General features: G+C 42.0%; 6 protein-coding genes across 18 annotated transcripts; 3 read left to right on the forward strand and 3 right to left on the reverse strand.

Moving 5' to 3' along the window:
- Window positions 1-2886: 2886 nt before the first annotated feature.
- LOC147133402 (tubulin-specific chaperone cofactor E-like protein) lies at window positions 2887-13228 on the reverse strand. The gene is made up of 9 exons (XM_086057436.1): window positions 13140-13228; window positions 11576-11638; window positions 10124-10272; window positions 9915-10054; window positions 9331-9512; window positions 8992-9248; window positions 8374-8500; window positions 7668-7784; window positions 2887-5225 (listed from the first exon to the last, which is right to left on the reverse strand). The coding sequence occupies exons 3-9, from the start codon at window positions 10260-10262 to the stop codon at window positions 4880-4882; spliced, it is 1308 nt and encodes a 435-aa protein (XP_085913562.1). The 5' UTR covers window positions 10263-10272; window positions 11576-11638; window positions 13140-13228; the 3' UTR covers window positions 2887-4879.
- Window positions 13229-14166: 938 nt separating this feature from the next.
- On the forward strand, window positions 14167-16227 carry plekhb1 (pleckstrin homology domain containing B1). The gene is made up of 6 exons (XM_086012774.1): window positions 14167-14374; window positions 14455-14607; window positions 14681-14783; window positions 15425-15464; window positions 15545-15635; window positions 15920-16227. The coding sequence occupies exons 1-6, from the start codon at window positions 14338-14340 to the stop codon at window positions 16051-16053; spliced, it is 558 nt and encodes a 185-aa protein (XP_085868900.1). The 5' UTR covers window positions 14167-14337; the 3' UTR covers window positions 16054-16227.
- On the reverse strand, window positions 14964-20542 carry LOC147133404 (lathosterol oxidase-like). Its single transcript, XM_086012773.1, has 5 exons — window positions 20483-20542; window positions 19467-19678; window positions 18333-18465; window positions 18159-18259; window positions 14964-17674 (listed from the first exon to the last, which is right to left on the reverse strand). The coding sequence occupies exons 2-5, from the start codon at window positions 19674-19676 to the stop codon at window positions 17234-17236; spliced, it is 885 nt and encodes a 294-aa protein (XP_085868899.1). The 5' UTR covers window positions 19677-19678; window positions 20483-20542; the 3' UTR covers window positions 14964-17233.
- A 637-nt stretch (window positions 20543-21179) lies between these two features.
- LOC147133405 (uncharacterized) lies at window positions 21180-26905 on the forward strand. 2 transcript variants are annotated; one of them, XM_086012771.1, is made up of 3 exons: window positions 21180-22128; window positions 23055-24392; window positions 24603-26905. In XM_086012771.1, the coding sequence occupies exons 1-3, from the start codon at window positions 21451-21453 to the stop codon at window positions 25302-25304; spliced, it is 2718 nt and encodes a 905-aa protein (XP_085868897.1). In that variant the 5' UTR covers window positions 21180-21450; the 3' UTR covers window positions 25305-26905. The 2 variants fall into 2 exon arrangements, with proteins under 2 accessions (XP_085868897.1, XP_085868898.1); XM_086012772.1 differs by having other exon boundaries at window positions 21180-22035.
- Window positions 26906-42622: 15717 nt separating this feature from the next.
- Window positions 42623-286641, reverse strand: cadm1a (cell adhesion molecule 1a). Of its 7 annotated transcripts, none has more exons than XM_086013348.1 (14): window positions 286448-286641; window positions 281595-281647; window positions 278343-278420; window positions 101799-101816; window positions 89301-89447; window positions 80573-80725; window positions 79485-79622; window positions 75700-75858; window positions 73050-73146; window positions 66356-66528; window positions 62034-62126; window positions 55383-55415; window positions 44673-44801; window positions 42623-42982 (listed from the first exon to the last, which is right to left on the reverse strand). In XM_086013348.1, exons 5-14 carry the CDS (start codon window positions 89395-89397, stop codon window positions 42864-42866), a joined length of 1191 nt encoding a protein of 396 aa, XP_085869474.1. In that variant the 5' UTR covers window positions 89398-89447; window positions 101799-101816; window positions 278343-278420; window positions 281595-281647; window positions 286448-286641; the 3' UTR covers window positions 42623-42863. The 7 variants fall into 7 exon arrangements, with proteins under 7 accessions (XP_085869474.1, XP_085869473.1, XP_085869467.1 ...); XM_086013347.1 differs by lacking the exons at window positions 278343-278420; window positions 281595-281647; window positions 286448-286641 and adding exons at window positions 193314-193427; window positions 222898-222996; window positions 276858-276931; XM_086013341.1 differs by lacking the exons at window positions 278343-278420; window positions 281595-281647; window positions 286448-286641 and adding exons at window positions 193314-193427; window positions 276858-277134.
- A 15996-nt stretch (window positions 286642-302637) lies between these two features.
- ncam1a (neural cell adhesion molecule 1a) lies at window positions 302638-472227 on the forward strand. 6 transcript variants are annotated; one of them, XM_086012063.1, is made up of 21 exons: window positions 302638-302953; window positions 427309-427383; window positions 428671-428880; window positions 428961-429104; window positions 432289-432426; window positions 432524-432641; window positions 434446-434606; window positions 435287-435429; window positions 438263-438292; window positions 441835-441985; window positions 443537-443721; window positions 443791-443887; window positions 445562-445729; window positions 449104-449229; window positions 450562-450576; window positions 455598-455722; window positions 456127-456307; window positions 465505-465706; window positions 465854-465970; window positions 466729-467058; window positions 468588-472227. In XM_086012063.1, the coding sequence occupies exons 1-21, from the start codon at window positions 302902-302904 to the stop codon at window positions 468694-468696; spliced, it is 2877 nt and encodes a 958-aa protein (XP_085868189.1). In that variant the 5' UTR covers window positions 302638-302901; the 3' UTR covers window positions 468697-472227. The 6 variants fall into 6 exon arrangements, with proteins under 6 accessions (XP_085868189.1, XP_085868190.1, XP_085868192.1 ...); XM_086012064.1 differs by lacking the exon at window positions 450562-450576 and having other exon boundaries at window positions 302640-302953; XM_086012066.1 differs by lacking the exon at window positions 438263-438292 and having other exon boundaries at window positions 302640-302953.
- The last annotated feature ends 236 nt before the right edge of the window (window positions 472228-472463 follow it).

Genomic DNA, 472463 nt, shown 5'->3' on the forward strand with positions numbered 1-472463 from the left:
CTGATGGGGTCTGGGAAACGGGTTTGGAGGGCGCTGAGTCGGGGCTTTGTTGCGGGAGGACAGTGGGGAGTAACTGGAGAGCTGGAATGGGGGGGAGCAAGACATGTGAAAGGCTCCAGGAGTGAGGCCAGGACCCTTGCTACCATTAAGACACTCCGATGCTCCCTCAGCTGAGGCTTCTTTTATGAACCCCCTCAAGACTGAGCATAAATGGACGCGTACTGATCGGTGAAGGGCAAAATCACACAAAGGCTGAGGATATCAAGAGTTACAGATGACCGGGTGGCCGAGGAAAGGTCCTTGACTTAGGTTTGTGTTTTAGGAAATGCGGTGTATGAATAAAGTGGAAAAGATGGACGTGTCCTGTACCTCACGGAAATGTTGCTATTCATTAAATGCAACAACTGGTTTGCTTAAGCCACTTGTACACTTCATGTCATCATCATCTTCCAAACCGCTTATCCTATATAGGGTCGCGGGGAGTTGCTGGAGCCTATCCCAGCCGTCAATGGGCGAAGGCAGACTACACCCCGAACTGGTCGCCAGCCAGTCGCAGGGCACACATAGACACTGTCACTGAGCGGGAATCGATCCCACGCTGCCCGCACACAACTCAGGCGTGTGTACCACTACACTATCAGCGGACTCACTTGTACACTTCATCCGGCTTTATTCCATTCTGGTTGCAAAGTTTTGACTCAAATTTTGTCTTCGTGGTACCTTAAGTTCCATCCCAAGCCTTTGGCTGACAACATGCCAGTCTTCTTGTGGCTCCGAGAGCTAAAAAGAAGTCAGCAGGTTCTACAGCATTCTCTATTTTGGCTCGAATACTCGAATGCATTGCCAGCAGCAATTTGACCTGCCACCTCTAGAAATATTTCAAGTAATCTTTACTTAATAGTTATTTCAACACACTTGCCGTGCCTCACCTCCTGACCTCTGGATTTTGGCCTGTTTTATTGCCACTTATTCTTGGAAGTAAACCTAAAATAGAGCCCCGCCACTACCATTAAACAATGTCCTTCTTCTGCCTTTTTTCTAGTTATGGAATAGGGGGACGATGTCAACCAGAGTATTTTCCATCTTTGGAGGTGGTATCAGACCCGTAAGAGAGGCAGAACGTTATCTTTTATCTGGAAACCATGTCATTTTCTGCCGTCTTTCAGTTAATCAAGCTGTACTCCATCTATGGAGGTAGTGCAAGAGTTCTAAAGGGAGCGGCGTTGTCCTTTACTTATAAAATATGTAATGTTCCTGCTTTTTTTACGTGTTGCTGTTCTGTAGTAATTGACTTGGTAAGGGTAGAGGGAAGTTGCCCTGGCTTTTTCTGTCTTTGGATGGAGTACCAGAGCCATAGTCTGAATCTCTGTAAGAGTCATCGGGCGAATGTTCCAAACTAGATTATTGATTTCTCAACCACCTAACAAGATAAATGTTTGACAGATGTTAAGATCCCTTCAGGTCTCCAGCTGGAGAAGAAACAAAAAGTTTCTACATATAGTTCGACAACCAACAGAGGGTTGCGGTCTTTCTTTCAACTTGTTAGCCGAGGCAGTCCTCGTCAAGGTATACGCAGGCATCACGTCTTCTGGGGAACCCATCAAGCTTGACCCTCACAAAGCAGGTTCACGACTGGATACCCCGCTGGAGTCACCCAATCCATGGAGTGGGGGAATGGGCCACCCCTGATCCCGGCAGTTATCCTTGCCCTTGCCCTTTTAGTGCTCTCATTCAAGACGAACTGAACCTTCTTCAGAAACTCAAACCTTCTTACCCCCCATGACGCCTTTAAAGAGCACAATACACTCAGGTAAATCCCTCCGCACGCCACTGCACTCTCAGCCACGTCATAATGCAACAGGACGGATCGGAGTAGCAACTACACCTAAGCAGCCAATATCTGATTTTTTCAGGCACAGTACCGACAACCTGCAACTCTTGATTCGGAAACCGGCTAAACTTATCAAAGATGATTTGTTCATAATTCTGAGGCAAGACAACAGTTTTAAAATACAGCTATCATCCACCACAGACACTATTGAGAACGTATATCCAACAGGAAAATCTGGGAGGCAATTATTCCATCTTCAAATGAGATACAAGAAGGAACTACCGGTATCTAGGGACTTTCAATGGAAAGTCAAAAGTTCAATGGAGGAGAGCTCTTAAGGTGATAGCGGTCTGTGAGGAAAAAGCTAAGGCAGCTTATTGCATGGGCCTATTATGTGAGCTCTGTGTAAAAGATGGCTACAAATCAACAAAGGTATACAGCAGGGGTGGGAAATTCCGGCCCTCGAGGGCCAGTATCCTGCCTGTTTTCCATCTCTCCCTACTGGACCACACCTGATTCAAATGATCATATATCAGCAAGGTCGGCAGAAGCTGGATAACGATTCTGAAGCTGGATAACGATTCTGATCATTTGAATCAGGTGGGTTGCACAAGGGTCACATGGAAAACATGCAGGATACAGGCCCTCGAGTGGCGGAATTGTCCACCCCTGGTATACAGGGTGCTCACTGCAGAACAACAACACACAAAACAAACATTGTTATTTGGGTGAACTTTTACAGAGAAAGTCTGGTGACTGGTCTTTTGAAGGGTGCATCTGCGGTTCTGGCACCAACATCTCAAACAGGATTAAAGATGGAAGGGAACGGGGAGGAGGGGGTAATTGGAAAGGACTATCCCGGAAACATGACCCGGTCTGACACATATGGAATGAGCTACACTGCAGCTTTGCCAAAAGTCTTAGACCAGACCAGCCAGAAATAAAAATGTCCAGGATCCTAAGACCTGAAAAACTTCTTAAGAGGATGACCAGCGGAAACATCTCCAAGACTATGGATCAGTTTGTCCCAAAGACGAAAAAAAACCCTACAGATATAGGATAGGTTCATAATTTATTTCTTCAAAGAGAAGTCAAAACAAAATTGTACATAGAGCTGTGAAAATGGCATCATGATATTGAGAAGTAGAATACACAAAAAAGTAACCACTGACAACAACGCTCCAAAAGGTATAAATTAATACACTGGGACAGCACAAGGCAAACCATTAGGCATTGGCGGTTTACGATATTTTAAATCTTCCTGAAAGTGATGGTGCAACATGTTCCTGTGAAAATGTAGTAGAAATCTGTACTAAAAATGTAAGCAAAGTGACATTTTGTTAACATTTCAGATCTGTTTTTGCATTTTATTTTCACAATAGCAATGAAAACCCCAAAATACTACAAATATCTGTCAAGTGTGTTTTTTTTGGTGGGGGGGGGGTCAAGCACAAGTAAGATTTGTACAAAATCATGCTCAATTCTCATGTGCACAGTGTTGAGAGTGTCACATTTTATAAATGATTAAAAGCAAATCTCAGAATATATGAAAACCAACACCATATGGCAAACAAATCACATTAGATCCCACAACAGTGTTCACCAAATACCAGCTAAAAACGTCCACTGAAAATTTGGCTCGGGTTTACCCAAATTTCCTGCCATTTCAGGACGTCTTCAAACTCAAAGGTAAACTCAACTTTTTGTGCAAGATGAGTAGGTTGTCTGTACAAACACACCAACATACCGAGAAGCTCCAAGCTGAAACATGAGGCAAGATTGCTAGAAAGGTTCTGGTCTTTAATCCAGAAATGGCAAATATTTGTTCTGTGTGGGCTTTCCCAAGTTCTCGCTGGGTTTGTGTAAACTTAGTGTTTCAAAAAAATAACAATTTCAGGCTAACGTGAGCCAGTGGGAGAGGTCAAGACCCCGCATCCTGTGAAAGAGTGGACACTCAAGGTGTCAGGTTTGTGCGCGCGATGGAAGAAGGGTGGCATTCAGTCGGACGGGTGGTCGACGCCCCTCCCGCCACCCCACTGGTGAGCCAGCCCAGTAGATACGGAGGAAGTGACCTGACACTACATCAGGTGTTTGGTTACCATCTAGTCTGGGGCTCTACGGGAAGGCAGGGCCGCTCAAAATCTGGACTGGACGGATAGGTGGGAAGAAATTTGGTAGTAATTGTTTGATCACGTGGCTGCGATCACTTCAGCATAAATGAGGTTGACTGTTTTGCAATCAGTAGCTTTTAAGAATGACATATCTACGTCGTACACATCCGAGCAAAAACACCTTTGCAGTAAACAAATAGAACAGCCATCTGGGCCAAAATGACTAACAACTCACTGGTAGCCATCCATCCGTCTTCAATCCAAACATCGTCCATCATGGTTAGAGCCAAGGTCTTGGCGATCTAAACGGCTTCAATTAGCCAAAGCAACCAAAACGTGCAAGGCTGGAATCTCTGCAGTTTTTGGTTAACACGCTGCAATTTAGGTGGTTTAGACCAGTGTTTTTCAAACTCTGTGCCGCGGCACATTGGGATACTGTAAATTATACTGGTAAATTATCTAATTTGTGCGCCTGTGCGGTCTAGCGCCTGGCAGCGTAATCATGTCTTTACTACATAGTAGTACTCTTCCATACCAGCAGGAGGCAGCAGCAGCAGGTAGCTAATTGTCTTTGTTTAGAGACAAGCGAATTAGTGAGGCATGTTTATCCAAACCGGCCCATGTTTCACACTGAGTCAGTATTAATACGAAACATTATAAAATACTTTTTTCTTTGTGTTTATTTAATTCCTGTTTGAAAGTTTGAAAAACACTGGTTTAGACAACTGTTCAAGGACTCTCTCTCATGAAAACAGCGACTTATGTCCCGAGATCAGCCTGCCTGCTAACCCATCTAGCCTTTGAACTAGCGCCAACATTTTGTTGCACCAAAAGTCAAATTCAAGTCAAAGCCAATCTAGTAAGTGTCCAGCGAGTCCTGTGAATCACAGCCCCACCCACCCCCGGAAAACAAAACAAAATACCCAAGAGTCCTACCTCAAAGGTGTGAGGAGTTACAGCGGCTTTTCACCTTGGGCACTACGAGGATCTCGTCTCCATCTCGAATGCTGTACGAGTGGAGGGCCCGGAAGCCGCACTTTAATTCCTCCGGTCCCAAGACCGAAGACATTTCCCGGTTGATGTAGAATAGCCTGGTCCCGTTGCTGGGAAGCTGAAGAAGCGCCCTCAGTTGCTTCTTCAGGTCACCCACCGTCTGCTCCAGGCGGAGGCTGACCGCCTCCACCCTGTCGCCCCAGCGGACGTCCACCGTTGTGCAGCGGGGGCTCAGGTCCACGTCGGCCAATGGGGCCAGTTGACCGTACTTGGATACCAGCTCATCGTACCTGTGGGAGGATTGCTGGAGTCAGATCACTGAGGCTCTCCATTTTTGAAACAGAAACAGCTACTTCTTGGCTCCTGTTTGATCCGAAAGGCAACCGGCGTTAGAAATTAATGATATTCATCTATGTGAAGACACTAATAATCATCTTAATGAATTCTCAAAACAGACGGCTTCCTGATCCCTCGGCTAATCCACTCGTTTTTAGCCATCTCTGGGGGCGGCCATTTTGTCGTCTGTCAACAGAAAATGACATCACAACTGCTCGCAACGACCAATCACGGCTCAGATTCAGAAAACGGGTCAGCCGTCATTGCTCATTGCTGGGAACATATTCTTGAAAAAAACAACAACAAATGTTTGGGTTGACTTTCGCTTTAAGTGTCGCAAACATTAAGACAAGTGAGAAACGTTTTGAATTGTGAAAACTGCATATTTTGTCTGCTCTCGGGATGAAGACTGAGTTCATTGGTTTTCCTGCGGCGAGCTTGTTTGCTAGCTCTAAATTTGCGTTAAAGGTTAAAAATGTCAAACTTGTCGCCTCTTCTTATCTCCCTGGAACACTCATTATTCCCTCTTTGCCGTAAGGTGCTGTCCCCCTTTGAATCCCCCTTCAGGCCCTCTGCTTACTCCGGTGGAGACTCGCATTTCATTTTCAGTCTGGTCACTCTTCTTGCAACTAATCCTTCCTGTACAGCTCGCTGGGCTCTTTTCAGGCTACGCCTGTTTCTCAGTGACTTGCAATGTCACACAAGACATTCAAGCACCGCCAAACCCCTGATGGACAGATTAACTCAACTCTGTGCGCCCCCCTCACCTACACCCCAGTGGTCCGATTCAGTGTCAGTAGGATTTGTATTTATTTTGAATGTGTATTGTATGTTTATGCCTTCATCGGTCTCTCGTTTTTTTATTTAAACAGCCCCGTGAGCCACGACTGGCTCACGCCTTTTTTTTTTTTCATTCTTTGATGGGGCTGTTCTAGTTGATCCCCGGAAGATTTTTAGAGATGCTTGATTTTCATTAGATGCCGTTCATTAAATTTTTGACTTGATGCAAAGTAAGGATTTGATTTGGACAGAACATTTACTGCAGGACACAAGTTTGTCATTCAAAGAGCCGATCAGGGCATAACTGACATTTGCCAATTTTTTTATTCGTCAGCAGAGCAGTTGCCTTGCTACATAGGGAAAAAAAAAATCTGAGCGATTCTGTTGATCTACGTTGTGATGACCCATGAACAGCAGGACTCTCCAAATTTGGGAATTTTTGGATTAATCCGTAACCTAATGAAAATATTTTTGACTAGTTTTTCAGTTAATAACTAAATAGCTAATGACTAGTTTTTCAGTTAATAACTAAATAGCTAACACTTGGGAGATTCTTCATTTGCATTTGATGGTGACACCAGGCTGGTTATATCTTTTTTTCAGTTTTATGGTAACTCACAAATGTTTTGTGTTATCTGGGCAACATTGTTGCTTAGTGGCTTAATTCGTTGGCTGTGTCCCACTAGATGGTACTGTGATTCAAATTTAATACAGAGTAGTAATTCAATTGCAAAATGAATCCAGGGGCACTAGATTGTCTGCCCCAAATCCTTCTTTCTAAAACCACCGTCATCTCCTGTAACATAAAAAAAAGCAAATAATCTCCACACTTTAAACAATTCTTACATGTTCATAATAAATTCAATTCAATTAAAAAAAACCATAAGGTTTTCGAACTGACAAAGCGCAGCATGTATTTAAAATACATATATAAAAAAAAACTACCTGCTACCCTGTGTATCCCTTTTCCCAATCAGAGAGCTCCCAGTACAAAGAAGTCATTGAGAGTTGAGAGAGAGGTGGCATTGTCCCCCCCACCCACCCACCAAAGGTTAGTCCTGCCCCCCTACACCTAGTTAGGGACTACACATTTGTTCACTAAGTTAAGTGGAATGCCTGTGGTAAAAAGCGTGGGCAATGACGTAGTCACCAGTTTAAAAAAAAAAATTGGGCAAAAGTAATGGGACACTGGCCCATCCCACCTCCTGGAAAAGAGAATATGAAGTTCTCCCCCTACTCAGTTACTCATTCTTCATTCATCAGCTGTGGCAAAGCTCATTTCTTCGTTCATGTCTTTCTTCGCACAAGCTAAGCTAGTTTTAGCAGTTAATGTCATAACAGAGCCTCTCTGCACAGCAAAATACTAAACAGGTGCACGGGGAGAATATTAAATAAAATAATGCTGCTGCTGATTGCCTTGATTCTTTGGATGAGAATATTTCACTTTGTTTTTACAGTTTTTTTTTTTTTTTACTTTTCATATTTAATTGTACACTAAGTCGGGTATGAGTTGCCCATTATGCCAACTTTGCGTGGTTGTTAACGTTGCCTTTTCGGAAACTTCTCGAGTTTGGGTCCAAAGGCCTAATAGTTGAGATATCGTTTTGTTTTCACACCTGTGCGGGCGTTCCTGTTCCGGACAATCCTGGTAGTACCGGATGAAGAACCTCTCAGCATCTTCCCTGTCGTTGTCGGACACCGCGCCCCCGTTCAGCACCAAGACATTTGGCAACCTGTGGGTCGGAGGTATTAATTTAGCAACTTGGGAACAGGAAGATGCGGCAGCTTAAAACACTGAGAGTAATGTGCCCTTTTGTGTACTGTGGGGCCTTAGGAATTCAAAAACAACTTAGAAATCAAACAAAACTTTCAATGTAAACAAATGTGTCCCAGAAGATATTTTGAGTCAACAGAAATCTTATCTATGGCCAGCAGATGGCAGCCTTGTGTTTCTTTTGGATGAGATCACTGTGTATCATTGGAATGCGGAAATGGCGGAGCTTTGGAAATTTGACCACAAGTGTTTGAAATCAAGTGAAATCTAGAGTGTTACAAAGAGAGAAAAGATGACAGAGATGATTTAAATGTAGAAGTAGAAGCTATGGCTTATGTACACGCATACACACACTACTAAATACAACTACTACTAAATATTGTGCAAATCTTTGGGGTATTTTGACTAACGTATGCAACAGACTTGTCATGAAGACACATGAAAAAAACAGGCATGTCTTCTTCGACTCCGAAATTCCGAATAAATCGATGTACCTGGAACACACTGTGGACGAGTTCCCAGAGCACACTGGGTGTGTTCGGCCTTACTGTGCTAAAAGGAGGCTGCGGCGCTCTTGTGTGTTGTATGGCTGCAACAGCGGAATCCCCATCACTTTCAGTTCTTGCAGCTTGGGGAAGAAATTCATTCTCCCGATGTCCTCCCACTTGCTCAGCCCTGCGCGACAGAACATTGTCGCGATTTAGGGTTCAGCGATAAAGCCACCGATTTGTTTGCATTACTGTCGTAATCTGACCTCTCACTTACTGACTTGTTTACACCACACTTGTCTGGTAGAATTTTGTGAAGTTGTTGCAGTTGTGTTTATTTTTTCGTTAATGAAAATGTTTTTTTTCTACTTTAGTTTGTTATTCTGTTAGTTTTTGTTAACTGTAATGACTTTGACTGTTAAATATAGATTCATCTATTGCTTTTGTTTAATATATAAGAACAGGACGTTGACAAAAAAAAAAGAATTGCAGATTTAATTGCCTGCGACTGGCTGGCAAAAAATTCAGGGTTTACCCCGCCTACTGCCCAAAGACAGCTGGGATAGGCTCTAGCACCCCCCGCGACCCTCGTGAGGATAAGCGGTTTGGATAATGGATGGATGGATATTAAATCGCCATCACAATAGTGAGGAATTCAAATTGCACATCTCTGCTGACCTGAGTTGTTGAGGTTGATGTAGCGCAAGTTGGGGAAGAGGCGCTGCAGCGTTTCCCGGGTGTCGCCCACGCACTCTACGCAGTTGTTGGCCAGCACCAGTTCGCTGAGGCCGGGGTACATCTGTCCGAACTTGCGCACCTCCGCCCAGTCACGCAGGTGGTTGTCGGTGATCTGCAGCAGGCGGAGGGACGGGCAGGAAGTGCAGGACTGGGACACGACATGGTAGTCGTTCAGGCACAGAAAGAGCTCCACCAGCCTGAGGACAAATCAGGAGCGCAAATGGTAAACAGTTGTTGCTTTAGGTCAACCTATTATATGGTCATGGTCGTCCTACTTACTCAGGCGTGTTTTGCGTGAGCGCATGCACGGTGTCCCAGCTGACGTGCGTGTTGATGAGGACGAGCCGCCGCACCCGGGCGAACACCTCGGCCATGCACGGCTCCAGCATGGCGCCGCTCAGCGGGTTCATGCTCAGGTTGAGGAAGTCCAGGCGAGGGACGTTGGAAACGATGGCACAGATCTGGCAGACACATGAAAATGAAATTTCTAGGGCAGTCGTGAAACAGCCAAATATTTAAATTGGTGTTGAATAAAAAATACGTTGGAAGAAGTCGAGGACAGTGATTCTGTGTGGTACGTGTGCCACTACAGTAGTAGTATGCGGACTCCTCAAAACAAAATAGATGCAAGTAAAAAAAAATCTAATAAAATAACACATTTAAAATTAACTGACTTAGGGAGATGAAACACAAATGGAATGATTTATGAATTGGTGTTCTATCATGTCATATGTTGGGATTTTAAACCGGGCCGATCTTAAATGTGTGAGTTTGTTTTCTTTTTAGGAAGAGTCACACAAAACAAACTCAAATAAAGAGGCATTTTCCTTGGCGGAGGTAATAATGACAGTAGTTTGGCTCACCTCGGCCCAGTCGTGGATCTCATTGTAGGACAAGTCCAGCTCCACAACATGGGCACAGAAAGCGGCGATGTCGGACCTGTCGCCCGCCTTTTTGATGCCACAGTCGTTTAGAACCAGCACGCTCGGCAAGAACAGGCGACCTGCAGACAAGGAATGCCGGAATTAGGATAAAAATAACCACAGCAATCGTACCGGCAACCGCCGCTAACCTTTGACGGGCGAGCCAGGAGGGGAGGGCAGCATCACGACGCCCAGGCCTTGGCCGTACGGGAAGTTCTCCGTGTTGTACTTGTCGCTGATGACCTGCACGAAGGTGCGAGCCTCCTCTTCATCATAGGACTGATCCATTGTCTCAGCCCTAAAAAAATGGTCACTCTCATTACCCCTTTATCATGTATAATTTAAAAGTGTTGTCATGGTTTGCAATTCTTTTTTTTTTACACTTGTATGACAGTTGAGGAACAAATTATTTATTTCCTCTGGGAAAACTTCATTCGGACTTCCACTGTATCAGTTTTGTATCTCATATTACTCAGGAGAAGGCGGCGGTGGGAGTGGGGTGGGGGGGGATCGCAAAGGCCGCCTTGTACAATACAATACAATACAATTGTATTTATATAGCGCATTTCAGCTAGTGCTGTAACAAAGCACTTTGCAAGCACGTAGAACCGAGCTCACGTGGGCGCCAAGGCCGGCCGGGAGAAGAGTTCTAAAAATACCCCATCGGCATGATTGCATGTGTGACAAGGAAGCCGAAACGTGAGGCGGCACGAGTGGGCCACGCTGACGCCGTCAAATGACCCTCCACCTGTCCTTTTACAGAACCCGCTGTGTCCACCCCAAATAAGCAAAGTCATTTTTCCAACATATCCAGGACTGTCAGGACTCTTGTATTATAACAATTCTGCAATCCTTCTTTGTGATGTAGTTTCTTTAAATTTTCACAGCAATCGTCAGAGAATTGTGTATTTAACCAAAACCGCAGAACTTAAGTTCGCTATCATAATGCTAACAAGCACACATTTGAACACAACGGATGGAGCAATACATGGAGACAGACAATATACAAATACTTATGGGCAAATAGTCTGTATCTAAAGCAAAAAATATATATGTATCAAATTGGGGTACTATAGCTTTACACTGCTGCAAATGGTCACCACATCTGCTTCACCAAAATGTTTAACAAGTCACTGTACAATTAAAAAAACACGTACCTCAAACATTTTTTGATTCATTTTTAGAAGCCATTGTTTTTAAAATGAACACAATAGCATTGTTGCTAAGCCTAATGCATCTCTAATTTTTTATTTTTTTTAATTGTTTTTTATTTTTTTTCTTTAACTCACACTTTTCATAGAATAAAACACAACAAGACCTTTCCAGAGTCAGTTTTGGAAACTAACAGCTGATGAATGGTGGCCTTTCAAAGCTAATCTAAAACTTGTCACAGACCTTTTGTGAAGATAAGCAGAAAAGACAGTAAAAATAAATTACTGTTCACATCTTATCCTGGTGTTTGTCCAGGTGAGGACAGTCCCCTCCTTCTTATCCACCCTGATCAGGACTATCGGTTTCAGAGAAATCATCTCCTATCACCCGAATAGCTCTAGTTTGATGTTCCTGTCGCAAGGGTTTCTCACAGAACTGCTGACTCTTACCTTTGATGTGGGCAGAGCAAAGCAGAGCCGCTTTTCAACAGCACATCAGATCACATTCCCCTCCTGAGAAAAGACACACGCAAAAATGAAGAAAAACAGCAGAGAACAGGAGTTGGGCAAACTGTAGCTTTACTCGGTGGGGTTGTAATTCCACACAGATGCCACAAGATGGTGTCATTACACTTAAACCTGAGAGGATCATGAGGCACCAATGCATTGTAGCATGTACACAACCATGAACCCATGCTACATAAGCGGCAGTATTCAGTAGTTAAATTATTGAACACTAACAAACTCCTTTAGATTTGGTTTATCAATAGTATTAGCTAGCATACTAGCCTAAATAACCAACCCTGGCCACACTTTACTAAAATACACATAACACACTTCCATCTAACAGATGCCTGGTAATCTGCAGTTGAGTAAACAAAGCACCCAGTCATCCCTGGCCACTATGAAGAAATGTGATATTATGAGTGAATGGAAGACAGAAACACATGCAGAGGAAAACATCCTTTCTTCATCAATGACGGTTATTATGTTAACAGCGTGTATTATGTTGCAGACAATAGAGCAAGGTAGGAACATGATGAACATATGTCAAGAGTCTCTTGTAAAGACACAGACATCCACTTTGCACTTGTCATCATCTCATCAAATAGCATACTGTGCAATAATTTCAATAAACAGCACACTCAGCTACGGCTGTATTGACTGTTTTTCATTTTATTTTTATGGCTTTAAAGTGTTTTTGATACAAATATTTACCGTAATGATGACAATTTGGGGGAAACAATGAATGCAAACTACTTTGCACAGTGACTTAAGAATATGTTGAAGAGGCACAAGAATGCACGCTCAGTTACTGCCTTTACTGTTTTCATTTGCTTGTTGTATTATTACGACGTAGAAATATGTTTCAAACAAGTAATGAGTGGAACTACTGTATACCATGTCAAGGTTACGGACGGGGGTACAGTACGTCATGGCACAGAAGGCACACTTAGTTACCATTGTAAAGTTGATTGTTTCATATTTATTGGCTAGAAGTGTGCTATGAAAAAAAACAACGACAGTTTTTTTCAAAGTCGCTGTTTATGCCGAACGATAGCACGAGCCATGGCGTTTGAGAAAAAAGCCGAATTTATTTCTCCTGTCATCGAATATACTAGAGAAAGATCAAGGTCATGTTCAAAAATACTAAAATTTGACCGGGGTTCGGCAGAATTAAGACCACCTGAAGGGGCGATAACACAACACCGAAGCCTGTACGGTGTTGATAAATATAGCCAAAAGATAAGACTGTTTACTAGTGGTTAATGTTATTGCTCTATCACAAAAAAAAAACAAAAAAAAAACCCGACAGAAAGTCGAAAGAACAAAAGAAAGAAAAAAAATGTATAGAGGTGTGTTACAATTGTGGCGCTGCAACTTGTCCCATCGTGACAGGCAATGAAATAACTTCATCTTCGGCGTCTGCTATCGAGTCAACGATGTCAACTTCTTAGCTTAGTAGTTTGAATGCAACATGATTATTTTTAGTGGACATTATGACTGCACTCACCGTGAAGCCCCCCCGGAAGCCACTCGCTAGGTTGTTTGTGTTTTTTTTTTCGATGTTGGACTCACTAGACTGACAGCGGATGCCGGAAGTGACGTTGTTCAAATGGCTTTAAACTTGAACGGGACTCCTCCTCTCGCAACAATGGAAACAAATTTAAATTAGGTATTTTTCTTTGCACGGGTAGCATGTTATCGTAATTTGAAAACAAAAACAAAAAGGGTAATATGTATATACGCAAGGTGTTTTATTTTTGCTGGCGGAGACTGTAAACCTCGCCCACTGTGACGGAAATGACGTCATTCATATGGCGCATCTCCTTGTCTCCTTCTCGCGTAAAATCGGAACAAACCTTTAAAAATAAGTGGTTAATTTTTAAACAATGCAGTTGATATCGAATTTTAAAAAATGTGTTTAAAGAAAATTCCAATACATTGGTTTTATTTTTGTTAGCGCAGTGTCAGTGTAAACTGCGCTCTCTGCCGGAAATAACGAAATTTAAACGGTTTTAAACTCGCATGGCTCTTCTCCTTGCGCAATATCAGAACAAAACAAGAGGTTGTTCTTGCGCAAGATAAAACAATTATACATTATATAAAACAGTAACATTAATATTACTTAAGATATATTTAATAAATTGCACTCACTCTTGAGCACAAGTTTGCCCATGCAGTCCTGAACAGGAGAGAGAAGATTTTTATTTATTTATTTATTTTACCTAATGTTGTGGCCAGGGAAGCCTTTTGTTACAGGGAAGCCTTGTATGCATACTTAGAAGACTCATGTAACTGACCTGCATCTTGCACAGGGACGGTTAGAAATGGGCTAATCTAATCCTTTGTTATGTCACAGTTTATTCACTATATTTTGTGACAACAATACACAATCAACAAAACGTAAGAAATGCCATGACCAGTTGTCTAGCAATAATATTCGATTCAAGATTGTGTGCCGGTCCAGAGAGAGAACTAATCCAGGTGAAATCTGAAGAAAAGGGGGGGGGCGGGGGGGTGTCCTAGCAAGCAAGTGCTGGCCTAATCCAGAATTATCCTGTGACTCAGACGTGACAGGAGAAAGAATAATCTGGCAGACACAAAATAAACAAGCACAGGAACACTGTCTGTTGCATCGTAGAAGACCAACAACCAAAAACATTTTTGTTCCTGTTCCTCTACCTGTATTTGGACCACAGGTGACAAACATGGCGCTCATGAAGTCAGGCTGGCTTTGGAGACAGAGTGAGTACATTGGGTGTTGATGATAACAGACCAAGCGTGACTCATTATTGTGATGATCGAGCGTGTTTCCTGTTGTCTAGCATCTGTGCTGAAGCGCTGGAAGTTGAACTGGTGTGACCTCTGGGTGGACGGCAGTCTTTGCTTCTACAAGAGCGACAGCCGGCGACAGCTGGAGCACCGCGTCAACCTCAAGCTCACGTGCATGGATGTGCGCTGCGGTCTAGAATGTCGAGGTAGAGCATTATCATTTAGTCATCCTTAATGGCAGCATTTTGGTAAAAATGTTCTGGGGGGGTCTGCTCTTAGGGGTGTCGCCTCCCGAGACTAACCCCCAGGAGAACGTCATCGTCGTGCAATTCAAGGACAGCTCAGCGATGAACCTGTGTGCCAACAGCGAGGACGAGTCCATGTAGGTGTTGTAGAGTTCACCGCAGAGCCCGTTTGACCTCTGTTGCTAACCAAAACAGCAGTAAACTGTCTCTAAGATGGAGAAAACACGTACTGTATCAACTTCAATTCTCTTAAATAGTGGATGTCCGGACTTTTTCCTTTGAGGGCCGCATACATTAAAACCAAAGGATGCAAGGGCCATTTTGTCATTGTCTGACTTTATTAAACAAAAACAAATCCATCAATCAATTAAGTATTATAGTTATTTAAAGCGGAAGTCAAGCCAAACGTATTTTTTTCAAGACTATGTTCCCAGCAGAACCACTAGTTAAAACACGGCATTCTGATTAATTTTGCGTTTATGGAATACTGTATAAGTAAAGCAGCAAAATGCACTCGTTTTAGCCACCTCCGGGGGCGGCCATTTTGTCTTCTGTCGACTGAAAATGACATCACAACTGCTCACAACAACCAAAACAGGTCATCCTAAAGACGAGTGGATAAACACTTATTCCACAAACGCAATATTTATCAGAATGCCCTGTTTCAACTAGTGGGCTTGCATAGAACATATTCTTGAAAAAAAAAAAAAGAAATGTTTGCATTGACTTCCGCCGCCACTGTCCATTAAGTGTTCTTATTTCCGTTCCCTTCGTTTAGCGCGTGGAAACTGACCATGCTGGAGACCAGGAGGAACCCGGTAAGATCCACGTTCTTGGGTTCGACTTTTTGGGGGGCGTATAAAAAGTCTGATTTGAAACCGCGTTTTCTCACTCGCAGGTGTTCACGTACGATCCCTATGATGATTCCTATCAGGCCATTCCCCTCAGCCACTATCACACCATCTATGTGGCGTCTGGAGCAGGACCAGGTACTGCCTGCTCAGTTGAAAGAGTCAGAACTTGAAGACTGAGAGAGTTTGGTTGGTGCATGTTGCTGAAGTGTCAAGGAAGTATGCTGAACTGACGTATCTCGACTCAGGACGGGCTTTTTTAACGCTCGTCAATGTTTGTAGCCATGTTGCTTTGAACTCGAGCGCTTTGAGGTTAGACCTCAGAAGTTCCGCTTTCCCCACTTCCAAGCGGTCTGAAATGCAGCATCAAAGTCCAGAGTTTTGCTTATTAACGTGATTATGATCGCCGTTTTCCTCCTCAGGCACCCACCAGGTGATTGTTCAGAGGGACCCGTTCGACGGGGTGTTTGACCACCTCGCCATGGGATTACTGGCAGGCATAGCGGCGGGAGCGGCCATGCGGTCCTTCCTCTGGGCACCCATGTTTTTCTGCTGAGATTTAATGTTGCACCTTTCGCTTAACACTTCATGTGAGATAAGACGCCTCTTTTCAGTTTGCACTTTCAGATGCTCTTTTGGTTGTTGTTCTTCACGTGGAATTAGGCTTGATCGCAGGTAGTAGCTGCTGTTGTGACTTTGTCAGGTTTGTGTTTAAAGTACAAAACATGAACCACGTGGTCTAAAGTGCCTGATTTTTTTTTAATTATTATTAGTAATTATGTCAAAAACATCTGATACAAGGCTGTTAAGAAGTCAATCCTGCAAGTCTCAGCCCATCAGAGTTGCATTAGCAATGCTATAAAGACCGTATACGGTAGAAGTCACTCAGGAGACCACTGACCTTTGCCAAGGCTGATCTGATGAAAAAAATTGTGAGTAATTGATTTTTTTTAAAAACAACTCCGTAGAGCCCTGTGAAAAGTTAGAAATTCCATGAAATGACATGAAATTGAGTTGACATGTCTATCATGCATGAAGTGCTTTAAAATGTGTTTTTAGTGTTCTGGCATAACTGTAGCTGTCCAAAAAAAACATAATTTGAACAGCTACACTTGTGGTCGATTAGCACCTTTGCACAGTCCATCTTCATAACCGAGAATAAGAACTACATTTTCAGTCTGTTCAGTTCTGTATCCTACAGGAGTATTTTCAAACACTGAAAACAAGGCAAAATCCACTTCAAAATGGTAACAACTAGGGCGAGTACCGATACCAGGTTTTGGTATTGGCACAATGCTGGCCTGATTTTAAGGTATCGGGTAATCATGGAGCCTGCCAATACCAACCACCGATACTCAAGTAAAAAAAAGAAATCTGACATCGAGTAAGTCCTCTTTAGCAATAGTTGGCGCTATACTGCGGTAGTTTGACACATTCATGACTCATCATCTGCATCATCGGTCTTTTTCCACTTTTTGGGGGAGGTCAGTGTTAAATTAAAATGTAAATATAAGAAAAACTAGAGCTATTGGCACTTAGTATCAGTGAATTCTCATACTGGTATTGGGCTGACAAAAAAAGTGGTATCGAACATCCCTAGTCACAACTGGTCATATCGTGCTCAGCAACTCCCTATTCAGCAAGTACAAGAAGCCTAATAATCATTGTATGGTTTCCAGAAGATTACTGAAGATTACTGATTGTCTCTTGTGATTGTCATTCAAAAAAAACGATTGTTACTCCTCTTTGCGCATGATGCCGCTCTGTCCATTGGCGTTGCCGCTGTCTAACTTTCCTTCTGCCCGAAGCCTGCGAATCAGGTCGTGGGGACCCTTGCCCATGAGGGCTGACGGGTGTCGGTAGGAACCCCCCAGGCGGTCCCACAACGTAAAGTACTGGCCGTAATTGTAGTCGAAGAACAGGTGGTGGTCGGTGTGATGCGCCGAGCCATTGATGACGCCCGTCATGGCACTTGGGACGCGGTAGTCACCATCATGTATGGAGATGGTCCAGATGTTGACAAAGACATACAGGGCCAAGTAGAGCACCTTGTGGAGCGGGAAGAGGAACGGGTAGATGTGGTACGGAAGCCCCTGCATGAAGCCATCAACCGGGTGGAAGGCGTGGCTGGCGAATGGCGTCGGGATCTTCCACACGTGATGCGGCTTGTGAAAGAGCTGTGCTCAAGGCAAGACAGCAACACGGTGTCATGTCAGGATCTCGAAAGTCCCATGAAAAATGACGGGCTCTAACCAAAATGTATTGAAAAACTCACAAATTTAAACTCGGCCTGGTTTAAAACAGACACAACTCACAAGGTAGGTAACTGATTCATACAACATTCCAAACATTAGCATTATCCCCTCAATTCGGCATCTATTTGAATACTAAATATTAATCACTTAAGATGGACATGGGAAGAAATATCCTCGATAGGTCAACTTTAGATTATGGAAGTCTTGGGCAAAGTTAACTGCGCCCCCAAGTGGTTAAGCACAGACATTATGCTTCTGTTACTTCACAACGGGGCATATTCACACAATGGACATAATTCACAACATTGTCATGCCTATCTCTTTAAATTGCAACATTTCCAAACATCAAACTCGGAATGATTATTATTCAAAACTGGTAAGTAGGAGCGGCTGCAATTGTACTTGCCTTATAAATAAGCTTATGATGTAAAAAGCGATGAATCCAATAAATGCACATGTCGGTGAAAAGCAGGAAAGAGATCATACTCAGGAAGAGCCCAGTCCACCCTGCAAGTGCACAAGATCCGTCAGGGCCGATGAACTTCAAGAGGTTGAGCCCAGGAACAACATATGAACGTACCTAACGGAGAGTCGTGGACATTGTCGTACACTTTGCTGTATCCTCGAACTTCAGCAAAGAACAAAGCGACGGTGGGAATGCTGATCCACGGCAGAGAGGTCAGTGCGTATTTAATCTCCCTCCGAACTTGATTCTGGGGGAGGAAATTGTTCGTTTATCGTTAAATGTCTATGGAGTGAACAGCACCTACTCATCGCCGTAGACACCGAATTAGAAATGGAGGTCTTTGGTGTCAATGTCCGTGTATGTTTCCAAGATGTATAAGTCAGGAGTGAAGAGACTGGTGCCCCAAAGGCTAATTATTGGACTGTGTGTGCCTTTGCCAGAGTAAGGAAGGTTTAGGTATGTTCCCAAACGGTATCTTCTCCCAGTGACAAACCATTATACTGCTAAAGGTACAGTCTACTATTACCTAGGGCTAATATTTTACTCCAAGGTAACTGGCTGTACAAAAACATCAAAGGTATACAAACAGGACATTTGGTCCTAACATCTCAGTGACAAACTGTTCCCAGAGGGATAATTATTGGACTCCAACATAACTGGCTGTACGTTTCCCTGGCCCAAAGCAGTCCAGGTATCTTCCTAAGCTTTAAAAATGAACTGCCAAAGCTCCAAAAAAAAAAAAAAAAAAAATCTTTTAAACGATTCCTTACAGTGACAAGCTTTTGGATCTCTTAAGGTACAATGCTGTGCAGTAATGATGTACGTCATCCAGGTCCAAAATGGGATCGGTATATTCCTAGTTTTTAAGGTTAACGTTCCTGTGACAAACTGTAAAACAGAAAGGTAATGTTAGACGTTGTCCTAATCCAACAAGGTGGAGGTTTTGGTGTGTTCTCAAGTATCGGTTGTAGAATTACAGAACTTTTAAGGTCAATATTTTAGTCACAAGTCATTATACCACTAATGGTATGTTACGGACTTCTGGGTGACTTTGGACTTTGTCCAGAGTCAAAAAGTACAGCTACATTCCCATCTATCAATGGTATAAATGGCTCAAACAACTGGACTTGCCTAATACAGTAGATGTATAATAGTAATCCTAATCATAATACACAATTTTATCTATAGGCTCCTTACTAAGCACCCAGCATCATCTTACAAAGCAGATAAAAACAATGAACCATGTACCTCTAAGAAGTGCGGATGTTTCATGAGGTCATGGTCGAAGATGAAGTAGTAGCTGAGGGCCCCCAGGCTCAGGTAGAGGACCGCCGCCCCAAGGTTGGTCACCACCAGCAAGCTTAGGATCTGCCGCAGGGCGCCGTCCTCAGCCCACGACGCTGGGTACACGTACGGCGTAAAGACGTAGTGGTCGGCCACGTTCAACACGAGATCCATGGCTGAACGTGTATGTACAAATACTGCATGTTTATGAACTGGAAAAGTACATACAGTGTATGCATAGATGCAGTGGTGGGTATACTGTATGTATTTTAGTATTTATTTTACTGATTATTTTTGTTTTAGTTTTGCTCCACTCACAGATCTCTACTCAATACTTTAAAACATGCAGGTGAGGGTGTATTTTTTTCAGTTATTGTTAACATTTCTTCTTGTGTGTAGGTTTTTTTCATTGTGCCAAACTATCAAAACTGGTGTTTTATAATTTACAGTAAATAAAATGAAACCTTTGTACTGAAGTACATTTCAGATTTCAGTCTCTAAATTTTGCAATTGAACCACCTTTTCTAATTGTATCTTTTTTCCATTTATTTTTATTATTATTATTTTTTACACAAGTGTCTACTTTAGAGTACTTTTCCACCTCTGTGTAGGTGGGTGGATTTAATTTTGTCACTATGAAGCACCTCATTTACCACTGACAATTGTTTTTAATAACATGACAGAAAAACCGTACTTCTATTTTTATTATTCAAAAGGAATTACTTACATTTTCTTATATTACGTTATCAAAACGATGTACTAAACATCAAATACCGGTACATGTTTATTGGAATAACACACATAATATAATTATTTTATTATTTGTCAAACATTATGACCCAATTCTTCAGAAAACAGTAACAATGTTCTACTCGGTCCCTATGCGCAGAAGTACACCTTACACAAGCACAAATACGATAAAAGCATGAATTAATAATTTAGTAACATGAAATATTAGTTATTTAATGAATATACTGTACCTGGTGTGGGTTACTCAGAACAAGAACAACATTGAAGGTACAGTGCTATGCTATAACCAGACAGTAACCAATCAATGAGAAGGGCTGCACGACGTCACCCATATGTTATCCAATGAGCAAGCAGTATTTGGTCACATCAGCTCTGTTGTCTTTTGTCATTGGCCAATTGGGCGATCTGCTCATTGCACAAGGCTTCCGCGGTGCCTTCGGTGGAGTATGAGCTCAAACGCCCCCCTAAATGTTGCCTAAAAGACACCTTAAATATCCCGCTTCGACTTTGCTTGTACAGGTACAAGATCCCGGTGTTCATTTTGTTATACCCGTCAAAGGGTCGGTAAAAAGAGGTTATCGTCCACGAGCAAGGCTCTAAAAAACGCAGCATCGTCCAGAAACATAGCAGTTTAAGCTTTACTTCGTTTAAAATCCACGCATAGCACACGGTGGAACATACATTCGTAGATGGTTACAAGGGTTTACGTCTTCCACTCAATTCGGCGCCATTTAATGTCTGTCAGTAGTTGATTCATTGTGGATTTATGGCATTTGCACCAACAGCTCTCAATTTTTAGAAAAAAAACAAAACAAAACAAAACTGAAATAAAGATCCACTAGGTGTCGCCATTGCTCCAGGTAGAAAAATATCGCCCTAGTCTAGAATGTCAAAACGAATATAATAGTCAAGTGGCCATGGGGTCAAGCCATTAACCCAGGATGTCATCACGATGACGTCATCACAAAGCCTATTAGCCATATGACTGTGATGTAGAGCAATATCCCCTCTTCTGGGTGTCATCATGGCTAAACATGACTGTGGGCTAGAGTCATTTTTCCCTGCCGATATCATTCCCACAAATCATCGTAGTCATATGACTATGTACTAGAGCCGCAACTGCCAGGATCTTAACCAAGGCGTAAATTAAGTGGGGACTATTAGCTGGTCAGCGCCAGTGTGGCACTGAACCAACCAAATGGAGAGGAAAATGGATTCCACGGACAATTACTCCCTAAAGCAAAATGTGCAACTCCTACAGTATCAAACTGAGAAGTTTAGACAGCTGTGGACTAAGGGGAGCGAGTGTTTCGAAGAGCTCAAGCATTACTACAACCAGCTCAATGAAGAGTGGCAAACCCAGTGGTTGAATAGGGAGGAGACCATAGCATCTTACCTGAGGCACCTAGAGCTGGACTACATCAAATTGTTAGAAGAATACGCCAAACTGTACAACATGCGGGAGGCCAACGAGAGGATTTTACTGAAAACCAACGCGGACTTACACAAGTGTAATTTAGATCTTAAGCAATACCATGTGCAACTTAACGAAGTGTGGCAAACCCGCTGGATTAAACGGGAGAAAAGCATATCCTCCCAAGTGAGATATCTGGAGGCAGACAATAGAATATTAGTGATGGAAAAAGCAGAGCTGTCTCACCGGATGCAGACCAACGAAAAGATGTTTTTGAAAACCAAGGCCGAACTGTACAGAACCAGCTTAGAGCTCGAGAAATTAAAAGCTTCCAAAGACTCTCTCTCATTGGAAATGTCCCAAAAGGAGGTGAGCTGGAAACGAGAGAAAGATAAACTGCTTAAAGAACGGCAAGAGTTTCTTGACCACATCAAGCAGTTTGAGCACCTGATCCTGCGTGTGGTATGTGTACTTTAGCACGGCATTTTTGTTTACTGTACGGTACTCAACAGTACTGGATAATAAAGATCCCATAGCGTCAAAATATTTTTTAATGTATAGGTCAAAATTAGTCTGTATGCGGTTTGTCGTTGGTATGCAATATCTGTTGGAATTGCAAAAGGGAGAAAACGAGCCAATCAGATTTCGGTGTTGTTGTGACGTAGATACGCTACTCATTCAAGCACCTGCCCACTTCATAGACATCCTGTCAACTAAAAAAAAAATGGCTGCGCAACAACGCGGCTGCGTCTAGTGCAAAGCTAATAAAACTTAACGCCTGCCAACCTCAGAGGAGTAGAAGAGTACATAGCTTCAATTTATTTTTGAAATTTTGACATTCTGAAGCGTGTTGGAAAGCCATCCATCTCATCTGCCAGGTGTTTTAGAAAACCTAGAACAGCTTGAAAAAGGGCATCAAATAAGGCATTCTGACGACTATTGCGTTTGTGGAATAAGTGTTAATCCACTTGTTTTTAGCCATTATTAATCAGAATGCTGTGTTTCAACTAGTGGGCCTGCTGCGAACATTCTTGAAAAAAATATGTTTGGTTTGGCATTAAAATGGTGGCAGGTGTGCTGACTTTAAATTAACATGAGTTTAAGTGTGATTGGTTAAGTGTTAATCACCAGTTATGAGGGTGTTGTGTTGTATCTGTTATTTTCCCTTTCCTTTTGGAAAGTTTTTCTTCTTTTCAACTGACTCCTACAGGTTATGCGCCAGATTAATGGTGGGAAAAATTTTGAAATGAAATATCTTGGTCTCATTTTAAATGACAAAAACCTGGCATTTGAAAAGGGGGGTGTCGTCTCTTTATATGCACCGCATGTTTGAGATTCTCTGTCAACCACAATTGGTAAAGTGCCTGACTCACGCTGTCTCTTTTCAGGAAATCGCCGTCAGAGCGATGGAGGAATGGACAAGGCTGAAACAGTGGGGCAACAAAACCACATTCGAGGAAAACGAGTGTATCAGGCGGCAGGAGGAAGAAAAGGAAGGCGGCGATGACGAGCTGGACGAGAGCGACAACAGCAAGTGCGAGGCCGGTTATGAAGAGGACAAGCAAGACGAAAATGATGAGGAGGAAGAGGAGAAAGAGGAAGGAGGAGATGTGGAGGCACTCGTGGGCACAGAGGGAGTGGAAGAGAGTGGCGAGGAATTAGAAGAGAGTTGCGACGATGAAGAGACTGACGTGGAGGAAGAGAGTGATGAGGACGAAGAGAGTGATGAGGCAGAGGAGAGTGGTGATGAAGAAGAGGGTGATGAGGAGGAAGAGAATGAGGGAGAGCAGGGCTACGAAGGCGAGGATGGAGAGTGGCAAGACTGCGACGACGACGAGTGGGAAGACTGCGACGAGGAGGAGGCGGAGGGTGACCGGGAGGAGGAGGAAGAGGATGAGCAAGAGGACGAAGGAGAGGAAGGGGAAGATGGTGACCAGGAGGAAGAGGACGAAGGTGACCAAGAAGAAGATGGGGAAGAAGAGGAGGACCAAGAGGAAGGGGAAGAGGAAGAGCAAAAGGACAAAGGAGAGGAAGGGGAAGATGGCGACCAGGCGGAAGGAGATGAGGGTGACCCAGATGAAAACGGGGTCGAGGAGGTGGATGACTCAAAGGGTGAAGAGGAAAACGGTGACCAAGAGCAAAAGCAAGAAGATGATCAAAACAATAATGACGGCAAACCGGCAGACGGGGAGGGGGAGGAGGAGAGTGCCAAGGAGGAGGTGAAAGAAAATGAAAGCCAGGGTGAGGAGAGTAACAAGGAGGGTGAAGACAGTGCCAAAGCGGAAGAGGGGAAAGCGGAAGAGCAAAGTGTCAGTGAGGGGCAGGAGAAGGAAGAGAGTTCCAAGGAAGACGGGGAAGAGGGTGGCCCTAAGGAGGAAGGGGCTGAAGAAGGGGAGAAGGCGGAAGGAAGCGTTACCGACAGTGGACAAGAGGGCGTCGCCAAGGAGGGGGGTAGCGAAGAGAGTGCCGAGGCAGGGGAAGGGAGTGTCGCTGAGGAGAAGGAGAGTGGCGGGAAGGCAGAGGGGGAGGAAGACAGGAAAGAGACTGAGGAGGGTGAGAAAGAGAGTGCAAAGGAAGAAGGGGAGAGTGTCACCGAGGAGACAAGAGAGGGTGAGGAAGGGAGCGTCAAGGCAGACGAAGGGAGTGTCTCCGAGAAGACAGAAGGGGAGGAAAGCGCCACTAGTGATGCTAAAGAGAGTGAGGCAGGTGGGGAAGAGAGTGTCAAGGTGGATGAGGAGGGTGTTGCGAAGGAGGGGGGTGAGGAAGAAAGTGTTGCTGGTGATGCCAAAGAGAGTGAGGAAGGTGTGGAGGCAGAGAGTGTTGCAGGGGAGAGTGAAAAGGAGGTGGCTGAGGATGGTAGTGCCAAGGAGGAAGAGGGGAAGGAAAGTGCCAAAGAGGAGGCCGAGAGTGTTGTTGAGGGAGAAGAGAGTGTTAAGGTGGAAGAGAGAGACCAAAAGGAGGAGAGGAAGGAAGAGAGTGCCAAAGAGGATGGCGAGAGTATCGTCGAGGTGCGAGATGACACGGCCAAAGAGGGGGGAGAGAGTGACCAAAAGGAGGAGGGGAAGGGAGAGAGTGCCAAAGAAGATGGGGGGCAAGAGAGTGACAAGGTGCATGAAGAGAGCGACAATAAGGCAAAGGAAGAAAGTACTAAGATAGGAGAGGGCGTTGATATTGCGGGGAGTGGCGTGAAGGAGGACGAGGAGAACCGGAGCGCCAAAGGAGTTGAGGAAGAGAGTGTAACTGAGCGCTTAAGGAGTGATATGGTGGAGGAAGCTAAGCAGGGGATCCCCGCGATGGAGGAGCCGAGAGAAAGTGAGAGAAGCGACAGCAGGGGGAAAATAAGTACCAGGGTGTCAGAGGACAGAAAGGAACAAGAGGGGCTCGCCACAGAGGAGATGGGCAAAGAGGGTGAGAGAAGAGAGAGCTACTTTGAAAGAATGATTAGCCGCCTCACCAAGAAAGACAAGGAGGAGAGGCGAGAGCGGGTGAGGCGAGAGGTGGAGCGGATAGAGCAGGAGAAGAGAGAACGGGCAAGGAGGGAAGAGGAGAGGAAAGAGGAGAAGAAGAGGAGAAAAGAAAGCAGGAGGGAAGAGGAAGCCAGAGAGAGGGAGGAGAGGAAATCAAGGGAAAGCAAATAGACGAGGTATGACAAGGAAAAGAGGTCAGGTAGCGCAAACTAGAAGAAAAGGAAACATGGTAAAGAAGGGGAATCTCAGGGGACGACTGTTACGATATATGTCTCGCAACATATATGAAGAATCCTTCTCTACTTTACACCCCGATGAGATGGATGTTGCTGTCCCGCGCCCGGATTTGACAAAAGTTGGGAGTATTTTGGTGGTCTGTAATCATTTTCCAATCTGCCCGGAGGGGAGAAAAAGAAATCTAATTTGACAATGAGGTAATGAACCCGTGAAGCCATTATCTTAGATAACCAATTTCAAAGACAGGTTGGGCACTGATGGAAATTCTATTAAACATACTTGGCTGATTTCTCTATTTGGTGCGATGGCAGAAGGAACCCTTCCAACTATTGATGATTTACTTTCAACTCTCAGGTTTGCCAATGATCATTATTCCGAGAAGCGCCAAGCATTGGAGCAATAACAAATAGAAGAATGCACCTATCCACATACTTTACGCTAATTCCTTCGGTGTCTGAGTCCAGGTGCCTTCGATTAAAACGTTTGGATTTTGATTACCGCCGCTTCCACCACCGCGGAGCTAGAGTTGTCTGAACTTGGTCCTCTCGGTATTTGGGCCAAATCACAAATTCCACATTAGCAGGGCCCCAAAACCAGATCTAGGTATCCTAATTGCCCTTGACCTTTCTGGTCTTCCATTCAATCATCGCCAACCGCTTGGCAACGGGTACTGCTCCTTCCTGGTTTCACTCACACCGGTCCAACAGAGAACCATTCGTCATCACCCAGAGCTCCAGATCTACTGCAGCTCCAAGGCATACCACCAGGCTCTGAACTTGGGCGCCTCCTCTTCACAATCCACATGGTATCGCTTCGCTTGAGTATCCGCCAAAATGGACTGACTTGACTCGTGGCGAGCACTCCATCAACACGTCCTTAAAACCCCCAAAACATTTCCAGACCTTGCCCATCACTCGCTGACTTTGTCGCATGGACACTGGAGGCTCAAGTAGGTCCAGAACTCTTCGACCAGAATTCTCACTCGCTCGAGCATCCTCTTTTTCGGACAAATCTCCACACCTTGGCCTCACCTTACACAACAAACCGCCATTACTTTGCCGCTGCGATCTAATAATTCCCATCAGCCTCCCAAATCTGGAACTCCTTCCTGAAAATCCGTAATGGCGCTTCCCTCAACATGTTCGGCATCACAGAGCTGTCAATTGTTACGGAGTATCCACACAAATCACTGAACACTACCTCATGCTCATAAGATTGATTAGTCCAGATATTTAAGAAAAAAAGCTACATTGCTAAAAAAAAATGTTGAAAACAAGCAAAAATACTAATTGAAGTATGTTTGACAACATGCCATAGTTGTGAAGTACTGCGTCACTGCTAGCAGGTGAGTCCAATGTTAGCTGCTAACTGCTTGCGGCTAACCCCGATCCCCGCTAGCCTTAAAAGATTCATATCAGAGGTGAGGAACAACGGCAGTGACACAAAATGAAGCTTTATCACCAGATTAACAACTTTATTCATAGAATAACAAACCACTGCACTGTCATAATACTTGTTGCAATATGCCAAACGGCCATGGCTTGTTGAAGCTTAGCTACTCGTAAGGTATTTTGAATCATTTGTTCCTGTTTTTGTTTATCGTTGAAAATGTGTATGTGAAAATGGCCAGTGGCACTAAAAAGTTTGGGGACTGCTTTTATTTACATGTGTGTGCAATTGATGGAATGTCACTGCTAAGTAAATATTTTAATACGTTTGATTTATTTATTTGAAGAATTCATGTTCAGTTTTACAATTGCAAGTTAGCACACAATCATAGCCATGAATGGAATTGTGTGTATATATGCAATATTTCATTTTTGACAACGGTTTCAACACTAGGCAGAACTGCACAGTCTTGTCTCAACCTATTCATGAACTCAGTTCAGAGCCAAACCACTAATTAGACATAACCAAAATTGGTTAGTGAGGTAGAAGCTGTTCTTATCTACCTTGATTATTATTTTTTTTACACTAGACATTCAAATGCTATCCACTTGTTCCTGCTGATCACCAAATTCCCCCCACTAGAAATTCCAAACTACTGTAATGGAACCCGTTATCTAAATATCTGCAAGGAACCCCCCCAAACCACTATTCTACCCTCAATTTATTCTACCAGCATTTGTAAACTGTTGTATAAATTGACCGAATTCAAAGTTGACTTTTACGGCATTGATTAAACAATGTGAGTGAAGATGAAACATGCCATTATACGGGAAAAGGTAGAACTCGCGAGCAAATCTAATGTTTTCCAAAGAACCTTGGCTCTCATCATGCGGCCACTCGAGTTGTTTGAACCTGAAATTACCCATCATCGCCTGGGGCTCCGAACACATCAATCTTGAAATTTTTGAAATGTTCAAATCTGAAGCCCCGTGTGCTCCCATGTGATATTTATCAGCTTCCTGGATGCATGTCGGCCTTTTATTTGTTCCGTGCCTCCTTGTGTATTCATGACATGAATAATGCTGCAGATGCTAATCAGATGGCAGACCCAAGAGCAGTCCCAAAGCATCCCCCTGGAAAACCAATCATCCGCATGGCCTTAGTAGCAAGCAACCCCCGAGACAAGATTGCACTTGAGGAGCGCGCCCTCTCCATTTTGCATAGTGCCGGACTAACCACAGGCACTGATTAGAAGCGTCCTCCCCGCTGATAGAAGCTTTGAGTCTTGATTTTAATGAACTGCTTCATATTAGCGAGGAACCTCTTTGGCAAAAAAACAGGCCAAACTCCTGTGGGAGTAAAAAAATAAATGAATCAGTCAACACTTACATCTGTAAACAGCCGGCCAGGCACAGTCTTGAGCCAAGACAAAAATATTGACAACATGTCTGCTAGCCGTCTTATTATCTTGCCCAGGGTTGCTGTTGGCAAAATAGCCAATGCTGGAGGCAATGGCGGCGGCGGACGAGTTCTGTGGTGGTGGTGGTGGTAGGCGGTGGGGGTGGGGGGGTGCTATGGTCGGGGAAAGATGCCAATGTTTGCAGAGCTTGCAACCCCGACACGATTGTGTACCGCTGAGCCAATAACTTCAGGGATACAAAGTGCCACGGTGCCTACGATTGATTCACCTCGTTTCATCAGCGTGGCAACAACGGCCACAAACCGGGCTAGTCTGAAGACGAAATGCGTTCGATAGGAACAACAACAACAAACATTTGGCCGAAATGGACAAGAATAGAGGCGCGAAGAAACGTCCTTTCTTGCCATTTCTGGATCCGAATTGGATTCACTCCGCTAAATCACTGTGGCAACAAGTGCTACACACCGGTTGCCCTGCGGAGGAAATGCCCCAAAACATGGTCGGAACGGGCTCAAATGTCATCATTAGAGCGACTGCATCCACCCAGAATTAGAAATGATGCCGAGGATATCGCCGGCGCTTGCAAGGCGGCGGATCTTGATAAATGCTAGCGTCAGAAATGTCACACTGTGACTAAATACACTAGATGACAACTGCAGATAAGTCAACCGTTGAGAATGCCGCGAGGTAGATGGCATAAATCAACCTACATTAATGTGTAAGTGACAGTCATATCGCCCAACCCCCAAGTGACATACAGTAATATACTAATGCATAATAATGATATACAACGCCAGAGAGTACATGAATCACCTGTGCAGCTGTCATCTAGGGTGAAGAAATGAGACTTTTCTCCCAAATACTGACACTGCAAGGTGCATTAGACCTTCTTTTATAATATTTAACACAGAGCGTTTAACACAGAATTTTGGGGGACTGGAATCGAAACGAGGAATCCAACCAAAATCGATGAAATTCAAACCTTGGCGCTATTTTGTTCTAGGTCATTTGTATCCCTGGCAGTGACTCCTACATTGGCAATAAATTAGGGCTGTCAAAGTGAAAGCGTTAACTATGGAGATTAATTCAAATTTCATAACGCATTAAAACATTTTAATCAGTTGACTCGGTTTTATTTACTTCCTGTGGCACCTTCCCTCTGCTCACTTTGCAGCCAAACTTAAGAGACGCAAAGACGGACTTTTACGTAGATTTACTTTAAAAAGTTGCTCGACGGCTCATTGGAGGAATCCAAAATAATTTGCGCATTTCACAAAGCCAAATTCAAATACCATACTAGTTGTACGTATTTGGTGTATCGTTCACATTTGGTGTATCGTTCACAGAATTTGAACAGTCTTTGGATCCAAATATACTTTTCATTTTTCCCATTTTAATTCCCAAATTTTACTCAAGTAAATATCGGTTCCAAGCTTTGTAAAAAAATTCTAGTTGACAAACACGATTAAGCGCGATTAATTATAGAAAAATTTGCAATTAATTAGTTAATCGTTTGACAGCGCTACAATAAATACTATGCCGTAATGCTACATAATGACGTTTAATACACCCATTGGCGGCAAGAATACTTGTATTTCACACTACAATCTAGAATGCTACCAGCGCAAAAAAGGTAGCAGTACATAAAAACGGTGGAGCTTAAGTAAAAAAAATATATATATAAAAATTGGTTGGTGGAAATTCTGATTGGCTAGTAACTTTAGAGAGTCATCAGCCACATAGCTGGTATTCAAAAAAGTCAATTTAGGACCTTGGATGTAAAGGCCGAAAATTAAACCCTCGGATTATTTATTTATTTTTGTTATTATTGTGATGAATAAATCATCACAAATCATTCATCTTAATCTAGCCATTGGAACAGGAACAAAAAATTTAAGAACTAGGGAGTCATTTTCCCGTGTGTTGCCTACAAAAGCAGTTGTAGTGGTTGTATTTTGTCCTCATATAACAACACCATTAAAAGAGAAAGTAAAACTGGCGAGAGGTCAGCGGGCTAAGAGTAGCGCGATAAACGCTAGATGGCTAACATAGCAGACAGGCCAAAGGGACAGTTTCAGTTCAGAGCTTCTCTCTGCCTTATTGCTCTTTATGTCTTTCAGCGGCTGCTTCCAACTGCTTGTTGCAGTCCCGGCGCTGCACCGTGGTTCTTATCACTGCGGCACAGTTGCGGCAGCTTGCTGTAAAAAAAAAAAAAAAATGTAGAAAAAAAACTCAAGACCACAATAAACAAAGCAGTCCAGCAAATAGAATATTCTCAAATCACGTTACAATTTGTCCATTTTTCAGGGAGGAAAACATACCGACGCATCACTGGCAAAGGAGATATACAGGCCTTGTTGTATAATACACGTGGGCAAAAGTATTGGGACACAGGGCCACGGGAAACTCTGGAAGAAAATTGGCAGCTAAAACAGCTTCCAGCATTCTTGGAAGACATTCCCAAATGAAGTCCTGTTGGCTTATCATCGTTTTGGTTCCAGCTCATCCCAAAGGTGTCTGACGGGCTTCTTCTTAGCTAGACTCATCCAAGCGTGTCTTTATGGACATTGCTTTGTGCACTTGGAATAGACAAGGAGCTTCCAAAATGTCGGTACAGTACAGTATAGTAAGATGACGAATTCCAGGGTGACAAAGGCTCTTTAGTCCAATTTGAGCTGATTTTTTTTTTAATTTTTTTACTCAAGGATGTTTACTTTTGCTTGACTGTTCAGGGACCCGACTACATGAGAATCCGTATTTCTGTGCGATAACCTTGAAGTGAAAACATCCAAATAAGCAGCCCAACTGATATTTCTGAGGAAAATAAGCCCTCTCAGAAGAACCAGATTTATTTATTTATTTTTTTATTTTTTTAAAGGAAGTGAAGCAGAAATGCCCTCCGGGGCAAAAAGTCAGAGGCCAGCCTTTTTATCTGAAGCCGTTGGAATATTTTTTTCCACGTTGGCATCAGACACATTAGATTCACCGCAGTGAAATTGGAGGCCAGCCCAGGTGGCATCGGCATCACAAAAATGTGAGCGCGAGATGCGCCTAACCCGCATGCAGGATGAGAAAAACACTGGCCTGATCGAAAGGTGTATCTTATTCAGCAGTGACCATGAACACTTTGCTTACAAACAAGCTATCTGAGGCGCTTTGAAAAAAAAAACAAAAAACAAAGGTCGAAGTGCGGTTCAAGGGCTGTTTATCCATGTGTGGCATCAAAAACAAGACTGAAATTCAAATCAAAGTTTGACAAGATGACCTCGAGACAGCCGTCCATTTAATGTCCTCTGATGCCATTCCTCCATTACTCTTCACCTTGTTTTTTTTTTTTTTTTTCTGAGATTTGACTTGCACTTTAAAGCAAGACCTTCCTTTTCGCATCGGTGCACCCGTCAGTCTCCATCTGTCCAAATCGCAACGTCTGGTCATGCGGTCGTAGATAAAGGACGGAACTTTTCAGGGTTGTTTTGCTTGCAGAAAATCTCCTTTGAGGATCTTCAAATCTGGCCATTTAAAGGTGACATTTTATATTAAATTGACTTTTTAATTGATTGTACAGTGGCCCGCTGCCCATTTGTGGTTAGCTATTCATCGATTTACATTTTTGGGTCAAACTATCAGCTATTTGCTAAAAAAAACAAACATATCCGTGCTGTATTTTCATACCCTAAGATGCCGCTAAAGCCGCGGCTACTAGTCATTTCCATTAACTCTTTCAATGCCAGTTATTGAAAAAAACCAATCGAGGGTCAGCAAACATTAGAGCATTTAGCATTAATGCATTTTGACTGAGGCTCACAGAAAAAATGTTTTATGACTATGTAAACACAGAAACTATCAAATAAAAGATTAGACTCTTCTTTCATCACACAAAAACCTTTTCTATATTATTCAGTTTGTTAGTAATCATCAGTGCGACGTGGGTTGGTTTCACCCGAGTCACCGACTTTGGACCCCAAAAAAAAAAAAACCACAACATTTTAATGACAATCGTGACTTTGTGCTAATAGCTTTTGCTTTAGTGATGGTTCAAACATCTGAACACTTCTTTTCTTCTATAACATACCAACAGTAACAATGATAACGTGCTTTTGATGGATAAGCAATGTATTTACAAATATCACCAGTGGAACGATTTTACATTTAAAAATACTATTTGCATGTTATTTAGTAGTAGAAGTATTTAGTAGTGTGTGTGCGTGCATCGTGCCATGCATGTGTGCGTATGTATTACGTCAGCGCGTTCTTAACCATCCAGTGTTTTGATCCAAATTGATCTCATCGATAGACTCAATACTGCCATCTGCTGGCCATAATTTTGAAAAAAAACAAAAAACTTACCAAGCTTAATTTTCTAACTCCGCACCAACTCTGCCTTTTACTGGACAGCAGATTTTTATTTTTTTTTATTTGTTTTACTGGACTAGATTTAAAAGGTGGTATGGTATGAAATTGACTCACACTTTTTTTTTACAGTTCCAAGGTGTCTTGAGACAATGTTTTATGACACACTTTTGTCAAAATAGCAAATGAACCCGTTTTGAGCGTTCACCCACCTGCCTACTACCCTTCTACCAATGTCGAGTGCGGCTTTCATTATCATGTCGACGAGTGACGGACCGACGGTTGGCCACTTTTCAAACCCCCGTCAGGGACGGAAAAAAAAAAAAAAAAGCGAACTGCAAAGACCGTAAAATGTAAATAAAGCGTTGGATGAATCGGACACGCCGCGGAATGTGATCGGGATGAATGGACCTCGATGTTCTTTCTCTGTCCCCAATCCCTTTTCATTTACCGCCGGCGGTTGGAGGATATGCTGCTCATCATTAATCAGCAAGACAAATGAATTCCCACCAGTGTGAAGCAAGAGGAAGCCAGAGTAGAAGGAGAAAGCGAGGGGGCGGGGCCTATAAATCAAGTGCGCTTTGATTAATTCACCTTGCTATATAGAGGACGTGGCAAATGGGATCAATCAGTTTGAGATTTGGAATTCTTGCAGCATTGTCGCTCAGCTGCCAATAACGTGGCTCTTTCATCCCCAAAAATGGTCATGAAAGGCCAGTGAAATTCTTTCACACAATAACAAGCAGCATATTTAATGTGATGTTCCGTGAGATAAAAACTAGAAATAATGGATTAAGAACATTATGTTGAAAAATGGCTTGATTATTAAACGATACAGAATAACCCTCACTTAATATGTCAGTCATTATATCACGATCTGCTAAATATTATCATTGGAGTTCACTTCCGTGCCACGCGAGGGCACTCTAATTCAAACGCACTTCAAGTGAACCAGAGTGAGTTTGATTTGTGCCAGTTTACTTCCAAAGCAAAAGTATTTTTTCTTGTTTTTTTTTTTTCTTCATCCTAAAGAAAGAATCGAAGGTTATTCAGTACAACGGAACGCAAGCAAGGACTTCGGATTAGGCGTACAGTATGTATGCCAACGATCACAGTGGAATGCATAATTTAAATTTCCCCCGGAAGATGACAACTGTTTAATAAAAGATATCGCCAATGTATACAATGTTCACAATTCAAAGCTATGCAAGCATTCATGTATTTGACAAGAAGCAAATGTTTCAATAGCGGGTGCGAGAAAATGTAAATAATACGACGCCATTTTTTTATGAGAACCCTAACAACAAAGCATAATGCTAACGCTGAACCCAAACATCTAAATAATATCCCTAAACTGAACCCCAAATCCTAAAGTGAACCCCTAACCCTTGAATCATAATATCAACCCATAAATCCTAACCCTAACTCCTAATGAACTTCAACCGTAAAAGCTAATTCTACGGCTACATCCTGACCGTGACGCGAATCCTAAACCCAACCCAATAGTTCCCAATTCTCCTTAATTCCATCCTGAAACTCTAACACTGAACCTAACACAGGGTGAACGCAGCTAAATTGAACAGCACATAAGAAAACGCGGAGAGAGTATACGTATAAAATCCCCAAAGTGACAAAACCTCCAAACAAAGAACGTTAGGACTTAACGTCAGCGCCATCCTCATTCTTAACCGCGCGACCCGTGAACCAACCAAACAAACAAACGAATGCGAGCTTTGCATAAATGTAAATCGCGGCTCGAGGAGTTAATAGAAACTATGAGAACGAATATCAAAAGGCTGAATCTACATAATGGAACGGCATCAAATATGGATTTGCGCATTAAGCATCCTTGTGTGGTTCAACTAAAGGCCACTCATTAATCTTGGCCAGGCCTGACAGGTTAGATTTGGCCTTTGAAATATAAATGAGCTGTTAAAGAAGTATTTTGCGGCCACGGAGAGAAGTATTTTATTTATTTTTTTTTTACATTAAACCAGTTCGTCTACGCCGAGAGAAATGGCAACGTTTTCATTCCGTCAAATGACTGCGGAGGGGCCAAGGAAGAATAAGCATGACATTTTTGGTCCTGGTGCAGATAAATGCAAGGACCGAGGATTGTTTCTCTAAAAGGTGTGTACAAAATATTTTCACTGAGAGCACTGCTCCGCCCCAGTCTCGACCTCTCTGACCACATCTCCATACTGTCGGCCCAAGTCAAAAAAAACAATAGGAGAAACGGGGGTCCAAGACCATATTTAGCCAGACATTTTCAGACCCTCTTTTACCCTCTCATTTGAAAAAAAAAAATGAAAAAAAAAATATAAAGACTGTTCAGAACACAAACTGTCAAATGTTCAAGGAAGTAGAGAGATATGGGCCATTTAAGAATCTTTTTAGTTTTGCTGTTGTAGTAGTTGAACATGTGCTTCCGTGCTCAATTTTCAACTTTTTTGGTGGGGATTTTTTTTTTTTTTTTTTTTGCCACTCGGACCTGAATAGAGGCAAGTGGTAGCACTTGAGTAGAGACGGCCGGAGAGCAGTCCTTTCTTGAAACTCAGCAGCCCTTCAGCAGACTGACCCGCTTTCAGAATGAAGATTACGTTTGACCCGAGACGGAGCGAGGCCAACGTGAGAAGTTTGGCCTTGAGGCTTCTCCTCGTCCGTCCGTGCCCAACAGCGGCAAAATGTGCCCTGATAACGTTTGTGCTCACGACCCGCATCAGAAGGTCTTCCTGGGGCTAAAACCCGGAGAAAGTCCCATGCGCCGGATTCCGGGGGTCAATTTATAGCCGGGCGCAACGATACTCAACTTGTAAAGCTTGCGGTGGATAAAACATGGCGAGGCGTTGAATGTCAGCGAGGCAAGACGCTTGAAGGTGAATGACCCCCCCTCCTCCCCCTCACTGACCATGATCACAACCTTTCAATTTTATCGAGTGACAGTCGACACTTTCAAACAAGTGTAAGATATACGTTTTTCCTGTTTTGATCAGATAAACAAAAGACAATGTTATTTTTTTGCTTTCTATCAAAAAAAACAAAACAACAAAAAAAACGTCCCTGAAAACTACGCATCTCCACAATTTCCAGAGAGAAAATATCGCAAAAGCATTTGAGTTCCGAGACGATCGCCCCAATCACAGACTCTTCAAATGTTTGATTGCAGAGCAAAGACGAGTAGCATAATTGCGGCAATCCTCATTTCCGTAATGAGACTTTATATAGCAGGTCTGCCCTTTCCCAATCAATAAATCATGCCCCGGCGCTGGCGGGGCGCGTTTCAGAAACTCTTCGTTGCCCCCCTCATCCCGACGACCTCTGGCGCCGGTGCTAAAATTGCTCGTACTTAAACAGAGTGGCGGCGCAAACAAGGACAATTTCTCCATTAGCTGTTGTAAATATAATAAGAAAATAAGTAATAGAAACGTCATTTCACACGTCACGGTTTTTACCTTTTGCACTCGCGAGGTGAACACACCGAGATGACCACGAGAAACTGTCAGGGACATATTGTCCTTTAAAATGACCTCATATACGCACTACTCAGATGCTTTCACTCACACGACTGAAACGCTCTCACAGGTAAACTACAACAATCTCATGCGCAACTAAAATCAAAAGACTGTCATACACACTACTAAAACTGAAACGCTCTCATTCACAGGACGGAAACGTTCTTACACACACACTGACTCTTATACACACTGCTAAAATGCTCTCACACATACTATTAAAACACCCTCATACACAACTAATGAAAGACTCGCATACACAGAAGCCAAACGTTCTCATACTCACTACTAAAATCAAAGGACTCATACACACTACTAAAATCGATGGACTCTCATACATACTATTAAAACCGAAAGCTTTGACACACTACTGGAAAGCTGTTTCTTACACTACTAAAACGCTCTTGTACTACGAAAATTCTCACACACTACTAAAACGCTCTCGTACACACGAATATAAAGCTCTTCCACTACTGAATTATTTTTGTTGCATACACACGCACACACACCACTGAAACGCTCGCCACAACTACGAAAATTCTCATGCGCACTACTGAATGCTCTCACACTCTACTGACGTTTTTATTTTGCTCACATATAGAATTGAAACACAGTAGGCGTACTGACGTTTTATATATACTACTAACACATTCAAATGGACACTATTAAAACACTCGCACACTACTGAAACACACAAGTGTGTTTCACTATTTGTGTAGTCGTGTGTGAATCTTTAAGTAGTGTGTATGAGAGGACTCCATTAGCGTGTATGAGAAGCAATCCTAAATGATGACCACCTCATTGAAGACGACTTTTCTTGAAACTGGCGCCAGCAAAACCCCGTCACCAAGGACGCGTGGGCTATTCCGACGACGATTACATCGTGGACCAACAGGTGCAACGGCCAAACCCCCCCCCCTCCACCTTTACAGAAGCAATTAAAGTGTACTGAATGGGATTTCTATCAGCGTTGTTGGATGATATTGAGTAATGGGTCTTTAAGAGACCAACTGGCATGCGCTTTAAACATGCACTCACAAGTTCATTTTCAATGACTGATAGCTGGCCACCGGCTCTCACTTTCTAATCAATAGCAGTATCACCTTTACTTATTTAAGATGTTGGCTCATTACGCCGCGGCACGGACGCTATGAGGAGAGCCCGAGGTGAAAATGTAATTAAAAAGATAATATCTTCCTGCACGCCACACGTCAGCGGAATACTTAATGTAACCACGACGGACGTTAAATAAGAACGGAGGAATACATTTTTATGAGGGCAAAAACGCACTTCTCGTCACCATTGACTGAGCTGCAATCGATACCCTGTCTGGTTGCATTTTTGTCTTTAGGTGAGCAGTTCACCATTTTCGCCAAGAAATTGAATTTTCAGAGCCTGAAAGTTTTATGAAAATTTTAAAATTATACATGATGTGTCCAGTGAAAATTTTCTCCATTTTTTCACCCAAAATGAAAGAGTGTATTGCCAAATGTTGCATGGTTTTTCATCCAAAAAAATGAAAAATGTTCTCCCCAAATTAAAACATTTTCATCCCAAAAGTGTATGAATTGTTTTCCCAATGTTCACATCAATCAATCAATCAATCAAATCAATCAAAAGTGTAAGAATTGTTTTCCCAATGTTGTATTTTCCACATTAAAAAAAAAATATATATATATATACCGTAAGTACAAAAAAAAGTCCACCTTTCTGACAAAAAATATGTCCATATCTTGGCATTTAAAAAAAATATCTGAAATCCCCTCCGCCCCCTAAATGCAACTACAAATTTTGGGAGTTTCAAAAGAGCGATAAAAAACATGTAGGACTACCTCCAAATTTTTGTTTTTTTCATTTTAACAGATTATCTTTCCATCTGAGGAAAAAAACATCTCAAAAGTGTTAAATGTTTTATATTAAAAACATGCGTCTTCTATGTGTAGCACCCCCCATCACCCCCTTTTGATCTGATATATCATCACCTCATTACCATTCAAAGATGGAAGAACAATAACAACGCTGATTATTTCGGACATTGATATTTCTTTTTTTATTAAGACAAGAACTCTTTATTGTTTTTTTTTTGTAAAAATGTCTATTTATGAACCAATACAAAATGTGTATGGGAATGTGGATCTCCTCTCCTCCGTTAATACACATGAACATTTCCCAGGAACAGCAGAGAGACCAAAATAATCCAAAGAACAAAACAAAAACTAACAATGACCGGTGACACGAATCCAAACAATTTTCTTTTTTTTCTTTTTTTCTTTTTTTTTTTTTTGGAGCTTCCAAAGGCGGCGGTGTGTTCGAGGTGGACAGTTAATACGGCAACTTCTCGGATCCCTGTACACTTTATGTCAACACAAAGCAGTACTTGCACAACTTTTACAGTGCACCAAATATTAATTAATAAAAATACAGAAAGCATGTACAACACAGATGCTAAAGAGCTCACCAATTTGCCATCAATTTACATGTTGGACGTTTTTGTTTTGATGTCACTGAAAGTGAAGTCACATGAACCTGAGGGCATTATTTTAAAAAAATGCATTAAAAAATTACGTTTTCAACACAATTTTTTTTTTTATAACTTGAATGGACATTTAGTAGAAAATACACTTCACGTATTTATTCTTCCTTTTACCTACAACTGAATCCTTGAATTTAAGACCCATTTAATTTAACAGAAATGTATGGAATAACTTGCCATTATAAAAACAAAAAAGCAATATGAAAAATCATGTATGTCCAAAATTTTTGTTCATTTTGTATTGATTTGAAAAATGAAAAGCATGTACGGTATCTCCAAATTTTGATGGAAAATAAACACTCCAATTTGTTTCCATTTTGTAATTTTTTTTGTTTGTATCCGAAAAATTAAAAACATTTCCTTTTTTATTTTTTTTTTAAACATTTTTGAAGCCCAACAATTAAAATCATGCCTCAACAAATGTCATCACAGTGGACCCCCACTTTTATAGATTCACCTATTCTTTGATTATTTTTATTAATTTTTTGTTTTTGCGGAACTTCCCCAATTGTGGTGTTTTGTTTTGTTTTTTACCCAATGCTCCAGTTATTTGCATTTTTTCCCCCCAAATTCAAAGCAAAAATGGCAATTATGAGCATCCCTGAATATCTCCAAACAGCGGGGGTCCAGTGTAATTGTCATTTGATATTAGACAACACAATTTCAAATGTTTCTATAACATAAAGCTTTCATAAATTTAGGATTGAATACATTTTTTGTCAGTCAATGTCCAAATTCATACTTACTGACCATTTTGCCAATATCTGTACAACCAAGTAACTCAATATACCAGTACTTCGGATTCATTGTGAATAATAATTTTCAATATATTTCGTGGTAAATTCTGAAAACAATTTTAATGTGTGCAAATAATATAATAAACCATCAACCGCGGTTCGCTGAAAAGTGTCTTGTATGACCATTTTTCGTCATTTATCGGGAAATATATGTTGAAGTCTTGTTCAAAAAGTCAAATCTGCTGCTCTGTGATTCTCAAAAAGCAACATTAAAAACGCTAATAATAATAATTGACCATTAAACATCAAAGCTCAAATTTGAACCCTTTCCCGACCACGTAACAAACAACAGTGTCATCGACATATACAGTGTTAAACTTAGTGCGAAAACTCCTTCGTGAGTGCAGAACCGAATCAACGAGAAAAATCGGAAGGGAGTTGGATCTTATCTGCAACGTTCGCTCAGTTGACCCATTTATAGTTAATACATCCAGTGGGGAAAAAAAAAAAAAAAAATGCCCAAAACTCCCGCTCAGGTCTGATGATATTAAAGCTATCGTATGTAATGAGGAGCGTTCGCAAATTTTGCATTGCCAAACATGCCAGTGAAGTGTTGAATGTGTCCACACAGCGAGCAAGTACACTTTCTGAAGAGAAATTAGCGAGAACAGAACTTTTCAACGATGTTTTTTTAGTGTCTTTTTTCACTTTGTTTAAATTATAAGATCAACCATTGTTTGTTTCCGAAAGACATTGTATACTACGGTATTTACTAGTATTACAGTCATGGCCAAAATTCTGAAAATGTTTTTAGGTAAGAGAAAATCGCAGGAGTCTCAGAGAAATTAGATTTTGTCAAATGGTTTAGTTTCAAACATTCGTGTTTTTGGGGGAAGAATACGCAATGTGTTGTTGCTGTCCAAATTATTTGTTGATGCTTATTTGCCGCAGGTGGTGGCGGTGACTCAGATTTTTTTTTGATTCAGCTTTCACATGAATATTGCTTTGATAATGTTGTAATGAACTGTCAAATGTATGTCAAAACTGTGAAAAAAAAATGGCGATATCAATTGCGCACGTCCCAAAGAACAACAAATTTTTCTTTTAGACGCTCGTGTTGCGACAATGTAATTTTCTTTCTGACTTCTTAAAACTTCCAAGATATCTATTTACCATTTTACTGTCGTTATCAGATATTTTAGTGCGAACGTATTAACATCGTGACATTACAATTTGTCTCAAAATAAGCGAACGCCGACAAGTTGTGATTGTGAAATGTAATGACATTATGTACGTTTCATCAGCGATTATGACAAATTTATTGAATAGTAACGGAATGTTCGGAACTCGATCTTGGAATGGGAGCGATTTAGTCAAGACTAGTTAGGCATGCTGCTTTCTGTGTGAACACATAAACATTGACAAAGAAACGACGGCGTCCAAATGGACCTTCACCGTGACCCCAAGACGCTAGCGCCTTCATGCAAAAGCTCAACGCGCAAATCGACCTCACTCCGCAAACGGCAGATGACTTTTGGCGTTCCTCCGCGCTCCCCCCGGCCGCCGCCACTGAAATAAACAAACGTTCTTTTTTTGCTTTGGCTGGTGTTACAAAAAAAGCAAGACGAAATTCAGCGCACACATTCATGCAAGTTGAAACAAAATTTAAAAAGAAAGCACACTAGCAATGGGTAATGGAATTACATGGCAATGAAAAAAAAAAAAAAAAAAGGAAAAAAAAATAGAAAGTAGTTAGTCTCCAGGATTTTACCTTCCACCAGCATTAGAACAATTCCTTTCACTCCAATTGCTTTCTGGTAAAAATCTTTCCAAATAAGTATGTATGTGTAATGCAGCTGTTTACTTTTGTACGAACTGACCTTTCCCTAAGCCACACCCCCTTGAAAGCAGACTGGCCAATCGCAGCGCAGCACTTGTCGATTTCAATAATGATATGTTTTCGAGATATTTTAGCAGTCTTTTAAAGGTTGGAGGGCGTTTTGGGGGAGTTTCTGTCGCCCCAAAAATATTGAAGGGCAAATATTATGAATAATTGGCTTTTAAATGTCTAGTCCCAAATCAGGTTTGATTCAGAAGACCATGTCCATTTGTCCAATGGTTGTTTTTCTGTACCTTTAGCCGGCAACCAATCCCGGCTGTTTCTTAGGGTCCTTCAACGATCAACTTGTACTAGAGATTTTTGCGACCACATTTTTTTCATGCGTACTCGACAAATTGACGACACTTGAGTTTTTGTCATCACGTGTGTTGGATTTAGCAAATTTGGCGACCTAACCAGGCTGGAGCCTGCTGATGGCGGTTTCTTGAGGTCCTCTAAGGACACAATTGCACTAAATTTGGGATTGAATCGAAACCACGTACGCTGGACATATTGATGCCGCTAAACTGCGAGATGTTTTCGTCAGTGCGTGCGGGACGGGCTCCAGCTCACCCTCCACCCGAATGAAAACAACAGCTACAAACAATGGATGCGGGGCGTTTGCCAAATATTTCACACTTACTTGCAGTGCCAGTGGGTAAATTGGAATTCAATTGCGTGTCGCCGTCATGACTCATTTAGAGCTTGCGAGGAAACGGCGGGAAAGCAAGGGAAATAACACAGCGCAGAATCTGCAATCAAAATAATGACATGTTGGTGGCCATTGTACGACGCTCAAAAACTGAGTTTACCAAACATGAATTTCTTAAAAAAAACGAAACAAGTTAATTTTCTATTGTTTTTTTTGTTGTTTTTTTTGTTGTTTTTTTTTTTGCTGCCTTCCTTTTGATTATACTCTGAAGGTGGTCAGTCGTATTTGAAAAGGAGTGAGGAGGTGGGGGCATGGGGAGGGGCATCTAGAGTCCACAACTGTTTCTCATTATTATGTACAATGATATGGTAAAGCATTCCATGCAATTTTTTTTTATTTTTTCCAAGGGGTTGGACATAATGGTCAGAGATATATCACAGTATACTGGACTGTTGTTATGAAGTGTCTCGACTCGACGTTAAAGAGGGAAGTGGCGGTGGTGGTTGTTTTTGGGGACTAGCGGGAGGGGGCGGCTTTGTCATTTTTTCGTACCCTCTACGGCTACAAAAGCCGACGCGGCGAAGAGGGGAGGTTGTGAACGCGACGAAAAAAATCCGAACAAGGCACAGAATTTTCTGCAAACGGTCGGGACTCGACAATAACGACAAGAAAATAAACGTCATTAGGTAGGTGCTGAATGGTGAAGCTCTCTACGGTGATTTTCTGACATCCCCAAAACCCCCCCGCCCCCCCACCCGTTCCCCCCCCCCCCTTGTCCGCATCCTAAAAACCATCCTTCTTTTTGATTATATATTTTTTTTGAAACACATAAAACATTCCAACCTACATCTGCGGACTAGACTAGACAAACGGTTTTTCTTCGCACCCGCCCCACCCCTCCCCCACCCACTAAAGGTGACCATTCCAGACGCTCTCCAAAACCCGCTCCCCCATCCCCGAGTCCCCCCAGAAACAGCTGCGTCCCAAAGAGGACACTAAAGGTGTCGGGGCCCTGCTTTGATTAGATGTAATACTCCTTCTTTTCGTCGGAGTTGGTGTGACCGCCCTCGGCGTTGATGATGGCCGTGTCGGCGTCCGCCGCGTCGTCCGCCCCTTTGGCTTCGTGCGTGAAGTAGGTACCTGAGGAGGACCAAGGAAGATGTCACCAGTAGAAAATGGCAAAATTCCAGAGGAAAACAAACCAGCAATTTCCAGTTGAAAGTTTTCAAAGCAGAGTTCCTCATATTAAAAAAATGACCATTCAAGGATGCACAAAACTGCTGAACAAGAGACAAACATTAAGTGCAAGAACTAATTTTTTGCCTGACAAAAATCAACTCACTGTAGATTTTAATATTATTGAGGTACAATGTTTGTCCTGTATATCATTCCAAATCTGCAATAAAATATGTAAGACCTGGTTGAAGTGCAACTAAGCCAATGGTGATATTACAACTTCAAACTCCGGTCAACACCTGAATATTTTGCGGTTGAAGCAAGCATGGATTTGAATATTTGCAGAATAATTTTTCTTTAAAAAAAAAAATGTTTTCCACATTTGCCCCGCAATTCTTTTTCGTAAATAACGTGTATTGAAAATTCCGTGTTTTTTTACCGAAAGGGCCACTCAGAGGGGGAGCTGCGGCAGTTTCCCCATCCCTGGAGCCACCAATCTTCTTTCACCCCCAAAAAAATCAAAAAGGTAAATTCATGAATTCCAAAACACGTATCGACAGGGGTTTACTTTATTTCCAAAATCCTCTTAAATTTACTTGGTTCCTCCTGGAAATTTGCCAGAATTTTCCACCCCTTTGCACTCTTAGTCACCAACTGGATAACAGCCTGCTGCTCAGATGACACCAAAGATTAAAACGAGCCCGCGACATCCTGCGGCACTTAATCATGCTAATCTCCCGCCATGTGGCACACCGGCGAGCCTGCGCCTTAACCAACATCTCCTCTTCGAGATCGCCGCGCGACAGCCCGTCCGGGGCCTCCAAATTGACCTTGTGGAGGTCAGCGGGAAATGAACTGGCGGGCCACTTAGAAGCTCATTGATGAGATTTACTCTCATCCCGTCATAGCCGAGCTTTCCAACAAAGGTAAAAATGAGGAACGGTGCCATTTTAAGTTGCTGATTCTACCCTTTGACCATTAGTGTTAATGGGGAGTGGTAATAGGGCATGCTTTATAACTTCAACGACTCGTTTTTTTCATTGTCACGTTCACCTGACCCTCCACCCTTCGAACCCATTAGGGACTGCTAGCTAGCTAGCTACAGTCGTCACACCAACCATACATCTTTGTGACCTAGATTTAACCAGGTGCGAAAAAGCGCACGGGCAAAGGGTTCTCAAAGTTTTTCAGTTCAGAGACCCATTATAAAGATATATATATTTTTTTTTTCACCAAGGACTCCTTTCTAATCCTAACAACAACTAAACACGGATTGTGCCTTGAAAGCAACGCGGGCAATATGGCGTACGCGTCTTGAGTCACCTTCACGTTTTTTTTTTTTGTATTCCGCTAAGATTTGCTGACTGCAGACGGGAGTAACTTGAAGAATCATTTTGAGAACCATCATGAGGTAGCCACTAAAATAATGGGAGACTGTGGTCAGTCAGTGTTAGTACTTGGGTACACGGAGACCTTTCAAAAACCACCCAAAAATACAAAACACCATTGGATCTACTCAACTTATTTTACATTCAATCTCTAAATTAAACTGTTTGTTGACAGGAACCGTGTCCAAAAAGAGGAGAGCAAGGCAAAAAACATGCAATGAGCGGTGTGACATTGGGAATGACTTGACATGCGTCCTGCGTCTTACCTTTGTGCCTGGCGAAGTAGCGGCCTAAGACGATGAGTAGACAGAGCATGGCGAAGACCACCACGGCCACGACTCCCCCGATCACGGCATGGTCCACCGTTCTCGGGGCTCCTTCGCCGGCTCGAGAATCTACGACAAGAAAAGGAGATTATTACATTTACGGTTGTACCAGATCTCTCATGTGATGTAGATTAGGGTTGATGGAAAATATGAACGTTTATGGATGGCTGCAGAACCACACTAGTGCACAGGGACAAGCATGGTAGCAATGGTTTTAAAAATCGAATCGAATGGAACGTCGGGAAGTGGAAATCGAAAATCGAATCGGGCTTGAGTGAATCGTTACATCCCTAATCAGTACGCTAATGTGCTTTTTAACAATTCAAATCAGAAGAGTATCATCATGGCTCCCTGAATGGAAACAACATTTTCCAGGTTTTGACAAAGAAAGCCAATCACTTAATCACTGCATGCAGGAGCTTTGGCGGGGAGACAAATGGGTTCATCTGATAATTACTCGGAATCTAATCCACATCCCATCTTATCATCCATCTCTGTAACCGTCTACCATAACCAAACATCCCAAGTACTTAGCCCCCGGCTACTTTAGATCTGTGGTTCTCAATCGGATTCAGATCGGGAAGAGTTGAAGGTCACAATTAGCCAAATGAGTGCGAATCATGACTAATCGAGAGAACGCAACCGCTGATGAAGCACAGCATAGTCAGACCCCATGGAGACTTTAACAGAAGCGTGAGTGGAAAACCACGGCGCCGACCGAAACGCTAACTCGAGCCTATCCCGGTCGACTTTGGCCGAGAATCAGTTCATCACAAGACACAAACAATCATTCAATCCGATGTTGTCATGTCAAAATGCACCACTGCGGTTTTGTGGATTATTAGGAAACTGTTAGGTATAAGCACCAATTTCTAGCTATCGTTTTTTTTTCCAAAGACTTACTTTGCGGGCAAACAAAACAAAAAAAAAACGCATCAAGTTCTTAGCAATCTGTCCACGTGGAGTGGCCCATCATCCATTAGCTGTAGTAGCTCGCTAAAACCTCCCGCCAACTCTTCCCCAGCCTCACACGAAGGGATTTGCCGAGCGGGTTCCAGGAAGCACGAGGATCAGGCCACATTTGACTAATGAACGCCAGAAACGGAAGAGAAAAATTATGGACAACATCAGCCAATATGGAGGAACAACGGAGGAGCTGGAGCGCCGGCCAGCCACACTCGACAAAATTGTTCCCCAAATTAATCCAAAGGGGTTATTTCGACTTTAGATTTTTGCTTTCAGTGCGGGGCAGCAGCCTCAATTAAACCGAGCAGAAATCCGCCTGAGGTCCAATTGCTTTTAGGCCACCTGCGACATCTGCGACGTTAAACATCGCTTCCCATTATGATGTTCATGTGGACTCCGGTCCCAAGGGAAGGAACATGCGGTACGTTTAAGGAAAGGCCAAACAAAGAGCACCATTGCGCTCCCTGAGGTTCTCGGTTCTTATCCTCGTCATTACAACTTGACTCCCGTAGCATCCTGCCTCGTGTCCTAAATTTTAGAACAGTGGAACACCATTGCGACACACATCGGGTGGTCGGCAAAGTATGTAAAACATAGCAACAGAAGTCAGGTTAATCTCTCTTGTCGTAACTGTCTTTCTCCGAACCAAAACATTTTAAAGTCGTTTCAAACTCAGATTACCCTGAAAAATAAATAGCTAATAGATGAATTGAAGCTAACCCTTGACCAAATTATTACTATTTCCATGACTTCGTACGAGAAAACTGTATTCCTAATCCAAATAAATCAAAATTTGACCAGCGTGGCGGCCGTTTCCAACACATGCAGGCAACATTTACATTGAGTTCTTTGGTGGTAGACGAGCGTGTCATTTGATCGTTTTAAGAATAAAATCTGTCTGAATGTCATATTTAAAGAGCTGTTTAATTAATAACTATGCTGGACAACATCTGCTGTCATTTCGTGAAAGCACTCGGACCCGCCGCCCCGAAAGCATATAACGCAATTTGCATGTCATATCGGTGAGCGTCTCTATGAGCAATTACTGTCAACGGGTGGAATGGGGGAGTCAAATTTGAAATTGCACGGGTCATTGTTTCCACACTGCCCGACCCGAGAAATGTAGTTATTGCTGTTCCTTAAAGCGGAAGTCAACGCAAACATTTTTTTTTTAATACGTAATTACGGAGCTAATAATGTCAGATTCAGACACCAGGTCAGCCATGATTGGTCGTTGTGAGCAGTTGTGATGTCATTTTCAGTCGACGGAAAACAAAATGGCCGACCCCAGAGATGGCTAAAGACGAGTGCATTTTGCTGCTTGACTTATATTCCACAAACGCAAAATGAATCAGAATGCCGCGTTTCAACTAGTGGGCCTGCTGGGAACATAGTGTTGAAAAAAAATGTGTTTGCGTTGACTTCCGCTTTAAATGTCGTTTTTGGGAGCAGAATGACAGAAGATCCCAAACAAACCGTTTCCTTTAACTGCAGTTGAAAGAGGAAGAAAAGATGACAATTCCCCTATAGTGCCATCTAGACACATCCAAAGTCCGGCCCGGGGGCCAAATGCGTCCCGCGGTCAAATTTTATCCGGCCCGCAGCCTCTGTCATAAAACTATGTGACCCTTTCCAAAATGGCGACAATGTACTTGGCACCTACCAAGTAGCAGTTAGCCGGGGCTTCCAAGAGGATAGGTAAGCAAAAATTCGACCTGGACAAAGTCAGGTTAGTTCCCCGTGAAGGCCCAGGTACCAAATGCGCAATCGGTCACTGAGTTGAAGGCCCACTTTATTGTTTCCGGATCAAAAATAAATAGTCGTCATCTCGAATGTGAGTTCGCTCTCAATTTAATACGTGCCTGCAAGACAAACGATTAACCGGGGATGTTCCTCCAAGCAAGGCGTCCACGGGGATAAACAAAGAGAGCGTCAGGAACGCAGATCACGAGTGCCAAGGTGGAGTATCTCATTTTTCATAGGACGCGTTGACAGGAGCCTTGATTTGAGACGGAGGAGATCTTCTAATTGGATCTGCTAATCTGCTAATTAAGCATCGGTGATTTGGCTGGCGTGCCCGCGCTGCCGTCGCCGGATGGAGGGGCAATCAGCGGCGAGTGGGCGGGGTGTCATAAGAGCACGTTGGCTTGTCAAGATCCGCTCGCGCTCGCCCGCGACGCTCTCGCCTAAAGAGTAAATGTAATTAAAGTCGCCACCAACCTATTCATTGAACCTATTTGAAAATGTCACCTAGAGCCTCTCCTTGTCAGGTGGCGCGCGACGCCGACGCTCCACTTTTTGCACGGCATCAGAAAGTGCTTTAATGATGAAAGAAAGACGATAGTGCTATTAAAACACAGTCAAGAGTGGAGGGAGGCAAATAAAGTCGAAAGTGAGATGATTAAAATCAATTGTTTAACGCCGGCTCCAGCTATGATCAGTCAGACATTTACAGCCCCAATCTGTCCTGTTTTTATTTCTTTTTTTTTTTTGGACAATAAGCAATTAAAATAGGCTATATCCATTTAAAGCGGAAGTCAACCCAAACATATTATTTTCAAGACTATGTTCCCAGCAGGCCCACTAGTTGAAACACAGCATTCTGATTTATTTTGCGTTTGTGGAATATAAGTTAAGCAGCAAAATGCACTCGTTTTTAGCCATCTCTGGGGGCGGCCATTTTGTCTTCTGTCAACTGAAAATGACATCACAACTGCTCACAGCGACCAATCACGGCTGACCTGTTTTCTGAATTTGAGTTGTGATTGGTCGCTGTGAGCAGTTGTGATGTCATTTTCAGTCGACAGAAGTGACAAAATGGCCGCCCTCAGACATGGCTAAAAACGAGTGGATTAACACTTATTCCACAAACACAATATTTATAAGAATGCCCTGTTTCAACTAGTGGGCTTACATAGAACATATTCTTGAAAAAAATATGTTTGCGTTGACGTCCGCTTTAAGTAAGCCTGTTTTGCTAGTTGGCTTGTTTTATTTATTGCATCACTCATGGCTCTAAGACCTTTGAAGAAGCGTTTGGGAAGATGATGTAAGCACAATAGTCTGCTTTTGTAAAATAAGAAATGCTTTTTGTCTGGTTGGGGGTCAGCATGAGCCGCAGAGTTAAATGTGGACAGCTGGCGATGTGCCTTAATTTGTGATTTAACTTTTTTTTTTTTTTTTTTTTTTAATTTAAGCATATCGCTGGAGTCAGGCCGAAACCTCCCGTTGTCACAATTTGTTAAATTTCACTTTTTTTTCACAAGTCTATACAGGTCAATTCTTTTTTTACAATTTTTGAGCGGTCTGATGTGTTGACAATGTTCATGGATGAAAAAACATGCCGTTTTGGAAGTGCCGATTTTGGAGGTTCAAGGATTCCGCCAGCGATATTAAATTAGCATTTGAACATGATTTTTGGGATGTGTTAATGCCGATGGCGTGCTATACGATAGCAATATAAGGCGCCATGAGTGATTTGGCACCAAAAATGCACTGAATAACGATAAAGACCATTCCACTCTTAAATTGTTTTTTTCCTTGTTTTGGATATTTCCCCAAAAATATTAACCAAACATGCATTTGGTTTGACGGCCACACTAAGCACACGAGACCACACATTGTCAGGTTCCTTCCACCTTTTGTGATGACAAGCAAAGCAAACATTCAAAGTCATTCCAGGAATAAACCAACAGTCCATTAGCTCTCGAGGAACCGCGTATCTTTCCCCTAATGGACTCATTTATCATTTATCTAATCAGGGCCAGTCTTCATCCAAAATGTAATATAATTACGGGCTATAAGCGTTCTCGAGATATTGCGCTGTATCTAGGCCACGGCGAGCTCGATAAACACCTTCTAATAATGGCTTTTAGTGGTCTCGGGAGTGACTTATTCCAACGCATTGAGGACTCGCCGTGGCTCCCGAGGCCAAATGAGTTTGTGGCTCATTGCGGCGATGTGCATCAGTCCTGTTAATGGTGGACGGGTATGATTAGCAGCCCCCGCAAAAATGGAACCATCCCTATCATCCCGCTGTTACTGAGCCGCCTATGAGTCGGCTGCAAAGAAAATATCCATTACGAGAGGCCCCTTGGAAGCAGAAAGTTACAAAAGCTAAATGTCACGTCCGATTTTTGGCCACCGGAAGGGCTTCTGGTGTAACAACTGCGGCAAAAAATATCCCAGCGGAAAACTTCATCGCTTGACCGCAGTATCAACTTTCTTCCAACAGAGGGTGCTGATATACCGTGAAATGGTCACGAGTGGCATGCATGCAGTACAATGGAGTTTTTTGTGGACAGGAAACCGGAACACCGGAACACAAAACCTCGGAGCAATAATTTGGCGTCTCCGTTTTTTGTGGTCGACTTATCCGACTTTTTTCCCGGAGCCCTGATCTCAAGGAAAATCTGTACTTTTGCGGCCAAGGCACTATGTAGACGTTGATTGAGCGCTTTGCCACTAGCCTGTGGCATCTTGGTGCCATGGAACTTTGCTGAAATTTTTACATCGGAGTAAACCGAGTTGAACAAATTGAACTTGTGGGTCAAGGTAGCGCTGTGTATCGCAGCGACTCAAAGGTGGCAATGGCATGGAGAACGCCCTCAATGGATTCCTTCGCTTGCACTCTCTGTCTGGTAACAACACCGAGAGGCTGCGTTTATTCTGGCGCCTGGCGAAATGACATTAGGGGCTTTGCGTTAACGTGCGTGCCCGGCGGACACTTGCCGTGCCCGGCAGGAAGTGCGCCAAGCCCGCCTCGATGAAAGGGCCAACCAAAAAAATAAAAAAAAGGGCTGCATTTGAATGAGTGCGACAAAAACAGCCCGTGGCGAGTCTGCGCTCGACCTCTCGGATGAGCTTTTTCATTAACTTTTCATGCTTTTTTTTTTTTTCTTCCCCATGCCCATTTCAATGAATAAACAACTGAAAAAACAATTTGTCAGCTTCAACTTCACATTTGTTAGAACTGCGCCAGCCATATAAGCAAATAGCTATCCCATACATGAAACGGCTACTACAATCATTCCTTTTACCCGAGTAGGTGCATGTGGAAATGCAGGAGTAGTATTTACTTATTTTGGGGGAAGAACAACTTTATTCAGTCGTAGTAGTTACAAAAGGTTTTACTTGGTTGTCTGATTACGCCATAGACCGAAATGGCCCATAAAACACGGATCCTCCATAATATCCCTCTGAATACTAACTAACTTTGGCTCCGTCAACCCCGACGACGAATGAAAACATCCGGCCGCCAGCGTGAGGCGTTCAAAGCATTTCACGTCGCCGACTGGCAACCCGGACGCAGATCCGATGATAAATGAGCTCCTTTATTCGGGCGCGGGACAGCGGCTCCAAGTAATTTCCGAGGTAATGCGGCTTACTGGAGCATTACGCGCCACCTGAGAGGACGGAGGCGCGTAATGCCTCAGAAATTAGGCTTTTCGGGAAGTCGGTGTAAACAAGCGAGAATCAAGATAGGAGCTCTGTCATTAGCATGCCCGCGCGTCGTTATGCGCCGAGGTAAAAGGCACGGCTTGATTAGTGACACATCAACACAAATAAATTCATGTAATACATTGGCACATACTGTATTTACTCAGAGGGTGGCTGGGCGGGATTTCTTTACTCAACTGAAAAGTGGACCAGGCATCTTTTATTTCGGGTTTATTAGGGAGAGCTTCAAGCTAATAATAGAGGCAATTTAAAAAGATTTGGGGGTGAGCGGCAATAACAGCTGTTCTTTTTATAGCAACGTGGACTCTATGATACAAACTGGGAGCACGGGAATAAGTAGTAATAATAATAATAATAGGGATAAGTATTGAACGTCTTCCACCGGATGACACATAGATGATAGTTTTGCAACTTGTCAGGAACATTTTCTTTTATTCAAGCCCCCCCCCCCCCACAAAGCACCTTCGATGTCGCGCAAACAGTTGGCGAGAGCGCCCGCAGGTGTCTCATTTGCAGCAGGTAGCAAAAGCTGGGCGACAGATGGGCATGATCGACAGCGGACGGCAAATTCGGAAGCGTCTGCCCGCTGAAATGATAAAAAGCGACGATTGGCACAGAAATGATTCGTATGCAGTTCTTAAAAAAAAAAAAAAAATCACTGTCAGCCTCTGATGTGATTTTTTTTTTTTTCTCTCACAGTGGTGCTTTTCGGTATTTGTTCCGCGACCGTCCGCAAAACCCACCAAAAAGATTTTCACAACTAGCGTAAGTGGCAGCAACATTTAGTTGCTCCTTCCTTCAAAGAAATCAGCACGTGACGCTTTGCTCATGCCGTTTTTTTTGGTTGCGATTCTTCTTACTGCTATTTTTACATTTTTATTAACTGGCGCTAACATAATTGAAAAGAAAAAGAAACTAACAAAAAAAAAAAAAGAAAATCAACTTCTCGTTACTCTTTCCTCACTCATCGTTAACGTTCCGATATTTGCAATTTTTTTCTGAAGTGAACCTCTTAATCGGTTAACTTTCCATTTCCACTTGCATGCCAGTGAAGACGAGACCCGTTAAGTCAAGGGAGGCAAACGCAGCCGCTTTGTCACCTGTCATCCTCATGCGGGTGCAAAACTCATTCATGCCGCTTCCATCTCATCTGAAGGGAGGGCCCCCCAAGGCGAGAGTGGCTTTCGCGCGGGGGAAAAAAAGCATCTTAAAGACTCATCTTAAAGGGGGAACGAGGGAGGATGGTGGCTGATCGGTGGTGGGGGGCTCCCGCGTGTGCAAAAAAAAAAAAAAACTTCCACAAGTGACAAAGTAGCATCACATTGCCTTCACATACTTCTTGATCTTTTCTTTAAAAGGCTGCAAACTTATTTCGTGTCGCCGGAGTTACGCAAGAAAAACATCTTTACATTGTGCAGGAATTCCACTGTGAAGATTATTTATGTGAGCGAAGCTCATGTCGTTGGTGATATATTTTTTTTTTTCAGAAAAAAAGGAAATGAAAAAAAAAAAATGTTAAATAGAATGTAAAGAAATAAAAAATGTGTGTATTACGATTTAATGCTACAATTCAATTCATTCCATTTGGTGTGCCTGCCTTGACCACTGGGAGGCAGTGGCGCTACTACTCTATTGTCAGTCTACATGTATTGCTTCACCGTCTGTGTTTAAATGTCCGCTTCTAAACCCATGACTATCGATGCTAACCGTTAGCATGTCAAAGGTGTTTTCCACTGTTTGGTAGCATGAAGCTTAGCAGACTTTCCTCAAACTAATGTGGTTGTTTGAAATATACAAGGTGTAATTCTCTTTGTTTTATGATTAATTTATGATTATTTGTTATTCAATGAATGTGAGTTTAAAATGTAAGGATAGTGTGTGATTTCAGAGGCTGTTGGTTCCATTTATTAACTGCACACGTGCATTTGTTTGACAGAGACTAACCACACTTCACTTTTTCGTGCACAAGTACATAAGAAATTATAAACATAGTTTATTATTGTAAAACAATACTCCATATAGTGTCCTTTTTTACGGCTTGACACTCCTGGGTGTTGCGTCTACCAAGAAACATCATTTTTGTTGGAAAAGCACACATCCATTTTGGTGACAGAGACTCTCCACGCTTCACATTTTCACCCACGGGTGAAAGAAGTACATGTGAATGCACCGCGCAGCAATTAAGAGGCAGTGTCGAGGCGAGAGGGGCCACTATTAGGAAAGCATGTTTGCTCATCATCCATGTTGTCTTGCTGCTGTTGGTAACGGCGTCCGAATGTTCCAAACGTCTTCCCGAGAGTCCCGCTGAGCCGAGCGGCCATTACGGCGCGCTCTCTCCGGAGTCTGCCGTTTTCCGATCTCGCGGCGTCGCTCAATTATCCCGACTACTTTCTCCCGCGCGCTGACAGCCGTGTTGACAGGTGTGCACTACCCTTCAAGATCACCACCCTCCACCCAAGCCTTGCAGATGTGCTCACCTCTCCAGACAGGAAATTAATCGGCTTGGAGCTCGCCGTCAGCTACGCTACGAGCTGACACCTTCCGCTTACGTGCCCTTTTGTTTAAGAGTGAGCTGATCAAAGCCGGAGAAGTTGAGCGCCTCGAATGTCATTGGAACAATTGAGGGTACTACACGGCTAGAAATGACCACAGTAAACACGGACGCTAACATTAGCATGTCTAGTTCTGCAGTAGCAGCATGACACTCCGCAGTCTCCTCTTTCTTGTAGCACTTTTCGGCGCACAATGTCCTTTTGATAAAAGTATTATACTTCACAGTCTCCACTTTTCTTTGTTGTTTTACAATTTGAGGATATGGCGATAGCAACAAACAGAGCTGGGCATTCTGCCTATGGGACGGACCGGCTGGTCCTTCAATCCGCCTATAACAGACGTCCATTTTGGGGAAACTTAAAAAAAATTACTTGGACTAAGGACCGGGAATTTTTAGTAAAACGCCCAGCTCTGGCAACGACCAATACAAACGCACCAGCTAACGTTAGCATAGCTGGTTCCGCAGCAGCATCATACTCCACAAAGTCAACTTTGCTGCACCATTTGAACCTTTGAGAAAAGACAGAAATGACAAAAACAAACACCAATGCCAATGCTCGACAAAATGTGTTGCATTCAACGCGGCTTGGGTCTGGCAATGCTATTTCTAAGTGGAAAGGTGGCCGTTTGCGTGTCGGCCCCCCTCGTTCCTCAAATCACAAGCATCGCCATGGCAACAGGTTTCCCTGAGTCTCAGCGGTCAGCGCCGCTCCGACGCGGTGTCAGTCACGGGTGCAAACGAGTGACACGCGCAGCCGCCGCTGAACACGCCGAGGTGATTCATTGGCTTAATGGAAGCCTTGAGCTCAAAGTAACAGAGAGAGTGAACAGGAAACATGACCTGTATTCAGTCTAGTGTTAAAACTACTTCAGCATTAAATATGAATTACAGTTATTTGCATATTTGCGGGTCGGCATACAAAAAACGTTTTTGGAATCTATGCTCCGTGATTTGCTGTTTTGGTGTTGAGGCCAGTAAAATAATTATTGAAATGTACGTGGGGAAAAAGTGAGTTTAATGACTCTCACAGTGCTAGCATGCATATTTGTTTGTCCGGGGATGTCATGTCAGTTTGAGTTAGTGTTTTATTTAGGCTACTACGCCAACTAATACGATTGACGAACCTCACGTGGCGGCGGTTTGATGGATTATTCTTTCGCCACCATAAACAAATCAGTGCCAACAATTGAACAATCCCTTTTTCACAATCCTCTCCGTTTTAAGCGCTTTGCCGCCATCTTGTGGTAGGCAAATATAGGCAATTACAAAACCCTTTTAACAGGGGGGAATGACTTGCGTATTTCCGCTATCCATGCCCTGCCGGTTCACAGTGCAGTTGTTGTTCATAACGAGTGTGAACTTGGTGATGAAGTGCTGACTTCCCAACAGCTGAGCAGTGGCTCATTTACATGGGGCAGCACCGCCCCCTCAAAACCGAGCGGTTTGTAGAGTTGGGTTGCCTTTGAGCAAAACATGTCACAGACTTGTTATGGAGACAAAACATTTGTGTCACAGAAATAAGCTTGGGGAGGACGAGGAGGTGGGGTACGCGTCCAATCATTTGCACGGTGACATACTTTAATAAACATGCTGCAGATGCAGGAGGAATTCCCCCCCCCCCCAAAAAAAAATAAATAAATAAGAAAAAATAAGAAAGTAGAGATACCAACCATGAGCTGCAGGTTCAGTGCTGGGCGCAGTGTCTGAGCGAGCACACAAGGAGACGACATTGGTGGAGGAAGAGGAGGAGAAGGAGGAGGGAGGTGCGGAACAGGAGAAACGGCATGCAAATAAAGGAGAAACGGGGAAGGGAGGGGAAGAAAACAAATAAACATAAGCAAGCAATCGGAACACTAGAACATACGACAAAAAGACAACAGGCTAAAGGGAAAGCAATGACAACCAAAAGGCTGTGCAGCAATAAACACACAAACACGCACGCGCGCACACACACACAGTCTCTGACCACCTTTAGTATGAATTTGCAGTTATTGTGTTACTGATTTTAGTGAACGGCTTAGGCGGCATGAAGGGATGATGGGGAAAAAAGTGTTCAAAGGGGTAACTAATATAAAAAAAAAAATATATATATATATATATATATATATATATATATATATATGTATATGTATGTGAGGCTCGAATTACCAATGTGGAAAATTATTGTTTTATCAAATCAATTAACCTGCCTAATCAATACATTGACAAAATGATTCTAAAGCCCATATCTGAATTAGAAAAAAAAAAAAAAAAAAAAAAAAATCCCCAATCCAACGTAACCTAATGTAAACTAAAGCATCTGCTACCAGGAAGCAGAATGGCAGTGGGAGTGGACCACGTGGCACTCAACAATATGCTACCACTTTCTCAAGTGTGTCAAGCGCTTTCCACGCGTCGCACGAGCCCTTTGCCGACATGACACATGCCGATAAGTGCGTGCCAATCTTAATTATATATGCATGAACGCATTAGGTGGCACTCGGTGGTGGCCAGAATGCCAACGGGCCGCCGGGCGTCCCCGCTGGCAGGCGAGATGACTTCTTTACATCTGATGGCTTTTCTAAAGACCTGCTTCCTCCACTTGGCTTTCGCTTTGTGATTTCCTTCCATCTTCTTGAGTGTTTTCCACCTCCCGCAGAGCTCTACTGATGGAGAACAGAGTGTCTGGCTTTACCTCGAGGAGGTCCAGAGTTTTGTTTTTATAGCGTTTACAAGTTTGGGGGGCTCGACGGGTATTAAGTTGTTGACTAGTGGCAGTTTGGCGACCAAATCCGAGAATGAATACATTTTGACCATCGCTACTGCGAAGCATATGTCATACGTATGTCCAAAAATCAAGTTCCAATAAACAGACGACCACCGCAAATGAACATGCAGCATTCCTGTCACGATATGTCACATCCACACAAATTCGTATCGATCAGTAAAAATGGTGTGCGCGGCTAATTTCTGTCATGAAATCATTTTTAAAAATCGATTCATTATTGTTGTTTTGAAATTCCAAGTGGTCGAGTGAGTTCTGGGGAGTTGCTTTCGGGGCCGCTCAAATACAAACGTTTTTCACCTGGGTAATGGTGTCGCCAAAACGGGTGACTTTTCAAATATGCTAAGGCCTCCGAAAGGCAATTTATTTGTGGGCAAGCAAAAAAGAATGATTCCAAAAACTGTAGATATTTCTTTTAAAGAGACCGTTTCAGATACAATAACAACCGACTTAGTCTTGAAGTATGACTATAACATATGAATGTAAAGTGGTCTCCGCTGTTGGTATTTTTTTTTTTTCAATATCGATCAGCTAGAAGCTCCTGACTTGGCTTTTCTCCCTTTATGCTCGCGGCGTAAAACATCAATACCTGAAGATGTTAGAATTCCACACAAACATTTCATGTATTCCATTACGCCCCTATATGACAAAGCCATGTTTGCTGCTTGCAATTTACCTTAATCAAATCAGTTAGAGTCTAGTGACTCCAATTTGAAAATGGATTTTGGATGGGGGGCGGGGGCGGGGGTGCTTAGGGGGGCTGGACTGAGAGAAGAGGGGGTAATCCTTCACATTATGTTCGCCTTTGATACAGGGAAGCGTGAGAAGCCCCCCCCCCCCCCCCCCCTCCACAACCCCCCGCGTCGCCAGATGGTGTTTATGCAATTGAAGACCCTGACAAAGGCAATAGATATTTATTTGCAACTTCCTGACTGCAGCGAATTGGTTCATCAGCGTCGTTTAGGCTCTTCCATCAATTAAGACGCCGGCTCACCTCCAGATTGTCTGATTTGCATCGGACGCACATTCATAATCTATTTCCTTCAGCCGGCAATTAAAGGCCATTGTTCGCCCCGGCAGGCTGCTAAATAAGGCGATGATTTGTCATATTGTGTCGACGGCGCGGGCTGGGGCGGGGGTGGGGGTGGGGGGGACGGGGGGGAGTGAGGTGAGGTCACGAGAGATCGGACGAGGGATGAATCCTGATGAAGACGAGTCCATATCGGGGTGGTTGTGTGGTGCCAGAAATATGCTGTGTTTGCAGAGAAACAGCCGTTTGAATGGGATTTTTAAAAAAAAGACTTCACACGGGCGTTTTACATGCCTCAGTAGGTGCTGCTATTTTAGTTAGCAGAGTTCAAACAGGCCAGCAATGCGACGTAATTCAATACTGTAGAAATTTTTGGTCATATTTTTAGCTTCAAATCAATGGACATTGTGCTGCTCATTCTAGTGTGCACGCTTGGCCACCGGGGGGGCGGTATAATAGTCATATCAATATACTGCGTATGGAGACGTCTCAGCTCCTAATAATAGTAATATTAGCCGTTCTTTGCGGAGGATAAATAATATACACCTGTACCTATTGTGATATTGTCCCTCTTCATGTGTTGCTCCAGTGTTTGTGTTCAAGTGTCGATTGCACACTGTAACATTGCCATTGGTTAGCTGGTCCATTATGTGTTAGCACTGAGCTTGCAAAGGCAAAGTTATGTGGTAGTTTTAAATACACAACCTATCATTTTCTGTGTTTTATGTTTAGTTTGACAGCAAACTTGAAGCCTCAAAAAAAAAAAAATCTGCCAAGAAATCGACCAAAGTGCTGCTTGTTATGGAGTTGAGTTCGCTGCCACCATACATCGCTCGTAGCAAGAAAACAGGCTGACTGGGCGAAGAAAAAAATTGGCGTAGCTCCTCGGAACATAAACGCGGGCGCGCACAACATTCTCAGAGTCGACAAGAAGGCTAATTACAGACTCTTTCTCCCTCAGGAGAAAATTCTTGGACGCAGATGAACGTAAAAGGCGAAAATGGACAGCCAGTGGACATCGGAGTGCAAGCCCGCATGTCAGGTCCTGGGAGGTGCGTAAATGGAAATCCCTGTCAAGACCTAATTGCTGGAGCTATGGCCACAGCTATAAACGATGTGTGAAAACAATAAGTTTGACATTTCCCAATGTTTTTACCTCCACCCCCGGCAACCTGCGCGCACCGAGATGCACTTAGGGGCCAAGTGTTGGGGTTGTATAGATTTTTAAAGTGCTCAATTTTGTCCGTCTAATGGGAAAGTGATGAGAAAAAAAAACCTCAATAGCACTCTGATAGATTCATTTGGCAGTCTCTGATCTGTGAAGCCCCGCTGTGGCTAAATGAAATCAACTGGCAGAGTGTATTATGGCCATATGAGCCCGCTGCTGCCTTCAATCCATACACACAGTAATAATAATAGAATGCCCCTGGTAGCGGCACGTAAGGACAGGACATCTGGCAGAAAGTGTAAATGGGTTTGGCTTCCCACTGAAAACATTGCCGCTTCCCAGACGGGAGCTTGCTTTCGATTGGGCCCGTGCAGATTGTTAATTTGCTTTCTTTTTTTGCAGTTTGGGAAACAAAAATCATATGGCTGCTGCGTCTTGTGGATTTACAGAGGTGCCTTGAGAAACCAGCTGGAATAGGGACTATTTTTTTTTTTTTTTTTGCTTTGACTTGCAAGCCCAAACCTGAGCCACGATACGGTGGCAGTGAACTCAACTCACTTCACAACAAGCAGCAGTTTGGCAAACAATCCTTCAAAAAGGCGTCAAAGTTTTAATGTCATTCCCTGTTCCAGTTTTATGTCAAACTATAAACATCAAACATCCACGTGCACACACACACACACACAAACACTCAAGTGTGAAAACAACTTTTTAAAAAAAAAAATCTCTTTAGGACTGGGAAAAAAGTCAACAGTTGGTTAGGTTGACACAAATCCATACGGTTACTGGATTATTCTCAAACAATTGTTGAATAATGTGGTGCCAACAAATTCCAAAGCGTTTCTTTAAAAAAAAAAAAAAATTATACACTGGCGGATGGTGATCATTTTTAATGAAAAAGAGGGTGCTTTCGTCTGATATCTTTCATCCTATTTTCAAGCTTTATTACATCTCATTGCTAAACTGAGACTGGCACTCGGCAATCCTATCAAACAAACCAAATTGCAGGCCTTTTTGAAGCACTGCTTGACCACTGTGGCTATAATGGCATACATGATACACTCAATTAAGATGCAGTGATTCATTCCGCAAAAAACAAACAAAAAAAAAAACAGAAATCTCCTGGAGAAACAGCCGCTCCATGCTGAGATATTGTTGATCCTGATGAAACTGGAAAGTCAGTCATGCTCAGCGTCTCCGGGAGGAATTTGACGGGACTCCCCAATCACTTAGTCGAAATGCGTGCACTCTACTTTTCTTGCTTTGTTTTGAGGGGGCGGGATCCCATCTCGAGCAGATGAAACCCTGCTGTCTCTGGCAAGTGGCTCTGGATTTTCGCCAAGCGGCTAGGGTAGGTGGTGGAATGACTTTTGGTTTTTTTCCTTCATTTTATTTCATGTTGACGTTTTGTTTTGTTTTTGTTTTAAATTCAGTTGGTTTGAATTTGTTTTTAGAGCAAGTTTGTTGGTTTTTATAAGATTTGACTTTTTTTTAACATGATTCATTTTAGTTTTAGTGTATTTTTTTTTTGAATATATGGGGCATTAGTCGAGAGCAAGATTAAAAAAAGAGATCACAATTTGTGCTCAAATACAAAAAATACATATTTAAAATGAAACCTCATGTACTTTGTATGATATCGACAAAGACGGAAACGAAGGACATTTTCACTAAGATATAGTTTCAGTTTTCCTCTTTTTAAAAAGTACGTTCATTTTGATTTTATTTTAACTTTAAAATAATAATGATTTCCCCCGCAATTTTAGTTTATTTTGTTAGTTTTCGTTAACTATAATAACCTTGGTGTGGGGGAGGGATGATGCAAATTGATCCCTACTGTGACATCACAATCTGGGAAAGTTCGACTTGATGAGTGGCCAGGCACTCCAGAGACCAAACCACTAAAAAGCCAACAGCACTTTCTATTTGGTTCATAAACTCCACATCAACTTGAAGTCAACTGTAATCATACCATTAACATTTATTGAAATGAGAACAATAAAGTCTCCCCCTTGAATAGACGCCCCCTTTTACAGCTGAGCAAATAAACGCCCCTGGCACTGGTGTTTTTCTAAATATTTCTTTCTGTTCTGTAGCTCTATTATTCCCAACGGACTTATTAGGCACACGAGTGCAATCATTTGCGAATCTCGCAGTCAATCAGCCCGTCGGTACCAACGAGAGAGTCTGAGCGACTGCCTCGACGCCTCGCGCCCAGGTGCAATCAATGCCCCTGGCGCAGATAGGCATTCCTTTTTATCCAATCGAACGGCATAATCAAGCACAATGGCCGTGATTCGCGCCGGCCCCGTGAGATTTGTTCCAATCGAGCGAGCTGTCAGCGAGGCTTTTGATTGCGCGCACAGCTCGGGCTGATGAAGAAAGTGGCCATATTTTTTCCATCTCGGGATTTGCACTCCTAACAGACCGGGGTTTGATTTCCAATTGAATTGTTCGGATTTGGAATCATGTTTTTCCCCTGTAGGAAATAACAGAAATTTAAAAAAAAAAAAGTGTGGTGCATTCTCAATTTTAGTTCTTTATTTACTGTACAGGCTTTTTTGTGATGTGGATTGTAGTCATACGAGTGTAATAAGGAACAAACATTCTGCATCTATTTTTTCAAAACCTCCATTGACATAGTAGCGTAAAATATCTCAAATCATCATTACCAATGAAAAGGAATGAAAATGCCATTAATCCGTTCCCAAAAACGACCGATGCTTTTTTGAAACAAAAAAATAGCACAATAAAATTGTACTCTCCAAAAAAAATAGATAGTAATGACAATTAAATAGAATGTAAAGAAATTAAGTGTTTTTTGCAACATTTTTTTGTTTTCAAATTCAATGAGTATCGTGCTGTACATTCTGTTGCACACTCCTTGGCCAACAGGAGGCAGTAGAATACAGACGGATATACTGTAAATGGAGACGGTCTTCAATTCCACAGTAATATTGGTTGTTCTTCGCGGAGGATAAAGAATGTATGCCTGGAATGTTGTAGTGATTAAATGTATTTTCTGGTTGTCCTTTCAAGTTATATTTAAAGTCGAGTTTCGATCGTTGACTGAATAGTACGTTTTGAAATCAGTGAGTAACCGTGATTAATTGTGACTTCAATATGAAGCCAGAACGATCGAGAAGCGTGTCATCTTACATAACATCATAAACAACATAATCAACAATTTACATAACATGAGTGATTGAAACATTTGTTTACCCGCGTGCTATTCAACTGCTCGTACTTGACGACAATCAAGCCTAAGTGTGACGTTGCCGTTCGAGCAAGAATAACAACAACATCCTCCCCCCCCCACCACCCAATGGCAAGCAAGCTGCGTGAGGGCGATACCGTACCTTGACTGGCTTCGGGGTGAAGGGAGGAGGAGGAGGAGGTGGTGATGAAGGTGGTGGTGGCAGTGGTGGGTGTGGGGGTGGTGGTGGGAGCATCTGAATGAGAAGACAAATACATGACAAACTCACAGGGGGCGGATACAAATGAGGGCACCAAAACAACAAAAAAATATGAAATGTGATGTTTTGGCCACGCGTGCGCGTACCAGGCCGCCTTACAGCTTTTTTTTTTTTTTTTTTTTTTTTTTTTTTTTGTGGGCTTGCACAGCACGACAATGCTGGTTAGGAGTGATCAAACGTGGTAATGAGCAACGTGCGCTGCTGTGTTGACAGGCAAATGCGTCCGCGCGTTCGAGGTGATCAGCAGGAGGAAAAGAAGAAGAAGAAGAAGAAGAAGAAGAAGAAGAAGAAGAAGAAGAAGAAGAAGAGTGAACGTTGGTGGTGAAGGGGAGAGGGCGCCGAAAACGTTTGATGGCATGAGGACAAAACGAGTGGCTCTGCATTCAAAGGCGAGCAAAGGCACGGGAATAGCCAGTGACAAACATAACAAAGCAGTCGGAGGAACAAAAAAAAAAACCAGGCAGCTTTTTGGTGAACAAATGACTTTGGATTATAGAGTGGATAATGGGACTGTTTTTTTTTCTCTCTGTTAAATACGAAGTTAAGTACTAAAGTAACTAAATACTAAAATACGAAATGCTAAAGTATAAAACAGTCAAATGTTATGCCTTGAATCCAGGGACCAAAGAACAAGTCGTTACGTGAACAAATAACTTGGACGTGACTGGCGGCGGCCTTTTCTAGACGCTTTTGTGAACTCATGACTTTGGTTTGTACGTTTTGTGACTGGTGTCAGGCTTGGGGGTCAGCTTTTTTGTGAACAAATGAGGAAATGACACTATGCTGCGTTATCATTTCAAACCGATGCTTGTAATTTATCGGAAAAATTGTTTTCCAGATTAGCTGCGATATAACGTTTACTTATTTATTTTTTTCGCAGCAATCCTCAACGGTTCCCAACACGGTTATTTTGACTGCCAGTTTGAGGCAAATTGAAAATAATTACCTCCCGAAGTTGCAAGAAGGAGGTAATAAAGCTAATAAAGGTTACAGCGCCGTGGGTAAATGTCTCCGACGAGTGTAGCGAGCTTGTTTTTTCATATGAAAGTGGCTTGTTTGCCTCGGGGCGGATATGGTTGACGCCGACTGCACAAATCTGCACAGTTGTTAGTCTTTAACAACGAGCACTCCAGCCACAAGCGAACCGAGTCATTCAAACAGAAGGCGCCGCAGTGCGCCCGGAGCCAACGTACGAGTGCAGATGAAGGACCTTGAGCCCGGACCGCGCCGGTGTACGACATCATTTTAATTCATCGTCAGCTTTTAAAGACAACCTTGACGAAACAACAAGGTGTCGAGAGGGGAGAATTGGTCCGCTGGGTGGAGTGCTGGCAGACAACGCGTCAAACAGACTCCAGCTCGGGGGCGGTGCTGTCTAATTTGTTTCATCCCGTTGTCAAGTGTGCCGGGCCCAGCAGATGTTTGGGATCATCAGTACACTACCGCCTTCATGGAAAGCTGGCAGAGTAAAGCCGGTCACTTTTGGACAGAACTGGCACAAATCGGGAGGAAAATTGCCATTTTATTTGGTTCACGGAAAATGTTTTTTTGTTTTGTTTTGATTTTCATTATTTTGTTAGTTCTTGTTAGCAAAAATAACTTTGGTGTGAACTCGGCTGTTAACGACCAATCGCGGCTCAGATTCAGAGGTCAGCCGTGACGTGTTGTGTGTGTGTGTGTTGTGAGCAGCTGTGATGTCATTTTCAGTCGGCAGAAAACAAAATGGCCGCCCCCAGAGGTGGCTGAAAATGAGTGCATTTTACCGCTTAACTTATATTCCACAAACGCAAAATTAATCAGAAATAGTGGGCCTGCTGGGAACATATTCTTGAAAAAAAAAATGTTTGGCTTGACTTCAGCTTTAGGGGGCCGGTGAGACGTTGGGCACGAATCCCAAGCGTTTTTTTTTTTAAACGGAGGAGAAATGTAAAGCAGTCGAATAAGAACGACTCGGGAGACAGAGGAGCAGGGAGGCAACGGCGGTGGAGGAAAACTCAGTTATTGGCCTCCACTAAACAAGCCGAGACCCTTTGGCTCCCGCTCGCACTTGGCGGCGAGAGGGAAAAGCCTAATGGTTGTGTTTTCTCACCCCTGCGAAGTTCGGGCCATTCGGCGAGACCCCCCCCCCCCCCCCCCCCCCGAGCAATACCCGACGCATTCTTTTTGCCCGTTAACGTTGTTAGTGTCAGCCGGTCTTACGGTGCTCTCCATCACGCGGGGGTCACAATAGGCTGGAAGCCGACGTATTAGTGGGGCGAAGCTGGGGGCGGCCGTATTTGTTCTGTCTGGGATGGAGGCGGCGGGCGCACTTTATCATTGAGTTACACGGCCACAGTACACGGCGTTGGCTTGATATTGCGGCTCCTATGCAACAAATGGTGAGCGATTGGGGCGCGGTAGAGAGGATGGAAAACAAACATCAGGTCATGCGAGTGCGTGTTCTGGTGAAAATGCCCATTGTGCTGAAATCGGGGTTAGAGTAGTTTGGGGTTTTTCATCCTTAATTAACATTTTGTTTTTCAAATTCAGTTGCTTTAAATTTGTTTTTAGAGCGGGTTTGTTAGGTTTTTGTTACAGCCCAACCAATTGATCGGCTGGCTAATAGAAGCTCTTTGCATTTGAAATGATGCCTCTTTGAGCTACCATGTCCCATTTGAAGGCTTCAGGCATCTTTGTGTGTTTTGTTTGTTTGGAAACAATGTGAGACGTTGTGTTTGGGGGGGGGACTGGGGGAACTACAGGTGGTCTAATCGAATGCATGTATGCATGCATCCCGAGATTGAGGCCAATGTTGTTAGACTGTTTTTGCTGCGAAATCCAGCCAGCCTTTATGTAAGCTTCATGGCAGTTTTGCTCGCTATGGGGGGGGGGGGGGGGGGGGGGGGGTGATGCGTGGGTGGATTGGGGGTAAGACTTGCAGCCTGTTTAAGTGCTATGACAGTAAAACCGTGGTACAAAATAAAATAATTGCTATGGACCACATTACCGGCGGCAACATACAGTTTGTCACAAGCATTATGTTGTATTATGTTGGTCACCCTAAACGTATTTTTGAGGCTGATTTTAAAAATGTCGACTTTTTTTTTCCCTAGCGCATCCGGTTTCGGAGATATTTTCATTTTCAAGTTTGACCTAAAAAAATCTTGCGCAATTCGCATTTTACCGTGTGTTGTAATTGATAGCTCCAATGTTTCAGAAAAAAAATGTCCACCTGCTGCTGAGCCTAAACCATCCTTCATAAATATTACTAAATATATGAATATATCACATATTATTGTTATATTACTATTATGAAAGACCTGAAAAACAAACAACAGATAGTGGATCAGCTGTAGACAATATAGCTAACTGTAGACAATGCTTCTTCAATTTCACAGGGAATATTTCCTGTCTGCACCAATCTGGAAGTACAGAAAGCACATATAACGGCGCAGTGCTATAGAGGCACCGGCGTTCTCCGCCGTTTCACGGCGCTTCTCATTAGCACGACTCGTCGCGTTGTAAACAAAAGCCATTCACTCGGTGTCCATCGGGCGTTGAGTGTCTTTTTTAACTCCCGCTCGCAACCAGAAAAAACAAAAAGCAAAAACCTTTCCACTCTTCCAATTCTCTAGGACAATAGACGGCAAATTATTTATCTATGGAAGCCAAGGTGAGATTGAAGTCATTTAGCACGGAAGAGTGAGCACATTAGAGCTTAATGCCATGCTTGAGGAGAAGGGGGGGGGGGGGCGGCTGCTGAGGGTGTCTTGATGTTATTGGTTCTAACAGTGCGAAAATGTGCTGTGATAATGTGGCAATGAGGATGAGTGAACTGCACGGGCATGAACAACAGGAAGAAATCAAGAAATGGAGGCTTATTAAGGGCTTGACCTAGTTTGGACTTCAGATTGATGCAGAGGTGGATCCGACTCGGACGTGGGAATACTGAGAGATGCCGTTTCACTCAAGTGGAGGAAATGAACTGGGAGCGGAATATGTGCTTGGTGATTAGGGTTGCAAAATTCTGGGAATTTTCAAAATGGGGACATCTCCATGGGAATTGAAGGGAATTGGTCGGAATTTTGCTTGGTTATTAGAAATTTCCCAGCCTTTTGCAACCCTGTGTGCGATACACGATAGCAATCCACAGAAACAGCGCTCGTCTCTCGGCATTCACACAAAAAGAATGAAAGTTTTTTGGGGTTTTTTTTTTGTGGTCATACCGTAGACGTAGAGGATGTAGTCGTCGTAGGACTCCCCCAAAGAGTTGGCCGCCACGCAGCGGTACGTTCCGTTGTAGGACTTGTTTAGGTTTTCGATGTAAAGGTCTGCGCCGGTGATGACGGCGTGGGACGGCACGTCGTCGTCCACCTTCACCCAGTTGACCCGCTGTGGCCTGAGAAAAAAAAAAAAAAAAATGGAGAAACAGTTAAATCCAACCATCATGAAATATCAAATCAAAGCAACGTGTACAATGCATTTCTTCTTACTAGACAGATTTTTGTGTATGTAAAACTGACAACAGAAATAAACTTTTCCTTGCCGGGCGGCATCCTTCGTGTTGACATACGGATAGCAAAATCTTTCCTCCTTGGCGGAGCGCTTCGGTCTGCTGAGTATCTCTAGTTAAACTTGCAAATGTTACTTAAAAACGACACTTCAGTCGAGATTTAATAGAATGGCTTGCGACTCTGGAATGGATTCATTCAATTTATATAATTTCCTATGGGGGGGAGAATATTCTAAATGCAAATGCGGTGGTTAAATTTTTCTATATGGCCGTAATTAAGCCTAGGAAACACCAAGAGTATTCCTGTTGTCATTGAATTTCCTACATGGAAGAGAGGAAATTGTACTGCTGATGGGCAGAGTGGAAGTGCGGGGGACACTCGTGATGGTGAAATACAATTTGTTGTTTGCAGTTACCCGGAGTACCGTGTACACGAATCACCTTGGATAATGGATCATATGCTTGTGGATGAAGACAAAGGCAATATTCTCTTGGACTTTGTTGTTGTATGTCCATCTGGTCACAGGAAGGTAACGCAGTAGCTTCTTGTTTACAGTAACAAGTCTACAAGCGGCTCTCATACCAATCAACACAAAAGACCCTGTTAAGTCATTCTACATGCTTAAGGATAATTGCTGAAAACATTCAAAAACTCTTTGAGATTTTTTGGGGCACAGTAAAATTGGGTTGCCCCTCCCACACTATACACAGTATACTCTAAGAACTACACTCACGTCAGCTCTTTGTTGACGTGCAGTTGGCTAGCTAGCTAGCTAGCCTATAATCAGGAAATGTATTTTCCCCTTGTACAACATTAGAGTGCTTTGTTGTCAGCCATAAGTGCACGCAGAGCAAGGCAGAAAAATAACCAAACAGTCCCCTTTGACAGTCTGCGGTTGGACCAGACCTCTACGCTGCTTTACCGTGCCTCGTTGTTGGCTGTGAGTGCATGCGTGGCGCGGGGAGAAGGCTGAACAGTGCAGTAAAACATTTTTTTTAAAAGTCAGACATGACAGCCAGAGTGTGGACAGGGATGAGGTACATGAAGTAGCATCCATTAGTAGAGCATTCAGCTGGCACGCCCATAGCGTTTGAGAGCGGTGAGAACGCCTTGTTTTTTTTCACACTTTTGAAGCCTCATTTTACAGTATATAATTTTTTCATCATTCAAATTTGGCCACCTTGTTAACAACACCCTTCTTCATGATGTGCCAAATTTATATTTTCGCTTTACAGGAACTCAAACTAGATTTTTGTCTCTCAGAACTTATCGATTTAACACGCTTGTTTTATCTCTTATTGGACTGGTACCTGTGTACCTAATCAAGTGTCTTTTCAATCATTTAAAATATTATTACCTGGCTAATAGCGCTAACTAAACAAACGCCCCGCGTCTCACGCGTGTCATCGCTCGAAGACACGACATGCGCTCAAAGACACGACATGCGCTCAAAGACGATTGTCTGGCCCATAAGCACATTTTGCCTCCATTTTACTTCATCAAAAACCTCTTGCAGGCATTCGGTAAAACAAAGGAGGCTAATCAAAGGCTGCTTGCGCATAAACACGATATATTATGATGACATTGCTCCCTTTGTGCACTGTCAAAAAATGGAAAAAAATAAAGATCCACAGTAACGCCGTGGCGGGCTTTTGTTTGCAAATTGCCATGCTTGCCACGTGTGTGTACTTGCGTGTAGGTGGGTCTGTCTTTATTTCTCTGCCTTGACTGAGGTTTATGGCGGCATGACAGATTCCATTTTTATGACAATGAGCACAGAGCCACCTAGGGCGCAGGGGAAAGGAAGGCAAAATGTCGTTCTCCCACCCCCCGTCACACCGCCATCGCTACTGTTATTTCCCCCGAGCGAGCGCTGATGGGCTCTCTCCTCTAATGTTGCATTTTTTAAAAAAGTAAACGTTTGAAAACATATGGCGTGGATGGGAGAAGCGGATGAGGTGAAGACTCCGGGAAGAGAAGCTACGTGGGCGGGAAAGAACAAATAAACAAACCACAAGTGTGCTTAACGGTGGCGGGAGACGGCCGCGTCGCTTACAAATATTTTCCGGATGAAATGGAAATGGAAAACAAATAGTGTGCAAATAGTGTGAGATACCTGCACATTCACCATGACAAGGGAATAGCATAAGTTGGGTTTCTAATTGCCTATGGAAGCCACAAGGTGGCGCCAAAGCAGAACCTTTCTAGTTAAGAGGGCTTTGGCCTGTCTAATAGAAGCTGTACTTCTCATTTTAACATAGTTCATTGGCATCAAGAAGGGGCGCCATAGCACTCATTTTATTACACATGCTTTTGACTCTATTCACTATTTGGAGGTATCCTCCATTATGCCTCCCAAAACCTGCCTATTTGTTTTTGTTTTTTGAAAAGTGGTGCTTTGGTGCCATCTTATTGCATCAATAGGCAATGATAAAACTTTTGGAGGGTGCAGCACTAATTATTTTCACTAATTGTGGCAGGGCTCTGTCCTTTTCCCCAGTGAATAGCACCAACGCCCTCTGTAATAGAAAAGTAGTGCTTTGGCACCATCTTTTGGTCGGTTAAAGCAAAATCCACTCATTTTTAGCCATCTCTAGGGGGCGGCCATTTTGTCATTTCTGTCAACTGAAAATGACATCACAATTGCTCACAACGACCAACGGCTCAGCTTCAGAAAACAGGTCAGCTGTGATTGGTCGTTACCTGAGCCCTGAGTAGTTGTGATGTCATTTTCAGTCGACACAAGTGACAAAATGGATGCCCCCAGAGATGGCTAAAAATGAGTGGATTAACTCTTATTCCACAAACACAAAATTAATCAGAATGCCTTGTTTCAACTAGTGGGCTTGCATAGAACATATTCTTCAAAAAAAATATGTTTGGGTTGACTTCACTTTAAACTTAGCTCCTCCCGGACAGGCGAAGTTGTAAGTCGAAATGCATCACTTACGACTTTCCTATTAAGCAGGGCTTTGGCGCCATCTTGTGGCCAGCATTATAGAAAGCGCAAGCACTGCATAAGTGAGGATCGGGGTTCCGGAGAGAAATAATCCAAAGAGGTGAATTCACGAATCGGGGAGGGTTGACTATAGTTTCTAACGGGATGGCTGTGGAGGAAGCAGACGGACGATGTGGGTTGCAAGGAGAGAGGAAGGGTAGGGTTGAATACAAATGGCCACCCTGCAGCCTGCCCGGGCCTCCCTCCTTTGCGCTACGGGCTGGTAATGACTACACAACTCTCAGCTGCCTCTAATGAAAATGACTTCCAATTCCCTGCTCACTCTATCGATTGTGGTTTCATCTTTTTAAAATGAATACGGGAGGGGGCGGGTTATTGGACTCGTCTCCAAGTGTGAGGTGCGGGATCGTTGTGTTGCGGTTTGAAGCGTGGCGAACACCAGGAGCGTCTTCGGTTGTCGGACGAGGTCAGACATCGGGTTCTTCACTCTCAAATGGTTGCCGTTGTACTGAGCTACTAAGGGCACTGTTACAAACGCAGTGGATTCAAATACAATGAGATTTGGGCTTGTCAATATGCATTCTGACAAATTCGAGCCTCCTTGGAAGAACTTTCTTGTTTAGAAACATCCAGATACAGAAAACCCTTTTGGTCCAGAGCATTGGTTCACAGGAGGTGATGTGATGGTGATTTAAGTCTATAACTGTATAGTCAGCAGTTTGTCATCTTGGGTAAACAGCGACCATTATTTGTTATTTTGGATCAGTTTTTGATTGACCAAGGTTCTTAAATCCTCAAGTAAGTTGCAAATATCCTTTCATGTGTCTGAAACCGCATATCCTTCGCTGGATGGGTTGAATCTGGACTTAACTGGACCTTTTCTGTAAACCACACTGCGACTTACAACCTGCTCTGACCAGATCTGCCCAATATGCGGAAACTAAAATTGTACTGACATATAAACACAACCCCAATGGAAGAGGGAAATTATCTTGTTTGGAATGGTCCGGATGTGAGTAACTTTTTGGATCCAGAGATCAGGAGGTCTAGCCAAGATGAAAAATCTCTTGCTTGGAGCTCACTTTGGTTATCGGACAAGGGTAGAGTTTTGATTAAGGTTCCTTATCCGCCTGTATAAGCTCATATGTTTTTCCATTGCACATATTATGCACTTCCAAAAATCATGCCGGTAGATGACTCAGACACTTAGCGTTTTTGAGTTCTGAGTGGTTAACATCAGCTGAAATGTTTTCAGTTTGTTCCCTCTGACCCGGAAGAAAATTGCAGATCTGGGGAAAACGTTACTTCTGCTCCAGCCCAGCTACATAATGAACTCGACAACAAGTTGCAAGCATTTTAGTTTTGATTGACGTTAGACTGTATTGTGCTCTGGGACGGTCTAGGTGCTTCCAAGGGAATACTCTTGTCACTCTTGCCACATTACTGCCACATTCACATCTCCTGATGATGACTTTGTTCCAGTTCAAATTTGAACCGTCTTGTCAACAAACTGCTGTGACAGACACCAGACGCAGCAGCTGTCTTGATGTTTGAAGAGTTTGTCAGGTCCCCCCCCCCCCCCCCCCCCGCCCCCACCACTACTCCGCCTTCTGGCCCTAATAGCTTTATTTGTACTCTATTATGTTTCACAATGCCAACACCCACACCAGGTAAACAATTGACAACTTGTTAAAAGGCTTGCACACGCACGTTAAACACTAACTGTTGCATGTCCACCCAGGTTGTAATGGGAAACAAAATACACTATTGGTTCGGGATTTTCCGATTTTTGGGTGAAAATATCCCGATGTTTTTGCGAGCCGAGTGATCCGCATTCGGTCCCCAAAACGCAGTGCTAACCAGTAAAGCAAAAATGGTAGTGATAAGCCCAAGGTGGACACTCTGCTCTTCAGTGTTTAACCACCGAGAATGTCTAAAAGACATCCCCTGGTTGCCTCCCTGGTGAGGTGCTCCGGGCCTGTCCAACCTGGAGGAGGCCTCGGGGAAGACCTACAACACACTGGAGGCACTACATCTCATAGGTGCTCTGGGAACATTTTTGTGTTCTGGCCCGTCTTGTGAGCCCGGGCCGAATAAGTAGGGGATAATGAATGGATACATGTCCAAGCTTATGCCTCAGTCTCCCTCAACTCTCTCTCCCCTCTTGAGTGTTTTCAAAGTCATGTCCCCTGAGTGAGTGTTGCTGGAATGTCCAACCAGGACGTGGCCTTGAGGTTAAATTTGGGGTTTTCCGGAGACAGCGACGCCTGGGCTTTCATGTTTAGACTGCTGCGCCATGAGAACTGGACCACGATATTGACAGATGGATGTATGGCAAGATGTCTAAAGATTCTCGTATTATGAAAGAGGTGGGTTGATGACAGAGCGAGCCAGTAAAAAAAGCGCAATAAACCTCAGTCTCCCAATGAAAAATGCCTGATTTTGCCCATAACACTTCCAAGGCTCAAACTAGAGTGCATTTGTAAACTGACAGCAGTCAGTCATCAGTGCTTCATAACTACAGAGCAGACTCCCCCCTTTCCCTAGCTGCAAGAGGGAAGCGCTGTTCTGTTTGCTCATTATGCACCCGGGAATGTTCAGTGAGAAAGTGTTTGACCTCAGGACGGGATCAGTCGGACTTTTGCCTAACGACATGACGGCCATCATCCGAGTTCATACTCTTAATGAGGAAAGATCACTGCGAGGGCTCGCCTCATACGGAGCCAGTACACAGTTGAGTGTCTCATTCTCGATGTTGCTGGTATCAAAGTCATATCCTAGCCCGCTGCTCTTACAGATGCTTTGCTTGTATATTCGAGCCTTTTTTACCTGCATGTTTATTTAGGGTTTATGTCCGGTTCTGACGATTTGTATCTTACAGCGGACAAAAACAAATGAAAGAATATGACGTAAGAACCAATCAAAATTATTTTGAATGTAGAAATTGGGTAAGAATTGGCCTTCTGAAAAGTATTCTCCTAATGAATCTGTAGAATATGAGTTTTTGTTTTTTAACCGATTGTTATTTGTTAGCCTAACAGCATAATTGCCTCAGTCGTTTTACCTTGGTGTCATAATATCAATAAAAATACCAATGTGCTTTGAAAAAATATATATATTTTTTTCCTTTATGTCTTTTTAGATTGTCAGTCACTCGGCTCATGGTAATCCCTAAAGACTGAATAGAGGCAACTAGATTCCTCTTGTTAGTTGACAAGAATTTGAAAGTTTGTTGTTTTCTGAAAACATTCAAAAACGACTTGGGCAGTTATGCTATTTGGCGGACAAAAGAATTGTACGATATGCACATTTATTGAGTTGCGCCTGAATTGTGTATTTTGACTGTGGTCAAGCTAAAGTTCCACTGCATGCATCTATGTTTATAGTCCACGTCTTAAGGGTACATATATGCATGCATTCATGTGCGCGTTCACGTGTTTGTCCTACTGAGGTTTGCCTTTGGCCTGACACGTCAGCTCCAGGTTCTCTCCTTCCCTCGTCAGACCCTGAGGAAACTCCACCATGATCTTAACCTCAGGCTTGTCTGAAAGGAAAAAAAAAAAGATAGCGGAAGCGAGAGAGAGAGAGAGAGAGAGACACACACACAGATAAGAAAAAGTGGGCCAACATCACAAGTGAGAAATTATCTTCCTTCTACATCTTCCTGTAGTCCCTCAGAATCATTTCACAAGGAGGGGGATCACAGAGCTTTATCAAACACTCTGCAGTATGTTTGCTGTTGCACTTGTTTTGTATCAAGCAGTACAGTTCAATACCATTTGAAGTGCATTGTTAAATGCATACCTTTCTGACAGTGTCAATCAAAAAAAAAAAAAAAAAAAGGCCAGTTGTTCTGTGCCATCCACATGTGACGAGTCTTTCTTCTCCTGTTCTATTCTATTGACTCTTTCATCAGGGCAAGGCATTGTGTTGTTGCCAACTGAGTGAGTGCCGAGTACAACACAAACAAATCATCAGCTCCGAATCACCTTGAAATAAGAATTGGTGGGGAAACAGAAAAAAAAAAAAAAAAAAAAAAACCTTTGAGTGGGATGACAATTACACAAAATGGAGAATGACTTAGAAAAGGTCTCCTCAAGACTGAACAAAACCATTGAAATCAACCTAGTAATTGAACTGAGAACTGAGAATCTCGTTTTAAAGGTTGCCGTTAAATCCGTCAATGCAGATCCAACTTAAAAAAAGAGAGCAAAACGAGAGCGTATTTAATCTGGCATGCCGCTAGTTGCTAGGATAGCCTGTTCTCCAGTTTCAATGTATACAGTAATTAGTTACTTGGTTAGGTTGGTTATCGTCACGGAGCAAATTCAAATCATATCTCAAGGCACAACTTTGTGTCTCCAGTACAAATCTCGACTAAACGGCCGCTTGAATTCACGTGTAGACTCCAGGCCTGAATCGGCTTGGCAAAGGCGAGCAGTGAAGTTCAACGCCACTGTTCCGACCTTGTTGGCAACAAACAACAATGTCTGCCCATCCATCTGTCTGAATCACATCCTGTCAGTCGCAGTGATGGACAGTCGACGGGGCGGAAAGTCAAAGCCTCGTGCTCGGCGGGCACGCGCGAGCAAAGGCAACACACTGCCGGGTTCGGTTTCCACTACGGGGAAGGCCACGTGACCTTGTTTTTTTTTTGTTGTTTTTTTTTTCCCCTCCATCCTTGGGGTTACTTTGATAGCCCCGAGTAGTTATGGCAGCGCTCTGTGTCTGCGCTTGATGGAGAAATATGCACTGCACTGCACCGAGAGACCGGCATACTGCCACTTTGGGGAGAAATGAAATGGCGCGTATTGTATGCAAGGGGGCCGTTATCATTATGCTAACTGAATTATTTGCTTTATTGCGTGCAGGCACTCGAGACGGGCGCTATCCATCTCGGCACGGCCGGCTGACCTTAAGGGAGAAAGCAAGCAGGCAGCCGAGCCAAACGGCTTTGATTTGCTTACACGTAAGAAGAACCATTACGGGCTTGATGCCGTCCCCAGACAACGAGCTTTCTGAGCTCTGCTCGTACTACACAACACACAAACACACACTGTTTGCTCACGCGGTTGGCAATTCAAATGCAAATCACCTTGTCTGGCAATCAGTAATCAGTGCGTAAAACTTGCGCTGTGCGGTAACGGGGTTGGAAGTTTATACAGCTTACACAATCAACAATGCCCCCCACCCCGCGCCTACTTTTTTTTTTTTTTTTTTTTTTTTTCCAGCCTGTCACTGTGTGTTCCTGCACGTTGAAAACACAACAAGTCATGATTGCCATCATCCAGTGAAAATCTCCATCTTAGTATGGAAACAGTAACTTCTTCAATTTGTCATTGATAGCAAACGTGCGGTCGTGTAGACGTCTGACTCACGCATCTGAGGTTTCAGGTTGGAATTTCAGTTCCAGCATTCTCGTGTGTTTATCTATGACCCTAATCAGGACAAGTGCTACATAAAATGGATGGACGGATGGGCGAGGTAAAGTGTCAAATGTTGCGGACCGAGTGTGGTATTGAGAACCATCACGCCTCAGAGAGAGCCCATGTAGGATTGTAGTCCAGGATATATATATATATATATATATATATATATATATATATATATATATATATATATATATATATATATATATATATATCCTGAAAGAAACTGATGGAGACAACACAGAGTACAACAGGGGCTCTAGAAGCATTCCCTGTGGGACACCTTAAGACATGCCATTGTCATTTAAGACCCCAAATTTCCCAAAGCTGTGAATGCGAGCGTGAATGGTTGCTTGCTTTATTTGTGCCAAGCAATTGACTGGCAACCATTCCAGCTGGGATAGGCTCCAGTTTACCTGTGATCCCAACGACAACAAGCACTTTAGAAAATTGGATTGAAAAATTGGTTGTTTTCCTTTTAACACTGGAACATATTCATTCCGGTCCATTATTCTTTTGGGGAAAAATGTAATTAAGGCAAACTGAAGGTCAAACAGATCCTTGAAACAAATTGCATTGGATCTCATGGAATTGCTCTGAAAAAGCACAAGCTCAGTCAACATATCCAACATGCGGCCAAAAAAGGCAGCAGCAGGGAGAGTACTTACACTGAACTTCCAGGTATTTCTGTACTTGGAAGTCTTTGACTGCGGGGTGATCCACGATGCAAATCACAGGTACGCCGTCATCCTCTTTGTTGACGGTGAACATAAGGCGGCTGGTTACCGTGTACATCCTGTCGTAGGTCAGCTCCACTTTGGGCTTGCCTATACGGAAGACAGAAAGGACAGAAAAAAAATAAAATAAAATACAATACAACAGCGACTGAATACTGTCATGAGAATATGGCTGCGAGTACTTGTTTAAAACGGCGGAAATTTGCTGAAATAAGTCCTGCCAGATTTTAATATGAACAGCTGCAGCCATCAGTTGATTTCGTGTGAAGAGTGCACTGACACTCTACCCACTTGCACCTTCCCTCCCGCAGCTCGACTCCTGTCAACGAGGTGACAGCTGCCTCTTTGGATGCCGGGAAAGCAAACCTGTGTGATGTGCTGGGTGTTAAGGGAGAGGTTATAATGAATACGCCGCCTCTGGAGGCTTCACAGTCGTGCAGCCACCTGACACAGAGACCTGAAGGTGACTGCTGGAAAATCAGAACGTCTTTGAGACGCGTCAAAGTGGTTTGGTGAGGAGCCAGAGGCCTTGTTTATACCTTCCAAGTTCCATGTTCATTGCAAATAGTTGATTAAAGGAAAAAACCAAACCAAACCCTGTGTTTATCACTGTCAGATTTGGTTGCATCGTGTTGTCCAACTGTTGGAAGGTGTTCCACAGGAAAGAGTTTATAGAGCTCTTAAAGCACTCTCTTTATACTAAGTGAACCATTTTCGCATTAAGTACAGATCGTACGTGTGTCAGAAAAATTCCAGGATGGGTCTCACGTACAGACCTCGTATGCAGTTTATGGTCATGGTTGCAGGGGCTGGTTGGCTTTGGAGGGGCGTGTCACATTGCGCGCTCTTCTATCTGAAGTTTTGATTTGGACAAAAAGGGGATTATATAATAACATCACATTCGACGTTTCATTGATTTAGCTACAGTAACGAATGGGTTGGGATCTTAAGAAAAGTATCCGTAAAGTTCTGATTTAAAAAGTGGGAGTAGCTCACTGTGACTCTTTTGTAGAACAAACGATGGCAGATTGGCATTGGCGGAACTTGCTTTCCGGTCTTTTCGACTCACTATTCCCTTTAAAGGTCAGCTCATGTCAAGGCCGCCAGCGGCACAAATGTGACACGAGCAGTTCATGCGACCTTATAGAGCAGGGCGGCTGCTCCTTAATAACACGTAGGATCTGCACCGGTAGACGCGACTATCAGCGAGAAGAAGCAGTGGGTCAAATTAAACCTTTAAAGTCCTTTTTAGATTGGAACTTCTGAAGTAAGTCATCTTCTTTTGTGCCTCCTCCAAAGTTCACTTTGATCCATTAAGGCGCCGTCTTGTGAATGGGGGAAAAAAAAAAAAAAAAAAAGGCTTCGATAAAATATATATCTTTTTTTTTTACCTAAATGTACTTTCATCCCTGTGCCGCTTCTTTAGAGGCAACTAATGAAAACCAGCTTGGGGTTGTCTCCCAAGACTAAAAACTAATGGCTGCCCTGGTCCCTGTCACTCATTGAGACGTCCCTCCAGGTGACTTGGTCCCTCTTTTGCTATCCGTCTGCCTTTTGTGCGAGAACAGAAAAAAATAATGACCCGTATTGTTTGATCCGGTGCTGCTGCACTGTCAGCTTAAGAGAGACAGCGATATCAGTAGCAAGCACATGTTAATAAATCACTAAACAAGCCGGATAAGAGGAATAGGAAAGATGAGGTGGAGGAGATAATGAGGAATATTCAGAGAGATGGTTGCATTTGCATTGCCGAGCTTTGCAACGGCAACCTTTAAATCAGCAGAGCCAATTTCTTTCCCTGCCCCGCAATCCCCCCTTAAAAAAAAAAAAAAAAAAATTACATTCCCACAGGATCTGCAAAAAGGATGAATTTCATACTAAATTTGAGAAAAAAAAATATGACATTCCCGAATGGGACATCGTAGGGAAAATTGACTTTTTGAATTGTTTCTATATAATAGTTGGGTCATTGAAGCATCTGCCCATTCATCAAGTGTGAAATTACACAACCAAGAAAATCTTTTGGTCTTCTCTGTGCTCCTTGTGAATGTTTTCAATGTAGGGAGCTAGCATCAGATGCTAACAGCTATCACATGAGTCGGTTCAGCAGGTTTGTATTTGAAAAAAACAACAGCCACAATTTCTTTCATTTGGTTTTGTGATGTTCCAGCTCGTAATATGTCCTTTAGACCCGCGACACCGATAGATACAACGGAACAGAACACATGAGAAGCAGAGGTTGTGCGTTGAAGTACTGTTAGCATTGTGCTACGGTGAGGAATTCATCACCTGCGTCACCCGATGAGTGCCGAATGCTGCCTCTATTCGTGCCGGTGACAATTCATTCCTAACAATAGCGAGCATACCGAAAGTACAGATGGGGTCGATGAGCATTTAGCGTTATTTGCTTTGTAATTGGGCATTGTTTGCAGTGAATGTTTTGTGTAGTTGCTTTATCTGCTTGTAAAGCTTGACGAGAAAAATCCTACATTCATCAAAACAGAAGGTTCCGATCTCAAGTACTGTTCTGAACACATAATGTTCCACCATGTTGACCTTTATGACTTTAATAAATCCAACGAGTCCAAACGGGATCCTAAAACTACAATAAACAAATCACAGGATTGGGATAAATAAAAAAAATGTTTTTTTGTTTTTTTTTAAAAAGTGGAATGCTTTAAGTTGGAAGCTATAAGTGACCTTTGCAACTTTGCAATACTCACAAATAAGACAACATCCGCGCTGACCAACGAGGTTTAACGTGGTGAGGGGAAGCCGCTCAGGGCTTTTTTTCAAGCAGCTTTTGATTAGGATCTTTTCGTTTCAAAGTCCTGACAAAGCTGCCCGGCGGCTCCGAGGTGGGAAGTGGTTGGCGCCGAGCCCGCTCGCACGGCCCCCCCCCCCCCCCCCCCGAGGTCTCGCCGGTCCGACTACTCGGGCTCCCGCTCGGCTTTGAAGAGGCCCCGGCTCGCTGTCGCCGAGCCAACGGGCAGCGCCGGGGCATCCAACACAAGGAACCGGCACACAGAGGAAAGATCTGAGGCTGTACTTTCACAATCTGACTACATGGGTATTTGCTTATCCAACTATAGAGAGATACAATTAGGGGGTAGGGCTAAACAATTAGTCAAATTCATTACACAACACTGAGTAGCGATGCAGTAGCCAACCCAAAACATTTATGGATAATAAATCTGATAGTTTATTGTAATACAGATTCATATATTGCCTTCATGTTCAAATTTAAATGGAAGAAGACCTTGAAAAAAAATCACATAGTAAATTGCAATCGCAATATTGGGGGGGGGGGGGGGGGGAACTGCAATTTCAGCCCTATTAGGGGATTCTGTCTTTATTAGGGGCGAGGCATTTATTTGGACAAAAAGGTTTTTTTAAATTACAATGGTGCCTTGAGATATGGGCATTGCTAATCGCTAAACATTAATTAGTCTACATACACAAAAGGCCTATATCGCTATGTGATACATCAAGTTTGTTGCACATTTTGACAAACTTAAAGCGACATCTAAAAGGAGCTCAAAAGTGACCACCCACTGTTCGAACCACTTGGATCATTTACTCCCAAAAAAAAATCTTTGAAATGTCAGCCAAACACAGATAAATTGTGATCTAAAATAAAATTTGAAAAAACATTCATCTTCCTGCAAGCAAACAATATGCGAGGCCATCACTCACACACACACACACACACTAACCTGGGAGCTCCTTATCGCCCTTCATCCATCTGATGGTGGCGGCGGGCTTACTGCTCATGGCAGTGCAGGTCATCTCCGTTTCGTTGCCCTCGCTCAGGACCTCGTCGCGGGCATCGATGATGGGGCTACCTGGAGGTACTACAAGAGAGCAAAAAAAAAAAAAACACATTAAAAAAGGATTAGGTAACCACGTGCACTGAAAAACATGCCATCTTCACATAACATTATATTTAATATGCGCAGGGATCTAATTTACAACATGTAGTCGGTCTTGGTTGCTGTTTTGGTAAGCAACCGCATATGAATGATAGCGTCTTTAAGGCCACAAAGGGTAGCCCATTTGAATTTTGTTGCTAACCAAAACAGCAGCACCTCGTATCCTGATCTGTGTATCCGCCTGTTTCCATACAACGGAATCAGTAATCCTTCCTTTGAGAGTTTTTTTTTGTGTGTTCAATAAACAGCCCCAAATTTAACACAGAGCAAGTGATTTCGTGAGTAAAATAAGATAAAATCATTATTGCAGCATGCAGTGGGATAGGAACACAGCCATGCTGTGATTAGCAAAACTCTGTGAGTAAATGACGACCCCCCCCCGCCCCACAAAATGTTTTTTAAATAATTGTGTCACAAAATGGTGGCAAGGCGTGAGTTTTCTATTAGACAGAGCTATGCCCTGTAGTTTAATCACTTTAAAATTGCCACAAGATGGCGCCCAAGCGAAGTTTTATCAATAGGTGAGTTTTCCAGCCACTAACGAAGGATACGAAAAACAAACGGAATAGGTGAATTTGTGAGTAGCCGATAGCTATACTTCAGCTAACCAAACCATTCAAAACAACGCTTATTATGATGCAGTCTATCAACTACAATAATCAACATATTGCTAAGTCCATACCTCTCTGACACTGTCAATCAAAAGTGACCATCTTGGCAAAGGGAGATTTTTTTCATTCCAAGCTCTTGTACTAGATATTTTCGCACCTAGCACTACCAGCACAAACAACTCTCCAGATGCTCCAAACGCTGCCAAGTGCGGCTGCCAATCAAGGAGTAAGCAAAGGAGAGTGCGGCGTGGGCAGTCTCACCCAGCACGGTGATGTCGGCGTAGGCCTCCTGCGGCGGGTCCGTGTACAGCTGGCAGACGTAGCGGCCCTCGTCCGACAGCGACACGTTGGACAGCGACACCCGCAGCTCGTTGTCGGAGAAGTTGACCAGCTGGAAGCGAGCGTCTTTTAGCGCTGAGGAGAAAGACGGTGCAGAGTGAGAGTTTAACGCGGTCAAATACACCAATACAAACGGAAAACACTCACAAGGAGCACGGTTCAGATGCTAACGCTGAATCCATGCCTTTATCATATCTGGGCTGGATTACAGTAATGCATCTTATTTTGGAGTCAGCCAGCCCTCCGAAATATCCAAATGCTCTCGACTGGAACATGTAACATGCGTAACTCCGATTCTGGCCGCCTTCCACCGGCTGTCTGAGCAACATCTTGGGTGTAACACTGTTTCAGTTGTGGTCGCTTTAACAGCTGTATAAATAAAGTTGAGCTGAGTTGAGTACTACAGTGCATATATTGGTTTATTAAGACTTTATAATTTCACCTCAAATCATTTTTTTCTTATTGAACAGCAAGGGAATGCCACTAATCCCTTCCAGACTTCCTCGCGAAAACAACCCCAAAAAATTGTAATTTTTAACTAGCACTACATAATATTCCACAATCACTAACACATGCAGTAATGACATAATCAAATGGAATAAAATAAATATCAACAACTAAATGCCGCGACTTCCGGCGGCCCGCCTTGGCCACCTGGGGGCGCTATAAGACAGACAGACGGATATAATGTTCATTGATACATCTCAACTCTACTCCTCTAGCTCATCAGTACGGCACCAATGTTAGTCACGCTTTACAGAGGATAAAGAAGATAAGCCTGTCAATACTGTCACTCGTATGTCAAGGCACCTCTGTACAAATAAACTCAAACACGAGCTTGGTCACGGAACAAGTTAAATTCATAGGTCTTGATCCCACTGTAAAAGAGTATTAAATTAATAGGACCTTATTAAAAAAAAATTATTACAAATATTCATTAATCCCCTCACATTGGAACAATAGTCGTTATTTTATATATATATATATATATATATATATATATATATATATATATATATATATATATATATATATATATATCCTTTTTTTTGTGTAATAGGATCTCTCCCTTTGACTTAATTGCACAGATAAGCCCGACTACAGTCATCGGTTTAATACATTGGTGTTGCATGCTTTTCACTTAATGACTTCAGCAGACGTGCTGTGCCTCTGGCTCTGTGAAATAACTTGCATTTCTATTTTTTTTAAATTGAATATAAATTCAAATATTTTGATATCCTTAACTGACCCAGAGATAACTTCCTTTTAGAGTGGCTGCTAATGACGAGTGAGTTTGAGATGTTCTACATTTGTGCATAGACTGTACTGTACTGTTTATTCAACTGTACATAGTGGCAGTCTTTTATTTGCACTAAAAAGGCTTCTTTGTAAACTACACTTATTTTTAATTTAAATTAATTAAAAACTAATTAATATAGACAAACGCAAATATGCTGTAAGAACCGAGTAGGCAGAAAAAAAATGGCTCTTCTAGTAGTAGTTTACTGACCACCCAAAGAAACAGAATTACGCATTGTGCATTTCAAACAAGACAAGAATAAAACCTTGTCTTCAAGTTGCTAGCTTAATGCTAACACATAATGGGAAACTCCATAGAATGGCTAACGCAGAGCATCTATGTGAAATATCACTGCAGATTACTGATCACTTACTGCCTTCGTGGCAAAGTGACACACACCAGAAGGAGCCCCAAAGATGATACTTTTAATTTATTATTATTTTCAAATAAAGTACAATATTATAAGTGCTATCTTCTTAAAAAAAAAAAAAATCGAGGCTAGAACAAAAAAATAAATAAAAATACTGGATCATCTCCAAAACGCCCTTCGATTATTCCTGGAGTGATTAAATGGAAGTCAATATCATTTCTAAAACAATTCATTTGTAGTCCAGCGGGCCAAAGATTCAGATGAAAGAAATGATAAAAGTTCTCTCATTGAAATAAATGTATAAAAACAAAACAAAACCCCCCAAAAAACCCACTAATGATATCAAAAAACTGTTGCGGTTCATGTGCCTCAAAGAAAAAGGCTGGAAGCAAACAAGGGGATGTTAGAATATTAATCACCACAATTGATTTGGTGCATCATTAAAGGAGAACACCGCACGCATTTTGAGTGGAGGCTGGAGAGAGATGAGGCGTTTGGTCAAAACATTTGAGAGATATATGCGGGTTTAAAAACCATACGAATTAAAGTGGCAATCTTGAGTGGAGCCGAGTCAGTCGGGTTTTGTATTTTACAGCTGGGCATTAAACTTTTCAAAATTGTGGCTTGACTCATGACAGAAATTGTATTCTGCTGAGTGGCTCTAATTTTGGGAACGGAATTTTCCAGAAACTCTAGTTATGATGCTGCTAGCCAATCTTTTGGGGGTCAGAAAACGTACATCAAAAAAAAAAAAAGAAAAGAAAAGAAAAAATCAAATTTTTGGGGTTCCCAAAATGTGTCCCCTCCCCCGAAAAACAAAACAAAACAATACTTCAACTGCAATTTCTACAATTTTGGCGTTGACAAAATGACTTCTCAAGTCCTGACTGCTTCGGAGGCTTGACAAGCGCTTCTCATTCAAAGGCCTTGTTAGCATTCATTAGCCTCTAACGCGCATGCTTTAATTCAATTAAACATGTTGCCAGATTCACACATCGCGCCGATTGCAGTTTACACATGTAACTGATTGAATGTTTATAACACGAGCGGAGCTTCTCTGGAGATACATACATGCGGGGGGGGGGGGGGGGATTGGGGGGAACTTGCATGAATAAAAGTTTTATGGTTATAGAACATGATGTTTAGAAGTTTAAAAAAAAAAATGCAGTAGACTACAACAGAAACCCAATGTTAAGAATGTGTAAAAACAATTTTGTTGACTTACTGTTAAACTGTCACATCCCTTTTAAAGGGCAAAATAAGCAGCAAAATAGATTTGTGATTGTCAGATTTACTAATCCAAGTCCCGCAATTAGAACCAAAATAGACAATTTGCTGTTGGGCCCTTGAGACTTTTTGGTTCGCCTTGTCATGATAAACAAGTCCACCCAATTCCCTTTCGATGAGTGAAACTAGTGACGAGGAATAATTGTTTTTTTTTCATAGCTTTTCTTGTGGTTTGACACAACACATTCCAGACCCCGAAAACTAATATATTAATTTTCACCAGGAATCGCGTGTTTGATAAATTGGTGACTTTGCTGATTAAACACAGAAGACCGCTGCAGAGGACCTGCAATAATATTAGTCTTTTTTTGCAGACGATGATCTAAAAGGTTCTGCATTGTGTGTTAGCATCAAGTGGACTATCGTAAGACATAGTTATGTGGTTTGGATAAATACAAAATGCGTATTTTGTTTTACATTTACTATTACGGTAAACTAAACTTAAGACGAAAGCTTGGCGAAGCCGAGGCTCGTATCGTGTAAGACTCCGAAGTCGAGCTACCACAGAATTTGCAATGAAATTGTGAGCAATGGAGTTATATACGGTATGAGATCCAAGCATGGGTTATATTTCATAAACAACAAACGTAATAGCAGGTTTAATCATGAGAAAAAAAAAAAAAATGCCAGCCAATCACAATGAATCCATTTCACAAAGCCCACCTAATCCTCTTATGTGTCACTTCCAAATGAGGCATTGTGCTATGATATATAAAAGCCGTCTTATTTGGACAACATTGACACTTTAAGCCAGAAAGTGGGAGGATTGCGAGGACAAGTCAAAGCGATCCAAGGACACGTCGACGTCGGCCGCAACGGGGTTGGCGGGGACACCGCCGTGTGACACGGAAGGTGAGCGGCGGGCAGCGCGGCCGACATTTCTATTACGGATGTGTCAGTGCACGCCGCGTCACACATCACTCCTCTTTTGCGGATTTGGGACGAAAAAAAAAAAAAAACTAGGGCGACCTTTCGTCCCGTGCTATTTTTTGCCCTCCTGTTTTGATAAGAGATGTCTGTCCAAACTCTGGACGGCTCTGATTTATTTGATCGGTTTTGTTTTCTTGACGATGAATTACAAAGTATTTAGTAATGAGACGCGGCTGAAAACAAATATGAATATTAATGACAAATGGGGAGTCATCTTACAATAAACTAATCAACCATCCATCGGCGCCATCAGATTCCTCCAAATGCAAAAGAACAGCAGCCGGTTCTTCCGTCTGTCAGTTCATCCATCCATGACCATCCGCCATTTTCATCCAGCCACCCATCAGCCGATCAACCAATTCACCCATCACGATTCTGGAAATTACATGCATCCATTATTCCCTCATCCGATCGTCCGTCCAGCCAGCAATCAACTACCTATTCATGCTCATTCATCCAACCTTCATTGTAAACACCGTTTATTACCATCCATTCATCCGGCCACCAACCATAATCAACCACCATAACGATGATTTGCGATCCACACAAAGCCACCTCCGATCCTCATCTCCGCGTATTCAATCATCGATGATTCATCTCCCACCTCACTCACCCGCCAGTCATTATCACCTTCCGCGTGGTGCACCCATCCATCCATGGCTCCACCCACGCATCCATCGGGCCATCACTGACTACCTTTCGTCATCTTTCCCTCTGCCCGTCACTCATCATTCCACACCTCCGTTGATGATCAACTAGCCAGCATTCATCCATCCATTTTTGGACCCGCCTCCCAAGTCTTCATCATCAAGCATCCGGCGCTCAATTTACTTCTCAAATCTTCGCAGCCTTTTTTAAAAAATTTTTTTTAATTTTTTTTTTCACATTGTTAACGTTTGACAGCACTAAGCCACCAAACCGCACCGCTAACGTGCGAACACTGCGCCAGGGATGAGCCCACTCCCCGGCATCCGGCTCCATCTCACTCTGCACGTCAGCGCGATTGTAAATAGGAAATTGATTGCCCGTATAGCGGCGGATGACGGAGTGCTCTCATTTCCCGCAAACACACTTAATCACGGAAAAAAGGTGGCGGAGCTGTCATGCCGCTTCCCAAAATAGGTCAGTTATCACCTCGCGCGCTGAAATGTGGCTGACAGTAACGGTCAAATCATAGACGACCGGAGGTGGGAATAGCTCGTATGAAAATATATGGGGTCATTCGGATCGATACGCCGCTTTTTTTTTTTTGCCGAGGGCCGACATCAAACTCGCATTCCCCTCCAGCGCCGCGTCACGCCGCGTTTCAGTCGGCGAGCTTTTGCTCGGTCCGGGGCCGGGAGGAGTCTAAGTGGCCGCAATCAATTGTGATTAGCGGCTGCCACTACTTTTTGAGAGGAGCGCATCAGAGTTTTATTACGGGCTGTCAAGAGAGGGCGAGCGAGGGCGGGGCGGGGCTAATTACCTTCTCACTGCCAAGCTCCCAGCAACTTCTGCCGCCGACCATTAAATGTTGTTTTCTGTCTTTTTAGGGTGGCGCTTGCCATCCCTCACGGTCAAGAAGAGACGGTTTGTGCTTTTATTTTTTTTTCCAAACGTGTTTTCGGTGCTAAGGGGGATAGATCGTTTGCTTAAATACATTGAAAAGTGATTCTGCTCTCATGTGGATGGTAGTGAAATTCAATCAGCGTTTCGAGAAAAAAATAAAGCTTCGGGCTATGGTCGGCAAATGAAATCAAGAAAACAAGTCATTTTATAGATTTGTATTAGAAAATGCAATCTATTTCCCACGTAGGAAAGTGCAACGTTACAAACTTAATCACTATTCTTGGGTTTGTCTTAAGATTGCAATGTATTGTTTATTGTGGCAAAATTTTAGCTGGCCCTTGATTTTATCTCGCTATGTACTGTCGGTTTGAACTGTGCTCGTTTTTACTGTGTGCCAAGTGGTCTGACATGCCATTGCTATGTTATTAATATGTTATAACTGGACTTTTTTTTTCACTTTTACAGCTTCAAATTCATTGGGGAAAAGAAACAATTAACAAACAAGTAACTAAACTAAGGCTACCAAAAATATAGGTGCAACATAATTCATTTAGGTCATTCAAGAATTATTACTATGTTATTACAATTCCCGGGTTTGGATTAGGTCTGGTTTAGTTGGCTGGTCGTGGGTTTAGTGGTATTATACTGTATGTCATTACAATGTTAGTAACAGACTGCGTTTACGACTACTACAGTTTTGAAATCATTAGGGTAAAACTAAAACAGGTGCAACAACTCGCCATCCATCACAGTGGAGAAATCACTGTCCTACTTTTTTGTGCTTTTATGCTAAGGACGACACAGTTCTCCTATTGAAGGACATTCAATCAGTGTATCAAAAAAAAGGGGAACTGTAAAGCTACAGGCTATAGCAGCCAAATTGAATGGAGAAAACAAGTGATTTTACAGATTTGTACTCGGAAATGCATCCACATTTCTACTTAGAAAAGTGCAACATCAATTGTTCGCCTGGAAATGAACGATGTGGCAATAACGGTCTGAATTATTACGCTATAAAAAACACAGCCAATGGCATTTGTTATTGCCTTGGCTCCATCTGAAGAGCCTGGAAGGTTGTTTAAATGCTGCTAGAAGTTGTGTTTTTATCCCACTCACATTTATGTGAATGGCGTTTCAAGTTTGACGTTCCGCCAAAAGCACATGGCCAGCCATGATGACAGAGGTTGAGCCACACTGTTTTTTGTTGTCTCTCTCTCTCTTTTTTTTTTTTCTTTAACAAAGTAGTGTGCGGCTTGAGCGCGATGCAGTTACATTTTCTCGTCATGTTCTGTGTGGTAAACTAATACTAAATGGCAAAGCACAAATGATCAGAATACATTAGTATTATATTATTATATATTAATATGTCATCGCTATTCCACAGTTGCCCACAAATTGCAAAGTTATGTTATTATGAGCCATTTTTTAAATTATTACTACTATTATGGTTTCTAAAGACATATTTTGCTGAATTTTGTTATTACACTGTTATTACTATGTAATTACTAAATGTTTCACAAGTTTGCCATCAATTAGCAGTCTTTTAAACGCACAAAGACAAATTCTATCGGCTGTTATTTTAGGGTGCAACACACACATCGCAATTACAGATTGGTAGCGCACATCCACAAAATGAGTTGAAATCCTATCATTTCGATTAAAAAGCAAGCTAGTCTGTCCGGGAATGACTTTATCTTCATAACACTGCTGCGTTAAACGCACAGTGGAAAAAAAAAATATGAATCAATTAAAGCAAAGCAAGTCAAAGGCTAGCAAGCCCTGCGTGTCGAGCTGATCAGCGCTAATAAGAGCGGTGACACTATAATTGGGCGGGATAAGAATAAACAGAGCAGGTCGTGAAATGTTTAGGGATATGAGCCGCCCCTATTACGACTGACATCGCCGCCCGCCACCGAAAACTTGTTTGGTGGATTGTATTAACCTCATTCCGCCGTTAATCCCGCTACAGACATGTGGGTCAAACTTAATGCAGCTCCCTGGAAGTGAAAGTAAGATGAGAGCATATTAATTAACGCGACTACGACGCAACTGCCGCCTCTGCATGGCTTCGGTCTCACATTACGCATTTGTGTTCATTTGTTGGCCTTTTCTGTCACCCCCGGCCGGCTCTTCTATTTTTAAGTTGCCGTTTTAAAGCGTGCATCGGATCAGCGCTTTCTCAAGAAACATCGCGGGAAATACATTTTGATTGGAAATGTATGGTTGTAAGATGAGAAATCAACATTTTGATTCGGTAATCAAGAACTCACCAAATTTGGCAGACATGTTCATCCTGGTGAAAACTTTTGGTAGATGGTGCTGGCATGTCCACTTGGAATTTGCCTTTGCGCCATGAATTTAGGTGGGCGTGTCTATTATGATAAGAGCCACAAAAAGCCTTAAAAACCCAGGCTTGAAAAGACAAGAAATCAGCCATTTTGGTTTGAAGTGGCCATTTAAAAATGCCGCAATATAGCGGCAACTGTTGCCAAGGAGGAGTTACTTGATGTCAGATTTGATTTTGTTTTATTTTTTTTGCCTTAAGTATCGGTGGCTAGTATTGGCAGCCTCCATGAGAAACCGATACTTTAAAATAAGGCGAGAATTGATTGTCCCGACACGATACCTGGCATCAGCATTCATCGATCCCTAATCTCAAGTACTTCTCCTCAAAAAAAAAAAAAAAATTGAAAAGGATACAAATAAAACGGTCACTCCCTAATTGGGCCATCATTATCAAGGCCTTTTGGACAAACCTTCACTTTCAGATTTGTGGGAAGAGTTTGGGCAAGGCCTTTTATTCTGTTCCAAACACACGTCAAAATCACTAGAAAACTTCCCAGAAGAGTGGAAAGTGTTTAACGCTCCTTCCCCGTCGGCGTAATGGTCGCATGTCCTAATCCTCTCCTGTCCATATCATTTATGTGAGCAAACAAGAGACTCCTAATCAGAATAGCTAATGCGGACGCAAACACAACAAGGGTCTAATCAGATGCCTGAAGTTTGTTTTGTTTCACACCGAACTCAGTCAGCAAATTGTGTTTTTGCGGTGTAATTAAAAATCCAAATTGGCCACTGTGGTGACAGCTCTAAATGAGAAAAGTTCAGAAACGTTTGTCAGCGGTCTGCCAGCCAACAAAGTAAAAAAAAAAAAAAAAAAAAAAGCCAAACAAAACAAAAACACTCGAGATGACGAAAGTCAAAGTGTCACTTACGCCTCATGTCTCTGAAGTAAATGGTCTGTCTGTTGGGGTTGAGCAGCTGGATGACCGAGTCGTCGTTGTCCTTCACCCGACAACTGATGATGGCCATCTCCCCCTCCACCACTGACACGTTGTCCGTCACCAGGTTTTGGCTCACCACTGGACATGAGACAGCAAGACAACCATGAGTGAGATTTTCTTGTTGTGGTACAATTTGGGCAAAAACCTTGACAGGAGCCCAAGACTTCTGTAGTATAGACACAGTCAGGCTGTTTCCCCACAAGACTGTTGAAATTTGTCTCATTCGTGATGATCGCCTTACACTCGGCCTGTTCGGGTCATTAAAAACGCCGGTTATGCGGCGTGAATTACCAACATTGTGCAAGAATGGCTGAACACAATTTGCGCAGTTCAATTTCAGGCATCAGAGGCCCAAAAGAAAATAGATTCATGAAGTGGGTATTCTTTTTTTTTTTTTTTTTTTGCAAAGTCATTTGAGTCTTGCGATTGAAACAGTGAGGCCGATTCTTTTATTTTCACTGTAAACATTTGGCTTTGACATCACAAGATGAATAAAAGACAAGACAGAGCTTTTACTTCCAGGTATTAATCCGGATCGAATAAGCTAATTAGAACATTTCTCACATGAATTTAAAGCGGAAGTCAACCCAAACATATTTTTTTTCAAGAATATGTTCCCAGCAGGCTCACTAGTTGAAACACGGCATTCTGATTAATTTTGCATTTGGGGAATATACATTAAGCAGCAAAATGCACTCGTTTTTAGCCATCTCTCGGGGCGGCCATTTTGTCTTCTGTCGACTGAAAATGACATCACAACTGCTCATAACGACCAATCGCGGCTGACCTGTTCTCTGAATCTGAGCCGTGATTGGTCGTTGTGAGCAGTTGTGATGTCCTTTTCAGTCGACAGAAGACAAAATGGCCGCCCCCGGAGATGGCTAAAAACGAGTGGACTTATTCCACAAACTCAATATTTATCAGAATGCCCTGTTTCAACTAGTGGGCTTGCATAGAACATATTCTTGAAACAAAAATGTTTGCGTTGACTTCCGCTTTAAGTTCTGAAACATGGCAGTTTTTGTTGCCCAGGTGTGTCCTAGAGCGCTGGACGTTTTTCATACGTTTCAGATTTGGAGACTACTTTCATACCAGTTAGACATGGAACAATAAGTTACTGACCGATGATGTAACCCCTCAAATTGGCCAATTAATTAAAACGATGAAACCAAACTGCTTGGGAGATCATGTCCTCATGCAGCAAGATAATGACCGGCTGGCCAAGACTTAAACCCGATCGAGTCTGCATTTTACCTGCTAAAGAGGAGACTGAAGGGAGTAACACCCCCCCAAAACCGCTGTTGCACACTCCACCAACACATTTTTTTTAATCACATACGCAAGTAAACTTTTCGAGACGATTTTTTTGCACTCATTACAAACCTGCCCTCGATTTTTCCCCATCACATCGGGTTTTCATCACAATACTATAATAACAATAATGTGCATGTAAGCACTGGTGGTGCTTGTTTGCAAATGCATCATGGAAGTATCCGCTAACAAACAGCTGGTCAGGGGAAATGCAAAGCAAACACAAAGCCGTGATTGGAAAGAAGACATCAGCCTATTGATACCTTATGAAATATGAATGAATCGCCAAGGTTGTACGCGCATTATCGTAAACAAAGCCGCAACAGAGCCGCTCTAAAATTCTCCCCCATTAAACATTACACTGTATGTCGTTACTCAGTATTGTTTGGTCGGCGCTCATTAAGCGCCGCAGTGACAAAAAGACCTTCTGTGCATCATCCTCGTGTTATTGCTTAATTTGTCAGCAGTACATGCGGAGCATTTGTGTCTCAGGGAATTATATCAAAAATGTGTGTAATTTATAGCAAACTAGCACTTTTATTCCAATGGGTATTTTTCGGAGGGAAATTTTGCTTTCGGTAAACAACGGGTGGAATAACGAGTGAGGGAACGATCAACAAGATAATAACAGCCATTTACTTAAAGGGGAAGTCAACGCAAACGTTTTTTTTTTCAAGAATATGTTTTATGCAAGATCACTAGTTGAAACAGGGCACTCTGATAAATATTGCGTTTGTGGAATATAAATGAATCCACTAATTTTTAGCCATCTCTGGGGGCGGCCACTTTGTCTTCTGTCAACTGAAAATGACATCACAACTGTCCACAACGACCAATCATGGCTCAGATTCAGAAAACAGGTCAGCCGTGATTGGTCGGTTTGAGCAGTTGTGATGTCTTTTTACAGTCGACAGAAGTGACAAAATGGCCGCCCCCTGAGATGGCGAAAAAGAGGTGGGTTTTGCTGCTTAAATTATATTCCACAAACGCAAAATGAATCAGAATGCCGTGTTTCAACTAGTGGGCCTGCTGGGAACATATTCTTGAAAAAAAATATGTTTGCGTTGACTTCCGCTTTAACATGGCAAAATCAAACACGGCAGCAAAAGTTGTCAAATTTGGAGTTCAATTAAGTTAATTTGAGTTCAAAGCATCATCATGCGTGGCCAAAGGCTTTGGCAAGTCAGTCCAATGCGGTATGACCGGCCTCATACGAATGATACAGTAGATTATCATTTTGTGGTCTAAATGTGTCGTCACAACTATTCCTTCGGTAAAAAAAAAAAAAAAAAAAAAAAAAAAACAGCCCACAACTTGATTCCTGTGATATTGGAAGACGAACATCCCCAACTGCATAGTTCAGCATCCCGGTAGTATACATTGTGGCTAATTACGTTCGGCTCTTGAATTTGCATGAAATATGTCCGCTCTCATTTATTGATCAAGCCACGGCAACACTGCTGGGACCGAGCTCTTCGAGGCACGGCTACTGTGTTGCGGCTTTCATCTCGGAGCTGAAAAACTGCTCGTGAGAATTAAGCCACAAGAGAAACGGGAGCCAGCGTTGAGGGATAAAAAACACCGATCTTAGAATGCGAGCGGGGGCAAACGACTCTGATTTCGAACATTTTTTAAAATCCACAAACTAAGGAATAAAGTTGCCTTTTTGTCCCCCCGATTGTGTGATGAGGAAGCTCGGATTGGTTGGGCTTCACCCCGCCCCACTTTTTGCGACAAGTGCTTTTGTTGCCAGGATGATTGGGTGAAGCGCTCAGAATTGAAAAAGGCAGGGGACTTCTACTTGCTCAAGAGGAGCTCAGAGTGTGTGTTTAGGGGTATAATGTCAAGAAAATAAAAGTGTTTTCACTCATAGAGGCAGCACTTCATGTTGCAGTGCATCCATTTACTTCCTCACTAAGGTCACGGGTAAGCTGGCGTCTGTCCCACACACAAAACGGCAAGTTCGCCTTGGTGATGAAGTGCTGCCTCCACAAATGAAAATACAATCCGTGCTTTTAATGTAGGTAACGTATGTACTTTTTGTAAGGCTTGGGGGTGGCCAACAAGTAACCACTTTCTAGCTCCAATCCGATTCCAAATGCTAACCACTGCCACTCTCACCTCGGCGCACCCCGCAGGAGAGGGGGGCTTGGTGTTTGCTGGAAAAATAATACTGGGGCTCCAAAAACCTTCCCTTTCGAAAAAGCATCCCGCTGTGTTTTACAATATATTACGTCGAGTGGGTACGTTTTTTTTCTTTTCCATTCCTTTGTTTGTCTGCTTTTGCAGGACGTTGGTTATTCGATTTGAATATATGAACAACGGGCACATCTCAGAAGGTGTGCATCGATAAAGGTGAGCGATTTGGTGCTGATCCCAATTAGGATTGCACAACCATGGGGGAGGTCTACGCTCTACTTATTTTTGCAAAGACAGAATTTTTGATGCGCTTCTCATTACTGTGTGCCCGGGTGAGTGTACGGGGATAATTGGCCAAGCTAATAAATGGATGGATGAACACGGGAATCCACCTGGAAACCTGGGAGCAGGTCATTCTAAATACATGTGAAGCATTGAAGGTCTGCAGTGTTCCAGTTGGGGAGGGGGGGCGGGGGGGGGGCTACCATTCCCACATAAAAAAAACAACAAAAAAAACAAAGCCAGCGGATAACATGCCCTCGGCCTGAGTGGCTGGCTGTGCTGACTGACAGCTCGAGGCGGCCGAGGAAAAGGTCACGATCCTTGTACAGGCCGAGCTCTTCAAAGGGCCTCTCGGTGAGGACCGGCGGAGGCTCACTTCGGTTAATCTGTATGTAACCTACGACTGTCGGCAGGCTCAAAGCGAAACACTAGTCGCCGGGGACTTCGCCCGGCTTCGCTAAGCCGACTTTTCGCCAGTTCTTCTGTTCAAATGGAGACGCGGCATTTGCGCTGTAAAGCGCAATGGTTGCTGGGCTACATTACCACCGCGGCGTAAATCAGCACAGAGTCAAGCCCCTAATCCACATCGACCTATTTTCTATTTTCAATGGGGGAACAAAAATCACAAAATCCAAAAGTGACTGCTTATTTGGCTGTTTGCTTTTCAAGCTCACAAATACTTCACATTTCAATTTTAGGCTCATCAAAAATAAAAAAATGGAAAAAACGTCTTCCATGGTAGATTACGATTACGTTTCAAACGTGTCCTTGATATCATATGGCGAATAGATCATATTATGCTGGATCGTGGTTGTGGGCTAGTTCAGTGATTTTGGGACCCAAAATTGGGTTGCAAGCAGCTAGCATGTATTCAGAGTTTTTTTCGGTATAGTACTGAGGCTTACCGAGTTCCCACATGGCGGTATGCCCAAAAACTCATTTGAAACGGCCTTTTACTCTTTATATTTTTCAGAGGCTAATGCAAAACAACAAACGCTTGATTTTTTTAAACTTCTGCAAAAGCAGGTCGCAATTTAGCAACAATAGAAAGCTGTGAGTCCCAGCAGTTAAGAAGTACTGGTCAAGACTGACTGAAAAACAAGCTAACGTGAATTGACTAATGCTTTTTAGCGCACTTCTCAGGCACATAAAAATTGACCAATGAAATACTAAAGTGAATTCAGTCCTGCGGTATATACAGCATATCTATATATCTATATACAGCTAATCACGCTAACGCTTATCATCATCGTATTTGCCTCGGTGTGAAATGGCTTTAAGAACGTCTCATCAGAGAGCTGGAGGAGCTGCCGACTAGCTACCGTGCGCTACAACAGCTAGCTATTTGCCACAAATGGATAGCTAGCGAGGCTTAACACCGTCTATGGTGCAGAGCATTTCCTCGTAGTCACTAATCATCGCCTCCATGGCGCCAAATATGCAAGACTTGTTGATACTAGACATTAAGGAATTTGGAAGGGAATAAACCGTAAATCACACAAGAAAGTGCCAAACAACTAGCCTGTTTCAGTCGTAACAGTGTCTTGAGTACCATTCCAAAGGATTTTGCTAACTTTCCAAATGAATCCAATCCAGACGAGGGAGTGAGGCAGACGTGCTCGCCGCTAGCCCGCTGCGCTGCCCTGGCCTGAGTTCCAATTCTCCAAACTAATATTGGCAGGTGTGACATCATCTACCCAAGGTAAATTGCATCACATTGTTTAGCACAAAAAGCACACAATGCGGCCACGGGCCTCAACGGCGAGAGGCACAATGGCGCGGCTTGGTCACGACAGTAGCAACAACGCAAACATATCGCAGGCTATTATTATTCCATGTGTTTCCTTTAAACTGTCACGCAGGATTTAATAGCTTGTAAACACGCGGCGCGGGGACGCGAACGCATCTAACAATGCGTCCAATTAGGGCGAGATGTGAACGGATGCTTGACGATAGAATAAATACAAATGTAAAGTGGAAATGAAAAGAAAATGACAGACTGACACGAGGATTAGCGTGTTTTTTTTTTTTTTTTCCAGCTATTTTCGGCGGCCCTTTCATGCTTCCATTCTTCACGTGCGCCGTTAATGTACAAAGCAAACGCGCTGCCCCCTTGTCAGAAAGCAAGCAGCCAAGATGATGACGTGCCAAAAACAGTTTGAGGCCACTAATACAGCGGCGTTAATTTCCTAACGAGTATCTTCCTCGCTGTCATGGCGACCATCTGTGTGGCCTAATTGAATATGCGCGGGAGAGACGCCTGGCGTACAGCTGTTATGGAACATGGCGTCGGAAAATCTTATTAAGTCGGAGCCACGGGCGAGACCCCCACCGCCTCGCCTGACAACTTTCATTTTGTTTTGGCACGCTGTGACTTTTTGACACGGGCGGCCAGCGGCTGACGTCTTTGACCCTCTTCAGCTCCGCGGGTCAAATATTTATTGGCCTTTTTTCCAGGAAAAACACTCAAATGTCAGTGGAGAAGCAACACGGGATGAACTCTTAAAAGGGCACGGGGTTTAAACTGTATTTTTACCGTGTAAGTCAGGGTATGGAATGTTTGAAAAAGAACAATGCTATTATGTAACACCATCTAGAATATATGAAAAATGGCCATCAGAAAACTTTTTTTTACTGTACATGACAATGTTTTTAAAGGGGAAGTCAAGTCAAAAATGTTCTTTATGATAATATGTTCTATGTGCCCCCCCCACTAGTCTAAACGCAGCATTCTGATTAATGGATGATTTTCCCGGGCTACCAATTAATCGGCCGATATCAGTTCCATTTTTTTTTTTTTTTTTACAATTTACAGATTTTTTGGGTTTCCAGAATTTCCCATCTCTGTCCATATGTAATATATAACATAAGCAGATACGTGGATCTCATATAGAGTACATACGTATACATGAGATACATACATTATATAATTTATGTGCATTCCCAATGTATCTATCTCCTTATGGTCAAACAAAAATCCATCTAATAAAAAGCAGGCCTCCCCTTGTGGTTCATAATGCATGTCGAGGAAAAAGTGGGGATTGAAAAGCATTTTGTGATTTTCTTCCATGAAGGCTGACAGTGAAAAAAAACAACAACGACCAAACAAACAAACAAAAAGGCGAAGAATGGACGTTTTAAACCAATCTGACTTAAATAAGCGTACTCCACTCAACGAGGAAGCCTTACCTCCGATGCTGCCAGGCGAGCGATTAAATAATCTCATAATACCCGCAGAGACGACAGAATCCACTTCAGCCTTATACTTTGTCATCGTGTTAAATTACGAGAGGAAGTCGGACACGAGTCAAAAAAAGAAGGATTTGCTGCGGGGTGCTATTATATGCTAGCATAATGATGGCCCATGTCGAGGGGGCTCCCCGGCAATAGCATACTTTGAATTAGCTATTGCTCGACTCGATATAGCAAAGAGCAGGGATGTTCTTGTGAGCAAACTCAGTATCCAGCTGGCTTTTTCTGCATGGTTAAGAATGTGTTCCCACTAATTAGAGCCACAAGTGTCTTCAATCGGCTGCCGATAAGAGACTCCTTACGTTCTCTTTACTTGCCAAAGTCCATTTAGCATGTAGTCTTCCTTTTGTTTAAAAACGATTGCGTGTGTGTATAACGGGCACTGTACCGTGCAAATAGTGCGTCAACCCACTCAACACAAAGTTTTATTCCTAAAACTAAAAAAAAACAACCCCCAAAAAAATAGAACATGTTTCAGAATGTATCACTAGCTTTTTTTTTTTTTTTTTTTGAAATATCCACTTCCAATTACCTTTACGAGCACATCTGCACTGATGTGTTGTTGTATAATACGGTATCTCAAAAAAGTGAGATCGCCCCTCATATGTTTGCAAATAATTCTCTTTTCATGGGACAAGAAATGAAGAAATGAAGAAATGAGACTTGCCATTCATTTCTAAACCACTCGCAACAAAAGTGAGTCCACCCCTTAGTGAAAATGTCCATGAACTGACGATCTTTGTTACGCTCCCCCCTTCTTGTTCTTCCTTTTTCCTGCAAGTTTATATATGAATCGTGCCAGATACAATTTCACATCATTCAGAAAGGGACGAATGAATTCTTAACAATCAATCATGGCTCTGCCTCATTTCAATTTCCTTGTAAAAAGTTTGAAATTTTCCAGTCTCCGAGGTATTTCCGCCAGGTTTCACGCCTGACGGAAACACCGGCTGACACTACAAACTCTTCATATTCATATTCCACTCAAACACGTATTGCTTTATTCATCAGGCCCGTGCCCCGCAAAGTGAAGACGTGCTTCAAGGAGAGACGCCCCGTGGCGCTGGGATATGATGAGAGGGACGGGGCCGAGATGCTGCAGTGTCCTCCAGCTGCCTCCCCCCCCGGTTCTTCCGCGGCACTTTTGTTTATCCGGGCCCCGCCCTACTCCTCACCTCCCATTTTCCTTCCGTGAATGCTGCCTTCTCCGCTGCATGAAAACACCCGGGCGGCTTAGTTTGTATGCGTTCGTACCTGACATGGAGGCGTGTGGTATCAACACGTGTCAACATGTGACGTGACTCAAGTGTGGCGATTGAAAATGAAAACGCACACACACAGATCTGCCCACCACTCAGGCGATGTCGATTCTTTGTGCCGCTCACACGTTTATTCCTCCCATTTTCCCCATTGAAATGGATGAAAAAACAAATTGGACCAACCAACTCGTAACTCGTAAAAAGTACGGCTGCCAAGATCAGTCGACTAGCCATGATTCCGTTGCAGATCAAAATAGTTCAAATTAATTTATGAATCAACAGTATTTTGAAGCTTTCCCTCCAGACCGTCTCTGTACCTTTTGCTGCCTTTGTTGCCGTTTCTCTGCTTGACGCAGAGAAGCTATCAGGACTAAGCGGCATTTGTTTTACAATTAATTTGGTTTACAGTTACCATTATCCACAATAAATAGCTTTTTATATAAATTCTTATTAATATAATATAACGATTCCTTTGAGAGACTTTGAATTTTTTTTTGGGGCGTCGACAGATCTCATTCACATTCAAACAACCCACATTCGCGACGACTTCAGGTGGTCCGAGAGGCCCCAAAAAATCGGAACGCTAGAAACACGACCGCTAATTTGCTTGCGCTCGTCGTCGAGCGCCTCGAAATATCCATTCTGTTTCAGTACGGGGAGGTTGACGAAGGAAGGGCTGAAATCACATCCTGTGATGCTGAAAGATAAGGATGGACGGCTTCGCAAACATGATTCAAATCAGCGTCCCCGTCGGCCCTCCATAAACGAGCCGGACCGTCTTTAATATTCCGGCCTCGGTGTCACTTTTCAGGGGAGGTGGGCGGCGGAGGCGGGCATCTGGTTATGATAATGCGCTAATAAACTACAAAATGCTTTTCAAGGCATCCAACTGAAGGTTACAGGCGGAGGGGGGCTGCTGCGGGGCGTCCGCTACCTTGTGCTTTTAAACACGTCGAGACAGTTGCAATGTGCCAAATAAACAACGGTGACAGGCCGGAGGTGGTATGTGAACAGCGGGGCTTTGCGCTAATTACCGGTCAACAACAATGTGCCGCCGGACGCTGTCAGCGGTCCTGCGGGAGATGACACCCGGGGAAAATGCAGCAAGTGTATTTTGGGCAAATTGGGAGGAGTGTCTATAAGGCCTTCTCGGGGATAACACACACACAAAAAAAAAAAACAGGTTTTGCTGTTAGTGTAACCGTATTGGACAAGCTGTCAATGAGAGCTAAAGTGATTTTGCAGAGCCGCGGCTTTCCAGTTTTTTTTTTTTGTTTTTTTTTTTTAGGGGGGTGAGCATCACTCCTGCTTTGGGAAGCTGCTTTAGTCATAGCGTGTTAGCGAATCTGCCATTTGACTTCCTCTTTCACACACCTCCATCGATTAGCACCGCAGAATCCTTTCACACACTCACACAGAGTGGAAAAATATAACACCGGAACACCCCTTGAGTGCTTCTTTTTTTTTTTTTTCCAGAAAATGATCCTCTGGCTTACGTGCAGCAACCTTGTAATGCTTTGTGATCAGAAAAAAACGGGCACCAACCATGTGCATCGACCGTTAGCTTCCAGGCTTCTGATAACTAGGAAATTTGGGGATTTTGCGGAAGGTGGATTCTTTAAAGACCCCGTGAAGTGAATGTAAGAATTTGTTTTTGAATACATAATAGATGTTTGAAGATAATTGCTGAAAATGCGCAAAGGCTGAGAACTATGTAGCACTCAATCGTGGAACCATAGCATTAACTCATTGTCGTTTTCTCAATTTTTGGTGTGTGATTAAAACAGCGGCCAGTGAGTCACTTGGAGGTCAGGTATATACCATGCAAGCCTCCAATTTTGACTAAAACATTGAGATTTAATGCAAGTACAGTTGAATATGAAGAGCTCATTGCCTGAAAGCGTTGAACAAAAAATGCAGAGGCTTGAGTGAAGATTCTTTCAGAATTGCATGTTGAATGGAACTTTGCTGGAGGGCGAAGGGCTCTTTTCATTGACCATTTTGAATAGGAATTTTCTAGTATTTATTTTTGGTACGTTTTCTAATGGCTTGGATCAGGTGGATGAGTAATATTCAAGTCAACCTTAATTTTCATGTTTCTTTCAATGAAAAAAAAAAACTGTTCAATAAAATATTGAAGACTTTCATGCTTTCAAACTGTACTCAGGTGTAGGGAACTAAAATGCTTGTGTGCTTTGAATAAGATACATTTGGATTAATCCTTGCAATTTGAAATAGTTCCAGAATATAATTTTTTTTTTTTTGAAAACCTCTGTGATAAAAAGGAGCACCGCTTGCGTACATGTGATTGATTCAGCCGTGCATGTGTTTGTGTGTTTAGAGAGGTACTCTGTGCACACATGGATAAGGCGCCCTGTCCCTCCCCCTGCACCCACAAGTCGTCATCCATCCTCAGGCGTTCTGACTTCTATTGATCAGCATACACAGCAAACATGGCTGCGCTTGTCTGTAGTGACAGGTAAACTCAGGGAGCGCTGAGTAAATGTCTGGCTGCATTGTTTTTGCAAAAAAAATTAAATAAAAAAAAAACAAAAAACAGCGGTATCAAATCCATTTAAACGGGGACAGCCGCCTCGCCTGTAAGCTTCGCTGCGCTTGTTTTTCATTTGTATGCCACATGGCTGCATGAAATTCATGAATATTTTTTTTTTAATACCGTTTTGTTGTTGTTGTCACATTTCTCCAAAAGTGCCAGTGAGAAAAGTCAACGATATTTCAGAGGAAAAGACGAGCCTGAACGAAATAAGTTTCGTTTGAAGGAGTTAGCGCAACAGGCATTAGGTAACCTCCGAGGAGTAGCCCATTGTGATTTTCTAGGAATGTTGTAAAAGCGACCATTTGAAAATGTCATGAACACTGCCGGAGATTGATAGAACTAAAGTGTTGCATATGATATTCACGTTTCCTGATTATTGTGAGGAATCATGAACATGATCGGGGTCTTCACATGTATCATCATCATCATCATCATAATTAATAACAACATATAGGGCTGCAACAAATAATTATTTAAAAAATAAAGCAGTGATTATTAAAATGTTAATTATTGTTCCCCAAAGTAAAAGCAGTCATTTTAATTTGAGTCAACACAATAGGTCCACTTTCATGGACGACGACAAGAAATCGGATATTTATTGCTGAGAAGCTAAAATTGATAGCGTTTGAATTTGTTAAAATTTAAAAAGGTATCTAAACCCTTAACCGACCAAAATAATGACTACTTTGATAATTGATGAACTGTTAATTAATCAATTCATCACTGCACCTCTTATAACATTAGATTATTCAAGGTAATTTGAACAAATTTGTCATTTCATAAGTGAGTATCCAACTGGGAACTCTCAGTTTCAAAAAGGTTGCTGACCGCTGAGTTAACGTGTTGGAAAAGGTTTCAAACGAATACTACGTTTAAAGTTTCATTTGTTCTGAGTAGGTGGCTTCATGAATGCCAAACGGCGAATTACTGCTCCGACGCCGCTTCCGTCCAGTGTCGACGCTCGCGTCGTTGTTGCAGTTGTTTCGGTAAATGTCAACACGGAATACTGGATAGGACTCACTTGAAAATACATGTTAATGGTGTATAAATAAACGTCAGTTGGAACGCAGCCTCAGTTGACAATTTAGTTGTCGCAGCCGACCACCCGGCATTTGGATGACCGAGAGCAGGCCCGTGAAGGACTGGTCTCGGTCCAATCAACCCAAAGGGCGGTGGGGAGTGTGCTTTGGGGGAGGGTCACGTGGGAGATGGCTGGCTGTTCAAGTCTAATTCATGCACATATAAATAACTGTCACCGGCGCCGCTAATTAGATTAAAAAGCTCGGCGGAGAGGGGGAGCCAAGCTAGAGAGGCCGCATGACTTGATTTGCTGCCTGAGGAAATACATATTTCTATTTATTTTCATCAGTCATTCGCCGTACGGGAGGTGGAGAGCGCACGTCCAACTTTACTTTACCAGCAGGAGTGAGTCACAATACTCCTGTTCCTATTTGTTAACCTGTTACCAGCATGTTACGCCAAGCATTACATCAAATTAATGCGGGTATGGCCGCCCAATAAAAAGTGGTGATGGGTGCAAACATGAAGCAGTAGAATGTATAAAAGACAAAGAAACACAAAGAAATCTTGAATGAGAGCATGTCAGGAAAAGTAACGGATTGGACATACCTGGAATCTGTGCAGCTCCTGCATTGGTGGGCGAAGAAGGGTGGGGGGGGGTGGGGGGGGCGGGGGGGACAAAAACAGAAAGGGGACGTTAGCATTCAGAGATTTATGATCACTTGCATAGAGGCTCATGCTGCTAACATATAAATAAAAGTAAATGCAGGAGGGAGGGACCGGCCTTCATGCTGTTTCGCGACCGAAAACACAAATGGTTCATCATTAAAAGCTTATTAGAGAGACGGGCGGTCGTTGACCTTTGAATATAAGCGGGGGGGGGGGGTGGAAGACGGCTAATGAAAGAGCCACATATAAATCCAAACCGAATATTCACAATACTGCAGTATTTTTGGACTAACAGCATGAATCGAGGCAGAATGGACCGAATAAAATACAAACGGCGGAACTCCCCACGGCATAATTACATAACATAAAAGTGTGACACACAACATGGAGTCAACATGAAAACCTAATTCGCCACCTAATACAGCTTCAATACTGCACAGGGAAGTCACTTGGGAGAAGATTCAAAACTTAAAATCACTGGAGAGACTGTTTAACATGCTGCTGTTTTGGTTAGCAACAAAGCTCAAACAGGCTCAATAGTTGACATTTGAACTCATTCACTGCAACCGACGAATTTATTCATCACTTTTCAATGGGTAGCCTTGAAAGAGGGTCTCGGCCAGCCAAACCGATCAGGTATGTAAACCAGTGTAATAACTAATAGACCCCTGTAGACGGCAGCCTTACATCACTTCGGATTTGAGATCAGCACAGTTTTTGAGTAGAGGATAAGATAAGGGAGTGAACCTTGGATTGTCACGCGGGATATGACTAAGAGAAATGCCAACACGTTGGAAGTTTAGGCACCTCGCAGGAAACATGCTCGAAAACTGTTGATGAAAACAGTTGGCAGTGAATGAGTCAAGTAGAAGTGCAGATACTCTCAAACGAAAACAACAACAAAAAAGAAAGATATCATTAGAAGTGGCCAGATAAATATATACTCCAGTAAATTACAGATAATAAAGAGTTGTTCTTCATTACTTCGCACTACTTCAAAACTCACTCGTATGGGTTTTCTGTATACAATCCAGGCTGGGAGCAAAACGACAGCACTGGCCCGCGTTGCCAACGAGCATCATGCTGCCAAGCGGGCATCAGCGCACAAACTATGCAGCGGCTCTTGATTAGAGAACCTATTTCCTCTTCAACTTCAGCCAATGTTCAATCACGGTAGCGCGGTGAGCGAGGCTGAGAGACTAGAATTCAGCGGAGGTGTTCGAAATCGGGGGGGTTGGGGGTGGGCCTTCGATATAAGCGGTGGCGGTATTAGGAGTGCTGTAAAATAATATGTAAGGAAATGGCACAATTTGATGCTTCCACCACCCGTAGGGAAGCAGATGGTACATGTGGATATATACAGTACGTAGCGTACACTCTCAAACTTTCCTGGCAGAGTTTATGAAACAAGTTTTGTCTTGACAGCGGTGACCTAATCTGAATAAGCAAGTCTGAATCACATCCTAGTCCGTCCCAATATAGTGTTAGTGTACCTTAATGGAGTGGTCGGTGGGAATACAAACTACTCTCAATCACCCACGATGGAAAGTTTCTTTTCCACAGCCGTAAACAAGACACAAGTCAATGCGGAAGGAAGGGGTGCAAAAATACCCGCCACTTTGCGAGACCGGTGGCCGCTTTTAAGTTACAACCTCAACCGGTGGTCCGCGGAATGGAGGTAAAGTGGCGAGGATGGCGGAGATGCATTAAGCATGAGTCATGCGGACGGACCTAGCCCTGCGGAGATGACTATTACATAAGCGGGGTCACCTTTGTTGGCCAAGCGTGTCTCAATGTTTGAGTAAGACAATAGAGATGTTGTGTTTAAAACGCTAGTTTTGTGCGTGACATGCATGACTGTTTACAAGGCTAGCTTTTAGGGAGTGGGGGGGGGGGCTTGGGTTCAAGACCCGCAAGGGAGCAAAACTCTGAAATTGGCACTGGCTCGGACTAGTCTGCGCCTGAAGAAACTCGAACGAATCTACGGCAAAACTGAGCACTTGTGTCTGGTAGGCAGTGGTAAATACAAACTAAAAAGAATGAAATGTTTTTCGTCACACTCTATCAACTCCTCAATATCAATTTGACTTTCATAATACCTGGTATCCCCGCCCGTGACACCACCATTTTGATACTTGATTGTTTGATGAAATTGACAACAGCTTGGCGGTCTATCGATCTGCAACACTAATTGACGGAAAGTAGAACTGGCCAATTTTGCATTCAGTCGACAAGAGACCTCAACCACGGCTGCGCAAAGTCCCAAACTCCAACATCGTCGCCTCCCCAACCTCACCCCCCCCCCCGCCCCCGACCCCAACCACCCTTCCCTAAGTTTAAGTATAGCAAGCAATAATGTGTTGATTAAATCTGCGATCAGCTGCCTAAGGGGCATGAAATTGGACATGATGAGTGTGGCACATTAAAAACTAATTATCAATAGCACCCGATCCAATTGTCTTTCCCTTAAACCAGTCACGGCGGTAAATCAAGTGTGGCGAATGGAACACTGCGTATCACAATCAGCTCTGGGTTAACAACCTTACCTGTATTCTGGTGGCTTCTACACATTATCATAATGCAGTTTCATTACTGAGCGACAGGGTCACACTTCCTGCTCGGAACAAAACAAGCAACGTGTACGTTTTTAGCATAGCCGTATACAGTATAACTACGTTGAGTCATTGTGTCTTACACGTCCTTTCTTAGGAGAGGAACATTTTTTCTCAGCGACTTACTGACTAAATGGCTCAACTTCAAGGATGGGGTGAAGGCAGCCGGTTGGTTTCAATGAAAAGACAACGCTCAACTGCAATGTAAATATTCGATTTTATTGTCCTCCAACCGGATGCACCATCGCACAGACATCGGACCCTGCATCATTCGGGATGTCCCCAAAACCTTTCAAAGCCTCAACACGACTGAGCAGCCCAAAAGGCCATCAGATTCAAATTTTGACGTTGGTCACTTTTGGGCTAATTTGTATGTAAGTTCTGAAATGTTTTCCGGTCCATCCACAAATCATGCCAGACAGCCCTAAAATCGGAATCGTGAGACCACGAGCACCCAAAAGAAAACATCAGATCCCGTTTTGGAGTGGGGGGTTCCACCGAATTTCAAGTTGGGCCACCAGTATTTGCCGTAAAATGGGGTATACGTTGATCATTCCAGATGGCCATAACCTGCATTGGGGGACAAAACTGGCATTTGATCCATTCGGTTCGATTAGCAGCCAGTTCCATCTCAAATACGTCCCCCAATTGGGTTCCCACCAGGTGATTGCACAGCTGCAAACCATTCCAGAGGGACACAAAACCTTTCGAACCTGCACTGGGGGACCATTGAGGACTCAAAACTGACATCAAATCTCACATCGTGATCGTGTTCCATTCAGGCTTGGCTGGTTTCCACCAAAGTCTCACAAAGTGTATAGACAAATATTTTCATTTTTTTTTAAGTGGCCTCATATGATTCACAGAAGTGAAGCAAATTAGGGATGTTTGGCCTTGGCAAAGACCTGGAATCTATTCAGTTCTCAACTCATTTATCGACTGTCAAATACGTTTCCACAACTGTGAAGCAAAAGGTCATTGACGACGTGATTAGTTAGCACATTAATTAAGTGACCTAAAATGAGGCAGAGTCTCCATTTTCACTTGCCGTTTCAGCCTCTTCCGATGGATGCTTCCAACCGTGCGGTTGCTAAGAGACTTGCTTGCAGGACTGTTTATGAACCAGCCTCTCTCAACACAAGGATTTTTTTCTCTGTTATCCACTGAGCTGTAATGCGACTGTCACGTGATGTAACCTAAGAGTTGTAAACATATCCCAACACACTCGCCCCCACTCCACTCTCTCCCCATTCCTATTGCATCCCCTACCTCCTTTCCAATGTGCCTCTCCCCCCCCCCCCCCCACCCCCTCTTTCTGGATGCTGCTCACCCATCCACGCTCCGTTTTACCTCTGGCTGTCTCTGGGACACAGCGATTAGCACGCCGGGGTCTGTCCTGCCGATAAGGCAGAGAAACCCGCTTTGTAGCCTCCCTTGACCAACAGCCACTTCAAACAACCGTGCTTGCCTTGACCGCAACGGAGTGAACCAGCCGGAGAAACAAGTCAACACAATAAAGCCCCGCTTCGTGACAGTTAAACTTTATGCGTCAAGCTGCTTCTTGCCGCTACCATTTTTGCATGCTAGAGCTTGTTTACAGTCCCATCTGGCGGATTGCGTACACTCAAAGTGTTACACAAATGATTGTGCTCATAAACTGCAGTTCATTAAAAACCATTAGTCCAAATGTCCTGAAACATTCTTCATAGAAGATATTGTCACTAAAGCAGCGAAATAACAGTTTCTTATTGTGTGCTTCAGTTGTATTTACACTTGATTCGCTGAGAATGTAAATATATATTTTTCAAACATCAACATGAGAAAGCGTGTACAAGAAATGGTTCATACAAAGGTTTTTACGTTACATACGCACGTCAATTTTCGATCCACCCCCATCAAAAATAGCATAAAAAAATGTCCAGGGCTTGATAAGGCTCCAAGAGCAGAAATTTTAAGAAGGATGGACCACACTAGTAATGGCCATTATAATGGATTCATTGATCGTCAAGAATTATTAAGATGTGTGGAATTGATTGTTTCTTCAAAGCAATGGGAGCAAAACCGGGTGCACTTTCGTCTCAGTCAGAACGTCGCAACCAAGATTCCCTTGTCGTCTTAATAAGTGGATACAATATTATTCAATTCATCGATTGGTACTTTTCCCTGGAGGTGAAATGTAGTCAAATCCGCATCCCTCGACAAACATAATTTGCAGTAGTCCTGACAAGACTTTCCAAATTGGTTTCATGAGTACTGACGTGACGTTTCTTGGTTCCCAACGGCGGGCAACACACTAGCTTGAGCATCAACATTAGAATATGTCGCCATGTGGCACAACAAGGCACACTCGGTTACTGCGGTGCTTATTTTGTTGTCCTTTGTTTTGTATTGATGCCCTCAAAGTGTTTTTCATACAAACGTGTGTTGTAGTTATGACTTCACTACTGCGCTAGCATGGGTTACAGATGGCCCATGGCTTGGTTTAAGAATGTGCTGACGTGGCGCAAGGAGGCATGCTCGGTTACCTCCGTACTTTTTCCGTGTAGTGCTTTTCATACAAATATTAACTGAAATTGTGACATTACTACTGAATAACTGCTCAACTATGGCAGGTTCCGACTTGCGCACAAATTCAGGTTGTTGCCATTGCCGCAACTGATGACCTTTCGTAACCTAACGTACAATGTCACCGCCGAACTAATAAAAGGTACGAATCAAGACTACATTTTCCATCTACTCAAATATGACCACACAAACACCGATAAGCGGGGCTGGGAGGGCTCCAAATCTAATCCTTGAGGTGTTTTAAAAGGGAAAAGACTTGGGGCTCCCTTATCTCAGGAGGTCAAGCGAAGGTCCACAACCATCAATTTTAAATGAGTAGAATGGATTTGCGGTAATGGAAACCCAATGGCTCCAGACAGCGTTGGGACCTGGTGGTGCGAAGAGACACCAAAGAGCGGCGCGATAGGCGGCCCACTCGACTGTGCCAGAGTGGAGAGGAAGTGGAGAAACTGATTTGGGGTTCACACTATGAAAGTCCTAATGCATAAGAAATCTAGCCAAGGGGCATTCAAGTGAAGCCGTCTCTCTTTCGGGTTCGAATACCTTGAATTGCCTCCAATTTAAGATGCATCCATCAACACCAGCGGCGGCCCGCCGTGCCTGTAAAGCAAGTGACCTTGGAGGTTGGTGAAGAGATACTTCACTTGGGAAGGTCATAAGGGAGAACATAAATATCAGATTGTCTTGTCTAGGTTGCGGAAGCCTATTTGAGGTGTTAAGCCGCTCTTGACAAAGGCACACCTAAACATAGATCCACTAGAAATACTACCGTCACTTTCTGTTACATTTCCGCTGGTTCACACCTTGCAAACTGTGAGCACTGACAAAAAAAAAAATCCACATGCTTAAAGCTTTTCTGGCACCCTAAGGCAGCTATTATTACCTCAGCTAAGGCAGTTCTATTAACACCCAGGGACTAAGTCAGTACTAGCAAACTGTGAGACAAAAACAAACAAACAGACATTGCAGTTTGTTTTAAACATCATAAGGCACATGCTTCGGTTCCAAGTGGTGTAAAGTTGCCCGATTAGCGAAACAGTTGTTCAATTCAATCAGTCGGCATGCATTTCTCCAAGTCTCTGCAACTTGAGTTTCTAAATAAGTCTCACCTGCCAGTGTGTTCTGTCTGGCAGACTTTTCAGTGACATTGGACAAAATCGATGTCAATCCTTATAGCAGTAAAACACACATTGGGCGTGGAGTCAATTGATGTGTGTACGCAGGTAACGCCAGTAAAAAGTCTTGAAATAGTTGCATGAACAGGAAGTCGTCATTTTGGTTTGCATCGGCCATTTTAGGGGTCATGACGACCATTTCCAGGGGTGACTAAGAGAGGAATCTTTTGTAAATTTCGACTGACTGCTACCAAACTTGACCCACTTATACAAGTCGGATGGATGCCGCTAAATTGTGTTAAATGTGAGCTTTACTCGTGGGTGGCGCTTTTTGATGACTTGCCATAGAACAACAAACTTTTAATACCACACCTGAAACAACCACGATAGGGTCCTGTTGGCATTTTTCAAGACTAGGAAAAGACTGATCGAAAACTGTTGAGATCAGCACCTCACGCGAATCGATCAAGACGACGAGAGCACGCTGTGATTCCGGTTGAGCTCGAAAACTTCCTTTTGACTTTGGGTTTTTAGTCTGAGGCTTTTAAAATCGTTAGGTGTAAACCCAGCATGAGTTGGATGACTCATCATACGACACAAAACTGGAGCTGATGCCACAAGGCCAGAGCGTAACCAAACCAAACTGAGGACTGTACATCGAAGTGATGTTTTGACAAATATCCGCCGAGGTATATCAATTCGTTGACCTTCGTTGACCCTTGAAAAGTCTTTTGCTCATGAGAGTATAACGTGTGTGTGTGTGTTTCTTTGTTTGTCTGTGTTTTACAGATAGAATGCTTCACTCTCGAGGCTATTACGCAATGTACTCATTCCCTTCCAGCCTTGCTCTTTACTTAATTGAATCAGCCGGTGCCCGTATCAGATGTTCCTTAACAGAACCCCTGAAACCTATCCACCCTTTTCCTAATACCATTAGCGGGGAGAAGCGGGCGAGCAAGATGGATGCTTTAATCCCGCCGCACAAAAGGAGAGCGTGCCCTACAGTCAAGACATAAGACGCAGCGTTTGCAATATTCCTCGCTCGGAGCGGTCGTCTTGACCTATCACCGTTTGATCAAGAGCTACAATAACAAGAGGCCATTTTCTCTGCACGTACTCCCAAGTAACAGGCTCGATATAAGCAGGAGGAAATAAATTACCGCAACACGTTACAGTCGGCGGCACTTCATTTTCCACGCTATCGCCGCCCCACCCCGCTCGTGTATTCCCGACGTCCGCATGGGTGCGGCGTGAACTGGCGCAGATACGCCGTGCTGCACGTCCAATTTGACACAATGGCGGCGCAGACGAATGAGGTTCCATTCTTATTCCGCAGCCTATTTTCTGCTGTGTCAAACCGCGGCCCAGCTAAGGTGGGGGTACATTATTTCCGGCCTGGCTCAGGCGCAAGCTAATCTTCTTATTTGTGAGACCGGCACCAATCATTATACAGAGAAGGGGGAATGAGGGGGGTGCTAACCCTCGGGCCGCATCCGATTTCACTAGCCTTTCAGTTCAACAAGACTATGTCTGTACTTTTTAAGATTCTTTTAACGTTTTTTGCTTCTTTTACTGCATAAAGTTTTTAACTAATATCAGTGAGTCATTGTTAAAAAAAAAATCGATTGACTTTCATTTTTTAACACTTCAAATTCCAATTCATACGCAGGTTGTAAAACAAAATGGCATTTTCATACATTTTTGGGAACACTTTTTTCTCGTGCTTCTAATTGTAGTCGTTCTAATTCGTTCCGTGACCATTCTTGCAGCCCCCCCAAAGAAGTATTTTTCTAATGTGTTTGCGAATAAGAAAAAAAATTACACTTGATACACTGCTCCTGTTTGCTCACAATTAAAAGCAAAAAAAAAAAGGCTTCCATGGCGAAAAACACAGAAGATTCATGACATTAACACAGCTAAATTGGTTTCAAAAAAGGAAGCCGAGTGGACACAAACGGCCATCATAGAGCCAAGACGTTTAACCCATTAAAGCCTAAAGCCCCTTGTGAGACATCTCTCTAAAACCTACGATCGTCTTTGGATTCACCCTTGAAAACCTGACATTTTCGCCACCTACAAAATAATTAATAACTCAGCCCCTGTCCCAGATTTTCAATTCAATTCAATTCCAAAATAATTGGAGAGCTTAGACATGTGGCTTTCACATAGGCATGAGTTTATTCATCTTTACTGTTTCAATCGAAGTTGCAAGTGAAACAGTATTTTGAATGTAAAAAAAATCAAGTGGTAATTACCATGCTGTATTCTCTTACAAAGACATTGAAATCGTCATTGTCTATGAACATATATCCTAACCATACGTCACGTTTGGATAGTTTCATGGCTTTAAAGTCCGCGAGCGTGTCGTCTATATCACTACCGTGACTTATAGCAGAGCTACCACGATCGACGGCGTCCGCCATTACTCCTCGAAAAAAAATTCGGGTATGCTCCGACAACTCACGACACCGCCACATGCATATTCTGATGCATTTCATTGGCTAAGAGACCGAGAATTGGATTAAAAAAAGAAAATGACGTATACGCTCTCCGGCTGTAGAGGGAGAAACACGCAACCGCGCTCCCGGCTTTAGTGGTGGAAACGTGGTTATGCGCTCCCGTCCTTAATGGGTTAAAGTGTAGTGGTCTTACGTCTCCTCCCCATACATAAATATGAGTCAAGGGACTGCTGTTATTCCCCTTTTAAAGTCCCCCTTTTAGCCGTCTACCTTTTCATTCTTCTTCCATTCTCCCACACATAGAGGGACCCTGGTTTCCCACCCTCATTTTTTTTCATGCTGTCCAGAGAGGCGTGTAATTGAATCTGCAGAGAAATGCATGAGCAGGAACAATTAGCTCAGTCGCTCACAATGTGGACAGAGAGCCGTACAGTAGGATAAGCACAGCGCGAGATAAAGCCCGGACGGCGTGGAACCGGAACGGCAAGAACAACACCGAGTGCATGTTAGTCTGTTCCTACAATAACCTTGACATTGGCGTTTGTCTTGTGATTTCCCTCAACAGACGCCTGTGTTGGGAAGTGAGGAAGTCCAAAAGCTTTGTTCCTGTACTTCCTTTGATATTTTCAAGGTAGCTGTAGTTTTTTACGTCCTACATTCCAAAACAGGTAATGGTATTTTCGACTCCTGATTTGTTTCAATCTCTGCAGATCACGACACAAAGAACAATATTGCAATTTTATGATTTTTGATTGATTGACTGATTTTGAAATTCACTGTATATACGTTGGGGGGGGGAAAAAAAACTGAGACAGCAGCGAGATGGGAGTAATGTGAACCTGGGAGAAAGGATGGGTGAATATCGATAACAGGTATCGTAATGGGCTGATAACGGCTTTATTTTATGGTATCGTGTACGCGTGGAGGCTGCTGTGGCAGTTTGACACATTGGCGAATCATCATCTGCATCAGGGAGAAAGGTCTTATTTGTCACTGTGTTGAATGAAATTTAGCATATCAAAAGTACTAGAGTTATCTGTACTCTGTTTCCAGTCAGTATGTTGGCCTTTCTTTTTTTTACTTTTACCCGTCTTATTTTTAGTAAGTGATCTTATGTGAGCTGTAATTAGCAATGCAGCAAAGTTGACGACTCACCATCCAACCCGAAACCCTCAATAAATCAACTCCAAAATGACAGGGCTTGACCAAAATATCCTTATTGATGAAACACCGGCTCACACAGAACAATATTACAAAATAACAAATGACTTTCAAATGGCTCGCAACTAATCATGCGTAATACATCTCAAGTCCCGAGAAGCCATGCCGAAAATGAATAGATCACCAATGTGGTTTCAAATGGCCATTTCAGGGTGATTTTGGTTCAAAGAACATTTTTTTTCTTCCATTGCTGGTGATAGGACCGACAGTCAAAATTGGTATTTACTTCTAGTGAACGTTAGGATTTCTGATTTCTATGACTGTTGTTGCGAGTCCGTCTAGATAAAGTGTGATGACTCACAAAAAAAAAAAAAAAAAAAAAAAAAAATCCCAGATCTTGACGATCGCAAATGCAACTGATGGCAAAGCACCGCCGTCCACGCCTTCCCCTTCACTTGTTCAAGTAATCAATAAACACCATCCAATTTACTTTTATTGACCATATGCTTTAACGGCATTCTACCACTTCTCAATTAGCAACAGCAGCATCAGCATCTCTTAAATTTACATCAAAGACATCAGGGACACCGACTCCAGCCGCTGAAACCGCACAATAATAAGAGGAGGCCTCCTCCTAAAAACCCCAGGCCCTGTTTACGCTGTTATATAAGTGCACCGATGCAGGACAGTGGAATTCATGAATATCTCAACCCGACACAACAAGAGGCGCGCTTCCCGCATGGCAAAAAGAAACAAAATAAAGGTTTTTGTTTTGTTTTTGATCCCGCGCATACTGTATACGCGGCAGTGCGTGGCGCTGACACCGGCAGATGACGGACCATTAATACTTCATAAATAGCAATTACCTCAAAAAGCAGGCACGAAGAAAAGAGCAGCTATTTCAGTCAATTACAGTATGAGGCTTCTCTCTCAAAGGGTGGAGAAAGATGACTCTTGCCTTTCAAGCAAAGAGAGAGACGGAGAAAAAAAAAAAGGAAACCTCTATCATGTTGTGGAGCCTCAATAATGTTGCCCGCCACCTTCATGTCAGGGATGAAAGACCCCAAATGTCCTTTGAGCGGAACCTTCCCCCCCCTGAGGAGTTGACGCGCATCAATAAGACTTCCATTCCTGAAGATGTTTGAGGGCTAACGACGCGTCATCTTTTCCGACTAGCTCAGGCCCATTTAAAAGGAGCTCTCGATGGTTCTTCTGAGAAGATTGAAAACAAAGCGATAATGAAGGTAGGAAACCATTTCTGGCTCAAGGTACGGAAATGACATAATTCTTTGAATTGGCCGTATTGTACTGAGAAGCCAGGACAGAGTTGCAGTTTCCACTTTGCGACAACCGACATTGCTGCTTCTGGTTTTATAGTAACCAGAATTTTGGGGCTTGATATAGTTCAAAATAATATTCGGAACAAGAATGACAAAAATTCCTCGGATGTTTGGCATTGCAGAATTCAAACAGTTTCCATCTGATGGAATTGAAAGTAAACGGGATTCCGTTCTTCTTGAAAAGCCAGTTCAGAGGCAGAATTCTGACCTGTTTTCACTTACAACTCGCTTTCAGTGTGATGCCAGACTGCTGCTGACATCACTGGGGGATGGGGTCTTTCAAAAGACCATTTAGCCAGTTGCTTGTAAATAAATCCTCAGAGACACTTAAAAAAAAAAAAAAAAAGATAAAAGCAGATGAAGATGACTTTGGACCGAGGCTTTAATTCATATTCCCTGCAATGCTGCAAAAACCCTTGGATCAGTCTTGAGTATTCCCTGTAGAAAACAGCAACGGTAGGCACAAAACCAGCACACATTTAGAAGAAAAGCTGTGGGCTGTTTTTTTCCCCCCTCTCTTTAGCTTTAATAAATAATGAGGCAATTTGAGCGTATTTTTGGATCTGCTTCTCCTCTGTTTTATAAAACGCCACCCTTGGCAGCAGAGTCACAGCCCAGGGGTCTACATGGGTAGGGTGTGTATGTGCGTCGGGTGGTCTCCCTTGTCACTGACCACGAGGATTGTTCAAACTTGCTCTGCGTCAAAAAATAAAGAAAAGAATAAGAAAACGAAGAGGAGTCCATGACTGACTAAAGCGCGACAGGTGCTGTTGGGTGGCCGTGCTGCACATCAGGGCCTTCAATAGTGTAATGATTAAATGACAGTACTCTACATCAGTTCACCAATGATTCATACATTATTCATCTCGAGTTCCAGGGCTTTATCCGACATCTGGTATCTCGAAATGAGGCGGTTGGAGGCTCCCCAGATTGAATCGTTACCAGTTAGTTTGCTATCAGCCGGGGGTGGCCAACACATGGCCCACGGGCCTTTGGCTACTTGGGGCTCGTGGCTTGACTGCCAGGCAGTCAACTTTGAAAGCTGGGGACACATCGCAAGATGTTTTTTGGTCCGGGTTTAGCCACTCTCCGCGGTTGGGGGATGGGTGGCGTGCCAGTTGGCACCCAAGACTTGAACCGGCAACTGTACCACACCAACCTGAGCTCAGTCGCAGTCAATCAAAATTGTTGCCCATCCAACCGACAAAACAATTAAGAAACACTAGCAGCTAAGCAACACATAGAAATGATCAGTCACCTTGAGTCTCTTTCTCCAAAACTTAATAATCAAGTTAGAAATCCGGAGGTAATATGGGACTCGGACCTGAGGTTTAACAGCAACATTAAATCAATAACATCAGTGGCTTCTCACCGTCTAAAAAACATTGTCAAAGGAATTGTGTCGAAATCCGCCACAGAAAAACAAATCCATGTCTTTGATTCCAGCAGCTGTAATGTCCGAGCGCTCTAAACGAGCAATACAACAGCTGCAGTACATCCAGAAAACTGCTGACCACAACCAGGAAACGCAACCATATTAGCCCAGTGCTCAGGCATCATCATCATGCATCATACATGTCAAACATGTTCGAGCTATGTGAACCCGGCAACTTCACAAATCGGTCTCTTGCCGGTGCCCGGAGTCAGGGCTAAAAACGGTGAAGCTGCCTTTCAGTTTTATGCTGCTAAAATCTGAGAAGCGTCTTCCAAAAATACGTGAGACAAGCCTCAACTCCGCCAATGTTTAAATGCGGGCTGAAAACAACTCTATTAAGCTACGCTAATGACAACTCAAAGTATTTTATCTACACTCCTCACTTTTAATTGAATTAATGATTATTTTCATGTTTTATGGGATGATTTTATTTGCTCTCTTGTAATTTTATGTAGCCGTAAAGCACTTTGAATTGCCTTGCGTATGAATTGTGCTCTACAAATAAACTTGCCTTGCCTTGCAAGTGATGTTCACCAACGCTTTTGAACCCGAGAGCTACTTCTTGGATACTGATGAATGCGACGGGCTACCCGCTTGATATTCACTTTTGAGGCCGCTTCATGTTCAACTACATGGCACCGCAGGTGATTCACACTATGGCTGCAAATAACGATTACGGTCCTAACAGATTAAACCGACAATTTTTTTTTCTTGACACAGATTATGATTCCATTACTGGCTTGGTTTGGTTAAAAGCAGATGTTTGCAAATGGCTTATTTTGAATCAGTCTGCTCTCATGAAGGACGACAGAAAGCAGGAAAATAATTACTGTTGAGGGGCTGAAATCAGAGGATGAATTTTAAATTCAACAACGGCTTTCAACAATCTATTGACAAAATAGTTGGAGATTAATGATCGATTAGTTGTTGATTAATCGATTGTGGCACCTCTACAATCAACCTACTTACGAAGCAACCGATCAACTAACTAACAGTGAGCCAGCCAACTGACAAGTCAAATAACTACCTATAGGAAAGACCGTCAAACAACCAATTCACAAACCAACCAATCAATAAATCTACTCGACCAAAGATTCAACCAACTAACCACTGGAGTGGTTGTTAGCAAATCAACCTGACAGTCGAGAGGTTCTGGGTTTGAATTTCAGATCAGGACTACTCAGACTCAGTTAAGGTATTAATTCTTCAATAAGTCATGATAAGCACAAACGGCAGTCACCGGAGAGATCAAGAACTGCAAAAATAATGACAAAAGGGCAGATGTGACAATCACGAGTCGTCTCACATCCTCCGCGGTGCCTGTAAACGAGCCGATCTCCCAAAGAACGTGTTTAGTTGACTCAGAGGATGCCGGCGCACTGACACCCGAGTCGTGGCGTTAGATCGGAGGCGCGCGAGGTGTTCTCACCACACGACGCCGCCATGTCGTGACTCATCCTTTTATGGAGGTTGGCGGCAGATCTGCGAACGCCTCCGCTGCTGGTTTAGTGGCAAACAACAAAGGCCCCCTCGTGGTCACAAAGAAGTCACAACGTTTCAGGTGGGCTTTTGCCTTTAAATGTAGTAAGTTGAGAAATTTAACTTAGACACTAGACCGGCATTGTTAAAAAATGTTAAGATGGCACTCACGTGGATATCTTTACACATCCGACTCATGGGGAGAAAAAAGCCCTGAATAAGTACAATTGTGTCTTTGGATACAAACAGCTTTTCTACGTGCGAGCTTGTTTGAATTTCGACTTGGAGTAAAGCTAGTTAGTAAGTTTTGCCTACATGGTACCGCCTGATATCACACGCAAAACTAAAACAGCACTTAACTCAATTACAAGTGGATTTGAATGACAAAAGGTGGAACAATTCCTCAATCTGCACCTTATCCAGGGCCGCGGAATACATTTCATGACTTCCTCTTTGGCCCATGCGTCAGGTCTCTACAGAAAGGTTTGTAAAAATAGATTCTGTCGTTTTTCAATAATCCTGTTAATTAACTAACCAACTATGTTAACCAACGGACCAACCCGCAACCCAACGAACAACGAACCAGAAAACTGACTAAATTGCTGTCACACGACCAACCACCCAAACCAATAAATCAACTGTCTACCCACTGGACCAAATGACTAACCAACTAGCTGACCAGCCTTTCGCCAAACCAAGCACAAATGACTGTCAAACAAACCAACCAATCAATCAACCCTGCAACCAACTAATCTACTACATAAACCAATCAAGCAACCATTTCGCCAATGAACCAACTAACTTGACCAACCATCCAAGCGACAAAAACCCACAAACAAAATAAAAACCTCACTAACCAATCAACTGATTAACTAAAGGAGCGACTGACCCACCGATTCAGTTTCATCTGACTGAGCCAGTCGAGTAGTTGCTCTAATCATGTCGGCAGCAAACGCACGCATACCCTATTGAACCAAAACTTCTCATGTTTACGCAAGACTTTGTGCTCCCTTTTTACGACACGCACATAAAGAAACATTTTTTAGATTTGACGATGAAACGCGAGAAATGGGCCCGGCTAACAAAGAGAATGTCAACGAGTATCCTAATAATGCACAGGTCCTTGATCTTGCGAACCCTTGAAGACCATATTGCGAGGCAAATTACTGTCAAGAAGACTCGGCTGCCAGATGTGGCTCTCACTCGGCATCACAGAAGAAGAAGAAAAAAAATCCAAGCATATGCTCTGTGCCGAGGATAAACGCTACAGGCTTCTGGTAAGTGGATCGAGAGAATTCCCCAGACATCTCCAGCCGGCTACGTACAATATGGCCGAGGAGTTGCTGGGACGGCATCGATGATGCTGTAATGAGTTAGAACGACATGGTATCGTGCAAGAAATTGCCACATTTTAGGAGTACACACACAGGCTAAATTCTCCTTAATAGGATATACTTTATCCTCCCACATGCTTCTAAACGTGCGATTCATCTTGGGCGGTCCAAAGTGGTGATGTTTAAAAAAACAACGAAAAAAAAAACTATGACTAAGTGCTTAGTTGCAACATTGCCCGTTTAGCTTTTTTTTGTTTTTTTTTGCGTGTTTTCTAAAGTGCTGAGAAAGCACACATTCTGCTGACTGTTCGGAGGCAAGTCCAGGCTTTCATACAGTAACCTAAAAAGCCTCATCACGACAGGCCTTCCGCAAAATGCGGCGCATTTCTTTTTAAGGGTCCTTACAGTTTACTCAGCCTTTCCCGACGGGCATCTGTCTTTCCTTCACAAAGACTCTCGCACATTGTTTCTCGCTTTCTTTTGCCGTCCAAGACACCATACAGTATTACGCAAATGCGCAAATGGCCTCAGCCCAAATAAAAAAAGGTGTAGTGACATCTTTACTTTGTGGACTCACTTCCAATATTGTTACTTCCAATATTGTTTCTTTTAATAGTTTGACAACTCCTGCAAGGGAATTCGCCCAAATAAAGAGTCTACTTGACAGATGGATGAGACTCGACTGTGAATCTTTTCACGCCTATGTCATCTAAATGCGGGCAAAGCATGTCGTGAAAAGTTAATCATTTCAAGGATTCGCCATAGGGGCGTACGAGATCCCGGGCATCGCCGCCCGCAGCTTTAATTGCGCTTGTTCTGGCTTGTACCTGCGAGCAGCTTCGTGCGAAAGCCAAGAGTGCTGACAGCGTGCCCCACTTTATCCGATCGTCCGTTCGTTTTCCCGTCACAAGGTGCAATTCCCAGCGAGCCCGAGCGAGAACGCCCGAGCGAGCTGAAGGCGTCTGTCAGAGACGCTGCCCGTCAAGTCGGCAGAGAGTGCTGCTGTGCACCTGCCACACTCAGCATCCCGCACTAATTCAATTTGCCACTCAAAAGCCCCCCCCCCCATCACAACCACGAGCCTGTCATACACTTCCTAAGCCGAGAGGCAACTGCACAGAGAATGTCTTATTGGTGGAAAATTAACAGTGGTACCTTGACTTAAGACTCCCAACAAATATATATATATATATATATATATATATATATATATATATATATATATATATATATATATATATATAAAATTCTATTTACAGGTATATCTGATACAAGTACATCTGATTGGTGTTGACGGATTAGTGGCATTTCCATTCATTTCAATGGGGCAACTTGATTTGAGATACACGTGATTTGAGTTACAAGCATGGTAATGGTATGATTCAAACTATTTCAGGTTCATCCATTGAAGGGGGTCCCTGCTTAATGGGGGATTCTGGCTTCAAAGAGGAAGCAAATATCAAACAGCTTTGGTTGTAAAGCCGCACTTAGAACAATTCCGAGCGATAAAAGTCAAAAGGATTCTTTTGTCTCTGGGAAGTCCAAAATTCCCCATTTGAATAAAAATGTTTATATTGCGCTTTACAGTGTCTTTATTGAGCTTTATTTGATGGTGTGCATTCGGCCATGCACAAACAGGAAATAAAAAGCACCAACGCACGGCTGTACATCACCGTGGTCCTGTGCGATAACGAGGATGCGCCTATTAAATGTAGAATAATTACACGGTGCAACATGGATCTCAGGGGACAGGGCCATTTGTTACAGTAGCAATTACTTAACATGGATGCTTTTTTAACACTGTAAGTCTTTTTCCCCGTTGTCCATTTATTCTATCAGATGATAAAAGTTGTTTATTGAGCCTAGTATCAATAAAAATGAATATTTAAAAGAAATATAGTAGCATCTGTTTCAGATGTACCAAAATGCCCTTGCATTTAATACCACCTGCTCAAAAATAATCAGTATAAGTGAGGGCTGCATACAATAACGTTATAAATGCTCCACGCAAGTACACTTCAATTAATTGGTAGGTGTGTAGTCCACTTACTTCCTTTATGAGGACGTCTAAACTGGTATGTCGTGGTATATTACAAAAAGTGAGGACCCCCCCCTCACATTTTGGTAAATATTTGATTAGATCCCTTTTTTTAGGAGACATTACTGAAAAAATTATACTCAGCTCTGATGAGAAGGCAACCAAAGTGAGTACACCCCTATGAGAAAAGTGTCCAAAAATGTCGAAAGTGTCAATATATGTGCTAATATACATCCATCTATGTTCTATACCATTCAGCTTCACGAGGGTGTGCTGGCGTGGCCACAGAACAAATTAAACCCGTCATTCAAGGTAATTACTGTATGTAAATACACTTTATAAATAAATAAAGGCCTCCCTCCTACTAAACCTGGAACTCTGTTGTTGAGGACGAAAAAAAAATGCTGAGGGAACATGGTATTAGAAACAGCTCTCCGCATGATGCAGTGCCAAATGCACCTGGAAAAAAAAAGCTGTCAAGATGTATAACTTCATCAATTAATATTACGAAATAATAAAACAATCTGCATCAAACACAGAACACGGTGTGAAAAACGCCGGCTCCCTTCACTCTGACAATCAGGACGAGCGAGCGCTGCCATGTTGAGTAAGTTATCTGTGACTGATTAATTACATTTATCATGCATGCCACACAGCAGCACCACGAGCACTAAATCGCGACTGCAAAGCCGGATGGAAAAAAAAAAAAACCCAACATCAAAGCCAACGATTTTGGGAGGCACAAAATGCTTATTAAAGCCCTCTTTTTAAGTCGGTGCGCACGCTGAGATGCCGTGCGCGCCGCCAACAGTACTCCCATGCACACAATCACAAATCCATATTAATCCAACTTGACAGTGGGAAACTCTGGCCAATCAATATGGCTGATTGATTGTTGTTCAACTTGCGATGCAAGTGGGACTGAACTCTCTTGGGGGAAAAAAGACCACCACGCTGCTAGCATGACTTTCTTACGTATACATAAATAAACAATATATATTTATATAGCATATGCATATCGTCTTGAAGAACCTATTCGCCATAATTTGCTCTTTTTATGCCCAAGCCAAGGCCCTGCCGACATGTACCACGAGTGGAAGATGGACTTCCTTTTATGGTAGGCCTATGTGAAAGAACCACTGAATAAAATGGCTTATACTTTTTGAACTCCATTAAAGTGAATTTGTGAAGAGAAACTCAGTTGTTTTTATTTATTTATTTTGCCTTCACTACAAGCCAATTTCACATTCAGATGGTTTGAAAGCCCTCATTGTATGTTTCATATCGTTGCTTTCCCGACTGGGAGCAACGCGAAAGAACATGTATGTCGCCAATTGTCGATTTAGCTGATGTGAGGTGAACCACGCTGCGGGGTGGAACACACAAATGACATCCTACAGTTTAGCGAGCCTGGCGGCGATTCCAGGCGGCCCCACTCGACCCGACACCTGTCAGCGTCTGTTTCTCGGCCCCCCTTCGGTGCGGTGATAAGCGGGAGGCATTACAATTGTCATTCTATAATTTTCACCGCGCCGTTCCGATTTGTATTTGCTCTATGTACTGTATGTTGCGCCAGGCTCGAATCATGCTCTTCAACGCGCAATCCCAGCTTGAGCACCTTGCTATCAAAGCTATCAATCAGACGCGGCTCCGGGGCTACAATGGAAGCCCCGTTCTGATGGCTACATTGGCGACATCGGACGCTTCAATGTGCTTGGCAGCTCCGCCGAGTCATCGCCGTCGCCCTTCAAGTGGCGAGGCGGGGCGGTGACAGGCGAGGCTGTTAGGGGAGCCTTCTGTCTGCAGACGCCACAAGGTACTGACAGGTGGTAATCGCAGACAAATGCGATTTTTTTAACCGGACAGTCTGAGCAAGTTTGCATCTTTACAGCTAATTGGTGTCTTGAAGAAACACCTAAAAAACAGATCCAAAACTGTAAAAAAAACAAAACAAAAAAAACCACTTAACTCATCAGCTGGAACAGGACATGCTAAGCAACAGCAACTGTGTGAATGATTCTCATATATCACTTTTTTTTAACTGCAATGGATGACTTTAAATCCATCCAATGTATTTCAAGCATGACACAAGATGTTGATCTGAAGCTGGGCCGCAGATCTTTTAGATGTATCGCCGGGATTGTTCGACCCCAAAGTTGTGCGCGTGGCAAAGTGCACCGAAACATGCTTACCAAGGCGAGGGCGCGCTCCCTTTTAAAAGTCGTCCGTTTTTGGCCGACAGCTATGTTTGATTGGCAGCCAAGAACATCAGAGTTTTATTTAACGGCGTATAAAAACAAACTTTGGGCCATACTGGAAGGCTTTGCACTCTCTGAAAGGAATAAGCTATAAAAAGGGTGTGAATAAGTCATAGGCCATTCTTCCCGCAGCCGAGCGCCGATTTTTAACAACTTTTGAGATAATGAGGCCTGCAGGTTAATTCACAAGTCGTTTTCCACAGAAGCCAATAAGTGAATGGCATTGAAGATCAAGTCTGCGTACCAAATATATTGAAGGGTTGAAACTCGATGAGACTGAAGCCAATTTAGCTAACAAACGAAGGCTCCTTGTCTTTGAACCAGCATAATCTAAGACTAGAGAAATGCCACTGCTCAGAAGGCTTTTTTACTTTTCCTGTAATTCAGTCTCTCGGGGGATACAGAGTTTGAGTTGAGCTGCCCTTTCTGACCTGGGAGGGTAACAGATACCGTAGAATTCAGAAATTCTAACAATGAGCAAAGTGTTGTAACATTCGGTATTTGTGCTGTTAAGCTAATATATTCATGGTAAATGGGCTCTCACTTGTATAGCGCTTTTCTACCTTTGGTACTGAAAGTGCTTCACACTGGAGCAACTGGGGGTTCAGTATCTTTCTCAAGAGTACCTTGACATGGTCACAACGGCCAGGGATCGAACCCACAACCTCTGGGTTGGGAGACGACCACTCTACCGCTGAGTCATGCCGCCCATTCTGTATGACGACGTTAAATTCTATAGCAGAAAAAGCACCTGGTAGTGGCATCTCACAACAAGTGTCAATGGCGAGAAGCGCTGTATCAACTGTAGAGCAAATTTTATCAGCGGGGAGACTGATCAAGTCACCAGTGCCATTTTGACGGGGCAAGTACAACAAATACTATAGCACCTGGTAGCACTAGCTTTTACCGTGTGTCAATAGCAAGTGGAGCAATCTCATTTTCAACCTTTAGTTCACACAAAAAATAAAGAATTGGACTCACCGTCCCAATTTCTGTTTATTTTTTTTTTGTAGCACTGCCGATAAAGTGACAATAAAGGCTTTCTCTTCGATTCTGTTCTTTTGGAAGGGAGTGTATGTGTCTTGCGACGCACCAGATCCTATCACGGTGAAAAACAAAGACAGGGGACAAACAGATATGGGGAGCCTAACCCCTGCAGGGCAGATGTCGGAGATCTGTCCTTTTGTCCAAATCAAAGATCAGTCGCCCCAGGGCTTGCCTCAATCTGAGTGGAATTTCAAGAGAACCGTCTCACACAGATAACAAGCCTTGACGGTTTGCTTTGTGCTCTATATAAATAAATATATAAATAAATATATATATATATATATATATATATATATATATATATTGTTTTCATGGGTTTCCAAGCAAGATCATCAATGCCGTTATATGGTTTAACAACTCATCATTTCAAATTAAGTTCCCTATAGCAAATAGTGAAGGTGGGGCCAAATTGACACCATCATACAACCTGAAATGGCTGCACAGGTTTGTTTTTTCAACAACATTTCTATAATGGTCTCACAAAAATAAGTGAATCGCTGCTCAGAGTAAAGCCTCAAAACAATAAAACGACTGGTCAAAGGCATATTGTGAAGGTTGTGTCGCAATGTGACACAAAAGTAGGAACTCCAAAGTTTTGGATGATTTTCATGGCAGTATTTTTCCTGAACTTCAACTTTGGGGTTCCTCTATATGATATATGAATCTCCTTGGCAGCTCACCTCCTCAGTTTTAAAGGTGGCTGAAAATGTGAGGAAACCTCTCGGGTAATCTCGGTGTTCCTCCGTAACAATAATGTGGAAAATCCGACTGTGGCAAAGCCCACCAGAGCCATCATTAAAAGGAGCCACTTTCTGAAATATGGCACTGCCAAAGTTTGACACAAATCAAATGAGGGTGAGAAAAAACAAAACTTGGGGGGGGGGGGGGGGGGGGGGTGTTCATCAAATGACTTTTCCAAAACTGCTGGAGAAATCTCAGCACGCAATCAAATGCACAGTACCGGCATTACCGTCACCCTCCACCCGCCTGCCTGCCGTGGTGGGGTCTAATTAAAGCGACGACCCCCAAGGTTTTCTTTCCTGCTTCTGCTGGGGAGGACTGCTGTGGGGAGCCAACCTTGCGAGTGCAAAGACAAACAGACTTATTAAGCCAAACAGGCCTATGGTGCTGCCTGATAAATGACAAGGGGAGGTGAGGATGCGAGGGACTTTTTTTCATGGGATGGAAACAAGGAAACTGGGGAATTTTTTAGAATTGAAAATTTAATGTTCAAATGAAAATCTTCATTTGAGTCGGCTCCCAAATGGAAGGTGAGAAAAATGGCCAAAACAATGTTGGAATGGACCTTTCCCATGCACACCCTGAAAAGTAGATTAAGCAGATTAAGATCGAAAACAAAATGACACTTAAACTGCGTTCTCTGGAGAAATACGACCCATTTTTTGAAAATACTTCAGATAAGTTCGCCTTTGTAGGTACAACCAACAGCAACACAAAGTGCACACAGTAATTGTCAACCAGTGTGTTGCAATCATAATAAGCAGCCACTTAGTTCTTGTAAATCGGGCAAACTCTCTGTGGACTACGACATTGTTTTCATTTAAAGGCATAAAACAAAAAACCTTTGGTGACTTTGATTAGAAGGGGTGAGAAATGCTCTTTTTAGACCAAATTATTGGTTTGGGTGTACCCACTGAACAGCAGCATGCCTTTATTTTATTTGACGTGAGATTGGTCATTGTGTTCTCAGGGTGTGGCTTCGTGAAAGGTGAATCAAAGACTAAAATCAGAGAAATGGAAGGAGAATAATGCTGTTCTTCAGTTTCTTCCCTTTCTAATATCAAATTCTCCTAAAACAGGAAGACGGGTAACACCTCATTTACACAAATCGCTTTGGTCCCCGTAAGCCTTAAAACTTCCTATCTTGCCGTAGCCTAGCTTTTCCCCCGGCCGGACGGGAACATTCGTTTCACAAAGTTCAATCCGTCATTCCAGCAGCTTCCTGGTGACGGGCCAGAGAGAACAACATGGCCACAAATCAAAGGTGAGCGCAGAGGACCGCCGACACCATTGGGACGGATGGCGGTTGTTTGAGGGGGGTGCATTGCCAGGGGCTTTGAAATGCAAAGCGAAGGAGAGAGGGATGTGTTTACATGCCGGCTTTTGTGTCCACCCATCAAAAAAGTGATTGCGGAGCGCCGTGAATGACAGCCGGTGCTGCCAGGCCGGTCCTAAACGCCGGGTTTTGCTCACCACGAGGCTAACAATCAAATTCGGTTGTCTTCCTGCAGCTCCTTGTCCTCAAAGTCATAAGGCGACAACATTACAGACACAAAGACAAGAGGCGGGCCTCGCTCGCTCCTTTCTTTGCGCTGCCCTTCCTGGCATACTAATGATAGGGCTCTAGAAAAGAAAACAGTGTTTCAATACACTTGAATACATTCCACGGATTGTGGTGCTAGCGTTCCTCGCGATCCCACCTAATCTCAGAAGATTACAAAAAGGCCAGTGATATATCAGAAGATTTCCTCGCCAATAACATATTTACATCGGCCTGCAGACCGCATGGCCAATAAGGTCTATCGGCTCTGGATCTCGAATTAGTCATGACACTTTGGCGGCAAAGCCCCAACAGAAGGACGGACATGCTGCACGGCCAAATCATGAATAATTTAAGGGAGTACTGTAATAGTGTTACTGTTATTTAGTGACTCATACAACACATATTCTCAGAACAGAAGCTACATGTTTCAGGTAGCCGGGAAGTTGGAAGCCATGTGCCTATAAGGAATTTCCTTGATTGGCTATGGGGAAAATCAACAAATTTCTACTTTTTAAAACTTGAAAATCTCTGAATGTTCTGAAGTTGTGTCATCGCGTAGATGTTGCTTAACTTTTGTCAAGACTGAAACAACAGCACCACTTCTACCGAATTTGAACCAAGACGATCGATTAATCGATGGCGATTCCTAATGTCTCAGCCATATGTCGGCGCTGCTATTTTTGTGTATCAGGTAAATACGGTTAAGTGTTGATGCCAAGAAAAGAGAAGGAAGTTAAATAGGCCATTCATCTTGATACCTTGAACCTCAAAGGTCAAATAATCAATTTCAGGATGTTGGTGGGCTAATTGTTCAGAGTTATAAATCATTTTTTTCCCACATAATAACCCTAATATTGACTATATAAAACCCACCATGGTCAATAAAATAACTTGAAACTGACAAATCAATTCAATGATGTTGTGGACCAACAGATTTAGCGTATTTCAAAGAGAAAAAAAAAAAAACAAGGTATTAACTGGCACTCACAAAATGGTTGCTAACTTTTACTAAATGGCATAGGCTTTTGAAAAAAGGATTTTTCTAACTTTCAATGAGAGATATTTGGGCTCTGCTCCAAAACTGCTCCAGCTGTCTCCGATTTGAAGGGTGCTTTCTTCGGGCTCCATGTTTCAGCTACCTCTGCAGACCTTCAAGAGCTACGTCTAATGTTTTGTTCTTAGCCATTTTTGGGTGCCTTTAGCTGAGTGTTTTGGGTCTTAATCCAGTTGGAGGACCAATTACCTGCAGTTTTCTGACACTGGGCAGGACATTTTTGCTCCAGAATGCCTTAATAATTATCACTGATTTCACTGTTCACCTCACAGATTTATGAAACCCAGCGCCGGATGTAGCAGGCGGCCCAAGAATAGAATAGAGTTCTTCCGTCAACACACAGCTGATATGAATTGCTACAAAACTCCGCTTTTCTCATAATTGTCTTTGGTAAGATTAAAAAAGACAAAGAAAAAACAAAACACAGGTAAACAGCTATTCCTTTGGCAGTTGCTGAGGTCTTGTGACCTGAGAAGCATTCAACTTGAGAGGTTGCACTTTTACGACATAAATGGTGAGATATATTTATTTGGCTGTTCCGATATTTGGGCTACGGATTTGATGATACAATTAAGACAAAAAGAAGTGTTGTTGTCCTGGCATCCTTTGGGATTAGAAAATCGGGAGTCTCTTTGTTACGGTTTGGGTGCTAAAGCATTCACAGATGGGCCAGCTTCGAATGCAGAGCTTGGAAGACACGATCTCACACGTGCAATTTAGTAACATTTCATCAGGAAATGAAATGCTATAATTCCAAACCCTCGCTGCCATCTGGGCTCGACGGCCCCCACGGCAGCTGCAGGTGGATCATCTACTGCTGGATTGTTGAGACGCTTGCTGAGTTTAAGCGCCATACGCATCCTTGTCACATGACCGGCTGGCTAAATATAGACGGCGTTTACGTCTTTGTAGCGGGAGAGCGCGGTTTGTCCTCAATAAGGCATTACATCGCTCCTGCAAACGCACGATGCCGCATGCTTTTACACAAGGATAGCGGGCTAATATGCAATGCCATGCTTGTTAAGCAGACTCTTAGATCAAAAGGGACCACCCCCCCTTCGCCCAGATGGATTATGTGCATGCATGTAAATAGGCTGAAATCCTTCCAACTGCACGCTGAGGAAAAAGTGGGATGAATCTCATTCTCCTCTATCATATGGACTCTTTTGTGGGCCAATACTATACATTCTCTCTGCTAAGTCAATTAGCATGGTCTATATTTACTGGTTTACGTAGTAGATTTTCTTCAACATAAACCAGAAAATATAGACCAGTCGCTTGGTTCAGAGGAGAATCAAACAATGGTTCGGAAGCTGTTTATTATTATTTTTTTATTTCTTTTTTTCAAGCCCATGCGGACAGCTGTGTTTTCCACTTAAAGCAGTAATTGTGCTGAGTCACTATTGAGAGAGTTGCCAGGGGGGACACAATACCTCGTTTAGCTGAGAAATGTTGTCTTCAAGGATGAAATCATTTAATTGACGATAGGACTGCAGCCAACGATTCTTTTAATCAATTAATCTGTGGATTATTTTTTCTTAATTGATATATGTATGTATGTATGTATACAAACACTATATATACACATATATGAAGGAAATGCCACATCTACAGTACTGACAAGCTCATTCAAAATGACAAGAAACTTTGAATCATACCCACTCCAACCCTATCAACTCGAATCGTAATCGCACTTGATAAAACAGAACTTTACAATACCGCCCTTGAATCATATCGCACCTCATTTATCAGATATATGTGGGATCATCTTTTATTGCAGAGATGCACATCCCTACTGATCAGCACCCACAACAAAGCAAACTTGATCGCAGTGCACTTAGATAGCTTTAGGCACATGCTATTAGGTGAATAACATCTGCATTCTAATTTCCTGCCTTGTGCAGACATGGACGGAGCACATTAAACCGAGCGCGAGATGAGATGTTATCAAAGATGAGCTAGCGTATATACCCTTTCATGCCGTCTATGCCATGACTAATTACATTAGTAGGCTGACTTAATGAGCTCTACATTCATATTTCAAGCCATCAGGAGATCTCATCGAAAACAGTATGGATCAAGCCGTGTTCCTTTTGTTCGGCGTCCATTGAACCTAGTCAAAACCGAGTCCTGCGCGTCGACCGGGGACGTTTTTGTCAGATGAGCCGTGATGGATTTGGCATTTGTGACCGGCGACCAACCCGCGGCGAGCGTGCCATCTGCGCAATCAGCAGTCAGCATGACCTCCTCGCACTCACGCATCTGACCATAATCATCACACTTGACGCATGTGCCAGCACACACGTGAATCAGGACCACCCAGTGATTGGGTACAACGTGAACGGCGACAAACGTAATAGGACGAAAGATTGATTGGGACACACCAGTCAAGAGAAACAAAGTGTCCCCATCAGTCTCAAGGTTGAGTGGGCTTTAATATGAATAGAGACGGGGCCCAATAATCAACGTGACATCAACTACGCGTGTTGGTGCACAACAGCTTGAATGACTTTGGCCTTATCTCGCTCCAACAGTCAGCCATCGCTAGATCCAATATTGGCGGCTTTTATAGAAGGGCCAGATAGCATTGATTGGCGCATGAAAAAGAGCGGCTCAGTATAAGCACCGCAAGGATTTGATGTTCCCCCGATGCTCCCTTCAGGATCCCCACGACAAAACTCATGTAGTATTTTACGAGAACCATTTTACAGTAGTAACAAAACCACACCTTCAACGTGCGATGGGCTTCAATCGTCATCTTGTGACGGTAGTGACTTTCAAGACAACATTTTCCAATGAGATCAACTATTTCAATTACTGGAGTGTCTTCAGGTACAAGCCAGTTTTTGAAGAGACGAGCCATCGTTCGGCCGATAGTCGCGCAAAAGAGAGGGAGACCACCGGAATAACAGAATCAGTCCTTTGTTGAAAAAAGGCGAATGACTCGTCCTATCAAGCCAAAGAGAACAGCAACAAATGCAGGAAGGAGGAACCTGGCAAAATAAAACTGATAACACCAACAGCACCAAAAATGACTACTGTGATCATTCCCAGAAATACTTGGACACTGACAGAAAATGTGTGACAATAAAACACTGTGGATATTATTCTTCTCTTCCAAAAACACCAACACCAACAATTAATCCTGTTAACGTTGGCTAAAATGAGGTCGGCAGAGGTGCGCTGGCAGCACAAGTGATATCATGACATCATGTCCAGTACGACGGCCGTTCCATCTCCAATTGTTCCAACTCCAAATTGTACAACTTCAGGGTGTCCAAACTCTAAGGTACCACTATACCTGGAAGTGTAATTGAGACTGAAGTCGTATTGATCGGGAACCTGAAGGCTTGTCAGGACAGTCCGGCGCGGGACTCAAACTGATGACCGCAGCGCTCGCCAGGCTGGCATTCCAGACTCTGCCGCGCGTCCCTCAAGGCGCTCGGAAAAAATGAGGTTTACTCGACTTGCTGGCCAGAGGCCCAATTGCCCGAGATGAATGATTGTGAGGCTTCTGTGACCTACATCTGGCCGATCAATTTATCAGAAACAACAAGATTGTACCAACCTTGGGACATCAGGATGGACTTTGGTTTAAAACAAACTAAAGCTCCTTTTAATGCGAGCGCTTCTAATCAAGCGGGTTCAATCAATGATGACTTTTTCGGAGACGACTGGGGTCGTTTTGGACGAGGTCGACACTAAAAATAAAACTGTCGGGCAGGAAGCGAATCACAGTAGGTGACAGGAGGAGGGATGGCCACCGAGGAAGGAGGCGATAAGGTCGCGCACATGACCCACTTCTGCATCTCTGTTACAATTTATGAACAGGACGGCCATTTTGTCCTTTACATGACATTATTTGGCTTCCAAGCAGACAAAGCGGAATCATTTCCAAGATCCATAACCAAACAAACTTGAGTGTTGATCCTTCAAAGTGGAACAAGGTAATTTAACGCAATCTAGGCTCAAACTCCTCATAAAAATGTTTTGAATGAACAGGCGATTTTTGTAACCTTAAGAGACATACAAGCAATATACACACTAATAAAATGGTGTTACTCCAACTTACTGAGATGTTTTGAAGAGCTCAATGTATACTTGTATGTTTCTATTACACTGCTCCAGATGGCCTAAGCGCACACACCCGAAGGAGCAGCACAATGTCCACTGAGCTGAAGAAAAAATACGGCAGAAACTGTTAATGTCATTATTGTATGTTTGTATAAAGTACAATACTACAGAGTGCATTTTTTCTTCTTGAAAAACCTTTTTTTGGGGGGGGGGGCTGGATCGGATGAATGGCATCCCCATTCATTTCAAAGGGGCACCACTGTAAATCAGGTATCCATTTTGCTAAGAGGCACTTGACTGTGTTTTATATTACCGGTAATACTATTGCGACACTACTTACCACCTGCAACCTTGTATGAAGTACCACACATCAATATTAAAGCAACAACTTTGTGAAGGAATGTTACACCAGTAGAGAACTCACGTTGAAGAAACATACTACTGAAGTTGTTATTGTATATTCAGTGACACCAATTAAATATTGCTTGTTCGGGTAAAATCTGTACTTTTAGTGCAACGGACCATCTGCGCTAACCCCTCATATTGACACCGACGGCTTTCACGGTTATGGAGTTCATTAACGTCCCACTACGGCGGACACGGGGGGGGGGGGGGGCACGAGTTTCTTTCCGCATTTGGGGTCAGGACAAAGTGTCAGCATTTGATGACCCGCATTCGGGGTCAGGACAAAGTGTCAGCATTTGATGACCCGGAATGAGAACGAGCTGCTCAGGCGTAATTAACTTTGCGGGACTGTTGAAATGCCTCCACGCGCACACGCGCATGCACACACGCACACACATGAGCCTTTAAGTCTTTACTCATCATGTCCTTGTGATTAGTTTCACTGGGCGCTGGATGGCATTGATTTTGTGCCAGTGGTGAGCCCATTCCAGTGCACCTTCTTCTTTTCTGCCCCCCCCCCCAACCCTCACCCCCTTCAGTCAGGTTTTTTTTCTGCATTGTCAGCAAAAAGAAACAACATGCTGACATGTCACACCGACCATGACCGCTCATTATCTTGTGGGTTTCAGCGCCCCCGAGTCACTAATGAGAGAAGTAACTGACACAGTGGACAATGTTCCAGAGCAATAAGGAAACAGTAACAGTAACACATGGCTGATATACCTACCAAAGGATGCCAAAAGGTGTCATGGTACCAATTATTTTGGTGCTATGGCAGTTTACTGACAAAGTGCGATAAAATATCAGACGGTCAGTATTGCGGCATTAATTCTGAATTAGCGTGCCTACCCTGACTAGCGTCGCTAATGTGCACCGTTGTCGTGAAATGTCATTAACGGGAACCCTAACGAGGTGCGGCAACTACGTTTTTTTATGGGAATGGGTGGAGAAATGTCATGGCCATCTTTGGTTTGAACATTAAGATTGGAAAGTAGGAAAAAAAAAAAACTAACTTTGACCAGCAGATGGCAGTAATGGATCTTTTCTGGATGAGATCACTGCGTATCAAAACGATGCAAAAGCTCATGAACATGGCGGATCTTTGAAAATTCGACCATTACAAGCAAGTTGTGGTTTATCAAAGTGTTTGTCATGTAAAATCTATGACAAAGAGTGTCACAATAGAGAGAAAAGATGACGGAGATTATTTAAATTCAGAAGTAGGAACGATCGTGTACATACACAGACACACATGCACGCAAACACACACACTACTAAATACTACTCCAACTATATAGCGTGCAAATAGTTTAAGTTTGTCAAATGTAAAACTGTGACACTGGTGATTCATTGTAAATACATTATTTTGCCATCAAAATCACATGTTCATTCTTGTTGGTATGAGACTTCAAAGAAAAATTAGTATAAAAGTCACTGTTGTGCATAAACACGAAAAGCTGGTTTCCTGTGGGTTTTTAATACAAAATATGTGATTTGGGTGAATCCAAGATTAATGAATTGTTAATAATTTAATTTATAGAAAAACAATGGTATTAATTGTTGTTACTGGTTTTACTGTCTTTTTTTTGTATGAGTGATTTTTACTCTTTGGATGCAGCAATGGTTGTTTTAAAATGCTATATAAATCAAGTTTACTCGAGTTGTGAATTACAGGCAGAACGTTTGACTGTTTTACAATACTTTGTCCTCGTCTATTTATTCAACTTTACGAATGCAACACTCAGCAAGAAAAAGAAGGGGATGTTTGAATGTCATTATCTTTGTTTTATGTTTTAAAGTGTAAACGACGAATTTTGGCAAAATCGAGGGGAAAAAAACGTCAGACTTTTGTCGATTTTAAAAGCGCTAATACTGGCCAATAAAATTGACTGGTTGAAAAAATGATAACGTACACCATTCTTACCAATTAGTGGAGCAGAGCCACGCACACGGGAACACCTGGCAAACCGTGCCAATGTGTGTAGAAGATGGAGTTCACAGTGGTGGCTTGGGGAGCGAATGGATATAAATGGACAAAGATGAAAGCAGAGAGGGGAGGAGGTGAGGTAGGGACAAAGCGAGGGAGAATGGATAGATGGCGACGTGAATGAACGGTTGCCGCGGGGCAGTAGGCTACATATTGGCATCGATCCACAGGAAGGGCCCATCAAAGTCTGAGTGACATTTATGGCGCCGCCGACTGCGCCGGGCGCCGTCCTCAGCGGCGGGCGCAGGAAGCCGTGACATTGTCGGCCATGCTGGGAAAGTGTCACTGCTCTTGACTACTGCTGAGCCGCAGATATTTTCTCCATAGGGCCGCGAGCGGAGGGGTAACGGGGGTAAGGGGGGACGGGAGTTATCAGCCAAGTGTGATATACTAGATGGCTATTAAATATGGATTCTGAGCAAAATGAAAACCCTGGGGGACTTTTATTGCTCCCGGGGGAGAATTTGCCTCAAGTGTAATGAGCGTGTGCCATATATCAAATAAAGGATAAATAACAAGGTGTCTTGTTGTTAATGCTAAAGCTAATGCATCCTTAAAATGACACGGCTCTTTTTGGGAAGCATGTGAAACAACGCCCGGTGGATTTTTTTTTTAATCGGCAGCTTTCCACATTCAGGCGTGCTGACTTTCATTTTTGTGCAATTCCCGTTATATTATACAGCAGGGGTGGGAGAATTTTTGTGCTCCAGGGCTACATTTGATTTTATAAACGAGCAGATAGGCAAGTTCATGCAAATAAACGCCTATGAGGCCACAAGGTGGCGCCAATGTCCTGCCTAAATAGGAAAGTAGTACCGCGGTTGATCCAAGGATTTTGAAGTAAGTGATACATTTCAACAGAGAAAAACTGTCTGTCAGGGAGGAGCTAAGTCTAGCCTGGCCTATCTAGCCTGTCTGTGCATGTACACGTACACTTCCAGTGCATTTTTTTCAAAATGAAATGATCTGTAATCCATTTCCATTAGTTTTGGTATAATAGTTTGATGTATATTTACATTTTAAGACAGGGGCGGAGCCATGGATGGGCCTGGGTATGCACACCCAGTGAGAAAAATATATATACTTTAACATTTTTAGTAAATTATTTTTAAATTAGTGTTTTGTTGTTTTATAGAATATTAAGAATGGCATAATAATTGTGGTTGTCTAAGGAAGATCTGAACTTTGTCATTTTATTTGAATATACGTCGGGGTAGGAGTATTGTGCTCAGTGAGAAAAATATTCTGGCCCACCCTGATTTTTTCCAGGCCCACCCATTAGCCATGTTCTGGCTACGCCCCTGTTTTAAGATATTAATATCGGAAACGATAGAAAGGTTTATGCTATATGTTGATGAAATGTCTGATGCACTAATGCAAAAGGAATGGTGACTGTTGTACTGTACTAACAAAACATCAATGACATCATCAATTTCATCACATCAACTACAAAAAAAATATTGCATCATTCAACCCCCAGTAGGCAGCATCGCCCACTTCTGTCACCAACTATCACCAAATACAGTCCCTTGCCCAAAGGTGGGATGTTTTTCAGGTAATGGTCTTTGTGCTTTTTACCTTCCCCGCGACTGAACAAAGGCAATCTAATCAGGGGAGCAGCTCAGCCCTAAAGTGAACCGTCGTTCTGTTTTAGGAGGCAGCAACAGCCTTTTCCTCGCAGATTATCACAGACAGGCCCGAGCAGCATCAATATTTAATTTGATGCCGCCGCAGCCGTAGACTCGAAACAAACACTATTTGAGGATTAATGTCAATAAAGGTATGACAGACGGCTCTGACCTTAATCACCGACAGCACAACAACCACGGAGGAATGTGATAAAAGTGGCGGGAGTCAAAATGGAATATTTGAGCGGGGGAGCGGCTTCGGGAAGTATTGAAAACAAATCGAAAAGGAGATGAAACGTGGCCCTGCAGCATGCCATTGATATGAATTTGCAAACATACCCAACCTCACACCTAAAAAGGATCCCCCAAATCATATCTAAGCCATTTGACACTGCCCACAGTAGCTTTAACACACTAACAACACCTTAGGATGGCTGTCATGGTTACAATAGTGTCGAACAACAAACATGAAAAACAGTAAGTTACTGTTATTACCTCTGTTAATAGACGCAATTGTTCACGCAAAGGTGTTAAACTCCATGTTAAAATTCATCCTGCTGTTTTTGTTAGCAGTCACATCACCAATAAATGAAATGGAAGCAGTCCTATTGGCGGCCATATGTGTAGATACGACGGTGGCAGTAAACCAGTTTCATTTCAGTTGACAAATATCTACGTCCATGCCAGTGAATGAGTTACGCCACGTTACGCGGAGACCTTAACGATGATTGTTGTTCCAGTAGACCGACTGTGCGTGCTTACATATACATTCGGGCTCTTTTCCACCGGGTGAAAACGACGGCCGTCTTCAAGTCCCTATACGCTGCTGCAAGATGACAACAGATTAAGTGTCAGACGGAAAGTTCAGCGGGCTCATCAGCATGCAGCTCAGTCTCCTAAATATCACGACCCGAGTACAACAAACCGGCGTTGTGAATCTTATTAGCTGTGAAAGGTGTTTTTGGTGCAAGTGCAAATGAGGGAATCAGATGGCGAACAGCGGAGAATGTCAACCTGCTGTAAAGAAGAACAACCCATTGATGCTATGTCTGGTAGCCAGGCTATAGGAAGTGCCAGCTGTTGCTTTGGACATTTTTAATTTTTTTTTTAAGGACAGTTTCCCCTTGAGTACACATTGCTGGTGTTTACCCCATGTATCTTACTACGACTCCCACATGTTTATGATAGTGTAGCATTTGCAAGATGAACAAAAAAGGGGTCCAAGAATTGACCCTTGAGGGACCCCATAGGTCATGGTCATTCGGGTCATTCGATCGGATTCAGAACTCCCAACAGTTACAAAATAACTCCTTTCCTCCATGTTGGATCTGAACCATTTTTGGACTGTTCCAATTAGTTCTAACCAAGTTTCCAAACTCTTCAACAGTATATTATGATGTACAGTATCAAACGTCGCACTGAGATCCAATAAGACTAGAACTGACACCTTACCTGAGTGTTCAAGTGTTCAAGCTTATATCATGTAAAACTTTATTCAAGTGAAATTGTTCAATCCTTTTTGAGCAGAAAAAATGTCACAACTTAGTGACAATGGAGGAAAATACAGTGGGGATAAGGACTGGGACCAACAACAAGTAGCAATTATATCTGCCATGGAAACAAAACAAAACAAAAAAAACACGGAAATAGTGAATAAGTGGATTAAAAATTAAATAAATAAAAAATAAGTGCGGTTTTCACAATCTGTTCAGCTCTAAAGTTCTGTACTGTTCAAACATTTTTCTTTTGATTTTTGCAAACATTGTACACCTACAATGTTTGCCTAGGTCGAAACAATGTTAACAGAATCTGAATAAAACTTCTGGGGCAGTGGTAAATGGACAACTATTATTTTCTTTTTATCCCTGGTTTCCTTTGTTGTGAAACAACATAACACTTTCACCACCCCTAACAGCAGTGCAGTTTTTCTTCTCAGCTTTTTTTTTTTTAGTTTTGGTCTTTTGTTATCTTAAACAGCTTGGCAACTGAGCGTACGACCATCTTTCTAGATTCCGATTTGGGCTCATTTAGGCAAACTCTTTAGTAAGAGTTGAACAAGGTATGATTCCTGGAATTTCCTTAGAATGACTGCTTCAAATCAAAATGGCCTACTGTATTTCCTGTTCAATTTCGTGATGGATAAACTTCTATTGTCTGAGGCTATTTTTTGTGTACCAGTAACATTTCACTACTGCGTTTTTGGGGGGGGCTGTAGTTGGGGGAACCCCAGAACACATTCATTTTCATCGGGATACTCACACTTGAGGCCGAAGTGTCCTTGGACAAAACCTCAACCTGTTCTGATGCAATAAATTGCATGAATATACATTCATGGGTAAATGTTCCCTGGGCCATTTAATGAAATGATGATCGACGCTCTTTATTGAGCGGTGTGAGATTTTGCCTAGCCAATGAGAGCTTGACTCTTTATCTTAGCCCTGGGGGTCTTGACAACAACATCCAGATTGCAAATCCCTCAACCCTGATGCCCAAATGGTCCTGCACACAAGACCGAATGATCCCCCACTTCCAACCTCGCGCCAGAAACGAGCGATCCGTCTGCAATTAAACATCGGCGGGAGGCTCGGGATTGAACAGGACCACATTTTGTCATGCCGACACCGGAGGGGACGGCTGAAACGGGATGATCTCTCATGAATATCAAATGGCAGCCCCCCTTTTTAAAAGTGTCACACATTTCACGCTCGGCGGAATTAATCATCGGCGGCGGTCGTGGCGACTTCTCAAGGATGTTCCGATAAACTCGGATGGACAAAGACACGGACATGTTTGGAATTCCGGAGTTGAGAGGAGCTAAAAATAGAAGACAACTAAAAATATTCAAGAGTAGTTATTTCGACCAGTGGTTCTCGAACTAGCACCGATAAAAAAAACAGTGAGCTCACCACTTACCACTGTCATGTACAACATTACAATATGGCAGCGTAGTGCAATGGCAATTCGTTCCACCAAATTAGAGCCATTGAACCAAATTTCTTCCTTGATCTACTATTGAGAAAATTAAAACTCAATTACTCGATGACAGTACTTCCCTGTTTACTCAAGTGCCATTACAGAAGCAAATTTATTAATGAAAACTAATAAATTAACTAAAACTAAAATTGGAAAAAAAAAAAGGTTCTGAAAGCGGAAGTCAACCCAAACATATTTCTTCTAGAATACGTTCCCAGCAGGCCCACTAGATAAAACACGGCATTCTGATCAATTTTTCATTTGTGGAATATAAATTAAGCAGCAAAATGCACTCGTTTTTGGCCATCTCTGGGGGCGGCCATTTTATCCTCTGTTGAGTGAAAATGACATATCAACTGCTCACAATGACCAATCATGGCTCAGATTCAGAAAACAGGTCAGCTGTGATTGGTCGTTGTGAGCAGTTGTGATGTCATTTTCAGTCGACAGAAGACAAAATGGCAGCCCCCAGAGATGGCTAAAAACGAGTGGATTAACTCTTATTCCACAAAAGCAATATTTATCAGCATGCCCTGTTTCAACTAGTGGGCTTACAAAATGTTTGCGTTGACTTCCCCTTTAAAAATGCCACCAATAAATGGCCCAAAACTAAATAAGGAGACAAAGTCGACTCAAAAACACAAAAGTAGCATTTCATTCAACCAAATTAAGGGAAAATGTCCGTGATTGACTACAGGGGAAATTAACAATCGATTACTTTATTTCCTCGTATAGTTACTGTGGGCATTTGTTTACTCAACTGCAGATTGTTGGAGGAGTCGATTAGGGGAGAGGCCTTGAGTAGGACGAAGTGCTTGGTGAAATTGGAGTTCAATACAACATTAAAAAAAAAAGTACTGCGAAGGAGAAACACCACAAAAAGAAGTGGTATAGAACATAAACATGAGTGCACACAATAAATGGAGTCTACTTGGACTCTCCACAAAATGTAAGACTCGATATTAAAGACTGTTTACATGCTTTGGTAAGTGCTGCTGTTTTGATTTGCAACAGAGTTCAAACAGGCTTTGACAATCCTTCAGGTAAGGCTAGTCTTTGCCGATGACTATTAAATGTCACATCTTCAACCCTGCTTTTTATGCCTACAGAAAGCGACGGATGTAGGTTCATTTTATAATGTACACGCTTGTGCATGATTATTGATGTATATTGTGAGATGATGGAATATTGTATTCACTTGTTGCACCTCTCTAGGTAGCTAGCATGTGGCCTCATTCGCCTCAAGGCACGATTACTCAACAATCAACTCGATTCCTAATCAATTATTATGGCCATGCCTAGACGGAATCACTAGTCAAATGTGAATTTTCAAGAGTTTTCTGGCGACGTCTACCAGAGACAAGAGATTTCCTCTGGCATGACAATGCCTTGATTAATTTTGAGAATGTATCCAGTTCCACAGTCAACATACTGGCAGTGGCGCACCCTGGACTCCGTTCCATGACCCATGATGCTGTCGCGTATTAGCCAACTTCATTAATATGAAAAGGCGTTAGAAGGGAGCAAGGGAAGAGGTGGAAAGGGAAGCTGGTATGAATATGTGTGTGCGTTTCTATGTGCATCCCAGCTTGCTTCAAAGGCAGCTTTCTTGGACACGAGCAAATGCTGTGACCCGCTTCCAAGCCTATCAACAGGCTGGAGGCTGGCAGATTTTTCCGCAGCAGAGACTTTAATCTGGGGCGTCAGAGGGGGAATAAACAGCGGTGAGAAAGGGAGGTGGGAAGCAGGACGGCTGGGACGGCAGTGGGAGGGCGAGGGTTTGAAGGGATCCTGATGTGGGCAAAACATCCATGGCGAGAATGGTCTTCAAATTAGGGCCTGATTATTCGTCTGGCCATTTAATCTTCTTATATTAGTTCTTCTTTTAAAATTGGACAAAAAAAATCTGATGATTTTTTTTTTTTTTAACGCCATTAACCCAGCCAGAGTGTTTTCCAAAAAAGAAAATGTCTCTCTATTAAGTTGTACTTTTTAAAAACAGTAACGTCATACAATTTGAAAAAATGTGTAACATCATTTAGTGCTTCGATTCAATTAATTCTGATGTTCCTTTTACTGTGCCTGGCCACTAGAGGGCAGTGAATTATAGTAAAACAGGCAAATGAAGAAGAGAGTAGCAATTCACATTGTCACCATTCACAGTGACTCAATAAATTGCAATTATACTAGTTTTTCGTAGAGGATAAAGAATTTATGCCTGAGAGTATTATGATATTGTCTGTGTACATGTGTTGCTTGACTCTTGCTTGACAGATGCAAATCATTAGCGGATCAATGCTTAGCATTACGCTTTTCTTTTGGCGGATTGGTTGTTTTATATATACAACGTGTAATTCTTTGTTTTATTAAAAATATATTTCATTATTATTTGAAAAAAAAAAACACGCAACCATTAAAAACATATGTGGGGATGTCAGATTTATGTTACGTCACAATGACATCAGAGCTTTTAATTGGCCAAAGCCCGCATAGGGAAGAGTCATTTTTTCATATCATATCATTTCAATATTATCATATTTCTTTCATAGATTTGTTTTATTGGTACGTTGGTTTCCATATGTATGTATAGATGTTTAAATGATATGAGATAATAACCGCGGACAGGTTTGGGAACCACTGCCTTAGAAATTGCAAAGGCAAAAGTAAAAGTCTCTTTTAGGTACTGTATGTAAAGTCACAGCGTAAAACATCTTGCCCTTTGGCATCAACAATTTACAGCGTTCGTGTTCAGAACTAAGAACATCCCTCAGTCGGAGCAAGTCGAAATGAAGAGAGGCAAGAATGAAAGGATGACAAGAGACCTTCGGAAGGAGTTGAAGTGAGGAGGAGGAGGAGGAAAGAAATCAAGGCAACGCCAAAAACAACGCTCTCGCCGTGTGTGTGGGTTCAAGTGTTTTATGACAAAACCAAAATAGAGAGAAAGCTACGAGCCTCCTCTGCCTCGGCAGTCGTGACTCAGTGTGTGCGTGAAATGTGTGCGTATGTGTCGATCCACGTGCGCTCGCAATTGGCACACAACGGCCTATGATGAAAGATCTCATATCAAACGCGCACCTCGTTTCCAGCCGCTAAATAAGGAAAATGCCGCATCCATTTTTCCAAGGTCGCACTTATGATGACTCAATCGTTGAGTTTACACTAACCGTTTAGCATCAAAGGAATTATCTCTTCAGATTTATTCTGAAACAAAGCGCACCCTAGACAAGGTGAAGAAAAGATGCCAATCAATCACTCATTCAAACCAGCAAGGCACCAAACCAAACTGCTGCTTTGTGCTTGCTGTTACTTCTTAACACTATAGTATTCCAACTTAAAATACCTGGACCCAATTTAGCCCATGACTCAAAATCGGCGTAAGAGTCAGCAAAAAGTGCCGTTGTTGAATCTTTTCCTAGCTTAGGAAAAAGTGAAAATTGACAAATCCTTGCAAGGTAGCAGTCACTGAAAGATAGAAGGAAGACAGACAGTGATAGGTGCTACCTCCCACTCATCATCCGAGGGTCAGCGAGCCTGATTCAAGTTATCTGATCCATCTTTAATGTATGTGTGTGTGTGTGTGTGTGTGTGTGTTTGTGTGTGTACGAAGCCCACCTCAGGTCATGGCTGCAGCGTACAAGGATGTGTCATGTCAACCACAGGCCACTGAGCAAGCCTCAGGAATTGGGCTTTCTGACACTGCGATGCCATTTGATACCTGGCATCTCTTTGGAAATAAGACATACAGTGTATATATACACACACTATATATTTATATCTATATATACACACACATATATATCTATATATACATACAAATATATACATACATACATAAATATACATACATACACATATATATATATATACATACATATATATGTATATATATACATACATACATAAATATACATACATACACATATATATATATATACATACAAATATATATACATACATATACATATATACATACATATACATATATATATATATATATATATATATATATATATATATATATATATATATATATATATATATGTATATATATATATACACATATTTACCAATATAGCTTTCGTTACCATGACAACCTCTTGTGGAGCAAGAGCAACTTGTGCTCGAACAGCTCAGAGTCTGAACAGAAAAGCGGACAACCGTAAAGGCTGTAAAAGCATTGATTGCATTTTCACTTGCATTAGGGTTATGTCAACGAGCTTGCAGCGGACACATCGACAATTCGAAAAAAGGGAAAAATTAAATGCTCCTATGGTAAGTACTTCTACCGACATTGGGGCATGTTGGTTATGAGCATTTTCACCCGGCCAAACTTTCAAGTTATGTGTGGAGAACTGTGACATCACAGGCTAAAATGGTCTTACTGTGAACTGCTGATATGAATGAAACCTTTACATTTTTTTTGCATCCTTACATACCTTTTGCGTCTTCGACAATCACAGGTGTTCAAAAGTCCAAATTCTGTGAAACACTTTGACTGAATCGGGGGGGGGGGGAAACATAATTGAATGCTTTTGATACATCATGACTAATCAGATTTTAGGATTGCAATTTATCAGACTTGAATATATTTTCTCATCTCCTATTCAGTCCTGCAACAGATCCAATCTAATCCCGGCTAATCTTTCCTAAAGCCATGTTAACGGAATGTTGAATGTGCATGCATCTGCGTGTGCGCACGCGCGTGTGCGTGTGTTCGTGTGTGTATGATAGAGATGATGTTGCAATGCAACACTAGAACTGTGGTTGCTGCAGTGCGCGCCCACACACAGTGGTGGATGCATGTGTGAAGAAATAATACATATCCATGCAGAAGGGACATGGCAGCTTGTGATGGATAAATTACAACTAAAAACGCAACAAAAAAACAAAGGAAAAAAAAACTATTAAAAATGTCAAACTTTCCCAGGCAAAGAGCAATCGCGTAACAAAAATAGTGGCTAGAGAAAAAAATGTGTGTAATTTGTGGAGAATACATTTAAAAGAAAAATCTAAAAAATAAAAATACGGGAAAAAAGAATTGTGAAAAATAAAAGTCTACTGGAATCTGAAGAAAAAACTAAATGAAGAAAGTAAAAATGAAAAATAAACTTTTCAAAATTAAATGATAAAAAAATTGAAGTACATAAAAATGCAACAAATCTCGGGTGAATAGTGAACGATTACAAATGTAAAATACAATAAATAGCCAAATTAATTTTAGCACTTTGCTTGAAGATCTCCACAACCCCCACCCCCACCCACGCACAAAACAGCCCCTACTGTCGTTTTAAGGCACTCGTGCGCGGTTAAACTCGCAAAGTAGCCCAAGTTTAAAAAAAAAAAATAGATACGGCATGCAGCGTTACAATTATACGTGGATAGAAGAAGATGAATGATAAAAAGGTTGCGATCTTTCATTTGGACTTTTCGACTGTCGCCTTTTTCATTTCAGAGCACGCGGTTGGCAGATTGGGTGAGCGAGAGCAATTTGTACCAAATGTTTATTGGATCTGTAAGTATTAGCATGTGCTCATTCGCCCATTCAGAAGAATGGCGACGTGGCAAATATGAATGCGAGCTGATCACACGGGCTCCGTTGAATGCATCACTCGAGTGCTGCAATCGACTGATGCTCAGAGACAGATTTTTTTTTTTTTTTTTTAAATAAAATATATGTATATTTTTTTTCCCCCCCGTGATTTTAAAAGACCTAAAATTGTATGATTAATTGCATGATATGCTGCATAGTCACAGTGGAATATCTGATTGCTCTTTTTCCAGAGTCTATCGTGTCCAATATGTCAATTTGCACTGAAAAAAAAAAATCTTGGAAAAGAGGAAGTACAGTAAGTGCGAGACCAACCCCTGCCTTATTTTAGCTCTTGCCAAATGCCGTCCCAATGACAGCCTTAACTCTAGCATTGATCCCCAGTCGTGCATTATATCGTCGCTGTCAGAGCGGGCAGGTAGAACGAGATTTGTGCACATTTCACATAAGAGTAATAAGGAGGCTTTCAAATCTGGAAACGACTCGATAAAAGCGATGGTGGGAAGCTTGGGGAATGAAACCCAGTGGTGCGCGTCATTTGGCAAAAGAACAGCTCCTTAGTAAAAGGGAACCGCTTTCGTCGGTTAGTCAGAATCCCGGCATACTGCCTCGCCGTTATCTGCGCTGTTTCCGCATACCTTCTCAGCCCCCCTGCGGAGAAAGCCCAGCTGGCTTTTTTTTTTTTTTTTTTAACACAAATGGCGTCGCATTTTGCATAGCTAATGTCCACCGGCGTTAAAAAAAACAAGTGAAGCCGCCGTGGAGAAAGTCACACTCGGCTCTCAAAAATCTGACAAGCTCTTTAGATTAGAATTAATCATGATTTGAAGTGCTGCTCGAGCACTTTGTGGGATGCAAAAAAAAGAAAAAAAAAAAGCCTGAAAAAGGTTGGATTGCTTTCCGACGAGTAGGAGGGAATCTCCACGGAGACTTGAATGGTGAGGAACTAAAAATGTCTTGGAGATTGATATGCTACATTTTCTTTACAGAAAGGTAAAGGTGGTCTTCATTTAACTTTACTTGCATGTTTGTGGTATGTGGACACCATTTCTAAAGATAGGAACGCCCTCGCACGGCAAAAAATGGCCTGAAACAAAAGACACAAAAAATAGTAACAAACTGAGGAATATATTACTTAATTTATGATCAATTATCTGGATACATTTTTGTTTTGTTTTTTGTGTAGCCCAGCCTATCCGTGAAACTCAGGTTTGCATTGCAAAACCCCCTCAATGACTCACGATGGAGTGAATGAGGAACGGCATTTAAATAGCCAGCGATGTTCAACTCCAGCCATGCGGTAACTCATTCACGGCACGTTTCGTACCTCTACTGCTGAAAAAACAGTTCTTATACATGAAAAGCCCTTTCCAAGTCTTGTTTTTGTTGTTTTATAGTTTAAGATGTCACAGAAGTAAAACAGGTTGGCGTCAAAGTCACTGTTCTGATTGTGTTTTTGATTTTAAGCGTGTTTTCACCACTTTTTAGTCAGTAACCAGCATTTTTTGATCAACTCGGCTAATGTGCTGTTTACTAAAGAACGGAAAAGGCTAGAAACAAACTTTTTTTCTGGTGAAAGAAGAGTCTACTCTTTCTTTTGGTGGGTTTGGTTCTTGAGCTTTGGTGCTTTGAAAACAGCTGGCAGTGAATGAGTCATTTTAGGCAAAATTATCTGCAAACAGGCAAATTTGACTTGGCAAGCTTTCCTAAAACAAGTTAACGCAGCTAGGCCAAACCACTCACCTCCCAGATCTTAAAACAAGTGTATTTATTTGGGTATTGGACTAAACCGACATATAATCAGGAAAAGCACCTCAATAACAAGTCAGGAAACCTGATAAAGAAGGAAAAAAACATACTTCAAGCAAGTGACACGCTCTTTCACAAAAAGTAACTTGCAAGAAGAAATATTTTGGAAGAAAAAAAAAAAATCATATTTTCGCTTTGATTTCTCATGGCAAGATTTGAGGGTTTTTTTCAGTGTCGTTTCGAAGACGAGTTCTAATTCTGAGAAAATTGATGCTTGTGAGATGGATCATTCATTCCCGAGTCCCAAGGCTCAGCTGCATTCAGCGGCATCTATTACATGATTTCAGGTGAGCACGCCGGCACAAAAAAGCTCCGTAATGCTTCCAAAGGTCGGACAATAATGTGTGGCGCTACATCTGCTTGGGCGGCCGGAACACGTGTCGCGGCCGGGAACAAAAGCGAGCTTAGTCGGCGCTCCTGTTGTCCCCGCTCCCATTTTGTGGCTCATTTGCTGGCACATTGCAGCGCTTCAGAATCTAGCTGGGGGTGAGCGGGACCCCTGGCCCGATCCCGCCGCTCTATAGGATGCAAGCGTTTTTTTGTTTTTGCAAAACCCATAAATCACAATGTCATCCATAATATATACAGGTGGTGGTGGTGAGGGCGGACCCCCATCCCCCTCCACAATCTCACTTCCCATTGCTGAAATATGAGCTCTAAACAAGGCGAGTGCATTCACAAACGCAAAACCGCTGACGTCGGCGGAAATGCGCCGGTCATATTTATTATCGCGCTTGGGCGGAAGGACGATGACGAATGCTCGCAATTAACGGCGGCGGGAATTAAAGGTGACGCTCGCTCGCCGAGGTTAAGATGAAGGGTTTGACCTCGGGGGCGCCATTTTTGAAAAGGCAAGCAGAATACGTGATGTGCAAATACGCATCTATTAACGATGCCTTTAAGCAGATGTGCCATATTGTGGATGCGGCTCCATAAGCCATCCATGACGGGCTTTTAGACCGAAAACGAGATGAATCAACAGCACCTCTGCTGGTTGCAGCCAAGCAACACACTTAATAGTGTCTCTACTCCATACGAGACGGCACCGAGGCACAACTTTTATAGGAGGCAGAAATTTTGCCTGAACCCAAAAACATCAGAGGCAAAGTTTTCTGGCGCTGAACTGGAAATTCCTGCTCAATATATAAAACAAATGTATATATATCACCTACGTAATAATAATAATTCTGATTTATATAGTGCCTTTCAAGGAAAACAAGGATGTTTGAATTAAAAGAAATAATGACATACACACTTTCAAAGCAGATGCGAACATAAATAAACATGTGGCTAGTAGCATCATGGCTAATAGCTAATTTGCCTGTGAATGTTCATTTCTCTCCATTAGGTATCTTTCTTTACTGAGTAATTTTACTTCCCACGGATTCGGTTTATGACAGCGTTCCTTTTCAGCGGTCACAACATATAAATTTGTGTGCTGTAGTCTAACGGTAACCTACGCAAATCCAGTTGTAAAATCATAATTCCATTAAATGTTTTGGAAAAAACAGTTTAGGGCTAGGCCGTGAATATAAAACAAATCCAATGAAAGACAGTAAATGAGTGTTCGTTCCAGTGCCTACGCATCACGTATTCCTACGCCGTCTTGCAAGCTTGTTCATGGCGCGCCGTTCGCCATTCGCAAAACGCCGTAAAGCGAGGACCATCTGAACTGGCAGACTGACAGCGGTCGTCGTTTTCTTTTGTGATTCAAACTGGACAAGCTCATTTCCTGCCTTATCAACAGCCGTGTCCACAGCAGCCTTGCGCTCAAGCCAATTATTTAAATCGGTGGATCTGCGACGGAAAATAATAAGTGAAAAGCGCAGCCTTTATGATTTATCCCGGTATTGGAGCCACGCACGGGTCATTTATCAGCAAAATGGCTTTTTGAATCCATACTCTAAAGTTCATTACAGCGATTAAAGATTTACGCCGTCACAGTTGGCGATGATTCATCGGAGGGCCGCCGTTTTTTTGGACGCAAAACAAAAAGCGAACGGGTGTCTCCCTCCAAATTACAGCGAAGGTTCCCAATTTGCAAACTTCAAGATGAAAGGCTCGTCATTTCTTGAACTCGAACTTGCTGGAGTGCTTTTGGATGAAGGGGCTCTTCATCAGGTTCTCGTCGGTTGAGAGGGTGAAAAAAAAAAGGTAATGAAGGAGTGCGAGGCGTGTGTGTCTGAATATGAAACGTTCCATATAATTTCAATCCAAGTGAAGCCAAATGAAGACGGCTGATCCTCCTTCACCCTTTCAACACAGTCATTTCAAAGCCTTAGAAAATGCTTTACGTGGCATTTGATCAATAACAACAAGAGTTGATTATCGGAAGCTTTGCAGTGGCTGTTAATTCACGCCCAGCTAGTTTGCGGCCTCACCGACGTTGTGGAAGAAATGGTCATGCTATAGAAGCTCGGTTTTCGTGATTAACCTTTTCCGGAAGCAACCGGTGCCATTGGAAATCATGTAAATCCAATTCATCCCAGACATCAACAAATATGAGCAAAAAAATGTATTTTGCCGAGAATAACAATAGCTTCAAATATGAAAACAGTGTGAATTCAAATTTTGATGCGTAAAATTTCATTTAAAACAATGACTAAACATTGTGAACAAAACTGTTCTTTCCGATGCAGATGTGTCAAACTGCTGCAGTATAGCGCTAACTACTGCAGAGGAGGACTTACTCGATGCCAGATTTTTCTTGCCTTAAGTATCGGTGCGTCATATCGGCAGCCTCCTTGAGAAACCGATACCTAAAAATAAGATTGTCATCAGTCCGATACCTGTTATCGGTTCTCGGCTATCCCTACTTTATACAAAAATTGTGAACTCGATTCTGGGAAATGAATGGCCAAGTCACCTTTTTTTCCATGAAAAGAGACCAAAGAGAAAATTTAGACTGAAAAAAACTGTGGAAAATGAATAATAATAGGCCAGACGAACACCGATGTTCCACCCTACTGTGGAAGACTTTTTTTTCAGTCGTTCAATTCACAGATTTACAATTTATAGATTAATTATTGTTTGTTTTAAAACAATTCTGATTTTTATGGTATAGCTTACAGCTAGTGAAAACCTAAAATTCAAAATCATTTTTTTTAAAGACGTTTCTAACATAAAATAGTTATCTTGGCTCAATAAAGATTGTACTGCATTGTAATGTCAGGACAATGGTTGAAGCAGAAGTTGGCAGTGATGGAGAAGGGGGAGGAGGCTTGACCATGTTGGTGCAAAGCCATTCGAGTGTCCATATGTGCCTCGTCGTGTGCCATTTTCCATTAAAGTTCCAGCAGGCGCGATTTTCCGCTCTGCAGAATCCGTCAGACGAGCTAGCACAACACAAGTCTTCAGCTAACAATCAAGCACAAGACGTCAATCTCCTTCTACAATATTACCTTCCCGCTCACGGGGAATTGCTCATACAGCACACTTAAAATGAAAGGTGTCATTGACGCCGAATGAAAGCCAACACATCTTGGTCATCATTTTTACTTTCCCCCAGCATTGAGAGACTAATTAGTAGTCTGGATAAAGGTTGCCAATAATATGTCTTAATTGCTCAGTTGAATGCCAAAGAGATGGTCGAGAACTGGCCGCGCATGATGCTTCTGGCAGGTGCTACCAGGATCATGTCCCCACTGATGAGAGCTTTTAATGGCCAATCAGGGGCGGGCATATACTCTACATAAGTCCTACCAGTACAAGCAAATGTGTGTATTGTCGATGTCCAGTAAAAAGCAGGTATCGTCAAAATGGTGTTTTTTGTTCTCTTTTGTGACATACTTTTGCTGGCAATTCATCCATCTATTTTACAAAACGTAATAGTAATTGGGGGAAAAACGCATACAACATTAACATACATGTATAAACAACTAGAATCCTGATTTGGGAGTAACTCTGGATCAGGGGTCATCGACCTTTTGGAAACTTGGACTTGCTGATTAACGTGATGAGATTTTTGACCAATGTCCATGACCTGGATCAAGACCCCCAAGTTGTGTGTGGATACTGAAGCCCACCACCAAAATCCACTTGAAGCAATTGAGCAGAGATTCGCTTCCATTTTCAGCGAACGGCAATCAGCTCACGCTCTGCTGTAAGTACCAAAAAAAAAATCACAGAGGTGATCGCTGAACTGAATAACAAGCTCCCACTGAAAAACAAAGACAAAGTAGTGGCAATTACAGCCGTCAGCCGGGTCCCTTGAACGTCGTCAGCGATCAAGTCGCAATGAACCCCGCGGCCGTGTGACAAAGACCAAAGCCCTCCGTCACCCGTGACATTTACTTTTATCTCCACGTGGCTTCAAGCAGACAGGAAACCACAACCTGTCAGGCGACGAGACCAACGCCGTCGGAAGCCGAAGCTTCGGCAGGCTTTACCTTTGATCGGAATCACAGCCTCAAACCGCCCCTCAAAAATGAGAATACATTTTTTGGGGGTTTTCGTTTTTTTTTTTTGTTCCCCCAACCTGATCGCAGAATCACAACCATGCGCACGCAGCTGACTGGAATAATCCACAAGTCGTTGACTGACACTCACCTAGAGGAGAGAAGAGAAGAGAAAATATTAAATAATAGATTCCAGCTGCAAAATTGACGAGAGGGGGAACCACAAAGCCCCAAAATAAATAAATTCACTGGAAGGTAATTACTGTGAACATTTGAGAGGACTGTGTTAGTAGCGGGGCGGCTGGTTGACAGCTGACGACTCAATTAAAAATGTGCATTTGTTTTAGTTTGGCAGCCAAATGGAGAAGTTTGACTAAAAAAAAAACAAAAAAACACCACATTAAATCAGCAGCAACAATTTGCTCGAGGCATCCGGCACTTCTAATGCAAGCAATGCATCACTTTGGAAGCTGTTGCTGACGAGGCCTCGTGTACCTCGATTTTAAAAAACAAAAGCCAGACTCCCTAACACTGATCGGGAAATGAAGATGACTAATCGAGCGGCCGGGCCTGAATATTATTTTTCCGTGGCACTCATTAGGCTGACGGGTTAAGTTGACGCGACGGGAAAGGATGGCGTCGGGGCGCAAAACCGTTTGTCAGCTAGACGGATGATTCGCCGCGATGTTTATCATTTAGCGGCCTCGCGGCAAATGTTGACGAAGTGCTTACAGGCGGCGTCATCCATCTCGCGCCGCTCTGCCTATCAGCTTCCTTTCGCCACGCTAGCATTCAATCCCCATTTTTACACCCCCGCAGTGTCTGTTTGCCAGCCGTATTTCTTTTCAAGTCAATATTTGCATTGTGGGTCTCGGTTTTGATTGGCACCGTCAGCGAGGTATTCACTTGACAACGTGCGCATTGTTGCTCTAAGAGTTGTTTGTAATTACTCGGTTAGCTTTGCTACACCCAAGCAGCTCACCTGAAGTGACAAACTGACAATAACGGAGCGGACAACAACAGAGAAGGCACAAAGACAGTTCCAAGAGAAAGATGAGCGGGGGAGGGATCTGGGAAGCCTTTTTTTTTTTCTGGTAAATATAGACAAACATGTCGATCAGGGTCAACAGGCACACTAAGTGGTCCGTGTCGAGTGGTATCCGTGCATTTAAAGTGGTTTAATGACTAACTAAGAGTCGGATGCTATCTGCGGGATTTTAGATGCTTCTGTTTTGAATACTTACTCAAGGAATTTATGGGAGGAATGCATTTTACTTTTACTTGTGCCATTATTCTCAAGTAACAATACTCTGACTTGAATACAACTTCAGGCCACTTTCCACACCTCCGCCTAACATCAACCACAATCCTGTAACCCTTAACACAAACATGACAACAGTGATGTTTTGTGGTTCTTTAACAGTTTTAACCAGACCAAAACACTTGACCCCACTACCTGCACACTTAGCCTCAGGCTAAAAGTACTGCATAACGCTAACCCTGACCCCGACCCTACCCCATTCCCATAATTACGGAAAGAGGGTCTGCATCCTATGTTGTTTGGACAACCCGATTTAATCAGCAGAATAAAAACAATAACCCTGAATCAAAGAATCCCCAACTGCAACCCTAATCCTTGGTCTGTTTCAACCAAACAAAGCATACCCTACGATAGCTTTGAATTCCTAACGCTAACCCTGCTGTGAGGCCCCGGACTTGAGGGGGATGGGCAAAAAAACTGGTTCCTCTTTCAAATGAACTCCCCATGTGAACACGGTCTCTTCTCTTTGGTTCCAATTTGACAACAAAACAGCCCTACCCAACTCTCCATCCTCTTCAAGTGGACCAAGAAGCAAAGAGAAAAGAGACGTCGCATATGGTGTTGAATCAAAACGCCATGTCATACGCCACTGGAAAGACATAAGGGAAAAAGAATCCACGAGAAGGAAGTGAACGTGAATCACTTTTGGAGGTGATATTGCTATGGTTGGTTTCTTTGGAGTGTTCAAATACGGCCCGAAAAGTGCTGACTCATGCCTTTGAGTTCTTTGCCTGGTTGAAAAGAACAAACGCCCTCCAACTTTTTTTCCTTTAATAAGCCTAGTGGACCAACTACATCAAGGCACATGTTACAGCAGTCGGGTCGAAAGGGGGGGGCGGGGGGGCGTGGGGGGTGTTCAACGTGACGACCAAACAGCGAGATCAAACGGCGCGACAGAGCTGGCCAACCGTGTTCCTACGCAGTTGAATATTTCAGAGCGGCTTTAATTGAATGGGAAGGCGCATCTCGGGCGGCCTGACTGCCTTTTTTTTTTTTTTTTTTCTTTGACAGCTCAAGGCTGTCTTGGAAACCTCTTGTGATTCACATCCTTTGCCAGGCTGCTGAATTGCCTTTGCCACTTGCCAGGTTGCTCTTGTGTCTTTATTTTCAGGGGGCGAGGGAGGGGCGGTGGGAGGGCGAGGGGGGTTGAGAGACAGTTAAGAGAGCGAGAGAGCTGCATCTTGTGGAAGGATGAGGGAAGGTTGCGCGCACACACACACATACAAAAGAAGAAAAAAAACAAAACAAAACAAGATGAACCGGCATGTGTTTCCATTCGTCGAGTTCCTGAATGCAAGTGTTCTCGCAGAAGACCAAGCCAGAAATAGGATTAGGACATGTCTTGGCAAGACTTGGAAGAAACACTATGCAGGGAAAGACGCGGGAGTTCAAGTTATTGCTGGGAAATAGTCACACTTTGTGTTAAATTTGCAGTAGTCGAGCTGCGTGTGAGGGGAAAACTTAACAAAAGGGGATTATATCGATGCATCTGTATGCTAATGATTCATCAGCGTATTAAAGAAGGTATATGATATAAAACCGTTTCAATCTGTGTTAGTAACATGTCTTTAGTCCAGAATTACATTGCGCTCTACAACCTAGTTTTTTTTTTTTTACTCTACGAGGTGTGTCCAATTATTCACCCAAAAACTCACCTAATGTGTTTTTGCGTGCGTTATTCTGAAACACCGTAAAATGGCATAAGATGGCGCCAAAGCCCAGTCGAATATGAAAGTAGTACATTGGTGTCACAGAACCACGCTGAAGTGATACGACTTGACAGAGACATGCCTTGTATTTCTCGGAGGAGCGAAGATTAGCCAGGGCTGTTTGTGGAAGTTAAGAGAGTCTTTGCTGCAAATACATGTACATGTCCACGATCCATTGAATTGGTATTTAAGTCTCTTGGGATGATAGTTTGTGCTATACTCACATCTTAAACTAAACCGACTCCCCCTTGAAAATGATGATGATAATAATAATAATAATAATAACAATAATAATAATATGGGCGAGTGTGAGTGTGGATGTTTGTTTGTCTCTGTGTGCTATGCGATTGGCTGGCAACCAATTCAGGGTGTCCCCCGCCTACTGCCCAAAGACAGCTGGGATAGGCTCCAGCACGCCCGCGACCCTTGTGAGGATAAGCGGTATGGATAATGGATGGATGGATAATAATATAAATATCAGCAGCACTGTCTCATGATAGTTCCCATGGCCCAACTATTTGTAAACAAGCCAATAAAAAGTCAATTTCCCATAATAGGGCCGCTTTAAGTTAAAAATGGAAACTTGTGAACGCTTCCTCGGAATCATTACTCCATTACACACCAAATTTGTCATCGTTCAATCTGAAACCTAACAGAAAGTTTGCAAAGTCATCTCGCAGCTTCAGAAAAAAAGGGACTAAAATGGCTCTCATCACCAGGGCAGCGATATGTGCCCTTTTTTTTTTTTTTTTAATATCATGCGGGTTTTTATTTCCAGGCACGGTAAGAAGCGCAGGACTTCATTCCCTTTAATACGGCGTGACCCCTGCCGCCTTAGCGTGTTCGCTGTCTTGTATGCATACTAATGTAGGTATTAATTAGCTGCCTTGAGATTAGCCTTGATATACTGGATGTATGCAGCGGCAGCCGTGGGCTTTCCGCGCAAATATGTCATGTCTGATCTCACAGAACACACAAGATGTTGGAGCAGAATAAAAAGCATTCAATGTAAATGATAGCCCCTGTTTTACAAAAGGCAAAATTTGAACCTTAACAATCAAGTCAGAGAACTACAAGAAGTGATGTGAAAAAAGTATTTTCTATGAAAATGTAATCAAAGGAATAGCGCTACGTCATTAGGAGACTGAATTCGTAGTTGCGGAAAGGAAGTTGAAATATGGCGATATAAAAGTTATCACTAAGACAAATGGAAACATAGGAGGAAAAAGAAACGAGTGAGGAATCAGGAAAATGTTGAATTTCACAAGATTTACTAGTTCATTCCTGTAATATTACGTCATTATATGGTTTAATTATAACTTTCTCACAAATTACTTTTCTCACAGATAATAACTTTTGTAAAATGATGGCTTCATTCCAGTAATATTACCATCGTATTCTCATAAACGTACTACTTTTGTAATATTGCAATTTGAATCTGACTTTTTATTGCGATATTCTAATGTTATTCCAGTCATTTTTCTTAGCGGTCATTTTGAATAATTGTTTCTTCCAAAATTACAAATATATATTTGGAAGATTACATATTACTTCTCATAATGTTATAAAAACAACAATGAAAGGTATGATTTGTATTTAGTCAGTGTGGCCATTATTAATGTTAATGGTATATATCCTTTTCTAAAGGTTAAACTAAGCTAGCCTAGGCTAGCGTAACGTTTGTGTGAAAAGCCTATGCGAATCTTGTGATTCCTCCCCCCTCCCACTTCAACCACAATTCAAAGAAAATTCACTTCGTTGTGAAAAAAATCATAAATGAATAAAATTGAAAAAAAAGTCATCCGAAAAACACTAAGCTTGATAGCGCATGTACAGTATATGATCTCAGTCTCAGTTTTTGCGACCAGGGACAAGAACTAAAACTTCCTCCCCGTGAGCACATTCGTCTTCCTGCCTCAGGCGTCTCCTTGATGTGACCTTAAACGTGGGCCCGCCGCGGTTAGTTTCTGTCACGTTACGTTTGCGATGGCCTCATTTACGACTCTGAAAGGGCGATGACGATGAGGATGATGACGTGGAGGTGTAAAGATCATTAAAAGGTTGCATTTACACACTGCGACAAAAAGGCTCCCTTGTGCAGCCCCTCCCCCCCCCAAAAAAATTCACATCTTCATGCAACCGCGTCGGAATAAACGTGGCGTTCAATATTTTACGTGAATGCGAGTGTAAATATTATGAGCCTAGAATGTGCTGTGCACAAGTGGGACCTTGAGCAGCGGTGAGGCGGGTGATTTTATGTCGCGCTGTGACATTTTTCAACGGGAATAGGGGGAAGCGACATTAAATCTTATCTGTGGATGCAGAGAAGATATCTGAACATGGCCTTATGATCATACGAGAAGCAGTGCAGGAGAGTAATTGTGCAGTGAAGAAATTGCAAAGTGAATGTGGCCCATGCGGATGACGGCTTTCAATGTAAGGCTGAGCGCCAAAGTGTGAACATTGCTTAATATAAATATCATAAAAAGCCTTTCAAAGTGCCCGCTTTCATTTTTAGTTTATCACATCCACCAAGTACAGTAGGTTGGACAAAATGTTTGCTTAGAATGAGCCTGCACAAAGGTATCACGTTTAAGCATGCAACATTTTCCACCTAAAATCTGACTTTTTATGTTTACAATATATTGTTTCTTTACCCACTCCCTTTTGGGAACACCCAAATTGCACATGTTCAAAAATGATCGGATCACGTCATATCGTTGCATTTTAATGTCACAAAAGCAAATGATCCATAAGGTAAAAGCAACAATCATTGCGCAATTCCGTTCCTTATGGCAAACCTCAGGGAACTCCTCTTGGCCCCTTGTTTTGTGGTTGAGTGAGTGGTTATTAGATCATGTGTCAAAAAAAGTGTAACCAAGTGACACATTTAAACAAGCAAATTGTGTAATTCAGCAACTGTTTTTATGGTAGCTGGCAGTCTCCGCAATATCAAACATGGCAATGGCCCCACAGTCGAGGGGCAGGCTCATTTCAGCGGGCCAATAAAAACAGTGTGTAACTCTACGTGACCCAATCTATCGGTAATTCAACTGGAAAATCCCTCATTGAGACATCGAAGGTCATTGTAACTTCACCATCAAATATCGTCTGCTTGCGTTGATTGAGTTTCCATTGAATACTCCAGTCCCACCTACTGCGTTAATCTTGATCTTTTGAAAACATTTGGCCCCACCTCCGCCTACTCTTATCAACCTGGAATCCTGAGCCAGATGGTGTCCGCTCATTTACATGAACACACAGATTATTCCGAGTGGGCCCTCCTTAGAGGCGTCCTTCTTGTTCTCTCGTGTGACAACGTGTCATGTCGCGTGACTACATCCCTCCCGCCTGGCCCATCGCTCGCCGTCAAATTCCCAAATCGCTGCCGGCCCTTCCCTCGCCCTTCCACGCTTGTGACCTGCCTGACAGCTTTTGAGTTCGGGATCAAGTGCGAGGCTGATGAGCACGTCTGCGAGGCTAACTATGATGTAGCGCCGCAGTGTCAAAACGTATCGTTGAACGCGCTTGTGCACGCCTGGCCCGTCGAGGGTAATTGTCTGTCGCTTTCGCAAGGTGTGGCGTTTTAAGTCCAACGGGACTCATTTATCAAACGCTTTGCAGTCATGTTTCCACGCTGTGGGCCAAGTCATGAACTCCGGACTGAAAATAGATGTCGATGCGTGGCGGATTTGCCGACGGTTGCCAATGTTAAGAAAGCAAGGTCAACGATAAAGTTGATAGAACTAGCGAGCAAACTGCTTTCCCATAAACGATCGATGGAAGAAACGCATTGGATTATGTTGTCCCTTCACATTTGGCCACGTCATTTTGTTGTGACTAATCGTAGTCATTATATTGCATTCATAAACCAAGTAACTGACGTGCAATCCTGAGTGAAACGGTTTGAGCCGATGATTATTATACTAATTCTATTGAACTGAATCAGAGCGATTGGCTGAATAAATTCACCAATAAACTATGAATTAACTTGATTTCAAGGCAAATCAATAAAAGAAATACTTTTATAAAACCCTGTTGACTTTGAGGGAAAATCAAAAATTCATTATCAATCCTTTAAAACTATATGTCCTCAAAAGCATTCATTTTGCAGATACATTGAAATCGTGACGCATGACGGATGGTATTTTTTGCCTGATATATCATTTATTGCACATTGACTGTATCGCCATGGTAGCGTTTTATCCATCCATCCATTTTCTCGAGCGCTTATCCTCATTAGGGCCGTGGGTGAGCTGGAGCCTAACCCGGCTGACTCGAGGCGACAACCATTCACAAGTATGAAAAATCCAATCGTTCAAATTCCCTTTATTTATCGCCAGAAGCGTGTTTTGGGGGAATGCGGGAGTAAAGTGGAGTACCCCGAGAACATGCAAACTCAGATGTTGCAACAGAGATCTGAACCCGGATCTCCTGATTGTGAGGCAGACCTGCAAACCACCGCTGCAAGAACTGACTGCCGGTGTATATAGAGTGAGTGTCTTCATGGCTATCACACGTGACAACCATAAAACTATCATGTTTATGCATTGGATGGATTTTCTGACATTTCCACATTGAGGACTGAGGGTTCTGGGCCAATGATGCATAATATGACACCCCAACAAATAACGGGCCCGGGTAATGTTTACAAGTCACAGCGTTCCATCATTCCGATGCATTCCAGGAGGAGAAATAAATGATTTCAGCCTTGTCTCACTTCACAGGCCCGTTTCCACGGCACACTGAGCCGTACGTCTGCATGCCAATGGCCGGCGGGGACTTTCCAGGCGTCACATGCCTGAGCCTACTGACCCATCCCGGCGTGGCCGGTCTTCCCATCCAATCTACCTGTCACTCCTGCCAATGACAAGACACGCAGAAATGGATCCCCAAAACACGGCGGCGTACTCACACTGGCGGCTGGAATTCACAAGTGAGGAGAGGCTTATCTCTGTCCAGCAGATTCCATTTCCTTTACGGGAGCACAGATAGAAACCTGTATTCTGTTTTCATGTGCTCAATCTCAATAAGCGTATATTTGCTGACTATTAACGGACCCTCGCGGCAAACGATGTGCACACATAGGCTGAAAACTCTATACTAACGTGTACAGCCCGACACTGAAGCAATCTGCAAGAATCTAAAAAGACTCTTTCCTGGCGCTCAAGCATGTGAGAAAATATGAAACAAATAAATCTCCGGCTTGACACGTTTATCAGAAGCGGCCGCCTCAGCTAATACGCTAAGCCATCCGAGTTAAATGTCAGCAGAAATTAAACGGCATATTTTCTTATCCGAGATTGCCGTTGGGAGACACTGACGATTCCTTTTCGAAAGACCGATGCAGTTTTCCTGTCACTAAACAAGAGCAAGAATCAATGAAATACGCATTCAATTACGGCATACCTCAGGGAGTTCCTTTCGGGTACCTTGTTTTCTTTTTTTCCATTGTTTACTGAGTTATGCAAGTACAAATGCGTAATTAGTGATCGGCATTTGACTGTCTATCGATCATGGGGAAAATGAACAATAATCAAACTCTGACTAGTCAGAACTCCTGTTTTGAGTTGCCAAAGTGGAGGGTGGTGTGGTTACAGCTCAACTTCGCTACACATATTTTTGAGGCAGTCTTATCAGTTACCTTGAAAAAGTAACGTAGTTACTTTCCTGTTAACTTGTCTTTAATTCACTGCCATTGACGAATTTGTCTTTTCAAAGTCCAGCCATTCAATCCCAGGAATTTATTTATATTGTTTTCAAAATTGTTTAAAGGTGAGGGTAAAGAGGGTCTGAAAATGTCTGGCGGTGAATGAGTTAAAAGTAACTTGGTTAAATTACGGATTATTTCATTTTAAAAGTAACCATGTTAGATTGCAATTTATATTATTAGTTACATTGAAAAGATGCCCGCTTAACATCAAATTTACAAGTTTTGCCGATACTTCATTCGAAGTACATTTTCAACAGTCACGTTAATGAATAAAGTTTCACTTTAACCTTTCTTTGTTTGTTTGTTTTTTTACCTGTGATAACTGTAAAGTCATGATTACAAAAAAAAACAAAAAAAAACAGTTCAAATGAAAAAGGCAGGTACGGCGGTAACACAGTATCCTGCTGCGGTATGCTTTCGCAGTTTTACACCGCTTACTGCGTGCCACTTGTAACCATGAAAATTCGTATGGCTGGACCATCATTAACCATAAACACAAGTATTGCATGACATTTACTTAGCACAAATCAGCATCAAAATGGGTCCATGAATGGATCGCAGAAGAGTAAAATTCTCGTTACCGGTACTGAAACCTGAACGAAAAGAAATTTCTATAATACGGTCGGTGGCTGAAAAACCAATCATGGATCATCAGTGGATTCTTTTGAGCTGCGGTGACAGCGCGGACAAAAGACAGATCAACTGCGAATGGGAAAAACACCCAAAACAAAACAAAACAAATAGCTCGCTTGCATTAATTTGTCCCCCGCTTGCTCCTCACAGGGGGAGGCTAATCCTCGCCGTTCAATATCTCCATGTTGAAATGGCAACCTTGATCGATATGCCGGCACTTCCATATTTTACACCCCTCCACACACCCACTTCCATCCCGCCTCTGACAAATAGCGCACAGTTCCAGTACATTAGCCAGCCTTGTGTCATCCTCACAATACACCCCACAGGCCATGTATTATCTTGGGACTTATTTATTATTTTTTCTTAAGCTGGTGACGGAGATAAAATTTAAAAAAAAAAAAAGTAAGCATGGCACGCGGTAAATATTGGAATTAAAGCTGAGAGTCGAAGAGCTCCTCAGATCTTCAGTTGCATAATACACAGAGGTTGGGTTATTTGTTTTCTCTCTCGCTTGCTCGCTCGCTCTCCCAAGATAATCATATTATCTGCTGCGGGTTGCATGCACTTGCCAAGGTTGTGCTCTCAACTAAATTCAACGAATTGATCTTTCCTCCTTTCTGCCCATGCCTTTCTTCGTTTGTCTCTGTGAGCGCCCCCTTCCCGAGCAATCACTCAGTCCTGCGGAGAGGCAAAGGGCGGTAGGGGGAGATGGGATGGGGGAGGAGGATGTGTAATCAACTAAGTTCCCTTCCATTGCTAACAAGTCTGATCCGGAGCGGGATTCAGCAGGCGATTGCGCGCGTTGGGGGGTGGGGGACGGCTATTGATCACACGTCACCCACCTCCGGGCTGGACTCCTCTAATGAGGCCAATCCGCAGATTTAGAAAGTTTAAGGTGAGGCTTGGATATGTGGGAATGAGCTAATTAAAAGAGGGGTGAAGAGAAAGTGTCCTCATTTTTTTTTTTTTATCCTACTTTTGCTGGTGTCACAGAGGCTAGCTTCGGGGTACCAAATAGCTTCAGATAAATAAATGAGCTCCACTTTGGACCAATTTAACTGCAACGTATCAACGAGTTGCAAGGTTAATTGTACTGCCGGGAGGGCGAGGAGTGCCGATTTTGGCAGGCCAGCCAAGTGACAGGCATTATGTAATTGACATTGGGGCTTTGAACGAGAGACGGTTTGTAGTCAACGCTACGGTGATGATCGCCAAATCGATGTTGACTAATCGACGAGGCTGTTTACATTTTCCAAGTTGTCAACTCTTCGTCCCTGGGTGCAGTTGTCCCACCCACCGACTTGTGCGTCCAATCATAGACACTTGTTCACACCTTCACTGAATTGTTTTCAACAACAACAACAACAAAAAAGGAGGAGAGAACGCATTGCAATAATCAATTACATTCTTTCTTGGGTTATATTAATTCCGACTCTTTGGGAGGTAGTGAAAGTGCCCGGATATGATTTTTTTTTGGTCTTCTGCTTTTCCATTCATCTTATCTATCCAGATAGCTAATGATACACTTTTTTTTTAGGGTTGGATTCAATTATTCGCGTTTGTCCTTGTTTGTGGCAGTCCTCTATCGCTATCCTCAGCCGGGTTTTACTTTACAGTCATCTACAGTGGAAAAGGAGCAGAAGCAGTGTGTGTCACATCTTGATCACCATGCTTCTCTTGCCAATGATAATGGTTCACTATACTAAAAAAAAAAATGTCAGGACGTTGCTGTGACAGGGCAAAGACACAAAGGCAACTGCAATTGGCTCCCATGTTAATTGTCTCTTCAAAGACAAACTGCAGACATTCTAACGCCGCGTCAAACTGCGATTTTTTTTTTAAGCCAATCGGGCCTCAGATGTCTTCCCCCGTCTGTCGAGATCAAATGGCACGGTATCACTTTGAGATGAGAACACAGGCACAACCCCAGCCTGTATATCAAACATGGAAGTGGGATTTAAAAAAAAAAAAAAAAAAATGCACCCGGGTTGGCTTTCATCTTTAAAGAAACTTGTTGAAGGGAAGCGCCACGGTTAGCAGAAATGTCTGCAGCTGTCAGACAGCAACTCTCGTCGTTGCCGCCTCCCGCGTTACCAAATGACAAAAGCCACAGACCCTAAGCAGAAGCAAATCGCTTTGCTGCAGCGCTGCGCAGAGTGTCACGGCAAAAATATAAAATGTCTTCATCTGTTGGAGGGTTGAAGAAGACAACGACAGGTTTTGGTGAGCTTGTCAGTCGCGGACCCGGCCGACGTGAAGACTCTATCGACCGCATTCCATTTCCGAGATCATCCAATGTTCAGGAAATTCTAGTAAGGAAACGGTGAACATCATATTATTCTCGGCACTGCAGCTTTCTAAATTCCATATTGGATTATAAAACGGCTTTTTCACAGTCTCCTACTGTAACTTTTCATATCAAACGTACTTTTTCATGAACGCATCAAAGCATCGCAGGAGGCGGCAGAAGCAGAGCTGCGGTGCGCAGAGCAGACATGATTATTTAACCATATGCAAAAAAAAAAAAAAAAAAAAAGGGGAAAAAAAAGAAAAGAAAAAGCATCAGGGATGACTCTGGTTTTCCAAGAGCTGTAAGACCTCGGGGGATTACCCCATCCACATCATTTCCGTAACCCTCAAACCTCACGCTCTCCTGATCACATAGAGGATTACATGGCTTTGCGAGAACACATTTAAGCATTAACTCCCCACAAAGCACAAAACTCTGTGGGCCAAATTAAACATCTGCCTCTTCACCTTTGAAGTAACAAAGTCACGAGCCACCGCCATATAAATTTGGAAGATGATAAATTCGCACTTACTGCCGCTGTGCGCCACTTTTTTTTTTTTTTTCGTTTTTGGATCACCTCGAGGTGCTGCTTAACTGCGGTGATGGGAACTCGTAGCGAGGCTCTTAAGGGTGAGATAAATGTCCTACACTTGTTTTTGCCAAGCGGCAATAGCGGTTAGTTTTTCATAATACTACTACTGACTACTGTTATGTCATTTTTTTTTCAGGAGCAAGAAAAAAAAAGCTGTTTTATGGCATCAAAAACACAAACAAACCACTGCTGGGTTTGCTTTGATGACCTTTTCACTTTTGGAGAGTGGCTAAGGGTCTGGCAAGCTAAAGCAATAACAGGATTTATTATGATTACATAACCACCTTGCTTGATTAAAAGCTTTGTCTACGGTACTTTTTTTTTTAGTTCTGGGCCCTAAATGTACTGTCACATAGTCTACAAGTTAAAGTAACTCTCACGGAACTGGGTCGTAAAGGAAGGATCCCTTATACCTTTTTCAGTCGTCTCAGAATGGTAAGTTCATTAGCCAAGGGCGTCACTGCTTTGTTGATCAAAACAAAGTAACGTCTTTGTACAAAGTAATTTGTGGTCCCGAGCGGAAGTACGTGCTTTAAGTCCAATCAGCCAATGGAGATGATGTAACATACTGTATTTTATAAATGCATGGGAAAAGATAATCTAATCATGTAAGTCAATGAAGTCGTCATGAGATGGAATTACAAAGTTATCTGATGATTACAGTGTATTAAAACATTTTCAGTTTGGGCTAAGTGGGTCGTTTTCTCCAATCTTGGGTCTCCTCTGTTGGCATTGTTTACCAATCGTAAAGTTCTATCGGTCGCGATTCCCTCCCGCGGTGCCTCGACGATTTCTCGCAGCCTTCCCCGCCGACTGCGCTGAGCATGAAAGCGAAGGCTCCCGCCGAGTGACGCGGTTGCAGCATGCATTGACGCCAAACAGCTAAGTCTGTACAAACACTCACGGGATGGCTTCCACTTCAATTGTATGCCACCGACCAAAATAACATGAAACGCGCTGTGATGGCTTGTTTGATAATTCAACGGCAATGTGTGCTCAATTCTGTGATGTGCTACATACCGAGCTGATGATGAGCTGTCCTGAGATGCCTTCGTCAGAGATGCAAAGCTTAACCTCCAAAGTCGTACAGTGTGATGCTCATCTTAAATCGAGGCATCCAAATGAATCAGGAAAGGAACAATTAAAAGACCTTTGCCATTCTACATTAGCCACTCTGTGCTTTTAGCCTGATAATCAATAATAAAGTAATGCTAATTACACCCCCAGGTGAGCAGAGGCGTGAAATGGCCCTGAGAGGTGTCTAAATGGGTGAGTGAAAAAGATGGATGATGTTTGGGAACACCGCGAGCCGACGAGCCGCAGAATGTTGGAACAGCTGGTGCCGCCTTTATGCCGAAGCCCGGGAGAGCTGTTCCGCCGGGTCCGACTCGGTCGCGGTGGCACAGTGTGTCACAGGAAGACAATGGGGCCTGACCTTGGGGGCTGCTACTTGGGCAGTGTAGCAAAGAAATGTGGAGTTGTGGAGATCATAGCTCAGAATACGTATGGAATGCCAAGCGGATGGACACAAAAATTGAATAAGTTCCGACACAAGAACTGCCTTTACTAGAAGGGTATGTGAGTCATCCTGCCTGAATGAGTTTTATTTTACAATGACGTTAAGCTTTGATTTGATTTGAAACGTTCAGTTTTGACTGACACTGATTGCTGAAATGAAGGAAAACAAACACAAAATACGAGCCGTGGTCCACCCGTTTTTTTGCTTTGTCTTGCGAGCACGCACCTCAGGTAAGAGCTGTTTTGTGGCGGTGAACTCACTTCACAACAAGTCATCAAAAAAGGCTTCAAGCTGTTTCAATGCCACTCCCAGTTCAAGTTTGGTGTCAAACAAAACAAGAATTTTGAACAGCCAAACAACTGCCTGAGGAAATGCCCAGCTAGCTTAATGCTGATGCTAATTAGCGTAATGTTGCGCTTTAAAATCAAGTCAAAAATGTTCTTCACAATATGTTCTATCCACTCCCAACTAGTCTAAACGCGATGTTCTGATTAATAGTACTAATAGTCAAAATTAAAAGTTTGTTGAATATGAATTCAACAGAAAAATCCAGCCGTTTTCATCCATCTCAGGTGGCAGCCATTTTGCCACTTGCTGTTGACTGAAAATCACAGTGCCTCAAAGCTCAGCTTGCAAACATCACATGAACACAGTCCGAAAACATGTGAACCGTGACGGTTGTTACCACCTTACCTTATATATACAAGGCAATAAGAAGTCATATTTTCAAAAATGTGTACCCCTTAAATGAACCAATAATATTTTAGCCTCAAACGCCTCAGTCGTTTAAGCAACCCTTAGACGACTTATGGCCTTCATGTAACAGAATGATCAAGTTGAACAGAAGATAAATCAGTTGCGAGAACAAGTAGCAGCTTCACACTTCCTACTCGGCTACGTGTTAGAATGAAACAGTGCGAAGTGACTCATGGCAACGCGGTGCCTGGTCAGTTCAGCGTGTCCGTTGAAAGGATTGAACATATTTTCTCTTGCCAGTTCTCATTTCCTCTTATGGAAGTCTTCATATTTTTTTGGCATCTGAAAACGACTCCCTCCCTCATAAGCAAGCACGAGGGAATTGTTCCGACTCCTCCAAAATGCAAAGTTTTCTTCCTTTTTCCAGGATGCATTTCTTCCTCAACACCCACTGAGCTAGCTCACACAAGCGCATCAATACACCTACAGGCAAAGACGCTGAATGAAGTGTTTTCCAGGATCTCCAAAATGTGTTCCGCACGGGGGGCGATTATTACACTCGGGGTGGGTCCCCGCTGCCAACTTCTTAAAAGAGTGCTAAATGAATCTCGTGTTTCCTTTTTATCGTACATAACCAGATTGGCAATCGTGCAGGCATCGCTGATCCTCGATACAGATGCTGCTCCAGCTAACTTCAGGGAACGGGGAGTTGTCGCATGAAATAAAGATGCATGTGAATAAAAATAGAATTCAGATGTGTGATGAAAACGAAATCCATTCCAGAGGAGCAGCTTTGAAAATCGCTAAACTCCTGGATTTCTGCCTGATAATTGCCAATTACCTTGTCAGATGAGAAAACCAACGCCAAAACGTGTTGAGCGTCATTCGATGGTTCAATAAACTTGTGTGCCTTTGAGATTCAATTAAATATAAATGAAAATCTGCAAAGTTTTTACATCCACAATGGAACACCGTTCTAAGATTGTGACTTTCGGACTCGGACCAACGTTTGGAAAAAAGAAGGTAATGAGGTTGCAAAGCTTTAATTTATTATTTTCTTTGCCCGACTATGAAGGTTGAACAGTTGAGTTGATGACTAGTGTCTGCTAACAGACTCTTCAGATGACTTGTCATTCGAAATCATGTGGAATTCTGATCAAAACATCAAGGAAAATATGATTAAGATGTCTAACAAAAATCTAGAACCCCCCCAAAAAACTGAGCCAACAAGTTAATCACAATTCAAAGTTTTAATATACAAATATAACAGTTACTAGCAATACTTATAATTTTGGCTCATTCACATTGTATCTATTAACTCATAATAAGACACTACAAATGAAAACAGAACGTTTTTAGGGAGTCTATGTTTGCTCAAATTGGCGGATAGCTAGCATGCAAACAAATTCTTCAGATGACAAGGACATTGAATGTGGACTTACGCTCGCTGTATTCGCTAACACAAGGAAAACAAAAATGACAATCAAAGGTGAAGTGAGATGATTTGCTTCTGTTTTTTTATACAAAACTTCAGTAAATTACGGTTTAGTTGGCATCCTTTAGGTTGAACGCTATGTGTGTGTGTGTTTTTCTTTTTGTTGAATTTATTTGCGGCAAATTGATCATAAAATCCAGACAGTGGAGTCAACAGCTAGAATCAGCTGCTAGCTAGTGCTGATCATTTTAATGTCAATGTAATGACAAAACGTAACGCTTTAACATTTGTAAGACAGCAAAGAATGTTAAAATGTTACTTAAAACATTTCTAATGATGGTAACAGTCTGACTCAGTCAATAATTTCTTCCATTATTTACAATAGGGAAAATTGGTTTGAAATCTGAACAAATCGGCAGGCAAGCACCATCTTGAATCAGATTGTGCTTGGCCTTCAATTGTATCTGGGACCCTTAATTAAACTACAATCCTTTAGAAAAGGCAGAATTAAATCTTTTGCAAACCTTGACTTTTTTTACTTCCCTGACAAGGGATTCACTGCTCAGCTATTCTTGTTTCCGTAGCTGCACCTGACACAGGCGAGCAGTCAAGCCAGAGTGGTAATAAAGGCGGCGTAGGCAGCGGCGGTGTTGGTGGAGCCGGTGAGGGAAGAGGAAGAGGAGGTGCGGGGCGGCCAGAGGGTTCGGTCGGGAGGAAAAACAGCTGGGAATTGAAAGTTCAGCGGAGTGCGAACGTGGTCTCGGCATCATCTGAGGATTTCCATTATACTCCGCTACTTTAAGCTGAGCCAACCAAGCATGGAGGAATGTCTGGCTGGGGAGGAGATGAGGGGCGTTTGCGGGTAGTTCAAGCTCAGCTGGGTTTTCCGATCATCTCTCACTTGGCCATCACGTCTGTGCATTTTTATGTTAGGGCACTGACTTCACTGGGATGCCTCTACTGTAGCTACAATCAGACCTACAGTATATACCGTATGGCCTGCATCTTTACATACATACATATACAGAAAGTCTTAACTTTCCCATTTGAGCATTTAGCAAGTCATCACGTGGTAACGACAAAATAATTGTAACCTAAGTGGACCGACCAGCCTTTCATTGGATTTCATTCAAGAAATCATACGTCTTTACAGGGACTCTGAAATGGGTAAGGGAGGGACACATGAAGTTAGTTTCATCATAACCAGCCATTAGCACTGATTGTTTGACTCTATTTCATACCCATTTCGGCCTTAAAAACGTAAAGCAATTATCTTTTCCCAGCCAGACTCTGTCTCTCTATAGAACCTTAAATGCCTGAAAAATCTATACTCATTGTTTCCTCGGAGGACACGGGAAATTAAGTCCCACAGCCAGGGAACAAATCCATGTGATATTTTATTTTTTGGAGTGTCATTATGATGCCAATGCAAAGACAATAGTCTAATATGCTAAGACTTGGCAGTCCTACTCAGCCTATTGCAGGCCTGTATGTCCAGAATATTATTCAAATATCCAATGCTGTTTTGTTTGTGGGTGGCAGATTGGAACAAGCTATTATTAAGTTATTGAAATAAACATTTAAATCTATGTGTGTTGGGTTGATTATACATAAAATAGCGTGGGGCAAAGACGTTCCAATACCCCGGAGTTCGAAGAGTTGGCATGACGTCAGTATTTCTCACAACACCTCAATACCGCCAGCATCATTTCATTTGATATCAAAAATGGAAAAAATAAGGCACACATCACCGACCCATTAAGTAAAGAGTGAAAAAAAGTTCTGGTTCAAAGATCATAAAGGCTTCATTATAAAGCCATTAGTATCCACAGTTACTCCGAGGAAGGTGGGGGGTTTGTTTTTCCTCATTAAAATAGATCTAGGTGGCCCTTTTGTTTGTCTGCATCATGATGGACACCATCCTCTTTCCTCCTTAACGATACCATGACGACAAACCTTGGAGGGGGTGGGATGCATGTGGGGATTAAACGAGTGCGATCTCCTTGGCAGGGAGGCCACGCTTCCCTAATTACCGTCTGTGTTCGGCCATCTCTCATTTCGCGACAGTGGGAAGAGGTGACAACAACTATTTGTCGAGCCGAGCCCGGGGCAAAGAGGCTAAAGACAAGGTATGGATGGTAGAAAGCGGGAGCAGATGGGGCAATGTCAGGCAGCGCCGAGTCGGAGCGTACCGTCATCCATCATGGACGCCATGACGAAAACACGCGGCGAGTCATGCCGGGCAAATTATAGAAACGGCTAGCCCCGCACTGAGCTCCGCCACTCGGGACAAACGTCTGCAAAAGACATACTAATAACGTGTGGAATGGATGAGTGATAGTATTGATCGCTTATATATATCATCCATCATCCACAAGAGTTATTGGTACATTCCAATTCTCAGGGAATGAGTTAATAGCTTGCGACGGAAAGTCAAAGCTTACACTGTAGGTTTGTCTTGAAGATGTCAGACGCTGTTGTCGAATGTCAAAACTAATTAAAAAAATGTTTCAGCCACCAAATGCCATCCATTTTCTTTAGCGCTTACCCTCATTTGGGTGACGGGTGAACTGGAGTGCACAGCAGCTCTTGCCTCATGCAGACAAATTCTCCGGTACATGTTTACCTAAAAAACATTCCTTTGTTCGCTCTCTGCTCACCATGCATACCACCACCCTCACAACTTACAGTCGTCAATTTATGTGAGATGAAGCCAAATTACCTAAAAAAACAACAACGTGCGAACTCTACAGAGAGATTCACACCTGAAAAAATCTGAATCTAAAGGCGAAAGACGTCTCTGTCTATCTTGCCCTGATTTCGTTTGGGTTCTACACACTTTTGGACCACATTTTGCCTCGAAATTGCTAGAATCTCAAACAATTCCAGACTCTTAGAATAATAGGCAAGCCTCGTGTTTTGAACACTTTAGCGTGAAACACTGCCCTAGGGCAACTTGACGTTGAGGACAAACATGCTCACAAAATTAATCTCATACAACTCTTCCCATTATGTATTTGATTACTCCTTCCAGAAATTTACACAAATAAGGTATTAAAAGATTTGGAAAACGGCTTAAACATAACCTCTGAGTTTGCTTTCTTCGAATGCCAGGCTGTGGGAAGTTGGGCTTTTGTTTTTTGCGACTGCGAGCGGAATCCAATCCAATCCTGCATAGGAAGCACAGACGCAAACATCAAGGGAGTCCCAACAGTTTGTGCTTTTGCCGCCTTTTTTTGAGTGGGCCCCTTGAATCCCTACCGGGGATGATGGGGATTAGGCATCAAAACTGTCTGAGAATAACAAAATAAAGAGTGAAGCAATGACAAGAGGCTAAACAAGAGCGCGAGACAACGCTACATTGTTCATCAAGGTGATAAGCAGAAACTCCAAAAGGACCTTGACAGACGATGGAAAGCTCTACGGCTAGGCAGCCATTCAAAAAGTTTACTACTCAAGAAACTAACTTGTGTTGTGTTTTCTTCTTGGTGACACAACAGTAATATCATTTCCATACAATCCGCTCGCCAAGTGTCGCGAAAAAGAGGGCCAGGAGCCTCAAAGAAAATTAGGTGCATAATGCGGCAATTCGCTTCTCATTTCTTCCTCCAAATATATCGGACAAGGCCAACGGAATGGTAATAGACTTGATGTCTCCATCCACCCATTCGCATTCATTTGTTATTTATTCATGAGAAAGTAAGCGGGCTCCGCCGCCTAATGTAGTTTAGATCGTTGGTTCTCGCATGCTATTCAGATTCCGGCGTAATTTCGGTTGGGAAAAATTCCCTGCCCTTGTTTTTTTTTTTTTTCCGAGTCCCCCTTCAGATATGTCTTCACTCAAATGTGCAAGTCAGGAAACAGAGAAAATAATGCAAGGAGGCAGAAAATACAGCTAGTGTCTCCAAAATGGTGACTACGGTTGTTGCATATTTTCTTTTTCCTTTCCGCTGCAAGAGACAAAAAGGTGGAACTAAGTTTAATTTACCTTTCAAACTTTAACATTAAAGTGAACATACTACAGATGTCACAGAAATCGAGACACCTGGGAACTGCATACCTGTCGTACCTGGGTGTACTGAAATCTGACAAAAGTTGTAATTTGCCCTTACATATCTGTATATAATCAGACACTGGCTGCTGTCACGTGAACGGGAATCCGCGATGTACGGCGTACGTGTTTGAAAATGCTTTTCCACATGTACAAATTTAGCCCATCGTGTACAACTTGACAGGTATGGAACTGTTTTAAGGTGAGTGTAAAAAGTGGGGAAAGTCAAATAAAGGTCAAAAGTTGGAATTAGTTATTTAGAATGATTAAAGGTGAAGCTAAGAAGTACACATGCTGAAATTCCAAAACCATTGACCAGTCTCACATGTACAGCAACATAGGTAGGTGAAAAATGCAGTTCACCTTGATTTAGGGTGTTTATCTTGGATGTGATGATGAAGCGCTAGAGTCAAAGATCAGACCCACAGCTAACCCTCAACAGAACTATATCATTCTGTCATCTTGCAATCCCCCCTCTACCAAATCCTCAGTGTTTACTTAACCTTTAGGAAGTCCTCATTAGCCAGCTCACTACGGAGAGCCTATTGGCTTGTCAGGAGGGAGATAAATTAACAGACGGTGCATTGATTTGACTTTGCCTTAAGCCGGGATCATGCTGGCCAGTCAATGTGCGCATGGAAATTTGTTTATCGGGTTGATGCGAGAGTTTTCCAACGCTAAAGGAACGAAGCGTCCGGTAGAAAACCAGCGACTGCCCTCGAGGAAAACAAGTACCGGTAATAATAGATGATGCTGGTTTACTACGAGCAAAGACACAGAGGGACGCAAAGGGAGAGTTGTTCAAGAGCAGTACCATCCATCCATCTTCTAGAGAGACCTCTCCTCATTAGGGTGGCGGGTTAGCAGCAGCCTATCCAAGCTGACTATGAAAAAAATAAAGCCTCCTGACCGGACGAAAATGAAGCAGAGCCCCCGTCTCAAATTGCAGCGTTTCCAATGTGAAAATTGCATTCTACTACATCGTGATGTCAATTTGATTTTGATTCATTGTTCAGCACGAACTCGGGGATTGACGTATATAGCCCCGTCATTGCTCCGTCCTTAGTAGGGATGGTCCGCATGTACAATACAACCCGTGAGGAAGTAACTCAACGTCTGAAAGTGGTCCCTTTTTTTTCTCCTCTACAACGGACCTCTGGACCAACCGGACTATGCATCCGTACTTAAGCTTGACAGTGCATTGTATTATTGAGTGACAGTTTTGCACTAATCATTGATTTATGTTTAAATAAGTAAGACCAGGGAGAATTTGTAAAAGGCTAGTCACTGGCCGGTTGGCAAAATGACTTGCTGACAGACTGCTTACAGATTTGACTGTCTACCATCTCGCATGTTGATGATTTTGTTTCAGATGGTATATGCACGTTCTTCTTTCATTATTGGTTCCTTTAAGAAAAGATCTGAAATATATTGTCTAAGTAAAATGCTGTTAGTACCAATGGATTGTTCTGTGTGTATTAAGCTAAATTGACTGGCATTTTGAGTTCAAAGAAAGAAAAATTATGTTTAAATAAAAGACATTCAGAATACTTCCATTTTCATTATTTTTTATTTTACAAAGAAATCATAATCATAAAATCGGGTTTGAGAGAAAATAATCAGAATGTTCCTGTTAGGCAAAATCAAACAGCCCTACTAAACATACTTGACTTTACTATTTGAGAGACTATTTCAGATATTTAGACGTTGGCTATTAGCCATCCAAACACTACTGCAGCACACCCATGCTGAGTGTCAACCTATGGACCCTCACTGCTGGGATTCCACCCTTTGGTCCAATAACGGAATCTCATTATCAGAGTTTGAAGTCTCCGGGCAGACCTGACAAAAGGCCTGCAACGGTGAAAGCTGGCCCTTCACGCCGAGACCGGGGAGCGAAGAAACGGGCAGAATAGGGCCTGACCAAGGGCTAGACATCAAATCTATAGTAAGAGGAGATGTGTCAGAGCGCAACAGAATGAGGAAAACAAGGCAAAGAGTTGATGGGAAATGGGAGCACCGAGGGGCTGAAAGGAAAAATAAGAAAATCAATGGAAAGATAAATGATTCAGCCACTCCCGGTGGGAATCGGAGAGGAGAAGCCGGATGTTAACGTCTGATGCTAATCAAGATTACAGTCGTTTTCTGCGCCACCATATCTCATGGTTAATTTTAATTGGCATCTTAATTGGCTCACAAAATCCCAATGTCAACGCTGACACAGGTGGCTATTTTTCCCGCACGGCAGAGGCTTGGATGGTAGCCGCCGAGGATGAACTGGAGCCGTGGCTTCCCTCGAGGGAGACACCTCTGAGAGTAAAGTGCAATGACCCTGGCTTTCAGTCAAGGCGGCTAAAAATACTCGACACCTCATAAAAAAGGGAACATAAAGCTCTCCTGCGAGGCAACGGTAGGAAAATGATTCCACTGCTTGCAGGTGACCATGTCTGTCTTAGAAGTACGCCGATGGTCTTGGAAGTCACGTACACGCGGGCCCACCCGGAAGGTCATGGTGGTGGGCCGAGTGTACACAGCCTGGATGCTGCGGTCAGTGTTCACGCTGAGGATATTTAGTCTCACTTGAATGAGCCGCACCTGCGGCCGCAACAAACAAACTCACAGTAGGTGAACTTTTGAAAAGCACCGGATGCCAGGAGGTCTGAGCACCACTTATCCACCCCAACAAGTGCCACACTCCTTTTAGTCTTTTCATTTTTTTCAACCTCTGGCCGTGATACTCAAAACGGCTATCTTCCAACTTCACGAGCAAACCAGGAAATATCAAGGGTCTAACGTTCACACTGGCTCCCTGGAAAATTGGCACTTCAGAAAGTAAGAGTATAGAATGAAAAAGAAGCGCGGTATAGATTTGTTTGCCTGCCATTTCCAGGCAGAACTCATCGAAGCCAGACATTTCTAGCACCAAAAGAGTCAGAGGTCTTGGAAGCTTCACCCTTAGCTGGAAATATTTGGGAGACGCCAGACACTCTGGTCGAGGAACTCCATTACTCTCCAGTCATCAAAAGACTTCTAAGTAAGGGAACCTGCTTATAATTTCACGGGATATACCACCAGAAAGAAAGGGCTGAAAGCAGTATCTTGAAATGTCACTGACTATCTGGATTTGTCACACTTTGATCAATTCTGGTGTGAGTGAGCAATCAGGACATCAGACACGTCCTTAATTTCAGGAATTGGCTAGGTTGCTGCTTAAAACGGCATCGATAAAACAGATGCAGAAAGTAAACCAGAACGTCTCTAAGAAATTCACAACTGAAACTAGTGCAAAGTGAGTGGAGTGAGCTTAGCGGCCCCCTACTGCAGTACTTTTTTTTTTTTTTTAATTCATTGATATATGAAGCCTCTTTCAGGTTAAATATCTTCTTTCACAAGGTAACTTTTGCAGCATTTCTAAGATGTTAGCCAGAATAAGACTGACGGTGTAAGTAGTAGAGAGGCATTTCCTCAATATAGAACATTTCTAATCAATACCCCGTCAATAGTTGTGTTAATAAATATTTGAAAAGATGGTAGTAAATCCATATTAATACACACAGAGATTGAAATCGACTGTAAACTGTGCGTCTTGCTAAAATATTTAAAATTCTTTTCTATCTCATCGCGGACCTTTTCATGTTGCTTTCAATATCGCATTCGTGCAGACATGCTTCGGTAGATCCATTCCATTAGTTTACGCCACAATGCGATAAATTATATATGAAAAAATGTGGTACGCAATTGCGTGATTCAACAACAGATTATGTCTCCGTCTTCTCAATTTTACTTTTCCAACGAACATGATTTTACTGCTCCAATCAAATAATTATAAGGAGGGAAAAAACAAATATTTCATATCCATGGGCTCGCCATGACAACACTTGTCTCCTTTGAGAAGCCCACCGCTCATCCTATTTCATCTGACACGTTGACAGTTTGATAATGTGCACACCCCAAATACAGCAGCAAAAAAAGAAAAGCGCAGCCCGGGGGCTAATGCTTCACCCTGTCAATCACCGTGAAGTATTTGCGCCATGAGGGACTGTTATGGAAATTATATTTTATTTTCCAGAGAGGGAAAACAGCTTTAATCATTTCTGCTTGTTTGATGAGGCCAGGAATCAACACCAGTGTTACACGTGACATGGAAAATTAACTCATTCCCAAACCACAACAGTCATCGTATCCTCGTTGCGAACATCTTACCTGGTTTCGACACTCAGATGGATAAAGGCGACCACTTAAGTCAAATTTCAATTTCAATTTCAATCTGCACCCATCTTGTTTATCTCATTACAAATAATCATCCCTAAACAGAAAAAGCGAATTTCTTTAATGAAGCCACATAGCATTTATTAAGGAGGACGCCTTTGATTCACACTCCAAATTGGACTGTCACATACACATTACATCACTTTTCTTTTCAACTCCTAAAACCATACAGGCAACTTCCTAAGGTACATAGTGCAATCCAATGACTTAAAGCTACATGGAAATTCCAACTTTTCAAAAAGTAATGCCACTCACTTTTGAGTGGCACTAACAGAAAAATCTAATTTCAAACACTTTACAACTTTTGCGGTGAAAGATTTCCACTCCGATTGACTTTCAATTTAATTGCACTCAAAACAAAGTTTTCCCATAGTCACACGCACTACTTGCCTTGAAGAATAAAGGCACTTTTTAAAACTAGCCTGACAAAGGCAAATCTAAAAATGTCTATAAATATAATATAATAATAATCAATAAAGTGAATATTTGAATGAATCACAGGTCCCAAAAAAATATTACAGCCTATGTTATATTTCACATTTAAAGACAAATTTGAAAAGTTACCATACTGCAATTTTAATTCAATATCAATGTCAATAATTTGGAACACAATTGACCATTTACCTTAATGTAAAATGTTTCCCTGTGCCATTCGGCACACCCATAATGTATTTTTTTCTCAAGCTGTTATACTGAAAAAAAATAATATTAAAATGTTTTGTTTTAAATACTTTTCTAGCATGGAAATCGCAATTGAGAAAGAAGCTATGAAATCTTAGCAGCACCAAAAGTAAACACCAAAAATACTGCACCTCGTACGGTGGATTTGTCCGAATAGAAGATTATATGTGAAGCGCCAGTAAAAAGGGAAGCTATCAATACATGTAGAAACCCGACTTTGTTGCACAACTGGAGCTCGCGTCGTGCATTTCCGCCACCAGATCGGTGACATTTATAAAGCCAATGAAAAGAGCAATGAATCCTGCAAGGATTTGTAGGTGCCTCTTGTTAATTGCGCCGTGGAGGGTACACTTTATAGATTCGTTCAAGGAGACAAGAATAAAGTCGCAGGTTCGTCCGTCAAAGACGAGATGAACAAAAGTAACTCATCGGGGAAAAAAAAGTGGCACTATGTAGCTTAAATAGGAGTTTATTATCATCTCCGTGCAGTCAATCTGGGCCTAATTGTTTGGGACACCTGTGAGCTAATTATGATCAGGATATGATTATGCGATGATTTCAAATCTGTTTTGGTTAGGATAATGACCGGAGTGGATTGCTTACCCTCGGATGAAAGATTATATTTAAGTACGACAAAAATGGGCATACGCTACACTCATAACATAAGCCTTGTCTTTCTTTCTACTTCCCAGATGGAAGGATTTTTTCTGTATCGTGATGGGCAAAGAACGACAAATATTCAAAGCTAGACATAAAAAGAAAAACAAACCCAAGTCGACGTGACTCCAGAATGGGAATAGCTAAACCTGACGGGAATTACAAGGCCTCATTATATCCGCCATAAAGCAGTAAGTAAACAGTGGAAGGGAAACTAATTGCCATTCTACGGGGCGTAGGGAGTCGCGCCAAATTCCTATTGAGCACAATTAATGAAACCACTTAGGACAAAGTCAGATTCCGAGGAAGTAATGCGGGCGACGAATCAATCAATATTCTGGATAACGCCGCAACGCTCTCCGCCCTGCGCCCATTGAGCTTGGAACAGCTGGAGAATGGAAATGTTGCTGCAGATAACAAGAAGATTTCTACTGACCGTGAAATGCAATGACATTGTTTGGGTTGGCGCATGCAGTGGAACCGTCAAATCTGAATGATGTAAGGTGGAAACATAGTCAAATTATCTGGGGGATAATATGTGCAGATAACTGGAGGTTGCAAATGTAGCAATTTCAGATCAGTCAGCATCTAAAACAGGGATTCTCAACCAGGTGTGTGCAAAATAACATTTCAAGAGGTGCTAAAGCACATTTTAGTCACTGCCAAAGCAATTAGCTATGTGGGACAATTGTTACTGGACCACAGAGAGACAGGGATTTTTTTTGTTTTTTTTAAAGCGGAGCATATACGTCAGTCACCCCAGCCGATCCCCGGTAGCATCTTGTGGCATCCCCGAATCCGTGAGTTTTTCCCCATCGAATAGCTAGCTAAAAAAAACACAGGAAAATTGTATATTTGTGAATGGTAAACTACAAGTGGTTGGTGCATTTTTTCTGAGTTTTTTTCTTTTACCTGGAAAAAAAAAAAATAATAATCTAAATGAACGTAATGACATTGATGGTAAGCACTAGCCCCAAAACAGCATGGCTAGCATCCATCCAACACAGAACCTCTCCGCTGCGTTGCAGGCATGCCAAGCATTATTCCAGCGGCCCGAGAGACAAACGTTAAGATGTTTCACGACACTGCTCTTGAACCAGAACGTGTTGAATGTAATAATCTGGTTCTTCGCTAGTACCTCTGCCCCTCTAGCGCCGCTATTTCCTATATCGCTCTGGTTGGATAACTCGGTCAAGTCCATTGATCACACACATTTGTAAAAGACAAAAAAAATTACTGGGACGCTTGTCACCAGCGCTTGTCACGCTTGTCAAACCCGCCTCCAAAACCAGCCTGGTGAAAAATCCAGTCTGGCTGGAGAAGGTGAGCGACTGTATCAGCGGGAATGTGAAGCGCTAAAACCACTAGAAGACTTTAGCTCGAGAGAGAGAGAGACATTAAAGGGAATCCGCAAATGAAGTCGAACATGACTGAACGCACCATTTCTCAAGACAGGCGACATTAATAGTACACAGCGCGGGTTCTTGCTAAGAAAAGCTGAGATCATTACGTTCCCAGCAGGTTGAACTTAAACGACGGGGAAACTCTCCAGAGAGAAAAAGGATTGCAAATATATGAATTACCATTTCTTTTTTTTTTTTTAATCATCCCGTTTTTCCTTTGGATTCACACGATGATACCGAAGCCAATTTGTAGTCCCAAAGAAGGGTTGCAACTGTGCAACAACCATTTCATGCATTTCAAGGGCTTTCAAACTAAGATAGATTCAGAAGTCTCAAGGGTAATGGAAGCTCAGATCCGGAAATATGGGAGAAAAAAAAAAAAGATTTGGTTAATCTTTCTTCTATCAATTATTTTGCCTGAGTTCATTTTTCCACTAATTACCAATACCATTACATGTTTCCTGCATCCCTGAACATTGTTTCAGGTCTTTGATTCAAGCGTGCAACTTTAAATTGCTGGTCCAAAATGCTTGTTCCAACTAGGGCAATATTTCCTGCAAGACATCACTGTCCGCTCTATAAATCCTGTCGCCAGATCACAAATGCACCTTAATGTTGACATATGACATGTTTGTCTCGCAATCGCGCAGAAAATCCAGTTCAGAGGTCCTCAACTCCGGCAGCACATTACAGTTTGTCTTCGCCTTCCACCAGCAGCCTGGAAGAGGCACTCCTTTTTGATGGTTTCTCGGCAGACGAGATGAGCCAAATTGGACGGAATCACAAGAGTCTCACTCCCGCTCAAGACGTGTTTCTTATCTGTTTCTGCCACAGGCGCTTAAAGAGGACACATTAACTTTCAGCCGCTAGACTGTTACGGTGGAAGGTAAAAACAGAGAATTCATGAATTTAGATGTTCACCTTTTTACCTCGTCGAGGAAATGTTTGCTGCTTCTGGAATTCTTGTGCTTCTCCCATCCCCCTATTACTGGGAATCAGCGCTTCCCATAATTAGACATAACAGAGTCAGTGAAGTAAGTGGTCCTGAGTCTTGACAGCTTCTTCCCTGAGTCATCTCTTTGCCTCGCTTCCTTGTGAATGACACACATGCAAGCATTCCCCGTTTATATTTAGCTTGCTTATATATAAGGGGGGAATAAGGGAATAAGGGAATAACAGAGTAAATTCTCACTTATTTACGTAACTGGAGAAGCCAAAACTTGTAGAAACACAATCACACAGCTGTGCAAAAGTACTCATTTCAGTCAAAATGTCCAACTGGTTGAATTGTCCGATGAAACTGACATTTTCAGAACTCAATTTATTACAAGTAAGCCAACCAGTTTACCCCTAAAAAAAGCCATTTTTGACGCTTGCTGGCATGAAAAAGTACTTCAACATACTAACTTTTAAAGACTGTCGGCACTTGGTTCATTACAGAAAAGTAACAATACTCTTCAATATCAATTTTCAAAGCGTGTGGACCCTTCGTTCTTTTCAACAAAGTAACGATACTCAGCTCCATTCAGAGTGTCAAAATATACTTTTGGCGTTGTTGTAATGAACAAAGTGCTGGCAGCCTTTAAAAATGACTAATGAAGAATTTCCACTGCAGTTGTGAGTCAAGACAGTTTGGTTCATTACAATAGAAAAAACGACAGCTCCAGTGTGCTTTGCACTTTGTGGAAACATATCATTCCCTTGCCCATGGCTCGCCAATTGACATTGGAGCAGTGTTGCAAAATTGCTACCTTGCAACAAGTTTTTCTATCCACCAGTTTAAAAAGCTTTATGGCTATCACACTGTTCAAATGTGTAGTGCAATGTAGCCTATCCATGGCAAGTTTCTCAAAACACTGTTTTCTTTCCAAACCACACAGGGGAAGGCCAGAATAATGGCATTTCAGTTTACTTCAATGGGAAAAGGTTATTTGGGTTTAAGTTACAGCCTCACGCGCATATTTTCTATTGGCATTGTTGACATCAATTTCTGAGGATTGTACGCACTTGAACAAACACGATGAGAGCGTTGCCGTTGCTCGGCTGCAACAAAAAAAAACAACAATGCAGAGGTCCAGGTAATGAGTTGGCTTCATTATAGGCTTCCCTCGGTCTCCTTTTAGTGCTCACACGCGTTCCTCCGGGCTCACACGAAGGGGCTGAATTAATCGCATTCCGAGGCAATTTCACGTGATTTGAAAGCTTGAGAAAGGAAGCCTTGACAGACAAGTACAAAGAGTACCTGGCGTACATCCATAATTAGATCTTTGTTTGTGCTGTTTCGGAGTAAGTCAGCCAGAAACCTCAGCATGGAGGCACAAAACAGCGTGGACCAGCGTGTGAACAGTTTCTGAAACGAAGACTCGTGCTGTACTTGCTTGGAAAAGAATCAGCGATATCCTCAATTTAGCAGGAGGCAGATGTTACAGAGGCACTAATCATATCTGGGAAGACTATCTCCGGGACAAAAGTAACTCAGCGATGGACAGACGGGAGCACAGATGCCTGCCGCGCCCCCCACTAATAGCATTCATTCCGAGTTCAGGAAAGAACAAATGTTTGATATTTCTGTGATAGGACGATAATTGAAGCCTTTGTCTCGGGATAACAGGCTTTAAAAGTGAGGACCTTGTTGAGATAATTAGGCGATGACAAGATAACTAAAGATAACCCCGCCCCCCCCGACAACAAATAAATGAATTTAGGATCTTAAGATAACACACACAGTCTTTATGTATATACAGTACAGTAAATGTCTACAATGATTGACTAGTACAATAAGCTTTAATTAACTGGCAAAGATCAATTAAGGAGAAAGTTGTGAAATTTGGAAAGCTTTGCGACAAAAATGTCTCGAACTTGAAGCAATTTCTGGTGTTCAAACTGTCACCATCAGACCTGTCGGACTAACTAGACCTCATTTTGGCTAGCATGAAAGGATTAACTTAATTGTAATTTTTTTATTTTTGTAGGCTGCTACTTCCTGTTGTCATCATCCTTGTTGATTTGATAGGACTCTGAAAGGACATTGATCTGGGTATTTTCTGACTGGCATGTCTGTATTTGAGTTGGGGATGAAGAAAGACGTATACTGCTAGCTAGCAAGCTAGCTAGTCCACATTTCTACAGTTAATGTTGAGGAAAAAACACATTAGATGTTCAATAATCCTCCTGCGTCATTGTGCAATTACTGCAACTCTAAGACAACGTTTACATGTTGCTAAAACCGCCTGTATAATTAAGACAACAATGTAGTCTTCAATGAAGCTAACATGCATTTTGGGGGGAAATGTGAGAGGAAGTTGGAGAAGAAGAAAACATTCAAACTTTCTATTCAAAGGTCATGAACGTTTAGTGGAAATGTCCAAAAAATAACAAATTCTTTTAGGGATACACATGACTAAGCTAAATTTAATCTGTGTTAGGATTATGAGTCCCAAAGTTCGAGAACCTCTAAACTCAGGCGTACACCCCAATCAATGACTCAATGAATCCGGAGCTCGACTCAAGGCAACAAATCCCAGTCCAAATATGAGCAGAGAGTCTTCCCAAATGAGCAACAAAATGGAGGCCCATGTCCAGCATGTCGCACCGCTTTTATTAATCTACCTGCGAGGCAGGTCTTTTATTGCCGCTGATGTGCACTCAACGCCGCAGCCACTTTCAGTGGGACACAGGCGATCAGGCGTTCGTCGCCCGTTTGTCCGCAACATGGTCAATAGCAGGCACTGCAAAAAACAGGCTCTCGTGTCCCCGTGGAGTCAGTGAGCGGATAGCTTTCCCAGCAAGTTTCCTTGGTAACAAAGCTATTGAGCCTTGAAGCTCCGGCAAGTGCATTCCCATTTGCACTTTGTAAAAAGGTGAGGCTACAGGATTTGGCGTGACAGTGCAGAGTCACTGGGGGCCGGTTGGCTTCATGAAGCAATTTTGACAGATCAGCGGTTGAGCCATAAAAGGGGGACTGCTTGTCGATCTCACTTTATAAGAAAACTGTTTGAAAACGACGTCTTCTTCCCCTCGGCGAAACACCAGCTCCTGTATGTGTTTTTATTGTGGCGCTCAAGCAGCAAATCTTTGAGCTGGAGTTTGAAGTATGAAACACACAAACTTGAGACAAATATCGAGTCGCTGAACAACATTTCAAGTGGTTGCATATCCATGCAGAATCATTTTACGTAATATGCTTCTTTTAGACTTTGCGAAGCAAGCTTGTTTCGAGCCGGATTCCAAGTCTTTCTGGTTGATTGTGACGTCTACAGAAATGCTCTCCAACGAGACATACGATAATCGGATGATTTTCAGATATGAAAAATGTGGTCATACCTGACAATGACCACACCCTGTTGTGAATACATTTCTCAAATTGGAGACTTTATTTTTCACTGCAGCTGTGAAAAATGAATGATCAAGATGTGGAATAAGAGACTAATCGCCTTACCAACAGTGATAAAACTTCAAACGGTCACTATTACCATTACAAACCCGTAATTATCATTGCGACCATATTTTGTGTTTTTCCCCGTCACATTAGAAATGGATACACAGAGAAGACGAGGAAACAACTTAGACAACAAAGAAGTCTACAAAACATGTCTCAAGGCCGCCACATAACTGTCATAACTGCTTTCACATCCAAAGACATAAATACGCCACCAAGATCCTGGACACGAATGTTGCAGCGATTTTTAGTACATTATTTTGGTTGCTGCTGTTTACAGTTTTTTGTTATGAAAAAAAGGGTTGATCATTTTATTAATTTTGGACTTCAGGTGCATCAATCCTTTTTTTATTGTGCTTTGTGTTTATTAGCAACATTGCAATACTACTATGACTTGTTACCGACTCATGATGTGAAATTGTGTAGTCATCTCTATGTGCCTATTGGCACAAATAACAGAAGTCTCAGTTCACAGTCAATTAACAACCACCCTCTAGCTCCACCCCTAGTCATCAGAAGCCACTCTGGGTGCCCGCCGCACATTCGCAAAGATGGGAGACAAGTCTGTAATAATAGATGTGCTGTAATCATTGATCGTCAGGGTACAGTTGCCAAAAGTTGTGCTGTTTGAAACTGTGAGGTGGGAATTGTTTCAAACTGTAAAACCAAATGCAAGGAAGCTATTGGGATTTGCTGCCACATAGCGCCTAAGACCACAATGCATCTGCAAGCATTCAATAAGCTGCTGATAAGGACCACTACTGGCAACTTAAACAAAAGAAGAGTTGCGCTGACGTGGCACTTTCAGCAGGCTGTAAAGGTTAGTAACTAAACACACTTAAGCAACTGTTGGCCTCCTTCCATTTCTGAGAGCGAGCCGCTCTGTGCTCTTAAGTGACTTTGCGGTGTTGTTTTTTTTGGTGCGCTACCGAGAACAAGAGGACCAACACTGCCTCACACTTCAGGAGGTTGGCCGTCCCGCAAGGCGACTAATGTTGTCTTTGCTAATCAAGACGTTGGAGAAGGAGTGGGGCAAAAGGGAAACAGTACAAAAAAAATGAAGCTGTCTTGTGTCGCTCCCCCGGGCTGCGCAACGCAAGCCAAGCGTGGAGGAAATCACAAGCCCGGGCGTTAATGAAAGAGGCAAGCCTAACGACATGACATTGAGGTGAGGGCTGTAAAAATACAGAGTGTTTGACAGGGTTCGAGGTAAAGCCTGACATAAGGCTTTGTTGGGCTTTCATGTACATTGACTGAGTCTTTTATCACAGTCTTATGACTGATTCAATGGTACCTTAACCACCAGAAAAATGTGCATAATTCTGGAGTACCATTTTTCTGAGAATTCAAATATCCAATTTTTGCAATACACGTCATGTCCTCTTATCTTTTACCATCACTTACTCCACAGTTTTTGCTTTTTCTGGTGGCTTTTTTTAAAGGATGACGGCAGGCAATTTTGAAGATTGTAGCACTGCAGGGCTAGCATTACGTTAGCCAGCAACTAGCTAGCTGCCATATGGTTGGCTCTTGTGATCAAAAGGTAGAGTGTGCGGTATGTTTTAATGTTTTATACTACATTAGTGGTCAATTTCATTTTATACAGCTTCCATCTTTAAAGTTGAGAGTGAGAGTTTGTTTCTACAGTATTCAAAATTAATTGGTTAACTGCTGTATGTACTTGTATGACAATTGATCATGTAAAAAAATTGAGCTAAATCCACTAGGTCTTTGGTTACGATGGAGTTCCAAATTCAAAATATGAATTTGTATTCAAGTCGAAACACGCCAGAGTCTTTCACTAACCTATGCTAGCATAGTAGAAAAGTCATAATTATCAATCCATCCATTATCCAAACTGTTTATCTTTTGAGGGAAAAACATTTCTAGGGCATGAGTATAAAACAATCCAATGAAGATTGTTTTTAGGGGTAATAGAGCAAAATGAGTTTGAAATGATATATAAGTCTTTTGTGTTCTATGGTTTTGGTATGGTATCCTATTTAATGTCTTGCAAAATAGAATCTTAAAGACCTAAATGTGCAACTTTTTTTTTTTTTCAAAGAAAAATAATTGTGATTTAATTCCACTATAATTGAGCTGGGAACTATTGACAACATAACAGGGCAACATTAAGGAAAATGAACGCAATTAGCTTATTACAGAGTACGTCTCACTACCACTGAGGCAGAATGTGTCTCATTAACTTGTTTGCCTTATGCGAGCAGGCGTTCCCCACGCCGAGGTGGCATTTTAATAGGACCGGCACGTGCAGAGCAATAATTTAAAGTACACACAGGCACAGACTGAGGTGCTATTTTGACACTGTGTACGCCACATCATGTGGACCGATGTGTAGGAGGACGCAATTCCCCTGATCTTGTCGTTGGCGAGGTAACCAAAACCAGCAGCGCTCGCAAGTCGGCCGCAAAAATACAGAGGAGGCTTGGAAGTGAAGACCTTTTCGAATCGGGTCGTTGTTACTTGAAACATAATCCGCCTTGCATTTCGGTTGGCAGCACTTCTGTCAATCCAAAGCAGATAGTGGGAAGCAACTCTACATTCTCTCTGAAGCTGGTGTAGGCTAATCTGTATCAGGGAAATGAATCATTAAGTCTCCAATGCTAAAGTCTTACATGTATGTAGAGCATCGAGTTCAAAGACCAAATGGAACCAAACCGCTAAAAGCTGAACGACCCAATTTGAGTTTGATCCTAATTTCCAAACATCAAAGACCATCAATTTCTCCCTTGCTCTTTTTGGGGCTTTCGTGTCTTTGTGTGTGAGCAGCCTCAAGAGAAGACGAATATAGATCGGGCACTCTGAGTGGAAGAACGCCACGTGTGACTACGGCTGGCCTGAATTGAAAACAATGACAACATTTGACAAATTCTCCGAGCAAAACATAATGCTAGCATGCTTGGAAACAACAGCTAGCTATTCATTTTACCATCAAAAGTGCACCTATGTGCCGTTAATCCGAGCACCGGTATCTCTAAATGATCATGTTAACTACTACTGTATGTCATACTTTCCACCACATTTGTTTTTTTTTAATCATCTTTGCGACTGACACATCACACGTTTCCCTTTCTTCCCTTTTTTTCCTTAATCACTCTAAATTGGCCAAATGATGTCGTTTGTTTACTCATGGTATGCCCAGGAAGATACGGTGTCCAAATACTTGTGTCCAATGTCACTATCATGCTGTCACCTGTAGTGTTGTCGGTTTTAATGTTTTTATTACGTTATGCCTTCATCAATGGCCAGAGTGAAACCAATGTTTGTTTTTTTTAATGGATTTGATTGTTAACAGTGGTTATCAGTGACATCTGCATAAAAATGTCAAATGATAATACAGACGTTTAGACACTCCTGATTCGTTTCCAAAAGGTTCTAAATTCACCCTGTGAAGCTTCCATTGTACATTTGATAATACAGTATTTCAACAGCTGAGAATTCCCTCCCATTCCACTGGACTGCACATTTACATTCTAATAAGAGTACGAACCAGCGAGTATTGCCGGGAATCTACAATCGATGAAGACCTTGTTCAGCTCCCGCGATGGCCTCATTATAATTTGCATGAACCGGTCTTGCCGTTTCCCTGAGGTATTCATCAGGACTATAAAGCATTATTCATGTACTGTACGTGTTGGACAAGTTGGAAGAGCCCGCCATGAGAACTCCATGATTGAAGTCTCCGATTCCAAGTTAAATTAGCACTAGGAACACAAGGGAGGTAGAATATGCTTTTCACATACCCCCCAGCATCCCCCCCCCCGATTATCCTGCAACAGATGAAACAGAAAATTACACTTTTAATAAGACACTATATTAATGAGTGTTATCCACGGACAATGTTTCTTCAGTCAGACGTCCAAATTAAAGATGTTTACTTGTTGAATGCTATGCTTTAATTTTCAAAAAGAGTTCCATGATATTGAAAGAGTCTGCGTTAAAGCACTTAAAGATGCTGAATGACCCCTTGATGACAGGTGCCTGCTACAGTGTGTATTTACACTGTCCTGTCTTTTTTTTTTTAATCTATGGGATTGAAAAATTGCCCAGACACAACTTCTCCTGTTCTTTCTTTTTGAGAAGCTACTGAAAGGTCAGCGGTTAATTGTCCGCAGAAAGCCTATTCGAGGGACAGGTGTTTTTAATTCGGAGAAACCTGGCTGGAATCTAAATGCTTGGGGGTTAAGTGTGCAACTTGAATCAACACCCATTGTTTTGGAAAATAACCACTTGTGGTGGCAAATTGACCTTTCAATGACGAACAATGCTTTTCACCTACACCATGGAGCGTGTAATGACTGAACCACAAGAGAAAACTAGTTAATGTATAACTAAATATATTATTATACTTTATTGTACTGTAATTCAAAACAAATACAATAAAATACATAACACAATACAGATATACTGTACATGGAGACCGATTTAGCTCCTCAGCAATAAAATGCAGTTGTGTTCTATACAGGGGATAAAGTATACATGCCTGTGAATGTTGTTATATTATCTTTTTAAATGTGCTGCTCTACTGTGTGAGTTATCAGATATCTATCTGTCAGGTCACAACATAATCAAACTTTAATCAATCAAACTTGAAACCTTAAAATCAATCGTGAAACACATGGAGAGCGGATACAGGGATTTTAATCATTTTAATTATGGAGTGACCTCATGTCAAAGTCTATTGTGACGCTCGTAGTCAGAGGCAAAATAAAAAATGTAATAATCTGTGGGAAATTAATTTACAACATGGGAAGACTCCACACTTTAATTGATTTGAGGCATTGTTTGTGATCTGCTGTTTTGGTTAGCAAATTAGTTGAAATGGGCTTAGCAGTTAATTATTTAATGCTAATACGGGAAGAATCGATTTTGTGAACAGAAATAATTGAAATTACCACTAGCTTGGTCCTTTTCGTTTTCATGATGGACTGAAGGATGGATAGACATTTTTCCTCGAATTTGTCACATATATCACATATGAATCTTAACCAGGCAGGGGCGGAAAAGGTTCTCCCTCCCCGTTTGCCCGAAGCATTTTCAGGCTGTCAAAGACCCGCAGAGGTTAATTATTTGGAGCGTGACCTGTTTATTTATCCGACTGGTTCCCACCGTCCGTATCTATTCCTTCACACTAAGCTGTAAAGCGAGATGAATCCGAATAAATGCCGCCCCTTGTAACCCTCTAAGCGGTGCGTCAGGATGGTCGGGGGAGGGGAACGCAGATATGAAATGTGAAAAGCCAAATTTGCACCTAACCTTCACTAATCATCAGCTAAATGAACAATATCATTTTTGTTGTACAATAGTGGACGACAAGGCAGTTTCGCTAGGCACTGCTTGATGATGAAGTGCTGCCCCGATGAGTGAAAATGGTCTGTATGGGCGCCTACTTTTTTATTCACACTTATTGGTGACCTTGTGGAAAAAAATACATAATAGTGTAATTTAAGTAGACTGTTATTGAGATTTTTATGTTCACTTTGGTTCAATTTAAAAAAAGTGAAAAATGATCTGGACAATAAATTAAGGCATTGAATTTTGACAAATTATTTGCACTTTCACTCATATCAATTCATATCGGAAATGTGTTGAATTAAAACTAATTTTAACCAATGTTGTGGAATGAATCGTCTTGGGGCAAAGAGGTAATAAATCACACGATTGTCAAAGTCCCAACTCCTGTTCATCTGCATGACGAGCAAACACTCACCGCTTTCCCCTCAGCTGCTGCCTTACAAATCAATTATTCAGAGCTGTAGAACCAGTCCCTCTAATATTTCCATCGCCCTCCGCAATATCAATTTAAATCATAAAGATGAGCGAGCGCATTTCATCTCCGCTCAAACCCGCCGGACTGGAACCAAACGCTCCCAAGTCAACGCGCCAGTGGGCTTACCAGAAGCTCAGGTTTCTTGCAATTTTTGTTAAGAAACTTCATCTGTCTAAACTTTCAATAAATGGCAGCGATTGAGACTTACTTTTTACTGCATTTTCAGTCAACAAGTGCCGTGAGTAAGGGTGTAAATGAAAAGCTGAGTAGCGACACAAGTATAATTAATGCCTTGTTAGCATTAGTCATTACCTGTGGCACCAGAATATGTTGTATAATATCGTCCTTATGTTCTGTTAATTAGCGAAAGACACCATATATTGACCACTAACGGAGTGACAATCTGACACAGGAAATGACACACTTTGTCTTTCAGAATAAAAGCAAAATACAGGAAGTGCTATGTTAACTAGGAATGTTTAATAGCACTCCGATACCGATACCAGTACTGAGTACTCACCGATATCGAGTTTTGCTATAAAACAGTTCTTCTTTTTTTTTTGTTTGCCAATGTGCCAATGTGCCAAACTGCTGCCGTACTATATAGAGCCAACTACTGCCGAGGAGGACTTTCCTCACATGTCAGATTTTGCCTTAAGTAATGGTAGCTGTTATGGGCAGTTTCCACAAGAATTTCTGATACCTTAAAGTAAGGCTGGTTTCGCTACTCATTCATCCTTCATGTCAAATATGCACATTTTATTCTATTTTAATTCATCAAATGGAAATTACATTTCATTTAATTAGTATTTTTGTCATTTTCAATGAAAAGCACATTTTGTTATGGATATCAAAGTCTTATCGCACATGGCCTGACCAACCTCAATAAATGGACCTTTGACTCACTGAAAAAAGTTATTTGTGGCCCTTCAAGATTTGGTTTTGAGTATCCCTACCAACACAGTTCCGGAAAAATCTGGATTCCGTGTTAAAGGCACAGGCGAATAAACGTCAGATCTTCTCTTAATGATGTGGCAATTTTGCAGGACCTCTGCTATTCTTATTAATGGTGATTTGAAGAGTCGAGATCCGACCATTAACCAGAATTAGTTACACGGGCGGAGGGTGACACATCGGTAAAGAAAGCTTTTTAACTGTCATTAATGGCTGTAAAATCCCCTTTTTGGAATAAATAACATGAAACATGAGCCTTTACTTTCATACTTTAAAGTGCTCTCCAGCGGAACGTGACTCATTTTTATCGTTGGGCGCAAAGCGGATGAATGCGTCTTGCACTCGACCCACGACAAGCTGAAGAGAGATGTAGTTAGTGGCGTCATTTGTAAAAATATGAGCACGGGGGAGCCGTTAAGGCCTGTCTCTTATTTGACTTTTGCAAGGAGGGGGATGTTCGACGATCGCCGTGCAGGTAGCGGCGGAGCAATTACTCCGCCGCCCTTGTAACCACAAGTCACATTTGTCATGTTAACACACACTCTACGAGGCGCACGAAAAAAAAAAAAAAAAAAAAAAAAAAAAGACGCACCCACCCACATTCAGGCAACGCGGTAACACATTCCACATGACAGTTGTGGGCACAGGGAATTAAAAAAAAAATGTTGAGGGATTGACAAAATCCAGTCTGCGCCAGTCGTAAAACACATAATAAACCCTATTGGTTTTAAAAAAGAATAAAGCATCATGCTCTCCATGTCTCTCTCAAACCACAAAAGAATTCCCAAACCTCTCGCCTCCAGCTACATCAGTTCCAATTTTGGGAGGGACCCTGCAGCACAGACCGCAGGCACTTTGGACTCCTCCAGGGATGCGGCAGAAACATCACAGAGTACGTATTAATGATAATATATCCCATGAATTCATTAAGTGAAACTTAAGTCAGTTGCAGTGATGATTGCACTGCTGTGTCATACATAAGTGTTCCTCACATATTCCACGACCAAATTGCGCTTATGCTGACATGGTGAAGCGCAAATGGCTGAAATGGTTGAAATGACTCTCTGTATATGGCCGCCATGGTCAGTGTACAGCACACTCCACATAATACGGTTTGACACACCTCGGAAACATGACACTAGCATTGCAAAATTCCAGGAATTTTCAAAGCTGTAATTTGGGAATTCATTCCCAAGTATATTGAGCAATGAATGCCCAAAACGTATGATCCCCCACCCCCACGCACACTTATGCTTGAATATGATACGTTGCCATTAAACGACTCAATTCCCAGTTAATTCCAATAAATTAAAAAAACTGAAAATAAATTCTCAGCGATTCTTGTGGCCACACTCACAACAAATTTAACGGGTTTGCCAGTTTACAGCTAGCAACAATTTCATTCGCTGACACCCACGTCATTCACCAGGTCCTGACTTTTGAAGTCAGTGCACAGTCAACGTCACATAAAGTATCACGTGCGGATGGTGACCCCACAAATGTGCAGGTTATTGTGATTAATAATGCAGAGTCAATGTTTATCTTAATTGATAGATATGATACTCGATTCTAAGAAAAAAACGTCATAGCTACAACTCTTGTTCAAACCAATCCACAAACAAGGTGGTCATTGTTTGACACCCTCCAAAAACATGGCTTCTCTTTCATTGTAACTGCATTGGAATGGAACAATAACATAATACTTCAATACTTCTTTGGTGTTTTCTAATATTGTCTCGAGGGTTCAAAGCATGAGAAAAAAAAAAAAAGAATAACTTCACATACTTTCCAGGAGCTGTAATTTCCTCACTTAAACTACTGTGAGGGGGGGTTCCTAAAATATTAAAGTGTGCCTTAAAATCAAGAAGAAAGCACTGAAACTCATATGGTGCGCTTGTGAATAAAAGATGATTTTCTCACTAAACCTTTTCAAAATGCAGACGTACAGAAGCGAGGAGCTCAGGAAAAAAAGCAAGTTCAAAGATATTGTTTAATTCTTTTTTTTACAACATTACACAATATTCTGAAGTTATGCGAGGAGATCCCGCTCTTGCAAACTTTGTTTTTGGTAAACATTTCCACAGTCAACAAATCATGAACTTCAATTCGAAGGAGCAAATCAGGCTATTTTGAAGTTAAACAAACGAAGATTACAATGAGTTTGGTTTATTCTCCCTGTTGGTCAAGTCCACAGCACGTCCCAGTTGGAGAGAAAGTCACACTTCCGTCACCTCCCCAAGGGAGTGACGCAACAGTCGGACACGGTTGCCGCTACCGGCTTTTTGAAGCTGATCAGAAGCGTCTTCGCCCAAAGTCATCGCTGCATTCTTGCATTCATCGCGCATTCATGCGTAATCAGCAGCTGACAACGCGGCTCACAATTATAAATGTTATGCTAATCTCCGAGTTTGATTGCCTTTATGAATGCCTGAACACTAGTGGGGCGGTTCATTCGGAGTTCATGTTTTATCTTTTGCTTTTTTAAACATCCATCTAGTGCAAGGTGGTGAATGTGGAGGCCGACTGACAGCAAAAATGATAATGTCGCTCATCAAATCTTTTGGGGTGAATGCAAAACGTGAAGGAATGGACTCCAGAGAACAAATAAATACAGCAAAAATATGCAACAGGCGTTCTCTGTTTCTTTACAGTTTTCAAAAGACGATTTTGATTCCATATAGCGGACACATTCGCTCAGTGTAAATCAGGGGTCACCAACTCCGGTCCTCGAGGGCACCTGTCCTGCAGGTTTTCCATCTCTCCCTGCTGTAACACACCTGTTAAAATGATCGGGATCGTTATCAGGCTTCTCAAGAGCCTGCTGATGAGCTGAATCAGGTGTGTTACAGCAGGGAGAGATGGAAAACCTGCAGGACAGGTGCCCTCGAGGACCGGAGTTGGTGACCCCTGGTGTAAATCTTGCCAAACAGCCAAAGAGTTATGGAAAAATTTCTTACATAGGTAAATTTACAATACAGACAAAGAAGTAGGAGGGCTTTTAATTGATTAAAAATACATTCAGACACGAAGCGTTATATTACATTTGAGATATTTTTTTTACTCAGCACAAAGCATTTCAATAGAGTTCAGTTCTATTTAACTTTATGATTCAATACATATACATTTAATTCATTAAGATTTTTTCCAAACATATATTGAGTTGTATTTAACTTTATAATCCAATACATATACATTTAATTTATTACGATTTTTTCCAAACATTTATTGAGGTACAATTTTTATTCATAAATTATTTTTCAATTAATCAGCCGATTAATCAGTTATCAGGATTTTATTCTGCCAAATATCGGAATCTGCATCTGCCTAAAACAATCCATATGGGTGCCCAGTTAAGAGATATGGGAAAAAAACTCTATAAATATTTTGCATTATGTTTGACACACACAACAAACATGGCCAGCATGTTTCCATTGTGTGTGCCACACTCCACAAACAGGGCTGACATGATTTGCACTGCCAAATACAGTATTTTCTGCTGCCATACAATGGGCAAATGTCTGTTTTGTTCCATCAGGGTTAATAGTAAACACTATAAACCTTCAACCAACCATAAACTTTAAAATAAACAGTGTGAAAAGAGTTGCTTCCAGAAAAGCAGGTCATACCCATTCAAAACATACTCGCAAGAAAAGCAGCAAAACAGTATGACCTTTATTCAGTATAACTGGCAAAGTGATGCGTGGTTGAGAAAGGATTTTCTTGCCTGTGTTCTGATTGTTCCGTCTGACAATTTTTCCCAAGGTCCGCTGGAATTTGAAGAATAAAAAAGTTCTATGGAGAAAGGTCAGAAAAGTGTCTTTTTTTTGTTGTGCTGAACTTCAGAACAACTCAAGGTTTCGCGCAAGTGGGAGATAAGGGGATGTCTTGACATTTTTATTTCCTTTTTTTCCCCTGCATATGGTATTCCCATAGAGATACTCTCAGTCACTATCGGACGGTATCATTTTTACTTCACACAATTGGCAGAAGTTATTTTTATTTTAACAGATGGACACTACAGTGGAAACTTCAAGGTCGAACACAATTCATTCAATTTGTTCCAACTGAGGAATTACTTTTTAGCCGTAAGAGATGATAAACGAAATAAGATGGCCAAGGGTGACAGTAAAATTGTCCCCAAAAAAAGTGGACTACCGTTAAGAGTGTCACTAAGCTTTAATGACACGTTTGTGATTTCTGATAAATTCTACTAGTCTCCCGTTCACATTTCCACACTTCTTTTGGATTCTAAGTGTGACAAAAATGACAAAATCTATGGCTGTGAGCACTGTTATACTGAATAATTGTTTGCATTCATCTGTTGTTTAAATCACCACAACATAAACGCTATTTAGCATTAAGCTAGCAGACTAAAAGGCTAAGCTATGTGGTTGTTTGAAATGAACATGTTGCTAAAAGTCACTTACGATTTTGGTTGTTTTTCTTCATGAACAAAACTCTTTCACGCAAAAACTAAATTTGTGAATTACACATTTGGGTCATCAATGGCATAATTAGCTAGTGCTCGACCATACTTGCAGAAATTTTTGTGTTTGTGCTTTTATTGTCTGTCCAGGTTTGTAGCATTAGCTTTGCTGCTTAAACTCAGAACCATCATGACCAAAACGCGTTGGCTCGAAAACAAACGTGAGCCTCCACAATAAGATTGTCCACGGGGTCATTAGCTAACCCTACACTGAATGTTTCTGTTCATGCTTGTACTGCTACTAAAACTCACCACCACACATACTTTATATTATTCATAGATATTATTCTCTGTGACTTAAAATGTTGAGACTATGTGCAGCGGATGATTTGGGACATTTTTTCATACAGGACAGCCCAGCAGACGGCTCATCAACCTTTACTAGTCGCCTCCACGTTGTTTACATCTGAACTTTATACAGCGGAGCTCGAATGAACTCTCCCGAGAGATTTCAAGGCTAACTATATCGCCTGCTAAGTGCTAAATAAAATGATTATGGGCTTGTATTTTATGGGTGGGGTTGCATGGCTTATGGCTCCTTGGCACAGGCAGATTAGCCTCCTCTGACAGTATTTTCTTTATGCGTTTACAAAAAAAAAGTGTCTGCTATGCAGTTTTTGACCTCGCCAGAGCTACAAGGGCAGTGGGTGATTTAGCGTTATTACAATGAACTTCCGCAGCGTATTTGCTCGAGTAATGAAAATAACCGAAGATGCAGTTCTCAGCGCCCCGCTATTGGATAACAAATGTCCAGAGTTGCAGAAATGCTCAATTGGATGTTTCCAACGTCCCTGCTTATGCGAAGTCGTCCGTGACACCGTTTCGAAAGGATGTCTAAGCAACGGGGAGCGCTTGAAATGCAAAGATGTCCTGTTCTGCGGCACAATGATGCAGTGTACTTACGCTAATTAGCTTTCCCCTGACAACACCGCCATGCGCTCCCCCCACCCTGCCATGGATACATCAAATATGACGGTGCATATTTCTTCATGTGCACAAAGGCAGCTGCAAGATGAAGAAATGAGCATCCCCCCGCCATAGCTGCAAGATGAAGAAATGAGCATCCCCCCGCCATTTGTGTCGCTAAGAAGGTAAGCGCAAAATTAGCATCAGCTCTGGGGATGCTGCATTGCAGTACTGCACCAAAACAGACATAACAACAAACATACATACATAAGGCTGACTACCCCACCCCCCGATTTTGTGGCATCCCCAGGAAGCTACAGTACCCTTAGCATTTGCCCATATTGCCTAATGGGTGAGCCGGCTCTGCGTGGACACCCTGACAAATATAAATAATGACTGACTTCCAGCCTGAGTGGTTAAATGCAGGCATCTTCTAATGACTACGCAGCCTCCCTTTAGTGGTATGCGAAATAACCACTGCCTGAAGTAGGCCTACTGTTCTGTTATATTTAAGGGTCAAGTTCAATACATTTTAACTTTAACAATTGTTTGTCTTAAAAGCTTTTATTAGGTACAGATTCAATTCTCCTATGTGCAGTGCATTTTAATCAATGCGTTTGTTTTTTTTAAGGATTTTTGTTTTTCTTTTTTGATGAACACTTGGGCCTACTACATCTTTATTCTGGTTATGTTGGTAATACTTGGAGAGCTGAGTATTTATATAAATAGAAATACAGTATATTAAACATCTGCATTTACATTAAATGTCGACACAAAAAGTCAGTACAGAACAGTACTTATGGGGTTGCAGAATGCACTCCATTGTATCCACGGCTCACAATGCTGACGTCTGCCATTTTTGTTATGCGGCACAGTGGCTCAGCGCTTCACCTTAATCACACTCGCCTCGCATTTTAGCCGCGTGAAACTTTTGCCGGGGCTGGCGGCGGCAGGACGCACGCTTGGCCAGGCCTCCTCCATCACCACCGCTACCAACAGAGAGGAAGGAAAATTGCTTACCTAGGAGAAAACCACAAGGAAAGAGGAAAAGGGTTAGTATGATATCACTGTTGCAGGATATTACACGCAAAGATTTTTTTTTTTTCAATTTAATATGGGTAAATCTTTTAAGAAAAAAAAAACCCATGAAGAGCAACAAACATTATAGTACATACTTGTCATTTGTTTCCCCTCTACTGAGAAGATAATTTCACCTGGATGTAAATAGTTGCGATTTTGGTCTTGAAATTGGTTTACTTATTGCATGTTATAATCATCAAACGGTGACTTGTGATGTACAGTGCATTTACTCTATTATCCATTATTCAGATGGCTACATCTTCCTACAGATGCAGTTATTGCATGTCTTGAGAATTAAGTATCATCACATCGAGTCATATGATTAAAAAAATAGCATTTTTAAGAACAATAACATGCAAGTGAGGTGCTGGGATTATTTTTTGTCCATTTGGCATTGACATCATCACGCTCCAAAAGGCAGCCTGGTGAGTGACGTGGGTGTCAGTGAAAGTGAGTTGGCAGGAACTACTGTGTTGAGTGGCTTGGGTGTCAGCACCTACTGTAGTGTATTGAATGTGATTATCACATGTTTATTTTCTTACTGTTCAATTAAGCAATTTGAAAGTACCCCAGCATTCTTTTATAGATACCATTGCGGCAACTTATTCTTACATCGAGTGGTGCGTGGGACCGCACATTAGCCCGTGTGGAGAACCCATCCCTGTTTTTTGTTCAATGGTTGAGGCTCTATATCTTCCTTAAAAGCATCTCGTAAACAGCCAAAGGTGCAAAGATGCTGTGCAATACAAGGCGCTAAGGGATTCAATCCAAATTTTGCAAATGCCAAAGATGCAAAAAGGATATTCCACCCCTGGGTCACCCTTTCAGCAAATGGAATTCCATCATGAAACAGAGTGTGTACCCCAGCAAGCCTTCAGAAACTTTAGTAAATGTTAGGGGAGGCAGGTAACCAACTGAAAGTCTTCGGCAGAGTGGTTAGAGCGTCTGCCTCACAATTTTGAGGTTCTGTGTGTAAATCGCGACTCTGGTCTTCTGGTGTGAATTTGAGTGTGAATGGTCCTTTGTCTGACACAACTCCAGCATTGCCGGGATTACCAGTCAGTTAAATGCTGTAGTCAGAATGCAAACATTTCTTCGATTTTCAGAACTACCGCCTTTAAGGACGAGATCATAATATTCTCTGGAATAAAAATTAACTAGCTCCGACATCAGGGTAGCATTTTAAACCGAGATCTTAGATGGCGTACTCTGCGGAATTCAACTCGGGAGTCTGATATTTGTGGAAAAAGCGATTTCCCCGAGGCAGAGGTGATCAAAGTCAGAAGACGACTTCAAAGCCGGAATAAAAAGAGCGATGGCCCGTCCGGAAATCCGCCAACAAAACTTTTGGGTTGGATAGCTCGCAAACTCTGCAGAAAGGTTTGACTACATGATGATGATCAGGACCCAACACGGATGGATGGCTTTTTAATTTTATTGTATTGTTTTATTGGGTTGTTGATTGACTGAATAAAATACAAATCTATTTTAGTGATCCTCAACCGGGCATGTAATTTCTTGGCTAATCCATGTTCTCTGCTCTTCTAATTTAAGCATTAGTTTATGGGTCACAAATGTCAATACATGATCCACATTGGGAGGAATATATTGGCTTTTGGCTTTTTCGCAGTCATGCAAGGCATATGTAAGAAAATTGCAGCAACATTTTTGCATTACAACCATACAGCGACCAGAGTTTGTCATCTAGATAAAGGGACTAAGACTAAGATGCTATACATTTATATATTGGCAAGTGGTACATGCTATATAGTGCTTGAAAACTGTATTAGACCTGTGATTTTCAAACTTTTTACACTGAGTACTACCTAAAATAAAATACAGTACTTAACTTTCCAAGTACCAGCATTGCGACCGATATCCAAAGCCATAACCATGAACTTCCTTTTAATCTCTGGCTATTAAAAAAAAGATAGGGGACATTGTAAAAGGGTTCACAAATTCAATGGGAAGTAGGTCCATTATTATTCGTTTTTTAAATAATATGTAATCTGTCCTGTCTGTCCTGTCATATTATTACAGTTAGATGAAGCATGTTATAATTCTGCAGTTGTTTTGGTGAAAAGTAAGAAGGTAATGTTAGCTTTTAGAGACTGTAATATTATTTGTAATACAACAAAATGGAGCTACAGTTTAATGTACCATGATATATTTGAGTAAGTCTGCGTCATGGGGGAGGAAACATTTTTCAAACTGGGTCTTGAGTTTCTCTAAACTGAACTGAACACTTGCTTTCATCATGTGGTGAAATATGGAAAGGTGACTACTTGTATTTAGCCACGCATGCTGTAATGCCACAGGAATACTAATGCATGATGATCCTATTGAATCACAGATGGATCTCGGGAAGGATTAGTCAGGTTGAAATCATGCTGAAGGGTGAGGGGAGCTGATATTGCCTTCTAAGAGGGGTGGTGGGAAAGGGAATATGAAAATGTCAGGACTGAATGCTCTCACAGAAACAATCTTCCCGGGATTAGGTTGACGGAACACCAGTGCTGATTTGACCTGAAGGGAAGCCGGCCAATTAAATATCACTCTCATCCCAGATCGTGCCTTTTTCTCGCTTCTGTTCGACAAGAATTTAAGGGTGGACTCAAGAGTGGAGGTGCTAGCACGGAGGCATAGCGGTTAGCCTGTCTGCCTGACAAGGTTCAGGGTTCGAACATCTGATTGCATGGGTTTTCTCCTGGTACGCTGGCTTTCCAAAATCAAGCATGTCGGGTCAGCAAAGTCAGCTAGGATAGGCCCCAGATCAAGCTCTATAGATAACTGAAAGTAGATGGATGGACCCTGTTGGTGAAAATGACGGGTGATTGAGTGGCCACTTTCACATGCCAATCACACGCCGAACACGCCCACACCGACAGCGTGGCGAGCCTTGAAAGCCGACATGAGATGTCCGGACAAGATAGCCAAAGAAGCCGAAGCCGCTTACACAATACGGATGAAATGAAGTCGTAAAAAACGTGACAGCCACGCTGTTCATTTGCGATGATTAATCAGCGAGCGCGGCAGATTATGCGGCGTACGTGCGAGGCAGCAAAAGAAAAGGATTGTTCGTGCTCCAAAGCATCAGTCCCAGCAGGGACATTAAATATACATTTGTGTGTGCCGCTCCGTCTGACCCACTTTGCAAGCACTCGCGGAGGAGCAGCTCTTTTGGGCTGGCACCCAAAGACTCCCACTACAAAGCCCCCCTTTGAGTAACCTTACCATATCGTCATATGACTCCTTCTTCGGATCTGAATCTTTGTCAAAGTTATGAGAGCAACGCAGTGAAAATAGAGTGAGAAGTGAAATTGTGACACCTTTATTTGGAACCAAATGGCAACTAATAAGCCAACGTTCTGGAGCCAAGACAGAAATGAATCTCTTCATAGCAATGTTCTAAGTATGTGAAGATGTGACAAATTTATGGCGAATTGCAAGATCTTAAATTTAACAAAAGCGCAGTGGATATAAGCGATTTATTTACGCCAAAATCGAAAAAAAAAACGTGAGCCTCTAAAATGTAAAAACAATCTTCAATGAATCAATGAAAATCTAGATTTGCTTGTAATACGCAGAATTCAGCACAGAGGTCGGTTGTTTGACAATCATAGCCGATTTTAAAAATTGCAAATTTGACAGATATTTGAAAATTATGCATCCAAACGTCTAGCTTTGTTTGGCTTGTGTGGGTTTTCTGCAAGGGCAGAAAATTCACACACGCACACACGCGCACACACCCCCGCACGCACGCACACACACACACACACACACACACACACACACACACACAACACACACACCCACACACACACACACACACAAAAATCTGGGTTAATTAGAGACTCTAAACTGTCCATTGGTGTTAATGTGAGCATGAATGTTTGTTGTACTGGCTGGCTGGTGGATGGGTTTTGCTGCCCAACCACAGTTAAAATTGGATGCTCTCTAATGCAACCTGGTGGCATCCATATGTATGGCCACTAAAAGCCAACTGGTCAATGGGATCCCATTTCCCTAATGGAGGTAAGCCCACTTTCAAATTCGCACATTTAGTGAGCAAAGAAATGGCAATCATGCATGATGAAGCCTTTGGTAAATAATCTGATTGGCTGTGGTCCAGCCAAATACATTAGAATGATTCTATAAGGGACATTTGAGAACGAAGAAAGGCCTTATATGGCATTTTAGACCGTCCATTTTCTGAGCCCCAACAGTTGTATGTTGAAGAAAATTGTAAATATATTCATGAGTCATCCGGAGGTTTTTCGAATTAGCACACTAGATTCAGCCGTCATATCTGTTGCAAGCTTGGCTCCGATAGCCAGCAGCTGCATTCATCCGAGGTGCCATGGCGACGAGAGCGCATGCGGCGAGCGTGACATTAGCCGCATCAAACAACTCCTGCCACTCCGCTCTCTGCCTCAATTGTTTTTCATCAAACCGCATCGATTGGTTTCTTGCCACCGCGCGTACGGTTGCGCGTTTGCGCCGCCGCCGCGGGGGGATTTGTCTTTGGCCGTCTTTCCTCGCTCTATCCTCGTCCCTCCACCCCCCCCCCCCCCCCGCTGCCGAGGGTGTGAGGTCGAGAGTGACAGTGAGTGCGGGTGTGCTAATCCCCCGCTTCTCACACCCACCCTTTGAAAGTGGACCTCCATCAGCTCACCCTGGCATTTGACATGATGGATGGAGGATAAGATGAGGCCGGACGAAACCTCCCTTGACAAATGGGGAAAATTTCTTCGATTGCAGCCACGGAGGAGGGTCTTAAGTGTCGGAAACCCGCAGAGAAAAGCGGTTATCGCATCCAACCCCGGTGACGCCGATGACCCCCTTTGTCACATCGAAAGGAATGGTCCACTTTGCTTTGATTTCGCCCAGCGTGACATGCGAGAAGATCTCGAAAACCCCCTCAACGTTTCTCTGTAATTCACCTTTGGCTTGGTTGTGATGAAAGCAGGTCAAGGAGCGCAAAGTGTGCCGCATGGTAGGCATGGGATTTTTCTACATGCTTCTATTTATTTGGCAGAAAATAAACTAAGGTTGGAATTAAACTGCAGCTTGAAACTGTTAAACAATATTTGGCTCATTAGGAAATGTTAAGTCAGATCAAAAGTAATAGTTCTTATTTCTCAGAAAATGAGTAGTTACGTTGCATCTTCCCCTTTCTGAAGTGACGTCAGAGCAGAAACGTGTTGCTGTTAGCCATGTTATATGCCTCAATAAAGAGTCCTTCGTACTTAGTTTTCACCAGTTGTAGACATGCCAACTCTCGTAGGTGGTTGCAATTTTTCATTTCAAAGACAACTTTAAATGAATATACTGACAAAAGCTTAAATTTGTCTAAGAGTGAATGTGATTGCATTGTCAGTACAGTATTGCCTCCTCGAGCAGCCTCTCCTCATGAACACGTTCTGCATATCCTTTCTCTGCCAAGCTGGTGAACCCCCCCCCCAAAAAAAATCACCAAGAGACTTTTTCAACAAGAGGAAAAGTCAGAGGGTTTACCCTTATTCAAACAATAGGTTAAGAGTGAGTCCAGGCCAATGTAATACTGTCACATTTTGTTTTTCACAGATTCATGTCATATGGATTTGTAAATCGAGGTGCTGTTATCCTTTAAAAAGTCCTTTCAGGTTGAAAAATCTGCAGCCAGGTGCTCATGTTTTCCTTTTGTTCCCTCTTAAATATCCCAACTACCTCTTTATTTTTCATTTGCAGTCTTTGGAAAAGGACGAGTGAAGCTTAAAGCTACTGAGTGTTCGACACATGATGGAAGTGCTAATTGATTAGCGCTACAGGGGTTCTAATGGCAACTAAGCAAGAATAATGCGGGCAACCATCTCTTCGGAACCAACGAGCTTCGTTTGACCAATCAGCATGAAGAAAAATGGTGTGGTAAAACGCAGGTAAAAGGATTCCTCCCGAGGAGGCTAATGCCGGTATGTGACGCAAAAATACCTCAAGTGATGAGACTGCAATCCCGAGAACAAAGCATCTGATTTATAAACTACAAAAAGCAGGTAGGAGGGAGGAAGTGAGGCCCAGATGAATGCTTGTGGGAGGCAAAGCAAAGATGAGACGAGTACAATCCACGTCAGGAAGGCAGGAAAACCTTTAAATACACGCGGCGGCAGATGTGTCGCCTGACACATAAAAGAGAATACGAGAGCGCTGATGCTGGGTGGCGACACTAAACTGACACATGACAGCCTACACACAGATTATATGACTCAAATTCTGGAGTTATGTAAGTGAGAAATGTCACAGGGAACTTTTTCCGCATTTTTATGATTTTGTTTTTTTTTATGTACTTGTGTTCTGCTGCCCGTTAGCATTACCCGGAATAATGCTAATATACTTTTCGCTCATCATTTTACCATAAAATGATAAATGCAAGATTATTAAGGTATATTATATATTTTTTTTAACTCTACATACCTACTTACGCTAGATATTGTGATATATTCGATGATATTTGATGTATCAATACTGTCCCCATATCTGACACTACTGATACAGTAGCGACTTGCCATCACTAATTAACCATATCAATATTGAAGTATTGAATTATTAAATGATGATAAGTATCTGACTAACTATCTAGCCAAATACGTACTTGATTTAATATCTGTGCTGGTGTATTCATGCTGTACCGTGACATACAGGAATATGTTTAATTTTGTCATAGAACTAATTCCTTGTACACTGAGAATACACAGTAACCCTGACTAGGAAAATATTTAAATTCAACTGCATGGAATACATATTCCATGCTATTACACATCTGTGTGAAACGTTGTTGTAATAAGCTTGCATCACAAGAGTTTTGAGCGTGCAATGAGTTGGTAGTGACCCTGACCTATAATCCCCAAAAACTTTTAATTCAGTTGATTTGATGAGTTCCTCCTAAAGCGTAACGGGAAATATCTCTTTAGAAATTCCCCCAAGGTTTTCGGCGACATAGTGTCTGTCATGTTGAGTTCTGCCAAAAAAGTCTTTGTGAAATTGAAGCGACCTTGTATATTTGAGCGGCGAAATTAAAGTTTGGGATTTTTTTTTTTTGTCTTGAGGTCGTGGCTGCAGTTGGCACAGGCATTACAAGAAGGCAAATGCAGACTTCCACAGATGTTTTGCTCAATTTAACACTGTAAAATAGTTCGGACGTACAGTGAAATAAAATATGAATGCAACACTTTTGCTGTTGCTCTGATTAGCATGAGCAGAATTTAAAAGTCTGTGACTTTCTATTCACACAAAGGCCAATTTCACACACATGTTGACAAACCTGTGTTAATGATTACTTTTTCTTTGCTGAGATTATCCATCCACCTCAAAGGTGTGGAATATCAAGACTATAGAAAGTCCGATGTTTTTTTCAGGGCCAATACCGATTTATTGGTCGTCAAGGAGGCTGAACCCGTCATCTATCTATTCCTACTCTTGATTAGATTATTATTATTGAACAGGTGGGTCATAGCCTGCCCACAACAAAGGCCACCCTAAAATGTTCAGTTTTACTGTTATTTAAGTTTCTGGGCATGTACAGTAAATGTCAAGAGTGATCCGTGAGTCCGATATGTGTCACTTGAAAATACAAGAACATAGAAATAAAAAATATCGGTTATCAGAATGAAATTGTAGTTTTTTTATAGTGTTAACCCCGCTTAATTCGATGTGAACTGTTCTGGACGACCAACCTGTGTCGTAGTCCTGAATTTTGACGTCACCCAACTGCTTACCATGAAGATCTTGTAGTAAATAATAAACGCTATTGTTTAGTTTGGCGAATACAGACACACGGAAGTACGTCTTTCTGCTTCAGTTCTTTGGGCAATTAACTTTGCAACAGGAAATTGGAAGAAATGTTATTTCACATTTCGAATGGAAAAAAAAAAAAAAAAAAAAAAAGTGCAGATTTACTAAATGGACCTGGCCGGCCGAGGCAGCCTTTTGCCTAATGTGCGGCGCACACAGGATGGAGCGACTTGGCAATTTCGATGCCTTGGAGCGTTCCCTGTCGGTTCCTGAACACAGCAAGGGTCCCGAAGAAGCTCCATTTGCTCACAGCGGGATGACGGAGGAGAAGCGAGTTCCACCAGACACAAACGGCAAATCTGTGAGCGCTTCAAAATGAAGGTCGCAGCCTCAATTTCATGTCTTCTTTTTGTACGTTTGTGTCCTCGAACTACAAAATCAGCCCTGTGATATTTCACTAACAGAGGTATTTTGTTTTTGTGCCAATGCACACCTTGTCAGAATGAAAGGGGGGTGGGGGGTGACAAATACAGTCCTTTCATCTGCAGTAGCACTTATCTTTTTCAATATAATCACTGGGTTAATTAATCATACTGAAGTGCAAGGTAATGGCACGTCAATGAATGAAATTTCGCCCATGAAATCTTTAAAAAGGGACAATCTCGGAGCCACGGGGTTATTTCGGTCTGTTAAAATAACAGACTGAAATAATTCAAACTTTTGATTTATTCCCAACAGTACACATTACTGAATTATTACCGTGTCCAGTTTGAAAGGATGCTAGCATAATTCATTCATTCATTCATTCAGAAATTAAAATAATTCACATCCCCCAACTAGGATCCCTAAAACGGTAATATTGTCGGGCAAATTCGATGTTTTGGTCCCCCGTCAGAGTGTTCCATCTTGTTTAAAGAGTTCAGTTTGCTGCAATAATGAAGCAACATTAATGTATTCGGTCACTGTTATGTGTATGGTTTTAGGTTTGATCAAACTGAGAATCTCAATAGTGGCTCTGCCAAGAACCATTGGCATGGTTAAGCTAATGCAGCATATTGGCTGCAGGTAGGCTAGCCAGCACGTCCCATTTGGCTCCCTGAGTAAAACTCACGCTGCTAATCCGGAAACCCTCTGATCAAATTAAAACGTGAGAAGTCGAGGGAGAGGGGGTGGCGGTGGTGCGATGGGAGAAAAATCTGCAAATCTATGGATCATTTTCAGACCTGGCAAATGAAAGGATATCACGCTGGAAAGGTAAATCTATGCTTTCATTTGCAGGAAATCCCCGCATTTGTGCAAAGGTTTAATTTAATTGAATTAGCCCCAAAGTCACCAGGATGTCGGGATTGTGTGAGCAAAGACAGATATAATCTATTCATAAAATAATGTATTCTACGATGAGATATCGACGGAATTTTAAGTATTTTGGTATGCGCATTGTGTGGAAGGCTGGAAGACTTAAGTTGTTTCTTGTATGCATACATGCACACTTGTGTTAAAGAAAAACGCAAAATGGGGTCAACCCTGCCGATATGCATATTGATTCGTTTTGATTTACACGGGCAAACACGGATTTACCTCTACACGTTATGACTGCAAATGAGTCCAACAGCATTTGCGATATTACCAATAACCTCCAGCGGTATGTTTTTCTTGCCCCTATCGCCTGACCTTTAGAGGAAGGCTCGGCAAATTAACTCGCTGGCAGTTATTCCACATCGGCATTAGAGAGTAATGCCGTCTTCCCGGCGTCCCCGCCGGGTCATCGACAGGCCACGTCGACACTCTCGGGTTGGCGCTCTTATAAAACCCGGCGGCGGCGGTAACTCCCTGCGCATCTCAACCCCTGCTCGTCTTGTAAAAAGGAGATCGGAAAAAAGATCAGGATGCGGGAAGTCGCTCAGGTACGGAGTCAGCGGAGTTCAAGCTGATAGCAAAAACAGCTTTCAAACACTGATAAAATGAGAAAAACACTTTGCACCCAACGGGGAGTCAAGAAAGATATATTTTCCATCATGCCACAGAAACCGATCAATCAGAAAGTAAGGATGAGCAGATTGACTAGCGAATATTCAACAATTCATTCTTTTACTTCAATGTTTTTCATTTTAATTGTTCTGATTCCACTCTTCAGGCCAGTGTTCAGAGGGGTTTTCATAGAATTCCCAATTCTATTAAATAATAAAGATAACAATTTTAAGAGGTGTAAGATCAATCGATCAATCACTGTATGAGACCATGTTTAACTTAGAATAGTCCAAATCCTCCAAATTTCAGCCTCTTGGAAGTGAATATCTCCAGACTTTGGTAGTCCTTCCTTAACCCATTAAGCCCGGGAGTGCATAACCGCGTTTCTACCACTAGAGCCAGGAATGCTGTTGCGTCTTTCTACCTTTCAAACCGGGGGAGCGGTTACGTCACTGTCCTTTTTTAATCCAATTCTCCGTCTCTTAGCCAACTTAATGCATCAGAATATACACGTAACGGTGTCGTGAGACCGCGGAGGATGTCGTGGAATTTTTTCGAGCCGTAGGTAGGCTAATGGCGGACGCCGTAGATCGCCGGGAGCTCTGATTGAAGTAAGTAACGGCAGTGATATATAGACGACGTGCACGACCAGTGGAACCAGTCAAACGTAATATGATATGGTTTGTAGACAATTGCGATATTGACGTCATTGTAACAGAAGAGAGGATGTTAATTACCACTCAATTTTTTTTTTATTAAAATAGTGCTTCTCTTGCACTGACACGTTATTTGCACATCTTCGATTGAAACAGTAAATAATACATTTTGCCTGTGGGAAAGCCACATGTCTAAGCTCTTTAATTCTTTTGGAATTATGTTTCTGTCTGCTACAGGGGCTGAGATATTAATCATTTTGTAAGTGTTGAATTTCTGGGAGAACTTCAGGTTTTCAAGGGTAATTCCAAAGGCGACCTTAGGTTTTGGGGAGCTGTTGAGAAAGGCGCTTTACACATTAATGGCTTAAAGCGGACTGAGACTGCTTATGACATGGATATATTCATATGCTTTCATGACAATTCAAGAACGTTCTTGAGTTTCATGATCAATCTTTCCGCTGCAACTGTCAGGAAAACAGGAAAACAGCAGTAACAACAGTACGTACAGTATGTGACGTACAATTGCCATTTCTTTTGCAGTTTTAATGAGCTTAGCGCTAACCCTAATGACCGCAGCTCCAACTGAAATGAAAGACTGACGGAAAAAATCCAACCAATCCGTAGGCAAAACCAGTTTAACGCCAATGGGCTGCCGTTCTGATTGCTCGCTATAACGTTGCTGATAAATATTCATGTGAAATGCAGCACTGATGTGTCACGAGAAGCTTTAGGCAGTAAACTTCTTGGGTGTTAAGTTTGCTCCTCCTCCTACACACAAACTCAACCTTTTTTAGTACGTTCGACTTGCCCGACTCATTTATTTTGCGTTTGTTCAAAGCGGTAACGATTACGGCCTCGTCTGGCTGCTGTTTTGACATAAAGGGAGGAAAAGAAAACAACAACAAAAAATCAGCATTAAGTAGCATTGGCAACAGGAACTGTTAAATGAACACTTCCTAATTTAATGTAAACAGCCATGTTAATCCATCCAACATCATCCGAGACCCCTCGCCGCCTCGCGCAGCGCCACTTCTATCCCCCCCTCGCTGTAATTAGCTCGTTTCGGGAACGCCATTACTGCGGGACAAAAATATGAAATAACGCAATTAAAAACTGACAAAGAAATAAAGTTCAGTGGGTTTCTATGGAGATCACCAACATATTAGTATTCATGTGGAGCCAGGGCTTATTTTAGGTAAGTTTGAACAGCTCATGTGTTAGGCCATATGTTCCAAATGTCTTAGCTGTTAATGTAAAGGTGTTTCTAACGTTGACGCTCATGTACAGTAGCCCCAAAAGGGAACATGAAAATTGACTGTTTAATTGCACGTATGCAGTCAGTTGGGTCTCTGGAGTGCCCGCCTAATTTAGTCGAATAGTGACGCAACAGAGGGGCCAATTTCCATTCGTAATATCACCCGAGAGCTGTGATTCTCCACCCATAACATGATGCTAGGTTGGGCAAATTTCAACCACTTTCAAGCAACAGACTGACTTCACTGTCTGAAACACTATGTCAAGGCCAAAAGGCAAGCAGACCATGCATACGGATGTTTGTTTTTCTTTACAAACACAGGGCTAGGAGTAGCCGCTAGCCTTGTAGCAATAACCAGGCTCTGCCACTGGTTATCATATTAAAGGTAAAAGAAAAAAAAAAACATTCTGTACATTGGCCCCGTAGTGGAGGAAGGAAAGGGTTCAGCAGTAATTCATATGAGTGAACCATTAAGGCCCCCTCAAAAGAGGGTGAAAAAATTGCAGCGGTAGCCTAATATCACTGGTCAACTAATGAGAGTGAGTCATGTCAAGAGAAGAAAATACTGCAAAAATTGGAGAAGAGCGGCATCATGGTGAAGAGCTCAGCATCCGTTGAGTGGACTTGTTGCCGATTCAGGGCAAGTGACGTTAAACAAGTAAGTAGATTACATATTTATTCAGTTAGCCCTTGGCAAGTTTTAAAATCTTGACTACGTTTTTTTTTTATTATTATTATTATTATCAATAATTTATTCTAACATTTTGTTTTGCACTGAAAAAATGTTTACATACTGTTTGGTAAAAAGCAGTGCTGTAAAAATACAAATGTTGAAATTACAAGATTGATCAAAATAATCCTGATCATCACCCTGGATAAAATTGCGCAGCCCTATTTTAGTAACACAGTCACTTGAGTGACGTGGTAAACAAAAGGAGAGTGTCGGTCGGTGATGTACTTTACTGCCACTTAGTGATTGGGAAAAACGGTCACGTACACACATACAAAATGAAAACACTCACAACGAGCATGAAGCAGACACTAACACTGGACTAGTCACAAAACGAATTAAACCTGTAAATTGAGCTTCCACAGCAATATTGATACACTGTTAAATGAAGTACATGGTATGAACAGGCATCGGCAATATCACAGTTGACCTTGCACAAGATCATTATTCCATCTCAAAAAAAAAAAAACACATCTGCGTTGCTCTCAAGCCATCACTGAGGCATTGATTTTTATTCCCGTGTTAAGATCTCATTTCACAAGCCGCTGTTCGCCGCTTTTAATCTTTACGGTTTGGCTTATCGTGTCAGATGAAACACTTGGTGGTCCCCATATTGACACACAAGCCCGCAGAGAGGGAGGACAAGACATCCACAAGTCTGCCGTTATTAAATATTGTTCAATCCAGCGGCCTCCCACTTGTTTGTCTTTCATTATGCTGGATTTTTATGTGACAATGCTTATGTAAATCACCACAAGTCTCTCCTTGTCCCCACCCATGGGAGTCAAAAACCCACGAAGGGATGTTTCATCTGTGATGTTCTGGCCGTGCTTCGGCCCGGGCGTTTATTGGTGGTCGTAATGACTTTTAAATGATACGAGGTGTCATGGAGCCTCGTCCGAGCTCCCGTGATTAATCTTTCATACGGCGGCGGAAGCACACGAGTCACCCGGGACTGGAGTTGGAGGCTCTATCGCTTCGCTTTTGTTTACCCGAGTGAAGGTGGACAGGATATCTGATGCGCGCCAAATGAGACTATTGAAGGAAGCAGTAGATTTCTTTTAGCGGTGCTGCCCCGCGACAAATACAAGCGCACAATGGTTTGGCTTGGGTAAGCTGCCCCGTGTTTGTTCAGTGATTATATGGTGGATTCAGTAGACGCTGTAGCTGTCACACGGCGGCCGTCTTATCTCCTTCCTTGTCCGCTGACTACAAATGGCTTTGACGTATAACTTTTTTTTCGTAATAGGATGTGTTGTTTTCTTAACTCGACATTTCTGACATTGCAATACAGTGGAAATTTGGAAATTAAATGTCCCTTAGGTTGCGGTTGTCAGAATTCTTCAAATTAAAAAAGTTTTTATGGATTGCAAAGGAAAAATGATGATGCTTCACCAGGTTACAGTGACCTGACTTGCGAGTTCGTTAAGACACGAACCCTCGTTCAACATATTTTTTTTTGCTTTGTTGTGCGAGCACAGACTTCAGATATCAGGGCATGTGAACTCAAAAACACACTTTACAAAAAGCAGCAATTTGGCAAAGGGTAAAAAAAAACATCTTAAAGAAGGCTTCAAGCTATTTAAAGCCACTGACTGCCATGTGAGGTTTACTGTAAAATTACAGTACGCATAAAACAAACAGAATTACACCATGTATTTAAAACAGCCAGACAAATGCCCAAAGAAAGGCCCCACTAGCTTAATGCTACCGCTAATTGTTCTCTAAGCATTACATAACATGTATGCATACAAAAAATGTACTCACGGTCATTTAATCTGTGTAGAATGACTAATGTAAGTGCCGTACTGATGAGCTAGAGAAGAGTTGAAAGATTGTGAATCCCACATGCGACAAGGACTGTTTAGCGTTTACGTGGATTGAACAGTAGATCCCCTGTCTGTCTTATAGGGCCCCCAGTTGGGGCAAAAATGTATAGTTCAATAAGTTCAATCGTATGGAGTGCTATTTTCCTCGTTAAAATAACCATTACAATAATTGTTGTTTTTCGGGGGGAAGATTGGAACAGATTTATGTTCTATACATTTCAATGGGAAATTGTGATTCCAGATACGAGTGTTTAGAGTTTAGAGTCACCTTGTATCTTAAGGCCCAATTGCATTATTTTTTCATTCAGTCATTTGGGACAAATGAGAATGGAAAAAATGTCCTGCTTTTACAGGCTGGGTAAAAGCATCTTAAAGGTTCTCTCGCGATGCATTAATTCAAGTCCATGTTGCTTTAAATACAGTACAAGATGCCCCACATCACTAATTTAATTTGGGTTGTAGGATTACTTTGGATTGATTATTCCAAACACTTGTTTGTCGGAAGCTCCGGCGTCCATCCCGCTGTCGTTGGCGCGCGTGCGTTCGCTTGTATTGACGCCCTGTCAAGTCGGCGGAAAAGAGGCTGGATTCAAGGCACTAAATGGCTGCAGTGAAGCCAGACTGAGGTGGTAACTAAGCTCCCCCACTTAAGCTAGTTTTCGCACCGCCCCAATAGAGAGAGTCCAGTCTGCGAGCACTCATTCATCACAAGCCCAGCCGGGCTTTCAGATGCCGTTGGAAAAGAATGGCGGCTTTTTTGGCCTTTCTGTTTTCTTTGCGTGCAGTCAGAGATTATGCAACAGAAGGCCCGCCATTATGTTGTTTTGCTTGTATGCGCCGGCCTGAACAAAGATAATACGAGGCGTGACGTGTTGCACAGAAGAACCATTTTGCCACAAAACACAACTGTGACTCTATGCTATTTGATTTTAAATTAGCCTGCTTTTTGTCAGCTCTCTCAAGCAAAACTGCTTTTTCCCCTCTGAGGCATACTGAAAACCAATAGTACTGTATTCTTGAATGCTGAATTTACACTGGGCTGTATTATGTTGCTGTTGTTTTTTTAAATCCACAATTTAAAACAAATCCCCAGTGTCCTAATAAAGAATCTCTTGACATTCTTGGCTCAAAATACACAAAGTATATTGTATCTGCTTGTATCCCACCTTGAAATTACTCGGCTTTAGGGGACAGTTCTGTCTCATACAAAAAGTGCCACTGCTCACGCCAGGTAGTGTACAGCTTTCTTGAAGCTTGGGAGGCGGAGTTAGGGAGTTGCGACTAAGCGAGCTGCAACTTTCATTCACAAACAAAACAGATTCTCAATAGAAAAGCAGGCCCTGATCAAAGAACGAAAAGCCATCATTTTCACCCATGGACGCAGCGCTTCATAACCAAGTTGCCAAATTTGGACTGGTGTGCAGTTTTGCACATCCAGTGGACACATCCACACAGACTTCATGTCGCCAACAGTCGAGTATGTAACCCTTATCAGGAGCCAGTGTTGATAACGCTAATGCTAATTTGTGATAACATTGCAGCTCTGGTTTGCTTTAGCTTTGACCCCGTCTCTTGAAAACGGCGGCTCTTCGGCCCGGCCTAGCTGTCAAGTCAGGGAAGGAGAAACGATGTGGGTGCAGTATTATGTAAATTGGGCCCACTGTTATGCCGCAACATTCCGAACAGTTCGTTCAGACATTGTTTTTTTTTATAGACGGAGAGCAATTTTCATAAATAAAATGTAAAGAATATTTTCTAAGGTATCAATTCAAATTGCAGCCATTATGAATACAATTGTGATGACTTTTGGATGTCTATCACAGCTACATATACATTCCATATATATTATACGTAAATATGCCGTCTTCTTTGTTGCGAAATCAAAAGCCCGCCTAAACTGCAGACAAACCCACAAAAAACATCACCTCCGAAGGGGAGGTGATAAATGTCATACCTAGGTAATATGATAAAATGGTAAAATGTCCCCGCCGCCCACCCGCCCCAACCAAGTTTAGCTGTTTGTCAATTGAAGTCTGTCAAAGCTTCATGATACCTGATTGTTCAGGGTTCAAGGGACACTGATGACTCAGACTGATGGTGTCATCACACCAGTCTTTTGATCCCAGTTCCGCCTTCAGTGGAGACAAAAACGCAGTGCTCGTGCCGTCACTTCGCCCGACGGCTTGATTGATCTCGTTGCACCCGTACAGCGGCGTGAGCGAGCGAGCGAGACGTTACAGCGCCGAGCCCGGTGGCGCATTTCAAAGTGTCTCACTCACGACTCCCGACAAGTGCTCCGTCACCGCTTGGCAGCTGGGAGAAGAAAAGGTGATTTGGCGGCGACGTAAAACCTACACAAATCTGATTCGTGTTCAAAAGGGAGGATAAGCCGTGGTGACATTAATGCAAATCCCGACGGATACGCCTCTGTTGATTCCCGCTTTCTGCTCGTACTGACGTTTTCGTGGAGTCGCCCTTCTTTCTCGTTATACTCCAGCAGCCGCTTTCACTCATTCGGACTGAAAACAGTCAATCAAGGCAGTAGATATCACTTCAATAAATACAAATGGGTGATTTCTGTCCGCAAACCATTGGGAACCAAGGAATCCCAGGAGAGAGAACGTATCAAATGGGGGAAAGGGGTCACGGATGGAAGTCCAAACATCAAAAAGCTCTCATCCCAAAGCAGAGTGTTCGCAAAGATGTCAAGGCTGATCCATTATTGATGGGATTATGGCTCAGTAAATAGGTCTGAGGCCCACTTCCCCTTCAAGCGGCCGGAGGGAGACAGCTGCCGGTTTGGGGAGAAGTGAAAATGAGGCTGAGACTCGGTGGCAAGGTTTTGGAAAAAAACAATTAACAACTTGCATCCGACTCAAAAGCAAATGTCCTTCCTTTGAGTCCACGAAAGAGTCCTTTCGGTGGCCGTACCAGGATCCAGGGCAAAACAGAACCAACCCTAATGTCTGTGCAAGATGGGGTCAACTGACTAGTCGACTTTACCACCCCGCAATGACGATCGCGCCTTCCAATCGATGTAATCAGCAATCGTGTGTTTTGGCTCACTGAAATCAACAGGTGGAGGGTTGGCACAGCAAACTAGCAGCTTGCCTCTAGCAAGAAATATTTTACTGAAAGATAGGTAGCACTTACATTTCTTAAATAGGCACATCTATCCTTACGCTAGCCGATGAACCGCCTAAATCCTCACGTCAGCCGGCAGTGAATTCACTTCACGTCCCTAATGAAATAACTACAACTAACATTGAAACATATCTTTTATGAAATAAAATAATGCTTTTTAAAAACTAAAATACAAAAAAATTCAAATGTGACTTTAAACGGATTTATATCAGCATTACAGCACGGCCGTTAACCGGAAGAAAGAAGGTCAAACAGTCGTCTGGGATTGGTGGTCCTTTTACTGTGTGTCGCGTACAAGTGATGTCATCTAGCAGCAGCCAATAAAAAAGCGCCACCATATGTCGCTACAAGCCAACCGCTGTGCATGCGGCTGAATGGCATCCCTGATTTTGTCGCTTAACTCAGACCTAAATATTGATGCTAGGAACCAACTCTCCCTTTTTGGTTCATAAAATATATTGGTAAAAAAAAAATAGTACCCAGTATAACTGGGTCGAATACTTCTCAACAGGAATTCAAGCCACAAATTTAATTTCGAAGTTGTCAACTTGGCAAACAAGGGATCCAAAAATGAGATCATCCTCGCTTTAGTTTCGGTAGACTTATCTTCCTTCTCTACGAATGCATTGATCATGTTCGCTGTAACCCATGACAGTGTTTCCAAAACATTAAGCACTTAAGTACAAGGGTGCACGCTTAGGTCATCATCACGCCTCGGTGTTCCAAAGTGGACATTTTCTACCGCCGCGTGACACTTCATTTGCCATTATGGCCACAAAACTACTTAATGGCCTCGCCCCAAATGGAATGCAATCGCTGCATTTTTCTCGCTTGGAGCAGGAAACTAGAAGTTCTTGAGCAACTAAGCTTCAGCGCTCTTTACAGATTAAATTAAAATTGTAAAGGGTCGATGTGCAGGTTTTACTTTTATTTGATTGTTCATATCTATGGGATGGAAGCGCTTTTCATAAAAATCAAATATTTACTGTAATCATGACTTTACTTTTGCATTCACATAGTTTAGTTTAAATTCAGTTCCATTAGATTTTTTTTCCCTCTCTCTTTTTTTTAAAGCTAGCATCGAAATTAAGATACAGCTTACCCCAAAATTTCAGAGGGGCTGGAAATGGAGCACGGACGAACCCATAACATTTCAGCGTTCCTCTGACGTTTCAGATTTGTGTCAATTTTTGGCAGACTTAATGTTTTTTCAACTAGTTTCTCATTCTACTGAGAAAAAGAACCCTCAAATGAATGTCGTTATTTTTGTTCTTACTCATCCTTTGGCATTTTTTGTCTTGTTTTCGCCTGGCACAAAAACATGATGAATCGATAATATGCTGGGCAGACGTGGGAAATCTGTTAGTGAATTAGTAAAACATTGCACGCCGACCCTCGGTCTCACGTATTCTCTCGTGTTAGAGCATATTACATTCCAATGCCATCTCGAAAGTGTCCGCCTGCTTATCGCTCGGTGCTGAGCGAGGATTTAAAGCAAGAAGCTTTGTTGGACATGTTGAGCTTTCCATGTTTCACGAAGAAATACTGCTTTTTTTTTTTTTTTTTTTAAGTGCAGCCGGGAGCCATTTTTCACCACAACGCCGCTCGCTCTCTCTATTTCACGTATAAAGTTGGCTGTCTGAGAGCTCATTTGAGGTATGTGCTCCCTCTCAAGACAGGAAGAGGATCTTTTGTAAATTGCCGGCCCTCTAAATGTTTCATGCACTTTTCAGATAGTGCCTAGTCGCACGTCGCCTGCACTAAAAATCGTTGCAAATTGAATTTTGTCCCATTTCACATGAATACTGTCACCGGCAGAGCATTGGGGTTTTGTCTCAAGACGAGAGATTGGTGTTAGAGCAATTTTGGTGTGGGGAAAATCAAGGAAAAAAAAACTAGAGATGACAAAAATTAATAATTGAACGCATTAAACAAAAAAAAAAAAGTTTCATCTGGCTTGGGGACTTTATTTCGAAAATTCACAGGAGTAATTTACAATGCGATATCACAATAGTTTCCCAGTAACTGTACAATTAATTGTATGAAAACATGTCATTTTATCTACGCTAAGCTAAAGAAATGAAAACATTTTCCAAAATATACCAAGTACACCAAAACATTATTGAATGTAAAATATTATCTAATGATAGTAAAAGCATTGATTGCATTTTCACCCATGGACGCAGCACTTTGTTGTCAAGCCGCCGAATCAAACTTGTCATTTACTGTGAGGATCACGCTAACATTAAAGCAGCACTGGGCAAGATATCGACCTTAATAAAAAATTTTCACAACTCTTTTGATGAAATATTGACTTACGAGTAGTTGAATGGGACTTTTGTCATGCCCTGGGGGGGTTGTCTGTATCGTTTTTGACTGGCACTAAGCAACTTTGAGGAGGATGGAAGCAACCCCGGCACACCAAAAAATACAAATGTCCTGAATTGCTTTGCGGCATACTCACTTCCTCCTTTCGCTAGTACGGAAGTCGATTAGAACGTCTACGCGCTGTTACTGGTGTCATGGCAGAAGCCCCAAAACAAACACTGCTGGTTAAAATGGCTGATCTGCATATAGCCAAGATGTAGGCGGGAAAAATGTTTGGGGGCAAACTTATGTAAATTAAACATGTGACATGAAGGAAGTATGTTGAAGAGATCAACGATCTTTGCATGTCAGGGAGGAGCTAAGATTAGCCTGGGTTGTTAGCAGAGGTTACGGAGAGTCTTTGTTTTTTTCTCTGCTGAGTAGTAAAAAACTCAGTTCTTCAAACAACGGAGGCATCCTTATTGCCTGACAATTGCTCATTTTAGTTATCTTAGGTTTTGGATTAGGCTTTTAGTATATTTAAAGGATTAACTATTAATATAGGCAATTAGAATTTTTTTTTAGGGAAGGTGCCAATTACTTGGGGCTAGGTCCCTAATCCCAGCAAACAGCAGCGATTTACTGTATTTCAGCTTAATGTTGAAGCGCCGCATTTGTTGACAGGCAGTAAGTATGCACACTTGGGTGTTTAAAAAGAGCGTGATGGAAAATAGACGCTGAAGTACGGCCTTCTTTGTTTTGGGATGAACTTCTTTCCCCGGCGTAATCAAACTCGGCAAGGGGGATTCACAGCGGGGAACCGACAGCAATTAAATCAACACAGCAGTTTCGTCATCAGTGATTTTGTCCTTCTAGAATCCCGGCTGACATTTTTCAGGTGGCAATTTTGTACAAAAAAAGAAGAGTATAAATAAGTTATTTTATTATTTGACCCCCAAAAAATGACTCGATTGGCAAAAAAACCCACCATTCATATAATGTCGGTTGCTGCAAATGATTAAATGGAACATAACGGACTGCCATTAAGTAATTAGAACATGCTAATTAGCTGCCCGCACAATGCCTGTCATACATGAACAGTCGCAAGACACACGCTGAATTGCGTCATCGTCGTGATATGAAGGACATGTTTTTTAAGAGTGAGGCGGTTCAAGCAATCAAAGCAGCGGGGAGTCCCTGCGCAGATCTGCATTGGCGCTAATCACCGCAGCGGGTGACTTTTTAAAGAGTCGGAACAGAGGGTGTATTATGCGTAAGGAACTCGACGGCTGAAGTGGCTGCACCCCACGTGAGGTGCACCTGCACCTGCTAATGAGATCTAATACAAGAGCCCTGTCAAGAAATTCTACCGTTTAAAAGACAGCCTCACGTTTTCCTACATGAAACAATTCAGATGGAATGAATGGGTTCCACAGTAAAACCTGTGTTATAACACTTTTGACACCTGTAATCCCTAATTATGGAGGATAGGAACCCAGCCCTGTCGCCAATAACGATAATCGGCGAATAATTGACAAACCCTCTAAAAATGTTGAGAAATACCTAAAACAGTTGTTCCTTGCTTTATGAATGACTCAATTTTTTACTTTGACTTGTCATCAAAATTTGTAATCCAAGCGCTACCAATTTTTCATTGGAATTACCAAATTAAGTTTAGTATCCAACTAAACATAAAACAAAGAGAATTAGATGTTGACAATTTTAAATAACTTACCCTGAGAAATCTGTGCTAGCTTAATCCTAACACAATACAAAACATCATAGACAGGCTAGCATTGGCAGTCACAGAGATCCAACTAGTTCTATACATGCAATTTGTCCACCTTTAAAATATGTGAAAAATTATTTCACAATGGGGTCCAAGTCATTCGCCACCAGAACAGTCCTTCAAAACTTGCACAACACTACACTTTGAATTAAGATGGTTTCATTGTGAAATGTATTAACAGTACAATACGATGGATGGGGAAAAGCTAACAATCAAGTGTTGGAAAGTGAATAATTGCCAAGGAGAAGCTTATCACATAATGCAATTCAAACAGTCACATGGTCTTTGATAGTTGCCACGGGTAAATTGGCACCTTCATCTATCTGACAAAAAACAGCTTAAAGAGCCGGATAAATGGCGTAAACAAAGGGTTCGTTCATCATGTTTGACTTAAAGGAAAACAACAAAGGGAATCTGTGAATGACTGACACCAAAAGACGACTGGAGCGTATCGTTCCAAAAATGACGAGGAGCCAAACGTCGAGGGGGCAGCGACGATTTGAAGCGAGGACAATGGGGAGAGGACAGAAAGAGACATCAGTTGAAGGAGATTCTATCGCCAGTCTCGCTCAAATCCAGTGGGAGTGTTTGCGTCGCTAAAATTAATCCGCTGAATGGGGAGTCTGCCAACTTTTTAACGGAGCCAAAAGGCTTTGCAAAAATAGCGGTCAGGAAAGTGTTGATTCAGAAGTCCTGAAGGCTATTTAAACTGCATGAACAACTGGTCGTAACTCAGAACACTTAGACTTGACAATTTTCAGTCTCAGACTAATACTGAAAGTCAGAAGGAAGTTTTCAAGTTCTACTGTAGTCACAGCATGCTCCTGTCTCGATCGTTTAGTGTAAGGTGGTAATCTCAGATGTTTTAGATCTTCAATCTTTTCCTAGTCTTGGCCTTACGACAATACTATATTATCACGAATATTATCACTCTCATAGTCTTTGAAGTCTTAGCGGTGACGTGACACAGCCAACAACCAATATATGAGCTCCAACAAAACCGGAAACAGGAAACTTCACAATCACGAGAGCGGCATGGATGAAGGGGAAACACCGGAGAAAACGCACCTGCTCTGAAGATCACGGGCCGTCCAAAATGCCTCGAGAATCTAGTTTTAGTCTTGTAAATAATGACCCTGCAAAATTCAGTCTTTGTCAAATCTCAGCCTAAGACTAAGATGTGACTAAAAACTGTAGAACTAGAAATTAAATGTGAGCAGGTCAGAGATGATAGTTTTCCAACGGTCTTCTACAAATGTCTTCTGACATACAGATAGCTTAGAGTCGTATTTGTTTTTCAAAAAAAGTGGCCAGCAAGTTTAATTCCTGCTAAGAAACAGACAACTTAAGCAGAACTGCTTTCACATGTTCCATGAAAAGAAAGGCGCCCTGTTGAAGGCAATCAGAGAGTCAATGGAGCTGAACATTGCCAAAGACATGGTGCCAATTTATATGTCGCAAAAGCGGTGATTTATTGACATATTGAACACCTTGGACCCAAAAGGGACATTTTTCCAAGTGGGAGCACTTATTCTTACTATCTGCACAGATTACAAAAAAAATCTATTATTTCTCTGAAAATTAATGTAGGATAAACAGTTTGCTTTCTCAATAAGTGGAAAGGGGGGGTGGGGGTTAAAATCGTAAACCTGAATTTTCAGACTATTCCAAGGCAGAGAAAGGTCGTAGAGTGGCGACTAACGTAGAAAGTGTGGTAAAATGCTGAAACCTTAAACGTATCATGATGCTAACTTAAAAAGAGTCTTAGAAGTATGAGGCGCTGAACTTGACGTGATGGATGATGCGATCGTGAACTGACCTCATTAGCTAAATGGTCTCTGATCGCTCATGTGTTATTTAACCACAGCGCAATTTGAACTAAAATCGTCACAGCCATTTGCAGCTAAATGCGAGCTTTAGAGGCGGTGAGTGCGTGTCCTCATCACCATTACAGCCTGAAGGACGACATAAAATTAAAAAAGAAGAAGAAAACGCTGCCTTTTTTTGTGCAATTAGTTTGTCAAAATATTCCACACGACCACGTTTAAAAGCCTCACGTTCGGCTGATTCTCATGTAATCACATGATTTACATAAACTGAGTCATTAGTGGGGGAACGTAAACTAAATTCCCCATGGAGACTTTATATATAGACTTAACTATATGGCCCATGTAGACGGCATTCTCTGTACAATTAGCCGTAATGTCATTAGCTGATAGTGTCTTTGCTGATAATTAAAGGTGATGCTAATTGAGGGGTGGAGGCTTAAAAAAAAAAAAAAACTTGAAGCAGGCAAGAATAGAAGACTCAGGTGCCTTTATAAACCATAAATAATTCCATTTGAACATGAAGAACAGATGTGCTAATTTTGGAATCCTTTTTCTCGCTGACTTCATAACGACATATAATGCTTAAATAGCTCTCTGTTGTAAAGAGAGACTAATCCGTGTACTAGTGTTCCTACTTCTGCTCTCTCTGTGATGAATTTGACAAGGGGTGTAGAGGGCTGTGTTGCAAACTGAACAACGCGGCGTTCCGGGGCGTACGGCGTGTAAAGCAAAGCGGCGCGCGTCAAAACGCCGACGCCTTAGCGCGGATTGAATGCGACATGACGTATGTCATGTAAACAGCAAGCAGCGAGGTCTCGCCGTGAGTCAACAAAAGCGACATTAAAAAGCCACCCCAATGTGCTGGACAAAAGGCCAACATGACTTTTTTTCCCCCTGTCGGACGGGAAGCGAGTGAAAAGCTTTTGTGTGGCCGAGGTCAAGTAATCAATCTGCGATGAAAAGCATCCGCGATTTGATGGCAAATGCCACAACCTTTTTGGAAAACACTTTACAAGGACATGTACTGTAAGCTGTGCACTTGATGCATTAAGATTGTTTAGTTGTCCTTGTACCTTACATAATCAACATGGTCGTTGCTTGAAAACCTACAGTAGTGCTATAGCTGAACAATTAATCAAATTTAAAATCACAAAGGCTACATCCAATTTGCGGAAGGAAATACTTTGGTCAGTTAGTAGGCTTTATTTTATACGTGGCTGGGGTTGGGTAAAATCCTTGCACCTCCAAAATAATCACTTTCAGGAGACCCCAAAAACGGCAGGTTTGTTCAACCATTAACATTGCTTTGTGCAAAATACCATTACTGGTACATTTACCAAGCATTATTGTTATCGACGCCATTGTTAGAAAGGCTACAAGAAGCAGCCCTGTTTCTCCCCTCGTACATAAAAAAACAGTTTCAATTTTACGCCTCCTGCTCATCCCACACTTCCCTGACATCCGATCCACTTAGCCGTAAAGTTCATTCTCATGCCTCCGTCCCCCTTATGGAGCGCCAACTTGCCGAGGAGAGCTTGGAGATAATAACACAGGTGGCCCGAACAGCATGGGAGGCCCGAATCTCTATTATCAGCCCGAGGGGAGAGGCAAGCGAGGAGGAGGCGGAGGACGGCGCAATATGGTGAGTTTAGTTTCACCTGGCCTCACAGTTTGACCTCTGGACCGGGTGTCAACTCCTCCGGAAGAGATGGAAAATAATTAAGGGGCAAAAAGTCTTCCCGAAGAGGAATGATGATAAGTGCCTACGACTCGATTAAAACATACTTAGTGCATGGTGAGAAGAAGAGAAGCTATTGGCTTTAAATACTGCTATCACACAAAGCAAAGCATTCAAGTTAAATGATAATTGGCCTCTCTCAGCAAGAAACAAAGGGCGCTTCACATTGTAGATATTGATTAGGGACTTTTCTTTCCCATCCAAGCCCGGAAGTACTTGGAGGAAATGTTCAAACGCTAAAAAGTGCCTCGGTGTAATCCAACTTTAGCATAGGTTTTCTCTGACCAGCCTTTCGAAAAAGATGTTAATCATAATCCGTGGCTGCAGCAATATTTAAAACAACAGGCCGGCAATGTAGTTGACCAATTGTACGCAAACGCTGGAGTAGCAGGTACGAATAAGTATAAATAAGTAAAACGAGTAAGTTACCGTTAAATTAAAGCAGTAATTTTCTCCTTTTCGATTCAGGAAATTAAGTCAATCGCCCATCCCTAGTCGCTATCCAAACACTTTCCGACAAGCTTCCTGCTCCCTTGCCGCGCCTGTTTCGTCGTGGCCACATATGCTACTGGAACATTCTTCATCCCGTGTGCCAGGTGTTCACGGAGGTGAACCGCAGGTAATACTCGGCGGCTTCCTATCCTGGCAAACGAGCGTCCGCAGAGGAGCAGACGGGACACGAGGGTGCGGCAGCAGGATTGGAAAGAACATCGCGGGGACGGCTGCACTAGATAGCAAACTACTTACCTGGAGTTTTCGACCGTCTGCTAGCAGGACCAAGGGAAATACTTTTGAACAATGTTGAGTATGTCATGAAAAGAAAACTGAAAAGACTGTTTGGGGCATTGTGCACTAGAATGGTAGCATTTAAAGGCAACTGTGTCACTCTGTTAGTAAAAACAGTTAGCTTCTACAATGGCTGGTTTGGAGGAAAGAGTCTTGCATGTTTCTTAAAATAATGGCCTATGTTATAGTTTGACAAAAAAAAAAGGCCTTTAACATCGTCCACACAACATGGAGAATTTGAACACTCGGAAGTCATGGCAGCACTGTATTACCAGTTGTTTTTCCACTTTTAGAGTCCAAGCAGAAGGCCGCAAGGAGTAAAGTAGCGATTGAGAGAGGAGGAGGCAAATCTCCTTTTCACGCTGACCTGCTTCCTCTGCACACTCGCCCTCCACGCCCCCTTCCCCTCTGGGCAGCCAGGTGGCCGGGCTGGGCACAGACGGCCCTCCTTCCCTCCTCCATGCTGGCCCTGCTGGCCCTCCAAAACATGAAGCAGAAGCAGTGGTGGGAGGATGCCGGCCAGACGCGCGACAAAGGGGAAGATGGCCACGCCGCGTTTGAAACTTTTGGCAGGCGAGATCAGAGGACGGCAGGATGGCAAGGCGTGAGGATTTTCAGAAATCTTCAGGAAGATTCAAACGTGCGAGACGGCACAAAGGCTGAGGCCGGCGGCATCGACAGACGTGCCGAGCGTTAACCGGTGACTGGCAACAGATATAGATCGGACTCTTCAGACTCTGAAGCGTAAACAAAACGCTCACTTGAACCTGGATGTCAGCCCAATTAAGCAGAGATTGGGCTGTCATGCCCAGTTCTAGGATGATCCAAAAAAGTTTCGCCTATTCAACATTAAAATGACTCCATGTACATCCAAATCAATCCATGCGTTGGTCAATGTGGAAAAATATGAAATTGACTAAATTAGGACGGAGGCTGTTTCAGCCCGACGGCAGCAATATTTGAATCGGGTTTATGCGCGTGTCATGTCACGTCATTTCCTCATATAACAAGTGAACCCTAGGTTGGAAAACCCTTTGGTGTGAAGGAAGTGAAGTTATTCAAGTACATCATTCAAAGTATCAAGTATTAAAGTTTGATTTGGATAGGTGAAAACATGCAGAGTGTGTTAACGTGCTCTGTTTCTCGTGTAGGGTGACTGTGCCTGACGCATGCAGGGAGCACTACGAGTGTCTTCACATATATCACCGCTCCAATCACGGGATTACTGCCTCTCGTAATAGTAACTGCGGCATGTTTGCGTTGGCTAAAAATGAAACACGCAATCGCCGTCGGAGAGCATAGACATGATGGCGACAATCTCTGATTATGCACAACATTTCCAGGGTAACGCTACCTCGGCGAAAACACCCTTTTGCCAGTTTTACCGACAATCTGTCGCCGGAAACAACCTGGGGACGGGAGACGTCTCTGTCCATTTGGATCACTTAAATCATATTTTTTTTCAATTTCAACAAAGCGGAGCCATTGCTGGCACTGCTGTCTCGGCCGCTCCATCAACTGCGAGTCCTTGTAGCGCTTTGGGGCTATGCCGTCAAAAGTGAACACAGCAGGCCCATTGAGCCGGAATCCTGAACACCAAACTGTGAGGTCATCTGGATTGCGAGTGAACAGAAAGGGTGCAAAGAAATATGAAGAGCAGAGCAAGAACGAATGTCGGACCGGTTTGACGGTCGAAAGTGAGTAATGCCTGCGGTCGAGTGTTTCACACAGGGACATGAATGGGAATGAGTTGGACGGCAAGAAGGAACAAGCACAGCAAAGTTGCCCATGGCATCATTTAACCTTTGCGGGCATCGGCTAATTTTCCAGTTAAAGCCACCTCTCAAAGAATGTGTCTGCAGTCGAGGCGGACAATGGGTGGATCTCATGTATCTCATTCAAAGTGTCGCCAGTCTTCAATGCTTAACACTGCCCCTTCCCCCACCTCACACACGTCGCTCTTCTGGATCAACGGCACAGAAATGGAATCGGGGGGGAGTCGTCCAAGCAATGTTCTGCCTTTGGAGGTAATATCAGAGGCGGCTGTAAATGCCAACATTTTCCGGGCTATTTTCGATTGTGTTGCTGTTCTGTTCTGTATGAATGGTATTTGAAGAGTCACACATTGTTTATTGCGTGTTGCTTTATTTTGTAAGAGTTGTGTCCTTTCATGTAACTGCATGCTGTCAAGTTGAAAATAGACGATTACATAGATAGGAAAAAATGGGCTATGCTTGGTTCGACTTTTTTTTTTAAGATTCCCGTTTATCGTTTATCACCAATAAAATGGGTGTCCCTGATAGGTGGATAGGCGAACCGGTCCGTCACATGCCGAGTTCTGGTTTCTAAAGTGCTCTATAAATAAAGTTGAGTTGAGTTGGTAGCTGTTCTGTATGGACACCCCCCAATACATAAGAAACACAATCGACCAGGCAATGTTCTGGCTTCTAATGTCCCGACCAGTGATGCCGCCTGTGTGCCAGGGACTACCGAAATGTTGTGACATGGCTCCAGGAAATGATCACAATCAAGGAGAGGACAAACATTTCACACTCCTCACTCCTCTGAGGTATTTCCTTGTCTCTTCGATGGGAACTCTGCTGGGAGGAGCTCAAGAAGAGAATGGGGGAGATAGCAAACAATGAATGGAGATCCACCCATCAGTGTGGGCGACTCGGGCGAGAAAGCCGGGGAAAAAAAAGCCCGACAACAATTGCAGCCTAGTTGCATCAGTTTGACGCCAAGGGCCGCGAGAGCATTACTGGAAGATTCGTCATCCCCGAAGCCAACGAGGTCTTGAAAAGTTAAAAGCCAAAACAGCGCTGTGAAGTGACTGATCTTTGAGCAAACACACCGTTCCGCCATTAGGATCCCCATCTCTCCCCCTCTCTCTCTCTCCTCCACATTCTGACTTAGCTAAAAGACATTTGACTGGATTAATCTGGGCCGCCTGGAAGGTGAAGATAAAACATACGTCGAGGGGCCCAATATGCGAAGGACAAGGAGGATGGGGATAATCGCATGGAGCAAAACGCGGATCTGAGACATTGTGATGATAATTATTTATCGTCCCCGCACCAAGGTCGGGATCCTAAAGGAGTTGGGAAACTTCAATGGAGCGATCACATATACGCCGTATAAGGACGGACGGGTGGGAAAAAAGACAAGGTCAACGCAGAACTTTTGTCAATGACCCAATGAATAAAAGGTCCAGATAAAGAACAATGATTAATTGCTCGCACGCGTCGATGCGAGGCAAGGACAAAGCCACAAGCTGCTAATCGGACAGCTTCTTTAACCAGCGCCACCCTCGGGACACCCCGGTGTTGTCCTTTCCTGGCATCTGTCCACCCACCCCTCTCGTCCCCTGTTGCACCCCTCAAGCTTGTTTGTCACATTTTCTACCAACCTGAGCGCATATTCTATGCCTGGCAGGAGGTCAGGGGACATTAAAATGACATTCCCACAGATCCCGCAACCCCCAACCTCCTTTTCCAGTTTTTTTTTTAATGCTTCATTTCCTCTGACAGTCAGAGGGAGGCAACACGGATGGAAGGAGGAATATTTTTAACCGACACCGATGCCGATGAATCATCTAGGCAGCGCCGCTACCTCCGGGGGCCACGCCGTGACGGGCGGGAGGGCGTTGAGAGTTGCTGTTTTCAGGATTGAGGAAGGAAGATGGGATAGAGCGTGCCAAGCCTCACTTACCTGCAGAAATAAGAAAAAAAAAAAGAAAAGGGGTTAGATACAAAACAAAGAAGACAATGCAAGATTACGACAAAGCTGAACTGTCATTTGTTATAACACCAATAACAAAATAGCGGTACTGTGAAATTAACTGCCATGTCAATTAGAATTCGATCTTTAAATCATAGAGGCTGCAATGCGGGGGGGAAGGGGGGGGGGGCAGGACTCAACTTCATTTCGGTTGGTGCGTAGGCTTTATTTTTATGTTTGAATAAAAACACGAACTAAAGTGGATGAATAAACTGTCTTTCGTATTGATTCACAGTTCATTTGCCTTAATTAAACGCAAGTCTAACCTATAACACCCAACACATTTATGTAGGGCTGCAACTAACAACTATTTCAAAAATTGATAAATCTGTCAATTATTGTGACGATGAATTGATGAAGCGGATTTTTAGAAAATACATTTTAATTGCCTTCCCTTTATTCAGAAACGAGACAAAAAAGGTATCTAAACGATTAATTGACTATTAAAAATTATTATTGATTAATGTGATAATCAGATAGTTCCCATCAATCGATTAATGTTTGCACCTCTACATTTATAAATTACAAAACTGATATTGTGTGTTGTAATCCAGATTAATTTATTGGTTGTTTGAATACAAAATACATGGGAAGAAGACATTGAAATTAATAATCGCATATTACATCACAATCGCAAAATTGAGAGCAGTCTGTTTTCCTTGTCGCTATGTCGTATTAACACAGTTGACAAAATGTTTTTGCACTCCGTGGTACTATCAGAAGTCCCATTTCCGCTGCCTATAAAAGCCAAGATTTTCCCGTCTTTTTTCTATGGCGTCGTACCCCACCTATGCATCAGAAAATTCCGCAACGCTGGGACACACATGTGAAGTTAAACACTCTATCCTCACATCCTGCTATGTTGAAAGCAAAGTTTAATTAATGACGTCACATGATATGGGATGTCGCTTTGCGATGACTGTGCTTTAACAATATTATTAAGGTAAGGATGAATACTTGTACTCCACTATTCTACGCTTGGACATTGTGAGCTGAAAATGCCCCTTGCATCCATTTTGTGGGAACAGCCTACTTAATTCCAGTGAGATTTCAAAAATATCTATGCAGGGGGGAAAAAAAACAACTTATTCAGTTGCTTCCCCTTTTGGATTTTCCACTTCCATTGAAATCTTGCCACAGCAGCGAGCATTACATGCTGAGAATATGTGTCGTAACAGGCGTGCGATTGTCACGCGGTTATGAGCTACAACTAAAGGAGGGGAATCTGTGCGTGTGTGTGTGTCAGTGAACGGTGGAGGCAAAATAAGAACAGGCAAGAAGAGGTGATGCGGGGAGTGGGGGTGAAAAAAAAACCTCAGAACATTCCAATCCTTCATTTTTTCTGGTAGAATCACTGTTGACTTGAGAGGCAAGCATAAAGCGTTATATTGCTCCTGTTGGCCACCTGAGACGTTGGTGGGGTAGATACAGTAGCAATATGTTACCCCCCAAGAAAAGTTCACATTGTGCTGTACTTGTCAGAATTTTATAAAATGAATGGAGATGTCAGTTTGTTAATAAGAAATATAGCACTCCATAAAATTGCACAATTTGTAATCTCACAATAAATGACCCTTGACCCTTCACAAGAGTGTTAACAGTCAAAAAGGTTGTCCCTCATAGGCATATACACATATGCAATAAAAAAATAAAAAAAACAATCCGGCCCACAGAAAGAAAAAAAAAAAACAGGTGAGAGCACAATTTAAATAAACCAGATTGGGCAAAGGATGGACGGACGAAATGTTTAAGCAGCTCGGCCCCCTGCAGGTATGCAGCTGCTCTTTTCACCAAGCTCCGCCCACCCACATACACACATACAATTGGTCAATTGGGTGGCAAGTCACTTCACAGCTCTTATTTTCTAAACAGATGGGAGGAAGGATATACCCTTGCCAAAGTTGAAGAGTGATACACACGTTGAACTCCCTGAGTGGGGGACAGTACCAACTTCAGGGTCATGTGGGGTTATTTTGCAATGCCTGATGAAATATGACTAAAAAACTAAATTAATATTCAGTAGTGCCATAAGAATCTAATTTAAGTGACCACACCCGCAAGTAAAAACACTATCTATCTCAAATCAACTTTCATCATTTAAATTAATAAAAAATAAACATGAAGCCATTACAATAGTGGAAACTATGTATAAATAAATATATTTTCTCTATTAAACTTCAAAAGTCTTAATAAAAACAGGGATAAACCTCCAGTAAGTGAGTTCCATGACAAAGGGGGTCTGCCCCTACACAAAAAAAAGTTAATAAATAGTTTAAAAAAGTGAAACATTTAAAATAATTGTGTGCAAAGTTTATCCATCAAGATAATTCAACGGGCACTGCGCTGCTCCTTCTTCTGTGCAGCCCTTGGCCACAAGGGGGCGGTAAAATGCATAGACACACTACACGTAGACTTCATGAAGAAACAGAAGTTTTTTAAAGGTTTGTGATTACCGCAACACCAATGCTAGTTTTGTTCGCATAACTAAGGCATTTTGCATTGTCTGTTAGCAAAAATCTAGTGGACTTGCGTAAGTAAAAGCTCACACGGTTTGGTAAAACACACAAAGTAATGTCTGTTTTTTACATTGGATGTATCTGTATTAAAATGCTGTTAAGAATGTTACAACCTTTCTAAAACAAATGTTTATTATTACCATTATTTCATAAGGGACAATGTTATATAATATGAACAGAATGGATATCCTGGAATAGATTGCGGTTGATATTACCTTTAGTATGAAAACGTTAATGTCATTTTAAACACTCGCTTTGAAAGCTCATCGTGTTTTGTCGTAACTTTATTTTAATTAGAGGAGTTAATCCTTTTAAAAACCAAATGCGTAATTGGAATCCTTGCATTGTACTCAAACTTTGTCCCTGCTGAACACTAATACACTTGGAGAGGGGGGAGCTAATCAAATTAAAGCCGAATGAAAGGATGGCTCTGTGCTGACACGACAGAGACAAAACGGCCCGTGTCCTGGCCACTGTCGACGGCGCGTTGCCAGATTCTTCCAAGTTTTATTGATTGGATCTTCTCTTGAAAAGTTCCCACGGTGCCGTCAAACATCTGCTGCCTTGTGATGGGGGAGGGAAAAAATATATATGTATGCGGGGGCAACCCGACAGTTCCAGCAACCCCGTGTCTCATAAACCCCAGGGCTCGGCATAAAAGTGCTGATTAATAGCTCAAAGCACAATCGGGTTGAAGAGCGCCAACTGTGCTTCTGGCTCCGGCGTCTACTTTACTATTGGAATGCGCGGCCATACAGGCTAAGAAAAGCAGAAGCAAATGGAACGAAGCCTCGTACGGACGACGCAGCGCCACCTCTGCAAAATGCTACAGTATATATATTTTTAAAAAGCCGGTCAATTGCAAATACTGTATATACATAGAATGACAGATAAGGAAGGCTATAAAACAAGCCCAGCAGGGGGGTTTACTAGGGGAAATTATTTAGGCATGAACAGTAATACCCTCCATTAAATTTTATGAACTCAATTACCTGGAGAAGGCTGACATGGCTCCAACCTCTCCAGATCGACGGGATTTCATTATCGCTACCGCTAGGAACGGGCGGATGTGATCCCAGGTGTGAACTTTATTTTCTTTTTTTTTTCTGTGTGTGTTTTGTTTTTATTTCTGTCTTTAATCACATTGAAATTGAGGGCTGATATAATAAACGTCAATGCACCAGATTAATGGCAAAGTTGCAGCTTTGAATGAACCAGAAATGTTGCACTTGGAGTTCAAAGAGCAACTTTTGGAGAGTTTGTTATCAGTAGACCTCACGGTGTCATGCATTTACGCTAACAGGGTGCAATGAGTAAAGATAAAGACTCCTAGGTTTGCTTCCTAAGATAGCCGCTGACTGGTTAACTTTGCTTGTCACTGTTCCTTGATGGCACATTTCTACTTCCTCGTTTTGGTATATTGCGTTGTTTAATTGTAGTCCAGTACCTACCAACAAAAGGCTTATTTGGATCCTCTGTGACTGATGTTGTGTATTTACACCAACAAGGGGCACTGAGTAAAGATGTAAACTGCTAAGTTAGCTTCTTTTGCTGCTTGGCTTCCATATGCTTATCACTTGCGATCATAAGTTAAGTTAAGAGCTGAATGGTTTGACATGTTAGTTAAGTCCCTAACTAAAGTTACCAGCCACCTTCACACTGGCATTCGAAACTGGCTTTTTAATGCCTTTTTTTCCTGGCGGGTTGTTCTGTGTGCGTGTAAGGTACCAACGCAGGAAAGGGAGGGTTGAACTGGACCCACAAACGTATCATCATTTACTGGGGGTCCTTGGTTTATGACAGAGTTCGTCTACTGAAGTGTCAACATAACCCAAATTGGAATGTAAGTGGTAAAATACCGCGGTAGTAAACTAAGGTCCACTCACACAGTAGTTGTAATTTACTTCTCAGCAGGAAATATAAAACAATGAATTGAACAAGAAGTACAGCAGGTAACTGACACTGGACAAACACATTCATTACGTGCCATTCGCAATCTCGAAAACTACAGATGAAGAAGGGCCGAAGTTTGACACCCCGTCTGAAACTCATACCCTGTAACCGTTCTCAATAGCAAATTATGCTTTGAAAGTCAATTTAAATAGGACACAGTGTCACAGAGCAAAATATGGTGGAAAAAAATGGCGGCACCAGTGCACTTCTGTATATGTCCCATTCCTGTCAGCTAAGTGAAAAACAACGTATGGCCAGATAAAAAGGGGCATGAATTCCACCGAGACTCGGATTACCCTTGACCGTAAGAAGAAAATGCTTTGAATCTACGTTGAAGCAAAGGGGCCATTCGGCATCAAAACACATCACCATTTCTTTTTCCCAGGCAGCTGCGGTTCAGGAAGCCTCGATGAAACGAACACGGCCTGCCCGAGGCGTAGATCGAGGGCTGAGGGAAAAATCCCAATCTGAAAGGCAGAAAGCAGAGCCTCCTTTGGGGAGAATCCACACGGGGCCTTAGCGAAGGCAGGGTCAAGAAAAGGTCCCGGTATTGAACAGAAAGTGCCAGGGATGATAAAGCACTCTGCCAAATGGGGGAAGCATTTCCGACACGTGCCATCCGCGGGGAGTAAATGAAAACAAGCTTAATTCATCGAGGCCATCAGTCGTGACGTGAAGCGGAAAGTCTAAACAGCATTGCGCAGTAAAGCATCAGTCCCGCCCAAATCATCGTCTTCGCCCTTATGGAGATGGCATTTGACTACATTTCCTTCACCAATTAATTGTTATTGAAATATCAAATCTAGAAAATATTGGTATACAGTGGGTACGGAAAGTATCCATACCCCTTGAAATGTTTCACTTTCAGTCATCGCGGCCATTTGCCAAAATCAAAAAAAGTTCATTTTATTTCTCATTAATGTACACTCAGCACCGCATCTTGACACATTTGAGTAAAAATCTGTTTTTTCAGCACTTAGCTGTTATCAGCATGGGTGAATGTTGCCTGATTGGAAAAGGGTGCTCAGAAGTCCCCCTGTGACCGACGGTATAATGAGATGGGCCTTTAATCTCCTGTTTAGTTCCCCGGATAGTGTTGTCTTAATAAGTGGTTTGTCTGCGTTTGGATGTAATACCCTCCCTAATAGGACTTAAGCCCCCTTCCTTCTCTTCAGATGCCAGTTTGGGGTGGGGGGGTTGGTGTTGCATTCACAGCGTGACGTCGGCCTGTTTCTTGCACACACTAACAAAAAAAAAACAGATGGACCACTAGGACCAATTGGTCTTGTGTCAGTCAACTTGACCCATCAACATTGAGATTAAACAGCAGGACACTGGGGAGATCCATGGTGTCATGATGGAACATAATCTCCGAACAAGGAGTGCATTACTGACACTAATGTGCCTTTAAATCAGTCAGACGGATGCCAAACTTAATCTAGTGTCACTGCACAACACTCGACGCTTGATCGATGGAGTGTTGGTCATCAACTTTGGAATTGCAGGTTTTCAGACAAACTAAACGTCATTATCAATACTAATTTAGAATGCCAAATTAGTTTGAAAATGTAGCACAGAGCACTTCTGATACCTCAAAACTACCCATTAAACGTACAGTATCAATAAAATGTCCATGTGAGGTGTAGATGTTCTTATTGTCCACTTGGGACTGTCATCTTCACAGTCTACACTATTTTTTGTAACTTTTAGTGTGCATGGAGCGGGGGTTTGATCTGGTGAGTGACGTGGGCGTCCATGAACAAAAGTAGGCTTGGGTGTTACAAACGGAGGCTAGCGGCAGAGATTTGACTTTGCCTTGTTGTGTAATTATCCAATTAATCACTGCTTGAGTGACATTTTTAAATATCTTTTCTTGGAACAATGTTAACATTTCCTGGTATTCCCCTTTCCCATGTATCGCAATGCTGCTTCCAGTTTTCATAGCATCCATGTCAATTCCCATGTAATGTCATTAACTCTCTAGCTCCCGACAGCATCACGTTTTGAATCTACCACGCATTTCTGTAATGTGAAAAGTTACATGATCATACATTAGGAGTATCTGCTTTCATTCAATACAGTACAGTGGAGCGCAAAGTTCACGTGACAGTTTTCGGAACAGGAAACACGGGATCACATCGGGGCCGACCTCCAATTGCCTGTATGAAAGCCGTGGTGGACTTTCCTAATGCACCTAAAACTGAATTAACCTCCATGTACTGATTGTCTCTAAAAGGACTTGGTAATCCTTTTGCTGGGTGTAAGAGCATCAACGCAAACAACCGCTTCTGTTGATGCCAGCAATGTAGATCAGCCTCCACTGCCAGCAATTATAATCTGGCCCATTTAGCCCAGTCTGCACAGATCAATTATTGTGAATTCATCCCCCGAAGGTGTTCATCCTTCAAAAAAAGATAAATAAGAAAAACACTCCAGCTGAAACCTTGAAGCCTTGGAGAAACATTGAGCCCATTATTGCACCTTGGGGTGCAAACGCAGTGACAGGTAAACGTTGTCTCTGAAGAAAAGGTCCCAAGATGACAACATTCACCGCGGGAATGACTATTATCCCTGATTCATCATTCTCAAATACCGCCGTGCTTAGCGAATTTCTTGCCTGCAGCTTATCAGTGGCAGACGCTCTCTCCCTGTCTTTCTTTCTCTCTCCCACTGTCCTTCCTCAGCAAATCCCACAAGCCAAATGTTTGAGTCCGGAAATCCAACGGAAGCGATCGCACTTCCGATTAGCAGGAGCCCAACGGAGTGCTGATGCTTATTATGCTAAACGCAGGAGGGCCAAAGAGAGAGCATGCGGTGACCAAACAAGCATAACAAATCACATTTCAATATTTCACACCAAATTACCAGTCGGACACTTTCAATTAAAAAGAAAGCTTTGATGCAATGAAAAAAAAGCAGGATATTGGTTCCAGTGGAGGTGCACTGCTGCAGTGCTCTGATTGAATCACAGCACCTGCTGCAGGACGGGAACATCCGCTGGCAACATCCTCTCAAGGAACCCCTGGAGGGGGTGCGTGAAATAATGACAAATTGATATTGTTTTTGAACAGAAAAAGAGTGAATGTGGAATCTGAAGATGCCTGACTACAGTGATCCCCGTTCCAGACCCAACCACGGTATGTGACAATCTGCCATACAAGAGGGAACATCTTCCATACTTTAAACGCATTCAAAAACATTGAACACATATTAGAACAACATTTATAGAAAATATGAATATTACAATAGCTATGAGCACAACTGACGCCCAGAGACACACCGTGCAGACGGGCTAAGAGTTAGCAAGTTAACAGGCAGTCGATATCCTGAGCTCGCAATAGCCAACCCTACACTCTCATTCAGTTGACTCCTATGTCCCCACCTTTTAAAGCCACACACTCATACACCCTTCAAAGATATTATCGTGCGGAATGTGAGGACCCCAAGTGGACAGCAATAATAGTGGGTGTTTCGGTCGAGTAATGGATTCTACAAATATTTGATAACTTATAACTTATTAAAGAGAGACTCTCTAGTGACTAGCAACAAATTCAGGCAATCTAGGGAAAATGGGGGCTCGTCCCTGAAGTCCGGCTACTCCTGATTTCAGCCTGCAAGTAGCAGACAGTGCTCCCCTATGGTGTGGAGCCTAAAACAGGAACGGCTAACACCTGGACAAAAATGCGTGAGTAGACAAAAAGTGCTTTCACAATCCTTTTGACATTTGGCTGTTCCGCTCATTGTGTTGAGCAGAGCCAATTCCCGCTAGCATTCTAAAATGCAACTTTGCTTACATTTTAAAATGTTAAATGCAAGGCTGCAGAAAGATTTACTTGTCTGGAAACATACTTTTTTTTTTTTTTTTAAGAGACATGGTGGGAAATCAATTCTTCAAAGGAATGCATCAGCATTACAGATCGTTATGGAATTATGAGATGATATGTTGAGTTTTATATTCAATATCTAATGTATTCATTTTTATAAATGTTTGAATGTGCAAGATCGTTTCTACTATTTTTCTCTTTAGACATAACGTGCTTCAGAAATGTATTAAACCATCTGTCACATAGAGCTCGTCCAGCATTATGAATTGTTTTAATTGGGATTCTTTCAGTTTCAGTGAGCTCTCGAAGTTTTAGAGTTTTGAAAAGGAATAAGACCTTTTAATGCCCCAAATTTGAGAAGTCAGAAATGAACCAAACATAATATGCAACCACTAAAATGATATTTTATTTTAGATAAAAATCTCAATACTAAAGAGCTTCTTCGCATTTATGTCTTAACCAATACAGAAAAAAATCCTTTTGAATCTTGGACCTTACACTGATTGGAGGTCGAATGCTTAAACACAATTTATCATATCGCAGTCTCGTAATGTCCTTACAGTTGACAAAATGTCACCATAACACACAGTCACTCACTCTATTTTCCCCACAACAAACAAAACAACTGGGCTGTTGTCATTCAATTCCACTTCACATCACTGCCATCATTTTATCAACTGTTCCTAGCTGTACATTTGGCTGATCCATATGAATATTCTATTGTGTTTTCCCCAAGAATCAGGACATGGTTGCCTGGAGGGACGTTCTATAAATACAGCCTTGACATGCTACATGGCTCTTGCAGTCCTCTGTGAATTCACTTGACTTGCTCGGAGTAAAAAGAAACTATATTTCTTAAAGTGCTGAAGGATGATCTGTGTGCACCGGCATCACTGTGATCTCGTCTCACCCTTCCAGGCGAAGGATCGGGCGACAAGAGCCTGTCATAAGACAAACAAGCCTGACAGATTTGTGCTCTAACGATGTGGACAACGTAATTTCAACAGGAAAATATGTGCACACATGGTATTTATAATAAGGCCTTAAGGGTCTCTGACTGCTAAATGTTTTGCAAGAAACAATGTTAAGAAACAGTCATTATAATGAATATATTCCATTCCATTAATGTACCCGTACTCCATTTTCTACAGCATTGAGGCATCCTAACGGTTGTTCTACTTTAGTTAGTTACTTTTGCCAAGAGTGTAAAAGTATCTTTTTCTGCCACTAGCCAAGTAAGCGCCTGCACAAAATATATGGTGACCATCCAAAAAAAGTAACCAAAAAAAAAAAAAAAATCTAAAATAAGCATGTGGTAACGACATATGGTTGCCAGGATGCTTCTCGTGCCCGTCAGTGTGTCTATCATCTTGTGCCTTAACGCTGGCAGATGCTGCTGATGGCTCTTTGGAAATGGCAGTTTCCTTGACATGCAGTGATGCAAGGGAAGTGCTTTAAACTAGTAAGAAGGCATGAGTGATGGTGCAATGGAATCTGAGAATGAGGGGTGGGTGTTGGTGTCACTGCCAGGCTCCCTGCCTGAGGTTGTTTCAGCTACAATGCTAGTTGCCTGGGTGACAACCAAGACTCCCACAGGGATGCATCACCAAGCCCAAAAGGCCGAGTGATGGAAGGGAGGGCCGGCGTTGTACCGACTGTATGGCGGCGGCACTTTTATTCATTTTTCATCAAAAGGTAGCAGTGGCTCGGCCTACAGTTGTCGATACGGTGCTCCGTGGAATTATTTGACCGGACATATTGATCTAGAAAACATCGTAATGTACAAGAGGGAGCACCATAATTGACATGCAGACAAAGCTACAAAAGGAACCATTATGAGGAGCAAGGTTAGAATCTTCTGTCTAAATTTTGTGAGGCAATGGATTTTCCAAAGGCAAACACCTGTGAAATTACACCACCAAGTCTATCTTTTGTTAGCTGGCCACTGAATTTGGCCAGATTGTGATGTAACAGTGGGGATAATTTACATAAAATTGCTACCACACAGATTATGTCAAACCATGAGGTAAACAGAGCAGCCGTGTTTGCGCGGATTAGTATTAGCTAATATACAGACAGATCTGCAACAAGTTGACATGTAGGGCCCGAATGATATCATTTTTTTGAGGCCGATGATAATTCCAATATTTGGCGGAATGAAATTATGATAAATTATGATATTTGGCAGATTGCAGCGAACACCCCCATAGAGTCCATAAATATATAAATGTTGTTAAAGAATGGTAAACGGGTGCGGTGGTAACCAGGCTAACAAAACTGTCATAAAGCCATGATGCAGCAGCAACAGCGACGGCTGTAGCAGCCGCACGTCAACAGCCAAAAAGCTATACATAATGCATTGCATGAGGGAGCGCCGCGCACGGCTGCTCGCACCCCCACTCCCCCATTTTCCCGCAGATTTTGATGCATCAGCAACGCCGACTCGCGCGCACGCTTGCCGCAGCTCGAGTCCATCATCTCCGCTATTCATGGAGGCCATTAATGATTTATTGAATAACAAATGGTGAGTAATGGGACCCTAATCCTTCATACCACTGCTGCAATGCTTTGTGGCTTTAAAAGATGCTTTGCCCATTTAAAGCTCCGAGATTACCAAATTGAATTTCACTATTGCCAATGCATTGGATCAATTTAATTTTCAGAGGGGTTGCTTTCTCATAGGACGTAGCTGCGCATAGCAATTAACTTACCGTGTTTCCTCAAATAGTGGCAATTCCACTAATAGATGCCATGCCCCAAACAATTACTAGGTAAATGCCTCCACTTCCCAATCAGTATAAATCACCTTATTGAAGACACTGGTAACATTGCTTGGAATTTCAAAAATGTGTTTGTAGAAGATAAAACTGTTAGATGTCTCTCTTCATCTGCAGTTGACCAAATTGTTACCTGCAGTTGTTTGGCTCTAAACCGAGGTGGCACGACGTTGCGCAAACACCGTCAAGACTAATGACTTTTACTAATGGCAGGTAGACCATGCGCCATTTCTTCCTAACATTCTCAGAAAATAATCCATGTAGCCAGATGGGCCTGTAAAGTGTTATCAGGCGATGATATTGGCGTTACTTTTAATTGCTTCTTCAAGGACGCCAAATACAAAAGACGAGCTCCCAAGCGTTTCTGACCTACAAGGATGAATAACGCAAGAATACTAACAACATTTCTAAGTGTTTTCTTTTCATGCAGCGTATCAAATGTGTATGTGATGTAAATATACATAAAGCAACATCTCAGCATGTAGTAGCAGCTTTCTAGTCGATTTTACCAAGCATGTGGCCGCCTACTCTCTCCTTGAAAAGACCAAAAGAGGTATAATGAACAAGCAACCCGTTGCCTGCGCTATGAGACACTTTCACTGACTGTCCAATCATTCTGCAAGCCAAAAACAAGAAAAAAGTCAACGGTTGCCGTGTTACCGCAAAGAAACAAGACCGTAGCGCAGTGTTACGTGATGTGCGCAGGCTCACTCTAGTGGTACATTAAGGATGACTCAATTAAATGTTCAAACTGTGTATACTGTAGTTACCAGTCTTGGTTTAAGTGCAGTACGTTTTTCATTTAACCTATGTGCAGTACCTTATAATAAATTTGATCGTAAAACACAGTGTTTTCCTACAATTAAGCACAGTGTTTTTGTTCAAATTGCAATAACGTTTTTAGGAATAAAACTTTTTTTTTTTTTGGTCATTATGTTGGTACTTGGACAAAAAACAATGTATGTTTTTAGGTGGTGCTTGGTGTAAAAGGTTTGAGAGCCACTGCTGTAATGGGTTCATTATAATGGTTAAGAATACCAATCTAATGCTGTACAAAATTGAATCAATGAATTGAGCTAGCGCCTTTGTAACAGTATTCAAATGCCATAGTTGCTATTTTTATGGTTTCCATGAGTGAAACAAGGTACTATTTGCAGGTTGCTGCAATTCTGGAGTACTAATCCAAATGGCTGGAATTGCAGCAGAGTCAAGCAGTAGAAAAGTGTCAAAAGCTGTCTTGTAGGAGCAGTCGACTTCCAAAATCACAAATTGAACTGTCCCAAATGAACAGTATGAAGTGATCAAACAAAGTTGATGATCATTTTTGGGCAGCTCAGATTTGATGACTTTAGTCCCACTCTTGGGCCATAGGTTTAAGACTTGTGCAGATGGCTATGAGAGCCATTATCGTAGAATCCCCAGGTTGTTGAATGTTAATGTGATTAATTTGGAAATTCTGGCAGGGGCTAAGATATTCTGTGGTACGGACTCCGGAAACCAAACACTACTCCCCTGGCCCATAGCCGGAATGTGCCAAAGGGGTTGGGGAACCACTATGCAAAATTATACCAGTTGTTACTATGGAGTCCCTTTTGAAGCATTACAGATATGATAAATGTTTGAAATGTGTTCGGAAATGTCCAACCTTGCAGTAAAACCATCCTCACTTCTAATTAAGCTATCACACATTAGCGTGACAAATGTTGGCTTTCACATTTAAACTCTCTCTTGTACTTTGGAAACGGGGATCCACTTTTAATTAAATCCAGAGCACCTCTATTCAGTTCCAGTTTAGACCAATAAACAAGCTGTTCTCAGAGCGATTCGGTTGGTCGTCCGAAAAATGTTACTGTCAGGACACCAAGCAAGTGTGCTTGTTGCCAAGCCGGTAAGGCGCTGTACAATTATCTTCGATTGAGAAATTTGACAAACAACACGAACAAGTAACTTCAAAAAATGCTTTCACCACCAACTCCTTACCTTCATTATACGACTAACCATAACAGCAGCATGTAAGTTGTCTTTCTATGAAAGTACAGGGAAAGGCAGGGCAAGGCAAGACTAATAGTCCAATGTTAAGTGAAGAATGCATCGGTATACAATGTAATTTCTCCACTAGCGTGACAAATTAGGGGTTAACAATTAAGAAAAGTTCAGCGAGATTCCACGTTTGTGATTTCTGGCACGCAACGAGCACAGCAATGCTATTTGCGGAACACTGTACGGGTGCCAAGAAGCATCAAAAATTCATCATCTCATTTTCTGTCCACCGAGGGCTCTTTCATTCGTGGCGTTGAAGCCAACTAGCGCCTCAAATACAGTTCAGTAGACCGCAACAGAGGACTACATTTATTGATATTTTTTTGCATTGCTGGTTGTAAATGTGGTCTTGAGTGAGTTGTTTCTCCGATCCCAATTCCAAAATATCCACATGCCGCACTCTTGAGTTAGCACGATGTGAACTAGGCTAGCCCTTTGGGAGCGTCGTGGGTCAGTGGCAGAATGCTACCTTTTGAAGAACTCGAGAAAATGGCGCGATTGAAGTCTGCTCCCAATATGAGCACACCTCTTCATGCAACTTCAAAGATTTTCACATGCCTGGTCTGAGGTCTTGTGGGCGTAAAAGGGTAGGAAGCCAGAATAAAACCTGTCTGACAAAACTTAAAAATAAGCAATCATGTGTATTGGTATCTATGAACAATGTACGTTGCATAATCATTTATGATTGTGCAATTATCTAAAAGCATCTCAGAACCAACTGCGTTCAACCAAGATGGTTTCACTGCATCCAGCTATGTGTTGAGTGGCTGAAAAAGACTTTAAAATGTTCCTTTCATTGACACTTTTTCAGTGTAATTATCGTTACTACCATGTTTAGTGTCTGACCTAGCAGTAGCATAATAATGGAAGGAAGGATTAAAATGGTTTATGCTTTAATGGTAAACCATGGTAGAAAAAATCTTCATTGTTATCATTTCAAAGTGTAATTAGAGCATCCAAGAGTTGTCAGAAAATTGCACATCAAAAAGAAGAAGTTGAGCACTTCATTGGTTATTTTGCAGGGTGGAAGACAAATTAGTTTCATCATTGCTTTTGACTTCATTCAACGAAACTGTTCAAGATTATTTATAAATAAAAATTGGTGGAATTATTTTAGTCCAAACCTTTTTGTTGTTGTTTTTTTAAGCAAAATGTCAACATTGTCGACAGTCCTGATAATTTTGGTCATACTCATGATCTGAAATATACCATATATGTCCACCACAACCAACTGTAGTGGATCTTAGGGGTTCAGTGGTTTCTTTTGAGACAGCTGTCATTTGGAGACTCGCTACTTTTAAACACTGGGAAAAGAAAACATCTAGTAGTATCACTCAACAAATACAGGCCAACATTCTACTGCGGCCTTGACACATAGATGCCATAAGCAAACGTGTTTCACCTCTTAAACGATGTGTTCCAGAATATCCGTCGTGGTAGCGGTGACAGCATTTCTGCAATGGATGCAAGAACCGGTTGCCACAAATTCAAATAACGAGACATTCGGGGGCGATACCGACCCTGTCTGCTTTGGCTACTCAGCAACAGTGCTGCCAGACTTTCAATGCTACCTGGAAGCACTGTGGGCTATTGACATATATCCATCTGCTTTATCACCGGCTATTAAAATCCTGCAATTTGCATTTGGATCCTTTGAGGAATGAGATTAAGACAATACAGAACTAAAACGGGGATTTCAATTTCCTCCTTTTTATTAATCTAACCTGACACTGAGATAATTTTCGGCTGATGTATTTGTGTCATGCGTTACTTCTTCATGGGCATTCTTGATCGGAAAGTCGACCACATCAAAGTATTGATTCAAACTGTGGTGCACATAGGAGTTTCCAACACATATTCATTAGCGCATAAAAAAAAAAAAAAAAACCTGGAATATGCCTTGGGATCCTTTGGGAATCCAATGACGAGAATATAAAAATTCAAGAGCTCAGTTTTTGGCTTTAGTAAAAAATAAAAAGTGCAAAATGGAAAGGAGATTTAAGGACAACACAGAGCGCTCACCATCTTTTATTTTATGCTGGCGTCAGATTGCACCTTCAGACATGCTCACTTTTCCCAAGCCTTTGTATGAAAATGCATTTGCTGCAGCACTAGCAACTCTCTCTTGCCTGGCTCCCCCATTTTTTCCCCCTGCAGCCTTCCAGACAGATAAATGGGAAGGAGTCAGACTGAATGAGGTTTTCTCGAATGATCCTACTTCCACACCAGCAAAACCAATTACCATGACTAAGATAACCCTCCCCCCCACTCCACCCCCAAACACACACACACACACACCCACACGCACACGCACACACACACCCACACACAGTAGAGCACACACTTCGGTCCAATCTGCCATTGTGTTGCTGAAGGTGTGCATCTCCGCAAGATCCCTACAGGTCGTGAATAAAGTCAAAAGTCGGGCCGCGTAGCCACTTTTCTGCTTTACATGACGAGTACAGACTGCCAGGCATAAAAAATCAAAACGTCCTCGGAAAAATGACATTTCCTGCCGCTGCCCCTTCATTAGCATTTCCTCTGCATATCCTATAACGGAGAAATGTCACAAGCGTGCCTGTGGGCTATAAGTCGGAGCGGGACGTGATGAGTGGCTCTTGTTTTGGTGCCAAATTCGGGGGCAGCGACCAAACCAGCTTCTGATCTATACCTCAAGCCGCACTTCCACTAATGATTAATGTCAAGGCAAGAAAAAAAAAAAAAGGACATTTTCCGCCTCGGCTACCGACACCATGCACGCTTTGTCTAATCCTGTCGACAAATGTGCCCACTGTATTTACATTGAAAGAGAAGATTGAGGAATTGTGCCGACTGTCTTCAATGCCACAATGTTTAGCGCTATCTGTAGGATTGTTAAAACAAACAAGGCTGTAAACAAAATAAAGCTAGATTTGTCGTGATAAGAACATTTAATACGATTCTGCGCACCCACTAGATTTAATCTTTGGGTTGATGCCCCAAACTAAAAGAAAACGATACAACTAAATTTATTAGGCGATCCTTCCTGATGTATCTGTTTTGTATGGATGAGTGCTTAGGACAAAACAAATGTTCATATTTATGCCCTCCAAAATTCCCCAGTTTAAATTCCCAAGGAAATTCACTGGAAACGTATGGTCTATCTGACTATAAACAGGTTTATTTTCATCGAACCGAGTCAGGTTGTGAAATGTCTGACCCCAAAAAAACAACATCTTTGCCATTAAAACTCAGGGAAAAACCTGCCGGCACCGTTCAATATAGTAAAACGGATGATGAATGACGTGTCAAATGACAAACACAGCAGAGCAACAAGAAAACAATATTTGGCGTGGCTGTAGGACATGTGGCTTAAAACTAACAGCCTGACCGAGAACACCCTTCAGTTTGAAAGCGCCGGCTGGTATTAACACGATTTAACTCTCGCCGGCGAACAGAAAGACCTTTTTCGCAGCCTTCAGCCCAGGTCACTTCCATTTAAAAACAGACGGATGAGCGCGTCACAGCCGCTTTACTGTAGCGCGGCGAGCAGACGATGCCCCCCTGGCAGGGTTACAGCATCCGGCAACACAACCCCCTTGCTCAAGGTTAACCTCACCTACCGACTCTCTGAGGGGCCGGTGGGTATTTGGCCGCATAGTGTTTGCAAAACATGAACCCTGGTAAATGAACTCATCCATCTATGTTGTACTACAGAAGAGCTTGTAAAATTTGCAAATGAAGAACGATCATGATGCAAGGAAGACGTAGGGTTAAAGCTATGCCCTGAGGGAGGGGAATAAATAGTTTGTATAAAAGAGATTGATTCAGATATCGCAGGCTTTGACAGGAATCTTCAACCCACACACGCCTGCCTGATATGCAATAAGTGTTGAAAGGTTCTGAACATTTGTTTAGGCCATCCAAAGACACAATACTTCTCACTTGATGAAAAAAAAATAGAGTAAAAAAAGTACTTACCGATTGGAAGACATTCTAACAATGTAATGTCATTGACCAAATATTGCAAGTCGAGAACAATTGATAAAGCATATAGACTTTTTCAAAAACTTCTCAGTGACATGGGAATCAGCGAATGAGTGTGTATAGTTGGCTGGCTGTTACTGGGCTAACCTGTAAGAATTCAGAAGCTTGTGTGTTTTTGTTTATTGTTGGAGAAAGGAACTGAAAGCATCCAGGTTTTACCTTGACCGCTTGTAAGGCAATACAATACGTTCAAACTAGTGATGTTTACTATAAGCTAGCATAGATACATTACCTTGAGGTACAGGTTGTGCTTTACCTTCCTTGTTAAGTTTGAAATTATTCCAAACATTTGGACATTGTCACTTCTTCTGTGTTTTGCTTTGACGTTCTTTTGTAAATTTAGCTTTTCAATAAATCCCTAGAATCAGGTATCTTTGGATCGGAAACACGAATATCCGCCAATGCTGTGGCATTGCAAACAGAAAGAGACAAAATGTCCATCTTGGAAACGGATTACTTTAGCGAGACGATTACAACCACACGGGTCATTGATGACAAAGACAAAAATCAGTTAAAATCATGGAGGAAGAGGTTAGTAGTCAGCAAACGGATGAATCGATCATGAGGTTTCAACAAACCAAGAAAACTGCTGAGTCACCCGAAAATGAAGGCATCAGCAAGATGAGAAGAATTTTTACTTTATTACTTGATTTTTTTTAATTTATACTTTACTTTTCTTGACAGTTCAAATGACAGACCTGCTGTGAAATGTAATCCAGACACCGTGACAATGCTTATTTTTTGCGCCTGTGATCCACCAGAGGCTTTGCTCATTTTTCCGAGGGTAACAAAAGTTCAGCACTCGTGCGGGTCCTCCAGGAGGAGGGGAGGAGGAAAGTGCGTAGCTGCTTATGTGCTAATCCGCAAACCTGGAGCCTTTCGCTGTGAACACCTGCAAGCGAGTAAAAATGTCTACAGTTTTGAAACTTTCAATGGAGGTTGTCAAGGCTTAGAAATACTGGATTTACAAAGATGACCTAAAGAATCAATTTAAAAAACACATACTGACAGACATTTGTCCCACTTACAAACATTAAGTATATCAGTCCTATTTTTGGGTTGTTGTTTTGTTTTTTACAAAAATATTTGGCATAATAAAGATGTATTTTCTGAATTCATATTCAAATATAATTTTTGTCCTTTTTTGAGGGAATTCCTGAATATATAAGGACTTTTTATTTACAGAAGCATCTATGGGTACACATGGTTATGTTTCATTGGCGTTAAAATTGTGAAGGGGTCATTCGAAAAAAATTCTGTACCCTGTAAGGAGACCTCAAAAATGTAAGAGCCCCTTCACTAAACAACCAAGAAAACTTCAAATACCGCAATCCAGAGAAGATAGATCCATTTCATTTTAGGTAGCTAGTGCTACAAATCGACGCTTGAACAGTTCGTTAGTATCGTGTGGTCATCATTTACAAATGTGGTTCAAAAAAAAGGCATACCCAAAGCAAAGTATAACTTAGAGCATTTGTTATGCAGCATTTGTAATCAGTTACAAAACACTGATTTCTATTTCTTGTAAAAGTCAAAAATGAAAAATAAGACCATACAAATACTGGCAGATGTATTGGTCGAAATCCCCATATACACATCATCTGCATCATTTGCAACTCTGGCTTTTAAAAACGAACCTTCGTTAAAACAAGTCAAGCTCAAAAAGTTGAGTCGTTTGTATGTAAGCTTCAGGTGCCTTTGAAAGCTGATCCTTTTGAACATTCCTCCTGCTCTCGCGGTCAAGCGTTTCACATAAAATCAGAAATAATTACACGTCGGCACGGCCGGTCAAAATGTTTGCCTTGGAGAGCTTCACAAAAAGAAGGCGCAAAGTACGCCGGCCGTCCATCAGCTGAAGGAATGTTTAATCCTGAGATCTAGTGAGTGAATGGGCTTGTCTCCCTGTAATAAAATATCTGCATTCATTCATGGCCTGCCTGAGTCGAGGACACACACGCACGCACGCACACACACAAACGCTGCACACATCACCAATGACAACGCAGTCTCGCCAACAGGGCCCAAGGTGAAAACCATTTTCAGCGACGCGACTTTGTCATTGCTGGCATCAGTGGGCAGCCGGGGCACGAATACTCTTCACCCCGTGGCTCCTTGTGGATTTATTTAATTGGCAGCAGCACCTCGCCTTCCAGTGACATGCTTTAAAGCATTAAGGAATCCATAACGTCCATGTACCAAAGTGCCAGTCACACCTCTGGAAAGCTAAATGAGATAATACCAGTATAATTATATATACGCCTCGCTTCTCTTCAGCAGTTTAAAACATCAACAAGAGAGTAGAAGCAAGATGACCTTCTCATGGTTCAAAAACAGACGTCGCCGTCCAATTTATCGGCATCCTAAATAAATGCCTCACTCTGTGTGTTTCCACCAAGTGGTATAGTTTGGAACGCCGCGATTTGTATAGCCGTGAGTCGTGACTAATATGAGTTAACAACAGTTGAATTCTAAAGATATTTGATGATGAAAACGTCGTCACACACAGAAGGCCTACTCAGTTACCACTGTTTTACATAAAAATATTTATTTAATGCTGACTCCAGGTTAGCGATCGACGTCAATTGCGACTTGCCTACAAATTCAGGTTCACGACACCGCTGTAACGTAACTCCATCGTCAACAAGGACCCTCTGTATAAATACAGTATTTTGGCTTTGACGGTGTTTCAGACAGTGTAGTGCAGCTGTTACTTGAAAGTGACAAATCCTCCCCAAGCCTAAGTGTCAAGTCGCAGGCGGAGAATGTGGTGTGTAGGGGGGGGTTGTTGTATAAATAGCTCACAAAGAATTTACTTGGTTGTGTAATTTCACAATCGATGGCTGGGCAGGCACTCCAGAGATTTGTAAACAGGCCATTAAAAAGTCCATTTTCCAAAATATGTCCCATTTCAAGGCTTCCATTTTGAGTGTGGAGTGAAACATAAAAAGCACAAATGACCGCCGTTTCGTGTGCAAATCAGACGAACATCTCCAATCTGCCGCGAAAGCTCGGCCGCACTCGAAAATTCTCCAGCACTTTGCCACCCCCATCCACCCCCGTCCGCCACCCATCCCACCCCAATTTCTCACGAGTAATGTATCCCATCAATCCCTGTCAGGCGCAAATGCACCGTAATACATTTTGTATTGGACGTGGTCACTCGATTAGCCCCTTCAGCTTTACATAACCCGGCCGTGCAGAGGCGTGTCGGGGCAGCCGTGCATGAGCGACCCACTTCGGCGTCACTTCTAGACAGAACGGCAGGCGTTAGGAATAACATCAGGGAGGTTCGACTAGCACACGTCACCCTCGTGTTGTCATGACGATGCGATTTAGTCTGCTGTCCTACCTGGCACGAGCTGCTCTTTGCACCGACTGCCTCTATTCCCATTAAAGCGTCTTTTTCTTGAATTGACCATCCAAGGTCTGCACAAAAATAACCACAGAAAGTGCCTGCAAGAAAATTAAGAATTGATAAAAACAGACTTTACACACTCCAAAAAAAAAACAGCTGTTAACAAAAATTGTGTCCCAGTGTTATTTGATTACTCATCCAAAAGTCTGATGCTTATTTCATTTGTATCTGTTTACGATAATCTTTACATTTTTTCCAAATGCAATTCTGCCCTCGAATGGGAAAGCAGACTGTCGATACAGCTATTCATATCCAGCAAAGTTGCTGAATATATAAGCTAAAAATGTTATAAAATTGACACTATTCTTGTTTCTATTCGGCGAGTGCTTCCGGATGCCTTTTTGAATATAAAAAAATATATAAAAAATACATCGCTCCATTATCTTGCTGCTCTTTCTGCAATTTCGCAGTCTCCATTACCTTTTTCTCGACCGGCTCATTGTTTGCCAAAGTGCTGACGCCTGAATTTGAGAACTTCATCTATTGTTGCCGCGCTGCTACGCTGATAACATACTGCCCATTATACATTTTGCGCAGGCATTTCTTAAATTTAGGACAGAGTCAGAGTCTGCCAGTCACACGTTCACACTTTGATACAAGGATAGGCCGTTTTTGCTTGTCATAAAAGGCCAAATCTCTGAGGTCATCAATCAATACAAGAACAACTCGACTGATCCATATTCACCTTGAAGGCAATGTCTAAACGATTTTCGGTTGGTCAGTCAAACCTCTTTCTGACCCAAAATGAACTATTTGTGAGAGAAAGCACAAGTTTGCAAAGGCTTTCCACTGTTAACCCTTGATCGTTTTGACCAATTTTAAACTCACAATACTGCAATTTTTCAGACGACTTTGACAAAAACTAGTTTTCCTGAACCCGAAAGCTTGTTTGTGTCTTCAAAACAAACATTCATTTGTAAAATCATCTCTAAAAACCCGGTTGACCAATTATAATAAAATTTCCAGTCACTGAAAACGCAGCCTCTTCATTCCACAAGTCCAGTCCACCTGAGTAATTCTCAATGTTCTCAACGTTCCACTTCATTCCTCAGTATTGCACTATTAGACAGCCGTTATGGTGTCGCAGCATTAGACTGTAATGGCAGAGAAGTGCTCAGAGGAGCTTGACTCAAAATGTAGTGGCAGCAAAAGATGGAAAAAGAAAAAGAAAAAAAAAACAAGGCCAGATTTGCTTGCTCATTTGGTATTGCCCCCTCGAGATGCTCATCTTCATAATAGGCTGACTTTAAACAAACGCGGGAAAGAAGTCATTTAAATGCATCTGTGCGCAAAAAAGGACTGCATTCTTTTTAGAAGGTTATTATGCTCGCACTGGGAAATGCGCATTTAAAGTATACAATGGTGCCAAGAAGATCGTTTGACAAGTGAAAAAGTGTGAACGCCTAAACTGCGGCTCACGGATACATTTGCACACCGATCTGGTGAATTAATTCGAAAAGGTGTGACTGCTCAAGCGCCGTAGAGAAACACTCTCATTGCATCTCAGGCCTCACATACCCTCGCCCAAACCTTGGTCATATTTGATTCAGGATCAATAGCAGAAATTAGGTGGAACTGGAAGTACGATAAAGACAATTTACAAGACAATTTCAACTGGAACTGCTTGAGTGCCAAAGAGCAACGTAATTTCACTTTAACCAAAGACTTTTGCCGCATTGTTGTTGGCAAAATACGGTGGTCAATTTGCTAATTAATCCCCAATTCCGATCCCTACTCTCAAACCTAAAAATCCCAGTCGTTCGGTTATGGTGAACATGACAGAGACCCACAAGACCTACCACAGTGGCAATAATCAAGACAGCGGGTCAACAAAAGATGTCAACTGATCAGAGGATGGCAGAACTTGACTTCTTCCTGATGCTGATTATCTAATAAGATGCAGCTGTTGCCCTTTTAACTCATTGGCATTACAGGGGCAATTAGGACGATGCGGCAGGAAACCGTTGCTTCCCTTTGCCCTTGTCAATATGGAAGCTCATCAAATTTGCTTCATTGAAATACATCGAAAGGCCATCAATATCTGAAGCTTGCTAGGATGTAATTTTTTTTCTCACAACACAAAGCAAAAAACTGTACTTTTTTTTTAAATACCAATAATAATGATCCAAGCAATAGCTTATAACACAGAACTTGGGGCACTCATTCAGCAAGGTAGCACGATGTTCCTGACGCGCAAATCATTGACCTGTTGGTTTGACGCAAGTGCTGCTTTTGGTCACCCTCTCCGGACTCGGTTGAAGATAATAAATTCAGTTTAGGGGGCTGGAGCCTGTCAGGGTAATTAAGTCGGTTAAAGTAAGGCCAAGCCATGATCCCCATGCTAAACAGGCCAGCCGAGCGACCTGAAATTACCCTCACACTGGCGGCTTTGTCCGTTAAGCGCCGGGGCTAGCCGTCGCTCAGGAAGTTGTCCCCGCGCATAACGTTGAGCCGGCGGGGGTTACGCTAATGACAACACGCTGCAGCGCCTTGAACTCAGCGAAGAGTGAAGCGCTGATTCAAGTAGCTTGATTAGCCAGCAGTCACGTAGCGAATATTTAGCGCAGAGAGTGAGCAACGGAGGGTAGCACAGTTCTTTTTCCGAGAAGCTAGCTCAAATTTGTAAATGCTATATGTAAAAAAAATAAAATAAAAATACAGAGGAAAATATCGACTTAAACTGAAATGAGTGCAGACCGACAGTACGCCAAGGCCAAACAATAAACAATTGTAGTAGCACATTGTACACATTAGAAGAGACCAACATTTATCATTTGAACGAATTCTGTGTAATTTTGACATAAATATATGATAAGAAGCAATTTGAATAATTTCTTATCTGCAATTTTTGCTCTTTTTTCTATTATTATATCTAGTATCTTATATCTATTATTTTGGAGGAAAAAGTTACATAAGCTACAATTTTGATCCTTCTTTATTTCTTTTTAAAATAGGGAGAAATAAGTCATTAGCCCAACTTTGCTACGATTTCAACATTATGTTTTTTTGATGGGGGAAAAGAAATGCTTGGATCTTTTTTGACTGAGTTTTTCTTAGAGTTCTACATTATTTCATTAAAAATAACAAACTAAAAATCTCTTACTATGATTTTGTTAGTTTGACATTTGATAAGATGCCTGCAATAATTTAGTAAAAATTACTGGGAAAAAGATGCGTACTAGAGGTTCATCGATTAACTAGACAACTAATCGATTATGAAATTAATCGATAATTATAATTGATGAATCGATTAATCGTTTTAGAGATAATTTAGAGAAAATATCAAATTGTCCAAATCCTCAGAATTTCCGTCTTTAAACAGTAAACATTCTCAGATTTCTTATCTGTAGTCCTCCACGAAAGCAGACTGATGATCTTTGTGTTGATTCAAAATAAAAGCATTTGCAAACATCTGCTTTTACATTTAGATTGTTTTCTCCTACTTTCTGACATGTTACTGACCAAACCAGTTATAGAATCATAATTTCATTATCTTGAATTTTGTCTTGTGCCCTGCGATTGGCTGGCAACCAATTCAGGGTGTCCCCCGCCTACTGCCCGAAGACAGCTGGGATAGGTTCCAGCACGCCCCGCGACCCTTGAGAGGATAAGCGGTATCGATAATGGATGGATGGATGAATTTTGTCTTTGCAAACTTTGTTCATTAAAATTCTGAATACATTAAATGCCCTATCATAATGTTTACATCAGCTTGAATTTTGTCATTCATGGTTTCATTAAAAATGCAGAGGGAAAAGGCCTAATAATTATGGAGGCAAAGAGGTAAGTTTTAATGAATGGCGTAACGGAGAGTGTAAACGACTCCAACGCCAGGCGGCAGATGTTCACTGCAGTACTCTACACGCTTGTCACTATTTGTTGAGCTTCATTTGCCATCTTTTGTGTGACGCAAGGGAAGGTTTTCATTATCCATTCAGGAGGAGTAAGACGCATGGGCAAATCTGAGCACCGTTTTTTTTTTCCCCCCAGTGTCGTGTCATGAAACAATTTTAACGGTAATTTTATGGTGCACTGCTTGAAAATAATTGCTGTCATGAAAAAAAAAGAAATAAAAAGCCACAATAATTTAGGAAATTGAGTTTTGCAATGCACTGCTATATACTATATAAATAAACAATAAACACCCGGTGAATGAAATTCGTCACACTTTTATGGGTGGCCACAAATATGCATAGGATTTTAATTCGGAGTTGTGAAAAGCTCCATGATTGCATGACCGAAAAAATTTGAATCAAACACGAGATGACAACACATTTGGTCCGGCTCTGACCTTGTGGACCTGAGTTATTAGAGTTCCGTGTTTCCAACTGTATGACTTGTTTGAAAATTTTCTGTATAAATACACAATGTTTTCTCTTTTCTTGTATGCGCTTCTGGTTCGCGTTGAAAAAAAAACAAAAAACCAACAGTTGTATGTACGTTTACAATTACCATAAGACCAATGCTAATCACCATTAGCGCCTGTGCGGTGTTTGACATTATGTGTTAGCATCACACTAGCTGACTTTCATTAATGTCTGATTCGGATGAACATTTCGGTGTTGAAGTACACAACGATTTGTTTTTTCTGTTTTATTGGTCAGTTTTATACCTCAACTAAGACTGACATGTAAACAGCTTGAAATAGGCACGCTTATTTGGAGAACTGTGTGAGTGACAACAAAGGAATACTAAAAAAGCATTACTCTTACTCATTACTCTTAGTACTTACCAATCTCCAATTTCATGTCTACCTTTCCCACTATACAATGTATACTGAGCAGCATACTGGTTGCATCACAAAATAAAGCTGAGGTAGCCCAAAACAACCCGTTATGTAATGAAATAAATATTTTATGGTGCTAAATGGCAAAAGGAAAGTGTGGCATACTAAGTAATAAACCAACCATGAAAAAAATAAGTTGCAACTGCCTTGTGTTTGGATTCCATCTACAGGCAATAAGCAGTGGGAATGAAATTCCCAAGGGCTGAACATTATGGTCATAGCGCAACTTCCATTGCCTGGGAAATTCCTACTTGGTCTCTAACAGGGTCATGTTTAGAGCTCAAAATAGCAATGCCGTGCAGCTTCCCTTGCATTTATTTGAAAAGAGAAGGAGAGCCCGACTCCCACAATGCTGCTGATGGCTACAAATGAAATATTAATTCCATGAATACTAACGTGTGCTGTTTTTCTATGACGCTAATTTAAATTCGACATTTCATTTTGAGGTGTTTTCAATTCGCCCGAAAAGCGGGAAAAGATTCCTGTGAGGGCGCAAATGTTATCATGCTTTTCGTAGACTTCTTTATAGCTAAACAATTTCATTAAAAAATAACAACTGGCTGGATAATATTCAGCCACAATTCGACATGTTTCAAAAACGACAAAAAAAATGCTAATGCTGGCTTTAGAGCTATGGCAAAAAAATAACATTCATAAATTTTCAATTACTTATTTACTAATACTCAGTCTAAAAGATGGAATGATCTGCCACTTATGAAATTGATACTCACCATTTTGATTTGTCACCTGAATTAGAAAGTGAGTGGTCCAAACCAAAGTTTTTTTGAGAGCAGGTCTCTCAGCAATTTCATTGTTGTTAGCCAATGTGAGAACTTTTCACAACATTTTTCAAAGTGGGCTTGACGGTCGTCATTTAGTTGCCACTTATGAATAAGTTGTAAGTGGTCACGGTGGCCTTGAAATTCCAATTGCAAAATGTATTTGTTTTTTTTCTCCATTCTCTCGCCTTCTTGTCCATGACTTACTATAAAGCTACTTGCACATAAAGAAATACATAATTACAAGTAAGGGTAATTTTCCTCCCGGTCACGGTCCACTAATATCCTCAAGCGCATTAAAAAAAAAAAAAAGCATCTGAATTATAAATGAACCAAACCATTTAAAAATATATAATTGCAAAGTAAAAAACAAATGAGCTATTCCTCACAAAAAAGAAATGGAAAAAAAAAACCACACACATCAGTGACAAAATGTCATAGAAAAGCAGTCAATGCTTAATGTCAGTTATCAGCGCTGACCTTTTTCCCGTAATGGCAGCAGAACAAACAATTCCATTATGGCTGCGATATCAAACCGGATATTTATTGCCGTTCGCGTTTGTGAAGGATAGCGCCGTTTCTATGAATGCAAAGGTCAATGATGAAACTGAACTGTTTTCTGTTTGAAAATACCGTGGCCAAGTTAACAACATTATGACGGTGAGGGTCCTGAGGTGACGTCGGACACTTTCCACGTTAATCTGTAGGTATTACTATTGAATGTAGAAATAGATATATAGGAATGGGAAATATTTACCCCAAAAGTCACTTTAGGAGCGTGTTTTTACCCCAAAATTTGGTTCATTTCCGGGTTTTGCTAGATCGGGCCTTGTTGACTTTCCGCTGCGTCTATGCGTTTCATGTTAATATCAGGTCATCATATCATATCATATCATATCATATCATATCATGCAAAAACGACGAGGAACTGGTAAAAACTAACACCACAAGTAACTAAATAAAAACATCTCTTTCTATAGAAATTATTGATATTGATGTTTATGTTGGCGAACAAAAAAGATCAAACCCAAGTGAGTCAAGAAAAGTCGCAGCGCTACATCATAGATTCTGCTCTGCGCTGCCCGAGGGAAGTCATTTGAAAGTTGCTAACAGTGCTCGCCGGCGTCTTGGGAGCTCGTGCTGGAGCTAGTGAACTATTTTCCCATTGCGACAAGCCTCGAGCCGGCGGGGAGAAAATGCATCACACCGGTCGTTCCCTCGCAATGCATAAACAAGAGTGGAAGACGCAACTCAAAGGCGAGGGATCGTGACTCAGGACTGGAGAAAACAAATTTGAGTCGCAAAACTTCACGAGCTCATTTCAGCGAAATGTTGGGGATGAATCAGGAGGATAAAATCATTGCATCTCTGCTTATCAGTCAAACTGTCTCATGCACTATGAGAGCAGTCTATTTAGAGTAAAGAATGGCAAATTCTTCTCAGGTGAAAATAGCTTAATTTTTACTTAAATTTTATTATGACGTTTATTACGATTGTACGTTTTTATACATAATATAAAATTGAAGATTTATGATGTTTTTATTCAAAACATCATGAATCTTCAAGTTTCTTCCTAAATTTTGCTTGCTGGACAGACTTTTTTTTAATATACTCTCACATTTAGTTAAACCACACCGATACGCAACTAGTCTCTCGCTCTACCCCACTCCCTGAGATCTGGATTTTGGCCTGTTTTACTGACCCTTCTCCCCGCCCCTCCCTCCTGGACAGTTCTCCCTGTCCTTTCGCTGCGACATGGGAGAGCCCAGGGAAGCTGTATAATGAGTGTGGTTATTATTTTTTTATTTTTACTTTAATAATCCAAATAGTTTGAAAAATGGGGTAAACCTATTTGTGATGTTTTATAAATATTTGTCCCCATAAATAGGGACTACACATTATTGCAAATTATTTTGGAGGACTCTCAATCTAGAGCTCGTGGAAGTATTGTAGACTACCTGCCCACAAATGGATGCAATGCATTACAAGGAATCTCTGCACTGGCTCCCCAGAGAGTGACGGCTCAAACTGGGCTTGACGCCTGTTGCACAAGTACAGTAGAGCAATTTTTCCACTGTAAAGCCAGCGGCCCGGAAAAAGTGCTGACCCCAGAGTTCCCAGCCCAGAGCAGCGGGTCCCGCGACCCAAGGCCTTGCCCCCCCCCCCCCCCCACCTCCATGTGCTCAAGGCTGTAACAAAGAGCCGCGATGACGGCTAGAACTGGGGCATGCTGGGGGAAACAATGCACAAACTCTGCTCTCCCTCAACTCTGACCCCTCATTCCTTTCACCCCCCCAAGTGTCCTTTCCCGCCATGCAAACCACCCTCCCTTATGTCGTGACTGCGCTGCAAGCATGAATGAGCTGCATTATTCCTTGTTTAAAGGGGGTGTCTATTATCAACATGCTGTTTTATGTTTCACTTGATTGTTTGTGTTCATATCAACATGAGCAGCAAAAAGTACACTTTGTCCTCAATCTTCACATTCCACCTAAACACGGTTTTTAATATGAAGCACATAACACGATTTGCTGTTAAAGCACAGGTGATAAAAACGAGTGCTGTCCTTTCCATTAGGGGCTAATTTCGCCTTAATTGTTTAAAAAGACTGAAGGCGTGAAGGTAGTGGAAGGTCATGTAAATGTCAGTCATTTAATTTCGACCTTTGGAACCGATCTGTACATTGTGACGTGGAATCTGGTGATTTATATAAAGCCTCGGAAAGGTCAAATCAAGTCATGTGAACATGTCCTTCACTTACAACCGCAACGGCAGTGGTTCCCAACCAACAGTTTGCCGTGAGAGATAATCTGGGGGTGTCCAAAAATCCTCTATTAACCACAAATAGATTTTTGTTCACCTATCTATGCTAGCAATATATGTATAGTATCTGGCAGAACTATTATATACTCTTCCTGTGCATCCCCCCCTGTTGCTATTCATAAAAAATAAGGCTGTGATTGAATTGTATCCCAAAATAAACTGGCTGAAAACAAACTGATAACAGGCAACAGAGTAGTTCACTAGCTAGCCAGCTAGCTGTTGTGCTTCTTGTGATGCAACGATGATTTAACAGTGTATTTTTGAGCGTTGTTGTCATTAACGCCTCCCGTGTTTAACTTCTTTACGCTCATCTACGAGATAAACGCTGCGCGCTGTTTTACATTCCTGTACTATGGCCCTGGGTCGTGTTCTATGCTTTTGATCCTCGCTCGAGAAGGATTAAATGAAATATCTTAACATATATCCAGCAGAAATTAGGTTAACATTGCCAGGGTTTATTTACAGTGCTTCGTCTTGATCACCACAATCTGAGGAACCATATAATCAAGGCCATCTAGCCTTCCACATACAGTAACATTATCAGAAAACACTAAGTCGTACTTTCTTTAACAATAGACAGTGTTGAGTAGCTAGCTAGTCCACACTACAAGTTTTCCACTTTATCAGAAAAGAGGACCACATTTTTCCACCAAAGCCATGGTTAAAGGGTGATGAAATGTGAGTATTAATTTTTCATTTTGGGCACAATTCAATCGTAAGTAACATTCCAATAAAATCGTTCCGCATAACCCACGCGGTAATGTTAGACAACTACTGACCATGTTGGGCCACGTAAACAGGTGAAAACACTTGTAAGGCTGAGTAATATGCAAAGTTAGAAGTCCGAGTGCTGCCAACATCACTCTTGGCTAATCAGACTGCTTGGTCGGAACGAAGTGCTGTTTGAAGTGCTGTTCGATATGATATACAGTGAGTTACGCTCTATTCACACCCGCGATAGGTGATTTAGGGAGACATACGAGGGTATAAAGGTCTCCTTTTTGTTTCACTTCCCTCAAGCGGGTTATCAGAAGCCTTCTTGTAAATCTAATTTAGACCAGTTGGTGCCACTCATACGTCAAGGTGCCACTGTATTCCGAATTGTACGGCTTCAGAGCTCTAAATGCAATGAAAGTTGATGCTCAGATTTAGGTTATGAATTCATTTAGGGAACGTAGTTCCATCTTTTCAAATGAGGATGAAAAGCATCCACTAGCACCCATCAGGCTCCAACAGAAAATGAATACATATAATTATCATAAAAGTACAGCTGTCTGTTACTGTTGACCTGCTAATGGATTTTAGCAACCCTTGAGCATTATAGGAAGGCACCAAACAAATACCGGTAAATAAAGTAAAATAAATAAACGCAAATGCAAGATGAGACAGTGAAGATCTTGCAGGAAAATGAACACCGTGCACCTGCATGTTTGATAAACTCAAAATGGCGTTCACAAACCGAAAAAAAGATGTGCAAAGCCTTTATTTCTACATTGCCTTTTTTTTTGTGTGTGTGTCACATGAGGATAGCTGTTCCAGCAGCTAACTTTTGCAGAAGTGAGATATCGATGACTGCTCACTTGAGTCAATGATAAAACAATCTGCAGGCTTTGAGCAGAGGGCTCTCCAACAGGCAACAACGTCTTTGTGTCAGAACAGCCTGGCTGACTCTGCTTGGTTTGGATTTGCAGCTTCTTGAAATGGTCACAAGAGAATTTTGGATATACTTCAATATATCTTTTTTTTGTGAGGGGGGGGGATTGTGGATGGCCTCAAGTAGGGAATATGTTCTGCCAATTGGTTAGCATTAAGTTTGAAATCAGAGTTTTTCTATCAGTGACAATAAAATACACATTAACAATGACTATCTGGGCCGCAATGAGAATAAAATAATTGCAAAATTATGATTTTTTAAAAGAAAGCCATGTTAAGAATTAATAGGAAAAATATGTCTGAATAAAACTCAATCGACCTTGTCAAAGAAGGATAAAAATTCCCACACGAACCTAAATGCAACAAACTGCCAACTGCTAACATACGCTTATGTGTTAAAAACAAATTGGACAAACCCAAAGAGGTGACTTCAGTCGTTAGCATAACTTAAGAGCTACGACAGTCAACATTGCACATCCTTGCACACTAATATGTTCAAAAAAAGAATACCATTTTGTTCGTATAATAACCCAGTTGCTTAAGTAATTTTCAGCATATTGTCACACTATCAACGTTTCTCAACATTTTCCATAGTATTACAATATCCTTCTGAAGTCCACAGTCTGTCTTCTCCAATAAAGCCAGTTACTGAAACAAACCTGAAGCAACTATGCGACTGTTTTGATGTTTTTGATGCTTTTATTGCAAGGATATGAAGCATTTCTGCCATTTTCAATTCCCCCCCCCCCATCCCCCCCCCCAAATTGTGACATCTTTGCAAAGGTTGAGCACGCTCATAAACGCAATTAGGACAGTGGAAGCCGGTTATGTAATCTGTGTGATGGTGTGTCATAAATCACCCTCGTAATACCCCGTTGGTGCAAAGAGAAGTAAATTGTTTGTAATTGGTGTTTTTATGGCCCGATCGTAGGCTGCCAAAAGCAAGGAGAAGATTGTAATTTTTTTTTTTTTTTCTTGAGAGCGTCGTTTGGAACAATAAACCATAATTAGAGCAGGGTCGTTAGGCATTCGTGTGCGTTCACGGAGCAAATGATAGCCAAACATGACATTTCTGCTTGAGAAGTGTGGTGAAAAGGGTAAAACACAACATGAATGACACTTTAAGACACAAATTACAGTCAAATATTGAAAAATGTTTGTCAAGAACCTGCACAACCATATTAAAGAGGGGCTTCCTTTCGGTGGTTTTTAGCTGCCCGTGATAGGACCTGACCCTTAAAAAGGGCTGAAATTTGAGATACTAGCAGGACTAAGATGAAAAAATGTACAGTAATTGTTGATGCATTAAATATTTTTATGTTTTGGAGTTCAGAACATTCAGAGAGAGATTGTTCCAGTTCCTATTTTCTAGTAGAACAATTTAGTTTAGATTTGAGTAAACTAATGGTGGCACGCTGTAGTTTACTGAGGCACAAACTTTCTTTTCAAGTTTGTATTTTTCAATCTACGTTCCATTCTGGAAGATGGATTGTCCCCTCCCCCACCCAAATCCACACCAGACATGCAAACCAGATAAATCTCGCCCACCATAAAACATACTTAAATGCAAACAGCTTTTATGACAAGGCTCAAGATCTGCACTTTGTTTTTTGATAGAATTTACAGGCCATGCGTTCAAAGACGGAGGAAAAAGAATAGAGGCGCTATCCCCGGAGTTGGTTTAAGAATTCAATTTGTTTTCTCAGTAGTGATGCATCACTTCAAAGAGGTTTTAAAAGTGCACTCCATCTTAATGACGTGAGAGCAGTATAGATATCATTAAGGATGTGTCAAGGTATTTTTGGCATTGTTAGTAGCTCACCTGGGATGACCTTGTTAAGTAGATAAAACATTGAACATGAGAGAAGCTATAACAAATCTTTGACAATAAATTTGGTCTTGTACGCTAAGTAAGTGGCTGTTCTCTGATACTGGTAGTTACTGTATAACAAGCATTTATTGGATTATGAATAAAATAATGAAATCGGAGATACATGACATGCTAACGTTATATTTTGTGTGAAAAACTCATTTTAGGGCACAAGTTATCCCTCAAGTTTTATTCAGATATACGATTTTTGTTGGACAATGAAATGATGCTAAAGTCTCGTGGGATGTAATCAAACCCTTTTTGGGATTAAATTTATAGGTAGATTTTTTTGGTGCAAATTAAAATGCAAAAATATTTTTGTTTACAAAGGAATATTGATGGAAAAACACATTTGGTGCTATAGTGTATGCTTTTTGTTTTGACTATATGCTAACCTCGAGTGTCATAATGTTTGTTGATTTAACTTGAGTTGTGATCGTCGTGACTATGCTAACGTCTTGTGCAATTTTTCTAAAACACAGCAAAATGTCATGTAGGACCACAGTTCAACAAAAATTCTGGCCAAACAGTTCATGCTCACAAATAAATTGTGTGAAAACCAGCACATCCTTTCAGTTTGAGTATACGGCCGAATGATACGGTTGAGGCAATATATACAGATTACAGGTCAGCATGTCCGCCAGGTTTGTTAAGTATTTCAACAAAATTCTTTATGTAGAGTGCGTTGAAGTGAAACTTGGCGCACACAAAGTTAGCACACTCACAGTAAGTGGCGTACAAGTTACAGAAGCATGCATCTACAAGTCTTATTTCATGCGAAAATACACCAAAACAATTTGATTAAAAAATTCTTGAAAATAAATCAGGATCAAATCAACAAATATTCCTTTTAATCTTCATTTAAAAAATAAAAATAAAATACTGTCTGTTCCATTGCTGACAAATATGAGATTTATTTTTCTGATAAATTGTAGTTCATCACGAGCATGTCAGAATTCTTTCAAAATTCTAAGCAGTTTTCTGTCATGTCAAATACAGACCATTAGGTTAAACCACTTTCCAAATCTGTTTGTGTGCCCGAAGTACCCAAAAGCCGGCCGGTACTTTTTCTTCTCCCCTCTACCCTCATTCCACTTCAGCGAGTCGAGTCCGGAATGTGTTGCGTAAGAATGCGAGTGGACAAATTAATCTGTTCCTGTTTTGGAAGCCAGCATCAGAGACATTAATCCTGGCGCATGCTGCCGCTTTCTGCTTTAATAACGACCCTGACAGTCACCGTGCTGTTTTGCCGATTGCTTTATTCGCTTTAAACCAGCTCTCACCGGCACTGTGTCACTCATGGCCACATTTCTCTCATTGTTCTTGCGCTGCCTTGTTTTGCTTTCTGTGGTGGCTTTTGCTTTCACCCGTTGGTTAGTTATAACTGCTTATGTGAAAAACTAGCCAAAGATTTCCATTAAAACTTTATGGAAAGGTGGCAAAACACTTAACATTTTGGGAGGTATATCAACGTAGATTTTATATTATTCAACTGAGTCAAACTATCAGCATCAAAGGTAAGCGTGTACATTCAATCGCCTAATAAACTTCCTTTAAAAAGTAGTCAATTACAGTTTCACAAGCCCATTGAACACTTGCTACTAGCTAGCTCAGCTTTACAAAATCTTAATCAATGACAGTGTAATTAATTAGAACATTTTTTTAGCATCTTGAATTAGCAATTGAACATGATTTTAGGATATTGTGTTGTTGGTGGTGGCCACATATATGATGACTTCAAAATAAAAGCCTACCAAATAATACATGGACATCAATACCTTCTTAGGCTTTTATTTTGGAGCTAGCCTTCGCAGCGCTTTGGCGTCACGTTACCTGTGGCTTAACATTGACTAGAGGCTGGACTGACCATTCCGCCATTTTTTATTACTCCAACTTTTCCATGTCAACATTCCTAAATTAACGCAAACATTTTACATTGTTCTCGTTGACATCCTCCTTCCACATTTCTCAACCGATTCAAATCATTCAAACTTGTTCAGCTCATTCAGGACATCTATGGAACGGAAATATTTATAACCTTTCCCAAATGTCCTTTTTTGTATTCTGAATTTTACATTCTAAATTGATGGGGACGTTTTTCAAATGTACCTGTATCATTTAAAGTCTTGCTGTTTTTAGTCTGGCATTTGATATTTCTTCCATTGAAATTCATTTCACACCGTCTCAGTTATTTTCTAGAGAAACTGTGCTTTCTTGTTTGTATTCTTTTCCACTGTTAATGCGTTGTAAATGTGTTATTTCAAAATGGATACTACCTTTGCCATTCATTACCCCTGGAAACTAATTATATTCCGTCGTGCTGCTGCCTATCTCACACCAAATGCTGAATAATATTCTTTGCATTCTAAACAAGGACGGCCGCAATGACGTCATTACGTTGCCATGGGCAACCAGCAACATTTTGTCTGGAGATGGCCAGGTGGGTTTTCCACCTTGACCTGTGCGGCCCTTTCTTTGCTTGCTTAACACTTGTTGTTGAATGCAGCCTCTCGAGTGGATGGGGAAAAAAAGAAGAAGCTTCAAAAGTTGACAGGCTGCTGATCGAGGTCCTCTTCCTTGGGCAGGCAGCACGGTGGCGCACAATTGTGCCTCTTTTAACAAGCGAGGCCGTCTAAAGAAGTCGCTTCTTCTGACCCTGAGCTTTTCAGCTGCGACGCAAGAACAAGGCCAGGGCTGAGTCCATTCGTTTCCACTCACAGAACCAATCATACGCAGGCGGAGAAAAACATATCAAGTTTTAAATGTCCAATACCGTGATTTCAAAAACACACACACACACACACACACACACACACACACAAAAACACCCACGCACATGCATTCACATGTGCTCACAAAAACACTGGTTAACCTAAAATCATACCCAGCGGAATAATGACAGCTGGCCTTGAATCAATTGTGGCAGGCTACGGTTTTTTTTTAACAAGTTCACTTTCCCCATATTCAAGAAGAAACATATTGAAAAGTACATAATGGTTCAAGAATGAAATATGATTTACAGAAGAGGGGGGAAAAAGCATTTTGAATACATTGTTTATTTAGCCAGAAAACGGGATGTGCTTGAATTAACAGCACCCCATTTTGCTTATACAGTGGTGCCTTGAGATCCAAGCTCACTTTGCTCTGTGACACTGATTGTTCCAAATTGAAGTGAATGGAAATGCAATTAATCCGTTCCAGCCCCTCCAAAACACAAACATTTGTTTGAACGTGTTTTATGTGTTTTTTTTTTTCAAATAACTGCACTCAACAGTATTTATTGTACTGTATGAAATCACACTGTAATAACATGTGCTCTCTGTACATTTTAAGAGTTCATTTTAAGATTTTTTTTTTTTTGTATTTAAATCTTTAAATGGTTTCTCCCCATCTTACCTTTTTGAACTCCTGCACCTTGACGTACCTGCCCGGTGCCTCTGGTCGCGACAGCTATCATTCCAATTTCGCCAGCCAGCAAACTAGTTGAGGTTGAATTAATGGCCCTCCAATTTGCTCATATTGCTTCAAGACGTGACTGACTAGAGACTGATAGCAGCGTAACTTGCTCACATGTTGTGACTGGTATGGTTCCAGTTCCTTCCTTAACCAGGAAATTAGCTGAGCTTGAATCAACAACACTACAATTTTAAGACGCCACTGATTACACAAACACTACTAGATCGATACAAACAATCAATCGACTGATCGATTTTTACGCCCGTCCCTAATCAAGACACTCACACCGATTGGTTAAGCGCAAGAGATGATGCATGTTTTATAGACCCCAGGAGGATAGTTTGTCAAAAAAAATGGCCTGGATTCTGTGCTACAGAAGAAGGATGAAGCAGTAGCAGTCGGAAGCTCAAGGGGAACCAAGTATAAAATATTGTGGATTCCCTTCCCACCCTTGAGTGTATTAGAGTCATTACTGGGAACAACACTCGACAGCCATAAACCAAGCGACAAAAATATTAGACCCAATATTACCGCATCCATTTTAATAGACACATTTGGGCCCACTGCCTGCAGAAGATGAAATATGGCATTTCTATGCTTTCCTGCCTGCGAGCAGGCTAAATGCAGAGGAACCGTTATGTAACAACAGCTGTTTGCAGCACTTGCTTAACGCGCCATCAAAAGAAGTGCACGGCGCATTCGGGAGGGCCTTCAGCGACTGTCGCCACATATCGCCGCAGCCTTCTTTCAATTGGCCGGCATGTCGATTTCATGAATATTCCGGCAGCGAATGAGAAGCCCAAATTATGACGGTGGCGGGCTGCCATTCATGTCGGTGCAAAAGAAGAGCATGCATGGTTTGATTGTGAGGAGAAAACAGCAGTTGTTGTATGACGTCTTGTATCACTATGTTTGCAATTCAATTGCAAACAGCTGCAAGACCAAATTCAAGCTAGTGCACAGTTATAAAATACAAAAAACAAAAACAAAAATGAATAGCACCAACTAGATCAACTGGAACTCAACGTCAATGTCATGACAGTAGGGATTAAATACCTTGTATCCCCTCACAAGGGTTGTCAGTGATGACGATGCAAAGAGGAATACTGGTAATGGCAACGATGTGAAAAATAACTTAAAATCAAAATAACCAAAGCAATACTGGAAAGTGTGGTTCACTCAAAGTTTTGCTATTAAATGTAATCACACTGGTGGGCGAATGTTTGGCACATCCACCGCACATTTCTGAAGTTGAGGTTTGAAAACAACGCAAAGCATCACTAATTTGACCTTTTTTTTTTTTTTTAATTCAACTAACTGTAAGTGTGATCATTTTGATCACTATATTCAGGACTTATCAAAATACATAACCAGCCATTTTTATATGGAGTATTAATACAGTCAAGTGTTATTCCACTATGATGACGCAGTAAGATTCATTTCGACACAAGCCCAGCAGGGAGACGCCCGTCTAGACTCTCCGGAGATTCCTTGCACTTTTATCTCGCAAAACAAGCAAGCCGCTCCTGTGCTTTTAATGGAGCCTATATAGCAAAGTAAAGTGGATGATTAGCTGGCATCGATCTGCATCCTCCCACGACTCCCGGTGACATTTCCTCCCTTATTTCATGCTTTGCACTGCCTTGTTTTCTTGTTTTGTTCGCCCCTCCTTTCCTGCCGAAATCGGGCTCACAGCTGAGCGAGCACGCTGCAGAAGGCTAATACCGCTGCTATAATGCAACCCTTCATCTTCCCGCGCCAGCGCAACACAGCAGCAAGTTATGGATTTTCTTGCAAATGAAATGTGGAAGAATGAGGGAAAGGACAAATAAGACAAGGTCCCTTGGAAGACTTAAGAGACCGCCGCCCTGCGGAAGTTGGGTCTTGGTTCTTTACAGATTAGAAGATCAGTCTGACCAGCACTTCCCTTCAGGCCCGAGCATAAAGAAAATGGGGGCTTTCATTCTGATACTGTTCTGCCATATTTTTCCCCCATCCCATAGCAGTGGAGGCTCTGAACTAACTCCCCCAAAAAGAGCTTTTTCTGCTGTAATGCAGACCAAATCTCTAATTACAATTTTGGGCTTGAGTAGCAGAAGTCATAATTATGGTACCTCTCATTATGCAAATTAATTGACAGATTCCAGAGAATTAATTACCTCTCGTCCAGAGTTTGATTAGCAAATGAGAGTTTGCGGCTCCTGTTTAGATTTGGCGTTTGGTTTTCCTTTTTCCTCTGGTGGAAAGAGGATTAGAGAGGAGGGGAAACAAAAGGTGATGCAGATTCAACATGCCAGATGAATGGGAAATTGGACGGAATATTTAGACAGAACAACAACAGAGGAACCTTGTTGGAACAGACAGTGCCTGCAGATAACGCCAAATTAAATGCATTACGTAGCGAGAGCATATTTTTTACAAAGCGGGATTACATGCCGATTTTACGCTCGGCAATTGGCACAGGTTGACGTCGTCGCTGATGGGCTAAAAAGGAAAAAATTGAATGTCCCAAAGTGATACTTTTGAGGAAACGGATTAAATATGATTGTAATCTAAGGACTATCGTAATCTAAGGACTATATTACTGAAATCCTTTGGATACAAGAGTTGGCAGTCAGTTTTAAACCAATTGCCAGAGACAGTAGTGATGAGCTTCCTTTCTTCCGTAGTAAAAAACACTCGTACTCTCAAAACGCCATTGTCTCTTTACCGCCATTGAGCTTTTTACATATACAGCCTTGAGATATGAGTGAACCACATATCTTTGATTTGAAAAAGTGGACTTAGCTTAATGCAATACGCCACTGACATGCTAATGGTTTGCAATGATAGTCGCGGTTTTACAGAGAATGGATATTTGAGCACAAATAGCACAGATTATATCCCAGTTCTCACTAAATGACTAATATAGCATCTTACTGAGTCACTTAGAGTAGTAGGTGTATAATCAGAAGGACTATTCTTCATTTGTGTCTGCATGACTGTTTTATAGTGCCTCCTGGTGGTCAAGGTGGGCACACTAGAAGGAGCAGCATAATTAATTGGAATGTAGCATTAAATCATGATGCACAAACTAATTATGTCATTACGTTATGTTTTTTAAAGTACAATATTATTATCAAAAAACAAAAACATTTTTGTTTTTTGGGAGGGGCTGGAATTAGTTAACGGTATTTCCGTTCATTTCAATAGGGAAAGATGATTTGAGACAAGTGGTTTGAGTTACGAGCGTGGCCACGCAACAAATTAAACTCGTATCAAAGGAGACCATTGTACTTGTAAAAATGGAGTTGGTTGTGTAGCTACAGAGTTTTTGCAGGAGATTTTGTTGAGTGTAAATTGTCGTGAAGTGGAAAATGAGGTTAGCATGGGACAGTTTAGTGGGCTTTGTGGAGAAATATGAAATACTGTGCCAACCACTTGGAAAATACATTTTCCCATTTCGACACAACGCCCACAACCACCAAAGCAGGTCTATAAAGAAATGGTATTCACAGTTTGATGAAAACGAAATTGACTGGGGCTACATGGGCTGACCTTAATCCCATCAGAAGGGATGAATGTGCACTGAAAGCCAGGCTATATTTTACGACTCAACCTTTCTAATACGTGGCCCCGCCAACTCCGCTCCTTTGCCGCGAAGCCTCTACTGTATTCAAATAGTCGCATCACCTCCCCACCTTCTTGACATTGTCTAAAGGGCAGCCCATCTCCGTGAAACGAGTGAACCTAATCCGTGCCTCTAATTCTTCATGGAGGAGTAATTTAACAAAAACAAATAAAAGCAGGGAATATGGAAAGTGGTGGGTCATGTGGTCTACCTGAATGCACTCAAATAAAGCAGGTCCAGAAGAAGCGGGAGGTTGAAAACAAAAAATCTAAAGCAACCCTAGACCTTCACAAAGGTTGTCCACAGACACCAACAGCAGTCGTAAAGTGGTAAATTACTAGGGCTACAACGATTCAGTGAAAAACGTATAATTTGATCACAAAAAGGTTGAAGCAAACGCTCTGCATCGCACCATCACTGATCATTTTTTCTAGACAAACTATTGTTACGACACTCCAGAGAGAAATACGCCAACTACACAGACGTCTTCACTGACACCCATGTCACTCACCAGGCCTGGAACCACCATTTTAAAGACATACACACTCAAAGTCCCAAATACTACATTCAAAAGTGAGGATGGCAGCCCAAAATAGATAAAAATAATAAGTAGAGGCAAACTATTTTATTGCGCGCTATTCGTAACGTAACATGTCGGGAAAGTTGTAAGCCGAGGACACCGTGTAACTAAGATTTCCCCTAAATCTGCAAACTCTCCTGTGTAGTGGTGACTCAACAGTTTAATGGTTCTACTAAAAAGGTAGAAGCTGGACATATGAAGAAATTGAGCTAAATTCGATGAACTGCTGCTTCGTTTGTCAAGGTCCGGCTGTTAATAATACAGGCTGCACCGAGAATTAGTATGTGTCGGAAGCAAAACAACCTAATCCATATTGTGCGTCAGCGTCCGGTCTTTGAGTTTGTTTTGTAACAAGCCCGCAGTTGTCACTGGCGAGGCTAATTACCAGGGCAGCTACCCTACAGGCTAGATTTCCACACACCAGGAGCCTAATTTGTCTGACGGCCATTTTCATTCTTCCTTCCTAAGAAGATAACAAGAGCGTACCAGTAGCAATTAAATGCTGCTCAACCTCAGAGCAGATTACGCTGCCGAGTATGACAGCCATGTTTATTTCCCACTGAAGCAGACAACAAATATCATACTGCAAATGTATACAAGACACTTTACACTTTTTTGTCCTCGGAGGCACCAAATTACAGCCAAGGAGGATGTCTTTACATCATGGGTAGTGGATGAGTTCCCACAGCGCTACAGCAGAAATCGAGGAGCAAATTGAAAATCTGTATTGCACAAATAGGCCTCTCATTTACTCTGTCATTTTCAAGGCCAATCACAAATTCAAGTGAAAGACATCCCAAAAGATACAAATTAAGGCTTACAATGTTTAACTGTTGACTATGTGCAGGGATCAGCATTCAGAACGTCTCGTATTATTTGAGTGTGCAATCCCCGGATACATATTTAATTTTCCATGTGGAATGTATCTTTTATGAGCGTATCAGAGCGGTCTTAAGAAATGTGGGTTGCACCAAGCAATGACAAGATTTTGTTTACTATCTTTTTTTTTTAACCGCAGTTGGGGGGTTTCCCCCCGCCCAGAGTTCTCATTTTGCACTCAAGTCCAACTTTCACCTTCACTTGAGGAGTCTGCCGGCAGACAGCTACAAAGCGAAAACAGTCGGCGTTGTGTTTGTCTAACAGACGAGAACTCCACCATCTCTTGGACAATGTTTATCTTACTTCTTGTTCCCTTGGAGACTTAGGTGTGTTCTATCACTTCCTACACACTTTTTACTCTTTAAAAACTTCTCGCACCGCCTACCCAACTCCAGATGCAAGAATCTTAGAATGGATTTGCAGAACATGGTGACCCAATTGTGATATTTTTTTCCCCCTTTTTCCTTCCATGCCCCATAGTGTAGTGATGATGAGTCATGGTCGCAATTAGGATATTCTCAGTTCAGAATCGGGCCTCCACCAGATAGATGCCATTTTGACTACAGTTTCAGTGGACGGATCGGCTCATCCCGTGAATCACAAGAAGGTTTGATTGATAGCAGAAGAATTGCGCACCAAGGTGGGGTTTTTTTGTGGTGATCCAACTATTTTTAGCGGTCCGGTGAATCACTCCCTCAGGTTAGGTGTGGATCAATGCATGGTCAATCCTTTCCTTAAGAGGATGTATCGATTTGGTTACTCTGGCTGGCCAGCGTCTAATCTCTTGAAATGGAGTGTTGCTCGGCCCGTTGGAGTCACTGTACCCCAGCAGTATGATGCTCCATATCAAACCGCGCCTCTGGAAGACCAGAGATTGGAGAGGTTAATTGGATCGTCCAGACATATAATTTTCGCAGCGATTTTGTTGTTGTTGTATAAGACCAAAGAAAATGTTTATTGTTTATATATAGTGATGAAAACTAGAACCTCATATTTCTTCTGTTCCTTGGTCTTTTTACACTAAAGGGTTTCTCAGTAATTTAGTGGTCAAACATGTGCACAAAGCATCTAACCCCAAAATCTTATGACGTCTTTTACTTAAAAGGACCACAGAGTATATGGCCACCCAGTAATTACAAATCACATTTTCTAAGCGAGCCAGCATTCATGATAATTACTGCACGAATAACATTGCACTCCATTCACTTTGACAATGATGGTGAAAAAAATAAATTAGCTAAGCACCACTGCTCGGAATGTGTGAACGGAGCCACGTCGAGCTGGAAATGATTAATATTTGATGAAGACTAAGTGCGCCGAAGAAACCGCAAGGTTCGGTATGTTATTGGGGAGGCTGGGAGAAAAAGGTCAACTTTGTTTGGCATCATTTGTAGGTCAACACACATTAATTCAAAATTTGTTTGTGGTTACATTCAAAACAAAACACTTCACAATTCTCATTACGGCAAATCGTTTATTGTTTTTCAACGATTAGTTGAGCAATCAGTTGTCTTTTTTATATACAGCTGAACAATAAATTCAAATTACATTTTTTAAAATATATTTTCAATTATTTTTGCATTTGCAAACAACTCCGATGCAACACATTCAATATATTGATTTCCCTGGCACAACACAATGGTATACAAAAAAATATATAAGAATGAAGTCAGCTGTTCAATCTTAGTAAAAGCGATTGTAAGCAGGCTAATGAAGACTGGAATATGACGGAGTTTTTAGGAAACAGGCTGACTACGTTTTAGGAAAACCCTTTCCAGCAGCATTACAGCACCACATACGAACGCTTATAGTCCATAATTAGAGGCATAAACATATGAAGCAGCATCATAAGCCATCAAAATGAACATTCTCCATTTGAAGACTCATCACATTTAGCGGTGATCGTTTTTCTAGTGGCTGCGGAAAAATCCTGCTCTGCGCCCAAGTATTGACATTCTCCGCTATCTAACGTCTGCACTTTAGCCTCAAGCATGACATACTTTTTGCATTGCAAACTGAACAAGCCGCTTAATACAGCTATGAATACTGAAAAGGTTATTGCTGCCAGGTAAGCACACATATCCTAAAATGTATATGCCTGGTCTTCCACTTTAAGATTAAGGACATGAAATAACCTCTTGGAGTCTAAACCAGCCGGTCAGACTCGAAGGAAACTTAACTATCAGAGATGTACACTGTTGGGAGAAAAAAAAAAAAAAAGTTGAGTGAACTCAAAATTTTAAGGCAACAAACTTCGATAACATTTTAGTTAATTGAACAAAATATATTAAGTCTTGCCAATGTGAAATTGACTTTCTCGCATTTTCCAACAAAGAAATTAGTTCACAGATCTAATTGCCCCTTGTATTGTCCCTCAACTTAAAGAAATAAGTCAAAACAACTCAGAAAATTTATTCTGAGCAAACCACTTGCTTGTTTTGTTGTGGTAACAAACACTGTTGCCATAAATGTCAATAATTAATATTTTAAAGCACTTCCAAATTAAAATTGACCGTTTTAGCCCCCCGCCCCCCCCAAAAAAAAAGTTTTTTATAGTGTAGTGGGATTTTATTAAGTACTGCATAGTATTTCTAAAAATGTTAAAACTGTCCAAAACTCAAAATCTGGAGATACGTACCTGTACGTGCTTATGCTACAGAGACAAAATGCAGGCAGGTGGTGAAAACCACAGGGAAAGCAAATACAGACTGACACACCCCTTATTCCCAATATGGGAACGCTGCGATGCTCCACTGATGAAAGCACACGTACGAGAATTTACCAAGGATTTTCTCTCTACAGAGACTTGACTGATTATTCTCAAACAGCAGCCCGGCTGCGGCGTTAATCCCCCTGATTCGGATAGATTCCTAGATAGTACTGCCATACAATCCGGAACTTTAATAACACAAAACTTCAGAGCATTGTTCAGCAGTGCAGGCTCTGAGGTATGAATGATTTACCAGGGGTCTGTCATTTTCTGGAATAAGAATCGACGAGGAGAGAAGAGCTGACGTGTACAACATACCCAAGTTTCACTCTGATGTGTTTCCTATCAAAGAACAAAAGTCATTTTTAGTTATTATTTCTTGGAATAATACTCAACAACCTCATTGTATAATTCACGTCAAAAGGAAGCAGCGTTCAAAGCAATATAAAAAGGACCGATAACTTGTTCACTGCCGTGACCGTTTATATTCGTCAACTGGAAAGCAAACTAATATATTCCTCAAGTATGTTTTGGTCTCTGTAACAGTACATGGACATTCACTCCTTAATGAAAAACAGTCATAACATAAGGATTAATTTCACAAAGGCTATTCATTTGACTGGATTACTTTAATCAATAGAGGGACATTGTGTGGTGATGGACCTGCTCCATCGACATACTTTTACTTGGAAGTCCAGATGGTTTATAGTCATTTATATAATAAATGGCAGCCCACTATGAAGCATACGCAATACGGCGCAGCATGTCATCAAATGCACGGCCAACCCTTCCAAGATAAATCTTTCAAACGTAGCCTTACTGAAGCCTCCAATCAAACTATAACTTTGCCATTTTTCCCTCAGCTATGACCCATAGTCTTTTCCATTTTCCTATTTTTTTCCCCACCACACAATGTGTACAACGAAATAGAAGGCAGGCTGACATCGGCTGTCACATTCAGCCCGTGCTATTTTTTTTTTTTTTTTTGCTCCGCTCCGAGATGACCCACCCTTGTCATCTTTCGGCGCATTAGTGTGACAAAATAGAGAGCAGATTGAAGTGGCAGCAGCTGGGCCCGACAGGGAATGACAATGAATGGATTTTTTTTTTTTTTCTTTTTTCTTACAGTCCGGTTACACACTTTCACTCTTGTACAAATTTTGTGATATAGTGCCGCACAACACCAACGTCCGAAAGTTGTTGAAATCGGTTCAACCCGTTGATTTGTGAAGATTTTTAGGTTTTCAAGGAAGTGGAATTGATTGTCGAGAAATGTGCATGATGACACAATAGACTAAACGAGGAGAATTAGAGTTTGCAATCGTAATGTAGTTATGATATGAAAAGATAAGCTTAGCCTCGCTTCTTCTATTTCTTCTACTACTAATGCTGTTTTTTTCTTTGTATTTTACAGAAGTCTGGACACCCTGTGGCAGAGACATTTAATGTCATCACAAACTACCCAAAAAACAAATGTACCGGTACAAAACATTACGCAAAAAAATCAGTCATACAAAGTATTAAAATAAAAACTATATTGACTTTGTCGCCTCGCCAAGACAAGGTATATTTTACTGTGTGATAGATGGGGGGGGGGGGGGTTGCAGGGGAGGGGGGAATTACCACGTACAGTAGGATGGTGTTATGATGCTTTTAAGAAGCACAATGTGAGCATCCTAAGCTGCAATTATTGGCAAAGCATTCGGGTGTGGGAGGTAATAAAACTGTGGCGTGAAGCGCCCATCCCACGCTAGCTTTGTTCCGACAGGTCAGAGATGAAACGGAGGCTGTACGGCAACCGGGAAGAGAGGGGCGAATGCGTAGGCGGCGGTAAAGGGGTAACACGCGGTCACTGATTTCAAATTTGACTCTCAAGCTTGAATTGTAATAAATAAATAAATAAATAGATAAATAAATAAATAAATAAATAAGGGATTGGATCAAGTCAGTTCCGCTTGCGGTAGTTCAAGTTTGATTAAAGAGAAGATGATTAATCGATTGATAGTTTTGGAATGCAAAGGATTTTTGGCGATCCCAATTTAATGTTCCTTTAATGTTCATACTTATGTTGTATTGATTCTTGAAGTAACTGGATTGGCCTAGTTTGCTGTCGGAATGGGCTGCATTAGAATTCTAAATGGTAAGTAGATCAACAGAATTATTAAAAATTAATTGTCCAACCAATCGATTAGTATGTGCATCACAAGTACGATAGCTTCTGATGTGAAGTTTGTTGAGAATCACTGTAGAAAAACAAAACAAACATTATGTCTTAAGATACAATGTAAAAAAAAATGTACATACCAACTTAATCAACAGGATCTTTCTAACAACAAAGCCAAACAAATCATGTGGTTCAACGTGTTGGAATACATTTCTCACAGTTCACTCTTGCTCTCAGTTATTCTATTTTCTTAGAAGTTCCTGGTAATGTCATAACTGGAATAATGGATAACGCAAACAAACGAGATGAGATTTTGTTCCGCCATCAGCGACGGAGCGGAAATTAGAAAGACCTTGTCATGCGAGGTCAAATCAATACACAGACAGATTTGCAGCTTCTTATCCTACGAGAAAAAAGAAAAAAAAAAATCTTATGCGGATTAACTGCTCCTTCAACCATTTTTCATTTTCAGAAAAGAAGGTATTAATCTGACAGCCAAGTGAAGCCCAACAAACACTGTACACTTCAAAGCAGCGAGAACCGCTTTTTGGAAATGGGTCCGGTTCAAACATTTCTTTTTAATTCTTACTTCTAGCGGACGACAAAGACCCGGCTGATGTTTTAAACAATTCTCGTAAGCCCCGAAAATGTGCCGTTGCTTCGTAATGCTTCGAGCAAAACATTTACAGTTTGATACGCTACTTAAGTCTGATTTGGAAGGGCAAGGGTAGCAGGTAAAGCGTTATTATTCTTCAAAAACACATACACACTTAAAGGCACGTCTTTGTAGTTGTCATTGAAACAGAAGATAATTAAAGCAGATTGAGAACGCATTTCACATTTTGTTCCACGCAGTCTTTCACCTCCCACGCAGTGCAAAGTGTGCTTGGGCGGCACTGCGATTGCTGTAAAAAAAGGCTACTAATAGTAGATAATTAGAAGAAACGCACAACCGCTACTTATGCAAGACATGGGCAAAACTGACAGCAACAACGGTGCCCACACACCTCGCTCCTAATGGCTGCTCGGACGGACATACCGACCAGAATCAACATTAAAAGGGCCCTGACCCGGCAAAAGGCCCCTTGGTTGTTTGTCCATTAAAGTTTTTTCAGTGGCAGGGAGTGCAGGCACTTTACTTTTTGCTACCTTTGCCGGAGAAAGTGCTTACTTTATCTTTACCTCCTGTGGGATTGCATTCCCAGGACGCTTATTGAATCGCGAGTGCCGAAGGTCTACAAAACAGTGCGCTTTTGCCAGTGTTGCGCAGTATAAACAAGGTAAGAAAACGCAACAATGTTGTGCAATAAACACGTGAGCTGCTCCAGCCGAATTTCGACCACAAAGTAAGAGGTGAGAGTAAAAAAAAAAAAAAAAATAAAAAATCTCTCATCTCAGAACCCAACACAGGGCGCTTGAGGGCACTGGATGACTACAATCCCCCCACCCCGCCAGAGGCTGGATGCCCACACCTCAGGCACTTTTTCTGAACTGCGTTGGATCTGTGCAGTTTGTTTCCCAGACCTGGAAAAGAATGAAGACTACTTTTTCAACCAATTGCTGACTCTTCTATGGATTTTAACACTTCACTAGTGACACAGACTACAGCTAGGCTATGAATGTATACGTGTCAGGGATAGTGATGGTCTACACAGGGGGCCTTAGGCCTCAAGTCTGTTCACGTTGCAAACCTTCCACCCTGACTACAACTCAGAAGCAGGCTGCCTACAAAACTGATTTGACAACTTTGAGACTGAGGGAAGTGTCTGGGCTTAGGATGGTACGAATTGACTGAATAGCGAATAAGGGGATCCCGGACAACCTGTTGAGCATCCTGGGTCTTGTGTGACCACAAATTTTCTTGCTATTAAAGGCGTTGCGATGCTGCCGTTGGCATCTAAAGCGCTTTCCTGATAACCTATTGAGAGTTGTTGAATGACTTCTGATTTTTTTTAAATTTTTTTTTGTGAGAGTGCTAAAGTCGACATGACCATTCGGTTCAACTGTTACTATATCGTCACAAAATATGGCAAAATGACCAAGCTGGATGCAAACTGCTGCCATGTACTTCTACCACAAATCAGAGTACATCTGAGATGCGGTCAGATCATGTTTCGAGCTACTGCTACATTTGTGCAATTTCTAACTACATTATCCAATAAAACTTCCTTGATGAAAATAAGCAATCCATTTTCAAAGAAATTGTTTTTTGGTATTTCAATTTAGATGTTGTATTGAGTGGATTTCAGGCTGCCTCAAGCAGACTGTGTTGACTTTGCTGCATTTAAATCTTTGGCTGACTATTATTCTCAATTAAATCTAACAAGTCAGTGGTCAAAAGTTTGTAGACTATTACTAAACCTGTCGCTGTGCCACAGTCTTACAATCTACCATTTCTGCTCAAGAGAAGTTTAGACTTCACATCAGCAACATCCAATTGGAAACGGCAAAAATAAAAATGTTGAGTGGCAGCTGTCACCCACTAGTGAAGAAACCCTTAAGAAGAGAGTCACAATAGCTGGGACAAAAAGAGAGAAGAGAAGAAGTGAGCATAGTAGGAGGCGGGGGGGGGGCATGCTCCATTTATATTGGAGACAGTCAAGAGCCTGAAGGGTCTCATCAGCAGCAAATTTCCTGCGACGTATTACGAGCTGGAGTGTAGTTTAAAATGAAAGTGGGAAGACGCAAGATCACTCGAGCCTACTGTGGGGCGATAGCGAACGGTATTGTACTCTGTAAAGACATTAATTTCCTCCCCGATAACGACAGCCATAACGGCAGATGCTTTGTTTATGTGGTGGACAGAAAAAATGATGGCCATTGAATCCTTATTCGTTCATTGTCCAGCTCATAATTGTATCTGTGAATATTGGGAACAAGGGCCCAATTAGAGCGTCTGATGCCACCGAGTCTCTCACCGCATATTAAGATGACGGAGTCCTCCAACTCGCCACTTGTCTTTACTCAGATGATTGCAAAAAAAAAAAATCTTCAGGTTTCACTTGTCAACAATGTCTCGATACATTTCCCAGACCAACCAGTTTGACAGTGAAGACAGGGAGTTTGGGGGTAAGGTCAGCACTTGAAAGATGAAACTCCTCCAACAAGGGAAGACTTTGTGTCTATAGCTTCCTCTCAACGACAGAACACAAAGCCGTGTGTCCGCTTCATCCCAACTGAAGTTGTTTGTTTGGGATTTTTGGCCTAAGGCTACTCTGTGATGACGCATGTTTTCTTCAACTTGTGCTTCACCTTGCAATGCCATCACATGACAAATAAACATCCATCTGACTTAAAATAGTTGAGGTTTCTTGTGAATCCCACTTGAGTTCTCAGTTGTACTTCCTGGTTTAGGTTTGTCAAAGCAATTTTAACTAAATACGTGAATTTATGTATTCGTGTCACACGCGTCTCTCAATTAGTTTTGACTCCTTTCCTATGGTCTCAAATGCAACAACGTCAAACTGTTCACTGTAATTAGACGCCCACGGCAAGTAGGCTGTTTTCCGAGCGACAGATTGGCGTCCACGCCCACCAACCTCCCCCTCAAACGGCCACCTCTAGAGATTCGGAAGCGGAAGGTGCGTACTTGACATCCCATCAGCAGACGGCTCACTGACAAGTAGGCCGTAAAGGCTTTTTTCTCGCTTTGATTACACTAAGTGCACAGAGGCCAGATGCGACCCGATCCAGTCATCTGTTGGCTTGCCAACAACGGTCGCCGTCGACGGGAGAAGGGGAAGAGGAAGGGAGGGCGGTGGGGCGGGAGTGAGTCGGGTCACTTGGGGTTCCTTCCCCCCTGAGGAATGAAGGCATTGTTCTTCATTACACTTGAAGGGATTGTTGAGGGATATAGACAGCGAGCAAGTCCATTCCCGCACCTGTTTTTCATCAGCGGGACTCCTACTGGTTGAGCTGAAAGCCGAATGACACTTTGTACCCAGTGTGCCACTTTGTGACTGCGAGACAAGACAATTTGCATGTCAATTTTGTGCAAAGGCGGAAAAATATCTAGCTTTCACAAACTGGTATGTCAATATGTCACATAAGTCCGAGTTTGAAGAAGATTATTATTTTTTTAGGTGTTCCGTGACAAGTCAATTTACTTCAACGGATGATTAATCAACATTTATATTGATTATTGTGCTTATTCCTATTACTATTACTGATATCACATCAAGTCCCAGGACGTCTCTTGGAATCTATTCTTCCGACGAATAATTGTCTTTACAGAGAACTCAACTAGGGCTGTAATAATTATTCAAATAACTCAATTCGATTACATGAAAAGGTTGAATCAGAATCTCTGCCTCGAAACTGCGCAGAAATCACTCTTTCAGAGACTAATTTTTCTGCCGTCTCACAGAGCACCCTGCGTAGAAATTAGTTCGCGCAATGGCAGCAAACCAGGAGGAAAGAGTCCATAAAGGTAGATAATGTCCAAAGTTTGGGATCATTTCACACTTAACAAGGAAGATAAAGTGTGTGTTGTGTACCACAACAGAATGTATACAATCACCAACAAAATGTAACATATCTAAGCCAATCACCGCTAGTTAGAATCTATTATAAATCTCCACAAGTGACACAGTCTTTATTGAACAAATGGTTAAAAAAAAAACAACAACAACAACGCAAAAAAACGTACAAAGCACATACACAAGATGACAATGTCACTCAACCTGCTGGCTAACAGCAACAAGGCAACACTACACTCTCATTCTCTGACACCCATGTCACTCACCCGGTCAGGCACCAGTTTTTAAAGCCATTCATGCTCATTCAAGTCATATGTCAACCTACACTACTTTAGACAGCAAAGGAGTTGAGACAGACTCAACAGCAACTCTGGCAGTTGCAGCCAAGTAGTACTCTCAGTTTTGCTTTAAATGCTTCAAGACGACTGATCAACTGAACACAACCCACCAAATTCTTGACAATCAATTAATCGACTATGCCTATCCCTATGAAAGACTAGCACGAGTTGACAAACTTTGAACTTCCACTTGTCACTTCCCACAAGACCCCAAAATTAAAATCTCGCAAGACTTCTCTAATGAGTGGTTTTAGCTGCTGAAGTCATCCTTCAGCTCAAGACTCAGCCATCCATATAACTACATCAGATATTACTCCCACTGGGCATTTTGCACAGCTCTTTAAATTTTAAACAGCCAAATATTTAATTAATCAGTGCTTTCATCTCGAGTTGAGGGATGTTGTTGTTTATATATATATATATATATATATATATATATATATATATATATATATATATATTCACCCTGATATGACCCCATAAGGTATCGCAAACAAGCATCACACTTAGATTGGATTAATTGATTAGATTAATTGCATAGAAGAGTATATGACAACAAAATTACATTTTCTGTGCATCATTTTCATGATGCTACTGAGATAATATAATAAAGTGCAATGCATATGGCAGAAGTAACTTATGTACTGCAACGATCACCTACACAACGTATCGATATTAGCTAATTTAGCACACAGACTGGCTATTCTGAGCTAAAAACAGAAAACAACACTCTTTTGCTGACACAAACGTCACTCACCAAGTCACGCCCCACCTTTGAAAGCCACACACATTAAAAGTTATAGTTACAGTGTAGAACGTGAGAATGGCGACCCCGAGTGGATGAAAATAATAGGTGACCCGCGTGCAAATTTGTATTGGTATTGTTGTTTAACATTGCAAAATAAATGACGATAAATCAGAATAATAATCAATTCGAATATATATATATATATATATATATATATATATATATATATATATATATATTCAATAGCTGCAGCCCTACTGAGTAAATTAAAGGGTACATGAAGGAGAATGCGGAAAATAAGTTATTGTAAAGAGGAGTGATGACATCATCCTACAAACACACGTCAAATGCGTAGTGCATGCCAACAACAAACATGAGTTTTGCAAAACACACAACCTCAATATAATGTTGTAAATTTCTGTCATGGCCATACAGTTTTAAAAATTTGGATCAGGCCCAAACCCCCTGAATTTGAAGACCGATACATTATTCATCAAGATATTAAGTAGAATGTGGCCTTCCCTCCTACAATGTTAACAAGTCAGAAGGATGAAAATTCTGGATCTGCACCAAATTGTAATGGGTTCTTCTTGGCCCATGCCCCACCCTTACACAAAGTTTAGGCTTCTTGGCAGAGGTAAGTAAAGATACCAGTGATTGAATCACAGCCAGTGGATGTTATCTCCTGACCAAGTTTATGTTGGCTCAGGTGCCCAAATTTAATTTAAGCTTAATAATTCTTCAATGTGTATTTGAGAAAAGAATAAAAAGAGAGAAAGAAAAACATCCTGCAATGCTCAACAACACAAAGCAAGTCAGCACTGGCCAGGGTAAATAATTAATACGCTTTGTGCAAATGCCGCCCGTGCTTTGTCTCAGCCATTGCAATGAAGCTAGAGTCAGAAGTTGCTGCTTCCAAAAACAACACACACTTGTTTGGTTTTGTGCTCACTCGGCATAAACGCCATGACCGGTCCACAGCGCTTTCATGGATAAAAGCGACACCCTGGATTAAGCCTCCCGTATAATCCACAACGCGACAGACATCTGCCAGCCTCCAACATTAAGAGGCACCAACTCAGCATAAAAATGGTTTATCCAAAGAGTGATGTCAAGTTTATAGAGGCCCATACTACATTTTTGAAAAAAAAAAATATCAGAAAATAAGTAAATGTTGGAATTACATTTTCTCTATGAATTGCATGATGGGCCCATATGGCCCATGTGCCGCAGGTTGCCCAACTCCGGCCTAAACCATGAAACAATTACCTTGAAGAAATAGTTCCAACAAAGTCAATTTACCAGTTGCATCATGATTGTGTAACTGATGTGAATGCGTTGCCGGTGTGATGGTGATGGGTAGTGGTGGTGGTGGGGTGAGGGTGCGTCGACTGCTGTTATTCCATCACATCTCCATGGCAATGCGTGAGATGGATAAACCTGAACCCAAGCAGTGCAAGGATACCAAAAAACAACAAAAAACAAGCAGCAACACACTGCAGTCAACAATATACTGTACATACAAAGTTCACCCCAAACCATCCCGTTGCATTGCATATCCAACTCACTAGCATGGCTGTAGAAAGGAACACTACGCCCCCCGTAGTCTGCTGCATACCTTGAAGCTGACCCTCCTGAGCCCCGTTAACAATCCACGCACATCCACATTAACCCCTTCCCCGTGGGGCACACAAGCACATTTCACACACCTTAAAGACATGAATCCCTATTTCAACACATCGTTGCCAATTCGGCGTATGCGCACAACACCAAAGGACGACAGTTCCCTCTGAATTTTAACTTCGAAAACGCAGTATACCAACTGTGGAAGCAGGGAGATGCAATAAGCTTCATGGTGTTGCGCGAGTTGTAAAACACGAAAAAAATACAACAAAATAGATGGAGTACGCAACACTTTGGACGTTATTTGGACTCGAAAGCTTTACATCAGCGTTTCAATAGAGGCTTCTGCATTAAGGAAGCGCTTGAACGCACCGGTGTTTGTTTTATTGCCGTGATTTACAACAGAGTCAAGTGGACCGCAACTCCCAATACGTGAGCATGTGTGTGTGTGTGTGGTTTTTTTTTGGGGTTTTTTTTTTTTTACGACAGAATGCGACACACCAAGAGTTCCCAGTTGCGTGGCGGGCGAGCTGTCCAAAGTGATGCGAAAAATCTCCATTTAACACTAGTATGTCCAACTTTACGAACAGTAAAGCGAGCATTACATCCACCGGCTTGGTCACGAGCTTCGCAAAAAAGGCGAAAAGAAAAAGATGATTAATATGCTTGAAAATCCACACGCATGAAGATGGGGGGAAAGTGCATAGTCCACAAAAGGCAGCCCGGAAAAGGAAGACAACCTACCTTGGAGAAGAGCTGCCTGAAAGCTGAATAAAAAGAGGATAGTCGCGAGAGAGCCGCAGCCTGCGTTCGCCATGTTGGACACCTGCTTCAGTTATGGTGGCGACAAGCGAGCGGCTTCACCTACTGTGGAGCCCCCCACCACTTCCCACCTCACTCACTCACTCACTCACTCACTCACTCACTCACTGCTTTCCCCGCCTTCCCGTCGCAATAAGATGCAGGCAGAGGCAAATCGCTTCTTTGGTACCCCTCACTCGTCATGACGGGGAGAAATGCGAGTTTCTTTTCAACTTATGGCCATTTTGGGGGTGATTCTCTCCCGCACACACACGGACCAGGGCCGGTGGTAGATGGCCAAGGAGCAAACTGCAATCTAGCCCCCCTTGACCTGACGGGCTGTTTTTGTCCCAATTTTGCCCCTCCCCAAATAAGGACATCAAATGCCAAATGACTATCTTGTGTTTTATAAGATTATCCTTATGTTAGGGATGTTCAATATGATTTTTTTCCCCCAAACCGATACCAGTATGAGTATTCACTCAAGTACCGATACCATCATAAGTACATTTTCAATCAACACAATGACGGATAATTCTGAACAAAGACCAAATGCATAGTAAAACCAGTAGACATTCAAAAGTTTGCCAATTTTCACATCCCTATAAGACAGTTTTATCGTACTGATCACTGTAGCTTTAGCTCTCAAAATATTTGTACAGCGGTCGTTGATCTATAGTCCACGGCACCAGACACTTAAAAGCGCTCAAAGGTCTTTCTGCATCATTGCACATGCAAAGTTGTATCACAATTAATGTGCTACTAGTCACTTTAAATGGTGCAGTATTATCTGCATCATCTGCACAACCAAAAAAGTACCCTTATATTAGAAAAAAAACTCTATACTTAAGTGAATGTATTTGTTCCGATGATAGGGTACGAAATCATTCGCGGCCGATAACTTAAATATTAAACATCTCCAATGTTCACGACCCAAATCCTTGTGGGTGCGGAAGTCGACTACTCTCAATGAGTGTAATGGATGCCATTTTGCGCTGCAAGTGTACGTTAGTAAAATCTCATACCTCAGCTGGCTGCTGAGTTGGCCGCCAAGGATTTTAAGCTCTGAGGTCAGCACACTCATCTGCCAGCTGGCGCTGTGGTGGCAGCACAGGTTCGAAACCCAAGTAAGTGTGACTTGGACGACGCAGGATCACCACCATTACACACTGTAGTTGTCAGAGCTAAACTATCAATGAAAATTTATTATCATATACTTGTGCCCGCCCACTTAACATAAAATACTGCTACGGTTTGTGATTAGTGGAACAGACACAAAATCAAGGAGCAAATTCAGAGAGTTGTACTAAGTAATTCAGGAACGAGACAAGTTGCAAACAGCTCAAAATTAAGCACTAGAGGAACAGTCCAGCGTCTTCTTGGCAAGCATGTAGCGCTTAAGATGAGGAGCTAACCAATCATCCGCACCTGGGATTCCAAGACTTCCAAGACTGGGATCTGTTCAGCAATAGCTCCTAGGTGCGCGCCTCCTTGCTCACTGCAAGCCTTAAGGGAAAGAAGAAAATCATAGGTAAGAACCAAGAAACAAAATCAGACAGATAAAGCCAAAGAATGTTAACTATGTGCACCTGGATACTGGACTTCCTAAACAACAGATCGCAAAATGTCAGTTTGGAAAAAACACCTCCTCCACTCTCATTCTGAACAAGGGGACACCTCAGGGATGTATTCTCAGTCCCCTCCTCTAACTCATTCTGTTCTCCCCTTCATCCCATCAACGCCATCGTCAAATTTCCTGACGACACCAAATTCTAGAAACGCCAAATAAAAAAAATACCACCACCAAACTGTGAAATGCATCTATCCTTGCAACCTCACAATAAGAACTAAAGATACCCCTCTTTACACGTAAAAAGTGCTACATAATGAACACAATCTGTGCAATACTGCCTGATAAAAATCTGTGCAATACCTAAATATAAATAATCACACCACTACCATATCATGAATATTCTGTAAATGCGTGCGGCTTTTTGATAATTGTGTGCTTCCATTTGTTTTTATGCCTCAACACGACAAATTGGGAGATGCCTAACGGATTTTCGTTGTTCGCCTGACATAAATATTAAAGTTCTATCCTAATCCTTTTAATTCTCATGCTAGCACGCCCTGCAGTAGAGGAAAGAAAGTAGTATAAATGTTAAGTTAAAAAAAAAAAAAAAAATTACCTGCATTAGAACTGCTGATGAAAATGTGCATGATCAAATATTTCATTTTTTATAAGTAACTGAACATTTTATGGCCCCAACTCCCAAAATATTGTAAAAGCATATTGTAGTGAGCGATTCCCTGGTGTAAAGTATTGCAGGAAAATAAAGCTCCAAACTGTAAATCAAGGGGCTACTATTCAAGCATCCTCAGGATTAAACAGAGCATGAGGGCTTGCCTATCCCGTCATCATGTGATCAACATCGCCATCTAATGGTCCTGTAGCTCACTAGGCACGAGTCAAACCAAAAGCTTGACCAGATGGTTGGCAGCAGAGGTACGAATACTTGAAACAATGAACAGTCACACAGAAATGAGCATTTCTGAAAAATATAGTGTGGCGGATTAAAAGTGAGAGCAGACAGTCGACTCAAGCAGCCACCAGGAGGAAACATGTCCTTGGGATTCTATGAACAATGGCCATGGTCACAGTATTTCTAGGGGGGACAGTGTCTTTTTGTTTTGTACGTCTGTATCCATCCAAATCACTGTTTCCTATTTTTTATGCGACCAGCCTTTCGAGAGATGGAGGAGGAAGGCATTAGTGACTCTCTATACCCTTTAACCAATGTTTAATATTTGTTTAAGCTCAATTTTTGTGAACAGAGTCCCGACTATTTTGTACTTTGATTTTTTTTAAAATGTATCAAACATATTTTATTCATTGTTCTACATTTCAATGCTAATGTTCAATAATGTTCTATTTGCTGTTAAAAAAAAGATGTACTCAATAAGTAATAATAAGATGCTCTATTATAATATCAGCAGCATAAAAAACAATATTATCGTTTATCACCATAGTAGTTTTGGGAAAATATTGTATATTGTTAAAAAAAAAAAAGTGTTATGTGACAGACCTAGGTGAGTGACCTACGCCCGTCAAATCTAGAATGGAAATAGCTGCAGATAAAAAGATGGTAAGAACGAGTGACAGCTTCACGAGTATTAAGTTAAGGCCCAATATGTTCAAAAGTTGTAATCAACAACTGACAACTGACACAAACCACTTGAAGCACAAATACTTTTGAAAAAGTTACCTGTCTTGTGGAATTGTGATTCAAATAAAGTACTTTATAATGAGTGGATTGTTAGTAAATCATTTACCAGTCAATATTATCCCAAAAAGTAATTTTGTTGAAAAAGGAGGGAATCAATAAATCTGTGGTGTTGAATGTGAAGCAGTGGACAATTTGGGTTCACCTAACTTTTGTGCCGGGGCAACAAAGAAAAAAAGTTGGGCGCACCAGTGCAACCAGTACAAAAAGTTAATCTGCAGCCCTGATTTGTATAAGAAAATAAAAGTTAAATTGAAAGTAATTTGAGAAGTCCTATTTTTATGTTAAAAAAAGGGCTTAATGAATAAATGAGTAAATAACTTTTCATAAAAAGGCAACCATAGTAGAATGATATTTTTTTCTTTAAAAAAAAGTAGTAATATTTGTAAACACATTTCAATAAAATTCATATTTATAAGTCATCATACTACAACACAATATAGTTGATAAAATACATTTAAAATATAGAAAGATTTTTCATGTTATTTATTTCATTTTGAGAAAAGACCTATTGTATCCTTTAAAAAATATTTTGTGAGAATGGATTCAGATGTTTCTTTTTTTTTTAAGAAAACAAGAAATCCCAAGATCTTACAAGAAATAATAATATTCTGAGAAAACCACACCCTCACAGATGCGCTTACAAAAACATTTTTAAGACCCATTTTTTTAAATTCCCAAGTATCCAGGTGCACACAAAGGTGCATGCAGTTGTCAGCTTCACGCATTGGAGCCTCAACACTTGTAAGGATGGTGATCATGCCGCCATTGTGATCTACAAAAGCTCCATCTGCCTGGTCCCGGCCCAGAAAATTCTATTTTTAAACATCTGTTTAACAGGCAACGGCATTTTTGCAAGAAAGTTGTTTGCGTGGCCGCTACACGTGCGCTTTGGAGATAAGATTGCTATCACATGCATGGCGTCGTTTGAATCGTTGATGTCGCAGCGCTACGTTTGCGCATGAAAGGCGAGTCAGATAAAGCTATCCGTCTTTTATCTGACACGAGGAAGAAGAAAATGTTGGGGACATTTATGGAATGAAAAATGGGCCAACATCTGCTGTTTGGACAGGCGTTGGCAGATGACTGACATGCAAGAAGAGACAAGTTGTTTTTAATGAAAAATGAAAAAAATACATATCATTAATGTGAGCAAAATGTAAGTCATAACTGAGCCACTGAGGACTAGAGATGGGAAGCTAAATGTTTGACATTTTGAAGGAGAGTATTGTAAAATGTTATGGCTGTGTTAACGTTGGGGGCCTTTACTGTATATGTTGGTGATTTATATCATGCTGACTTCTTCTGGATACACGTCTTGACAGAAATTGTGGTTTTCCTCAGATTTTGGCATTGATATTGGATCATATTGCACTTTTATCCACAACTAACTTACTGTCATCATCTTCAGTTCATAGGTTGGATTCCAGTTAGTGTCCTCTAGGTTTCCTGAAAAGAAAGTAAAATAACTAGAATTAGAAAAAAGAAAAGTTTAGTGGTCAAAGTCCAAACATCTATCAAATCTGTAGCATCTATATAATCTATATAGTAAAAAAATATGATGACAAATTAAATCTCATAAAAGTGTACTATTCATGGATTCAGCTGGATCAGGTTTATTACCTGATTTTGTTGCACACATATAAACATATAAAGACAATCGTCCGCTTTTCAAAATTTTGATGCCTAATTGTCCTCCAATTCGGAAATGAACCTTATATGCACATAAACATTGCATCTAAAGAAAAGTACCAAACTGGCGCTCTCTCATGCTGTCCTCCGTCGGTTCATTGACATTCCCGGCAGTTTATTGTGATTTCCTATTCAGGCCTTTGATGTGGTCCAGATTTAAAAATTCTGTTTGTGAACCGTCCATACCTTTGGTCTTTCAAGAGCTTGGCAGGATCGGAGGCTGACAAGCCAAGCGATGACTACACCACCCCGCCTCCCATACCCCGCACCACCACCATTCCACCCCGCCCACCCAAAAAGAAAAGAGCCAGGGGTAGCGAGAGGCTCAGGAAGTTCAAAGAAGCTTTCCTCATCATAACGTGGGCTGTTGCCAGCACGCTGATGAGAATAATAACACATCTTGTTGTGATGAAGTCCTCACAAAACACATCCAGAATTGAGATGTGATAAAAAAAACAAGGTTAAAATCATGACTTTTATTTTGGTTCAATTTTGATCCCAAAGACTTTGTTTTCTATGGTGATTTCAGGCTATTTCACATAATTGCGTGAACACGCCGAGTGCAAAGTAGAAAGGACTCAATTCCTTGGAAAGTGGCAGGGGAGGTTCAAAAGATGTGCCAGTTGGAAGATTGGCGCTGTGAAGAGATTTCTGACGACTTAAGCGCGCGCTTTGCATGGAGACGACTTTAACAGAAATTTCACCGAAACAAGCATACTCCACAGCTAAGGAGCAACAATAATCACTGTGTTTATTCTTATTCTTTCTGCAAATTAATCATCTTTTGGGGGGTTTCAAATATCTGAAATCTCACCAATTTTAGAAAGTTAAAAAAGATTAGCCCCTCAAAAACAGTCTCACTGATCAACACAAAATTGAGCAGACGAGTATTGTGAGCATGAAAAAGCCGCAAGGACCCATGCCAGACATTGAAAAAGACGTCCGAAGCAACCATTTGGTTTCACATCGCAGTTTACGAGGCAAAATTTGCATCCAGATGTCGCAAAAAGCTTCGCTGGGCCTGCGGCGCTCATGACACCTACTGCGGGTGCACCAGCTAGCTAGCAATGAGCTTCAGCTGGCTACTGCTGAGACTGAACACGTTGCGGAGTCATTTGAGGTCTGCGAAGTGTTCTGAAAATTATATTACAATAGATCATCAAGAAATTAAAGTTTGATGCTCTACACAATGTTAATTTAAAAAATGAAATGGTTAATTATAAACAATTGTTCGTTCATTTTTTTTGCCATATTATTTTGGTTGATAAAACCCTTGCTTCAGGTCCCTGGGATGAACTTAAAAAAAATCTGCATAAAATTAGAAAGTTGCTCCTCAAATGAACTCATTGATTTGCAAAACTGCTACGCAAAGAAAAAAAAATTTTGAGCCTTGCATACAATAGATGGGTGACGCTTAATTGCAACGCTTTTTTCATCTAATGTGGCTGGAGCTTGGCATCAATGTTCGAAAAGGCTTCTCGCCAATGCCGGCATATCTTTCCAGCCTTCCATTTTTGGTTCAACTGCATTTTCTCAAGTGACCTGACATTGAAAACAAGTCAGGTAACTGTGAACATGCCAAAAGCTTGTTTTTCGTGTGTTTGTTAAAAATTGAACACAGAGTACATCTCAAATTGTAGAGCACGCCCAAAAATTGTAGATGTTTACTCAGATTCAAATGCTGATTTGCATGAGTACTGCGGGCAAAATCAATAATAAAACTGAGAGATTCCATTCAGGGCTGAGTTCCTCGCAAAAGCTGCACTCCTCCGACAAGGTGTCGGCACCCTGTAGTCGATTGCAGGCGGGAATTTAGAACATTATTATGGGTTCAGGGGTCACATTGTACATTGCTGATCCCGTCTGTTGGGGCTCACTTGAATCGTTTTACTTTATTTATTTATTTTGGCTGTGCTGATTGCATCCTTCCTCTTTTATTAAGCGCACCACAAGAGACTGAGGAGCTTGATGCAATGCGCCATTAACATTAATTTTGTAAAGTACAAACTAACGTACAATCACGCGTTCAAAACCAATTTGTTGAGCAGTCGTTAGTTATGTGAATCATGCGGCCTTTTTAATTTAACCACACCTTAAAGCAGTTGGGGCAGAAATGGAAAGCACTACATGGCTGCAAACAGCAGGGGCGCTGTTGATTCACACTCAACTTATATATAAAGATAGCAGATGTTCAATTACTGCACATCAACATTTGGCTATGCAGATAGGCTGGGTGAAGATCCTGAGCTACTTTCAAGTGACAGCAGGACTACAGTCTCCGAAACACTACCCACTATCATGCAGAAACATATCACCACCATATCCCCCACGGATACGACACCCTTGCTATCATGCCAAAGTCAAAAGGTAAGTAGAGCTGCATTGCATTTTGATGAATGCAAAAACTAGCGTTAGCTTCTGAAAAGCGTCATATACTTGATTGTTTTGGGAATTTGATGATGCGGTGGCATATGTCCATGTGCTACAAACTCAGAGTATAGAATATGAAGTGCTGCCTCAATGAGTGAAAATGCTTTTATTATCTTTATGGTCATTCGCTTTCATTCCCCGCACACTCAGGGCTATGCTCTTGCCAATAGAAGCTACTCTAGTTGCAAGGCTCAGGCTCCGCTCCATTTGTCATGTTAACGAAAACCCGCCACACCATTGGCCCAGAATTATACAGTATGGGTCTCACTTGGATGAAACGGGCTAATTTTTGTAATAGAGTAAATAGGGTGAAAGCTATGCTCTTATTTTTGATGAATTCTTGATATTTTGACAAAACCGCATAATTACAACCCCTTGGAGCTTTTAAATTGTGAACGAGAAATACAAGATATGTACATCTCCTTTAAATGTTAATTGAAAACAACACCCTGAAACAATTTTCATTACTTCCCATGGGCACAATGTGAAAAAATGTCCCTGAATGACATTGGAACCACCATAACCCGAGCTATAAGGCCAACCTGAGCCATTTAAAAAATATTTTACACAACTAACCCGAATATAAAAACATGAAATATTAACAATCAGTGCATGACCATTCCTGGTTTGTGGGAAACACTTGCGACACTTTTTGTCCTTGTCCTTGACAGAGATACCATAATTGAATATGTGATTGCACATTAACGGCATTATATTGCGAGACGTTTCCTCAGTGAGGTCTTTTCTGTGTGTGTGACCTTGTATGTAAAAACAGCTACTAAAATGTATTGCGTATTTAGGTGTAATGAATGCAGAGGGCCCATTATGATTTTCTTAAGGAACTTTTCAAGTGGAGGAGAAATAGATTTTTTTTTCTCAACCATATTCGAGATGATAACACCAAGTGTTTGCTATGGTCAAATGGTTGCGGAGCAAAACTGGACGTTCAGTTCGCTGGCATGGTTCCTCAAAAACGATTGTTCCCACGTTTGGTGTGGAATTCTCCTGGAGTGTATGGTTTGTTTGTTTTTTTTTCCTTCTTCTCCTCAGCAGACTTCAAAATGATTATGAATAACACATTCTTAGGAGGAAGAGGAAGGGAAGGTTATGGAGAGGTGAGCGTATTTGTCGCGGTATTTCATGCAAACATGGAAAGCGACAACTTTCCAGGCGGATGCCGCCACAGTTGCATCATCTCGTACAGCGGCGGTTCGAAAAAGCATTTGAAGATGATTATGATCCGCTGCAATTTGCATACTACGAGTACAACGTCATCACAGACAACAGCACCTTGGAGGGATATTCTATTGCAAGCAGTTTGCATAGATGTTGTCATTTCTTTCTACTAAAAGCCTTATCTTCTTTTTAAAACTATAAGGCTTTAACAGACAGTTCCAAGCTATTTAAAACAATATACTAGGTATGCGCAATAGATTGTTAACATTAGACTAAATGTTAAAGTTAGAGTAGCAATTAGTGATAGGCACTACAGTGCTAATATACTACAATGAAATATTCCAGCAAATAATAGTAAAGCGTCCATCAAGGCGCCATTAGCATTTGAAGCGGAGGTCAACCCAAACATATTTTGTTCAAGAATATGTTGCCAGCAGGCCCACTAGTTGAAACACGGCATTCTGATTAAGCAGCAAAACGCACTCGTTTTTAGCCATCTCTGGGGGCGGCCATTTTGTCTTCTGTTGACTGAAAATGACATCACAACTGCTCACAACAACTAATCACGGCTCAGATTCAGAAAACAGGTCAACCGTGATGTAATTTTCAGTCGACAGAAGACAAAATGGCCGCCCCCGGAGATGGCTAAAATCGAGTGCATTTTGTTGCTTAACTTATATTCCATAAACGCAAAATTTATCAGAATGCTGTGTTTCAACTAACGGGCCTGCTGGCAACATATTCTTGAAAAAAATATGTTTGGGGTGACTTCCGCTGTTAAGGCTGAGCATTAATAGCAGTGATTAATACCACTGAATTATTAGCACTATTAGCATCAGTTTGGTTAATATTAGCGCATTATCTTCTTGTAATTAGCACAAAGCCAACATTAGCGTATTAACATTACACATACTGGCTAAGGTGAATCCCTGAGGAAGACATGCAGCTCACCTGTATTTTGGATTTGGTGGGCACTCTGACGTCAATTTCAGTTGACAACAGGTGGTGGCCCACCACAAAATGGCAGCCCCCTGAGATTGATAAAAACAGGTGTATTATTCTGCTTAATTCTTAGGCTACTCTATAAATGTAATATTAACCAGATTGCAATATTTAGAGTAGTGCAGGGCACATAGAACATTTTTGACTTGACCTCTACTTTAAATGTTAGCAGGACCCAATCAGGACCTCACCTTGTGTTTAGCCGTCCTGGCTTGTGCCTGGCAAGATTTACATTGATGCTTTAGAACACAAATTTCAAGGGGAATGTCTCAAACCCAACAAGCCCACAATAGAGATACAGTGGATAACCCCCCACAACACCCCCCCCCCCCCAAAAAAAGGGAAAAAAATACATATTTTAATTCCGAGAGTCATTCAAAAGATTAATACCTGTTGTGTCAATTTTTATGTGCTCCTTCTACTTGCCGGTGTACTGACAGTAATGGCTGCCAAAATACAAGAGGAGCAAGGCCAAGTGGCTAATTATCTGTAATAACGCAAATGAATGAGAAGTTTCTGTTGAGCTGAGAGTTAATTGAACATTTACATGATAGCAGCCGGCGCTCACGACACAACACCTCCACGAGGACTGGAAGCTTTTTGTTACTTTGTTTCTACTGCTATCAAGACAGAGGCAGACAACTCTGAAAATTTCCAGAAAATCAACATGAATCACTTTAGTGTTTTCCCTGCAAATCTGTAAAACTACGCCTCATTGAACGCTGGAAAAACAAAAACAAAGGAAAGCTAACATCCCCATTACCAATTACTTATGAATCAAATGCACAGTTCCAATTTAGTTTTAGAATTTTTTAATGAGCCACCACAGGGCAATTTTCTCCAAATTACTTTGGTGCCATCTTGTGTCATCTTGGTGACAAAAAACTTGTTGAAGTGAGTTGAGGAGCTTTACATGGTGCAGTGTGACCATCGTATGGCATCTATAGGCACTTACAAACCTTTTCAAAAAGATTTTTGAAATAGCAGGGAACACATTAGCTACACGTCAGTTGAGTTGCAATTCAAGGTCAGATAAGGTACCGCTCTCTTTATATTGTTCTGGAGTATGAATCCAACATGGGCCTGCTTTTTATACCATTCCCGCTATAATCCAGATGGCTAGCGTAGACACGCCTGATCATGTGTGCAGAGCTTGTTAGCTGCTTGTTTACGAGCCTTCATTCGCTTTTCTCCGGAGCCGCCGCAAGCTTCCTTCCACCCCCTTCCCCCCTACCTCCCCCACCCCGCGGGGGCTTAGCCAGATTGAGTCAGGCGGCGGGTTATCTTGGATGTGCACAGCTTTGACATAATTGCCCCCCTCATGAGCTCGCCGCGGCCGTTATTTCACACGCAAAAACCCACTAGCGCTTACGTACGTTACTAGCATGGCCTCGCTGCCTTAGCCACGCAGCTCCGGTGCCAATTAGCTGCCTCTCCCGATGACGCGGTGACCTCGGAATTATGACTCGGTATTATGACTTGTTAGCTAATTTGCTGTTGAGTAAGAAAGGGCGAACGTGTCAGGTTTTCTTATTGGTTTGACCTTTTTTCACAAAGACTGTTTCAGCGGGGCAGTGCCTGGGGTATTGGCGCCGGTAGCTATAGTGATAAGCCAGGTAAAGCTCTGACGCAATGTTTTCATTTCTCATGTCACCATTTTGGCTCCTCCGCCAATGGTTGGCTACGCTGTAAAACTTAAATGTGCAACTCTTTGCATCAGTATTGCAAAATATTGCGGTTTTTCAGGAGAATATTCTAATGTTCATTTTTTAAGTATAGGCTATAGGATCCATGTGTGAACCAGTCTTACATTTGCCATTGCAACGGAGAGAGGTATTGTTTTTATCTTTATAAATATATATATATATATATATATATATATATATATATATATATATATATATATGTATTTCCCTTTTTTTCGCCCACGATGCAGGGGTGGTTGTAGTTTACTGTAATTCGTAATCTGTAATTTCAACGTTGTTGTCTTTTTAGAGACGGGAGAGGACAACTCAGAGATGGAATGTAATTTAAACTGCGAGAAGAGCAAACAGAGACGTTGACAAATGGCTGGACAAGTCGTCAGCTCAAGCATGTTCACCTCCTCGACTCAAGGACCGAGCGGCGGAGGCCTCGTACGAGCTCCTCTGGGGAGTACATGTCCTCCTTTAACGCCGCCCTACAAGTCCTTCGCTGACACGCTGCTACTTTCTTGTCATTGATCATTGGTGCCAAGCAGGCCATTGCCTGGATTTCATCATACTTGCTTCATTCACCCAAAAAAAAAAAAAAAAACACGCGTAGTCGTCATACTGTATGCCGAGGACACACCATACTTTTTAAAGGCCACCGCTGTACCTCAGAAAGATATCTCGACAAACTTGGGAAAACACCGTTTTTGCCTACTCATTTTTGCTCCCATTTTAAATCATGTTGCAAGCCATGTCAGTTTGCCATTGCATAAAATAAAGTCGCTTACTTTGGTCTGTGAATACCAAAATAAAAATTATTTCCACAAATGGTTACAATGATGGCAGTGTGAATTGGCTAATTACCGGTAATCCAAAATATAAAAATATGAAAAATACAAATGGTTAACTTTATGAAAGCATAAAGTAGTATTTTAAAAGAGTAGTAATCTTATTTAATATACAACAATGGCATAATATATATGTATATGTACTATTTTTTCTCCTAATCAGCTGGCCACGTCAGTGTATCATCATTTGAACATATTTCTCCCTGAAGTATTAGCAGCTATTCACAGCCATACAGGAGCATCACTATAAGAAATTAGCTCATTAAAAGATGTTCAGTGGGTAGGTCTTAATAAAAAAAATAAAAAAAACTCTTCTTCATCAGAGCCGTATTCAACTACTCATCTGATCCCTTTCAGAGGACTGCGTTCAATTGGAATAATAAAGCTTCATGTTAGATTTTGGTGCCGTCGGCGCAATCAATCCGACGCTATTATGTGTCTGTTCACTTTACGGTGCGTCGATTGGGCCGCTCGTATAAATTAAAGGCCAACCGTTTCACGTAACGAGCATCAATGTTAAATGCAAACACGGGCGCTTTTGTGTCATTATGCGTTGAAATGTTGAGTTTATGAATATTACCAAATGAGAGGTATAAATGTTTAACGCCCTTTTTTTCCTGCTTTAAAAGCCGGCATCTGGGAAGTCAAAAAACTGTAGTTTAACACTTCTCTCAGACTAATTTAAAAAGAAGTTCACCACGATGATGAAACAAAAATTAAGTAAAAGTACTTACATAGTTTTGGTCGCATCATAAAATTAGCCAAAGAAAAAGTACAGTAAAACTTAAGTAATGGAGTTAAAACCTGGATCAGGATTTTTAGTCGGTGTTAAATCATTGCATGCTTCCTTTCCCTCTTACTTTTATGACATCTACTACCTCCTTCCTTCCTTTGAGCACTCTCCTTCGCTTCCTTGCATCCTTCCATCTATCCTTGCTTGCCGCATTTCCGCTCATCCAGACAAGATGAAATCGGCTGCTTTAGATCACCGACATGACCTCACGATGCAAAGCCAAACGCCAAGGTTTCAGAGCAGCCTTGCGTAACCTGTGAACGAGCCATTTGTTTGCATTTCCCCTTCCACGCCGGCCTGCTGAATGAAATACATCTATAAATATAAATGCTTACTTTATCAAACTAATGCGCATCAAAGCAGCGCCATTGTCGACGGGGCCTGTAACAAAGAGGGCCTCCTTTTTTTTTTTTATGGGAGTGACTCACTCACGCTCGGAATTAAAAATGAATTCTCAATATGTGCTGGTCTCTTTACAAGCTCCCTGCGCGACACTAAAACTTCATTTGGAAATATTTGTCTGTGAAGGTTGTATTTTACGAGGACGCCCCATTGTTGGGCTTCATTGGCACGCGCGAAGGAATTTCTAATTTTGTTTTGTCTTGACTACTGCAGATAAAAAGAACAGTTCAGTTATGAAAGAAGAACCGACTCAATAGTGTGGCGCTCAAGATCACGTGATCCGAAAACAACAGGTCTAAGACAAGACCAAGGCTTTTGGGAGTCGAGACCGAGTCAAGACCATCACTGAGATTTGGGGGGTAGACAATTCAGTTGATTTTGCATAAGCACAAGCTACTAAGATACAGCCAAAGTATAAAATGTCTGTTCAATAAAGCGTCTTACCAGAAATATTTGTCTCAGGAAGGCAAAATCCAATACAGTTGACGTTAGCTTACCTGTGTTTGTTTACCGTGAAGGGTGCATATTAGTACCACATGAATGGAAGTATCTGTTGTTTCACCAAGTGCTTCTCCTTATGATCACACGGATAAAATAGAATAGCAGATCACTGATGGTCTCTGTGTCACTTTCTTTTGTCCAATCAGATTTCAGCCTCTCTGTGTTGCCATGTCAATCTAATCTGCGCACAGTCTTTGTATGATTCCAATTTGGCCTTGATGGATGTCTCCATTGTACCCGGTGTCCTTCTAGTTTGATTATGTTTACGATAACTGCCGTTGTAAATATTGTTTTCTGAAAGCCTGCAGCAGGAGTCCACTGAGCCATTATAACAATGCAGCCCTGTTTGGTGCACTTTGTTCCTTTCTCTTTGTGCCCGTGTCTAACATCCTGTGGACGGCATGAGACCGGTGGCACGTTAATTAATGCACTCTACCTTTGTCACCTTTGTCCAAAAAAGGACTGAGGTTGACGGGTACATAAAGTATTGTAAAGAAGCAACGAGTTTTTGTTTTATGTTGCTTTCATATGTTATTTTATGAAAGCTGTATCATTTTAGACAAAAGAAGGTATTGTGAAGACTCAAAAGTGGCACTCAATATGCTAACATCTCGAAAGTACATACAAAGTACATGACGACTTTAGTAATGTTTTTATTTATTTTTCTTCCATATTATGAGACATCTGAGGTGTTCAATGTTGGAGACGACAACGTTGAAGTATGCTGAATTTTCACTTCAAATATAAATACGTACATCCCGAGTAAAATACAGTATATGATGTCATTAAAAAAATTTGCACTTTTGGAAAAGTGTATTTTATAGAGTTCACCCAAATCTGATCGGCTGGATCGTTTTGGCCGATATTTAGCATTTTACACAAAATCGGTGGTCGGTTTTAATCGGTATGATCGGTTCATATTTTGCAGATCGATCAATGGCGTCATTGATCGTATCCGCAAAACAAGACATGAACGACATAAACAATCTCGTTCACTCCAGGAAAGTTCGATGCTGCCACCGTGCTCGTTGGAGTTAGCCACTCTCGCCATATGTGAAGCAAATCCCCGCGATGTGCAAGCGACTTGCATTATGGGTAAGACAGAGACAGTGTCAGAGCACATAAGCGCTGCGCGTTAACGTGAGCGGCGAGGTGGAACGTGTGAAAAGAGAGGCGCCGTCAATTGAACCGTGGCGACCTATCGGCGAAGCTTGTCATCACAAACAAGTATTCACACCTGAGCCACTCTGGACAAACAGGTCTCGCTTTGGTAAATGTTCGAAAACCTCAGAATGATGATGATCTGACTAAATATCTGTAATCTGTATTTTGCCTGAAAGTTGTGGTCAAATGAGGTATTTTTACACTTTCCATTGTACTGTATTTCCAAAACACAAAGCAAAAGAATACGGCACAGACACTTCACACAGCACTGTGGCTCCAAAGAACGAATGGTCCAAACTTTTTGCTTCTTTCTTTCTTTTTTTTTTTTTTTGCTGAATAACTTTGGGATGGCGAAGTAAGAGTCTTATGACAGCTAACTCCAGTCTCCAGATCCCACAATTGGTCCCGCAGGAGTAAAACCCTGAAGACCACACACACATACCCACACTGTGAAACGCACTCCTCCAAGCACGCTGAGAACTGATGTTGTGCTAGGAAGGGGGAACAGGCGACTACAAGAGTAATGAAACATGGCTGACATTTTGAAACCCATCTATTATAAAGACTTGTGGGGGAACACGATGAGTTCTTGTGGGAAAGAAATGTTCCCTTGCTTGTGATCCAGGCACAGATGACACAACATAAAGTCAAAACAGTTGATGTTCAAAATACTTGGGATAACCCGACCCCCAAGACCACCCCAAAAAAAGACAAATTCAGACTGTACATGTTGGTTTCGTAAATTGAGCCTCAGTGGAGGTTCTGGTACCAGTTAGGAATGTGTCCTTAAACGGTCCCTGGTTGGATTCCACCAACTTACAAAATATTTTCAAGTCAAACGTGTTGAGAACATGTCCTAATTGGGTCTTAATGTCATGTCGGTGACACGGGATGATGCATTAGGGCTCCGACATTAGCAATAGAAATAAAAAAGCCGGTTTGAAATCGTTGCCTCTTCAAAGGGACGCTGAATCACCCCGAGCGCCGCTAATGAATTTTCATGCACTTGCATCTCGTATCTGAGCTTGGCAGGTAGCAAAAATTTGGCCTGTGGGAAGACTTTTCTTGTCATGCGGACGACGGTGCTGCGTTCGGAAAGCAGACGTGGGTTTGTTTTGTTTTTTTCTGGAATAAATGATCAGCGAGACAGGCGGCTACAAGGCTAGTCAAGTGCTGCTTTTTATTGTTAAAAGCTTAGATCACATTTCCTAACCCCTCTTGAGACTTCCCCTCTTGAGGGGCTTTTAACCCCTCCCCCTCCCCCCCAAAAAAAAGCATCTATGCCACGAATATTTGCATGACCACAATATTTGCACCTTTGCTTCATCCTGCTCTGATGGCGTACATGAAGCGCGAGGCTTACTTGTTCACCTGAGCACGGCGGTGATGTAATGGCCCGTGCTCAGTATGAAACTGGAGTGTTATATACAGCTCCATGCCTAAGCTTTACAACCCATTTAGGCCTGTTCAGAAGCTCAGAGGGTGCTACATGACTGCCACCATTTGGTCTCTGCATGAAATTTCCATTCTAAATTAGAGAGTGTGTAAAATTGCCTGTCACTACAACCTGGATAGTACTGACCGTCACTGTCATCCCAGGGACGCCCTTAATTCCCCATCTTGTTTTCACGTAAAAATTCAACTCCAGACTCAGTTTTAAAGCAGTCACATGTCCATGCTCCTGTCCGAGTGAGCTTTTAATAGCCTTCGCATGACTAACTCACCCTAATTAACGTAACTGTCTTTTTTTTTTTTTTTTTTTAGCTAGTTTATTCCCGGTAGAATTGCCAGTGTCGCTCTAGGAAGTAGAGTTTGCCTCTTTTTCACCTTTCACATCTAAATTGGACTGACTGTAAGTATTTGAATGATTATGCTTGATAATTGCGAAAACAAAAAGGCGAAATGTATTATTTTGGAATTTCTGTGCACTCTGGCAAGAAAGAGGTTGTTAACGGCAATGGGTGATCTTTATTTTAGATTTTTTTTCTTAAATTGCAATTTAAATATGTGTGGTGTAATACAAATATAATCGCCAGATTCCCCTAACTAACGTTTCCTGTCTTGAATTGGCTTTCGTTATGCCCGTTATTGATGTTTGCATGTGATGCATTTCCATGAAGCCACCCTCAGATAGCAAAATAAAAAGTTTCCAATTTAGAATATTTCCGCTTCCCCATCGTAATTTCCCATAGAAGAGTATCTTGTGAAGTGCAAAGGTTCCTGAAATTGTATAGAAATGCTTCACCCCTTTGAAACCCCAATCGTTACTGAAGAGGGAGTGAAATCTCAAACTGTATAACACTAAAAAAGTTCATCGTTTGTCATGGCACTCACCTGCCTTTCCCCCTAAATTTCTTATGTCATTGAGTGCCATCTGAAAAAAGTCTCAGGACATCTTCTACGCTCAAGTCTGACTTAGAATCCTCTCTTGGGATCCCCCACTCAGGGATGAAACCTAAACACTCTAATTTGCGTACGTTTCTTCTGGAGAGTGCAGTTAGAAAGAATGAGAAGCGAGAAACACTTTGGGGAGCATTTTAAATTAGCAGTGTGTTTATTTCCTGAGCTGGTCTGTTTAGCATTAAACGGAATCCAATCTCTGCTTAGACAGCAGCAAATTAGGCACAATTAATTTCTTGCTTCTGTTTTTTTCTTCTTCTTTTACTTTTAGTGTGTCCTGGGTATTGGGATTAGTCCGAGGGGCTTTCTACTCTACTCATCCCTGTTCACTGATGCTCTTAAGTATTCCAAAAGGGAAAACGCAAATGTCAACAGATTGAGTGTAAGGTTGAAGGGATTTACGTATATTCAACGTGTCCTGGCCCAAGGAGTGAGAGGAGTCGTTCGCTCGCTGATGCTAGCTCCCGAGCTTGGTGTTGCGTCATTGTCTGGTGCCTACAGTACCTACCTGTTAGGAGAGAGATCCTTTTTTTAGCCCCCTAGAATAAAGCATGAATTATTCAAGACGTGAGTGACAGTTAGTGGAAAGTATCAGAATGTTAGTCGATCGTTCTCACCTTGAATCCGTCTAGCTGCCTGACTTTGCCAGTGAAAAGTGACTTGGGGCATCTTCGGATTCGTTTTTTTTTTTTTTTGCTTAGGAATTTTCTGTATCTTTCCTATCCGAGTGAGGTGACCTGGAATTAGTTGGAGGAAAAAAAATCTTTGAATTCAAAACAGTGAGCATAGCTTACAACTGACCGGCCATTACGAAAGGAAAGGAACTGTCTTAATCGTTATATTATAAGTAACATGCCAGAGTGAACTTTACAGATTCAATTGTAATACACTCGAGAGTTTGACGCTTGAGACTTTGCACGATGACGTCAGTCAGGGAAAGTGGAGTCAAATTCATTTTCTCTCCTTTCCTGTACTTGAAAGGAAGCATCTTTTCATCTCGCCTTGACCTGATGATGTTTTCCACAAAACCTAAGGAAAGGTGGTGTAAAGGTCGTGGGGTTTGACTTCCCGAAGGTTCGCTTGTTCGCAAAGGGTTTGTTAGGCTCGTGCTCAGGGTCAACAGATTTGGAGGCTAGGGTTGGCCTGGTTTGTCCTTAGGCAACGGTGTCAAACATCGTAGTTATGGCTGGTACCTGAGGTACAGTTGGCGTCAAACAAGTAGCGCCCAGGGGACTGAATCCAGATCTCGTGTCAGCAGTTTACCCAAGGGAACTGATTAAGGTTCTAAACTTTGGTTGTCCGGGAAACCGGAGTGTCTGGAGAACACTGAGACATGGGAGAAAATGCAAATCCCACACAGAAAGGCCCCGAGGCTGGGATTCTTCTTCTTGGGATGAAAAGGTTTGGGGTAGAACTCCCAAGTGGCTGGTGTTGTTGTTTCGTGTTTGTCTATGGTGGATTGCGGGTGGCATTAAAAGTTTAGGGGCTTCAAATTGTTTGTCACCTGTAGCACTACATGATATAATGACGGTCGATTATCGAATAAATGTCATACAAGTTAATACATACAATACAACTAACCCCATGATGTAATAACTTCACATTTTACTGTACTAAACGAACTAGATTAAGAAAACCTGCCCGAAAACAAAAATATTGACATCCTACCCTACATCATTTATTGCACAGAATTTCAAGGCTATTACTGCCTAACTTGTTCTTGAGACTCACACTTTCAAGACCGCCCTTGCCAGATGTTACACAGCAGCGCCAGAGCAAAACCGAACCAGTTGTTTGCGTCATGTTTGCATCTGTAAACATAAAGATAATGACTTAACAAAGAGCTCCACATTTGTCTTATTTGGTCAAAAAGACGTTGAACCAGAAGAATTGTGGCTTGTTAACATGCACGTAGGCAAATTCCAGTCCCATCAACTTCATCTTATTTCCGTGATCAGTGGTGTTTTTCTTCTTTTAAGGGAGGTAACCAATCATTTTTATGTGTAGGTTTGGTTTAAGGGGAGCGTCTATGTGTACATTCCCAACGACGGTTCATGGCTCTATGTCGCCGACACAGATTGGTTCCAAATATCAGTGAGGGATATACGGAAGCAAAGGGCTTCATTTATTTTGCTACACCATTTTCATCCTGGTGATGATTTGTAGCGGTCCAATCCCCCCAGAAAGAACAATGATGCTATTTCCTCCAAAGCCTTACTAAATCAGTCCCCAGCCTTAGATATGTCTGGCAGTCATCTAAAAGCTTACCTCTGTGTGTGTTCTTGGTGTCAAGTATTTGGAAGACACAAAACAAATCTGAAAGCAATCTAACTAGTGTTTCTGTATTTCTTGCTCTTGATCTTTGGTGTATTTTGACAAAAACATACCTGAAAACGGTTTTACCTTTAACGTCCAACCTTGTAAGCACAATGTGGAATATAAGTAACTCTATCGTCAGAAATATCCTTGTCCAATAAAATTTTGCAGCCGACCGTGATACATCAAACCGAGAGGAGCTTTGTGCATCAAAGCGTCTCCCTGCGAGACGGTTAACAAGTCATAAGGATTTATTGGCGGGCAGGTGCGAGAAAGCGCAGTTATTGGATGCCGGGGAGTAGCAAATGAAACGAGACATCGGCGAGTAACTTATAGTCCCGCTGCTGAAGACATAAAACCACATTATGATCTGACAGTCAGGAGCATGGCGGGCATAATTTAAAATAAGACGCTCTGATACGCATTGTCCTGTGACATACAGAGTGCATCGTACAACCGGGTCCTCGCTCCGTCATATTTTCGATGGCACGCTGAGAATGGACCGGCATAGGTGGTGTCTTGGGATCTTGTTATAAAGCACCCTCGGTTGGTATGACCAAAGAGCATGCCAACGTGGAGACAAATAATGACGTGCAGTTGGCAATAAGAGATTTCAATGGGCCTGTTCTGTCATCACACCAAAAAATGTGTTTTTAGACAACTCTGTGGTTCCAGTAAGACGGGAACGCCAAAACGGTGGTGCGTGTACCCCTGCGATAAAGGTGGGCTGGTGTAATAATAATCAATTTCCAAGAGTTAATGCTGCACTACCCCCACCCCCCACCCCCAGCGAATCAAAAAGGGCAACATGGTGTCCTAATGGTTAGCATGTCTGCCAATGGGGTAACTGACCCCAAAGTTTACAATTTACAGTGATATTGTCACCGTTATTTTTCTTCAAAGGAGGCTGAAACAGTGGATAGTTGCAGAGTAATTATTGACACTAGCAGTGTCTTTTTTTTTCTTCTAATTGTCATTCTATTATGTGTGTAGATGGATGTTGTCAAACCTAACCATGAATTGATTGAGAAAAGATTTAAGAAATGCATAATATAAATGGTAAAACTGCACACAGTCAGCTTGCCAAACAAAGGTCCAAAATGTGGCCATTAATTGCTAACGTAAGCCAAAAATGTCATCCCTGTCACAGGCTCACATATTTTGCTGTTTGTATGTATCTCAAATCATATTGAATGGTGATGCCATTAATTGGTTCCAGCCTCCCTAAAAACAACCAAAATGTTTGTAAAAAAAAAAATAGCATAGCCAACTAACAACATACAGGAATGAGACAATTAACCAGAATGTAAAGAATCAAACCGCTATTACCACAATGTTTGCTTCAATTCAAAAGACAATGTGCTGATCATTTCAATGTTTTTGAGGGGGTGACATGGGAAAGTCTTAAAGACACCTTCAGGTAAAATTGTCTCACTTCGACATAATTCTATAAGACAATTGACCACTTTCCTATTAGCCAGGGCTTGGACACCATTTTGTGGTATCTTAGGGCGTTACAGAAAACTTTCAGTAAATAGCTGAGGATTGCTTCCATATGCAAAGATGTGAATTTGTGAATAGTGGTTGTTTTTATTCCCTAAATCACAGATTGTGGCTTTTTGCTCCCTCTAAACACCCTGCCAACATATTGGATTTGCAGCTGAACGTTTGACCTCATTATAGTGAAGCATTTTGCCAAATAAATGGAGGCACTATGTGTTCTAATTTGGCCACTATGCCTTCTTCTCCTGTCTGCATCCTTCCTGAATATGCATGAAGACCTCAGACAACCTCCTTCACGAGAAGAGGAATCCACTTCCACTCACCGCCGAGGAGACAAAGCGTGGAGACTCGAGCCCGAGTCGCAAAAGCGCCGAGCGGCAACGTCGACAGGCCGCCACGCATCCAGGGTTGTGTCGTTTTAATTAGCCGTCCGCCGGGCAGGTTGGCGACACGTCACATGTGAAGCGAGACTTCCTCGGAGGCGGCTAGTTGTTAGCGACAGCGGCCCGTGTGGGTTTTCTTCTTTTCCCTCCCTTTTTTTTTTTTTTTTTTTTTTGAGTCACGCCTGGCAAAGTGAACGTAATTAACCTCTGGGGAGCAGAATGGGAGCCAAGAACCTCAAGCCCCTGATCTCCAGCCTGGTGGCCTGAATAGTGAGGATGTCACTGAGTGTGCAGTGGATTTCTGTGATAGAACGCCTACAGAGCAACAGAAAAGAAGACCAATATACAAGCCTTTTGTCGAACCACCGAGAGGCATTAGCGAATGCTCTGAATTTTTATGCTCTACAATCACAAGCCTGTAAAAGCAATGGCGGATTGCATTTGAGTCAAGCGTTTACGGCACGCTGTTGTTCTTTCCATCTGAGAATGAGCTTTTCAACCCTTTAGGTCCACCGTACTTCGATATTGCGTCCATCAATTTGGAAGTTTTAATCAACATAGCGTTTGATCATTTTCTGTTGCTGTCTGAATATTTTTGCTTTATGTTTTTTTTTAAACTGCATCCGGAAAGTATTCACAGTCGGTGTGCAGCCAGAGATGTTTGATTGGATTCAAGTCTGGGCTCTGACTGGGCCGCTCAAGGACTTTCGCAGAGTTGTTCTCAAGACACTCCTTCGTTGTGGCTGAAGTACATTTGGCGTCAGACGTGTAGCGCCTTGGCTGTGTGCTCAGGCTCGTTGTCCTGTTGGAAGATAAACATTTGGCCCAGTCTGAGGTCCTGACCAGTTTTCATCCAGGAGGTCTCTGTACATTGCTGCATTCATCTTTCCCTCAATCTCCTGACTAGTCTCCCAGTTCCTACTGCTGAAAATCATCCCGACGTCATGATGCTTCAAGCACCATGCTTTATTGTAGGAATGGTATTGATCAAGCGATGAGTGGTGCCTAGTTTCATCTTATCTTTGTCTCATCAGACCAGAGAATTTTCTTTCTCATGTTCTGGGTGTACTTCAGATGCCTTTTGGCAAACTCCAGGCGGGCTGCCATGCGCTATTTAGTAAGGAGTGGCTTCCGTCAGCATTTCGCGAGCGAAATGTAAGGTCAAGCCGTTTGATAAGCATGTGGGAATTTCCAATCTTTCTGATATGTCCTGTATTTTGTATAATGCAGAGTAGTGATAATTTCTTTGGTAGCATAACCTAATTGTAGTCATTGCTCCACTTGGCACTGACGATTAAGCCTAATGAAGTCTGCCTGGCAACAATGATGATAATGAAATATCCGTGTGTGTGTTGTGTGTGTGTGTGTATGTATATATATATATATATATATATATATATATATATAGTGTTTTTTAAAGTAACATATTCTCGCTTGATTAATGATGGTGGACTACTGTATGCAGGAAAGAAAACTAGACAAGACAGTTCATTCACACATTGCTAACATTGCTGAGAAAGATAAAATTGCAGCTGTACAACAGCTCCCCCAATTGGTCAACACTTATTGCTGCAATAATGACTGATTGGGAAATGGGAAATCATATAGTCATCCATGAGGCTTACAAAAACAAAGAGTATATGTCTCTGTGGTTTAAATTTGCCCACATACCTTGTTTTGTTTTTGACTCTTTCAATCTGTTGCATGTGTTATTGTTACCAAATCCGTAGCAGGACTAATAAAGGCCAAGACTTAACCACAGGTGGAAATCTTGTCCTGTAGTGCTATCTAGAGGCAACTTGATGCAACAACACCCAGGACATAAGCCGCCAAAAGTAGTTTGATTCGCAAAAAAAGAATAAAAAATGTATATTGCGATATATATATATATAAACAAACAATGTATATTTTACAATATTCTGTATTTTATTATAATGTATATTTCACCCAACCACATAGCTTTGCCGTATCCTAATGTTACCAAACAATGCAAAATGCCATAGATAGGCTAATCTATGTCTCGGTGTTATAACACTTCAAAGCAGCGGATATTTGAACCCAAATGGTGGGGCAACACATGTAGACAGACAATGTAACAAGACTTACAATCTGTGAAAAATGACTAATATTACTAGGAATCTTGACTGTCTCCATGTACTGTATGTCTGCATTATACCGCCCCCAGGTGGCCAGGGCGTGTGTGCCAAAAGGCGCACAGTCACAATAAATTGCTTTATTTGACACACCTCTGTTCTAATGAAATGAGTCATTTCAAATAATTTTCCATCATTAATGTCACGCGTAACCCGGTGTTATTTTTTAGATTTTGATTAAAAGAAATTCTGAGGAAAATGTACAGTTAAAAAAACGGATCATTTTGCAAAATTCTGCACACCCTCTTATCACTAGGCTGTACTTGTGGCTGTGTTCAGAATTAATCAATCAAATTCAAAAATTCTAATGTTGTAGAAAACTTTTTCCATCTATCGCTCCATCGCTCTCTCTCTCTCTCTCTCTCTCTCTCTCTCTCTCTCTCTCTCTCTCTCTCTCTGGAAGACAGCCGAGGCTGCTTGGATAGTCAATAAATGTCAGAATATTTTAAAAACAAATTTAAAGAAAAAAACGGATAGTTGATAAGCGGTTCAGAGAATGGGTGGATGAAGCTTGTGTTTATTTATTTTTTTAACAGGCTTCGAACTGAGGCAAACTCATAAGACGCTGCATTGTCCCCGTTCGGCCTGCAGAGGTCACCAACGCTCTTCACTTCCGGAAAAGGACCAGCCTGAAAGGAAGCAACTGCCGCTTACATTTTCCAAACGGTGGTCATTGTGCTCAGTAAACATACATCTAAGCACTCCTCAGACTTTTAAGGAACACAAAGGGATAACGTAGCACTTTGGGGTATTCACGGCGTCAAACGTTCAAGTTTTTGGGGGCAAAGCTAGCAAGCACCCAAAAACTTGAACACAGTAGCTGAAATGAAAACTCAAACACGTCAATTAAAGTGTGAATTATCACAAGAATTTTAGTGCCTAAGAACTTCAAAGAGGCCTCGGAGAATAAAGGGATGTAAGTGTAGGATAATTAAGTGTTCTGCTTTATTCATTTGGTGGCCAAAACGTGTATCCTGGTGAAATTACGCAATTTAGCTGTTCCCAAACATGACCCCTCAAAACTCACTTGGAAGTCACCCTGGAAATTTTGAAGAAGAAAAAATAGCCTCCAACACTAATTTTAGCATATTATATGGGCATGGACATGCTCATTATAATAGGACACGAAAAAGTCTCAATTAAGAGCATTTGGCTGAAATTAAACAGGCATTTTTGGGTGAATTCCTACTCTGCATACACCACACACACACACTAACAAATACCATCGGTGTTGTCATAATCTGTCATGGCTGGTTTCGGTTTAGAATTCAGTTGACTGTTTTCCTTGTGTTCCTTTGTCAATGTCTGTCTCGTTAGGTTAGTGGGTTCACCTGTTGACCATCCAGGTCCCTAACGTGCCTTCTACTCAGCTCTCTCAGCCATTTGCCTCTCATCCAGGTGTTCGTCGTTTGTATTTAGTGCCCTGCGTTCATTCGGTCTACGTCGGATCATTAGTTTTGTCACTGGTTACATCTTTTCATTTTTTTCTTGTTAAAATGTGACGTTATTCCTGCATAATAGTTCGGTATGTTGTCATTCTTGAAATATATATATATATATATATATATATATATATATATATATATATATATATATATATATATATATATATATATATATATATATATATATATATATATATATATATATATATATATATATATATATATATATATATATATATATATATATATATGTATATATATATATATATATATATATATATATATATATATATATATATATATATAATTTATTTATTATTATTATTTTTTTTTTCTACCAAATCATTCAATTGCACCATTTCACTCCTAAGCGTCTCTCATGTGTCGCTCCTCATGCAAGCAAGCGGCCAGTTTGCGCGAGCTCAATAATCCGAATTAGCGGACCATCTGCTGTCTCCTCCGCCTCCTCCGCGCACTACTTTATCATGCTTCTCCGCCTTCTTCCCCTCCACCCTCCCTCCCTTCTTTCCTCCTGTGTGCGCTTGCATGCTGTGCAAGCGAGGGGCCACCGGGCGGAGTAATCGCACTGGTATCAATTGAGCGTGTGCACGTGCGTGTGTTAGTGCGGGCCGCGCGTGTGTGAGTGCTACGGCTGCTGCTGCTGCTGCTGCTGCTGCTTGTCACTCATTGTTGCGCGCACACGGGTAGCGACAAGGAGCATCGAGCGAAAGCCGCCCGCTGGCTGTTGTTGTTTACCAGCTTTTTATATAAAACCAGGAGAATATCAGTGAATCCTTCTTAAAGATGCTTCAAATAAGGGACATCCTCTGGGGATTCCTCTACATCTCCTGCGCAGGTGAGGTATTTATTTATTTAATAATTCATTTTAAATGGAGGTGCTTGTGTAGCATCCTCCGGAGCCACCGGCGGCCAACCGGAGGCTCGTTACCCCGCGGAGGCGCGCAGCGCTCGGACCCAAAAGTTCCCTGCCACCAGCCTCCCCAAGGGAGTTGAAAAAGAAACGTGGCTGCTTGGAATCAGTTTGTCAGCCTCAAACTTGCATTTGTGGATAAATTTAAGTGTTTTTTGGTAGGGTGGAGGGTGGCTGTTGAGCATCACCACTCCTCATCCACTGCAATTTCTTTCACTGGCTGATTTTTTTTTTTTCTCCACCCTAACGTGTCAAATCATGGTGTCATGTGTGGTGCACATGTTCAGAAGTTTTATTTTTTATTTATTTTTTTAATTTTTCACCTTAAAAAAGTGTGCCTGGACCGAGAGGGGCTTTTTATCTTTTGGTGATTTATGACTTATGACTGGTTATCTTTTCCAAAGTGTGGATGGTAAAGAAGAGTTTGGACCTGAGAGTCCAGACAGAAGCGACTGTGCTGTTTAATCCGGTTCGAGACTGCTGAATAGTCATCGCGTGCATACAATAGCAATCCCAAGGCTCCTGTGGTTAGGGGACCCTTTTTTAACCCCCCACCCGAAGCCCACAACCACCTCAAAACTCCTCCGCCTCCTCCTTACATCTGCTCTCCAGTTCTATAGGCGACCCCAAGTGTAGTTTGCAGGGCTCCCAGGGCCCTTTGGAGAGAGGAAGAATAGTTGATTTACGAGGCGTCCGCCCGGTTACAAAGAGCAGAGTTAGGCATTGTCGGTGCATGGATCTGTTTCTCTTCATAGGCCAACTGTTATATTTAGCCCATGTGTGTTGTCAGAAGCTGAAACCAGCAGGTTGACCAGCACTGCGAGTGTCTGATGAACTATAAAGTGACAAGGCCTCTCATTTTCGGACAGTATTGGTCTACACTCTTCACCAAAAATGTTGTATTTTTAGCACGGTACCTACTACTTGCTATTGATGCGTTTCCACTGGCGACTGAATCACATCTCTGGGTTGCAAGCGTTCCGATACCACATCTGGTTCGAGCAGATTTGTCATTATAACATGGCTAGAAATGACAAATATGACCACATGCTAATGACGTTACCTAGTGCTGGATTCGTCAGTCTTCGCTTTGCTGCTGGGTTCTTGTACAATGATTCATTGACTTTGTTTTAGTTGTGGGATTCAGACATTAAAGCCTTAACTGGGAGTTGTAGTGAATTCTTCATTAGACTTCAATAGCTGTTTCCAGTGATAGCCTCCACGTTTGCCGTATGATATTGTTGTTGTGTAGGGGGTGGATGAATAATGTACGCTAGGCTACTGCAGTGCGCTCGTCCCGCTTTCATTCTTTTCATATATAAATACTGCACATATTTTACAGGTGTGACTAATAAGCTGCTTGAAGCAAGCACACTGGGCTTCTTTTTTGGGGGGAATGTTCACTAACTGCCCAACTGTGCAAAAAGGACAATACCAAAAATACATGGTATTGTTTAATTTTTGACGACTGCGAAATGCGGCACTTTTGTAGTATCGGTAAATGAAAAGTGAGTTTTGACGACTGTACTGCTCTCAGCTAATAAAAATATCAACATGTGCTAGGGTCGTACTGTGTATGACAAAAGTATCATAATACTGTGATTTCCCAATGTTTTTTGGTAACCGTTCAATTCCTGGCCAGCGCCCAAATATCCAGCCAAATGGATGGGTTGTGTCAGGAATGGCATCTGGCATCACAACTTTGCCATACAAATCATGACAGTGATGCTCTATTGCGACTCCTGATGGGGATAAGCCGAAGGTCCTACGATTTGATCTGGTCTATGTCGCGTTCGTATTTGAACTAAACCGACCTGGGTCACACTAGAGTTTGTTCCCAATTGGACCAAAACCACTCGAACAGGTGCCTTTTGTTCCGTTTGGTTAGCTGAGATGTCGCGAAGGTTGTCTTATGGTGTTTTATTTTTGGAATCGATCAATTTCATTGCAGTCAGAGGACTTGAAAAGGTTTCTTGGTCTATGCGGTGTGCACTAAGGTTTAGATGGCTTCGACACCTATCAAACAAATATCACCCCCTGAGAAATCACACTAGAGTTGTCAGACTGAACCTGTCAAGCCCGAGCAAGATTTGACACTTGTTGCAAACGTGCCTTTATTGTGTACTTTGGAAAAGGCGCAATCAATTATTTTGGAGTCCTACTGTGCTTGTACACTCGGTATTCATAAGGCATCGGCTACCATTTCAGCCTTTTTTCATTGTTACCACTCCGCAATACAAATCTTTGCCTACTCGCTTACGCTTCTATTTATTAGCGAGTCAACTAGCACGGCTAATGTGTCCTGTCTACACCCTGGTTGACGATGCGGCATTGCTTGGGATTTTTCGGACATATTTTATGAAAGTCGCTGCAGTGCACATAAGCTCATAAAGAAAAACTGTGAAAAGAACCGAGAGGGAGATAATTAGACATCTGTGAGGTGGTGCCGCTCTGTTGCGGCAGGCGAAGAAAGTCAAAGAAATTGATCGCATTATTTGATAGGCCGGGGTGTATTAAAAGGGTAATGGCGGTATTACTTATTAGAAGGCTGAGCAACTTAATTGGCTTTATTGATTTCCGGTTCCTGTTTCGGTTCAAGTGTAATTAAAGTTTGAGGCCGGTGAAGATGCGGAGATGAGATTCAAGAAATTAAATTATACTATATATTCAATCTAAAAAAAGCTAGATCATGGTCTTTTGGAGTTTGGACTGTCAAGTCGAGATGTTCTTGGGTTTGCCCACAGGATCCTGATTTCGAACGCGATCGTGTATGAGGAGTTAGTGTCACCACCATGATGGCCCATTAGCTTCCAGTTGTATTAGCTGACTTGACAATTAACCACAATTTGACAAGGGCTCTCCTGTTTTTCAAAGCCATACAGTAGTTTCACTTCGAGTGAACAAAATCGAAACTGTGGTCATGTGTCGTGACTGACTCTTCCCTCTCTGGCTTGCGGTATTGTTGTGATTAAATAATGAAGATTCCAATTGTCATGTCGGTGGTCTTGGATGGTTTCAGATTGGTTTGTAAAGGAATTCAGTCACATTCTGTGGGTTTCCATGTGTGAGCTCTATAACTGTCCTCATTTGTACTTAAGAATGCGGGTTAATTCAAGAAAATACACAAATACATATTCAGGCGGCGTCCAGCAGGGTGCTATGTTAACCCCCTGATGTGTAACAAATCTAAAATGCGATCACTAATCTGTTTTTAGTCCCAGCAACCGCTTGGGCTATGTTAACACCGATATTATTGCGCATGTGAAAAATCACATGTTATTAATTTTCTTCAGTGAGACCGATGTGTCGGCTCGACAGGATTCAGGCTTGAGAGATCTCTGCTAAATAAACATCAAATTAACAGCGCAGGGACGCTGCCGCCGCCCCCCCCCCCTCGGGCCAAGTGTGATTTCATTCTTGTCCCTGCATCGCTGCGAAGAATCTTGTTGCATTTTGATGAATGCAAAACTGTTTATGCACTCTGGGAATTCCACAAACCGGTTTAGTTTGAAGGCTTTTGCGAAGATTTTTATGGACGCTGAACGTAGACAAGGAGTCTCGAGACGACACAGGTGGTCAAATATCGCTTCGTGTTTGCGATGCTGTTTCAGTGTTCTTGTGTGATTCATAGTGTTGGAGTCTCTTCTGTATACATTGCTCAAATTTGAACAGAATATGCCAGTCAATCTCAAGGACATATGTCTTTTAGCAATTCACCCACGTCCAGAACGATGTTTTGCTACATCCAGCGTTGAGTCTGAATTCCACCCACCCGCCGACAAAAAAGACGAGGACGCGCTGAAAGTTGCGAGAGAAATTGTACAACTGCTAAATAGCAAACACATGTGCCTTTAACTGTTGTGCGGTCGTGCGTGTTCAAAGCCGCTATGAAAATAATATGGGCTATTTTTGACCGAAGGGGAACTGGGGGGGGGGGGGGGGGGGGAGAGCAACCAAACAAGAGGAAAATTATAAGGTCGCGCTCAGAATAAATACGAGCCTGTGGAACTTTGTCGCTGCACCATCTGCGTGTAAAAGTGACACGATGAACACGTTTTACTCTGTTGCATCATGTTAATCAGAACATAACAGATTTTGGGAGGGCAGATAACTACCGCTCAAAAATCCTCTCTGGATCCTTGAATGGGAGAAACCGATAAGTCTCATTTTCATGTCATATTTTATTACACTGTTACTTTTGGGTCTATCCACTTGGCTCTCAAATCATCTTTCCCCATTAAGATGAATGGAAATGCCATCAATCTGTTCCAGCCTCCCGCCCATAATTTTTTATGTTTGTGTTTTATAGGAAGGACTCCATATTATTGTACTTACTATACAAATTAAAAGGAATGTAACGACTTAAACTGTTTTAATGCCACGCTTCATTATATTAAACAGGTGGTTTCAAACAAAAGATTGATTTTCAGACGGAGGTCCCGGTAAATAAAAGCTGAATCTTGGTTAATATCAAACCAGGGTGTTTTCATTCTACAGCAAATATCAAGGAATTGTTCCAATACTTTATATCACCAAACACAGTTCACACCAAAGCTAAATAATGGCTTCATTATTCCTAAATCCTCAGCGTGTAGCGGTGTTTCTTCACGCTGAATTCGTTAGTGTACCATTCGTATTTGACAGTCGCTCGGTCTGTTTCATCTCCTGCCACTGTTAGGCAGCAATGGGCCGGCCTTTTGCATATTAATAAGTGTGTGAATAGAGCCATAAGCCATTTGCATTGTGTGAGCTCTGAGGGTCTCCTATTGAAAAGTGAATGTGGGGGTAGAAGAAGCACAAAAATTATGCAAAAAGCACCCCCCCCCCCAGACTTCTGTTATATAAATGCAGAATATTAATTCTAGACAGTTCCTACACTACATACATAATTGAGACTAATAGGTTAGGTCAGGTTTAGGAACAAGAAAGGACCAGGTTGGCACTTTTAATGTGGTTACAATGATCTCAAAAACACGCGCAGTCTGTATTTCAACCTATGTCAGTTCGGTGGTTTATGTCTCATTAAACGTTCAGTAAGTTCTAATTTGTACGTTGTGTGCTCTTATATTTCGTTTAGTCTTGACAAGTGCCAAGCCGGTCGCAAATGATCCGTCGTGGAAAGAAGGACTGCAGCAAAAACCACACGACATACGCCGTATGTGTTTAATGGTCGGTCGAAAATCCCGGCCTCATAAAACTATTTGTAGGACTAACCGTAGTAGCACGGCAGCTACTGAGGTTGGAGATTCGGCTTTTTGCTAAATCGAGATTTTTAGATGTCTGATTGCTCCAACTCACGCAACAGATGTCTAAATGATTAGAGTAAGGCCAAAACTCCAATTTGCTTAGAATTCATCGAAAGCACAAATATTGGATAATTATTACTAATTTATGAAAATATTGATGACATCAGCTGGTGTAGCTGATACAGTGGTGCCTTAAGATACCTTTAGAAGTTATTTGAGATAAAATGAGAGTTTTTGTCCTTTTGGGAAAACATTTGAGACTGTAAGGTGACACTGAGTGCGACTCACAAGCTAAGCTCCTCTCTTATCTTCGCATTACAGCAGTAATATTCGTATTCTTTTGCAGAGGATAAAGAATATATGCCTGTGAGTGTTGGTCTAATTTCTGTCTGTGTTGACTTGTCTGTTGCTTAAATGTTAACAACACCGCCACATAGATGCTAATTGTTAGCCCATATGTATCTCAATGCACCAGTGTACTCGCAAGCATATATTCATCATCCTATTTGTAATTGCATGTTTTTCATTGGACAGCCAAGACTGCCATTGTAATTATCTCAGTGACTCAAAAGTAAACATGTCGCATCAGGACGGGAGTGAGAACCCTTTTGCTGTCCACTGCTGCTTTTCGATGGAGAAAAAGCTCTTTCTAACCATAAGTCCGTAATCATAGTGAACGTTAGTGGAGTTACGGGTGCAATAAGCCAAGATACAGTGAATAATTATAATTCTGACAAATTTGTACATTATGCTGACTTTCAAGCTCCCTTTAATGTTGTAGGAACAACCCATTAGCGTTATGGTTTGTGTGTGTGTGTGTGTGTGTGTGTGGGTGGTGTGTGGGCGTGGGTGTGTGTGTGTGTGTGCTTGTGTGTGATCTCAGCCCAAGATGGTGTCTAGCGTCATTGTGAGTCTTAGATTATCTTCTCAAGTAATCCCCATTAATGCCTTTGTTTTGCTTTGCTTGCTCCCAAAGGATACAGGTTAGAAGAAAAGCTTTGCGCTCGTGCTCAATTAGTGAGTTTGCTCGGTAACCAACAGCCAATTAACGCCACTTACAGTCCGGATACGAGCCATCGTGTGGCGCTTATGCCGACCGCAGTCTCCACGACGACTACTTGCAACGCTGTAAAATGAGTTTTAGAGAGGCTTTGTACTGAATTTTCCCAAAAGGTTCTTTTTTGTGTGTCTGTGGAAATATTTCAGATTTTGCAGTGTTTGTACAAATAATATAGCTTGTTCCAGTCCAATAGATGCATCGCCTTGCTTTATACACTAGGGCTGAACGATTTTGGGAAACAAATTGGTATTTTTTTCCTCAATATTGCGATTGCGATTTAATATGCCATTGAAGTATAATCAATTTCCTGCCCATGCTGTTCTACTCTACGTAATTGGCCTATGAAACCTGCTGAAAAATCTGAATTCTATGACATTTTTGAAGGTTTTTGAAAAAGTAATGCAACAATTACTTTCCCGGGTAATTAATTACATCTCTGAAGGAGTCATTTTAAATAATTAATTTGGGGGAAAAGTGAGTTTTAACTATAATTAATGGCTTTTTAAAAAAAGTAATCTGCGCAAAAACATGCTTGTTTCGAAACAAACTAATTTTGACTTAATCAAGACTACCTCTGTTGTGAACAAAAAAAAGTTCCACAGAATACACAGAATGCTAAACCATCAACAACTGCCAAATCAGTCATTCTTCCAGATACACTCCAGTTTAGTTCAGACTGGTTCCTTGGCCTATATGTCAAAAACAAATGTCCAGTTTTCCACTCAGCTGACCTCGCCGCCTTCAAAACCGAGCATACTTCTCCCGAGCGCGAGTTAATGATTTATCGACCGCAGCGCAGAGATCAAGTCCAGGACTGTCTCTTTGGCGCTGAGATGAGCAGCTGCCTGTTTGGTTTGCGCTTTTCTTGCCGTGAAATCCATCTCCTTGTTGTACCTTTGCGGCGTGTGCGCTTAACTCTCTCCTGACCCCGCGCTCTGACTCACCGTCATGATGTAACGCCCAGCAACGATGTGTTAGCTCATCCCGGCGTGGGGCGGGGTGGGCGCCGTCTGAAATTACCCCCCGGGTCTTAAGATGCCACAGCCTTTGTGTTGCAGACTCCTCCCTCCCCCTACGTAACCCCCCCCCCCGGGTGATTAAAATGCTGCGAGATGTGCAGCATATGCGGTATTGCAAGGACTGGTTGTTTACTGTCTGAATTGGCAACGTGAGCACATTCTTGTGGCGAGCATCCTCTGTGGCCCGGCAGTCTTTTTGAACCGTATACGCAAGCCAAAGGCCAGACAGACACGGGGTCATGTGGCACAAACTTTGGTTTCATCAAATCTTGCAAGTTCTCAAGTAGAAAGTTTGTTGCAGTCTTTAAATTTCCAATATAGGCTTGTTGTTTATTTCCAGTACTGTCCGGATGGTTAGTTTAGTCTTAATTTCAGTATCGTCCGGTTTAATAAATTCAGTCTTGGATATCTTTTCTGTCTTTAAAATTGGTCTTATCTCCAATATTTTCTCTATTGAAAAATAATATACATTTTAGTTAGTACCTTAGAATTTTTTTTCCCATTCTGATTCTGGTGATTTCAATAGTGTCAAGAGTTTTGCTCGGTTGTGAATATTTTCAGCATTATTAAACCCTTTTCTGTCACATTCCATGATATTTTTTTTAATGCTGTTTGAATTTGATTTTCAGTATTGTCAAGGTTTTGTCCTCGGTCTGATATTTTCTGAAGTTTCATAAGTTTTGATCAATGTTTGATATTTTAATGTCAAACAAGGTTTGTCGAATGCATTTTCAGTTTTGTTGAAAATGTTCAATCAGTAATCAAATGAGTACTTCCTCATATTTTGGCTGAAGATCAGATTTTGGGATATTTTGACAGAACTCAAAAAAGTAAAAAAAAAACTTTTGTGGGATATTTTCAGTACCGTCTAAAAGTTTTAGTCGATGTTTCTTTGACAAAGCTATGTATTTACACTCATCGACAGAGATGTATTCTATGTTCAATGTAACCTCATAAAATGTTTTGTTTTAGCGCAAAGATGAGATAGCAGGACTTGTTCTGATTGTGTTATCATTTATCTGTGAGACAAAGCCAAGATGTCTGCATTCGGGGGGGTGGAGGGCGCCAGTTGCATGAGGCAGACGATAACTGCCTGCTCATGTGTGCAATTATGACCTCGCCTAAGGAGAAATAGGCAGACACTTCTTAAACTAACCATCACGTTGGATTCGATCTCCTCGCATGCATGTTTTTATTCAATTGTATCCCTCTTTATTCTCCTGATCCTTGTCTACTGTTTTTTTCCTTATTCAGTCTAAATGTTTTGCTCACTCTCGCACCGTCAAAATATTTTCAGATATTTTCAGTCCGGTCCAAATTTTTCTGGGGTTCCTATTTGGATATATTTGTCAGTTATGAAATTGGGACAAAACGCTTCAGGAGTTGCCGAAGAAGGCAAAGGTGCAGTCTCAGCATGTGCTGTGGCTTGATATTCAATTCTCATACTAATGTGAAACCCGCCATGCGCTGGGAACAAGATAAAATGCGCTGGGAGACATTTATTTGACAGGCTCTGAGGACCTTTTTGATCAAACTGTCATGTCAGACGTCATCTAATTAGTTGGCACCACCATCCAATATGAGAAGCCTGTAAGGGAAATGCATGGTGATGAGGTAATGCTGATAGAAATAAATGTGTTGTTGTCCCTGGCTGGTCGCAGGTGGCTGGCGCGGTAACATCATCTCTGTGATGGGGAGCACATGGCAGACACGGACCCGACTTGAAAAGATTTCATACTGTAAGATTCCGCATAGATTTGACTAGATTGCCTATGATTGAATAAAGTCATATGTATTATGAGGCCTTTGGACTTGGTCTTGATCATGTCCACCGCTTCTGTTGACCTGTTTTGGTGCCTCCCTGTAGCTGTAATTCTCAGCCAGTTGTTAGACTTTAAACAAGATGACGTTTTAGCAAGAACGCAGTTGGTTTCAAAGCATGTCTGCTACACACGGTAGCTGAATCCAAATTGGTAAAAGTTCCAGATCCCCCCCCTTTTTTTTCTTGATGTTTCCTCAACTTTTCCTTTATGGTCCTGTGTTACAGCAAGAACCCACCCTATTGATTTTCAAGTCTCACAGACCGAAAAGGTCAGATTTATAGGCGGTACCAACTGCCAGTGCTCAACCCCACACCCGCCCTCCAAGGGCTGATGCTCAATTGATCTTCAAATCTTCAGGAACTATTGGTTATTTTTTTTTCTAACGTAATCCGATACAGCCTTGAGGGTGTCGAAATAAACATAAAATGCAGCACATGTTCCTTTCAAATGCTCAAGCTGTCGCAATTTCCAAACGATTACCTTCCAAGCAGCAAACAACAAACCCAGATAACTTTAGCAATTGACACCAATGGATGTCCTTGTCTTTCCGCTCCTTGTAAAACCACAAAAAGCGTGTAAAACGCATTTCCCTGAAAATGCTGGTACGTTTCAGAATCGTACGACATTTGGGGAATATTAACCACGTCGGGGATCCAACGTGTTCCTGATTCTGTCGTGTTTCACTCGCCAAACTTTCCTTCAGGCAGCGGGAGTTCACTTCCAACTCAAGGGACCACATGGGTTGTCTGTCTTTACACATGCCCAGGGACTGACCGGCTGTCCGATCTAGGTTTTGCCTGAATCCTGCAAGAAAACAGATGGGTGGATGGAGCTTCCAATAGATCATTGTTGCTATTGTACTGTCAGTCTTCTGATCTAACTCGCTTTATGGCGTTGAGCCATCCCCTTCCCCTCTCTACTGAATGTGACTCGGCAGTCGCGGGGTCCTTACCGTTATGTGTTGTGTCGTGTTTGATGGGTTGTCATTTACTAGACTTTCACTGGATGGAACATACCGCCCGGGGAAGAAAAGCTCCAGGAGCAGGGGGAGGGGTGAGTTGGGCCAGGTTGAATGAAGGTGGCGGGGTTGGAGAAGGAGGGGCGGCAGCGTTGTCAGGACACAATGCAGAGTGTCGTCAAGGAGGAGAGGCTCCAACCTCTGGATTTACGGCTTCCCTTTCACTCGCGTGCTGTTTTCTGGGATCAAGCAGGGAGCGGGAACATTTTCTGTTCTCAGGAGGAAAGCCGGCAAATAGCGTGTACAGTCCAACGTTTTTAAACTCTGACACTCAGGGACACTAATTGATTTATGTAATGTTATTTTAAGTGCATTGATTCTCCTTATTTTCTTAATCCCATAAACTTGTTCAAAAGTCCTTTGAAGCCCTGCGTCATCAATGCAACGCTGAACTACGCCGCTTTCTGGTTTGCATTGCAATGATGTCGAACGACCGGCCGCTCTCTTGACTGGCAGACTCATTTTATCTGCATAGTGAGTCGGAGAGATGTTTTAATAAGCCCGTGTTGGCCCACTGTTCTCTTGCTGGGTAATTATTTTCCTCTGTTGACTGTTCAGAATTAGGCCTGCACATGAAAATGGAGGCGATAAGATTATTATTTTTTGGGGGGGTTGGTTTTGTCTTTACCCATCTTACAGGACAGAGGTTGTCGAATCCCAAAACCTTTGGCTGTTTTTAGACCATGGCAAATAATGTCATTGCCTTCAGCAGTATTCGGGCATTCCGCAATTTCACCATCTTTACTCGAAGCAAAACTACAATCCAGCATCACAATCACTTCTATAGACAATTTAGTCTGCAATGAACCTGCGTTTTCCATTTGATGTACTCTTTGTGTGACAAAACACACTTTAAGGGAAACAATGTTGCCGGTACGAAATGCTAATAGCTTATTTTGTAGTTGTTTATTGACGTAAATTTGGTTTTTATGGACCCACCCTGTCTAAAATTCAATCCAATTGTCGTGAGTGATACGCCGAAAGATGTTTCATTAATATGCATGATTGAATTCATGCATTTTCCAGCAGCATGTCGTGAAGGGCTGAGCGTCTTTATGCCCGGGGCTATCAGCTACATTACGTCTGTGCATCGCCTAATTTGTGCCATCCTCCTCATATCGCTTTCGTCATTTGCAGCAATACCGAGAGAGGAGGTGGTGGTCCTCTGTTAAAATATAGAGACGCCTTTTTTGCGCTAGTGCTGATGTAAATGCATGAGCATCTGTTGCCCTGCTGAAAGTTTAATAGGGTTGCGGCGCACGTAGCTTGGCTGAATTGGCTCGCCATCAATCAAGAATGACGGCTTGTTTCGGGAACGTTGCGATAATTCTGCATGCGCTGTTATTGCCGCGCATAAAAGACGTGTTGACATGATATGTTCATGTGGAATAAAGTCATTGCTAGCGTTTGTAAATTGAGCATGTTCCATTTCACTATCTAAGGTTGCAGCAGGGATGGGAATCATAATCGATTAAATAGACCGTTAAGAATTCTGTCAATATAAGGCCAAATTCACGAGTTCACGAGTCGGTGCTCTGAATTTAGTTGCAACTTGGTTACTGTCTAAAAAAGTCAAACAGTCCAGTCCTAAAGCAAAATGGCAGGATTTGTGTAAACATTCTCCATCATAACCAAGGAAATGACCTGCTAGCTTCCAAATGGATGCAACAACAAAAATGTGGGAATCGTAACATTGTCCGTACTTTTGTGAACTATTTGCCGTTGGTTGCACTTTCATCCTGGTTTAACTCCTGGCTCACTCTCCAATCACTGTGTGAAATGTTTGCCTGATACAGCCCACTGTTATTCCGCTTGGCTCTGCTTTCCGTTGCCAAGCTGGCAGCGGTGCCATAGTAACCTCCCGTGGCTTTGGCCCACTCCCATTTCCTCGGGTGACACCCCGAAGGGACCGAGGAGGCGGTTGCAAAGGCTCTGATCAACTTGAATCACAAGCTACAGCGGGGCTTGTTTGCGGTTCAATCAAGTAGGGAAATCCGGGCTGACCAAAATGCTTTGGAACTAACAAAGTAAGATGGCTCTCGGCCAGATTGTGTCCTGGAGGTCTTTCACGATTATGCCATTTAGGTTGATTGATTTTGATTGAGGCTGGATTGTTTTACACCTCGAATGGCAGCGGAGTTCATTTGGCTCCGTACCGTGCCCACCAAAGCACTGTATGAGTTTCTGGCTCCAGCATTCTGCATACAATCAGCTGATAATCAAAAGGGATTCATACAATTCAGATGAGATAACAACATCTTTCCGCAACAGCTTAAAACAATTTCCACTTTTAGCTTACTAACTCAATTTGTAACATTCAACCAAGACTGCTCAGCCTGTGTGATTCTCAAAACAAAAGAAAAGAAAAGTGCAAATGATTCAGTGGGATGTGCCTTTTATAGACTTATCAGAAGGGATACAAAAAAAAAAGCAGAACATTTGCATTTACTTTGCCTGAAGATATTGTTTTTCCGGAACACAATCAAAAAAGCTTTGACCCCTGAAACATGTAAAACTTTGAGCATGCTTCTATTACTGACATACCTCTCCAGGTGCTGCCCTCATTTATTTGGTTTCACATTGTCCTGTACCGGAGTTTTTAGGCATAAAACACAGACGGATCTGTTCTCATTAGGTTTAAGCTAACATTACTCTAAGCCTAACCTATGCCAACCCTACCAATACCAATTCCCTTATCCTTCCCCTTCCCATAACCCGATCTCTAACCCTGTAATGATGTGTCTCTGGTGAATCGCTCCCAATTCCGACTGGAACAGCAGAGGCGTGTCCAGTGAGACGGAGAAGCTGGTGAGAAAAGGCCCCGGTTGTTAGTCCTGACATGCATGAGGTCGGTCGCGTTTGGATACAGTGGAGTCTGTCATGGCCAGCTTCCCAAGGACACAACTCTCTCTCTCTTTTTTTTTTTCTTCTTTTTTTCCCCCCCAGAGCATCCGCTCATTAGGGAGCGCATCTCGCTTTGTGTGGGGACTTTAATGAGCCTCGCCAAAGCTTTGCATTCAAACATGTAACATGTCCACTTGTCCAGTGCGGGAACTGGTCCGGAGGAGCTTCTCGTGCCGCCTCCTTTCGTTCTCCTTTTTGTTGAGCGTATCCTTCCCACCCTACCTGGCCATTTCCTTTGTTTTAATGCTTGTGTCCTTTCTCATTACGGCAGGGGGCGGCGAACAATCTCAGGGTGCCATTTATTTGATGACATGGAGCAGCTTAATTAGTTCATTTGCGGATATGGCTCCTTTTACTTGACAATGGCTTTCGTGTCTCGAGGGGGGACCTAAAATGCCGGCTGCCTCTTGGAGACAGAGAGGAGGGAGAGAGATTGGGGGGGGGGGAAAAAAAATACCTGTCAGGTTAGTAGGCAAGAGCAACCGTACATGCATTAGCATGCTGTTTAAAGCACCCTATGTCGTGACCACTCAGCATGAGTCGAGTCAGGGAAAGAACTTCATAATGACATTTGTCTCTCTTAATCGCCGGCTGACTTTTGAACAAGGTTAAACGGAATAAAGAGATATCTCTTTGGGGGATGGAAAAGTGTGTTAAGTTCAATCAGGGTTTCTTTTAAAGTATAAAGTTACCAAACCCAATTTGTGTTCATCCTCCGGGCTACTGATGATGGAAAATACTCGGTCCGGTAAGCTTCCTGGCGAGACTCGTAACTAAATGAGCCCAAGTCCATAAGGTGATTTTAAGGTTTCAAGTGTTTTCTCTGGCGATTTGTAAAATGATACAAAAAACTCAATCATGGTGAGGTCTTCCTCTCGGGGGGGGGGGGGGGGTGAAAAGGTCAGTCGGTGTACCCTTCCATCCAATTCAGCCCATTTTCAAGTTTATCTCATTAAAAGTGAGAGGCGCCCGAAAAATGGGATGTCAGGTGCAGCAGCGTGTGGCGGGCCGACTGCTTATAGGTTGGGGTGGTTGCTTCCTGTAACACTATCTTGTTTGTAGAATGGGGGTGGGGGTGGGGGGGGGGGGAATTTCTGCAATGACATTCCGTTTCTGGGCAACCAGGCAGCAGCTGTGCATATTTTGGTGTCCGCGGGGGTAAGTCTGTTTGAACAGGGATCTTTGCATCGTTGTGGCCGAAGACATTTTTTTGGAGGGATTACCGTCTGTACGGACGAGGGATGCTGCGTTGGATGATGTCATGTCCTTTTCTCCTAATGTACAGATTTGGTCAGAGGCCGGGGACTCAAGTCACATGACTTTACGCCGTCTCCACCCGCATATTGATTAGCACAATCCAGTGGAGCCGCCTGTGGTCTAACACCTACAACATAAGCATGCCTAATGAACCACATGCTGCTTCGTCAAAGACGTGATAGGCATATATATTGACATTTTTACATTAATATTTTACGTACAGTATATATTACTGATATCTAATCATGTTGCGGAGGTCCACTTTTTATCACTGACATCATTTTGTTTGTCTTCGTCTGACAGGAAACTAGTTGAGATAAACTGATGCTCATCTATAATACTCAGCGTCCCAAATTACCTTTTCAACCATTTTGGCAAGCGTTTGATTGGGAAAAATACAAACTAAAAATTTTACTTCCTCTCGCATTCCAGAATGTTCCACTTCCTGAAAAGTTTATCGTGAGCCCTTGCAGGTTCTGCATGCCCTGACAAATTAGTTCCTTTCTGAAGTTATAGAGCTAATAAGTAATCTGTGTCAAAGCACACTAATATGAGATATTAGATTAAAGCCGGGAATGGAATTTGGGAAATACTTATCTCGAATTATCGGCTGACATGTTTATACAGAAGTATCTTGGATATGGATCCCTTCAGAGTATTATTCTAATCCACCTCTTAAAACCGTCGACGACGTCAAATTTGCTTGCGACCTGTGTCACCGCGGCTTTGCGGGAGATAGGCAGCCGCCCGTCGTGTTTTCAGGAAATGTATATCAGAGGACATCTCGGGAGTCATTAGTCGCAGACTTGCTTGCGCACTCCAGAGTCGGGCCGGGGAGGAGGGGGGGAGGATGCTCTCGACCGGTGTGGCCTCATTAATCACTCTCCTCGCCACTAGCTGCAGTGCCTCCTTTTGTCTGCTTTTGTTCGCGGGCTTTGGAGGCCGTAAACCTCATTGGCGTTTACAGCGGCACCAGAAAAATGTCACCGCCACTGGCTCGTTTTGGGCATCCTTATCTGCTCTAAATTGAGATTGCATTAACCTACATACACTGCCTTGCAAAAATCTTCGTACTAAATGGAACTTGGGGACTTACTAGCCTTAATCCGTCTTTTAGTGCCGCCACTATCACATCGCAATCGTGGAAACGATAAATCCTGTACAAAAGTGCAACATAACGGCACACGTGTGCCACGTACATCATCTAGAGCGGTTCGGAATAGCTATTTATCTAATAACATGACAAAACCATAAAACCTTTTCAAAATAATGTATTATATTCAACAGTGTAATGATTATTAACTGTATCAATGTGCGCAGACTTGATTGCTTGTCGAACTTGGCTCGCCCTGACCAACCAATCAGAAGAGGGAAAAATGCTGCAGCTATTGCGGGCCAGTTTACTGGCCCTGTGAGGATGGATTTGAAATCCGATTGGGTAAAGAAACAATCCGAATTTTATCCAACTGGGTGCTCTTTTACACAGCAACGTAGCACCTTGTAATCAGATACAGACGGATGAAATTGTGACTGGGCAGCAACGGTTGATTTTTGGACAATAAGAGACTGCCGGGTGTCAATTTTTGCACCGCTGGTCAATCTCTGATCTGGCCCGCGGTGCGGTTAATGCAGCACCAAAATCTGGGAAAATGCTGGCTCTGTCACGCTTTGTGAAAGAGACTTTTGTTTCATTGCTTAATCAGTCGCAGAGACTTACTTTTGACTTCTGTAAGACTGCCGACAAACGTTCACACAAGTCGTTTGTCAATTTAGGAGGGAAATGAATGCACTTTTACTGATAAAAGAAGCTTGTTGTGTCGCAGCTGTACACGATTTCGGGGAAGAAAATGACTGCGCACTCCAGTGAACAGACCAGAAATTAACTATGTAAGGCACAGGTGGCCAACTCAAGGCCCGGGGGCCAGATCCGGCCCGCGACATCATTTTATGTGGCCCGCGAAGACAAATCACGTATTGACTTTGATATTTCAAGCATTTGTTACCAAATCCTTCCTTTAAAACACATTGAAAAATAGTTAAACTTTTTACTGGCTTCTGATTTCAAAACTAGTGATCCATCAATTAGTTGTGTATAAGACGATCATACATTTACACAGTCGTAACGGCCCTCGGAGTGAAATCAGAACTACGATGTGGCCCGCGACAAAAATGAGTTTGACACCCCTGATGTAAGGCATCAATGTCTTGCAGTGGCTTGTCTTTGAGAAACACCCGACGGCCTTCGACTTATTTCGGAGAATTTTTGGTTAAAGCGTTTATTTGTTGCACGGATTGCCGTTGCCCTGCATTTGAGCAGCGTTGCATTGCTCGGTGAAGTCATGGAGTCATTCAGTCCATTTTCTTCCCCACTGCTGAGTCCAGTATGTGAAACAGGAGGCTGAGGCCTGTCGGGTGGGGGGCGGGGGAGGGGCGTTGCGAGCGGAGTGCTCGGTCACTGTAGATTTGCAGTCGATCTGTTTAAAGTATTGATCCACTGGAGCTCTCAAATGGGCCTCTGTGAGCAAACGTAAGCCGAGCCCTTGACGAGTCGGCTCGTTGACCCGCAGAGACGCCCGACATCACAAGAATCCGACATTCCTAATGGTGAACAATGAAAGCCGAAATTATTAGCGCAGCGTGCGGTTCGCAGAATTGAAAACTTTATGGCAAAAGTGAATTTGACAGCGGATAAATAGACAAGCCCACCCCCCATTGGACTCGGGTAGGCAATGGCACCAATTACGCCGTCGCCGTTGATCACACAACTCATAAACAAAACCCAATTAGCGAAGCGGCCGTGAGAAGAGGGGGTGGGATGACGGAATTGATGGAGTGGACGCCGCTCCCGTCCTCGGAGCGACGCCGCAGATGCGCTGCTCTATATTTCCGTCGAATGAAGCAGTAATCGTAAATAACGAGGCACAACAAGCTCTCTGGCTGAAGGAGGTGGCGCCAGACGCAGGCGACATCGCCATCCCAGACGGTCCCCTGAGCAGGCGGGAAGAACTAGCCCGCGCGGTGGGACCGGGAGGGCGGGGGTCGGCGGGTGGTGGGAGGGGGCGGGGGGAGCTTGGGGGTTAGGGGGTGCCGCTGTTTTCTGCTCGGCTTCACCTGCGACAATGATGCAGCCTGGCATATTGGTGCCAAAGGGAGGCTAAAGGTGATGGCCAGCCCGGAATGCTGAAAGCTGTTGAACATATTGTGTATTCCGAAAACGGCGTACATTGATTTTTCTGGACGACGGCGGAGTTAGAGAGCATTCACAAAACTGTTGACAGATGTAACATGGAATGACTCTGCGTGACGATGAGTAATGGTGTTTTGTGAATCCACAGTCAGCTAACTCGACGCAACCTGAATTTGTTTGTACATCCGAACACACCGTAGTGTAGCACTAGCCTATGCTAGCACAGTAGTAAAGTGAGAATTCCAGTGAAAATGTGTATGAAAACTACTTATACGCCGTAAATATAAAACAATTAAATGATCCCAGAACGTACCGCAGTAACTGAGCATGATATTGCAATCTGCGTAAACGGGTGTGTTGTGCTTGGGGAAAGATCGTACATGACAGAAATCCTAAAGGTACCAGAAATCAACATCCCTAAACACTATCATGTCAAACTCATTTTACAACATCGATGATTTAATTTTGAAAAAGTGCTTGAGTACGTGCACATACGGAAAAGACTCGTCTACTAACTACCCAGGCTAAACTTGGCCCCTCCCCTACATACAAAGAGCTTAATCAATCAATTGAGATGTAACACACATTTTATTATTATTATTATTTATAGGAATTAGTCAATTCAACATTTGCTCTCTGCTCCCTTTAATTCTTTTACTTTTGTTTTTCCACGGCCTCCGTCGACCCGCTCCCGGTGTCGCCGGTGTCGGTTCCGCCGGCTGTGCGGCGTCATGCTCCGGCCACGCTCCATTCCTTCATTAAGGGTTCACTGGAGTATCCGCGATCCCACGCTGCTGTGGCGAGGATGGAAAAGTCTAGACAGGTTGGGGGTAAAAAAAAAAGGAAATAGTCTGACGAATCACCATCACACCGCTGTGAGGCTCAGAAAATGGCAGCCTGCCCGACGGCTTGGCGCTAATGGGTGCGTGTAGGGGAAGCGTGTGTGCATCCACATCAATCACGCTTCCGTCAGCCATGATGGATATTTCATGTCAGTGCAAGTTCATTTAATTATTGCACGTTTTTAGTGTGAGCTCCCACTTCCTAGCCTTTTTTTTTTTTTTGTTTATCTCTGCATATTCCTGTGTGTAGCCTGTGGGCGTGTGACAGTCATGTGCAAGCCCCCCTTAGCAATACCCCTCATTTTTGTGTATTTTGCTGTGAGCCCTGACAATCAGCCTAATAAGATAGCGTGCGCCCCGCAAGTGGTCTCTCTCCTCCACAGAGACGTGAAACCGAAGCTGATGCGAGACCTCAAAATGACACGCCAGAGATTTTGCAAAGCTGATTTTTAACAACACCCCTACATCCGCGCAGGTGATTTTCATTGTGAGATTCCGATTTTAATTTTACATAAATACAGAAAATTAGCTTTTTAATTGCTTGTTTACAAATAGTGGAGTCTCTGGAGTGCCTTTTGAACCAAGTGTGAAAGTACACGTTTAGCAAACATATTTCCGAAAATGTGTCTGTAAGCAAGCCGTTAAGATTTTGGTGGGGCGCAATAATTGCGCCGTATCAGACGCTACCGCTCGGAGCAAATATGCACATCCACCAACCCTGCAGCCGTGCTTACCTTTTGGTGGCTTTCTTTTTCGTTCAATCGTTTGGCTTGGACATTACAGTGCTGCCTTGATATAGGAGTCAGATTTATTCGTGACCATGCTTGCGACTCAAAACATTTGTATCTCAAATTGTCTTTTCACATTGAAATGAATAGAAATGCCATTAATCCGTTCCAGTCTCCCCCGTTAAAGGTTTGTGACACCGTCACATAGATGCTATTTATTAACCCGTCTATTGTCTTTCCCATTATGGGTTAGCATTAAGCTAGTGGACTTAAATGTTTACCTATGTGGATGTTTAAAAGAAGAAAAAAAGTTTAATTGTCATTGTTTTATGTTGAGTTGGACAGTAAACTTCAATTGGGCGTGGCAACCAACAGCGTGAAGTCTAATTGTATTTGCTAAAATATCTTGAGAAATGTCTAAGTTGGGTCACTCATAGAGTGAAGGCACCACTGTATTGTGTTGAAACTGCGGAATGTCACAGTGGCTAACAATAATATTGGATATAACCACTGCCTCGTTTTAAATTAACACTTGGGCCTGCACAACTGTATTTGAATGTTTGTCATTATGATGGTACTTGCAGAGCTGTGAGGTTATACTTTGCGTAAAACGTTGGAGAACCACTTTGTCAGACCTTCGAGATTCTACTATCATTTATCCGTGTCATTGCAAAAAAACAAAAAAAAACATTTTTTTCATTCATTGTCTTCTCATGGTGTTTTTTTTTTTTTTTTTTTTTTTTTTTTTTTTTACAGAAGTACAGAATTGTGCAAAGTGTCTGTGCGAACAGGCTGAAACCTCAGAGTGGAATTGCCACTTTTGGAAGCTGTGATTCCCGCGTCTATTTTCGTCAAGTTTATGGCCAGATGATTGCACCGCTGCCAAGTTTTTTTTTTTTTTTTTTTTTCTGGACTCACTGAGCGAATGTTCCAGCTCGCCCGTTCCCATTATCTACAGCTAAAGGGAAGCCGTGATTGATCATCATTCGGGACGTCCTCTTCTAGCCTTGCCGTGTTCACTCTATGTGAGCGATGGTCGGCACTAGCGGGCCTCGCTGCCCCCTGCGTGCTGTCACGCTCATTTGTGGAGGTGAGACAGTCCGGTGAACCAGAACGGGATCGGCGTCGCACCTTTTCCCCATTAAAAATACATTTGGAGAAACATCATCCGTTGAAAATCCTTCGTTAAAGACGCAACGAAAGCAGATGTGCCGCCTTCTTTTTTTTTTTTTTTTTCAGGGAAAGCTGGCAGGCTCCCTGAAAAGATTGCTTTTCTCGCAGCGAGCTCTGAATGAGCAAATGGCTAATTTTGCACAGCGGAAGATAACAAAAAAATTCTATGTGTATGTGTATGTGTGTGTGTGTGTGTGTGTGGGGGTGTGTGTGTGTGTGTGTGTGTGTGTTGAGTCTCTGTGCCTTTTTTTCTTAGGCACTAATTCAAACAGAACTCCGGGCCAGAAGCCTTCTTTTCAATTCAACACTGCGCTCGGTTAAACACTGGGAATCTGTTAAGTTTAAAAAAAGGCTTAAATTGGTCTGGCCTTTGGATGCAACAGGGAGGGGAAAGTGGAAGTGTGATGGACTGTCAAAACAGAATTCCTACTGAGATCATTTATATTTGGGTTAATGTGTTCCCAAGTCCGAAATAAACGTTGCTGTCATCAGACTCGCACCCGAATTATTTATCAAATTCCGATAACCGATTAATCGGCCAATTTCTTAAAAAAAAACCATAATTAATACAATAACATGTTTTTTGGTCCCTGAAAGCTTACAACAATCAAGATATGAGGTTAAGGCAGAATATTGCACTGTTTTACAATACGTTGTCATCGGGCCCAACCGATTAATCGGCTGACAGGTGAAATTCATTAAATATAGCTATATTTTTCTGACTCCCCTGATTAATCGGTTATGAGAAAGAACATTTCAACATTGTTAACTGCGAGAGAGCAGCGTGGCAGCCGTAGGTCCTCACAATGGCAATAGGGCAACGTTGTGAGCGCTCGTCAACGTGTCAGTCGAGGTGGCGAGGGTTTCCATTTCACCGTGGAATGCACCCTGGGTATATTTGTTCTGGTGGTGAGGCTAACACACACCGGACCCCTCCGCCCCCTTGAGTGCGTCCACAGTTCATTCCGTGATATAAACAGTTGTTCCGTGGGGTCCCCGCACCAGACGGCCCTCCATTAGAAGCTGTCCGCTCCGCGCCAACTGTTGCTGTAATAACGCGCTGGGAGTCAAACATTCGGCTCCATGCCGGCTGCTCTTCTTTCAACGTTAGATGGGTGGCGTTCATTTGGCCGAGTGTTGCTCTGCGGCAGTTATTTTTATGAGAAGGTCATCACGAGGGTGCCAAAGATATGATTGGTGATCAGGGATGAACCGGGAACAATGGCGGAGAAATGGAATGCGCTTCACGGCTGAACTGTTTGTAGACTGCAGACGCAGTATTCTGTTCGTCTTGGATTCTGATTTGTTTAAAAAAAAAAAAATTGTAGTTATGCTGTATTGATTTACTGTTCAAGTCAACATCAAGCTATGAAGTGAGCACATCTTAAACTCAGACTACTCTAGTTTGTCACCTGAACGGGTTGCACATCAAAGTAGTATTTGTTTAGGGCTCTGATGCTTCTCAATTATGTGTAAGTTTATTGATTCAATGTTTGTCCCAGCTCCAACTCCAAGCTACATATTCAGCTTGTGTTCAAATCAGGCCCAACTAGTTTTCCATCTGAACAGGTTGTACATCAAAACAAGACGTGCTTCGTTTGTTGTTGTTTTCTGACCTGGACCTTTTGTTGTCCCACTTATTAAAACATGTGGTATAAAAACATTTTGTCAAGCATGTGGAGTCAAGTCACTTCGTGAAACAACCGGCTGGGATTCAGGCCCAACCATTTTGCCGCCTGAACAGGTTCCACATCGAAACAAAGGTGTGCTCCTATTCCATACATTATTTCCGCTCCTTTAGCTTAAACAAGGTGTTGAATGAGTAGAATATGAAAGAATGTCATTTCTTCCTAGAGAAAAGCTGGTTTTTGTTTCCCGCGCTATATAAGTGATTTTACCGATGTATCAGTGGAGGAAATGCGCCTGTCGCCGGAGATAAAACCCCCAAGACTTGGGATGGAGTAGCGTCATTGTTCCTCACGCGAAGGAGTGTCGACGGAGGCTCTGCAAGTGGCAGCCACTGATGAATGGACGCTTTTCAGGGACGCATTCAACACGTTTATTTTCAGCCGCGAACGCTGGCGCCATTCAAGATTGGCATTTTTTTTTTTTTTTTTTTACATACTGACAATCGGCTGTTTGAGAGATTTGCACTTGGGGAATTGCGTGTCTGTATGTGGGGTGGAGGGGGGGGGCTTTCGTTTAAGCTTGTTCATAAAAATTGGATGGATTTGCGCCGCTTGAACAGGTGGTTTGATGCGGGGAAAGATTTTCTTGCAAGGAGATGCTGGGACAGGGCCGACTTGATTAGACGTTGCTTTTCATCCGTCTGCGTTATCGCAGACATCTGCCGCCGACTGTCAAGGTAGTCGCTGAGTCTCGGGATTGATTGTGCCAATAGTAACTTCACCGGTTTGGTAATTGAGAAACGGCAAATGGAACTGCAAAAGCCTAGTGCAGGGATGTCACAACTTTTTTTCACCGGGAGCCACATAATACAGAAAAATGGATGGAAGAAATTGCACTATAAGAAAACACTCTATCTTGCAGTATTCATATTTATTTGCAGTTTAAAATACAGAATTCACAATATTTCAATATTAACTTTAGGGGGAATTTATTATTTTTTGGACAAAATAAAGCATTGTAGCTTGTAACATAAAATTTCATGACACGATTAGTATTATTAAATGTCTTATTTCTAAACTTACTAACTTATTCATAGACATATTTTTAAACTATTAAACTTTTTTAATTTACTATTTTTATTATTTTCGTGGTATCATATTTGAAATTTTAAATAAAAAAAAAATGTACAATAAAAATATTTATGTTTTAAATAATGTGATCTCTTTCAACAATTAACTTTTTTTTCCATTTTTGTTTTTGATTTTTAAAAACAAAGCTCCATTTTTCAAGATTATCTATTTTTTTTAGTAAATCGACAATCATCACACTCGTGATGATTCGATATGGTACGACTCAGTTCGAGAGGGTACGATTCAATAAGTTTGATGTCGGTAGTACTGTTAAGGTGGCAATTCGAAATTCGAGACAAAGTAGCTTCAACCGATTTTTCATTTTTATTTTAATTTTTTAAAATGTAAATGTTTTAAGTAACTTTTTCATGTGTGTGGTGTTTAATTTTATTTAGTTTTATTTTGGTATATGTATTTTTTATTTTTTTTTAATTGTTATTACGATATGTGGTGGAACAGTTCAAAAAGAAACACGTAGCAAACGTCCCTCGGCCAGACTTCGGACCTCTCTCTCCTCGCGGGTCGTTTAAGGTGCCGTTTAATCTCTGCCAACCCATCTCACCCTGGAATGTTCCATGACTCCTCTCCCCCCGGTATTCCGTGTGCTCCCCCTCGGAGAATCCGACCCCGATCCATCACGGGAACACCGCGGCCTAAAAAGCCGTGCGGGTCGTGACTTTGCCAAAAGCCAAATTGCCACCACTGCGCGGCGGCCGCCTTGGGCCGAGCTTTATTTCGCCGGCGACTGACGGGAATGCGCATCCTCAACTGACACCGTGTGGCTCAGGAGTGAGGACGCCGAAGAAAGGGAGGAGGTCAGAGGGTGGTCAAGTGCCAGATAATCACTGTGAGCTTAAGTTTTAGAGTACAGAAGTAACTTCGGAAGTTAAGCTTTGTTGCGTATTCTGCCCCCAAAAATATGCAAATGGATTCTCCCCTTCTTCCTTTTCCTCCCACATTCCAAAAACATGTTTCTTAAGTTACATTAAGGCTGTAAATTGTCCATAGGTGTGATGAATGGACCATCAACACTGTACAAAAGCACAACGTTGATACTGAAAACTAGATAATTCTGACAATGTACAAATATTTCAGCAAATATTCCTCGAATTTCTCTCGTCTATTTCCATCTGACAATTGAAGCCCCGAAAGAAAGCGCGCGGTGGGGCGCGGCCAGCTCGTTATGAGGTTCATCCCGCCTCTCTCTGCTGGGACGGCGGCTAAGTGAAAACATGATGACCTGCCTGTTTGCATCAACAAACCGTGGCGCCATGATGCTGAGCTGGTCTCCCAACCCGCTTAGGAGCATTTAATCATCATTACGCCTTCCACCTGCACTTGTCGCACTTTGTGCGCTCTCGGGCGCCGATGTACAAAAGCGAGCCAGGTTTGAACTTCCGACTTGAAGCACACCATTGTCAAAAATGTCTTGGAGATATTTTCTCATTTCATCGCTAATCATCATTTAATTCGCCGTTTGAACTTTAAAGATCCTGGAAATGAAATTCTGAGATTTGTTTCTAAATAGGCGGGGGGAATGAACAAAGACAGACTTGACAGGCAGCATGTGGACCAGGGCTTTGGGCTAGCGTGGCCACTTTAGAACGCCTCGTTGTCAGCCATGAGTTTTCACACGTCAGAGAGAGAGAAGGTGGAAGAGTGAGGGCGAGGACAAAAATGCAGACATGAAATGCGAACAGGTGCTTCATTCTGGCATGACTGCTTTAGAGCGCCTCCTTGTGGCAGTCTCAAAAAGCCCCGTGTTGACCTGGCGGGATATTCGTATTCCAGCCACCGGAGGCTCACAACAGTTTTCTCTTTGGTGTGTCAAATTTAGCGAACATTTCTTTTCATTTGAAGCTACTCTTGCAACCTAATGAATCATAGCACCACCTCATCAAAACGTCCAATACCTCATCATTTTTTTTTTTTTTTACGACCGCTTTGGGTCGATGCGACCCGTAAACTAGCCGGCATCTTTTGTTGCGCGACCTGGCACCTGAACACAACGTTCCCGAGCCTCTGTGCGCCAGGTCTCCAGGGAATAATGCCAACTGTTTGGCGAGTTATTTAACGGAAAGTGGCAACTTTTCTATTCACAGACTGCGTTTTGATGTTTCAGTGATACCGTTAGCAACGCAACAAATCTGCGCTTGTCAGAATGAATACTGCTCCTGCTTTGTTTCAGCGCTGGTCCCTTCTCCCGTTGTTTTTCCTACTTGTCACACTTTGTTGTATTTTTATTCCCTGTCTGTCATTTCGACGTTGCCGTAAAAGGACTGAGGAGAAAAAAAGAAAAAAAAAAGTGCGAACAAGATGCGCGGGGACATTATTAAAAGATTGTGGGAGACAAACATATGATTGGTCAAACAAATCTTAAGGCTCTCTTGGGGTTTGTCCAAAAATAAAAACACTCAACATTGATTTGACTAAAACATCAGGAGATGTCTCATCACCTTTTTAATAGTTAATTCTGCTGCTAGAGGATCAAAAAAAAAAAAAAAAAAAAAAAACCCGTCTGGATTGGACTAAAAGAGTCGATCTACGGTCTGGAGCCATCGTCATTGTCTTTGGCTTGGTCAAGCTCCGGTCACACGGCCTCTGGAGAAAAGAGATTACAGGGAAACTAAGCTCCAGATATGTTTTTTTTTCCCTCCATCTTCCTTGGCACTAATTAATCAGGGCCAGGCTTCTACCAAGGGGGTTATTATGGCCCCGTGCCAATTTGCAGCTATCAGCTGGAAAAAGCAGGTTGAGACGGCTCCAACATCCAGATCTTGAAAATCGCCAACCTTCATTGGGTAACAAATTGATAAAAACAATAAAAAAAAAAAAAAAATGAAAGCGCCAAAGACATTTTCACAGAGTGGGGACAGAGGAAAATACATGGAACGATTCCGTTATTTTTTCCAGGCTGTGTGGGCCACCTGATTCGACTGCGCATGCTGGAAAATGGCCTCATTCCGTGACGGTGCGATTTAGCAGCCGGATGGAAAAAGACAGCAAAGAATTTTAAAAAATTGTATGAAATCATAAGTGAGTCTGGACCTCCCGCTCTTTTGAAGCGTCGTGTTTATCGTCACTTTGCCGGGGGGATGTCGAGGCTCGTTCCGGCGAGTCTTTTGAGGAAACCCTCGTCTGCTTTTAGCGGCTGATTCGGAGCAGATGTCACGGATCAAACCGGAACCCGACACCAGACTGAACATTTCATTTGAGGAGACTTATCTCCCGCTGCTCATTAATTTGCCGCCGCGCGTTGCGGCGACGCGGGTTCCCTCGCTCTCTGCCAGCTGCGATAGCTTATTGTGCAATTTTGAACTCGAAACGGTTTGCGTTTTCTTTGGCCCACTTCAGGACTTTCGGGATCTGTCGACCATCCAGTAGTATGTTTCCGATTTACCGGTTTGAGTCCAGAAGGCCCTCCTATACAGTATTTATTTACACCATGTTGGACGTGAGCCCAGCAACATCTGTGAGCAATTGAGACAAAAGGAGGACGTGATCTCACGTTTTAAGCTGCTCTCCTACTGTAGCTGAGTTTTCCCGCTCCTGAAGGAGTGTGCCGAGAGGTCGCGGTAATTACTAGCTTCGGCTACTGGAGACGCGTTTTAAGTGCCGATGTCGTCGCCGGAATGCATGCTTTTGTACAAAACGCCCCCCCCCGCCCCGAAAAAAAACAGAAGAAGTTCTTGGTTTTTGATGTGAGTTGAAGACTACTGTGTCAAAGCAAGACAACGTCAGGGCGGGGATATTATGTCAGTTCTCCTTTCAGGAATGATGAAAAAAAACCCAACTCTCATTATTGTCTGGGCTTGATATCACTCCGCCGCCCTCTTTCAATCAATGCCAGCATGCGTTTTTTGGGTGTTGGATGAATCCTGGAGGGTTGCATTTGTCATCAAAGCCGTCTGTTTAGCTGCCAGCTAATGGAAAGAAAGCGATGTTCTGATTAAGTCCGCCTATGAGGTGGAAGGCGGCGGATAGTTTTGGCGCGATAAGACGAGGGAGCCGAGCCAACGCTGGCGTGGAGCAGATGGACGGAGATTGCGAGGCTTCGGGCGGCCTAGCTGGACCATGGGATTAGAGACGCCAATCTTGTCAATGGATGATTTGAAGGCTTCTGCAAATTTAGTAGATAAGTAAATTCGGTGAGCATCAAGTGAAATGTTTCGCGGGAGATCTGTCGGAAAAGATAATATTGCTAAAGACGTGTGAATGGATTGGAGCCGCCTCGGATGAATTCACACTGGTTGCTTGTTTTCCTTCGTTGATTTGAAAGGCAGAAGAACTTTTTGAGAAATGTGTTTAGATGAGCTGGATCGTTGGCCGCCCCGCAGCTTTCCTCGCGTTGCTGCCGTTGCTGCTCAAAGTTCAACTTGATGTATAAGACGTCAGCCTCGTTGGTGCGACATGCCGTCCAATGTGACAGGCATCGTGGAAATGTTATTAAATGTTGGATTTTTTTCTTTCTTTTTTTTTTGGTGGGGGAAAGCCATCACTCACCGGCTCCTGACAGGTCACTGATGAGAATCACAACCATTTCCTGTCTCACGCCCGCAGGGATACGTTTCAAGTTTGCGGGGGCGGAAGGAGCGCAGGTCGGGGTATCTTAAAGTGGCATTGACGGACAATATGTTTGTCTTGCCTCTGAAATCACGCAGGCCTCTTCTTTTTTGATTTGACTTGAGCGGCCTTTTCACTTTCACTTCTATTGGTGCCTTTATGCGTTATTAGCGTACTTTTACCTCGATAGTTCTTGGTCTATTTCTCCCCCCGGGAACTCCAAGGAAACCAAAATGCGTCACAATAAAAGAACCGTCTTTGATGAATGGCAAGATCCGGGAACAAGGTTCCAAGTATTTTATTGGGTTCATCGGGTTAACTGTTGAAACACGAGGGACTTCCTCAGCAATGCTCGGAAATTTTTGGGGTGAAAGTGGATGTCTTTTGCATTCATGAGTTGATTTCACACCTGATCGCTCTTGGTCCGTTTCTCCCGTTGGTTTGGTTTCTTTAGAAATTCCGAGCGAACCAAAGTGCGTCCCAACAAACATTGTGAGGAGAGCGTTCTCTCATGAATAGCAAGGTTTGGCGTCCAGACTAGCTTTTGCAACCGTTTCGGATGTTTCGCATTTGACAGCTTTCCCGTTGTAAAAAGTCTTGGAATAGGCTGTAATAGATGCATGCAATAAAAAAAAAAAAGTCTTATTCAATGTTCTTAGCAATGCATTTGGTTTGCTTGTAAAACAATTCCATATGTGACCAAAAACCAATTACTTAGGGGAATAACAAACATCCCTCGTTGTTACTCATTCAATTTGTCAAATTAGTAATTTCACAAATGTTCCAGATGGAAAAGCGGGTCAACACAATTTAATTTGTTTTGGGCGTTGATGTTTTCCAATCACAGATGACGACTCGCCCGATGAATGAGCACGTTTCCGAGGGGACGCGGCAACGGCTGGAAACAGTTGTCGGCGGGGCCTTTTGTGGGCGTGTGCAAAAATCCTCCAATCATTTATCGGAAGACACAAGGGTCATTGCCTGCATAAAAGCCGCTAATGACATTAGAATTGAATCCGCCGACAAACAGGACAAAAGACAAGGGAAGAGATAATAGAGATTCCGATTAGGCATCTCGGAGACGGGGGCGTAATGAGATTGCTGAGGTATGAGTTGATTATGCTGTCATATTGATAAAAAATAATTGCATTTTCCATAATCCCCACAAGGGCACTGGCTTCCGAGTGGGTTTAAACTGGTTTAGCGGCGCAAACGTGACCGTTGATGTATAGAGCAACCCTGACGAGAGATGAAATATACAAAATAGAATCATCCAGTATGTGCCAAGTAGTCAGCAGCATTGTGTATGGCAAATATACACATGTAAATACTTCAAGCGGAAGTCAACCCAAACATATTTTTCTCAAGAATATGTTCCCAGCAGGCCCACTATTTGAAACACGGCATTCTGATTGTGGCATTCGTTTGTGGAGTATAAGTTAAGCAGCAAAATGCACCCGTTTTTAGCCATCTATGGGCGCGGCCATTTTGTCGACTGAAAATGACATCACAACTGCTCACAGCGACCAATCACAGCTGACCTGTTTTCTGAAACTGAACCGCGATTGGTCGTCGGTGAGCAGTTGTGATGTCATTTTCAGTCGACAGAAGTGACAAAATGGCCGCCCCCAGAGATGGTTAAAAACGAATGGATTAACTCTTATTCCACAGGAGATGTGGACAACAGTTGGACATTACTTAAGGCTATACAAGCAGATTTATGATACAATCCTATCAGCTCCTCTAACTTGCTTATTCTTGAGTATTTTTACCTTGTATATTTTGCATCAATGGGCAACATTCCCGTGCTGCCAGCTGGGGGCAGTATAAAGACAGACAGATTGTTGTAATGGATATACAGTATGTTGTATTTGTCAGCGGGGTTCTACTGACCAACGGAGACAATGGAGAACTTTGCGTTTGCGGTGTTCTTGAAGTTTGAACACCGCAAAAGTGGTGCAGTTGGGAGTTTGGACCCAAATTACCATAGAAAAAGCAAACTGGCATAAGCAGAAAAGACTCTAGAGGTGTCTCCTGTTTCTTTGACTGAGAGTATTTAATAAACAGGCGTTTTAAGGCTGTCTGTTCACTGTCGAGACGCATCTATTTTTGATGAAGGCTCCAGTCTGCTTAGCACCTCTTTGATACGGCCGTTTTGCTCTCCCGGCGGTCGACTGTTAGACGTCAGGCTTAGGGGGTGTCTTCTTTTCTTTTTTTTTAAAAAGATTCATCCAATCTGAGTCATAAGAGTACAAAGACGCCAAGTAGGTCTGTTTTTTTTTTTTAGCAACATGTTCCGACTTTTTTTCCCCCCTGATGTACCACTGACGTCTTAGGCCTTTGTGATTGTGTTTGTACCCCGTGTCAGGCCTTGTATAAGCATGTTTAGGTTGAATTAGATGGACCGCTACACTTGGAACAGTGCCAGTTGTCCTGTGAGTTTGCTGTTGTTATTTTTCTGGGGCTGTGTCTTTAGATATTGAGAATTTTTCCCCACACTCCCACGATACACGACTGAAATCCACAAATAAGTGACCAATATTTATGGATTTATTTATACATAATCTGTTTTGTGAACTTTGATTTAATGGAATCAATTATAGTTGAAATAATCAGTTCCAGAGTCCAAACTGCCACCATGTTAAGACCTCACAAGTGACAAACATATGGAAGCCAGCTAGCTAACACAGCGGCTACGCTCAGTGCTCGTCACGTCACATACGATAACCCAAACCCCAAAACTGTTTGAAATGTATGGACATCGGGACAATTTTGTCAGAAATCCTACGACATTTGGGGGAATTCATCTTGGAATTTCCACCAAGCAGCATGTTTCGGTTTGGTTGTGAGTGCCTCACGTTTTTTGCCCTTTCTGTTGTTCACAGTTGGTATGACACCTTTCGTGTATGGTGGTCTGTGTTGACAATGGAATGTTAGCGCCTCACAGCGACGTGTTGATCTTATGCTGCTTGGATGTTTTACTGTTTCCGTCTCTGACGTAGCCATTGCCATCCTGCTGGATTTACCCAACTCGACCCTAGCAAACTGAGCTGTACCGCTTGGTGGAAAGTGGAAACATTGCTTGAATAAATCGTCGCACCACCCTGACTTTTAGGCATTTGGTGCCAAGACCCTTTTGTTGACAAAGTTGACAGTCTCCTTACTTTTCACAGTGACTTAAGCTGGTTATCTCCCGCCCAGCCAGTTTGGATACCACCGCGGCGCCAACATGGCGACCGAGCCAAAAGGCGTTCCCCCTGGTGTGGAAGCAACAGGGGTTCATAGGAAGAAAACATTTTTTACAAAAGAGCACAACTGGCTCGTGCTGCGAATGCCACTGACGGCGCTTCAGAAGATGAACGTGTCGCCCGCCTGATTTGTATACTTTTATACCCTTTTTCCCGCCCAGACCTTGCTTCTTCAACACTACTTTCTCCTCCACACTTTTCCCTTCCCTTCACCTGACCTCGTTTGCTTGAGCACCCGTGAGGCTTGAGGTGATTACCACTGTGGGAGCGTAACTAGATTAATAATTTGACCTCCACGTTTGCTACTTTCCCGCCACTTTTATCAGACTGAATAAAGTGGCCTTGTGAGCCGCTCAAGAACCCGCTTGACTCCGTCTTATCGTATTTTTCTTGTCAAAAAAACATTGAGAAGCTGAAATTGTGCTAATGCGGTGCAACTTACAAAATGGAACACAGTGTGTTCCGTGGCACTGATTGACTTTCAGATTTTCCAGTCACCCATTTTCTATACCACTTGCCCTGTTTAAGGTTTCAGGCGAGCTGGATCTTGACTTCTTTTGGCAAGGGAAAGTGAGTGCATTGGGAAATGGTCGCCAACAAATTGCAGGTGCAACTAACGACCATTTTAACTCATTCACTGCCATTGACAAATGTATTTGTCTTTTCAAACTTTAGGGTAAAAGAGGTGCTGAAAATGTCTGGCAGTGAATGAGTTAAAAAAAAAACAAATAACTGGTCAACAGACTTTTCCCATTTTTTTTTTTAAATTCAGAGATGCATGTACATTTTCTAGATTATTTTTTCTGCATTGATTCCAAATCTTTCATAAGGTTTTCCCAATAATAATGATGGTCTAATATAATGGCTCACCGTGGCGAAAAAATGCGTGTTGTGTTTTTTGAGTCTTGTCACTCACTGTTGCACCTCTTGTGGCGAGTAATTTATATTGCCTTTACTGATGAAAGGTGCAAGCCTTAGAAATCCAGACATCAAATTGACGTAATTATATACAGCATAGTAATGTATGGTGACTTTGAATAACTGTAGTCTTATTACTTGACTGCTAGTCTCGCTAGAAAATGTTCACATTTTGGAGTAATGTGTTACTACGGTAACCAGTACTTTACCATGTTGCCAAATTGTATTATTTTTTTCTCCATAATGATTTGGAACGCTGGCTTTTGCTTAGTTTACTTCATTTAAAATTTCGCTGAAATCGCGCTCCAAATTTCCCCACTTTTGGTTGAATGCCAGCTAAGCACTTCATTCAAACAACTGCTTAGCATCGCGTCGAGGATTAGTGTCCAAGTGTGACCCCTTTTCTCCACTCATTTGTACCGTTTTCATTCAGGGCCACGGAGGAACACTGACCTTTTAAACGGTGCCGCAAAGACGCAACGGAGCGCCGGCATGCAAATGAATCCGCCGTATCTCGCCGGCGATTATAGCGCTATCTATCCGACGAAAGGTTGCGATGTAACCCGAGACATGCGCTAATCCGTTAAGCCGACTCAAATTAAAAAAAAATAAAAAAAAAACAGCAAACAATGGTGCGGTGGATTTAAGCGACGGCTCAACCTTATCAAGCTGCTTTTTTTTTTTTTTTTTAAACTAGTGCCACCTTTTTAATATTCCAACCATCGTGCCCTTTGTTGACATTATATGCAAACATGATCTGCCTCGTCGAGGGTAAACAGCGCTGAAGAGCGATACGTTTTAGATTTAGTTTAAAGGTCGTCCGAGAGGAGTCTTTAATGTGGTTTTGATTGTTTTCTATGAGACGTGATCATTTACTTTTGAACTAATTTGTCCTTTCTCTCTCTTTCTTTTCTTTCCGGTGGATTCTCCTCTCATTCTTCTCGACAGGTGAGTACTTATCCGCAAAAAAGTCTTACAAAAATACGCTAAAAACACCTTGTGGGGCTACTTTGGCCCACTCAAGTTGTCTGGAAGGTACCCCTTGTTAGCTTTCCTGCGGATATTCATAATCCCTGGAAGATTCCTTACCAGGCTTTTGGAGGGCTGCAAATATATTTTTGCTAGTCTTGAGGGTCTCCTGTAGGACATTTCACAAGACAAATCATCAGCACAGAGACCCCCACCAAACCCTGAAGACCTGTCACAAATTTTAAAATATTTGCTTCCTCAGAACGCTTTCATCAAGCAAATAAAATGGCGCAATGAGCCATTGGAGAATACGCTTTAAAAAACTTGGACAAACTGAAAATGGAAAACTTACAAAATGGAACGCTACATCGACAGCAAAAACCACCACAGCAAAGACCTGAGCCAATTTACACATCTTAAAACATTTTTTTTTTGAGTCAGCACACATCAGCCACTATTTAAAGTGCTTTTTAGTAACCCCGAATGAAGTTCAAATGTTTTAGTAGGCTTTTCTGACTTTTTTTTTTTTCTTCAAGCGGGAGCCTGAAGCTTTTATTCCAACACTGAACAGGGGTGTGTAGACTTTTTATATCGACTGTAACCACCTTGTGTGCCAGTAATTGCCGTAAGAATTAAAAAGTTGTCTATTTTTGAGAAAAATAAACTGTATGTGTCAAAGATAAAGTCATATATTATGAAATTAAAGTGTAACGTGTGAAGACTGCCATATTGTAAAGAATACAGATTTATTCTTATAATAGTAGACCTTTTATTCTGGAAAGGACACTTTTACAGTATTCTCTAACAAAAACAGCAACAGAAAAAAAACCAGTACTATATTCTTGAACAAATACGTCTTTTGTTCTTGAGAGAGATTTTATTTAATCTTATTCATCTTTTACTTTTATTTCCGCATGCAGTGACGTCAAATTCTGAACTTTTAACCGGCCGGAATGCTAAGGTAGGGAGTTTGTTTTGCAAGCGCTTTTTAAAATGATACAACTATCATTTTTTTGTAAATTATTTTGCGGGCCACCAAGTGCTTTAGAACACAATGTTGGTTTTGTTGTCTTGTTCGGGTTTGCTTAGCAGGCATGCGATTAACTTTATCTGCCACAGCGCAGTGGATCGACCTGAAGACTACTGCTAGGACGGCATTCGGCACTTGAGGAGTTCATTAGCGAAAACACAGATGAGTTTGCACATATTGACTTTCATTACGCCTAAGAGATGCTCCCGCGGTCCGTTTGTTGCCATGGCAAATGATTTCCCATTGGGTTGTCAGATCTAGTGGTTTTGTTTTGCGAGCAGAACACAGGTCAACGTTTCATATTGGTGGGCTTCGTGTTTCGTGCGCTTATTACAGTTGCTAAAAGCTTAAAATGTGTGACACCTGCGCCCGTTTTGCGGAGGTTCTGACACGTTTCCTCCCTCATAGAATAACTGACAAATATGGATGGCATTCAGTGCTCATTTTTGGAAACGCATTCAAATCGTCAACATCAATGAGGTCATCGACTAACCGACTCCGGCTTGGCAAAAAATGGTCAACTCTTAGTTTTTTTGAATGCTTTACATTTTGTGGCTCGCTAGGAAGCAAAATACACATAGGCGAGTTTTCCCGAAAATAGCTGAGCGACATGCTAACAGGCTGACCCCAAGTCGACTGTGCAGTATGCGCAATGTGTGCGCAAGGCAGTCATATCTTTTCACAACGCGAGTAAATAAAACGTGACAGCTAGCACGGGGTCGTATCTCCCTTAATGACCTCCTTGCGACAGTGTTGCACGTAATAAACACACTCAGTCACACTCTCACCTTCTTAGGACCTCATAAATTTTACAAGCTTACTCGCTTTTTTGTTTTCAATTCCCAAATCTGGTTGCCATTAAGCTGCAGAGGCCTTTTTGGATGCCGTCCAAGCCACACGCCACCTACTTGCTTTCTTCTTCTGTTTTTTTTTTTTTTTTTTTTTTTTTTGGCCTGCTGCCGGCTGTCCGCCACTGTGCACTCGCCTCCCCTCCCCCTCCTATCAACCCGCTAAGCTCACCCGTCCCAGGGTTTGGGGGTCTCAGGTACGGGGAGTATCAAGTGCCTACGTGGTCAGTCAGAATGTCAGGCCGGAATTTATCATGCTCAGCTCGCGGGACCACATAAAGGATATTTTTGCCTGGGAAAAACTGAAAAATGACCCTTTTTTGATTTCCCTTTCAAGTTCATGTAAATTATGCAGGAGATTTTTCTAACTAGCGGGCCTCTGGAATGTACGATTTCCCCCTCACCTCCTCGTCATACTGGTAGCGTTGCGGGCCTAATGCCTACGTGATTTATAGGGTTTCATTTTGGGAGAATTGGATCAAAGCAATTCCAGTGCAGCGGCGTTTGGTTCGACAGCGCTTAAAAAAGAAGGAGAAGGGGAAGAAAAAAAAAAAAGGGAAAAAAAAAACAGTGGTAACAAGATTACAAAAAATCTGCGTGGGTTGATGCTGTTTATCATGTGAAATTGCACTTCATCACTGAGGTGCCTCGGTCTAAAAATAAAGGAAATGTCACCTAAACTGAGTTGAATTTGAGGCCACGGAGTGTCATATAACCACTTCTTATTTAGAGCACGTTAAAAATAATGATAATAACACACATACCAGTACACAATTGGCTGAGGAGTTATCCAATCATTTTTCCCTCCCACTTAGTGTAATTGGTTTCTCTTTTTCTTGTTTTAGTGTCAATGGCACCGTTACCCCCTCCCATAAAAAAATGGTATCTTACATTGTCCTTTGGCCTACTTTGACACAAATGAGGAAATAAATAAAAAGTATCTTTTCATGATCGCTTTTACTTTTTATTATCAAAATGTGTTTTCTCGGTTCTGTTCCGTGTGGAAATGTCACCCACACCACCAAAGGAAAATGGTACAGTCCTGTCATTGTGACGCCATCCTTTGTGAACCAGGAAGTAGTTTGCTAACTAACAAACTGAAGGACAAATACAGCGCTCAACAATTTTTTTTTTCTCTTTGTTCCTTCAATTCATTTTCTCGGTTACCATTTTCAATGGAAATGTCTGCCCACACCAATGAAAATGTTAGTCCTGTCTTATCCTCCGTAGACCAAAAAGTAGCCTACCAACTAACAAACGGAAGGACAAACGCTCCACAAACGTTTTTTTATTTTTTAAGGGCTATTTTTCGTTTTCTTTCTCAATGGACCCTAGAATAAAAATGGTTTACTACTGTATACAGCAGTCCACAATTGTTTTTTCACTTTTGTTAAATCGCAGCCTTGGCTTTATGTATCCTTGTTTTACAAATTACAAATATATCCGCTTAAAACCAAATAATATTCCTCTTTGTTTTTCAGCCATCTCTAATCTTCAACATAAGCCTTGATTTTGACAGCGAACATCGCGTCTACCTTTGTTGGTTCATCTTGTCCTCGATATTATTTCCAGGGTGTTTTTTTTTTTTTTTTTTTTTTTGGCTTTAAAAATTTTTTGGGAGTACTTCTGATTGATTAAATTAGAGCAAACGCATGGAAGGTTTTTCCTTGATCAAGGTAATCCTTCCCTCCGCTGCTTTGGCGACCTGTCCACTGGGCGACGAGCGCCAGCTGCCAAACGCTGTCGTCGTAATCACACAGGCCGCTGGCGCAGGGTTGGCACTTTCTTTTCAGGAAGCGCATCAAACAATGAAAGAATAAAGACTCATGGAGATAAAACAATTTAGGGAAGCGGTTGTATTGAAACACTTGCAGCTACACAGTTTGGCATTCTGCCATTAGAAGCCAGTAGTGGGATGATTAATACAATGTTCATGGTCTGTTTGAGATGTGTCCTTTTTAATGGACTGCTTTTCGTTTGTAGCCACCAAACGTTGCATCAACTGCAAGAAAGCCTTCAAAGAAGTCAAATAAGTCGTACAGGTGTCACACTTGAGGCCCGGGGGCCAGAACTGCCCCCCAAATATGTATGTAGTAGCCCACGAAGGCAAATTGTGTGCATCGACTGTTTCTTGCTAAAATGCCAAAATTGCTTTCACTTTTAAAAACGTCGGGGGCAAGCATTTTTTGCTGCCAATCCTCCTTTTAGAATAAATGTTATCATATGTGAACAAAGCATTTTTACTGGCCTCTGATTTCAAAAGTAGTTATTCATGAATTTGTGTGTTGTGCTGTGTGCAGGTTTAAAGCGGAAGTCAACGCAAACATTTTTTTTTTTTTCAAGAATATGTTCCCAGCAGGCCCACTAGTTGAAACACGGCATTCTGATTAATTTTGCATTTGCGGAATATAAATTAAGCAGCAAAATGCACTCGTTTTTAGCCATCTCTAGGGGCGGCCATTTTGTCTTCACAACCGCTCACAACGACCAATCACGGCTGACCTGTTTTCTGAATCTGAGCCGTGATTGGTCGTTGTGAGCAGTTGTGATGTCATTTTCAGTCGACAGAAGACAAGTTAGACGACCATAAATGCCCTCCCTAAAGTTACACAAGATAAAATAAGACATCTTATTGTCTTGAATTATTGACAGTGTCCAACTTCTATTATTACCCAATTTTCTCAGGACATATATGTGCATTATTGGCGCTGCGTGATAACCAGCCGTGGAGGCCCTAAACGGATGTATGGCTGTGAGGCGCAACATATCAATCACGAGATTCATTCTCAAGGTGGAAAGCCTGAGGTGCTAAGGCGGGAGGGGGGTCCGCACAGCCCACCATCCTACCGCGGTTGGAGTTCAGTCCAATCTGTGAACCTGGCGGAAAGTGAGCAATGAAATTGTTTACTCGGCACCCCAAACTATTTTTGCTCACCCTCGAGCTGTGAATGATTGGAAAAAAAAAAACTTGCACGTAATGCTTAATTCTGCCTTTCAGTTCCTACATATGCCACAACAGACATGATAAAGGTAAACAACAACATTGTTGCTGGAATTTCTTGGGAACCATTTTATTATTTGAACTGTTTTAATGCGAAAGTTAACCACTCCAAACAGGTCAAATCAATAACCATGTTGTCTTTAAATGTTATTTTCCCAAATAAAGGCATTCATTAACTTTAGAAAAAAATTATGTGATGCTCAAAGCCACCTTTCAATCATATTTTAAGATGGCAAACACATGATAATTACTAACAACAACAGCGGGGAAGTATTACATTCGAACGACTTTTCAAATTTGATCAGAACAACTTTGTAAAGGGTATTTAGGCCTGGCATAATTTTCAGTCTGAAAATTGTGGTCCAATTCCAAATTGGGTGACTGTTGGAATGCCAAAGTGCTATATTGTGAACAATGGCGAGCGGCCTCGTTTTTTTTTTTTTTTTTTTGTAAAGAATAGAGAATAAATCTTATGTAACCTTTTGATGATGAAAAAACTCTGTTTCTCAGCCAGAGATGACCTTGGTTGAATATTTCATTGCAAAGGCCGCAGGTGGATAAATATAGTCTTTTTCTGCAACTAATCTGCTTGTTGTAATCATACAGAGAGAAAAAGAAACTCATTTTCCTGTGTGCGGCAGGACAGAGGCACTGCACGGATCACAAAATATGATTAACGGGCACGTATGATAAGTAAGTGGAAAAAGAACAGAAGCAAGATTAGCCCTTGGCTTTATTTATACAAGAGTTTTTCTTTTTTAATGAGTGGGTTGGCGGGTTTAACATTTCAAACGAAAGCGGAATGTAATGATTTCAGTCTAGTGACTGTGGCGTTTAACACAAAATGAAAAGAAATGTAACAAAAGGACAGACAACACACACCGTTGCTGAATTTCAATTCTTTGGACATTGTGCTGCTCCTTCTGGTGTGCACACTTTGGCCACCTGAGGGCGGTACTTGGAAATGGTCACTTGCCAGAAAGCTGCAGTAATGCCATTCCTTTCTCACAGAGGATAAAGAATATATACCCATGAGTATTGTTATATTCTCTTTCTACCATTTGTGTTCAAATACCTGTTTCACGCTTCTGACACTGATTCGTTAGCCTGCCTATGGTGTTTTGCATTGTCTGTTAGCATTGCGCTAAATAGACTTCATTAAGGCAAAGCTTTGTAGACGCCGTTCCGCACAACACATCTTGGAAGTCGCTCACGATGCGCTGTAAGACTCTCACTCTAAATCATCTAAGAGACACTTTAGGTGCTGCTGTTTTGGTTAGCAACAGGTGATTACACAGACAACCATGCCAGTTTGTCGTTGTGCATCAGCTGCTTTAAAAGCTTCAATCAGCAAGCCAGGGCGGGAATTCAATCCAATTTATGGAATGGAACATGATGTCTGGAAATTGAAAAATGTAGGATATAAGGTCGGGGAATGGTTTATAGGAGCCAAGAACAATGTTTGACTTAGTCTAGTCACACAGTGTCGAAGTGCACGGAATGTTTCTGTACGGCTGATTGATATGAGGGCAGACAAACATCTCCACTCTAGAGCGTCAAAATCTTTTCTTTTTTTTTTTTTTCTTTTTTTTTCCAGCGGCTGGCGGGTTCTTATGAAAAGTTAAGACGACTCGAGCTTGTGGCTCCATTCATGTGGCGTGGCTTGCTTCTGGGGAAGAAGCGCCTCGAGTGCAGTCAAGTGCCGAACTTGTCTGCGGAACATCTGCCTCGGGGGCGGATGGGGAAGAAAATAAAACATGCACGAATTGTGAAGGTAGCGACTCCTCAAGGAGTTGTTTGTGGCGTCGGAATGAGTGATGACTGCAAGCTTTTGTAAGCTCACTCATTAAAGCTAAGGGTGGAGATGTATTTATTTTTTTATTTTTAATGAAGTGTTATTGGTAGTCCCAGTAGCACTCGGCGGAACAAATAGTCGTTCCCCGCAATACACAACATTACTTAGCGACCACCTGCCGATTGGGACGCTTGTGTGGTAAACGTCTGCACTTTAGTTCATCTGCATTTACATACTTTGGGGGGGTGCTGCTGTTTTGGTGAGCAACGTAGTTCATAATCGGAAACTTTATACCGGTGAAGCAGCATATGGCTCGCTACCAGAGATTATACAGTAAATGTGAAAAAGTGCATGTGTTCATGCAGTGAAGACTCTCCGGAGCTTCCACTAACAACCCAGGCTAAACCTGGGCTCCTCTCTGGCCGATTCTCAATTGAGCTATAAGCCTTTAATGCTCATAAGCCACAACAGTTTCTGTTGAAATATCCATTTCTTAAACGGTTAGAAGACCACTACACCGATGCTGTTTGTACAGTCTATGCCGTTTTGCATTGTTTGTCATTAAGCTAAACTGATTGATCAACAATAAAGGAAAAGTGTATTGTTGTTTTAACAACAAACAAAAAAAAAATTAATCATGAATTGTCTTTGAATCATTTTGACGCTTCAGTATTTCCGATCTGGCAACACGGCTGACGAGAAGCGCCGTAGCATCTCGGGCCCTCCGAGCGTGGGTGTCGACTTTAATTGTGTGGAGGCGAATATCTGGCTAATGGAAAACATCTGCCAGGGGGGCTGACAAACAGAAATCTCGTATGCGATTGCTTCTCGGTGAGGAGGATGAAGGGGAGGATGAGCGTGGGGTGTGTTTTTTTTATTTATTTATTTTTTTTAATTCTTTTTATTTTTTTATTTTTTTTTAATCTGGAGAGAACAGTGCGCAGAGTGCGCTTTATTGTACCTCTCACCACATGACATGATGCGGTGAATTATTAAACATCAAGGAAATGCTTTTATCATCAGCTACGCTGGATAATATTAGTGGAAGACACCATTGGGGATTTGATGCAGGAGTATCCTGAGTGAATCTGCAGTAAGTGCCCATATACATAGCAGCAGCAGCAGCATCCTACGGCAAGACAATACGGTATCGCTCTATATCTCTATATCTCTTTCTATATATCTCTTTCTATCTCTCTCGATCTCTGTCTCTCTCTCCACCTCAAAAGTCAAATGAATTCAGGTTGCTGGAATATAGCACCCCACCTTGGCCCTATCTATTGCACTGAGGAGGAGCTTCTGCACATGTCCCTTTTAAAAAGTGCATCACTTATTATCCTGCTCATCTAAAAATAGATACATAATATTAGGGCTGGGAAAAAAAAAAGGCTAATAATTGGTCAAGACAAACATTTGTGCCTTCATACCATAATTAATCATTTTAAAACCATGTCTGCGACACCCAGAACCAATGTTTGGCAACTTTTGTGTTTACCGCATTTGTTGCTGTCGGACGGCCCATCAGCAGCAGATGTCCGACGTCCATGAAGCAATTATAAAAAAAATAAAAATTATGCCGAGGGTTTGGGTTCGCTTTAAACTAAAAAACAAAATGTATATATTCAAAAAAAAAAAACGGTTTTATGTAATTACTGCAGTGGTGGGGTGGTGACCTCGGGCCCTCTTTTGACCAGTCAACGCTCTGCTCGGTGGTTCAGATTTAAGAATGAAAATCTAACATAGTTGAGCCATGGAAGATTTTGATCTAAAACATGTCACAGACATTAAGAATGTAAACTGTTTAAAATTGCAAAAAAAACCCCAACATATATAATGACTCTCTTCCTTGTCTCACAATTGTGACTTCAAACCACAAAGCATCCAAACAATGCAAATGTACATTGTCAGCTCATTTAGCTTGGGCCGTCCTTGCGGGGGCACTGGGGGTGCCTCTCCCTGTTTTTATCGTGCGCCCTCTTGGCCTTCAGCAAGGAAAAAAATAATAATAAAAGAATCAGGCTGCCAGGAGCCGACTGAGGTTCCTTTCGCTTTGTTCTCGGCGCCAAGAAAGGCCACAATCCTCTGCTCGTCTTCATTAGTGTGGAAGAAGGGAGATCTTATTCCGCTTTCAGGGAGCATTAATGCCATCACACTGACGTTGGCTTCAAGAAGGTTCACTTTTGGAGTAAGTAACAACGGCAGGCAGATGAGTGAAGGTTATAAATAATTGTACTCTACTTAGGATGGGGTCACGTTCAATGATTCATTGTGATGGACGGATATTATTGCAGGCGAGGCCGCAACCTCATTTCGCCGATGTACGAAGCAATTCTTCACACGTCGCTGGCTGTGATTATTTTCCTTATAACCACTCGTGATTTTTTTGTAACTTCTTAAATCAGTCAGCTTTGCCTAAATGCATCTTCTAGTCACTTCCTTTCATCGAGTGTCACAGCGTGGGCTCGCATTAAAGGGTCATTAACATGCTATGTTACATACGTATGCGGTTAGGAACAAAGCCGAAACTTGCTGTTTATTTCATCCCTATTTCCGTCTGATTCCTGGGAGTCTGTGGATATGGACAAAACATTCTAGAAATTGAAAGCTGTCAGAAGCTAACTACAAAGCTACTCAGTAAAATAGTACCGGTGTTAACAATGGAACAGTAAAACAAACGAGGGCTAAAGCTAACGACAATGCAGCCTTAAGAGGTTTCCCACCTCGCAACATAAAATCTCAAAATGAAGATAAAATTTGACTTTTAATTGTGCGTGTTACCTACGAGTAGTTAAGCCGTCACCAAAAGCAAAATCAGCCATTTTACAAATACAATGCTTGAATTTGGTAGCTAGCGTTAAAGCGTTAGCCTTAAACCGAAAATTCTAGTATCTCCAGCATAGCGTGAAACAAGGTTTTCCCTGTCAATAAATGTGATTCAAGTAGAGACAGAGGACAGCCATAAAACATCACATGGCAGCAAAGTGAAGTCTGTGGAACGCAAATGCGGTAACAGAAAGTAGGCTAAGGTTAGCATCCATGTTTAGCATTGTCAATTGTATTCCCAATGAGAGGCCAGTAGCTGGTGATGTTGTGATCTGCTATCAACTCGAAACATTATGAACACCCATTGACCAGGTACTGGAAATATCACTTGTTGGTGCCAATTTAAATCAGATTCGAGTAGGTACCATGCATAAATAAGACTGTAGTATTTGTGTCCAGCCATGTTTAATTGGAGATCAGTTGTCACGGTCCAGTTTGAGGATGGACCATCGGTTTTTTGGCCTTTTTAAAGCCGCTTGCAGCTGTTCCACACAGAGAGGCGGACAAGATGAGGTTCGCTTTGGCTTTCCTCGCTTCATTTAATGGCACGATGAAGCGCTGATTACCTGCCATCTGCTCATGCGGCGGAATGAACGTCATCGTTATTATAACAGTCCGACAGATACACCGCATTACACACAATAAACTGCAATGTCTCGCCTTTGGTCTTCTCTCGACAGCTAATAGCTCGCACTTTTCTCTTCACTTAAATTTGTGCTGTGAGTTCTTGCCGGAGTGAACCCACAATGAATTGAATTAAAAATGGGATACGAGGTGCTAATTTGTTCCTGACGTCACTCATGAAGCCGCGGCCCTTAAAGTCACACATGCGGCACCACAGCTGTTGTTGCTACGATTCGGATTTCCCTCAAATGTTATGTTACACTTCATGGAACCGTTTTATTAAGAATGTCACTGTCTGTAGGTTTAATCCAGGTTTTAGAATGGCAACCACTTGTATTTGGGAAGGATTGTTTCCAACTGTAGTTGATCTCTATGGGCAATTTAATTTTGAGCAGATAGTAGGAAGGAGTCCCAATACGACAGCCTTGAAAGGCACCGTAATGTATGATGCTCTCTTTTTGAAGCGCTCGATCGATGCCGAGAATATGATGGGTCAATATATTAATGGAGGCGGACAGAAGAACAAGAAGGGAAAAGCAGATGAATGGAAGCTCAGAACAGGCTTTTGACATCCCCTCCCGCCTCTTTTTCCTGAGGCCATACCTGTTTGTGGAATAGAAATTGTTGGGTCGAGAGAGGAAGCGGGAGAGAGATTGGGCTTCCTTAATGGCTCACAGCCTGTAAACACATAAATAAACATTATAGCAAGGGATGGTGGGGGATACTTTTACGAGGGCAGGTGGTGAGAGGCTGGTTAAGTGGCGCGGAAAGCTAGTAAAACGCCAATAGTTCAGTCTTTAATCAAGTTTTGGCGGGGCGCTCAGCGGAAATCTGATTAGATGCAGACACCGGGCTGGCTGTGATGGATGTGGGCGGGACCCACTTCTACTACCCGTCCCGCTGCCTCTCGCGCCCCATCGCTCTCCCAAGATGCAGGCTAAGATGCTTCGCATTGATTTTTGCCGACATGTGCCTGGATGCGCCATATGGCGCAGGCTATCAGTAGCGCTCCTGACAGCCTGGTAACACAATCTCCTCAACGACGCAAGCGAGCTGATAGGCTGCATTCGCTTAGCTGGAATTTTAGCTGAAATCGCCATTTGTTAAAATGTATTAGGAATCACCAGAATGACTAAGTAAAGGAAAACCCAAGAACTGATATTGAGATATGTGTCAAAAACAACTTCAGGAATAAAAGTTAATCAGTTGAGCATCTCTTGAGGAATTTGTGGGAATGATATACCTGATAATCTCCACACCTTTCAATCGATTATGTGCTCTTAAACAGTCGCAAAAAGTGCTAGCTAATGTGAATCTGTACATCCAGCAAAACCCAATGTAGCTCAGCTTGTGTTTTGATGATACCACTGTGGTGTCTGAGATCGCGACCAGACCTAAGAGGTTTTCAAAATATGAAACTTTGTTGGGCTGATATTTTGATTCGATTTGAAAGGACAAACTTGAGAGACTAGCGCTTCGTGGTGGCAGTGAACTCTTTAGCTATTGGGGATAGTTGCGAATGACTGGCAGCTACATGCTAATTTTCTTAACATCAAATTAATTTATGCAATTAATTTTATTGGTACAAATTTTTCCGAGCATCTTTTGGATCCTTGACATTGAGTTGACCGCAATATCTGTGCTTTAAGATCAATACCCAAGTAGGCTTTCCTATTGCTTTTAAAATCTTGCTTTTCAAGCCACTGATCTCTGTGATCTCCACGGTAACTCTCTCCTTTGTGATGGAAACAAGTAGGCGCGGGATAAAGCGAGACGGGCTTCTTAGCCGAGGACTAATGGGATCAAAATGGCTGTGAGGACGACATGTGGATAATTGAGTTGGAACACAAAATCAAATTGGCCTCGCAGGCTTGTAAGTCGAGTCACCGTTTATTGACCATGCAGTGAGTGGAGATCATCCCTCGCTAGTCTCCATGCTGTGCCTCTGCTCAACATATGCAGCTCATCTATACAAAAATAGATTTGCGCCACCACCCACCTCCCCCAACTCTCCTCATTATTATTTTTTACACTTTTGGCGGTCAAGAGCGAACACGGCGTTCTACAGTTGCAGCTCACTGCCGGAGGGGAGGCTTGCTGTTTTTGGGTTAGCCGCTTAGTCGTCACTGAACCGGGGGGGTTTTTGCTATTCTCTTTCATGTGCGGTGTTGTTGTTCACACACCTCTACATCCTCGACCCCCCCCCCACCTCCGTACACAAGGGAGCTTGGAAACATATGTTGCAGAGTAAGGTTACATTTTAATACTTACTCACGTTGCTCAAGCCGGCTGATGTGGCGCCCCTCAGCACTTTAATAGTTGAGTGCCTTGCTGAAGGACACCTTGACACAGTTCAGAAAGCAGTCTACGCTCCCTCCAGTGACCGGTCTCGCATTCCTGGATTCCAACCTGTAACCGTGCGGTGCTGACAAAAATATACAGTATTATTTGAGTTCTGATTTGTAGCCTGGCTTTTCACCTGTGTTTCATGGGTCGAAAACCACTTAACTTACTATCCCATGAGACTGAGGTGTTGAACATCAAGCGGGGTTTATTGGGTTGAAAAACAACTAACCGCACTCCCGACAGCATCGCCGGAATCTGAGAAATGGCATGCGCAACCTCATTGATCACTGAAGCATGAGGAGCAGTATGTCAATCTGGATTTAATCCTCTATTGGGTAGTACTAACTGTAAGATAGTTCTATTGGGTTGGAAAACTATGTGACAGTTAATTACCATGGTAATTCTGACCCTGATGTCTGAGTGGTAGTACCCTTGACACAGACTAGTATAGAAGTCTGAGGAGAATTTGAATCTGGACTCAAGTCTACTGGGTGGAAAGACTCGCTACCATTAGCAACGCCTCTTTTGTAGTACCTTCAACCTGGATTTGAACCTGATTCTACTGGACCGATAAACACTCTTAACCAGAGTTTTTATCATCGACTTGGGGTGGTCATGTGCAAACCTTCATCTTTCATCAATGTGGACTTTGAACCGCATGAAACTGTTCACTTGGATTAGCTTTTTTGTGTGCATTTTCTCCCCAAGACAAAGAGCGGTCATACCAAGGGTTCCCTCAATGCAGTCCGCATGCATGGAAACGTCCCTTGCCTGCTTTTGTCCAGACAGCTGCGCACTGCTTGGCGTCTTTGTGCTCGCGTCCGCATAAGCTAGCAGCTGGTGGACACATTTGCTCTTATTGCGATGTAACCGAATCTAGCGAGCAAGCGCGGAAAAAGAAGGGGGGGGGGGGGAAAAAATCCCCAATAACTGAATTCTAGAGGTCCATCAGAGCTGCTGGCCCGCGGCTTCGGTAACGCGGTAATTTGCTTACCGCCGCCGACTGCATGCGTCATGTATGACAATGGTCGGATCCCCCTGTAAATGTGTTTCAGATTGATTCCGTGGCGGTCCTGCTTTCACGCCGCGCTAAAAGGCACATTTAGCCTCCAGGTGTACTTTGGTATTGTTGTTTGGACAGAGGGGGAATCACGACCATATATGGCAGTTGGTAGCAGAGCTGCATCAGCCGCACTCTGTTTAAAGAGGCCGGGCTGCTGTTTTTATGGTCGATGATGCCCCCCCCCCCCCGCTTTAATTTATGAGGCCCCTTGAGCATATGAACCTGAGACGCATTGTGTGGATCCGGTGCTCAATCCCTCCCAATGGATTTAAGGCGCTCTTAGGGCAGGGAGGGGCCTCAGGGAAGAGCACATGGGTCTGAACCGGGTCAAGGACGGGTCTCGCCGAGGTCAACACCAAATTATATTAAGTGAACTAGTTTCCTCGAGCCATTAAGATTATTGGTCAGCATATGGACGGCACTGCGCATAATTATATCCCGACTAGATGAAATCTAACCTTTTTTTGATGTTTTTTTCGTTTACATGATTAGCATCACTTTGAAGATAACAACAGTTTTGTCACAGTTTGGCCCAGAAAGCAGGAGAACACAAACGGAATTTATCCCAGGAGATAAAAAACTGGCTTGAGAAACAAGTAAAGGTTATTCGTCCCTTTTCTGACACCCATTTGTCATCGCAGTCTGAGCGGTAGTACCCTCAACCCAGACAAGATTAAGTTGGATTTTATTTTATTAAAAACATGCAATTGCAAACGGTCCCATTTGCCTTGCAGCTGTATAAATTGTTCCTCTCTTCATATATGCTATTGGCACATGAAATGTAGGTCCAAACATCTGTTAAGCGTTTTTGTCAAGATTTTCCATCGTCTTTACCAGAGGGGTTTTTTTTTTCTCCAAGAATAGACGCAGAGTCCAAGTAGCCAAAGTCCACCGCATTCACTGTCTGAAGAAATTTGAAGCAGAATGATATTGTGTGAGTCGCAGTGAAAAGTGACATTACCATGCCAACGAACTGTTATGGTGATCTTGCAAGGTTAAGGATGTTTTTGTCACATCCGCACAAACGAGCACATGTACTTAGCACGTTTTCGAGACCGTAACGCTGCTCTTTCAGCTTTTTGTTCCAGTTGGGATATGCACTGTGGAAAACCATGATGAATAATGTCTAATTCTTGGGAAAGGTTAACTGGGGCAAGCAATGATTCCCAACAATTCATTTGGGGAATTATATTAGCATTAAGAATATTACTAGTGTTAACTACATCACATCGTTGACGAATTAAATTACCAAAGTGGCTTTACTATTTGCAGTTCAGTAATAATATACATCAAAATAGTCGCAAATGTCGCTGTCATAAAAACTTGTATTCATTTGCATCCCACTTCTGACACCATCTTTTGTAGAAGTCTGAATATAGTCAATGAGTGAATGAATGAAACAAAGGTATGAATGATTTTGCGATTTTGTTTTTGTCCTCCTCGATATTGCGATTCCGTTTTTCATTTGCGATTACTTTTTTCAAGGTCTTCTTCCCTTGTATTTTTTTCAACAAAAAGAAGTAGAGCTGCAACGATGAATCAACAACCAAGCAATTAACAGTTTAGTCAGTAAATATTTTCGATAATCGTTGAATTGTTTAAAGACCTTGGTAAATCTAAAATTGTCCAAATATTTTAAATTTAAATTCTTAACAGTAAATATTGTCAGAGTTCTGTAGGTCTCCATGAAGGCAGAATGAGTTTCTTTTTTTTCCAAAACATTTGCAAACATCTACTTTTACTTTGGAAAACAATCATCAACCAGGAACCGCATCATAATTAATTTATGTTTGCGCATTTTCTGCAGTGTCAATTCGAAAGTGATGCCCTTTGAATAAAGGGATGGATATTAAAAGACGTCCAATTCATTGATTAATGGACAGATTAATCGATTATTAAAATAATCATTTGTTGCAGCCCTAAACACAAGCATTAAATTAATCTGTATTACAATAAACGATATCAGATTCATCATGCATAATTTTTGTGATTTTATAGGTTAGGATTAAGAGTAGCTCCGTTGGTTGGCGCGTTTTCTGTTTTTTTTAATATATAGCTGAAAATGTATAAAGTTGCAAAAAAAAAAAATAAAAATAGTAATTGATGGGCTTTTGAGTGCAGAATGTCATTATTTCCATTCAAGATGAAGGTATTTGAGCTTTTTGGTCCAAATCCAGCAAGGAGCGCATGGCTGTGTGTTGCAAATGCCGTCGCTCTGCTTCTGTGTTGCGGCTTTGGCCGGCTCGCTCATATCCAAACCAGCTGTGACCACTCTCTCACAAGCATCTCCACTCGATCAAAAAGATTAGGGACCCCCACGACCCGCCTCCAACCACCTACTTTGATGTATACACCCCTGCCGTTTGGACACCGTCATCTCCAGCGGCGCTCCCGACCTTGGTCAGCTTTAAAACACTCGTTTGTGATCCTGGCTGTTATTTTCATTTTTTTTTTTTTTTTGCCGTTTTTCTCCGCCCTCCACTTCCCAAGGGGAACTTGAACGATGTCATCGGTGCGCCAGACCTCGTGGTTTGGGATGAAAAGCATGAGGGAGTTCATACGCTGACGACTTGAACAGATGACAACGTCGCCGGATTGAAAAATATGTCTGCGCCTCTGGAAATGCAGTAGACTCCGCATGCTTGTGTCATCTGGCCAGCCATGCGCTCATTACCGACAGATTCATACAAGTAGCAGACTTAAGTCACCTGTTTGGTTTTTGCAATTCGAAACCATTCCCAGGTCCCTTAATAAAAGCCGCCCGAGATTCCCTGGTGAAAATGCACAACGGTGAAAGAATTACAGCAAGCTTATCTTGAAACAACTGCAGTTTTGTGGGGGTGGTTCCGTCACATGTAAATGAGCTGCTCACCTTAACCGTATTGATAATGGGCCAAAATTCAGCACATTTTCCCTCTTTACAATCAAACCCAGTAAAGATCAGCTTATCCGATGCCTGAAAAGATGATCCTAGGGTCAGGGGTGTGACTTTTGAGGCGTATTTATCGCAAAATCTGCATCAAACTGTTAGATTAGAAACAGCTATTACTGATTTCCATTTACAGTATCACATACATCATTTCTATTTTAAAGAGCTTGGTACAACAGTCTTAAATGGGGTACTCACATACCGGTAATCGGGGCGAATTTAAACCTTTGTCACCCCTCCCGATCAGAGGCGTTCAAGACCCGATTATCGGATGTCTCTGATCGATTATTCAGCGGTGGGGTTTAAGAAAGACTGTTGTTTGTTGTGGATTCATCCAAGTGAATATTTTCCATCTTAAAGGCACCTCCAGAACGTTCTTACGGCTTCCTTCCACAGCAGCGTTATGGAACGATAACAAATGGAGGCACCCAAGCCTCCCCTCTAAATTCCCACGGCTGACTGTCACACATTAACCTCGTTGTCACCGACGGACTGCTTTCCAGCAGCGCTTCCCATGTCTTCCCGCTCATTCACTTTTGTCTGGCTGCCACAGAAAGAGGAGGCTCCCGTGTTCCTCCCCCCAAAAAAAAAAAAAAAAAAAAAAAAAAAAAAAAAAAATCTCCCTGTGAGTCCGCGGCGTCAGAGGTTGTTCGGGGGTCAGTTCGTAAACCTGGCGCAGCCCTGAAGGGCGCCGACCATCTCTGGGAAAGCGCCACAATAGTCTCGCTTATTTCATTGGCAAGACAATGGAGGCAATTGTCATCCGGCCTTTGGCCTTTTTGGAACGTCTCGCAAATAAATCATGGCGAGCATCCCTCGCATGGGTTTGGGATTGCTGGTTCTGTTTGTGTTTCATATTTAACACTTGTGCCGTGGCTATGTTTATTTGTGAAACTGTTGTTTCTTAAAAAGTTGAAAGTGGCTGCTCTATAAGCAGCATATACGTTTTCTGCATGAAAACTTCAGGGGGTCTGCGTGACTATATGAATATAAAACGGTTTGGTAGAATCTTGACTGAACATTTAACAAGTGAAGGAAAAGCTGAATCTCTGACATGCACAACGCTCACCAAATGTAGAGAAAAGATAATGCAAAGCCACATTGTGTGCAATGATCGGGCCGATCGATACATAAATCAATAGCGTTCTCGCCTCCGGGTGAGTAATGTGCTCAATCATTTGTTGTCTGTTTGCGGACAGTAGATGAGGACATATTTTTTTTGTGTTCAATTTCCAGGTCAAATCCTGCCTTTCTTAATGAGAGTTTAGTGACAGAAGTGTATAGAAAAGGCCACCGGGCAAAAAGCAATTATGTCACCAACTTGTGGCCTGGAATCCACATTACAGCATGTTCGGTCACTTTTTTTGTTCACACTCTTGGCTGTATGCCGCTGTAGTCATGGTAACCAAAGATGGGGTCTACAGTCCCTCACCGGCCTGGAAAAACATGCTAATTTCAGCCAGACAAGATGATACTGTTTTTGAAAAAAGGATGTCACAGAAGACGTTAAAAAAAAGTGCAACTATGAATTAAATGCTCATTTAATAAACTAATAAAAGACATGAGAAGGCCAACCCAGCTACGCCTGTTTAAATGCTTAAAAAGAAAAAACAAATCCCTAAGTTTTAGCCGGAGTGGATTCATTTGCAACAGCCAAATATCCTCAACTTCCTTCTGCCCAACGAGCGAAAAGAGTACAAATCCCGAGGAAAAAGACCTTTTTCCTTCAAAAAGGGAAACATCCCCGAGGATAAGCGTGCCCGGCAGTGCTACAAATACACCATTTTACTTTCATCCTCTGTGGCGTTTTCCTCTCGCGGGTAATTTATCTCCCTTTCGCAGGAGGTGGGAAGAATCGGCGACGTAACGTATATATCCGCTACGTCTACGGCTGCCTTTCAAAAGACAATCCATTTGTGTTACTTTGCTCCTCCTTTTGTCTTCTATTTCAGAGCTAAATTAGCCCTTATGCAGGATTTGTGCCGGTTCTTGTTGTTCATTCATTCAAAAACAACACTCAACAATATTTTTTTAATTTAGATTAATAAGAAGTTTAATTTAAAAAAAAATAAAAATAAAAAAAATAAAAAAATATATATATGACCTACAGGCAGAACATTTGACTGTTTTCCAATTCTTTGTCTTTTAGTATTTGTTAAACTTTACAACATAGAGAACATTTGGCAAAATCAGCCACTTTTAAAAAAAAATTTTTTTCCCATTTTTGAATTTTTATTGTAGTTTGTTAATGTATTTTACAGATTTTGCCAATTGTAAAAGAGCTAGCACCGGCCAGTTCATCACCGCTGTCATGGTGGAATGGCTGACTTGTAAAAAATGTTGCTTGCAAGGCAAAGCAAAAAAAAAAAAAGTCACCCGCACGTTGACTCCCAACACTCGTAAGTTGGGGCACGTGTAAGTCAAGGTACTACTGCATTTATTAAATGCCACTAGGTGACAATATCCCTCCAACCAAAAATCTTCCCCCCATTAAAGGCGTCTTCAAAATGTGAGTAGTTTTACTTTGGTTTAGGCCCAGTGGACTGCTTGTTATCCGACATCAACAATCATACAGGGAAATGTCAACACTAATTGGTTGTTCAGTGACCTTTTGCATCAAGTGTGGGCGTGTGTGTGTGCGTGTGTGTGTGTGTGTGTGTGTGTGTGTTAGACAAATGGAATGATTTACTAACAATGTGTGTAGTGGTGTCTCTCATACAAAAGAGGGATATGAGAAGCCCACTCGAAATGTTTTTCCCATCTCTATGCACATCGTGTAAGAAGTGCTAGAAATGAATCTGTCGCCAACACAAAACTGTTCAAGTAGTGTTTTGAGGAACATTCTTAAATGTATGGAAATGCGTAAGGAACAAGCGGTAATAATATTAGTTGTTTTTTGCAGAGGATAAAGAATACATGCCAGTGAGTATTGTGGTAATGTCTGTCTATGTGTTGCTCCATCGCTGTGTTCAAATATCTGTTGCTTAAAGGGTTATGGCACAGCGGCTAAAAACGCTAATCGTTAGCCCATCGCTGGTTTTTCCATGATGTGTAAGCTAGCAGGGGCATTCTTCAAAAAAAAGTAGATTGTTTTAATAGGCTACACAATGTGTAATCTTTTTATGTTCAACTGGGAGTGACCTTAGACAGCAGTTTAACTATTTCCCCCCACAACACATTTTTCGACAATTTATTTTCTTTCCCTTGTTGAAATGACTTTGTACTGATGAATCTGATTTTTTTTTTTAGGTAAAAATTGGGGTTTTTACAATCAAAATACAACTTTTTTCTTGTAAAATGTTTTTTCTTCTAAACATCTTTTCTCATAAAAATACTTTTCTGCCCCCCTGTGTCTTTACTCCTATTATTCTATTTCTTGTAAATACAACTTTTTCTTTTAAAAGTAGAAAAAATATGTATTTTTGCAAAAATACTTTTGCCTCATAAAACTCATACTTAATTCTTGTTTGTTTTTTGTTTTTGTTATCTTATTGCAACGTCTTTTGCTTCCACTTGGCTCAACATAGGAATAATCACTGATGCACATAGTTTATCCCAAAATTAGCCAAGTGTGCACCGGTGTCGACGCTAATGGCTTTACAATGGTTGTTAGCCAGCTGTTTTGTATACAGGCACAAAAAAGTGGCTAACGTGTCAATAGGATACACCGTGGGGCATGAGAAAAAGGCTGTGAAAGCAGTTTTACTCTTAAAGTCCGAAAGCAAGAAGACCACACAACACCAGTGCGCACATTTGTTTTTGTCTTTGTAAGCAATTCTAGTGGATGTGACTCATTTCTCTCCAAAAGTGGACCGTAACAAATTCCTCCAAGGTTCAGCTCTAAGCCGTCTAAAAATAAAGACAAAGACAAAAAGATTCTGGATTTAAGCAGAAACAGATGGCTGCAGCCGGCGAGTCGAGAGTCTTACTTTATAGTAACACACCAGAGATCGGTGTTATAAAAATGAAGTCGGAATATTACGAGTCAATTTATCCAGTCATTTTCAAAATTCCCCACACATACAAAAAATTACAGCGGTGCCTCGCGAGACGAGTGACCTGACTTGTATACTTCCTCACTTCATAACAAGCAGCAAAACAACAAATATTACTGCGGCTGACTGAGGTGTTGTGACCGTCTCCATGTATACAGGGATATTTGCTATTCGGGATCCACTGTTATGAGAAAAAAAATATATCTTACGAGATTCAAGCCTCAAACTTCCCACTTGAGCCTGAACCCACATCTATTAATCCTGTGATATCAATAAAACTCATTAAAACCACAAGTTGGCTAATTCAACTAATGAGAGGTAAAAACATTGGAGAAAAAAAACGTTTTGTAATCGACAACAGTGGAAATAATCAGTCCCAGACGTCAATCAGTCCCCCCTCGTAAATCGTTTCCTAACCATGAGAGTTTGTTTGAGTAACAATTTTTAGTGCAAACTGTGCACTGGTTGACAACTTGTAGTACTAGTCGGAATGGTCTACTCAATAACATTTAGCGCTTCACTAGTAGTATCGGAGCAGGCCAAAGTTTTCCATCAAACATCGTTTGGACGTTGTCCTGTGCCTCGCTTTATCTTTCGCTTTGAGAGGAGATGCCGGGCCGGGGAGCAAGAGACAAACCTCCTCCCGATAATTCCGCCCAACGTGCGCAATGAGCAATGACGAGCTGTCATGGCGTCAACCCGCGCCCGATCCATCTTTGCCGACAAGGCCGTTGTGGATGGCCGAGTCACGATGCCGCCGGTCGCGGCGTCCGCTCTGTGGAATTGATGTTGTTTGTATACAGTCGACTTCTCCCTGCTTAATGGCTGATTAAGTTGACGTGAGAGAGAGAGAAAGAGAGAGATTTGTTGGGATGATCAGGGGTCACTTTTACCTAAATTTGATCTGAAGCGGGCCGGACCAGTCTGTGTGTGGCAATATAAGATGAAAATAACGAAAAAAACAAAATATTTCCTCCTTTTTTTTTGGGGTGCGAGTAATTTATTTATCTATTCATTATCTCATTTATTATGATCTTATCCAAGGAGAAATTTCTTAACAAAAATGAGCGCAAAAACTTTGCGTAAAGTAACAGCCAAATAACGCCGAACCCTTCACAATGTCATTTAACTGTGCCCTCCTGTGTCCAAAATTAGCAACAACGGTTCATTTGAATGAAAAACTGCCATTTGTGTTCTGTCCTCACGGGCCAGATTGGACTCCACGACTGGCCGATTCTGGCCCGCGGACCCTATGTTTGACACCACTGCTTTGGCTACCCTGGCTTAAAAGTCAAACAAAAAATTGGCATTTATTAACTATTAGCGTAAAAAGACTATAAAGTCCACGTGTTTTAAATCTTCTGTATTTAGTGCGAGTACAGGGGATCATAGCACCTGAAGGCTTACTCTAGGGTTGTTCCAATTTAACTACCGGTACTTGTTTTCATTCACAGTATCACCAGGTTTCCATTAAATGCGTTCCATATCTGGCCCGTGCTAAGCTCATGTAAATCCCCAACAACCAAGGATGACTTTGATGTTAAAAGGCTACAATTGAGCCGGTGAACCCTCGGTACCTCGCCCCGCATTCCTCGTCTTATTCCCAAAAATCCGCGGGGGAGCAGTTTTTGATTTTCTCCGTTCGTCTGCCAAGTGCCACTGAACGCCAACCCGCCGCAAAAAGAAGAGCTTGCAAAATCCGCAAGCCGCTTCAAAGGTGCAGTCATCGCGGGGGGAAATATTTGCAGTAGGGAGGATATTAAACTGTTCGCTTGGCGCATTCCGCCCCGCAGAAACAACAGATGAGGGCGATAAGTTCAGGTTAGACGTGAATAAAGACAACTTTGCTTTATGTGGGGGGGGGGGGGGGGGGGGGGCTCGGTGCCCGTTGTTTTTGTTCATTCGCCGTACACTCCAGATAAGTTTGGTTTGTAGCTCATCAAGCGTGTGATTGTGCCTTGCTTTCCAAGCTTTTGTTCACACTAGACCCTCGCTAAGCTTTTAAACGTAAGCTTGCCTGTTCTGTCAAAACAGATTTGTTTTGTATAAATAGTGCGGGTAAAAGATAGCAAATGGTTTGACCCTTTGTCCATGGAATAGTGTTTCATGGAATCTCTTTTCAGTTGGAAATCTGGTTGGTTTGGTTGATGGGAATTCACTTTGCCAGCTGAAATTTGGTGAAAAAAGTTTGTCATGAGCCAACCCACAAAAAAGTTTAATCAACCCACTCCCGAAAAGACACAGGAAGTTTGCGATTTTGCGTTGAAGCAGACGTTTTTAGGGACATTTTGGCACTTTCTTGTAGCCCTGCAACTTGCACTTGGCTGCACCAAAGTCTCAACAGTCAATTCCACAAGGTCAGAACTTGACCAAACACCCAAGGGATTCGTAGAGGGCCTTTGAAGAGTTATTGGCAAAGTCTTTGTAGATGGAAAGATGGACGGATAGAATATATGAAGATGCAAACTCATTTGCATTTGACAGTTTTGGTAGTAAAATGTAAATTGAAGTGAAATACCCCCTACTTCCAAACCTTCCTTTCCCCAGGAAGTCACTGATGCAATTACAACGCTATAGTGACCAGTTCTACTCGACCGCATTCGGCACTGGAGCTTGATTAGCGCTGATTATTCGGCTTCACTAACTGTAACTGTGATCTCACACGCGAATATTGACAACCGGATAAAAATTATTCCTGTACGTACTGTAGTATTTGTGTGTTGTGTGCCATTAACGGGTGTGACCTAGTGGGTTGGCTCGGTTATGAGCTGCGCGTGAGCATCGGGACGAGTGTCGACCGACATGCGGTCCCGTTGCAATGCTGAATGAAGTCTAACGAAAGAAAGTCCTCAGAGGGCACAAACAAGAATAGAAATTACGGCAAAACGGTTTCTTGTAAGTCGAATATACAGTACTTGATTGACGGTCAATCGTAAACAAAAGTGCCCCGGAGTGTACTTGGGAAAAGGCAATATGCGGAGACTTACAAGAGCAATCCGAGCTCACTTTGAATGAACGTGCAACGTACATATTGAATGTAACTTGTAGACGTTAAGAAAAATGCTTCAAAAGGCGTCAAGTGCGCCTTTGGAAAATGCACAGTGGGAATGTAAGTGGCTGTGATTTGATGCTAATCACTTGAGCGGCAGGAAAAACAGGCCGATTTCTGAAAGGGGTAGAAAGTCCACCTATCCTCTATAGTCCTCATATGACTTTGATTATGGTGAGGGTAACCTTGTATTCCGCCAAACAAAAAAACAAAGGATATTTTTGCCAGCGTGAATGTCATGTCGCCTCTGAATCCTTGACGTACTTAGCAACAGTAACTCAAGGAAAAGGTCAGTACCCCTCCAGCCTGAGCTACAGGAGCTATGGGACATGCGAGGCGTTTCACAAGCGATCCACTGGCGTTATTGCTTGCTTAATCGTGATTAATGACTCCACCTGGCGCGGCACCCAAAGGCTAAAGGAAATCAGTCGCCAGTAAACACAGCGGCAGTTCATGAAAAACCGAAAAGCTCTTCATCAAGCGCCTGTCACGGATCTGTTCCTTACGTGTCGTATTGGGTTTATTCGGTCTCACCGCAAATGTGCCTTATGGATGCTCTGAAAAACATTTGCTTTCTGCCGCGTAAGATCACGGTCAAGTTTTCCACCTCATCTCCGGGGAGCCATTGGCCTAAGTGAACGGCTAACCGGGCGCTACCACTTACTGCTTTGGCTACTCTGTCATTTAAAGTACATCTGTGTAGCCGAGTGAACGCGATTACAGTTCTTTCGCAGCCGTATGTCTCGCTGACGAGGATCACAATTTCACTAATGCATTTCTCCTCCCCTTTTTTTCCATGTGCTGCTTCTATACTGGCCCTCCTCTCCATCATGTATAAAGGTAAGAGAACTTTTCAAATCATATATTTGGAAAATGGAGTTCCAGTTACATGTAAAATATGCTCTCCGAGTGCACTTTGTGGAGTGTGAACGGCGAGTCTCACTTGACCATGTCGGCCAGTGTTTTCCTTGGACTTTTTGTGGCCCTTCTCCACGACTCGAAATAGAGAGGAACCGAGTTCTGGCTGTCTCCAAGTACTTCTTTCTTGAATTAGTTGGTTGAGAAGGGTTGCTCATGTAGACGCTGGGTACAGGAGGTGGGCGGGGTGAGCAGCCGCTTTTGCATGAGACAGCACTAAGCCCTCAAAACGGGTTGACTTCAGTAAGGGTCTAAAAATAGTGTTAAAAATGTGCGGTATGTTTTGATCCAATTCAAGTTTGGCAGTTTGGACTAGAAATGTGTTTTCATGGTGTTTTTTTGCAAAGTTTCAACTGGTACCAACCATATTCTCGTGAACAAAGTGCTTCAATTTGGATCTTCTGTGATTGGTTTTGTGCATTTGCGTCCACCTCTTTTTGCCGTTTGCCCAAAGGAGCTGTGACTGATACAAACAGCTTCGTTAGCGTGTCCAGTTAACTGCTGACTGGTTAGATACCATCCATTTTTGATAGCACTTGTCCTCATTTGGGTCACGGGTAAGCCAGAGACGATCCCGTCTGACTTTGGGCAAGAGGCTGGGTAGACCCTGGACTGATCGTCAGACAATCGTAGGGCACATAACAAACAACTATTCACATTAACGCAATTTCGAGTCTGCAATTAACCTGAAATGCAAGGTTTACAGTAAGGCTCAAGTAGAAATTGGAACCCTGAGCCGAACCTATGCCATTCTGATTTAGAAGTACCATCCGAAGTATGCATTGACTATTTCATTTCTAGTATTCGTGTCATTTTTGGCAAACCAAATTGACCGCAGTCGTTGCCAGGATAAGGCTGCAGCTCTCACAATCATTTGGATTCACGACCTCGAGTTGAAGAAAGTTCAAACGGACACAAGGGCATAAAAAGATAAGAGATATATCCTTCGTTAAAACAGACTTTTATTCAAGGTTACATTTCAATGTGTTGGAGTTATAAATATAAGTACGTACATGGCCTGGCGCGACCCACTTGTTTGTCCTCCTTTTTCCAACTCTCACAAGGTTAGATTGAAATTCAGGTTAGGTCCTTCTTCTTCCGTGGCAGAGGATTCATTGTCTCCGGTCGAGCAGTTCGTTGGTGTGCGCGGGGCCAAGGCCACCGTCGCTGGTGTAATAATCCGAACGGCTTATTGCATTCTCCTCGTCCGTCCTCCACCCCTGATACATAAATCATACACGCAACTCTATTGTACTGCAGTAGCTTTTTTTGTTTATTTATTTTTTTTACAAGCATGCCATCGCAGTAAATGAAGCGGAAGCAAAGTCCTCGCCTTGTGGCAGGCTAAGTTAGAGGAAATTCAGATATATCACTTCCCATCTCCGGTGCGCTGGCAAGAACAATACTTTTTTGATTGTGTTTGACATGGACACGTATGATCTCCCTCTGCCGCTGTCTGCTGGCGTCGTGCTGAGATATTTGTTTTACAGATGTCGGAGGTGGCTTGGAGGGAAATGTGTGCGGCATTTGACATATTACATTCCATCTCCAACCGCGCATATATATTTTAAATAGATATTCAGGATATCATGAGGGACTGAGGCAGCTGTGCTAACCACTATTTCACTGCGCTGCCACAGACATTTCAAGCCATGAAAAATCAACAGGCGCACCTATTTCTGCTAATCTTAATGTGCTTGTCATAAAGAAGTATTTTCAACAGCTGTTTGACATGCCACACGGTCATTAGTAGAGGAAGGCATCCAATCGTTGATCTCCACCTGGGGGCTTGAGCGCATTGGCCTCACACGCGAGCTGCCGACTCAACTGAACACCCGTCGTTGCGCACCAGAGGAGAGGATTGTTGTGTGAGTCCGCTCGGCGCTTAATAGCACCGGGTCTCAAAGTTGGTGTTTTTTAAGAGAGACAGCGTTACCCGCTAAAAATAGTGGGAAAACGGGCTAATAATTTGGTTTGGTTTTGCTCTGGTCACATAAATTGAACATAGGACGGTAGTAGAGATTGTGCTTGTTGCAGCAATATTTCCTAATGCTAGATACTATAGAATAGTCTCAAGTAATGAACCACACGCTGCTTCACCATGTCTCAAGACAAATCGAATTGTATGAGCACTCCCATGTTTGCCAAAATTGTTGTCATGTTAACTCACTTGTCGAATGAACATCGCCAACTAGTGGCCAGGCATGCATATTACAGAATTTTCACTGATGTTAATTGATCCGTCTCATTTTGAACACACATACACTGAAACTCATCTATACGCCAACCAAGGCTTTGAAAAAGATGGCGTCGTCTTGGGGTTGGAGTGTCAAAGTAATGTCGCCAACTAGTGGCCAAAAATGTCTATCGTAGCAATTTCAGTCACTTTTTGCTGTTCCGTGTGGCCTTGGATACAAATGCAAAGAAGAAATCCGTTTTTATTTATTTTGTTGTGTAAAGGTAATGCAAAATAACTTATGATCTTTTTTTTTTTGTTTTTTTTACAGATCTTGTTTTCCTAAAACTGGGTACACACAAACCCTACACTGTTGTCTACGGCCTAGATAACACGCGGTACACTCTGCATTTCATTTATTTGTTATTCGTCGTCTGGGGTCTCATGTTTAAATCTGCTAATTTGTGAAAAATTGGTATTAGTTTACCTTGCCCACGTTTGTTGTCAGCTAATCCAAACCGATGTTTACTAGCTCGAATTGACGAAAGGCTATGGAATTCTGAGCTTTCTTTGGCCTGAGTAACGAACGGCATGGTGTCGCAATGCAAAATCCATGAAAATCGGTTGTCTCCACTGTTCTTTCTTTTGAAGCGAAAACTATTACAATGCAAAGATTAGAACGTGTTTATGTGCCCTTGAAAAATTGATGACACAACCGCGAGAAGGAATCTATTCACCGAGTGAGTATGGGGGGATTTGTTGCCCTCCTTGGGAATGATTTTTGGCTGGGAAGCAGAATAAATTAAGCTTTGTGGAGGGAAATCTGCGGTGATTTACAGTGTAAAGTAGCAGCGAAGGCGATGCTTTGTTTGTCATTGCTTCTCGCATGAGGTAATGTAAGTAATCGGGGAGAGTTGATCCCCCCTCATGAATCTTCAATAAATCTAAACAGGTTTTTTTTTTTTTTTTTGCATACAACCGCCTTTTTTTCATCGAGGTTTTATTGACGCAGCCTGCGGTTCAGTGGATAGCTGTCTTTGTTGCAAGGTTGAATTTGGCATGCAGATGAAAACCGGCCCAAAAAAAAAAAAAAATTCCGTCTTGAGCTCTCGAAAAGGTCAGTGAGTGTTTTGATGTTTGACGGCGATGTGTGCGAATAACCCCTACCTGTCCTCCGCTAGCTGCTCTCTCACGCATTTCCATATCAGCCGCGATGCAGTGGCCCCCGTCATAAATATGCAGCAGAAGACACAATGGCATATCACACTAGAATATTGAATATCAAACTTCATATAACAACACAATGAAAAAAAACCAAAAAAAAACAGACTTATTATGTGTTATTTTTAGTCATTTATGTATGGGAATGAAAACATAGCACTTTCAAATAAATCCAATACGCGTCTAAAACAAATTTAATTTTAAAGTAGATGCATATGATGCACTTTGTATTTTATGGACAGTTCCCAGGTGTTGTAATAACATATCAAAATACACCAAGGCTCTAGATTTATTACACACTTTTTACGTTATTTTTCCAATATCGCTGAAACAAGTTTGTTTTGAGTTGGTGGTTTTTGGTACGTGCACCGTGTGTGGTCGCCGAGGGCAACATTTTCTCCAAAGGTGCTACTTGGAAGGGTGGTGTCACTGCTAGCCCCGCCCTCTCTACTCTGAGGCCAGTGCTTTGGTGCCACGACTCAGTAGGGGGCTTTTAGGTGGCTACTTGTTGACACCTGAGTCTAAGCGCATCAGCCCCCATAAAGACAGTAACAGCATAAAATCCAATTGACCGTTTACAGTAAATAAAATTGGTTACCAATTCAGATGCGTAGTAAAATATGATTTCATTATGTAAGAGTTGTGTACTCAGATAAGAATCCAAAATATAACATTTGCGTTTGCTTGGGCCTTTATCGATTTTTAGCTTTCAACTATACCGGGCAAATCACTTAACATTACGTCACGTTATCATTATTCAGCTACGATTCAAAATTTAGATGTTCATCTTTGCTAAATTAAGACTTTGGGTTTGGGATTAGTTGGTTGGTGGGTTGAGGGGTTAGGGACTTTTGCCATCATAAAACCTTCATTAAGGGTACATTTTAAAAACATTAAGTACTAATATTAAAACTACTTTACTCCGTTTAACTGATAAAATTAAACATTCAATCTTTACTTCGAATGACAAAAGCGTGATTACAAAGTTGATTCGCGTCGCAGTTGTACCTCACAGCTTGCTACGTTAGCTTCTCGCGCTAGCTGGTGACTGGCTAGCTGCCATATTCCTCGTCCATTGTGTTTGTGAAGTGTGCTATGTTATTAAAGCTCAGGGAACGCTTTAATGAGCACTCCTTTTGCCTTTGACTTTTTCTGTGTTCTTTCTCTGCACTTACTTTTCCGCCTCTTCACTTCCCTGTCCCTCACTTCCTCTCTCCGGGCGAGTTTTGGATCAGACGCGCATTTTGGTGCCAAGCTGCAACAATGCTTTAATAAAAGGGATGGTTTGAGGCGCACAGGGAAAAGCGCATAAACCTTTTTTTTTGTGTGTTTTGTTTTTTTTTTTCTCCCCACGCCCCCCTCACTCGTTTGTTGCGCCTCGTTTGGTTTGTGGTGAGATGGAGTTCACAGCTTTCACAGCTCGGATCTGAGGCGACAGTTAGTTTGCGTCGCATTCTGGCTGCCGTTTGATATCGCTCGTGAGGTTTGACAATGACCTTCTAGCTGGTGCGTGGCCTCAACGCGACTGATGGTAGATAAATGCGCTAAAATTGGCCCTCAACGTCAAGCATGTTTTTGCTTGTTCAAACTTTTGCATTTATATTTCCGTCCCACGGGACCGTCTGGTATTTATGCACGCATAACAAAGTTTGTAGTTTTATGTGTTGCTCCGTCAAATGTTGTGTGCGTAGAAAAATGCTTGAGAACTAACTCTACGTCTAAAAACGGTTTCTCAAGGCGTAAAATTGATATTTTTTGCCTGTGCAATTCAGAAAAGCTTTAATATTTGGTTATTTGAGCCTGTTTGGAGTTAAGTTGGTGGAGCATTTACCATGTTCACTATTTTCCTCGAAAACAAGCTCATAATAACTCAAAGAACATCCGTGGTTTGACTCACTTCGTTGTATAAATTAATTTAGTTTACCAGATTGGGCAGAGAGTGTTTGAATATCAAAAAAAAAACCAGTATCTGTTGAATTATGCGTGGCACTTCATCCTGTAGGAAGAGTCTTTCAATCTATTTTAGGTGAATCCCTGTTAATCTGCCTATGGATGTGGCTTTTTAGCGACTCAAAGTGCCTCGCGAGTGATGTCATCGATGTTTCTGAAGAGAAGTGCCACTGCTCCCCGATATCCGCAGCCATATTGTCATTCTCCATGTACAGTGTCGTCATCGCCAAGGAAACGGGCAGATCTGCTCTTGCGACATTTACAGGGATCATTCGTCTTTCTGTGTGCGTGTGTGTGCATGTGTGTAAGAGATGACGAACGGCGTCATATTGTCGCAGCAGCTCACCTCACCGGAGCATCTGGCAGGACAACGGTGAACCAAAACAATCCATCAACGGGGGAGTTGGGACTTGATATCCAAGCGTTTCAATACCTGTGTAGTTAACCGTGATATAGTCACATATATATATATATATATATATATATATATATATATATATATATATATATATATATATACACACACACACAGTACATACATATACACAGTACCCGGGGTTGATGGAGAATGCTCCCTAGCTATTATTCGTTGACGTAAACGTGAGTTGGTCGAGACGTTGATCCGGCAGCAAACAAATCAAACATGTCTACTTAAAATCCAGATAAGGTTTGCTTTCGAAACTGACATTCCCTCTCTTGCTTGTCATAATTCAGTCGTGATAACTCTGCTGTGAGTTTCGTTCATGAGGGGATTAAGTCATGTCGCTTGATGTTTCTAAAAGACCCGCTAGTCCCGGATCTTAAAAGCAGAGACAACATAAGCAAACATATTTTTCAAAAATGATAAATATGACCACCATTTTGGGGTCAGTTTTCCTCAATTTGACCACAATTAAGTTCACTGTTTTCTTTTTTATACAATACCACAAGTTAACAACGTTAGCACTGTTTTTTAGTGTTTGGTTGTCCGTGTGTTATTTTACTGTTTTTATCCGAGCTGCACACACAAAACGTTTTGTAATTCATCGCGCTCTAGTAGATTACGTTAGCTGGTAAGCTATCAGTTTTCAATGTAATAGGTCTTCACAAACATGATATTTACATGTTTACATTAGTAATCAACTTTGTTGAGTTAATTGCTGTGATTAGTGTTTAAATGTTGGATTGCCGTAAATATTGAGGTTTAACATTGTCCGCAATGACCATTTTCCCATAACATCAGGAAAGATAAAATACTCCTAACGACTGTGTTAAAACGGCTCAAAATCCAGCCCGATTACCAGCACGTTTGGACCCCATTTTACTTCTCAGATTTAGTCTGGATTTGTCCCTTTTACTCCATTCTCGTTGAACATCAGTGGGAAGAAAAATGACACAAATTGAGGACGCGCAAACATCCTTGTGGGGCACAACTTCTGTCCGGGATGTGAAATTTCACCGCACCCCGCAAGCAATTTCGTACCTGGTTTCCCTCCTGACACCTCGCCGGTTCTCAGACGGATTGGCGGCAGGACATGCAGTCGGCCCACTTCCCTTTCCATCGTTTTCTCAAAAGCACCAAAACAGCGGCGGCAGATTGCATTCACTGCTTGTTCAGCCTTGCAACCTGTGCTGTGCTCTGCTTGGAAAATAGATGTTTAACAAAGCTAATGTCGACCGCCGCGCTCTTTGGACACCTGCAGGTGGTAGGAAATAACCAGAAAGTGACGCAAGTGCTGAAAAGATGAAGTTTGCAGAGCCACGGGGGGCAACATTTCAGTGCTGAAAATAACCACGGCCTGCTGCGTTGTTTTCATGCTTTTTTTTTTGTTTTTGTTTTTATTAAAACTTTACCATTATGCCATAAATGCAATGGCAGACTTTTTAGGTGTCTCATTATCGAGGTTGCACCACAAATTCCTTGTAATTTTGCAGGCCTCTCCCGGTATGTGCTAATTGAGTGTTTCCTTCCACTGAATGTACTTTCAATTTGGGATCCGATCTTTCAAATACGGAGCAGACTCTGAATTGAGCGCCTACCGTGCCAAACAAATGTATGACACCCCAAAAAATGACATGACCTCCCAGCATCATGTCGTGACTTCGATCCATTTTCTAAAGCACTTCTCCTCATTCGGATGGAACGTTTCACACTTTCCTCACCGGTGTGATGTGACACAAATATTTTCGCTCATCCAGCTATGCCGGCGATGCGCAGTGACAGGGCAGAAGAATGCAACCGGCATTCTGTATATATTTTTCAAGTCTATTCTTCAATCAGTATCATGCTGCCTCTTTCAATTCCAGTGAGTGCTCGGATGTGTTGTTCAACATCACTTGGGTTAAAAAGCGTCTGCATACATATGGCCGTGACAACCATCACAGAAACTGAAAGTGGCTTTGGTGTTTAGAACTGCTATGGCGTAATCTTTATGTACATTGGGGGTTGGTCTAACATATCTCCGTGAACTGCACTTCAGAGACGACAGTCCTCGCGGTTTAAGTTTGGACTTGGAGCATGATCGGAGGATGTATAAAACCATTATTGGAATATACGGGGGAAGGTGTACGCCTGACGAATGGCGACGTATGATGCACGTAGCCTCAAAGCGACATAGATCAGATGAACCGATTTGCTTTCCGCCTCCCGACCTTGGATCCGTTCATTGCAAGCCGCCATATGAGACCAATTTCATAAGCCGTTGGTGTCTGTAAAAAAAAAAAAATGGACTGAGAGGCATTTAGCTGAGTCACCGACCTGCCGGGCTGCTTCGGTGGTCTTTTATGGACTTAATCTGCAGTGGTGTTAAACTGCACTGTAGCACGCTGAGATGTTTTGTGTTACCTTATTTAGAGAGAAACAACTCACTGTGTGATGCTGTGCAAAAACCGCAAACACATTAATCAACATTTTGTCAAATGGATCATCAAATAATATAGAGCGCAAAAATGAGGTGTGTTGGCTTGTTAGCAGGATTGGACTGAGTCATGCTAAATTTCGTTAGCGCCCTGATTCGATTGTTGATCAAGTGAACTTTGAAGGAACTGAAGCAAAATGGAGGCGCCGTTGATTCTAGCTCAAGTGATTTTGTCCTGGTTTCTAACACACACACTCACTCACCGTCGTAAAAAGGGGTTTATTATTGGTTGCGAAGCGGAACTCGATCATGGCCCGCATCGATCGGCGCCGATGTTTGCACTTTTTCCAAAACCGAGCTGTGAAATTCTCTCTTCTCAGAGTGCAATCCTGATGCATTGCAGTTTTGAAAAAAAATAAATAAATAAATAAATAAAAAAATAGAAAAGAAAAACATTAACAATGACTTCTGCTTCACTCACCGACTTGACGCAATGTGTCGCTCTGTTAAGCAGAAGGACATCGGCTCTGCTCGGATGTCATTTTGGAGCCCAGGCAGAAAATTGAATCCTATGCTCTTTTAGAGGACAGGATAATTCAACAAAACTAGAGCCCATGCTGTCATAATTTAGCTTCTGTTAATATCCAGCCCGCTTTCTGTAATATGTTCTTTTTTCTGACCTTTAGCGGCAGTCTGGTTGATTTGAATTGAGGACACGTATTGATTTTTTTTTTTTGAACAGAGCAACCTTATTAAGGCTTCTGAAGCATTACACCTGATGATATGTTTTGTTTAAGCGCCACTCTTTTAATCGAGTGCAGGGGCAAAGCGCATTTGAGGTGATGATAATTGGAGACGTGTATAAACGGCGCATAAGTCATCATTGAAAAACACACAATTAAAAGTGCATGACTAATTACTATGATTGGAGGCTTTTGTTTGCACACAGTCCATTGTCGAGGGATTTGATGTTCTTGCGAGCCGAGCATTTATGCAGATCTTTATCGATTATCGACTAACGTAACACTTGGGTATTTGCGGCAAAAAGAGGAATCCGATGTATTCACAACAAATGCGCGCCTTTGATACCTAGTCACACATTGTGGTTTGGTTGTCATGGTAACGTCCTGCTACCCTTGCTATTAAATACCGACTGCATATCTGTGACAAAAAAAAAAAAAAGACTCAAAGGAAACGCCGGGAAACCATATTTCTGCAAATCTATCAACCCGATCGACTTCATCACACTTCAAGGGTTGTTGTTGTTCTTCTTTTTTGCCTGAGATAAAAATAAGAGCCGGAGACGGGGGTTAAACCGCCGCCTGATCGAATCAAAAGCGATACGGTCTATTCACCGGTGCAACATTATTCATTGGTTAATGTGTCCGAGGGATATCAGTCATCTCGGTTGTGCAAGGGGAGGTTGGATGAAGGTCAGCTGGACTTCGTATGAAAGACAGCATGCAACAGATGTTGCTCATAAACTGTCTGCAGCTCCTCACTGAGTCAGACTGGACACTTGCCAAGCTGCGCGTTAAGAGACCGACTTCTGTTTTTACGAGGGGATGATGACTTGGTGATGTCCGGTAGGTGTCCATCAAGACCTTTTCCTTTGAGTTTAATTTGCAGCCCCGTCCAGCTCGGCGCCTATTAGTGGGTGAACTGGTCCAACTTTGGAGTCAGAGATATTAGCCACTCTTGACATGTGCACACATACCGATAATCAGGCTGATTTTAAGGCAGTCTCCAAATGATTATCCTGAGGGATTATCCTGTGGTGTGGGAGGGATTTTTCTACCCGGATCTGCTTGGAGAACATTAAGGGTAGTCAATCGTAATTCTTAATTCTTAATATATACACATATGTATACATATACACACACACAATTAATCAAATCTATTGGGACTAAAAGCGAGGATAAGCTTTTCCTGGTTTTTCAGCTGGTAAAAGGCTGCTTTAATGATTTTATTTGATATGACAGCTGAAAGTCAGACCTGAATCAATCAGCACCCAATTGAATTTTGGTGGTATTTGCTCAAGTATAGGTCAAAAGTTAACCCCCCCCCCCAAAAAAAAAAAAACATTACGCCACTCACACTTTCCTGACCTTTACTCGTTTCACTTTTCTACGCAGAACATTTCCCAGTGCCATGCACGATTGCAACACGTCGATGCTCCCTCCTGTGGTGTCACGCGCATCCCCCTGATGGAAATATGTAGAACATTAAAAGCTTTTCCCCCCCCACCCTCCGAGCTGCTGTTGGCTGGCAAAGGAGCTCTTAAGTGGGTCACTATCAGCCATTAGTTCCAGACAGGGCGCTTCAGCTGGACACAGTCCATTTGGCAAATGAAATTGTGTAGAGGGGCAAGTGTACATCTAGCCTGTCGGAGCACATCCAATGCTAATTGCGTCACTTTATTTAAGAGGAAGTGATCATCGGCGTCCACGCCGGGTGTTGAAATCTTCCTGAAGTGTCACATTTACCTGTACACATTCCCATTATAATAATATGACGCTAAAATAAATGATGGAATTGTACAGCTACGAAATTCGACGTCTTAAGACCGACGGTTGTGTCTGCTTGTCACCGTACTGGCTCATTTGCGACGATTTCCATACGGGGGGGGGGGGGGGGGGGGGATTCACATCCGATTCAGACTTGATCTGATCCCAGCCTGTTCTGCTAAATTTCCATTCCACGGATGTAGATGTGTATTGAAGTCACTTTGGAGTCGTGACTCGCAGGTAAAGAAGTCCGTTAACCGTTAGTTGCACAGTTGAGTAAACATCGATATCGCATACCCACCTACTCTGAATTAGCAGTAATTACTACACCACGTCAATACCCGAGGCTGTCAAAGCAAACAAATGTGCGCCGTATCGACCGGGCTCCACCTCTCACGCAATTTTATTGTTTTCTTTGAGAATATGGAACAAGCAATCAATCTCCCTCCATTAGAGACAGCCTGGAGACGGGATGGTCGCATTGGTAAGCGGTCGTAGCCACTTAGGTAATTAGTGCAACTGCATTTTCAGTTTCTGCTGCTGCAAAAAAAAAAAAAAGAAAAAGAAAAAAAAGCTTGGAACAGTTTAATTGAGAAGGTAATCAACGTTGAATTGTAGACTCGGAGCAAACCCGGGAAGTGATATATTACCACGGCCTCAGTCATTTTGGTTTTTTTGAATATTGAGATTCAAATCGACACATTTGATGGCGAAAACAAAGACACTAAACATCACCTCGGTGAGTTTGTTCTCGGAGGTGTACCCGTTGAGATTAAAACTGAGAAAATGACAGAGAAAACAGAAGCCAAAATAAAAACACAACGGAAAATTGACTTGAAAGGGTAAAGGATTTGATGCCATTTTCGGCTGCTCAGTGGTGCCCCTTTTCTAGTTTGAAAGGTTTTGGACCTCCAGCATGATTTGTTATGTGGTAATGGCTGCTGTACACAGCTGCTGCTGACCTCATCAAAAGTGCCATCTAAGGGTATTTTCAGGTGTTCAGCTGTCCCCTGCTTCAAGTTTGGAAGGGTTTAGGACGGCGTCTGTTCTATTTCTGACGTGAAAAATGGCCGAACGTTTAAAAAAAAAAATAATAATGGCAGAAAATTATCCTCTCTCAAAAGTGTGATCTGGGGCTGAGGTGCGGCTTTGGGTTTGGAAAGTTTTAGGGCACTTTGGAATGATTCTTGAAATGTCAGGAGCTTGACAGTTACTTTCAAGGCCTAAAAATAAATGTACTAATTGAAGCTGTGAGATGCGACCAGCAGGTCCTCACATTCCCGTTTTTCACATTTGATGGCATAGGCATGATTAAAAAAAAAATGTTTTGCAGCACCCACCTCTGTCTAAGATAGCTGGCTCTTATTCAGTCCCTAAAACGTTCCAAACCCAAAGCTGGAAAACATTGAGGACCTCAACCTTAAATCACCATTTTTTTTTTGTTGCCATTTTTTAAAGTCCAGCCAGTTTCCAGGTCTGTGGTTACCCAGAAATGGTACGTGCCCTAAAACCTTTCAAACTTGAAGCCGGGCACATCTGAGTGTCTGAAATGGCTTTAAATTGCACTTTGTGATGGGAGGAATGACATTTTTGATCCCGGCCCTTTTCAGGTCAGCGACTGCGTAAAAAATATCATGTATGGCAGGCGATCTCTCCACATTAGATGACGTCACCAATATCTGGTTCTGGTTGGGGCTCATTTGGGAAAATTCCCTACTAGGAGCTCCTCAAGGTATGAACCTTGGCCCAAAATGGCCACTTCAAACTAAAATGGCCAATTTCCTGTTCTTTTCCGTGCGCCACGTCGTGATGTCTTCCGAACGTCCCGTTGATCGGTAAAGCCAGTAGAAACATTGGGTGGATTTTAATGAGACCGTCCATTCGTGAGAAGAAAAAATAATAATCAACAGCGCTTCCAAAACGAGTCATCTCACCACACTAATAACTTAGGTTTATATAGCGCCTTTTAAAGGGAGTCAAGGACGCCTGGACGGATTAGCGCGGCACATGCATGAATTCAGTAGCAACCGTCATTGAAGCGGTAAATCTTACAACCAACCCGAAGTCGAGTTCACATTCATGTATCCCTTGCTTGGAACGGCAAAGTAATACCGTTTGCTGACTCTAATAAGCGCTTGCAGGTACGCTATTTATTTTTTAGGGAGCTTGGCTCCACCGCAGAGGAAACCAGGGACAGCGGCGCATTCATCTTTCTCAGCGGCGGCTAATAAGATGTAGTGAAACCTCCAGCACGGAAACGACAGAGGATGTTATCAGCTAAGCACACAAGACCTCTCCGGTCTTGAATTATATTGTGGATACAAGAGGCAGAAATGGAGTTTCCGCTGCAGGGGGAGGACCGATTCCTCTATCTTGGAATGTCGACCCTCGCAGCTGCCGCAGGTTACCGAGGTTGAGGCTAGCGTACGGTGAAAGATGTTCCTGATTTGCCCTCCTGTTGTTTATGCAAATAGAAGAGCCGAAACAAACGCCAACGCTGGACTGACTAATGATCATCAAGTAGACTCATTAGCGGTTTGACGCTGTCGACAAAAAATGAAATGCAAGTTTTTGTTCAAGTCACTGATGTGTAGGGCTAGTAAAGATATTCAGAGAGTTCTACTAATGTGGAATTTACTGAAGTATAAGTCCATATTGGCAAAATCCATAAATATAAGTATAAATGTCTAGGGAATTGTTTGTATTTGCAGAAGAAACTTTGATGTTTGTCTGGTTGAGTTTACTGAAGAATAGCGCCGTAAAATTAATCCAGACGATTTGGCCAATGTTTAATCTTTGGAATGTTGGTTTTAATAGGCGGGTGTTAAGGTCTAAAATTCATTAGTTAGGTTAGTCGTTGATTGACTTTTGTTTGAATTTTCAGAAGTATAGATCTAAGAATGTTTGTCTAAGGTTGAGATCGGCATGTGTTAATGTATTCGTCCACATTTCATTGGTCAGTAAGAACGTTCATCGATTCAGTTTTGCTTGAATTTACTGAAGTATACGTCGATATTGATTTGTAGAGTTTGCTGAGGATGAGATTATCATAACGATGTTAGTCTATGGAATGTTGAGTGAATTTTAGGTCAAGGTCAATGGATCCAAAATCTAGAGGTCGGCGTAACTTTCTGTCGAAGTTACTGAAGTATAGTTGAAAACAAATTATGTACAGACTTCAGTAAAGTTGTTTGTCTATAGGTATAGACTGTTGGTTGAATATATGGAAGTTGGATATATATGAAAGAGGTCGGCTTCAGTATCAGGGCATTTAGTGATTTCAATTTGCTGGAATATCGCCCCAAGATTCGCGTGTGTTAAAATCTGAAACTACAATAGTTAGCCCATTTTTTTATGACGTTGCCAAATTCACTTTGGAATAGAAATTTGCATGACTTCCTCTAGGGGAAATGCGCCCCTCAATCCGAACAAATCAACATCCTAGAACCAGCTGTGTAAATTGTATCTGAATGTAGCGTACCAGCCCGCTGAGTGTGTGTGAATCCGCGACCCCATTCACCACAAAGTGCCAAAGTGAGCAGTGAGCGCGGGTTCCGCACTGTATGTCACGTTAATGGGATTTTTCAAACGGTGGCTTAATTAGCACTTTGGGTGCATGAGGATGAGGAGCCATTTATGGTAAGGCCATTTCATTGGCGCCCGGCGGAAACCCAAGAAGAAGCCTCGCTGTCTATTCAGAGGCAGCGCGCCGATGCAAATACATGCTGGCATTTGCTGACAACGGAGAAAAAAAAAAAATGTGCTCCTCTTATGTTGGCTTGATGAGCTTGCCGTGGGAAAAAAATGCCGGACGCCGGTTGCTACAGCACATGCATTGTGTTCATCAAGCCAATAGAAAGGAAGATTATCTCGCTTGTTTTTTGTTTTTTTTTAAATACTCCTCCCTTCCTTTCAAGGTCTCACTTTATCCTTGCTCCTAAAATGAAGGATCATGAAACCATTAACTGTACAAGCAATGTTTTAAGGGAATACAAAAAAAAAAAAAAATTGTTAGTCATTACCGTGAAAATGTTAAATTCTTAAATTTGTAAACTGTCGCTCCTCGGGAAGACTAATCAGGTGCAGATGCAACAATTAATTGACAACTAATTGATTATTGAAATAATCAATAATTATTTTTGGAACATCGTTTAATCGTTTGGATAACGTTTTTCGTTGAAAATGTCATCTTCTCAATGGAATATATTCTCTGATTTCTGTTATCCTCCATGGTAGCAGACTGATGATGATTGGTTTGAATCAAAATAAAACATTTGGTTTTACTTTGGAAAACAATTATCAACACTTTGCTCATTTTCGGACATTTTACAAAACCAACGACTGAATCTAATTTCCTTTATTCATTTAAAATAGGCTAATCCCCGCTCATGCGAACAGGTTGCATCAAAAAGGGTTGGCAATGCCACACTTTTGGCCACACGCATCACTACAAAACGTTCACCATGAAACCATAAACGTATCCCCGCAAGTCATGATATGAATGGACAAATATTAAAGTCTTTCCCACTCGTCTGTCCTCCTGGATGAAACCGATTTCCCCAGGCTCCACTTTTATATTTCCCAAATCCGCCGAAAGGCAATACAGGAATCCGTATAAGCATCTGTTAAAATACACCCCTGGCAGATCTTTGTCTCCATCTGAGGCCTTTACGCTGGCGTATTACAATAACAGATCGCTTTAATTAGAAACATGCAGAAGAAAATTGAAGTGGGGGGGAAAAAAAAAAGCTCCTGTGAAAAGAGGCTGGGAAATGTTGCGGTGTGTTGCATTTGTGTGCCTTTCACCCAGTGGCGTTTATTTTTCATAGTGGGCGAGATCGGCTTTGTTTCCTGCTGGTCGCCCGTTTATTTGCACGAGTCCATCAAGGGTTCGCGGTCACTCTTTGCCTCCTTCCGTGTTTGTCTTGGTCGGGACCAGCCCCTCCACCAGTGGCGGACTTACCAGCAAATGTTTCATTAAAACTGATTAATAGAGTTTTCTTCCAGTCAAAGCAATTAGACTGGTTAACACGTTTTTACAATTTTTTGTAATCAAAGATGCCAAGTAAATATTTGTAGATTTTTTTTGGGGCGGATTCCGATTCTGCCCTTGTTTTTTCCCGCTAGTACATCAGGTGTTCGTAATAATAACGATATTATAATGTGGTAATATATTTAGTAATATTTGTGCATTAAGTGCAAGTTTCAGCAAAAGGTGGAGTTTTTTTCTGAAATGTCATAGCTCTAAATTACAATGCGTGGTAAAATTTGTATCGCGCAAGCTTTTAGAGCTCAAACTTAAATACCAAAAAATGGAAAATTCTCAAAAACCTGATGTGATTGAAAAGAAATCGGCCGGACAATTTTCTTTTCAAAAATCCACATTTTTTATTTATTTATTTATTTATTTTTCTTGTCTTGGCCAATGTTTTTTTCACAAATGAACACATTACAACATAAGACAAAAAAGTGGTTGTTTTTTGCTAGTTTTAGTTCAACAGAAAAACTGAAAACATAATGTTTTTTTAATTGATTAGCTACTTCTTTTTATATAAAAATAAGTAAATTGAAGCCAAACACAAAAAGGGAAACGAAAGAATAGGCTTTTTTTTTTTTTTTTTTTACATTTTCAATTTGAATTTAAAAAATCTAAACAGTATGAAAACTACTTAATTAAAAATGTAACACTAAACAAATGATTTTTAAAAACACAACAATTTGCCCATTCATTTTGAATAAAAAACAACTACATTAAAAACCAAACTAAAAATAAAAGGGGAAAAGAGGCCACATTTGTTGTGAGGGATTTCATCATTGTCACACAAACAAAAGAAAACAAAGAACATAAACAAACATTCAACTTGATGATGACTAAAAATGAATAAAACATGATCAAGCAGGAACTAAAGCGGGAAGATAAGAGAAGAAAAGTAATGGGAAACAAGCAAAGTTTGCTGCAGTACCTTTTAAAACAAAAAATAGTCAAATGGTGGAAAATTCCAAGAAAGTTGGATCCTGAACAATAAAGTGCACTAAAATCTTATTGACTCTGTCTTGTCAGCTTTAGTACGTATCACGCCTCCCCTCCCTGCTGATTATTTGTTTTGATAGCCTCTCGTCTCCGCATGCTTGTACATTTTTCTACCTTTGATGGTTGGTGCTGCAGACCGCAAAAAGTGCTACGTCATCGCGCAAGACGGCAAACTGTATTTCTCCTTAACGGCTATTACCGAGGCTGCAGTGGGAATGCTGACTCAGCAGCCCCCCCGCCCTTCCCCCCTTCCGACTGGCACCGACCGTGGGTCGCCGTGACATCCATCCTGACAACAAGTGCATTCTTTACCACTTCTTCCCATTTGGACGTTAATTCATTGTCAGGGAACTCAAAAATGACTTCCGTTTTTGTTGTTGTTGTTGTTGTTGTTTTGTTTTGTTTTTATTACACAACCTGGCGTGCTCCCACAGTGATTATCCACGGCTCCAATCCCAATATTTTCTGAATGAGCTCTCAGGAAATGACTGGCAACAGCGCTGTTGTCCTTGCGAAAACTGAATCGCTGTGAGGGAAATCGTGACACGAACAATGAGGAGCTCTTTAGCCTGCAAATGCTATTTTGACTTGTTTTTTCCACAGTTATTTGCTTTCGTGACAAGCAATGAAAGACTCGAATGTCGCCTCCCGAGCAGTCGATAGCTGCAAATTCCTTATCTTCCCTTTTTCCTTTTGTCCACTGTTGACTTTTCCAGCCGTAGAGGGAAAGGATAAGAAATAAGGGGAAAGGAGCTGTCGAGGGAGTGCGGTTTACGGTCAAAAGCCTCCAGCCCGAGCCGTGGCGCTCATCATTCAGCTATGCGCCGTTTGCATAAGCAAAATGTGCTGGAGAAAGCCCAATCTTGGATTAGCAGTCTGGAGATGGAACGTGGCATTCCCTGGCAAGAGGCACAGGAGGGAAATGGATACCAAAAAAAAAAAAAAAAAAACCTCAATCCAATTCATCACTCACCCGGGTCGTTTTGATTTGAATTTTGTCAAGCGTAAAACGGGTTCATATTGTTCTAAGAAGCTGAGCAGTTGCTTTTGCCGTATTCAGTTTCATGTTGCAAGGAGACGTTACGTAACGCAAAGTTGCCTTTGCGCGCACATTTCATTCAACACCGTTCTTTGTTCACTACAAGTCAATGGGAATTTGATTCAGTCCGCATGGACCAAAGAGAGTCAAAGAGGCAAAAAGTGTTTTTTTTCCCCTCCACAATTTCAGGTGAAAATACCCCAAAGATCAAGAATTGAAGAACAGTTTTCAACTCATTTTTCTATACTTGATGAAATGAGCCTGTTTGGAGGGGCAGTCTTGTTAGTGGAGCTGATCTGTGCATATGGCGCATGCAGCAGACGCATCTCCAAGCACAGTGGTGCATTGAGATAGAAGTGACCCGATTTACGAGCTCTGATAATCTGAGGTATAAGCAGCAGTTTGGCAAATAGTAAACATTTTTTTCAAAAAGCGACTTCACAACAAAAGAGAATTGCGCCTTGCGTGTTTCAAACAACCACATACTGTAGTTTGTCTTAGAAAAAGCAATTTAGCTTAATGCTAACAAACAATGTAAAATAACATAAATGGGTTAATAAATAGCATCTGTGTCAAGGTTTGATAATCAAGCGGAATAGGAGATATTTGAACACAAAAGGCTGGGCAACACATGTAGACAGATAACATTGGTCAACAAATGTTTACTACATTTTTTTAATCAGAGATGCAAGTTACGTTTTTGTGATATTTTTTTTGCGCTGATTCCGAATCTGTCCATGTTTTCAGGATTTCATAATAATAACAATAATATAATTTGTAATATAGTAATATATTTTGTAATATTTATGAATTAAGATTTAGGTTCAGCAACAAGTGTATTATTTTTCCTAAACACAATAACTATAAATTACACCACATGGTTAAAAAAAATAAATAAATAAAGCAACTGTATTACGCAAGCTTTAATGGGCCAAACTTAAAAACCAAAACTGAAAACATCACAAAAACCTGATGTGGTAGAAAAAAATGTTTAGGGACACCAGTTGACGAGTCCAATATGACATTACAAAAGCATGTATTCTTTATCCTCTACAAAAACTCACTGAAGTCTACTGAGTAGTTTGTGACCGTTTCCATGTATTCTCATATGTACTGTATGTATTATACTGCCTCCAGTTGGCCAGTTCTGAAATGATTGCAGTTTCGGAAATAAGGCAGGTGACAAAAGATGTATTAATAACATCTTAACATAACATATTAATAATAGTTTTAAAAGATCAGCAGAAAATGCAGTTTGTTTTTCATATAAAGAAGCGACAGAAAAATATTGTTGGAAATGAGAATGTAATACCGAAAACAAGTCAAATTTGTTTGGGTCTCATCTTCGATGTAGTTCCGTCGCGCATCTGTTCTTCCATCTGCTGAAGCATTTTCAGATATCTACGTGCCGGCATGTTTGTCCAGAAAGATGAAGTGGAGAGGCTGTATTTTTCCTTGCCAAAACAAACACATCTTTGTACGCAAGACGATGACAAATGATACGGTGCCGCTCTTTTTAATCACCATTTAAATCATCTCCGCCGTTCCTGCGATCCGCCGCTGCGGCCCTGCCGTTTTCCTTTTTGGGGAAGTATGGCGTATCCGTTTTGCAATCTGCGCCCTTGCGGTTGTACATCACTTTTATGGCGCACGCGTTGTCTGATGCGCGGCCCGGCATGTTGCCATGACGACGTCACATCGGAGGGATGCGTTTGAGCGGCGCTGACACCTGCAGCCTCGCTTGAACTGACGGCTATATACGGGTTGCGGTCAGCCTAAACAGGGTGCAGTTGCGGAAAAAGTAGTCCTCCTTCAATACAATTGAGAGAGAAAGAAAAAGAAGCCTTTAGTTGCGCTACGTGAACACTGACAGACGGGTATGATCCAATCAACTTCACTGAAAAACATAAAATGGTTCCTTTTGTCAAAAACAACTGAGAAGCCAAGACTGTTTTAGTTGTTCTATGTCAACACTGGCAGGCTTAGCCCTGCCTAGATGGGTATGAGACTTAAAAAGACAGGGTACCATTGGAAGTCACCAAAGTATTGTTTCCTCAAAACAATAGCAGATTTTTTTCCTATCAGAAGCTCGTCTTGCGTGAATGCTAATAGACTTAGCGCTACCTAGACAGGTATGAGGCCTAAATAGGGTACTATTGTGGAATGGCATGAAACTATTTCATCTTCATAACAATCGGGGATGACAGCTGCTGTCTCCCAGCCAAAGCAGAAGCCAAAAAGACTTCAGTCATACTCTGTAAACACTGACAGACGGGCCTGATGCTTGCGGTCCAATAAGTCTGCACCGTAGACTTCGGCTGAAAAACAAAATTAGCCCTTCTTCAAAAGAAGAAAGGTTGACAACAAGAAAAGTTCAGATGGACTCCGTACCACAGTGACCAACTTAGCTCTGCCTGGTCGGGTATGAGGCTAGTTGTCCAATCAGCCGAGCCTGCACAGAGCATTTACTGTATGCTAACAGAGAGAAAACTTTTTTTTTTTCAAAAAAATCGTCCGTTAGTTGGACTTAGTCTATTTCGTTAGGGTTGTTTACAAACAAATATATATTTTCATTAAGATCATCTATTTCATCAGATACCTCAGTAATCTAAAGGAGCTAAAATACACTCAAAATAAAATAAAAACACTAAATAGAAGAATATTAAACAAAATTAAATGCTAACTATTTTTTTAAATGCTGACTGCAAGAATAATCATCACAATAATCATTTTCAAAAAATGACGTTTTCAATGAAATGCAATGGAAAAAAAAAAAAAAATTAAAGCGAATTAAAAAAATTGATATAAAATTCACACAGTCATTAGAAATCCAATCCTAATAGTGTCCCGTTTTTTTTTTTTTTTGCAATTTGAGACTTGTGTAACCTCTCGAACTCTCCTGGCTCATATCCGTCAATTACGCAAGTTCCTCAACCGACTCTGAGAAAGTGTGCCTGCCTATGAACGAGACACTTTCGATGAATTGCGAGAGCCCTTCACCACAACATGTTGAAGGGATCCCCCCCCACTCACCCCTCCCAACTTTGGGCTTTTTCCAATGAGCGCTAATCGCTTAATATGCACACTTTCGGCCCAGCTAATGGCACTCTGATAGCGCACGATTATTTAGTCTGCTAATCAGTTTGTTTTCTCCTCCTTCCGCCTTGCTCATGTGTCTTTGGCCTGTAATTGAATTTGATCTCATTGTGACAAACAAAACCGGATAATACGCCCGATTGTTTGATTAGCAATTCAGCTGCGGGAAAGCGAGGAACACACTGACGGGATGTGCCTGGATTGGAGCTTGTTGATGAGTGTATGATGGTATTGACGCCGCCACAGAACAGGGTCGTAATCAAGATGCTTTATGGCTTTTTCCTCCACGTCTGTATTGAGCAATATTTTATCTCGCTTGGCTACATCATTATTATTATTATTATGTATCATTATTACCTCTGCAAAGGACGTTATATCAGTCCGTTCTATTGGTTTGCTTATATGCGACTACCTGGCTATAGTTTTGTAACAACTCACCACCGTTGTTACCTTGACTTGATTCCATTGGCCAAGAGATGGCTTGCAACTCGCAGGCTCGTAAATTATGCAAATTATGACATTCCGCGCTCTAATGAGATATTTCATCAATATTAACTAATGCTAACTGTTAGCGTCAGATAACTAAAGCTAAAAAATATGCAGTTTTCATTCCAAACTTTAAAAAAAAAAAAAAATCGGACTGCTACGCAGTTCAAAACCGATGACATGTCGTTTAATTTTTTTTTTCAATTGGTGACAGGTGACAAATGTTAAATCTTGGCAGGGGACTGGACTCAATTGATTCATGATGGCCCGAGAACCAAGACTTTAGAATCTCTTGGAATCACTGCGTTTATTATTCTCCTTTCAATACATTTTTGTTGTGTTTTGGTTAGCCTTTGTGTATTTATTTTAGGTGTCCTCAACATTGCTTAGATTTTCGCTAATCCGCAGTGTTTTACATGAACAACGTCCTTCTAATAATTAATCAATCGATGCATTCCTTCTTGTATGTAATGCAAAGTTACTAGCTCAGGCTGAGGCATAAATACTTTTTTCTGTCAAAATTAGCAACTTTGACTGTCACATATTGACCCATGAAGGGTTTACATTGACTCATAGCTTGATGGACATAGAACAGGGGATAGCTAAAGAAGCAGAAAGCCAGATGGCGCTTTGTGGAAGAGTGCCTGAGAGAGCCATTGAGGAGCTTGGGTGGGCGTGGTTTCCCAATAATTCATCCCCATGTTACAGCTTCTTCTGTTTTAAAAACCTGCGTAGGAGATAAAACCCGGGGTCGGAGAGTTGCCATGTACTGTATATTCACCCAGGCGACGCCGGCGTTCGCCGCAGGAATGTAGCGTCGGCACCTTTATCACGGCGAAGCTGGTAGATGCCTCGCGGTGCATTTTTTTTGTGTGTAAATAAGCGAGACGTGTCGTACAGCGACTAGATGTTGAACCGATTGCGCTAGCAGTCATTGGTCCTTGGACGACGGAGGATGTTTTATGTTTACATGACGGCAACCAGTTTATAGCTTTGCAGGGCGAGGTGGGCGAAACCGCCATCACAAGACACACTTTGCAACAACTACGACGCCCTATTATTGATCTAGAGGGACTTGACACCAAAGATATGCAACTGATATTGTCTGTCTACATGTTGAGATATTCATATTCATAGACAGGCAGCGGTAACTTCCTCTTGGGGATCTCTGTCGACAATTTTATAACAGAGTGAATAAAAAAAGTCTACACACCCCTGATCAAATGCCAGATTTCTGTGATATTAATAAAAAAAAAGACCTTGGCAGCACCATCCTTATTCCATGCAGACACTAGAAAAAAGCAAGGGAATCTACAGTTTTGACGGCTGGTGTGAAAGGGATTACAGTAAGACATCGGGGACCAATTTAAACACCTCACTCATGTTATCAAAAATGGCTCCATCCTATTAAGTAGACTCTGCAACTTTTCAGACTCCTGTCAGACATCTTGGAAGATTTCTTCGTTAGCACTGCGCCCTGCGTCAACCGCTCAACCGGGCATTCCGGAATTTACCGCGAACCTTCCCCACCGAAAAAGCACGGCTACTCGCATACCGCACCCTCCCACGCCGCCGAGCTGCTCCTCAGATGTGTGTAAGCACTGCGTGGCGAAAACATACGCGCGTCATCGGCTCTTTGCCAAGCAACTGCTTTGTTAAAACTCGAAAATACACCGTGAGCCCAAGGTTGCGGTTTACGCCGGAAAACGTATGCGCGACACCTTCGGCAGCCGCGTAAATCCCTTCTAATAATCACACCGAGTTTATTTTGAGACGCTCCGCTTCCGCCGTACTGAACCTGTGCTGACGGAATCTGATTTAGTCCGTGGCTGCTTCCTACTCTCATAATGTGACTGCTTTACTAAGGAGAAAGGTGGTACGAAGGTATAAATATAAACATAGAATTTGCTTCGGTTGACTGAGTTCTAGTTGTTCACGGTCAATGCAAATGTGTTATTATTACCACTATTATTAACCGTTTTACATTGCGTGGATCGCAGTTCTCGACCACTCAGTGTTGGATTAGGCTCCTTTGGCACCCATAATTAGATAGGTGACTTGAGCTAGGCCGTTGTATCGCTGTGACTATTCCTCTTGCCTTCCCTATATAAAACACACTTGCTAGTTTAATCCAAATAAGATCCGCTACGCTTAGAAAAAAATTATTATTTGGAGCCTTGATAATCTACAACAGTGTCAATCACATTTATTTGTAGCAGCTTTGGTATTGGATCTCATTAGCAAATGTAGCTAATATTGTGTGTAGTTTCTTAAGGGCATCCAAATTAGTACTATTGCTATTCTTCCCACAATGCAATTGAATAGCAGATAACACTGGGCAGGAAATGGCTCCTCAATCATCATTTGGCCAGTTTGACATCATGTTCTTTATCACGCACAAGTGTAAAAAGACTCGATCAATAATTCATCATCGGAACACAGCGGCTCCAGTCCGCAAAAAGGAGTGCGTTATTTTTCCCGCCGCAGATTAGTGCGTGTCCAAACATTCGTCAATTTGTTGAATCAGACCGACATGTCCAACGTGGCGGCGACACACTGCGAGAATCACATTAGCGGGATGGTTTGCTATCGAGTGGAGCCTCTTCCTATATGTAAATACAGAAAAGAAAATAGTCCATCAGCGGGACACCGCACAGATGCACGAATTGGAATTTAATCAGATGGATGAGATCACGACGCCTGCGGCCGTTTGTCCAGTAAGCGGCCATGCAGCAATAACAGATATTCAATTTTATTAGCTGAAGTCAAAAAGGGCGGGAATTCAGCTATTCAATGCTTTATGAATCCTTGTTGCTAAATAAATGTGCTTTTTTTCTTTTTACAATTTGCTAGGGGGGGGGGTTCAATCAAAATAAATGAGTGGACTTAGTGATGCTAATGATTAGCGACTAGTCATTTAGTAGTAGTTGTTGACTAGTTTGTACAATCACTAGTGTACCATTTCACCATAAGAAAGTGAGGAAAAAATTGTTACGATATACTATTTAATGAACAACCTCCCCGTTTTATATATAGACATAGGACCTCATTGATTAATTCATGTAGAGTGGGTGGAATTGATTTTTGACTAATAGATGCAGCTACGGTCACACTAAATAGACACCTGATAGTTTCTGCAGTTATGCAAATACACATCCCGGCACTTATGTTATTTCAACTAAAGTTCTAGGCCCAACTTTTCAAACACATCCATTTTTTTTCCTGTTGTCTCAGTCATATTCAGTGAACATCAGAATGTATTACTTTTCACACAAGCCTTTTCAATAGTCTAACACTGCCTCTTTTCAAATAAGCATTTCCTCTTTATAATTATGTAAATTTGATGTCTTGATACTTGGCGTTGGCCAAGATTGACTACCCTATTCAGGGAATTTTTATACATGGCATGTCATAAAAGCCCAACGTGTAATTCAACACTTTCTCACACAAAATGCACTTTCCTTCTGCGATTACTCTAACTAGAAAGTACTTTTGGCTCATGACTGAAACGCCATTGAATTGACAAAATAATGTTTCGGGCTGGAGGCTAGGGTTTGATGTGCTTCATCCATAACGTTCAAGAAAAACGAGATCCCAAACATGCCATCTCTTTATCCGTCACTTACCGAAATGATGCATGATAACTGAAACTAGGTTGGGCATTTCCGTATTAACCAGTCTACCAATTACATCGATGAAATTATTGACTTGCCCGATCTACCAATTACCTTGCCAGGAATCACAGTATTGTCTGGTCTATCAGTTACCTCGTTGGCCGGACTACCCATAACAGATCTACCTGTTACAGATTCAAGAAGTCTTGAAGACCAGCATCATTCCCCCCCCAGTACTCCAGACATTACGGTTTATCCTCCAGCCTTTGCCCGAGGCACGGTCCGTGACAAGAGAAGTCTAGTTTTACAACAAGCAACTTCCCTTAAGGGACTGTTGCCTTTTTTTTGACAAAGTACCTCCACCATTTTTTTGCCCTAGGTTGTCTCTTACTTGAACATAGCTGACAGGCCATAAGTAACAACATATAAAAGCTTTTTGGTCAGACCTGTCAGATGTCTCCATTTGCTGGACAGAACCGAAATTCTTCTTCCCAGCTTTTTCTTTCTTTAGAGTTTTTGGATTAACTTTTGGCAAAGGTTTTTATGGCGGATGCCCTTCCTGACTCCAACCCTCCGTGTTTATCCGGAGGGCTGTCTTGCACTTTGCAGAGGTTCGGTGAGCTCATGTTACCTGGTATTTCCAATTGCTCTCCCATTTAAGTACTCATCAGGCCGGACCATGCTAGGCATCCATGATCTGAATAGATGGGGCGTTCTCAGAGTTGTACGGGCGCATATCAGACAAAAATGACGCCTGAGCAAAGAAATAATGTGGTTTGAAGCACTCTTTCTGTATTATTCAGATTTATAAACCAATGTTCTATGGAGCACATACAGATATTTGTGTTTTGGTCCCAAAATATAAAGAAGGCCCCTTCAAAGCAGGAAGCACATACAAATGCCAGGAGCTTTCATATTATTTTCAAGAGTGGATGAAGAGACAGAGAGGATCTGAGCGACGAGAGAACAATGCCACCCACGGATAAATATCCTTATGACATGCGGTGGCGACAAAATGAATCTTTTCGTTTCAACTCAAGAAGGCTGGTCACTGATCCGATAACCAGCCAGGCGTCCAGCACCATTGTTTCGTATGTCGGATTTTTCTTTTATGTACAGCATGTTGTATGCGACTCTGGTCTTTTTCAATGTGCTTATGAATGTTTTTACAGTATTCAGGCAAGTCATTATTTTACATTGCTCATTCAGTGTAGTCTCACATTGTGAATTGAACTCCAGTTTTACAGGTACAATATGCGCCCAGCAGACATTCTCAATTACGTCCATGCCAGACTACAGTAGGAGTCCATTTCTTCCCATCTCGGTATAATCTGCACAATCGCACCCCAGGGCTTTCTTAATTTACTTGATGGGAACTGTACAATTTACTTACTTCATGCTCAACTTGTTTGATTGCTAAACTGGTTGAGATTGAAACTTTATTACTTGGCCATTTCGAAGACCACTGCTGTTTCTTAAGGAAGGTTTCAATGCAGAAAACTAATTGTTGCACATAAGATTCACCTTATTTACTTTTTTGTTTTAAACAAACAAATGCTGCAAAGTCAATGGATTGATTGAAGTTTCCCACACTGGAAAAGTTAGCTACGTCAACATCGGTACCTTAGGCGTGGAATATTCACTATGATATGTGAGACAAGCCCTGTGATTGACTAGTTGGTTTTGACTAGTTTGACTAGTTGCGATTGACCAGTCCAGAATCAAGTCAGGTAGGACAGACTCCAGCTTTCCCACAGCCTTAATGAGGATGAAGAACGCAGAGTAAAGTAGTGAACTCGCCTTCCTAAGAGCATACGTGAGAACTTTCTTACTAAGAACGAGAGTCCCTGTAAATTGGAGCGGCTGTGTACCGACTCTGACCTATTTACATGACAACAGCACTAAATGCATCTGGAGATATTTTCCTAGCCAAGCCCTTACAAGTATCCAACTGATGCATGCTTGATTTAAGCTAGTTGACAAGAACAAAATAGGGCTATTCTGTGCATTCTTGTTTATTTCAATTGGAGCAGTACCTGGGTCATTGCTGATGATGTTTCACAAGGACGTAAGAATAGGCAAGAACACCAAATGAGAAATGGTTTCTGTGTTATTTGGTTACATTGACATGTGCAATTAGCTATTAGATGTTTGGATATTTTGGTTCCCTCTTACATTCTAAGAAGTAAGCCTGTTAAGTCTGCAGTCAGCCGAACTCAAGTGAACGTTTGCAAGACACGGGTTTTGGCAACTTCTTTACACAACTGGTCAATATTGTCCACTGGTTTTGCAGTGATTCAAAATTTTGATTTGAAGTCATCGCAATATTCCGTCGCAGCCAATATGAAATGTCCACGAGTTTACACACACACAAACTACACGTTTCTGAATAGATTTTATACTAGCGAGCGAGCTAGCAAGCTAACTATTCTCAATCACTTCCTCTCTTTGTGGCAGCCTGCTGCTTCCTTGATCATCACGCTGTTTTTATGATTTAATAAAGGTGATGCAGTGAAATTTCATCAGTCCATTGCCGTCGGATTCGGCCGCGTCTCGCGGTGTATGCCAGGCCTTAGGTTAATTGATGATTCTGAATTGCCCATAGGTATGAAGGCAAGTGTAATTAGTGTACTCGGCCTCTTAGGTCAGACGGGATTGGCTCCACTTCCTCGCTTACCCTAATGAAGACAAGCGTTACAGAAAATGTATGGATGAAACTGATTACTTGAATGCCTATCCCTAGACAAGGATATGAAAGCAGTACCTCTTAGTAGAGTGGTTTTGTCACAAGTCATTATACCCTGAGCGGTATGGCTTAGTAATGATCCATAAACAGAAAGGGTTGAGCTTCTCCGTAATGGATCTGTGTATCTATTTCAGGCACTGTTGGCCACGTCCCCTCTGTTTATCATTGAAGCCGGCTACATTTGGGTGTGAAAACGTGGACTCAATCACCTGTGCTGGAGACTGCGGTGTCACGGCTGGCTGCTCATCCGTCTGCGGAAATGTGCCAATGCTGCATTCGTTGTTTGCATGTCTGACACAGCGGCTCTCTCCCGTGGGAGGCAAGGCGTCATTCATATTCATGAGCGAGACCTTCGAGTGCTCCTGGGAGCGAAGCTCTCTGCAAACCGCCTGCGAGTCTTTGTCGACCCGGGCTCCCTTCTTGCACTTCAACTTGTGACAACATGTCATCTCGCACTCTATCCCCCAGTGATATGAACACCCACTCAGACAGACAATGTTAAAATTCATGAAATCTAATGAACAGGTCAACAACTGCATTTTGGGGAAGGCCATATTTATACAGCAGGGTAGCCGTAAACCCAGGATTATTTTTTGGAAAGCTCTTTCTGCACTGAAGATCAGCTGCCAATTAAATGTCATGGCTGCCTCTGCAAGGCGCTTAACAAAGGATGGAAGCATCCAACCCTCTTGCCTGGTTGACTGGCACCGTCGTCATTCTTGAAAATAAACAAGGATTCCTGATTTGGCGGTCAGTTTCTTACGCTTCCACACACCTCAGTGTGGGGCGGTCGGCTTTCCTCTTCAAATCTTGAAATACCCCATAGATCGGTCAGAATAAGACACGATAACAAATGGCAGTAGTGGAGCAGAACAAGGATCCCCTGTGTTTCCTTTTCGACTTTTAGGAGACTGTTTTTATCCAAGAGCAGACTGAAGACCAAAAAGAAAATGGCCAGCTGCAGCTACTCAACTCAACTCAGCTTTATTTACATGAAGTCAAACTCTGACATGTAAAAAACAAAGACAGTTAAAACAAATTAATCACTTAAAAATAATAAACACAGTAAAACGCAAACAATGCAGACTCTCATTATGATTTGAAAGCCAAAGAATAAAAATGTGTTTTAAGACGAATTTTAAAGACATATAGAGATGGGGCTTGCCTAATGTTTAATGGGAGGTCATTTCAAAGGAAGGGGCCACCAAATGAACTCTAAAATGTACAGGGAGCCAGTGAAGGGAGATACTCCCTCCTACTGGCTCGGAGGCGAGCAGCAGCATTTTGGGACCAACTGGAGATGCTTGAGGAGGACTGGCTGACTGACTGCTTTATAATATTCTAGCCGAAATGTAACAAAGGCATCGATTATTGTTTCTAACTGCTGTTGTGAAAGGAGAGAATTCACTTTAGCCTAACATAAAGAAATAGCTGGATTTAATAACAACACCAAGTTGCTGATCCAATTTAAAATCACTGGCCATTTTGAAACCCAACTTCAAGACTGTTAGATTTAGATAAGACGTCAAGGGGCACAAGGCAAAAGGCTGAGATGTAGAAGTGTCACTGGGACCACACGCCATAACTTCTGGTTATTTCCGTTGAATCTCAAGAAGTTTAGTGCCATCCAGGCTTTGATTTCCTCCAGGCAGGACAAAAGTCTGCCTTAAGATGAAAGCGTCCTTCGCGACATAGATCCAACTGGCATTCGCATCGCAGTGAAAGAAAGTACCATGTTCTCTTAAGATGGAACCCCGGGGCAGCAAATACAGTGAGCAGCAGGGGCCCCAAAATTGAACCCTGTGGAACACCGGACGACAGTGGATAGAGTGGGACTCTGATCAACCAAGGCTAACACAAAAAGGCCTGCCTGCCAAATAGGATCCAAGCCATTCTAGAGCGCTACCACTAATACAAAGTGCAACTTGTGGGGAATCAATATCGACTTGGCACACAATATCGACTTGGCACACCTGGAACTGAGGCGGACACCGCGTAGTATGTTATGGCCGGCTCTGGAAGGTGCTTACCTGAGGATTGAGGCATCTAACCCTGAGTCTGTTACCATCATAATTCTTGCTGTTGGCAAAGGGGAGGTTTTGTGTGATTTGTCAGTATGACAAATTCCTCAGGGGTGCCACCGTTTCAAGATTACGGACAGCATACAATGAACTAGACGGAACTCTGTCCTATACCCAGCACCTGCTTTAACAGCAACAAATGAATGACTTGTGCTGTGCGCCCCCCTCCTGGCCTCAGTATGGTTCTGCAAGTGCAAGCCTTACCTACAACAATTACACCGTGATATCCTCTGCCAAATCAGCTTGATAAGCTGTCCTATTACAAATCACTGTAGGAGATACCTCATTATGATGGCTCATTTTTCAGGAAGCACGCACCCCCTGCGGCGGTTTGGATGGCATCCTGCAATGATGCAGGCTGCTTTTGGGCTGACGCAGAAACTAGCGTTAAAAGGGATGGAGACAGTGGCAGCATTGGAGAGGCTTATTCCCTTTTTGTGCCTTGTGCATACGACTCCCCCGCCCACCCCACCCCCATTTATAACATTCCTACTGCACAATTAGACGGGAGCTGCACAGTGTGAAGAGACACAATTTGAGATTGGATGGAATTGCTTGCTTATAATGGGCGAAAATGAGGGAACAAAGTTCATTAATTGTCCTTGTTGCTGCCTTTTAAATGAATTAAAGGAATGTGAAATTGATGGAGGCAATGCTCATTTGTGGCACAGTGTAACCGATCATGAAATGCAGTGGTGTCTTGAGATACAATCCGTCAATCATCTTTGGTTTTTTTTTGTTTTTTGTTTTTTGCTTTAATTTGCAAGCACTGTATGGTAACAGTAAACTCAACTCCCTTCACAAGCAGCAGTTTGACAAATAGTAAACACTTGGAGAGCCTTCAATCTATTTATTGCCACTCTCAGTTGAAGCCTACAGTCATTACTTTAAGACACAGATATTTGAACACAAGCAGTGAAACATTCCATGTAGAGCGATATAAAAATACTCATAGGCATATATTCTTTATCCTCTGCAAATAACGCCGACTATTACTGCAGCTTAGTGAGGAACTATGACCGGCTCCAGTTATATCTGCATCTCTATTATACTGCCCCCGGGCAGACATAATATGCTTCCAGTGGAGTATTTCCATGTTATCGCTGCCTGATGTTGACAAGTGTAGTTGTTTAGATTCGTGTTGTGTGGCGCATTTTGTGTTCGGTGTTCAGTTACTATAATCACAGTAGTGTTGGATATGGGTCACGCAAAACGTGTAAATAGACAGAAAAAAAATCTAATTGAGCACTTAGACCTATTGTGCAAGTCCAACCAGTCAATATTTGGTCTCATCAATTACTCTGTCAGGAAATATATAGCCACCTTAAATTGTTTGTTGTTACATGTATTTTCTAGAAGTAGCATTATTTAAAGAGTACGGCTACGCCATACTATAAATGGCTGATAACTGCTGCAACTACTGAGCTTATTAGAAAAAAGAACTAAATAGAGCTATTATCTTATCCCCCTGAAAACGCCTGATGACTCACATTTGCTGATCGGGTTTAGCAGCCGGTAATTCAAAGCAACTCTGAATTGGCTCTCCAATTATTGCCTGAAAAAAAAACCCAACGTGTGATATGAGTTGAAGGCACCGGATTAAAAGGCCAATCAAGAAGACTGTGGCGAAATTGTCAAGTTAAATTATTCAGGGAGACATTTGTCATCAGTGGGCGGGGATTTGAATAATTCAGGCAGTTAGGACTTCAAATAACTAGCAGATTCAAACTTCCCATTCATCAGTCAGGGCGTCAATTTGAGAAAAATCAATTATTACTCGTAATAGCACTTTTCTGAAGTAAAAAAGGCATACAAAGAGCAAATAAAGTGTGAAGAGACTCGAGTGTGCTTAAAGTGCGACTCACGGACGTTCTAGTGTCGTACTCGCTTTGTGGATGATCACTAATGTGTTGTAATTTTCACATTACATAAAGTATTTATCAATTTGGAGTTCAATACAACAAAGGGACTTCACTATGTTAAATGGCTTCTAATAAAAAAAAAAAATGTTGATATGACTATGATTCAATGTCAGGAAGCAGCCACGGTGTTACCGTTTTTAAATGGCAGCTAAACATTTAATTTCCTACATGACTGCTTGGAATGTTTTGGGGTTTTTTTGCCCTGCTTTTTCTTTCCAACACAATGTGTTTCACCTCGGATGCTGGCCCCAGGCGGATTTGACTTTTTCGGGCTTTAACTGGTCACGCTTGAGGGCGGCCATGTTAATGAAGGCCCAGAAATAAAAAATAAAATAAAATAAATAAGGCTCAATTAGACTGTGTGTTTATAACAACATGTTAGTATTATCTTCTTAGTTTGGCAAAAAGTTAAATTTTTTAATTGAATTTAGTGTTTAGCCATTGAACACATGCCATTAGGGTCTTAGGCAGTGTACCAATAATCTGGTCCAATTTGAGCCTGGTTCCCCTCATCCGCTGAAAGGCAGCAAAGGCCCGATTATCGGAATGTCCCGAAAAGATTATCGCGATTGATGTTCTTGTGCTAAAACCTACTCAATATTCATGTGGTCAAGGTTTTTTGAAATAGTTAAGAATGATTTTTTTTACATTACTACGAGTATCAAGACTTTACCAAATAGATTCTTAGATGAATTATTTTGATATATCACATAATCAGTCTGTCACAATCCTCTGCATGTCAGGCAAAGTCAGCTGTTTGGTTTTATCAATGTGCACTGAAGGCTGCAGATAGTCATAGTGACAGAGCTCAGCTTGAAAGTCATCCCCGAAAGCAATATTCCACACGGTCACCAGCAGTTCAAATGGAAGATAAAGAGGGTTGAATATCGATCCTTGCGGCGCTCCGTGGGACATTCTGACCCTCCAAGATGATTTCCAGTGGGACTAAAATGACTTCTAAAATGCCTACAACATCCATTTTCGCAGCAGCGCTGTCTTCTGAGTTTAAAAAAAAAAAAAAAAAGGCTTGCTTGGAAGAGCTACCTTGCTAACATTTTGGGATAGTGATAGTACCCTTGGAGAACATTAAAAAGCCAGTTCCTCAACTGTAAAAACTGTGCCTCCTCAAAAAATAAATTAAAAAATATAATTGCAAGTTTGTACCGAAATTTCAAGTCTGATAGAGAAATGAATCATCACAGTTTGTTATTTTTAAATTTGCTCTCCTGAAAATAAATTATACTTTTCATATAAGTCTTTGGGCGTCTGTATTTAGAAGCAAAACAGTGGCATTTTCATTTCTACTTTGAAACATTTTCCTTGTAATGCACTCACCTTTTGTCATTTGTACAAAGAGGACGTGCTTGCTTGACACTGTCATTTTCAAATATTGTTGTTCATGCGATGACTCACAAGCCATCATTCTCTTGACTTCCGGTTCCTCTCGCTAATGTGTTGTGCAATCTCCGGCTGGTGTGTTGCTTTCCAATCAACATGGCTTCCATCACAAAGAATACTGATTAGACCGTCTCTCTCGCTGTCTGCTTTTAAGTAGCATTAGAATAGCAAATGTTTTGTATTCGCGTCGGCTGCCCCGAGCCTGAAGAGGAGCTGCTGACAATAGATAATTCATCAGTGTCTGATTTTGCTGCAGAGGGGGACGAAGATTTCTTGCGGTGCTTTACCTGACACCCCCCTGGCCTCCCCTTCCACGTTTTCAACGTTATCCAGCTCATCTCAACTCAACCGTCTCAGTTATCAAAAGACAACTTTGTCTGTTTTTTGTTTCAACGAATGAGTCCTACTTTGAATCAGTGTTTCATGTTCAGAGCTTGAGACGAACTTTTTGCGCTGGCAAACAGTTTTTCTTTGGTGCACCAGCGCAAAAGTTAGGCGCCCCCAAATCTTCGACCGTATCCCATTCAACACCGCAGTTTTGTAGGTTCACGCCTTGGTGTAAAAAGTCAGCCAGTCAGTTTGAGAATCACTGTTCTCAGCCACGCGAGGATTCTGTCTGACATCTTTGAGGCTGGCGCAGGCAAAACAAGATTCAGATGAACTTTTCTCTCTGGTTTCTCAGCCGCTTCAGTTTATGTTTTGCTTTGAGTCGTGGAGATATGCAATTATTGTATCTGGTTGGTGAGAAAAAAATAAACAAAACCCTTTAAGCGAGCATGTTACCGCTGGAGTTCTTCAAAGACTGCAAAGACTGGACCTTTTACCCTTCTGCGGCTTTGACAGAACAGTTGCTGTCCTATAATGACTGAAAGACACTGTAGTGGTCGTTTGTTGATCACCCTGAAAAGTTTTTGTACAGCGACTTTAACAGTATTATTTTGTCTGTTTCTTCCATGTTTGCCCGCCGCCCTTTGTGACCTCGTCATATCTCCATAAAGGTAAGAACTTGCCTTTTCATAAGATACTGGTGTCTTTAAACAACTTGGAAAGAAAATGGAGCACTTCAAATAAGCTGCATACTAGTAAAACGACACTCCGTCTTCCCGTTTGCCTTCCAGTGGCAGTTTACGAAACCACACGCACATGTGTGATTCGTTATCGAAATGTCGCTGCTGAAGTGAATTTTTATTTAGCAACTTGATGTCGAAGTGTAAATCAACATGCTTGCTTGACACAATGCATTCCGGGGCGGTGTTCTGCTCATGTTTACCCCAATTTTCCCCAAGGAAACAATGGAATTAGAATTATTGAGCTCCCGGGTCAAACTGTCTCCATCATAAAATCTTTATTAACTCTACAGGAAAGAGATTTACGTTACGAGCCTCTGTCATTTTTATCCCAATGCCTTGTAGGAAAAAATCTGTCCGAGATCAATCAAACGTCAGTTGTTTCCATTCCTTCATAACAAAGATTGACTGTGATTGACTGGCAAGCAGTCCCGTTTATAGTCCGCCTTTTGCCCAAAATCAGCTGGGATAGGGTCCAGCTCCCTCAGCAGTGAACAGGATAAGCAGCAGAGGAGAGGTGGCAAGAACTCAATATAGCAGCATTAGGAGGAATATATTTCCAGATATCGTGGTGCCTTAAAGTACAAATTTAACTTGAAATGCCATTAACCTATTCCAGCCTCCCTAACAAAGAACAAAAATTGTGATGTATTTGATGATTTATTGCACCACAACATAGATGCAAAATGCACTCGTTTTTAGCCATCTCTGGGGACGGCCATTTTGTCTTCTGTCGACTGAAAATGGCGTCACAACTGCTCACAACGACCAATCGCGGCTGACCTCTTTTCTGAATCTGAGCCGCGATTGGTCGTTGTGAGCAGTTGTGATGTCCTTTTCAGTCGACAGAAGACAAAATGGCCGTCCCCAGAGATGGCTAAAAATGAGTGGATTAACACTTATTCCACATACTTATCAGAATGCCCTGTTTCAACTAGTGGGCTTGCATATAACATATTCTTGAAAAAAAATATGTTTTGGCCAACTTCCCCTTTAATCTATCGGTCTAGAATTCTAAGAGATTATTTTAAATCCACAGTAAGTCCCTTTGTTTGATGTTTAGTTTCACTTCAAACTTCAACTGGGATTACCAATAAACACCTGGCAACTTCTTTTTGAAGAAGTGTTCACCATTTGCCAAAGTGCTGCTCTTATATCAAGGCACTACTGTGTAGTTCTAGCAAAAGAATAAACTTTACCCTACTCAAGTGCTATGGACTTGTGATACTCTGGCAGCCATTAGGGATCAGCCCGCCTGCCTTTTGAAAACAATCAAAGCCGATCTTCTATCTGCCGTGCATTGGGTTTTTTTTGTTTTTTTTTCCTCCAAGTGTCGAGATGATTCTATCAGAAGCTCTGATCCTTGTGATGCTGCAGTTTTAGGGGGTTGGGATAGGGGGGCTTGTGTGATGTCTGGTGTTCCTCAGTAGTGGCTTTTGATATGGTTGGCGTTTGGGAGATAAGGACTTAATGGGCGCTGTATTCAATTAAGGAATGACAGAGCGCTGCGTTATCAGCGCTCACATGACTAAGAGTCCTCTAAAGATGCTAAAAGACCTCTGGGGCTCATTTGGCAAAGTGACAGCAGGGTGCTTGCTCTTGGATGATTGATTCTCTTTTTTTTTTTTTTAATATTTCATTTCATACCTCCAATAAAGAAGTTCCACTTTTATCGTGGGCTAACTTTCAGCGTACAGTTTTTGATTCATTTTTTTTAGTTCAGTCATGTCAGTTTTTACCGGACTTCCCAAACCGGGCACCACATTCGACATACCTAAACATATCATAACCGTATCATGTTTAATTAAAGAAATACCCCAAAAAAGTTTATGAATGTATACTGTTTACATTGGTGAGAGTCTACACAAAATGATAACAATAAACAAATCCAGATAATAAATCTATAACCACCTAGGTCCTTTATTATGCAAGGTATGCGCATGCTAAAATGGATAGAAACCTGATCCACATTAAAACAGATGTGGATGCTGATCTACTAATTCGGTGCAACCACAGTTGCAGCTGCCAAATGTGCTAAATTGCCACGCAGTTCATTTTACGCCTAAGAGAATTATATGCAAATAGGATAATTTGATGGGTTTTTTTATAGCGTGTCCGAAAGGCAGGTGCAAAGCGGTACCGATGTAGCATAGGCAAATTGAAAGTCAGCGGCGGCGGGAAGGACATTTCTGTTTTTGAAAAAAAATTTCAAATGCCAGATAAAAATTATTGCGATATATTGTGTCTTCACAAATGCAATTTTAGAGCTTCTGAATAATCTAAGGAGTAACTTGGAGCCGGCCACAAGAAGGGGTCATATCTATCTGTTTTTAAGTGCAAAACAAGTCCCCATAAAAAAAGCCAAAACATTGGTTGTGTTTTCACTCGTGGAGTCAGCACTTCATCGCCTGGCTGCTGAGTTACCCATTAGTGTGCAGATCCACGTCTGATTCGCCTTGGCGGAGGTATTTTCTCTCTCTGATTGTTCGTTCTGCGACTGCTCCGAGGGACAACTGCTGAGTATCGAGCAAACATGTCATCATAACTCTTGGAGGCTACCACGCGAAGCGTCCAAATGTAATTGTGCCGTTTTGCGGCAGAGACCAACAGAAGAGCGGTGTATACAAAAGTCCGACGTGTCCTCCGCCGAACTGAAACAAACGCTCAAAGCTGACCGCAGTAGAGTTCATTCCTCAAGCGCCTTATTGCGTTCTCCCTCTGCGATTGCATCAAAAGTTGTTATTATTATGAAACAAAGCAGATTCAATTAGGCGGATGGGAGAATGCGACGTAGGAAAATAAAAAAACGAAAGCATCGAGCGCGAGAGGAAAAAAAAGGAATCGGATTTTCTTTGTGACTTATCTCCCAAGAGCTTCTGCAACACAGCATCTAATCTGCTCTTTGTTTTTTTGTGTAGGCTTTGTTTTCCCTGGTGACCGTCGTTTCCCTTTCTGAATCACTCACGTTTAGCTCCAATTCGAGGAAATACAGCCCAAGGAGATGTTCGCATGACACTTGAGAGTCAGAATTGAACCAGGAAAAAACACATTTGTTATGATCATACAAGAGAAAAAGTCTTGGGAAAAAAAAAAAACACGGTGTCTATAATTTTTGTTTTGCGTGAGGATAAGAGAGCGGACCCTGTACCTCTCACTGATATTGTATTATCACTTTGCTGTAAGACAAAGCAATATGTCTGTCTGTTTTTATTTCCTGAGAAAATGTTAGAAGGAACATTTTAAATTTTACATGACAGAGACCAGAATATAAATCGTCCAAATTGTGACTTTAATGCCGGAGCATAACCTTTTTTTTTTGGTCACTAAGTGGCATCACAACATTTTTTTATTAATTTGTGACATTGTATTCACAATATTACTTACTTTATTCTCACTAGTACAACGGAATTCTCGTATGTTTTTCTTGTACGATTTGATGGTCAGTTGGTTGTGTTTGAGAAATAAAATCTTAATTTTATGATAACATAACATGAATATTACAAAAAGTAAAACGCCCGGGGGGAAAAAAAGTCTGAATATTACGACTTCTTTTTGTAATGTTCTCATAACTTTACGACTACTGTTCTTGGAACCATACACAATTTGTATCATCATTTTGCTATCACGAAATGAAAATAGTTAAAGAATGTTTTTCAACAAGTGCAGGATTTTTCTAATATTGCAACTTTATTGTCGTAATGCCACGACATTATTCACACTTTTTTTTCCCCCTATAAAACAAGTCATATTTACATATTTATAACATTGATTTAGAAAAATAATCCACAAATAACCCAACTAATGTTAATCAAAATAGGATTTGGGATGAGAAACGTGAATATAAGTAGTTGGTGGACATTGCCAACTAAAGACCCGGCGTACAAATTAAAGCCTGATTAGTCTTTTTTGGTAGTTTATGTCCGCATAGATTGTTTTGACAACATCCTCTCAATGTGATATGTTTCAAAAACCGCAGCCGCTGTTGCGTAATTATACTCACAAACAGAGAAAATAGGAGGGCGGGCACTGCCAATTGCTCTAAACACAACCTGCACGCTCCAGCCAAATATCAAAGTGCATCTGTGCACAAAGCTTTGTATTGACTTTTTACGAAGCCTGTCATCAGGCATCCTTGTCGCTTTCAAAAAAAAAAAAAAAAAAAAAAAAAAAAAAAAGGAAAAGGTTTTAGGTCACTTTGCAAACTTGGTATCAGCAGCGGCATTTTGTGCGCTCATACAAGCTGAGCTCGTCATCTGCAGCGGTTCCGAAAGCATTCCGCCACTTATCGTCATTCCTTGGGAGCGTGTAGCAACGGCATGTGGAACTTTGTGACGCCCCCCACCTTCTGTTTTTCTTTCTTTTTTTTTTTGGGGCCTTTCTTTGTGTCGAGTCAGCGTGGTGACCACACGGGCTGGAATGTTTTGTGTTCTCAATGAGACGTTAAAGTTTGAAAGCTGCGGCTGCGGATTGTTTCAGCTACGAGACGCCAATAGACTCAGCTTGCAGTCTGGGGCCGTTTAAAGTCATTACCTCCCCCAGGGCCATTTACGTTTTGGTCGTAGTTTGTCTGTTGGGAAGGATCACGCAACTACAGTAGATTACTACAATAAACAACAAGTTCACAGTTCATTGAGGGTGATGCTGGGATATTGTTGCATCACATCTTTACAGTCAATAATTCTTGAGAAAAAAATATTTGTTCTTGCTTCCATGAATCCTTTCTGGTCGTCTCCTTGACGCTCAACAGATGCTCAGCAGGGTGGCTGCCGTGGCGCAAGTGTGCTAAAAATAACTCTGTGTTTATGGGTGTGTGTGTGTGTGTAGCTTTTCAACGTAGATAAGTGGCCGTCATCACCGTCTGACATTTGACCACGACTGTGAGAGCGAGCCAGAAGGAGGGGCTTTTCCCTCCTCTTCCTCACACTCCTGTCTTCCTTGTTTATGAACCAACCCGTCCCTCCCGTCCCCAAGTTTCATCCACCCGTGACTGAGCGGAAAGTCTCCGCATCAATGGTGAATAAATATGACTGGATAGTACTTCATCAAAATTAGTCGGATTGTGTCATAGGAGGACATGCTGGTTGATCATCTGGCTCACATTGCAGAGAAAAACTTGCACAAAGTAGTTTGGTTTCGTAATATATCTTTTGCGACACAAGGCCTCTGACTTTTTTGACACACATTGTTTGACAGTTCTGTCGCGTTCCAGAATAGCACGCAATTTGAGTTGTATCGGTGACTACCGCGTTGAAAAGTCATTGAATTCATAAAACGACGGACCATGTTAGTTGCTTGGTTCGGGATTAGGGTTGGGATTTAGGGTTAGGGTTGAGAGCAGGGATGTCCAAATCCGGTCCTCGAGGGCCACTATCCTGCCTGTTTGGATGTTTCCCTCCTCCAACACACTTGATTCAAATGATCAGCTATCATCAAGCTCTGCAGAAGCTTGATAATGGTCCTGATCATTAGTCGTTAAGGTTTGGTTTTAAGTGCAGGATTTACGTTTAGTGGGTTTGAGTTCTTATTAGTGGTAAGGTTAGTTTTGGGGTTTAGTTTAAGTTTGGAACAAAAGTTTGTGGCTTGGAACTGTTCTTATTTTGCTTTTGCTGTTTTATTCATCTATGAATGATAATCGATACAATTATAAGGCTGTAAATGATTTGCCTATTCCTGCATATTTCATTTTTTAATCTTCAATCAAGAAGGCATTATTATCCTTAAGTAAAAGTTAACAGTCAACAAAACTTTCTGCCACGATATGTCGTAACATTATCTTTTTACACCCACATTAGAGAACAACACTGCTGCTGTTTTTGTACAAACTAGATCCATAGTGGGTTCTAGAATCACTCCCCTCCACAATATATTGACGATAAGGTAGTTACTCTGTGATTCACAATCCTGAAAGATATTATGGCACATCAGCAAAACTACCCAAAAATATATGTGTAAGTATCTCAGAATCAATATGAATCCCGCCTGCGGGCAACGGTGTATTTTCCTTTCTTTTTTTTTTCTTTTAGTACACTATAAACTTTGTTGTTCATGAATCACGCTCTTTTGCAACACTGCCATTTACGCTTTAAGAGACTAAATAAGTATTCCTTTTAGTTTGGATGTGTTTATACAGTCATCTACCGTTTGTGCTTGTGGCACGCAGCGCGTCACGTAGTCCAAACACTCCACAGCGCCAAACGAGGCCCCTTGTCGCTCTGCAAAACAACAGTCAAGTGTCCTTGTCAGCGTCTCCACCTACCTCCATATTAAAGCCCCCCACCACCACCCCCCTTTCCCTCCTGAAGCTTCGTGCTCCTCGCACCCTATTGGAGGAGAGGCAGGCGTCGCCATGGCAACTGCAGAGAGTGGACTGTGCGAGACGGGCCTGGTGGCTGCTTAATGCGCCTTCTGAGTGCATGTGTAGGTGTCTGAGAGACACGAGCGTGCCAGGCCGAGACGATCCCTCGCCCGCTCCCGGATAAAGTGCCGTTGAAGTGTGAATAAGCGGAAACGGATGGCATCATTCCATTGTAACCGTTATAGAGTGAACGTTAATGGATGACTGAGGACTACCTGGCTGAACTGTAATGATCTCTGCTCATGTAGACATTCAGTATTGTTCACACAGGGACACGAAAGCCAACCAAAACAGCAGCACCAAAACCTGTTAAACAACCACTGTGGAGTCGTACTGCTTGCTGTGGCATTTCGCGGCATTTCTCCATTATCGCCATTTTTGCTTTATTGTATACTCCCCTTTTGAGTAGAAAAACAACAACAATAACAACCCTAGCTGCTATTTACAGAAATCCATTTTTGATACTGCTTGCCGTATAACATGGTGTGTTAAAGTTTTAGTAAATGATACAAGCTGCTTCTAATTCCGATTGTTTAACTTTGGCGGAGGTCGTTGCGCTACCTCCAACTGGATGCCGTTTGCGTCATTTTTCCAGAAGCGGTCAAGGGAATGCCAGGACATAACTGCCCTAAAGTTTTTACATATCCGGAGGATGTATTTTGGTTGGATGCTTTTCATGATCCAACCGAAGAGGCACTTTCCTCTGATTTTTTTCCTTCTAATGGGTAGGTCAGATAGAGACCTAATCTCTTTTCTAGAGCTAAAGCGTATCTTTGAATCTTAATGGATCTTTTCGATCTTAAAAGTCCATTGGCAGTCACCTTGACATCTCTCAATGTCCGTGGGTATCCACAGAAGAACAAAGCAGGGGGCATGACCCTAGGGTGACCTTGACCCTAACCCATGACCCCATGGCGGTTTAGGGTCACTGGTGAGCTAGAGCCTGTGCTCTAGTTGCAGAAATATTGCCTGTTATATTTTTTGATACATGCTGATGCCAATGGGGATTGTTTGACCTATCTTCTAAGTGTGCTCTTACTTCTGAAATGACTCCATGACGCCGCGGCAACAAAGTTGTGCTCCCAGTCGATTTGCATTTTGTGACATTTTTTTTTTTTTTTTTTTTTTGACTGAAGTGGCCCAAGTGCAGGAAATAACTATCCTTAGATTTCTGAGGATGCGCTTTGGTTGTGTAATTTCACAATGAAACTGAAGAGCCACTTCACTATGAACTTTTACTTTCAAATTGATCGCTCAGACTGGAGAGCTGAGCTGTTTTCTTGAGCTAGATCTTTGGATCTTATTCAAAATTCCACCAGCGGTCACCTTGACCTCCTCTTTGGAGGCAGTATCAAAAGAAATGAGTTCTACAAAGTCCATAGGGTTTGGGTTCCGATGGTTTTTCGCACGGAGGAACCAACCTGCTGCTGCTAAAAAAGGAGTCTGACAAGTAAGATGATGAGACCCGTGTGGCATCTTTTCATCGGTTTGCTTCCAAAAAGAATCAAAAGCCCAAATTCCCCCCTACGGCTTTCTGTTTGGGGTCTTCTGTGCATTCCATGAGACTCTTCTGATGAATAATTCCATTCCTGCTCCAACTTGAACATTTTCAAGGATGTTCTCCCTCATTGACAACTGCCTCGGTTTGTGCTTCTGTATCATTCGTGCACGAAAGTGGGTGGTGGGGGTGTGAGCGAGAGTTTTAGAGCCGGCGTCCCTCAGGCCCTCGCCGGTTGGCGCCGAGTTTTGTAGCTCAACCCCTCTCCAATGAGAAGCTCCTCTGATCTGAACTTGTAACAGGATCCCTTTGTGGTGCATTACAACATTCATGTAAGGAAGCTTCGCAGCTCCAAACGTTGGCGGGATACTCAAGATACGCGTGATTCTTTGATTGTTCTGAATCATCTGGAAGTCAGTTTAAAGATTCACATCTATGAGCCTCTGGAGAAAATCCCACCCTGAAAATTCAAATTGAGTGGGCTGCCATAGGAAATGGTCAAAATGTATGTTACGCGCAACTCAAAACAGGATTAACATGACATGATTAAATGAAAGTACCCCAAGGATCAATAATTGTAGTACATTTTTTGTTCTCTTTTTCGACCCCTGCTTCAGTTTGACACTATTGATAGGGTTCTGTCTCATAAATACTTTATCCAGCTCTACTTGCAGCCAACGGCGATTAAGGCTTTTCTTAACATGACAACAGGAGGCAGAGCTACTTGTTGTGAGCCCAGCTTTTGGTCAAGTTGGTTGATTCAAAGAGAATTCAGACCCCTCTAGACTTGAGACTCCCTGATACTCCCTCCAACCTGAAGTCGAAGCAGGAGTTATTCAACCCTGCAAACACAATCACTCTTGCACAGTAGGTTGATTTTTCTTCAGGGCCACTGGTATGCGCCCATTTACGAAAACATTTATACCATTGTTTTGACTTGCTGTTCAGTAGGAATCACCTTGACGTGCAATTACTTGAAAACATAACTTGACATCCAAACCCTGTCTTGAAACCTTAATTAACTTGAAATCCTAACCCTTGTTTTAAACGCTGGCCCAGGCTCGTAACCTGGAATCTTTGTGTACAAGCTCTGTGTCTTCGGGACACATCAGGTCATTGGGTGAAAGCTCATTGAATGTTTTCAAAACCAGAACCAAACAAAGTGAAGCAGCTTTCTGTTTCTAAGCTCAAAGCTGTGGATGACATTTCCTGAAGATGGAATCCTGAAAACTTAGCTCACTGCTGCTTTTTGATGACTCCAAAGTATTACCAATATATTATTTCACTATTGTTTTTTTTTTTTTCAGTTAGCTTAACCTGTTTCATCACTTATCTGTTTTGTTTTCTTTTCATGTACCATTTTATCTCGATTTTTAAAACATCTTTCCTTTTTTTTTTAACCATCATTTCTTTGCCTCTCTAAAGCAATATGGATTTGCCTTGCGTATGAATGATGCTATACAAATAGGTGAACTGGATGAATGAATGAAGGTTCTGCAGGCTGAGGATGTTGACATTTAACTTTGGTGCCTTTAGGCAGATGGTTTGAAATGCACCACTGACTGTTGCCTGTTGATTGACAGTTACTTTATGTGTGCATTTGAATATGAAGAGTGTTAGCTCTGAGCCGCAGGCTACCTGGAAATATCTTTGTAAAGGCAGGATTTTTATACAAGATCTCATTTGAATGCATAGGTTCACTTACTGAAGTATCCAGTGCAATTCAGATGCTGTCATGTACAAGGCATTTGTTGCACTTCCTGCTACTGTAAAGGACGGCTGGGTAATTGCGCAAGGATCTAAAGCGAGATGCAATCAACAAGCCATCGTGTCCGCGCGCTGGAGTCCCTGTGTAACCTTCATAATGTTTTTGCCGTAAGCAATTAATTTGTGTGCTTGTCGAGCGCGGAGAAAGCGACCTTTGCCCGATTGTTTGTCCAATCTTGTTGTCAGCCGTTTGCGGTAAAACATATTTACGGAGAACGAACAAGGCCTGCCGCCCGTGCATTTTTTTAATTACCGTAAGACCTTGTTGCTGTGTCACGCACAAAAGAGTACTCGTCGCCGGGGAATGATTGTAACGCCTTGTTCTGTTGTCGAGGCACGCGCTGTGCATTTTCATACTCTCAAAGCGCCCGGCGAGCTTATGAAATCGTCAAGCATAACGTTAGCGCTATAAGCGAGTGCTCTCAGCGGAGCCCTTAATTGGAAGCTGGATTGTTAGGCAGCGATAACGTTAAAATATGTGTCAACTATTGTAAATATCCTGTTGTTTTGTGTGAGATTTTTTTTTCCCCCAGCTCCTCAAGGTGCTAATTGTTAGTCAACTTATTACATGAAGTGGAGTGCTGATAATGATTGTGTTGCGGTATTGGGACTGGGTTGAACTCTTACTCTCTTACTCTTACTTTTGGAAAGTATAACAGAAGTCTTAGGTTTGGTTAAGTACATACTAAGAGGAATTATGTGTTACCTGGATAATTTTAACAGATTTAAGATTAATGACGCAATATCTGAATTTGAATGACTCGGAATTTCTTTGTGCCGATTTAGAAGTGTAGTTCTGGCCGTTGAATTTGAAAGGTACAACCTCAAGAGTGATCCGGTTTCTGAGGTTGCAATGTGATAAGAATGACTTTACCCTATGTATCGTCAAAACGTTTCTGATTTATGTAGTTTTGTTCCACTTGAGGAACATTTTTCCTTGTTGAATTCCCACTAGTACGAACTAAGGGGCACCCAGCTTTGCCAGTTCCACTGCAAAAAAAAATCAAGAATTCCTCTGAAGTCATGTTGAGTTCTAACTGGTAAAACCTCAGGGCATCCAACCTTAAGAGTTTTCACTGCGATAATTGTAAAGAATTATCGTCCAAAAGTGTTTTGATGTGTGTTCTGCAAGTGCTTCAGAAAAAGAACTGACTTCAGTTTTCACTTTTTCCTTAGGTTGAGTTTAATCCTACTGAAATGCAAATTGTATCATTCCAACCCTATAACTGTTCACCTGTTATCACTACGTCTTCATTTGTGACTCGATGAGAATTTACAAGCCCTTAACTGGATTAGTTCTGTCATCACAGGAGCCACTCGTAAGTGAGACCGTGGTTTTATTTACATCTTTTAGCCTCCCTTCCTAAACATTGCAGCTTAAAGCCAACGCTACATGCCGATCAAAGAGAAAACACTTTGGCTTTGGGCACCAAATGTTTTCGAGCTGCAAGACCAAAGAACGCCAAGCCGCAGAGACGCCGGCATCTTTCACAGCCAAACAAACTGAATAAGCTATCAAAGTGTGGTTTTGATGCTTTTAATTTCCTCCTCTGCTTTGATATTCAAACCTTGAAAATATATATATATATTTTTTTTTCTTAAAAAGCGGGTATATGCGATTCAGGTGGGAATCAACGTGTTCATTTCCCTTTTGTCTTTCTATGCATACATGCATAATTGGTACAGAGAGGGTCGGCGTGGAAAAAGCACTATAACTCAGATTAATTCCTGTCAGCTGTGGCAGTGAAAATAAATGGCTTTGGGAATTGGGGGCGCGCTCAGCGTACGCGAGGAACCGAGCTAAATTTAGCCACCCTTCGAAAAAGCGGGGGGCCACAAAACGGGCACCGTTGGGTGAAAATGGAGCGCCTACCGCTGGGATGTTGACAGGGTGCGAGATGCCGATAAGATATTCAGTCTTTAAGATGATGCTCGACTTGGAGCTTTCTTAATCAGAGTCAGTCATGTTGTCCCGATGCTCGCACCAAAATAGAAGCGGGTTGGACAAGATGACTGGATGACATTCATGGAAATGATGAACTTTGTCAGTCATGTGAAATATGGTCGCTCTATGTTCCCCATCATAATAATAAGGTTATAATGATAATGCCAAGTTCTGTGTGTAATGGTCCCCCATTAATGGCGGAGTAGGTGCAGAGAAAATCAGTTTGTAGTTGCTTATAGATGCCATAAGACGTAGGCAAATTGTGGTTAATTGTCAATAGTAATTTGTATTGTACAAGGTGCTTGCCCATCAAACAAGTCGGGATTAAGTCATTTGCATCAAATTCGGCACCAGACGGCAATGTCCACAATTTATGTAGACCTCCCTCTAATCAAATAGCGGCTGCCATGGCATTGTGTACATCATGACCCCCCAGGGACGCCTGCTGTCTGTCTGCAGCCATGCAAAGACAACAGCATGCTCACAAAGAAACGTCTTTATTGACCGTGCCAAAATGCGAGGTCCAATCTCTGGTCAACAACGTCTGTCCACCATCAATCCAACGCAACAATCGCGGTGAGGCAACTCGGGTTCAAAGGAAATAAATGCCAGCTATTCTGTAGCACGCCGCCAACGTCGGGCAAAGTGACACATCGGGAGCATTGAAAACCGTGTTTCTTTTGTTCTGCTTTTCCCTCCTATGAAATTTTCAAAGTGTCTTTTGTGCAAAGGTTGCAAAATTTCAATAGCGCAAATAAGCTGCTGCCGCTTTTTTCCCCCGCTCTTCCTGCTCTAAAAGAAAACCTTTATTCTCCAGCACAACTGAGACGTGCTCACGGTTAGAAAAAGAAGCCAATCATTAATCAGGCGTTGACTGTTAAGCACTGAAGTTTCTTTTACTTCAGTTGAATGTGTGCTGGGCAGTAATTTGAAATAAAACAGTGACTGGGAGCTTATTTTCTTCCGTATTAATTTATAGATATTGAATTCATATTGTGCCATTTACGACCGTAAAATTTCTAGCTAGGTAGGTACAATAATACCAGAAGTAATAGTGTATTACTTAGCTAGTGTATGCTTTGAAAAGTATCTGTTTACCTCTACTATTGTATGATGAGCCATAAAACAGGATTACAGCCGTTAACAGTGGCCAGTTCATTTTCCTTACTTGACATTGGAGAAGAATTTTCCAAGGTTTAACCATAATGCGTAACGGTTTTAATTGGTTGTCTTCCAGTCTATCATTTTAAATTGTACTACGACATCGCAAGTAGTGTGTGTCATGTGTTATGGTTGTCCATACATTCCATACAATATTTTCTAGCAACCCATCTAACACACAATCAAAAATATATTGCGTGCTTCACCATCTCGGTTGGTGCAAGGAATGCAAAGTAATGCAATTATTAAAAACTCAAACAACTCCCTCCCCGCTCCCCGAGGGTGAGCAGGATCCCAACTGTTGCATTTATCTGCACGGAGCGGCCATGATAGCAAAGCCGCTTGCGTCTTTGTTGATAAAACGCCGCCCGACTGAGGTCAGCCCGGCCTGCGGGCCCGCGATTGAGGAGATGATGCGCATAGAAGGGTTTTCCATTAAAAATGTGTTGCTCCAGGCCTTCACTTCGGCTCAGGGGGATGTAATTAACGCATATATCATTGGACAGGCGCGTAAATAACTTTGAGCCACATTTTTGATGGCTTACTTCATTTTGCTTCTATTTTTTTGGGAGGCTAACTACTAGATAGCGTTAGCCTAGCGCAGTGGCTCTCAAACTTTTTTCAACAAGCACCACCTAATTAAATGCTTAACTCTCCAAGTACAACCATCAGGACCAACATTAAAATTCAGTAGATTTGGTTCTAAAACATTACACACATTTGAAGATAATTGCTGCAATTGTGCAAAGACTGACAACTACAGTATGTAGTACTCAATTTTGGAGGTGTAGCGTTAAACCAAATTTTTAGGGGGCTGTGACTAAAACGGGGTCCACCGCTGTACTTAAATCTGGTGCAATTGCAAGTTACTTACTAGTTTTTATTATTACCAAGTCCAAGTCTGTACGCTCGAGAGCTAGCTCGTAGCTAGCGCCTCGCGTCGCTGCGTTAAAAACCTCACGATGTTCCCGGTGGGATATATTTTAGCTACCATAGGTGGCTATAGAAACATGACACTTTTTGCTTTTGAACATAGCTTAGACTTCGATCTGCTATCTTAATGCAGATGCTAAATAGTACTATAACTCTTTAAGGAATTAATAGAACACAAATGTCATATTTTTGTTATCCTTTGCGAATAGGGTGCTTATATAGGTGCTTATATTGGTCGCTTTTCCTTTACACTTTTTTTTAGGTCATGCGGTTACAATGGAGCCGTTCCTCAGCACCTCTTCCAACCTGCTTCTAAAATGCAGGTTGAGCAGGGCTGTGATATCACTGATGTAAGTGTTTCTTTAAGCGATGTAGGAAGACTAATGCCCATTTCCTGGTTTAAAACGAGCGCGCCGTCAAGTCTTAAAAATACAGTTTTCTATAGTATGCATATATTGTGTTTTATAACAATGTATAAGCATTTTTAAAATGTCATATGTACCAATAGTGGGCGGTGCGGGGCAGGTCGTTCTCAAACCTGTAATGGACAAGAGGCTTATTAGTGCTGTTCTGGTGAGTTGGAGGAATTCAAATCCAAAAGAATTGTAGTTCAAAGTTAGATACAACGAACTGTACCATCGGCAGTCTTTTGCATACATGCAAGTGGTAAAAACGAAACAACGAGAAAAAGTTAAATAACTTGTGGAGCTAATCCATTACCTCTATCACAATCATACTACACACAGCCTTGAAATAAGTATGATGAAGCTTTTGTGTGATTTATGAGGCATAAACGGTATTTTTTATTTTTTTCCTCATCAGATGTGGAGGTCGTCGCTACTCTATAGAAAATCCCAACGTCATACTTATATTCACTGACACTGCCGGAACTATTTTAATGTGAGGTTATATTTGTCATGCTGTATAAACACAATGTGTGTTTCAATTACTTTTTTAGTGACCTCATTTCACAATGATGCAGTGCTCTTTGGCAATTTCTGCAGATGCGCATTGTATTCAGTACCTCCATATTCCTCTGTACCATATGTACTGTACGTCCGCACGGGAATTCTATTCAGCCTAGTTCTGGCTGCTTGTCCTCATTTTTTCCAAGGGCAAACTTTCTCTGTGTGTCCCCCCCCCCCCCCCCCCCTAGAATCCTACAGCAGCAGTGTGCCGCAGTCACCGCTTCCTCCTCCTTCTGTGCTGTCTATTCCTATCCTACTCTTTTTGCAGTTGTATGTACATCCATACATTATTGAAGCATTTGAGAAAGGCGTCTCAGTAAAAAGGAAAAAAAATGCTACATTGGAGAAGTCCCGGCATGAAGCCGGATTACAGAGATGTTTTCTTACCACATCCCGTTCAGGTGGTTAAATAATGTATGCATGAGCGTCATATACACTCTGTCTGGTGGTGGTTACGGAGGGGAGAGGGGTGTGTGGAAGGATGGGAGGGTGAGGGGTTGAGTTGGGGTGCGCAAGATAGGGATCATCAGTATGCCAAGTGTGTCACTGGAAAGACGCCCTCCACTGAAAGATTGAATTTTGCAGTGAAAACAAGACAGAGTGGAAAGGAGGAGAAGCACCAAATTTAGATGGATACTGTAGTGAATTAATGTAGTGTCTTGCTGTTTGGGCTTCTTTTGTTTAAAGGAGATACATTATGCATGTTTTTCACTATTTAAAATCATTACATACTTGTGACATGTTTTCATTGAAATACTCCAAGAATCAAGAATTATAGGACACTTTGTACAATATTTTTTGTTCTATAATTAGCCCATTTTTTTTCAAGGAAAGTGAGACACACACTGATACTGCTGGGCCAATGGGGAGTCTTTCATTCGTTACTGTGACGACCAGCCTAAGCCTCATATATATATATATATATATATATATATATATATATATGGGCCCAGTCAGTAATTGTGTACCCCCCTTTTGGGTACTGCGTGAGTCCACCAAACTGATGCTCCTCTTGCCTTTGGAGCCGAAGTGTTGCGACAGGCGTCCTCCTGAGCAAGATAAATTCCTGTAAGAGGCAGAAGTCAAAGAAGTCCAGTTAAAATGGAATCTGTGGGAAACCAGGTCCAGTGAAAGCATGCGCTTCCTCGCCCTTTGTATCCCCGACCTGCCTGATAACACTCCCCGACCATCCATTCTGTAGGAGACGCTCTATCACTGAAGAAGGCATCCCACCAAGCGTAGGCGTTATCCCTTTTCCCGTCTTTCTAATAGCGTTCATTGGGTGGTGTTAAGGGAGAAACGAAGGAGTCGAGCAAGCTTCTGCAAAGAAAAAATATGGTCCTTAATACCTATTAAGCCACTCGTGTGAATTAGTTAGCATATATTTCACGGCAAACGCACACTGCGGTCTTGTTCCTGTGTCGTCACTGCGGGTGAGAGTTTACGGCTGAGGTTAAGACGTGCTGGGGAGAATTTTCTGAAGTAATAAATGATCATCTTAAAATGGCGGGGCCGCACTGATTACACGGCCGCGTTGAGGGATTATGTGGCGGCGTCTCCAAGTGTGACTAAATAATGCAAAAGCCACGTTGCACTTTTACAATGGGGCCATTGGAAGTCGCTGTTAAGTTGACAACGAGAGTAGAGTGTTGTAAAACAAGAAGCGATCAACGGCCCCTCGCAACCGCCTTCTTCACAGCAAATCCACAAAATGACCATCGAGCTTTGATTCCGTCACATTAAAAGGCATAGGCAAAAAGGTTCCGTAATTTAGTGTTGTCTATCTGTCTAAGATACTTGCTTCTCATTGGGGAATTTTGGGAAATTCTCTAGTCGGAATTTGTTAAAGAATAACGCTCATTAGCGGGAATAGGCAAAAGACTTACCCTAACCTAGCCCACAATTTGGGGTCGCCCATTTGTCTAGGGTACCTGCTTCTGATTGGTGGCTCATTTGGGAAAATTCCAAAGTAGAATTACGAGCCGTGGAGTTTGCTCCTAAATTGCTGCTTCAAACCAAAATGGATGACTTCCCGTTTAATGTTATGATAAAGATGTTCAACCAAATTCAGGTGAACCGGTGAAACTGGCGTCTGAAACCCCCCAAAAATGATTGGTGTTGCTTGTTTCTGTCATGATGAAAACTACAACAGACTACTGACTTTACTCAAGCGTACTGGTCATAACCTAGCGGTGGATGGAAAGTGCCTTCGCAGTTGTTTCCCTGCAGCTTTTTGTTCCGTCTTTGACCGTGAGTCTCCATTCAGGCAACAAAAATGGTAAGGGAGGAGGAATACCAAGCAGCAGGAATCCACGGGAGACAAAGCCATAAAAACGCGTCATGGATGAAAACTGCGGGCCATTTGAATGTAATGACAGTGACTGTCCGCATGGAAGCTTGAGGAATACCTGAGATTTAAAAGGAAATGTTGCATACAAATCTGTACTGTATATTGTCGAACATTAAAGTATATTTGTGCAGAAAATCAGTAAGGCTGAAGGAGGAAGCCTTTTAATGCAGCGCAACCATCCATAGAATACCTTGAAGGGGACATATTATGGACAATTGACTTTTTAATGGCATGTATACAAATAGTTGGCTCTCTGGAGTGCCTGTCCACCCATCAAGTGTGAAATTGCACAAATCAGTAAATCTTTTGTGAGCTGCCTGCTTCCATAAAAGTGTCTGTAAACAAGCCATTCTCAATTTGCGTCTGCTACATACACCTTGTGCAAAGATCAGCTACATGTATAATAAGGTGACTTCGTGATGAAGTGCTGCCTCCACGTGGGAAAATACCATCATTTAGTTTGGACAAGTGTTTCTCAAATACACATAAGATTACTTCATGAAAGTATTTGTAGAGCATTTGTACCCAAATAGTATTTAGATGACAAGACCATTTACCATTTCCTTTAAAAGACAGGGTAATAGAATGGAGTTGTTTTTAATGACGAGGCACTTTGGCCCAGCATAAGCCTAGCCAAGTTATCTTGCTTGGACACAAGACTGGGTTGCTTCTATTGTTGTTTTTCACTCTATTTTTTTCTTGCTGTCCTGAAAGTTGGCCTGGCTCAGTAGGATGTGTCCTGGGGTACGCCTTTATGTTGACAGGTGAGGGTGCCCCCTTCATCTAAAACCTCCTCCAGCCAATCAGCGATCACTGCTGTGCAAGACAGAGCAGTAGGAGGGGCTGTTGAAAAGGAGAATTTCTCCTCTAGATTAGTGTCACACTAGCACATTATTAAAGCTCGGCTGATCCCAATGCACCGCTGAGAGTCCCACAGAACATGAATTCGCTCAGGAAAAACAAGAAGCGATGGCGGCAATCCTCCAAGTTAACAAAGCCTTTAATAAGGAAAGCACGATATGACACTTTTTATTGAATATTTCAGCAGGCAACCCGCTGGGTGACTTCCCATCCCTGACTACCCGGATTACACATCCATTTTTATTGATGCCTTACAATGCGTGACATTCAAATTATGTGGTACAAGAATGATTGATGTCAGTGACCATTTAGGTGGAGGATATTAAGTCGGATCTCTGCATGCAGTTGCTCTTGAATCTGTATGCAAGCTCTTGCCATCCCCCCCAGGTGGCCAACTTGTAGGAGGCCACAAACGCACCGCGGGAGCTTGGCGCCAATTCAGAGTTGGATTCTAATCATTCGATAGCAGCCGAAGGATGCTTGGTCCCAAACCAATTGGTTGGCTGACTAATGAAAGGTTTCTCTGCGGTTGGTTGTGATGTATGTATTATCACTGACAGGAGGAAGATGTTATCTGACTGATGAATTAGTGTGATGGGCATGACTAATAATATTGTAACTTAAGTATTGTCTTTGTCTCAAACTTCATTCTCAAAACCAAAACTCATTTGTTTGAGAATGAAATGAATGCAATTTACTTTGAATGGCCATTCACATTACTGAATAGACCCTGCCCATACTGTAAGTCCGACAACTTGCCAAGCAGAATTCTAGGATAGATTTGTGGTAGGTTTTTCAATATATTTTACGTGTTTTAAAATCACAGGTCCACAGTTGGGGGAAAAAAGCAAATTAGTGATTATGAATGGTAAACTGCAAATGAGAACACTTCTCCAAAATATAAAACAATAAAATGAAAACCAGTAAGTATAGCCATAACTAAGCGCGCATTTTTGTGCTACGTAGTCAGTAAGTAATTGAGACGTCGACCTTGAGACGTCGTATTTGTTAGTGTAATAAACCAAAGACCTCCCTATACTTGTATTATCCATAAAATTATGGTATGCTGTTGTCAGTAGCTAAAATGGTGTTGCTATGCTATGACTAGTTGCAATTCACGGCGCTAGCAAGCTCAGCCCGCAGAGTTAACGAGGCTGGCTAACGGTTGTAATTTTTGTCCAGGCCTATTGTAGCATTTAAATGTGTTGCACAGGAATTACGAGTCAGCGTTGTGTTCACTTAAATACCATTGTCACATCTCCACCCTATTATCATCATCATCAACATTATCTTAATACTAGCTTAATTTGTTTAGCATTATTTCCTCGAGTCACTTTGATATGGTGGATGTAACCTTCAAAGGCATACTGCACACCCTTCTGCCTGCCTCTGTCTGGAATTGACTTCTTTCAAAAATTGGCTAGTACTTATGTAGCAGTCTGACAACAGCAGAAATTAATGATAATAACAGGTCTATTTTGACCCACGACAGCATTAGTGAGAAGGCTCACAACAAGCTAATGCCAACTTTATTTGGAGGGTCTCTGCGTCTTTGCTATTTATTGACATCCACCTCGGCTCCTCCTGATGTGCGAGTGACATTTACAGTGGCGTGTGTGCAAACCGAAGGTGTTTCCTATCCTGCCGGAGCCAGTGTGAGAAATAAGCACAAAACCGTCCGTAGGCTATAAAAGTGATTGCGTGGAGAAAAATAAGATTTGGATGGATTTAAGGGTAGCCTCTGTGCCATGTCCAATCCTGTCTGCCGGCTCAGGTTGATTCGCTGGACCATGTCAACTGAGCACCCGCTGCCTCCGACACATCCCATACGTTATGGGGCAAGGCTGAAAATGCCCAATCTGTTTGAGTTGCTAAAGAAGTCACAAGTGCTAAAAGCTTTTCTTAGCTCTGGACAAAGTCAAGCAACAGTTGCTATACACTATTTGAATCTAGTTTTCTTTTTGTTGTTGTTGTTTTACAATGGGGTTCTCCCTTGACTAAATAAAAATAAATGAATGCAAAGAAACTAGCTCGTTTTGTATAGTATTATTTGGACCAAAGTCTCACACACACACAAAGCGAAGCATCAACCAAGCAGCATCTCGGAACTAAAATTTGGTTCTATTTGTCAGATGAGGTATCACTGTATGTGTAAAAATAAGGTGTGACTTGAATTTATTTATAGACATTCATTGAGCTATTCACCATAGATTATAACTAGACTCACGTTAGTAGCATAAAATGTTAGCATTTTGGGTAACAAGCTCACAATCCAAATCCAATCTAATCCTGATGTATTTAGAGTGCATAGAAAATCTACATGGTTGACCAAAGGGCCTTATAGTTCATTTTAAAGACACATGAATATAAAACCATTTAGCATTGCAGAAGATAAAAACAACCAACTATCTATTCTTTACATCCATTATTACCCTGGACTGGTGACCAGACAGGGCACATTAGAGACAACCATTCATTTGCACTCAAATAAACTGAGTGGGGACTGAATCCACGCTGCCTGCATCAAAGTTATGAGAGTGTATCACTACACCATCGGTGACTAAGATAAAGACACTAAAACATTGTATAAAACCAATACAACACTGAATAGCATATTAAGAAATAGATTTAGGTGTCATTGGATAGATAAATCACAAAGCTGGCAATCCTTTACGCATGGTCAGGGAATGCCACGGAAACGAAGTAGCTTATTAAGTAATGATTTAAAAGCTGCCAATGCAGTGGCAACTCTCCTGTAGGCCGGCATTATGCTCCAATTTTTTTCATAGCGCTTGTCCTCATGACAGGGCAGCTGAAGTACTCAGTATTTCTTACTTTATGTTTTTCCAGCTCTATTAACAATAATCTCTGATGAAAAATTAAAAACTATTCATCCAGCATCAAGACCAGCACTCAATAGAAGGCCGACCCACACCGATCAGTGTGTTCGACTGACAAAAGGCTCCTCGCTTTATACTTCTCCCTTGCCAACGGCTGATTGTGATGCAGATTTTCAGTTTTAGAACTTTCTGATGGAAAGATGCTGATGGCCTTAAAGAAAGAACTATTTCGCAGACTCTCAGAGCGAGTTCATTGTGTCGGCCGTATCTGCTCTTAAAGATAGCCGGGTGAAATTGAATCCACATTTGTCGAGTGCCTGTCCACCTGTGCGCAAAAGCATACCAGACTCGTGTCTGGATGGAATTGCCTTTTGAAAGAAGACGCGGGCGATAACCACTTGACTTGTGAGTCGGGGGAATATCCGAGACGCCCGCGGGGTGGGGAGGTAGGAGGAAGGGAAAGCGCTGACTGATTCCTCACTTCAGCACGTTTCGTGTTACTCGTTGCCAAAAAAAACGCCCCACGGGTTGGTTGGTCACTGTCAACAATCCAGACGAGACTCCTGCGAATAAGAACATCATTGATACTTGCAATGATTTTAGTCCTAATGTGAGGGAGCAACTAAAGTGGAGTAATCACTTGGGGTCATGTGTTAATTGTAAAGGGTATCATCAAAGATCCATTCATCCATATTATTTTCCACTGCAAACAAGTTGGGTTGCAGTATATCCTGTACTTGGGATGCACATCTCTATTCAATGCCAATGATGTGTTTAAACAAGATACATTCCACTTTTTTAAATACGGTTTCAAACAGTTCTCAGGTGTCTTGTCTGTGAAATGTTTTCATCAAAATACTCCAACGATCAAAAATTACTGCAGTAATCCTCTGTTTGGACCTAAACTGAAATTAGCCTGTTTTGAACTGGCCGGTCTCTTCCCCTTCTACTGCCAGTGCTAAATCGCTCCTCGAATTATAACTGTAACAGTTTCACCTATTAGGGCCCTCACGAGTGTTTATTTGATCGATCAATAAACACGGGTTACTCTCAAGGATTTAATTGGCTCTTCTGCTTCAGATCAAGTAAGATAAGTTTAGAATCTGACGTCTCTGATGAATCTGATCTCTCGTCTGACTGCTCAAAACTGTGTTTGCTCAGTTTTTTTGAAGACTGGTCTGCATCTATGTGCCATTCCCACACATTGACAGCTGACTGGTCCAGGCTGCAACTCTGAGCCTTTCCTTAAGTCAGTGGGGACAGTCTTCCTTGTGACCTAGGGCAAAAGAATGGGATGGATCTAAAATATACCACCCTGACAAATGTCACGAGTATCTTAGTTGTGGCTTTTTCCCCCTGCTGCTGTCATCTTATTTTATGTTGTTGTTGTTGTTGAGTGTTGCTGCCTGCAATGTCCTAAAAGATCCATTGCAATCAATGTTGTTAAGACATAACAGCTCACTCTTTTCAAACTGAAAACTCTGATAGACACTATATAGCTGCAGTCTCTGGTTGGTTGGCGGCTAGAAAAGGACAAATGCTCTCAGGAGCTGGCGGGAAAAGAAAACATTGACTCATTAAGGGTGTTACATTTGTCAGGAGTACAGATAAAAGTGGGGGCTAGTATTCTCTGTGTTCCCAGTTCGTATGTGGACTGGTCTTTACCTCTGTAAGTGGGTTTACCGGTGACCTGGGGATTAATGATGGTCGCTAAAGGTATCGACCGGTGGCAGTACTGTAAACAGGATGTAGTTATTAAGGTGTTAAGGTGCCACAATACACTGCGATGCCATAAACACGCCTCCGACTTTGTAGCAGGACCCCACTCTGGTTTGATTGTGGTGACCGTGTTTAGTGGTACATTGAAAGTTATCTAACTTCAAAAACATTGCCATGATGCAATGGTTCCATAACTTCTTAAGATTGGTTAGCAGCTGTGACGAAGATGCATTAAAGGTGACGTATTATGGAAATCTGACTCGAATTTCTTCCAAACAAATAATCGGGTCTGAGAAGTGCCTGCCCACCAATCAAGTGCGAAATTACACAACTAATTGACTCTTTGGTAAGTTGCCCAGTTCAGAAAATGTGTCGTTAGCGCAGCATACCACCCACACAGTTTCTCTGGCCAGTTTCTCTTGGGCAAAGTTGCCCTAACCCTGAGCTAATACTGTTATTAGCATTAGCAAACTTGTTGTGTTCGCTACATGCACGATAACATTCATGGGTCTAGTACACGTTGACAGCCTTCATTTTGGTAGTTGGAGATGAAGACAATGCTTTGTGTCCGTTCACTTTTATTCTGTCTTACCTGGTCCAGGTGACCACTGACTCCTAAAAAAAAAAAAAAAAATAGGGTGAAAGGTAAACTATAATTCTTCATATCTTAGGTATTTTGATGAAAGCATTTAACAGACATCTGGGAATTGTTTTAAATTGTGAAAAAAAAAGTCTGTAATATGTTCACTTTAATTATTTAAAGGAAAAACATGAAATGACTCCAGATAAGGTGATTGTGGGTGGGCTCTAGAAATTGGATTTACCCCCATTAGTATGCCCGGCATCATTCCGAGACTCCACAGTGATTATCAGGTTTTGAGATGCAGGGCCCACTCAGGTCAAAGGAAGAGGGTGGCTTTCGCTCTTTTGCCCTCGTTAGTTAATTACGGCACAGACTGGCAATCGCACTCACTTTGGCCTTATTGCGCGAGCTGAATATGAAAGAGATCGGCATGCGCCGGGTCGGCCCAAAAACAGAAAACTTCAAAGGGAATATCATGTATGTATATCAGAAAAGGCCCCATCTGTTGCTCTTTTTTCTAATAGCTTTTTAAATGTCAAAGTCAAACACTGCATCTTTGAGGGAGTCTAATGGAGGTCATGATTAGTTCTACCCGCTTCTATTGCTAAAACTTCCAGTCTTACTACTCCTACTGCTACTTTAGTGAAATTCTACTAAACAATGTCTCACATACTGAAGGATGACAGGCTCTTCGTAAGCAATGACATAGCAGTACCTTGAAGTCTGGTGCAAAATTTGTACAATTTGGACTTTGAGTCAAAAATGTGCCCCAGAATTCAAACTATTTTTACACAAGTTAGAACCACCATCATACATGACGTCATCATATCACACCCGTGGACCTAAGTAGATGTCATAGTTGCGTGTTAAATGACTCAAACACGATAATTGATTCTTGCTTAGAAAGAACTATGACCCTCCTCTTGACGGCACCTATTTACATTTTCCCGATGATAACCCGACCTCACTCAAGAGTCTCTGTGACCTTGTGATAAACTTTAACTGGAAGGTACATTCGGGTCAGGTCAGATCTTGATTTTGGCTCTCAAAGCGACGGTTTACGATCAAGTCGGCCATGTTGGAATGCTGCCGAGAACAATAACTGTAAATGCCCCGGAATCTCAATAATGTACTATGAAACAGAGTTGTTAAACTCACTTACGACGATGACCATCTGTCCAAACAAGTCGTTGGTCTTTCGCGACCCTGCATTGATTCTTCACGCGTTGGCCCACGTTCACCAGCATTTTCAGGACAAGCAATGCCGACATTGCTCTACCATAAAATCACGTTCAGCAAAGCGAATCTCCATCCAATACCTCATCTCTTGAGCTGTTGAGCTTATTGCAGTGCCTTTTCATGAGCACTACCTTGCACTGCTTATATTTCGAGTTGTGGAGGTACTGCAGTTGTTACATGCCATGCCAGTGAAAAGAAAGACAGCACGCATGTGAGTGTCCAGGTCAGGTCTAGCCAAATCAGTGAATTAGAAATTGAGGAAGGGGTTAAAGATAAAGCATACTAAACTGTTGATTTCTGCTGGGGACCTTTGCGTTCCCTCCACTTGTAATACTTCCAGATGACAAGTAACAAGGTCGTCGGGTTTGGGGAGTGATGGCAACAGCTGTAATCTCCACAAAGCCACGGCTGCTGAATGACTGAAGGCTGCAAAAGGTTCGGGGAGCTTAGGAGCCAACGTGCCTGTGTCGATTTGATTAAGGCGGCCGACACCCGCACACAGCGCTTGGAAAAGGCTGCTTAGCGCTTTGTGCCTCGTCTCCGAGTACAGCAGGTTAATGATAAGTGGTGGAGACAGCTTTAGGATGTGTTCTGAAAGGCTCATTTATTTCACGCCGGCAACACAAATCGTGTGGGCATCGTTCTCGGTGCTAGTTGAATGGTTGAATCATTAAAGGAAAATGCAATCTGTATCTTTTCACTTGCAAGTCTGCAGAATAGTGCTAATTGCTTGATGTCATAGTGGTATTAATGGTATTGAAAACACGACTGATGAAATATTACAGGTTGCCAGGTTCCATCTTTATTTATAGTTGCTAATACCACGACTACTACTTTGTAAACCACCAAGGGTTGAGTCACACAAAGTATAGTGCCATGACCCTTATTGAAATTTGGCCACTTGGGAGAAAAAATGTCAATCCAGCCTAACACAAAATGGAGGCTCCGCCACATGTATCTTGTCATGCGATTAAGGAAGACAACCTGTGACATGAATAGTACTGTGGGGGTTGACATATGTAAGACGTATGCTCGAGCGGCCAGCATTCACTCTGGTGTCACTCATGGCTGCAAATGTCATGGCTCACTTCACTTAGGCTGTTAAAAGAGAGACAAAATATCTCAGTGTGTGCCTTGCAACCATTTGTCAACTGACGAGACACGGGTCCAAGAATTCCTCTGAATTGTGGTTGGTAGCACAAGTAGATCTGAAAATTCAGAGGGGTTAGGTTGTTTTTTTGTTTAGTTTTTTTTATTGAGTGTCCATGATTAAGCTTTCAAGGTCTAGATTACAAACACTTGCTGTGCAAATAAAGCCTCTTAAAAGTTTTTCTTCAATGACATCCATTTCCGAAAAATATCTAGGATAATACTTCACCAAATAACTGAGCATTTGCTGTTGATACTTAGTAGTTGCGCATCAGTGCGGATTACTATTTGGCCATAGGCAAGTGAAAAGGTGACCATGGGCTAGAAATCAATTCTTGATCTACATTTGCACACTTGCTATTTAGCTACAAATAAAGAAATGAATAAATAAAGACATAAATGAATAAATAAATGGAATGAGACAGAGCCTTTTTGGGGGCTTCAGTGCCTTGCTCAAGGGCACCTCGGTTGTCCTGTGGAAGCAATTCAGCATCTCTGTTCCAAGCAGTCCAGCTTCCACCTTCCTGAGTATGTGAGACTAAATTGTTCTCTCTCTCCCAAAGCCAGGTCCTTATGGGTGAGTCAGTTAGGTAGTTCTTGGTTGGTCAGTGGCGTGTCAGACAGTCTGTTGGTTAGGCAGTCTAGTCAGTCGATCGGCTGTTCACTTAATCAGTCATTTGGCTAGTTAGTTAATCAGTTGGTCAATCAATTAGTAGGTTAGTAAATCAGTCCGCGTGTGAGTCAGGTAGGTGATCGGTTGATTGGTTTGGCTGTGAGGTGGGTATTCATCAAGTTAATGATTCAGCATCCATCTTTCGATAAATTCAATCCATTGGTCCTGAACGCTCAGTCAGTAAGACAGTGACTAGCTATGCCGTTCTTGGTTGGTTGTTCAGTTGGGTAATTGCTTTGGTTGGTCGGTTTGTCCGTCTGATGGTCAAATAGCCAGTTAGTTTGTTCGATGCTTCGTTTGTTTGGTCAGTGACTCAGGTAGTGGTCAGATGTTTGGTTAGTCAGTCATTTATTCAGCTCATTAGTAAGTCATTGGTTAATTGTTTAGTCAACCAGTGAGTCAGTCGGTTGATGGGTCAGTCAATCAGTTTTTCCGTTGGTTGGTCCTTTGTCGGTTTGCCGGTGAGTCAGCTTTTGTGTCTGTTTGCTAATAAATTCTTTTATTAGTGTTTCTTGACAGTTTGTTCCTGCACCTGGAGCATCAAAACAAAGCGCAAAACACATGCAAACACTTAGAAGCAACAAACACAGTTTGAGGATTTATGTAAATGGGACACTGGACCCAAACAGAAGGGTCCAAAGATTAGAACAAATCAGACAAGAATACTTGTGCGCCGGTCGACAATCATTTTCTGGTCTCTGGGGTTGAGTGCGAGCCACCTTCACTTCAAGCTCTACTTTCATCCCCTTCATTACGGAGTATGTGAGGTGAATGCTTTCATTAAGGAGAATCCCAGAAGGATTCATGAATAGATATTGCTCAGAGTTGCGCTTATTCTCGCACCCCCCTGACACAACCTCACACATATTGAACAGATCAGAACAACCTTGGATCATGTTCCTTTTAGCACCAAAGCATGCTTGAGAGGTTGTGAACTTTCATGAACCAGCGGTGGAAGGGTTTGTTTTATATTTTAATGAGGATGAAAAGCATGTATTTTGGGTTTCTGTTAAATCCCAGTTTAGATTTCATAGGCTTGTTTGGGGGGAGGGTAGCGTTAGGATGTGTTAATTAATCCCCTTCCACGTCTGAAATCTGCCATCAAAAGCTCAGAAATGTGTAGGTCAAAGTTCAGCAAGCGGTTAAGGTGGAAAATAGCCGTCTGCGGTGGCCAGTGTGCTGGCGTGTGTTTCTCGTCTGTCCTTGAGTTATGTAGCTGACTCGGTCAGTTCTTTGCTCATTTACTTGGTTAGGCAGTCAGGTCGATGGTCGGTCGTCGTTTCCGCAGCAAGGCGGGCGGTTGTAAGAACTAAGCCGGCTCCTTGCTTTTGCAGTCGGCGGATTCACTTTTTAATCAGGTCTTGTGGCAATTGGTTTTGGCAAATTCAAAGTGGTAGCGCTGTAGAAAACAACAAAATTGAAGCCCAGACACAAACCCAATTTTTTTCCCCAGCTGTACATCCACAGTCAGTTGTGTTCCGAGCGTACGTGAACTGAGTGCAAGCGGCGCAGTCTGGCGCATTCACAATGATGTCTGCACTGCCCTGCAGAGAGTGTTTGCTCTCTCTCGCACCCCTTGCATGCTAAGCACCGTTAGGTGACTTGTACCCTCCTTGTGCCGGAGCCATTCTGCACCGAATGTCAGACCCCAATTAAGCATGCAAGCCCTCCTGATCCGCGATAGCAATGAAAGTTTGCACCACTCGATTCGCTTCCGCAAATTTCCTGTTTGCTTCTGCACCCGCTGTTAAATTAATGAGGTCCTATATAAATATTTATGCTCTAGAATGTGCCTCCAAGCCTGTTTGGTGTAGTCCATAATCCTCTCCAAAGGAGACTAACCAGCACTCTTTCCTAACTAGTTTTAATACGCCGTGACGCAATATCCTGGGAATCTTAACTCAAAAACCTGTGAGTTAAATTCGAAGCTCATTTTGTATCCTGTAAAGCCCTAGCTTAATTGCTCCCACTTAACTTCGGATCAGGTTCAAATCTTGAATGTTTGTAACAGTAGTCGAGATCTCAACCTGGACCAAAATTGATATCTCTCCTTTTTGAATAATTCTTTGAATTAGAAATTTGCCATTTTTTTACCATACAAGGGGTCATATTGGTGATCACCAATCATGCAATTATTCCCATGACTCTAAATAATTGTTTCTTTTGTTTCTCGGTGATCGTATTTGACCAAGTAGTGAAACGGGATGTTGTCTTACTTTTCTGGGGTTGTGCGAGGTAATGGAAGTGAGTTAACGGCACCTGTGGGAGAGAAAGCACCGCGGGCAATCACCTTTCGTCTTTCCGGGCTTTTTTCGAAAAAGTCTCACGTGTTTGACACACGAGACCCCCCCCCCCCCCCCCCCCCCCCCCCTCATTCCTCAGAGGTGGACAGCAAGTGGCTATTTCGAGGACGGGGAGTGAGAAAATGGCTCAGGGAAAAGCAATTCTTCTCACAGCGCCTCGTGCTTGTTTTTGTTGTCTTTAGCACCGCAGATATAATCAGTGGGATTGTCTTGGAGGAGGTTCACGGTATCTACGCGAGGGTACGAAATGGATACGATGTTTTCTTTGTATCTACCTCCAACCTGGAAAAGCAAAGAGCGCGCCAGGGTTCAAGCATTTTTTTTTCCCATGCAGCATCCACGTTAACAGGGAGCGAACATTCACTGTCGATGTCGGACACCAGACTAGCGTCGCTCCACAGTCGTAGCAATTGTTGTATGAAATGTGTTTTACCCCTAGATTAGGAAACACTCTCCCCTTTAACTTTTTTACCAGGGCTGTCAAAGTTAAAGCGTTAACTATGGAGATTAATTTCAATTTTATAATGCGTTAAAAAAAAATTAACTCAGTGTTACGTACTTCGTCTGGCAGCTGACCTCTGCTCACTTTGCAGCCAAATTTAGAGGAGAGTCACTGGCGCAAAGACAGACTTTTACGTAGTTTTACTTTAAAAAGGTGCTCGATGGCTCATTGGAGAAATCCCAAAGAATTTGCGCACTTTGCAAAGCCAAATTCAAATACCATATTAGTTGTACGTCTTTGGTGTAGCGTTTAACAGTTGCATTTCACAGAAAAAGAATCGTATTCAACGAACAAAGAAAGCTATTAGAACACCCTTTGAATAGAAATATACTTTACATTTTTTCCCACAGTAATTCCAAGATTTTACTCAAGTAAATCTAAAAATTTAAATAGAAAAATTGAAGTTGAATAATACGATTAATCGCGATCTATTATGGAAAATTTTGCGATTAATTAGTTAAAAAATTGTAATCGCTTTACATAACCAATGATTGTAAACGTAACCTCCTTTGTGGAGCAAGTAAATACCCATAATTTGCTGGTCGAATTCTCTTCTCTCAGGGGTCAGTCTTAAATTTATGAAAATATACGATTTGCATTCATGCCTGGTGGGCCCAATCAAACGCTCTCACGTCCACGCCAGACGGGCTGTAGGTTTTACACTCCTGTTTTAAAAGCAGCTCATGACAGGAGCATCATAGTGGAGTCAAGAAGCGATGACTCGCTCGACAAACAGCCGCATCACGTTGTGCCGGGATCGTAGCGGGAGTTCTTGGGAAGCGTTCCCATGAAACTCCCGGTGAGAGGTGAAACAGACTCCCACCCGCTTGCGTGACGCGCCGACATAGCCGAGGCTCAGCGGGATTTCTTATCTTATCACAATTCAGTGTGCAATACACACATATCACGCACTAAAGACAGGTGACTTGATAAAGCCTTTGTGAAATGTTTGTGCAAAAAAAAAAAAAAATCAATTCTTAAACTATCCATTTTATGGGTTTTTGTAGCTGTGGTAAGAAGCACAATAAAACAATTCCTTTAACAGACACTTTGTTAAAGCAAACTCCTAGACTTCGTCTCACACTGTCCAAGTAATCCGCTGAAAGAGAAAAGCATCCTGGGATGACTTGAGTCAGCCGCCTTTTATTGACACCGAGAGGAAAATCAATCTTCAGAGTGCGTGGCTAAAAATACTTCCAAGACAGTCGCCGCGCTTCTTCTTCTTCTTCTTCTTTGCGGTCGGGAGCTTCGCTGTAGCAAGGTCGCAGGTGCGTTTTTCATGAACAGCTGAAAGCTTTCGATGAGTGTGTCTGGCGAGCGCAGCGCTGTCGCCTCTTGTTTGTGTTGTTGGCGCCGCGAAGACGAGGCGCGTTGGTTAGCGCGTGTGCGCTCGCCACTTGACCTCAAAATGTAATAACTTGAAAATGGAGATAACCCGCTCTGGCCTTGAGCAGACGGAATGCAGAGAATTTGTTATTTACTCAAACAGCGGGTGCATCACGATTAATTGACATTTGCATCTTCTACGCGAAACAAATGTCTTACTTACTTCACTTGCCGAACTTTTTCACAGACATCCACTTAATGGGAGCTGTAATTACTGTGCATGTACGAAGAAGTCAGAGGTGTTTATTTATTTATTTGTGGTCGGTGTGATGCATCTATTAGGGGGAGGCCTTTATTTTTGGGCTGCAGTTAGTGGGGGATTTTATGTAGATCCACTCGGTATACAGTAGGTGGAAATCAGCCATATATAGAGAGACCCCAAAAAGTAATAATTTTACCCCATCACTTGGTTTAAACTTATCAAAACACACCTTTAAACATATGTGAACGCACAGTTTTAAATTACAAGCATAAAATACATAGATTGTTGTGTTGGGCGCCTATGTTTGTGTTCAACTGTTCTCACGGGGTTCAATAAACAACAGTCAAGTTGTATTTGAACTATCTTCTTGCATGCAAGTTTTTATTATGTTGTATCTCTCATTATTCTCAAAGTGCTCATCCTGTCTCTTGTCTAATAAATGATTTTCATTTTTCCACTGACAGGAACATTGTGATATTAAACAATATCCTATATGTCAACCCAAGGCTTTTTTTTTTTTTTTTTTAAACACAAAAGCGTGTGAGGTGCGACATTTATTAGGGGGAAGGTTTTTACTTTTAGAACAATATTAAACAATATTTTATACGTCAACATTTAAAGCAAACAAAAAAAAAAGGACTATTGTTGAGAAATGCTGCAAATACAACAAGAACCAGGGCAAAAACTAAGTCACCCCGGAACATGAATAATTACACACACAACATTGTGGAGCGAGTCCACTAGTGGGTCATTAAAGCTTTCCACATATCATGAAATATTCTTAATAAATCCCCGACTCCACAATTTGATTCACGTGCTTGAGAGCTGCTGTTTTGGTTAGCAACAGCGTTAGCGCTGCGCTTACTTGATAGCATGTGAACGACAGCTCATTTAAACCACCGTGCTAACTGTGATGCTAACCTAAAAAGCAGCACCTACAGAGTCGGAATCAAAGTGTCAAGTGTTACTTGGCGAGTTTAATGTGAGACTACATATTTCGATGATTTCATAGGTGGAAAGAGTCTGAAATAAATGCAGTATCTCCTAATAGACTCCTCCTCATATACACTGTAGTTGAGTGTTAAACGCCCACTTTACAAATATCCCGTTCCTAGTTCAGTCTCTTGTCTGCCCAGCTCGTATTTACTTCACAATTGTGGAACAGGAGGTGCAGTGGACCACATCCCAGAATGCAATGCACGCCTGGCTTCAGGAGCCGCTGAGCTCAAACAAAGCAAGAGGCTCTTATATTTGCTCGGGTCGAGGTGGCGTTCATGTCTGTGCAAGCGAGCAACGTAATAGAGTTTGCAAGTGGACCGAGACCACCTCCTCAGCGAGGTCCCGGCCCGCTTGTTTATGTCTGCGCTGCCGTCTGGTAGCCGTGGTCACGCCCGGCCAAACAAACTACTCCAAAGGAGATAGATGAGCCGCACTTGGATATCAATCAACTAAGTAAGGGCTCACGAATGCTTGTTGAGAGTAAATTCCTATACTGCTATGCTACTTAGTATGCCGTGCGCACGTTTCCACTCACACAGTTACATTTTATGGGGCATGTTTAATGCAATTTAACTGATAAAACTATCACGCACCACGAATGATTTCAGACGGTATGGAAAATTGATTGAAGAATGGATGAAAGGACCATTTAGTGGCCCGATGCCTACGCTACAGTGGCCTCTGAAATGGGGTTGCTAACCAAAACAAGGGAAACAGTAGCTCAGAGGAATCAAATTGTGGTGTCCTATCGGGTGCTAGCAAGGTACGTTCGTATCGGTCCATCACATAGACTGCGGTAATGCGTGTTTCCAAGTAATTCCAAGTGTCAGACAAATTTGAGTGACATTTGAAATGTTAGTGGTCTTGGAATGCTAATGCTAACGGCAAAGCAACAGCCATATCAACACTGCCGTCGCCATTTAAATTTGTCAAACCGTTTACTGCCATTGACAAATGTATTCGTCAAGTATGTTTTTCAAAGGGTGGGCATGGAAGACGGTCTTGCCCAGCTTGTCTGTGAAACGACTATAATGACGAACAGTAATCAGTCAAATTGTTCTTAAAGTGTCTGCCGTGGTAAAAATCCATCCCTTTTCCCTACAACCAAACCTGTTGCATACTAATTTGGAGTTTGCTTGGAAAACCTTTTCTGTCCCACAGAGAAAAATGAAAGGGACAGATGGCAGGGACAAAATCAAACAGACACAAAAACGTCTAAATGCAGCAGTGTAGATGAATAGAAAAAAACACCACAGCAGGTACTTAGGACGAGGAGAGAGAACAGGTTTTTTTTTTCAAGTCTATTCATTTTCCAATAAAGTTCTGACAAAGAGCTGAGCGTGTTTGATTTTCTGGACCGAGACCAACATTTTTTCAAAACCAGAACATTTCAAATCTCTTGCATGATGGCACGGCTAATAATCGCAATAAAAAGAACCTGTGCTATGAAGTCTTTCCAACTATGATCCTCTTCCAGACCTGTTCAACCGCCTTTGTCTTTCCTTTTTCCTGACGGTGTACTGTATTTTGTTCCCCCACAGCTGCCATCCAGGTGCAGGTCACTCCGACACACAGGGAGATCAGCGTGGGAGAGTCCAAGTTTTTCCTCTGCGAAGGTAAGCTAGCACCTGAATGTAGAAGTACAGATACAACTGCTGTACTTAAATCAAAGTTCAAAAGTACAGTGTCTGAAATGTACTTGAGTCCAAAAGTCAGTTGACTTGAAAATGTCTTGCCATGGTTTTGCTGACAGTTCCGTACCAAGTTACAGAAAATGCTAAAGTAGTAATAATAACAATTTAAAAAAATGCACCTTAACTTGTTTGTTTTTTCTTGATTACCGGGTGATTTTTTGATTGTCAGAAGTTTGTGGGTTTTAGATTAAGTACTCCAATAATGATACCTGTATAATACCTGTATGGGTTTATCGGCTGTGTGGTATTTGCGTGCGGCCGTTCAGTTATTACAGTTACAGTCTTTCACAGGCGGATGTCCGTCAGGGAATTAAAAGCGAGCATGTGCGTTAAAGGAAACATTTGCTTGGTCAGCCGGCCGAGGAGTGTTACACAACAATGGACAAGATGTTGGGGTTCCACTTCATATTTTTCCAACTGAATTTTTGTTTGAATACTCAGTCATCCGAGGTACTGCCGCCAAGTCTTCGGTTCCGAGTGCCTGGTTGCCAGTCAGGCATTTTACACAGGAGATCCCACCTGAGCCGGACGTGGCGCGTTCCAACTCAACGTGATTTTTTTTTTTTCTGGTCATCTCCTGCTAGGGCTGTTTCCAAAGCGAATCTTATCATTTTACCCCAACTATTGCTGTTGGCTCACTTGGAGTATATTCTACTTTCCCCCAAGCCTTTCATTCCGGGAAGGAAAATGATTTTCGCTCCAGTTTTCCAAAGCTCTTAAAACGCAGGCAGAGCATTTCATCCCTGAAAAATGCCCATAACGTCTCATTTGAAGCTTTCACACAGAGGTGTAACGGTAGAGTTGCCATTAATTCACAGTTGCAGCTTTTTGCAATTATATCGATGGCGACGTCAGCACAATTGCCGTCAACACAAAGAGACGTCAATAGCTTTTTTCACACTCGCTATCAAGACAAGGCATTTTCAGTACTTTTTTTGACATAAAGATTGACGTCAATCCGCGAGGCGCAAACCTACCAGTGTCTAAGTGGGCGGGGCTGAAGTTTAACACCCAAGACACACCAGCCACTTTCACACTGCATTCCAGGTAAATTGGAAGGGGTGGAACGATACTGCCGGCTTTTATTCGCCTGTCCCTTTGAGACAGAAATCATAAAATCTCGGATCTAATTCAGCCAGCTAGATAGAATTCGACTTGTTTGGACTTGTGAAACACGGATGCATGAAATAAACGGTACCTTTTCTTCAGTGGTGGGGGATGCTAAAGACATAGACTGGTTCGCGCCCAATGGGGAAAAGATCCTGCCAAACAACCCCAACATCCAAGTGAGCCGCAACGATGAGACCACCTCCACCCTCACCATCTACCACGCCGACGTGGATGACGCCGGCATCTACAAGTGCGTGGCGAAGAGCGGCGACAAGGAGGCCCAGGCCTCGGTCCAAGTCAAGATCTTTCGTAAGTGGACCGTACTTCCTTATATGTACGACCACTTGGAGTCGGTCTTTACCTTTGTTTGTTTGTTTTGTGTCTTTCAGAAAAGATCACCTTCAAGAATGTTCCCAGTTCGCAGGAGTTCAACGAGGGCGATGACGCTGACATTATCTGCGATGTGGTGGGTTCGCCAGTGCCCTTCATCCTTTGGAAGCATAAAGGCGCCAGGATCCAGCCCAACAAAGACGGTGAGACGAGCCCAGTGAAAATCCCAAAATGCGCTCTTGCATGTGTAGGGTAAACTCCTTTCATCCATTTTCTATTGGTCACCAGCCAGGTGCAGGGTCGATAAAGAGAAACAAGCAGTTCCCTTACATTCACACCTTTGGGAAAATGTGATCCTTCACCAAGCACTTACCTTTCTGTAGGGTGACCTGGCACCGTTAGCGCATCATTGTACACTCTGATTTGTATTCAAAAAAGTAAATATGAGGTTTCGTGAAGCTTTGGACATCATGGAGCTACGTAAGTGCACTCCATTTACCATTATGATCAAACTGTGTTTTTCATTTTTTGGACGATGACTTGTTTTTCGTCAAAAGTACAATTAGCAACCCATTTCAGGGACGTTCAGGGACCAACGCCGATTTTGGTGCGAGTCCCAGCTCTGATTTATTATTTATGTTACCATATTAGTGTCTCTGTTTCGTACTGTGCTCCATTACTTCTGCGTGTAACAAAACAACTGCCGAACTCCAAGCTTGACATTTAAACTCAATTAATGGCCTCTAAAGCTGTTGGAACAATGATGATGATCTTATGAAGCCTGCTTTCTATTTCAACTTTTCCCTACTATTTGCTTTGAAATCCTTCGATTAAAATAAAAGTGAATGAATAAAACAATGTGAATAATAGTATAAAAAGGGAAGTTAATACAAGCCAGATGTGGGGGGGGGGGATTGGAATAAAATAATACAATATCTAAAACATATTTGCTTATTGTTGTGTTTTAATCAATGTTTTTAACTCATTCACTGCCATTGACAAATGCATTTGTCTTTTCAGTCCCAGGAACGTATTTATATATTTTTTCAAATGTTTTCAAATGTTTGGGTAAGAGAGGCTCTAAAAATGTCTGGCAGTGAATGAGAAGCAAAAACGCTGGAGAAAAGACAATGTCTACTTTTGTGTTACTGAGATGTTAAGGCACGAAATGTTGCCCGTGTTGTACATGAGTGCAATACAGCAAAAACGCTGGTCTCTACCTCCTAGTTCAGTTCTAGCACCCGTTTCTGAGAACGAAAGCCCATTCCTTTTTAAAACGTCCTGGATAATGCATGAATGTGAATATTTGATATCCTTTCACCCGGTAGATTGAGTTGAATAGTGTCAAAAAGAAAAGATGCCTGGAGGGAATTTGGGGTTCCCGTCAACTTGAGTGGGAGCAGAAATACAAAGTAATGTAAGACTTCCTCCGCCTGTCACTATCAGAAAACACGGAGCGTATCCTTTAATGAAGTCAGTTTGATCCGTCTCGGCATGAGCGACGTTATTGAAAGTGATTTCCCGCAATCGAGTGGAAGTTCTGAGAAGTCAAGTTGGATTTTTGCACCGTCACATTTCATTGAGTCAAAAACACAGCAGGAAAGAGGCGAAAGAGGACACATAAACACCAGCCTGAAATTAGAATGTTCTTTTCCGCTGTTGCAGACGGTTGTTGATTCCCCGCGAGTGAGGCTCGGCCGGGTGCAGGTTGTGCATCTCAAGGAAGCAGCCGCAGTGTCCGTGCGCATAAGGAGCACTTACACGATTCGCAACGATTTACTGTCATGATGCGAGGGTTTGACGTCGGGGTGCAATGGGCCCTGCTGTGAGTCGTCAATCCGCTCTCCGGTGTTGGAACAAGACATGCTTGTCGGCCTTGGAAGATGATGCCAATAAAAAGATAACATGTTTCAGGCCTGACTGAAGGAAAATTCAAAAGGAAAAACGCCCAGTCACTCAATGCGTGTACACTAAAAGCAGGGCTGTCTAAGCTTTTCCACTGAAAAATGGAAGCATGGAAGGATTTAGGTTACGGAACATGCCAAAACTAACCATGCAACATATTAGAGGCAGCACGGTGGTTGAGCGTTTAACACGTCTGCATCAAAGTTTGGAGGTTTGGGGTTCAAAAATGATTCGGACTAGGAATGTTCGATATCACTTATTTTTCAGACTGATACCAAGTACCGATACTACTAGTAATATTTATGATACATAAAATTTCAATTTGATAATTCTGAACAAAGACCTCTCTGGCCTCTCTCATTTTTCTCAAGTATTAATCACTGGTATCGGCATCCTTCGCGAAGACTCAATACCTAGACATAGTTTATGGAAAAACAATACAGCCCCAAAGATGAAACTGATGACTATATTGTCTAGGCCAGATCCCATCTAAGAATAGAGCTAAACCTCCAATGGGCTTCATCGCAGCAACAAATGCTAATTCGAACTGACACTAAACTGCTCACGGAATTTGTCCAAAATGTGAAAAAGGCCACCGCGCCGCGAGGCTCGGCGAGTTTGCTCGGACTGGGTGACGCGTGAGACGCACCACCTGGTTTCACTCAGAGCTGCTCAGTCCATTATGTAGCGTTAATGGACGCTTTAATCAGAGGCGGCAACAGGTTGTCAAGCCGCGCGGCTGCGAGGCGCTCGCAGCTCCCATTTTAAAGCGCTTCCTCGATTAGCTAGCATAATTGAGCCGTTTCAATTTGGCCTCGACTGCCTCCCGTTGAAGCGTTTAAAAGTACTTTTTCTTCTTTGAAGAGGGAGGAGTAATTAAAGTTGGAATGTCGTACTCCGCATGGCTTTTTGGCTTGAGAGAGACCAAAAGTTTTTTATTTCGCCTTCAGGTAAAAATGTGATTGCTCGTTTTTGGTGTTTCGCACTAGAAACTAATGGGGAATATCACCATCTCAAAAATGCATCTATGCCCAAATGCCCTATTTTTTTTTTTTTTTTTTAATAAATGAAAAAAAAAATTAATTCAGCAGCAATTGCGTAGAAATTGAGGGTAATTTAGATCATTTTTACCACATGTGCATACAAAGTATTATACATCTCATTAGGGCGAACTGGAGCCTATCCCAGCTAACATGACATTGCGCAAGAGGCAGGGTACAACCTGCAATTGTCCAAAATCAAAATTGCAATTGAATGTGCTTACAAGCAGGGGCGGGGTGGCCTTCGGTAATGTCGGGAAAATATGTGAATTTTCCCAAACGGCCAGTGCATTTCCGGGCCCATCCTGGCCATCGCGGCCGCCAGCAGCCGATCCGGAAAGTCGTTATCCAATAAGGAATTCACACACTGAATCTCACTCAGAGAGCAAAACAATTCGCCCGGTAACTCTCAATGGCATTGTTTACTTCTTTGCTGTTCCAGTGCGATACAACGTGATGGATAACGGCCACTTGCTGATCCGCGGCATCAAGAAGACCGACGAGGGAGCGTACAACTGCGAGGCGCGCGTCATGGAGACCGGAGAGATCAATTTCAAAATGATCAACGTCGTCGTTAACGGTGAGACTTTCCCTACTTGGCGATCACACTCCAGCTCGATCCGACTCCTACAATTGACGAATGCTTTTGTCATTTTGCGGCCTATCTGTGTTTTTAGTCCTTCCCACAATCCGGGCCAGGCAGTCCGAGGTCAACGCCACCGCCGATATGGGCGGCTCCATCCTTTTGGCTTGCGATGCCGATGGCTTCCCCGAACCCGCCGTCACATGGGCCTAGTATGTATGACCGGCATCCATATTAATTGCGACAAATATGGAGGAGATGCTGCTCATTTTTAATGTGAAAGTCAGAATTGTCTTCATGTGGTAACTGCACGTTTTTGCTGTTTGATTTTACAATTTTATTGAAAAGGTTAATAACACTGGGGAACATTTGAAAAGAAAATTCTATTGAGATTTTTATGCTGATTAAAACTAAAGTTGGCACGCTCGTTCCAAAATTGCAGTCAGTTTTTTGTTCTAGCACGTCAAGTTTTTTTTCTCCTCAGCATACCAGATAAGCAAAATTCCACTTAATAAATCACAATATTGAGGGAAAAAATATCAAAATTCACAATTCTTTTTTCAAAATTGTTCAGCCTTGCTGTTTAGCACATACTTAGTATTTTTCATGTGATTGTTTTATATTCATGACCTACAGTGGAAGCGCTAATGTCGAAGAACTCGACTTTGGATTTATTTCACATTTCGGGGAAAAAAATCCCATAAGAAATCAGCAAAAATTAATTCAAGCAAGCCAGGAAAAACCTCCAAAGAACCATCTGTCTTGGTTAGCTAAAAAGTTCACCTAGACTCAGAAGTTACCTATTTAATATCCATGTCTGAACATTAGGCATTGGTCTATTTGAGGGAGGGTTTTATCAGTCTTAGTCTTTACTAGACATACCAGAATATTTGAACAAATATTGTATTTTATACCAGCACAGCCCACCGCAGAACACAGAATAAGGCTCCTCTTTTTTTTTTCTTTTTTTTTTTTTTTTCGGTAGCGCTAGTTGATGGATGTGCTCTCGCTCACCCTGTTTTCCACCTGATGTGTCGGGGATGATGATGATGAAGATGCCTCGGCCACAGGAGGCTTGAGTTGGGAAGGCGAGCTACGTGAGCAGAAAACTGAGGGCCAAGCCATTTTTTTTCCGAAGGCTGTTCGCAAGGCTGTCATGAAAGCATCCAAACACTCTTTTTTTTTTTCTTTTTTTTTTTTCTTTTTTGTAACCAGACGCAGGTGAAGACATTAGAGCGGGGCTGGTGTTGTGTGACGATGGTATCCTCTGCGTGTGCCTCAATGTTCAGTGGCGATTTGTAGCTTGAGGTTGATTCATCGCCAATCGCATGTTTTGGTATTAACAACATGGGCGCCTCGCTAAAATCAACAGGTGGTTTGTCAGCGCAGCAAACTAGCAGAGGTGCCTCGGGCAAGTGGAAAAATTTTACAAAAAAAGATACCCGTAAACTCGTCATGGTTACAATACTTGTTTGTTGTTTGAATTTTCATTATAGTTAGTTTTTGTTTTTTAAATTCTTTTTTTTTTTTTTGTGGGTTTCATTTTTTTCGAGAGAGCTTTTTCTTTGAGCTTTCTGAGCAGATGAAGGAATTAGTATTCCTAGTCCACCGACACTGCAAAATAATTCTTCTTGGTTTGCTTTGACAGCAGGCAACAGTTTGAACACACACTACCAACACTGACAGTAGCCTGTCAGTAACAAATAGTTCCTCAAACAGTGTAGCCTGTTAAGTAGATAAAAAATACTGTGTAAATGTATTTGAGTTGGAGAAAAAATAGCTTATTCTGTCAAACTGTGTATCTTTTTCTGCCGTAAATTAAGTACGAAGCCAGTAAAGTGGGGACGAGTGAGCAGTGCTGTCTTTTCCTGACTTGTCAAAATGAGCCTTCCAAAAAATTCATTTTCAACAAAGCCAAGAGATCCATTTTCCATGTTCCCTCGCGACAGAAAGTCAGGTTGGTCTTTCCTATTCATCTCTTATTTTCTCTCTTTTTTTTTTCTCCCCGGTCGGCAGCAACAACGTCATCCTTGAGTCAGGCGATAAGTACAGTCTGAATGAGGACGGCTCCGAGCTGGTGATAAAGGATGTCATCAAAGTGGATGAAGGAGATTACACGTGCATAGCCAGGAACAAGGCGGGCGAGATGAGCCAGGAAGTCAGTCTCAATGTGTTTGGTAAGAAAAAAAATGAGTTCACTTTAGTGCATTAGTAGAAAAGGGCAAAAAAACCTACTCTACCTTTGAATATCTACCATTAAATATGGTCATAACATCACTGTTCATGCTTTAAGACAGAAACAGAAAAATAAAGTCCCAACAATAGGATCTATTTTTTTTATAGACATATGCTTTTTTTACCATTACAGTACTTGTTTTTATTGTCATTAGTGGCCTCTTTTTCCATATAAGGTTTAAAAGTTTTGCTTTTTAACCATTTAATGTGCTTTTAAACTCATTCACCGCCAGACATTTTTAGACCCTCTTTTACCCTAACGTTTGAAAATTTTTGAAAAAAATATCATTAAATTCCCGAGATTGAATGGCTGGACTGTGAAAAGACAAATAAATATGTCAATGGCAGTGAATGAGTTAAATCTCTTTCTCGAAACGACATGCACTCCTGTGGGTGTGTGGTCCCATCTGCAGCTTTCCGACTCTTCAGGCAAGCATTGTTTATCTTTTAGCGCTGATGTCCTCGGCGCGGCTCCCTGATTCATTTGTGCTCAGGAAGCTGCTGAAAAACAGCCCTCAATAATTGAACATTCATCCATGTGCTGATTATCAATGAACACATGATTAAAAGAAGACTGGAATATAATTATTCATGGGTTTACTTTTTTTTTATTTCTAACTAGTGCAAGCTAAGATTACTTACCTGAACAACCAGACGGCGACCGAGTTTGACGACGAAGTCACGCTGACCTGCGAGGCCTCGGGTGACCCAACGCCTTCCATCTCCTGGAGCTTCCAAAACAGGATGTTCTCCGAAGGGGAGCAGGTGAGGTTGGAGAGCAAGGTTGGATGTGGCATGTGAAAATTCTATTACTTGTGCTCAACATTGTAAATTAGCAGTCTGAAACGTACTGTAAAATGATAATCCACAATACATTGCAGACACTAAACCAATATCATAACACCTTCATGGGAAACCTGTTGTAGCAAACACGGACATCGGTGCTAATGTTAGCATCAGAAGGAGTGATGTCGTAGTTCTACAGTCGCCGTTCATTAGGTAACATTAATAAGCTACGACAAATTATGATTTATTTGAACAGTTATTCGACCCCGCCAACACAAATAGTTCCTCAAACAGTGTAGCGCTTGCTGATTAGTTAGCTGTTAGTCCAACAGGCTAACTAGGCAAAGAACTAGCATCAACGTTGAGAAAAAATGTACACAAACTAAGATTGTTCCGTTTTAGCTAGCAGACCACTTCCTGGTTTATGGAGGATGACGTTACGAATGGGTTCAACGACCACATTGTAGATTAGGTTACTGAATTCCTGCATTCATTTAAATGTTTTGGGGAATCAGTTTAATACTGTTAACTTGGCTAACTAGCTCACTACAACCAAAACCACCAACCAACCAACAAAGGTCTAAAGACTGCCCGCTATAATTATGTCATATACTCTCTAGGACAATATTATCACAACTCTCTGCCTTTAAGATAACTAAAGTAGGATCCACAGACCTCCACCAAGGCCCAAAAGTACCTGAAAAGGTTTAAAAATGCAAGAGTGCATTTGTTTTTACGGCTTTTATGTACTTCCTGCTCCATAGAGGATGTTACGGCAATTCAGTATATGATTTTAAAAAATGAAAACAAGTTCCTCAATTCGCACATTTAGCCGAAGAAAAGAAATCCATCCCTTCCTTCTTTGAATGATGCAGTCAGAGACTACACATTTATTATTGAAGTTGTACGACTGCACGGCATCACACTGAGCGATGTTAAACCCTGTATTGCCTGATTAAAACCGGAACCTCAGCCACTTGCGTCATTTGCTTAATGAAATTCCGCTCTTACGCTCTAATTTCCAAGCAGTTTAACCTCGTAAAGGGTACAAGTAAGACTTTACTGCTTTTTAATTGCTCCCGTTAGAAGATAAAATTTGAGGAAATTGACATGAAAAAAAGCCCTTGATGGGGATTAAAATATTGAGTCAAAGTGATTTCAATATTAAGAATACATCGCTTAAAACTTGAGGGACCTCAGTGCCAGTTTGTTGATGATTTGAAATTAAATATGGTACAATTATTTTCCAAAAGAGAAACACAATCAAAGCACAGCTGATGAATACATGCCGACTGAAGCAAATAAATCACCAGTTGCCCCCCAAAAAAATGTCCTTCATTATAACATGAAAAAAAGTCACAATGTTACAAAAATGAAGTTGTGTGGGTTTTTCTAATGTCTGCTATTATCATGAGGCTGTCTGAATTTTAATAGTAAAAAAAAATAGGCTGGGAAAACTCCAATTAATATTTGTTTAAAACATTTGTAGAACTGGTTTGTCATAATTTAGAACTTTTTTCTCACATCGTTTTGACTTGTCGTAAAATAAGGAGAAAGGCTGGACTTAGAGGGGAAACCTGAGTCACATCTCGTCTGAAGAATGCATGCTGACTGAGGTAATTAGATCAACGGTTACAAAGATGGCTTGCCGGGGGGTCATAAAGACGGTTGGTCAGTCTCGCTTCTGAAATGTCACTTATTTTCCCCCCCAAAAGTCAGCATGTGAAATTTCTTTCAAGTGTATGCGACCGACACTTGACAGTTGTGATTTCTTTTTACCACTATGAATGCAGCGACCTCTAAATTAATGTGAGTGCTGGAAATCTGCAGCCACGCTAGCAGTGACGCAGGGAGTCGACGGGGGGCGTCCGTCGGGTATGAATCCAAGTGGCACTTTTCCCTGCAAACACACGTTTTTGTCGTAATAGCACAGGACAGTACAATGGGCGTTTGAAAGGGTAATACGAGTTTTCAGCGCAGTGGGTCTTCTTGATGGTATGGTATGCTTTCACTGATCGTATGTACAGTATGATGGTGAAAGGTTCCTTTTTTTTTTTTTACCTTTTTGAAGTGTGTTTCCGAATAGGGCTTAGTTTGAAGAGTAAAAAAATACTAAATTTGTGTCTCTGCTGATATTGATAATTTATGCTAAAATTTTAATTGTCAATATTACCGTATAGGGATGGGCAAATATCAATGGCAGGTATTAGTGTTGGACGGATACTGGCCTTATTTTAAGTGATCGGGTATTCGCTGCCAATAGAAGCCACCAATACTAAGAAAAAAATCTGACATTGAGTAAGTCTTCCTTGGCAGTAGTTGGCGCTACACTGTGACAGTTTGACACATGGGCGATACCAAAAGTACTAGAGGTATCTGCACTTGGTGAGTTTTCGGTGTGAATGCTCGTTCTTGTGTCAGTCTGAAAAAAAAAGTGGGATGGAACATCCCTACTACCATATTTACTTTCTCTGGGAGTCACAGTTATTTTTCATCTTTTGCCCTACAGTGTCATAGAAGTGTTTTTAATACAAATAGTAACTGTATTACTTTATTGCCGCATTAGCATAGGTTAATGATCCAGTATACTGCTACTAACATACAAATTGTAATTATCCGTACTACGGTATGAAGCGTCTCTTGGAGTCATGGTCATTTTTCGGCTTCTCCCAAATGTACTAATATCACATTTGGTTCCCAATTTTCCAAATCATTGCTGTATGTCCCACAACCCCCCCCCCCCCCCCCCCCCATGTGACTCTTTGACGAAAGCCCCACTGTGTCGTTGTTTTTGTGTGTTTGTCCTCTCCAGGCTTCGTGGACGCGGCCCGACCAATACGAGGTATGGTGACTAAAAAAAGCCGTAGCCGTAGTTGCACGGGCCCCAGATTTAACACGCTAGAGCACCACCCCCAAGTGTTTCCACTCAACCCACTTTCAGCGTGCGTGCTGTTAGACGACCACTAACTGTGTTCACATTAGTCACGTACCACACTTATTAATGTCATCCGTTGTGTTCATTGTTGAAAGTGGACCTTTTCACAATTTTTGGGCCCTTTCTTCAAGGTTTTTATTATTCGGTTCTGCAACGGTCTGGTGGGGTAATTGCGGGGTTGACGCCCGTCCATCGGCGTAAATGCCGTCTGCTGTGCCTTATAAAAACACAACCCAGCAGAAAGCTTTTCTTGCACACCAGCCAATGTACTTACTTGCCTTACACGTCAGAAGCCTTATCATAATGGCCCACATTTTTTCAGGTAATTGGAACAGAGTGTACAAAAACAACCTTGGATAATGAGCCACATGCTGCTTCACCAAGTTTCAAGACAGATTGAGACAAAAGGTTTTTGTGTTCATCCCTTGGCCTGTTAGTTAACAGACTGCTTCTTGGTTTTCAAAGGACTTCTAAATGGGCGGATGATGCCATTCTGATCGGACCGTACCGACTTTATCTGGTTTTGTGCCAAAATGGAATTGGTTCTTCCTCGGCTCGGTTCACCGCTGCACTACAAATTTGCATGGACCTGGAATTTCTGTTGGTATCCCATTTTGCCTTCTTCCTAAAAGAATGTTGTTGATTCCTCTTCTATTACTGCCAATGTTGTCAAAAGCTTTTCTTCTTTTTGGGGGGAAAATATTTTATTTATTCATGGCAATGGCTACATGTAAATAAAAAAGGCAGTTTCCCCCCCCCCCCCCCCGTACATACTGAAAGCGTGAGCTTTTAGCCCAAGGGTGGGTAAACATTTGCGCCATTGAGAACTGTCATTTTGCAGGCTAGTGAGAATTTAAAGTTTTATGACTGCAATAAAATCGGAGGGGATTTATATCTTGGTGATTTATATGGAAATGATAGATACTTTTTTTTTTAATAGAAATTGTATTTTTTTTTCCTCAGATTTTAGTTTATTCCAAACATCCGTCAAATCCATCAATATTTTATCAAAGTTGATGAATGACCTTAACTTAGGCTAACATGCAGAGAGCGCTGGCAAACAAGATAAGGCGCTACTTAATTTCCGAGTCATCTATCAAACTCACTTTCTGGGATGTTTTTTGTGCACATTTCCCTGATCAATGTTACATTCATCATACTGTTGGAGTTAGTCTCTAGTATTTCTTTTTGGTTCCCGTTTGGCATTTTTAGACCACTAGCTAGTCAAGTAGATTTAGACATCAAGAGTTGCCCTTTGCCAGTAGATGAGTGTTGATACTGAAAGAAAAGTGTGGTGACCTTTACAGTCTGTACTGCTCTTTCTGTGTTCTTATCTTGACAGGGTAGAGGGCATTAAAGCCACGATTGAAATCGTGTTTTTAATCCCAATGTTTTCAATACGTTGGTGCTCAGGACTTTCCCGAAATGACAGTGTAATTAGGGGAACTGTAACCCTGTTTGATCGTTAGCTGTACCACCACAGAAAATCACCTATTGATTCACGCGCTCGCATCGATCGCATTGTCATTGATCTTGCCCGATCTTTAGCTAGGGCGCTGATAGCGCTGCTCTCCGGTTGAACGCGTCTACCAGATCATCAATCAAAGGCCGCCAGCAAGCGTTGTTGTAAAGTCCCGGACAACCTCATCACGCGAGTGGCGTTTATGTTTCAAGGAGCGAGCTGACACATAAAGTCGACCAGCAACTGATCGTTGCAACCTGCCTGGATCTTTCGTTAATCTCAGCGGCATTCAGACAAGCCCTCGTCAGAAGTGTGAATGAATGACATCCTGTCGTTACCTTTTATCCATTTTTGTGTGACTTGTAAGCACAGTTTTCCAGGATTATACTTTGGCGACGTTGTACTAACTACAGTGGTACCTTGACTTACGAATTTCATTGGTTCAGTGACCAAATCAATTTTCCCAAATGAATCGAAAATGCCATTAAATCTTTCCAGTCACCCAAAAATGTAGGGGGCGTTGCCCTAGGTAGTGACGTCAGGTGTCTGAAGTCAGTCGGGTTGGCCGGCGTGATCTCCACGTTCCTTCCTTGTGGTTTCATTTTAAATGTGTGACTATGTTTGTGCTGTTGAATACAAGGCTGAAAGAGCACCTCAACTGCAGCTCTCTTTTTCTTTCGAGCGGTGTCGTTTTGACAGTCAACCACCAAGTCTCTCATTTAACCTACATCAAGGCTGTCCACGGATCCGTATAAATCAGTCAGGATAATCTTTTAGATCAATCCGATAACCGGGCCGATGGGGAAGGAAATTAAATTCATCCTGCTTATCAGTACAAGTTAATAGTTTAGCTAGTTACTAAGTTCTCAAAATGGTGGGGGGTGAAAAAAAGGACGATGAATAATGGAGAAGCGCCATATTGCAGGCTGAAAATAAAACATGTTTGAAAGCTGAAAGCCTACCTCGCAACGACAGCTCACACTAACAGCATTTTATATATATATATATATATATATATATATATATATATATATATATATATATATAATTGCAAATGCCTTTCTGTTCATATTTATTCGGCATGTATGTATGTGTCAACAATTGACAGCTTATCGGCATGAACACGGACGCACCATGCCGATTAAAAACGGGCTAATGGCAACTCACGGGATGAAGCAGCATTTTTTTCATTAGCGCAAATGAATTGCGTTAATTATGCAAGGCGGATTTTGTACAAAATTCATGTTAATGTTGATTGAGTAGTAATCGAAAGCGTACACATGATTTTTACGCCAATTTCCCGTGTGTGTGTGTGAATGTATATAGTTAGTAGCTGTCAGGATTTATTAATGCACTGTAATCTAATTATTGCATCTAAATTGACCTTATCTGCACAACAACTTGAAACACTGACTTCAAACTTTCCTGTTATGTTGTGGTTTGGATTGACCTCTTTCTTATCAGCTGATTAACATAAGTGAACAAATTTTAATTAAGTAGAATTTTGAAAGATACTTAAGGCCTTCATTTCGGAAAATCTTAGTTAAGAGCCATGGATGTCCAAAAAGTAATACTTAGATATCTGCCTATGTAAATATATCACAAAACTATGATACCAAAACAGTTTCATACAATTCCTAACTCATTTTTAAAACATTACAACTTGCAAATAAATGACTTGATTTTAAGAAAATGTAAAGATTGAGGATTTTGCTCCAGCCATTCATTCATAACATCTTATGTCATCCACCACCAACCAGAAAGAAGCCCACCAACTAACGATTGCACAGAAAATAGATACAAATATTTCTAAATTTGTGTTCATTGCACCAATTTCTCCGTTGCATTCTTTCTAACAGAGTCCACTATTAACTTGTAGCATTTCTTTCTTTCCAGGGAAGTGGTTATTCTGCATGGTTTTCCGATGTAAACAGAATCGATGCGTGGTGTGGCCTTCACGGTTTCCTTTCTCTCTCCTCGCTCGCAGAGCCACGACAGAAACATCGTGGTCCGCAGCCACGCCCGGGTGTCGTCCCTCCTCCTGAAAAACGTCGACTTCACGTACGCCGGACAATACCTGTGCACCGCCAGCAACTCCATCGGTCAGGACAACCAGCCTGTGTACCTGGAGGTTCGCTGTAAGTCCTCCTGACCAATCGATTTTCGACTAATTTCAGTTTTGAAGATCCAGACTCCGAGTTATTCGAGGCCAAAGATTTGTTTTTTTTGCTTCAAGTAGTCCTAATGTTAAACCCAGGACCCATACAAACGTTGAGGAATTATCTCCCCTTTTTTTATTCGTTTTTCTTTAAGACAATGATTCCCAAGCTTTGAGTCATCTACTAAGTCTTTGCCGATCTTCCCCATGGTTGTTTCCATGACCTTGACGGAAGAACACTTTCGATTTCGAATAAAACGTGCGTAAAACGTAAAAGTTTAGATCAGCACTTCATTCCGTTTACATCAATTCACCAGTCACACTCCTCAGCCCATCCTCGTGAAACATTCATTGGTTATTATTCAGGGGAGGAGCGAGAATCCAATTGATTTCAGATAACACCATCAATTCCGCATAAAATGTAGCTGAGGTTTAAGATGAAATCTATACCCGGTTCCTTTTCAGCAGTCACAATCCTTAACCAATCTCCAAAAGTGTTCAGGGATTCTTCAATGGCTGTGTGGCAGAAGAACACAATTGATGCTAACCCAAGGTCTTTAATTGTCTGCGTTATTTCTTTCCCTCCAAGCAAGAACTCTACATAACCACCTCCGAAAGCTTTCCTTGATTGTTGTTCAGTAGCAGAACAAGAACTCGCTGAAGTAAAAAAAACAAAAAAAACAAACAAGATTATTACCATCTTTCTTCATCCGGCAAAAGCAGAATGTCAGGAATGATCTTTGGTCTATCAATGAGAGCTCCACATAGATATTAACTGGAGTCAAGTGTGGAATACCTCAAATATCATGGTGGACTGAGTTCAGACGCTGACATTCTTTAAGCGTGATACCTCATCAATTCGGAATCTTCCACGATGAGCTACCGCGAAATCGAGTTTGACAGCATCCAGGCAACTTTTCAGGGGTTTTTTTTCCCCCCACCTTCAACTATTGTTGTTTGCACCAGTTGGCAGACAAATCAATAAGACTCGCAATAGCTCACTGAGATCAACCGAGCGTTTCTTTTTCCAGTCAGGAGAAAGCTCAAGCCCGTTGGCCTTTATTTAAACTTCAACTCACCACGTGACTCGCATGTCAAACCCTTTGCCATGCAAGTTAGCGGACGCTGTTCGTCGAGGTGATGAACTTGTCTAAATATTGCTTCTCCATTTTAAAAATGGACACTTGCCTCGCTTGAACAGCATTAATGACCATTCATTTGCCGAACATTTCTTACAAGGTTTTTTCAGTCCGGTAACCATAACAAGCACCGCTGGGTGTCTTGAGGGAAATGAAATATGTGCAATAAAAGACTCAGCATGCTCACATTTAGCTCACTGAACTCCGCTCACCCTGTGGATTTTCCACAAAAAGAATGAACGGAGTAATAGTTTCTCTATTGAGAGCACTTATTAGTTTTCTTGCACGTCTTCTGGGGTCATTAGCATATCGATGAGAAATGAAGATTTATAATAAAGAATCAAATCGTCCAGGTGAGCCGCTAACCATGTAGCCATGGTGTGACGTTGCAGACGCCCCAAAGATTCTCGGAGTGGTGACGGTGTACACGTGGGAGGGAAACCCGGCCAACATCAGCTGCGAGGTGGAGGCCCACCCCGGGGCTTCTGTCACCTGGTTCCGAGACGGCCTCCAGGTACCCTCTGTCAACACCACCAACGTGAAGATTTACAGCACGCAGAGCAACAGCTACCTGGAGGTAACACTTAGCACAACATCTCTGTTGTCACATTTCAAAAGCCTGATTGTGATGTTATGGTCTGTTCAGGTTTCCCCTGAATCTCAGAGTGACTTTGGTAGCTACAACTGCACGGCAACCAATGTGATGGGGACCGAGTCCAAGGAGTTTCTCCTCATCCAAGCGGGTTTGTGGTTTTTTTTCCGTCACTTGACAAAGCGAGGTTCTGGTTTCGAGAGCTTCCGGCTGACATTTGCTTGCTGGTGCTCATGTCGCTTTTATCCAGCTCCTGAAGTCTACTTGCGTAGTCCACAAATGTTGCAGTATGTTAAAGGGTAAACAGGATTGACCCTTTCGCCCTTCGTCCAACAAGCCATTACGTTGACGTGACACAGATGCGGAACGGGGCTATGAAGTTGACCCAGGGATGTTCCTACCTTTGGAAGCCTTATCAGAGCCACAGCACCGCACGACACTGTCTGCGCGTAATAATAGTTTGTGAAGCCAGGACTGCGTTGTGAAGTTTTACAACTGGGATCAATGTAGGGCGCAAATTGTTTGTTCTATGTTGATATTCTGCACAGTCAGAAGCAACACGGAATGGAAGTACAAAGTTGAACCGGTTATATTCAGAGGTAGTATTTTGCAATAACAGGACTGGGATTTGTGACCGTGTTGTTAATTTGTACCAACAGCACCATCCCTGAATGGGACCATGAAGTTGACCCCACAATATTCCGCCTATGGAGGTAGTATCAGTCATAATGAGGAAGGATGCCAACTGTGTGTCAAGGATATTCCACAATATATTACAGGTCTTCCGTTACATTGAGGCGGCAGTTTTGTTGCTGTTATTGACAGCACATGATAAGCAGTATTGAATATGGAAAGACGGATGGCACCCGGTCCAATGCTGATTAGATTTTACCGATAAAATGTACGATTCCAAAGGACAGGTTAATAAAGAGTGAGGATATATGGAAATGTGACACATTGTTATGATACTGCATTGGAAATCACACTGGGATGCTTGCTGTGATGGATTGGCCGTGGCAACTCTCCACCTTGAAAATGTTCCTCCCGCAGGCAGAGGGGAGGACGTTGCAGACCTTGGCCAAACACGGTGAAGTGAGATTTACCGTAGTAACATAATCGGATGCCAATGCGTAACATACTACCCACCCATGTAGCCATTTATATTCTTTATGGGCTGCTCCGAGATGCCTAAAACAACTAAATAGATAAAAGATGCCTTTTAAAGAAACAATTTGACATTAAGTGTCAGGTGAAATGTAGCGGTCACTACAATTTCAAGGTGGAAGAGGAATATTTTGCATCACAAACCAATGGGTCGGTTAGCATCCCCGCTGACAATAGCCCCTTTCGGAGAGAATTGGGGGCCTTAAGTCGACCCTGCATTTTTTTTTTTCCATGTAGCTATTATGTATAAACGGCACCAAAACATAACTGGATTATCAAGTCAGTAATATTTCCCCTTCAGAGGCAGTATACCACCCCAGATCTGCTCTCTGCTCACCATACATACCACTACCCTCACGCTGCATTGCAGCACGGTAAACGAACCTCTTTGTTTCCAAAGTCTGCACCACTTTTGGTCGATCTTTTCAATTTTATGCTCCAAGCAACTGAAACACTGCAAAAAAAAAAAAAAAGATAAAATTCACTTAATTCATGCCAATATTGTTGGTTTAAAATATTACATAGCAGTTCCATACATGATTACTGTGCTGTTTTTTTTTTTTTGCCTGTTTCGAACATTTTAATCACCAAGTGTTATGATGTAATGCTCCAATGCTGAAATTTCATATCTATGATGTGATTTTGGTTTTTTGTGTTGCAGAAGTACCATCATCGCCAGAGATCCAACGAGTTGAGCCTTTCTCCGGCTCGGCTGTGGTGGAGTTTGACGAGCCTGACTCTTTCGGAGGTGTGCCCATCATCAAATATCGGGTAGAATGGCGCTTCGACGGCCACGGCTGGACCGGAAGGGACTACGATGCCACAGAAGGTGAAACAATCGTGGGAAAAAAATCATTTTGGCTAGGTTCACACCGCATGCAAATGCGACCCAGATTGGATTTTTTTGCCCATATGCAACCTTTATCTGATTTTTTTTTTTTTTTTTATGGCAGGCTCAATTCCGATTTTTTCAAATCCGACCTGTGTCGCTTTCATATGTGGTCCTAAATCGGATACGTATCCGATTTTTTACAATGCGACCGCGGTCTGAATGGCCAGGTCTCATACTGTATATCCGACATTGACGTCATCCGGAGCCCAAAATGCACTCCGCGCAGGCAGAGGGAGAGTGCTGGCAGCACGGGATCGAATCTGCAAAATTGTTTTGAGTAATACTATTGACTTTATATTTGACTTTAATTTAATCCCACTTGAAACATGAAGCATAAATTGAACATTTATGGTGATAGTAGAAATTCAGCCACGGTGCAGATCGATTCATTTTTTTACCCACGGTCTCCATGAAATGAGATAGAAAAGCCTCGCCTCATAATTTCCCCCAAATAGTGCATTTATTTCTCCTACCTAATCGCTTCACTTTGGAAATGCCCCGACACGCTGGACCACATTTACTTCCGTAAACAACGTTTAACCTTTAAAAGCGGCGATCACAAACAACTACAATTATCATAATTATCAGCGTGGTGAGTTAGATTTAGAATAATTTGTTTTTATTTCCATTTATTTATTTATTTGTTTTGAAATCCATTGAAGTGACTCGCTTGCATGTGTGGCGTGACGCGCAAGCATGGTTGCTGGGCAACACTGATCAACACTCACTTGCTTTTCTGTTGATGCACCCGCTTCAAACATGCGTTCAGTCATGTGCACATTATTCTGATTAAATTACCTGTATTATAGAAAAAAAACAATGCGAAAACACAAAGTAGCCTGTTAGATGAGCGGTGCACACATCACCGGCGACGACTAGAATAACTTCCGAATCTACTGTGGAAATTAATTTCACAAATTTAAAGTGTGACATATTTTCCAAATGTATCTCGATGGAATTCACGGGAATAAGAGGCACCCTCAGATTTCAAAGGGCCCCGCCTCTGTTGTGCACACGTCCCCGTTACGCATGATGGGTGCGTCGGAAGTCTTGACGGGAGAATCGGCTCATCTTTAAAATTAAATTGAGGGATTCTTTTGCGTGCCACGACAGCGAACCACACATTGAGAATCACTGCAACTACGGTCAGTCAAAACCTGATAGAAACTGTACTGCCAATGCCCGACACTTCCCTCTGTCAACTTTTTGCGGATAAACAAAAATTATGATTCGTTGACGTGACAGAAGGAGGGGCAGATAACACTTGAGCTATCACCAGGAGCTAATCCAAACATGACAGTGTTGCACGCAGCCCAACGTCTGGCCGAGAGCGAGGCTGAGATGACAGTCGGCTCAGGCCCCAGATAATAGCCCGGTCCCGCCGAGACGCGGTGGCGCTGCCATATCTGGATGCTTCCTGTCCTGTATGCCGCATGGGGCGTATCTGTCAGAGGCTTTACTTGCTGGCTGCTCTCATCTCACTTCCCGAGAGCCACCTGTCATGTAAACCAATGTGCTAAGCAAAAAAAAAACACAAGCTCTCCGAGGGATGCACTTTGCATTTCGCTGTGTGCACACGCTCGACAGCCATTGGTAAATTCGGGAATAACAGGAATGGCCTTCAGTATTGCAAAAAACACCCAACAGTCCCCTTTAATTAAATCAATAAAGCCCCAGTTGGTGCTTAACTGTAATGACATCATAAAATTCACTGTGGGTGAATAAAAGGCTGACCAAAACAGGCATAAAATTAAAGCATTCTGAAAGCTCAAGACCTGGATTTTCTTCAATTGTCATCACATCCCTATTTCATCAAATAGCTGACTGACATTCATTTGAAAAATAAACGCCTCACGTTTACCACAATAGACACCTTCCTTTTCTCATAACGAAAGAGATTCCAATTATGTAAGCATATTGGAGGAACACAGATTTAAAAGGGAAGTCAACCCAAACGTATTTTTTTTCAAGAATATATTCCCAGCAGGCTCGCTAGTTGAAACACGGCATTCTGATTAATATTGCGTTTGTGGAATATAAATTGAGTAGCGAAATGCACTCCAAAAAAATGTTTGCTTTGACTTCCCCTTTAAGAGGTAGCCGTTGAGCCCATTTGTGACCCAAAACAGCAGCACCGACCAAAGCACGCAAACAAGGCTCTTAGATGAATTCACGAATGAACCCTTGACCCCATTTAAACGCTGTTGCAAGCAAAAACAGCAGCACCTGCCAAAGCACATCAAGTCACTCATATGAAATAGTGTGGAGGCCGTATGGTCGCTCCAAAATGTTGTGTGCATCCATGTTTACACTACCGGGCAAGATTTGGACGACAACCACGTGCGGTGTCTCACAAAAATGAGTACAAACCTCACATTTTTGCAAATATTTTACCAAATCTTTTCATGAGACGCCGCTGAAGAAATGACACTTTGCTATAATGCTAAATTTCAGCTTGTAAAACTGTGTCAGTTTCAGCTGTTAATGTTTCAACTGGTCTAAACCGCCGGCAACAAAAGTGACTACACCCCTGAGTGAAAATGTCGACATTTTTGTAAGGTACCCTGTAGTGTACATTGGGGCTCAGCTGTCTCTCACTGGTACAAAGCAGGACTGCCATCACATGTTTAAAAGAAGTACTGCCACAGGTACACCTACACGTTCAAACGGAGTCCAATAGAAAAGCCTGGATTACTCACAGCCTTTGTAAGAAAAAGAAAAATACTCAGTTTTAGCAAATTTGTAAACATGGTGTCCATCAAAACTAAGATTTATTGACTACATAAATGCTGTACACAGCTCTCGTAATGTGTAGCCTTAGATTGATACTTCCTGATTTGTTTTGTGAAATTGGCTGAAAGTGCATTTGACTGATTTAGAATTGAGAGCCAAAACCATCCTTGCCTCGAGACCGCCTGAGTTGAATATTGCATAAACAAACACTCCGTTGACTGTAACCCACAAGCAGACTGATGCTAACGCCTCCTGTGTAAATAAAGTCGATGTGATCATTTAATAGTTGGATCTGGTTCCTCCAGGCAAACAAACGTATCTAGGGGATCTAGGCTATGCTCTTTTATGCATGAATTTAAAATGTGGACTTTATGCACCACTGAAACGTGTAAACCAAAAAAAAAGGAGAAAAAAAAGCTATTACTCAAAAAAATAATGAATGAATAGTGAATTTTACGGCCTACAATTTTCAAATTAAAAAAAAAAAAAAGAACATTTTGAACACTTTGAAAACAATTGAACAGATGAACAGTTTGTAACACTGTTGCCTTTTTTTTTTTTTTTCTTTCCCTCACCAGACTTGACCAGAATCACCATCGGGGGCCTGACGCCAGACACCAACTACGAGGTCAAGATGTCCGCCGTCAACGGCAAAGGCGAAAGCGAGAGCAGCGCGGCCGTCAGGTTCAAGACCGGACCCATCCGTACGTACCCGTCCTCCATTTGATCCCTGAAATGTCGCCTCGTCGCGTACTTTTCCCTCGGCTAGGCTCGTCACTGCGGTGATCGCGAGCTTTGACAAAAACTACTCTTTGAATGAAGGCTTTCTAAAAATGAGTAAAGCTTTTAGCATACCACCATTTATGAATATAAAAGGAGGCATAGAAAATGTTATTATTCACAAGGGCAAAATCACAACATACATGTGACGCGAGGCTTAGTCATCCCATTGGCTCAAGATGAGCCTTTGACGACATTTCTGATCAATTATTTGATAAGGCTGTCAGTAAATATCTTTATCGCTAGAACACTATAATTGTTTTGTCTTGCGAGCCAAATGAAACGAGTTGAAATACATCCAGTTTTCTGGTTGACCTGCGCCTTTGTGTTGTTGTCGTAACAGAGTTGGAATATATAATTACAATGAATTTGCATATTTACTTTGCTTACTGTTAACACTGCACTACAGCAAAAACAGGACTGATAAGTCGGTCCCGGGAACATAAACATGGACATGTCAGCTCGAAATGTTTCAAGTAGATGAGGCAACAGGCTACCAATTGGGGCACGGCGTCTATTAGCGTGATTGCTATTGTAATTATTATTTGCAGAAATGCCTTTTCTTTCCTCGAATCGTCGCTCTCAAAGCAACAACGCCATGACCGAGATCATAAACAAGACATAGGTTTGATCCCTATGTAGTATATTTCATATTATTTGATATGACGCACAGTTTGAACATTAACTGTACCGATGATTTTCACGCTTTCGCCTACCACTAGTAGTGATTTGTGTGCTACACAGAACAATCACTGTTCTCATGATTCCGGACAACATCGTCTCGTTAGTAGCAAAAAATATATACAGGTACAGTATATTGTAAGAACTCGGTTCATAATTTGTCTTCTTGGCGGCAAATGCTAGCTATTTTGTAGCGCTAACACGTCGTGTCTAAAGCTCACACATACACCCAGACACGGTTCTTTTAACATATTGATCCACGACTGAGTTTTCCCAGGCCCCCTTCACAAGAGCTCATAAATAAACCTCTGACTCTTTGTTTTAAATCCATACCAGCCCTCCATCCGTCTGTTCTTCCTATAGACTCTCCCCGACACCTTGCTCACTTTATGAGATTTTCCACGGTAATGTCGATTCAAAAGCCTCTCGCGTCTCCAGTCATCTCCCAAAGCCTCATTTGGGACTTTTCTTACATGTCATTTTCATTGTCTCTGTTTCTTCTTCTTTTTGTTTGTTTGTGTGCGTCTCTTTCACGGCGGTTTCCATCTGTTGTGTTTTCCAATCGGACCTCTCAGGCCTTTCTTTCACACGTAAGTTTGCTCTGTCGACTCCTGTCCTGTCCGCTTTCTTTGCCCCTTCTTGCCCAAAACACGCTTTTGATAGAACGAGCGGCAAGCGATCACGTCGATGTTTTTGTTCCAGATGGCATTCCGTTCCATTTCTCTAAAGGTTTGTTAAGCATGAAGAAGTTAGAATGAAACTGTAGCTTAGCTTCCCCTTAGCATTCCTCCTCCTTAACATCTCTTCCTGTCGGCCAGTAAATTGCAAATTCAGCTCGTTAGCGTGGAGCGAGGTCGTTAAATGAGGTACACGCAACTGGGAACCGAGGTGTATTATCATAAGGAAATCAATGAGGTACTTACCGGTCGTAATGTTAAAGGCTGGACATCTTTGCATTTAAATATCCCCCGTAAGAATTACGCTTTAAAGAGCTCCAAGTCCCACAAATCTTTACGGCGCTTGTTAGCGCTCGTAGGAGCGCATTTTTATTTTTAGTTCTTTTAATGTTTATGCTTTTAAGATGCACATTTTGTTGGATCAAAGTCAAATTTGTATGGTAGAAAAAGTGGCCTGTTTTTTATCAACTCCTGCTTAGAGTTGGACATGTGGCTGGTAAAAAATGCAAAAGATTATTTTCTTAGTTGTCATTTATTAAGGTTTGGCCGCTATATAAAATTCGCAAAAAGACTTTGTACTTATTGATATACATACTGTACATTTGAACAGCACAGTAGTTGTCATTTTGCTGCTACGTATGTGGTCGAGCCTTTTGAAGACTTGCGCTAACATGCTAATAGATGCTAAAAACGTACAATTCTCTCGCAGTATAGCAAATACCAATCAACATGTTCCACCATCTTTCAGCGTCATCAGAGGCTCCGCCCTTTATTGCCACCACCAGTATGGCGCTTAGTGAGTATGCCACCATGCTCGTCATTGCCGTCGCTAACTTGCTTGCCGTTGGTGTGGTGAGCTAGCGCTAGTATAATACAGTACACGCAAATGGACTAGCTTAGGGGCAGATTGACTAACTGCATTGAAATTGATGGATTTTGTGTGACATTTGTCGAATATTGCTGGAGTGATGTTAACATGTAATGTATCAAACTGGAATGCATTTGTGAAAGTTTGTGAAAGGTTGATGGAGGTATATTAATAGGTCGAGTAACTCAGCTCCAATTATGTTTGAATTTGCTTGCATGTTAATTGAGGAACCATCAAGACAAATTCCATTTGGAACAAATAAAATGGGTGTTTCAAATCCAACTTAGCATATTTCCTCAAATAGGGGTTGTCTAATTAATGGACACTCTGCCCCAATTAGTGTGTCATCCAATTAAAAAGAAAAAAAACGCTCCCTCAAATGGACACCTCCTTGTTCCCAACAGGACGGAAAATTGCCAGACATTTTCTCAGTTCCTTGATGCGATTATTGACAACAGACATTCAAGTCAACGGATGAGCCAATTTGAACTCTGTTGCTAACCAAAACATCCATAACCACAGAGGCGTGACAATATTGTGTGTGTCCATGTTTATGTTCTGGGGAGCCTCGCTTCTTACCGCAGTTCTCCAAAACAATCCTTCTTAATTTGTTTAAATCTCCAGTTCCGCTTGTGATATACTGATAACACTTTTATTTATTCCAAAAACAAACACAATTCAGTGCTTGATAGACACCTCCCCCTATCTGCCGTTGAGTAAACAAACGCCGCCATGTCTGCTGTTCTAGTTGGTCACAGATGTGTGAAATCAGATGGCTTTTGATTTTTCTTTGGCTTTGAGTCTTCCAAGAGGATACAGTATTTAGTGCTCGGGCCAATTCCCAGTGAAGATTACGCAAAAATGTTTGTGGCGAGAGAAACGTCGCTGGTGTATTTCATGCCTAATGGGGCCTAATAAGTTGATGGCATTAACTAGTGATAATGATGATGACGATGATGACGATGATGATGATGATGATGATGATGATGATGATGATGATGATGATGATGGCGGCGGTAGTAGGTGGGAGGCCCGAGGGAATTCTGTTAGCATCAGTGTGTCGATGGTGAGCGCCAGCAGGTTAGGGATCATAAAATAACAAGTACCTCAACAAAAATAACACTTCCCTACTACTGCTTGTTCTCCCTGCGACTATTTGGTCTAGAATTGGGTGTCGGAGTTCACATGTAACACAAGTATGTCTCTAACTTCACGTTTCTAACAAACAATCATTGTCGTCACACTTGAAACACTTAACAAATGTAGACTGGCTTTAGAATTAAATACAGTATAACAAACACTTTTTAGACAGCTTATGCAGACAGTAAACTTGCAATGTGTGTTGTTGTTTGTCAGGGGTCAGTGAATAATCGTTCAATTCTTCAAAAAAGAGACTTGAAGCGGTTTGATGCTCCTCCCTGTGGGAGTTTACTGTCAAACTAAACATAAAACAAAGACATATATGATTATTACACGTAACCGTACGAAAGTCCGCTTAGCTTAATGCTAAACAAAAAGCACTGACGATGTGTTGTTAAGCAATGGATATAAATACAAACAATTAATGATTATGCACAAACTGTTTAATTCTTTACATTCTATTTAATTATGTTTTTACTAAATGTTTTTTTAATAAAGGACAATATTATAGATTGTTCTAGAGCTATTCTCTGTGTTAAAAGGAACACTATACACTCATATAGTACACTAGTGTTTTGAGTTATGAGCATGGTTATGGAATGAATTAAACTCGTATCTCAAGGCACCAGTGTACTGTTATGGGTGTGTAGGCTACTGACAAAATAAATAAAACAATAATGGTTCTGGTCGAACTCTGTCTTGTATCCAAGAATCAGGCCTGAATTAGATCAGAAGGGGTTAAAAATGCTCCGATTATCAGTGTACATGTACACTGCTCCGATTAATTTCCGAGTTGCTCAAATTTGTCATAAAGTGAATTAATTTGTTCCAGGCTAAAACGAAAAGCCTTTATTGACATTGTTTTAAGTAACATTTTAAACTCTCATTTATTATTTGTGTTGAAAACAACGATTTGGGTTTTTTGGGGGTTTCTTATTTTGTGTTCATTACTTGTGTGCAACATTGTTTTTTTTTGTTTTTTTTTTATGTTAACATTTTCATCATTTCCAAAAATGTTTGCTTTTTGTACCCTTCCCTCATGTTCCACCCCCGTATTTACCCCGTCGACCAATCATGTGATTGTGCATCATGTGACTTTGACATGTGGCGCTTGCATGGTGCTGATGATGTCGACATCGCCGGCCAACAGAAGGTAACTTTTGCTCATTATATGCAGACGAATGACTGTTAAGGCGCACATTTTGGTAGGCGAGGCAGTTTCGCGGGTAGTCATTTGTAACGCGACATCCATTATTAAGACATCGCTCATGCCAATGACTTCCGCCATAATCCATTATGGCGGCTACAATTCATGTCTAAATGACTCTCAGTTGACTAACGGAAAAGATTAATGCCATTGTGCATTCTTGTAAGAGTGCGATCATCACATTTTTGCCACAGCGCAACTATTTTAGAGTGAGAGAATGTGACCTTGACAAAAGTGCATTTTTCTTTATGTTACTCTTTTGTGAATTGTTTTCATTTGAATTTGCCAAGAAGCACACACGAATACAATATGCAATCATCCCAGTGTTAAAAAAAAAACTCGATTCTCATAACTGATTTTTTTTTTTTTTTTTTTTAATGATTCTCTTGTTTATAGAGTAAGGTTTAAATCGTTTTATGTTGCAATGCACTTTTTTAAATTGTCTTGGAACAGAACAACATTGTGTTCCCCCTGATAAGCCTTAATTGTTTACGTTTTTAATTTCCTGACGTTCTATTCCTTGTGAATCAAATTTGATTGGACGGCCAATGACATTAACTGCTGCATGCAAGTCGACGCCTTCTTCCTTTTCCACCACGTCCTGTTCTGTGCTGTTGCTTTGATTCTCACAGGACTTTCTGTGTGTGCATGTGTCATCACTATCATGTTTTAAGTATAAGTTAAGTATATATTTTCTTGTTTTTGTTCGACTGGAACCGATTACTGGCAATTCCAAACATTTCAGTGGGCAAAGATGACCCTAAAAGCCCAAACAATGATGAAAAACAGCACTTGACCTGTTAGCATAGCACCGTTTTGTACAGCTAACCATGTCCACAAAGGAAAAACTGCATAGTACTGTGTATGTATTTTTTTTTAATTATTTTGTGAGAACTGAAACACCACACAGCTCTAACCCTCGTTCAAGAATGTATGTTTATAAATGAATGCCAAAGGTATCATTTACACATTGCGCCGAGCAACCTAAAACTTTAGAGCCTGCATGAAGGAGTTGTTTTCTTCTTCTTCTCTTCTTCTGTCTTTTATTTCTCCCACAACCTTTGTCCGTCTATTTGAGCTTTGGAGAAAAACAACAACAAAAGGAGCTAACCGCAACATTACTTACAGACAACAATGCTGTCTGCCTGCCGCCTTTTTTTTTTTTTTTTAACTGCTTCCCTCCTCTAACATTCACTTGTAGCTGCTCTCCACACTAACCGGAATCCGCATTTCAAAACACAACCTAACCTTTTCCGTATATTAAACGCCATAGGCGCAAACATTCAAATACAGATCAGATGCGAGGTCAAGGGTTGCCGTGTAGGATATTTCAAGTGAGATTGAGACTCATACGTAACGGTGGAGCCAATATTTTTATTCATAATTAATGAGCGTCTTCCACCGTGGACGGTCAACAAACAACAAAGCAACCGAACTTCCTTAGCATTAATGTCCATCGACGCCCGGAGGCTCATTATCCACCATCCCGGCGGTCATTACTCACAGGACGCAGACCTTAATGAGGAGGCTTGCGATGCCCTCAAAGTGATAGTCTACAAACGACTGCCTAAAAGTGCCTCGAGATTTTTATTTATTTATTTATTTTTTTAATGGGGGTTCACTCCACTACTGCGGTTGCCCTAAAACATCTTCTATTCGTGGTTGCCGTTTCTACGGCAACCTCTCTGTTAAATGGTGACTCTCATTTACTCTTCGTAGGGGAACCCAGCGCCCCGAAATTGGAGGCCATGGTTGAAAATCAGGGCAACGCTCTTAAGGTCAACTGGATCAAGCAGGACGACGGCGGCTCCCCGATTAAGCATTACCTGGTCCGATACAAGGCTGTAAGTATTCTCTAGTTGCTATATTTCATTTAATTTTTTTTTGTAGTATTCGCCGCATATTTGCAATTTGCTGATTCAGCGATTCGCAAAGGGTTTTTTGGTGCCATCTTGTGGTATCATGATGTCACGGAACGGCATTAAGGAGTTTCCTTTAGACAAAGGTAGAGTTTTGCCGACATTGCGGCATCTTGATGCTAAGGAACTATGTTGATGCCTTACTAACCCAAATTTCAATCGTTTACATTGAAGTATTTTATGTCACAATTTTGTGCGGTTGTGGGAAAATGTCGGTTTGACTTTAATACAACATTTTCCCAAATCTATCACGGCCTTTTTTTTTTTTCCTTTTACACTCAATTATAATCAATTCGACCCTTGCAATTTTCTGCCACTTCCTTCCTCAGAAGCACGTGTCCGACTGGAAACCTGAGATCCGCATGCCACACGGCAGCGAGTATGTGGTGTTGAGCGGACTGGACTGGAATACCGAGTACGAGGTCCGTATTGTGGCGGTCAACCAGAAGGGCAAATCCGAGCCCGGCGTCCTGTCCTTCAGAACAGCCACAGAACCCACCACCATGCCAGGTATTCGTTCTGCCTCGCTCCCTCTCCAAGGCACGCGCACGCACACCCACGCACACACACACACACACCTACACACGTCTTTATTTACTTTATTTATTCGCTACTACAATGTGTCTATTAAGATTAAGGTGTTTATTGGGAGGGGAATCATATTAAAAATAAAAAAAAAAGGTACATCCCAAATTTGAAGTCAATCGGGTCAACTGTCTAGGCCAAGACGGCAGAAGTATGACCCCTGTAAATATGCAAAAATGGGCCAAAATTGTACAGTCAAATACTCATAACGCCCTTCCTGTACATTTTACGGTATGGCTACTTAAATCTTTTTTTGTCCGTTTTTGTACATGCTTCCCAATTTTCGTAGTCCTAGGTCAAACGTAGCGCGATAGGGCTCTGTTAAACCTCTGCAGGGGCTGCTACAGACCCATTTTTTATTTGTATACTCGTGTTTGGCAACTTGAAAATATACGTTTTTTCCAGGCTTGATGTGTGTACAAAGTTTGTCGAGTTTTTGTTCATGTTTGGGCCCTCAAAAATGCAAATCATTACGGATAATAATAACAATAATACAATAATAATAATAATAATAATAATTTCTACAGAAACAATAGGGACCTCTCAGCAGAAGCTGCTCCGACCCGTGTAAAAATGATTTCATTTTAAATGTCATGAGCAGAAAGGTATTAGGGATAAGGAGTTAAAACTACTAGCACCAAATTCCTTTAATAGCGGTCAGAGGTGTTTATTTGCTTGACTGTAGAACGCAGCAGGCATCTAGTAGGGGTAGGGCGTTTATTTTATTTTTTTTATGAAAACATTAAACTGTGAGTACTCTGGGGAAAGGATTAGCGATTTATTAAGGGTAAGGCCTTTAGTTTTTGCAAAAATCTTTTTTAATGGCGTGGCCAGAAAGATATTCCTATATAATGGTGTAGTGTTTTTTTAATGCTGCATTAAAGAGGCTAGGGGTATTCATTTACTCAGCAAAGAGCACCAAATGTCTATTTGGGGTATGGCGTTCAATATTCTCAAAAATGCCTTTTTGAAATAATATTTAAGAACCTACTTGAAAAATGTTGCTTTGATTGGCGCTGCTGTGTTACTAATGGGTGAAAAATGTGCTGAAACATCGTGCAGGGGTACCTAATAAAGTGTCCGTTGAGGGTATATGTTGAACATAATGTTTGGGTTGGCATTTAAAATGCAACTGCAGAATTTTCCGTGATAGCTTCAGCAAAGAGAAGCCGATTTCCATTTCAAAAGGCGCCTCACGGTATTGCAGCGGCCAGCTTTAGCAAGATAACAGGAAACTATCCAGTAAAGAGCGCAAGAACGTTTTCTCTGCGGCGGAAATGGCGTGTAGCTCGGCATCATGCTATGCCGCTCTCCTAATCTACGGTCGCATCGTGAAGGAGGCCGCCGCTCGGCGAGCAATAAAGCGGCGGCAGATATCCGTCAGGCCGAGAGCGATTTTGTTTTTTTTCTTCTTCTTTTGGTGCGGTTAATCCTTAAAAGCTCGACTGCAGCGGTCACGGTCGGCCTTCGCTCTGTTGTTGTTGCTGTTGTGCTGTGTGCAATAATGTTGAAGTTGGGCTGCTTCCCTGCCACAATGAACCGCGGGCTTATAAAAGTCTTGACAAAAACAACTTTCAAGAAATGTTGTCCCATCCTCACCCCAAATCTTAACTGTTTTTTCCTTCATTTCTATGGGAAAGACTTTCCATTTCTTGGCTTCATCTAAAAACAATCTGGTAAATTATCCAAGGGCGTATTAATAGCTTTGCAAAATAACTGGAAAAAAAAAAAAGGGAAATTAAATGGCAATGTGAAGACCGACATTGAGAACACATTATAATGTAAAAATATAAAAACACAATATGTCTGTATTTTATGTCTCTGTAATCTTTGTCAGTGTTCTTACATTTTTTTTCTACAATGGCGCATTTCATTGTCAATGCCATAGCTGAATGTATCTTTTCATTTTCTGAGATTCTTTTATTTTCTTTGGATTGAAAAAATCCAAAGAAACATTTCAGGCGATGGGTTGCAGTGTAAAATAATGTCGCTGTCCAACAAAAAGCATGTATTAACAAATGTCGTTTTTTTTCCCTTTTTAACAGAAAAAACTAAAACAGACATTTGGACATAGGATATTAATACTGTTGACTAAGAAACACAATATAATATTTGCGATCCAATGAAAAAGCCTTTATGTCAATGTTTTTCTTTTTATTGGAAAACCAAATAAATATTAATTTGACTATTTTAATTGTATTTCAAGATTAAATACAAATGCATTGATCTTAAAAGTTAAATGCAACTGAACAGGATTCTTTTGCGTACCACTAGAGGGAGCTAACACACTGTGAGAGTCACTTGAGTACATTGCACATGCGCATGACCTTACAAACTGTAATGTGACTAGGTTGGTTGGGGATGCAGCCTTCTCACGCTTTGCATGGTATTAATGAATATTGTCTGCCGGATACCCTCCCTTTCACGGCTGCCCAGTGCATGGCATGCAAAGAAAAGACCCCAAAAAAAATACAAAATTAGTCGTGGGAGGTTTGGATCACTTCAAAAACAGAAACAACAAAATCAAATCATAAAGTCGAGCCAGCTCTCATGCATCCAAGTCAGTCCTCCTCTAAATTCCTGGAAGTGTTTTTATTTTGATGCGGATAATTGTTTTGCATTCCCCCCCCCCCCCCCCCCCCGACCCCAAAAAATTGACGCAAGTGTCACGAAGTTGCAAATGTGTTGGTCAGGCGTCGATGCATCCAAATCTCCCCGGGCTGAACGTGTTCTTTCCTTTCAAAAAGCAATCGCAGTGCTGATAATCATGCGAGGTGGGGGTATCCAAACCATTCATCTCATCAACGCAATGCATTGGCCCCTGCCTTCCTTTCGCCATGAGCTGTTGTTGTCTATGTAGCTCGGCACACGAAGCCAGTGTCTGCCGTGTGACATGAGAAAAATCTCACGGCGCACCACTGAACAAAAATGTCACGGAAAGTACTGGATGTATAACGATAGTCTGCCCCAGTTTACTCACAAATTACTCTTTGTGAAATCTGGACCCCCTTTATCCTTTTTAAAAGCATTGTATTGCATTTTAAGCTAGCAGACTGAAAGGCTAAGCTATGTTATTAGCTAAGTTGATTCAGTCATAATTAAACTTTGATATTCCTATTTGTAGTTGTAAACCCAACCAATAATAACTTAGAAGCACTTTGAGGGGAGAAAGGTGGAAGCACAGCTATGTTATTAGCTTAGCCTTTCAGTCTGCTAGCTTAATGCTAACGCCACGTTGGGGTGCTATAACCCTTATAGATACAGATTGACTCAAACGGCATACATCGAAACAGACAATACAACTACTCAGTCATATTTCCTTACTAATATTAGTGCCGTACTGATGAGTTGAGAAGAATTGAGACGTCTCCATCAACAGTATACGCTTCTGCTGCTGCTTCTGCCTCCGTGTTTCGACAGTTGGCTAACTTGTGGTGCATTACCGCCGGTGCAAAGAAGGTGGCGGAAAGTCAACATGATAAGGGAACGGGTTTCTTAGTGTGCCAGTCCGAGGTCTAATTTTAAAGTTTTAATTTTAAAGGACCAACCAAACCATGAAAAAGAAGTGTGACTTAGAGTCCGAAAAAATACGGCACATTATCAGTCCCTTTTCACCATCGCTTTCCACCTTTCCACCCATACCAACCATCTGCCTTCCTAACTAACTATGGCTTCCTCTTTTTTTTTTTTTTCTCTTTCTCTTATAACCTTTCAGGGCTTGTATTTCTGTATTTCTGACTTTGTTTTTTGCTGTCTCTCCCTGTTCTTCCCCCCTTCTCTTTTCTCCTTTCCTCCCTTTTTGTTTCCACCCTCTTCTCGTTGTGTCTCTTGTCTTGTCCACGTCTTGTCGGGGGGCACCTGCGGACCGTGACACTGTCATACGCACCGATCTCTGGGTTTTTCTTTTATTTATGTCGCACTTCTATCGCGGCGTTTTGGAAATATTGGCGGCCACCCGCAGCGACGCTGGGTTGCCAGAGCGTGACGTACAGTTTGGCAGCTCTTCTGCTCTCCACCTCGCTGACTGCGCTCTGGCTCTTGTAAAACTGATCTCATCCGAGGAGAAGGGATAGTCGGGAGGAAACGAAAACCCGTTTTTTGGCTCTGACATCCACTCAACCCCCCACCCCACCCCCTTTCGCTTTCTATGCCTTTTTGAGCCTTGTGCAGCCACAAACAAGATCAAAACAAGATGACAAGTCCAAGATGTTGCTTTTATGATTGTTATCACAGGGTGCTCTGTGTGTGCATCAGTTTTCGTTGACGGGATTTTGAGTCGTCTTTGTTTTCTGGTTATATATCAATATATCGAAGGACTCTTTATGTCAGGGGTGTCCAAAGTGCATCTAGAGGGCAATTTTTGGCCACTTAGCTTCTTTTTGAACTAGCGTGGGCCACCGCCGCGCGTTCCAAAAATGACCAAAAACAGCGGCACGCCCTCGGAACAGTTTTGCCTGCATCGTACTTCCTAATTTGCACCCATTTTTTTTTTGCAAACAGTGTCAGATGCACACAAAACCCAATTTTCTACAAACCCAATTTTGGCTTCTTACTTACGCCACTGAGTGCCGCTGCTCAGACATTTGACTTGGTCGTGTAGCGTCGAGATCTACAACAACACCAAAAAAAAAGAAACCAATTTTTGTTTGGGTTTTGGCTTTCCATCCACATTGAAATTTCGTTTTTGTCTTTTAAAAAATCCAAGCGGATGCAAAACTATCAGCTTTTAGGTCACATAATTGTTGGGGGGTCAATTGAAATGATTTATCTTAGTCTAATTTATTAACACGCCATTTGAACAGGGGTGTGTAGACTTTTTTTTCATCCATCCGTTCACAAAGCAAAAAGCAAATCTGAAACTACCTAGTTGTATCCAAATCCCCTCAAATCCTATTTTTTCTATGAAATATTACATTGCAAAATTGTTCTAAAACTACAAGGGAAGAATGTCAAACTGGCATCCAGAGATTTTTCTCCAACCTCGGCAGAAAACATTTTGGACACCTTTGGTCTAAAGGGTTACAAATTAGGGATGGGCATCATAATCGATTTATTGATCATCAGGAATCCCGTCGATATTGATTGTTGATCAAATATTTTTCAGTCTTAAGATGGGAAGTCAAAGGGAAGTTGATCTGCATCCACAAAATGGCAGCTCGTGTCGAAATAGAGTTGAGAACATACTTTTCGAATTGGTTGTTTTTAAACCTTTCACCCATTAATTAGTCGGTAATATGTACCCTAAAACCCATCCCTAGTTGCTTTTATGTTGCAAGTCGGATCACGGGTGGCGTTTTGTGAGGAATAACACATTCATAATGCCTTAATGTGAACTCGAGTCACATGATTGTGTGTCTGCAATAGCTAGACCTCGGTAAAAAAAAAAAAAAAAAAAAAAGAGGCTTTTATTTCTTCTTCTTCTCTTGGCCTAAGAGCATGAAGTGTGGCCCCTCCCAATCCAGTAATTCACAAATATGCTCCGCCGCTCCCCCAGTCAAGCATTATGAATGTGTTAAAGGCAGGCGAGGCTCTACAATCCAAAAATTGGAACATTAAATGATTTTAGATGCACTTTTCTCCCCACTTGGAATCGGAAACATTTCAAAGTAAATGCCTTGAAAGGATTGATGAGACGGGCCGGGGGGAACGAGAGTGAAATTATCATATTTTGTGTGTACATAATCTTTTCAAACTGAAATTAGAGAAATCAGCTGTTATTTTCACTCGTCTTGTCTTTATACCAGAAAGCGGGGGGGGGGGAAATTACGTGCATCTCTGTCAAAAAGACAAAAGGAGCATCACTTTGGATCATGTGAAATGTTTTTTGCTTTTGGTTTGAAGACATTTTTGGAAGTACATATCTGTGTGTGTTTCAATGTAACTGTTGTTGGGGTGGAAATAAAGTGTCTTCTGTTTTTCTTTCACTGAAGTGATGATTTTGTCAGCTGGAGTGCGTAAAGTGTCCGCCAACGATGTAAACGACAAACAAAAGGTTTTTTTTCAACAGGCTGTTGACAGATGGCTAAAACCTCCGCATATGGTTCAGCTAATAGCATAACTGCCTAAGTCATATTTAAACTTTTTCAGAAAACAAGAAAAAAAAACAAAAAAAATTCAACAATCAAGAGTCCAGTTACCTCGATTCAACTTTTGCAAATGACCATGACCTGGATGACTGAGACTCTACACAGAGACAAAGAAAATATAAAATCAGGTATAGTCTTTCATGTATAACTGACGGTTCTATTGTTGTAATGCAGTATTCCACCATAGGGGGCGACAAATTTACTCCAGCTTGAAGTTAAAATACGTTAAAAATGACCTAGACAATTACGCTACTAGGCTAACAATGTGTTGGCTATCAAAAACCCCAGATCTCGGGTAGTGTGTTTGTAGTTTGTACAGTATGAACCTAATTTTAACGTCGCCCAGTGGCGCCCCTTGGAAAGTTACAAAAAATCTGCCCGAGCTCCTATTTTATCAATCCACACGAAATTGGATGGGCATGTGTATCATTTTAGGACACGAAAAAGTCTCAAGGACCCATGTCCAATGCCCATGCAGTTTGGTTTAAAGGAGCAATTTTGGGCAAGTTTTAGGGTCTGTTTGTTGACGAACTCCAAATTGGGAATTTGAGCATCCAATATGAAGCAGATGAGTGACGCCAAATTGATTTTTTTTTTTTTTGCCTATGCCGCCTCATGTGGGCGGAACTTGGCCTCAAAGTTTAATTAACACTTGGATGATTCACCTTGGAGAAAAGCTTTATTTTATGTATTTATTTTATTATTACCCCTGGGTTATGCCGACAAGCAATTAGCTGGGCGAGGGCACGCGCTACAAAAATGAGAGTGACAATTGAGTGCTAGCGAAACGCGTGTACATTTTTCCTTTAATCAAACAGATGCGCCTGGTGATTGTTTCCTCAGACTCGCTAATTAAAACATGGCACCCGCTAATGAATGGGGGGACTCGGGCATCTGCTTCCCTCTGGATGCTCATCAATCATCTACCGCGGGTTTTCAGACGCCCGCCATCACGGAAAACTGACAACGGTTTGATGCGGGGAAACGATATCGGCGTAAAAGAACAATTATCTGGTTGTCAACCCATGTGGTCAAGGTGACCCAGGCCTCCAAAGTACACCGGCTGTTAACTTCCCTGCAAACTTTTTGCCCGACGTGCGCATCCTGGAAGACGAGCTTAGCTTTGAGTCAGCGTTTTGGTCTTTTGTGTCTGTTGTACTTTGTCCTTCCGTTGTTCCGCATGTGAGTTTTCCTTCTCCGTGTCCACACGCTGTCTGTCCTCTCTCCAGGTCTCCTTCCTCGATGAGAGGGCGTCGCGTGGCTCAGGTCCACCTGGAAAGTCGCCTGACGTCCTCCCAGCCGCCTCCACTATCCGCTGTCACTCATTTATTGTTTCGTCATCCTGTCTTTCCATACACTGAACGTCTACTCTCTTTCGTCCAAATTGGAAACCGCGCTTCTATTCATTCGCGGATAAACCGTGCTCTTGGCGGCGAGGCGATAGCGCTCAGCCTATCAGATCGTAACTTCCTGTGAGGAGGGGGGCGTACGTGTCGTATTTGTAAACATGATACCATCAGTCAGGAAATAGGTGTTTTATTTAGAGTTTTAAACCGATGCTGCAATGCCATACCGTGTATCAAAGCTCAGACTTGCACCAAAAGTCCAACAAATGAAAAATCCAATTTGATCTAAATGCTAAACGGAGTGTTAAGCTATTTTGTCCCAGTTTGCAAACCGCCTTTCGTTTGCCGCTAGCACGGCATTTGCCGGCTAACAGCGAGGCGTTAGCCGCCCAAATATTAAAACAAATATTCCCCCAACTACTACTAAGGAGACGTAAGCGCCTGTCCAAACATTCCTTTCTGATGACGGACCTAATATACATATTTATGTATAGAATATTAGGCTCTGTATATAGTGGTACCTTGGCTTACCAATTTAATTAATAAAACCAATTTTCTGCAGTCGCCATTAAATTAACATTTTAATATTTGAAAAGCTGCATTAGCGTCCAAAGGGATGTCAAAGCAGTTTGCCGGGCTACCTGTATAAGTAGTGAAGGGAAAATCATTAGCTGTCACTCGAAGGCCCCGTCCAGCCATGTAAACCGTCATCCTGATGCTGTATTGATTACTTTTTTCATAAAAGGGTCCGCTTGTCAGTGCAGCTGAGGCTTATCACACCGCAGCTCAGAGCACTGCTAGCTGACAAAACCCATAAAGAGAAATGTCTGCGTCGTTCGTCGTGACACTTCCTGATTTATGCTCCCCTCGCTGTGCGACAACACACGAGTGTTACACGGCTACCGCCGCCCCCATTTCTGAACGTACGCCGCATGATTTATTGTGCCTGTTAAAATGTAAATGAAGCTATGGGGGCGGGAGGGAGGGGGCGGGAGGGGGGGGCGTTGTTGTGTATTTACCAGGCGGTGGAAACCGAGGCCCCGACGTGCCCGCCGAGGAGAGGAAGACGTCCAATTAGAAATCAATTGAGCGTGTGTTGCCGGAAAATGTATTTGCGGCAAAAGTGGAAAAGAGGTGTTATCACTCATCGTGACACCACCGTAGGAGGGGGTCCCGCGGCCATGTAAACCATTAGCCAGCGAGTGGGTTTTTTTTCGTTGCGTAAAAAAAAAAAAGCCCATTTACTATTTTCTTTTTTCTTTTTTTTTACATTTTACTTTTGATATCTTTTTTTTTTTTTATATATTTTGATAAAAAAAAATATATATTGTATAACTGTTTTATTTATTTTTTTGTTGTTGTTGTTTTTCCCCCAAAACAAAAATACTCTTGTTTAATCTTTTTTGGGGGGGGGGTTTAAAAAAACAAACATTTTTTTAGGGATGGAGGGGCTGAAAAGTCAAAACTCGACAAACTACCTCCAATACGTTTCTTTAAAATGTGTGTTTGTTTGACTTACTCCTGTAAAAATGAACATGATATAGAACCCAAATCATATTCTTGTCATTGTTTATATTTTTGTGTGTGTTTTTTTAGGGGTTTAGTTGGCATCATAGCATCCTCATTATTTGACAGCATTTCTCACCACTCCTTTCCCTTCCCTACCTTCCTGTGGTCCTCACATTTCCAGGCGCCTCGGGCTCTGGCCTGAGCACGGGCGCCATCGTGGGCATCCTCATCGTGGTCTTCTTTGTGCTGCTGGTGGCCGTGGACGTCACTTGCTACTTCCTCAACAAGTGCGGCCTCCTCATGTGCATCGCCGTCAACTTCTGCGGGAAGGCCGGTCCGGGAGCCAAGAGCAAGGACATCGAGGAGGGCAAGGCCGCCTTCACGTGAGTCCTCAAACCTGTTTCAGACACGATTGATATGGCACTAGATGGACTTTTTTTTCCCTCTCCTAACAATACCGCATTGAATCGAGTTCTTAAGGCTAATGTGTCATTGACGAACTAGCCTGACCCGCTCTTGTGTACCAACAGGAAAGATGAGTCCAAAGAGCCCATCGTGGAGGTCAGAACGGAGGAAGAGCCGACACAGAACCAGGAGGGAGTCGGACCCACAGAGCCCAATGAGACCACGCCTCTGACAGAACCCGAGTGAGTTTGAATGATGTGTTGCCTACCGCCATTTCGGTTGCTTCTCTTCTCTTCTTTCCAGGAAAGAGTGTCACAAATAGCCAAAGAAAACACAAAATAAAAGTCTTTGATGCTGGTTGAAATTGGGTCTATTGATCCATCTATTTAGCTAGATGGATAGATAGATAGATAGCTTAGTTAACTAACTAACTAGCTAGCCAGTTAACTACCTAGCTTGCTAGCTAGCTATATTTGACATACTGTATTTAGGTTATTTGATTCATTTCTTCCAATTCTTGATATTTTTTTGTACTAATCATTTTTTTTGTGCTTGTCCTAAACAGAAGTTAATGTATTTCAATAATTTTTTTGAGTTTTTTTGCTTCATGTTTGGTATAACTCGTGAATGTATAAAAATAAATATGCCAAATTATGATCGCGGTTTAAAAATGTTAGGTTTCCGAAGTTGGCCTCAGTGTGCAAAGTTAGCTTTACTAGCATTTCCTAGTGCCAGTTTAAAACCGATTTCAGTAGCTTTGTGTACAAAAAGCAGTGCAACAAGAGGTGAAATATTTGGTTTATGGTTGTTTTGAAGCTTCTTTGTGTTGCTAACATTTGGCTCATTTCGATTTTTCTGCTTGACTACAGCACAATAGCGCTCACTCAGCCTTCTCCCTCTTCCTCTCCCTCCACTTTTACTTTCTCACTCTCACCTTTCTGCTGGCGCTACCGCCCCTCACCTCTAACCGCCATCATTGACACCACCCCCTTAAAAACAGGCCCGCCGCTGCAAACGCCACCCTCCCGCCGATGAACGTGCTCCCTACCAATGCTACTAATTCAGTTGCGGAGAGCTTAAGCACGGCACAGAACAGCCCGCTCCGCGCTACCAGCCCCGGCGCACGGGCGGGCGCGGTTGAAAGCCAACCCAACGTCGGCCCGCTGGTCGACCTGAGCGACGCCCCTAAAGTCGTCCCCGTCTCAGAGCCAATCAGGGCAAACGGCGAGGGGCCGCAGAAGCAGCGCGAGGCCCCCGAAAGCTCCCCAAGTCAAGTAGACAGCCTGACTAAGGACGCACCCCCCTGCACAGATGCGACCACGCAAAATGAGTATGAACGTCTGCACTACAACACTTGTCACTGCTGCACTGGTAGTATCCCCCCCAAAAAAAGATTTCTAAAGGACAAAATGTAATGCAAAAAACACCCCACAATATTTTGGATATGTGCTTTATTATTTAAGAAAAATGGTTGACTTTTCCTTTCATATTGTTGTGCGGCATAAGCAAACATTTGGGATGCTAGTAGTGTAGAAGCGTCATCATTCACCACCTCGCTCGCTATCTCCACCGCCGACCCCTTTGTGTCCGTCATCAACTAACCGTCATCTGCTTCACATCACCCGTTTGCTTGCTAATAAGAGCTTGAAGTTCTCACTGCCCTCGTCCTTTTGTTTCTCAGAACTTGTCCATATGAGTGTTGTAGTTTCAGTACAGTTTTGCTTGAATGCATGTATTTATTTATTTAATTTTTTTTACCACATCTCAATCAACCAAACTTGTAACACGCTGACATTTTGCTACATTTGAATTGAATTTATGTTGGGACGCTAACCTACACTAATACACGCTAGTTACACTATGCTAATTACGCTAGGCTAATTACAGGAAGTATTTGTATGAAACACTTTGGAATATGAAACAATCAAATGAAAATAGTGTATCCACAGTATCGTTTCGTTCCAATACTTTTTGCTCACTTGAAAAGTGGGTGGTTTCAAAGATTATTTATCCTGAGTTGTTTTACACATTTAGGTTTAAGTACCGTGATATAAAAGATGGACTTCTGTACTGCTGTCCCATATTCCATCTATTAATCTGAAACCCAGATGCCTTCAGTATATAACAAAAACAAAGGAAGTGACCTTGCTGTTCCAATACTTTTGGAGGAGACTAGCTCCTAACTAGCATGCAGATGCACTGGCACCCGAGCTACAAAAAGTGCTGAGTGCAATAATGGCCTGCCTCCTAGATGTTAAAATAGGACCAAAACCTTGATTTGGATTAGTATTCATCTGAAGGATACAGACCTTTTCATTTATGCACTTAAGAATAACAAAAAAAGTATATTGAATGAAAGTAGCAAGTGCATCTAATTAATTTTAAATGCTTATATTTTTAGATCCCTTTCAAGCTATTTTCGAGGCACATTATTCCCAACAGAAATACTGACCTGGTTTTTTTGTTTTTCCTTCTAATCCGACAGAGTTCCACGTCAGCTGTTATTTTCAGCTTTTCTCCTAGCGTACGCTAACAACAACGGCGTTATAACGGCGTCTCGGCCCAGACGGCCTGCTAATCCTCTTGTGTGTTTGTGTAGTTTGCGTTGTAGGTCAGCTCTTTTTGCTTTCATTGTGTCTCCCGTGTCTTCATTTGCACGCCGGCTGTCGCAGCGACCGCCGACACCCGTACGCTGTCATCCCGATGCATGGCCCCGGGATCGGCCGGGTGATCCCATTATGTGTGAAACCCGCTCCCAAAAGGAGGGCGAGAGGCGCGGGGTGGGGGGACGGAACAATTTCCCTCAAAAGCGTCTTACAAAAAGCTCACTGAAACCTCCCTTGTGCTCCGCCCTCGCAGCGGGAAAACGAAGGACGACGTCAAGACGGAGGCGAACAACGCCGCGGCCGAGGTGAAGACGGTCCCCAACGAGGCGCCCCAGACCAACGGCAACGAGAGCAAAGCGTAATTGGGAAGGCCGAGATGGTTGGGGTTGGTTTTGAGGGTCCGCGGGAGTGGTGGGAGGGGGGAGGATGGTTTTAGGGTCACAGTCACTGAAATCTCGACATAATTTTCACACGGCATGCCCGCCATCCCAACAGAAAAGGAAAACGGTAAAGTAGTAATGAAACGGAGGGCTTGTCTTTTGGTGTCTTTGGACCAACAAAATGTAAAGACTTTGAAGCCCATGCCTTACAGTAGGTCGCTTTTAAAAAAAGAAACATTTCTAGTCGACAGCCCTCTCGCAAGGTTGAGTGTGAGGGCCACGCTGAAATGGGAAAAAAAAAAAAAAAAATTGTAAAAAGGTCAAAGTAAAAAAAAAACAAACGTGTTCGTAATGTTACAGGAATAAAATTGTCATTGTACAAGTTGTAATACCGTGAGGAAAAAAATTTGTCAAATTACGGGAATAAAGTCGGAATTTCACGAGAAAGTTGTAATTTTGCGTGATTAAAGTTGTAATTTAAGAAAGGAGTTGTCGTTTTACAAGAAATGTCATACTTTTACGAGAAAAAGTCAAGTTGTAATTTCACAATAAATAATCTCGTAAAATTGCAACTTTCTCCTCGAGCTATTCTTGTGTTTTTCCACGTACGTTTTCCTTTTTCGTTTTTCGTTTCTGCGTGGCCCTGTCATGCTCCTTCGCACCATCACAAAGACGAACTAGATTCGATATTATTTGACGGTGTTGGACTGTAGCTTTATTTCACTCACAACTGCCTTCACAAAAACAAAACAAAAAAACAACGCTTCGCCGTATTCACGCCATTCGTGTGTTTTGGGATTGTGGCCCTTTATTGGCCTTTTGTTGCCGTCTTAAGGAATTAATGTGCAGACATTATTGCCTATTTAGCTTTTTTTTTTTTAAGTGTTTGTTTGCCGGATTTAGTCATTAAAAGTGTTAACATGCCTGTTTATTTTGGGGGGTTGTGGTTTTTTTTTTTGTTTTCTTTTGCAAAGTTACTGTATTTCTGTACATGTTGCTGTCATTGGGTTCTTATTGTGATAATGTTATTATATGATTTTTTTTTTTTCAAGGATTCCGACAAAGTATGATTCTGTTCTAAAATGATAATACGCAAAACTTTTTAACATGACACTCGCCATTCAATTTCTGACGTTAGATTTTTATGACAAAGTGTTTTTTCCGTTTTTGTCATTTTCTTGCATCGGCCTCAACCACCAAATTTTCACTTGTGTCCAAACTATATCGCCTCTGACACACGATATTAACGATTCGTTAACTTTGGGAAACTTTTTGTGACGTCACATGTATTTTGTGTTCATTTCAAAAGCCACTAAAATGCTTTTGTTTTTTAAATGTATTCGCTAAATAATCTTTTAAAGCCCATTTTTTAAAATTTAGCCCTAAAACAATTTGTTTTTTAGAAAAGAAAAATAACTACATTTAGCAATACCATAAATAGAAAGTGGTGAAATTGCTAAATTTGTAAATTGATCACCAGCTCTTTACTATTTCATTAAAAAATCACAAAAAAAGCTAACGATATTTGAAAAAAACTAATACATTTCAATGAAAAGCATGTATCGCCATTGTTTGTTTTTTTGTATCCATACAATGTTTTTATGTTTTTTACAACAAAATAAGCAAACAACAAAGTGTGTTTATTAAATTAATTAAATTGAATGAATTAAAATTTGGTTCCCACCAAAAATAATTTCACCTCACAATTAGTTTTTTTCAGATAGAAAAAAAAAAAGGAAAATTAAGTGGATTACAGTGATGAAATGGTGTCAATCTGCAGATTTTAAAGCTACACACACACACACACACACATTAAAAAAAAAAAACCTACCAAAAAGTAAATGTTTGTGTTGTTGTGTTTGGACAAGAAAAAAAAAAGAAATTTGGAGATACGTGGTTTTCAGTAAATAGCGAGGAATTGTCACATGGCAAAATTTGTAAATTTGTTTCTGTGTGCAAATAGTGTTTGTTCTCATTTTTAACAAATTACATGTTGTCATTAAAACAGTGTATTTATTGACTATAAAGAAAAGCTAGCTAGCATACTTTTCAACAAACGCGCAAAGACAAAAAAGTTCTGGGACCGGAAAAAATATTATTTTGCTTGACAACAACAAAAAATGTTATTGCCAAATTTGTAAATTGGCTTAGCCGCAATATTGAAGGATCTATTGAGCATATTCTGTTTTTTCGCACTCCACTTTGCCTTGTGAAAAAACTTTTCTTTTTTTTTCTTTTTTTTTTTTTGTAAATGTGTGATCTTGATTCTTTTTTTTGTACAGAGTTGCTCCTTTTTAGACTGCAACTGTGAATGTGCGAGTCCATTGTGGCTTTTGCCCCCACCACCTCCACAGAATTAGCATTGTTAGCATACATAGCCGTGCGGTACACACTCGTAGACGTGAGCAAACTGGAAACGACACCGTGCCTTTGAATACGACCACAGTTACGTGCATTCCCATTTCTCGCCATCTTTTTTTTTTTTTTCGGTTTATTTAATATTTGTTGACATTATTATAATATTCCAGAATAGATGCATCTTGTATATGTGATGGGTTCTTGACACTGTCCTCTGTGGAAGGAGAATTCTTCCGGGGTTTGTTTTCTTTCTATCTTTCTTTCTTTCTTTGTGAGTTCCATCCATACATTTATTGCATTACACTTACAGTTGCATTTGAATAAATTACAATACTGTATTGGGAAAAATGTGCTTTATTTTAGTAGTTCAAATCCGCAAATAATTGACACATTGCCATGGGAGTTTTTATTTTCAATGCAAATAATTGGGGCGGTTCCATGCATAATGGAATAGGTTACAGAAATGCACACAGGATGAAAAAATTCGCAATTTTTAAAAATAATTTTGATGATTACAGCTTACTGCTAAGGAAGACACCAGAATTCACCGTCTAATAAAACATTTAGCATAGACATTAGATCGGAACTAGCCTTCTAAAAAGAAATGTTTCTATACAAAAAATGAATCTTCATACTATATAAGCTTCACTTTTTGAATTGAACTACTGACATCAATGAACTTTTTGTTCATTCATCTGTATTAGTTAGATTGTAAACTAAAAAAAAAAAAACTGCAAATTTACCACTGAAAGGCTTTCAGACCCAACCATTATTCAATGTATTTTCCCTTAAATAAAAATACATCGAGTCAACTTATTGATTCTGAAGAGGACCAAGACACTTTGCTACTTTCTGCTCAGGTCTCATTTTCCCTCTTTTTTTTGTTTAATTTTTTTGTTTTGTTTTAATCATCTCCACTTTTGTCCCACAGAGGCCGGCATGCAAAAAAAAAAAAAAAAAAAAAAACAATGTAGAGAGGGATATTATTATCATTGCAGCCAGGCTTCATTGGTGTGTTTGTATTCATCATCTTGGTTATGGCCAAGCATCGTGTCATTTGTCTGCCGAGTGTCTCATTTTCGCTTCACATAAGCTCTGAAATGTCATTGAAGGAAATAAAAAGAAAATGAATGAATAAAAAAAAATGACGCTTTATCTTCAGTAGTTTTTCTTCGCATAACATTTTGTGCATTTTTTTTCCAAAAATTAACTGGAAGACATAATCCTCCATTTGTCAGCACATTATTCCATATTTATTGTTACAATCAAGTTGAAGCATTACATATGTAAATGAAATGCAACCATGTCACTTGATGTTTGTTTTAGCTTATGTATGTTGGCAGTACAACAATATAAAATGCAATGTTTTTATATTGCAGGATTACAGTTTA

Source organism: Filicampus tigris, chromosome 17 (genome assembly GCF_054856515.1).
Source record: "Filicampus tigris isolate MCC_2025a chromosome 17, RoL_Ftig_1.0, whole genome shotgun sequence".
Taxonomy (NCBI): Eukaryota; Metazoa; Chordata; class Actinopteri; order Syngnathiformes; family Syngnathidae; genus Filicampus; species Filicampus tigris.

Coding starts and splice junctions, on each gene's coding strand:
- LOC147133404 (XM_086012773.1), bottom strand. CDS start 19,676: ATGGATCTCGTGTTGAACGTGGCCGACCACTACGTCTTTACGCCGTAC. Junction 18,260..18,332: donor TGTCCACGACTCTCCGTTAG/GTACGTTCATAT, acceptor GTGCACTTGCAG/GGTGGACTGGGCTCTTCCTG. Junction 17,675..18,158: donor ATCATAAGCTTATTTATAAG/GCAAGTACAATT, acceptor CCTTGAGCACAG/CTCTTTCACAAGCCGCATCA.
- LOC147133405 (XM_086012771.1), top strand. CDS start 21,451: ATGGAGAGGAAAATGGATTCCACGGACAATTACTCCCTAAAGCAAAAT. Junction 22,129..23,054: donor AGCACCTGATCCTGCGTGTG/GTATGTGTACTT, acceptor GTCTCTTTTCAG/GAAATCGCCGTCAGAGCGAT. Junction 24,393..24,602: donor GTGGGGAAGAGAGTGTCAAG/GTGGATGAGGAG, acceptor GAGAGTGTTAAG/GTGGAAGAGAGAGACCAAAA.
- cadm1a (XM_086013341.1), bottom strand. CDS start 276,930: ATGGCGAACGCAGGCTGCGGCTCTCTCGCGACTATCCTCTTTTTATTC. Junction 193,428..276,857: donor TCAGGCAGCTCTTCTCCAAG/GTAGGTTGTCTT, acceptor GTTTTCTCCTAG/GTAAGCAATTTTCCTTCCTC. Junction 66,529..73,049: donor CAGGCCAAAGGCAAACCTCA/GTAGGACAAACA, acceptor TTTTTTTCTCAG/GCCACAGCGGGTCAACTGGG.
- ncam1a (XM_086012063.1), top strand. CDS start 302,902: ATGCTTCAAATAAGGGACATCCTCTGGGGATTCCTCTACATCTCCTGC. Junction 441,986..443,536: donor TGTGTACCTGGAGGTTCGCT/GTAAGTCCTCCT, acceptor GTGACGTTGCAG/ACGCCCCAAAGATTCTCGGA. Junction 456,308..465,504: donor AGAACCCACCACCATGCCAG/GTATTCGTTCTG, acceptor TCACATTTCCAG/GCGCCTCGGGCTCTGGCCTG.
- LOC147133402 (XM_086057436.1), bottom strand. CDS start 10,262: ATGGATCAGTCCTATGATGAAGAGGAGGCTCGCACCTTCGTGCAGGTC. Junction 9,513..9,914: donor AGATCCACGACTGGGCCGAG/GTGAGCCAAACT, acceptor TGTGTCTGCCAG/ATCTGTGCCATCGTTTCCAA. Junction 5,226..7,667: donor GAACAGGAACGCCCGCACAG/GTGTGAAAACAA, acceptor ATCCTCCCACAG/GTACGATGAGCTGGTATCCA.
- plekhb1 (XM_086012774.1), top strand. CDS start 14,338: ATGGCGCTCATGAAGTCAGGCTGGCTTTGGAGACAGA. Junction 14,375..14,454: donor AGGCTGGCTTTGGAGACAGA/GTGAGTACATTG, acceptor CCTGTTGTCTAG/CATCTGTGCTGAAGCGCTGG. Junction 14,784..15,424: donor AACAGCGAGGACGAGTCCAT/GTAGGTGTTGTA, acceptor CCCTTCGTTTAG/CGCGTGGAAACTGACCATGC.